This window comes from Aythya fuligula, chromosome 1, assembly GCF_009819795.1.
Source record: "Aythya fuligula isolate bAytFul2 chromosome 1, bAytFul2.pri, whole genome shotgun sequence".
Lineage (NCBI taxonomy): Eukaryota > Metazoa > Chordata > Aves > Anseriformes > Anatidae > Aythya > Aythya fuligula.
In genome coordinates this window covers 129776680-130353395 of record NC_045559.1, presented here as the reverse complement: position 1 = coordinate 130353395, position 576716 = coordinate 129776680, and the positions used below count along the sequence as shown (strand labels likewise).

The window sequence follows — 576716 nt, the reverse complement described above, 5'->3', positions numbered from 1 at the left end:
CTGGCTGAAAGTTACCACAGCACAATTTATTTTTAGGACAGCTTCAGCCTTCCTTGTTGGAATTCCATTTATTACAGTCAAAAGAATACATCCTTTTGTATCCTGATCACTGCAATTAATTAGCAGCTTAAAGTAAACAGAAAAAGAAGGCTGAAAAACAGTACTTCTTAACTTTATTTGCATGGCTAAGGGAGGAAAGAATTATCTTCATCCATTTTTCTAGTAAGGCCTAATTTAAGACATTGACTCATGATACATTTCAGGAGAACAATTTACAATTACAAATGTGGCATACACTGAGACACTTGAAAATCTGAAATTAGGATAGGTGATTCTGACTCTACAGAAATCTGAATTCTGTTGTGCAACCACTTCACATGGGAATTTACATGAGAATATTTACATGAGAAGAGGAGGCTGATGGGGGACCTCAGTGTGGTCTACAGCTTCCTCGCAAGGGGAAGTGGAGAGGCAGGTGACCTATTCTCTGTAAACACCAGTGATAGGACCCACAGGAATGGTGTTAAGATGAGGCAGGGGAAGTTTAGGCTGGACATCAGGAAGGGGTTCTTCACTGAGAGGATGATCGCACACTGGAACAGGCTCCCCAGGGACGTAGTCACGGCACCAAGCCAGTCTCAATTTAAAGAGCGATTGGACTGTGCACTTAGTCACATGGTCTGAATTTTTGGGTAGACCTGTGCGGTGCCAGGAGTTGGACTTGATGATCCTTCCAACTCAGGATATTCTATGATTCTATGATTCTATATCAAAATGTTATCTCCAGAACAGATGACAGGATAATAATCCTTAATCAGAAGAAATAATGTGACATATCAACCTCTGAAATGTTAATATCTAAACAAGCTTGCACGTTGATTTTTTCAGCTATAAGGAAAACTCTGTCTTGCAAAAGTCAACCATGAAGACTTTAATCCTTTCTCAGGCACCTGTAATTTTTTGTTGGATAGCAGATGGGTTATGAAACATCTTTTCATAGATTCCTAATTCATTTAAATGTCCACTAATTAAAACATCTTAATTTGAACAGATTTTATGGTATTTAGCCTCCTTGTCAGGTTATAAGATCATAAAGAAGTATGTAGAAGACTGATAAATACTCACGGATTTACCCCTATCCCACTTATGCGAAGGCATAATTTTAAATTACTTTAGTTCAAACGTTATAGATAGGTAATTTCAAATGCCCCAGAAGTTAGAAAGCACATACATGTCCTACCCACATAGCCAAAAGGAACAATGTTAATAATCTTGTATTTAATCTTACACCTCTTTACTGGAAGGCTTCCATCATGCTTTACAAACTATATTGAAAATGTATCAAATAACACCCCCGAGACTCAGCAAAAACAGGTTGCGTAATGGAGACTCCTTTCAAATAAAGCTAGAGGACCTGAACTCTGCTGTTCAGCTGGGGACACTTGGACACTTCAGAATATTCTCCTTGAAACAGGAGGAAGTCTAATAAGGCCCTATGTATTTCATTTATAGATAGAGGCACACACAACCTGTATTTTATCTATGTCTAGATGTAGATAGATATATACATTTAGTATGCATATGTAGCACAACTCATGTTTGTATACATATTACACACTTTCTGACAAACACTTAGTGTTGTAATACCATTCCTCATGCCTCCACATGGTGCACAGACTTCTTTAGCCATTTGATTTGCTCTTCTTAAATAAAGGAAAAAGCATGAAGTATCTTAGCATCAAAATGATCTGGTGTAAAAGCAATCTTCTTCTTGAAAAAGGATATAAGATAATCCTTTCACCAGTCCTAGAAAATAGAGACTCAGTGTGTGTGCACTCTGACAAAGTCTAATGTTTCTTGATACTCTTCCTTTTTCAAGGACAGATAATACCACGGCTTCTCATTTTATCTCTGACTCCAGTTTCTTCTTAATTTTGCTGAGGGTCTCAAAAGAAGATATCAATTTCCCTGTGCACAATTAGGAAGAAACTGGAGTGAAGGTCCTACAGCAATATTTTCACTGTTCATCAAGATCTACCAACAGCATACTTAGCCATATTCCTTGCCCCCATTTTATCCTGTTAGGACCTTCATTTGTTGCAATCAATACAATCAGCACCACTTTGCTTTATCACTACTACCACCTTCACCCTGCATTTTATTTTTTTTGACCTTCCCCCTTTCCCAGCACTTCTTACCTCCACATCTCCTGCATCTCTTGCCCTTAGCTTAAAGTTTGCTGGCCCCAAAGGGCACATACAGCTTTCAATGCTACTTCCCCCTTCCTCACATTTACTCTCAGACCTAGTTACCTGTCAGTATACACTCCTTGATGACCAGCCCCCACCCTTCCCTTATGCCATTTCAAGATGCTCCATACTCCTGCTCCCATATTTTGCCATCACCATCCCATGAAGCATTGTAGTACTGCATGACACAATGCTTGTATCTTCACTGTCAGGTTTCCCAGCCTTTAATAAGTCTGTGCAATGAACTTGAAGCAGTAGGGACCTCATAATAGACTCAGATAGTCATCTGTCAACTAGGTGCTTAAATTTGAGCTCTTCCCACCTAGAATTTGTGGCCCTGAGCCCTCAAGTCTGTAACTACAAGTGAGCTTTGCTTCTTTCTTAAGAATTTGCTAAGACATTGCTAATATGTACAAAAGTGTTACTTCTCCAATGACCAAACTGAAATGAGACAAAGAACATATGTAACGTCCAGATATGAAAAATAACAGGTTTGTATTTGTCTTTCCAGTATATTGTTTACAGTCCCCAGGTGCCCACTTCATGTTCTTTCCGTGTCCCATTAAAACTGTGAGACTTGCCTTTTTTCTGAAATGCTATTCTCACTACTTTTTAACTAATTTATATGGTTTTACAAAATAGTTCTGGCAAATACATGGTATTTCCCATGATACCTCTCCATGTCCAAGCTGGCAAAGCATAGGAATATATGGGGAGGACAGGAGGAAGCAGGTTTGATGCAAAATTCTCTGATGGCTACTCTCATTTGTTCTAATGGATTTATGTTCAGGATTATTTGGCTCATTATAACAAGTGAGAATCTGCCACAGTATCCCTAATCTTTGTTAGCAGATGTCTGCCTTTGGACCATATGCTGGGTGTAATCACTATCAGTTGCCATTTCTACTGCATGGTGAGCAATTTGGCAACTATCTCTTCTCATCTGAGAGGCATCTGGCACAGACAAAAGCAAGCCCTGCAGATTTTTCTAGCAAAGAGAAAGATATTGAAAATGAATTATAAATATCAAAGACTGTATCTGCAATGTGCTGATAGTGCTTCAACAGCTATTTGCATATTTGACTTCAATTATTTAGTTTTCTGTATGTACAATTATTATAGGAAGTTCAAAACATACAGAAGCATTGAGATGTGTGACTGCATAGAAAGTGAACAAGAAGTATGAAAGAACAGTATTTTTGCAATACTGATACCCACATTCTGTTCTGAGGTTAAAGACGCTCCCCACCTGTTGCACTATAGCCACAAATGTCATGCTACAAATTTGCACTTCACTATCACCAAAATTTTTGTGCCCACCTTTTGGACACAAGAAAAAAAAAAAAAAGTAATAGAAAAAGGAGATTTAGTGGAAAATTAGTAATTAATCTTATGTCATTTTTAAGTCAATCCTTTGCACAAACAACAGTGTTTGTGCTGAACTACATCAGGACCGTGAAAGTGATTACGAATATTCTTCAGTTCCTTTTGCCACTTTTCAAATAATTCACTGATTTTTAAATCAAATTTCTTTAAGGTTTGATAGATGTAAACTGAAATCACTGTTATTCACACTGCTTCCTTCTACTTTGTGTTTCATGTCAGGTGTAATCATTGCTATCACTATAAAAGCCCTGATGCACTATCTATTTCAAGTTGCAATGATTAGGAGCAATGTCTTCTTTAAAGCTTCTTTTTATTTTGAAGAGCTTCATTACTATAGAAATATTCCTTTCAGACACAATATACATACACGTTTTGACATGCTAAAAGGCAAAGTTCCAATTTGTAGCAGTACAAACAAATCTTCCCCTTCTCTCACACAGTAAAAAAAAATACTGTGTTGCTGGCATAGCTGTGACTACATCAGGGACTTCAGCCAAGCCAGCTATGCCACTGACAGAACATACATCTTTGACCAACTTGATTATTATTCTGAAAGAACTGTGGTCTGTGGGAACAATGTCTGGCTAAGAGTTTCATTTCCTTATTGAGGCTCAAACTCTGATTTCCAAGCACAGTGATAGAAATCCAGTATATGATCAAACACCAGGATAATTCCAAATCCCATTGCTAGAGAGGAAAGTCGCTTGGTAGATTGCACACAAACAAAAATGAGAACAGCATCTGAACTACTGATGAGAAATCACCATAAAGATCCACTCGTTCAAAAATTCAAAATTACAGGCAGACTCTACTCAGCATGAATAAAGGTGGCAGACATATGACAACATTTAAAACAAACACAATAACATGTTTTAATCACATGGTGGTTGAAATAAGAATTCATAAGAATTCTCAACTTAATTAATTGTTTAGTGCTGTATGTACTGCATGGATGGGAGGAAAGAGGGGCAGGCTGATGAGGGGCATGTCTGAGAAAGCATCCCAGGAGCTTGTTTCCTTAGTGATTTACAAAGCAAATGAAGGTAATCTGAAACTTCAAACCCTACAATATCCGCTTTATTAGACTTTAGTTTCTTGTTACACTTTTCTCATTAGAAAACTCTTTCAAACACTAAAACCTCTATATAGCTCCTTCACCTCTCTCAAATCCCTTTCTCTAAACTCTTAGGTATATATTAGACTTAAAGCTTGGTACATGAATTAGTTCCTTGTGATACTGTCCCACAGCGGGTATTTTACTGATCTAATAAAACCACAATGAAATTACTGTATACAACTTAATATTGAAGTCCAATTATTGATTTTTAGAGCTTCATTTCCAACCTAAAAGTGGCAGTGTGTCTGAAATCCATGCAACTAGATCTGTCTTTGGCAAAGAACCAACCAGCCATAGCAACACACTGTTAGAGCATTACATTTTTCTCCACTGCTTAGAGAGACAGGAAATGATGTGTGCATGTAGGTACATATAGTATAGGTGTCACTCAATCATCTTCCACCTCTCTAATTATTTTTATTGAACTGTTGCTTTTCAAATACAGAGATGCCAGGACTGTAAGAAGGATGTTGGCATCTTACTGGGGACATGGCAATAAAGCAAGTTAGTAGTCTAACTTGATGTCTGTTCTAAAGCACCATTTCTCTAGTTTGAAGGTCTTGGGAGGAAGCTTAAATATCTGATACAACTAATACCACAACCCAAGTGTCTTTATCTGTGCCACAGTATTAATTTCTACATTAATATTTCTTCAGCGTAATGAAATGTTTGATGACCAACTATTCTTGTGAATAGTTGGTCATCAGGGCGTTCACACTGTAGTCATTACATCCAGCCAGGAATTAACCAAAAAAAATCCCTTAATTTCAATAAATCTGGAATGAGATTGCAATAGCTCATTCATAAAATTAATTGATGGAAAGAAAAAAAAAAAAAAGTAATATAAGTAATATACTATTAGAGGAAGATTTCAGTGCTCAAATAAAATGTAAAGTTTACAGAAAACACAAAGTAGTAAACTAAAAACAATGCATAGAAAAAAAATTCAAGAACTCAGATCCCATCCTGAAATGTCTTCCCAAAGGAATAGTTTAAATGCTCTATGAAACTGAAGCACTTATTTCCCTTTTTCTTTCAACCTTCTGAAAACAAGGGAATATGAGAAGAGAAATCAAGATGAAGTGTGCAGTAGGAAATTAAATAGAAGGAAGAAAGTGAATTTAAATATTAAGAAATGGGCAACTCTTGGACCTTTGTGGAACTTACTTCTAATTTAATTTTCTTAATTTAACTTTTTTCACTTTTTTTTTTCCAGGAAAACTCTCCAAATGATTTGACACTTTTCCAACTAGCCTTTATTTATATTATAATATACTAATGTCTCTAAAGAGGCTTAGTTTTCATGTGAAAATAAATTCTGAACCTGAATGGATTAGCAGAGAACATTTCAATTCATACAAAAATTATACATATACATCAAACAATATCTGTACCACCTACTTGCTACATAGACACAGATTATTTACAATTATTTCTCAGTTTTATGAAACAAACAGTTTCATAAAAAAAAAATAAAATAATAATAAAAAAAAAAACCAGTTTCACTGCCCATGCAATATTCAAGATACTGGAAAAAAATACGAAATGAATATATAAAAGAGAATTTCACCGATACTCTTGGGATTAGAAACAACAAAAAGAAAAACAACAAAATAGTAGAAGAAGATGTTTTGCAAAAGCCTTTAGAAGCCATTATCATAACAAATTGTTCTGCAGTTAGGGTGTGCAGCCTAAAAGACATACATTCAGGGTATCCATTGAATTATTATGAGTGTTCAGAACACATACAAAGTTGTGAATGACACATGATCTCTTCTATTTATAGACGAACTTACAGTTGCAGAAAATTAAAACAGAAAAATACATTTTATTCTGAAAGATGGGAGCTGTAATGACTCAACATGGGAAGAAAGCAATAAGGTATACTATTGTCTTTAAATAAATGATTCTTGCCACATGTGCAGTGCATCCATTTTAACTGAAGGCACTACTTTTTTGTCTTCTAACTAAAAGAGCCATCTGAAAGCACTTGAAAACAATTTCCTTAATGGATCCATCATACTATGTTGCATGATTTTACTTATTTCCCCTTTCTACTGTTGTAGAGACTGTGTTGCTATTTTAGTCAGATGATTACATTTTCATATGTGAGAAAAATATTAAAGAAAACTGAAGTCCTGTCTTGAATGTCTGTTCTCAGTATCTCATTCATAATACTATTTACAAATCATAGCAAAGTGGACTCTGAATTTGGAAGGTCCCATATAATTCTTTGATTAAGACTGTGAGTTAGACCTTCTGAAGTTGTCTCTGGTTCAAAGCTGTCATTATTTAATAATACATAAAACATTTCTTCATCACTTATAAGGAAATCATCTGAAGAGTAAATATGTAAAATTGGAGACTGTAATCTGCTTTTGAAAATCAGAGACCAGTAGGCTATCTTCCATATAACAACAGTATCAACAGTAATCCCACTCCATCCATTCCAAAGATTTACAACAGTGAGAGTGAATTAACAGTATTCTAACTGTAAAAATTGCCTTTCTAGTTCACGTAATCAAAGTCTGAATTCAATATACAGTTCCATGTTGAGTAAGCAAAAATAAGCTTACAAATATGCAGCCTGTCAGTTCCAATGAGCCCTGAGTGCAGAGAGCTGACAGCATATAGTCTCTCATACAGCTAGGAAAATTACAGATTGTAGCATGAAAGATTACACATTGTTAAGCAGTGTCAAACCACATTGGCAGTTTTCACATGTCAAATGTGTAATTACATAAGGATTATTGCAAGAAAAGCACAAGATCTGGGTGATGTGAGCTGAATTCCAACTCAGCCATTCATCTGAAAACATTTAGTCTATATATGTACTTTGGATTAAAAAGTAATTGTGTTTCTGTGAATGTGATTTTCCTTTTGCTGTTTTTTGTAAGTGTGGTTCTGGTGCTATCACTGATGCTATATTGAAGTCTCTAATGGATACTCTTCCAACCTGAAAGCATCATCTTGTGAATGTCCACAGCTGAAGGCATGCATACACACAAGCTTTTGGCATGTAACACCAACACCTGTACTCTAGCAAGAAACAAGACAGCTCCTGCTTCAAATTTCCTGTCTTTCTTAGCATAAAGCAGAGCTGCACTTCTATTTTAAACTGGATGCTTATGTATATATATTTTTTTAGACCGAGTTTCAGTAGTGCAATGAATGAATGCTATCTGCATTCAGCTACCATAGGCAGGGGAAAAACAATGTGAAGAAATGGGAATGAAGATAGTAGAAACTTCTGAATGGACCACTTAGGGATCAAAAAGAGAAAAGAAGCCTGTCATAAGGTTGCATTTCATAAAGGTCACTGAGCTGGCTGACAGACCTCACCACAGCAGGCTGGTGCTGAAACTATCTGTGATTTTAGAGGGGCCTATGAGCAAGCTGAATTTTAAAAGTCCATTGCTATAAATAGTTCTCACTAAATTTCTATTTGATTAACCCAATTCAAAATTTACCCAATTTGTTGTAAGTGCATAAAATTACAGATGTTGCTTTTAGGGAAAAAAGAAGGTTATTTCTTTGCAGGAAGACAAGCAATATTACATCAACAAAAGCTACCACAAACCAAGCAGAACCCAAATCTTCACAGGTTTTACCACATGAGAAAACAAAACAAAACAAAACAAAACAACAACAACAACAAAACTTCAGAGCTCTAAATAATGACTACTAATGAGCAGAAACAGAAATATATGATCTATAAACCTGTATTTTGAAAATTAACATCTGGCAGTATGTTTGAATTTTGATGAAGGAAAGAATCCACACTATTGCAAAAGATTTCTAGGTATTTTCTTGCAAGTCTTGTGTTAGTCTTTGCTAATCCCAGTTCAGACCTGGCCAACAAAACAGCATGCCTTTGCATCACAGTTTGAAACAATGCACAAACAGTGCCATGTGGAAGCTGCAGAGCAACAGGAAAAATAACCTAAAATGAAATCCATGCTGTTGACTTCCAGACAGCATCTTTTCCTTTTGTTAATTCAGTAGCTGACCTACGTGATCACAACTACATATGTTGGAAATACTGTGCTGTTTCAAACAGCATTCATCAGCTTGCTTGAAACAAGAACAGAGAGATGTGATTGCTCCGTGATTGTTTTGGGAAAAAAGGGAAAAGGAAACAGAAAAAAAAAAAAAAAAAAAAAAAAAAGACCACTCCTATTTCTTTAACATACCTGTAATTTGGTTCAGCTTGAAGCCCTTTTTCAGCTTGTTGGCTTCAGCAGAGACTTCAAGACAAACAGTTTCTTTAAGTGTAAAGCTCATCTAAAAGGTGACATCAGTAATACCTTCAATTTCATGTGGTTCCTGTGTCTCTGGTCCATCACTAACCATAGCACCAAAACCAACAATGTAAAAAACATTGATGGTAGCATAAAGCAGTTATATATTCTTAAAAATGAGTTTTGCATTGCTCAATAGAATTCAGCTTCTGGAGCCAGGTGTTACTATGTAAGAGGCAGCAACTCTGCAACAGCTTAGAATCCCGCAAGAAGCTCAAATTTAGATCATCTTGGGAAAACATATGTTTAGTATGTTCTGGTTTTAAAGATTACATTTCATATTGAGACAATGCTGCTAATTAATTAACTTTCACATTCACTTTTGCTGTGTTTCACTTAGTTCACTTTTATATTAGAAAAGTCAACCACACTTATTCCAGATAACACCCAAGTGATATGTTGATGTTCAATAAATTCTTCCTTAAGAAGTGAAATACAGCTTTAAACCATGGATAGGAGTAAGGCTAGATTCTAAGGCTTTGGCAGATAATCTGTTGTGGCTTGCCAATAACTCTTATTAGAAGAAAATAAAATACTCTGATTGAGTGAAATAAGAAGAAAGAACAACAATGGAGAGTACAGGGTATACAGTTTATCTGAATAATGGAAGCAGGCTAAACTGGCTGCAGAGCTGGGATCTTCTGCCACACATAAGGCCCTCTGGAAGACTCCACCTGCAGCCTGCAAATTTTTCCTTTATGGAGGCTCCTTCCTGGAGCATAAAATGCTGAGGTTGTTCAAGCCTGAACAGCAGCTACAATGTTTAAAAAGATATTATATGGATTCATAAGGGTAGTGCTGATCTTTCAAATTAAGCCTGGGGCTTAACTTTGAAACCAAAGCATGCACTCAGTAGGCACTTACTTGGTAGTTCCTTACTACTTTTAAGATTTGCCTTATCCAGAGGAGGGCCATGAAGATGATCAGTGGGCTGAAGCACCTCTCCTATGGTGACAGGCTGAGGGTGTTGGAGTTGTTCAGCCTGGAGTAGAGAAAGCTCTGGGGAGACCTTAGAGCAGCCTTCCACTACCTAAAGGGGGCCTACAAGTAAGCTGGAGAGGGACTCTATCAGAGATTGTGGTGACAGGGCAAGGGGTGATGGTTTTAAACTAGAAGAGGGTAGGTTTAGATTAGATATTAGGAAGAAATTCTTCACTCAGACAGTAGTGAGGCACTGGCACAGGCTGCCCAGAGAAGTTGTGGATGTCCCATCCCCGGAAGTGCTCAAGGCCAGGCTGGATGGGGCTTTGGGCAACCTGGTCTGGTGGGAGGTGTCGCTGCCCATTTCAGGGGGTTGGAACCAGATGGTCTTTAAAGTTCCTTCTAACCTAAACCTTTCTATGATTCTATGATTATTTTAATCCTCTTAAGTGTCCTTAACTGTCCCAAAGAGTAGCCATCAGTCTGCTGCTTTTCCAAAGGTTTTCTTCCTTCACACAAGTTTCCACCTTCTCTCACTACCACTTTTGAATATTACTGGTTCCACCACACAAAAATTGACACTTTTCCAACATCTAGGAGCATCTAAAATTGTATGTCTTATATATTTTGTACTAGGCCAGAGACTGATGAAAACTTGACTTACCCAGTAGAAATCATGTTTAGGGAGAGATTGTTTTCCATTGCCTGTTCCAAGATGAGACACGAAACCAGATCCATTTACTGAACTGCAAAGATCAGTCTGAGCTGAGAACAACAGTCAGAACTAGATGTTTTGATATTTGAAGAAAGCAATCATTTAGTAACACAGGAACAAAACAATTTAAGACAGTGATACTTCTGAAAGGAGAAACTCTAGAAGACTTAAGCAATTTGTTACACTTCCTTCAGACATACACATTTAGGTTTTTTGTTGTTGTTGTTGTTGTTGTTTATTTTGTTTTGTTTTGTTTTCAGATAAAATTAGATCTTTGTAGTCTGGCAAAGTAATTCACATGTCTCAGGACAATCCCAAAGGAACTGGGAAAAAGTATGATTTTATAAAATTAAATTGAAGATTACCTAGAAACAGAGCTGATCAGAAAATAGTTTCCACCTTGAAAATACTAATTTTGTTTCCATCTGAATCAACCCCAAAAGAAAATAAAACAAAACAAAACAAAAAATCAAGTTTATCCTGAGTCAGAATTTTACACACATTTTCATGTCATGAACACTGAAACATGACATTTCGGAAGCAACCTAGACGTTAATATTCTGCACTGCTGCAATGTGAAACTGGCTTTCTTGTTAAATCTGAAAATGACTAAATTATCTAAATTCCCTGAACAGCCTCTGAAGATGCCAGAATTTGCAGCTTCCTGGCAGTAAAATGGTACCAGTGGGACTATTTCAGCTTCCTGAAATCAATTTCAGCATACCCAGGTTCCCAGTCACAAGTCTATGATGGGGGCCACAAAAACTCTCTCTTGTCTACAGCCCGGATTTTCAGGGCTTTTAAGCAGGACTGGAAGATGAACCATCAGGATTCCAAACCGGGTGTACTTTGTGGACTTGCCATGTTGGTCACTGTCACATAATGCAAAAGCAGCTGTTCTCTACCCAATGCCTGTTTGCCAGGAAGGCAGGCTGCAATTTCCCCTGAAATCCCAAGATGTGTTATATTCATTATTTTGTGTTTACTAATGGACATTTACAACAATGTACTTTTTCTGATCAGCACTACCTGTCAAGGATCATAATTAAGACTGAAAAGAGCTTGATTCAGTTACACCCAAGTATTATATGTTACCTGTGATGGGGATATACCCTAGGATATGCAAGCTTTTTGGGGGATATGCTATCCCAAAGAACCAGGATGTTCCACATATCCTGTATGTTTTTGTTAACCTCACAGGGGCATGGATGCATTTGTGTACATTAGGTTCCTGGTACATTACAGTATGGGGACATGACATCCCATGAACTCCCATGTGCAGGCAAGTTAATTATGCCAAAATTGATCATTTGTAATCCAACATTACCATGTAATCCCAGAAAATCATCCTGTTTTCCAAAAAAATATCAAACCAGATTTACCCCAATGCTTAATGATTTGTCTTCATCAGGAAAGCTCATGTAGTGATAAATATAACTCATGTCTTTAGATTAATTTTGTTTTTAATAATATACTCCACAAGATCTTATCTGTTTTGACAGACCAGCAATGAGTAGCATTTTCTCAGATACTTCTTACAGTAAGAATTTCCAGATAGCCATGACTGGGTTTTAAATCCTATGTGTTCAGACTGTTTTTGTTTGCATGTTTAATTTTATTTTTTTTTCTCACCGACTTCATAAATAAAACAAACAAAAAATGTGCTTTAAATTCTGTGCATTCCAATCCTGTGGGAAAAATACCCTTATTCTCACAGAATTACAAAATAATTCAGGTTGGAAGGGAGCTCTGTCGGGACATGCACCCCAATCCACTGTGTGAAGCACGTTCAACTTGACCAGCTTTGTCAATGCTTTGTTCAAAGTTTTGAGTATCCTACAAGGATGGAGATTTCACAGACTCTCTGGGCAGCCTGTTCCAGTGTCCAACCACTCTCAGGATAAAAACATATATCTTCATAATCAGGGTTTCCCAAGTTACATCTCATGTCAGCTGCCTCTCTTATCACTGTAACCACTGGAAGAAATGATTTCATTTAGTAAAATGTATGATTTCACATAGTAAAATGTAGTTATTATCCTAAAGCAAGTAGTCTTCTCTTTGGTAAAAAGAGCCTACTTCAATATTCCAGTTTTGTTCTAAATTCACAGGACAGCATGAGCTGCTTCAGAGAGAATTTAGCTTTATACACCTAATAGGGAACTATACAACAAGACTTAGCAGAACTGATCTAATATTCCACATTTTTTTTTCCAAGACAGTGATGTTTAACTTAACTCAGACAGAAAGTTAACATTCCTAAGAGGATGTATTTCTGTTTTCTTGATTTTGTATTTAAACCTTTCTTTATCTCATAATATATTCTACAATACTATACAACACTAAGGCTTTTTTTTTTTTTCCTTTTTGAAATTCACATACCAGGTAACATTGCTTTTTAACTAATGTGGCAACCAATATGAACCAAAGTGTTAATTTATGTTTGATTATTTTCAGATACATACAGCTATATCGCAGTCTAACAGAAAGGGCAGTGATTTATACAAGGTACAAGGATGAAACGCTTAAGTCCAGTGCTGCATATTCTCTGACGCTGCCCCTTTTCCCACCTGCACTCATTTACCCTTTTCTGCAGCTAATCCCTTATCAGGACACAAAGAACCACAGCAGCTGGGTAGAGTTGTCATGTTTACTTCAGTGAGATGATGTCATTTGGCAAAGGACACACATGCTGCTTGAAGCCATTGCAACAGGAGAACAGCAGCTCTGCTACTAGTCAAAATATTACTTCTAGCACACCCCCAAATTTCTGAATTGTCAGCCTAAATAATTTCTGTTGGATTACCTAGCATTTTTATACCCTTGATTAGAAATGTTAAAGTTGCTATGAATGTCAATATTTGATATGATTCTCTGTGTGGGCTGTTGCCAACAACCTTGCAGGTAGTGAATGGTCTCAAAATCTTAGTTTTGGAATTGCTACAAGAATATTAAAATCTTTAGGTGAATATAGCCAATAAAACAAATAACATGCTCTAATCTCCATGATGTTTATCAAATACTGTTATGCTCAGACTGCTCCTCTGCCCCATTCCCCATTCTTTCTTCACTGCTCTGAGTATGAGCCACTTCTAGCAGGGGTTTCCTTACTCTGTATTTATAGCCTGCATAAAAAAACCTGTTGTTCCTTTACACATGATAGAAGTACTTTAAGATTGTCAATTACATACAGTTTTATGGGTATTCTCAACAGTTGTTTTGATTTGATAGAGAAAATAATTGTCCCTTATTTCTAGCCCAAGCTTGTCTGATTTTTGTAAAGAGCAACTCTCACTAGTTCGTGATAGTACAAGTTTCTGTAAGACCTTAAGACTGTTTTGTAGTAAAGACCCTTTCCAAACTTAACACTCATTTTAAAAGCTTTAAAGTTGACTAACTTCAAGAAGTCAAGAATGAACATAATAAATATAGCAAAATGTCAGCCGCAGGCTATAATAAAAAATTACGGAATTACAAGTACTGACTCCTATAAGATTATTGCAGGTCTTCACATATGTATTTCTCAATTTTGCTCTAAACACAAAGGCATCTATAATTGCTTCTATAACTCCATTTGTTTTCTATATTTTCAGCATACTATTCTGCTAAGAAACTGGATTAACAGGTAAAAAACCTCAACCCTTTAAAAATAAACTGCTTACTTTGATGTTTTCTAATTTGCCACAGTATCTGGGGATGACTTTGCAGCCTGACCTCCCTAGTTTATAAGCTCAAGAATTTTCATGAGTGTCCAGATGTCTCAGGGCATCAGATTTATAAGAACTTAATAGGAAATAATATTGATATGGAGCTGCCATGGTCTGCTTGAAGAAAAAAAAGCCATTAGTGGGGGTCTTATATGCTACAACCTACACCACTTGATAGTTGCAAACATGGACTGCTGGAAGGTCATTTAATTTAATATTAATTTCATTTTGATATCTGTTTATTACTTTAGTGACTGCTTTCACGTTTTTTGTTAGTTGGGTGTGCTTTGTATGGCAACCCAGTTAGTGACTTAGTGTTAATGAATAATAATAAATATATGTGTGTGCTGCAGTAATGTGGGATTCTGGTGGAAGCTGCAGCTCTCCTACGCACCAGTGATACATGGGAACTTGCAGACAGCAATTCATCTCACTTACATTAAACATCTATGTTCAAAATAGGAAGTACATCCCACTGGAGATACTTAATTTTCCCTGTAGCCTTCCTAATACTTCACACTAAATTTATTGTTCTAAAGTGTAAATTAAGGCTCTCCAGATAATCAGATAATCAGATCTCCAGATAATCAGCATTCCTGGTCCTTTTTGTCCCCCTCCCCCAACTGCAGATTTGTTGTTTCCACAAAGTTGTGAGCAGTCCCTCCACAGACAGCATGTTTGTGAGATAAAACTTTTCCAGTCTTATTCGAGTGTAGAGTTCTTCACTTTTTTTTTTTTTTAAATCTGTTCAAGTATACTGATAGCAATTAATTTGTTCCTTACTTCTTTTTTTATTCCCAGTACAACACAAGAAAGTTGGAATTATGACTCTATGAAACCAACATTACTTTGATAAACGAAGCATATTCTCATTAGCAAAAAGTACTCGTGCATATGATAAAATCTCCAACAGGGTTAGCAGCTGTTTATTAATGGTTGTTTGCTTCTTGATACAGTCATTTATGTTTAAACATGAACCAATACATTAGCACAATATGTATATCTTCTCCTGTGTTTTCCATTTCATCCATGCATATCAAATCATATTCCTGTTTCCTTTCCCATTTGCCCCATTGCAAACTGGGAGCTACTACTATTATAAGCAACCACACCAGAATAACAGTAGATAAAAATGAAAAAAGAGACAAAGCACGTATTTTTCATGCATATACATTTGCAATACATTATGGGTGCTTTATGCTTTTCCTGTTCATTTTCTAGGTAGATTTTCTGAGATCTGATATACTAAAGTGTTCAAAATGATATTGATGAATTATTCAACAACTCTGTTAACTGTGATTTATCTGAAAGCAGAAAAAATTCATCACCAGCAGAGCAAAAATAAACATGCTCTTATGACTTTAAGATTAAATTACTGACATAAACAAAATCTGAAATTCCTTCATATGGTGCTCTACATGAACATCGGCAGAGAAAGAAGTGGAATATTTTTTTGTAGGGGTTGTGAGAGTGCAGAGACAGTTTCTCAGCTAAGGTCATGTCTCTTCTTCCTTCACAAGGATCCTGGAAGAACTATGTATTAAAGTTTGTTTTTTTCCACCAAATGTATTTATGATAATAAGTGGTGATATAAATTGGAATTTATATGTATTGCAAAATGTTTCGTAAAAAGGTAATAAAAAGGGCAGTTTACCGAGGTTCTCTTGATGCCAGTTTCCAGCAATAAGTAAAATCAGCAGCAGTTATATACATATATTTTTATTTAACTTTACCTGGCATGCTTTTAATTGGCCCCTGAGGAACAAGTTACCAAGCAGTGCATCCAGTCATCCCCTGGGTCCTGTAACCAGGGGTACACAGTTCAGCTTTAGTTCTATGCTTCATAATTAAGCATCCACGATGAATACACATACAAGATTGAAACACTGGATCCCATTGTGCTTTCACTTATTTGCAAACAAGAAAAGTTTATTTTTAAGCTCAGCATTGTATATAGGGTTCTTTCTTTCCCTCCTGTAACCAGAAATAGCAGAGAAGGATAGTTATTATGGGAAGTCTTTTTTGTTATATATGGACAGCACGGAAATTAACTCCCAGACCAAACATTTTAGGATTTGCAGCAGGAAAAAATATAAAAACAAAAATCAGAGAAAAAATCTTTACTGCAGTAGGAGTCACTAATAGATTCTTTTAATTCTGTTGGGTTACTTCATACTTACGATGGCATAAGAAAGTGTGGGACTAGTGGATTTATTACTCACTTCTAATTTAGTGCACTTATTTATATATTTTGTCACCTTTTCCTATATGTTTTGAACAGAAAAATCCTCGCAGTTGTATCTATAACTGTCAGATCTATACCCAACTTTTGCTGTTTGTATGCAAAGCCTGACCTAAGTAAAATATCTAGTCAATAGTGAAAAGCTATTATCATGAACTAAAAAGTTCTTTTCTTTGTTCAAAACAGACAAATTTTCAGTTATCTTTTTCATGTTTTCATAATATTTGTCAAAACGTGATTTATCAAACCTTATCTGCTTGCGGAAAAACAATCAAAAAAAAACATTTGAAACTATTTGAATTTTTAAAGCAACTATCTAAGACATTATTTTTGGTTACGGGTACATATTTTCACAAAACAATGTTTAAAGCCCTTTTCTAATTAAAAAAAAGTTTCTACGTGAACTTTTTTTCTTTTGTTATATTATTCAGCTACTTGCCAGAATAACCTTCCCCACATGACTTAACTTCTATTTTCATCTTGTCTCAAACTCCCTCACCCTTTAAAGTTCCATATACTATAACAGCAATAGTTTGAACTGGGATATTATTTCAGACACAAGTGAGATATTCACCATAATAGCGACAAGTACTACAAGACTTAAAATCTTGTGCCAAATCCTGCTCTTTCAAATTGAAAGCAACTCCATTGCTTCTTTCCTAATTTTGCATCCAGTCCTTAGCCTTGGGACACATAAGAAATGCACAGTCATTTAAAGTGTGAGATTGGCAAATATCCTAGAACAGAAAATAAGCTACTTCAGTTTCTGAAATAAGCAAAAAAGGGCATGGAACCTGCACATTTTATATATTGTAAAATACAGGGTTTAAAGTGATCTTTCTCTTCTTCTGGAGTATGTACTGGAATTCCAGGCTTCCACACAAAGTACAGATTGTTGTACAATAGAAGGCTTCAGAACCAATGAAAAATAATTTCTCATGATATTAGCTGCTGCAATATCATGCCTTCCATGCAAGTATAAAAAAAAAAAGGAAGGCATGGAGAAAGTGTATGAGGAAGATTATTTCAGAAAATATATATATATATCTAAGCATATACATTTAGTAGTAATTAATTTCTGACAAGCCTTTTTTTTTTTCTAGAAAATTAAGAGAACATTTCTGCTTTAATTCATAGGAGAAAGAGTACAACTCACTTTACAAGAAAACTAAACAAAAATTAGACCTACATTATGCTCACGAATATTATTTGGATTCATTGAACTTTCATTGGACTTCATTTAGATATTCATTGGATTTTTTTTTTATTTTTTTTTTTTTAAGGAGTGAAATAGCAAGCCTTGCAGGTTGCATCTTTTTTATTTTAACTTTTTTATTTTTTAATTTTAAGTAGCAGTAATACACAGTGACATCATTTTAAGGATTTGTCTTCCTAAACCCTGCTGCACTGACATTTATCAGTTGTGGATGTAACTAGAATTTAGATCTCTTAAGTACTGTATTTCATGATGAAAACTTGGAAGTACTTTTATTTTAGGAGCCCCAGAATAAGGATTCAATTTGAATATAAAGCTGTCATAGATTTTATATTGTCTTTGCCAAAATTATCTGCTCTAGAGTCACTGTTCAACAGCTGTGATAAGGATTCATAGTGGCAAAACCATTATTTAAGAGAAATGTGAATCTCACTGTATGCCATACATTAGAATGAAAAGCAAGAAATATCAGGTTAAAAAAAAAAAACAACAAACAACTCAATTTTTATTGTAACAGAAGTAAATCAAAACTCAAGACTACATATAACAGCTGTGATGCATTTAATGCACTTTTCTATCATGTTTAAACTTGTTTTGGAATAATGTGCAAGAGTAGGTTATTGGTACTGGTTGTTTGCCTTGAGATAGTATAAAATCGATTTTGATTGAAAAATACTTCCTTTGCATAATGATAACCAGGAAAATACTAGAAGCATCATCTTCTGGTGTTAAACAAAGTAAACCAACCATGCCACTTCAAAGGTTTTATTTATTTTGTTCCTGTATGATATTCCTAATAATATGCAATGAAAGGGAACTATGTTTTCAACATGACTGCAGTTTCAGAAGTTTGATGGTCTTCTTTAACATGAGCTATATTAAAATACTTCACAAAAGAATATAGAAGAATCGTATTTTTACCCCATCTAAGTCACTGCTGACTTAGCAGAGAGCTTTCTTTCCTTCTTGCATACTTCAGCAAGGATTTGTGAAAGCAAATATGAATAAGAGGAGCACCATTACTGCAGGTTTGGAACAGAGCTGAAAGAAGCCAAAAAGCACTACAAAAGGAAGTAGTGCAGATCAGATTTCTGAAAGAATTATTTTTCTAACCACAGCTGGAGAGTTAACATTAAAAGCAAATGCTAAAAGCTTTGAACAATTGTGTATCTTTACCTGGATTAGATTATACCATTGTAACTGGAAAACTAGTCAAACAAATTAATCCTGTGTACCTAACCATCACTTGAAACAGAAATAAAAGAAACCAAGGTGCACTTATTTTTTAAAAGGAATATTTACATTTAAGATATTGTTTGAAGTATTTTTGAAGTAGTTCTGCTGCAACTTTGTTAAGAGTGGCTTTAGGAGGTGGTATTTGCCACCCCATCACTGAAATATGTCTTATTAGTTTATTTGGGCCTGCCCTACACCCCGGGCTGCTAAAAAAATGAGTTTCAAACTGAGTGAGTTCAAAGGCACCGGCATGTTCAGCTGTAACCAGCAACTATCAAGATGCCATGGAGTGTCTTCAAGAGAGAACATAACCCAGAAAACTGGCTTTCACACCTACCAGTTAGGTGCTGCAGACTCCTAACCTTTTATTGATTTCATCTCTAGCAAGGAAACAAAAGTATAAAGTTAGGACCTCACTTTGCCTCAAAGACTTCCTTGCAAGCAAGGATACTGGGTGCCTCAGAGGATGAGCCAAAAATAGGCCATTTTGAGTAAGGAGACATCCAAGCAAAAGCAATGAATATAACAGTATTTCTGTAGTACCAGTCTTATCCAAGACATAAAGTTTATCCTTACAGGCTCTGCCATGCACAGTGGCCAAGATCTTTCTGAATATCAGAAGCAGGCAAGCCACATAAGTAGAGTACCACAACAGCCTTTCTGCCACCAATAGCATAGTCCTCACCATCCCTGGAGGTCTTTAAAAGATGTTTAGATGTTGAACTAAACGATATGGTCTAGTGGAGGACTTGTTAGTGTTAGGTCAGAGGTTGGACTCGATGATCTTGACGTCTCGTCCAACCTAGACAATTCTGTGATTCTGTGTGATTCTGTGACTGACTGTTCTACCTCAGGTCACCCTGGCCAATTGCCTGCAGAGGTATGCTGGCTTTCCCTGCCTGGCCACGTGACTTTCTGCATAGTCCCAGAGCCAGCTTACATTGGAAGGAAGTTCTGTATGTAGGGTACCCTCCCAGCAAACGTGGGACTCCAGAACACAGGTCCCTCATTCCCCAGGTGCGTCTAGTCTAACTGCCATCTGAAACAGAGATTCTCCACCCTGCCAACCAAACATTCAAATGATGGATATAACCACATTTTTGTGTGGTGCTCCACCCATGTGGCAGTAGCAAGAGATGTTTCCAAAACACCTGCTGGCTCTCAGCTGCCACACAGTTTCTTCTCTGGGTCTTAAGCAGGATTAGACATAAGACATTTAATTGAGTTGCTCAGGGGGAGATAGCAACAGAAAAAGTACATCCCATGTTTGAGTATAAGGTGGGTTAGGCAGATGCTGGGTGGTGATTCTTCATAGAATATGTTTCCATTGACCAGCAAGGCTAAGCTTAAGCTTGGTTTGGTAAGTGAGAACAAGAAGCACCTCTATTATTGGTTTAATTGAAGTACTAAAACTGTTTGGCAAGGTACTCCATTGGAAACAGACACGTCTTGCAGATCAGTATATATTTTCTGAAAGATACCTAGTGAGGAGCAAGAAAAGGAGGGGTCTCAACTATTATATCAACTATTATATCCTTGGCACGATATTACTCTGTAAACCACACTGTTTTGTAAACTGTAACGGTTGGTAGACAAAAAAAAACCAAAACAAAACAAAAAAAAAAAAACAGCACAGCTTTGCTACCCTAGTCTAAGAGGCTCACAGAACCCAGCTGACCTTTTGATCCCCAGCAAGACAGGAAAGGCAACAGAGCTGAGAGCTGTTAGTGCTACCAAAAACCATGTTCTCTTATAATGTCTGCAACAACAGTAATGATACTGTCTTCTACACATGCAGGGGTTCTGGCCTCTTGCATGACTTTGAAAAAAAAAATAAAATAAAAATAAAAATAAAAAAAATCTATTGCCTGTCTTCATTTAGCTTATTTACCTCAAATTTTATAATAAAGAAAGCATGCATGAGTTAGACACCCCACATGTTTTAGCAGCTAAGAAAGCAGCTTTAATTTAATTTCAGGTAAGTAACTTGGCATCTCAAAAGCCATAATCACTTATCTTAGTTGCTTAACTATGAAAAACATAGCATTTGGGGTAATTTAAAGTGACTGCCATCCCAAGTTTTCTAACAGTGCAAAACCAAACGGAAAGGCTAGGCAGTATAACCCACTGCTGAACATTAATGAGCTCATGTCAAAGAAATGTGTATATATGGGTTAAATACTCAGTCTGATAGGTGAGGTCTCAGGCAGTATCTGATCATGGAATGTGAGAATGTTTCCCTGCTTTGCATTTGGCTTCATGGCTCTGTCAATTCCACATTAGGACAAAACCTGAACACACAACATCATTCCTCAATTTCCACGGAAAGGAAACTCAAGTGCACAGGTCAAGCAAGAGCTGTAGCCATGCATGGACCCAAACCCCAGGGCATGCACTGTGTGCCCGAGCAGAAAAGTCTAGACGAAGCTTTAAGAGATTAGTTGGAGACTGATTGAAGAAAACTTGTTCAGTTTGTAATGTCTGAAGTGCCTGTCAAAAGCTTGTTTCCCCAATATCAGCTTATCACAGCAGTCTCTCAGAATTGGGCTCCACAGTAAGTCAAAAAGATTTGTCCATAAATTTGAACAGTTCTTCAAAGTTAATATTACAGTCAATTAAAAAGAAACTAAAAAATAAATAAAAATAGAACCACTGGTGTCATTGTAGGTACATCCCTAATGTTGGTAAGTTAAGCTGATTTACTTTTACCCCTTCTTTAATATATTAAGTGAAGGAATCTCTTAATCAGTGTAATATAATATTAAAGAAAAATAGTTGCTCTCATAATAACCCCATACAGCATATAAGACAACTTCACAAACCGCAATTCTGAGTCCCCAGGATTTCTGGATTCACAGCCACATGAGTTTCAACTTTCAAATCATAATATTGTTTCATTATTCTGAAATATTTTGGATGTTGCTACACTTCTTTTCAATCTTGGAAACAGCAAAGGAGAAAAAAAAAAAAAAAAAAAAAAAAAAAGAAATTGTTGTAGAGGCAGGAGGAAAAAGTATTATAGTTCTGCACAAAAAACAATAAAATCACCATTTAAGAGCAGCAACTTCATATGCATGTCAAATAAGATGATGTCTACAAATTTAGAAATCAAAGCTTCTGTTGGTAGTCTTGTTTCACTTTTACTTTGTTTATACTTATGTTCTTTGTCATTGTAATCCTATTAGATCTCAAGTTATAGAGTTACTGTCAATTTCAGAGTAACACATTCATGAGAAAAAGACTTTTTATTTTTTTTTGACAGGCCTCTGAAAGTGTTTTTAATTACTCCCTCATCTATATATGCCTTATTCATTAATATCCATTATTCAGTACCTAATTTGGACCAAAAGAATTTTTATGGATCAGATTTATAGCTGCTCACATAACAGAGCAAGAGAAAAGACTTTGTCAGAGACAGCACTGACAACATCACTGAAAAAGTTATTTTTACAGAGAAATGGTTGAAGACCTCAAAGATACCTGTCCAAAATACTGATGAGTGTATTCCCTGTATCAGGATAAATGTAAGAGAAATCTAGGCAAAGTTTTCTTAGAAATCTAAGGCAAACTTACTGAGCTTTAGTAAAAATAAATAAATAAATAAAAATTGGACACTTTGGTTTAGCAAGTTGTTTCACTGCAAAGTTCTGCTGGAAGATTTCTAGCTACGTTGATACCTAATTGCAAGAATATTAGTTTTTACCCCACTAAACCAAAAAAGAGAAGCAGAAAGTTCTTTCAGTTCAGAAGAATGTTCAGGATATACTACTGAAAGATGGCTCCCTTTGAAATTTGATTTCCTTTTAGCCTAATTCAGTATGGCTGGTATGAAATTTGAACAAAGCCATGAAAGGCTTCTAGGAAAATCTGTAATGCTCCATCAGGTGCCACTTTCAAGCCTGTATGTAACAGTTTTAAACCTCTTATTTCTCTTTTTTCCCTTTTGTTAGCATGCTGTTGACAAAAACACAGGGGAATGTTCCTGTCTCCTAAAACCCGTAAGGAATCTCAACTATTTGCTCAGCACACACAGCAGCACACAGTTAGCAATTGTCTTATGTCAGGCATGGCTACCTCCCCTCATTTACAAACACAGCAATATACTTCAAGTCTATGTACATCTACACCACACCATACAGGTCTCTGATAACACACAGGTCTCTGATAATGATGAGACAGATACCCAATATAGCATATAACTCGATGACCTTTTGTAACTGGCACACATGGCCTTGTGTTCCATTTTTTCCCCATTAAGCAGCAAACTTACAGAAGTCTGCCACAGCATCAGCTAAATTAGTAAAATCCTGATGCTTTAAGTTCACTTCTGCCCTGGCACTTGCCATGAATTTCAGCTTGGATCCACAGAGCTCTGCCTTTGACTTCAGCTCTGCTACTTCAGTTCAAGTGCAGATTCAGTGGAGGAATTAGGCATGGAGTTTTGGTAGTTATCCTGAAAGGATCACTGAAGGATGTCTGTGCACAAAGCAAGGAGTTATGGTGCATAATCCCCTGTTCCAGAATCAACCAAGCTTGTTCCAAAATTAAAAACACTATACTTATTTCACCATAGTGAATACAGCTGTTTTGCTCCTGGCACAGAGGCCAGCCCCTTTCCATGGCATCCTACAGTCCTGAGGAGATGTACTACTCTGCTGCCAGTTGTGGGGGCTCATGAAGACATTGGTACTGAGCCCATTGTAAGGCTCTGTGCAGCCACACACTGTGAAACAACTTTAGCACAACAGTCTTCTCTCAGAGCTTGCTAGGCAAAACAGATGAAAACAAGGATTTGGGAAAAGTGTTGCCCATAGCACCATAATCTGAACCCCAACTCCTGCAACAACCTTGATTATTGCATTAGCTTCTATCACAGGTATCTACAAAATCATTTTCACACAGGAGCAGCAGCTCACAAGATACCACATCATATCAAGCTCTAGGTGTACCTAGCTTGTGTGTACACGTGGGTGAGGGAATATGTCAATCACTCATGTATTTCTAAATAACTCACAGTCCCCATTGCTTCCATCATCAATTTTCAGGCAGTGCAGCTATTCTTGATATTTTTTTATTTTTCTATTTTTTTTTAAAGAAGTTAGTCAACAACAGCCTGTGTTTCCCATGCACAGTTTGGAAGTGTAACTGTGTGACTTTGGAGTAGTTTTCAGAATAATTTGACTAATTGCGACTTAACTTTCTGCCAACTACTTAGGTAGGGTTATGGGAAAATTGAGCATTACCATCTTTTTCTATATTAACAAGAATGAAGAACCATTCTTTTTAGCCTTTTAAAAAAATATATTTTTAGCATTAGCAGAAATTTAAATTTTAAAAGTGGACTAATTGTAGCAAACCATTAGTAGCTGACCTGTGTCACTATTTATTGCACTCACCTTTCCACAAGAATAGACTAAATACAGCTCACCTTTCCACAAGAAATTTCCTTAAATTCTTGCTTTGGAGTTTGGGCACTCCATTCTACTGAAAAGCGTGTCCTTTAGTTTCTCTTTTCTTTACTTCAGTGAAAGCCATTGGCTTTATATACTTATTCTTCTCTTTGCTTTAGGTGAGAGAGGTGAAAATACAGGAGACGAAAACAAGATTGAATGGACTGGTGCTACTTAGTGGTAATATCACTGTTTCTGCCATTCTTCTGCAATTGGACTGAGATTAGCTTCCATTTTGTGCAATGCTCTCCAGACACTCCAATTACTAATAGGCAGAAAATACAGCTTTGCAAGAGAAAAACTTTTGCCAGCAAACTTGCAAACGGATAGAATTTTGTCACAGGCTCAGCTTCTTTTCCCAACTGCAGGGCATCCCCTTGGTGTGTTTTGTCTCACCACATGTTCTGCCTGGGTTGTTTGGGTGTGAAGCCTGGAACTAGCACTTCACATGCATTGCCTCTTTCCACCCTAACTCCCTGAGATACCCAGTGGTCTGTGTGGAGTGATGCCAGTCTCCCAGTGTCACAGAATCACACACAGAATCACAGAATTTCTAGGTTGGAAGAGACCTCAAGGTCATCGAGTCCAACCTCCAACCTAACGCTAACAGCCCTCCACTAAACCATATCCCTAAGCTCTACATCTAAACGTCTTTTGAAGACTTCCAGGGATGGTGACTCCACCACTTCCCTGGGCAGCCTGTTCCAGTGCCTCACAACCCTTTCAGTGAAGAAGTTCTTCCTAACATCTAGCCTAAAACTCCCCTGGCTCAACTTAAGCCCATTCCCCCTCGTCCTGTCACCAGGCACGTGGGAGAACAGGCCAACCCCCACCTCGCTACAGCCTCCCTTGAGGTACCTATAAAGAGCGATAAGGTCGCCCCTGAGCCTCCTCTTCTCCAGGCTGAACAAGCCCAGCTCCCTCAGCCGCTCCTCGTAGGACTTGTTCTCCAGGCCCCTCACCAGCTTCGTCGCCCTTCTCTGCACCCGCTCAAGCACCTCGATGTCCTTCTTGTAGCGAGGGGCCCAAAACTGAACACAGTACTCGAGGTGCGGCCTCACCAGAGCTGAGTACAGGGGGACGATCACCTCCCTAGCCCTGCTGGTCACGCTGTTCCTGATACAAGCCAGGATGCCGTTGGCCTTCTTGGCCACCTGAGCACACTGCTGGCTCATATTCAGCCGACTGTCCACCATCACTCCCAGGTCCTTCTCTGCCTGGCAGCTTTCCAACCATTCCTCTCCCAGTCTGTAGCTCTGCTTGGGGTTATTGCGCCCCAGGTGCAGGACCCGGCACTTGGCCTTGTTGAACTTCATGCAGTTGACCTCAGCCCATCGGTGCAGCCTATCCAGATCCTCCTGCAGAGCTTTCCTACCCTCAAGCAGATCGACACACGCACCTAACTTGGTGTCATCTGCGAACTTACTGAGGGTGCACTCGATGCCCTCGTCCAGATCATCGATGAAGATATTAAAGAGGACTGGCCCCAGCACCGAGCCCTGGGGGACGCCACTAGTGACTGGCCTCCAACTGGACTTGGCTCCATTCACCATGACTCTTTGGGCCCGGCTATCCAGCCAGTTTCTGTCCCCACTTTCCACATTGGGTTGGCAATAGCAGTCTCAGAACGCACATGCTAGATGCCTTGCAGATGAAATGAAGCTGAAAGTACCCTCAACATGCCAGTGGATGTTCAGTCCAAAGACCCAAACCACAGCTAGCTAGTCCAAAGCAAAACTTCCAAACTGTATGCAGTGCAGGTATCATACCTCAACATCAACACCAACTTTCTGTCTGGCCTAGACACAGCCTTCTGCTACTAATCCTGATTCCAGCTCCACCTGGTTTCATAGCAGGGCTCAATCAAGCTCTTGCAGATGCAGCGGCCCAACTCTTCATTTTAAATTGTGTGCAAACAGTGTTCTCCAGGGCTTTGATATTTACTTAAAAGTATATCGTGTGCGCTTAATTTGTTGTATCATTCCACATTTCATGATTTTTTTTTTCCTGTGCCTAAACTGTCTGAAAATCACTGTATATCAAGCACTTTATCAGTAACTTCAGAAACAAGGCTCCCTTCTACTGGTTTTCCTTCTTCTTCTTTTAAATAGTGCTTCTCTCCGGACAGGTATCAGCAGTTTCCACTTTCCCTCCAAATTTCAGTGGGGCCAAGCTCAGAGCTGTCTCCATCTCCGCAGCAGCTTTTCAGATGCCACAAGGCTGACAGCCTCCTTCCCCAGGGACTGGAAGGCAGCAGGCTGGCGTTGCTTCAGGGACTCTGCAACACCCCACATCCCTCTTGGAAGAAGGGGCAGTGAGCCAGATGTTACAGGTAATAGAGCCAACTCTCTTATGGCATTCCCCTTAAGTTAAAAGAGAAAAAAAGAAAAAAAAAAAAAAAAAGAAAGAAAAAAAAAAAAAGAAAAAAAAAAGTTTCCTGAGATAGGAAATTAAAACATCAAATTGGAACCTAATCACCTCAGCTTAGTACTTTGGCTTTCATTTTATAATTTGAACTTGATGAAAAGGAAGATGAATTACACATCTGTATGACAAGAATTGATTCAGACAGTGTAGGAAGGAAGGGAGTCACTTTAGTGGTCTTTTTTCCATCTCGATTTTTTCTTTCCTTGTTTGCAGTGACATACCACTTACAATATAAAAGCAAGAACTGACATGCTTAGCTTGAGTAGTGTAATGAAAAAGTTTTCTCAGTTCACTTAGCAACTCTTCTAGAGCACCATGATTTATAGAAGATGCTGTAGTACTTCAGTTAACATGGCTGGCTGAAATGCATCCCTGAAATAACCACCTCTCTACTAAACACTAAAAAAATAAATGAAAGTTCCTTGTCTTTTCCAAGTAGTTAGGATGTCCAAAGTAAACTATGGGCTGCCAGCAGCTCTTCTCTTAGGATTTTACCCAACTTCATCCTAAGTGTTTGCTTCCTTTTATTCCTTATTCACCCATACAAACTTACATATAACAACAGTTCACAAGCTTGAACAAGTCTGATAACTGATAACTGCACTGATAACCCACCCTGTGGCCAAACACAACATTTGATCTTCTCTATCCTGCAGCAGACCAAGCTTCCTCATACAGCCATGGCTCCATGTTCAGGCTTTTGTTCAACATGCATCTGTAAACTTTGCAGCGATACACCAGAATGATATTGTTGTTTCTGTTCCATTTCCGAGACCTTAAGGAGCAACTGCTGAAATTGTGTGGTAAAAAAAAAAAAAAAAAAAAAAAAAAGAAAGAAAAAAAGTCATTTTAGAGGACATTTTAGAAAGTCTGAAATGTTCTGACTTATTATATTGTTATTAAATGTAGACTGGCATCTATTAATCCATGGAAAATTGGTTCAAATCTCTTGCAATAAGAAAATAGGTGTGTAGCAGCTTTACAAAAATGGAAACCTGTGCTTCTAATTTTCTAACAGGGAAAGCTTATGAGCCTGGTTCCTATAATTAATGTCTACATGTACAGTTCCCTGTCCTGAGTCCTATCCAATACAAATATTAGTTTTCCAGGGAGAGAAACACATGCTATCTACCACAGCATAAAGGCCAAGCACAGGTGAAGAGTGCCTGCCACATGGATGGTACACAGTGAACAAGACAATTTTACTTTCTCTCTCATAAGAAACATAGATATTCTTAACAGACTTTTTTTTTTTTTAAATCTAAGTCAAGAATAGAAAAACTGGAATACTGACCAGATATGGTCTGTAAATTTATTTCATATAACCTATGATATATTTCTTTTCTGACATATATTGTGCCCAGGAAAAGACTATACAACCCCAGCAAAATGGATTATAAATAAATGGATGGAATTGGCCAGTTGACGCAAGTGTGAGCATTTCTGCCCTAAAAGGGTTTTTTCCGTCTTTCTCATGCTTCTGTCCTTCCTTCATCTTCCTTCTGTGCTCTCATTACTACTTTTCATTACATTTTTCCTCTCTGTATTTTGAAATCAGAAGCAAATCCAAAGACATTTATTCTAAATTTTTCATTCCCACATTAGAAATGTTTGTGCAAAGTAAATTCTCCCCATATGAAATCAGCTTACTAGCCATAACATTAAACACTGAGTATAATAGTATATTTTTTAAAAGTTCTAAAAACATTTTTTTTTATTACAACATTCATTTGTCAGTGACATTTTCCTGGTTACAAAAAGCAAAGTTACTATAAATAAACTAGTCAATATCTTAAAAGGGAACACTATTAGAGCCAGCTATGGAGTCCCTGGATCTTTACCCCGAGGCTATACAACCATAAGCCGTATCAAAGCTGGTATTTTCAGGTATTTAATTGACCTACATGAAACTCCAGAGATGTATTCTACGGCTTGCATTTTTAAAACTTTATGCACTTGTTTGCAAGTAACTAAAAAACACCCTTTCAGCTACCACAGTCTGACTATCAGGGAGAAAAATCATTACAATTCTCCTATAGAGACATATATTTATAACATCAGTCAACCAGCAACAGGGTCTAGGTGCAAGGGACTAGAAAATAAACCCAAAGGTCTGAGTTCTACCAATATCTTGTTACTTTATGGCTTTGGGCAAATGATTTTGCTCTTTATGTACATCACCTGTAACAGCTTGCTACCAGAATTTGACTAATACCATATTAAATATTTAAATAATGTTTGGTGTTAAAAGGTTCATTCTAATAGGACGTTTCAGCCTGAGATTTCAAATGCTACTGTAACGCAAGTAGTTTAGAGTCAAACTGAAAATACATATAATACATATTTCCTTTCCAGCTGTGGGAAAAAAAAAAAAAAAAAGCATTTGTATTGTATCCACAACATCACCCCATCACATTACATGTTAAAAGACTGGTTCTTTAACACCATGATCTATTTAGAAAGGAAGCAAACATTTGGGATAAGCAAACCACTCTACATAAATATTAACAGTATTAACTATCAGGAGAGAGAAATCTATGGTGCTGTGAGTGAACCTTACTTTAAGGTCAAAGGCATCCCTCTGGCTATTGCTTGCAAAATGTACAAGACAGAGGAGTTGCACACATTTATTTTTTCTACCCTATTTCTCTCTGTCTTTTAAAATTATTTAACCGCTACCTTAGGCTCACTTTCCAGGTGCTTTCACCCAGCTTTTCTAATAGGAGGAATTCTCTCTTTGAAGTATATACAAACCATCATTTAAATCTAAAGACAAAACACTGGCTAAGCGATGTCAGTTTTATGATACTGTTTATTACCAGTATATTATCACACTTTGAGGCAAGGATTACCCTGCATTTACAGGTAATCCACTCAGATCACTGCTATATCAAATGAGGACAGTGCAAGGTTGCACTAATTTAACCATTTTAGTTACAATAGGCTTTTCAGAGCAGAAAACTACAGTGACATTAGCATATGATTTTATTAAGCAAACACATTTCTTACACTGGAATCCCTGAGGTGAAAGACAGGGAACACAAACTACCTAGCTTGTTCAGATGTATATGACAATCAGGAGCATTGAGCATCTCCTGAGTTTCTCCAAACTCTACAGAATCTCAGTGATTTCACACATTAGCCCTCAGCAATTCAGTTCAGTGGCATTAAAACAGAGTATGAATGGCAACACAGAAATAATGTAATACATTGAAATGTGTTCTGGCACATCAAGTGCATTTCTAGAAACCTCTTCCTAAACATGATAGGGATAGTAACTTCATTTTTTTTCATCAACACTAAACTTACCATCTGAGGAATCACACAACACAGGAGGTAATGGACCCAGGAGGTTGGGACACAAATACCCTGAACAAATTTTGCCTGTTCCCAGGCACATATCTTTCTAAACATATCACACAGCCCCTGTGGTCCTCTGGCTAGTGTCACTGAGCACATCATGGATGAATGTCATGAAAATTTGCATAGTTCATGCCCTCAATCACAGAAAAGAACTTAAAACTGAGCAAATAATTTTTACAACTGTTCCTGCAAGAGTTGGATACGCAGCTCACCAGAAGACTGAACTTCACCTGCAAGAGACAAAGAAACAGAGATTTAGCTTTTACAGAGTACAACACACCAACAAACTTGAAGAGCAACTTCCAAGTGGGGTTGAGGAACCAGATGTGAACTGGTAGTAAAGTCTCTCTTCTCTTCATCTTCATGGAAAAAGTGCACCACTTAACAAATTGTACCTCTTTCTGCAATATTTCTTTCAGAAAAAGTCTGATTTATTTAATAACTGGGATGACTACATCATTCATAGAGTCACTGGAATGCTGTCCCAGCACTAACTCAGCTGTGCAAGCAGACCTCTTGCACTGAATAGTTTTTGGGGGGCTTACTTGGAGGAGGGGGCTAAGAGGATAAAGAAAACTATTAGCTCCAGCAGTCCCCTTCAATCATCTCCCAAAAAGGGTCAAAGTGCAACTGCCCTGAAAAACCCAGGCCAGGTCTAGCCTGAATTCTTCAAATTTGCAGAATTCCAGACACAATTAAGAGACCGGGAATGACAGGGGAAAGTGCTGACCGTGCGCAGTACAAACAGTAATTATCAAAACCATTGCCAAGTTTATATCCCATGGATACACACTTTCTTAAGTGAAACATTAATGATAAGTGAAGCCGTGCTGTCTAAGAAAAACAAGGCAAGGCAAGGGGTCTCTATGGTGAGGCGTGTATTTTCCCTTTGGCAGCCAAGAGGTACAGAAGATTCCACAGGGCTGAAGTCATCTGAGCCAAGAGAAGGTCATCAGCATGGGAATGACACCCTTGTTATCACCAGTTTCCAGCCCCAGAGGAAGCAATTGCACCAGTTAGAGTTATCTGCACCTTCTCCTAAGCTTTTTTCCTTTTCTCTCACTCCTTCTGTTATCAAAGAAAACACAAACAAAAACCAATTTAGACTTTTTGTTTTCTTTTTAAAACAAAAAGAAAATCAGCAAAATTTTAAACACCTTATGATTGCTGATGAGAACATAAAGAGAACATTTCCCAGTAGGGGATGAACAGAAATTTTTAATTTAAAGCATGTAGCAATTTCAGGAAAACTATATATATATATTTCTGATGCAGACTAAAATGGTTAGGGAATCATGCAGTACCAGTACCAGTCATATGTGTATTGATGTGTGTGAGGCAAGTTGTTACCAGCTGGAAATTTCACTTTAAACCGAGTGGATTCATACTCCTATATTAATGTATATGGAGATTATTCACTGAATACATGTTATTGCCAAAGAACTGATTTTCTTAATTGACATAACTACTAGGAGATACACTTTTGCATCTCTACAAGGCTATTGAAAGAACAGTGAAAGGAAAACAAAGGAAATCTCTGAGGTATAGAAAACGTCTGAGGTATAGAAAACATCTAGAAAACATCTCCAAGAAGCAGGCTTAAAGACTTAGCTTACCAAAGAGAAGACTGACAGGTGACACTGCCTGAGCACAGACAACTAAATGGGAAAAAATAACAGGCTCATTAATTGGACCACATAATCCTCAGTGGTCAGAAGCTGATGCCAGATAAAGTTAAATTAAAAGTAATTGTTTGTTTGGACTTTGTCAATCACCCCCTCAAAAAAAAAAAAAAAAAAAAAAAAAAAAAAAAAAAAAAAAGCTATCAAAGCAAACCTTGCTTAATTTCAGATCAAAACAGGATGCCTTTCTGGAAGAGATGTTTAAGTTAAACAGGAAGCTCTGTGTTCAACATGGATAAAGGGATGAAGTGTAGCAGCTTGTGAAATACAGAGAGCAGACCCCATTATCAGCTTCTAGCTTTAAGCTTTATGAAGCCTGGAATTTTATGCTGGACGTCAGTCATACACTGCCATCAGCAGTTCTTACGCATTTCACAGGGCTGCCTGGACCTCTACATACGTGCCACCCTGCACTGTACATCCCTTCCACAAGCCTTTCCTCAGTCTGTTTCAGAGGCAACTTTGTTAGTTCACTAAAAATCTATTTGAACACATTTAGCAAAGAAATAAAGACAAATAAATTGGCTGTGAACCCTGTGGCTCAGAAGCTAATTTTCAAAATATGTGTAAGTTGGTGACATGAAAATCAATTTCCTCTGGAATGTGCTTCTCCTCAGCAAGGGCGATTTCAGTGCCAATGTGTTCTCTCACATCATTGGTTTTGGCTGTGATACTATTAAATGGAAGTGGTAAGATTTTTTTCCCCCCACAATGGATAAAAACCTTCATTTTCTGAAGTCACTGAAAAGGGTTTAAGGTCTGGGTTTTTTAATACCATTAATATGTGTATTTTGGAAGAAACGAGGCCTGAAATTTTCAATGTAAAATACAGGGAATATTAGTTTACAGTGATTGAGAAAAGCAGCTAGGAGAAGATTCAGTTAGCGACCTGAAAATGCAATGGCATTAAAACTAAAGTTGTAAGTGCAGTCCTGAAAACCAATAGGCCAGCTATAAAAAATAAATAAAATAAAAAGAAAAGAAAAGAAAAGAAAAGAAAAGAAAAGAAAAGAAAAGAAAAGAAAAGAAAAGAAAAGAAAAGAAAAGAAAAGAAAAGAAAAGAAAAGAAAAGAAAAGAAAAGAAAAACACAAACAGCCATCAGAAGGGTTGCAAGAAACAGGTTGGAGAGAAAACAAGCCTCATCCTACCCCAGGCCCCTGCCCCCAGAGGGAGGGGGCACCATGGTGCATGATGTGCCCCTCTCCTGGGGCAAAGAGAAGAGGAGCAGCTGTGGAAGGATGCTACTCTTCAGACCTGGTCATAACAAGAGAAAATGACAATGTAAAAATTAACAGAAGAAAAAAGAAAGAAAGAAAGAAAGAAAGAAAGAAAGAAAGAAAGAAAGAAAGAAAGAAAGAAAGAAAGAAAGAAAGAAAGAAAGAAAGAAAGAAAGAAAGAAAGAAAGAAAGAAAGAAAGAAAGAAAGAGAAAGAAAGAGGAAGGAAGGGAGGGAGGAAGGAAGGAAGGAAGGAAGAAAGAAAGAGAGAGAAAAGGAGAGAAAGAGAAGGAGAGAAAGAGAGGAGAGAGAGAGAGAAAGAGAGAAAGAGAATAAGAGAGAAGGAAATGTAAGGGAAAGGAGTATTTGACAAGAAATCTTTCCTATTCTCCTGGAGCCCACAAATCCTCAGGACCACCCTGGATATAAGTGAAAACATACCAAAAAGCAAAGAGAAAATGCTTTTCACAGAGCTGTTACTTTTCACCTCTCGACTTTAGAAATGCCAGGCTGCCATTTTCAGAACTTATATAAGAACATTGTATTTTAGTCTCAATTTCCATTAGTTACAAATCATTTTGTATTACCAATCTATTTTTAAAAATTGTCACAAAAATCAGCTCTCAGAAAACAACATCAGTCATACCCATTCCCAGAGGCAAAATTGTTTCATCCTATTCTAAATCCTGGTTAGTAAACAAATCCATAAATCCATTCTGACAACGTCATCAGAGTAAGCATTGGTTGCTTCTTTTTTTTTTTTTTTTTTTTTGTCAGGATAAGAAGCAACTTTGGAACAATGACAGAAGCTTAAATTTAAAGAAGAAAAACTCAAGGGAGAGAAAACATGAACTGTTTAGAAAAAAAATAAAATAAATTATAAATAACCCATATCAACCACACTTTTCTGTAGCCAGCAGCTTTTGACCTGGGCCTTTTTCCACCAGGAGTGAAGGTTCTCCCATATGACATATAGGAAAGAAAGAAAGAAAGAAAGAAAGAAAGAAAGAAAGAAAGAAAGAAAGAAAGAAAGAAAGAAAGAAAGAAAGAAAGAAAGAAAGAAAGAAAGAAAGAAAGAAAGAAAGAAAGAAAGAAAGAAAGAGAAAGAAAGAAAGAAAGAAAGAAAGAAAGAAAGAAAGAAAGAAAGAAAGAAAGAAAGAAAGAAAGAAAGAAAGAAGGAAAGAAAGAAGGAAAGAAGGAAAGAAGGAAAGAAGGAAAGAAGGAAAGAAAGATGTCCCCAACTCCCCAAACTTTGATGGATTTTTATTTTATTTATTTATTCTTTATGTATGCCAAATCCTACACAGAAAGACAATCATAATACTTCATTCTTCTGATGGGAAAAATCTTAAACATAGTAGTTTCATTTGGTTGAGGGCAAGGAGGAAGCCAAGGCTACACAAGAATAGGATTCTACCACCTGTGATCATGGAGACACTCTGACAGGATTAAAACACACACTCATCCTACAACTTCTTATATGGAGAGGAGCTACATGACATTTTGCATTCTAAAAGATTTGTGGAAGCTTTTATAAAAGCTTCCTGTTTGAAAACAACAACAATGACAAAAAACACAACAACAAACAAAACAAAACCAACCAAAACCAACCAAAACCAACCAAAAACAAAAACAAAAACAAAAACAAACAAATAAAAAAAACCAACAACAATGTAGTACAAGAAAAAAAAATCTGGAACTAAAGAAATCACCTTTTTTATGACATGAATTTTTGTTGAGGATTGTGTAGACTGGAAGTTTCACAGGTTTGTATTTGTCCTTACATGTTTTTCTAGGGAAACTCCAAGTCAAGGAAAACAAATGAAATAGGAACATTTGGAGTACACCTATACCAACAAATGGCACAAGGAGATGCTGCCAGGTGCTGTAATTTGGCTGTGTATATCATGCAGTTCTGGTATAGATTTGACCTACACCACAGGGAACACTCCCACACTATTTCCAGGCACAATTTAGAAGCTAACATGGGTCCACCATTAATAGGTGGTCTGCATTTCTGCTTTGGAGGGTAAGAGTGTAATAGTGTGGCTATGAGCTGCTCCACACATATTGGCCTCGGGGCCAGGTACTGGTGTGGCCCTGCTGCATTTACTAGTCTGGACTAAGTGCCAGACTGGTGCTCTTGTGGCAGCAAAGCCTGCTGTGTGCAACACTGCAAGAGCTGTTTTTCATTTAATGAAGAGAAGAGTATGCATGCGGAGTTATGTTCAACTTCTCCCAAGGTCCCTTGCAGAGTCCCCATGGCTCTCGCATCCCCTAGGATGGAAAGTGTAGGATGGAAGAGGAAGGAGGAGAAAGCTCAATTCCCTGTTCCTTGCCCATGGACCCCACACATAGCCCAAACCACCCTTGGCCAGCTGTTGGCCAACTTTGCTGCTCCCCTTACGCCAAGCGGCAGAAATCACAACAGGAGTTACTCACTCACGGCTTAAATAAAATTTATTATGAATGCTAGGGGGCTTATTATAGTAGGACAGCACACATTTTCCTTTTACTTTTTATACTACTGTTGGAAATTATGCACCAACTTTCTTTATTAAATTTATGTTATTTTGGTTGACAAAGCAAATGCCTGTGAAAGCTATGAAATGCCACATTGAGATTTCTATGCAAACATTATACATCTAAATCTCTGATGTAAATTTCCTCCTAAACCAGTTTTTCTTTCCCTCTTAATTCCTCACTGCCAAATAAATGTATTTCCAGCTGTATCTGTGGGAAACAAATAGTGTCATGCAATGGCCAGCTAGGAAATGCACACCTGTCATAAACTAAAGAGCATCTCAGGGGATATATTGTATTCCATTCCCAACTTACCAAGAAAGGATACAATGGAAAAAATGGATTGGTGTCAACTACCAGATGTTTTCAAGCCTCTCTAATTAGGTAAAAATTAAACAACTGCTATGTTCTATATTATAGATATTTTGCAGATGTGTAATTCACATAAACATACAGAGTCTGATTTTCATTTACATTGAGGCCTCTTTACACTGCTTTGGCATCATAACATCCCTTAATATTGGTATAAGTTATTTACATGCATTTTAAATTCCTTTTATACTAAGAGGGTATAATAATCAATTTCACATAAACATAGGAAGATCAGGCCCATCATATGTTGTGGAAGACTTTAGCAAGGAATCTTGAGTGGCAATGGAAAGAAAAAGAAGTCTTATTCTGCTTTAATATTTACATTTCATGTAGAACAAATCTGCTGAGAATGAATTAGATTCAATGCATCTGAACTGTGCATCTTTGCAAATGTCACTGCATATTTAAATGTAACTGTGATTAATTTGCTCATGAAGAACACTAAATGTTGAGCTATGTTTTCTTTACCCACTCAGCCCTTTTCCTCAGGCTCTGCACAAACCCACTTGACAAGTCCCAAGCTGCAAACATTTCCAGAAAAAAAAAAAAAAGAAAAAAAAAAAAGAAAAATAAGTCCTGCACATACCCAAAACAACAGCACTTACTCATCTTCTAGATTTAAATGAGAAAAATTATCATTAGGCAAGGTAAAAGAGTAAAACTTTAGCAAAATAATTGAGTGAACTACATGAACTGCTTTATTTTGCTCCTAACAAAGACGAAGGAAAAAATAAATAAATTTCCTTGTCCTTTCATAACAAGAAAGCTGTTTTAGCTAGCTCTTTACAACAACTCACAAAGTTCCACAAGATCAAGTATACTTTGAGAAGTACATATTAGTCTGCTTACAGAAAATGAACATACTGTATTTGCACCTTCACCCCAAGTAATAATTACCAGAACTCTTTACAGTTAAATACACATTTCTAACCCAAATAATTCAGAATTTTTGAAAACAAAGAGTATCTGTTATACAATAAGATAAAAACAGCAACCATGATTGACAGCACTCACCAATGTCTCCAATGGTATCAGTCAAGCTTTTCTCATACACTTCAGTCTTGGGTGTTTGTACCAGTGCTGTGACAACAACACAGTCCCTCTAGTAGGGACAAAAAGCCTGATGTGCTTAAAGGAGATAATGCCTGAACTGAATATTACTATTATTACAGAAGATTAGACAAACATACATTCACAGTGTGTCATTTTGTACTTGGAGAAGACTGAAGCATGGTTATTAATGGATTTGATTTCTTTCTCAGCATTCAGGAATCATTATTTATCTTTTGGCCATCTAGTCTAATTTTTAATTCCATTTTTTTATTTTTTATTTTATTTAATTTTTTTTTGAGATGGCCAGGCATGCTGTGTGCTTATAGTAACCATCTCTTTTGGTAAAAATTTTTTATTAGTATAGGCAGTATCTGTCTAAATGACAGTGAATGAGTTGAAAGCATTTGTCCAAAAATCTAACATGAGAGCAAGCAACAATCCTAATTAAAATGTTGCATTGTTTTGCTCTGTCACAGAACACTCAGGTAAAAGGAATAAGAAAGTGAGTGCTCATCTAAATTGCATGTTCGGCTACATTTGAAAGAGAGTTTTGTGAGCTGCAGAGCAGTCTGTTCTGGATTTCTTGTTTCATTTCATGTTCCCTCTGTGAATAAATTCTAAGTTACAAGAAGGGAATAGCTTTTAACCCACTTCAGTCTGTGTGGAGTATGAGGATGAAGGCTGCCACCTGTTCATGAGCAGCATGTGCAGAAATATGGGCTGACAGGCCAAAGAGAGCCCAGGAGACATCAGCAGTTGGGCAACAAACTATTCCAGTAATCCAGGATACTGAGTAATGTGCACGTTAGTTTAGGAATCATTTATATCTCCTTTTCTGCTTCAAGTAGTCTAAGCTGCGTGACCTGCTAACACATCTAAAGAATGACACTTCCCTTCTTTTCTTCATTTCAGTCTCCTTGTCAACCTGTGTTCTCAGTACTTTCTGCTTCCAACTTCTCAGGTCTTCTTTGTTTGCCAGTTCTCTCACTATTTCTCCATTCTTACCCAGCATTTTCTTTAAGATATTGTTCTACCAGTTATTAGCCCTCTTCTTTCTTCAAAATCACCTTTCTTCCCTGCTGCTATAAGGATACTTTCACCTCATGATGCAGTGTTCTCCAGATGCACTTGAGCAGGCTCTGGACAGGTCAGCCTGTGTCTAGATGCATTACCATGCATTACCAGTGTTTGTTTTATCTGCTAGCTACACCCCAGCAAACTGTTTGTATAGCTCTGCTGCTGGTAGTTTCCATGCCTTGATGTTTTGTGATGTTTCAGGCTGTTCATGCTGAACGGACCTGCCTCAAGCGAGCAGACCATGGATCACTCACGTATTTTCTTGAAACACGAAACCCTCTCAAATCACTCAGGCTTAAAAAAACTGCAAGAGTGCAATGCAGGCTGAGATACAAGTCACAGAATCAATACAAAATACATGGGTATCCTTTCCTGTACATCTTACACCAAAACACCATCTTACATCTTACATCTAAAACACCAGCAGTTTGATACTGATAACAAGCAGGCTGTATTCATCACAACCACTTTTTACTCAGTATATGCATTTGCAAGGGCACAAGCCTGACAGCTGCATCTTCACCTTTTGGCAGAGCACAGCAGTTAGTTAGGATGCTGGTATCTTGCCTTGGGAGATGTGGTTAAGGGGGTCATGGGGAGGTGGGAAAGGGACTGCTGTGCCCCTATCCACTAAGGGAAGCACACGGAGTACCACCACCTCCCAGGCTCTAGAATGATGTTTCCACCCCCAGCTCCACTTCTGGCCCACCTCAGTCTCCAAAGGCCTGTATGAAGATAGCAAGCTGCTGCAAGATGAGTCCAAACTGAAATACACAGCTCCTTCACATAAAGTGTGAACACTTTCCTTCATTTTCCACTTGCTCAGCAAAGCTACGTGCATGTGAACCTGGCAGACACGGGAATGACTGGCCTGGAGCTGCTGGAAGCCCATGCACGAGCCCATGCATCAACAAATGTGTCTGGGAAATATCAGTAGGGCTGTATGGGATGGGAGCCAGGGCAATCTCAATGGGTTTTCAGGGAGATGAAAGGAAGTTTAACAGCAGTTGTGAATAGTGGTGACAGAGACCTCTGTCTCTCTCCCCTGTCTGGGAGCCCACCCATCCAACAAAATATTCCCCTTTACTCCAACACAGGGACAGCCCTCTCTTCCCTCTATTGCCAGACAGGCCTTTGTACCTTCAGTTGCCTGTCTTTACTCCACAAATGCATTAGATATCCTGACTCTTTAGGCAATCAAATAGGTTACACAGCACTGTGGCTTCATGTCTTAGTACTCCTTTTCCCAGAAGCTCACCAAGTTCCCAGCCACCTACCTCTCTGGAGCTCCCTCACTTGGGCCAAAAGTGCTATTGGGGGAACCCAGCTTATAAGATGCAGCATAACATCAACAAAGCTATTTGCAAATGGGTTTAAATACACCTGGTCCTTTAATTAGTTCCTAGCACAGACATCCAATGCAGCCAAGCGGATAGTGGGAAGCAGGAACCAAGGAATTCCTTTGCCCAATAGGAGCACCAAACACAATATATCACCAAACCTCATCTGTCTTAAAGGCTTCCCTTCCCAAACACATCCTGGGCCCCATAAAACAAAAAGAGTCATTAGACCATGGGCCTCACCTTAAGGAAGTTTACTATTGACCTGCAATCTCTCTCTCTCTCTCTTTTCTTTTTTTTTTTTTTTTTTTTAATCTCCGAGGAAAAAGCCTGTCTAGAGAAACCCCTGTCTAAGTCAGTCCATGCAGCCCTATTTGCTTTACCCCTACATGTGCTTCCTGAAGAGTTAAACTGTAAACAAGCCAGCTCCCACTTCAGTAAAATTCAAAGAAAGCCTTTGTCAATCTGCATTGGGAATCTAAAGAGTGAGAGCAAAAAACATGGACTACAGTCCTTAAGTCCTTAGAATAGAGAATGAAATGGTTCTCTCTCTCTCTCTCTTTTTTTTTTTTTTTTTTTTTTTTTTTTTTTTTAAGAAAAGAGCAGTACAGTTCTGAATACAGGAATATTTTTATTATGAATATTATCATTCCTACTGCAAAGAAGGAGCTGATGGAATTTCTGCTCATGACTGTAAAGCAATTCAGCACACTCATTGCCTGGATCAATACTGAATTCCTGAGCTTGAATGATATCAGTAAGTTAGGTTCTCTCTTCAAAACTGAGATATTTCATGATGTGTGTAAAGCTGAATGTTTGAAATGAAGCGTTCAAGTGCAACGAGAGGGATTTTGGAATTTGGTTTGTGATTACAAGCATTTTTCTATTGAATGGTCAATTATCACACATCACCTTCCAAGCAAAATAGATCACTAATCTTTTGGTACAAACATTTATCTTCATCCTAGCAATACTATGCCTAATAAGAAAAAAATAAAAATAAAAATAAAAAATAACAATAACAATAACAATAACAATAAAACACACACACACACACAAACAACAACAAAAAATCAACTGGAACCTCTGTTATCAAATTATACAGAAGAAACAAGTACAAAAATTCAACAAAGATTGTCTTACTTAAGATTGTTCAAAATAACAAAAGTGGATATATAGTTAACATAAGCAATGTTTGACATTTCTAATCAATCTACACAATGAAAGTATGTTTTTTGTAAAAGGCTTCTTGAAATCTTCAGAAAGCAAGTTTATCGTGCATGGAACAAGGGGTTTAAATTGAAGCAAATAAGATTCAGGTTAGATAGTAGGTACATGAGGCACTTGTGAAAGATTGCCTAAGGAAGCTCAGAGACCCCCATCACTGTAATTCTCAAGAACAGGTTAGATAAATTTGGCAAGATTATATAGTATGTTCATTCAGCCTTCTGTGGCTCAGGAAGGAAAAAATATTTTGTTCACTTCAGATCACTGAGCTGTGTTATCATAGCTGTCTGTGTATTAATTTTTAATCATACAGTTTGCTACCTAGCACTTAAGAAACATACAGTATCTATTTGCATTTATGCAGCTTCCTTACCTCAGCTGACACATCAGAAAATAATAATAAAAAAAATAAAATAAAATAAAATAAAATAAAATAAAATAAAATAAAATAAAATAAAATAAAATAAAATAAAATAAAATAAAACACAGAAAAATCATCTCCTTTAACAAGTTTATGGCAAGCCAAAGATTCAGGAGTTTCAGCTCCTAGTGCCTTATTCAATAATGGGATGCAATAGTTCTTCATAATGGGCAAAGCAGGACTAGGTTGGGTTCTGGAGGCATTAACTCAGAATTTCCTTCCTATGGTTGGTTTGTTTCAAACAAAATATCATTTAAAGAAAGCTTTATTTGTTTTACCTATAGCAGCTGAACTTGCACAACCATTCCCTCTGCCATCATCTTGACATCATAAAAGAAATATCAAGAGACTTCTACTGACAGCTTCATGAGCTGACTGTGATTATGTGACATGTCCCAAAGAATGGAGCAAGGAAATGGAGAATTCAGATTTTACAAGAAAACTTTGAGGAAAAAACAAAACAAAACAAAACAAAACAAAACAAACAAACAAACAAAAAACACTTTAAGGGAATTGTGCAATGGTAGCATCTTAACTGAATCAAAAGATATTTTTCAGATTTTACAAAAGACACTCATTAAACTGCCTGATATCAAGTAGCTATTAAGTAAAATATTTTCCTTTTTTAATCCTTTATTTCCAATTACTTTTTCTTAAAAAAAAAAAAAAAAAAAAAAAAAAAGACATAAGCAAAATGTGACATGTTTTGATTTTCATACAGAATTGCACTAGAAGCCCACCTAGCTGCATTAAGAACAAAAATAAACAAACAAACAAACAACTTGAAATTGCATGAAGCTCTTGGGAATGATTTGGCATTTCAAGAATCATATTTGATAGATGAATTATGAGTTACGGTAAAGCATACTAGAAACAAAACAGAAATCTGACAACAAATGGTGGAAAGGTAATGAACTTGCAGACAAAAAGCTTTGAAAGTGAAAATTAAAATAGTGAGAATTGAATAGGTATTAACAGGACAGATGGAAAGTTCTGCTATAAAATAAAGTGAACCTGAAATATTTAGACATGTAATAGATGTGTGAATTGAAGGCATGGAAACAACCTTCTCTGCTTCACCAACAATGTCAGTTTAGAGCCCTTAGTGGCTGTGTACATTCTGGGAGTACTTTCCTGACGAGTAGTTTGCTGAACCAAATGCTGTATGGATAAAAAACTCAATATTTAGTACATTATTAGAAAATTGAATTTCTTGGATCTGCCTCTTTGGCTACATTTTCCAGGAGTCATAATGCACTAGAAAAATAATTTGAAAATTAAGGAGCATTTAACTGACAGTAACATAGTTTTCCATTTCAGTTATAAAAAATTTAAGATATTTCTAGGTTTGCTGTTGATTTTTTTTTTAATTTCATCATTATTATCATATACTACACATATTAACATGCACGATATATTTTTTCATATACATGCTACTGTGTTATATGTTTCAACTCCTACCTTTGAGAGTTTTCTCTATAACCAGTAGGTAATGAGTTCATCCAAAATGTACCTGAACCTGTACATTTAAGATTTAAGAAAAAAATTAATTACCTCTACTTTAAGCTGTATTTAATCTAAGAATGATGCTAGAGGATGTTCCTATAAGTACAGGAATGACCTGAGTAGAAGCTGAGGTCCATATCTCTACAAAGGCCATCTCAGACCTTACAAGTTTTGTCTCTTGGGCTACACCTGCCAAGGCTGAGTTAGGTACTTAGAGACAAAAGTAAAGAGGAAAAACTGATGCTCAGAAACAATATTCACACAGCCGACACACTGACTTTCTTAAGTACCATTCATATATTGTCTGAACCTCCAACAGGGATTGAGCTCCCCTAGAACATGCCTTTGAGCATGAGAATCTAGATTTATTCCTTAAAAATATTGTTATCATTGTAATAAAGACAGCAGTAGTGGTGCCTATCCCTTTGTACTGCAGGACATGGTTAGAACTTTTCTCCATTTGAGCTGTTTTAAGACACATCTCACATTTTGCCAAGCAGCTGTAACCAGACATTCCTCAGCTGGGAGAGAGAGACAGACTGACCGATCAAACACTTTCCATCCCTCATGCGGACAAGGATAAAAGGCATGTATCGGGCAAGGGGACACCAAAGAAAAGAGCTCAGCATGGTTCTGCAGCACAGAAGCAAGTGGATTAACCATTGATGGAGAGGAGTTTTGAATCCCAATCCCACTTGCAGAAATTGTTTACATATTTTAATCTAATAATTTGCTAGTTCAAAGCACACAAGCAGTCCCAAAGTGCAGAGAAAACCAATTAAATTAGTTGAATAGTGAGTACCAGAGTCCATGAACTACTTTTTTTGCCTTTACTTGTTCCCTTTGACAATTTATTATGGCATGTTTGCATATACAGATTATCTGAGAACATGTAGGTGCTGGCTTGAATAAGCAGGAGTGAGATGATCAGTAAGACTTAACATATCATAAATATGTGGGGCCACTTTTCAGGAAATTATCCTGAGAAGGATTCTTCTCATGAGTCACTGAGACAGTAAGCCAGGAATAGCACACATGAAAATAAAGCAATCAAAAAGAACAATAACAGACAAAGAACATCACTGCAAAATATTTCTCTTCACTTTTTTCTTCTTTCCCATGTGATCACTAATAGATGAACATATAAAGTGCTCAGCTTTCATAAATTTCAGCAAAGGTTGTATATTTTGTCAAAAAGAACAATAAAAACAAAAATGTATTTCAATAACATTCAGATATTCTGACCAATTAAGAAAAGAAAGATTTGTACCAATACATATCCAAAATAGATCCTAGTGACTAAAAGCTGTATTACAGTTCATGCCAGTTTAGTCATAAGCCATGAAATGGAGATATCTGTGAGGAGTGGAAAGAAATTAATTGTTCACCTTTTTCCGCAGACAGGTGGAAGAAAAAATAGTAATAAAGTGTTTCTCCTCACTTTGTACTTTGTGTATAAAATGTGAATAAAATGTGTCTGTGTTACACTCCTCTTTTACCAGCATAGTAGCAATCACAGCAAGGATACCAGGTTAGAGAGCTCTTAAACTATATGAACTCATGAAGAGGCAAGTGACCAGCTGAAGGACAGAACAAACGATGTAGTAATTCTGAAACCCAGTCTGTGATATATGGCATTTCCTTTGGCTCTAATGAGAAAGGGAGAACAAGAAACTGGCATATCTGTTTGTCAGCATGACCCTCTAATAAACTTGACTGCATCTGATCTATAGCAGAATTTTGACCTAGCATTGTGCTTTCTGTCAGAAAGCCCCAAAGGAAGCAAATTGAAGTATGGAAACTTGAAGTCCGAGCTGAACCAATGCAAACTATTTTTCATAAATGACAGTGTAGGAACCTACCAGGAAAGACAACCAAGTGGCAGTGGAGAGCTGTTTCAGCAGCAGCAACAGGATACAGGCATAAAAATCCTATATGAAAGAAAGAAAACCAGAAGTACTACAAAGACATGGCTAGAAGCCTAGAACAGCAGATCCCAGTTTTTTGGTGAACTGTTTCACCTCAGGGAGGCTCTGAAAGCTATAGAATCCTATCTCTTGCACTTCCCTTTTTTATTGAGGACTCCTGTATGGCTGCCTCTCCATCAGCCATTACCTGAATGATCCTGATGGCTGCCTTTGACCTTCTACACTCCCTGTGCTATGGTGGCAGCCAACTCCTCATTAGTCTCATGGTCAGCAGCACTGAAACAGCTAATACACTTGCTGAAGTTATCCCAAGCCATATGGGTAGCTCTGCGTCACATTTTCCAGTAGTGCCAGTTTCCTCAGGTGAGATCCATTGCTATTTGAACTTGCACATGAGACTGAATCAGGTACGCCACTCTATTCAACACACGGATAAGCACATTTTCATGTCAAAATAAGAAAACTAGTTTCATTCACTTGATTTAAAGTGTAAGCAGGTCTTATAACAGTGTCACACCAATTCTGTGTGGAAATGTATGCTGATACCTGATTATGAAGTTAATGGGATTTTCTCACAGAGTTGTTTGACTCATAGATTCGCTATATAAATTTTCTGTTGTCTGCACTACCGAGAGTAATAACTTATCACAATCATTTTCCTATCGTGTAAAACCTTCCCTTCCTCCCTGCCCCCAGAACACTTCACTTAACACATCAATTGATTGCGCATGTATGGTCAGTAACTAGAAAACCCTCCTAAGGCCAAAGCACAAGGAGGGAGACCAGACGGCATTGAATTTTAAAAGACCTATATATTTGTATGTGTATGGTTCTGCTTAGTGAGACCTTCAAAACAACTTGCTAAAATGAGTTCTTTTTGTAACGTAATACCTGATAATACATCTGGTCAAATGCCTGCTGATGACTATGGTCAAACATTGAAGTGTAAGACCTGGAGTCTGGTTTCACAGGCTCCAGGCTTGATTCTCCTGTAGAACGCACTGGATGATTTGGTACCTGCAGCTCTTGATACTTCAGTTTTCCAATCTGTAAAACTGATACTTAGATCTAGCTAATGTGAAGTATTTAGAGGTCTAGAGAAGCCCATGCCATAGAAGAGCTCATATGACCTTGCACCAACTGTAAATGGGAAGTGTTTCTAACTCACATTTTAATTCTATGCGGTCGGTTCGTTGGTTGGTTGTATGGTTGGTTGGATGTTTTTTTGGTTTGAAGTTGTGGAGTACCAAAGGCAACAGTAGACCTGGGTTGTCTGAGACCTGACCTGGTAGGAAGAAGCCACAGGCCCAAAAGAGAGATTTTATGTGATGCAAGCAATGAAACCAGTTTCAGTGCACATGTATGTAAGGTAGCCCTACCTGTGCATGGAAAGCAGGTTATATCAGATTTTCTGAGCAAAGTAGGGATTAACTGCACAGACCCTAACTCACTGTGCACCCTGTGGAGGTGCAAGCTGGGGCTGATTGTGGCTTCACAACTCTTAAGACCAGGACTGCTAAGTGTTGTTTCCCACTTCACCCTTTCCCTTTGGGTTGTCCCTGACTGCAGTCCAAAATAGTCAAGGGAAGGAATAATACGGAAACTTCCATGGAGGGAATGTATTTTACATAAATGCTTCCATAGGCCTGACTACTGTTTCCTGAGAAAGGAAACTCCATTCATCAAGTCTGTAATAAACTGACATCTCATCAGCAGGGGAAACAAGAGGAAGGTACTTGTGAAGGCAGAAATCTGTCCCTTTACATATATGAACTGTTTTCCTTTGCATGCCTGATCTGTGAGGTGACTACAGTTTTACCCACTAGTGCTATAATACTCACATGGGAAACATTAAGTTAAATATTACAAAATTAAAGTGTAAAAGTTATTGGAAACTAGAGCTGAGCAAAATATTAGAATTTTCATCCTGGGGGAAATTCTAATATTTCAACGTTTGTTTTCTTCCAAAATTAGGATGGAAATGTTAAAATATCTCTTTTTTTTTTTTTTTTTTTTCATAGAATGAACATGTTCTCAGCCACTTTGACATTAAACTGAATTTGACAAAGGTGTTACAACATCTCCTGGGAATTGTTGTTAAGGTACCTTGTACTTAGAATCGTGTTAACAAGGGATATTTTAGTTGGGTTATTGAAACAAAACCTTAAAGAATGATTGGGGTCAGGCAGAACATATATTTCATCCTTTTCTTTCTTCAGGTTATTTAACCCTTTCATTTCCTTTTGGAAGAAAAAAAAAAAAAAGTTCTACTCTGAAACAGAAACAAGTTTGAAAATAGAAATGTCAAACCATTCAATTTTTAAGGCATTCAGTAAAGTGTTCTGGATTTTGTGTCTAATCCTTAAAATGTGACTTTTGTTTAAACTTCAAAAAAAGAAAATTAATCTTGGCTCTCATGTTGTTCCCTAAACTTATCATTAATATGGATTAGTTCAGTAAATAGTTTCAGCTCGATTCTATAACTGAATTTTATCAAGCATATCAAGAAAAAAAAAAAAAAAAAACACAGAAAAAATCCATCTCTGCTTTTATCATCTTCATTCTTCATAGGTTTCCTGGTTTGACTGCATGCCTCCATACTTGATTTTCAGTCTAGAAAGTTCAAATGACTTTGCCCCTTTCAACACTAGCAAGTAGCATCCTGAGAGCTTATTATTTTTGTCTCTTTGAGAGGAATACTTCTTTTATCCTGATATTGTGTTGCTGGATGCTGCATCCAGGGTAGATCGCTGTTCTCCTAAGAGCATTGCTGGTATGTTGGCTACAGTCTGTTGACTTCCTGAGTGGAGGAAGTAAGAGCAGAATGGAAAAATCTCAGAAAAATGTCCTAATAGAGGTGAAAAGGTATCTCAGTGCAATTAAATGCACACCAAGGCACTTGAGAAGCAAAAAGAGGGGTCTCCACTGCTCAGATTCTTTGTGCAGATCTAATCAGACTAGAATTTTTCCACTTACAGATCATTCATTGATCTTCTGATGTTAATTTAGTTGGCTGGTATTTTTGAGACATCTGAGGTCTCAGGCCCTATTTATTTAATAATAATAATAACTAAAAAAAAAAAAAAAAAAAAAAAAGTCCTGAGACCTCAGATGTCTATATACCTACATTTTCTTTTTTTTTTAAACCCTGTTCATATTTTTGCTGTTCTCATACAAAGGCTAAAGGTTACAGTTTTAGTTTAAACATAATATTTTCATGGTTCATAAGAAAATCTGTATTAGTTTACGTTTTTGGCAACTTTCATTATACCCTAGTGATTCGTAGAAGTCCTTGTACTTTCCTGCTGGTGAGAGATACTTTCCATAAAATAACACAGTATAAAAATAGCAATTATTAACTCACTGTGATGTATTTTGTTAAGGTGCAGAGAGCATGTTCAAAGGACTATATTTATTTGGTGTCCAGTTTTGTGTCCATATTTTCCCATTTAACATTACTAAGGTGCAAAAAGTACATTTTAACCAGTATTACAAGTTTGACTAATGAAAAAGACAGGAGTTAATCCTGGTGAGTTGTTAGATTTCCATGGCCCTCATGTCTTACAACTACAGGTTAGCTGAGAGAAGATTTTAGAGGGTCTGTGCACTACAGAAGGGTTATATTTTGAAAATAAATTGATGTTATTTCAGAAACTCTAGTCCTCTACATTGACATTATCAAGGTTGGTATCCACATGAAGTGTTTTTGAGTCTAATGAAAATGTATTTTCAGCATACTGATGCAAAATTACTTTTAATATATTTTTTTCCAAAGGATCCCTGAGTTGCCACAAATGTGTAGATTCAGTAAAGTCTAAATAATGTACATAGGAAGACAGGACCACACACCACACACATGCATAGTGCTGCTCACATACAGGCACAAACAATACTGAATGTACTGCCTACAGAAAGTCCAGTCTTGCTCTACTTACCAATGTGATCTATGAAGCTTCTGAGCCTCTGAGACCATAAAACCCTGGCAGTTTTCACCAAATTTCATCAGTCTCCCCACAAGCTTATCCTTAGACTTTTAATATAAAACATTACAAAATAGGGTACACTTCTACCAGTCATCTATGGATCATTAACCATCTCTTTTTGAGGGTGGTGTGAGGTAAAATCTGGAAGATGCCTAATACATGCTTGAAAGATTCATCCACTAGAAAGGCTAGCCACTGATACAATGAGGTTAAACTGATCAGTCAGTTTTCACCCAGACTCTTCAAGTTTAAGACTCTGATATTATGGATGAAGCACAATCCAGCCTAAATTAAGGGAATTATTCCTCAAAGCTAACTTTTGGTTCTGCATCCCTGTGCTGACTGTAAGTACAGGTACAGAAGAAAAACATGTAGAATCACATAATCGCAGAATTTTTAGATTGGAAAAGAACTCTAAAATCATCAAGTCCAACTGTTAATTTGTTCACAACAGGTGCCTATCTTTATGTCCTTGAATCACGCTGAGGAAGAGTTGCTGCCATGAGCCTTCTTACGTAAAAGGTGGTCTTTGCAAAAAAAAAATCCTTATGTCTTGTTGCATGGTGCTTATGCAGGACCATACATGCCCACATTCTGTGTGAATCTGTGGGAAGACTAAAGGGGAACAGTGTTGTAGATGGGCTAGCAGTGCTATTTAATATTTATAAATGTATTTCTGTCTTTTTGTAGAATTCTCCTCTTTGGGTAGCTGGGCAGTAAAAAAGCTTGTTACTGCTTTTATAATCTTGGAGATATTATTTATGCTATCAAGTCTCTTTTGAATGCCCATACCAAATCTATGTATTCTAAGATTGGAACCTATTAATGAATTTTCAGTATGCGTTTAAAAACAAACAAACAAAACACACAAATAAGAATGTTTACAATTTATGTCTGTCTTTACAAAACTCTTTTTGACTAGCAAAAGCCCACATTCACTCCTGAAACAAAAAGACATAACAGGAATAGATAGCTCTAGTAGCATGAGATGTGTATTTTACACATCTATACCCTAATAACATTTTATATTGCACCAAATAAATGTTGAATGCTGATCAATTGTCTGTACCTATTTATCTCAGAAAACGTTGTAATAATTTCTTAAAATGCTTGAAAAGATGTGTACCAAAAATGATCTCCAGAGACCTCTAAAGTAACTTGTAACCTCAAAGTAAAAGCAAAGCCATGACCAAAAATATGGAGTAAAAGCCAATAGTGGTAGTTTTTCACATAAAAAAATCACCCAGAGATTCAAAGCAAGTAGTATGATATCTATTTCACAGATGGAGAAAGGCATATTCAGGAAGAAGGAACATCAACCCAGATACTTAGTTTTTTTATTTCCTTTCCCCAGGCTTTCATCTTGGATGTGTACTTCAATTTGTAGCTGTAAAGGCTATGTAACAGTGTACAGTAAAGTCGAATATTAATTCAGATTAAACAGTGCAAACAGTGAAGATTATGAAAGGAAGCTCTACGTTAAACTGCAAGAGAACACAGCAGGAGATAAGCTTTAAAGGAAGCTTTGATTATGAACAGGATAACATTATGAGGAACTAAGGCAAACACTGTGAATTAATGTAGCGCATTTAACAAGAGCTCTGAAAGGCTGCCCCTACCTTAGTATTTTCACCAGTGAGTGAAATGACAAAACCAACCTCCACACTTAACCAAAAAACATCTGTTACCATCCTACCAAAAGATTTTTACATGTTTCCTTAGTAATAGTAGTGGCACATGTTCATCATAGACTATGCAATTTTCCTGATTTTTTTTCCTGATTTCCTTAATTGCATAGACTATGCAATTTGGCCCAGACAAAGCCAATAGCCTCATCATAGTGAAAAAGAATAAATAATGTAGGCCAAATGTATGCTAGAAGCTGTATGTTCATATCCTACTACTGAAAACAGAGACCTTGCCACAGATTTTGAGAGAAGCAAATGCAGACCTGAACAGTTTTAATTAGAACAATAAAAAATAATAAATAACTGATCTATAACTTCTTGTTATATTCACATGTTCTACCTCACTTCTCATATTCCATTTTCCTTTCCCTTCACCTGAAATATTTCCATTGCTCTAATTTTTCTTCTCTTTCTTTTATAATTATTTTGTCTGGACATGCTGAACAAGTTATTCTTAGCTATTGTCTTCAGCCTATTAGGCAAATTCTGAACATGCCAAAATGACTCATGAAGATCAAGTTAGATAATCTGTCTGGTATAATATTTTTCAGCACACTTAAATTACACATCTAATCACACACATGCTATGATTTATTTTTTGAAATATATTCACTTTAATATGGTTTCCAAACTAAAATGTTTCTCCCCAAAAAGCATGTGCAATCTAATCTACTGATCTTTATGTCAAGCAACTTTGAGTACAAAATGAGTATTGTACATATTTTATATCATATCAGAACCAACTGGCTTGAAAATTTCTTTAGGGAGAAATGAGGGAAAAAATCCCCTGAAATAAAATAATTCTATGAATGTTGTATGATGCTTAATGAAGAAGCTTTTGCAATGATCTCATAACCTAGGTCATGTTATTTCTGAAATGGTAAGCCTATACACTGAGCTTTACAAGCAGTAAAAATCTAAGCCAAAAGTATTAAATAGTCATCTCCAAAAGCTGAAATCCTGAATGAACCATTACAATACAAATACACTTGCAGGACAGAGGGAAGAATCTAGGATGCATTTTGTTTTTCACACCTAGAGCTTAGATAGAAAATTCGACTGGGGGTGAAGTGGGGGGAATGTCCAATCTGTGCTTCATTTCACATAGACTTTCTACGTAATTACACATAGAAGTCATATATTTATTTATTTATTTTCTTCACTTACTCTTTTATTCCTGCAAAATGACCTTGCATGTCATAACATTTGGAAGGAAAAATAAAAGCCTGTAAATACTGGCTTTTACCTATACCATTTGCTGCCTGAATGATTCAGCATAGCTACTCCTTTCTCTTCACCTAAGGCAAAGGAACCTTGGGAAGCAAACGTAGCCCTGGAAGCACCCACAGAAACTTCAACCAGGGACAGAGAAAGGAACCATAGCTCCCCAGACAAAAATTCAGCTTGGGAAAAGTAACAATCCAAAGCATCAATTAAAATTAGATACAACTATTGCTCTGCAATACAATTTCTAGTTTCTAGATTAACCCAAACTGCCAATTCTTCATCATTACTGAGCTGGAAAGTACTTCAGTCTCTCCCAAAATCCAGTTCTTCTGCTTTTCATTACAAATACATTGCCTGCCTTGAAATTCAGTCTTCCTGTTATTTGCAGTCTTTTGGAGTTCTTTGTGGGTATTTCTTAGACTTAGTTTCCCCTTACTTTCAACCTTTCTTTCAGCCTCCCTCCTGTTATTTTTATATACCTACAAGCAAGACTGCAAAAGCAAGGCTTTATTAAGCTTTTATTAGGCTTTAATACTGTTGAGATTCTGAGTCTGAAATATTTCTGCAAGGCTACACCTTCCAGCAAGGCTTTCACGCAGCTTGATAACTTGTCCTTAACAATAGCAGTTATTAGGACCTATATTGCAAGTGCTCATTTTCAGTTAACAGTCTGTCTAAGCTCCTGTAAAACTGTTAAGTTATAAATCACTTCACTCTGTTATTATAAAAAAAAAAAAAAAAAAAAAAAAAAGTGGTAGCATACAATTAGCATTATAATTATAGTATTATTGTGCTCCACAAATTATACAGCCAGGCCCCCAACACATATAGCTGCAGGGCCTCAGTGCAGCCAGGAGACTTTTTTCTTCTCAAGCAACAGATGTGTCAAGATGAATTAGGAACCTGTTTCCAAATGCACAATCTTAGGGCTTTTCTCTCTCTCTCACTCTCTCTTTTTTTTTTTTTTTCCTCTTCTCTTTTTCTGCCAAATCTGTTTTATCTTCTAGAGTGTCTTCTCTAATAAAACACACAAATCAAGTATGATTAAGACATAGCTGAAGGCAGTGAAGTTCAGATTAGGACTCCAACATTTAGCAAGCCTAGCTTGCAACTTGACGTGAGGATGCTTGTATGATACTAGGCTAAAAGCCAAGATGCTAGTACATACTAGCAAATGTTCACAGTCCATCCATATATATGGAAGCTGAAGTCCAGCTTGCTTCTTTTCTCAGAAGAAATGTCTCTGAACACAGATTATGTACAATGTGCACTGAAGAAGAGTGGAGTGACTTGTTCACGCCACTGTTGCAGTTAAGGATGCCTTCAGACCAGGGCCCACCAAGACTTCCTGCCACGTGGTGACTGCCATAAGACAACAATTTCCCCCCAAATTTAGTTAAGCCTCATTAAGTGAAAAGGGTATTGAGACAAAACTGTTGGCTGTTTTATTTATGTATATAGTTAAAATAAGCAATAGCATCTGACTTCTATTTACAGGCACATGCATGCAAATTAAGTCACAGACCTGCAAGAAAAGTCAGAAGTTGGTAACCTTTCACAAAAAGTGACATTTTCATGAAGATATCAGGGTTGCCTGAGTAATATATTAATATAAAATAGTTTGCCACACAACCATGGCACTACTTAATATTTTAACACAGTAGCAAATATTTCCAAACTGGGATCCAGTCTTTCCATTTATAATAGGGAAGGAGGGAGAAAATATGAAATTACTAATACTTGTTTTTTTTTTTGCCTTTACACAGTTAGACAGCAACTGAAATCTGTGCTCTAATAACAAAGGTGTAGAGTCTCCAGGACTTCTTTTCATTTTCCAAGAGCCAAAAACAAAAGCAGCAGCTGCTGCATCCCAACCACCTTTGGTAACTCTTTGTTTGAAATACACTAATACCTCTGGGGGACTTGAGGCCAAAGAGAGAGAGCAAAAGGAACCTGTGCAAAATAAAAATCATCGCAAACATGTCTAGGGAGGCAGAGGATTACAATGCAGAAGGATTTCAAGGCTGTAAAGGGCTGTAGATCTACTTCTGTCAGAAGGCATCCTGTCTCACTGTCTGGCTTCAGTTTTCTGCATAGCTTTCTGCTATAATTAGTCTGATAGCTGTGCACTTACTTTAGTGAGAAGCAAAGCAACTGCTGGAGTTGCCTAGAGCTGGACTGGTGTGTCAGCCTATAAATTACAGTTCTATTGCTTACACTTTGGAGTCATAAGTCCTAAAGACCTTTCTCTGCAATTTGCTAATTATTGTAATTTTGGTAATTTTATATGACCACCTTTTTAGCAAACAAAAATATATTGAAGAGTTTTACTAGCTTAAACTGGCTCAGTGGTTAAAAAGAAAAGCACTTAGCACTTCCAGCGTGCTTTCAGAGTGCTAGCGCTGAGTGAGCAAGCAAATATTCAGCTGTTCATCTAGAGAAGTGCTCTACAGAGAAATGACAGTCTCACAGACACGCATACACCACTGAAGAAAGAACTTCACTAAAAGGAAGCAAATTCTCAAAGTGCTCCTCTTCCTTATGAAGGAATCCACTCTTTTCCACCAAGCCCTTGATGACCTTTGCTGCCTGCACTTCCTGCAGCCCGAGCACTCATCACTGCAACACCCTCTGCTTATATTTGGTCCCTGGCTGAAGGAGGAACACATGTCATGGGTATGATCCAGACCTAGAAAGAGATTTAAGAGAGGCTAGCCCTGTGTGTCAGCTGTGGAGATCTATTTAAAAAAAGTAAACCCTAATGTGCCACAGACACTTCTGCTGTGGCTCCATATTTAAAATTTATCAGCTTTACCAGAACCCAAAATAGAAGACACCAGCCTTTCTAACACTAACGCCTTAGCACCCTGTGGTGTTGAGCTGTTATTCCACTACCACCAAGGCATCAGGCAGCAGAACTGAGTTTTCCAGTAAGCAAATCTAGGCAGTCTGCCTGCAAAACTACCACAGATACCCAGGCACCTGCTTTTCTCCTCCAGCTTTCAGGTTCAGGAGTATTTATCAAATTAAACACCAGCAGGATTTGCTAGGACACTATGGTCTGTGTCTAGAACAAAGAAAGAAAAACACATCGTTAGGCATGTATATCCAGAGCTAACGAGGGTTAATTCCCTCTTAATTAACATCTCAACACTCTCTCCCCTCATCAAAAAGCCATCAAGGAACTGACATCCTGCTCCTGCCAATTCTTATTAAATTATCTGGAAGCTCATACCAGATTATCACAGTAGCTCCATCTGGTCATATAATAAATCGGTCTCTCCAAGTCCTTGCCCTCAGGATAACTCATTTGTTCCTACTGTAAGAGCAGAGGCAGCTGACTTTGGATGGTCACAATACACAGGCATGCCCACAAATGCTGCCATAATAAACTTCAGCAGTCCCAGTGCCCTGGCACTGGGTACCAGGGCCAGCTGTCTAACCCTGTCCAGCACAGCAAGGCATGAGCAGAGTCTTATTCGACCCACAAATCTTCAAGTCCTTTTCAGAGGGTATCTACCCTTTGGGAAGACTGAGGAAATAGATAATCGTGTTATTAATTCCCTTTTACTAAATTATGGCATAAATGTATGGATACACAGTTGCTATGAAGGCAAAAAAAAGCACAGGGGTGGATACTCCATATCAGCACTTTTGTTCTTAGGCAAGAAGACTGCCCCCCAGGATCATGGGAGAAAAGACATGGCCAGGATCATCTAAACCCAGGCACCTTCTTTGGTACACCTTCTTTGCAAGCTGGCACATGGTTCCACAACCTCATGTCCTTGAGAGAGTGACAGAAGGAAAGGCAGTGACAGAGAAGGTTTGCTCTATGCCCTTCTGGTTCCCTGCTTGATCAGATTATCTAGTCTTTTCCTGTAGAGCAGTGAGATTAAAAGATATACCCCAAATCACATAACAGCTATACCACAAAATCCCAACACCTCCAGCTCCTGGTTCCCCCTCCTCCTCCCCCCCCCCCCCCCCCCCCTTTTTTTTTTTTTAAACTCTTGGAGTGGTAACAGTAAGAAACACTTTTGGAATGGCATCACTGTTTCTTGCTTTTCACGTTTCAATCCAGTAACGAGCACTCATTTTCAAGATCAATAAAAACAAAACCAGACTCTAGTTGTATGTTGAAAATTAGAAAAAAAAAGCCATTATCTACAAAGGACTTTGTAACTTTCTCATAAATGTCCCTTTTAATATTTAGCCTGAGCTGCTACATGCCTGTCTATGTGCACCTGGGGACAGACAGGAAAATCCCTACACTGGCTGCTGCACAGACGAGGGAATGGATGAGACCTCCATACATCCTGACAAGTTAGTTAAAAATACAAAAATAAAAAATCTAGGTGAACTGTGATTTCATTTTTCACCATGCATTATATTATTCCTGTCTATAAAAAAAATAAATAAATATTGTTTTTCACTAATTACCACTGAATGTGTTACTTTTAGATTTTATTATAAAATGATGAAGCTGAGAGACAGTTTACTATTATTCTTCTTAATTAATTCAACTCTGTAGAAATTCTACTTATGTTGAAAAATTTGGCCGATAAATGAAATAGAAAAAAATGCCAACACTGTATTTACCTTTAAGAATAAAGAATCAGTCATAACACTGCAAAAAATGCTGGAAGCTTGAATTCTCTCTTCATAGTTTTATGTTCGTAGTGCAACATCAGATATGATGAAAAAACTAACCAAATCCTCTCCACACACACCCCAGCTTTCACTGTTACTCATTAAAACTAGGTACAAACAAACCACACCGAATACGCTAGCACATAAATTTTATTGAAAGGATCTGGAAGTTAAAACTGAAATATAACACTAAATTTTATACAAAAATCTGCCAGAATCACTGAAGGCCAAACCAAGAGACACATATGAATTTAGTTTTTCTTAAGTTTTTGAAGAAGTAGGTTAAAGTTACATCCATGGTCTTCCATTCCCATCCTTGCTGGACATGGGCCCAAGTGAAGACTGCAGGTCCAGGTAAGTCTCCACCTGTAGCCGGAGCAAGACCAAGTTCCCACACTGTGTCTTGCTCTTAGCTCCTTAGGAAATCTTAACGCCATACCATTTGGAAATTATCAATTTACATCTAGACCTGTGCTTTGAGCTCACATTTTACATCAATAATCTACCAAATTAGCATCACACAATGAAAGAGGACAGTTGAATTAGGTTTTCAGTCAAACTGGGTAACATCAGCGATTAGACATAATGGCCTATGAAATTGAGATTAACAAGTGCTGCTAACGCTGCTGCTGCTGGCTAATATCAAATCAGCAACCATTTTTCATTCTTAAATCTCTTCTCTCCAAACCCAGACAGGAAGCATATTTAAATAGGTCTTGAAAGCATGAAAATAAGCCAGTTTTGAGTAAGAAGCAGAAAAAAGAGATGAAAATGTCTAATTATATGAATGATTTTTTGTTTTAATTGTCAGTGGTTTCTGAAGGATTTGACAATTCCTTTTCATATTTTTTGCCCCCATCCTCTCCTATTTTAAGATTAGACTAGAAATCTCAGAATGAAATTTTAGAAATTTCTACAAAATCCACTTTTTAACTCAAGTCTGGAGGGAGATAGGGTTTCTTATTTATTTTTTTTTTTCAAACTTCTTTCTTTCTGTGAAAAAGATGCCAAATATTAATTTCCAGTATTATTTCCTGGTATTTTAAATTCAACTGTAAGTTGATGTCTAGCAATGCATGAAGGGAAATATTTTGCCCTGAAGAAGTTCAACTGAAGCATGCAAAAACAGAGATTAACTTAAAGCTATGAGATGAATATTCTGGAAGCTATATGTTTTGAAAGCTATATGAAAGCCAGACCTAAATGCCACAAAATATGAAAAATTTATTTGTTTGCTCTGTCATGGCCCTTCCAATTTTTCAAAGATAATTTGTAAAACTATCTCGTGTGTGGCCAAATTAATTTATTCCAATTACATTAGAACAGTACAACAGCAAGAGCTGCTCTGACATAATACATTCCTTTAAAATGACAAATACAATTGCCTGTCTGAAACTCACTACCCTCCAGAAAAAAAAAAAAAAAAAAAGAAAGAAAAAAAAAAAAAGAAGTAAATAAGGAATGATATATGCAGCAACAGCTAGCAAGGATGAATGAGTTCCAGTGTTAAAAAAAAAAAAAGGAAATCTTCATTTTCTAAAGTGAAATTAAATCAGAGTAATTTGCTTTGATGTTGATGGAAAATTACTGTATGCTTTGAAAAACTGGGACCTAATAGACTGCTATTTGATTGGAATCGTAATGGTCCAAGTGAGAGGAGAGAGGTATGTATAAGAGGGAATGGAAGAAGAGATGATATGCAATAAAACAGAGATAGGATTGTCCCCAGTGATGCAAAACGGAAATGGACAACTGAGGTTCAAACCAACTACTCACCAGATTTCATGTCTATTGTTTAAAACACTTTGTAAAGATTATTTATTTGGTGTTAATTAAAAATCTCAGTTCATGGGGAAAAAAAGCAGATGCAAAATTAATATTTCTATCAAGAATGAATTGGCCCATTTAGACTTTCAAAGGCAGGAAATTCATGAAGACTATCATATAGTGAAACTGTCAAGCATTCAGTAATATCAACCACTTAAGGAAAATTCTCAAGTGCCTCAGGCAGAATCTGCCACTGACTGCTGTTCACATCTAATGGTAACTTATTCAACAATTAATGTCCATGCACTCATCTAGACTACCCAATATATGTTACTCTTGAAAACGCTCCCTTTATTACTACAATATATTATTATGTACGATTACTAAGTATAGTGTAGTATAGTGCGTACACTATACACTCAACAGATAATATTGTTACTAAGCTTAATATCTATGTTCTTTTTTAATTTCGGAAAGAGCAGCAAGTAAGCTATAATGAATAGGACAATAACTCTAATTTTTGTTTTGTTTTATAAACCATTGATTTGACTTGTTCTGACAGCCATGAACTACAGCTGGTTGGTCTGTGTGGCCTAAAGCTCCTCAGACGACAGAAGTGAGGCAGGACTGAGTTCTGTCTCAGAGACAAAGAGCAGGATGAAACTTCACCTTAGTTTTGCTTTTACCTCAGTAACTAGCTAAATAATTCTACCGTCCTTGTCTTTTCCTTTTCTATTCTTCTCTGACAAGACAACTTTATTTTAGTATATTTATCTTTCTAGCTTGCCTTTGGTTTACAGCATAATTTTGCCCCTGTCACATATAAGGATTGGCCAAGAACAAAGTGATTTGCCCCATCTTTGTAACTTGTGCTGTATTTCAAGGCTCGGCATGATCCAGAATATATGGAAATTCCTGTCAGATGCAAGATGATAATGATACCTCCTCTCCTCAGTGCAAAACTCTTAATTTGGGATGGTATTAGAGTTCCTTCACTACTTCCCTTCTTGAAGGAAGGAGGAGTATCTTTCACAACTAAGCCCATATTTTGCTGATATAGTGGAAATAGACTATAATTCCTGAATTTCTTTTAACAAACCCTTTACATTACCTGCACATATCTTTACTCTGACCTACCACCTATATGGGATCAGTGCGCCCTAATCTTTGCAGCACCACCTTCATTCATTTCAACCCAGGTTCAATGATAAATGTATAGACATTTTTAGCAGGACTGTCCACTTTGTTAGATTTAAAGACAGGATTTCAGATACAAAGACAGACAAAGACAAATTAATAAATCATATCTCAAAGAAAGTTCTCAGTCGTATTTTAAAATCTTCCTGGCTTGCTGTTTCATGTCTGCTTCCTGAGAACTCCTTGCTTGATTCTCCTTGCTGTAGAACCTTGGAGCTTGAATTCAGAGTTGTCCCCACCTCCCCAGCTGCCTCCTGTTTTCTGGAGTCAGATTTTCCTGCTGATTCAAGTGGCCCTCGACAATCTGTCTAGCTCAAGTTTTCTGATTGTTCAGCAGAATTTCTCCATCCCCACTTTGTACAAAGCCATCCAGGAACGTGTGATCTAAATATGAACTCTGAGGGGGCTGGTCAATTTATGTGTTTAAAGCCTCTCTCCTACTCTCCTTATTCAGCCCTGCTGGCTGACTGCCTCCACCCAGGCCGGATTACTTCTTTTGTCCACTAGAGATTAGTAAAACACTCATATTAAATGTCATACTATGCATACATTTTGTCAAGCTTGTGATCCGGGTCACTTGCCAACTTTCTGTGGAGACCACACAATGTTTTCAAATGCATGAGAAATACAATAAAAGGTTAAGAAGAGAAGTCCAACTCTACAAGACCACACCGAAGACCCATTTAGTTCAGTAAACTGTTTCAAAGTGGTGAACATTTGGGAAAAGAGTAAGAGACCAGGGCAAGCAGACAGAGATATTTCCCTAATATATTCTACCAGTTCCTGGCACTGTACAATCTAGGGATTTTCTAAGCCAATGGTTGCATCAGCACCTTAACGTTTCATAGGCCTAGGTGGAGTTTTGTTCCATGAACTTGTCTCATTGCTGTGCCTGGGAATATCAGAAAGTCAAGCTCCCCCCAAGTCATTTGCTTCTACTGGGGTTCCCTTGACAAAGAAGCAGTGAAACCCATAACAATTCAGCAGATAAGTACCTGGAAGACAGACAGCTGGCTCAGCTTCACTTTGGATGAGAGCTCAGTGGTGCTGCTAGATGGAAGAAAGCATTTCAACAGTAAACCACAAGCCTGGAATTAGATTTTAACTGAATGCATCTACCAGTCCATGTTTACGAGCCACTTTATATTTGAGGCAGCTTTCTTAGACACCCAAACAAGAACAGCACCCAAGACCTTTTCCTAATGAGGAGATGCATCATTTCAGAGCACAAACAGGAGTAACCAATTTTACCCACATTTTCATCACACCACAGCTAAGCTCAGCTGGGGACCAGTCATTAGTTTCAGTCAGCCTAACGTGAAAGGTTAAGAGTGTTGGGTTAAACAGTCTAATGATAATGAGAGTATAATCTACAGGATTAACTACCAGTTGCTGAGTTGTTTCAAGAAGTGGGCAGTACGAGCTTGTCTTTAAAGATCCAGCCACTGAAGACAGTGCTGACTGACCCAAACCTGACCCTCTGCAGACCCCAAGGCAGAACGTGCTGGCTGTGGTTTACTCCATCAGAACAAAGGAGTCAGAGTCCCTGAGTCTATAAAGCAAGATTCAGATATACAAACACAAAGCAGAGACTATAAATGAGACAGCCCTGAAGGGAAGGGAGCATACAAACTTCTGAGTAGAAGTAAAATCTGTGCAGGACATCATTCCAGGAAGAAGCATGCATCTCTCCCTTTGTGTAGCTCAAAAAATAATAATAAATAAATAAATAAAATAAAATAAATTGTGGCTACACAATAAAGCTTGTTACTTGGGGAACTTAGCAGGTCATGAAAACGCACTAAAATCTATTGTATTTCAAATGAAAACATTTCTTCTGAGGCATATGCCTTTTGGGAACCATGGTGGCACCTAGACACTCATAGATGGATTTTTCAAGTCACCCTGTCAGCACAGAGTCCCTGAAGAGCTCGCCCTCAGATTCTAACCAGACAAAACTGAAGAAGGAATCAGAGGCACTGAAGGATTTGCCTGGAGTCATGAACGCTCAGAATAATGGAGAAGAAAAGCAACCCTGCTTCTTCTGAATTCCAAGCTCGTTCCCAATGTCCCAAGCTCTGCACAAAATTCAAGCCATATGAAGGATGAAGAATGAGGACAAAACTCATGAAGAGTCTAATGAAGATAAACCATAGACAATACTGGAAAGAGCAAAGTAAAGTGGATGTACATGGCATAAACTCAACAGGGCTAAGAAAATAACAGAGAATCATTTATTAGCACAAATAGATTAAATTGATATATATTTGCACAACACATTTCCAAGAACAATTGCTTGAACACATTGATTGAACACATCCCATAACACAAACCAAATGCATAGGGAAATTAAGTGTCAGACAAAAGCCAGTAGAAAAAAATATAATACATATATGTATATAGAGAAATAAACATACATATATATATTTAAAGAAATACTCTAGAGGTATCTCCTGGAAATCATATTTGAACTCCTCCTTCCAGGCTAAGCTGTTTTGTTCTGAAGTTAAGACTTTAGAAAAGCTACACTATGAAAAGCAAGCAAGGAACTCACCCATAATATTAGATTCCATGGGCAGTTGTAATTCTATTCTTAGATGGGTGCATTGTCCTCCTAGCATTTATTCAACAACAAAATAGCCTAAAACATCTTTTCACTACATACCAGAAAGAGGGTGGAGTGTTCACCACATCTTTCAGCTAAGTTTTCAAATATTTGCAGAAGGAACCACTTGTTTGTATATATGGAAACTAAAATCCCAACATATAGTAGGAGATCGTACGGTATGTTCAGCAATAGAGAAGCAGTCTTTGTAGTATTATCCAAGCAACTGCAGGAGCCAGCTCACTTTTCAGAGCACCAACAGAGAACAGCTATGAAGACTGTAGGCTGCTGCTATCCTCACCTGAGTCTCCTAAGAGTATCACTGTTTGCAAGATTTGATATTGGTAGTGTTGGGGAAAAGAGGAAGTCCAAGGGACCAGATTAACTTTTCATTCTGATATACACATGATGGTATACACCATCATGAAATATTGCCTAAAATAAATCCAGTTAGGATTACATTGGGTACACCTAATTTCCATCCTGAAGAATAAAATGGCTGATGGAGATGATCACAAAAGGCTGATCCGACATTCTTCACACACCCCAAGCGCAAACACGTATCAAAGGGCTTTAGAGGGGGGCAGTTAAAGAATGGATCCCAAGTGTAACCAATTATTTCCAGTGATGGAAAATTTAAGCATAATCCAAAAAAAGCACAGAGAGCGAGACACTGGTTTGGAACAAATTCCAGTACTCCATCACTTCCTCACATATGAATTATTGCAGTGCCCTCATGGATTTTTTTAATTCTCTTGTTATATAAAAGTATATAAATTCAGGAAAAATGGGAGGAAGATCCTCATTTTAAAGAAAACATGCTGATTCCCAGAGGACTGGAAATGCACTTCAAGAGTAATTTGTCTTAATGTAAATCTAAACCAAGGCTATTTTTGATTCAATGACTGAACTCATAACTTACAAAATGTAATTGAAACATTTGTCAAGAGCTGCAAACCAATTGTTGAAAGGCATGCATTTGTCATGGGATGTTAAATATAAGTTTACACAAGTGCAGAAGGTTTTGCTGTGATGAGCCCTTTACAGAAACAGTTAATTATTGTTAAATTCAAGCCTCATTCATAGTAATTAGCAAAGCTCATCTTAGTAAAGTGTCTTTAGCAGCCAATACTTGTCATCTGGAGAATAGAACAAATCACATAAAAACACTTACGAATATGGGAGTGATTTAGAGTTTATTAATAATACAAAGAACAAACCTGTTTTCTGTCTCTTCAAGGAACCATTGTAATTTGCAGATTGCAACGCAAAATGAGATGGAACACAATGATTAATCTGTGAGCTATGGAATAACTACTGTACATATAACAGATGTCTGTTGTGACAAGGGGTGCATTACCTCCATGTTTATATTAAGAAAGAAGAGGGATTCAACTGTTTTACATGGGAGAGTTGTGGGAAAGATCTCAGAACACTCCCTATGAGAAGGTGGGGAATTATAAATATTTGCAAGTGTTTATTCAGGTGCCAAGTACAGTACACTGGTGAAACATGGTCTGAATGCAACAGGGAGAGAAGGAGAAAATATCTGACGTAAATGTTACTGGCTTCATTCCACTGGTACAGATATTGATTCGATTCATCTCTCTTGGCCAACACCAGCACTGTGCCAAAACTTGCATGTTCATTAATGTCAGATATGCAGATGACAGGATTTTTTTTCAAGATAATACCTTGCTGGACAAAGAATGTTATTAGAAGCAGTTACTAGCAGTTATTAGAAGAGTAATTAGAAACACAGGAAGTGGCTTATCTTCAAAAAGGTGTGTGGATGTCAGGCTCTTTAGAGAGATGGTGTCAGCTACCCTTCCTCTTTCCTTTTGCAAGCAGCTGACACACAGCCTTTGCTCTCCTCCCACCACCACCAGTTTGCATCACTAGCCAGGTTCACTGAGGAACATGGGAAGTCCATCTGCCTTTGCCAGGAAGGCAAAAGGAAGGTGGACAGTACCTGCATGCAGCAAGAATTTATTACAAGCCCTCACTACATTGTTGGGATTCTCTTTGACTTCTGATGGGAGAATTGGGGTTATTTAGCCTAGAGGAGAGAGGGCTCCATGGAGACTTTATAGCATCCTTCCGGTATCTAAAGGGGGCCTACGGGAAAGCTGGGGAGAGACTCTGTCAGGGGGTTGTAGTGACAGGACAAGGAGTAAGGGTTTTAAAAGAAAGTAGAATTATACTGGATATAGGGAAGAAATTCTTCATGATGAGGATGGTGAGGCACTGGAACAGGTTGCCCAGGGAAGTTGTGGATGCCCCATCCCTGGAAGTGCTCAAGGCCAGGCTGGATGGGGCTTTGAGCAACCTGATCTAGTGGGTGGCATCCCTGCCCATGGTGGGGAGGTTGGAATTAGATAGTCTTTAAGGGCCTTTCCAACCCAAACCATTCTACGATTCTAATGTAAATACAGCTGCCCTCAATGAAAAATCCCAGTGAAGCAGACATTAGATGTAAAGGGTAGGATTTAGCTCAAGTCACCTACACATGAGCTTAGTGCTTCAGTGCTCAGATCTCTTCATCTAAAGTTAAGCTGTAGCTGATCTCTTCAACAACCCTCTGATTTCTAATGATCACACTTAGTTCATATCAGGACACCTATACATATATATTTAAATGTGGGTGCCCAAATTTACAAACTGAATCCACCTAAATTTTGTTTTTATGAAAAAGAGAAAGGGAAAACTAAGACATAATGTTGCTGTTTATTGAGATGGGCACTTCCCTCTCATCTGCACATCTTATTATCATCCATTGAGTCCTGCCAGTGCTTATATCCAGTGATCACATTGTTAGGCACTCACATCCATTCTTTGCTCTGCAAACTGATCCAACCATATAAAAATGAGGAAATCTCAACTGGATGTTTCTCTCTCCTGTTTAACAGCTTTGAGTCCAAATAACACACAGTTAATTCCAATATCTTGCTGTTTAAGTTTGCCCCCTAATGGGAAATAGCTCCAGTGCCCATCAGATCGATTCCCTTTCTTTCCAGCTATTAGCTGTGGTGAGGGGGTTGGGAAGGGAGTGGTTTCAGAGCACAGCAAGCTCCATTTGCCCTCAGGGACACTGTTAGGAAATGATCCCAATTAATTAATACACCCTTAGGAACTCTGTAATCTGTACCAACACAGTAAAATCATGGGACCATAATCAGCTGTTGGTTCCATCCCCCATTGCTATAGGTGGCTAGTAAGAATTACTTTGCTAAATGATGATAAACAGGCAAAAAAAAAAAAAGGGGGGGGGGGGGAGGGGAGGAGGGGAGAAATAGAAACTAGGCTTATATCTGATACACCCTGAGGCTCCCAAAAGCCTGGCAAAAAAAAAAAAATAGCAATACTGAGCAAGATAGGAGCTCAGTATGGATAGTGCTGATTAGCTCTGCTTTTCTTACCACTCATGGTGTCAACTTCTAATTTCATTTTAAACCAGTTCTGGAAGAACTCAGAAAAAAAAATAAATAAAAATTAAAAAAAGTCCACTTATGTTACATTGTCAGGAAAAACTGGAATAGATAATGTCCAACCAGGGAAAAATATTTTTTTAATCAAGCCTGCACCTTGGTTTAGTAGAAAGTAACTCACTGACAGACTAGTTAACCATGCTGTGTATTCAGGTACAAAAGATGTGTTTCTGAAATCCTGACTGACTTAAAAAGTAACAGAATTGTGTCTTTCAGAAAACAACCTATCAAATATACACTCCCTGAAACTCATGGGAATAAGTGTAACTGTATTTATTTCACAGTGGTTACTGGTATAAAACTGCAGTATCACCAGGCAGCAAAGCAATGTTTGGCTCACTCTCCATTGAGGAAAACTCAATGTAAGATTTGTAGCATCTGATGCTGCCAGCTCTCCCCACGCTTCTAAAATATCATTTTCAACTGAGATCTGGAAAACTTACATATATGAAAACAGTCTTAAATTATATGCAGCGCAAAATGTGCCAGAATCAGAAAACAAAGTATTACCAAGAATGTCTTTTTCTTACAAAATAGAAGTTGTTTTTGAAGGGTTTCCTTTAAACAGAAACTGGAAGTGTAACTATAAACTCTGAATTCAATCTAATCTCTAATGAGAAGCCATTGCTACTGTGACACTGTGAGACCACCAGTTAAAATTCTTTTTATTAGAAATTATCATCACATAAGGCAGGAAACTATTGACATTGTGCATATGACAGGCAACTACTGTTTGATCGCTGAACATCCCACATGCATCAGAAGCTAGAATATGAAGCAAAGTGACAAAATCCCATACAGGAGATGCAAAATAGTTTAAAGGTGGATTGCTTTGGACAGGAAACGAGCATCTCAGGCCAACTTCCTTAAGCAGGCAACTGAAGGAAAAGTGAGCCATGCTACTGCTGAACATGCAGGAGCCCTGAAAGATGAGCCAAGTGTCTGGGGAATATATAGGATTTCGGGACTGCCTATATTTGTCTTCTACACTGAATTTCATATGATATGATTAACAGAATGACTTGCAACAAAAATAAGATGGTATTTGCTAAAGGAAACGCTCCGTGTGGTTAAAATAACAGACTAGTCAGAGGAATATAACAATCCCGCTTATTTCCTGATTCGTCTACTCTGCCTGAGAGTGTGGAGAGGTGGGAGAAAAGAGAGCAAGATTTCCAGTCTGCAAAGCATGATACAAGCAAGGGATGGAGCACAGACCCCTGTCAGAGCACTCTGTGTACTACAACGTTCACAGAGAATGCAGACAAGAAGGGGTACATTTACCTCCCAAAATCCTAAACAAGCAGAACAGATAAACATAGGGAAAAGCAAGATGAAAAATAAATTTAGGACAAATAATTTGTGATTAAGAAACACCAAGGGAAAAAACAAACAAACACACAAAAACCACCAACCTCTTCTATGGGAATAGCTTCCTGGCACACTTCAGCCTTAACTTTTTTTTTTTTTTTTTTTTTTTTTTTTTTTTTTTTTTTTTAGGGAGAACACAGAAACTATTTGGCTGAAAAACAGTGAAAAGAAAGAAGCAAATCCAGGTGCCATCTTGCAGCTGCACTTGTATGGAGCACATACTAACACTGCAGCTGAAGGGCATAAAAAGCTGTCAGATCAGAAAAGTAGCCTCTTCTGCACACGTGTAAGAAGCTACAGAAGCTGTAAAACAATTGCAAGGTAAATTTTCACTGAGGTTTTTCACATTTATTTGAAGGAAGGTATCAAATCATCTAAAAAGCAAAGTTATGGAGCAGTCTTTCAAAGCACAGTGGGACTAAAACTCAAGTCTGTGAAGACAGATTTCTCAGATTTAGATTATATGGCTGTTGAGGTTAGCAGTGGACTGGACTAGGTTTTGACTGGCTTCAGGAGGTCTTTTCCTGTAAGTTTCCATGTAATGAATACAACGAAAGCCGGCAACTATGACACAAAGGCCACACATCACCACCTCCCATATTTTTCTGCTGAGGTGACCAGTTCACTTGCATGTAAGTAAAGTAGATACAGCAGGAGATAAAGTTGGTCAGTTCCCACAAACCAGAAAGAGGCTGGCACAGAACTGAAACATCAGATCTTTTGATCAAAAGTAGTCAAATGGTTAACAAATGGTTTGATTTTCATCCCTGGTGACAGTTACCCAGAATACCAGAATTAATTTAATCCCAAGGGGAAAATTTGTCTTCAGAAGTGCTTATCAAACCATAAGCACATTCCCATTAGCAGTAGCTTTTGGGTGCCCAGCACTCTAAGTCAGTCAGAAGCCTGAGTTTGAATTTAGGTGTTCAAATCTTGGCAGTCTGTAAGAAAGGCTTGCACTAGTCTAACCACCTCTGTATCTAACCACCTTCATATTCTTCCCACAGACACATTCCTCCCTCTGACAAATTTGGTGGTGGGGGTAGTGGGTAATATTTGGAATAATCTGATCCATCTGGAAGCTTTCTAGTCCTAATCAACAGTATTAAAAGAAAACCCAATTTTTCCCTCCAAGCCCAAAAGTAAGCTTTAGTCTCCCAGATCAAGCAGCACTAATGAACTCAGATACATTTTATATAGCTATTCAACTATGGTCAGACAAAATGGAAAAAACAACTGCTATCTTCCAACATATTAGAAAGATTTGAAACATTTCAATCCTAATCATCAAGTTTGAAAGTATGTTCACCACACTTGCAAAAATTTAGGACCACCTTTTATTTAATTATTTCCAGGAAATAATGGAAGATTCCTATTAAAAGTTAAATCCCAGGGCCACTGTTAGCTGAATGCACAATGTATGAGATCCTGTTTTAATACAGCTTTCAGGAGTTAGATTTTCACCATGCTTCAGGATGTAGTTTGAAATAACTGTTTGGTTATGAGCTGAACCCATTACTATAAAAGTGAGCAATACTGTAGCAAGAGAATACGTGACCAGCTGAAAGAAATACAGAATCATGAATCCTAAGCAAATAAAAACCTTTCATAAAGGAGACATTCCAAAATATATTTCCAAACAATGGTTGACTGCAACCAAGTAATTCACACCCCATTGTGAAACAAACATTAGTAATTTTTAGCAGACACTAGGACTCAGAAGCAAACAATGATCCCTCCTTCTCTCTCTCTCCACTTCCAGGCTGCTTTACCAAAAACAATGAGTAAAAGTAGCATTTATTAAGTCAAAGAACTGAATTCACTCACAACTCTAAGGGGAGTGGCTCAGTAAAGGTATTTTTTCCTCAAGTTCTATTTCTAGCAAAATGCTCTTAAAATATAATCAACCCACAGGCTTCAAAGCCCACTTAACACTCTAAAAAGATCACATTCTATCAAAAGTATTTTTGGCAAGAGCTGTGGCTATTGTCTTTAGTACTCCTCCTTCCAACAGCTGGTATGCTGTAACAGAAAGGCTACAAGCACAGACCTCGCATAGGTGACAGCCTGCACACACTAATTTTGTTAGTTATACTACTACTTGGACTTGCACTTTTTATTGGTAGCTGAAAATCAAGTGGCTCAAGTTTACTGAGTGGGGATAATGTCCACATGTCTACACGTTAAAATAGCAACCACTTTTGCTCAAAATTGCATCATATTTCAATACAATCAATATTTTCCTATCGAGACTAGAGAAAATTTTATCCGTATTTGGCCAAAGATGTTTTATGTTAACGTCCTCTGATCTTGCTAAGAGTATAAATAAAACTCAGAATGCTGAAAGTCAAGAATGCTGAAGTTTGCTAAAACTTCTGGTGCTTTCTTAGACTGGTAGGTATGAGGAACACCAGTTAACCTAAAAAGCCTCTCAGGGCACAGCTTTCAGGTCAAAAGCCTTGCCCCTGACTTCTCTGGCTTGTGCAGGTGGGCCATCCTTTTCTTCCCAGGAACTCTCTATCCTAACAGAAGTAACCAAGTGTCCATTTCCTCTCTGGCACTATGCCTAGCGAATGTCAAAAGGGAGGAACATGCTCACAAGTGACCTCAAACTGTTCACAAGTTTTTAGGACTAGCTAAAACCTAACATGTTTGGTGAGTTTATGAAATCTGTAATCCACATCTGGAATAAAAACCATTCAGATTATGTGGCCTAAAAAAATTAACAAAATCAGACTCTCCTGAGATTTTAAGCTTCCTTAACATCAAAGAAGAAATGAAGTGCACATTTTTATCACTTTTAATCATTAACACTGTCTGGTTGATGTTTTACCTTGTTTTAAAACGGAGGCTGCTTTCATTTTACCTAACCCATTCACCTGTCTATGCAGTACAAACTGGCACTTCAGAGGTTTGATTGCCACACAAAGATTGCCTGTACTTTTAATAACATTTGCTCTATCGTTACCAGTGTACACATCCTAGAAACAATACCTGTGTTTTGAAGACTTCAGCTAATGCTGAATTTGTCTATTCAAAGAACAAAAGGGTTTCTTGAAGCCTGAGGAGACTGACTCCATTTTATAGAAATCTTAAGAATTTGTTATTGCACTGCAATAAAAGCATAACAGAAATCCAGTCATAAAAGCACTTCAGCAACAGTTACGTGCAAATGATTTTGCATTATGAGCAGTTCTAATGTGCCATTCCAAAAACTTCTCCTTCTAAGATTTGCTCTGAAAGTTTTGGTCAAACATGAAAGTTCAGAAAAGTGGACATTTTTTACCGTTGCAAATATAGTGCATCATGTCTTAGCTGGATTGTTTAAGGCTTCCACGTTGTTCTAAGCATTGCTTAAATTCTGAGGTTGAGCTTGTTGTAGAAGATGTGTGCTTCTCTGAAAGAATTGGCCTCAGGAATTTACTTTGGTTTCACTTAAAGGCTGGCAATACTACTGTCAGGATACTAAAAAAAGATGTCTCTTGCTTTTTTGTCCTGTTTGGAGAAAGGAGATGTGTGCCTGGTAGAGGTTCTGAGTAGTATAACATGGTCCTTTGCCACGAGGGGCAATAACATCCCTCAGGACAGAGGAAACAGTCAGACAAAGACTGCACTAATACTTTCCCTGCAGAATATTAGGATTTGTCACATCAGGGCACCACACCACTGCCTCTTACACGAGTCCCCTGAAAGCCGGTACCCCAGACCTTGCCCAAATATAAACCTTGCCCAAATACAAACCACAGGCCTTGCACCAAACATAAACCACTCAGTCACAAGTTACCACCAAACACCACCTAGACAAGGGCAAGGGCAAGGCAAGCAGAGCCCTACTCCAACCAACTGCATAACCACAAGCAAACTGTCTCACTCTTCAGAGAGATTGTCCTGGCACCTCAGGAGCCCCTTAGCCCTTCCACAGACCTTGTCCTGTGTACTCAGTCTTCCCTGACTTCTTCAGGCTGGATAACTGTGAACCCTTAAGACATGAACAAAAGCTGCAAAGGCCTCTGTGTGACTCCTGCCATACAGAAGTATGAATGAAGCCAAAACTTTATTTTCTGCTTTTTCTGCTGAACAAACCTGTCCATGATGAGACCTAGCTCAATGCTTTAGTGAATGAGAACAACAAAACAGATTCTGCCTCAAATCTCCTTGACGAAATGAAAATATATATTTTAGAATCTCCAAGACGTAGCAGGGGATAAATGGTGCTACATACAAAATTTGCTAACCATAGGAAAAAAATACAGAAATAAAAAATGTTTAATTACACACCCCTTTTGAAGCCTTATTTGAGTATTTTTTGTACCACTTTATTCCTCCTAAAGCCTCAATATGTAAATTAAGCTCACACAGACCACTTGCATCATGATTTCAAGCCATCCAAAAGTTCAGCTTGATTGACTGTCCAAGAACATATTTCTGGGAGGAAGGACTTAGCATAACCACCGCTTGAAAATGGTCTATAAAAGAAAGGGAGAGAAATAAAATGGATCTCAGACCTCATGGATCTCATGCATTTAGTGAATAAAATACTGAAGTTCCCTCACACAGGGATGCCAAAGGTAAGTTTGGCTTCTGGAGTTTTCTGTGTGTATGTAGAAACATAAAACCACACAGGGTTACAAAGCAGCAGCTATGCTGTGTTTGCTTAACAAATGAAATATAGATACTTCAATGAAAATTAAACAGTCAAGTCTTTGTTATTGTAGTAGAGCCAAACTAGTGTAAAAATCCATAGAATAAATAATGTATATAATCCTCTGGATAAAGTAATTCAACAGAATAACTCAAATCAAGAATTCGCTTATGCCTGTCTGCATGACTAGGTCTCCATCTTTAATTTAAACTGCAAATAGAATATGCAGTTATCTTCTGCAGGGCTTTGCAATTGCTTTTCTCTAAATTGGTTGTAGGATTCAGATGGTCCTTAATCTGGATGGGACGAGATATGTCATACAGAGTCTTGTTTCCAATTTCTGTTCAGGTTTTCATAATCAATTTCTTAATAGGATTATGTCGGGGTTCATTCAATTATCTCAGCACAGAGCCAAAAGTTTTCCTCAGTGCTGTGCATCACAGCAACACTCCTATTCTTGCTGTGACATATAATAATGTAGTTTATTCCCTATGTATTTGTTGCTGTTGGCCAGCAGCCCAACTGACATAATGCTGGGTATGTCCTTAAAGAAACAAACAAACAGTGGATGGAAGAAAAAGGCAGAAATCTTTTCCAAGTCAAGCGTACAGTATGAAGGAGAGTCACTCTGCTTAGGGGGGGGAAACAAAAACAAAAACAAAACAAACAAACAAACAAAGAAAAAACAACAACGAAAAAAAAAAAACAAAAAAAAAAACTAAGAACTAATCCAAAACTCTCTGAATCATGAAGTATTAACAGTCAAAGCAAGGGGAAAAGCAGGAATAAATAGGATCACACCTCTCTGAAATTCCACTACTGATTTCTGTGAGAACCAGAGGCACTTCTGAAAATCCTGACAGGCACTGATGTTTGTTGTCCCCTCAGTCTGCTAAAAGCTCCTGCCCACTGCTACAGAAAGACCTCAGGCACAAACTAAGCCATGTGTGGGTGCATTTCGTTGTTTAGTACAGGCTCTCTGCAAGTATTTCTGCCCCTAAATACTAAGGTTTAGAAAAAGTCAGACTCTTCAGTAGTTGGACCAGGTGCAAAGATGCTAAATTCAATGGCTGTGTGCACCATGCAAACCAGCACAGGGGTTTGTCCTATTCCCTCATCTTGATAAACGAAAAAAAAAAAAAAAAAAAAAAAAAAAAAAAAAACACGACAAGGTTTGTAGGAAGTCTCTGTTTGGGGGCTAGATGCACACGACTGCAGCAGAGTGCATCTTCAGCAGGAAACTCAGCAGTTCACCAGTGTGAGGTTACCACTGCAAGGCATGCAGGGCACTGGGGCAGGGCCGCGGCCCCTGGGGCAGGATGCCCACCCAAGGGAGAAGTTCCTCCATCCCTCCCGGACACCCGAAGGGCTCAACCCCTATCGAGCCGCCTAAAAATCCCATTCAGCCCTGATGCACCCGCTGCCAAACCACCTCTGCCACCGCCGCTCGTAGCCGACACGACAGTGCTGGAGCAAGCAGCCAGCTCGCTCCGGGACCAAAATTTCTGCCCTCAACTTCCCTCCCCTTCCCCCTGGGCCGGGGTCGCTCCGTGAGCGGCGGCTGCCGCCTGGCGTCCGCCGCGCCGGGAGCTGGGGGCGGCGCAGGGGGAGGCGTGCAGGGAAAAACTAAAACAAAACAAAACAAAGAGTAAGCACATCTGAAAAATTCCTCTACCCTGCTAGGAGATAGCACGCGATAAATCTAGGAGCGCTAACTCAGCATTTCTGATCACAGCCATGAGAAACGAGGACACACACCAGTGAGTGTCCCCCACTACCCAGAGAAGTCATTTTGTGCCTTTATTTTTTATTTTTGTTTAATTTAATTCATTCTTGGAGCAAAGGTTTCCCCATGGGGGAAAAAAAATGCAATGGATATAGATTCTCAGCATGTTTCTTTCATCTAAATATTATTTTCATTACACAACTTTTTTTTTTTTTACCTTTTTTTTTTTTTTTTTTTTTACCTTTTTTTTTTTTTTTTTTTTTTTTCTCCTAACTTGAAAACCCAGTCTTAACTCTGGAAGCATTCAAGGCCAGGCTGGACAGGGCTTTGAGGCTTTGAGCACCTGATGCAGTGGGAGGTGTCCCTGCCTGTGGCAAAGGGGTTGAAAAATCAGTGGGCTTTAAGGTCCTTTCCAACCCAAACAATTCAGTGATTCTATGACTTTAATACCTCCTAAAATCAGTTCAGAGGTATATAATGGAGTTTGTCTTTTATTGCAAACAGTTTCCACATGGGCAGAGCACACAGGTTGGTAGACCTTGCTTCCTTTTTTTTTTTTTTTTTTTTTTTTTTTATTTTTTATCCTAACCTTATACCCCTGTATGGCACCAGTCTTCAGAGTCTTCAGAGAGGGGAGCTTTCTGCAGGGGTCAAGCACACCTCAGGACAGGCATCTTTGTTCTGAGCGCACTGGAAAATGAGGTCAGCTGTGTCCAAGGTCTTTGTGTTTCTTGTATGAGTCTGAAAAGTCTCAGATAAGGGAGTAAGATAAGAGGGCAGCAATGCAGTGTTACCCAAGAGCAATCAGAGCCCCATCCCCATGGCACTGAGCAGCGGATAGGAATAGCTCTGCGTTTCCTCTGGTCATCCCTGGACTTCATCTCTCCTCTATGACTACTTGAGACCTAAAAATCACAAGCTCCTAACAGTCTGAAGTGAACACTGCACATATATCCTCTAAACAAGCTGTCCACAAAGTGCTGTTCCAGCCCTACAAGGTTCCAAATTAGCCACCAGCTGCCCCAGGGGACAGGCAGCTCTGGGGCAGAGAGCAGCAAGAGGCCAGGGGCTGCAGTCAGGGACTCTGGGGTATGGGCACACAGATGAAGGATGGGGGAGAAGAGACAGCACATTTTGTGCATGTGCCATAAAGGCAGCAGTAACTCACAGCTACTGTGGGTATCAGAGAGGTCAACCCTGAGGAACTACACTAAGCACTTGCTGAGCAAAATACTGCCCATTCTGCCAAAACCCACATTGCAGGAAAGAATGAGGATAAATTAATAGATCCTTCACTAAACATATGTATTCCCAAAGTTCAGTGTTTTCCTAGTTCACTGAACAAATCCTTATTTGCTAGGACATTTCCAGTCACTGAAGTTTAGAAATCCAGTCAATTACTGAAGAGAGGGAAATTGGATTATTCCTATATTTATCTCCTAGCAAAACAAAATGCTTGCAGAATATACCTAACTGCCTATGAGAGGAAAAAAAAATATAATAGTAAATTAAAAGGATTTTAAGTCCATTGAGAGAAAGGACCTAATCCTGACTGTGACAGTATTCTAAGAAAAAACACTTCATCTCTTTAAATTCATTCTATAAATTATGTAATGTACGTATTTATTTGCTAGGAAGTGTAAGCAGATCATAAAACAATATATGTCATGGGAGATGCACTGTAAAATAGACAGTTGTTTAAGCCTCAGGTGTCTCATAAGACAAAGCCAGACAGTGTTCAGCCTAACTAGCCATACCTTCAGCATGAGCTTAGGAAAAAGAAGAAAAAAGGTTTCCCCAAGCCAAAAACACATAGAGATTAAAACTCCTGGCTGACAGATGCCCTTCTCCACTGCTTTGTGCAGACACAAGGATCCTGGGCAAGCTGGGCAACCAGCTCTTCTAGCTTTCTTTTTTCCACATAGTTAAACAGTTGAAAATGATTATTTTGTTAAAGTTGAAAAGGAGCATCTCTTTTTTTTTTTTTTTCCCCCCAGTGGGTGAGTGTACATGTGTGCAGAAAGGTTTCACAAAAGAACACCTGAAACTTAGCTCTTCTGGAGAAAAGTGGTTTGAGCTGCACATGAACTATGCTCGTGGGGGTAAGCAAGGAGAAGTTCTGGCTAAAATACCAAGGCAAAATTCCCCAATCTTAAAATATATGAAATATATTTAATATATTTTAAAATATACATGTTAATATACATATATTAATATATATATATATTAAATATGTTTAGCATTCGTTTTGTGCAGACAAGGACTGAGGTTGGACATTTAAACTTGATGTCACAGAGGATGTTTAGCAAGGCTTCCAGAAACACACACACACCTCTTTCCAAGGGCTTTAAAACCAAGACATTAGTGCTTAAACCACCTGAAACAGCTACAGGATAAGACAAAATCTCTTCAAGTGAAAGAGCTGACACTTTGACAACCTCTTCCCACCTAGGACGGTCTTTACCTACCTACATGCATACATACTCTAAACTACAATCCCATTAATCCTATTTGAAAGCCGTTCTCTTGCAAATTGACTTCACTTCTTGATGGATTTTTTTTTTCTGCTCAAGTTGAAATATACAAAGCAACTATTTTCAAGGACCACTAGCAATTTTAATATCACTTCCATATATGTGCAAGTGCCCTCAGCTGCACTCACAGTGTTCACAGAGCATGCCATCCCTGAGGACGGATGAGTTCACTGCAAGGACTGAATATAGTTGGAGACTGCCTTGTGTATTTTTAGTGAGTATAGATTTCTTAATGATTGCTCTGCTGCTATTAAGGAAGAAGTTTGTGAGGGGTCGACTTTAATGTTACAGGAGAAAGACAGGTTACAGCCATGCACAGGAGAAAGTTTCAGTTTTCAGCACAAATCTGTGGGGCCAACTCTGCAAATAGAAGCCTAGTGTTTCATGTGGCCTTGATTCAAAAATCCTAGAGGGGGTTCAGTTGTTTCCACTCCAAAGAAGCAAACCATTTCATTGTCCTCTGAAATTCTTACATATTATTTATAAACCTTCAGACATCAAAATAAGTGGAATAAGCCAAGCATACAAAGTAAACGATGTATATTTTGAATTGTTGTTTGCAGCAAGTGACTATGAGAATGAGCAATGGGAATACAGGTTCTTCCTGCGCCTATAGTCATGCTTTTCTGCTTTCTTGAATTCTGTTAGATTATTTAACAAGAAACCAATTCAAAATTCACTGGAATAGACAGCTATGCCTATAGCAACAAACACTACTTCAGCATCGTCCAAAACATTGGAGATGAGGAAAAGAAATAGAAGATATTTTTTCTTTACTTGCAAGAACTGATTTCATATGCAGGGAAAAAAGAGCATCTCTGTCTCCCTGAAGATACTTCAGGGCAACCTAAAGACCTGTGCCATTGCTTTTGTCCATCTTGCATCTGAGGAGTACTTCTCTCTTAGGCAGCTTTGTGTGTCCCAGAATGGATGTTTTCAGTTCAAGAGCAGGATTAAATAAATAAAGAACAGATCCCTGAAAAAATTGTTTTTGTTTTCTTGGAAATAATCCCACATATCATTTCCAAATCAAACAAAACATTTGGCAGGACCTAAACCAAACATTTCAGTCGGTATTGGTGCTTCCCTGAATACAGCCTCTTCCTTTAGCATGGTGAGGACGTGAGGACATTTACCTGAGGCATGGAAAAATTAGGTTCGGTGCCATTCACTGTGTAAGGGCATTTCATTCTTATAATTTGCCTTCTACATGCCTTGCTTGTCACGCTACAAGTGTTGGTCAGACACAGTTCCCTCGACTTTCCTTGTTCACACTGCAGAGCTTTGTGAAAAGCATTCAGCTGTTGTCTCGAGGAGGAATTGGATTACATCTCCCACTCCCAGCACATCTCAGCTCTCTATGCATGTCTTTTTTTCCAATGAAAACTTGCACATTAATAATGCATGACATAACACAACCCTGTCACTCTGAGGATGATCTACCTGTACATATCCTTTAGGCTCATAGTTCATGCCCTATCCTTAGCAGGGTGGAGGTACAGGACAGAAGATGTGAAAACCCTGGTCTGGAAGAGGTGGTTTTCAGAACTGGGTCTTCCACATTCTTGCTGGACTGGCTATTGAGTAAGTCACAGAAATGTTTGACTCCTTTTTATTCATCTAGCATAAAACAGCAAAATTCATGCTACCCAGCAAGTTCAGACAAACAGCTTTAGGATGCCAAATCTGCATTTTTCCTTCAAGAAAATAAACCCTCTCCGCTATCCTGCTTCCAAAGGGATTAACAGGAATCTGCCAGCCCATCCCTCCAGGCTTGCCTATACAAAAGCAGCACTCCAAAAGAGCATTTATCTCTTGAGTCAGAGTGGTTTCCCATCTAGTAAATAAAATATTTCTTGCTCCTAATAAAGAGCAACAATTCATAGCTAATATCTTTAACAAGAACTTTTGATACATTTCCAGAAAATAAACCTGCAACTAATATCCTGGGACTGAGAACATTACTGATCTTGCCAAGTCAATCTAGTTTGGCTTGGAGTGTAAGGAAGATCATATAGGCCCTCAGGGTAGGATTTCTCAGAATGGGCTCAGGGTGAGCAGTTCTAGAGAGCAAGAGGCAGAAGGGAGTTAAAGGATGGGGGGAAAACTGCCCTCTCTGGCACAGCAGCCCCTGACTGGTCCCCGAGCAGAAAGGATATTCATATTCCATTCCTGACCTTCACAGCACTGACACATACATACACTGTAGCACCTGTCTTCAATAAAACCCTTACCTTCCATCTCACCATCCTGATTTCACACCACTGAGCACAGGATGGCCCCAGAGGACTCCACTCTGAGTACCGTGAAAGCTTCTGGGGAGTTCACAGCCAAAAAATTTAGAGGTGTGGAAAGCATGAAATATACAACAGTACAAACCAGGAAAATAAAAACATACAGAACATACAGAACAGAGAAAACAAGAAATGATTCAGAAACCTTTTTTTTTTTTTTTTTTTTAAGTGAGAAGAACAGATGGATGGAAATGCTAGGTAAATGCTGCAGCAAATGTCCTTTTTATGACGTGATGGGCTTGGAGGGAGGGAGGCAACTGCTTGCCACTTCGGTCCAAGCAGGATGTGTTTCACACATATGATATTTGGTGAGCACAACAGGAGTCATGTTCTCCTGAGAGAACCGTGGAGACAAATATTGTGTACATATATATATATACATATATATATATATATATATATGTATAGTCTGTTCAGTATGAGGATTGATATTGGGCATCTGCAGGCAGAAAGAAGACTGTTCAGCTTTGTGCACACAGTTACAAAGACCTGATAAAGCAGTGCTAGCTCACGATGTACAATTTCTGGATTTTGCACCTACCTTCATTTCTGCAGTGTTCCTTCCATGCACTAACAAAACCCCTTCAGGAGACAGCATTTCCCCAGCCACAACACAGTGCAGGTAGAGGGGGACTGTTCAGCTGGGATTCTCTTACATGTATATTCCCTGGCACACCAGGAATCTGGATGCTCCCTCAAAGCAGGACTCTTCTCAGAGACGAACAGCAATGATATGAGAACGCCCACAAGCTGTCTCAAAGGAAATCATGGCAAGATACAAGGAAACAACTTTTCCATCAATACAGTGGTCAAGCACTGGAACAGAGTGCCCTTAGAGGTTTTAAAATCTCTGTTCCATAACTTGATGGGACGCAGCCCTGAGCAAGGTGCTCTAACTGTTAGCTGTCCTTGCTTTGAGCAGGGACCTGAAACAGATGACCTCTGTAGATCCCTTGACACCAAACTGTGCTGTGAGTGTGCTTTCTTCTCTCCGCTCTGTCCTTAGTGTGTACAGCTGATCCCCAGTAATACATGACAGTTCATTACACCCCCAGTTACACACTGGCCTCTCATCCAGTTGTAATATTTTAGCACTTGACTCCTGGTCAGTCTGTGAGAGGCAAAGCTTGGTTTATTGAATCTCAAGCACCATCCATGAGTGGTACAGACCCTTATGGGTCTTCACAAAATTAAGGTCTGAAGCTATGTCCTCTGCTTCAGGCACCATGTTTTGTAAAACTCAAGGTAACTCCCTACCCTCATTTCTTCCCAGCACTCACTCAAGGTCACGTGATACTTTTTGTCCATTTGACTCTCTTTCTCATCACAACAAAACCATCACGGTCACCTAGCTGTCAGAGGCCTGTGGCAGTTGTGTGTGGACAGACCACAACAACTCTTTGAGGAGACTTACACATGTGCTCAACTGATGATGTACAAGTAGAAGTCCTACAACTCCTGCTTGCACCCAAGGCACAGCTGAAACAGCAGAGCCTGTGCCTAGCTTAGCCATACCTCGGCCATCACCAAAGAAACCTTTAGATCTGTTCAACCCTCCTTAGGCTCAGAAGACTGAACATTGCCTAGGAATTCCCCTTGAAAATGCTGGGATTTGAGCTGCTTACAGGCAATCTTGTTTCCTTCTTTTATCCCCACTGAAACCTAGCTGTGATTAATATTCACATATTCTGCTGGATTCTCTCTAAGCAGTACTAACAGATCACTTGAAAGCCTTCAAGGCTTCACTCCTTTTGATGTGGTTTTGCTGGCCAATACAAAACCTGGGTGAAATTACAGCCCGATTGAAAGCCATAGCACATCATCCTCTTTAAAATCCAGCAGCTTCCTGACATAGTAATGAGCTGCCTAGGAATATTCATCTTAACGTTTTACATGACAAAATGGGGCAGCACCCTACTTCGGTAAGACAGAAGTTTATGGGATCACTTGTTCAAAGCCTCTGCTGAACCTTCTGCTCTCCCACGTGCACTCCCAGATGTGCTTTTGCCCTCTTGCCTCCCACAGTAATGGAGGTCTCAGGAGCCACTGATGAAGAACAGCAACAAAGCCTTCCTTTCCATCCAGAGCCTTCCCTAAAGGAGAGATCTGGGGAACTATGTGGAAGCCTCCCTCATCCCAATGCTCCAGGCAGAGCAGCCTCCCCAGACCATAAGAGACCAAATTGCTTGTGTGCAACTGGACTACCCCAGGTGATGCCTGAGAGATCATGCTGTGTTTAGGAACAGCAGCAAAATGGGGATGCTACCAAAGCTGGAGATTCAGTTTACAAATGTTTGCCTTGCGAGACAAATCAGGTTAAAAAATATAGAGAGCAGCTAGCTAGCATAGTGATGTCAGTTAATAATTTTCACGTGGGATTTTGTGAATTTCTGTTCTGAGCTACCTGAAACTCTATGGCATAAGAAGCCCTTGCTAAAATACTTTATCTGTGCATAGCTCATTCACTCCTTTGAGCATCTATCATTCAATACTAAGGCAAATACTGAGAAACAGTTTTCTATTGTTCCTGCCTCTGCAAACAGGCATTAGAATAGGACTCACATTGTACTTGGGATGAGAGATGAGGTGAAAGGAGGGCTCTGGTGCTGCCTTTCCCTGCTTATTCTCCTCCAATACAGGGAAAACATCCCAGTCACACCTGTGATCATGCAAAGCTTTGCTTTCTATTCACATGTGTATTATTTTTATGTGCCCCCTAAAATCTCCAGAAACTGATGCTTAAAGTAAAGGAAAAACGCAGTTTACCTTACATGTGAGCTATGAAGGCACTTCTTGGGACGTTATACTTATAAAGCAACCAAGTGTTCAGACACTGTCTGAAGAGCACACAAAGGTCTTGGTCTCACAGCATATACACTTTATATACTCTTTATGTATTTCCTTCTGACAGCTCCAACCTCACTTCTTCAAACAGCAGCTTTTTACATTCATGAAAACAACAACAAAAAAAAAAGGTCAATATTATACAACTCTGATCTGGCTTGCAATGCCCTACTGTTAGCGTGAGTCTCTAAAAGGACTAAGTGACTTAGGCAGACCCAAAATTTAGTGCTCACTTCAGAGTGGCATTGCTCTTAGACATGTGACAACAACCAGCAAAAAAACTGAAACAGAGCTTAATTCCCTTAGAAAAGGCCCCCCACACAAAACTACTTTTATTTTAGTCCAGGTGTATCTACAAGCATATAATGTTCAGAAAACATAAAAAGAAGCTTAGCACCCAGACTTGTTGAGAGAGATGGGTGATGAGGCTTTTTCTCTGGTTAATCCCTTTGTGGGAACACAGCCCAAAACTCTCATACTTTAAAGAAAACTTTCACAAGCTCTGACATGCAACAGGTATTGGAGTTTTCATCTGGCCTACCTATGTGACCTGTGTCTTAGTTTACTGAATAAAAAGATATGCAGCTAGACAAAGATGCTGAAAGGTGAGGCCCATATGGATATATTTAAGAAAAGCTCTTTTTCCCTTTCTCCCCCCTCACTGAACATCTATTTTGGCTAGGGAGAAGGTTGGCAGGGTTTGGGTTCTGGCCATGAGGAACTCAGCCCAGCAACCTGGTCGCTCAGTGGAAGAATCAAGGCATTCAGCACAGCTCTTGTTGATCCAATTATAAAGGATTTACATTAACGCAATTGTGCAGTGAGCAGAAACTTTCTAAGTGGAAAGATCTGCTTCAGTTGCCGTGCTAGTGTGTTTGCTTATTCCTGCCAAATAAACAACATCGCCTGCTGGGTGATTGGAAACAAGTGTAAGAAGTTCTGGTCATACGATGCTAATCCTTACAGTATAATCTCAACTCTGCTCCACAATGGCTTCTCCAAATTGGAGAAGGCTGAGCTGGTCACACAGCAAAGTCTGTGGGTTGGCAGGGGGAGCTGGCTGTGTGGCCACTTGAGATCTTGCCTGAAGCTAGACTGAGGATGGGAAACACCAGGGGCTCATAACCTGCCCACCTGCCTCCCCACGAGCTCGGTGCTCCTTGTACAGGCCTCTCTCCTTTGCAAAACTTGCAGGCACCTGGGGGTGTACTGCAGAGGGGTATCAGAGCTGTGAAGGAATGGACATGGAGGACACGGAGGTAGCATGGAGTCCCAGTGCTCTGAGGGAGGGCTAGCATTTCTTTTGCTGCAGTCACACAGATCTGCATGAGGCCTGTATCAACAGCTGCCACCAGGACAGAAGTCAGGTCTGCTCCTCACAGTAGCAGTTACAGTCATGAGGAGTTGCTGCTGGGGAGTCATCTCTATGGCTGTTGAGGAGCTTGCAGCAAATCCACCAGGCTGTCTACAAAGACGTGAAGTAAAAATTTGCCAAGTGGCAAAAGCATCCTGATTTTGGTACTAGTTTTTCACCTCTCTCCCTCCTGCCAAATAAACCTGTTAAGATTTGTTCAGACGTGAATGCAAACCCAAGGGTCAGCATGAGTCAGCTTTTGGCTTTAAATGACAAGACCAAGCCTAGCTATACACTGGATACGCAGTAGACTTTCCTGTCCATTTTCAAAATGAACTGTTGCAGAAAAAGAAAAAGAAGAAGAGAAATGTAGAAGAGAAATTGTAGAAGCACTTCTTGCTGTGCCTAGACATGTTTATAGTAACACTAGCTATTTCAAAAAAAAAAAAAAAAGGGGGGGGGGGAAGGAGATGGACAGGATGGAACCCATTACTAAGCTGTAAATATAAAACATGTCCTGAAAACTCTGATCTTATCTAGCTGTTATTGGCTTTGAGTTGTGCCCAGTGTTTCACTGTGTATGTTGTGACATACCTCAGAAAACATGGGAGAAGTTATCTACATTTTACAATAATGAAATGAGCTCCAGTACAGCAGAACATGGCAAAAAAATTCTGACCACAAAGCTGCACTAAATTAATAATGTGGTTTTATTGTCTCCAGTGCCCAAGTTTCCTTCCTTGCCTTGTAGTGCACTCAGCTCTGTCCTAATCCACTCTGTTGGGACTGATCAGACTTGACACTGGGTATTGCTCACTTGTTTGAAGGAAGAAAGGTCATGGAAGATTTTTATCCTTTTTTTTTTTTTTTTTTTTTTTTAAATCTTTTCTATGAAAAGGGATAGAGGAGAGGCTTTCTCTCTTCACGGTCTTGTCTGGTTACTTTTGTTCTTCTATTGCCATCTGCATCCCTGATGTTCCTTATCTGCGTGCTTAAGCTAATCCCTTGTTATCAGAGAGAAGAACATCTACATGTTCTCCCTGCTCACTCCCCTAAAACATGGAGTAGAAAATTGCCTGAGGCTAATATAAATATTAAACTGAAAATCCGCAGAACATCTCTCTTCACAGGAACAATCAGGCTCCTACTCTCTCTCTCCTGTACACAATGCAGATCTAGTAGTCCAACAGTGTAAGAAGATTGCAGGGACTGAGGGAAAGAGCACAGAAAAATGAAATGAAACCAAGTCTGCCTACAACAAATGCAACTAGAACATGCACCTTAGCCAGAGCTTAGGTGACAAGGAGATGATATCTGCACTGCCCTGTTGCAGCATGTCTTGGTAGTAATTCAGTTGCTCATTGCTTACCTGCAGTGAGGATCTGATGTCGGCTCAATGGCAGCTGCAGGAACAAGGAACTTCTCTTACTAACAGATTTATTTTTTTCCCCCTGGAATTATTGTATTTTATTTCAGCCCCTTTCCTTTGTCTTCATGGCACATTCAAATTACTTCTGCGGTAGCAGTTAAGTAACAACTTCTGCTACCAACTGGAAGGGGCCTATGCTGCTGCCTTCCCAAGGGGACTCTTCCAAAAGGTGGAGCCCAGAGCCACCAGCTAAGTGACTGCTGCAATACCCTACCTTCTCCCTCCACCTAATAACATGCCCCTGGTGATTTTAAGACACAGTTCTTCCTTCCCTGATAATTATCCATGTACCAGCCTGGGTTTAAACTTTGCCATCCACTTCTTCGAGACTTGTGAAGCAGAACAAGGCTAGGAACATGCTTTATTTAAGCCAAAATTGCTTGGGACCTAGAGGCTCCAAGCTGGTGTTTCCACCCAAGCTGCCTAGTGTGCAGGGTACTCCTCATGCAAGTTGCTGGGCTGTCAGGGAGAACCCTTGTTTGGTGCCTGAGGTGAGTTTGAAAGAGCCAAACAGACAACCCCAGAGCCTGAGGCTTCCTATTCACTCCCAGCACATAAGTTGTTGGCCCTGTGCACCTGCAGCTCTCTATGTGCCTTAAACCATCATGGGCCCTACCCACACCTCCTGACCCTTGGGTGTTTGGCTTTTCTGCACAACAAAAGCAAAATTAGCTTAGGGAACATAGTGTCCAGCAATGTACAAACTACCAGCAGCCCCTGGGTAAGGATTCTTCAGCATAGATTCTGAGCACTGGGCAGCACCTCCTTATCCTTGGGGAATAGGACCAGCTTTTCAAGTGACCCTATCTTTCCAGGCCTGCAGGAAGGAAATGCCCACCTCCCCTCCCCGCAACCACCCATATTGTGCCTAGCCAGGACTCCTGCTGGCCCTGAGCTCCAAGCCCCACACAGGTGCAAACACCTACCCCAACAGGTTCAGCATTTAACCCAGACACTGCAGCTGGAGGAAAAGCATTACCAGCAACACAGCCTCATAACTAACCTCATCATACCTGGGGCAGATATAGTCTGTCAGCACAGGTGTCCTCTACTACGTGATCCAGTCTGATCATCCCCTTCCCAGCTGGATGGATAAAAGGCAGAGGGCTGAGGTTAGTAGTAACAATGGACTGTGGTAGTCCATGGTTATCTGGTGTGGAACTGCTGTGTTGCTATTGGACCCCTTCACCAACACAGGGGAAAAGGAGAACTAGATAATAGACCCTCTGAGCTTATATAAGCCCGGTATTTCCCAAGAGTAGTGTTCAAATTGCTAGATAACAGTAAAACACTATGAAGAAGGCGGGATGTTTTGAAGGTCACTTCTTGAGTCTTGTTTATTACACAAGGAAGAATACAGGAACCCTAAGGCTAGAAGAAAAGCAGAATAAAGGACAGTATTACTCTGTCCCAGAACTTGTGTAGCAACACTGTGGTAGCAAAGCTCAACACCAGACAATATGGGACGAGGCAGTGATTTTGTTCTGACCCAGAACTGCCTTTGCTTACACATATTCTCGTAACTGCCTTCTCACCAGCACCAGGGATCAGACAAAATTACTTTCTGTGACACAGGACAAGACATGCTGGCTAGCAGGCCTAGCCATGTCTCCAGGTTTCTCCATAGCCTGGTGACCATGTGCTGCTCTTGGATCCCGTAGACCAGATAGGGACAGCGAGGTGTTGTCCTGACCTACTTCCAGGTCACTAGCAGCCCTGCTCATTTGCTTATACATTTTTCTCTCCAGCTCATCCCACCCCCAACAATTCATGGCTTCAGCCCCTTCTCTTCTTTTGGGTCTCCCTTGTTTTCCTGGTCTGGGTGTGCTGAGAGGCTGGGTATGGCTGTGCTACCTGGCCTGCCAGTCTTGTTTCTATGGCCCCATACTGCTCCATCCTGCCTCCCCATCATTCCTTCTGGTGATCCCACATCCACATTACCCTCTATTCCATTGTATAAATGTTTCTAACTGCAAATCTTAGTCTCTCAAGGGTGGGAGTGCCTGAAGGTTCAGCAACTGATCTGTCAATAGCTGTCATGGGGAAAAAAGCACACATTATCCATTGTAAACAATCTTTTTTCCTTTTTATTTATTTTTTTTTATTAGAGGCATTGTTCCATTTACAGGGGAGTCTGCCATCTCCCCAGGTCCCACCACTCATTTGCCACTGTCAGCTCACAGAATGATCAACAACGGGTTCTTCTAAAATAATTTTCACCCACAGAAAATTCCCAGTGGGATGAAGCTGCTATTTCAGAGCACTCCCTATTTTATTTTTTTTTTTAAACACACTGATCTTTTCACAGAGCACCTTAGTGCTATCATATGGGGACATTTTGGTTTTGGGGAAGATTTCAGAAGAACCTCCTTGCAGCTCTGAGCTCCTTCAGGGCTCCAATTTTCCTTGCTATAAGAACGCAGGCCACAGCTATATATTGAAGATACCACCCTGGTCAAGAGCAAATCTGGTAACCTTTAGCTACAGAAATAGCCTGTGGGTGTAACAAAGTGTTTTTTCATCATCTCACCCTTTTAAACCTTTTTTTTTTTTAGGAGAAAAGCCAGATTCCTCTTCTATATTCAACACTCAGTATCCCCAAAGTGATTGTATGATTCTTGTCCTCAAGTGAACAGTGTGTTTCTACTTCAGTAACCCCACTTGGCAGGCTACCACACACATTTATTATTTTCTGCATGAGAAAGTGCTTTTCAGTCCAAACCTTTTTCTTTCTTTCCTTCTCCAATTTTGTATGGAGACTTATCTACTTACCTCTGTCAGTTTGAAAATAGTAACTGGGGTGCAGGTGACATCTTTTTTCATTATCTAGGAGTTTTAAAACTCTAAAGGAAGCTTTTGATTTTCAGGTAGTCCTTTCTCAAAGTAGGCCAAATTTTCAGTTTTATAATCTCTAAACACAGACATCCCCACACTCCCCCAGGCCAGCCTTGGTACCTTGCCCAGTGTTGTGCATGACCATATGCACGTCCACCAGTGCCCTTTTCTCCTCCTTGGGCACGAGTGCGAAGTCCCCACAGGTTGGACACAGGTTGGAAAATGAAGACACCCACCAGAAAGAAATGGTGATCTGAGGTGTCCTACTTGTTTAACAAAAACATTGTTTAATATTGTTCAGTTTTATGTAGAAGTTTAAACAGTCATCGGAAGAGGGTCCAGAGTCTGGTAACCATGTGGCTGGCAATGCTACTCTCGCCTGCTCTGACACGCTTTTCCTCTCCTTCCTAAATGTAGTCCTGGATATAAGTGGATAATGACAGCTCTGCTCTTCCTTTCTGCCTCTGTGCCCCTAAAAGTCCAGTGGCTAACACATCTGCTTACTCAGAAGGAGTAAGAGGATTAAAATCTGTCTTTTGCGAGGAAGATTTTGTTTGACCATTTCCCAGTGCTGCTTGGGATTCAGCACAAATTCACTTCTGTACTTCTAAAATGCCCAGGCCAGATGCTTTCATGAATTCCCTATTCATTTTGCATTGGCTGAACTAATTAATTAACTGGTCCAGTACATGAATACTTTCAGATCAGCTGGAAACTGAGTTTCCAGTGAATAAACAGATCCCATTTTAAAACAAACAAACAACAAAACAAGCAATTCCAGACCTGGCAGCGTCTCTTCCACACATTCAAAAAAACCCCAAACCCTGGGGTTTGTACAGCATCCAGAAGAGCTAAGCATGAAGTCCCTGTCTCCTGGCTTCAATACCCCAGGCCCATGAGAGGAGCAAGGCTTCCACCAGCACCCCCAAGCCCAGCTTCACCCGGCAGCCCAGGGAAGAGCACAACATCACCGAGGCCTCCAGGTGGGCTTCACTTCCCCCAGGAGCTGTGAAGGTGTGCTAAGCCTCTTGCCTTCCCTGTCTGTAATTACTTGCTGGTGTTAGGCAATGGCTTTATTACTGCTGCCAGGATCATCATCTGGCTTCTGTTTTACCAGGCCCTTTGAGTGTGATTCATTCAGCCAGATCTGGAGGGCTACTGTAAAGTGGTCTCTATTTGAGCAACTTATTTAGCCTTCCTTTGTAGGCTATAGAAAGAAATGGGCTCTTCTAGCAACCATCCCTTCAAAATGGATTATCCTTCAAAGAAAGATCCAAGGAAGCCGTATGGCTCGTGGCACAGAAATACCTGTCTCTCTACACTGAATGAAAAGGGAACCGATGAGGGACTTGTCCAGATCATCTCTGGAGAGGCTTTAAACTTCAGAAAAATTAGATGAATGCTATTCTCAGAGACAGCGCATTTTATGACCGAGCACTCTGGGTGTCTACATGCCTTGAATAGCTCTGCGGTCTCTACAGCACTGTCTGGATGCTGAGATGGCTTCCCCTAAAGCAACTGTAGCACAGCAGTAGTTCATTTTTCTCAGTGATGTGAAAGAGCTTACTGATGTCAAGATACTCTTGAATGCAACTAAGAACCATTTCCACTGCTTTGCAGATCTCTGAGGTTATGGCATCGCACAATGAAGTTATTCTTTTTTTTTTTTTTTTTTTTGGAAATGAATTCAAACAAAAAGGAAAAAAAAAATAAGAGAGAGAGACAGAGAGAGCATGGTGAGACTTATGTCCTGTGTAATTCTGAGAAGAGGAAGAAGTTCCTGACCCTCCAGTATACCAGCACGAGCACAGAATAAGATGGTGCTTCAGAAAGGCTGGAATTGGAGTTTTTGACCTCAGCTGTTTCCTGTGAAACAACAAAAACAGGGGGGAAGTGGGGGAAACAGACCATACAACTATACATTCTAGCCCATTTTACTGTGTCACTTCAATAGCACAAGAGTTTTAAGTGGTATTAAACTGTGCCATGTTAGCAGACTGGTCTTCTGATGTAGACAGCAGAGCTATTGAGAGATTTCAAGCACCCAAGACAGCAGTTGAGTTTGTGTAAGTTTATAACACAAAGCCTCTCTCAAGTGCTTAGTCAGGCTCTTGCCTACAAATCTAAGCAGCAAGCTTTGCAGTTTCATGAGTAATTTAAACATGGCTAACTGAAGGCTGCTGCCAGAGGGGACAGCCAGTCCCATCCTCCTTCTTAACCATCTCTGAACCTGTCTGTCCCTTCCCTTATGCCTATCACTTGTGAAAGCCACTGAGCTACCTGAATTTAATCTCTACATTGTACAGAGCAATTTTCAGTCAGAGCAACAAGCCCTGGGATTCCTCCCACAACTTCAAGAGCTGGTGTAAAGAGAGGGGAGGGATGGGGAAGGAGAAGGTGCAACTTTCTGACCAACAGCAGAATATGGTCTTGGTCACATCGCATTTCCAAAGACAGAAGCAAAAGTAAAATACTATTCTAAATCTGCTCTTTTCATTTTTCCCCAGGTTCAGAGGATCCCCACCACATTTGGGTTGTATCTAGAGGTTCATTGATTGCTCCCATTTTGTTGTATCCACGATGGAAGAGAGAAGAGGAACCCCTGCACTGCTGGCAGCCCATGCTCACACCATCCACGTCTCACTTCTCTGGGAGGCGGTAATGCAGACTGCTGTGTAAAGAGGGATTTTTAAGTCCTAAGCATGAACCAGTGTAGTGTAGTAAAAAGCAAAGGGAAAGAGCTGAACTGCAGGAGTTTGCCCTGAGGCCTTGTGGCTTCTGGAGACCTTCTCTAGTGTGCTGTCTGCTGAAGCAGAAACCCATGACACGTTTGCTATGGAAAGAATCCTGCTCCTGAGGGAAACAGTCTGAGAAAAGGCTTTGATATCTCCATGCTATGGACTTTCTTCATAAGATGAATATTATAAATATACAACAGAGGAAGAAAAATGTTGCACGGTTCTAAAATGGGATAGTACACACAGACGTGTTGGCTGACATACATGTAAAGCTAGAAGTAATGATTCAGGGCTACATAAACCTCTTTTGAAGTACAAGACAGACATCAAAATCAATCACGTCACCAATTTCAGCTTGGAATGACAAATGTCTAACTCCTTAGCAGAGTGTCCTTGCTAATATCACATCACCCAAAACAACTGCTCATCCTCCCAGATTACCCAAACATTCATTGCTTTGCCCTCCCATCACTTTTTCTTTCTTTCTCTAGCTGAAGACACCATCACTGAGGTGGACATGACCACCAGGCACATACCATGAACAGGGAATGAACAGGTTGTGGTGGGAGTTCAGAAGCAGTAGGGGGGCCCAGGTGGGAGCTGAGCTGGGGAGGTGGCAGGTCCTCTGACGAACACGTGCCTTCCTTCTGCCATGATGTGGGCGTCTCACTTTGTCTCACAGCACCACTGACCATGAGCCCTTTCTTCCAAGTGAATCAAAGAGAAACTTGTCTAAAGTGAGTCCCTAAATAGCTAAAATATTTGGTGATAAATCATTGGAGCACTGAATTAGACATTTATACCTTGGACTATGGATGTTCTTTGTCCTAAAACTGGCCAATAACCTCTGATCACTGGTCAGTGGTTTTCTACTTTGACTTGTTTTTTATCAAATAAAAAATAGTGATTTTAAAGAAACTCCGTGTTTTGCAAAGGTTAGATTTACTGTGCAATATAGACTTCATTACCAACTATTCTGCATTCAGAGTGTTGATGTGTGTTTACATAGCATGGCAGCCTTCTGACAGAAACTATACTGAGGTTCTCTCCAGTCTCTCTGTCCTACACGGTGGCAATAAAAATCTTATTTCAGACTCTAACACTCCCCCAGCCTTTGGTCCTGCTAACAGAGAGGGACTTACCCTGTCCACATAAGCTCCAAACTTTGGTACCTAGGACCACTATTTTCCATGTCTATCTATTTGTCTTCCAGCAGTTCCAGCTGCTTCCTGTTATAGTAAACATTTCCTTCACAAGAAGTTTCAAACACCTGTTTTTGTTTGTTTTGTTCTTTGACATTTTTGGGGTTGGAAGACCAGGAGTCGAAGGAGAGAGATGCATACCTGCCAGATAATTTGATATGCTTTTCAAAATTTTTTTTATTTTTATTTTTTCCTCCTCTAAGTATTTTACTAAGTTTAATAGTTTTCCAAATTTCTAGCTAAATCAAAAAAAGCTTTTGGTCTAGCCCAGCTCTACCCCTTGCATATTGTAGCAAAGTGTAAACTTCCCCCAAAGCTATCAAAATTTAGGAAACCAGACTAAACTTACTGTTGTAACAGTGAAGTCTTAGATCTTATGTATGTATCTAAGAGGTACAACTTAAAGCTACTTAATACCTATCTTGCTTACGATAATTTTGCTCTGTCCTGTTCAAATGAAAATAGCAGAGAGAAATGATTCAGTCCTGGACAATGTTATTTTTAATTCATCAGGATTTATTCTATATGTTTTCTTCCAAGCAATTGTATATTGAAATGTGTGCAGACACATTGTCCTCTGAGTGTGTTTTTTTTTGTGTTTTTTTTTTTTTTTCCATTTTTGCATAAACACCATATTCATGGTAATATACACATATATACACATATATACAGAGAGAGGTACTGGCGAAAAGGAATCTCTTTATCAGGCTAAGTAGTTGTTAGACATCTTTCACTAAAAATGTTAGAAATGTACAGATATTTCTATATTTAGAAAAGGACTTAAAATGAGGAGACAGTTGTCTAGTGAACAGAGCATCTTCTGCAGCAGGATTTCTATCATGCCTGTTTTTTAGGACTGCTACAGACTTTGCTATAGCAAATCTGCATCAAGCCTGGGATGATACTGAAGCAAGATCAAATAAAGATTGCTTGTGAGAGCTCTTTTTTAATCCTTTCTTATATTCCAGTATCTTTTAAATTTAGGTGAGTTTGGCTTTGTTTGTTTTTCTTTTCATAATAAATTGACGGTTGCTGCAACATGCTACATGCAAGAATCTTTTGTATCAAGTCTAGTATCAAGGGACAGAATTGAAATTTATTCTAAATGCAATATTGATAAAAAGAGCTGGCCAACCTGACAGTGTTCAACAGCCAAAGGCCAAATACTGTCCTTTTCTACTTGGGTTGGTACTTTTATCTTATTACTTTACTTGGCAAATTGGAGATAAGCAGGCTCCTTTTATGATGGCTTTTAAGCCTTAGACACAAGCAAAACCTGGGATCTTGTATATTTAAGTCATATCTAAAAGTGGTCTTTAGGGCCCTAAGCCTCTTAGATGTTTTTAACAGAGATACTCAGGAACATGATAAAAACACATCAGTTTTTACATAAACCTTACTAAAAAAAAAAAAAAAAAAAAAAAAAAAAAAAAAAAAAGAGAGCAAAAATATGCTCATTGTTTTGCTTAGCCTTTTATTCCATCATTATGGCACAAGATAGAACTTAAACACAACATCACTGAATAAGTTTTCAACTTCATTAAAATTTTATAAAATGTTTTATAAAATTCTTTTGATATGATACTTTCCCTTATCAAGTGATAACATAATTTTCTCTACAATACTGAAGTACATTGCCACCTGCTGGCCACAAACGTTTTTGCAATTTAAAAACACCAGAAGGCGTATAAAACATCAATATTTAACAATGCAGCATACAGTTATTGAAGTACTATTGACCCAGGCTTTGGCACAATATTTATAGAAACACAGCTGTGAACTTCTCCAAATGGCATGTTCATTTCCGAAATTCTGTGACTCCCTTTTGCTAGCATCTCTGTCTTTATTTTTCTTTTCACTTTGTCTAACTTACTTAATGCTGAAGCTTTGCTATTTTAAAGGAAAAGCCATATTCTTTCTCAGTCATTACACACCTCAATTTATCGGGTTTGGTTTTCTAAAATTTGGATTCCAGTTTATTGTTTTAGAACAATACATAAAATGATACATTTATAAATATATATATTATATCCTGTATACATAACATTGTTTTTCCTCTAGAATGGGAGGGCAGACCTTTGCACTACATCTTTAGTTGGTTTATGCATGGCCTTGCTCTTGATCTTCTGAACTGCTTCCTACCAGAATCTAAAAAAAATATTTTTACAATCTAACTTGTATCAAATTTTAATTTTGTTTGAAAATATATTTATAAGAAAAATAAAAAATAAAAAGGTATTCCCCCCCCCCCCCTCGCTCACTATTACCTTTATAAAATATATGGCTTTTCATGTTCCTCTCTTAGTGTTTTTCAATAGGCAGTGAAATGAAGGACAACTTCCCCCCCTTAACATTTTTTTTTATATATAAGCACAGAAACCAGCTTGTGCACTTTCTATAGAATTCCAATGCATATCACGGTAATGTAAGTGCAGTGATTTAAAAAAAAGCAGTCATGACTGATTGACATCTGTATATGAAAACATAATATATGATTATCATACAATACCCATTACAGAATATACAATCATCAAAACTGCAGATATATAAATACATTTTTAGCCACATTGAAGCAACAGTTTTATCTTATACACAGTGTATGCATACAGAGTTATTAGACTAAAATTTTCATCTTTTTTTCTCAAAAGCTTGCTGAAAAACAGGAACATACTGTATTTGTAAATGGATTGCTTGACAGTGCTGTTAAGAAATTAAAGTGAACAAGGTTTAAAAAAATTATATGTAACTTAGTTGGTAGAAAACACACGAGCCCCCAGTTTTCCAACATGACTGTTGTTTTCCTATGAGAGGGAGGCAGAGTTATAAGTGGCAGTTCTGTCGAGTTTGATCATACAAGGGTTTCTGGGAGGGCATCAGGGTTATCAGCTGATAAAAGCTCCCAAATTTGCCATCTCTCTCTTTGCCAATCGTGCCAGTCTGGCTCTGAAACATTTTTACTGTTCTGATTGTGAGCTGCCGTCGAATAGATATTACCCACTTGAGTGTGCGGGGCCGATCGCTCCTGCCTGGAGATGGCCTGCTCAGGGGCTTTGGCTGCTGGTCCTCCAGCTGCTCTGGTCCCTGAACTTTTTTCCTGTCGTTGAAGTCTCCACAACGAGTGCAACGTTGAAGAAACGCCTGATCGCTGAGACAACACAGAGCTTGTTTTTGCTGGGCCAGGGTACGGGGGAGGTGGCCTCTCTTTTCTGTAGGAGGGCTTGGCCGTGCTCTGAGAACAACCCGCGTGTAAGTCATACTCAGTGAGGTCCTCCACACTGCTTAAAGTCAAGTGCCGCTCCGACTTTGAACGTGACTGGTCCAAGCTCCTACCGCTGGCTTCAATATGTGGGTTACTGCACACCCGAGACACTGCAGGATGGAGCTGACACTCGGGAATGGCAGCAGTTGTCTGACTCCTTCGCATGACTTGTCTGCTGCTGTCCAATTCGGAGGAGCTGCCTTGCCATCGAGGAGAATATATGGATAGGTTCCCCTGGGAAAGAGAGCACTGTCCAGGTCGCAGCAAGCTACTTTCATAAATGTTTCCATAAGAACCTGGGGTCCAGAGTAAGAAAGACAATGTCAGTCTGCACAGTCCTTTACATGACATTTTACAAGTTTCTGCTTTTTCCCTGTGTAATACCACAGAAGAATGATAGGGGCTTTTATCATTAGGCTACACAATTAAAAGTTTATCAGCCCCCTCCCCCACTGGCTGAACCTTTGAACCTGGGGACATAGAGCAACAGCCTTGCATTTTTCAGGCTACCAGATGGAGGGTAGAGCTAGGCTCTTTTCAGTGGTGCCCGGTGCCAGGACAAGAGGTGCTGGGCACAAACTGGAGCACAGGAGGCTCCCTCTGAGCACCAGGCAGCACTTCTGTGCTGTGTGGGTGATGGAGCACTGGCACAGGCTGCCCGTGAGGCTGTGGAGACTCCTTCCCTAGAGACACTCAAAAGCCACTTGGACATAGGCCTGGGCAACCCAGCCTGTCTGGCCCTCCTTGGGCAGGGCTTGGATCAGATGAGTTCCTGAGGTTCCTTCCAACCTCAGCCATTCTGTTATTGTGTGAACCTCTAATGTTTCTGATCTAAACTGTGTCTATTGCATTTCTGGGTGACTCAAGGACTTTGCTCTAACATAAAGCCTTACAGCACACAGCATCTTTCGATGCAGAAAGTGTTTCAGTCTTACAGTTTCTTTGTGAGGTGGGTGCAGATTGCAGGAAAAACAAAAGGCAGAACGGGTCAATAACTTGTCAAGACCATGCTATTCCCAGGCAGAGCCAGAGCTTCCAGCCTCACAGGCTGTGCTTATGCCACTACTGCAGCTACTTTCAAGTCTCCACCAGGTGTCCAGCTTCTAGTGAGTTTTAGAACTACATAAAACTGTTTTCTGAAGTAATTTGAAGATGACTCTTTAAATTATTTTCTAGCAGCTTGAAATACTTTCACATTTGTAAAATCATTGTGCTTCTCTGTATTTTATTGAACAACCCTTTAAAAGTCCAAGATCTGGTAAGTGGCTTATGTACAAATTTAACTCTCAGCAACATGAGTTCTCCTATTTGTTTCACTGTGATTTCTCAAAACATGGAACATTTATGCTTTTATTAGCTTTGTGTTTAAAACTTCTGAGAAATTTCTGACCTGTAATTCCCGTATCTTTGCAGCCACTTTTCAGTGTTGAGTGCCAGGTGCCCCAGATATCAAAATGATCTTCTGAAACATCTGAATAGGAAGAAGAGCAGGAAGAAGATGGTGAATCAGTACTTTTAAAACCATTATTTAAAAACACATAAATAGAATATTAAGTTGAATTGACATAAAATTTTATGTAAAATATCAGAGTTGATAACATATGCAACTGGCTTACTAACACAAACAGAACAAATGTATTGTCTGCAATTACTTGCTGTTTCAGGCTCAGATCGTGTAATGAATTTAGTGCACTGTCTTATGGATAGGACATCTGAGCTTGCTGAGAGAGTGAAATTTCCATTGTCTTCTGCCTTAATGAAGTTGTAGAATCACAGAATGGTTTGGGTTGGAAGGGACCTTAAAGATCACCTAATTTGACCCCCCCTGCCATGAGCAGGGACACCTCCCAGTAGATCAGGTTGCCCAGGGCCTCATTCAACCTGACCTTGAACACCTCCAGGGATGGGTCATCCACAGCTTCTCCGGGCAACTAACCTGTTCTGGTGCCTCACCACTCTCTGAGTAAACAATTTTTTCTTAATATCTAATCTAAAACTATCCTCTTTTAGTTTTAAGCCATTACTCCTTGTCCTATCTGTACACTCTGTGACAAAGAGTTCCTCCTCAGCTTTCCTGTAGCCACCTTTAGGTACTGGAAGGCTGCTATAAGGTCTCCCTGGAGCCTTCTCTTCTCCAGGCTGAACAGCCCAATTCCCTCAGCCTGTCTTCATAGGAGAGGTGCCCCAGCCCTCTGATCATTCTCATGGACCTCCTATGGACTCATTCTAATATATCCATGTCCTTCCTGTGTTGGGGGACCCAGAGCTGAATGCAGCACTTCAGATGGGGTTTCAAAAGAGTAGAGTAGAGGGGGAGAACCGCCTCCCTCGACCTGCTGGCCATGCTTCTTTTGATGTAGCCCAGGATATGGTTGGCTTTCTGGGCTGCAAAAGTGCATTGCTGGTTCGTGTTTAGTTTCTCATCAAACAACAGCCCCAAGTCCTCCTCCTCAGGGCTGTTCTCAGTGCATTCTCTGCCCAGTCTGTATTTGTGTGAATGGGAAATTTGTACAAAACAGGAAGGTTTGGTCAAGAAAAGTTAGTTCATGTACTTTTTTAAGGAAAAGAATGCTCCCTCAAACAGCCCCACCAGCCACTGTAAGGCATGCTCTAGCAACCTGCATCTTGGGTCTTACAAGAAAGTGCTGTCACATAACAGAGATTTAATCAAATGCACATGTCACTTGTGCTGGATTCTAACCATTTTGTGCCATTTTTGGATTTCATCTGGCAGAAAAGAAATTTCCTAATTCATCATGGTCAACTTTGTGATGCATATTACAGTCCAAAAGATGGTTAATACGATAAAGTTTCATGTGATTTCCTGTTGATAACTAACTAGAAACCTAACCACATTTTGAAGCCTATTCAGAGATTTAGATGCTGAATACATCTAAATAATACCCAGTGGCATTTATAAAGTATACAATTGAGATAATAGTCTAAATCCCATTAATTCCAAAAGGGAATTTAATGACCTAACCACTGCTTCTGAAACCAAATGTTTTTTAAAATGCCACCAAACAGTTATCTGTACCACTAAGCACTGAAATTCCTTAAAGTTTGGCTTATTACACATGTATTTCATGAAAGTAGTTATTAATATTGTTTTACATTTTAAAATGAAAATCATCTGAGAGTGCAGGTGAGCCATCAGCTTTAACAACAGTTCTTTACAGAAGAAATCATTCAGGTGTGCACTCCCTAGACATGTATGGAAATTATGGATCCCTCCTCTAGTATTGCTAGATGTGTTATTGGTAACAGATGTAAAGCTGTGCAGCTCAGCTATGTTCTACGATGCAATGGAGCTGAGGTCGTTCTTTTCAATTGGAGAAAATTTACAGCATGATGTCTTAAACTCAGATTTTTCCAAAGTCTAGAGCATAAGCTTGTAGGTATTACAGTCCTGCCAAGCAGCACTAGAAAAAAAGTCTTTACAAGGCTGAAGAGCAGGACATACAGAGTTCTGCTTTACTAAACAAAAGCTCCAAGTTTTGACAAATGCCACACTAGGAGCATCCCTAGCAGCTGTCTAAGCTAAAGAGGAGGACTGAGCAAACACTTAAAGCTCAACAGGAAAAAAAAATTAAAAAAAATCATTTCTTGTGAGATTGTTACACTACAATAACCTGAAGTCTTGATAGCTGACAATATAGAGCAGACGCTTTACAGATACTTCAGAAGCCTATGTTGGTCACTTAGAAAGTGGAACAGGAGCAGGATATACCTTTTCCAGCCTGTGATGCAGAAGAATTCTCCTTTGTCTTAGGCTGCAAATGACCAACCAGGGTGTACTGTTCAGGCACCCTGTACAGCTTATCTGGACTGCGGGCAACTTCTTCTTGCGTTGCCATCAGTGAGCGTTCAGAAAGTACTGGGGAGTTGTTGTCATACGGGGAGACATCTCCGCTCGAAGCTTTGTTGGAGTCTGTGGAAGAGTGTCTTTCTCCTGTGGAGTAGGAACCTTCTGACCGCAGCATCTCAGGACTTCTGGGAAATATTGTTAAACAAACTACTGTTAATGAAAAATGCTTTATTTTCACAGCTACAGGTGCAGTTTGACATCATACAGATAAAATTAAATGCAAAAGTATGATCACAGGTGCTGAAATGAAAACACTTCAGAAGCAGTATAGAGGTGAATTTTCCATGAGTAAAACTTCTGCCATGAAGTGGCCAGCAGAGGCCACTAAAAATCAAAAGATGTTGCTATCATGAAAAAAACAACGAAAACCACACAATCATACACTTCACCACAGGAAATTAAACAGTGAATCAATTCCTTATGTTACCTTGACAATTCTGCTTGTTGCAACAATAAATCTGAGGGCATGATGGGGAAGATTAGTTTGATGATAAGCAGGATGCTAAAATCACTTCTTCCATTCTAAAGTAATACACAGCCACTGAAATCAAATACTTAGCTCATCTCTAACACTGTGAGAAGGATCCTCCTCTAGAGGCACCAGAAGGTAAATATTCTACAAAGTACTACCAGATATATCTATCGTATTTCTGATGGAGGCAGCAAACAATTGGCTCTGGCAATAACTTCTAGAACTTCTTTCACCATTTCAGCATAGACTGCATTTAATTTCAACCAAAAAAAGAAAAAAAGAAAAAAGTACACGAAACACCCACCAAAACGTACATCCCAGGCTCAGAAAGAAACCCCTCTTTTTTGAAAGTGTGTTGGGGACACTGAGGGAGATTTCTTGAACTGTTACTGTTTATTATGTAGACGAGGCAATCTGTAAGCTATGGAACCTCCCAAAGCATATGTAGCATATGTAGAAATACTCTGTAAACAAACATACTTTTTTTTCTTTTTTTTTTTTTTTCCCCTGTTGTATGCCCATAATTTATATTTTTATTATTCCTTTTTTTTTTTTCATTTCTCTGAACCTTGATCTTTGTTTCTTAGATGCTTATCTTATGCTTGCTGTTCTCTTGAACAAAACACTTTTTATCAGTGACCTCACATTAATATCTGGTCTGATTGCATGTGTTAATACAGAGGGTCTTTCTTGTATACTGAAAACGGCCAGCCCTTCTCAGAGTCAAATCCAAAGACAGCTTGAACTCAGTGAGCAGCCAAAGCACATTATTTGTTATGGAACAATAACCCTCTTTCCAGACAAATGAAGTAAAACTGAGGAAGGAAAATAAAGAAAACACACAGTGGTAAGACAGGCTAGCCACAGCAGACTAAAGATTAATACACAGATACTGACAAAACTTAATACCACTTTGAAGCAGTGTTTTTTTTTTTCCCCTTATTGACTTACAAGTGCTGTGTCCCACAACATAAAATATATACACTCAACATCATGATTATTCTGTTCTGTTTTTCAATATATTTTTTTTTCCCCTTCAGTGTAAAAGGAACCATAAAACATTAGGATTGAATTAATAATGTTGTCTCCTAGTTATCTCCCAGCAAGAAAACCACCACTGAACTGATCCTGAACCGTAACTGGGGCCAACTCACAAAACCAGAGTTGCCATTTAGCTAAGCAGCACTGTCCCAGGCACTGTCCCCTGGGAACAGCATGGCTGGCATGGTAATGTTGGAGAGTCATTAAAACTAATTGTAAATCATGCCTCAGTTATCTAACTTCCCATCTCAGCTTCCCAGATGAAGACGAGCACAGGGTGAATTAATCTACAGTCACAAACTGAAGCCACAGTATTTAAACTGGATTTTAAATTTGTAAAATGTTATAACAAACTAAAACACTTCTTTCTTTCTTTCTTTCTTTTTCCCTTTTCCTTAAGTTCTTAAAAAACAAAACAAAACAAAACAAAACCACACAACCAAAACCAACAAAACCAACACAACAACAAAACACTTAAGCAGTGAGTGTGAGGTAAAATGACATGCATTTAAGCAATGTCTCAAGGAATTTTAAGAGAGTCAGAAAGATCTGAGAGGAAAGGGGAAAACTGTTGGTATCTGCAGATTTCCTGTGACCAAAATTCTTTCTTTCCAGCTTTCTAGACTGAGTGTGATCTAAACCTCATCCTATTACCATACAGATTTGCTTAACACTTACACTGGCACCAGTGAGGCTTATCTCATGTAAATCTTTACAGGACCAGAACCTAACTATGTTGCACAGGGCAAAGGAGGTATTGGACCATTTAGCCATGGCAAGGTAACACAAGGAAGGAGGGGAAAGAAATGCAAATGAAAGAATGTGGGAACAAAAACTTGATCTTTGTGAAACACTGATTAAATGTCTTACCTTGAATGATCTCTTATAGTCTAGCTTGTCTCAAGACAGAGCTCCTGATAAAAATTTACTTAAATGGAAACTGTCAAGTTTTTGGAAACGTCCGAACATTCAAGTTTCTAACCTCATTTACTATTTCTGCTAGTAAACCCATGCAATTATTTACATCTAATATAATTTTCAAATTTCTTTAGAAAAAAAGTCTTAAAGAAAATTCCTGTAGACTCTGCTAATCTTACTCTAAGAAACCATCAAAATGGATTAAATACTATACAGCTGGAAATTGATCTCATACATTTGCTTTACATACATAACCTTAAGATGATATTTAGGAACAAAAGTCTTTGGCTTGCAGCTTTCCAAATAAAACATAAATCTCCATATGTTCCTTAAAACAAAAATTTTGCATCTGATTTGTTTACAGTTTCAGTTAATTATCAAAGAGATATTAATTAGTCTTCTCCTAGATAATTGTGAGACTGTCTACCTATATGTTGGGGAAAAAATAAATATAGAGGCAAATGTAAATACTGCTTAGGATACATACCTATATGCAGCCTATGAATAAGGGCAGATTATGAGTCCCATTAAGAATAATAGAAAATTGTGTGTTACTAAAGGTGAGAAATGGGAAGGCAAGTGAAATATTTTCTACAGGTTTTGAACTACATTATGGAAAAGATTTAATAAGTGGTTAGGTGCATGCATCTGACTAAAAGGTTTGAAAGCTGCAGAAAGAACTTACACAGCACTGGTTCAAAACTACTATTTCAGATTCCAAAACAAAAATTGACTATGCTGTTAAGGAGTTTTTAACTGGCATCCTTCTGAATTTGTCATCCACCAGAGTCTACAAGCATGGGTGACTTGCAAAAATGTTAATAACAATAATTACTTCTACTGAGGACATTCCTACTTTTCCATTGGCATCAAGGCCATCAAAACCAGAAATCCCATTTTAGTTTTGGCAGAAATACTTTTCTGCTACAACTTAAAGTTTCTGAGAAGAAAAACAATTATTTCTTATAAGAGGCAAATCATACACAGTTTGATGGCTTGGCAGCATGAAGTAGCCATTTCCATATATATTGGAAGTGCCACCAACAAAACAGATTATTGCAGGATTATGATGTGGTTGCTACTGTAACAGGATAGAGTACTCAATGATTCAGGAAGCCTCTGTGTTTAAACATACTGGAAAATTAAAAACTATTATAGAAACTAGTATGGAAATTTAAAAAAAAATAATAATATGAAAATTAAAAACTACTGTATGGCCTCATCTTGGGTGCCACAAGTTTGGGTGAGCAACCCAAACCTATCGTTGCTATAAAAAGCACTCGAAAATTGCACAAATTTAAAACACATTTACTCTAAAACTACTCTGTATCACTCTGTACCTAAAATAACTCTAAAACACATTTATTCTATCTATTAACCATGATAAGCAATAAATAGTCATAAGAAACATTTTATTTTTGTGTTAGTTTAAAGATGCTTCATCTTACAGCTGGAAACTTCAAATTCCATTGTCATCAAGCCAACATACAAAAACGTTGGGAAAGTCATCCACAAAAGCAGACTTCATAATTGCAGCCACTGGTAATTAGTGCTTTACCACGACCAACTTCCATAAACTCCCTGACACATCAGTTCATGATGCTCAACTCTTAAGAGAACTGAAATATGAGGAACAACTGATTTGTCCTCCTTTGAGGAGGAAAAGAGATTGTTTTCTATTAGATTAGAACCAAGAAAGCATTTGCAGTAACATCAAAAGCAGAGATGCAAGGGCATTTGCAGAAGCAGGACCTTCAGTGCAAGAAATATAACATTAAAGTCTTGAAATTGATTCCACACACTGTGTTATGCAGCCAACCAGCTTTTATGATGAAGATTCTCTCAAGAATATCTAAAGTTTTCTGTTCCATGGGTCCAAATTTGGAATGTGCTCTTGAGTATATAGTCAAGGAAATTTCAGGAGTTGTACGGACATATTTTGGAAGCTCATTGTTATGAAATCAAGACAAATATCTCCTTGTTTTCTGCTTTCTCACACTTCTTACAGGAAAAATAACTAGCAAATATGTATCCTCAAAACTGATATTACATCCTGAAAAAGATTAATCTCTTAAGAGCATCACACTTCAAGCGATAACACTAAGCAACATTCACTCTAATAGCCTGGAATATCTTAACCAAGAAGTTGCAATCACAGTGAAAACATATTTCATTAACATTAAGAATAAATAGCTTACATGATACCAGAGTAGAAGACAAATGAGAGATAGCAAGCTTTTCCTATCTCATGCCTCATCTGCCAATTACTGAAAACACAATAAATTGGTACTAGTGTAGCCATAATGCTCCTATTTGGTTTAGTAACCTTTTCTTACAAAACCCTTTTGTCAGTTGTGACCAGCTTTGCACAAAAGATCTATTTTCTCCTGTAGGTGTGCATATTGACTGAAAAGTAAGGAAGCTAATGGAAAGGTCAATTAACTTAAAGGAAACTGGATCTAACAATAACCTGTTTTATCCACAATGATTTGTGATGTAAATTTATGCTCAATTAGCTTGTGAATCCACGTGAGATACAATTTTATGTCTTTCTATTACAGACAGTGAAATCCATCATTAATTTTTTTATAGGCTTGTGTCACAAATATGATCATTTCAAACTAAGAGCTTAAAGAAAAGTCTCTAGAGAGTACCATATTATTACCATATGTGACATGATTTTCAGTGCCTCTCCTAACTGTTGCCTTAGACCATGGCAAGTGTGAAACAAGTGTAAAAGACAATTAATAACTAATTATCTGGCATTTCTTGTGAATCAAATATATACATGGTTAGTTGATGTCAGTCAGACAAACTAACTGAAATTATTTCTTAACTGTAGTACACTAAGGAAACACACACAGACAATTATCACAGATCAGATGATATGTGATAATTTGCTACTGCATGTTATGTATTCATGTGGCTAAACTAACATCCTTCACAACACAATATATTCTGCATGTTATAAAGAAGCCTTTTTCCCTCATGTATTAATTGTACTATTTCTTTCAATACATTCTCCTTCAAAGCTAAGCACACTATTACCTCCAACAGTACAATGTTCAGAGGGAGAGAAAAAAAAAATCATAGCTGACTGTACAAATTCAATTTTAACTATATTCTGAATGCACTAGGCACTTTCCACACACACACACACAGGAAGACAAAGCTCAATCTGTCCCAGAGAGCTTAGAGTCTAGGAAACCTCTTAAAAGTTACTTAAAACAAGCTGGTCAAATTTTGTAATTTTAGGGTCTGGCATATTGGGATTCACTAGAATAAAGGCAATGAATGTGTGTCCCTTGAGAAAGCCAGGAGTCCTGTTAATCCAAATGTACAAAGTCACAGCATTAAGGCACACGGGTGTAGGCATACATAAACCATACACAAAGTTAGAAGATGTTATGTAACATAACTGCAACATAATCATAGTGACTGGTATGATTTTTTTCTCTTCATGTTTCACAAAGCATACAATTAAATCATACTCAAAGAGTTTCCATACATCCACTGCTGCAGCAGTTGACTTGTTTACCAATGCTCTACCTAGGTCACAAGTGTATACAATAGGAAAAGAACAACAAACTGGCCAAACGGCTAGCCGTGACCATGTTAAGGCACTCTAGGGTGTGTTTCAAGGATACCGTAATACAAGCCTCCTGTTACTGAAGACTACAACAAACCCAAGACATGAACCAGCTGATTACTAGTATACATCCTGTCAGTTAATAGTGTCAGTTAATAGTTAAAAATGCAATCTTTGCTTTGAATCGCGAAACAAGGTTTGTCTTTAGAAAACATTGTACAAGAGTCATAATTTCTTTGGCAGAGTCTGTTTAATGGGGAAGATATTTCTACTCCACTGTAGACAGTGCATAAAAGCTGTGGAAAACTACAACCTTTTGAATGCTTCCAGTGGGAGATAGAAATTCCCAGCAGAAACAGGGATGATGAAAAAACAGATTACTCACGATGACTGGGAAGCTTTCCTCCTCAACAAATAGTCCACAACATCTGGGTCAGTCTCTAATAGGCTAATAAGAACTTCATTTTGTAGGTCAGGGGAAACCTATGAAGACAACAAAAATACTTAATTGGAGATTAATAACTTTTAAATACATTAATTTTTGTACTATGCTGAAACTAAAAGATCAAGTACAGTTACATTTACAGAGAGTATATTAAAATAAATATTCAGACACTTCCACTTAAATGAGAAGTTTCATGTAACAGATGCAGTAGGACTGAAGATCGCTTTGTACGAAGTCAAATGCTGATTACTGTTGAAAATCCTACTAGTACCCAGTTGGGTATTACATCTGATAACAAGAGTGCAATTACTTATGTATTGTAATCTCAAAAACCCCAATTCAAGGTCCTTATCTTCTAACTCCATTCAAAAATCTAGGGATATTCATACATTTAAATTCCAAGCAACTATACTTCTCTTGTTCTAGAAACAACATGAGATGTAATTACAGAGGAAGGAGAATGTTTCTTCATATATTCCATGGTATTTGGCTTATCTATGCCCCTGTAATATGGAAATTTCACGGTGACTGCTCTGTCTCTGAAGTTCTTCCATTGTTTTATTTCAGAGACAGCTGCTTAAGGTCAACATTTTTCTAAATTAAGTCTTAAAAACATGTAATGTTCAGATATCTGTATGGCCAAATCCTGGGATCGAGACACATTTAAAATCTGCTTAGGGCCTATTGGAACTTGAGCAGTTCATGCATTTTCATTCCACTGATAGATCTTTAGTGGTACTTATGTCACAGGAAAATGAGAGCGTCTATCCCTCTTATACCATACTACTACAGTTATACGTAGAAACTATCATAGCTATTCTGTACTTGGGAAATACAGTATGGATAGTTATAATGAATCTACCTGTCTGATGTAAAATTGCTTAAATTACAAAGTTTATCTGTTCACTACTCAGGTTAACAAGTAGGTCCTGTTGGATCTCCAGCCACTCTGGACTTTGGATAATAGCAACACTCAGCCAGAAGCTGTGCCATCTTCCTCTGGAGTTTGGCTTTCTTATTTGCAAACTCCCTCTAGTGCACTTTATATGAAGACAAACCTTCAAAACATTTGAAACCTTCAGCTGTTGAAGGATATAACATCTCCTGGGGAGGTGGCACTCCAAAATCTTCCCAAGTAAACTTTGTACTTCCAGTTGCATTTTATAATGCAATCAATCTTTGAGAGAATTTGTCCACATCACAGTCGAACATTTAGCTCACCCATCACAACACTCAAATGGATGAAACCATCTGAGAAACCTGAGCGAACAGCTCAGGTTCACTCATGACGGATGGAACTGGAGGTAAGACAATCTCAGCAAGGGGTCATCACTTGTGCAATCTGCTTCTGGATGCAATTTGTCAGAGCCTTTATCTTTTGACCTTCAGGTCACACCGCATGGGCCATTTATTCTCCCCGACATTTACTGGAAAATAGGAATAGAATTAGTAATAGATTCCCCGGGGGAATGCCTTGGTTTGGGAGGTATTTAGGGAATTACATTACAAAGAAGGCAAATTACTTTAAAAAAAATAATAATTTGAAAATAAATGAAGATATGCATCCTTTACGTCAAATTGATCCAAAACATCTATGAAAAATTTGTGTGACTATGACTATTTCTTTAAAAAAAAGATATGTTTGACCTCTAAGATAGAGAAATTTCTTACTGATGGCCATTGGTATTATGGTCTTTAAATACATTATGTTCTTTTTATAGGAACACATTTTTGGAAACCTGGTGCCCTGTGACTTGTCTGTTCAGATAGCATTTCCATACAGTAGATTTCACTCCAGATAAGATCTGGGGGCAAAGTTACTATTCACCTTAGTATCAAGTTGCTATACATGTAATAATTTACTGACTTTGTCAGAAAAAATAGAAATATATTTTCCATGACTTACAAGCAGTCTTTCATTTCATAAAAATAAAACTGAAAAAAGTTCCAACACACTGAAAGAATGTACAAAACCCAAACTTAACACTTAATCAAGTTATAGGACTTTTATCTGTGTGAATGGGGGCACACCAATCTATGATCCTTTAACTGGATTTGTACCGATGGTCTCCTTTGCTAGTTGTTTGGTTTTGGGTTTCCTCCTGTGAAGCAACTTAAATCTATTTGGTTAACTGACTTGCAAGTGTAGAAATGATATGCATGTAAGTGTTAATTTAAATTTGTAGAGAATTACTAAATAGGTATCTTCAGAAGATGTTACAGAGCTGAAATAATTTTTATTGAAATAACTGCTTAACTGGCAATTATGTCTGAGTAGATGGATGAGAACCTGAAATTCATGGACAAGGGTAAGTACACATGGGAAAACAAGGCTCTGCTGAAATAACAGTTTTTGCACCTGCTGATCACATACCTGGACTGATCAGTGGGCTTGGGCGCTCTCAGATGTCCTGTACAATCAGAGATATTCTGAGATTCTAAGGTTGGGTATCACAGCTACTGAGGCACAGAAGGGTGAAGGAACCTTTGTAGTCTTTGCTTTGTGCCATGCCATCCCTGTCTACTGAGTTGGCACAGAGAGGCTATATGACTGCCTCCTCAGTGGGGAGGCCATAGTAGCCTCTAACAATAAAAACAATAAATTTCAGACACTATGTTAGACACTTTTCTTTGCAGCAGAGATGGATTTGGGTACTGGATGATATAAATGCATGACTGAGCTGCTAAATGCATAAATTCATCCTTCATGCCCAGCTAAAGCCAATAAGGCAAAGTGTGGTCGTGTTCAGTCTCCCTGAATCCAATTTCTGGGCATTGTTCAGAGACTAGCAAAAAGCAGTTCCACAATATGGACTTATGCATCCCTGAGACTCACTGAAATTGATAGGAATTGGATATTAAGGACCTTAACATCACGGACTTAACAGCAAGGTCAGCATCTTTTATGCTGAATTCACGTTTGCATATTAGTGATGTTAATGGTAATTGCTTTAGGAATAAAAACAGACCTTGATAATCCCAAGTTGTTCTGAAAAACAGAGCATTTCACTGAAAGTCAGAGTCATTCTGATATGAACTACATAGCATGTGCTGTATTCCTATGTTTTCTTTCACAAATGGTGCTTCAGTTTTAATGCTGAAGTCAACTGGAGTTTTATAACTTCCCCATATACAACAGAAAGAAGAAAAAAAAAAAAAAAAAAAGCACAAAACCACCTTGGCATCAATATGCTATATGTTATGGCTGTAGCTGGATCCTCAAGTCCAGATGTTTCTCTTTTTAAGTAGCACAAATGTCAGGTATAAACAACACTCCTGGTTTGGCTCCACTCCTGTGGGTTTGGAAGATGAACTGCTTGCTGCCTGATTTCAAATGATTGGAGTCCCAGTACAATGTAATGTACAGGTCTTTTTCCTTTCCATGCATCAATTACCAAAGGATGCTCTGGGCTTAATCTTCAGAATGCAAAAAGTCTCCCTGTGCTGCCCAATTTTTTCATGCTAACATGAAAAGTTGACAGCAAACTCTCATAGAAGTTTTATAAAAATGCAACCATGAGCAATTTGACACAATCCTACAAATCAAATATCACATGGAAGTCTAGACATTAGTCCAGAAAACAGGCAGAACTTGCCAGGTTGTTTGTTAAACTATGGTAATGGGAAGAGTAAAAGCACTCAGAGATGCTCATCTGTTAGGCACTTCTGTAATTTCACATCAGTGTATTTCAGCTTTCAGGAGAGCATCTGAGACAGGTTTGCCTCTCTCTCACATGCAGATAGCCTTTTATTTTTAAATCTGGTTTTAATCTCTCTCCACAATCTGAAAAACTGCTCTAGAAAACGAAAGAGAACTTCTCTTTTTTTTCCATCATTGCGTTTAATCTTCAGCGAAAAATGCAAGCATTGATGAGGTAAGGGAATAAATTTGTCAAAATGAAAGGAGACCATATGTAGGTTAGTCTTATCCTAGACCCCACTCTTTCCACACTGAAAGTCTGGACATGAGCTTGAAGTACGATGTGCTGAGATGTCACTGTGCTGTGAAGTGTTCTTAAAGAGAAATAACAGTAAGTACATGTATGTTTCTAGTATTGCAAGTATTCTTATTCAAATATTATTTTAACCTTGTTAGTGCCATCCACGCTCTGGGCCAGCAGAACTGCTCACAAGAGTGCAGTTCTGTCACTTTCTTTTTGTGCTGTGGAAGTAAAACTAGCACCTAAAGTTTCCCCAAACTGGGTAGGGGGTTGAAGTGGTGGAAAGAGGAGACAGAGGAAGAGAGAGAGAGAGCACCTAACTAGAACAAGAATAAAAATAAAGCAAAGGATGTAATGAAAGGCAATACAGTGTTAAAGAAAAGATGAGAAAACCACAAAGAAATTAATCTCAGGATAAGATCAATAGACGGTGCTCGTCATTGCTTTGTCATGCTTTCATCCCTGTTGAAATCTGGTAGACACCTTCTCCTTACAGTACCATGTGTCCACCACTCCCACATTCCCACAATCCAGTCTTGTCCATCATCTCCCACCAATGCTGTATCTAGCACCCAGCTTTGCTGAAACACTAAAGGAAGTCTTCCAGAGTATTCCTCCTCCTGTGCTGGAAACAAATCTCCTCAGTATATACAGTGCTGCTTAGTTTCAAGACACAACAAACAAAACTGTTTTCAACTTTCCAAGTAATCTTTTTTTGTTAAGATATTTATGTCTACTAAAGTGAAGACAGGGTGGTGCCCACCACTAGGTCTGACTGGCTTCCGATATCCTGAACTAGGGCTCTGCCTCAGGCACAAATCACGCAAAACTGAACTATGATTTCATAGACAGAAAAAAAGATAAGGTCAGAGAATGAACTGACCAGGTCGCTGCTAGGCTTTACCAGTGTAATTTAACTAAGCTGAATCTTCAGTAGGCAACAGTATGTAGGAATTATTTGGCCAAAACATGTTGAAGTCCAAGGTCACCATCCCTTCTATGAAGAACCTCCTTGCTTCAGCAAGTGAACAGAGAAGTACTCAAGAACAGCACACATTTATGCATTACTCCTCTTATCCCACTGACAAATAAAAAAGCTTTGTCCTTCCTCTCCATGTGACCAACAAGAAAATCTTTGGTAAGGGAAGTTGTTCCTTAAATTAACCAAGGATCTCTTATCCCTGCAGAAAAATTAGCTCCCTGACTTCTAAACCTGTGAGATGAAAGGTCATTTTCAGTCTTGTCTTGAAAACTAATGAGCAATAATAATGTATTATTTAGCATACGATTGAATAAACAATTCCATCATTTCATTTACATACAGAGGAAGATAATTAAGTAAGATAATATTCTCACTGACATAGAAACAGTTCCTGGAAAGGTATAAGTACAAATTTTCAGTATTATTGCTTTCTGCAAAGCATTTGCCTTGATGGAAGACTATTTTGTTTACTAATACTAGTCGAGCTTAATTGAATGTTATTTCCACAGTTTATTTAATCCTTGTCTATTTTAATGCCAACCAGGTATTTCCTCATTTAACTTAAAAATGCCTAGAAGTCACAGAAGGAAACATCCACCTACCATAAAAAGGGCTTCGTAGTTTTCAATCATCTTTTGTACAACAGCTATGATAGCAGTACTCTCTTCAGCTCGAGCTGAACTCTGAACTGTGAATTCTTTGTCTGTAGATTTCTGCTTGTGCAACAGGTTAGGGCCAAAGATCGTAGCCAGGTTAAGTGATGTCATTTTGTTCCCAGTAATCTAGAAAACAGAATAGAAAGGAGGTGGGGTCTCCCAGGATCTAATGTATCCAGAGATTTATGTATATACACAAATACATGCAGACAAAACATTTGACAGATGGTTCATTCATCAAAACCAAAAGCAAGTACTAGTCAAAAATTTAACCATTTTCAGAAATGTGGAAACACTTTGTTTGGACATCTCCACAACAAGCACTGTGGATTTTCCTGACAAATTTTCAAATGGACTGGAGAAGAAGGTGAAAGTGCTGCCTGCTTTAATTCCCTGGCAGGTCAGCAGTGGTGTACTTCATCTGAACTTGGAGATACTGCCTCCTGCTTCACTTTCTTACCTTGTTACTGTCTCTTAAGACCCAATACTACGAATTGTTAGTTTTTTCAACTGGCAATCATGATATGAAACAGATACAGTGAAGAAAAGCCAACTTTTCCAAGTTTAAAAAGTTAAACAGTTTGGGTACTTGAGAAACATGCTCATTATTTTTATTACTATTTTCCTGATTTTTTGCTTGTTTCTGAGAACACACTGAATATTTACTTTTTTCTGGTTTTGTTTTTTACTTTCTTCTGCATCTACAACTCTGTGTCTAAAGAAGCAAGAGTAACCTGGTTTTGGAGGAAGTAGAAAGCTAGGAACAAGTACTACAGTAGACAGCAACTATATGAAAAACATGTCATAGAGGTTATTAAATCAATATTTTCATGGCAGATTTGCGAGTAGACTACTTTTTTCCCATTCTATTCATATAACAGAGCAAAAGACAGGGGTCATGTGCTTTCTCTCTGTATCTCCACTTGGTTGCCATTCTGGGAATGCAGAAGATGATGCCAGCAGTTTGACTATATAAGACTGCGAGTGAATTTTGATAGCTGAACCAGTAAATCATGAGGCTTTTTTCAAAGAACAAACAATATCATATGAGTTATTTTTTTTCAGCTATATCTGAACAAATTAATTTTAAAAAGGTCAGAATGAGGCACAAAAAGAGGCAGAAAATAGCATTTCAAGAAATGAGTGGGACAAAATTAATCCTTTCAAAGCAATATTTTTATTTTTTTATAATATGGCATCTACTGAACATTCCAGTTGAATTTACAACTGTCTACTCACTATACCTTTTTTTTTTTTAAGCAAAACGAAACAACTAAAGCTCAGCTTTAGCACAGAGCTGATAGTTAAAAATAAATAAAAAATAAAATAAAACCTTTTCCTTTTATCACTACTTAATCTTGCAAAGACATCTGCACCAAGTAGGTGCATGGTGGACAGTCATAACAAACATGTTAGTAATTTTTCCAGCATGACTGTGCTTAAACACCCCCTATTGCACACCACCATGCACCCAGCTGTTTTTTGGGTGATCAGAGTAGTGATCCACCAAGGATGCGTGGGCACATGGTGTCTTGAGAGAGCCAGGGGTAGCCTCTGGCTCTGCCTGGATCAGCATGTGCAGGCTGTCTGTACAAACAGTGAGTCTTCTCTAAAGGGCAGTCTCGGGACATCCCTTAAAAAGTGATGTAAACATATCAACTGAAATAAGCTGGATGAGTCATTTTAATAAAGTTCATCATCTGTCTTCATCTTCATGAGAGAAGGGCTTTCGAAAGACATCATGGAGAAGAGCCTGTGTGCCAAAGCTCACACGTCTTCTTTCCACTGATAGCAAAATACAATCTTTTGCCCTGTATGTCTTTATTCACTTAACTATTAATGAATAGCTTAAGTAATTATGAATAAAATACTCTATTGTCTATAAAAGATATCCAATTGCATGTAATATTCTTGATGCTTACAATACTGCCAAGGTGACTTTCATAAATTTGCCTTGCAATACCTGTAGCAGAGCTGATGTACTCTTAAGGGGAATGAAAATTCCTTCACTACAACTGTTTTGCCAAGCCCACTCTCTTAAGCAGCATCAGTCCTGCAATAAGATCCTCTCAGGTACGTTCCTCAACTGAGAGAGAACTCTTTGCTGGACCAAAGGGACCAAGACCTTAGCCAGCTTATATGCACTATGTTTTTAAGTACAGTAAAACTGTTACAGGCTGCTCTTTTCCAATGCCTTTCATTATAGTGGTTTAGTTGTTTATCAGCTTATTGCTGAAGACAAAAATAACAGCATTTGAAAGGGATTTAAACTGAAAAAGGTCCTGAAGTCACATGTAGCACATTTGAAGTTAGGGCTTCAGGCAGAAATTCAGCAAAACTCAGAGTGCCTATCCTTGAATAGCAACCAAGTCCAAAAAGAGTCCAAAAAAGTCAGCAGTTTTCCATTTGGAAGACTCTTCTCCAGGTGTTTCAGCAGCATCTCAGAAGTAACCTCAGAACCTCTCTGCTACAGATCACAGGACAAGGAAGTCCCTCCCACAGAAAAACTGGGACAATTTTGCCAAGAAGTGTCTGACTGCATCCTTCTCAATCAAAAAAAACAGAGTTGCTGCCTTTTGCAGAGCAGTCCACTAGTTCAAACATTTTCCCGGGAGAAAATGGGAAACCTGGATTTTCAGATCTTCTGTAGTGTGACTGTCTTAGATGCACACGTCAACGCTCAGAAGTACACCTAAGCAATGCAGCTATGGGTATTCTTGTCACTGGGGTTGGGTGCAGTACAGTCTCTCTACTGAATTTGTTCCAGAATGCAACAGTAGGGAGGCCATTATGAGAACAGGCAACGATGGACCTTGACTCCAACTGGTGATTAGGTCTAACAGTTAGAAGTGCACCCGTCCTTCATTTTTTTATTCTTCACTACACAATTCACACAAGGAAACTAAGAGGAAAAAGAATTTAACTATGTTCAAAGGTCATATAAGAAAGCAAAAAGCAGAGAATGAAAAAAGAATGAAAAAGCACACTCTTGAATGCCTGACACTTTTCTATGGAGAAGAGGGCAGTATTTTTTCCATAGAATGTAACAGGAAAAAACAAAGGTGGAAAAAGGATGGACAACATTAAATATTCTTAACAACAAGGCCTATAATGTTGTGCATCTCCCAGAGAAAGTGCTAGATGCCCTACTGATTAAGTCATATAAAAATTAAACTCATGCAGCCCTAAGAATGTAGTAAAAAACTAAATGTCAAATGTGTGGACAAGAATAAAAAATCTCCCTCATCTTTCAGGGGTACGTCACATGGTTATTTCACAGCCTTAAAGATCTCTTTTGAGACCCGTAATTAAGCAAAGTCAAAGGACATGAGTGTTTGGAACTTACCTCTTGGCCATCTTTGTCTGTGGTGTCTTCTGCGTGGCCAGCCACTGTGGAGAGGAACTGCAGCAGTCGGTGTAGGGTATCGCAGTTACAGGGAGGTAGGAGATAAATGAGAAGCTGTAAGGTGCTTAGCTGTTCATCTGGCTCTAATACTAAGAGGGGAAAAAATACATTCTAAGAAAAGTACTCCAACTAACCTAAAATCAGAACAAATATACTGTTCCCAGCCCAAAGAAAGGCATAAGAATAGCTTTGTTTAATGATAATTTTCCTTGTAACATCAGAAGAAAAAGAGAAAACACTTCAAGGAAATACCAAAAGCATAACAATATTCTTATGGGATTTTTGCTTTGGTTGGTCAACATTTTGCTTATAGGTTCATAGGCTCTTCTCCCAGCCTATGAGAGCAAAATCCATGCTGCGTACTCCATCACTGCCACTCAACACAAAAATTATGTGTAATTTTCTACTTATTACATTCATTTTGGTATAGTTATGGGTTTACAGGGCACCCTTTGGAAGCGTTCCAGTAAAGTTTATGCTTTGGCCATTATAATTTTTTTTTCTTTTTTTTTCACAATTTCACATCTTACAGAGTCTGGGAAACTGGAAAAGCAGATAGAAATGTTAAGGACATTCTACACTTCAACCACCTAAAATGCAATGGTAGCCAGAGACAAAGGTGAGATAAAGTCAGGATCTCAGACATGAGGGCTAGAAAGAAGCTGAAGAACATACCAAGCAGCAGTTCAAGCCTGAATGGTCAAACTTTACATTTTCCCAACTCTTTGAGAGACTGGACCCAGGTTTTAGCATAAGCCAATACATTTGTGACAATGTTCTGAGAGCCATTAACTACCATGAAACTTGAACTTTTGAAGCTAGGCTTTTGAAGCCAGACCATAATTTTGATCAGTGAATAGCAACAAAAGCTAAGAGCATTCACAGTGCTGAGATACCAGGAACATTAATTCTATCATATATACCAACGTAAAAATAGGTATTAATAGATATATGTGAAATCTGTGTTCTAGTTCTCTGGATTAATACAGCATGAAAACCAAGGAAAGTCACCAGAAAATTATAAATATAAATATATATATAAATATTTGAAGTAAATCAAGGTTAGAGTATTAAATGCACAGAAAACAAAATACAGTTAGTAGAGATTATAGAATTCAAACAAGCTTATCAAAAATCAGTAAATCAAGATGCTTCAGAGCTCACAGAGTGTGTTGATGAAAGGTGTATAAAGTTCTCTAGTGAGAAGCGGGTCAGGCATATCACGCAGAAATTCCTTTAATAAAGCAGCAACATCATGAATGCTGTGCTCTTCGTCCAGCACGACATCTATGCCTCGGTCAAACTCTTCACGTAACTGAAAAAAATAATGACACAAAATCTTAGTCACTTAACTAGCATATTCCAGCATAGAAGATCTTTTAAGATGTGACCATTTTCATTTTCCAGATTGCAGAAATGTTTTTTGGTAAGGCTGAATATATAATTCACTTCTAAGTGATCATTATTAGGGAGATAACAAACACCACGCTAATACCTTTATGAGGTATTGCTTTTTTTTTTTTTTTTTCTAGCTACAGTCCCCAGACAAAACTGTGTGTAAGTCAAAGGCATCAAACTTCCCAGAGGCAGAAGAAATCCCTCTCCCACATCCAATATGCCTTTCGAAAATATAGATGCCTGACTTTCTGAAGAGACTTCCCACCACCCATAGCAGAATACTTTCTTCAGATTGAGAGCTCCATCCTTTACTCTTTTGTTCTTTTTGAAGAGTCAAGATCTTTTAAAACTATTTCCTGGGAATACTTCATATCTTTGCTAATACTATGAGGTGTCATAATATATTCTTTCAGGGAATAATTATAAATCTTACTAAACACAAGGAAATTTGAGGTATCAGCTTGCCTTACCAGGATTATTAAATGCACTTCAAAAAGGAAGAAAGAAGGTACATCACAAGCAAACTATGTGTGATAATCTGAGGAAAATCTTGATTACAGGCAAATCTATGTTGTGTGTGTATGTAGAATAGGTAGAGAAGGTAGAAAATCCCCGTATTTCTACATAATTTGTGCCATCATAATGAGCATGAAAGGCATTCTATAAAAAATAGAGCCTCCTTTCTAATTTATTAAGGTTATTATTGTTATTAAATTAGTCTTTATTAATATGAATAATAACAGTATGAAGACCAGAATTTTTTCTTTATTCATCATTATGTTTTTGCCCACTGTTTTGTAGCCAAATATTTTCCAGTACTGACTTGGGGATTTAATTCTCAGATCATGTCTGCTCTTCAGACTGATGGCAAACATGGAACATCACTGTGGAGCACCACAAATTACTTCTATCCAGAAGATTATCCCCACAGATACTGCCCCAAGGCAACTGAGGAAATCAATCAGCACTGCACCAAGAATTTGAACTTCCCAAATAGCTGTCTGAATCACGAATTGCTAGTATAGCCTTGAATATAGAGCACTTCTGATCCATTATCTTTAGAGGCCTAAATGGATTTTCCTAATTAGCACAATATCAAATAATCATTGGTGGAACACAGCCACGTTTCAGGCCCAGGTATCACAATGGTTAAAAAGCAGTACGTTTCCATGTCAACCGTAGGTCTCTCAGACTTCCTTCACAGTGAATATTTGCAGACTTTTGGAAAGTACACCCAGTGAGCTACTGTATCCACTGGACACGTGAGAACTGGGGACATCCCTGCTGGGAGTGGGACAGGAAAGCACAGCTCCAGCCATGCCGCTCTTCAGCCTTGGGGTCTGGCAGCTTCACCAGCAGAGCTGTCCTCCAGGCACCCAGACTAGTGTAGAGGCCTGCCCTCCCTAAGCTCAGCAGTTATGCTCTGCCCATGTAACTGTATGGTTTCTGGGCACAAACTAATACCTGGCACCCGGGTATACCAGACTTTGATTCAGCACCAGCTCAGGAGCCTCGGTCCTACACTCCACTAAATGTGAAAAAGCTCTAAGGTGGTTTGTAATAGACACGTTCTAGATTTTCCCTTCCTGCTCACCAATAAAAAAATCTGCTGGCACATGCACTCATTTATTTATGTATTTATGGCAACAGACTACAGTTGAAATAGGACATTTTCTAACTGGAGGAGGAAGGGAAACAAAACTATGCCTGCTTTCTGTACAAGAAAAACTAATGAACAGCTGCGAAAGCACACCAAAATCTGAGTATTGGGTTTGGCTTTCCATGGTTCAGAAAATGAATGGAATTTTAACTGAATCCAGACTTTCCCATGTGTTCATGTTGACAGCATTTATTATTGTAGCTGCAAGGGCCAAGCTGATGCATCCATGTTGTTTAATAAAATAAATTAGTTCATCTAATTCAATAAATTAGTCTCTGTAATAGAATACATAAATACCCAAATCTCTTGGTTTCCTTAGCTTTTGAAAACAGAGTAAAAGAAAAACTGGTGAAGGTTAGTTATGTTTGAAGTAAGGCTTAGGTTACAAGCAAATGATATAAGCTCCCTGCTTTCTCCCAGAGGTGTGATGCAATTGTACTCATCCCTGAATAATAAATGTTTTGACATCAAAACTTGTAAGGCATATTAGAGGCAGCTTACTTTTCAATATTTTTGAAACAACTGTGTCTGCAGACCATGAGTGTTTTCAGCTTCGTGGTATATCATCCACACAGCAGTATTAACTGGTAGAGGGTAAACTACTAATCAGCAGGTTATACTGTTCTGCCAGCCAGAATCAAGACAGTTTATCTATTCATCATAACTCTCCAAATAAATCCAATCATTATGTCGTATATTTTTGAATCACAGAACCATTATTCCTGGGATTAGATGCAGCCAAGCTTTCTTTTGCTCTTTTCTATTTTGTCTTTTTGGTCTTAAAGTTCCTAGCAGGGGTATTTTACCACAACTTTTTGTCTTCTCTCTAAGCATCATACAACCATTAAGCACTATTGTCCACAGTTCTAATTCAACATGTATTCCCAGCTTCTGGGAATAACAATGCAAGAGCTAGGCTGAGGAAACACCCACTTCTGACTTTGTCTATGGAACCTAACCGTACACCATCTTTGTTTTTTCAACATTTGGCTGAGACTAGGAATTGGATGGGTCTGCTCTGACCTTAAAGTGGAACGGGTAAAAGAAAGGTGATGTTTGGGAACAGCAATCTGAGGGTCAAAGAGATTGTTCTGTACTTTCATATTTCTTCATACTGTAAGTTTTCTGAAAAAGATTTATAGTTTTGGTTTACTTTGGGAGCTGCTGCTGTTTCTGAGATGAACAAGCAGCCAAGATTTCTTTTTCCTGACAATGAAACCTTTGGAAAATTTCATCACGGTAGGCTATTTGGATATCCAACCCTTTGCTACTTCAATGGAGCAAAACATACAGTGATTGTTTATCTGTTGAGATCCTGAGAAGGATTTCACCAAGTGTTAAAGAAGACTAAAAATGGCCTGTTATGAGCTATCAAGAAATATAATAAAGTCACTAACACAGGAAGTCTGAAGTTCACTGGGTGAAGGACTGGGAAGAAATCACCTAATGGAAAGCAGTAAGGTTATTTGTACCATACCTGATGAGGGAAAAGAATATCCATATCTACTCACCTGTCTTACTCTCTTTTTTGAACTTCCAACTCTGAATATTCCTACTGTCTGGAGACCTGCAAGTAGAGCACATCAGACAACTGTTTTATTGTATGATTTTCTGCTGAAAATTGCATTGAGTCAAAGCAATCTGGGTTATGTGTGTTCTTAAAAGAGTAAGAAAAAAAGAGGATAAAAAACCCACAACTTATTTCTTTACAAGGTTACACTTACCACACTGAGACAAAATCCCTGGAACAAGTAGCGATACAGTGTAGTTTACCAAGCTTGCAAATGGCATCTCTGTGACATTTCTCTTGATGCCATCTTCTTAGTGCCACTACTATTGTGTGAGGGACAGAGGTAATGCTGACAGTAAGACATGGCTCAGTGTTTAGAGCCGGCCCTTCCAGGACTGCCATCGAAGGAAACGGGCAATAAAATATCTAAATACTTGAACACTGAACTGTGTCTTTGGATTTGGGAAGCAGATGGTGTTTGGTTTTACCAGCTGGCTGTATAGTGCCTACCAAAACGAAGTTTTCCTTCAAAGAGATGTAAATAAGTTGTTGCCTGCTATTCCAAGAGAAATCAGTTCAAACCTTCTTCTATCCTTGTAGATACTACTGGAATATCAAATAAATAATATGTGGTTGATGAATGGATACATATCATCAAGTAACAGCAACTGAAATACTTGAGATTAAAAATCATCTTAGAGGTGCCACAGTCTTTAGCAATTAGAGTGTAAGTGGAAATCTTAGAGGCTCGAACAGCTGTGTATATAGGATCATTTTATAGAGCTAGACATCATTTTCAAAAAGGATGAGATCGTCTAAAGCTTTGAAAAATGTATGGTCTAACAAAGGCTACTCAGAAATATTCATCTTCTTTACTGACATACAGGAAATGTAAAATAGCCTTGTAAAGCAAATGTTGTCGTCCCCCCCCCATAACAGCCATGAGGCTACACTACTTGCTGGAGATGTGTAGCTCCACAGTATGTGGAGTTGCAGATTCTCATCAGAAAAAAAATCAGGTTGGATTCTGCCTTTTAGCTTTTAGTCTTAACATGGCACCCCTCTTCAAATATTCTTCTGTCTTCAGTTAACAGAAAGTTGAATTGATAGAACAACACAGAACGAATTTAGTAAACCCTGGAACCATCTGGGAGTGATGGTTCCCATGGCAGGGAATCATCTGAGATGGAGATACTCATATTGAGCAAAAACTGGAAGCTTGTTCCTGCACAAACATGCAGCATTTGTTTTACTCAAGGGCCTGAAGGAAGTCAAACCTTTATGACTCTGGGACCTGATCCCAGGGACAGCAGGGAAGAAGAACTAGGCCAAGGGCCTTTATGGCTAAAGAAAACTAATCTTTTATTTTTTAAAATCATATATTTCTGTAATCCACAGATACTTATGTGGATTAAACTGAAAATTGAAGAACACCAGTATTTGCTCCAAATTATCTCTGATTATTGTGTTATTGGGTACCACAGTGTACTCTTAGAAAATGCACAAAGAAACGTCCTAAGTTTTATTTAAAAGGAACTTTTAATATAAAGCAAGCATTTTAGTAAAAAAGTGTTGCATAGGAAAGTATCTTCGTTATTTCAGTGGGTTAAGAGGATTAAGCACTTCATCACTAACGTTTAAGTGACATTAAATCACAGTATCCAAAGGAACCTCAGCTGGATGTCTCTTTTTGCTGAGTCAGACAGTTTAATGTTCTCTGAACTCAGCTAACCTTACTAAAAGGCATGAAAGTCATTCATCTTAAACTTAATGATCCCTGTATTTGTCAACCATGATATTTCCTCTCTGTAAAAGGCTAACAATGACTTGCTTTCATCATTTTCCTTTATATATTTGTAAGCAACATGGTTTTCAATTATGTACTGTAAAAGCTTAGTATTGTTGTCTAAATTGCAGTCCCTCATCTGCAAAAGCTTTTCATTCAGAGTCAGTAAATGACTTCTTTCTGGTCACATTAGGCATCAAATGCATCATTTGGTGTTGCAGTCACCAGTACTTAATGGTTTGTTTATCATCTGGTCATGTGATAAGTCTGTCTTCCTGTGGCCAAGTTATTTCAATTCTCATGAAAAATCTTAACAAGACAAAGATACATTGGGAAAGATGTTGAACATATACCTTGATTAACTATTGTTTCTGCATTACAGAAAGCTGGTGGGAGGTTTGCATCTGAATGATCATGAAGACACAAGAAGAATATTGGCACAATTTTATAATTCCCTTCAGAGAGAGCAGGACTGAGCCTGAGGCTGATCAGTAGGACTCAAGCCAGGGACAGAGTAGGCAGCCTGAAAGCCTTGTAGTGAACAGGAAAATGCTTCTTGGAGCTTAATATAATTTAGTGTGGGATTATTTTATTTCTCTAAACCTCTATTTTCAAATGTTGTTTCTAGCTAAGTCTTGCACTGTAGCATAAACTGTTCATGTAGCTTTTGTATCTTCAGATCCACTGGCTGGTAAGAATGACTGGATTGCACATTTCAGGCTTTCATTCTCACTGTATGAGTAAATCTGTGGGGTGTAAAGATTCATTCTTGCAGAGCTGAGCACTCCATTACTGGATGAATGACTTCCAAGAAAGTTTTTTCCTTCATGCTGAACAGGCCAGTTTGCAAACTTATAACACAGGTCTTCTGTTTGGGAGGAAATTGTCTTCTAAGTAATTACTTGTGAGACAGGATCTTTAGCAAGAGGCAAAATAAGAGGGAAAGTGTCTGACTTTCAAAGATGTCCTTGCAATTTTAAGTATACACTTGTTTCTCAAAATACAAGTTTATTTATACTATAGTAAAAATACATCTGCCACTCATGGGAAAATGAGATATTCTTACCATGTTTTTCCAAGTGCTGGCAGCAACTATCTACAAGCCGGGGAACCTGCCTGTAAATTGGGTTCAGGCTTAGTTTCTTATCTCTTGCTTTTTCTTTCTTGCTCTGGGCTTCTGCTGGCAAAGAGAGCTGGAGAGCTTCTAACAACCGTGACTGGTTGTCATCAAGATCAGTAATAGAGTCCACAGACATTGCACCCTGTAAAATACACATGCATGGACAATCAATATGGCTGGAGAAACCTAAAGGCCACATTACTTCATCTGACAAAGAAAAAAAAATGTCTCCCTATTTTAAATGAACTAATATAAATATACACTTTGTTATGCTGCTTTCATAAAATAGTCAAGTTCTAATACCACTGTAATGGATGGAAAAATCAGGACAGTAACAATGCTATTATTACCAAACCACAAGAAATACAAATTAGACACTAAAAAAAATAAATGCTTTACATTCATTTGGCACACTTTTTTGTTATTGTAGAAGACTGGCTATACTCCAGGACAAGGATGAGTCAGGGTTTGCACATACAATTCAGCCATACGGTGTTTATGTGCATGAAGGTATATATATATTTTTAAACCTGATTCCCTATTTGTTCCATATTTTGGGCAATTGTATCAGTGAAAATTACACAAACATCACATATAGTTGGCTAATTATTAGTAGTTGGCTACCAATTGATTTGCTGTAGAGATTGAAATAAAAATGCATTATGACAGACAAAGACTCACCAGAGGAGGTACAGAGATGATATTTTTTCAGTAATTCTACTTCATGCATCTTAAAATCATTAATATTCCAATGAAAGCTATGAACGTTATCTTTAGATTACAGGGAAGCACAAAGACTCAAGCAGCCAGTAAAGGACAAAGCAGCATGAGGTTTATGGCATTTTTCAATGTTCACATTCGAAAATGAAGATTTTTGTTTCAAACCACAACATTACTGTTATTTCAAAACAACCATTTCCCTCATAGTTGATCAATTGTTATTAAACTTACAAAGCAAAAGTATTTTAGGCTTATGAATAATAATAAAAATAATTAAAAAGATATTTTTTATTTCTCAATAAAATATATATATTGTTTAATATTTCCTTTCCTTCTGGAAAAAAAAAAAAAAACAAACAAAAAACAAACACAACAGATACCATAACCTAAAATGCTGAACAGGTAACCAGCATGCTATTTTAACACAGAATGAAAAAGTGTAGAATTTCCATTCAAAACTTTTCTGAGAACTCTAATTTCTTCAAAGCAAGCTCTTCTGCTGCTGACAGGCATTTCATAGACTGTAGGCAAGATCGTTATGTCTGTTAAATGGGACCTGTTAGGGAATTACCAAGCTCTAGAACTATTGTCTTCCATCAGTGTAGAAAACTGAGCTTTATAAAAATTTCCATCTTGTAGGCAACTCAAATGAAATCCACTGAGATTTCAAATGAATTTAAAACATTTCAGTTCATAACATCTAACTTATCAGGGTTAGTCCTGTTTCTCATAACTCATGGAAGACTTAGGAAAAAACACAGTGAAGTTTTTAGATAATTTTTTGTGACCCACATCTCTAAGCAATTACTAGACACTTTGGAATGCAACTTCAATCATGATTTCTAGTGTTTCTCAGAAAAAAACATTTATTTGATTCCCCTTAACATTTCCTGTCAAAAAGAAAGAAACAAACAAACAACAAAAGAAAGAAAACAAACAAACAAAAACCACGGACATTCTCAGGCTGTGATCCGTTCCTGTAGGATTTCAAGCTGAACTATTTTCCTCTTTCCTTTTTAAAGATTTGGGGTTTCAGACATCAAAATCAGTTGACTGGCACTGCAAATCCTAACACAATCCTCACCACTGCAGTTCCCAGGCAGCTCCTGTATGACAGTTGCCCACCTTTATACCTTGCACTTGCTGGTCCTTCCCTGCCTGCAAAACATCCTTACCTCATGAATCATTATTATCACAGAGTCACTTAAGTCGGATTTCAGATCCCTAAAATAGATGCAAATACAGTCAGTTCTCCATTATCCTTGGGCACTTTATCAAAATTGTGGATTAACTGCGACACTGAGCTGGCTTTAGGAAGAATGACCTTGAGTTCAGTAGCCAAAGTACAACACTACCTGGCCATACCAAGTGCAGGCCTGCTCCACCATGCTGAGCTCAGAATCTGAATAAACTGGGCAAGTGAATGGCACAATTACAAGGAGCTGAATGGCACATTTACAAACCACATCTCCAATTTAAGTTTAAAATGGGTTTAGCATGGGTTTTATGGGCAGGACTGCACTCCATGCAGCATTTGTATGAGAAACTGTTTTCATCAATTGCATGAATCAACTTTTTTTTTTTTTTTTTTAAATAAACATTTGCATTGATAAAGTAGTGCAACTGAGAACACTCCAGAGAGAAAATGGTAGCTCCCTCCACATCCTACTCTCCACCTTAGCATACTCTTACTTCTCTGTAAGTGAACCTTGTGCTACTGCAGTGTCATGACTACGGATGGACCAATGGGTCAAGTTCAACACCTTGAAAGCTGCAATCTTGGCATTAAACCAAAGCTCCATAAAAAGCTTCTAGTAACTTGGTTCTGATGGACCTCTATTCCTTTTAGGTAACAAAGGATCCAGGTTCCTAATGCTTGCTGGCTGGTCAAATACAAGTTAGAGATCATATCACACTTTGTGAAAAGAACAACAAATGACCATATCTAGAAACACGAATCATCTTTCAGATGAAAACAGGTTTTGATGCCAATGGGTTTATACAGTGAATTTCTACTTTTTGTCAGTGCTTATGCCAAATGCTGAAAGAAGTTGGCAGATTTCTCTTCACACACATATTCAAGTGTACTTTGCACTTGTGTGTGTGTGAGAACAATTGCCTGTTCATATGGTCTGGAGAAGCCAATGGATGTGCACTACATGTTTATAATAATGCAAACATCTTCAAATATCATGCCCTCAGCTCTTTGCAGACAGACTGTTGACACTTCAAGTATAACCTTCAGCTGACAGCTAGAGGGAAAGAAGGCAGGCTGTAGGGCTCTTGAACCTTCTCTTAATCTGCAATTTACTCCAGTACTCCAGATCCACCCTTCTACCCCTCTTAACAATGCATCTTGCAGAGCCCTATATCACATTTCTCTGAAGCAGGTTTTCTCCTTGGGAAAAGAAGGCTAGGATCTTAGGAAAATGTTTTATTTTCCAGTGTCTGTTCACGTATCCTGAATTCCTTCACAGATTACTTAACAGGGGGTTTTATCTAAAGTATTTTACTGTGCACTTTTATCTCCACTACAATATGAAATAAAAAAAGCAATAATTTTAGAGCCTCTATCCCATGGACAACTCCACTAAAAAAAAAAAAAAAAAAAAAAGGAAAAAAAAGAAAACAAAACAAAACATTTATAATACTGCTACTAGCTGCAGCATTGGAAAACTGGAAATCTCTACGAGTTCAGAGCATAAAATTTACTTGCAAGAAACAGAACCCTGCAAACAAATGGTCTACCAGATACCTTTCTTGCGTGCAGGATTAACATTCAACCTAAAACACTGCACTGTGTTCTGCTGCCAAAGGCATTTTCTTAGCATGTATGCAAAAATTATTTTAAGGGCCTGGTACAAATGTATTCCAATAACTTATTTACCACTGAGGACAGGATTTGAATTAGGCCATAAGGACTTCTATTAACATTACTACAGAGATTAATAGTTAATTTATTTCTGAGTTTATGGAGCTAAATTAACAGAAGCATCTATATAAATATCAATTGCACAGGTTTAGTCTTCTCAAGATGAAAAAATCAGGTGGAAGATGGATGGAATTTATTAAATCTAAAAGACCTAAACATAAGGAGGTAGATATAGGGAGTGAGCAGGAGGAGTTCTAAATAATCTCTATCACTGAGATCTGCAACAGACTCGCACCATTCGTATGATCTTTTCCCATCAGCACCAGAAAAAGATCACTACAGTAAGGGTTTTCTGGTATTCATCAGGCTGGCCTCCACTTAAAAGATCATGGTTCCAACATGATGCAAAAAATATTCCACAATCCACAAATAAAAGTGTTTTTTTTTTCTGCATTGCCTATACCCTCCACAGAGCAACAGGCACGTACGATGATGTTATGGGTGTACTTACACGCCTCCTTGCTCGTGGTGCTGGCTCTGGTGTGTTAGGAGAAGTGGATTCATTTGGTGTTTCTGAGGTGGAGCTGAGAGATGAGTTACTGCTGGAAAGCTCTTTGTTCTGCCTTTTTGTTCCAAACGGTAAGAGAAAGGCCACAAAATCTGAAACATCTTTTTGCTCTTCTCTCTGAGAGTCTTGCTTGAGTTTGTAGGCCCGGTCATTAGCAATCACTTGGGACAAGGGCATTCCAAAAGCCTGGGGAATAAATTCTGCAACAAAAAAGTTAATATTTACTGAACATCTGATATTTATTTAGTACAGAAAGAAGTCAGTATTAAGCTGTTAAAAAGAAAAACAATCTGAAGTCTCTTTAAATATATAATAATTCCAAGGAGGTACAGGACTGCACAACAATAACAACATTCAAACAATAAAATAATAGTGGACAAATGCCAGGTAATTGTAGTTCATGGTATCTGACTCCTGTTTCCAGTTGGATCGTAAATGATATACCACACAGAATCTTGGAAAATCAATTGGGAACAGAACTAATTCAGATCTTAACTTCCACTGAAAGCAACTGGAAGTCAGGCACCTTTGGCCATATCTAGATAGTGCAGATGGCCAGTGGGGGCTCTGGAAACCAAACCTTAAGACTGGGGAGCCTGGCTTAAACGTGCCGCAGCTCTCATGACCCTTTCACCAGATTGTTTCTCACAAATGCTGCAGGGCACTGGAGTCAAGGAGTATGGGCACGTGTGTGGGTCTCATCACAGGTCAGGAAGGCATGCACCTACCTGTACAGGGCGTTTGTAATTGCATCCACTACTCAGACTAAGCCTTCAAGGATAACATTTTAACTATATACAAGAACTATACCCTTTTCGCAGTAGTATACACCCACTTCACATCAATATAACTGTAGAGTATATACATACATCGATATAACTGCAATTTACAAAATCAGCATATACTTAGGTCTTAAATTTAAGAGTGGTCAAATGTTTTAAAGAACAGAAAAGTGCTTCACAGTGAATCAGCCAACATCTAACACTGAAATTCTCACCATTAAGTTTCTTATTTTTTCCTACCAAAGATTAGCAGAATCAAAACTACTGGGCCAGACTGCAAATCAGAACTGGTTTGTATTCAAATGGAATGAAAAAGAATTGCTGCTGAGCCTATTCATCATGGTGAAAATGGGTGCAGCTTCTACTAGGTTCCAAATTCAGAGCTGCCAGTATCAGGAATAAACAAGGCACTAGAGGTTAAAAGCTTTTACATATATATAAATATATATATTATATATATATATATTCATATATATTATATATTAAAAAGTAACAAACAAAAAAAAAGCAAACAAAAGATCCTTACATATTCATCCTTTCTTCTGTTACAACCTTCTGAATGAATAAAGGCCAAAGTTCCTCCCAGAATTCAGTGTGATTGTGTCTTTGATGACATTTTAAAATGTTGTCTATGTTTAAATTATTATTAAATTGACGTAAGACATTGGAAATAAGAGTATATTTTTTTGAATCTTGAGTGAGGGTACTACTATCTCATCATATGAAAGAAACAAGGGCCTGTTCTGCTTTGCTGAGAAACATTACTGCTCTTTAGAAGCATGAAATGTTAAGACATGAACTAACTTTGGTGACCAGATAAAACTAAATCAGGAAGTTCCACATACCAAGCAAGTCTGAAGGTGACCAGTGAGTAGAATGACATCTAAAACTGTCTGCATTTAATTTAGGACAAGAAAGTACATCACCATATAAGTATCAAGCAATGCAGAGATGGCTAGTTCAAGGAGTCCAGAGTTAAGCCCATCCCCCCTACACCCTGTGGAGTATGACTGTAAAATGACAAGATTATTAGGATTATATATATATATAATATATATATATATATATGTTTAGTATTTTGAATTATTTTCTCAGTGAACATTTAAGACCATGTGCTTACTTTGAAAATTCACCTGAAACACACATCTGCAACATTACTCCCCTTCTGACAGTATAACCAGGTACTTCATTATGCCTCCAGTATCCCTTTCAAATGTCACAGAATCACAGAATTTCTAGGTTGGAAGAGACCTCAAGATCATCGAGTCCAACCTCTGACCTAACGCTAGCAGTCCCCATACATGTCCCTCTACAACATTTCCTGACAAAGGCCACTGAGCCAAATGAAATCCTAAACAAGACTTATTTACCTGTTTTTGTCTCAGAGTCATTTATACTTCAAATTGGGATGGGACAGCAGTACACAGCCCAGTGATACCCAACATCACGCTGATGCCACTGATCCTACAATACTGGGATCAACTGGGATGAGATTAGCAGGGGATGAGATTTCAGCACTGCTTCATTAAATGGATTTCATTACGATAGCCCTACTCCCCAACTTTGTTATGTAAAGGCTGCTATTTTGAGGGTAAGTGTTGTTCCTCCTCACAAACCCTCAGGTGTGGAATGCCAGGTTTTTAATTGCTCTTGTTCAACATGCCTGTAGAGCCGTGAAAGGACACAGAGCTTTGCTGTAGGCACCCTTCTCAGAGGACATGAACCACTTTCCCAGTTTCTCAATGTCTGGCAGAGATGGGGAACTGGATGAAAACCAACTGGCTGATTTTCAGACTAAATACAGATGGAAGTGATGCTGGCTGGCAGTGGTAATTACGTTACAAAATTGGCAAAATCAGTAACTTTTTTTTCATTTGTTGAAATCAAGAGAATGGGCTGCACCCACCACAGACCAGCTACAGCCTCAAGTTCCCAGCAAAACTTTTGTGTGTGTGTGTGGTATATGGTGGAGGGGAGTATGTTTTATACTCCCCACTCTCCAGTCTCCTCAGAAGTATTCAATTCCAAGAACTTCCTTGTTGGACAGGTAATGACATGTCCATTAGAGTGAATGCCAGCCCTTTTGAAGTTTCAGATTTGTTAGAAAAAAGAGGAATTGCAGTGGTACAAAACCATGCAAACCCCTGAGGGAGTGTGATGGGGCAGTGACTCAGAAGTAAGATGTGTAGGTTTGAGGTTCTAGCCTCAAGATCCAGGTAAAAGTAACAACTGCCTATTTGCTGCTGTAGGGTGGGGATCTTTACTGTTGAAGGTGTTTCATTTGTATGAAGAAATGCTCTTTAGAGCAGAGGCTCAAATTTTAGTCTGTTGTATTACTATGTGATTGCTATGGTCAGAAAGCTACTAAGTAAGTTACTCTCTGAAACCCCAATGAAAGTCGATCACTTTTTCAATTAGGGGAGTGGGCTGCTGAAAAAGAAATTTTGGAGACAACAGTGTGTAAAAAATGGAAACAACCTGGCAGATCAGGCAATCATCTTGGAAATGCAGACCCACATGTTGATGCTGAACAGAAGCATATAATGTCATGACTTTTGATCTATTTTGTTTTGAGTGTTTACTGGCACAAGAGACAGTTTGCTATTCTGGAGAAGTGCTTCATTTCTCTGAAAGATGGACAAGAAAGTCCATCTTGCAGCTGAGGAAAGTTTCTCTACAAAATTTTGATCGAAACCGCAACATTCCTAAATCTTTCTGTGGTAGTAAATCAGCATTTTCTAATTAAAAGAAGAACATTTCACAGAAAAAGTCACATCCAGACCAAATAAGAGTTTCAGTGACCAGAAATCCTTTTCTTTGCTCATCAAAAGATGATACCCAGGATGTTGACCCATGCAGTTAGCTTACTTGGCCTTGTGCAATCCAGCCCAAGTATAGCTTCAAAGGCTTATCTGAAGATTCTGCTGTTGAAACTTGTGGCTTCCATCCCCAAAACAATGACAATCTATTAAGAACCTGTGAGGTCTACATTTTAGACAGTAATGAGGTTTTTAATGCTAATAATGTGAACAGTATAAAATACAGCAACTTTGGTAGTCTCCTTAGCCTTTATTTTTTTCCTTTAGTACAGCTTAAATGCTGTTTTGGAGCTGATGAAACCTTGTGACTTCGATCAACAGAGACACTCCTACTAATCACAATTAAATGATAGAAACAGAGTGGGAGACAGCTGAGATACTAAAAAAAATATCCCTTTTAAAAGGGATATTTAAATGGGGAGGGTTCTTTAAATCAAGGCAGAAGTCCCTCCATCTCAACATAATACTATGTTGACAGAAGACTGAAGATAAGACCATGTGCCCAGCACCAGCTCTGTGACAGAACTCCCTTCTCCAGCTAGTCCAAGCTCACTGACCTTAAAGGAGTGATACAAGGCCTTCCCAGTTACTTTGACTTTTCTGTGGAGAGGTTTTTGATTTTTATTGTTTTTGCTTTAAATAAGAGGTTCTTCAGCTATTTAGTTGACTTCAATGCAAAATATGACACAATGTCACTTAACATAACTTTCATTTGCCTTGAGAGCATAACACACATTCTGAAAATAGCACAGTGGGGCACTAAAAAGCTTGAAAAAAAAACACACGCATTTCTAATAAACTATAATAAAAAAGAAGCTCCATATATTCAGTTCACTCCTTAGAATATGCCAAGACATGCTGACATCATCATAGGTTGAATTACTGAAGAAAAAATGCAAACATTAAGAAATACGTCTAAATTTAATGAGAATGGTTGAGAAGTAAACATGAAAGAAGTTTGAGAATTTCAAACTATAACTAAAGAAAAATCAAACATCTTTTCCAGAAACCACATATCCCATAGCCTTGCTTTTTTTTTTTTTCAGCAAGTACAGCATACGTAGCACCTCTGCCAAGGCCCCACAGATGAATGTGTCAAGAATTTACATTCCACACAGAAACATTAGGAAAAGGTTGCTCAACAAATCATGCAACAAGTGATTGCTATTTCTAAGGAGGTCTCTCAGTTCACCTGTGGAGTTTACTGGAACCAAAGAAATATGGAGCTGGCTTACTGATAACATCTTCTATGAGAAATCCTTTCTGAGAGGCATCTCCTTCAGGAATGTTTGTGTTTACTTTCCAAGGAGGCATGCTTACGCTGACCCATGTATGGCTGGCAGCAGACAGATGAAACGCTCCACTTCTGCTGTCATCAAAATTAGCAGTGAATTTGCAAGGGAACAGTACCCGGCCACCAGCATGCAGAGCATCCAGAGAATTTCGTATTCTGAGCAGCACTGACATTCTACTGCTCCTCCAGCCAGAGTACTGTTTGTCAGCAGCTAAAGCAAGTGTTTGGAGACACATGTAGACAAAACGATGGAGAATCACAATGGCCATAAATAACAAGGAGGCAGGGCAGAGAAAAGCAAAGACATTGAATGATAGCAGCTGAAAACATTGCCTAAATAACTGGGTGGACTGCTGCTCTCCTGTTTCATTCGTTTACATCCAGCAAGTTTTGCTATATCCTGTTCTGGTGAGTCACTCAGAACTGTAAAAACAAATGAAAACACTTGTTTTAGATTTTTTTCCCCTTTTAATTAATTTTTGACAGATGTACCTGTCAAAAAAAAGACAAAATAAAGATACCAATCTTATTTAAAGTGCATTCAATTCTACTTTTTGCCTTTCTTGGCCTTCAAAAGAATAACAGTTTGCTGAGACTCTCACTTTAGCAGATCAACTGATCTGTCTAAATAAAATGTGATGCTAGGAGAGTAAAAACTCCACAGATTGGAATAAATCCTAAAATATAGGTGATTAATTCTCAGAACAGTCCTAGAAGAAATGAGTACCATATCCCTTCAGTAATGTTTTTAAGCACAGCCATCTGTTGGGGTGGAATGGGGGAAGAACAGTCTCAGGCACCAAGCAGAGGGATGTTGCATCTCCACAGACAGAGTAACTCCACAAGTCTGTACCCCAGGGTGGTTCACTGTATGACAGTGCTAACGTAGAGGGAGTATCAGGCAAAACTAAGTATACAAAGCCTCCCTACATTTTTTCAGGAACTGTCCATACCTGAAGACACAAAGCTGATTGCAAACAGAATAAATTGTATGTGAGGCTCACTCCTCGTGCTCCCTAAAGCAAGGCCTCATTGTGCATCCCTGGTGATCAGCACTGCAGCCTTTTTTCCACCTCTGTGGCTTCATCTCAGCGAGCTTTGGCTGCAAGCCAAACACAGGATCACACAGTGGGTGACAGGCCAATGATTGTGAGGATTAACTTTCAGAAGTCTATTCATTCAAAAAAAGAATTTTCACGTGACACATACTCCAGGTAAGACCTAACTACAGGACCCCTTGGCTACTACTCATTCTGATATGTGGGGTCTCTGAGGCTGGGATATAGGGAACTCAATATATTTGGAATTATTCATGTATGCAAACTGTGCTTATATATGTGATGCTCAAGTGAGGGGACTGCTCTTTGCATTAAGGCAGCCATCACTCGTCTATAAAAAGCGTTCCGGAAATCAGCTTCCCTGATGCCACTTTGGTGTCCTTCTTCCTGTTCTCACTGCTTGCCTCTAAGGATGGTGCGCTGTCACCAAGAAAAAAAGGAAACAGAAGGCAGACATTCCTTACAGGACCAGGGACATGCAAGGGTGAAAAAGTGCATGTTCTTGGCCTTTTGTGTGCGTACACCCATGGCCACATTGCAGAGTGTTTGTTTTGGACCGGTTGCCCAGTAATGGAAGATATTCTCTTTATAAAATAAACGGTAGAAATGCTTGTTTAAAAAAAATAAATAAATAAAAATCTGTGGAACAGATCAGGCTAATACTTTCAGCTCACGAAAGGAGAGAGGTTACCTCTGCCTCGAAATTCAGCAACATAGGGACCATTCCTTAGGGCAGCAGGTGTGGCTCTGCCAAGATGTGAAGATGAGTAGTACCAAGACACGAGGCCTTACATTTTCCTTGCAAAGGTCAGCTTGTCAGCCTGAAAGCTCTACAACTCTGTCCCTTTGAATTCCTGGGCCTCACGTCCCAGCCCATCATGCTAAGCCTTCCAACTCTGCCTAAATGCTGCCTCCATGTGAAGCCCAGCTCCTGGCAGGCACACGCATATCTCAACACACATAGCAGGGCAGGAGATGCAGATGCTGCTGCCTCCCCTTTGTCCTTCACCAGGCTAACTACCTACATGGCACAAATGTCCACCTTCATGGTGGCTTATCCTCTCTGCAGTGATGGATTAACTGTCTGCTCAGCAAATAACTGTGAGACAGATGATATTCAATAACCTGGTAGGGCAGAGGGAAGCACACTGGAAACAATCATGGACAGAAACACTGAGAAGTGGGGTGCTATATGCTGCTATCTTGGCTATCTTTGCTTAATGTTTGCTGATAGCAACAACAACAGCAAAGTTAACATTGTTTTCTTTTCACTCTGTTGACAGAATCTGCTTGGGAACCTGATTCCTTCAGGTTTCCTGGCCCTTTGCACTCTTATTGACCAACTCAACACTACTGTCAATGCAGAAATCCTGAAGGAAAGAGAGAAACAGATTCTGCCATTCAAGTAGTGCTGAAGTATTTTGCCCTCAGGGGATGCTCCTGTAATATTTTATACATGGAGAGAGCTTGGACATCTTAGAAAGCAAAAGACATCTTGGAATTCAACCTATAAAATGAGAATAAGGCAGTGGAAGATGGGAGGAAAATTTGAAACAGCCTGAAGCTAAATGAAGAAAAAAGGAATTACAAGTTAAAAGAATCAGCATAGTGATTTTTAAAAATGCTTGGCTAAAGTCAACTAGAACTTTCTTTTTTTTTTTTTTTCCACAGCAATGCTGAAAAACAGGAAACAGATAAATATATACAAGGATGAATAAGCACAAAGTGCTGATCTTTCCTGTGGGCAACTACTAAGTCCAAAATGTCCAGAAAAACTATCTGAACAAAAACAGAATGCAGATCTCAGAAGTAACTGAGTGCCACCATACAGGTAGAGAAAAAGAAAAAAAAAGAGCAGAAATATAATAGCAGAAAATAACATTATTTACAAGTGCTCGACTAGTACAGTTGTGCAAAAAACAAGTTTTACTACTACTTTTCTAGAACTATTTCTCTAGAAGTGAACATAAAATTAGATGCATAATTATATGCTGAAAACTACAATTTCAGAGATTGGTTTCAATACTCAGTGTCTAGACTTAGTTCAAATGGCTGCAAACTACAGGTCAAGTCTGGTGGATTAGGACCCAGCCCATAAAGCTGCTTAGTGTCCAAACAAAAAAGTCCAACTGTATCTGTAAATCCATATCACATTGAGTCTATTAAGACCCAAGTGATCGGTACCGTTGAAGCATTTTAAACAATGGCTGTTTTCCTAAGGTTTAAAAAAAAAAAAAAAAAAAAAAAAAAAAAAAAAGAGGAAGGAAGAAAAGAACCCCATCTGACTGGCTTAGGCAGGGCTGGGTTTACATGCTTTGTGAATTGCAAGGGAGAGTGTAGAGTGTATATGCAGGTAAACAACTGGGTCATATTATCCTAACTGCACTCCTGCACCCTGCACTGGCTGGTGAAAATGGGGAGAAAGAACAAGGAAGAAAATATTCAGTCCTTTAACTCCTTTTCTTCCAAGAAAGAAACTTTCAGTTCACAAGATCTGGATTATACTAATGACAAATACAAAGGGATATGACGTATTTTTGGTAACATTTTCCTATTCCAGAAAGTATAAATTTAAGACTAAAGAAATCTCATATGCAAAACTAAGACCCAATTAGTGAATTATATTTATATTATTATTTATATTGTTTATATTCATAAAATTTTACCTTTGTCTCTGTTTTTCTCCTTCCCTAACGAGTCCAGTTTCTTTCTTAATGATTTCTTCCTCTTTTGCCCATCTGTAAGAGAAGAAATAGGAAATATGTGAAAAGAAAGAATGCTGAACAAACTGTTGCATAAGCTGTACGAACATGAGATGGCCATGGCATTTGAAGTCAGGAAGGATGTGGGGTGTATTTCACAAAGGTTAGGTTAGGAACTGTCACAGCCTTTCAGCCCTAACGAGTGCACTGGAAGACCAAGTGTATCCCACTCCATGCTGCTGGGCACAGCATGCGTGGTCATGCAGCCCATGTAGCAGAAAGGAAAGATAGTTTTGAAGACTTAACAATTGAGATGTGATAGCAGGTAGTATAAATCCCTAAGTTCTGATCAGCCCTCATCCATAGGCACAGGACTGTGACTTGGCTGTGGAGCTAGAGGTAGAATTTGGAGAGCCAGGTTGTGGAGTCACAGGTAGTACTCAGAGAGGAAGCATGACCGACCTCCAGGATAAATTCAGCATACCAATTGGACTAGTTGGGTGATAACTGTCTACCCTCACATGACCCATCTGGTCTGAACTCAAACAGGGAGCTTACAGTTTGTGTACAGCATGTTCAAATTGGTTCAGCTGGATTAGTCTAAGTGAAATTACTGCTCTGACACTGTATATATCATACAAGTTTTCACTAAGGTATTAAGGTCTGATGATTTTAAGTAGCAGCATAGGCAGGTCCCTTCTTGAAAGAATTATGTCAAAAGGTTGGCTATCATTATTTCCTTCAGCATCTTTTATAATGAAAAGTCAACACAAACGCATTTTGTTAGATCTCAACAAATACAAGAGATTAAGACAGAGACCTGCTTTAACTCGTACCTTTTATTTTTTATTATTTTTTTTAGCTCCAAAGCAGTATAAAAGATCTAATATAGGATTTAATACTAATACTAACATAGGCACCGTTAAAGCTAAAGATTAATGGATACATACTTTTGCTTTACTGGTTTTGGGTTTTGTAATACAGAAAAAAATAATTAATTAATTAATTAATTAATAAACACGCAATATGTGTGTTTCACTTTTACAGCAAGAAGGATGCCAAATAATCTGCCTCAACATGTTTTTCTGGTTATGTAAACCAATGTCTTAAGTGGTCTTTTGCACTAGGGAAAAGACAACAAAGGAATGAATTGGATCTCTGTGGATTAACTCTCATTTTTACAATTGCCCATAAGAAAATACAAGTAATTTCCTCATAGTTTTCCTTCAACTCCTATTGAAAGACATGCCTAGAGTATTATTCAACAGACAGATGGACAAATTCTGACTGTTTCATAGCCAGTTCACATCCTTTTCTTTAAAATTAAAATTTACTTTTGCCTTGTGCAACTTCTGTTCGATCCAATCCCCTTCTATGTTTGTATTCTGCATTTATATGGGGACAGCAAGCATATTACCTCCTAGCAGTTGCTTAACTATGTTACACAGTTTCTGCCTCTTGACATAGAGGTAGATTCACATTTGCTGGTTATGTTAATACCCCTTTTTCTGTACCTACTCCAGTGAGAATTCATCTCTCTGAAATAAGGCTGACTGAAGTTGATATGGTATTCCAGATGAGATTTCAGCAATATAACAGTGGTAATTCATTGCCTGATATGGTCTATGATTAGATTTTCCTTTTTCATATCCATATGACAAGTTCATAACTCAAAGTCATACTTTGATTGATTAATATGCCCAGTCTTTTCACACCTTCTAACATTCCCAGTTCATAATACTGAGTTTATTACAAAAATTCTTTTACCTCTTGGCAATATGAATAGTCAGTAGCCTGTTTACATAAAAGTAACAATACTGCTTGTTTTTATAGGGTTGCATACTGCCATTGTGTTCTGGCTTTATATATATACACTATTATTTTAAAATTATTTTTCATCTTATAAATTCAAATTACTGCTTTGCAGTAGCCTTTTGATAAATGGCTTACATTTCTTTGGAGTCTTAGAGCCTTTACGCTCCAAAGACCTATTTATTGATATTCTGACATTCCACTGAAGTCTACTTAGATGTAAAAATGAGAACAAAAGTTGAAACTGCATATAATATATATTGTTTTTCTATTACAGTTATGTAACTGCAACTTCTGGAATGTTTTAGTGCTGCATACTCAAATATAACAGAAATACCAGAAAAAAAACGAATGCTATTCAATAGAGAATAGGGGAACAAATGACATATTAATATTCATGTGGAAAACAGGTTAATCACTTCTAGGGACGAACTATGCTTTTAAAAAACCTTGTTCTTAATGGGTGATTCCTTCAACTACAACTGTGAAGTACTTAATCAGTAATTGACAGGTTAAGAGAATATTTGTGCATTTGTCTTGACAACTCTTTGATTTTTGCATAGCGGTGATCTGGCCCAGAAAAATATAAGAAACAGGAAACAGTTCTGGAGATGGACAGGACAGAAAATGTTGAAAAGAGTCTACTCTCTGAAGGAGCGCACTCCTGAAGCAGAGAATGACGCAGCAGAATGATAGAGGAGACACAAAGGGATGTGCTTCCACCGAAGGCAGTGGAAACCATTAACATATATGGTTTCCAAGAGAAAAAGAGTTGCATATGAGAGTAAGACTGATAGGAATCTCAGCAAAAAGCTAAAGCTTAGGGGGTCTGCCAGGAGGTCTGAGGTCAGTTCCAGTTCTTCTTCTGCCCCCAGCAAAAGATGTAATTAATTACTACCTATATTGTGTAAAAGCAAATACGTTTTGAAATGATTGTTGATTTAGGTTTTGTCAGGCATAAGCACTGCTGAAATATTCATAATGTACTGAGGGACGTGCGCAACTCCAGCAGTTTTAAATCTTAAACAAACACAATTCATAATAATAACACTTAGCAGTTACTATCTGCACTGTGTTTGGAGAATATAATTAATATCCAAAGCATTCCTGAAAACAGGCAAAGCATTATTACCCGCGCATAATACCTACTGTACGTTTTCAAATTGATTAATAACTATTCATGCAAAGTAATACCATATCAGTCCAAAGTGCTATTAAAGATGGCCTGCTATTCTCATTTGTGGTTTGAAAGTGTCTAAACCACAAATTGGTAAAAGCCATTCATCCAGTCACTTTATCCAGTCTTCTGTGTACATTATTATCCCTTGATGTCTTCTTTCTATAGATCAGCAATATATTGCTGTCTAATAGATTCCACTCAAGAATATTAGCAAGACAAGAAAATTCAAAAGTCTTCATGTCAAAAGATAGATGTCAAACTGAAGGAAGATATTTTTTTTCCTCTATTTTTTAACCATATCTGACTTTTCTGGAAAACATCTGCCCAGGCAGCTCTGCAGATCAGTTGTTTCAGAAATGAACTTGGTTTGTTCAATACTTACTAATTTATATGTTGACTGCATTTTACGCTGCAATGCATACATCACTCTCTTGGCATGTATATATTACGACTAACATGATGAATATTTAAAAAAAAAAACAAGCCTGGAATGAAACTCCTGAGTGCATATTAAATTGCTATGTGACCTGTTTTTGCAAAGTAGCGAGCACTTCCAGGTTCAGTTAATGCCAAAGAGACTTTTCTATTTGAAAAATTAGGTCATCTATTTAGGACTCTATGAGTGAACCAAAGCCTACAAAACACTGGAGTATTTGCACTGATACACTGACTTTGGACAAGAATTGAAGAATTGAGGAACATGACTTCTGAGATTATTAGTTTTTAAAGTTTTTGATGCAAGGTTGAAATTCATGCACAGTGTCAATACTAACACCCTTTAATTTTCAGTTACACTCTCAAGATTTTGTACGGTCCACTTCAAGGTCAAAATTTCAGTGTATGTGAGTCAGGTAATAAAATAATACAAATAAAATAAAAATAAAAAAATAAATCAGGTAATAAGATGTTGCTCACATGAGCAAAAGAATCACATATTAGGTATAGGGAATTTGTTCAAGGTGATACAGGTAGTGGCACACCTGGAGTTAACATTCAGGAACTCTTGGCCACTACTTCCATATTGTGAACTTAATAGCCATTTTATTGTGAAGTCCTAATGAAATTTTATTTTTTTTAATTTATTTTAAATCAAAATAATATGTAGAAAGAAGTACTACAGCTTTCCAAGTCATTTTTCTGACACTATTATAGTATTAGATTTTAAATTATGGAAAGTGTCCTAGCAATAAGCTTGAAGTGAACCTGTAACAGAAATAGAGTTCTTCAACACTTTGTTTTCTTATGTATGGGCTTATAAACCTTACAGATAAATAAAGCTTATAAATAATAAAACCTGTAAAGTTTATGGATTATCTATATGAATGAATGTTTCTTTTACATTATCTACATGCAAGAACAGTATTTTTTGTTTAATCAAAAACATAATTCATAAATCCATACAGAGACTGTAAGCTAATTTAAATCACCGAGTTTTTTACAAAAGAAATCTGTTGTTTATGGGGTTACTGAGAGAAGAACACACAGTGCCCCCCCCAACCATTATTGGCAACTTCCATTGTGTATAAGAATTATGCTTCTTGTCCATTTAGGGAAAAGTCATGTTCTACAATTAAGGGTCATTTTCACAAAGTATAAGGAGAAGAATTATGTGAAAGATAAACATCATACCCATAGCTCAGTTATGGGAACAGAAATGGATGAAAATCCTGATATTGTAATAGTTCTAAAATAATTCTTCATAGTAGCTATCTATATTCATGGTCATTTTCCTTTAATTGGTATTAGTATTTTTTTCCTTGCATGTAATTATATCATAACAGAATGTACTTTTTAAAAGTGTAATCCACTCTGCCTTGAAAACCATGACGAGTGGCATCCCAACGCACCAAGTCTGACCTCTCTGTCCACTCCACTCACTAAGAATGATTCATTTCCCAAGTGCCAGCTTCCTGCACTCAGCCTGCGAACCAAATGTCAAGCTACATTCAACTCTTGCCTCTGCGGTGCTGCAAGTAATAGAGTTTGCAAGTAGAAAATACTGCTAAATGCTGTTGACAGAGCACAAGGAAGAATAGATTGTGTTTCATTCTTTCCTCATTGCACTGTGTTTGTGGTTGCAATCACTTCTTCAGGCACTATGCAAAGTAAATTTCCTTCTGGATGCATACTTGGAGCTGCTCTACTGAAGAGCAGGGTGCTGGTTTTACTTAGCCATTCCTGTCACTATAAATGTCCATCTTGAAATACTTACTTAGATTAACATGTTGTTGAAATGCTCTTGTCTCCACACAGTAACTTCCAGAGCGCTGCCAGCTGCAGCACAGGTGGAAGGTAAACATTTCAACCAGAGGATGAGGAGCTAAAGGCTTTGGCACATCACAAGCTATGAAAACGGAAGGGTTGAGCCCCCAGGTATTTCCCATTGCCCTCTTTCTCCCTGTAACCTGTCCTTGGCAGTACACACACACACTCCCTTAGCAATGCAAAATATTACATGGCTTCATAACTCCTGGACTACCTCCCCATTTCTCATACTATTTCTGTTTTATTGGTTACTCTCTTTAGTTCACTTTGTTTTAGATTAGCCTTCCTTTGTGCTTGACAACCTGCAGCTAACCAAAGAAACTTTAAATCACCAGATAAAAGCATGCTTTTCTTCTTCCTCAATCCACTAGACTCTTTGGTAGCCTGTGGTTAGTGTACCTTCTCAGATATAGATTTATATATACAATATTGTATTTATATGTATAGCAGTCCTTTGGGTTACTGCATTACTGATCACAATGAAACAAAGAGGAATTATAATTTGTCAACATGCAGGTTTAAATGTTGCAACTGATTGAAGATTAAATCTTGCATTATAAACAATTTCCTTACCGTGTAACAGCAAGAAGCTCTAGTGGCATATGAATGATATGACTTTACAGAAAACATCCATAAATTGCCAGAGAAACTGTCTGGAACATGAAACTGCTAGAATTGTCACTGATTTCAAAAGAAGGTTGAAGCCCTACAGGAACCCGAGTGTTATTAATCAAATGATAGTTTACAAGTAACCCTATGTGATTAAAATATGTTCTTCCATGATTCTCAGTTATGAGGGACTTCGCTAACTGACAGTGAGTGTTGGCACAGGTGTGATAAGGAACTCAGGCACTGGAGCACAGTCTGGGCTGCAGAATCCACAGCCTGAAAGTGCTGTCACCACAGGTCGCCTGTGCAAGAAGAAGAGCTGGGAAGAAGCACGTTTCCAGTCCTGCCCAAGCCACTGTAGTCCCACTGTGCAGGAAGCTGCAGGTTTAATAGGTGAGCAGGAGCAGAGCTTGGGGGCTTTGCTGCTGCCACCCACTTTACATGGAAGGCACTCAGAGACCACGACGATGAGCAGAGGTTTGAAAGCTTTGGGAAAGACATCCGTCACTTGGAGTGCTTTCACAACTGATGGTAAAATGGGTCTAAAACTGACTGTACTACTACATCAAAACAAATGACAGAAAAGAAAATATTTTAGCTGTACTGGAAAAAGGAAAGGAATAAAAAAAGAAACAGGAGCCTTGATGTTGTTGTCTGATAGCTAGAAAAAAAAAAAAAAAAAAGCTCTAAAACTTTCTTCAATCCACTGGAGGTGGGAGAATATTGACTGTTTCTTGGCATATAAAAAGTCATTTTATAATATAAGGGAGGAAAAAAGTACTTTCACACCTTTCCTAGTCAAAATTATCTTGATTTGATACGAAGGAGAATTACCTTTCATCCCCAAAGTACCGGGTGGGCTAGAAGCAAAACAGACATGAAACTGACACTAGCAGGCATTAATTTTTTTTGTGTGTGTGTGCATTGATAAGCTGGCTTGCATACCCATAGAAATAAAGAAATGAAATGAGAGTAGCCTTTAGTGCAATTAAGTGAAATCAAGGTGCAGAAGGTCTCTCAATAGACAGGTTGGTGGGCCCCAATATTTGAGATGCTACCTATTTGAAAAGTTACCAGTGCATCTTCTTTCCAGCCATGTTTTATTATAATCATTACCTGCTCTCTGTATCTGTAGTATTAATCATCTTGCTTAGTGTTTTTTGTTTGTTTGTTTTTTGTTTTTTAACAGTGACAGGTGTTGACAATGTAAACCACAAGAATAAAAGGCATGATGAAATCTGCAGAGACCACTTTGGTTGACTTCCTGCACAGAAATAGTCAGTCACACAGCCATTTTTCTAATCTCGTCTTAAAAACCTTCAGCAGGAGATTAGGTCTCCATTAAATCTCCAGGTAGCCTTTTGAGCATAAAAGCCTAACAAATCTATACAATTTAGAATCTACAAAGCCACACAGTCAGTAATTTCTTATTACCATCATAATGCTGAAAGCATAACTAAAATGTAAGCATTGATAAAAGAAAAAAGGAAAGTGGAAAAGAAAAAGAAAAAAATGCAAATATATACATTGTTTCACAGCTCCGATTAAATAAATCTATCAATACTCATCTTATTTTTCCTAATCAGTATGTAGAGACATAGCTTAGACTTCTGGCACCAACCACAATTCCACTGAAACCATGCATTTAAATAAACTTTAGAAACTAAGGCAAGAAGAAATCCTCATCAGAAATACTTCCCTAATGCACTTTTGAAAAGAGCAATATGCATATGATAACAGAAATAAATCTGATATTCAACTGAAATGTTTAGTAGATTTATACCAGAAGAATACACATAGTAAAGCAAACCTCTGCCAAAGTCAAGCAGAACCTGAGAATCAATAGGTTGCAACGTCAGTATTCTTAATAAAGCTTCACCAGAATCACAATATCCTCATGTGGATTATTTGTGAAGTACAGGACAGCGTAGTCAAGTGTTGAAAGACAAAGGGCCAGGACAACAGCAATTACTAAAGGCAGAAGACAATCAATAATACCTCCATTACACTAGTTGTTCTTGCAATGATTTAGGAAAGAAACAAAGAATTAAATACACCTGATTTTCCAAACATTGTGTTTTAGAGTCTTTATATATGCATTCTAGTTCCTAAAACTGTTTCCTTTAGGCCAACTTTTTCAGTATGTTCATAGGTATCATTTTAAAATAGAAACTCAGATTTCCATGTGGAATAATAATACAGACAAAATGATAAATGAATTTATACTTAAGAGTACTTAGAGTACATACTTATAGCCAATAGCTATTTTGAATGTACTATTAAAGCAACTGCATTAGGTAGGAATTATTTGATGTCTCAGAAGTAATTTCTAAACTCAGTGAGACTTCACATAATTCAAACGTACGCATGTAACAGTCTCTGACTGGATTTATAAGAGCACTACCCTTACAAGTCAGTATCAAAAAAACAACGCAAGCTCTTAGGGTTACTTTGCTGTAATAATGAAAACATCTGGTCACAATTCTGTCTCCAATAACTACTTCATGACATTTGTACTTGGAAATGTTGATCATAACATTTCCCTATCTGTCTTTGGAGCTCCAGCAAGACCTCTTCCCTTCACCACAATGCCCAATGAAAAGACAGGAGCACTTCTGCCCTGTCAATTCAGCATGCCTTTGATTTCCACCCCTGTCCTCTTTCCCCTCCTCCACCTTCACAAAACAATACACAACGGGTAGTTTCTCAAAAGTTAGACAATTCTTTCTTCTAAAGATGTTAACTCTCTTGTGGCAGACATTTATATTTGTGTGTTCACAGTGCCATTGATTTCACCAAAAATCCTGACATTTTGTACTTCTGTTCCATATTCCTATAGCATTGATCAAAATGCATTCTATTTCTTGATCAAAACTCCTACTTATTTAACAAAATGCACACTAGTAATTAAAAAGAAAAACTTTTTTTCTCCTTGTGCTAAGCATTGAAACATCTGCTTTTAAAATTATTATTGGCCCGTTTCTAACTGATAGGGTAAATATGCTGAATAAAGTGTTCCTGACATAAACATTTTAATCCTAGCATTTGATAGAAGAAAATCTTGGAAATGAATTTGCTGAGCATTACATAGAGACTTTTATAAAAGAGCTGCCTAACAACAAAGTTTAAAAGAGGCACAGATGACTAAAAACTTTCTTAAGTTTTCAAGAAATGTTATTACTTCCCCATTTTCTACCACCAGAAAAATTTTGTTCTGGCAAGTTTCATATATTTCAAAGTTTTCCTTGTCTCAATAGTGGCTAAAAGTAAAATCTGAAAAAAAAATAAAAAAAAATAAAAAAAGAAGTTTCTGCAAATTTCCTCCTGTGAAGAAGAAAAAAGAAACTTTTTTTGGCTTGCTTATCTCCCTGCGTGGAAAAGCTTCTGTCACCTTCACTTTGACAAACTCCTGTGTAGCAGACCACAATGCTGAGTGCTCCAACCACCTCTGTCTTGCAGCTGGGACTTCTCCCAGCTTAAAATATTAAGTCAATTTTATTTTCTCTTTACAGACTGAGAGATACTGTTTTTATTTTCCTGGGAGGAAAGAAAAAGTCCTCAGAAAAAATAACATTTCCATGGAAAATCAGGATTTTTGGAGGGGGTGGGGAATAAAAAGGAAAAAGAAAAAAAAAAACTCCCAAAAACTTCCATCTAATCAGCAAGATATACAGTTTACTTCTAGTGCTCTGAGCAGGTCTGATACAGCAAGGGTGATACAATAGATGCAAGATTTACTAGTGTACTGTAAAAGAGCAGAGTTTGGCTCACAGTCTTTGTTGTTGTTAATATAATTTTCACAAACACTGCTATAGTGAAAAAAAAATCTTGCAAATGCTCCATGGACTCACTCAATCATTCATAGTGTCACTGCTAGAGACAGTATTATATGAGAGGCATTGGCAGTGGATAGCATTAAGAGAAGTGCTAGTAAGCCTCCATCTCTACTTAAAAGGTATACTGTATGCCAGGACAAAAGCATCTAATCTTAAAGCTCCATGAAGTGTAGGCTACAGTTTACTTAGATGCTTTCTCCTGGTATAACAGTCTACGAAGTATGTAACATGGTCAGTGATTAAAAACAATGAGCAGCTTGGAGCCCTTACAAAAATGCAAGTCCAGATAAAAATCATAGTCACTCTCAGTGTTAAGGAAAAATGGATAATGAAATACAATGACAAGTAATGTAAGCAAAAAACAGATCCAAAAATCTACTCCCTGCCAAAATAAACAAGAAGCGAAGAACACATAATTCTGAATTCCCATTTTTATTCAGACCTTAGCTGGAACATATTGGGGACAAAGTGCACCAATGAACAATAAAAATTCAGAAAGCACAGCTATGTATGTTTTGTTCCATTTCAAAGAGGGAGTTGTCCCAACACTCAGTCTGTAATTATATACTTCCAATTTACCTTACCAAAGGAAGTCTTACAAGAGACTAACTTCATATGAGCAGATGCGCAGCATCACACACCTGGTGAAATTGGCTACAGAACTTGCATACAAAAATGTTCAAGTGCACATGTTAAAACAGCATAAGCAACAACCTTCCATTAAATGATTGGGACTGTATTTAGGTTTCTAAACACAACATGAGATCATATTCATTATAATTATAGCTAACTAAATGAACTGAGAACTAGATTTGGCAGACTCTAGCTAAACACTAAAATTAAGGATTACCTTCTCTCTCCCCAGCTGTCCCAGTAAGTCTAAAAAGAAATTCCCTCAGAAAGTGGAACACTTGCTGTAATTACTGAAACTACTGTGTATGACTTAGTTGCTGTTAACAGTAAGTAATTATGTGTATATACATTCTTGTCATAGGTGGCAACAATACAGTAAACAGTCTTCTTAGCAAAGGCAGTTAATTTCTTTTATTACGTTTGGTACACTTGCTAAAATAGCTGGAGAGTGTGTTTATTTTCATTTCTGGAAAGTGAAGACAATTCTGTGGCTCACCTTCAGATTTTCACTACAAAACATTTGGGAAACATTAAAATAAACCCGAAGGTACAAAATAAACGTATGCCGCACTTGTACTAAGGCATAAATATACCTTGGAGTGTGGTGTGTGTTAAAACAAAAACACTGCATCAACCTAACATTAGGGTTGTGACCCAAGCCAACAAAAGCAAGATAATTCATCAGAGATGGATGTTCTGGCCTCAGCCCAACCTACTGCATGTATTGCAGTCTACTGCATCTGATCCATTAACAATCCTGGGTGAAGATATAAGATCAAAATTCAATCCTGGACACATCAATCTTGAATTCTGAAGATGATAATGGAGCAAAGATATTTTACCAAGTCGTTTTGAGGGTATGGGCCTGGACTCTTGAGCTAAGTCTTCCCACAAAAATGAAGTTTGATAACATAGTAGTACTCTCTGAAACACAGGGTAATACTAGGATTCATGATTATTAATTATAAGAAAAGAAAAGTATAACTGCAATATTACATATAACTGCAATATTTACCTGCAGCTTTAAAACAATATCCAGGCTGATACTAAAGGCATGTTGCCTTTACAACATCTTGATAATTTAGCCTAGTAACTCTCAGAAGTACAATTGTTACATTGCAATTAAAAAGGTGGGGAGAGAAAAAGGGAGTAGTTTGGTCTGTGCACTCTTGGTTACTATGCTTGAACCTTTGCACAATAACTGTGTGAGAGAAACATGCCAACGAATACCTGTCCACTATGTTTTTCTTACTGCTACAGTTAAGATTGAGGCAGGCAGCCTGTGCTCCCAAAGAGAGAGACAGTTTATGAATCAATAACAAATGATCATGTATCCACAAAGAGGAAAATAAACTATCTCAAGCGGCAGGTAACATGTATCAGGCTTTTATAATACAAGTATAAAGGCTCTTAATAGGTTTAAACATACTGTGTAAAAGAAAAAAAAAAAAAAAAAAAACACAACAACAGCAACACAAAAACAAACAAACAAACAAAAAAACTTATCTATTCCTTCCCTGTCATTTATTAAGATTCCTTTCTTCCTCACTGGACCAAAGTCTCAGCCCCTGTTCCCAAGGGATTCCTTCCCGAGCCATAGCAGCCAAGCTTGGGCAAGAATAAGAGGAATGTTTTCTTCTAAACATGACCTTAGGCAGTGCTGTTCTTTCAAGCACTATTGCTGGCACCTCTGCTTTATAAAAGCAGCATTAAACAGGCATGAGTAGGAATACAGCTGTTTTCTGGTGGTTGTCCAGAAATCCCCCCAGATTTTTCTTTATGCTTTCACAGAAATGCAGTATCATATACAATTTGAGTAGTCAACAGCACTTGATAAATTGTTTTACTGGACTCAACTTCAGGCATCGGTGCTTCTCCTTTATCAAGAAGCCCCTCTGTATTTAGCTATGGAAGAGGCATGAGGAAGAAGGATGGAAACTCCCTAGGGGAAATTCCTAGTACACACAACTTCTATGTTCTTATAACTCTTTCAGCCTTGTTTTACCCACAGTCCTTCTCCAGGGTTTGTGAAGACTACACTTTGTGTAACAACAACACACAAGTTTTCTATTTTGCTGTACACACACACACATACATTGCATGCTCATTTTGCATCCCAGCACAATGCAATCAGCTGGACTGTTATCACAGGAATAATGCAATTTACCTAATTATACTAGGATGCTTACTGTGCAGCAATGTTGCCTGTGTGCGTATAGGCCATATTGACAGTATTACCAGTGAGAAATATAACTGAGCAACTTTTGGAACTGTCAGAGATGTATTCTTGTGAAAACACCAATTGTTTTTCATTATTCTTTGTTGATATTATGAAGAAAGCACTTCCTGCACGTGCTGTTGCAAAGGACAAAGCAATGACAAATAAGAAAATCCACAAAATACAGAACATTGTTGACATACTGTGAATTGATTGTGGCCATTTCTTTACAAAGAGATGTATTGATTGCCTCAGAAGTAGAAAACTTGCTGTCACATCAGGGTTGGCTCTGCAGCACATGGTAACTCCAGGCCACATAGGGACCTGGGCCCTAAAGATGCACAGATCCACAGATCCATTCATCCTGCACCTAAGTCCCTGCATTTTTCTTCCCTTCCAAAACATGAGTTTTCAAAGAAGAAACGATAAATTTGTATATGAGAAATCCAGGCCTGATAGTTCAATCTGTCCAATTTGGTAGGTCAAAGAAAAAAAGAGCAAACAGACAAAATTATAAACTTACAAATATTTGCAAAGTACAGTTTGACTCTGATTTTCACTGCCATGTCCTGCCATCTAGCATGACCCATTGTTTACAAGTCTTTGGTCAGTCTGCAGTCCGATGTACTCAATCATACTTGGTAACCAAGTTTTTTGTTTGTTTGTTTGTTTGTTTTTGTTTTTGTGTGTGCGCGTGTGTGTAGATGTGTTGTAAAGGGTTCGTTTTTCTCACTATTTACATAAAAGGACATACACAATTGGAAAGTCAAAGATAAAGCACACACCCAAGTGAATTTCATGGTAGGTTGTCTCTTCTATTATAAAGAGATTTGACTTCCTTGAAATAAGTATAGTATGTTCTAAACAGCAACTGCAAAGAAGTTTCACCAAAATGGTACTGTTCTGTCATTCAGAACATCAGACAACAAATTTAAAATCTTCCACAGAGTAACTGCATTGATAGAGAAACTGTGGAAAGCTCTGCTTGGAACTGACTGCCTCCTGCAACTTACTATGTTCACTTAGAGAAAGTATAAATGATTCTTGGTATAGTTATTGGTGGCAGATGGGGGAGTGACAGGGAACTGAGAGAGTTGTTGATTACAGAAAATGAAAGATAAGGCAGAAAAACAAGAGAGAGAAAAAAAAAAACACAAACAAACAAACAAAAAACCTGAAGTACCTCTGTCATACATATAAAAATAATGAATCTTGATGAATTTAAAATAATTCTAATTGCCTATTGAAGTCTAACCTTAGCATACTTTAAATGACATGCTGGTTAAAATTACTGTGGGAGGTGGTCCCTCTCTGTGATCACAGGATATTTAACTAATAAATGTCAGTAGTGTGTTTCATTAAGGCTAATGACTGCAATACAAGTGGAGGAGAGGGCTTACATACCAGGTATAACATTCTCTGCATTCCTCTGCAAGTGTGGGAACTGTCAGATGTGCCCTAAAAGGCTAACTGCACTTGCTGTGACAAAGGGGGCTTTTGAGCATGGGTGAACTGAAACATTACGAAGAAGCTACCAATAGTGACATGACTGTGATGTTATTTTGACTGCAAAAGATAGGGCAGATGCTTCTGTACTCAGACTTAACCTCCATGCAAGCATGCTTGGCACAAACACTTGTTACCCAAGAACAATGGGTTTTTACTTTCCACAATACTTATGCCAGTAAATGTGATTACTCAAATACTTGCAGGAAGCAAATGCCCAGCAGGCACAAGCACGTTTTAGCGTCATTCATTTGCAACTTCTGAAAAACAGTCAAAGAACCTCAAACAATCCCAACTTTTAAAACAGCTTTCTGCATTTTCTAATATATAGACCATTCCACTAACCTCTGCTCCTGCATGTTTTTAGGTAACATTCTCTTAAGTAGAAAAGAACTGTAGAGCACATCTTTCTATGTAGGGATTTCTCCAGTCCTAGGCAGCTCTCTCAAACATACAGTATTAGTTCTTCCTGTAAGTTGGCCAAACACATCACCTTTTTTTCTGTTGATAGTTTTGTTTTTGCGTGCTTTTTTTTTTTTTTTTTTAATACAGAAAATGTTTAATAGACTTCAGTCTATTTTTAACTTAGGGCACAAATGGTTATGACCAAGTTTTATGTTATTGTACAGAGTGCCTGAGCAAATTTTACACTGCTTAAACTTGAAATTCTGCATTTAAACAGTCCTGTGATGTTAACGAATCGACTAAGCAATTACTGCTACCCTCTTACCATACTTTGGCATTCCATGCCATTCAGGAGTGATGAGAACATCAAGAGGACTTCTGAAGTGTCTCTGCAAATGGTCTAAACTAAAGAGCAGTAATTTAAGAATACAGTAGATTCTTATTCTCCTACCAAAGTGCAGGCACACATGTAGGATGATGGAGTGACAGAATGATTATTATTTATACATATTGTGATATGCCAAAATTAGTGCCAGATTTTTAAACAGGAGGGACAGGTAAATACTAGTTGTACCCTAATTCTAGCTACTGCCTTCACTTCCTTCAACAGGTCGTACTACATTTTACAAGTGAATTACTTCTGCTATTCACTCACTCTGAATACCTTAGAACAAAGAAAAATCCACAATTTTTTAATTCGCAGTAAATACACAGATGTGAAATAATCTGCCATTCAATAATCTTGCTAGTAAATGTAATCTGACAAAACTGAATAGCTAATTTATTTCTCATCTAAACTGAAGCAAAAGGTACATGAAATAATGGAAGACGAAACTGGAACCCAGGTTCCTGAGTTTGTGAAGTGCTTTTTATTATTATCTTCTGATGCTTCACCAGAGCATTATTGTATTATTCTTATTTAGTTTTTATGCTTGAAATTACACTTTTCAGACACAGTATATCTAAAATTAACTACACATTACAAATTCACCCACATACATACATGTTATGAAAACACATATATGTCAGTCAGTTAAAGAACAAAGCTATTATAAGGCATAGTCAACATAGATTCATGAAGGGAAAGTCACGCCTTAGTAATCTGCTCTCCTCTGATAAGGTTGCCTGTTCGGTGGATGAAAGGAATCCAAGGGAATCTTTCTGAATTTTAGTAAGGCCTTTGATACCGTCCCTCATGGCATCATTCTGGAGAAACTGAGGCCAAGAGGGGACCTCACTGTCTGCAATGTCCTGAGAAGGGGAAGCACAGAGAGAGGCATTGGCCTCTGCTCCTGGGAACCGATGGCATGGTACAAAGCTGCACCAGGGAGGTTGAGATCAAATATTAGGAAAAATATTCATTACTGTGAGGGTGGTCAAACACTGGAACAGGCTTCCTAGTGTGGTGCTTGGTGCCTCCTGCCTGTCAGTGTTCAAGAGACGTTTGGACAATGCACTCAGTAATGTGCTTTAACTTTTGTTTAGCCATGGATTAGTTAGGCAGTTGGACTAGGTGATTTTTAAAAGTCCCTTTCAGCTGAACTATTCTACTCTACTCTAAACGAAAACTGTTCTTGTGTGTGATCTGAAACTGAAAGATTCAGTGGGTCCTCATCTGTAAGCCACTGTGCTAAGTTGCCTGTGACTCCAAAGGGTTGTGCAAAGGAAGGCTAGGTTGGCTAGGCTGAGATACTTGCTTTCACAGTTGGTTGCTCTTTTGTGACACTCCCAGCAGGAAAAGCTAGGAGTCCCAGCAGCGGGTCCCTTTTGGAGCCAGCTAGAGGTGGCTCTGGTCTGACATGGGGCAGCTGCTGGGCTCTGCTCACAGAGGACACCCTACAGCCCCTCTCTCCTACCAAAACCTGACCATGGAAACGCAACACATATATTCATCTACCACAAGACTGCCAGTGGCAGTTTAGACCACCAAAAAATATTGCGGTACCTTTAGTAGTCCAGTTCCTCATTTGAATGTTCTGTAAAACTGTTTTCACATTGATGGAATATTTTTGAGGGACTGGGGAGTTGTGGAAGGGCTTGAAGAAATTGATTGTATCCTTCTCACTACAAGCTGATGCTCTCCTGTATATGGTAAGCTGGACTATGTTGTTTTTGGAAGGAGTTTTCTGCAGATCCTAAAAAGCTGAAGAACACCCAGGCTGATGTATGTCACATTTGTTCCTTTCCACACCATTATTTTAAATGATCAGAAAATATTTTTCTGCTTAACTTTGATTCCTTCAAAAACTGGTCCTCTGGCATCACTATGTACGTGCCGGCCCGCAATACCTCAGGTTATCTGAAGGTTAGAATTCAGTGGTCCCTTCCTATCCCACAAATTAGTACACAAGTGGAAACAAACAAACAAAATAGTGAAAACAGGAAAGAGATTTGCAGATGACCAGCTGTCTTAGCTAGGCTTGATCTACAGCCCATAGCAAACAAGGGAAACTTTCCCATTACTTCTAGTGAGGTTTAGATCTCTGCCACAGTAACCTACGTATAGGTCTATATGTGGTTATCCTGCATCAGGATTCTGACATCTGAGCTTCTGCTTTTCAGGTAATCTCCTGTTCTTTAAGTGTTCAGTGTTATATACTGGATTTTTTTTTTTTTCCTAGGAAATAATCACCACTGTCTTGAGGAAAACTTGACTGGGATTCACTTTATTTGATGAAGATGCCTTAACTAGTGATGCTTGGCTTCCTTCAGAGCCAATACAGAACTGAAAAATCACTTCTAGGGCATGACCTATCTGGCCTACATAGATGCTTACGTTTGGATGTGAGGAAGTGCAAAAAAGCCTTTTTCTTTTAACTGAGTATCAAGGGATCCCAGAACAAATAAGTCTGATTTAGATTATCTTCTCTGTAGGCATCTGTCCTTGATCAGATGATCCCACCCCAGGTGGCCTGAGCTGGACATAACAGACAAACAACATTACCAGTCATTTTTGCACAGTTACTGTGTTTAAACAGAAACGAAACAGAAGACAATGTCTGTGGAATAAACAATGTAGTGTTTTCTCCCATTTATTACTGTGGTATGAAGTCAATGGCTTACGAAGAAGAGGCTTAGCAAGCTAAATAGAAAAGGTTTATCGAGCCCTTACCTTTGGGGATAGCAATCTGACAGCCCAGGTCATAGTCCTGCTGCAGCTGATAAAAAGCCACTTCCTGCAGCCGAGCACGCTCCAGCTCAGAGAGGCTTTGAACGGGAACTGACTTCAGCCGAACACTGCGCCCTGACATGCTGTTCCAAGTGAAATCACCCTACAGGAAATCAAATGGGAAAATATGAAGCATCATATGGTATGCACAGTTTAATAAACACAACCATCTCTTCTACTGCGAGGAAAAACACAAGTCCTCTTTTTCTAAAAGGCCATTTTCTTGGACATCTCTAACCTTTCAAATATCTTTGTTTTTCTAAGACCAGCATTCCTTAAAAGGAGTACAGACATGCAAAACAAAAAGTCAATTCTGCCTGAAAACATTTAAGCAAGCATTGTTGCAGAAACACTAGGATTCCAGTAACCAAAAGCACAAAGCAGGAGAGCACAAAACAAAACAAAACAAAAAATCTTGTCTGCTTTTCCCAGTTTGGTTTTGCTGCATGAAGTGACTTGGTCGTCACTTCACTCTCCTCCCTGAGCATGCAGGTATATAGACCTTTACAGGTCCATGGACAACACACATCTTATCTCTCCCAGCCTACTAATCCCACTCCCCTCCTTATGATGTGACTGTGTTTAGATCAAGATTGACTAAAGGATAAGGTGTTTCACATTTTTGAACAGCCATTATAATGTATGTGTTACAGTTTATACAATAAAACAACATGAGATATGCTACATCTCTGTAAGGTACCAATTATGTTTGGAAATCAAATCAAAAGCTTTAGATGTTTTATCTCCCACCTGTGATGACATATACAAAAAGCTATTCTCTTAGCTAGTATTTAGCTCAGGTGAGAGAAGTAATCACCATTCAAACATAAGCGCAAGCACATAGGGAAGCTTAAAGACTGACAATTAACTTCAAGCAAGAATTTCAGTATTCATCAAAGCATCATCAAACTGCACATTTCTGCAAGGAGAGAAATATTTTGTTTTTCATTCTAACTGTACAAAAAAATAAACATCAAACCTGTCAGTAGGCATAACTTGATGTAGGTGTAGATAGTGAAAGAACTCTGATTTGCATCAGCTGAGGTGTAAAGACAAATCCACCAGCCCGCCCTTCATCACAGCACAGCAGGCTCGCAATTAACAAACTTCACTTTCATTTTAAATGCCTATTTTTAGTTTAAACTTCAACATCTGTACCTTCACTGCATGCTCATTTTTCATCATCACTTATAATTAATCTATTCTACACACACATCTAGAGTCAAAGGATGCCCCCTGACTTTTAAAGACATTGGCTGAAGGATTAGTAACAACTCATTGCATCCATGCATCCTAATGTATGGAAATACCTTTGTGCAAGCCTTTCCATATGATACTGTAAACATGTATGTACCTATTTATATGCACCTATGATGTGTGTGTATTCACATATACGAGAGACATCATTCACAAATATGCAGCATCATCTAGGAATATAGATCAAAGGAATGACACATTGGAAACATTTTCTTATGATGTGTGAAATATATCTGAGTTCATCAAGGAGCTTTATTTCATAATATTTTTTTCAAGACACTTGGTAATTGCAACAAATGAAGCTGTTTCTTTGATCTGAACAACTGTATATCTGTACACTCATTGAATGATATCAATATTTACATGGACCACATATGCAAACTTTTGCACTAGTACAGGAATTGATTACTTTGAATTTTTTCTTTATTTTTTGCTTCTTCACTTCTTCCTTTTCTATGGCCTTAGAAGCTAGATTTAGTAGTCTCAACCTAAAAGTTTACAAGACAACACAAACCAAGCTGACTAGATTAAATCAAGTGAAACCAAAGCAGCAAGATTCATGTAAGCCTAATTTGCAAAACTGCAAGTAAATGTTTACATTTTTTAAAAAGCTGTTGTCATTTATAGTTAAAAGTGATCAAGAACAGAATTCACCACCAGACAATGTATGCTAAGAAACTAATTCCTTTCCAATCCTGATAATGCAGGAGAAAGAAAACTTTACAACTACAGAAGTATGCAATTCAATCCTCATGAACATATCATGTACAGAATGTTCTACAGTCAAGCTGGTACAAAGAGAGAATCACAGGTTTTTAGGGTAGAGCTTGCAAGATTTTTATCTTATCTGTTTCTCTGAGACGAGCATTTTCATAAACAAAAGTATCAGTGATAGACATTTTTATGGTAGACATAACTGGGATATTTTAATATTCAAATAGGAATTGGAGGTATGAACGATACCCGTTAGAAAATGATGAGGTAACAGCTTACGAAGACTGCAAATGATTTAGGGCATGTCCTATTTCCTGTAGAGCACAAGAACTAAGGGGGTAGATGGGGCTTTTAGGAACTACCACAAGTTACATAAATATTCTTTAAATGGGATTTTGTATGGACACCCAAACTAATGCTCTTTAAAAAATAAAAATTACCATGGGCAAATCAAACTCTGGAAGAAACTGCATTCTCTGCCTCATCTCAGAGGTCACTTTGTAATGGCAAGCAGAAAGCTGCCACAGTTCACAATGCCGCAGCTCAGTTGTTAGACCCTAGCCACAGGAGTTTAACCCTGAATGACAGTGCTTGCTAGCTCCAGGACAGCACAGAATGAAGATTCTGTGTTTGGGACCCCCATAAACCTCTCTGCAGAGCTGTGCTGCTTTATTCAAGCAGATCAGCCAACTCAGCACTGTCTCAGGAAACTTACCCAGGCTAATTTTGCCTTAATATGGGTGCAATTAATATATATATATATTTAAAAAAAAACCTGGTCAAGTGTTTACAACCCAGCAAACGAAAAAAGCCCCTGACAAGGTTATGAGGTCAACCACGATTTTTATTCTGGCAGTCTTCAAGTTTCCAGAACATCCCCCAGCACTCACCAGCTCGTCTCTCGTTGGCTAAAAATGGTCGGATGCAAACTCTGCATCCTTGAACGCCACGACAGATTGTTAAACAGCTTTATTGCTGTTTGGAATCACTCTGCCCAGTTTCTGTGCATTTCAGAAGGCATTCTTCTTTTACACTTGATGTGTTTGATAAAATCTCTGCTAGGTCACATTAACATAGGTTTTTACTATGCTAATGGAACACAAGTAATTAACTGAAATATTTTTGGAAGATCATGTGTTAGGACCAGTAGAATCTCCTTATCTGCTAAAGAAGACACTCAAGAAATGTTGCCTTGAAAAACTCTGTTTTATTTGGCAAATAAATATCAGTCTTCTATGAGCCAAAACACAATATTTTACGTTTTAATCTATTCATAGATTCCTAGGCTTTGTGGGACACAAGGTAACTTGAAAGCGTCCTCTTCCTTCTAATGCACTGTGGAACTTTTACATGCAGCCTGTAAATTACTGTAAAATCAACCAGGCTTGGGAGAGGTCCAGAAAAGTCAAGATCCCTTTCAGAAGGGGAACTAGTGCATTTACATGAATCCCATCTGCCTAAAGCTTTTCTCTGCTGTATGGGAGGAACAGGGTAAGACAAACCCAGAGAACACTTTCCATTTCTCTCTTCATATGAGGAGGCACATTTCACCAGCCTCCTTCAACTAATAGCTTGACGTATCTCCTTGCAGAAGCTTAAGAGAAGATTTTAGAGCATCAAGTCAGGGTGACTTGTTTTTGAAGTCCGTGCCCTGCATATGTGTTCAAACATACATACACAGCTACAGTATTTTTCTCTACTATTTAGACTGTAGGACTAGTTAAAACATGATCTGTGAATGGTCCTTTCATCACCAAGAAAAAAAATAAACAACAGAAAAGAATATAAACAGAAATATTGCTCTGGGATAAAGTGATCAGCCTGATAGGACACAAACTGCTAATTGCAAGGGTGCTTTCATAATTGACTTTTACAAAACCTTGACCAGACTAAAAGCCTTCTCCAGTTTCTTCTGCCAACCAGTCACTTCTTTTCCCTCACAAGTCTGCAGCTTCAATTGCATTCTTCTCTCTGGCCCTCCCACTAACATCCAGCATCTTTCCTCCACTGAACCGAGGAGTTCACTTATCGGGTAAGTAACTAAAATACCAGAGCAAATGACTCAGCAGAGGAGATGAATGATTAACTGCATCTTGTGCCTTTGAAAAATGCGTCCACTTTTCCCATATTTCTTGTCCACCGTCATAAGCACATTTTAACAAGACACAGACTGCAGCTTTACTGATATTCTTTCAAACAAATGTTTTCTTTAGGGGTTGGGTGTCCAGTGGCTCTGAAAAAAAAAAAAAACAACCCAAGTGGTACATCCTGACTTAAGTAACACTATGCGCTTAAATTACTCTTAAGCATGTGTAGGCTATTCTTGTGTACTTGACCTCTTTCCCCTGAGCCTCCAACACGCAGCCTTTCAGTTGTCTGTTAGCAAAGTCCCATTCTTCTATCCTTCGTACAATACAAACACTGGTTGACAAATACTGTAAGGAATCCTCAATGTGGATATAAATCCACTGGGCATTACCTCTGTTGCTCACTGTGGAGTTTTAAGCCTTCATGAGCCATGTGAATTATGGGAAGTAAGAACCCCACATATGGCAGTTTTCAATAATACAGTATTTTAACATAAGATGCAGAGAGCAATTTTTATCTTACTGCATTATTGTTAATGCTGATGACTTTAGTCTGTACTCATTTAGGTAAATGCCATTATCAGATTAGTCGTCTGCTTTTCATTAGTCTTTTGCTGAAATCCATTTGAAACCACTAAGATCAAAACCAATTATACCTACTTGTTTTTCTCCTACCCTAGCAACACTTAGCCACGTGCTTGCAGCCAGATATGGCTCCAACAAAAAAGAGTTCAGCATTTTTCCACACGAAAAGGTTATATTGCAAATAGAATGGCAAATATAGCACTATAATGTCTTAATTCTGTTTGCTTAATTACTTCTTTAAACTTCATGAAAATGCGTGTAATTACTACTTCATAAACCTTTCACTTATACTGGTAATTTATTTCAACTCTTTCTAAAGCTACTTCCAGGCTCCTCCTCAGCCATAACCCCTCAGATTTTGACAATTCATATTCCCGCAGCACTATCTGGATGTGTGTACACATAATCCCTGTCTTCCTCACCTCCCCATGCTTGCTGTCAGTGTGAAGCAAGCCCTACTTGGACATGACTGCCTTTCATTGCTGCATAGCTGTTCACCTTCATCTGAAGCCAGGGCAGCGCTCCCGGCAGGACAAGACGTAAAGAGAACGGGGAATAAACTCCAGTAAATATCCATCATTACATGCAATTAAGGACCAAATGTCTAGTCCTTTACTAAAGACATCCTCAATAGTTATCTTGGATTAACCAAGAGTTAGGAAACAACTGGATGGTGTGTGCATGCTGTGGCCTGACTCTTTCTGCCCCCCTATCTCCAGATGCTTCTCCTAAACCGGCACAGCTGGAGCGGCAGACAGGGTATTTGGTTTCCAGATCCTGTTACAAACTAATGCAACCTAGACTAGTCTGGCTTCTCCAAACACATCGGGTGTCAAAACAGCTACTTCCAAGGGACTGCTGGTATGACAGAAGGAGACAAGCCTTTCAGATCACCAAAATGGCATCTCCATAACTAAATACAAAGGAGCAGAGGACTTACTGCATGACGCTGAAGCAGTCAGGAGAAGGATCTGAACACGGATGCACAAAGCATGGGGCCCCAACAATTAATCTTCATTAAGAAAGTCTGACTTCATTAGCATCATTATCTAGGGTTACATCCTGTTCCCTTTGACATCAGTGGAAAAATTAATACAATGCCTCCACCAGAAAAAGAATAAGTACAGTCTGATGATCTTGTGAAGATATTCGGAGTCTTGCATTAAAGTTAGCTTATCTTAAGCTCTATTGTACTTATGCGTGTTAATGTATGTACAGCTGTTAGTTTTGGCAAAGCATCACACCTCACAAAGCAACGCTTTAGGTGTCAAAGCTATTTAATGGCAGTTAATATAATCATGTTATTGCTACACAAACACTTTCTCACTCCTACCAGCATCCTGCCTTGTTCCCAAGGCTGCAGATTGTCAGCTGGAAATCTGGGTACTTGGGATCTGTGCTCCACACAGCAAGCCAGCCCCTTGGGTGCTGGCAGGCTGGTGTTCCCCACAGGGCAGACCCTGTGCACACCCCCAGCAGAAATACTTCATCTAGCAAGACTGCATTAGCCTGTGGCCAGGTAAGGAAACACATTTCAGAATACTACAATGGCAATTTCCATTTATCGGGGGAGGAAGAAAAGCCCTTCTAACTTTAGTCTAAGGATAAACAGGGAGCGGAAGAATGAGCGTTTTTTCACAGCAGTATTAAAATTGTTAAAATAAAGGAGAAAATATTTCCTGTCCTTCTGTGATCAACCTCTCCAAGTTTTCCAAATGCCTCAGGATACTATTTCATGTTTTGAATCGTTAAAAGCATTCCCTTATAAAAAAAAAAAAAAAAAAGAAAAAACACTGCATACAATGGAGATGTATTTCATTCCTTTTCTGACATTAACAAGTATTGCTGATGTAAAAAAGGTATTGCCTAGCAAAACATTCATCCCTAACATACCACTCTGTACTGAACTTTTTACACATCCAGAAAACTAACCTACTTTAAAATGCATCAAAAAAAAAAGATCAGATTTTCAGAATGCCTTACTTCAATGGTATCAATATTTTTGGAGGAACTAACCCAGAAGAATCACAATTAAAGCCAAAAGAGGCTCAATACTTTCGTGGAGGTGCCAAAATGAAGACAGAACACCTTAAAAAGCCTACGTCCAACCGTAGCTGAAGTTTTTCTGGACTTCAAGTGAAAAGATTTTTGTGTATTTTTGTCAGTGAAAAAGAATTAAGCCATATTGCAATAGTCTGAATTTTGTTGCTGGTTGAGAATACATGCACAGTTGTCACATGCGTGCAGTAACAAGCTACACCGAAGTAATTATACCTACTGAGACCAAAGTAATGATCTATGCTACCAAAAAAAAAAAAAAAAAGAAAAAAAAGAAAAAAAAAAAAACGACAACACAGGGTTTTCAGCAATCTCAGCACAAGAGATAGCTTTGGGATAGCCTTGGTTGATTAAGAGAATAAAGCTTATTCCTTTCATGAGTTCATGCATTATATTTTGAGAGATTGGTGCAATGTTTTTTTCCAGTATAAGAAAAAGTTTCCTGCTTGACCAGGAATAATGTGAACTCTGTAAGCTAATGGCAGCTGACCCAATATCAGGTACAATAGCTCCATTATTATTATTTTAGTGGCAAAGTTGCCTTAAATAGACCCTGCTCCAGCTTCTGCTACAACACAAACACGTTCCTGCTCAGTGTTCCCGTGCTTGTGAAGCTGAGCAACAAGCCCTAGGCTCTGTCCATGTTTTCCACTGTCCCAAATCCCTAAGTAGGTGGGCTCAGTCCTGATGGCAATCTTTGCTTGATGCAACAGACATTGATGCACTACAGAACTTCCATTCATACCATACTCATAGAAGCACCCATAGAATCACTCGGGTTGGAAAAAAATCTTCAAGATCATCAAATCCAACCATCAAAGTGAACTTGCTAGTCCCACCACTACACCATGTCCCTTGGTGCCACATCCACGTCTCTTAAATACCTCCAGAGATCGGGACTCCACTGCTTCCCCGGGCAGCCTGTTCCAATGCTTGCCCAGTTCTCTGTTAAGCTCTTATTAAACAGGAAGACCTCAAACTAGATTTTGAATATGAAATACTGCTCTTTCTCCTCAGTCTAACAAGGTTGACATTAAGCATATGTAAATGTAAGGCCTAAACTAAATGAGAAATGCATTTAAACAACTTAGGATTTATGCTTATATTTGTATAATCCATCTGTAGCTTTTTTCATCCTAGAGTACTATGGTAATGCCCCTGTGAAACAACAAGGAACAAAGCACCTTCTGCTTTCTGGCTTGTTTTAAAAAGGGATAAAGGAAAATTGATGGGATCTCTGCTAGTACAGCAAAGAAGTTAACAATTTCTGCATCCAGTAATACGTATTAATTTGACTGCAGCAAATGCTTTGAACAGACTAGGAACGGTATCTATTTCTATTATATCTGGTATAAAAAATTTTTAACAATTTAGAGAGAAGTGAATGACCTACTATTTTGAAGAACGAACACGCATGAGAGAGCATGCACAGTCATTTCCAAACATTCAAAAATCATATCAACCTGAGTATTGCATACAAGATTTAAAAACATATATGTTAGCATTCAGTTTACCTTCTGGATTTTGAGCTTTCAAGATACAAAGAAATTGCATTATCTGACTTGAGCGTACAGCTCGAATCTCATTATAAAGTAAAATGAAATAATTAATTTCAGGACTCCAAAGACTGGGATTTGACTAACAGTAGTAAAGCCTTTAATTCAATATGAAACCCTATTTGTATTGTTTCAAGTGGTCCAAATCAGTTGTTTGGTGTTTTTTTTTTGTTTTGTTTTGTTTTTGTTTTTTCCTATAAACTCTGACGTTACTTAAAGAAAGGATTTTTTGGTCTAGGGAAAATGAGATTTGCTGAACACATGGAAAAAAGACACTCAGCTTACCTATGTACCAGGTTTAGTTGGAAAGTCATGCTATTTGCCTGGGGGGGTGGGGGTTGATTTAGTCAATAGGAACAAAATACAACCTATCTCCAAATATTTATATTTTGAAGCATGAGAGCGAGAGCTCTTGGTTATTGAGGTACAACACAGAGCTCAGGACCAAGCATGCTCTAATCCAGCTGGCGCAGGAGTTGGAACAAGGCTTCACCCCATCCCTGGCCTGTGTCATCATCAGGAGGCTATGGAGTGCTCCGGCATTTGCTCCCACTATGGTACATACCCCTGGCAGAGGCTGCTGGGTCCCTCCAGAATGATTTGCAAAGCTCTTCACGTGAACGAATGGCTAAGCTCTTCAGGTGAATGAATGGCTACTCTCAGAGCTAATGTGGGCATGTCCGATGATCACCACTCTCTCTCACCCATCCTGCTGCTCACAGAGAATATATTATTTCACTGAAGTTTGTCTCCAGGTCCAAGTGAACTACCCATTTCCACTTCAAAAATAGTTTGTTACTCAGGTTATTGTGCCATGATTAGTTACTGTGTTCTGTGATTAGTTACAGCTTCTAACCTGTGCTGAAATAAAGGTGTTATATAAGCTCTTTTCTTATTTAAGGCAGTTTTCTTCAAGTCATGAGTTTGTATCATCAACACCATTTCAGGTGCTAGTGACACAGAGCATGCAGAGAACCACTTGGAGGCAAGGACATGAGTATTTTGAACATGTAGAAAGTAAACTGTTAGCTGTTAGGGATTAGTAGGTTATGCTTCATTTGCTACATAATCACTCCACACTTTCACTTTGATTTCATCTCTCCCACTACGTTTACATATGCAAACACTACCCTGTCCTACACACACATGTCAGGCACCCAGGCACCAATCTGCACCAGTAAACCAGCTGCAATGCTCTGGCAATCCACACCCATCCACTGGGACTGTGGTTTGTGAGGAGGAGGTGTTTTTTGGTTTTGTTTTTGCTTGTTTGTTATGGTCTGGGATACCATATTCCTACTCACATCAGCAGCTGTTTTAGCGTTTTTATTGCTCTCTCAAAGACCCTGCACACATAATTCTCCACTGAAAAGTTCAGAAGGTGCAGAAAATTCAAAAAGTCTAATAATTAGGAAACTATTATAAGTACAAAGAGGTGGCTCTGCAATCACTAGCAATTTTAATCAATATAATTACTTTTTGTTTTCTATGTATTTCTCTTCATGCAATGCACAGCAAAGATCATTACCTCAGCTTCTTGAGAAGCACATTTTTTTAATATATAAAAAAATACCATGTTTTCACATATGCATCTGCTGATCTGCCATTGAATTAAATGCCAAGTTAGAATCTTAAATGCTTTAAGAAACCACCTCAGCTGAACTGGAACTATACAAACTGGTCTGACTGAATATATATAGCTATAAGTCAGGTTGATGGATCAGTGTATATACCTGGAAAGACCATTAAAGAGCACGTTGTTGCTCTCTTCACTGTCTATTAATGTGGAGGCTCATTAAAAATGTGGTATTCCAAAGCCAGAAATGTAAAACAGATCCATGTAAATAGAGTCACTGTGCTGCAACATCAATTCTCAGGAGAAAGGTGCATTTTGTAAACTGCCCCTCCAGCCTGAGGTACCCCAAGTTCAAACTGTGTGCCTGCCAGAGAGTCTGTGATTTCTTTCTTTGTTTTTAAGCAGCACATTTATTTTGGACAGAGAGAGGGAAAAATAGCCCATAAAGTTCCCACTGTTATGAAAAACAGAAACAATTGCTAGAGTTACAAGCTCCTCGTGGGCTGAGCCAGAAGATGAACAGCTCTTATTCTCTGCTCAGTTCTGTGCAGCTAACCAAAACTTAGAAATCCAGCAACACCACAGCCAGGTCCACAAAACCTGATGCTTAAACAAACTCGTTTGCCAGACTGAACCTATGCAGCTGTAACTGTCTTGCCATCAGCTTTCAGGAAGCCTTTCTGACCAGGATATTTTGCTCACAGCTGCCTGGTTTAGGGTCTTCACACACGCGGAATACAGAACACAACAAACATAGCACCACAGATTTCGAAGCAAGCCACCACCTGACGAAGCCACTCAAATCAAAATTAGCATAATTATGCAGTTTGGTTTAAAAATGCAATGCCACTTCTCGTTTCATAGTTTCTTTCCTCTTAGTTTAACTATGGAAACATGAAAGGAAACTAGTATCAAAATAAACAGTATCTGAGGGCTCTCCATTTGTTGCTGGATCTCCAGAGCCTGGCAAGTGGTAGGTGGTGCCAGTCTTTTCCCCAGAGTCAAGCTGTTCTCTTTCCTTTGAACCTTGTTAAAGCACACAAAAAAATTAAAACACAAATGATCAACACCACCACATTCAGCACATCCTCTCCTTCCCACTTACCTCTACCACACCCTGTATAAGATTATTCAGTTTCCTTACCCATTAACTAAGTTCTCTTGAGTCTTCAGTGTCCTTCAGCACTTGACCAAACCAGATCTGAATTACGAGTTTGAATCCAACCACGACTTTTTGTAAAATAAGATGAAGGTAAGAACAATGCAGTTGTCCTGAAAAAGTGTAGTGAGTGTATGAGAAAGAGCCCAGCTGGAGCAGCTACGACTCCCCGGATACCTTCGGCTGCCAGAGCCTTCTACTGTCATGAATCTTAGGGGGAAAATCTGCTCTTTCCTTTCTCTGGCTGGAAGCAGGCTGGGAGTCCAGCGCAGCCGAGAGCCGTGTCACACAGCGCCTGTGCGACAGAGGCAGACAAGCTGCGACCGACCTCCCCGCTTCTTGTTCCAGAGGAATTGTTCGGAGCGAGCACAAGGAGTGGTTAGGAAGGGGCATGTCTCCCCTCAAAAATCCCTCTTCCACATGGCTGTGCAAACTTAAAACTGGCTGTAACTCCGCAAGCTTTCCCTATTAGGAAGAGCTGCAGGAATGCTGGAAGCAGCTGCTGCTGCTCCTTGGAGCCCAGCGAGCAGCATTTGGTGTGCTCTGCCTGACCTTCTCACACGGTTAGCTTGCAGCTTTTTTAAACACCTTTAAAAACTTTCTGCTCAAACAAGCAAACCAGCTGTATTTATAACATGGCTTCAACACGAGCAACACAGAGGCTATTTTGCACAATTTGCTAGGAAAGAAAAAACAACAAAACGCCAAAACTTGATAAAGGCACTGCTTCGTAAATAATGTCTGTCACGTTTGCAGTCCCCATATAGAATGCTGTCATCTATAGTGCGTGGGCAGGCAGCGTAGGCGCTTTGTGAAAAACAAACACTGAATCACCGATGACTTCGACTGCAGCTCTGTGCTGCATGGCATTTCAACAAATAACTGTGCAGAGTGACAACTGTGTTTCTCAGCCGATGCCACTTAGCACTCCATCAGACCACTCACTGAAGAGAAGCCACCAGCTACAAGTCATGGTGACAGCAAGGGACACCGTGTAATTTTTTTCCCATAGATCTACCCAGATTCTTTGATCACCGCCACATCTAGGTGGGCTGAGCAGCCACTGACCTGCCAGAGGCAGCACGCAGGGGTCCAAAGCATTTGCTACAGGTCTCTGGCTGGACATAGTGGCCACCAGTCCTGCACAGTATCACTATATGTGAACCCCAGACATCTCTAATCTCAAAGCCCTACCCAAAGCCCACAGAAGTCAATGGACAGGTCTCAGGGTTTTTAGTGTCTCTTACATTAGGCATCATCACATCCTCAAACCATGTAGCTCCTCATCTTCGTTTTCAGTCTTTTTAGACTACCCACGGCAGAGTGGTGCTAAAAACAGCCAGGGTGTCACCACCAAACAGGGCAGTTAACGAGATTTCCAAAGAAAAACTGTCCTAGTGAATTACCTTCTCAGACAAGTACTGTCATTGACTGCGCTTACATCCCAACATAAACCAAGGAGGAATGCTGAAGCTAAATTTATCTCTCCTCTTCAAAGTGCTGTAGCCAGAGATCAGCATCCTGCTAATCATCTATCTTTGTTAATCAGCTGTATGTTTGTGGTACTTGACATCTTTCTTTAAAAACAAGTTTCTTCAGCCCACATAACTCCTGTGTTATTATTTTTTGAATTTCCTCTAATGAACAAAACTCTGTTATTTGCATATTTGGAAGTGGGGATATATTCATTCAGAAACTCACTCACTTGAGCCCTGTGAAGAATGAACTGCCATTTCCAGGCTCTAGAAACAAGCAATCAAAATCCCCAACCTTTTCTAGTGGCCTGCAGGAAGACAAAATAGAGAGGCTGCCAAGAATCCAGTTTAGCCTGTCCCCTTTGTATTTATGAGCTCCAGACAAGGCTATGTTCCTTTACCATCATTAAAAATAAATAAATATAATAATATTTATTGGAACTAGTTGTTGACAGTGAGGGTTTCCTTCTCAGAAACTGAGCAGTACAACGGTACGTGCTGAGTTCTGCTTTAAATCAGGGTTTTTCAGACTATTCAGTCAGTAACAGTGCTCTTCACCAAAATACTAAGGGTCCTTTGGGGTACACTGGCTACACATAGACTATCTTAGTTTTACATCGTTAATACGTTTGTGTTAGCTGCCAGCACATCTAGGGATTTCTTTTTTCCGATCTCAAAGTACTTTTTTCAGTAATACACAGCTTTGTATATAAAAAAAATAAAATACTACCCAGGACAGAATCTTACATTATTAATAGAAAAAGTTCACAGTATATGGAGAGGCTACAGAAAATAAAACCTATCACTAAAAAATGGAGAAAAATAAAGTTATTCTGTTATTTACTCTTTCTTAATTTCTTCCCAGAGCACTCAAAAATATTCCTTTTAAAACTTACAACTGAGCCTGGGGTAAACTCTCATTGGGAAACTGATCAATGGATTCTGATATTGTAACTTCATCATTCACTGATAAGCACTATGTGACTTTTAATTCGCTTCTTAATTATGCAAAATTCTAAGGACCTGACTCTCACCCCAGAGGGGTGCAAGATTAAGCGAACCGAATTAGCACGCAGCCGAGAATTCCTCTGGCTGCTCTCTTGTTACAACAGTGACTAAAGCTGGCCACAAAAGCCCCAAGGGACTGTTAAAAATAGCTTCAGAAATATAATTGACCTAAAAATCTTTTTTTTTTTTTCAGTGGAAAATCAGGGTTCTGTCTTAAAAAACAGTCATGAAAAAATATGCTTTCTGTGGAAAAATGTATGGCTTGGTCAAAAAGTTCAAAGAAGTTTGCAGCTAAGAAAGAAGATGTTTTCACTCAAAACCCCACTGGTGTGCCTCATGGGAGCTGTAATTCAAGGGCCTGGCATGCCTGGCTACCTTTCCCACCCTGAGCAGGGGCTCTCGTGACAGACCCCTTCCTCTACCTCGAGGGACAGAGGCATGCTGTCAGAGATGAACATCCCTTAAGGCTCATTGGAAAGAACCTGGGGCATTAAAAATCTGCAGGATTGCTTCCAGGGGAAGTGGTAGTGGTATTTTAAATAAAAGCACTTTCCATCTTTGTATTTAAAAAAAAAAAAAAAAAAGTAACTGAAAACATGCTACTTTAGTCTTTCTTGTATCCCTCTGAATTGGACTGGGGAGCCCCAGAGAGAAACTGGGCATCCAGAGTCGTGCAAAGACATAGATGTTAAGCTCTGGTGACACAGTTCATTCAAAAACAAAAATAAGTAACAGAAGTACAAACACCTCACTTAGCTTTACGCTTGATGTGTTCCTAAGACCTGTGAAAATACAGAAGTGGTAGCAAGTTGCATATGCAGAAGAGACACTTGTAATTATACCTGCACTGTCTGCCCCAGTAGCCACAAGACACCCCACATAGAGGCTGTCCGCATGTGTCTCAGAGATGCATTTTCTGATAAAACGCAGGAAGCAAGTAAATAGCAATTAAACATATTTAGCTCACACTTTTTATCTCATACTTTTAAGTGCTGTTAGCAGAAACTGATGCCTCCAAAAGAGCTAACACATGTACTCTGACAAGTTGTATTAGGATCTAATAAAAACCTATATTGTGAGATAAATTAAAAGACAGAATTTGTAGCAGCAGAATCCCTGTTTCTAGAAAAGGAAGGCCTTGTGAGGAGTTGTGGGGACATGGGTAGAAATTTGGAAAAAGGAGTGCTCCCAGTCCTGAAACAGGCTTTGCTTGGATGTGCTAGTGCTGCTGTCATCTCTAAGGAACAGGTGAAGAGCACAAGAGCACACTCTTTTTTTTCCTCTGTTTGAGAACTTTAAAACCTGTCAAACATACTCTGAGTCACTGGGATATCCTGAAAAATGTACCCACTTCACCACTTTGCTTTTATAAAAGCTGCACGGTGCTTTTTCCCTTTATAAAGGTTTTACTCTCCATGTGCTGTGTGCGGCGGTGTTAAGTGGAGGTGCAGTTCCAGCCCATACATTGATCGTGGTTGAATCACAATGGCAAAAACGCCCATCTTTGAGCATGTTTACATCTCCCACCAGCGAAAGCAGCGCACACACAGAGTTACGGATTCAAACGATGTTTTGGAAAATTATGCACTGGATCTTGAAGGAGCACTTGATGAGAAGAGGGGGCAGCAAGAGCCTTGCTCAGCTCTCACAACACGTAAAGTCACCGGGGAGGAGCTGTCAGCACCTGCCTGTGCACAACACCACATGAACATGTACAAGGCTCCAAGTGCTTTTTCTGAAAACTGTGACCCTGGGCATCAATGAAGCTTGTAACCAAGGTCCTGCTCCTCAGGCATGTGAAAGGACAAGTCTCCATCCGCAGTCTCCAAATGAAAGACAAACAAACAAACTCAGAGACAGACCAAGGCTATTTTTAGATGAATGAACAGCATGAGAGCTTTCCAACATCTCTCCTTACCCACTCTCTTCTCATCTCTCCCCCATAAGCTTTTGTTGGTGACTGCCAAACGCTCTTTGCTCCTATTTAAATTTTTTATGGCAATCTAACAGACGTCCCCCACCCAATTATTTTAATCTGCCTGCATTGAGTGGCCACAGCAGCTGTTCAGCTCCTCTTATCAAGCTTATTAATACTGCAATTAAAATATACATCAGTCAACTGAAAGATCCACACAAACCTCTTCCAAGTTTTGCTTTTTGTTATAGATATCAGGGAGTGGTTAGGAAAAAAAAAAAAAAAAAAAGGAGTCACCATTATGGTTTTTAAGAGACAGCATGAAGCTCCTGCTAAAAAAGGCATGCAAACACGGAGTTAAAGAGCTTTCACTGCAATATCCTTGTAAAATCAACAATTGCTTGAAAAATTAGATTTGCTGATGGGTCACATATTATTGCAATACAAGAGTTTCCCATCCCACATACACAGGACAGCACAGCATATTGCTTTTGAACTTTTATCCAGCTATGCTAATATCAAAATATCTACAGCCTATTGTCAAAAATTTCTGTTAATATAAAGGTTTACAGAACAAATTCATTCTGAGCTTTATGAGATCTAAAGAGCTCTTATCCACATTATGCCTGCTAATGACCTAAAGGAGATTATTTCATACATCTCATTAATAATAGCAAGCTTTATTCACAGGAAACTCATCAGGTCATGAGCCTGAACTTTGAAATAGGAAGGATTATTGAGCTTCCTGCAATTCAGTATCATTGCAATGTGCTCCTAACGGACTGTGGATGAATTTTAGTTGATTTCCTTAGATGTACTCTTTGTTCTTTAAATCTCTGGGGACCAGCTACAAGAGCTGTTTGCACTGGGAGAATACTGTCATTTGCCCTTCTCTTTTGCACTGATGTGCTTCAATATAATCACAAATTCTCACATAAGAGTGCAGTTCTTCAGAAAAGTCAGTGTGGCAAAGCTGGACGACTTTATAAGCTTTGTGCAGTAGGACAGTTTCCATTAACTTGTGGCTATTTGTTCAGAACCAGAGAAGAACAGAAAAAAAAAAATCACAACATAAATAAAGCCCTTAAAGCCTTTATTCAGATCTGAAGAATTCAACAGCTGCATCCCATTCAAGAAATTGAACTGAATGTGCTCAGCTATGAGAACTACTTTCAAGGGGCCAAGCTGAAAACTCAGTACATTTCTAAAAGACACTGATTTTAAAGGCATCTCTAACAATGCCACTTTTCACCAATTTTTACAAGTGAGCTTTGTGACATTTGGTGTTTTCCTTTTCCTGGAGTTTTATCTCCAGAAGATAGGTGAGGACAGGTCAATCTCAGTATTCAAGAAACACACAAAGCTCCAGCCTTCAGACATGTCTCCAGATGTCCTCTGTGAAATTCTGTTATATGGAAGTCTAAGAAAAGAAACTCAAATATGATTTTTAATTTCCCTTTATGATTTTCAAGACATTTTTATTATTCTGCTTTACTCAGGCCCAGGGCGATTCTTCCTGTGAAGTGTGATGCTGGAACTACTGGAGTGACACAGACAGCGATCAGCTCCTTGCCTGAGGTGAGCGGCTGCGGCAGGGCAGAGGCATGCTCCTGCTGCTGCCACTGTCTGGAGCAACGTGCTGCAGTAGTGCCTGGACAGACAGCATGTCTGCTCATTGCCTCTGGCCAAGGAGCCCTGCAGACCCCTGGAGTAACACCTCCCGGCTGCTCCTGCTGGGTCTGCGCTCCTCTGTTGGAGTCCCTACAGTTATCCATGCAACACAAACTGAAATTTGCCTTAGGAGCATTTCCTCCTCATACAGCTCTGGGTCACACAGAAGCGTTCAGCATATCGCAGGGTCAATACAATGAGTGAAATACCTGACCCTGGCTGAATTAATTACATACAAGAGATGTTTTGGTAAAGATGGATACCAACACCCAATAATGCTTGCAGATGGAAATTGAGAAAATAATGAAGCATCAGTTAAATGTATTTTTATGTTTTACTCCACAGAATGTTATTTTCATTACACTCCTACATTCAAACCTTCCACTGGATAAAAATTAAACAAACTGCTAAGGCTTTTCCACTATGACTTCTCACACAGCACAGAACTGATGAACAATGTATTACTGCTGTTAACATTATTATTAATATTACCTATGCATCATTTGTTACAGAAATGAATTAGCTTTTCCTTCAGGAATCCTGTAGACTTCAGGAAGTTTTACCCTTTCCATTTGGCAGAGTAACTAAAGCCACCAGCTGCAGAAGTGTGCAGTAATGATGGATGTTTCAGATGCTGACAGTTCAGCTCAGGGGCAGATCAGACCGACAGTGGGACACCCTTCAAAATGCAGGCACTGCAGGCACTAAGCGAGGCACTGTAAGTACTAGTTCCAATCTGCGGTGAGAAACAGGAACTTGTGGGGGAGCAATCCCTTTGGTTTGCAGAGAGAAGAATGAAACCCCAGAAATGTATTTTCCCCTCATGCTCCCTCACATACAGGCAGGGACCGTATGGTGGCCAGGCTAGCTCAAAGGCACAAGTCTACAGTGCAACTAAATTGTAGACATTGAATGAGATGAGATGAATTCCACCCTTAAATACCATTTTCTGTGGCTGCTGAAAAAGCTAAAGCTTTTCTCTGAGCTCTAACCTTTTCCAGAAAGGCACCAGGGAGATGATGAACACACTTATCAGCAGCCACCTCCACAGCTGCCTGATGAAATACCAGGTTTTGCAGCAAACTTGCCAACACGTTTCCCAAGGCGGAGTGTTTGTTCAGCTGCAGTCCCTCCTCTGGTCCCCTGAACCAAGCAGCTCCAGCCCAGCCAGGCCACCACCACCTCCGCTGTGTCAAGCCCTCCCTGTGTCCCAAATGAAGCAACAGAAAACAGCTCAAGGTCACCCATTTTATGAACTTCATGCCCAGCAAGGACAACGTTAGCTGTGGATGAACCTGCCTTTGCTTAGTTCATTGCCTGCTCTAATTCCCTTAAGTCCAATTGCCATTTATAGCAATGGGGCACAGGGTGGAGCCACCGAATCTGTCCCTGGGAAGAAGGAGATCACGGATCGCATTCTTCAACTGCTGCAAGAGTATTTTCCCCTAGGAACTGGGCACACACTGTGCTATTATGAAATAAACTACAGTCAGTCTCATTTTTTAATTACACTACTACTGTTTTTCAACTAATTTGGTGCCAACCTCTACAAGAGGAGTTTCCAGCACTACAAAAATCCACCCTGAAAATAGTCCCAATGAGTTCTCCTACTGAGGGCATGAACTCCCACAAAAACGAATGACAGATTTGCAGTAACCTCACTGAAAGTAGGATCATGCTCTTTTTTTCAGCAGTACAGAGTATAAAATGCCAGATGCAACAATAAAATAGTCATCGTGAACGGTGGTGTTAAACTTCCATTGATGATGTGGTGTTGTTATATAGCTATCAATAAGCATCAGAAACCAATATAAATTAATAGTAGCTTAATTTTCTTAGTAGCTTAAACTTTCCTGCCTCTCTCAAAAAACATTCATAACCCAAAACAGGAAAAGAGACAGAGATCTTTTAAGTCCATCAGTCCGATCCATACAGAAGGTATTCAGGCTACAGCAGGCTGTGCAGAGAAGAATGCAATGGCAAAAAGTAAAGAATTATAGGTTGCAATGATATAGTTAAAATTGTCCTCTTCCAAGTCTTTTCCAAAACATTAAAACTGTCTTCTATATGAAAGCAAAACAGAGGACAATAGTACAAATACCATCCACAGTTCACACTTCCAATTTAAACTTCTATTTAAAAGCAAATAAACTCCTAAAGCTGCTCTTTCCAAAACAAGCTCAATTTTTTTCTCCTGGTTAATAATTACAGAAGAATTTTCTCAAGTTTATAGATGGTGGGAAAGAGAAGTACAGTTAGAGCATTATTTTCTTGTAGAGAACTGAAATAACACTTTTTCCAGATTTCCACAGAGATGTTCAGTGGAAAAATGCCCAGTATCCTGAAACACTTCTCTCTGGAAATTCATTTCACTCTTTCCTTCCCATATACTCTCTTATGAATGAGCAGAGAAGCACACAATAAAACAATATGCAGTCTTTTGAAGCACATTAGAACTGTAATTTCTGTATCTGAAATGTCTGTCAGCACAAAGTGTAGCATGCAGTACTCCAAACTAATAAAGAGCTGCTATCAAACTAAAAAGCCTTAGGGTTTTTCATATTGTTTTCTAGTATTGCTCCTAATGAGAATCAACAGGTTCTGCTTGGATTATCTGTTTTATACAAACAGTTGCACAACAAAAAGAAGAGTAAACTCCTGTGCCTAAACCCTAAACTCTAGGGTAAATGACTAAGATGCCAAGTGTTGATAAATTAGAGCATGCCTACATGTCTCAGGGTCTTATTTATTTTCAAATCTTCTGGTAACTCCATAAATAACTGTAAGAACCATCCATCACATCTCCTGCTAATGGTGTCTTTACAAAACGTGCCTACTTGTTTTTTCACTGTACCATGGGTGAGAGGATAAGAAGCATTTCAGACTTTTTAAAAAGTGTTTTTTGTCTTTTTTTTTTTTTTTTTAAATTTTTTTTAAAACTTCAGGCTACCCTAACAAAAAAAACTCTATAGGAGAGAGGGCAGGAGGGGGCAGAAGGAAGGGGACCCGTTAGGAAGAGGCACTGGCCCAACCCATTTACCTCACCCAGGAAAAGAAGCGGGATACTTTCCAGATTAGCTAACTGCTTCAACCACGCCATCGCACATGACCGATTTAGATTCACACTGCTTTTGGTGATCTGGAAGGACAGAGGGGAAACCTCGCCACCCTCAGTGACAAGCGAAGCATCGCACCGCGCTGCTGCTGCCCCTTTAACGGGCTGGCATCGCAAAGACACAAACAACTCTGCCTGCTGGATGAGGAGAGTCGACAAAGGTTGTATTTCCAGCCAAAGCCTTTAGTTCGGTGGAATGTCTCTTCCCTTAAAGGAACAGCAGTTTCTTCCCATGTGTGCTGCCCCACTTCACCCAGCTCTCAACCAAGGCACTGCTACAGCTCCTAAGGCCTCCCTCACACAGAGGGCCCTCAGCCTACAAAATCCAGGTGCACGAGTGGAGGTGTAAAATGCCTGTTCACACCTTGGTCTTAGCATAAATCATGTGCATAGTATCGTTTCGACTGCTTGAGTTGGTTAAGGTACAGGCTGTGTATACTAGAGAGCTCTCTAGATGACTATGTGCTATCTTTGTGACCAAAACAGCTAACTTAGCCCTGTACCCATGTTTTATATTCACTAGAGAACCTGAGGCACAGTAACTCTGCGGGAATAAGGAAATGACTCAGTTTAGCTTGCCTCTGAACAAGCCTCGTGTTTTTCACGTCCCTTGTTGATGCTCTCCATCCTCAGGACTCAGGAGTGCGTCAAGGGGAAAAGCTGTGCAGGAACGCAGTCTGCCTCAGCTGTCATCAGCTTTAGGTTTCTAACTGCGTTCACAAGCGTCATATATTTTCCTATTTCTCTTCAATGTTTTTCTCTAGTCCCACAGCTTCGTGGTAACTGCTCCCTCTTCAGCCCCAAAAGAATCACACAAATGGAGAACAACTGCTGTACAAAGGAAAATGAGGAACTAAACACCTATTAGCACCACAAAAGAATATAACAATAAATTGAAGGGAATAGGAGGAAAAGGACTTTTATTCATCTTCTGTGTCACAGCAGACGCCATATTTCAGCTGCAGTATGACATTAAAGGTGACCGTGCCACCGAACTCCACCAGCTCCCTTTGCACCCAGGCAGTCACCAGAGGGCGGTGAATGGCTTTTGGCCATCCCAGCAGCGCCCACCAGCCAGGCCGAGACCCCAAGGCACAGCTGTCCTTGTAGTTTTCTGTCATAGAAACTATGCTGCTGTATAATGCAGCCCAGGATTGGCCATACAGACCTGTTTGAGACAACAGATTGCCTTTGCAACCCTCAAAATAGAAAAAAAAAAATATCTTCTTTGCCCTTACTAACACAAACTGCACAAAAAGCTTTCAATAGCCTACTGATCTGTGTACCTTCAGCTGCTTAGACTTACATTATGTTGGCATAAAATCAGCGCGGATATGCTTGAAATACATACAGAAACAGAATAAAAAATTATAACAAGATGCTTGAAAGGTCAGCTTGCAGTATGCTGCTGTTGAAGAAAACACATTAATAATCAGAATGTTATTGCATGTTTTTATTTAAGCATCTTGCTTCATAAATTAGGACCCGCATTTTGAGTGCAAAAAGTAGCATGGAATGTTTGTTTCCTCCTGACCTTACCACTGGATTTGAACTCTCTCCCATTTGCTCATTCCAGTTTGAATTCAATAAGGCTATTAAATCACTTAGTGTTTGTCCCCATGTAAACAGCCAGATCTGCTCCTTCACTCTCAACTACACTGCAGACACTCTCACAGACCTTTCTTCTTTATAGAAGACATCTTCTGTATTGATACATACCCTTTGTACAAAAGATAGACTCCAGAAAACAGACATGTACCTGGCCAATAGCATTTTGTTATAACCTAAAGCCAAGAACAGAGAATTTATTGGCTCTTCTGACAGCCACCATAGATTTTCAAACTCCACAAGCCAAGAAACATTCATCTGAGCTATCGTGTGGGTTTATACTGTGTTGGATCTTGATCTGTTTTATAAATCCTGGAATCTGTACAACTCAACAGAAATCAGTGTGGCACACAGATACAGTAGACCCTGAAGAATCTGTCTGCCTATTCAGGATTTTATTTTTTTTTTGCCAGTGGGGATATCAACATCAAATTCTGAAGCAGGCGCATGTGTGTGTTTGAACTCCTATTCCTATCTGCAATGCAGCAGCAGCTTAAATGGAAAATATATGTTTAGAATAGTGCATTATCAAAATAATATTAATAGAATGAGAACACACCACTGTTACAGGTTGAGCAGTAAGAAAAACAGCTATTATAAGGATGGAGACCTTGTAACTTCCCCCTATAATGCCATTTGAGACTCACACTGAGTTACTCTCTGAACCTATGTGTGCTTGGGGACAGCCCACAAAGTTCCCAGTGCACCCTGTTTATGAATTAGCAAACAAAACTAACTAAATAAACAGTAATAATAAAGAAAACTATTACATTTGTAACACCATGTAAACAGTTAGTACCTGTTTTAACCTCCTATGTATTTAAAAAGTCTCCATAGGAAGGTGGCAACCAGGCCTGGGCAAAGAACAGAGTGATGTAGGATAAAATGACATGATCTTCTCCAGCAGGCTGATAGCCAACACCACTGTAATAATGCATATCCCCTGCTGTTCTCATGTGTATGGTATCGTTCTCCTAAGATTTTAGGAAGCTTTGTAAGTGCTGTGGAGACAGACCCCACTGTCCCCAAAGCAGGTGCCAGTACCGACTGAAGAACAAGCATGACTTCATGTACCCAAGCGAGGGATGCTTCTACTTTACAAATATTATTCAGAAAGCAACATGTGCCTGCCACACATGACCACTGTGGCTGTTCCTACACTTCAGGGGACACACCATGGCCCCTGGTTCCCCCAGGCAGTGCTGCTGAGGAAGCGGCAGGGTCTCTCCAAGGCTCCCATCCCAGCTGGGTCTCCTGGTAGGGAGGGGGTTTCTCTGCACCCAGACCATGCCCCAAGGGCAGTGCACACACAGCCTGAGCCCAGGCCTGGCTGCTGAGGTGCTGCCTCGTTTGGTTGTACCACAGCAAAAAGAGAAAAAAGCGCTAGCTTATGAACCTGACAGGAGTGTAAATCAGGGCTGTATTTTTAAAGGCATGAAATCATTAAGTAAATAACTAAACAGAAAATAGAAATAGAAATAATTAAGTGCTGGGAAATTAATAATAATAATAATAATAAATCAGAATGTAATCCAAATGAAGGAATTCATCTGCTCATTCCTCTCCTTTTTACTGAGGTGAGTGAGGAAGCTCTCTCTGTGGACATCTGGGTGTTCACTCTTTGGATAAGACAAAGGTGACAGTTCTGTTATTGCTTAAAACTGTGTGCAAATATATATTAATCCTCCTCCAACACTAATTTTGGAATCTGAGAAATCTTTTCATTGAAAATCAATTATTTATTTCTTAATGCAATGAGAATAGGACAGGTTCTTGCAGTGGAAACATCAACCCCTCCCAGTACAAATCTGCTCATGGAAACACTTTGGAAGCATGACCTCTTTAACTCTGACAGGCACTTTTTTACAAAGGTCACTCCAGATAATTCTTTTAGCAAGACAAATGAACCACATCACTGTAATCATAAATGATATGTGAATTATAAATTTGGCATAGGATTCTATTCTCTGTGAAAAAAAATTACTTTAAAGTAGATAAAACAGCCAGGAAAAGCAGAAAAGAAAATGATAACTATGATAACTCTAGAGAGGGAGTGGTCTTCAAGGCAGTTCTTAAGTAAATATTTTTATCAATTTTTTCTTGAAAAATCTCCTATGAGGTTTCCAAAAAAAAAAAAAAAAAAAAAAAAAAAAAGATGGGAGCAAAAATTCAACACTGCAAGGAGGGATCATGTTCAGCTCTCAAATGTTTTTGCAGATTCTCCAGTTGCTAAAACCTACTTTTTTTTTCAGACTATTACTGCTCCCACATTCCTCTCAAATTCTACTAAGGCTGTGCTGCTGGTGAGTTTTGCTAAATTACTTTTAAATGACATTTAGTCCTTTTGCTCTTTGTAGTCATGAACAGGACTAGAAAGTTAAAGGAAATTGCCCTCAAAGGGTGCAGAAACAATGGAAACAAAAGAATTCAAAGATTTGTAACGTATCAAGATAAATTCCAAAATCTGAAGGAATTTTATCTTTTTTTATCAAAGAATTTTATCGAAGGAATTTGCTGTTGCCACCAAATATTTAATGAATGACTTAACTTTCCAAATAGACTGCAGAAGACTTGCCTTTGACATCTACAGATATTTTAATTCCAGTCCAGATGCTAGTACATAAGCATTGCTCTTTTCTGCTATAATGGCAACCAAAGCAGTATTTTCCCCTCTTACTTCAGATACTGTAATTTAAGAGACCACTTACTTGCCTCCCGGGTGCACCATTTGCTACGCCAGCAAGTATTACAGTCACATTGCAACTGGAATGGCAATTCCGTACTTAATTTTGCTAAACTTGACAGCAAACACTCTTTTTACTTTGCAATGGAGCATCAACATAATCATACATACACAGGACTATAAAGTGAAAATTACAAAGTAGGGAACGAAGGCTCAGCTGGCCTGTATATCGAACGCTGCAATGAAGTTTAATTTTACTACTCTGGTCCCCTGTCTGATCTATGAGACAGTGTGGTGGGGCTGTCCTCCAACAAGGTCCCCTTCAGCACGAGGACCCACCTAAACCATGCACCTCACTGCACATGGGAGCCCTGCTCCATGTGGTTCAAGTCCATAAGGTCAGCAGATGCCAAGATCAGGGAGCAGGAGCAAAACAGCAGTGCAGCGCTGCAGGAATGCATCATGGATGTGCAGACCTGTGTTAGGAACGAGTCTCAGTCTCAGAGCTAGCCCACAAGATTTGACAGCTCTGTGTGATTACTGCTTTCAGAAGATTATCCTGCTTTCATGAATAGCAAAGGAAAAGATTAGTTTCATAGATGAACACTCACTCTCTTGAGACCTCAGATACCACTTGGTGTGCCATGGAGCCATGTGCTGGAACTGGCAGCCTCTCCCAGCCAAAGGGCTGGATTTCTTTTCCAAACTCCTTCAATCTTATTATTTAATCTTTATGTAGGAATGAGGCAGAGATAGCAGCACTGTTTTGACTGCTAGTGCTTCATGTGGAAATAAGCTCCTAATGACTTCAGGCAAAAGGCAAATCTGCCAGTCAGCAAAAGATTTAAGTATATGCTTAATTTAATATTTTTTGCTATCTATTGAGTGCAAGTATTTTGCTGAATCATAGATGTAAACTGTGTTTTGTACAGCCTAACTTGAGCTATTTAGCAACTCATTCCAGCCACCCCAGAATCCCAGAGAGGAATGCTTTGACCTAAAGAGGTGCTATCTCCTTCTACCGACTACAGGGAGGTACTAGACAATTGCCTTATATGTTTAACTTGTAGATGTGAAAGCTCATGCTTCAAAAATCCTACCCATATTGGCTTTACACAGCAAGACAAAGCTGTCACTGCTATGCTCATTACATAAACTCAAAGACTGTCAGGAACACCCAGGCCAAGTGTTACACTACTTCAGAGTAACTTTACTTTATAACACCAAAGAAAACAAAATACACGTATCTTCCAATTTTCTTTTCTAACCAGCCCTTTCCTACGCACCATCCACACATCCCTTGGTTTTATCAACTTCAGCTGAGGTAAAATATTCTCATCTTCTTGACATATTAATTCACTTTAACATACCTGGTAGCAGGAAGAAACTGATTTCTTACCGAGTTGCATCAGTTTCAGCCAGCTCCCAGTATTGTAAAATCTGAGGATGACAGAGAGGATTCATTTCACAGCAGGTTCTCCAGATTAACCTGGATCAGCTGTAAGGCATACCTTCAAGTACCAGTCTTGTTTTATCCATCTAGAAAGTTGTTTTGAACAACACGGATTTTCATGCAGTAAATACTGGTTTTGCTATAATTAAAGTCCAAGGAATTTGCCTAAAGATTGGAGATGCTCATACATTTGTGTTCAGGCAACTCCAGAGCTGTAAAAGCCCACGGTATTCTTTAAATGAAAGCAACAAGCAGAAAACAAAAAGCTTTCCCAGTTTTATGGTGTGCTTTTTGCTTGTACTTAACCAGAAAGTTCAGAAGTGTTTAATATTTGGAAAATGATATCTGCGTAAAAGAAAATTTGATCATTACTTTAGGAAAAGAGAATCACAGATTTTGGAAAGTATGATATCAGCTATTTTTCCTGCTTTATTTTTTTTAGCTAGTACAAAAATATTTCCCATTCCTCTAAGGCCAGATGGCTTTAAGTTTTAACCTTGCAGAATGCAGCATAATGGTTGGAAGAGAACTGGAAACACAAAGGTTTTAATTCTCAAGAAATTGCAATGCTTCTAATGTTCTGTTTCAGTCACATCAGGTCCACAGCAAAACTTCAAAATGTGTTACAGTGGGACATTTGGGGTTGAGGAAAAATATGGTAAACATGTATTAGAATGCCTCAGTCTGAAAATAAATTTAATTTCACTTGGAAGATTCAGGACTCAGAATTTGTGACCTTGGGACAGTGTCTCCACTTAGGCAACTCTAGACTTCAGGGCTTCCAGAGTCTTGGCTTACCTTAAAGACATCCCAGTAGACCCTCTGCTTTTATAACCCACATCAAGTTATTGAAAACCCTCTCTAGAAAATGATATCCTTAACAGGTATTAGGATTGACTTGCAATGTGACAGCCTGATCAACACAATGCTTGGCTTTGCTATCTGTTCTTGGACAAGGAAATATGCTAAGCTAGCATACCTTGGTTAATACCATTTTTTCCTTTTCTTCCCTTTGGAAGGTATTCAACACCTTTGAAATGTTACCAGAGACCGAGGAGACCCCAGGTATCACATTTCAATTTTTTTTCTGCTTTCTTCCTTACACACATTCCTCAAAATTTCCATCACTGACAGGCTGACATAGATATTGCCTCCCTATGACTATATACAGATATAGAGAGAGGCATATAACTCCTGCAGTCTGTTACAAAAACATCCAAATGCCAAGCGTTTACAAGTGCTGTGTCACAGCACCTGAGAAGTGAAACACTTAACTACCCTCATAGGGACTGAAAGCCATAGGAACTCTTCCTTGCATGCCCCATAGCTAGCAGGGAAGGAACACAAGGGAAGAAAACCCATGGGGCAATACTCTGTGTGGACATATATGTCACTGTCTTGCAGTATAGAGAGATTTTTCCCATAATTGTCCTACATAATTAAGTATTATACATATTTCTTCCCTTGCCCTTCCATTCTATTCTTCTTTTACAGTTTGAACAGATGCAAACCAAACCAAAGAAGACCAACTTTGGTCCACGGACTTTTATTGCATAGCCTGGGCAGCATAGCAGGGGCCAGCCTTAGAGTGCCTAGGTGCCATGACAATGGCACCTACATGTTAAATATGAGTGAGAATTCAATATAGGGGATGGTTTTCTCCTCCTCCTTAGTATCTATCCTGTGGTTATGATTACAAGGGAGCTGGCTACAATATCAACCCCTGTTACTATCAACATCTACAAATGCAGAGCCCACCACCACTCCAACCCACACCCTTGGTGGCACTCCAGCACCGGCTGATGCAAATTCCTAGGCTGTGCCCAGTTTTACCAGCAGTACTGCACCAACCAAGCCTGCCAATGCCAGTTCAAACTGCACAACCTCAAGCAGGTGAACAACCAAACCTGCCCAAGCATCCTCAGCATCCTGCAAACCCCAACCTGACCGATGCAGCCCCAGTGACAGGGGAGTCCTCACCTGCCCAGGTGCCCATGCCAGATGTGCCTCTGCAGCCACAGCAGTCAGACAAGACAAAGCTAGAGGAAACAGTAATAAAGTTCTGGTTTTCCTCCCTCTTAAGTTGTTACAGCCAGAGAGCCTGTCAGTTAAATCAAGGTATTTCTCTGTGCAGTCACACACTTGGTGGGTTAACATGCGCTAGTATCAGTTTAGCTTCTGTCAGACTGCAGCAGCAGGTCAGATTTTAAGTAGCATTGTAATTAAAACGGGCAGATGACTGTCAGATCAGATCTGTTCCTGTAGATCTATCATATCAATACGGCCTTGAATCTGTCCTGGCACAGCTTTGTGAAGTTAAAAAGAATTTCAGAGGAAGAAATCTACTCAATGAGCTGTGCAATGCTGCACAAAGGGAAGACTCTACTTTGCATGACCCTGCATCCTCCAGGAAAATATAAACATACTAGCATCATGACCTTTGCAACAGATAGCATTAATAACATGTCCTTTTATGTTTAAAAGGAACCAAGCATGCAATACAGTACGTGCTTAGCATGTGTTTCAGAAGCAGGAAGATTATAATATCTTATTCTAACAGTAAAAGAAACTTCCAAAATTTTTAGCTTGCTGCTTTCCCCCCTATTTTAAAGCTCATTAATGCTTTCAGTTGGGAAAAAGACGTATAATCTCATTCTTCCTGTATCTTACAACTCATTCCTTATCATCAGTGGAAAAGAGACAAAACACAACCCCTAGTCACCATATAAGAGCTCTTTTTAAGGCTGGTTTTAATTTTGTTATTTTCCTTTTCTTTCAGGATTCAAAAGACCAAGAAATCAGAAAAAAAGCAGAAGTATTTTAGGCATTTTCACTTGCTTTCAAAAATCAATCATTCTCCTGTAGTCAGTGGCGCATGTCTCCATTAACCCCGCTTCTTAGTGAGTACTCCAACTGGAAAAACAGAAGTGTGTAACTAGCAGAAAAGAAGAATACCTAAAAAATAAAAAAGTAAAAAAAAAAATCAATGTGTTTTGCTGAGCTTGGAATTTAAAAGATGAGCTTGAGGTCTTACACCTTGTACCGAAAGCAGCACAGTGATTGAGCAGAATAAACATATTAACCTGAAAAATTGTCACTTCGTGGCTTGAGAAGTTACGATGTATCGAATTATAAAGACAATTTAGAACTTTAATCTGCAAAGAAAATACCTAAAATACCTAACACCCACTATGAATTTAGACCACGAGTTTAGACACTGTATTTAGAATAAAACACTGCCACAAAGTGTGATGCATTTCTAGTAAAAACAACATGCAGAATTAAATCTCCATGGACTGTCTCTAGGTCTGTTTTTACAAATGATCTGAGAGCACAAGTCTATATCTTGTTCCTCCTGTTACTCACGAGACCAGAAAGGATCCATTTTTTCTGAGACAACTGAGAGCTGAGTCAAAAAATACTGGCTTTCCTCACTCCATGTCACAAAGGAGTCTGAAACGTTTGTATTCCTGTAAAGAGGCAAGCTCACATGGGGAGTTATTAGCTATAATATTATTAAATTAAATTTGACAGGCTTATACCGTAAGTTACCTGTATTAAACACACAGTGCCAGATCCCAGCCTGCACTAACATCCTTGACAGCCATTTGAACGCAAAAGGTAGGAGAGACCTTACTTGCTACCAACATAGTGAGCATCATTGCTGACCTGATGTGCTGGGGAGCTGGCAGAGAAGCAATTCAACCTGGAGTGGGGAGCACTGCCCCACTGGAAAAAACCCAAACCGCTCTCAGCACCAGCTACCCGTGACTCTGCTGCCGGAGGGATGATCCTCTGTCACCTACAGAGGCTGTACACTTCAAGCCTCTTACAGCCATCCCAGAAGGGTCCACTTGAACCAGCTGCCTCTACAGCCAGCCTGCAGTAGAAGGTGCTTTCCGCTAGCATTAATGTGAGCTGCCCATGAATGACACTTGGCTCTGGGCCTAGGGATCAGGCTCTGGTGCTCTTCTCTTGTGCTGCTGACAAAACTTCTCTCCAAGGCATAATTTTTCTGTTCTCATCTACCTTAAGCATGATGCAAGACCTAATAAATGCTAGCTCTTATCAACTTGGCAGTCGAGGCAGCATCTCCCGATGCCAACAGAAGGTGGGAGCTCTATCTAACCCATTTGTCTTTTCACCAAAAGATAGATTTTTAGAACACGTGGCCAAAGCAAACCCTTTTACCCTTTTTTATGTTTGAAAAGCCAAAGTAGTTTAAGAGTAACAATAATCAACCAAAAAGAGAAGAAAAAATAAAATTCAGTTGACTCCAAACGAGCCAATCATTTTCTTTCCTGATCAAAACCAAGCCAAAACTTTACATTATGCTGCCCAAACAGAGTTTTCTTCTGCATACTGAAAATTTCCTTCTTCACAGATGCTTGCAATGGAAAAGAGTAAATGGTATTGAACATTTCAAAATAACTGTACATCAAATGCTGTTACTTTCAAGGAATTTATTTGCTACACTTGACTTTTTGTAGAGCCAGATTATTAGGTAACTCTTTAGTATGCACTTGAAGCTACATACAACTGTCTCCGCGTCCCACAGACAGGAAACACCGAGAACTGGAAAGGAGCTATTTGCAGCCCTGAAGATTATGTGTATCATCTCTCCATGTTGATCATCTCCTTCCGCCACTCCACCATGCAAGAGTACCCCACCACATAACATGACACAGACACAAGCCTTCAAACCTCCACTCACCTCCCTTAAACTGGTCCTATGTCTGCCCTGGGCACTCAAAGAATAGCTTTCAGAAGTGAATGTCTACATATAAAACATAAGACACAGTGCACACGAGCAAAAATGCTGCAGCAACAGAGGAACCTAAGTCCTTTCCCCAAGAGATTACTTGGGCTTCTTCTATGCCTTGTCCAAAGCCATTGAGAGACTCTCTGTAGCCCAGCGCGATGCTATGCTGAGATGCCAGCTCAAGTCCTGCAAGATGAACAACACTGGGTTCCTTGTGGAGCAGCCCTGGAGGCCTCCTCTGCAGGGAGGGGGTACACCAGACTGCCCCAAGGGAAATCTGGCTTCATGGGGAGTCCCATGAAGTGCAGGAAACTGAGCAGAGCAGTAAAAACACAAAGTAAAATAAAAAATAGAAGACAACAAGAAAGGGATCAACATGCAGTATTGTACAGACAGAACTTTGAATACTGATCAAAAAGCTACTAACCTTAAAACACAAGTGGAAGCAAGTACACTGAATTCAAGTGGAAAACATTCAGCATAATTTGTTCTAAAAGGCTTAACGATTTGCAAATTCAGATCAGGCTAATTGCCCTCATTTGCATCTGAGAACTGAAGTGAGACTTTTAGGGAAATGAGAATCAGGAACCAGCACCAAAAAAAGGAAGATATCAAACTAGTTCTTTTTAATGAGAGTAGGAGAAAGACGGAGGCAACAGTCCTCTGCATGTAGGCCAGTGAACCTGCAGGGCAAACTGAAACATAAAAAAGGCAAATCAAACTGAAGGCATATCAACATGTTAAGTGATCTCTACATCCGCTCGCCTCACTAGGAGATGATCTTTAAGTCCACAAATGGAAATTCAGAGCTATAGCCAACCAAAAAGTACGCAGGCACATTAACCATTCAAGCACAAATAATGCGCGACCCTAGTAACATTTCCAAAAACCTATCCCCTAAGGTGGAGATTTTGTAAGAGCAAATCAGCTATTGGACAGATGCCCATATGTCACCACCTTGGAATGATTTATAACTGCTATTTATGATTTCAGAATTCCCTATTTGTATCATTACCCTGACAAAAGATGTGAAGTAGCGATTTACAAAACAAGGAGTGCAAACAGTCTTTTTCCTTCACATATAGTCCACTTTTATAAAAATGTAGCCTGCTATTCTGATGCTACTTGTCACAAAGGAAAAACAAAATACAAGGTCAACTTACCATCAAGAAAGCTTACCTCCTAGCTTTGCATTGTTTTCTCAGACATAAAATGACATACCTGGATTTGAGTCCTATTGCCTCACCACTACCTTTCCCATACGGCCACTCATAGAGCATACAGACATAATATATTTGTATGGAGCAGAAAACTAGAGAATATTAAGGGAATCACCTGCATCTTGCTGAGCTTCTTCTTCATCCCAGGGCTACCAACTTACCGCTGGAGAAAAAGGTAACCTCTATAAATACACAGTGTATTTGGCACAGGACACTGCTGGAAATCACGGCAGAGATAAGCAGTGCCTGAAAAGACCTTATTTTCTCTAGCCACAGCCAATTGGCTTTTTCGGGAGACTTAACTGGAAAAAAAAAATCCTGTAAGAGACTGAAAGGGGCAGACTGGGAAAGAAAGCAGAGGGGAGAGAATGAGCTAAGTAGAATCAGGGGAAACCTCCAGCAGATTGTGGAGGGCATCATACATCCAGGAACCTGAAAGAAAATGGGGGAGTTTCATCAGATACAGAATCAAAGAAGATTGAGCAGAACGAAAAGTACTACACATCCCACTGGAGACAAGAGAAACAGCCAGATGAAACTTTAGAGAAAACAAAGGGACACTGATGCAAAGCAAACAATAAAACAGAGAAGGAAAGCTTATAAAAAGACGATGAAGATCATTGTGAGACCGTATGAAATTAAATGAAATTCATCTAGAAAGCAAAACAGTTATGATTTCCCCTAAGGGATTAATATCTCTGTTTCTCTTGATACAAGTTCACATGCAAAGACTATTTATTATTGTTGCCTAAAAATTCCAGCAAAGTAAAGTACAAGTATTCTCAAGTCTAAAGCATCCATGGGAAATTTCTCTTCCTGACAGCTAAAATCAACCAAATCGGTCTATTTCAAATATCATAATATGTCAAAAAAGAACAGCATGAAGCGGCTCAGGTATTTTTTCCATCACTTCTATTCTCCCATCAAAGCAATGCAAAACAACATCCTCTGAAAAAATAACCGATTCAAGAATTTTGTTTGGCCCCGCACAGATTCCCAGCAAATCAGAGCTGTTTGTGGAATGCAGCCACCCTGGGAGCCTTCGTCTCTTCACTGAATGCGAATGAAGGGATCCTACCAGATACTAGTTGTCCATAAGTAACGTTAACTGCAGGAATCAGAAGATGATCTCCTGATTGAAGTATTGTGACATTTACTTAAATGAATCTGTGTGTTAAAAAGTGAAAAATTTCAAAGAAACTAAAAATCTATGGCCTAAAATCCACTTAGATCCCTGTGAACTGATTAGGTCCTTGATTAATGAAAGGAGAAGAAGAATTATGAAGGCCTTTAAGGAATGAATCACTCCCCTGGAGCTGAGAAAAGGGGGGCAGCCCGGAGCTACAGCAAACACTAGGACCCAAGTTGGACTCACTCCTTTGGAAACATCTATTAATAGACCTTGACTGCAAGGTTCATTACCCTTCTGGTTCCTCCAGTCGTACAGGCTCCCCTCACAAACCTTCTCCACCTTTGTGGGAAGCCCAGAAAACAGTGATGGTCCACAGAAGGCAACATCCCTCTGATTAGAACCACTGTTAAGGCCAGGACCATGAAGATTTCTACACACAGACTTCTGTTTTCACTTGAAATTAATTAATTTCACTTGAAATTAATTAATTTCAATAAAATAGTCTTTTAATTTCATGTCTGTGTAACAAGTGTTATAGTAGGCCCAAGTCAGTTTCTCTTTAAGTTAATGGATATGTACATACCACAATGAAAAAACATGCTGTTATTAGCAGTTCACATTTTTCTCACATCTAATTATGCAAAATATGATCTCAGACATATGCAAGTTATGCATGACACCAAGAGAACAAAAATGATAAAGACAACTAAATGAAATGGGCAGAAAAGACTGGAAACATAAAAAAGCAAAGTCCAGAAAAAAAGAGCTAATTTGCTCCTCCAGCTCCAATGAATGCTTAAGTAGTACGTGCCAAGCTCCCCTTGATTATATTTTGCAGATAAGATACCAATTTATTTTCTGAACAGGCCAGGATGGATCCAACTACTTAAAGGCTGTCTTCCTTCATCCTGTTTCATGAATACTCAGGTAAGATAAAATCTGTGGCACTCAAACACTCACGAAGCAACATGAGAGATGAGTCTTTTTGAGAAGAGGAGAAGGAAAAGTTAGCTGATATTACAACCCACGTATAGAGGGAGACAAGTAAATTAATATCTTCAATCCTCCTAAGATCAGGGAAAAATGTGTCTACTAAAACTCCCACATGGTTATCAATTTTTTCCCCTTCTGAACCATAATAGATGCATTCAATGCCTCATTGAGCTCTCTTAATAAACATACACCTCTCTCAATAGAATACAGATAAATTATCTCTGCAATGTTTCTGGCTTGGTGTAATATACTAATCTATAATGATAACAGAAATGTACACATCACTGTCCTCTTCAAAGCACTGTGCAAATACTAATTAACTGATCAATAAACACTACGCCAGGGAGTACTAACATGGGATTAATAAATTCATAGGTACGTAGGCAGCTGATGTTTACGGTCAGCCTTTAATTGACGTGCTTAATTTCACCTTCCAAGAAAGGTTGATCCCTTAAGGCAGGTCATCTGTCTGCCTGAAAGGGAAGGGTGAGAACCAGGAAACTGCAGTTGACTCTGAGCCAGACCCTGCCTGACAGTGGAAAAAGCCACTTCAAAAAGTTTGGAAGGGGCCCAGAACCTCTGTGCTTCTCGGTCCAGGCAAAAAAAGGAGAACACTTCACAACTTACGCAGGACAAAACCTGAGGTGACTGACATTTCAAGGGAAATCTCTTGCATACTGAACTCAAAAAGTAAACTCTGGGACACAAAACAGGTGTAGGGCAACTCCGTGATGATGGGACTTAATATTTGTTTTGTACTAGAGTCTGTTGAAAGCACCCAAAGGAACAGTCAAGACCAACACACCTGAGTATGCCCTACGAAGCCATCCACGATTCTGCATGTTCAGGGTATCATTCAAGAAAACCTATTACCCCTGCTACCACTACAGTCAACCTGTCAATCAGTTTGCAAATCTGATAACCTAGCTAATACTAAAAGATAACAGATACAGGCATTATAGCACTGCATCTCTATGGGTAAACAACTTCTGTTAGTACATCCCTGTGAGCACAGCTACAGCATGAGATGGACAATCCACAAGTGACTGAATTCTTAAGCCAGTAAGACCATGGGGCACAAAGACTTGCCATGGGGTCCCTGAAGCAACATTCTCATACTCTTGTGTTCTAGGACCTTGTTGATGTGCCTCTAGATTGCCAACGTCCATACAAAATCAAGATTTTCTTCATAATCACAGCTCAGCCTGCCTCCACACCTGACCACACTGGTCGACTGCTGGAATGGGCTGTACAGGGCAGTGGTGGAGTCCCCATTCCTAGAGGTATTTAGGAGATGCATGGACATGGCACTGAGGGACATGGTGCAGCGATGAGACTTGGTAGGTTAGGTTGGTAGTTAGACTTGATAATCTTGGAGGTACTTTCCAGCTTCAATGATTCCGTGTTTCGAACTTCTGTTTTTCAGTTTGACTTTCTACAGCATGGATTTCCACATTCATCTCATTTCCAGCTGCAGCTTGGCTGGCTGTTTCTGAGATGTGGTCTCAACAGACAGCTGAAATGTAATGGCAAAGTGACTGGCACATGGTTCTTATCTAGCTGTAAAATCTTAGTAGGTGAAAGCTGCTGGAAACTTAACAACCAGAAAAACACTCCAGATTCTGCAATAAATTGATCTCATATATACATATTAGCAGAGTTTAACCATCAACAAATGGTACAATTTAATTTGGCTTAAAAATAAGCCAAAGAAATTAGCTGGGTTTGGCATCACCACGAAGCACATACTATTATCGTTCGAAAATACAACAAATACACAGATGCAGGCATTTTGGTACAACGTTACAAAACTGCTTTTATTTCCATGTGGAGGTGCTCTGTGTTGTACATCCCAGGCACAGAAAACTTTGTATCTCCCAGACCCCTTCCCCCAGACAAGGATGACAGCTTTTTGTTGAGGGAATTTGTGCTTTCAACAACCCAACTGCTCAGCTTCAGAAACAGGGCAGCCTCGATTCAGCTTTGGCCCACACCTCTGCGAGGACAAACCTCACTGCAAGAGGCAAAAGCTTTTCTTTAGCCTCCTGTCATTCTGCAGACAGGCAGCAAACAATAACGCTCTGGCAGTCCAGAAACCCCCAGAAGTTAAGAGCTCCTGTGCTCTCTTACTGTCTGATTTTTACCTTGGAGGAAATTATCACCTGCATCAATCACAAGTCCACAGTAGTGATACAGTAATAATAATTATTTTTTGAAAAATGAATATCATGAAAAAGCATCACAATTTAGTTTTGCTAATATAGATGCTCCTTGGCAAACACTTACAGGACTGGGTGAAAAAAAATGCTGTTACTTTTCTCTAACTTGCATTAGGAGGTGGCAGAAGGTGGGTTTGTTTTTATCTATGAGCTCTAAAAGCACAGTTGTTGATGCTCCTCTCCTTCCTACTGTGGTCTATCTGGTTTTGTTAGTAGATTAATTTCCAGGGAATGAGGGTAAACACATGATTTTTCCAACAGAGATTTTACATACACACAAACATAGGGGTGGGTAAACAGGGCACTAACTTGGCTGCACATTTTCTGAGAAGTGCAGAAGGTTTCTTCGCTGCCTTCATGTGCACACACTAGACAGCCGCTGTCCGGCCCCTGCTGCAGCAGTGAGCGAGGAAACCCACTGCTTATCTGTGACACGTGAGAAGCAGAACAAACACAAATCAGGATGAAAAACGTGTCAGACCTGTAAATGTAAACAGGCACTACTGTAAAGAAGTAATAGCCCCTATGCAAGTACTGTCGTTACATTAAATACACCCCCTTGGGATATCACATGGGACTCTCAGTATTCCTGGCAATATAGATCATATAAAGCCTGTGAAAAGAAGGCTGGGCCTCACTGAATGCTCTCCAAATGTATTTGGGTTAAGAAATTTGGCAGACCTTTGAATTGCAAGGTTGGACTTGCATTTCACGCTCAGGGGTATCACATATCAAAGAGAGCTTGTTACTTTAAAGAGCTGAGTGCCTTTCTTAGAAGACTACCACGACTTCTTTTTTTGGATGTCTCACATCACCAATAGTTATCACAGGCAGACATTAGGCAACAGAGATAACACTCCACAGCTCTCCCTATACTGGACTAGGTCCTGGATAACAAGCATTACTTCAGCTGGTCCAAACAGGGCTGGAGCTTTCCAACGATTCACTCTCAGGCCATGACCACAGCTGATTCAACAAATTCAGAAACAACTCCTTCTCACAGAGCATCAATTACTTGATAACAAAAGTCAACGTATCTCAGTCACCCCTTATCTGCAGCTCACTCCGTGACTGCACCCTTACGTCAGACTACAGCTTGCTCATTGACTTGCCAGGCTTCACACGCTACATAAGAGCTTCCTCCAGGGGCGATACAGAGGTGATACAGCTCTGTGCTCCTGCATCCCACACGAAATTCCCATGTACCAGGCACTGCCCAGACATCTCCGGCAGCAGCCCCAAGCAGCAGGGAAGCTGCAGGGAATGCCCTCAAGGAAGGCATGTCCTCCTTGCTGCAGCCTTGCCTCGAGATAAGCTCACTCCCTAGGTAAAAGACCCAGATAAATAAGGGCTTTTTCTTTTTCTTCTTTCTCCTTTTCTTTTTTTTCTTCTCTCTTCTCTCTCTCTTTTCTTTTTTTTTTTTTTTTTTTTTTTTTTTTAATATAACCACCCTGTGTACGGAGAATTTTGCATATGAAACCTTCTATTGTTACACCAGTTTTCATTGAAGAACCAGATCTCCAGAAAATAGGGCCCATCACCTGCCGTTATATTTCCAAAAGGACAGTTTTCTATCTTTAAAAATATTGAAGACAGGAGTGCTGATTTTGACAAAATACTATTCACAAACTGAGCTACATTTCAACTCCTTTGGACTGTAATTGTATTAGCATGAAAACAGAAAAATCTTTGGTTTAGGGTTACTTAGCTACTATGAAGTATTTTCAATTTCTAGCCATTTAGTATGAATTCATGTCCAAGACAACTGCAAATAACTTCCTGTCTTATTTGATCAGGAAAAAAAAAAAAAAAAAAAAGGAGAATAATACTTTTCCTTCATGTTTCCTAAGACAAAATGCATATGAAATATCCATGGCCAAAATACTTTTAATTAGCTTTAGCTTAGATCACTAAGTTAAGCTGGATAAGATCAACCTGCATATCCTCACATACAGTTTTGTGTCAACCTTCCTACATTTCTTACTGATGCCAGTGGTGACTGATGAGTATGATGAGCTACAAGCATCTCCCTCTTGCTTTCAAATGATACCAATATTTCTTCAGGTGAGAAACTTCGTCATATCTACCTAAAGAAAAGTCAAAAGTTGCTGGCTAGGCAAGACACTATAACATTCCAATAACTCAGTAAATCTCAAAAAGTTCAGCTGTTCAGGTCATTTACAAATGTGTACTGCATGGCTACAGCCTCCTTCAGTGTTAACGTATCAAAAGTGAATGCCCAAGAATCAGAAGCCCAAGAATTGTATCAAAGAGCAACAGTGCATCCAGTTTTGAAAAAAAAAAAAAAAAAAAAAAAAAAATCACCTATATCCCTGCTTGCTTTCCCACGGCAGAGCACAATCTGCAGTAGTAAGCAGGAGGCTTACACGAAACATAGGTAACTATAAGAGATACCATACCTTCAAAGGCATCTGAGGTTTGCATACTGGGTATGTAATTACTCCCTGACCATTGCATTATCTCAACAACTGCAATATATTTTATATGCCACGTTTATTGACATATAGAGAGTTCTTCGTGTCACAAGTACCCATATCTGTTTCCTAGGAAATCAAGTATCTTCCTTTCATCTACAAACAAAGAATTCAGTGGCACTGAAATATTTCCATTTTATGTGATTTAAAGAACAGAAACAATGCACACTGATCAAGAACAAGAAGTTCTCCTGGTGTCCCTCTAATACCGCAATGCTATTTGGCAGTCATGGGACGCTGGTTTAGAGCATTTAAGATGCAGTGGCAGGGATGACAGCCAGCCTGGAAGAAGTCCAGACAGAACTGAAGAAAAATAACACCGGGTAGCTGAATCAATAAATTCAACATGAAAATAAAAAGGGAGGTGGGCAGCAGTTGCAGTAACACACAGAATCAAGAGTGCATCATTTTTTTAAATTATTTTTATTTTGTAACGTAACAGAGACGACAGCAGGTCTGTATTACTGAGGAAAAGAGGTGAGATGTAAAGGAGCATCTTTCAGGAGGGTGACACACAGACAGCCTGGAGGAGCAAGCATAAGATTTTTGGAGGTGGGGTTGTGTCACTGGGCATGTGTTTGAGTTATAGAAAGAAAGATGAGATAAGTTAGCAACTGGGAAAGGATGCAGGAGGAGAGGGCTGTGGAAAGAAAGGAAAAATGGGCATGAAGCTATGGGGGAAGAAGAGGTTCATGTTGCACATGCCAAATGTTGTAAATTTCTTTTGGAATAAATACTGGTCACTAACACACAAGAATCTAAAGAGATGGCTTTCTGCCAATATTCCCTTTCCTACAAATATTTCCATTCTCTCTGCTTAGGGTATCTGAGAAAGGTTTTCACTTCTTCCTCTTCAGAAATCACATGAGCCCAGAAAATGGCTTGCTAAATGGCAAGAAGGTAGGAAGTAGTCATCTACTGAGTTTTAAACAGCAGAAAATTGTTGCAAACATTTATTACTTTCTCATCTGTGCAAAAAGGAAAAAAAGTGTACGCTTCATGCTCTGCTTCTCTACTCAAGAGCAGTGAACTTATTCCAGTTAAATACCTCAGTGTCATTCACTGGAAAACCTGATCTTATTTCAGTCATAATTTTTAGTAAGTGCACAGTTTAAAATTGTCATGCATTGTGTCTAAGGTAATTTTTTTTTTTTTTTTGAACTGCAAAATGAAAGGCAAGATTCAAACCTACAAAACCAGGAGCTGCAACATAAAACTTACTTTTAAAGAGCTAGGTAAGAATGTTTGATTTGTGAAAACAGAGCTTTAAGAGTGGTGTGAAAATTGTGTAACCTTGTATTTAAGATTTCTGCAATTGTTTATGTTTCATTTTATAAACATGCTTAATGGTTTAATACTTAATCTTTAATCAAAATCAGTAACCTTAGCTCAACCTTGAAGCAATTAATGCTGATTTTACAGAGAACTCCAGAGAAGGCAAAGTCCCATAGACTCAAACCTTTGCATTCTAAAACTTCAGGGAGATTTCAAAAAGTACCCAGTATTAGCCAAACCGTCTTCCCCTGGAATTCAGCTGTAAAATGCCTACAGATTTCACTAATAACAGAAACCACCACTAAATTCATATACGTAGCCTTAAGGTATATGTAGCCTTAAGGTGGCTGAAAACTCCAGTTAATCTACCTCCCTATACCTTAAAGCAAGTCTGTATACAGTGGGATGTGATATGTCCTTTCTGCTCTGGTATCGTTCCTCACTGAAGTCCACAGCCGGCTGGGTCTCAGATACTATGAGAGTTGAGTTATCTTTCTTGAGACCAGTTATGTGAGGACATCTCCATGCCGACTTCCAGGCAGCTGGCTCTGCAGCACTGCCATGGGCAAGCACAACGCCTGTCCTGCACTAGGCTTCATCGCCATACACCCGCCTTACAACACAAACAGTAATTCCACAGTAAGCAAAAACAGTTTGGTAAATTTGTAAAAAAAATAAATAAATAAATAAATAAATAAAATACTAGTGGGAGAAGGGAAAGGAGACAAACAGAAGACATCAACCTAAGAGATAAATGAGGCTTGGCCCAGCAACTTCCACACCCAAGAGCATTTCTGGAGGCAGAGCAAGGAATGCGTTTTTCCGTTGCAAAGTATACTTGTCAGAGAGGCTTGAATCCTTGCTGTCTGGTGTGTAAATAGTTTCTTCTTTGCTGTCTCCATAAAGATCACACAGTCTCACAAATGTGGCTGAGCTAGGCAAACGAAGAGCCATTTTTCAGCTGAACGCATAAATTATTACTGTTTTAATATACTGGAAAATTGGCAGGAGACAGGGGAAGGTGCACCAGTTACGTGGTCTTTATACCATCGCTTATCCTTGCTGTCCATTAAAAAAGCATTAGTTGCTCTAGCAACTGTCAAACCATGCTCCTCTTCCTCCAAGACACAGAACTGCTCTAAAACACATGTGTAACACAGCTCTTGCCTGCTTGAAGGACACCATGTCTGGTGCTTCCACATTGCTTAAAAAGAAAGCTGCTCTCTGACAAGCTGACACATCTTTCATGGGGCTATCATGCCAATGTAAGCTTCAGGTGGAGAGAATTACCTGAAATCCCAACATGACTCTACACTGCTGTGTTTACCCCATCTGGTAAACCCATGCAGCATTGCGTATAGCTGTACTTTGAGCTGTGAACCTCCCTGTGTTTGGCACCCTGCTCCCACTGCACCCTGGTAAACCCAAGCTGGATGCCTGCAGGTTTATGAGTTGAACTCAACATAATCTTTTCTGACACCTTCATTCACTTACATTTCTTTTTTAAAAACTTTTTTTTTTTCCTGCAACACCAAAAGTAACAACTGCTCTCCACAACCACTACTGCTCAGCTACCCCTGGGGGATCCCAGGACTGCAGTGAGGAAGAACAAGCCTGTCAGCAGGCTGAGATTCTTCTCCACTGGACACATTTGAGTAGGCTACAAACCAACAAAAGATGGGAAATCACTGGCACAAAAAGAGCCCTTGAGAAAACTCTGTCATAAACAGAACAAGGCACACACTATTGAAGAATATGTCATGAGAAAGTGAAAATATATTCCTCCCTTCATGCAGCTTGCCAGTATTAATGATAATCAAAGACCCTTGGCAGCTCTTACATGCTCAAGGCCACTAGCCAATGTGGGATGTTTGCACAGTAAAAGAGAGGTCTTTCCTGCCCTCCATCTATCCCTGGCAGCTCCATTCTGTTTCTAACCAGAAATTGACTCTTAAAACCATTTTGCTGGCTAATACTTCTAAAACCAGAAACACAAATCAAACAAATCTGTTCCCTTAACTAATGGGATGATTATTTTTAATTGCCGTCTAGGAAAGGGAGCAACATAATACTGCACAGATTGTATTCAAGAATATGTACAAACTCAACTCCTTTAAAAGAATCAGACTTAGATGTGCTTGTCTCTTCCTATCACAGTAGTTTTATCATCTTAATTTTACCATGAAGTATGTTGTAGGTTGGAGGGTTAATGGTTGCTCACAAAGTTGCTGCTGGTTCTGCTGGAAGGGTCCCAGCTACCCAGCCACTTCTCCCTGCAGGTCATTCACTCTGTGCTGGGGGTACCACCTTCACGCCTTTCTGCCAACCACCCTGTCCCTCTGGCAGTGCAAAAACGAACAGAGAAAATACATGTACAATGTGTTTGTTCTGCCTCCACTAGCAGAAAGCATTTAGGCACCCATGGAGGAGGTTTAGCGTGTGTGTTCATACAAAGTTAATAATGGAGTGATATGCACAAGCATACCCTCAAACCAGTTTTATTCAAGTGTTTACAGTGGAAACAGCTGCTTAGTGGTCCAGCTACACAGCACAAACAAGGTCACTTGACTCTTTGGACCAGGGGCACACCACCACCAGTTTGAACTGCAAGTGTTCAAATTCACCTGTTCCACAAGTTAAAAATGATTATTTGCTACAGTTAGGTTAAGAGCCCTGAGGGAGGTCATAATTCATTCCCAGTTCTGCCCTCAAGAGCAATATCCAAAAGCAGGTATTTGGTGGCTGATCTTTCTGTCAGAAATTGCAAACCAGCTGCCACTTTTTTTGCTGGCTTTTGCAGATTGTTGGCCTATTCCCATATCCTATTTCTTCTTCTGGTCTCTCTCTTCTGCATCTTGTGGCTGAGCAGACTTCTCAAATCTGATTTGTTTCCCTGTGTCTGGTCTTCCATTCATGTTTCTACAGGCACTGGCTCTCTTTCATCACATCCCTTATTTCTATGGTACCCCATAATTGACCCAGATCCATGTACTTACATGAAAAGGAATCAGGCTGCTATGCTAATGAATGCTCCCAAAGGAAGTGTGGGATACAATTTGCTTTTTACTACCACATAGCATCTACAGATCTGCACAGAATGAAGAAATACACAGTAGTCCATAGCCACATTAAAATACTGACTGTCAGACTTAGGACTAAAAAAAACAACCTCCAGAGTTATAGGTAAGAGCTGCTAAAAGTTGCCCAAAGGCTCCCAAACTCGCACTGTGGGACTTGCAGCCAGAAAAGATGTAGCAGATCACAACCTTCTTAACATGCACCATGCTTAACAGCAAAGCAAAGCTAAGCAATTCCATTGCGTCAATTTGCCAGTTGAGATCAGCTGAGTATCTCGCTGAGGATCTCCATCCTAAACATGAAAAACACCCGTGACACCATATGTAGGCATGTTTTCACAATGTTGGCAGACTGCATTAAGAAAGTATTGACCCACGAAATTCATCACTGCTTTACAGGTGGCAAATCATAGTTGAGCTATCCATTATTTAACATCCATGCTGTGTCCTTCAACTGATTCGAGTCATCTCGTTCATCTACATTAAAGGAGAAATGGCAGCACCACACTGTGCACTATGGTGTTTCTCTATGGCAGCCATGAGGCGTAGGTCACACAGAACTGTAGGCAGCTATTAAGCTGCTCCAGCAGGATTCGCAATGATGATATATGGGCTGGTACCACCTGGATCCCTTCTGCTTTCATATTCAATTTCCACCTTGACTTGTCTTTGACTCAGCTTGCACGTGTTTGGGAGAAAAAACTGTCAGCAGAGTGCTGCTCAGGGGCTGCTTGCACATATGCTCAAGATTCAGTTCTCCTGCAGCTCCAGGAGGATTTTATCATAAAATCATGGAACATTTTGGGTTGGAAGGGGCCTTAAAAGATCACCCTGTTCCAACCCCCTGCCATGGACAGGGACACCTTCCACTAAACCAGGCTGCCCAAAGCCCCATCCAGCCTGGCCTTCAACACCTCCAGGGACGGGACATCCACAGCTTCTCTGGGCAACCTGTGCCAGTGCCTCACCACCCTTACAGTGAAGAACTTCATCCTAATATCCAGTCTAAATCTACCTTAGTTTAGTTCAAAACCATTACGCCTTCTACTATCACTACACTCCCTGACAAAGAGTCCCTCCCTCCCCAACTCACTTGTATTGCACTGAATTGAGTTGTATAGTTGTGTAGTTTTTGCTGCGCCATTAATATTTCCTCTTGTAAGGTCATCTCACCTTTGTATCACTTATTCAGTCAGAATTTTTGTGTTTTGTCATACAATATCACTATTTTGAAACAAGTAGTTCTGTTTCATCAAATATTACAGTATTTTAATAAAATTTTTTGCAAAGGGACATGTGTTAAAGCAAAGTTTTACCACACACATATATAAGGTGACATTTTAAAGACAGAAATTACAAAACATGGAAGAGGAACTAACCTAGTTACAGAGAGAGCTACTAAAATACTTCTTTAATGTTTTTTATAACTTTGGATTTTTAATTTGTGAGACATTACCTGTTTGCCCATAAATCATAAAGTTAACCTGTTTTTTTGAACACACAGGTATCTGACAACATTTTATTCTGAGTTCTGCTTTAACTACAAACCAGATAATCTTCCTTTTCCCCATATATGCTTCTCCTGCAACTGATTACTAGGAACTCAGCTCCTTTTCCATGTGAAAAAAACAACAGCAACAACTACAACAAAAACACAGACAAACAAACAAAAACACCTAAACCAAAAGAAAACAAAAACAAAAAGAATTCAGGGATTAAGGGGGAGAGAAAGTTTATACCCGTTTCCTTAGACAGGAAGCATGAGTGCATATGGCCTGATAGGAGGAGAAAAAACAACAGTCTAACACTTGTAGGGTGGCTACTTCTGAATTAGTACCAGGATATAGAAGTTCCTTGTCCCCAGAAAAAGCATAATGAGTCATGCATGTGGTATCACACAAGCCCTTAGGCTTTTTTTTTTCTTTTTTTAATTTCTAACCAACAACATTTTGCAACATTGTTCAGTCCTAAAGAAGAGTAGAGGAGTAAACAGCTTCAGGTAAAGGAAGGAAATTAAAAGAAAGCTTAGTACGTGACTACCTACGATCCTACCAAAACAGCAAGGAAAGTCAACTTCTTGAGAAAGAAATATTTTTTTTCTTTATTTTGTTCTTCGGATTTGCATTCTCTCAATTTTTATGAAGAACTGCTGCTTCTTAAAGGTGATGCATTGCAATTGCACAAACAGCTCCTACTTCATCTCCTTCAGAGGTAGTTCATTAACAACATATGAACAAAAAAAAACTTCACTAGACTGATAATAGTTAAAGTAACAAAGATAACTTTAATCCAAAGAAAGCATTTCTATTGTTGCAAGCAGAGTAGAATGTATATGAAAATTGACAGACATTCCGCTGCAGATATCAAATGCTGTTAAGAACTAGGAATGTGTATCAATATTGTGTACTGTAACTCCCAGTATTAAAATAACCTTTATTTCCTATTTATCTTTATAATCCCATTTTTATCCAACATGATGAAAGAAACTTGCATGAGATTCCAAGATCTTGGATATTTTTTTAAGAACTCAAGAACAGTAACAGTGATATAAGTCATTTCCTTCTCTTTGGAGCAAGGAATCCAACTCGGAGCTATGGCCATAATGCAAGTATAGCATCAGTTCCCAAAATACCAGTCTTAATCAACAGAGAATTTCCCCAGTTAAATTTAGTTTTGTACTGTGGGGAGAAAGAGGGCTGACTACAGCTTCAGTTATACCATGACATCTATTTATGGATCTGCCCATGTTTGCAACACCACATTTATGAACAGAGAGGCTCAAGCTACAACAGCTTGAATCTGGCCTGCCTAACTATTTGTCTAGATTATTTGCCTTTTTTTTTTTTCTGCCACTCTATTTACTGAAGGCTTCATAGTCCCTTCCCAATGATGCAGATGAAGTCCACCTGCTATGCTGCAAAATGCCAGCTGTCCCCATCAAGTCAGAAGTGCACATCTGGCCAAGTCAGTGTATGAGAGCACACCTGAGCACTGGGACACAAAATACAAGGTTGTCTCAGCATCTGTCCTGTCCTACAGCTAAACATATTCCCATCCCATGAGCAAAATGGTGGTGCTCCCTCCCCCCACCCTCCCCCCATCTCTAGGTATTTACCCATAAAGAACTGCCTGCATTTTGTAACTGTCATGGAAACCTACTGTTCATACAGCAGAAAACCCCCTAAAAGCATCTGAAAAGACAAAGGTAACACTAATTAGTATCAGGCTATGATGTCACTGTGGACTCCTACTCATTTATGCACTCACAAACACAACACACACTAAGCTTGATGCTGGGAAGGAATCTTGCGGAGTTCAGAGAGGACATGACTTCATTAAATGCCCTTAATAATAAAAGCAGTCTTAAATTCACTGTGAAATGCTGATACATAATAAGCCCTGACTTTTCTTAAAAATAAACGTCAGAAGGAATATATTGTAAATAACATTCAATGAAATCTTACTAGTCAGATACATGTATATTGTTCTATCTCGCCAACACACACACATGCAGATAAGCACCAGAGCACCAGAAAAACAGCTGCTTGTGAGAAATGAGCAACAAGCATTTTTCCATAAATAATATTATTTTAAAAACTTAAGCAAAGCTGTTATTATTTTAGTTGCTTGTCTGTAATCAAGTCTCCCCAAATTGACATTGGATTAACTCACAGTTAATATGATCATTACAAAAACTTGTTTCTTTGTGAAACTATGGTTGTGTATGTATACACATATGTACCTACATGCATTTATATATATCATGCTGTACAAAATACATCTGTGAATGTTTAAAGGAATAATATTTTTCTTGTCATTCCCTGTTTCCCTCCGGAGTCTTAGCTGTTCTTGGCATCTACTGCTCTTTCATGTTTCAATTGTTATTAAAGTTATAGTCACCATTTGCATTACTGTCATGGATAAGGGTCATTACAAGTGGGTCGTACAAACACTTAGCAATAATAGTAATAACAATAAAAACAGTTTCTGCTGTAAGGAATAAGATTTTAAAGCATTTTTCACATCTGGATGGAGACACACAAGTTCCCATGCACAGCACACTAATCCCACAAGGCATGAAGCAGGCAGGTTCAGTGTCACATTAGCCTAGCAATATAGTTGAGCTAAATTTCCTGTCTAAACATGACCAATTCTCTCAGGCATAGATACCAGCAGAGCGCCTGCAACGGAGTCTGGCCTGTCTGTAAACACCCCATAGAGTATGAGCACACTTAAGTACAAGAAAGGAAACAACAGCTGGAGACAGCTGAGCAGATGGGAAGGTACGGGAAAAGAGTGAGGCTGGAGCGGTCAGCATGACAAGCAAAGCTTGCAGGGAAAAAAAGAAAAGTGTTTTACTCATATGCCCAGCCAATATCACCTACCATTGCTTTCCAATCCCACTCAAAATTGGATGATTACTGTCATTTTAGTTTGGTTTTTCATGCTAGCACAAAGTCAGTACCCAGAAAGTGACAATCTTCAGTGACTTCCAACCTCACTTAGCTTAGATAAGCAGGCCCATTTAATAAAAAGCTTTGATGCTCTCTGGTTATCAAAGGGTAAAATTTGTGAGAAGGGTTCTCTCTTTTACTGTACCAGATTGTCTAAATAGCTATTGCATTTCATAACTCACCTTTCACAATGCTGAAGGGATGAACACATACATACACACATAAATCAGGAACACTCCTAAACCTACACGCACACTTTTTTTTTTTTTTTTTCTTTTTTTCGTTTTTCCCCTTCTTCTTTCTTCTCACCCAGAAAAGGGAAACAAAGTCACCAAAAGGGAAATACATCTTTGGAAGGAAGAGAAGCCGTAACAAGATTGCAGAGACAACAGGAGGAAGAAGGACCAGCCAGGAGGGTGTGTAACCAAGAGGGGAAGCAGCTCATCCTTCTGGTGAGGTCTTGGAGCTGGCGGGCACCCAGCTGCCTGCCCCACCACACGTCTGTTATAGACCACGAAGGGCCTCACCTAGGAGGTCAGGAAGACAGCACTTCCTGGAAAGCTGTAACTGAATGAGAAATAATCAACCAGCTTACTACTGTTATTGGAAAATGTGAACTTTTAGTGACCCAAATGTACGTTTGTATTGTGTCGCCGTGTCCATGTATAAGCTTTTTTTAAAGCTAAATCGGGGGAAGGGCAGTTGGGGGAGAGGAAGGGGAGAAGGAGGGACTTTACCTTGATACAATACATCAGGTGAAAATTTACTACAGTAGTGAGCTTTCTGGACTGATTAAACTACATGCCAGTCAGTTTTAGAAACACAAAGAGCTCAAGGAGATGTGCTCTTACAACAGCTCCCTAAATGTGCTTAATACAACATTTCTGTAGGCTCAGCATGTGAACAAACTTACAAATGTTAACTGATGACCAGTAACCAGAAGAAGATTCTTCTTAGAAGAATTGTCTATTTGTCCCAGAGTAGCCTCTCTGCCCTAACCAGGTGCCAGGGTAACTTGAAAAGTAGGAATCATGGCATTTACCAAAACCAGGGTTGACTGTATTCTTCATCCAGCCTCAGCCTCCTGGACTCCAGCAAGGAGACTCATTCCCAGGCAGCCCCCAAAGGCGGCCATCACAGTACAAGGCTTAACTGAGAAAGAACATTATCAGGTTTCCAGGTGGATTTCACAGAGCCCAAATCCTGAGCACTAAGAATTTGTGATGCAAAGTGGCAAAAGGTTTCAGAAGCTGAGATGTCTTCAGGGCTTTAGATCACCCTCTTCCCCACAATCCAGTTTGTTCTTATAAAAAAACATTTTTGCTTGTTTCCTTATGACACATGCTTGATCCAGGAAAGAGGTAAAAGGCAACAAGGGAAATCATGTTCTCTCTTCCTTGCATTCACTTTTCAGAGAAAAAGGCAAAGAAGTGTTTATCCTTTCAAATCAGCATGCATGTTCTGTGCGCTCAGAACAACATTCCCTCAGCGGAGGCATGTGGGGTTAGATAACATCAATTTATGTTAAATAATCTTAAAATAGAAACACATACAGCGCTGTTTTTAGACATCCTAGCTAGATAATGCTTTTACATAGTCTGGTTTTGCTTTTTTGTTTTTTCAGTGTGTGGGAGATGCATTATCTCATGTTTTAATGGATGTGGTCACTTTTTCTCTGCGGCCAAGTTTAAAGAGTCTTGCAGGTTCTATTGCCACATTTGGGGACTCAAAACTTCCTGTAAGACCCTTGGGTCAGCAACAATCCTGAACTCCATTCCATCAGCGAGCCTTCACAAACCTGACGTAACTGCGACGCTCTGGGAAGATTTATCAGGCAATAGCCTGGGACTTTACAGACACTGTGGTGCTTCAAGCAGAACATGCAGACAGTCTGTACACACACTATACCATGGTGCTGTTGCCATCAGACCATATCATAGTGAGAGCCACTTCCAATTTATAGTGTTAAATTATAAATTACCACGTGCTCAACACTACCAAAAGTCTTAAGGTCTGTAAAAACTAACTCTCTTCTGCTCTTACTATCTTCTCCTCTCAAAGTTTTAAGTTATGTTACTGTAGATATGAAGGCAGATACGCAAGGCAAAACTGCTGAACCACTGTCACGCTGGATCTATCTGTTGCTTCTCCTGTCATAGCCAGCATGCTTTTTATTTGCCTCTCTGTCAGTCTTCCAGCGTGTTGTAAATTTGACAAGTTGAAAAATAATGAACAAAAGACATTGTAAGGAAACAAAAAATAGATTATGCGTGAAAACACCACTGTAACTAGCCATAGAGAAATGAGTCTAAATTTAACAAAGCAATTTTTCAGCTTTTTTTGTTGTTGTTGTTGGTTTTTTTTTGTTTTTAAGTTTATAGTATAAATCAGCTCTAAATTCTTCCCCAGTGTGCACCACCACAGCCAGCATCAACCTCCAGCCTGGATTTCCAACAGCATGCATTCAAGTCTGTAAACTGAAAGGCATTACAAATAGGAAATAAGAGTGGGATAGCATCAAGATCTGACTATACGAACTACAACTAAATGCTTGGAAATGTAGCAATAACAGCAGTGACAAAGACATTAATAAATACCTTAAAATGCACATGAATCAAGGGGTATTCTGTGAAGTTTTATCAATAGCCAGTTTCTTGTAATTAATACTCCCCAAAGAGCTACTGTTAATGGTTTCTATAAGGCATTGAACATTAAGAAAATGCTGCGGCCAACTGATTTTTCCTCCCATGGAAGTACCCACGCTAAACTGTTGATATAGTTTGCACACTTCTGGAAGGACAGGAAAAAAGAACAGTGCACTTGGCAAATCTTCCTCTTTTTGCTACACCCACTTTAAGAGAACGAGAAAGTAGAGTTCCTACAGCTACAAATATATTTGCTTAATTCAAAGAAGCTAGTGCTTTTATCATATGTGATGAAATTCCAGAAAGAAGCAAAAGGAAAAGCAAAAAGTTTTGAACTGGAAAAAGTGTTCTTGTTCTTCAGAAGAATATCCACCTTTATTTAAAAAAAAATAAAAAAATAAAAAAATCAGCTGCCTGAGTTCTGCTCCAACAAGCAGAAGTTATCTTAATGCAAGACCTACACTTAAAAATAAATAAATAAATAAATAAATAAACAAATAAATAAATAAACAAACAAACAAGCAGAAGTAGGCTCATGTTGGCCTAATACTTCTATGTGCCTGGCCTAGTGAGTGGAAGTAACTCAGCATTATTTTCTAAACTGACAACAAGCTACATACAGAACTTGAGTTTTTAAATTGTGAATCATCTCAGGTATAGATTGAATCCTAATTTTGATCTGATCTATGACACCACCATATTTACTTAAGTCATATAAGAAAATCCAATACAAAAATTTTTGAGAAGTGACTCATAGAACCCCAAAAATAAGCTGAGGTAGTAAAACAGGGCAATGCTGAAAAGACCCTAGAAAATCTAGACAATCAATTCCTACCCCAGATTTGCAACCCATCCCACAAGCACTGAACTTCCCTTAAAAAGGTTCCTTGAATTTAGCATCCACATCTCAGGTTGCAGAGAAATACTGTGTGTAGAATCAAACATCCTTGTATCATACTAACCAAGGACATAGCTTATGACTATGAAAAGAGAAAAACTTTTTTTGACCCAGCGACCTTCCCTGTGGTCTTGACCAGTTTCATTTTTATCCAAGTATGTATTTTAAGCAACCCCAATACTACTACTGCCCTTGTGTTGCTAATTACCAGATAAAATGAATTTTGGCACCTAGCACACAGGGCCATAAGAGATGATCTTTTTTGTTTCAGAGATCAAAATTCCACTAGGAGCATTACCACTTAATGATTAAAAAAAAGCATTACTTGCAATATTATTTGCATATTTGTATGTACAATTCAATTAATTGTCTTCCTGGTAGGTGTTAGTTATATTGCAATGTTAAAATGTAGGAGTTGGCACTGTAAATTCAGACAGACACGAGATGTAGCAATGCCAACAAGGATCCTTGCACGATGCGGGGTACAGAACAGCACTTCAAAATCTAAGAGGAACTTCTTATGATTTTGAGTTTAAACACAGAATCAGAAGCCTTTGGCACTTCAGCAACCATCCTTTTAGCATTTAAACAAAAAAGCAAATGAGGCACAGAGCCACTTCTGTTCCTCTAACAGTAATAGCTGTGATGAAGATGAATACTCATCATACGCGTTGTTCCTTGCATTACTAGGTCTCTCACTAATTCACTTATGTCTTTGTGTTGTTTTCGTCAGATGATCTGAGAGTTCCCTGAAGCACTGCTCACTTTCAAAATGCATGATTTGGCTTCCCTAGAAATCGCACTCGGTTGGAAAAGAACAAGAGTCATAGAGGTAAAAAATGCACTGGGGAGAGCAAGAGAAATCCTTTGTGGTTACACTTTGAATTTATGAAGCACTCAGGTATCGGCAAGATTAACGTAGCATAAAAAAAAATCATGCTAGACAGACTGAAAAGAAGCCAATTTTGACAGCCTGGTTTTCCTTTTATTCTTTCGTTCTATCTTCACCACCTCTTGGTCATTTCTTCCTATCAGTCACATCTTCAATCCACACTCCACTTTCTCCATCACCTTACAAAATCACTAAGAGTCTGCCCAACCTCATAAGGCGTTACCCTGCAGATACAAAATTATTCAATTTCATACACAGCCAGCCTGAAGTGTAAGAAGACATGTTCTCTAAAAGCCTAGATATTTCCAGAAAAATTTTGCTAACAGCCAGTCACCATTCTCTGAGAAGGACGTGCTAATTTGAACACTGGAACATTTTTCCAACTTCTTTAAAACACCATCTCAAGAGCAACTTGAGTTTTCACGAGGAATAAAATCTCCTTCTACATCCTCCAACAAGAGCTTTAAATCCACTGCTGCTTTCAGGTAAGGTTTTCTCTGGCCAAAGGCACAAGAATTCCTCACGTTTTTATCGATGCTCTAATTACAACAGAGTAGCATTTGTCCTGGAAATATAATACAAACTCACAGATTATATTACCCCTATTTCCCCCTCCCCCCCCCACTTGTTTGGAGATAACCTCAAGGCCTAACTTGTTCTGTAACAGTTCCTACCTACTCAGGGCTAAATTAATAACAGCAGATTTGCATATAAGTAAATGTACCCCCATTTTATACTCTCACATCTTCTGGTTGATGGACACTTCACCATTTTCAAGTGAACTCAGACTTTTTTCAAGCTCCTGTGTTTTCTAGAACAACCCATTATTATATGGAAATGTGAATTTTGCATTTCATTTTGGCTTTTAAAGTAAGGCAGAAAACTTTAAATAAAGTTTAGAGCTGTGCAGAGCAAGTTTGTAAATATGTGAATGTTTAGAAAACAAAGATCAAAAGAACCACTGAATTTATGTATAAATATATTTTTAATCTATCTCAGTATTCCTCAATATGTCTCATGCCCCAGATTAGAAAATCTGTCTGCAGAGGAAGAAACCTTACAGAAATTTAAAACAAAGAGGTATGGCAAGCTATGAGGATGTCAACATGTCCACAGCTTCCCCTCTCTTGTCAGCGTGGACTGTGCTACACTCATCTGCAGAGCTGTTGATTTGCAAGGAGGTTGGGTAAGACTTTCCTTAGGAATCGTTAGTTATGGAATTCACTCTGTGCTTGTTTGGCCATTTGTGCACCTTGAGGATAGTCTCCCAAGTACTGAGGGAGCAAGAGGCTACAAGGCTTCTGTTATGGTAATGTTCAAATGGGAGACTTCTAATGTACTACATCAGCAAATAGGTATTTACAGACCAGATGAGTTTCACCATGAAAATTAAACCATATAAAAGCATAAGAAAACACCGATGGTCTCTCTCTTAACATACAACCAGAAATACAGATCACAGTAATTCAGTTCATTGCAGACCATTATAAACAGAAACGAAGAACAGAGAGAGAAAGAGTTAAACATGAAACACAAAATCTGCCTCTTCAATTCTGCACCAATTTGTACCTACTAAGCACTGCTGACTGCAGGACCTTCAGATCATCTACAGCATTTCACTGTTTCATCAAGGAGCAACCTGTGAACTGCAATTTGGTGTAGCTGCATCTGAAGAAAATAAATCTAAAACTTTTGCTATTAAAAACCCAACCAACCTAATAATCCATATATACACAAGAAAGCATTTGACATTCTCTAAATAAACTACTGCTTCAAAGCTGAGCGTTTTAGTTTAGTCAACTTAATTTAGAATTTACTTCACTGTATAAATTCAACAGTTAAATGTTATGATCTGTTCTACCTTTTTGAGATGACGGGTGAACTCTCTTTGAATAATACGTCTTACACAAATGTGGTTCTCAGCTTCTTTGAGGTCCATGGTCAGGTTAACTCTTTCCATAAAGCACCTAAAAGTAAAGTCATTGTGGATAACAAGTTGTACTAAATACAGTTGTAATGTGAAGAATTTCACTACGTAACAAATAAATTTTGGCTAAACACACACTTTAATGGGATGGTGTGCCATGTTCTTCCAACCCACCGTCTGTTCCACAGGATTCTTAATCTTCCTCTCAAGATTCCAAAAAGACCAAAAAAAAAAAAAATAATAGAACAAACAAACAAAAAAGGAAGCCTAACAAAAAACTTTAGATAATAGGGTCACTGAGGAGTTATTTTGGATTGACCCTAGCACTGTGTTTCCTTATGACATGCTATAGCCCACTGTATTTAATCACAACCAATGTTTATACTGTATAACTTTGATACAGATCAGATACTGTCACAGTTCTGGCATTTTAATCAGCCTAGGCTGTTTCCATTTCTTCTTGCGGTAACAATTCTGTCATGAAAAGTAGTATTAAATAAGATTATGAGACAGCAGATGGCATCACTTAGTTATCTTTAATTGTTGTACACTGACCATTTACTATAAAGCATAATCTATTTTCAAAGATTCATAAGTGGAACTCTACGGACAGCATAGACATACCAAAACCCAAAATGTCACTATTTTCTCATAAAGTCATAGAATGGTTTGGGTTGGAAGGGGCCTTAAAGTCCTTAAAGCCTTAAAGACTTTCAACCCCTTTGCCCTAGGCAGGGACACCTCCTATCAGACCAGGTTGTCCAATTCCGATCCAACCTGGCCTTGAACACCTCCAGGGATAGGGTATCCACAGCTTCTCTGGGCACCTGGTGCTGGTGCCTCACCACCCTCTGAGTAAAGGATTTCTTCCTAATATCTAATCTAAACCAACCCTCTTCTAGTTTAAAGCCATTCCCCCTTGTCCTACACTCCCTGACAGAGTCCCTCCTCAGCTTTCCTGTAGGCCCCTTTAGGTACTGAAAGGTCTCCCTGGAGCCTTCTCTTCTCCAGGCTGAAAAACTCTGTTTCACCTATCTGGTTGCCTTGATTTGTAGTTAGTTTCATGCAAGCATCTTAAAGCAGCCATTGTTTACCACAGCTGTGGCTGCCTTTCTTCAGTTCCCTGGGTATTTCTGAGCCCCTCAGTAAGCCTCCTACACGCCATCAGCTGAAGCCACTTGTATCTTCACAAGATCACATAAAGTAATGTCTGGCTTTAAGAAATCTGACAGAAGTGACTACAACTTAGTGGTAATTTATAGATTCCTTTCTTCTTCTCTTCCCACTGGGATCTATGCTAGAGCCACATCACTCCGTCAGGCACAAATTCACAAAGTATTTTGAAATACCAGTAGGAGAGCTGCCCATTCAACAAATTGGAACTCAACAAAGATGGTGAATGCTAAAAAAGCTCTTCATGCCTATTCAGCATCACATGGGAAATAACAGCCCTCATGAAAACAGAGTTGGGTCTAACAGGATCTGCTATTCAGCCTCCTTTTGGTAATTTCTCTCATCATCTAGTTGTTAGAACAATATAAAAAAAAAAAAAAAGCAGAGAAATTTCATTTGTGTTTTCAGATGATATAACGATTTGAAAAGGTAAACTATAAAAACAAAGGCATCCATGCACAGCCTCAAACCACTCTACAGAAAAATGGGAATTCGGAGGAGGCAATGTACTAAGTCATTTTTCCGATTACTTTTCAGAAGAATAACAAAAACATTATGTTCCACTCAGGGTATTCAGAAAGTAGCTGTCACTGTCATTTGTAGGTGTTACACTCAGAGTACGTCATGAAAAAGCAGTGTATTTTTCCACATGCCTGCTAGAACAAATGCAAGCAGGCACAGTGAGGGTCTCGAGCTTAAGAAGCCATTAGGGAGCAGCTGGATGGCCTCAGCAGCCCACACAATGAGATTTATAGATTCAAATACCGTAGGTAGCCCATGGTGCAAATCTAGTCCACCAATGGCCAGTCCCTGGTGGCATTGCCAGCTGATCCCTCCTGATCCATGCACTGATCTGCAGCATGCCAAAGCAAGCAGCAGAAGGGGCACTTTGAACCCTGTGCAACAGGGACAGCCATGGGAAATGGGGAAAGGACAATGCAGAAGAGGGGAAGAGGCAAACCAGAGCACTGGAGAAAAACCCTCTCTGTTCCTTGCCCACACATACACAGCTCTGTTTTTCTTTACCCACTCCTAACCTTTTCTCTGGTCTTGCCTTTCAAAAAGCTATTCAAAGAGCCATGCTGTTTGTACTGTATGAATTTGGCAATGGCAGCCTTACAGAACGTTTTGCAATTCTTTGCAGGGTTGCTGGCGGTTTCTGCTTGCTCAATGGATAAATGCAAGCACTGACCAGCATGTGTGCTTAGTATTTAGTGTGCATTCAGTGGCAGCCAGGAATCTGACCTGGACATCTTCTGCCTGCAGTATGGGACTTTCAGTAAGAAATGTATTCTGAAAACCAACAAGGCTAAGTAACCTGTGAAGCTATAAATGTCTTCAGGAAATAAAAAAAAAATGACGACAGAGACTATTGAAAACAAACATTACAACTAACAAGTAGGTTATAAAATCTTTTGACCTAAATATTTTTCTCCCTTGGTGTTCAAATCAGCACAGTAGCTGTACAGTACCAAGGCTTTCATTCTTTTTCTGCTCTAACCCAGGCAGGAAACATACTTTTTCAGCCACAGTGAACATGCTGTTGTACTTCTGAAAAACAAACAGAGCTCTAAAGAGCTGTGAAGAGCAGAGGCAGGAGGGATGAAGTAAATCTCTTATTAATAAATTACAGAACCATCCCCAAATTTTTATTCTTTCCATGGAAGTCACCTTTTCAAGTGCTGGCACTCTGTACTTTAGATAACACCTTTTTTTCTTTATTTTTTTTTTTTCCCCAACCTGGCAGTAATACAAATTGAATGTCCTTTTTCTCCATAATACAATGAATCACTCATACATCTCTAACAGTAACATAAAGCCAAAGCAGAAGCACCATTACCAGTAGTGTCATGATACCCAATGTTCGCTCATATGCTTTCTGCTGAGTCAGTTTTGAAATACCATCCAGTCAAAAAGGTATTAGACAGAAGATACACAACTAGATGTCACTGAATAGCCTGAAATGTTATTCATAGTGAATATCACCACAGTAATGAAAAAAAGTCATCTGATACTGTTGCCTACGTTACCAGAGGATAGCCTCAACTTCTCTTGCCCTATCCTATTCTTCAAGCTGCAGGTGATATGAACCCAGAAACTCAAAAATGCAAAGCACCCAGTTATTAACTCAGGAGGTCCACACTCAGTGTCAGAAGTGATGTGGGGCAGACTTTTTAGATTTTAGGTGAGTCTAAAGCTGCACACAGAGGTATAGCACGGCTTTCTAAAACAGAAGCCAGCAAGGTGCTTATAGCCTTGTCAAATCAGTGGTTACTAGCTCAGCAGCCTGTTTAAACACTGTAAAACACCACTGAGAATTTACCGCACGTTTATGTGCCCAGAATACCTGGCCTCCAGATACACGTGAACTGAAGCCCTTTGGACTTCCTGAATACTTTTGGTCAGTTTTAGATGATACTTTCATAACACCAAAGAAATATTTTCTAAGCCATTCTGCTCCATTGGATGGATTTTAAGGAAGATAAATCTTATAATCTCTGATTATAATCAAACTACCTGTTATATTCTCTGTATATGTATGTTTCATTCTGCATTAGGAAAAACATTTTCTAAATTACTGGCAAAGTTACATAGACATGGGTGCATTACTTCAGACTCAGTTATAGCAAGTTTTTGAGCTAACCTATGTACATAAAGCATTACACTCCCCCCATCTAGCTTCTTACAAGGATAAACAGGTCTCCAGAACTCCACTAATTCTAACAACATATCCATACAGGAATCACTTGCCTTCCTGCACACTCAAGATTATTTCCTTCCCGAATCTTCTTCCTCTTCTGAACTAGTCTTCCCCGCTAAATTCAGATTTTAAATAAGCAGTGAGAATGGTTGGTTTCCCAAGTGAATAATAAATTACTTACACTTCTATCCCAGTCTCAGCTGTCCTAGTTGGTTTGCAGGTATTCACGCAGCAATTGCCAATGAATTGGTTATCTCCTCACTTCCTCTAACAGGGTTCAACCCTGAAAAACTGAAGAATTACCTCCTTCTGTCTTTCACAGTGCTTTTAAACTGGTGGTGGGAGGGGCAGAAAAATCTCCCTATCTCGTCGTGTTAGGAAAGAGAAAATTCCCATCAAAAGTGACTCACCAACATTAATCATATATACACCAGATTGAAAGGCACTCAGAACATGAAGACTGAATCCCGTTCTCAGTTAAGCAAATTAGAAGCAAATTGCTCAGCACTATCATATTATTTTAACTGCCATATCTGTACAATTTTGCACAATGGAGCTGATGAATATGAATTTATTGTTTCTAGTATTGAACTCTTAGAGAGTGGTTCTGAATCTTTCAGAAGAACAAACAGTGAGTAACATGCAGCTCCCGTTACTCTGAAATAAATAACAATGCAAAGATTTTCTATATAAGATGCTTACTTCACTTACCACCTGTTTTATGCATTAGAATAAATATCCTTATTGACTAACCAAGCAGATGCGTAACAGAATCTTCAGCAAACAAGTTACACTGCAGCTTGAAATACGGCAGCTTCTGTTTGTTACTGACTGGGAATACCATGCATTATTTTTTGTAATTCAATAATACTAAATCCAAGTACAAAACTTTAAAGGGTACTGTTTAGATTCAAGATTATTCCTACAGTTAAATGTTGAGGATAAGAGGATTAAAGAAAAAGGGAAAAATAAAATGATTTTACTATTGTCTCTTGAAATGTAGCTTGAGAATGAGAGGATTTGTTTTCTTACTAAGAGAAAAAAAAAGTAATTTGGGGAATATACACACCCTATTGAATCTACAAAACAGGGATTTTTCCCATTTGTACTATGCATGCAATAATGTTGTACATTCTTCATAAACTGGACACATACTTTTGCCTTTCTGCTGTTTTTGCTGATGTTTTTAACTTCACCTGATATTAACCTTCTAGCTCTCACAGGACTACACTCAGAACTACACATGAAGCATATTCTATTAGCTATAAAAACAGCATAATTATAAACAAGTGAACAATATTCTTATTTTTCAAGGTAGTATTCCAATGCACAACAATTAGATTATGATCTGTCACATTCTTGTAAATTCAGGATAAGTTTAGCATTGCTTGAACTAGCTCAAATCTCAGCATAGAAGAAACCAAGGTCTCACTGCAATACAGCACTTGAGCTACTGCTGAGTTAATGATTTCTATTGACATTTAATTATAGCATGTTTCCTGAAGTTAAGGCACAGCTTTAGCATAAGCAGGGCTACTCTGAGTAAGAGACTTAGCCTGTTCAAATCAACACTCATCTGACAAATAGCTTTAATATGCAGCAATGTGTAACACGGAAAAATGGCTGTGGATGTAAATTTAGTTCCTTACTATTAGTTTACACAACCCAGAAAAAAATACCATTATAAATAGTAAAAACACTTAAATGCATCCTACTTCAGTTTCGCAAACATAAGAGCAGAACAGTCAAATTTCCTTCTGTGTAAGTGTTTTAGTATCAGAGACGTGGACAAAATTGCTGTTTGCTATACTTAATGCATTTCTACGTCTCTAAAGGAAATGCTTATGTGACTTCAAAACATCAGACTGCTCTAGTTCCTCATTCAACAAAAGAGCTTGCCGCTTTGGAGACACAGCGTGAGCTGCTTCTGGTGGTCCTCTTCCCAAATCTTAACAGTAAGTAAGACTCCACGAATGAGCAAAATAATAATCTTGCTCTCTGTGGCAGCTGACATGAAATATGTATTTTCATATAAATATTCTGCCTCAAAATTGTCTTACAAACATCCACTTGGTGAAGCTCTTTGAGCTGGGTTGCTGATGAGGTCCCATCCCTCAAAACCAAACCAAACCACAAACAGTGGCCTCAGTTGGTCATCCCAAAATTGAGGTACCCAAAACCAATACACACTGCTGAGAAACTTGGCTCTGCCTTTACATCATTCAAGATGATAATCCAGAAAGCTGAATCCCCAAAATGACTTTGATGCCACATTTAAACGGTCCCTAGTCAGTAAGACAAATTAAATAGGTAAGAAAAAAACTAACAAACAACAACAAAAATAAATGAAAAAAGTGAACAAGTGGAAGATACTCAGTAGGATGTGGTTGATACAGCACCCTAGTAGAGGAAGCAGCACCCCATAAGCTTCTCTCCCTGTTGTATATACACGGGAAGACAACCTTGTCTACAGGAAGCTCACATCAACACTTCAGTAGATAGTTAGCAGGTGCAATACCATAGTCATTTGTTTTACCTTCACACTTATCTATTTTCTCATATTGTTCTTGAAGGTATTTATTTTGCAGGTGCAATCACTACTTAGTAAAGCCACAAACACATTCTGATTTTTGGTCACTTGACTTTTTCTGCAGTAATTAGTTTTTGTTTTTTGTTTTACATATTTAAAATTAAGCACGCCATAGAAAGTGCTAGAGTTGCTGTTTTCACTGAAGAATAAGTATACTTTCTTTGGATAAAGATTTTGCATAGTAAAAAACAAGGAAGACTGGTAATAGAGGGGTAATTGCTATTGATGGGCTTAATGCCATGTTGCCATAATTCAATGAATAAAAGGATGCAAGACCTCGAAAAAGTCACATTAATGGTGTGAAAAAAGTTTAGACGAAGAAATATCAGTGTGGTTGTTAAAGCAGATCCTGTAAAAAGAAAAATCAGAAGAAGGTAAACCTTCTTGCTCAATTTGAGAGCATAAAGAATGAATAGGCTTGATTTTATTTTAAAAATGAACTTCTCTGCTCTTTTCTGTGCTAAATATTAGAAATCAAATGGGAATTGCAACATTTGAGATGTGACTAGTTAAGACAAACCAGCTATGACTAGTTTGTGGCAACATATGTAGCATATTGAATCTACGGAGAGCAGAGGGAATCTAGCCATGTTCCTGTGAAGTCCCTAGCTCTCAGCAATTGCTCCAATTTGCACATGGGAAGGCAAAGGCAAAGAGTTTTGGTTAAATGCCTAAAAGGGGCTGATTATAGGCTTTTATATTCAGGCCACTTAAGCCTACACAGGGTTTCCAAAAGGCCGTATGCTTACAGGATAGAGAGGTATGTATGCTGTAATTCAGGAACATGGAAATAGGCCTCTCCTTTATAGAAGAGCCTGATGGCCACAACTGATGTAGGAATACATTTGGGGTGTGTTTGTGTAGGTATAAGACAGATGAGGAGGTCTCCTGTCTCAGAGTGTTTTTTAATCTAGTGTCTTGTAGCTTTTCCAAGAAACTGGAGTTTGAAGAGCCTGCCAGGTCGCACTGGAGAATGGTGAACCTGAGTTTTCTGGGTCTCAAGTGGCTCTGGCTGGCATGCTGGCAGGCCCCTGCTTCTTCCTTTCCATTGCACTCTGAGGTTAGGCACATAGTCAAGGCTACATATTGCCCTCCAGAAAATGCCAAGTATTTGAAAAGGCTGTTATGGCTTTGCAGTTTGATGCCTCCCTCCCTATTACAATTTAGTCCCAAAGGTCAAAAGGGAACCACTTGCAGAGGCAGGAGTAGAAGTCCATCACCAACCTCTTGTGGAGCCCACTCACTGACCGAGTGCACAATTCAAAACTCAGGGCTTTTTCCTTTGTCTTCTCCAAATGTCTTACAGCAACTTTTATGACATGGGTTGAAATCTGTGTGAAGGTTTTCATGCTAGATTGCAAGTATGTTTCTATACTCCTGTGACTCTGATTCCTTTTCCTTGTTTGCTTAGACTCATACTTAGGTAATGCACGTTATAAATAAAACAGATGCCTTTGAAGAAGGACTCAAATGCTCAGGAAGCCCTTTGCAGTTTGTGGTTCACTCTGTTTCCTCCTGAACTTAATCTAATATGTTGGCTTGTCTGAAGTTGTATGTTACTTCAGATCTTTTCTATTAGTCCTACAGAGACTAATTTCCCTCCCATTTAGGCTAAAAAGACTTTCTCATCACTCAGAGAACAAATAAAATTGGTAACGTATTAATATGAGCAAAACCAGAAAGGGATGATCTAAACACAAATACAAATAATCAGGAATAACAAGGTCATCTAAATAGAAAACTCAAATTGACTCAGAGACAAGAGAAATGTTGGCAAATTCAGTAAGATTCTATCTTTCACATTTATAATTCATTTTTGTCCTTGTTATGCACACTGAAACATATGCTTGGCTTTGTGTCTGCTTAACTATAGCAGAGTCTCAGAAAATTATGTTGATAAATAGGAATAATGACCAGTCTTGGTTCTAGTAAAACATGAAAGAAGCAAAAGAAGGATCATGAAGAACCGCAGAAGTGTGTGCTGAAGCCTGAAAGGAACAATTCACAGGCAGCTAATGAGTACCCAATATGATATTGGGTAGGAAAGCAAAGTCAGAGTACAATGGCTATGAAGAAAAAGAAGAAAATGTAAACAAAGAGACCAGAGAAAGAAACAGGCAACAACAAAAACTCAAGGCATCAGAAAATGAGACGTGCTGAAATGAGTGATCAGATGAAGGCAGGCAGAAGGGGTGGGGGGAGTCAAAGAGAGCACAAAGAGTAATGAATAATTAAAAAAAAAAAAAAAAAAAAAAGGTACTATTGAAAAAAAGAACATAACACACAAAACTTAGAAGCATGTCAAATTTTAATTATCTTTTCAATTACTAATTAGACCTTCTCACTGATTCAATGACATTACATACTTTCAAGAGTTTTGATGTTACTTGTTTTTTCCCCTCATGATCTGCTCATCACAAATGAAAAATCATCCCCAGAATGGGACATTTGCTCTAAAATCATCTCTGTTCCTTAACATTACAGGAACCCTGATCCAACTTCTATCTTTAGTTTAAAAAGAAAACGGTGGAAATTTCAGTGACAGTTCAGTGACAGCAATGGAGTAGAATTTTACATGAGTTCACAGCAAATAAGCATCTCTGAGAAAATAACCAAATCTAAAATGGAAATTATCTTTATTAATTCCTGATATCCTTGATTGGAATAATTGCTTCTCCACCTACATGAGAATCGAGGAGAACGCAATCAGCAGGCATTAGCAGGCACACAGCCACATGATGCACACCAGCGCTACCTGCTACATGCACAAGTTCTGTGCGTACTTATTTGTAACATCTGTTTCTTCCTACTAGCTTTACTGGACGGATTTCCTATTATTCAAATGCAAACACGGTTGGGCCAGTGTCAGCGTTGTCACCTGAGCACCACTTTCTCTCCCTCTTTGAGAGAAAGAGTGTGGGTATGGTAAGGTTAGGAGGAAATCCAAGCACTTCCCTCGTATCCTTGTAAGCGGCAGGGATGGTTTTAGCAGGACAGAACTGCCACTGCTAGGGCCTGGACCAATGTGCAAAGAAAGATGCCTGGCACTCTGCTCCTTCAGGCACAGCATGGGAGGGATGCTCTGACTGCTCCCTGCAGGCTACAGAAGAAAAGCCCCCGGTACCCCCGTTGCTTATGCTTTGAATGATGTGTGCTAAATCTTATCTTAAGAAGATATAAAAGAAGGCATATTGACCATAGGAACAGTTACTCATTTCTGTCTTACTGATTTTACTAAAGGTATCTCAACAGCTAGTTATTCCTTTCAGGAAGGGTCTTCAGTCTTTTAGCTCAAATTCAGTGGGATCACAGAGAAATCAAGTGCATCAAAAACTGGCCTGCTGCCAGCACTGAGCCTTTGAAAAGATTCAAGCTGGAGACACTGGTGCTTACCAGGACTAACCTGAGAAGGCATCCTTTTCCTCCCTTTCCCCCCCCTTTCTTTAATTTTAATAGTTATGAATAATTATTTCAACAATCCTTAATGTTTAACTAGGAAAGAAGAAAGTAGGTGTAATCTGTACAGATAATCCAGCATTAAATATAAATGTCATTTCAGAACAGCTGTTGTTACATATTACAGATAATTAATATTATTCTGAAGATGAACAAAACTGAATTACATCGATACCGTATGTCCATGGATCTCTGACAAATTAAACATACCTATTCACAGCTCTGTGAGAACAGAATGTTTTCCTGTATATTGTAGCAGTTCTCCAAATGCACCAAAGCAAACAGAGAGAGATTAATTGCTGTGTTCTAAAAAAGCCAAGTCTGAAAGCAATGCACCAAATGGGTTTGAATCTGAGGCAAAATGCTCTGGGTACCTAAAGTTTTGCTGGAAACAAGAGAAGAGTTCAAAGGCAAGCAAATTTCCATTTTTGCAATAGAAAGGAAAGCAGTGAGAAAATCCATCTCGTGCATTAATCTTGACATTCCCTGCAAGTGACTCAGACCGGCAGAAGAAAACATTCCCACTATCTGATGAGAAGGACGTCATGTCTCCCACACGGAACCATGGAGAAAAGCCCAAGCAGCACTGTTTTTACTACTTTCATCCCAAGGAGTCTGTTCGCAGTTCCTTCAGCTGCTCAGTCTCCAATGGCAAAGAAAAATAGTTTCCATTTACAAATAAAATGGAAACTAACCTTCACATATTTAATTAGCATAAGTCAGAGCGTTCATAAACAATTTCCTAATGACTTATTTATTATAGTAATCCTTCATAAAAGCATCTTAGAACCATGAGCAGCAGCAATTTAAGAGAAAAACTAGTATTTCCATAGCAATACATGTTAATACACTTAAGATATGCATACTTAATGTGGTGACAAGCATAAAAAAAATCCATTCAACAATGAAGTGTAGGAAATACCTGGGTAAGCTGGAGGAGAAAGCAAGCTCAGAAAGCCACCTGCAGCAAGTGAACTTTGATAGCTGCTTGTGTCCAAGCCAAGCAGCTTCTTTTTAAATTAAAGTGCAATTCTTTTAGGAAACCTGAGTGCATGCAATACTCATTAACTTCAGTAAAAGCCAACATATTCAGCAACTGGGAAAAAATAACTTTCAAGTGTCAGGTTTTCAAAAAGGACAGACAGTTCTGGTGTTTCACTCTTAAGTACTCAACTTTCGCAAGCGAACCTACGGCATCCCACCGGGAAGTACAAGAAATCAGGGGAGTTACATCTGCTGCTGGTGCTTGCTGGCTGGTTTCAGCAGCTGCTTGCTCAGCACGCTGATGATTGTGAAAGCCATCAGCTGTGAGTGTCCTAACCCACGTTATTTCACAGAGCTAAATGACTAAAATCGTTGAGAAGACGCTCGTATCATGCCAGCTCTCTGCCTGTGGCCCTTATCAGGATACAAGCGCCAAGGCGGAAATTGCGAAATTTGGGCAAGCAAGCAGGAGGCTGGCTGCAGAGCGCTATGTGCTCAGGGTGCTTGCCCAGGAGGCAAGGTGCTCCTCAGCATCACGGTCATGCACAACATCCCACCCTGCTCTCCCAGCTGCCGCTGTAACTCCTATACAGCCACGAGCTCCTAGTCCTGCCCCATGACAGTACCAGATAGCTCCTGACCTTCTGGACCAGAAGGATGAGGAGAAACCTGAGTGCCCTTCTCCCATGAAGTTTACCTGCTGTACCTCCAGAAGGGTGGGAGAAACAGTGTGAGTGCTGCTGAGACAAGTGGGACATCAGAAACAGGTGGAGTCTGCCCAAACCACTGGGATGCATCCTAAACCCATGACAAACATCTGAGGATGGCTGGTTTATTCACAGTCATGGATTCATTCCACAGTAGACTTCAGAAGGTTTCAAGGCAAGCAACTAAGCACTGACATAGCATTTAGCGTCTTCATAAAACTCATAAGGGACAGCAGAAGATCCAAAAATGCCAGTAATAAAAACCACAAAGCAAGTTAAAAAACCCTTAACCACAATGCAGGTTTCTTTTTTTTTTTTTTTTAAAAAAAAAAAAAAAAAAAAAAAAAAAAAAAAAACACCACCTAACCTTAACCACTCACTAAAATAAAAAGGAATCAAAATGAAACAATTAAATAAAACAGAACACTTATGGTAAGCAACAGATTGCAATTTATTCATCTTAAAAGTACTTCCCAATGCAGTTACTCAGCTGATTTTTTATTTTTTATTAATGTGACATGAAATTTGAATTAAGAGCAATTTTTCCTCTTTTTATTTATACACATGGGAACCATTTACAATTCAAATGTGCTTTTTCACTGTATGTGTGGATGACACTTACCAGTTTAAGCTGAATAGCTTTTCTGTACCAGTTTAGGTCTTTCAACTAATTGCTTTTTCACAACATAATGTATTCAGAAAGGACTGGAATTATTGAATATAATTGTATTGGCAACCAAGGAAGATAAATTCTTAAGTGCAAATATTTCAAGTTTTTAAAGTCAAGTCCCCCTATTAACTTATCTTTACTAAATGTTTTACTATTTTCAACTGGAACAGAAGTGTTGTACAAAGATATAAAATATTCTCTTAAGTGTTTTCCTTCTCTCTCCATATCTTGCATATTACATCACTCACCCCACTTCACAGTTCAGCTGAAAAGCTGCAATATAAAAAAAAAAAAAAAAGTAGAGGAAAAATAAGTTAAAAGAACACTACCATAGAATATGCAATACTTTGCAATTTCAAATAAACAAGTTTTTCCACTTACCACAACGGTAAGTGATACAAACAGATGGAATTTCATTTATTAACAAATTTTCCCATCAATCTCCAGTATCTCACTGTGGCTTACAAAATCCTTAATCATGTCTCCGTTTTTTCTTTTTGATTGCTGTTGAATTTGGCACAGACAAGGATAAAGTGTCTCCAAGCCATGACCTATTAGAAGCTTTCAAAGAAAACAAGTAAAATAACTTTAAAAAAAGCAACTTGTCTGGAAAATACAGACACTTATATGAAAAAAAATAAAAGTTTTACTTTTTTTATTTTTTTTTTTAATAAACACTAGCTAAGTGCTTATCTTAACCTGTCAAAAGATTACCAAGAAAACGGGATGAAAGAGTGTAAGGAGAAAGAATAATATATTAACTATCTTAATTGGACTGATGAGTTTCCAAGAATATTTTAAAAATGAATGCCTTTGTAAAACATGTCTATTACAAAAAATATATAAAAGACTACTGTAGCTATTTCAAGAGAGAATACAGCCCAGGAAGGTTTCTCTCATGTTCTTCTAACAAAGTTATGAACTCCAATAACTTCATTTCCCTCCTATTACCTGGTGCTCAGTAACTCCACAAAAAAAAAAATAAAATAAAATAAAAGGGCCACATAGGTATCCACATCAATTCATTTTGTCTGCATTTTTTTCTTTCACTCTGCATACAAGCTAATATGAATATGTACTAATATAAGCACTACTCATAAATATATTGCACATTGATGTGAACTTGAGGAAGGATTCATAAAGATATGTACTCATTTCACTAACATCTGACAGCTTCACTATTAATGGAAGAAAATATCCAGCAACAGGATTCTTAAACTTAGCTAACCTTCACCCAGGAGGGCAGAAATGGTAGCTCTTTGTTTAGCTTGAAGTGACTGCTGTTCTAATGATTTAGAGAATCCCAGCCTTATCACCTCTCAAAGTCACTTGCATGCATCATCTAGCAAAACAATAATAAAGAAGGCTGTTGATCTTTAATAACTGAAGAAAATAAACTGATGCCAGACATTCTTCACTCAGTTAGAAAAAAGGAAACAAACTACTGAAAAGTGAAGTAGTGTGCTACAAAAAGCCAGACAGTAAAAGAAAAGGAAGAATATCCAATTCTCCTTATACGTTACATTACCCTTGGGATGGGAGAGTCCACCTTAGCTTAAAGAAGTCCCATGTATGGTGAGTTCAGACAATTGAAAATTAAGATTTGTCATAATTCTTTACAGAAAGTTAACAATTGTTATTTTTTGGATCCATATTTTAAACAATAAACTAGAATGTTTCTAATTTTAAATGTCACATAAGCAATCCTTATAAGGCTGCAGATATTACAGCAAAGCTTTTTAAAAGAGGTTTTTAGGTATATTTCATTCTATAGGTTTGGTTAGCAAGATACTGAAAACTTAAGACTACAAATACTCTAGTGAAGTCTGTGGTACTACACACACTGAGTTCAGTCCCACAGAATTTTATCTTAATCTTTACTGCTGATAGTCCAAAACCGCTTATGTAACTACTTCCACAGTAGATAAAGATGCACAATATAAGCCACAACCTTTATCACCATAACGAACCATTATGCACTTTTTCCATTCAATCAAGATAGACTCCTTGATCTACAAAATCTCATGGTCATCTATGAAAACATGACCCATTTGCTCCACTGCTTATTCAGGGATCTTCTCGGGCATCATCTGACCTGCTCCTCGTTGATCTTGTCCCATTCCTTGAAAAACTTCTCTTCTCATCCACCTAATCTGCATGGATGGGCTCTATACTCTCCTCATTTCTTCCTCTTAGTCTTCTTGATTCTCTCTGACATGCATTCCTTTTTATTCCTCACCTCCTCTACACTCATACTAGATTCTAGCAATATATTAACAGAAAAGAATAACAACTTTGAAATCACATACATTAACCTCTCAACTAACCCCCCAAGTACATTGCTTTCCCCAATTCTACTCTTCTTACAAAATAGCATTCATTAATTGTTGTCTGATTTCTTCTTAGCTTGAAATAAGTGTAGACAGGACAGCTAGTGCAGCATTGCCACAGGGTAAGCTCTGCGGTAAGACTGCAGCTGAGAAGCTTATGTTCACACCGCAACCCCACAGTGAATATGAAACAGTTCACCCTTGATTTTTCACATATCATGGAGGAAGAGTATTTCTAATGGATGGTAACTACTTAATAGCTGATTTGCAGCAAACTAACATTTGGGTTTGTTTCACTGCAACTTTCTCACATTTCAAAAATGTAAATTCTTCAGGAAAAGCAGTTTTTCTCACTGTCACTTACATACCAGGGATCTTCATAGTCAAATTTTCTATCACCCTTAGCTGCTTTACATAGCCAGAGAAACATAAAGGAATGATATGGTAAGTGATAACCACAATTTTTACATTATATGTAATGGAAAATGCAGGAGAACATATCCATGATATTACATAACAAAATCTTCTGAGACAGAGTCCACAAAACCTCTCAAAGAGCCTTGTGTTTGTTTTTTTTTTGTTTTTTAAACCTTGTGCAATCTTTGTCTGATAGCTTTTTTAAAAAAAATGAAGGAGACTAAAAATTAAATAATTTTGTCTCATTATAAACAATGTAACAGAGATGCACTGTAAGTAGTTCAGAGCAACTAAAAGTTTAATCCCTTTTCTCCTGGGGTTCTCCCTTAATTTAAGGCTTCAGAAGTTATACGGCATGTCAGTTAAAAAAAAAAAAAAAAAAAAAAACCGCTATCCCTCTGTGTGTATTCTGGGAAATTAAAGTAGTGTCTTTTCTTTGAATAAATCTTTACCTTTTCAATCTGCACACTTCTTGGTATCTTTTCAGCTGTACACACAGAGTAATGTGACTTAACATTAACATTACAATAACAGCTGGCTTGACTATCATAAATAATTGACAAGAGTTAAATAAACTCCTTGGAACACAAAGTTCAGGACAACATGAAGACTCCCCACAACCACTCCACCTGCCAGAGAGATGACTTCGCCCTCAGATACCACAGCAGCTGCTAGTCCCCATAGTCCAGAAGGTCCATGAGAAAATTCCGAGGTAGCAGCTCAAGTAAATATTTTGAATGTCGCATTCACAAGGAACATAACTGGGCAGTTGGGTGCATGATCGTAATTAAAGTTCTTCTGAAGAGATGCAAATTTTATTAAAGTAAATGCTTTCTTCTTCTCTGTCCATGAAAACTCCATGACTAATATGTAGCCAAATTTTCACAATTGTTCTCTCATTTCTCAAGTCGCTGAGCAACAAGCATGGAGAACATCTTTAAAGTCAGGCAGAAGACAAACAATTTACAAAGCACTTCTGACACTGCTGGCCTAAATAAGCTTGTGGTCATCTCTCAGCTCTCCTCAACCAGTATCAAAGGAAGTCGGCTGAATTTCTTTTTAGCAAGAGAAACAGCTTTCAGACTGAGTCCTTCTCCCTCTTGTCTCTCAGCTCAGTCCCCACTTCCCATTTGCCCTTATGTACCACAAGCTGCCATTTTCTCCACCTACCAAGTCTCATCTTTCCTTTAAATCCAGAACACCAGGAAAACAGCCCTCTAGCCTCTTGCTTTTGTAGGATGCCCCTGACTGCCTCTTCTAAAACATCTCCCCTCACATCTTGCCAAGTGTAGCAGACTGCATGCCCTAGCTTTCACATCGGGCCAGGTGGGAGGAGACTGTGGAATGGGTCATCAACAGTTCCTCTGCAAGATGGTTAAGCAATGCATATTTCCAGCACTAAACCCAATCCACATAGCTTCCCTGTGTGTGCATTCACCAGGCCCACGGAGATAATAAGGCTAATACAGAACAACTTCTGGTTTGGGAGGCTGTCTGGAGGAGGATTAAACAGCGAGGACAGAGCTTACTCTTGGTGCTGGGCCTCTGCCAACACAAAGGAATGGGATGAAAGGACCTGACCTCTGAAACTTGCCTGAGGATTAAATGAGCTTCTTAACATTGTGTACAAATGTAACTGTTTTGATTGTGGTTTACTGTCCTACTACACTCTAATAAAAGTTTTTCTCTCAGCATAAACCAATTACATCAACAGCCCTACATATCTTGGGAGCCCATGCACATTTCCTGCATGAGTTTCTCTTTTGTGAGACACTGAGCTGTCACACAGCCTCCTCTTCCTACTGAGGGAAAATAATCTTCCTGGCCCACAGGCAGGTCAGGCACGTGCAGCTCACCCCAGGCAAATTCTTGCTGGACACTGCCATGGTGCTCAGCCAGGTCAATATGCACAGAAACATTTCTTATTACACATAAAAACTCAGTACAGCAACGATCCTTCAGATAAGTTGTTCTAAGATCTGAACTCATTTTCTTTCCTGACATGACTGTTCTCAGTGGTATCTTCTCAAAGTCCCATGTAAAGTGGACAAAGGGTGGGCTCGAACAACTTTACTATAGAAACCATGGATGTGTGAGATAGGTAAAGTTGTTTTGCAGCTTCTAAGAATATTGTGAGCAATGGAGAGTCAGAAGCAGATATTGTAATACTGCCTGACAGAAAATACATCACAGATAGTGATAGTCTCTATCGTCATTTAAGATAATCTCTGTACCCAGGGTCACAAATACGTCAAAAACAGAAAAAATTCTTCCTTTTCAGAACAACCCTGCAGTTTGTTACCCTAACAAAAAATGTATATTGCCATAGTACACTCACAATGGGCTCCTACTGTGCTGGGTCCAGCCTCAAAAATTTATCATCAAGAAATTACTCCTGCAATCCTTATCATGGGCAAGCAATATGCAAGTAGAGTGGCATGTATTTGTGCATTTATCACATAATTCTCAACATTACCAGGGAAGAAGCAATTCTTAAACAAGCATCTTGATTTAAAAAAAAAAAAAAAAAAAAAAAAAGTAGCAGCTCCTGCCATCTAGATGATTTAATTGACATATATTAGAATAGCCTTTCTTTCACATACTGATACATTGAGTCCAGTCCTGTTAGTTATAAATACATCCAACGTAAAAATAATCACATACTTTGCCAGAGTAAAGAGGCTTTTGTGCCTGTGGCAAATCAGCCTTGGTCACCTTGACTGAGACACTGAGGGAACAGCTGGGAAAAGAGAGTTATAAAGTCTTCTGTAGGGAGACAATTGTGGAGTTGATAGGTCACCATTAATATCAATTTCATTCTTCTGGTGAAAAGGTGGGCTCTAGAACACAGCCACTGGCTCCAGGCAGCAGTGCCACAAGGGACAGGCCATGGATCCTCCTCATTGCAAATTCAAAAAGGGCAGCAGTACTGCAACAAATCAGCCTCAGTGAACTTCTGCATATACGGCAGGATACTTGCATTTAGTAGTGAACATTTAATTATATAGCAAAATACTAAAGCCTCCCCAAACATTAACAATGCGACAAGGCTAACTACTGATAGCTGACTAGAAACTCTTTCTTTCCCAAGTGGAAAGATCATCATTAAGTACTAGCTCTTAAGATTAAATAAGAGATCAGGTTAATGTGTAGAGAGAACCACATGAGCAGAGTTCTCCATCCTATGAGTGAAGACAACTTCCTGAAAGGTATTCTGCACATTCGGTGAGCACTAAGTGACAGAAACAAACGCAGACAAATGCTAAGTAAATATTTAAGCTACTGAGGCTTAACTATGAAGAACATCTCTGTGCTCTTCCAAGGGATCTTGCAAGGAGCCAGAGATGTCAAGAGCTGTCCTGAACTCCAGAAGAGGTAAGGGGCCAGAAGACTGTAAAAGAGGAGTAAAGTGAGGTATCCAAGGGCCTAATATTTTAAAAGTAACAAGAAATGTGAAGCCTGCTCATCAAAAACAACCCTCCCTCACACACTGGACAGCAATAGGGAAAACCTTACAGTAGGAACAGAAATTTTAAAAGGGGAACAAGAATGAAATTATTCTCTTCCAAAATGTCCTTATCTCATTTCATGTATCTATATATGACCAGGCTTCAAACACAGGTACTTAGCTTAGTCCAGTTCTCATACAGACTCCTCTGTAGAGGACTAATGAGTGCTAGGAGTTCAGTCCAACAACTTCGTGAACGTTACATAAGCCTAATACTGTTCAGCCTAAGGAGACACTGCCACTGTTGGGAAACAGAGTCCCCTAAATCATTAATCATTTCTACATCAGCATATGCAGCACTGACACATTCCTTTCTCTTGTGCATTTCCAAAGGCATACATTCACAGCCCAGAACAGGGCTACAAAGAGATGATAAAGCACCTCAGCCTAAAAAACAGAGAGGATCATCATCCAAGATGAGAGGGGGAAAAAAAAGGAAGAAAAAAGACTCTTTCCCCCTTTCTGCTGAAAAGCTCAACACTCTGCTCCTTCTTCCCTTTCACTGAATGGCAGTGGTTGGTCCAATTGGTTTTTATCCCAGCTACTTGAGGGACACATAACTCATCACAGTAGTCTGTGGTTAGAAGACACTACCAGTTTTCCTTGTGGTCTTACTACCAATATAAACACTTTACAAATCTCATTTTGGTCCAAAAAGCATGTGGAGTTAAATCTGTTAGTTTCCAGAATTATAAATATTTAATAACTTTTAAGTGCATAAACTCAGGAATTTCTTTTTTCAATTCCTTATCCAGTTGCTACTGTGTTTGTCCACCTATTGACAAATAGCAAGAGTCAAGTTTAACTCCTCACTATTCTGTTGAACATTTGAAGCAGAACAAGAAATTGTTTGGGTCTTTGCATTGACCAAACTCAGGACAACATGCATTTTTCAGGACTACAGTACCGTTATAAGCCTAAAAATGAATAAATCTTTTAAACGCTGTTTAAGTGCTGCTATGAGATAAAAGTATCTGCTGGAAGCAAATTAGAAGGGAAAAAAAAATACACAGGACTTGTGTATTTACTTACTTAGGCTCCAAATAGTGTAGTAATATTAGCTGTTTTCATAATTGATAAAAGGTTGTGCGACTGAAAAAAAAATGATTGAATTTTTCTTGACATCTTACTTTCACTTCAAGCTTGAGTTTCAAGGCTTCAGTACTTTTAGCATCCACTTATTAAACCAATTCATTATTTAATATATTAGCATTATATGGATAATATAAGTTTTCCTTTGAGAAGAAGAAAAGCACTGACTGAAATAACAGGAGTATTATTTTGATAGTCTCGTGATAGTTTTGTGATGGAAACTTGCAAAGAAAATGTTGGAAACAACCTTTGATTTCCTTGCTTTTGTTTCAGAACATTAATCCGGTTTGATAAAGATTTCACAAGATGTCATTTACGTCTGCATACAGGATTCTTTGGCCTTGAAACATGCATAAAGTTTTTCAGTTTCCTTTATTTCATAACATGAAACACAGTGTGTTGGGCTGAAATCTAGCACAATTTAAAAAGGGAGCTAGGAGTAGATACAGCTATTGAGTCTGCTCCCAAATCTTACTCAGTTTTGTTGTTTTACAAGCAAGATTTTATAATTATTTTTTTCTGTTTCCTTATTACGGGTGAAAGATCCACACTTTCAAGAGAACACACTTGCACCTATAAACCCATACATTGAATTTTTATAGTGAGACTCATTATCTGTGTTTAAACAGTTTGGATACCAGCTCACTTTTTGCTATCTGGTAAGGTGTGAATCCGGCCAGGATAACGACAGCTCAGTTCAGGACAAGGCTTATTCTTATCCACATCACGTGCACAAACTCAGTCCACTGTACCAACTTCAACCCTGGGAATGAAGCCCCCTATACTTTCTAGCAGATCACTGCAGTTACATCAGTCAATCAACACGAGGCCTACAAGCCAGCCACAGATGCCAAATGGTACATAAATTAATAGGTTATGCAGATTGCCTATGCTGTCCTTAGGACCTTCACACAAAAGTCCTTCCCCTCTACTCAGCCTGGGTGAGACACATCTGTTGTGATGGGGCCAGTTATGGGCTCCCCTATACAAGAGAGACCAGAACTAGTCTGGCAAAGGGCCATGAAGATGATTAAGGGACTGAAGTATCTCATACAAGGACAGGCTGAGAGACTGGGGGAAGAGAAGGCTCAGTGGATATTATCAACATGCAGAAATATCTGGTGCAGGGAAGTACAGATAGAACCAAACTCTTCTCACTGGTGTCCAGTGACAAGACAAGAGGCAATGGGCACAGACTGAAACACCTGAAATTTCACTTAAAGATTTATTTATTTATTTTTAACTGAGGGTTATCAAACACTGGAACAGGTTGCCCAGAAGGACTACGGAGTTTCCACCACTGGAGATATCCAAAACCCAACCAGAAACAGCACTCAGCAACCTGCTGCATCTTACCCTGCTCTGAACAGGAGACTGGACTATGCAATCTCCAGAGGTGCCTTAAAAAAATAAATAAAATAAATAAATTTTAAAAAAAGAGTTATCTCCCAATGTTTTTCTGGTATAAGTCATATTAGACAGTACATTTAAAACTGGCAGGAATGCACATAAAGAAATGTGGTTATTAAGATGATAGTGCCATTCATTGAAGCTTATCAGTAGACTTGAGTAAGTTATTACTTTCATTCTCCACCCTTTCCAGAGGAAGGAAAAACTATTTTAAAACCATAAAACTTCTGCTGTCAGATAAACAGCAACTTTTATCTACAGTAGCTTACCATCCTGCTGAGAAAAAATCTAAGTGGCAAAATATCATTTAGAACACAAATTAGTATATCATGCTATTTTCCCTAAGCCTGTACCACCATTCTTGGATTTTAGAGGGTATTAGCATGCTAATTAGAACATTGTTGAAATAAAAAGTACCTATCAAGATAAAAAGTATACCCAATAGAATATTCAAAGTTATTATGGAAACAAATTTATTTATAATGCAAACTGATAGCACACACTTTTTCGTTATGCAACTTAAAGTGTGCTGGCTGCAAGCTCATACTTCATCTAAATGTGGCCAATGAAAACCACTGCCAAAAGCAAGAGATCTCCTTTAGGGTACCAAAAAAAAAAAAAAGAAAAAGGAATGTAATAAAAACATTTGCCTGAGTAACTCATTAGCAAACTATCCACGAAATTAATAAGCTAATTTCAATTTAAAATAAGTCCATCAAATTTAGGTTTTATTTTACTATTTTATGCCAATGTTGGGGCTGACTCAAAAGAATTTTAATTCACATCTGAATGTGAAGTTGCCTGAAACTGTGGCTAGGGAAGGAATCCAAGGAATCAGTTCTGGTCTTTTACTGCAAATCAAAGAAAGCAGTTCTCAAAATAAAAACTGACATTTTCTGAAATCACAAAACAATAAAGATAACCAAGACCATTGCTTTCTATGAGTAGCTTATGCTAATCTCACTGCCTCAAAATTCCTCCAGAGTAGAGTGGCAATTTTCCTTTGCAGTTGAGGGGCAACCCCATTTGAAACCCACAAATATTGGCATCTACCTAACCCCAAAACTCAACTGGGAACAGCACTGCCATAATCAAGTCTCTGGCCTTGCCTTCTTACCAGGATACATTTGTATGAAAGTTTTAATTACAACTCAAGGTCTCCTGACTACATTATTCTGCAGAAAGGCTTTTAAATTTGCTGAAATTATGAACTGTCTACTCAACTTCATGTCGTATGATACTTTCACTCATGCCAGAACAGCATCACCTGTTGAGTTAAAGGAGGCTTATTCATTGTCAAAGAGAGGACAACATGAGAAGATGGCATGAATCTGTGTCTTCAAACAGCCTTTGTAACAGAGGTAAAGAAGATGAACTCAAGTTTGGAAAGCATTTATCCAAAGCTGGATTTAGTTGCAGCCTGTACTGTCTGCACAGTGGTGTCATGTTAATAACTGTTACTAATAAGACACTGTGGAGTCCTATAAAATAGCTAAGGTTGTCCTACCCTCTGTGTCATGATGGTTACAAATGAAGTCAATGCACAGTCAGACAGCATTCAAAGTCTAGCAATAAAGCCATTCCCAGAGGTCAAATGAGAGACACCTGAGAATGCTTAAGTGGTGCTGAAGCATCTGACAGCCCAGCAATGTCTGGAGAGAGGGTAAAAAAATCTGAAGACTTCTTCAGCTGATGCCAGTGAGAGAAGAAACAACTCCCATTTGTGTTAAAGGGATTAGGATCAGAGCTTTGCAGACAGACATACACTCCGAGCCACACAGAAACCAAGTATGTTTTAAAAGTTCCACATGTAACAGGAGCAATGCCAAAAATTTTATCAGGATAGAATTTACTGCATTACATTCACTCATAGCCAGATCACAGCTCACAGACTGATACCTCTGCTGCAAAGCAGCCTCAGCTAAGCCAAGGCCATTCCAGAGGAGTTTCACAGATGAGAAGATGCATTAAGAGATACTAATGTTTTGCTAATTTAAGTGATACTGCAGTAAAACCACAATAAAGCCTAAATTAATAAAGTTTAGAATAGGAAAAAAAAAAAAAAAAAAAAGAAAACAAGACTGTTGTATCAGTTCACAAAGCCACACAACTCTTGTCCATCAACCCAACACACATTTTATACCATCCATGGATCAGGACTAGTGCTGGCCCCAGTGCCAGCCAGCCAAGCACAGTGCCTGCTGGAAGGGAAGTGAGGCATGATTTGGAAGCCAATAATTGAGTGTTTTTAAAACCCTCTTCAGATCCTTCTCTGACAGCCTGGCTCGCCTATGGCTGTACAATAGGATTACACGACATACTCCCCAACATTTTGAACCAATTTTAAGGCAAAGAAGCTGTGAAATTCATCAAAACTCTGGCTAATTTCCATGGAGCATTGCACTTCTGCTGCCATTTCTGGTTTCTTTTTCACTCCAGTGCTTCACCTATCATTTAATTCACTTATTTAATGACTTATACAGCACCTATATCCTTAGCTATGAGCTATGCTTCTCATATATAGCCTTAAAAGGACTTGTTTGGGTTTGCAGGGTGAGGGGGTTCCTTCTGAATGCACTATGTCAAGGTTGTTAGAAGCCAGCAGTTCCTGATCTCCCAATCCATTTTTAAGTGCCAAATTATGAAAACAGTCCACATGCTCTTTCTCACTAAATTCAGTTTTATGATATTGCTTGCAGCAAGTGAGAGAATCCGCATTTTGGTGAGAAGCATTATGTGAAGTATTCTATAATTTTCACTTTAAAAGGATGCAAGAATCACTAGCTCCTTACAAACTTGACATATTCAGCACACACACACAAAAATTTAAACAAGTCCTTTTAAGGCTGCATAGCTTCTGCCTTTAAAAAAAAAAAAAAAAAAAAAAAAACACTCAGATTTGCTGGACTGGGTTGCTAGCACTTCCCAGGGCTCTTCTCTGTCCCTGTATGAGAATCAAACTACGTTCTGCACTCATACACATGGGGACAAAATCCCATCCCACTCCTCACTAGAGGGGAAGGGATGACTGGGGGGACATTTCTTCCACTCCGCAGAAACTTATATTTTTTTTAAAAGTGCTTTATAAATGGTGCATGGGGGAAAAAAAAAAATGTGGGGAAAATAGAATTGGACTAGTGATTACACTAAAACTACAAGCTATTTTTTGTCCCAGTGACACTAAAGCTCATTCATTTTATTTAATGCACTTAACTACAAAACTTTGTTTGCTTAAGTTCCACATTTCCTGCCCTCATAACATTGATATACTTTAAAGCCCAGGAGACCAATTGCTACATAGGATTTTACGTCTCAAAGTGATCTGCACACATTGTAAATACATTCTACTCAATAGAAAAATACAGAGATTAAAATATATTTTTTTCTCCAGTTTTTATGTCCTCCAGCACATTTTGTCTCCATGGATACATGAGGCTCTATTTTTTTTTTTCTATTTACTCAGAGAGAAATAGGAGCCTTTGAACAGATAGATATACACAATGCTAATAGTCCTTACATGCAGAAACCACAGTGCAAGTCTTTTAAATCTAAAATTATTCTGTGAAAACCAATGCTTTTTGTGAACCCCACCAATTTTGGCTGGAATACATATTTTTTTTTTTTTTTTTTATTACAGACAACACTTGTGATGAGAGAACATGAGAACGACTCATGCAGAACAGGACAAGGAGCACAGTCTGACAGAGAGGCTATCCAGAAGGCTAGCCTGCTTCCAGAGCAGAAGCCTCCTAACTTCTACCCTGAACGTATCTATGCCTAGTTTATGATTCATTCATTGCCATTGCTTGCTTTGACTGAAAAAAAAAAAAAAAAAAAAAGAGTTCTTTCTTTTTCTTTCTTTTCTGTTTACTTCCTTGATGTGCTCACTGGCAATAATCACACCCTCCTCATCTTTCCTTTTGCTAGGCTAAACGAAGTTATTCCTTTCCAGTCCTCAAGATCATAGTACCCCTATTTCTGTAAATGTTTTCTTACAGTTCCTCCAGACATGAATTTATCTTTCTGAACATGGGGCTTTAGAAACGTTCTCAGATCCCCCATGACACTGTAGCAGTGCCCTAAGCAATGGTATAAACATTTCCTTTCCTCTACTGAAAATCTGACACCTGATTTATCCTCCAAGGCCTGTGTTGAGAAAAGAACAAAATACACACACTTCTGAGAAATGCAACAACCATTAAATACAACCATCAACCATTCTGGTACTACATGGCCATGGTAAAATCATGCTTCATTTTTCTCTCGTCTTCCATTCTTCATTATTCATTTTCTTTAATAACAACTTTCTTCTTCAAAAGCCTTTCACACAACTGATGTCAGAACGATCTACAGATGCCTGAGACACACTTTGCTTCTTCTCAACACTAAGAATTGTATTTGGTATTCTTCAGTCATATGTGAGCATATCAAACAGCAAACAGCGACTGATCTATCAAACAGCATTGAGATTAGATTTTAAGTTGTGTGTCAGCCCCTTACTGTATTTTGAGATGATGTATAATGACACAGCCAAACAATATTTTCAGAAATAAATAATATATTTTACAAGAATAATCAATATACTCAAGGGAAAGAATTCATACACAGAACTTCTGACTTCATGGTATTCTATGGTGATGTAGGGATGGATATCATAGTTCTCAAGATCAAGGAAGATCATACACTTAAGTTTTATTATAAATCAGAGATTCTATTTTTCCAGGCACTAACTTATACAAGTGATCTTGGTTTTAATATAGCACCTCCAACGTAACTACTTGTATTGAGAGTGGAGGTAGAAAACATGTCTACACCTTCATAGCACTGTGACTTCATTTCAGTCTTTGCTTACTTTATTTTATTTTTAAATATGAGGAGCCTCTTTTATTTGTATCAGTTTCCTCTGTAAAGAACTCAGCCCGACTTTTGATAACTGTTACAGAAGCCTTTAACCTTCAAGCCAGAACTTGTTTTGCAGCATCTCTACTTACCCTTTATTCTTAAAGGGTTAATCCTACATTTACATCTCCAATAAGACATTTTCTGTATGGTTCAGACAGTTTGGGGACTTTGCTTTATTTATTTATTAAACTCTCCCCCATGTTTCACTCCCTTACCTCTTTAGCTTAGCTAATTTAATTAATTATTCCCTTAACTTCTGCTAAGAGTTTTGTTCACTCTTCAATTTGAAATGAATTAAATGGTGAACATTTATTCCAGAACTGTTTTTACAGACAGCTCTTCTACAAGGTCACTCCTACATACAAAAGCTAAGCCTGAAACAGAGTAATCTTTCCATTCAATAACTATTAGGAGAAGAAATATGTAGACTATTACATCCAGAAATATCTACCATTATTAATAGTATCTTCTCCAAGAAATAAAAGTTTCCCATCAACATGCATCTCCCAGTAGTATTTCCTTCCCTAGTTCTATGTTCTAATGCCAAGTCTGAACTTGGCATTAGGACTTCAACGCCATCCCACTGCACCTGATACCTTACTATCACAGAATATCATGAGTTGGAAGGGACCCAACAAGGATCATCAAACCAATTGGCACCACACAGGACTACCTAAAAATTAAACCTGTCCTGGAATTATAATGTAGAACACTAGAGAGTACACGGGTCTTTTCTCCACATGATCTACTTCCAGGCCCCTGGGAAGTGGCGTAATCTCACCACCTCCATGCCATTTGGTTACCTTGTGAACAAGTTGGGAAGCACAGTGAAAATTGTTGTTTTAGGTCATGCAGAACTCATTCAGAATCCATTTTTAGAATACTCCCTAATGACAGAAAACTTGAAAACTTCAGCAACTTCACCAAGCCTTTCACAGACTTCTTCAGTTTGTGAATCTCCCTGACAAGATTGTCAGATAATTATAATAATCAAACAGATGATTCTTATCTACTGAAGACAGATACATACAGATGGACAAAGTCTGAAGTCTTAATCTTTCTTTGGCATTTCAGAAGCACCTCTTACCTTTGTAGTGTAACAAACGCAGTTGTAAGGAATCTCAGTACAGTTATATTTATTAACACTTCGCATGAGTCACTATTTCAAAATGCCTTATGCTCTACTTAAAACCATATTGCCATTCATTTCCTTTGAACATTTTGCTAAGTGCTCCTAAAACTTTAAAGCCTTGGGGAAAAAGATGTAGGAGAGAGCCGGAACACTTACACTTTCAACAATGAGGCATACAAAGATCTGTTCCTCTTCTTCCCCATTCAGATTCATGAAATGTGAAAACCACCAGCAAAACAACCTTTTACTTAACGTAACAGCATCCTTAAAATTTTACAAGTATAAATTCCATTTCCCACAGAAAATGCAACATATCCCCAGTGAGTGCACACAGCACGAAGGGCAATGGCATAGCACAAAGATAATGATTTAAAGTCTCAACTGCAGCCATGTAAGAGAGCAATAAAGCCAATACAAATGGATAATGTATGCAATTTTTGAATTAACTCAGTTTGCAACAGATTTTCTTTAAATAGAATGTACTGTTCTGTGCCTCTTTAATCCTAATTTTTTTCCTTTTATCAAGTGTGACAAAACAGAAGGCATAGCACCAGTGAAGCACATGAATTAGGGAGAGGACTGAAGTTTGCGTTATTTCCTGTATACAAGCTGCTCACGCCAGGAGTTTCACAGCCTCTGGCCCCTGCCAGTGGGACTGGTGCAGGGGCAGGGAGGTGCTGCGGGGCAGGAGGGTGCTCAGGCTGCAGCTCCCTGCAGACATAACAGCAGCAGGGTCTCCTCTGCAGCACCCATCATTCTCTCTGATCAACACTTCGCCCTTTTCCTTTCGTTTTTCCTGCTAGGCTTAGGCTCCATTTATAGCTAGGTCAGGGAGAGAGTGGGACTGAGGACATCTCTTCATTGACTTCAGGCCACGATACAAGCTCCCGCCACCCTGCTCTCCCAGGCAGTCATTTGTTTCCACGGCACGTGAAGCCCACACCTGAATAAAGCCACAGGAAGGAGGCAGAGGCACAGAATAAAGATGTCCATCATGGCAAAGAGCAAGCTTCATGTCCTCAGCCAAAACAAATTGATGCGGGAAAACTTGAGTTAAACATCAGGGCAGCAAAAGTGTAGCTTAAGCTAAAAGATCATGTTGCCCCAAGAATATATTCAGGCTGATAGAAAAGATAACTATCAGTCATGGAGTTCTGGAAGGAGTACATTGAAGACAAGCTACTTCTGAGGCAGAGCTCAACATGTTTATTTAAGGGATTATGCACTGCTCTTTGCATCAGTAAGGGGCAGAAATCCATGGCCCAGGAGTCCCCTCCCCCCAGTCTCACATTCCTAGATATTGGTCAAATGTAATTTTGCTAAACTTTCCAAATATTTTCCTTCCATAGAAATCACTTTCAGGCTTTGAGTAAATACGAAGAATTTCAGCCTCAAAGACCAATGCTCTTTATATAAGACACTATTACATCAAAACAGAATGAATAGGCTTCTTTGAAACCTTTGGGAAAAGGATCAGGCCTCTAACTTGCCAAACATGAGTAATAATTGCACTCACTTGCTTCCAGAGCCCTTTTACTGTTTGCTATTGCCATCCTTTCTGAGGACGAACCAGATTCTCAGGGGAGCAATAATTAATAGACTCAGCCAAGAGATCATTTCCTCTGGTCCCTCCGCAGTGCTAAACAGCCTAAGTCTCCAGGAAATAGAGCAAAGTGCGAGCACTAAAAAGAATGCAAGTCTGCTGCAAACAGGAGGAAGATGTGCACCGAAGCAATGGGTGACATGCAAACGTTAAAAGAAACGCAAGAAAAAGCTATTCTCTTCCCTACTCCTGTACTGTTACCCTTGATGCTCAAGTTATTAAGATTGGAAGTACATGTTTCTGTGGTCATTTAAGAAGTAACTTACATACATTTATGAGGGTATAACCCAATGAGAACTGTTTGTGAGCCAGAAACCACCAAACACTCCCAATACATATAAAAACATGGGGCCTAAGAAGCAGCCTGTAGAATCGTGGCTGGCTCTCCCCATCACAACATCAAGTGGCCCGCAGAGTTTTGGTCTTGTAACAGGGAAGAGGCACAAAAGCATTAGAAGAAGACACTAGAAAACAGGCTGTCAAAATAATTACAGGACCTGAAACCTTCTGGATAAATCATTTTCATGCATCAGATCCAGCCTACATGCTGTAAAAGGGGCATCCTTCTGCAAGCATAGCTGTGAGCAAAAGTGCGTCAATGCTATTACCATAAGTTACTTGCTTTATTTATACTTATATCTTAACTTTTGATTTTTTTTAATCCACAAAGGTATATTTTTCATTCACAGAACTCATGCAACTACTTATCCTGCTATCAAAAGTCCAAATTTTCATCATTTTTATTGAAAGACAAAAGTTACCACTGAAAAGAGAAGTGTTTTAAGGAACAGTATTTTAGGGATGGAATTGGCCAAGACTCGCAGGTGAGCTGCCAGTTAACACTGAAAATTCTGCCACAGACAGAAGTCACCACTATGTCAGGGAATCCAACCTTGCATTAGAATGCAGCAAGGAGCTCTCATGTTTACAAAACACAAGAAATCCCCACTCATAAAGAGAAAGTTTCCAAACAGATAGCCAAATGCGATTTCAGCAAGTTAACTTAAGTATCTTCTAGCAAAAGAGACAAGCTTTCTGTTACATTCTCAAGAGAAAAACACGTGATTGATCCCCCCTCTGTCCTAAGTGGTGGCTATGCCGCTGACATTTAAAGACCAACAAGAATGGGGTGCCTGGTCATCTTGTTGACAACCTCAAGTGAAACACTACCAATGGAGAAATAACAGAACAGCATATGCAAACACAGTACTAAAATGCACACAAATATGTAACCAATACGTTGTAATATATATGTGTATATATACACACACACACACACACACACAAAAGACATAAGACAGAGACACTTGTGATTATGAGATTCTCTTTTCCTAAATCAATTTCTTCTTCCAAGCACAGCTCCTGGCTAAGGCAGTGGGAAGGTAGGTCTGCCTTCTGGCTTGGCCTTCACTCACGTGGCTGCGTCAGCAGGCTTGTTTATAGGCCAGGAAGATTTATGTGAATTTCTAACTCAATCTCTGAGCGCTGCTCTTCAGTTACATTGAGGGAACAAAGCTGCAGCTGAAGCTGGGAGCTAGCAGCCTCCAGGACTAATGAAAACAAAGCCCCTGGTCATTAGTTGAGACGTCTGTTGAAAGGACTCTGGATTCACCAACTACTTATAAGTGGAATGGATCTCCTTCAGCCTTTTTTTTTTTTTTTTTTTTTTGTCTCAGCACAATTTCTCTACAATGAGCTCTAAGGCATTAGCTGGTGGTCCTGCAGCAGCTTGCATAACTGTAACAGGGTGACAGGCAAAAACAGACATTTGTTTTCCTACTTTTGCTTCAACCAGAGACACTCTGAGGACGTAAAGAGAAAGCTTGCATAAAATTAACTTTGTCTGATCAACACGATCAAAAATGGCTGTTTCTTATCTGCTTATTTGGAGCCCAGTTGAGAAATCGCTCTTTGCAGTTCAACATTTGTCTAAATACCCAAAAACATACTGTGATGAGTCACAGTATTTGTTGTTGCCTTCCTCTGGTCACCCTGCTTAAGTTGCACTCACACGTACTTTAAAATGGATCCACAAAGATAGCTAGAGGCGAGTTCAGGTGGAATCAGAAAGCGAGTACGAATAGCAAGACATTAATTCCTCATAATTCCATTAACTGCAGGTACTTATCCCAGAATAAATGTGACCTCCTCTTCTGTCCCTTGCTTTTGCGTGCTTAATAGATCACCATCAATCCTACTCATTTAACAGAAATGTGAATAGTATTACCACTAGCTGAAAAAGAAAGTTTCACGACAGAAAACAGCAAGATGAGTCACCAAAACAAGATGACTTGCTAGAACCAAGGACATACACACTTCCAATGCTGTTACCTCTGAATGTACCAAAACACATTAAGCACTACAAAGAAAGCTAAGTACAAGTTCTGCTTCAACAGATCATAAGTTTGGTTTTTATTAAAAACCATGGAAATGATGTGCTTGGAAAAAAAAAAAAAAAAAAAAAAAAAAAAGGAGGAGGGGCAGCATAAAGGTTACTCTGAGAAACTTATCTGCTTGGTTAAGCAGGACACATTGTTTCTGATTTTTAGTTAACCAAAATAGCTCTAAAATGACAGGGTATGTTTCAGATCAACAGTTTGCTCTAGTGTTCAACTCCACCTGCGCGCTGACTACCTGAAAGTATTGATTTGCTTTTTAAAACAAGTAACACAACACACTTTAATGCTGTTCTCTGTAGTATATAATACACCAAGGTATCAGTTCATACAAAAATAACTCCAGTTTTGCAATATAGATTGTCAATGATTTTAAAGGAAACTTATAGGACATACTGTTTAAATACAATCAAGAAGGGAAACATGATCAAAAAAATGCATCCTAAGAGGATTACTGAATTATTCTAAAACATATAGATAAAAGGCATTTGATAAAAACACATTTTTCAGTTGTAATAATTATATGGGACATAACAGTGTAAAAGGCACTCTAAGGTAGGAAAAAAAGACTAATAACTTTACAATTTGAGTTTTCATCAAGACATAAGTTACTGGCTGAGATGCTTGCAAAAACGTTGCCTCCCATCACCCTCACAAAAAAAAAAAAAAAAAAAAAAAAAAAAGATTCAAAATTGACCTGACTGCACAAAATCTAAAACAAACCTCAGCAGTACAGCAGTACAAGTTAACCCAATAACTTCTAGCAGATGATTCAGATGTCTGCGTGGAAGATATACCACATCCGACTTCTTGTACTGGAGCTGGGGGTGCACACAGGGGCACACAGGAGAGAATGATGCAACATTAGAGAGAACACATATAAATGGAAATGGAAAGAGGAAATGAATGAAAACCTACTTTAAACAAAGACCACATGAGTAATCCTAAAAATACTGAAACCATTCTCGCCCTTGTTAAACAGCCACGTGAATGCCTGGATTTTCAGAAGCAATGACTTAAATCTGCTCCCACTAAAGATGAAGCGTGTTTTACTCCAGTGTACTATGAGCAAACTTACAGCATTTGAGAAAATTTCAATCAGAGCATTTATAATATAAACTGTAAACAACACATTAATCCTTGTAACAGGAAAACTTGACACAGACCAGCCTGGTGCCCTGAGGAAAAGAACAGTGGCAGATCAAACACCAAACATCTCACTCACATGAGAGTGATCAACACCATGCAATGCCAATCCATACAAGGCAAGGGAAAAAAGGAAAAGGCAGGGAGAGGGAATCACTCTTCTACATCTTTGCAGCTGAAGCCATCCATCATCAGTGAATTTGAAGGGTTCAAAACAGAGCCCCAACTTGCAAAATAACACCAGCAAAAAAAAAAAAGTTCTTTTGGCAAAATGCATGCTATAATTTTCAAAACCTCACAAAGTAAATAATTATTGTGCTGTATTTATTTTAATGAAGATGTAGTGCAGACTAGAAAACTGATGAAAAGTAAAATACTTCATCAGAAATAACATAGGATCGGTTGGGCTGATGATGTGTTCCGCACAGTTTTTATGAAATGGCTGTGGATGGCCTACAACAGATCTATATTTCACAATGGTTCATTTTCTCATTTTCTTGCTAGAGAGAACTGAAGAGACCTTTAAAAAAAAAAAAAAAAGCTATAAACAAAAAGCCATCCTCAGAAAGATGTTACTAAAGGAAAGGAATTCAACAATGTTTCTGCAGATGGAATTCCTTTTTCAGGCATGAATTCTACAATGATTTAAACAACTGGCACAAAATAGGCCAAAAGAAAGATATATGTAAACTCTGCTTAATGTTACATATGAATTAAGGTAAAAGGTACCATATTTACAGACAGAGATAAACTGCAAGGGCTTCCTGGCAGTATTATTTCTTGTCAAACACTTTGGGGTTACGCATAGGGACAGAAAACAAAAAAAATGCTTGCTACTCATCAGATGTTCTCTCTGTGTTTATTTCAATTACTCTCTATTTACTCTATGAAGAGAAATATTGCCCTTTACCTTTTTCAGCCCTGCAGAGAGAAAAAGGAGTTGCAACAACATATGCAAGAATTTCTCTGCAGTTACAATTACCGGGTATTTTGTACTGGCAAAAGGAACACAGCCTCGGGCTTTGGCTGGCTAAATTTACAGGACCAGATACTGGAAAAGGCCTCTTTTGAAATCCAGCTGTGCAGACCTAGGAGCCACTGAAAATAAAATTGAGAATACCAAGTGCCATTTTATGCCATCACTTTACAGAAGAACATGTTTGAACACCGCTGTGCCATATTTAAAGTAACAAAGATGGGTCCTGCACACCTGGACTTGAGAAAGCCTGCACCAATACAAATACATAATTAGATCATTTGAAGGCCTAATGGCAACGCATAAATGAAAACTGATGCAAAATGGTGTGACGCAGTATGGGAATGGCCCAAGTTCAACCCCATGCAGGAAGGGCTGCAGTCTTGACACCAGCTCAGTCTCATTTACAGTCTATCAGGTACACTGTGACATCTTTAATTTATAATCAGAAGTACCATCCCAGCACTGAAGGATTTAAATACCCTCCAGCTACTATATAGTCCTATAGCTACTAGATAGCTACTATAGTCCTCTCCAGAAGCGCAGTATATGGTTCTGTTCATCACAAGCACCAGTCTCCAGGTTTGTGCAAAAAGACTCAATAAATGGAGATTCCCAAATTTCCTCTATCAAGGAAGGCTTTCAAAAGATCACAGAGCCATCAGATAATTAGAATATTGCAAGGACCACTTCCGATGCCATGAACCACCTTTACTTGGATGATTATTTGCCCTTAGTAAACTCACAACAGGGAAAATTTCCCCCAAGAAAATAATCAGCCAGAAAGTAATTGCCATCTGATCAGCAATCAGAAAGGATAACAGCACCTTTTCTGAAAGTAAACGTAACCAACTCACACTCTTCTTGGTAAATTCAGTAACAAAAGCATTTGACAAGCTAATATGCAGTTACAGAGGACTGCATAGTTTGCTTTTCTTTAGCCTTTTTCTCTTCTGTGATTCTGATGGAGATTAACTCTCCTCATTGCAACATTTTTATCATCTTAAATTCCCCATAAACACAGAATTTGATACTGCTTCACACGGACTGTGTGATCACGTGTGGAAAACGATGACTAAAACACAGATACATTCTGCAAGAAGGTAGAAAAGGTGGCAATCAAGTTGTCAGCTTTGCATCTCAGTCTGTTTTCCTGTGCTTGCAGCCTGAATTTCAGATTTATGTGTATTTAAAATCAGACCTCTTGAATACACTTCAGGACAAGGACATGCAGAAAAACTGCATACACATTTATAATGACTCATGGGGCCACATGACCCTGCATGGCAGCAGGTGAAATCTGTTGCTGTTTGCTCCTGGGTAGCTCAGGCTTCTATACTTGGTTGCACCAGGGGTGTTTTAGGTTGGATATTAGGAAGAACTTCTTTACTGAGTGGGTTGTGAAGCATTGGAATGGGCTGCCCAGGGAAGTGGTGGAGTCACCATCCCTGGAGGTCTTCAAAAGACATTTAGATGTTGAACTTAGTGATGTGGCTTAGTGGAGGACTTGTTAGTGTTAGGTCAGAGGTTGGACTCGATGATCTTGAGGTCTCTTCCAGCCTAGACAACTCTGTGATTCTGTGATCCCTGGCAGCGAGTGGGGCGATTCCCAGCCATCACATGGGGCTGTGCTGCAGCCTCTGCTGCCCCTCCAGCAGTTACCCTGGCAGGCAGCATCCACGCAGCTCCACACTGAGTGTTGGGGGCCCAGCTAGGAAGAGTATCTCTTCTTCCTGAGCTCCTAGTGGAAGGAAGTATGGAATCCAGCTGCTGCACCCCAGGAGACCTCCATCCCACAGTAAGAAACCGAGTCAACCACCTGTTTGCACCCATTCATCCACGTGTGCTCAGATGCTGGAACAGGGCACACACACGAGGCTGAAAGCACACCCAAGGCAAGCACTCCAACAGGCGTCTGGGAGAGGAAGTGGCCAGCTCATCGTGGGGTTCCCAATCGCTCAGAGAGATCTCTGCTCGCAGATCAACATCTCCTGCATTCTGCCACAAGTTCCTCAGTAACATGCTCTGCGCTAAAACATTAATATATATATATATTTCCCAGGGATGGGGACTATTTCCAAAACACAGTATGTGCAGCTGACATTAAAGTGATACATAATCATGGTATGCAAATATAAACGACAGACTGAAATGATATGAACAGCTTAGTGCAGAGGAAAAAAGGAAACATCTAAGGGCAGAGGACCAATAAAAGGATGTTTTACCCAGAGGGTCACTGGAATGCAAGACAATTTGCCAAGGGAAGCAGCGGGTGTGGCTTCTGGTTCAGGACCAACATCTGGTTCAGGACCCATGACACATTTCAGCAAGGCAAGGACTGGGCTGCTAGTACCCACGGTTTCCCTCCTGCACAAGCTGGAGTTCGCTTTGTCTTCGTTCTCACAGACAGCACTATGTACCCTGTTCATTCAAGACCCCAACCGGACTGCTTAAAGATATTTTCAAGTTTTTAAGCAGGCTTAATATCCGTCTATCAAGCAATCATCCTCAGATGCTTTTCCACAGCTTGTGTTAAAACACCAAAGTGCTTTGCAAGGCTCAGGATTTTTATTAATAGGATCAGACTGGAAAAAATACCATAATCGACTCAAATGAGAAGAATTTCAGCCTGCAATGATACTGCATCTGTATGCCAAGTCATGTACAGATGAGTGTAACAGGAGCTCTTACAAACTGTTGGGTAAAGGGAGAAAATAATCAACATTAAATGCCACCTAATTTATGCCTCTAAATCAAATCTGACAACCTAGACAACACAAATCTTTCTAAATATGTAAATCTTTGCAAATATTATACACTTATCAGCACCAAGAAAAAAATTAACTGTAAGTTTCAGGAGATACAGACACTCAGGCCAAAGTTTGGATGCTACAGATCTGTGCCTATTGGCATTCTCAGCCCTGCAGGATACTTGATATAAAAAATATTTTTTAAAAAATATAAGAAAAATAAAACACTGTTCACATACAGTAAACAGACACTAAAGACTGGCTATAATCCAGGGGAAATCCACTCTACAATACTGTCATAAAATCACACGATCATCTACCTTCATGGCAGCACAGCAAAGATGATTGATAATCAGATTCAGGAAAATCAATATGCAAAAAAAAATAGAATGTTATTTAAAAGTAACTAACTGATGAAATACCAAACAGATTACAGCATCACTTTCAAAGATTCGTTCAACTGCTTCAAAAATGTAAAGCAGTCAACTACGAAATAAAAGCAGACCATTGTGCTGGTAGTTATAATTAGCACTTGCTCTCCCCATATACCTGAGGTCACTATCACCTGGACAGACCCAAACTTTACTTATGTTGCCTTCAGCAACTGAACACTGTACTGCAGTCTATTTAAATACCATTGTAATACTCGATTTCTCATTAGCAGTTCCTAACACTTTTTGATTTAGTAGGGGATATATTCAGGAAATCCTTTCAACTGCGCACTGTCGATAACGTCTCAGATAGTAATCATTAGAAAGAAAAACATGACTTATTTTTCTTTTTGAGTCAGCCATTCCCGACAAGACCCAGGCATCTCCCAAGGGAGCATTCAGATTTGACACCCCCTTAGAGAAAGTAAATGTGAACCACGTAGCCTCATCAGCTAGGGCTTGCTGCAGAAAGGTTTTCAGGTTCTTTTTGTGAGTAATACAATGCATGCACACCTCCTTTATTCCCGAGACAAGAAAAAGACATTTCACTTCATGGAGTGAAATGGCTTTTTGCATTCTCAAATATCATAGACAGGCAGTAATAGTATGAAATTCAAACTCTGAATATCTCTTTTCCAAGCCAGTGTGAGTTCAGCTGCATTACTACTGCAGAAGCAGTCATCATCACCTTAGAATGAGAGCAGAGGCCAGTACCCTCACAGCTCGACAATTCAGTGAGGAACAGAAGTAACTGGAACATGAGGAAAAGAAGCTCAAAGGTGTCCAAAAGACTCCATGAAACAGGTTGTTTCTTAGGTTATACATATTTTTTGAAATTTACATTCTAAATAAATGATGTTATGAAGAGCTGTGGCTGTCACAAATACTTTACTATTTTTATGTCACTGGAGATGAACATTATTAGCAAGTCCCCTCCTTCTTCACAGTGCTATACAAAGACAATAGGGTATAAGAAGTAACTGATGGACAAAAGAAGATAAATAAAAGGAAAACCAACTATTAAAAAAAAAAAAGTGTGACCTCAGTCATCTTCCATTTATACAGTTTCACTCTTTGGGCTGAAAGAAATGTAAAAAGCCATGTGTAAATTTCCTAAAGGTTCTGGGAAAAAGAACTGAAATACAAAACACCAGTCTGGGAGGGAAATATCGACCCCTCAGAGTCTAAAGTTTTTACTTTAAGGGTAGTTCTGTATCAGACCACCTTCACATCTGAGTGTCTCCTAAAGATAAGCACGAGTTTCCACACACCAGCTCTTTTAGGAAGAGAAGCCTTACCATGTAAAAGTGCCCCGTTCAAAATCACCAAAAAAGGACATGACAGAGACTGAAATTCTCAGTCGTCCTCTTGCACTTCATCTGCACGGCTGTCCCTCCTTCCACAATGGCACAAGTTGCTGGGTTTGGCCACAGGTGACCTTGCTGCTCTCACAGACTCCCTCGGTGTCATGAGGATGAAATCTCATTCATGCAGCTTTCTGAAGGACTACTACTGGTTGGTTATATCCCCTTGGAGAGAGGTGTAATTGGTGTAAATTACACCAGGGAAGTGCACAGCCATATCAAAGCCAAAGGACCCTGCGCCTCTGAATAAAAACCCCAAAGCTCAAGTCTCACATACTTCTATTAAACAGCATCTTTGTAAGTGCTATTGCAAGATCTGTAACTGTGCTGCAGTGATGGATGATACTCGATAAGAACAGGCAGAGAAATCAAATGAAAGGGCAGCTTCACTGTCTGCAGTACTAGGGACAGACACTTTCTCTGTGCTTCAGGACACCTCTGTCCCCTGTACGTGGGGACAGACTAACAGGGCCACATCAGCACAGCTCTGCATCTGACCTAATGCCTAACAGCTTGGCAAATGCAACCTGCATTGGTCCCCATCTGTTCACCCACATACACAACAGAAAGGCAATTTATATACAAGTATGCACGGAGAGCCCTGGGAATACATTAAGAGTTCAAAAACTGTAAAAATACATATACTGTATCAGAACCTGAATTGAAGTTTACTTTTTAGAGCTCTTATGTGCATCACAGGCTTTTAGGAAGTTCTGTGTCTTCTCCTCTCATCCCGACTGCTTGGTGTTAACTCTCTCCACTTTGCACGGTTTATAGAAGCTGGCTGGAGGTACTTCAGAGTCCATCAATCCCAGTCAAAGCTTGGCCTTGGTGTTCTCTGCTGAGCGACAAATAGCACTCGTTTCCTATGTTTATATATGTTCTTTAAAGATTAGCAATAAAGCACTTACAAATGCTTACACTTTTACGTGAATCATCACTGTCAATGAGAATTTCACCCAACTGAAGAGCAAAGGATTAGGCTCGACAGTGATCACAAATAATATTCCTCCAGCAAAAAGCCCCACACAAACATAGTCAGTGTCAGTCCCTGACAAATTAAATCTGAGAGTGGGATGCCAGAAATTTGAACATTTAATCATTCCTCTCCTGCAAACTGCCTCTTCTTTAACTTGCTTATCTGGTCAAGATGGAAGCATTCTTCACAGTTCCCTAATTTGAAAAACACCTACAGAGCAATTTAATTTTTATTTTTTTTTTGAACCAGTTACCACTGCCTTTGAGTACTCGAGTATTAGAAAATAATGCAGCTGCCTCCTACGAAGCAGAGACATTTAGCTTCTGGTGGGTTCTTGCCCACCAGACTCATTTCAAGTTTGATGGGTCCTACTTTGATGTCGAGCACAGGCCGAGTCCCACAGCCTCACCAAGACCAACCACATGAGTACGGAGCAGTTGGCCTGCACAGGCACTGTTGGCCTCCTGGCCTGCTTGTTCTTGCACAGCTTCCCTTGGGGGACCTGTGGGGAACAGAGGGAATCAGGCAAATGGCTTTGGTGATGGGATCCCGCTCACAGCAGCCCTTTTCTGGAAGGGCCACCCAGCTTCTTCTCGTAACGCCAGTGGTGGGAGAGAATCCGGGATGCTCCAAAGAAAGAAAACAGCTGGGAACAGTCTGCAACCATGAGGACAACTTGTGCAGTCTCAAGCCAGATCCCCAAGGACCCAAGCAAAAGGACAGGCCAGGATCAGGCCAGACAAGTGATCCTGGCAAGTTTCATTCAGCCTTGGGGCAGCTGAGTATGTTGCTTTAAAGAAAAATAAAGAAGTTGATGTAATTAGTCCTGCAAGATTAACTTCTTGAAGGATTTACTGTCACCGCTGTAATAAATGTGGTTTGCTTGTGGCACATAATTGGTGTTAAAATCGGAGTGGCTGAAAGCTCAAGTCATCAGGCAACGTGTCTTGAAATCAGAAAGGCAAGCAACTCTTTTAAAGCAGATTTTTGCAAAAAGCAACCAAATCCACAGGAGGATGTCAGCACTCGGGTCCTCCTCACAAAGGGAGCTCTCCAGTTCTAGCTCATGGTTTCAAAGCATCACTGTCAATCTCAGTATTGAACTTAGAATTATTTTGTAAACTAATTTTGTTATAAATAACTACCACCATCACTACAACTAGACTATGGGAGGAACACGTCTATTACCTTCTTTTTACTCTCCTCTATGCTCCAGAAAGCATTCTGTGTTTCACCGCTGTCATAGTTGCCATTGCAAACTTGTTTCTTCTGTTTTCTGCATCCTTCCATCCAGACTGAGAGATTTCAGGTGGTAAAAACAAGCAGGATATCTGCCCAGCTTACCAGCAAAGGGACAACTGCACACAATGAGACAAGCCAATACCCTGAATACTACCAAAGGCAGGGAAAAATTCTTCTCTTCCCAAAGCACTCTATGGGATGACATCCATGGAGGTGACCTTAAGCCACCTCATACTCATGCCCTTCAGGGACCCAGATGTCCCCTCTCTCCAGCAAGTGGCAGAGCTCGAGCTGGCAGAAGTCCTGGTCTCCCTCTCCAAGGTCGAGCCTTGCCTCGACTCCAGATGAAGCCCTGCCATACCCTGTGGGACACAGCAGCCACTCCAAAGCCCTGCTCCTCTCCCCTTTCTTCTCTGGCGAAAGATGGACAGAGTTCCCCTGCCAGGGCAAACATCCCCTCCCTTGAGGGAAATCCCTTCTGGTAAATACTGGAAGACAAAACATGATTAAAAGATGCTATATCAAGATTCAGGTAGCTATATCCAAACTAGACCATTCTTGAAGCTTCCTGCTTCGGCCCACCAAGAGGTTTCTTGTGCAACCCCAGTGCTATTTTTAGTCACTTGTGTGAAAAACTACATTTTGAATTACCAGCGGATCTCTCTAAGTATAATATTGCTTTCTGATGTTTTAGCCAAAATATGCAAAGCAGTTTTCCCTGTAGCCGCTTCTAAGACTAAAGAAAAAAAATATGAATTTAGAAACTAATAGGAAGGCATCTCGTGTCAGGAAGGTGGCCATCACTCTCCGCTTCATGAAGTCAGTTGAAAAATGTTCCCAGAACATTTGGAGATCTTAATATCAATCAGATATCACAATTCCGATAAAAAAAATCAGACTGAATTCAGCAGAGAACAGTGGATGATTAATCAGGAGGTAGAACGAATCCGGGCCTAAAAACTATCAAGTATGGCTTATGTAGGCAACATACAGCAAGAGTGAGATATTATTTAAACTTTCTACAAGCATTCATAAAAATACTACATAGAACTGAAATACTAAGGCAGATGCTTCTTTACATACCTTTATGGAAATCATGAAATTTTAATTATCAGTCCTAAAAAGCAGAAGAACAGCCCTCCACATTAATCACTATAATTTGTTCTGTCAATAAATTAATTGCTATTAAATACTATAACACTGCATAATTTTTATTTCACAGTTATCAAAACAATCCAAGAACGTGATTTGCAGCTAGACCGTGTAATTACCCAAAGTTAACAAGAACGGCAGTAAGTTACAGTTAAGCAGCAATTACAAAGGCCTCAATCCAACAAAGCTCTAAATTCTTAGCTTATCTTCAGGTCAACAGGCAGTTGATTTCAATTAGGCTGCTCACAGACAACACCAAACACGTGTGTGGATTATGCATAGCATCTAGGTCCGTGCTCTCTAAACAAAGCAGTAACATCGCCTGCAAAATTCGCTGTCCTCTTAAGTGCTATGAATCATGTTATTATTAAAATATTAGCATATTTTTAAAAAGTAAACATACTTGATTGTAAAATAGTAGTAGTTTAAAATATTCAAAGGGTTCTTAGGAGCATTTTCCTGCTGTAATAGGAAATGTTCTTGGATTGCTGTACAGCAGTGCTTTTTGCAATGCTGGTGACAGTCACCCGAGGCAGCTAGCCATCCTGCTTCTTGCTTTGCATGACTGCTGGCAAGAAAAGGGACTGATACCCAACGGCCAGCAGCAACGATGCATTTGCAGCTAGCAGATGACGGTAGAGGGACAAGCGCATCCACAGGAAACAATAAAAGTTTCAGAGCTAGCATATGACGGGGCTGTTACGGGTTTACCACGTGCCTAAATACAAACGGGGCCGTTACGCTCCTACAAGAAGATTCCTATTAATTGGATAAGGAGTTTCCCAGCAAAATCACTGCCGCTACTCACACGGGATGCAAAAGTTATTTGCCTGCAGATGACCGCCTTGGACAGCCCACCGCCACCTCTGGGAGCTGCAGCGCTACCCGGGGGGCTGAGCGATGTGCGGGTGTGCCGGCATCCCAAAAGCAAGACGTTACAAAAACGAAAAAAAAAGGCAGAAAACCCACAACCCGCTAGGACTGGGCTGCAGACACGAGGTTTAAGGGACGACAGAGTCAAGGGGAGAGCCCCGTTTAGGGCACCGGGGGAGCGCAGTGCTCGTGGCGACCCGGAGGAGCCGGGACCCGACGGGGGGCTGCTGGGGGCTCCCCGGCCCCCCCAGGCACTCGCCACACGCCCCGGGGCGAGCAGCGGGGTGGCCGCACAGCCCGCACGCCTTTGCCCGCCGCCGCCGCCGGGTATTCACGAGGCGGGCAGAGGAGGCAGACGGGTGTTTGCAGGCAGCTTTCTTTTTGCCTTTTTTTTTTTTTTTCCTCCCCCCTCTGCCCGAGCAACCGAGAAAATGCTCCTAATAAGGCCAGCAGAAAGGAAGTGGCTTCTCAGCAGCACAAGCCCCAGCGAAGGAAATAACAGCACCGGCTGCTCGCACCCCGGACCCCCCCGGATCCCCCACACCAGGGGGGCGAGAAGCTCCGCTCCGCGCAGGGGCCAGCAGCCTCCAGCCCCCCTACAAACCCCCCAATCCTCCCCAAATCCCCCCTGCCCGGCACTCACCGCGTAGCGCAGCGCCGGCTTCTCGCCGAACACCGAGTCCCCCATGGGGCCGGGGGGCGATGGGGACGACCCGGGGGGGGCTGCTCTGTCCTCGGGGCTCCGCTCCGCTCCCCTCGGGGCTCCGGCAGCGCCCGCCCCGCTCCGCCCCGCCGCGGGAGCCGGCAGCCCCTCGGAGGAGGAGGAGGTTGAGGAGGAGGAGGAAGAGGAGGAGGAGGAGGAGCGGTGCTTTCGGCCCTCCCGCCGCCCCGCCCGGCCGCACCTGCGGGGCTGCCCCGCCGCCACCCGCCCCAAAGCGTCCCGGCGGGCGGCCGGGCTCACCCCGAGGGCTGGGGATAACGCTGCCGGCTGGTGGTGTCTGTGGGGTGGTGTGGTGTGGGCTGCCCGCCCTCCCTCTAGATGTATGCTGTGAGGTGTGGCTGGGGAGGGCTGGCTCACCACCCTGCCTTGAAAAGCGGAGCCCTGTTTCGTGGTGCGTTCGTCCGTTTACACGCGTGTGTTTGCACCGACTGGGGAAGGGGAACCCAGTCCTGTACACGGTACAAATCGTGTTCTGCCCTGCTCGCCTCGGGAGGCTGTGGCATCTCCAGCAATGGCAGCGTTAAAAAACTCACTCAGAAGTGACCAAAGCAGGAAGACCCATCCTAAGAGATGGGCTAGATACTTTCCTGAGGCCTCTTCCATCTTTTGAACCGGTTTTTCTAACACTTTGCAGAAATTTGTTTTACCAGTAACTCCCCCAGTTACCGTGAGTTCTTCCCTAAAGAAATGATGTATGTGAAATTAACGAGCTTTACTGGGTTTGACTTATCATCTAGGCAAACATTACCAGTGCATTGCAGTACCTATAAACAAAAGTAATATCATTCTTGAGGAAAACAAAAACAAACAAACAAAAAAGTTTGTGAGTAAATATTTTAGCAAAACAGCTCAGAATACACACTGGACAAAACACATATCAGCTGAGCCAACGTTTCTGTGCTCTACTGATTATGTACTTCCAGTTATGGATCTTCTATGGATTTTAATTCCTATTGCAGAGGAAAACATCCTTAAGGGTTCCCATAGTTAGGGAGGTAATTCTCAGCTAACTTTGACTCAGGCAAAGCACAGAGTATCTGCGTTTACCCATAAAATCCATTTTTGACTCTCAAGCTGTGCTACTGCCCTTCCAGGAAAATGAGGCTGGGTAGGTATTTGAACAATTGCAGGGAATGCATCAGAAAGCAGTACCCAACAGAAATAAATGTCACATATCGAACATTTCAAATCAACAGGATCTCCAAGCAGGCAGGCAAAAAAAAAAAAAAAAAAGAAAAAGAAAAAAAAAAAAAAAGAGCTGAGAGTTTGCTTTCCCCTTCTGAAGTTCTGCTTTTTATTTATTTCGGGGAGATGGTTTCATCCTGACACACGCCCTATGCTCTGACTCCTAGTGTTCTTTTCGCTCTGCTCTGCAGCCATGGCATTTATCCACAGGAAGCAGCAGAAAGCAGACGAACAAGGTTAGGGAGAGGCAAATAGTTTTTCTACCCTCAAGCTCTATAGCATCACCACCTTTTTAGCCATACCTCCCGACAATGGTCAACACAAAAGGAAATGCTAAACATCAGAAAATGTTAGGATTAAAACACGGGGGATATATTTCAATAAACACCCCAAAGTGAAAAAAAAAAAATAATAATAATAATAATAGCATATGGAGAAGAGACCAGAAATCCACGACTAGCAGGTATAGAAGAAAAAAAATAAAAATAAAAATAAAATAAAATAAAATAAAATAAAATAAAATAAAATAAAATAAAATAAAATAAATAAAATAAAATAAAATAAAATAAAATAAAATAAAATAAAATAAAATAAAATAAAATAAAATAAAATAAAATACTAGCAAAGGCAGAGATGCAGAATTTAGAAGAAACAGTGCAGTTTAGGAAAAGGTAAAAAAACTAACAGCAGGAAAATTAAGACTGTCCCAGAAGAGGCCAACTAGAGGAGAGGTTTTGCAGGCTGAACTCGTCTGCCCAGGCAATTTACTGTCACCAGGAAGGAGAGCCTGGCTCCGTGACCCTCTCCATCCCCCCACACCCGGCTGTGTCCTGCCACTGCCTCCCCTCCCTCAGCTTCAGGGCTCGTTGCAAACTAATGCTGCAAACTGCACGTTCCTCCCGTGCAGCAGGCTGAATCAGCTCGCCGAGGGAGGAGATGAGAGCCAGAGCTGGCACAAAGGAAAGCACGAGCTTGTCTCATTGGGAGCAGGATACTGGGAGCAGAAGAGGAGTGTGCATGGAAGTGCATTTTCAACTCTGACAGGCTTTTACAGCAGCGTAGCTAGGACTGAAAATAACAAGTATGCAAACAGAAGAAATAAGTAGAACTTCATACAATGACAAGCAAAGAGTTGTGGGACAGAACTTAGCAGTTCCACAGAGGGCTGTCAACCCAGAAAGGTGCGAGTTTACGAGATGTAGGCTTTCTGTTACCACAATACAAAAAAACAGGGAGAAAATGATTTCTTAAGTATTTCCATTCAGAGTATCATATAGGATTTGGTATATTGCAGGTATCAGAAATGTAAAAGCGCAGTTCAACATTCTTCTGCAGCTAGTAACAAATTTTAAAGCTAATTGCAGAAGGTGTTTTCAAAGGCCAGACCTTAAAACAAAATCTTCCTGTATTTTCAAAGCAAGATGTGGTGGTGAGTATCAAGTTAGCTTATATTGTATTTATCATGGCCAAGGAGTCTACCTGACTTCAAATTTCACAGGATTTAGAGCGCAGCCCTGATCTGCAATGAGGAGTAACAAGCTGTGCTGTGCTACTCGGCAGCTTGCTATCATCTGTCCCCATTTTAAGCCATTTAGTTACTAGGATTAACACGCTGATCTTTCACAGCAGTTTGAGCTAACTTTTCCCTTTTCACATTCCTTCCTTTTTCACACTGGTATATAGTCCATCCCCGGTGTTCCTTCCAAACTGCCTTCCTCCTCTGATAATGGGTACCCAATGAATGCATGCAACTCACTTTGGAAAGTGTAAACTTTCCAGTTCAGCTTCTCTTAATAGGTCTTTATAAAACATATTCCTGTACACTCACTCCAAGGATACTCAATCAAGAAAAAAATATATAAGCCAGAAAAAAAATAGTAAATAATTTTAAATCTTTTTCTATTGTATGAAATACTGTGATACTGTGCTACTGTTTTTTTTTTCTTTCCCCATTAGTTTTCCATGACTACACTGTGGATGTTTCTTACACTGCTTTAAGAACCTATAGTGTATGCTTTACACCTAGATTACAGTAAAAACTTCACTCTTTCTTTCCTATTTATCACTTATTGTTGACAACAGAAAAAGACGAATATACATGTACAGTGTTTCAAATACAATTTAGTTGCTTCCATCTGGTAAATGAGTAGGTAATTGAATATTGGTGTGCTGATCACTGATGATGCCAATTTTTGTTTTTTCAGTATTGCTCTGCAGACCAAGTGCTTTCTCCACTCTACTTGCTCTAAAACAAAATAAACCAGCTGTACAGTGTCAGACAGCACACAAGAATGAAACTGAGAAGAAGTGACTTCTCCAAAAGGACTCCTGGAACTAATGACTCAAGCTGTCTGATGTCACATCAGATGAGGTACGGAAAAGTTTCCAAATCCACCCTGTTACAGGAAGGAAGCCAGCTTAGTCCTTACGGCAGAAATGGATTCGTCTCACCTGTATTTAAACATCTACAGTGTGCACCTCAAGTTATCACCCAAGTCTTTCCTACTCCATGGGAAGAAGCAGAGACATCTGATGGACAGTTTACATCATTCCAAGCAGGCATCGAAAACTGATCTGATAAATTGCTCCCTAGAAGCGCCTGCTGCACTCGGCTGGGAGCCCATGACAAGTAGTGCAGATGTTTGCCCTTCAGGCATCCAGTGAGAGGAAGCCCACGCAAGGGATGGGGTCAGCCCTTAAATCTCGCTTGGGGCTTTCAGAAAAGGTCTTAACAGTCTCACCACCTTGATTGTTTTTATTCCAGAAAGCAGGGGTGACAGCACTTACCTGGTGAAAAAACAGTCCACTTCTTCAGGTGAGAAAGCTTCAAACATGCATAAAGGTCTTGTTCTGTTTGACCTTTCTAATAGCATGTGAATGCAGTTTCCACACAGAACTAGCTCCAAATCTGGAAAAGACTTGCCTCTGTGGCTGCTGAGCAAGCGCCAAGAGTGATACTGGCAGCACACTTCTTCCTTAGGGAATTAGCACTTCCCTTATTCTGGCCAAATATTCTTTCGGTCAGTTACAGTCTAAGTCTATTTCCCAAAAAGAAGAGAGAGGAAGGATGACAGACAAGTAAATCAAATGCATAATCATCCATTAACAAAAACTAGAGACTAAGGAATCAAAATTTAGAGACAATACACTGCAGAAATCCATTGTTCAGAACTAACTTTTTTTGTTGTTTTGAAAAAGTACTTATTTGCTACCTATCAAAATATGTTGATAGTTTCTCACCAGTTTGTAACAGAGCCAGGGGAAACAGTACTTAATGTCTGGGAAGAATGAAGTACCATCTCACTCTAGATGCTTTTTCACAGCGGTGACATGTATCTTCTTAGACAAAGGAAATCCTATTTAAAAAGAACTCAATCACTGTAATTTTCTAGATGTCTGAAACCCTGTTATATGAGATCTAATGCCCTAGAAGAGCATGACACCGTTAGAGTTCCTAAGTCCTACAGTTGTCCAAGTGTTGCTCGTACCAGCAGAGAGGAAGCTGGAGCTTTATTCCTAGGGAGTCGATACAAAGCAGCTTGTGTTCCCCAAACACAAACCCTCAGCTTGTGCTTGCACCAGGTGGTACAAGCAGAGAGGAACTGTACCCTGTGCACACCCACATCATGCTCCTGCACTCTCCGAGTCTGTAAAGCCCGAGAGAGGAAACCAGGCTCCAGATTGCTAATTCAAACCTGCAGGCTGTGCTGTGCAGAGGGGCAGGAGCAGCATTTTTTTTAGGAATGGCAACACTAAGTGTTTTAGGAAGACCCTGCCCTCCCTCCATGCTTCCCCACACTCTGTTCTTGAAGCTGCTACAGTCGCCCGATGGCACCTTCTGGGAAGCAGCAGCAGCAATGCACAGAACAGCCCCCGGGGAGGGTGACACTCAAAATAACTTGCCGCAGGATCAGAAACAAATTTTCTGGTAAGCGTTCAGCATAAGAGATGGACAACTCACCAAGAAATCCCAAGCAAAATCCTTTCCCTGACAGAAGTGTGCTATCCAGGACACTATCAGTTAGCACTGATGGCACTGCCACCAGAATTTCACTCAGGCATTTCATTCTAGTTGCTACATTCATAATTTTTTCATCTAATAATTCACTCTACTCTTTAATTTCTAAGTCACAGAAGGATATTTCGTATGTGATACTGCACATCACTGCACCATCAGTTACCAGCAGTTTGGCAGAGAGATTTAATCTAAGATTCACATCTCAGAAGAAGGATAAATTACATTCCTTATGTTTGCACATTGTTCTCCACCTCTAGCGTCAGTGAAAATTCATGATAACATCTTTAAATTAAAACTCCAAACTAGCAACTTGTAAATCAAATCTATGACCCTATCACATAGCATAAAATAGTTTTTCAACAAAGATTAGAATTTACTCTCAGCAGGTTGCTGTAATTCATTCAGTTTTTAAAGCTGCAGAAGAAACTAACAGTTATCCCTCCATCATCTTTTTTTCTTCCCTCAAAGGCTGCAATTTAAATAAATGGGACCACTCACTGCTTCATGTGAAGATTAATGACAGAGTTTCAGACCTAATATTTTTTTATTTCTTGGTTTTCCCTGATTATGGAACAAGCTAAAAAGGCAGACAGGAATATGGTGAAAAAAATAAAGGGGGGAGGGATGGCAGGACAAAATGCTAAATGGAAGCAAATGTGACTCCCCGGTTTAGAACTTCAAAACGGCTTACAGACCTTAAACATACAAACCAAAAATCTCAGTAAAGTCTCACCTCTGTAGATGATACACATCTGGTAAAACAGCAAGCTGGGAGATTTCTCTGCTTGCTGAAAGTGGGCAGATCTCCATGTGTTTCCTTCCTTGTTTATCTCCTTGCGACTCACATTCACCATAAACTGCACCACTGGGCTGAGCACTCACTCTCAATTACCCTTCTACCTAAAATGTGTTTTGAGAACTGCAGAGGGAGAAAAGCACAATTTTGTTCCATTACATACGACTTTTGCAGAAATTGCAGCTACACAAGAAAAATAGAAAACACTAACTTGAAACAAATCGGCTTCAGATACATGATTAGCTCTCTGACTAGAAATAGAAATGCTTATCAGCAAATGACAGAAGCATGGGCTTCTAGCTAAATTTGCCATATGGATATTTAACAGGAGTTTGGGAAGGGGAACGGTTCTTTCACACACCTAAAGTTTACTCAGTATTATTTTGTGGACATTACAGTATTGGTAAAATCCATTTGGCGTGCAGAGTAATAATTAGAGAACAAACTTTCCCAAGAAGTAACGCAACTACTGTACGGTTTGTTTTAATGTCATAATTCATAAATCACTTTTACTGTGTAAAAGTAATTATTTCAAGATTGAAATAAGACCAAACCTCTTGTGACCAACAACAATAACATTCATAATGTTAACAAACCTCTTCAAATGAAGTCATTGTTTAATAGGTTTCAGGCTATATGTGAAGTGGTTACAAATGTCAAGTTTTTGCAATAGTCAATAATTTGGGGATCATGTAAGCAGATGGACTTGGCGTCTTTGAGTTCTGGATTTCAGCTGTAAATCATAGGCAGGGTATTATTCATAGCATTCACAGGAGCTGGCTGAAGGAGCTAATTTTCCAGCTGATAAGGAACGTTGCTTTTCAAAATCTGACTTTCATCTGATTGAGACTAAAGCCAACATCTTAAAATTTCTTGTGAACTGCGTAAATTCTTACGCTTTTTTTGAGCCAGAAAATGACAAATCGCGAAGTACTCTGCTTGGGTACTACCACTGCAGCTGTTCTCACTGAGCCTGAGAAACCCCCCGCTTTTCTCTGAGCCCTTAGGGAGCTGCCACACAAACCACTCTGGAGTGACAGCCCCCGGGACGCACCCCAGGACATCCCAGTGCCAGGGCAGGGAGCCTGGGAAGCCAGCGAGCCAGCCTGGGAACCACTGAGGAATTAGGACATGCCACAGCCCGGTGAAGCCCTGAGGTCTTGGCACTGGCACACAGCACGGCAGGGCCATCTCTGGCCATGCCAAGCCCTGGCAGGCAGCCTGTCCCACAGCCTGACCTACAGTCCGGGAGCCTGGAGCGGAGTAATACCAGGCAGCCTGCATTAGGAATGGGAAAATGCGATTTTGGGGATCACTGGGTCTTGGTCTAGATCACCGGACAGACTTATCCAAAGATATGCACCCCGAGTCAGCCCCAGGCCTTCTGCTGTGGGACAGCCCAGAAGGATTTTCTCACAGTCGTAAACCCAGAGACACTGCTCAGCCTGCTTGTAACACAGGGTCAGTTTTCTCGGATTCATGAGAAGTGGATTCAAGGAGTTACAAATGAAATATCTGAAGGCCAGCAAATAGTCTCTTTCCACTGCAGCAAATTTCTATCCATTATTGCAATTAATGGCTTTTGAAACATCTGCTCTTTTGTATTTATGAAATGGAATCACATGCAATAGCCTCACACTGTGAGCTCCTCGTGAAGTCTTTTGCACTCGTATATATGGTTGTCCACCACATCAACAATGAATAATTTTATCATGTGCTCTAGCAATCACATTCACTGTCTAGTTTTGCTCTGAAGAACAGGTATGGTTGCAATTTCAATATATTGATTTCTTAGGACTTCAATCAGCAAGTAGTTTTAATTGAGCATCGTTCTTCCTGGCTATAAGTCCATCCTTGTTTTTACCTTGCAGCTGCAGAAGCATCAAAGCAGATTTACCTTCTGGTAAGAAGCTTCAATCACCTAATGATTCAGGCATTCCCCTGACCTGCCATGACAAGTGAGAGAGAACGTGAGGGAACTGACTTCAGCACTCCAAGGACAGATGGGAAAACACAGAATCTTAAACACTTTGGGTGGCTCTTACCCTCACTGTAAAAACCCTGTAAAGCAGGTAAGAAAAACAAAACAAAAAAAAAAAAGAAAAAAAAAAAAAAGAACAAGCAAACAAACAAAACACAAACAAGCAAACAAAACAAAACAAATGTATAAGGGTCCCAGCTGGGATTCACCTTCAGATTCAGATACCTATATATAGGTGTCTATGCATGAATTAGTTGCCTTGGTCCCCTTACAGTCACTAAAGGCTTAGTCTATATAGACAGGAGAGTTAAAAGAGCTAGAGGCGTGTCATTCTAAAGCAGACCCCACGTTTGATCCCTTGAATAAAATTCTAGACACAACTACATTGGCAGACTACACGTGCCTTCTACAAGCTACCACTATAGGTATGTGCATGTGCAGACCCCTACAACAGGTCTCTGAGCTACCCAAGGTAAAGAATGACTACCTTAAATACCTTTTCTTCAGCGACTGGGTAGCTTGTTTCAATGGCCATGTGTTCCCAAAATGCAAACCAAAATGCATGTGGGTTGGAGCTTGGGGAAGAGATGCTTGCAAGAAGGCCCCTCTTACATGGCCAGGGAAAAGGGATTAATTCCCTACCCTAGAGAACTCATGTACCAATCCAGTACTGTGCAGTGCACATTGCTGAAAACACAGAGCAGTAAATACGCTGCAGAAGGTGCATTTATTGCAGTTCTACTCTCTCCTGCATCAGTTGTGATGGCCATTGCATCAGACGTGAACACTATGGCATGGCATTCCCAGGAATTAAAACTCAGGCCAAAAGCTATGCAAACTGAGGTGTTACAGTACCTTAGTGCTAACAACTGCCTCCCATTTGTATTCAGTGAAAGGCTAAATCACCAAGGACTTGGGTGTCTGATTCTCACTGTTACCTGGAAACTAGAACCCTGAGCGCACACACTGTTGAGAAAGTGATTTTTAAAAGCGAACAGAAACACGAAAGCATGATTCATATAAGAAATACACCATCATCTAAGCACAGTTTCTTTACTTCCAGAGCCGTACTGTTTTAAACTGCGTGATCCTTTACTGCTGTAAGAACACTGAATCCCTCCTGGCTTGGATGTAGTTATTCTTGTATATCCCAAACTGGGGTTTTTCCCTTTGCAGGGATGGGAGGAAGGTGAAAACAGGACACAGCCTGCAGGCTCCTGGGTCTGCAGGTAGCATAGCCGCAGCACTGAGCAATGACACTTTCTGCTAATCTGGGAGGGGAAGACTCCCCTGGGCGAAATAGCTTGGGAAACGCTGGGTTGTATAAAAGAGCTGGCCTGTTCTCAAGCAATTGTTTTGGAAAAAGGTAAACTATGAATTGAAAGCACCACAGCTATTCCTAAGGAATCCCACACGAGCCTGCTGTCATTGGGCAGCCAGGACGCCTAGCTCCTTTGTAGTTAAATTCTTCTCCAGTGACTTGGTCTGCTTTAACTGTCCTGGTGGAACTCCCTCTTGGAAAGCCTTGGAAGGCTTCCTGCTGATCCACTGCAGCTTTACTTTATCTTGAATCTATTGTAATACTGATGAAGACGAAGCTGACACAGGGGAAAGCTGGAGTAATGCAGCAGTGAATCAGAGCTGTGCTCTTTTTTCCCCTTGTCTCCCTTCTGCCTTGATAGAAAAGTTCAAGGGAACAGAAATCGTGTAAGTGGCTCTGCATGTGATTTGTGTCCCTGAGCAGAGCCAGAAAGCCATGAGCCAAGTGTCAGGCTGAATCTTGAGACTTACTCTTTGTATTGATGCTGGCTGCAGGAGTTTAAGACCACTTCAACCCACACGGCAGCTGGGAGGTATCAGAACTCTTGTGAGTACCCACCCCTTCACCTCCAGCTAGACCAAGTAGCTACAGAAGTTGAAAACGCCACAGAGTCCTAAGAAAAAGGAATTCATCCACGTAGGACAGAGAATTTAAGCTGTTTACAACTCTCTGGTCTCTGATGTTTATTACTCCCCCCATAAAGTCTGCCTCCATCTGTGGTATCTTGCAGTGACAGAGTTAATGAAAATCCAAGAGGCATTCCAAGGATAGCAATGCAGAATGAGAGCAACCTCAGCATTGTTTTGTTAAGATCTCAAATTGCCAATACGGCAAAATGAAGTAATGTGCTCTGTCAACATGTAGTATGCTCTGTAAATGGGATCACTTGTTCATCTCTTAGTAAAACATGCAGAAAAGCACTATTTGATCAGCCTTAGAGCAGCTGACTGCTGGCTTTAACTTCTTCCTTAGGACTTATTCAAAGCATGAAACTGCTGAAAGTCTCCAGTGAGCAAAAAGAGACAAAAATATCTCCAAAAAGTAATTAAACTTATTACCAAATAGACCTCTCTTTATGTGATCAGTCTCGAGCTAGTGTTTCTTTATCAGCAAAATTAAAACAGAAGTTAGCTAAAGCACCAAACTGATTTCAGCTAAAACTGAAAATTGATTTCCACGGTTTTCAGTATTAATTTATAAAAATGTTATATCTTTTTACAAACAAAAGATAACTTTACTAGTTAACTTGGAAACCTCAGACAGGTTTCATACATTTATAGACAGCTTCCAGATTGAATTTTGCTGATCCAGGCTTCTTAGGTGGAGTTTATGGAGCCAGACTTGTCATATGAGCTATTTCTATAAGCCCCAGGTAAATACACACAGGGTTCGCGTTGTTAGAGAAAGTGTTTTTTTCTCTTCTAGAAAAAATTAAGCTAATCTTAAGTAAAGACAAAAGTTCATTCAGTACATTTTGTATTTGTTGTTTTTGATCCATTTTGGGAAGCATTTTTCCTTCCACAGACCTACACTGCCCCTGCCGCTTTAACTCTTACATTTCTTTTACCATGCTCTGCTTCAAATACTCTCTGTTCTCTGAGCTAGAAACAGCTGGATGGCACAGCTGGAGGAAAGGAAACACAGGGTTCAGGTATTTCATTCCCCTTCTTCCCCACCAGTAGCCCTCATGCCTTCCCTTTCCTACATACCTGCTTTAATCTAAGACTCACATAAGGTTGGACCTGTATTGCAAAGTCCTCTTAGAAACATGAGTTTTCACTCCTGTAGCTGAAGTCCTGGTGTGGATGCAATTAAAGGGATTGATTGGATACATTTTATTTCTTTTTCCATTCAAAATTGCTATGACCATCTACAATAGCTTTATAAGAATTATCACTGTAGCTGTAATAACAGGGTTCCAAAATATTCAGGATGTCCATTGTAAAGATGTCCATTGTAAACTCAATAGCCCACTGAATGCTTCTTCATTTAAGATTTCCATTTACTGATGACATTTCAATGAAATGTCGTACAAAAATTTACCCATAAAACTTAGACTTATGTACTTATGAAAGCCAGAAATCAAAGGATCTGTACCTTCCCCTTTAGGTACATACATGCCTGGTAGCAAGATGGGAAAATGACACTACCTCATTTTCATCTATATCATCTCTCCATTTTCCCTCCACCTCTCCACCTTAGATAGCATTGGTGTCTAAGACGAAATTTGCAAAGCAATTTTTTCCATTTAATGATGATACAGTATACCTACTACAGGTAAAGATTTGTTACTAAATTTGCTGTATATTACAACAAAGATGTGAACCCATAAATGGGAAAGAAATCTTCCTATGACAGAGAGTGTGAAAAAAACATAGCACAGGCAAATAAGGAAGAAGAAATGGATATGGCAATACAGTAGGGATGATCAGTTTTCTTGAACATTAACTGGAAATGAACACCTTCATGTGACCAAGAGCCATGAAACCTGAGGTGGCATGCCTTGGAGATGAAGTGGCAATGCCAGGAGCTCCCGCTGCTTCTCTGTGAGACACCCCTACACTGCAGACAGTGGGGGGACCCAGCTGACCACCACCTGAGCAATCCCTGCTGGTTTAGCTCTGCTCACAGCCAAGGATGCCAACCAGTTGTGATAGCACAACTTCACTGCCAGCCGTACCATGAAACAATGGCACTTGAACTGCCCCATGAGGACTGAAGAGATTGGCTACAAGCCCACAAGACTCCAAAGACAAACACAGCAATGTTTGTGAGGAGAGACCCAGGAAGGTTTTCTGAGATGGAAAGGTAGGTTTTCACTTTTTGCTGGTACTTGTGAGGAGGCAGGCAGCAGTATTTTGCTGCTGCTGTTGGTGCCCAGGCCTCAGTGTTGTTCTACAGATGAGCACTCCAACAACGGACATGAATCAACAAAGTCATAGCTGAAAACTATCTGCCCATGACAGGCTCCTCTGCTGGATCCAGCTGTACCAGCACAAGCAGTTCGCTTGTGATCGTGGGTGAATCATCACTGTCCTAACAGAAGTTATGGATCCCATGGGTCCATTGAAAAAAAAATGTTTGCGCTGCCCCTTATTTCATTTTAAACAAAAGCATCTTGGCCAGTTTGAATGGTTTACACTGGGGAAGTTGGCTTTAGTTGCAGATTTGTTTGATGTCTTGCTTGAAACATAAGCAGCCAGCATTCACACACCCTGCTCTGTTGGTACGTCTGAGACCTACCAGCACAATGATGCAGTCATCAACAGATGGTTGCTATGACCCGTTCCATCAGCCTAGAGGGATCCAGAAGATGATGCCTGTATATGTCTGTCTACCATATGGATTATTGTGACAAAAGAGATGATCCTAGACTGGTGTAGTATCCTACCAAATTGTGAATGAATGTGCTTGGTATATTGTCTTACTTTAGTTCAAAATAATTGTAAAACCTCCAAAGTGCAATAGAAACCTCTCTCATACTCACAGAGTATTTAATCATAGGCTGCTGACAATGGCTGTGATTCAAGGTGGCAGCTAAGTACTCACATAACTTTGAGTATATTTGTAATCCAAAAACTGTTTGCCCTCTTGAAGCTCTGTACATACTTCAATCTCTGTCTAAACCTAAGTCAATTTGATTTTTTTTTCTTTCTGTGATTGTTTACAAAGCATTATGGCAGTGTGGTGAATCCAGAGGTAACCCCTGGGAATGGTAACTCTAAGATTCGTCCTGCTCTTTGGTGGAAAACTACTCCTGAACCAAGGGCAGAGAAGGCTACAGACCTCCGAGTTCTCCAAGTTCTACCTATCTGCTGCCTCTAGGATGATCTCAGGTCCAGCTAAGGGTCTTGGATGGAGAAGCCATCTCTCAGAAACATTATTTCAACTTGTTGGAAAGCTTTGGCAGAACTTCATGCAAGAAAAGTTTCCATTTTGCCTTCCCTTTCCCACTGTTTATCAATTCTTCTGGGTTCACCTCTTAAATACCATCCAAAGAGCAAAGTGTTTCACTCTGTATTGTGAAGGGTGTAATCCCCTGTTGCTGTAGCATACCAAATGCTGCAGGAGGTACCAGGGCAGAAAACATGGTGTCCACTTGATGGTGGGCATCACAACATGCCACAAGAACATAGCAGTTCGGCTGCTTGAGAGCTGTCAAGACACGCAGACCTCCACCTTACAATCTTCCGTGGGAATCCAACCAAAACAAATACAGGGGGACTCTCAGCAGAAGGGAGGAGAGGACTCTGTGTGTACAGCAAACAAACAGCTAGAGCCACTGATGTCCTCAGCCTCGACTGCAGCTGGACCGTAGCATTCCTTAGGAGCACACACATTACTCAAAGTCTTTTCTATTTATTTTCTTAACTAAGCTTTGCAGCCTTTTTAAGTGGGGAAAGAGAGACTCAGCCGTTCCCCTCCATTTTAAAAAATCAGAGCAAATTTTGTGACTATATATAAGAGAAACCTCTATTAGAAGCTGCTTTTAAGGTTCTGTAAGGTCTGAGCTTTGGGGCTTTTTTAGCTGACTCAAGATCTTTTTGTGTTTTAACTGTCACTTTTAGTTTTTAATATTACTAAATGAGCATTATCATGATGGCAAAATTGGTAGTGTTTTAATTAAATAATATGATATATCTACAAAGGAAAGGAAATAGACTGAAACAGTTTTCTTTTAATTTAAATTCAGAAGTTAAATCCAAATACCTAAGTAAACTTGACAGAAGCTGTCACTTTGTCTGCAAGTGAATTTTTACTTCTTTCCTACGGCACTGGAACATAAAGACGCTGCCAATATGCGGATAAGCACCGTGCATTATATAAAACAGCAGTGCATTGAAGCCTCATGTTGTAATGGAAAATCTAGATTTAAGATCTGGAGAGCAATGATAGAGGGGAGGAAAAATGTAGCTACCATTTGTAGCATAGTTGGTGGGATATTTTTCCAAGTGAGGTCAGGGAAACACATTGGATAACTACATTTACGAGGCTCCTCCTACACAAGCACAATAGAGACAAGCCTCTTGTTCTCAGTGCAGTTGATAAACTATGTTCTATTCAAAGTCAGGTGGCTATTGTCCCCATGTCACCCAGGATTGAATTTATCTTAGTGGATTACAGAAAACAAACAAGTTTCTCACTTAATGAGAAAGCCCTGAAAACCTATTGTAACTATGCGATAAGTTGGACAAACAGCACATGCCATACACTGCCCTGCTGCTCTACACTTCTCAAATACTGCTGCTGCTGAGAACCTGTGCAGACTCACGGTATGCTTAACACATCCAGCGGTGAGATGCCACCAAAAGGAGTGGTTCTGCATCCCTCTGCTGCCCTCATGTCCATCCACATGCTCCTGTTTCAGTGACTGTGTGGTAAAGCTGATAATTGGAAGGAAAATTAATAGTGAATCAATTATCAAAATAGTAGAAAATTAAAAGTTGAATCAATTTTCTTTCAGATCTACTCACCCTGAGGTCACTCAGCAGTTATACCTGATGCAGGGGAAGTGGGAGGAATTGTTGATTGCGGGATGCCTCTCAAAAGCTGCCTACAATTAAACTGAATAAATTAAATGCCTTGTGCAACTCAATTCATCCTCCTAAAACCCTGTACATTCAGACCTTGTGACTCCTAAAAGAGGCTATATAAGTTGTTGTTTTTCCTTTGCACAAGAGGACAGCTCCTATCAGCACTAGCAAGTGCTTTTCTGTGCAGCAAATAACTCCACTGTGGAATTCCCTGTCACAGCTGTGACAGCCAGGAGTGAAAATAGGTTCAAAAAAACAAACAGACAAGTTCCCAGACATCACTGGCTATCAAACAAAATTGCTTCAGCTATTGTCAAGTTCAAGAAGACTTTAAATCACTAACCAGCAGGAATAGGAAAACATAACGTGGATCTCACACTTAATTCTTCTACTGTTTCTTTAATGACTGTTCCTGCCTAGCACAGAAAACAGCATTACAGTGTTGGGGATCCTCTTGATCTCATCCAGTATGTGACTGCTTATATTCGCTATACATGTTATCTCCCAGGAGTTTGCCACCTTATCTATAACCAGTGAGACCCTCGAAGGAAGGAAAACACAGTGCTATCATTAGCATTATCATCACTAGCAAACGTCTACAGATTCTGAACTCCTCTAGAAACATTTGCTCACAAAATGAAGATTGAAAAGGGGAGGAAAAAAGACATCTATGAAGCAGAATGCTTTCAAACAGAAGTACAGAGAAGGAAAAATACGTTGACTGATAAGACATCTGCTTTTGGGCCAAAGAGAAAAAATGAAATAAGTAGAGATGTCATTTTTTACTCAAAAATAAATAGAAATAAATATTTAAGAGACAATGTTTTTAATTATTTGATTTAAACTCCACCCAATCTACTAGCTTAAACTTTTGTGTGAAGACTCAGATTTTGACAGATACAGTTTCTTTGCAGAGGAGGCTTTTAGGTGCCACTGAGACAGAAGGGATGTAATCGCAGGTCTCGGTACTGCTGTTCACCAGAGCCCCAATTTAACAGAGGATTAACCTGAATTTAGCTCTAGGAACTAGAACATTGTAAATAATACATCTGCAACTTAAACGAGGTGCTCAAGAGTCCTTTTGAAGAGGGATGCTTCCTGAACTTGGGGCCAGGTGATTAGCATGGACCTATCTCAGAAAGACATGTTCAATGCATGAACAGGAAACATGGTCCCTAGTGGGCAGAAAACCGCTGAGAGAAGAACCCCTGCAAGATGGCTCCTCGAAGTTTTGTTCAAATTTACCCATGACAAGGAGAGGCAAGGCATGGTGAAGCACCACTTGACACCTCCACCCTCCCAAAGCATCACCAGGTGCCCCAAGTCCCTGCAAAGCCCCGACCCTGGCCTCCCCAGGACACCTTCCCTCCAGGGAGCACCATGCACGGTGACACTGTGACAGGGTCAGGAGGAAAACAAGGCACAGGCCCTGCCACAGATTTGGCACCCGCAGCCGACACAGTGCATGTATCAAGAGGGAAGGAGAAAGGCAGCCCTATATTTAGCCAAGAGACAGATAGGCTCTCTCAAGAAAAGCTCACTGCTTCGAAAGGCTAAAACAAAGCAAAACCCTCATCCAGTCCCTCTGGGGAGACTGCTGGCAGTCCCCGCATACCGGCACTGTCACCACCTGCTCTGCTCCCTCGCCTGCCCAGGCCAAGTTCTCGGGGGAACCATTGCTCGCCCTCCAGGAGCAGGCCCCCCGATGCCTTTTGTGAGCATGGACCTGGAAGGAAGCCTAATGGTTTGGTGATTTTAGAATGAAGCACCACATCTTGATTATTCAGACTTGTTTCACTTTAAGCTGCATTTGGACTTGAAGCCTCCAGAAGCAAAAGGGCATTTCCTTAACCCATCGCATTGCAGAGCTTGTAAGTCATGCAGTCACTCAGTCTGCTGAAGGCCTGGGCCTGAACTAGTCGGCCTGTTCCTCTTTAAAGCTATTTTTGCTCTGCCTAAATGCTACAGATTCAGAAAAGCCATGCAGTGCACATCGCAGCTTTATCCCATATTTTCCACTGACACATTTTTCCTCCACCCTTCCCAAGAGCCCACAGCAGTGAGGTGAAGGGAAAGACAGAAAAAGGCAGAAGTTTCCCTTTTCTGCTGGGAGTGATTTAGGAGAGCTTTAGGCACGTTGGAGCTGGAAGGAAGAAAGGCACTTTTTGGAGGAAAAGCAAGGAGGAGGGCTAGTTGTTCTGTTCCCTCCTGCTGCCATGGCTGGGCAGGCTTTAGCTTTGCTCTTTGTCCCTGCCATGAGGATGATGAACGCTCAGAGGGTGAAAAAGCAACTTTACAGAATGACTGGCTGAAACCTGAATCACTCAGACACCTCTGCTCAGTCCTAACCACTCAAGGCAGCCATGGCAGGGCAGGTGAATCCTGCCTGCCTGTGTGTTGGATCTGTGGGCTGATGGCACTGCTGTGATCTCCACCTCAGCCATGCTCCTCACTCACACACAGGCACATTTCACTCACCTGAGTGAAACAAGGCATGGAGCTGCTTGGAAAATTCTTCACTTTCACCCAAAATTTTGCATTTCTTTCTGCCCCTAATGTCAATTATCAGTAGAAACTCTCAGCATTTAGTAATTTTCTTAATATAATGAAAACTCCTGACAAATATATATATATTACATATATATATTCTATATATAATATATATTTATATATAAGCATATATATTTATAATATATTATATATTATTAATTGTTTATATTATATTATATTATTATATAGGGAATATATATTTATAATATGTAATAATTATTATTTATATTATGATATTTATATTTATATATAATATGTATTTGTCAGGAGATATCTATATCTATATCTATATATTTAAATATATATATTATATATATCTATATATATAGATAGATATAAATATATATATATAAATAATATATATATATTATATATATAGATATAAATATATATATAAATATATATATTTAAATATATAATATATATATTTAAATATATAAATAGATATAGATATAGATATAGATATAGATATAGATATAGATAGATAGATATTTGTTGTTTGTTTGTTTTTTGAGGAAGGCAACTATATACTGGGACAATGCTGTGTTGTAATAAAGCCCAATTTTTCCATAGCAGCCAGTTTCACCAGACCCACCCTGAGTGCTAAGCTCATTTTTGAGCACAACAAACTCCAGGAGTGATGTAAATCCTTCCTTTTTTCTGCCCGGTCTTACATATTTTCCCTAAAACATAGTTTGATTTACCCTTTTTTTTTGGCTTATTTCTTTGGTCATTGGTCACTTGAAGTAATTCTTTTTTTTTTTTTTTTTTTTTTCCTCCCTGTTACTACCAATATACCAGAAGTACCAATGTTATCTTTTAAAGTATTTTCAAAGTATTCCTGGCCCTCCTCTACACTGTGTATTTCCATCTCTACCTACCCTCTCATTAAAACTGGCCTTAAGCCTAAATGTCATTTTCATAACTTTTTGGGCTATCTATGTCCTTTGTCCAATGAACAATCTTTGGATTTGTTCTTTTTTTTTTTTTTTTTTAATTATTATTATTTTTCCATAGAGTATTCTTGGTCTTGCCTATGTTGTTCAGCAAGAAATCATCACTCTGAGGACTTTAAAGGAATACAAAGAATAAATGCAGAACCATCGCCGTGACCTGTAAGAATCCAAACTTATGTCTAAGGCACACACATACACACACAAAATCCCCTACTGCATACAGCTTTAAACAAAAACATGAAATTACTTTAACATACACTATCTTTAAACTCTGATTTATGATTCTGCAAGCTTTATGTAAAAGACAGAGGAGAATACAAAACTAAGCCCCAATAGGGAAGAACTTGAGGTAATCCTGGATCAAAAGTAGCAGAAACATTAGGAACCTTGCCCAGTCTTTGAATTTCAGCAAATTACACTGTGGTGTGTTTAACTTGTTATCTATTAACGCCCAGATCCTGATCCCTACTGTTACTATATAAGCATTTTTTTCTCTGGGTTTTGACTGATAATAGTTTGGCTTAGGATTTTTTTCCTCTGTATCACTGCCATAACTTTATGACATTGTATTTCCTCTTGGAAATTGTACACTTTGCTAGAACTCTCCATGTCCCTTGGCCGGTTCAGTGCTCCAAAGCTACAACCTTCCACAAATTGCAATAATCATCTCATTTAAAATTCCAGATTATTCATGAAAGCAAAATACAGATTTACCTTTGATAAGAAAGGTACGTGCATAAATGGCTTCATTAATTCCCAAACTCACTTTCAATTTGATATCAGCCCTGAATTTCATATCATCTACCTTATTAAGATTGTTTCAGCAATACAAAAGCTTCACAAAGCTTGCTCTGTCTTCTGAAAATCAACGTTCCCCACAGTATATCAACCTGTTATCATTTGAACATTTACAGAATAATCTCTTTATTTGCTTTTTTTTTATGGCAGATATTGAAGTGAGACTAACTGGCCAGCAGCTCCCTGGGTTGTTTGCTTAGCTGTTTATGAAGAAGAGATCTCAGCAGAAATACATGCTGGTATTTCCTCTTATCACATCATCTGAATAGCTCTGCTTTTCCCCTCAGGATGCTCAAGTCCAAATCTTCAGGTCTAGCTTATTTTAAAGTGTTTTGCTTATCTGGAGACTCAGGAGTTTGTTATTATGAATAACAAGCAATACACTGCTTTTCCTCATGAAAACACTGTGCAAACATTGGCATGATCTGTGCTCCAGGGCTGGAGCAGGGAATGGTTGCAGCTGGGTGTCCCTAAACACCAGCACTCATTCCTTGCTTGTCCCACCAAGCCCCAGGCTATTCACACAGGAGAGTGGATGACCACCCTCACCCCACCAGTGTTTTCTGCATGACCACACAATGGGAAGAGGCTTCTTCACTGAACAAAAAGCTCTTCGCAAGTCAATGTTTGGCAGCTTAGGAATTAGACTGTTACCTTTCTCACCCTGTAAAATGTCTTCGGCAATTGGTAGGGCTGGTGGGCTAGTGGCAATACCAGGGTTAAGGATGCCCAAGGTAGGGCAAAGCAATCCCATTTCTACACCACAAGTATACCACCCTAAATGCCCTGATTCTGCAGCTGTGGGCAGTGCCAGGGGCAGGAACTTGTTAATCCAGTGCTGCTGCCAAACCCTTGTGCTGTGGAGCTGCTGTCCAAAAAATACAACGTTTAATGACAAAACTTGCTTAGGCAGCTGCTCAAAAGGAGAGACAAGTTGCTTACATATGCATAGTCCTGAATGACTTGTCTTATGTGAACTTCAGGATGCTTCATAAATATCTAAACTATCTAAAACCAAATATTATTTAAACCATCTGAGAAGTAACCACATCTCCAAGCATCAGAGCTCCAGTTCACAGGCATCAATGTGATGAAATGGGCACTGACATCCTCCGTCCACTTGCTGATAGATGCAGGGTGCAGCACCTTCAGCAAGGAAAGCTGAACAAGATCTGAAGCAACTTCTGGACCACCACAGTTTCTGCCCCATATTTCAAAGTAAATTGAAATTGCACCACCAGACAATTTCGGGCAGGACATCATGGTCAATCACTGATGTTTCGATTCACCAAGTGCAGGTGAAAACATGACTACCTCACAGCAAGAGGTTTTCTGAATGCACGTGGAAGGAACGTGGTTTTGAAGCTAAGGATTAAACACATCAAGTCGAATTCCATAGGAACCCCAATTATGAATCACAGCTCTCCTTTGGACTACAGAGTATTCTCAACATCTAACTCCCCTGTGTGCACACATGCCTTTTTCTGTGCTTATCGCTGTACTATTACTGCTTTTGTCTTATGTTTTAACAGGAATCACAAGCTTAATTAGCATTTTCTATTCTATTCTTCTAGTTGTGATTTTTTAAAGTTTCATTCCACTCATTTTTTTCTTCCCCAAAATATTGTTGTAGCCTGGAGAAAGCCTCTGGTGAGTTTACACAATGTCAAGATGGGCCTAGCTTTGAACCCAGGGTGGAGAAACTTTTGATATATTTCCAGACCATATAATTTTCTAGTCAGGTCTCTTGAGTTTCTGAAAAAAACAACTTTCCCAGGCCCTGCACATCTGTGAGATGTACAAGAGGAAAGCACCCAGTCTTTCTGAGAGGTAAGGTGCTGATTACACAACTTTCAGCACATCCTGACAGCTGATTCCAAAAACTAATATTGCTTTTGGCATCATGCAGAGTTCTTCACGCAGCCTTCTGAGGAGAAAGCAAGCACAGAAAGGTGAAAGTATTTTAATATAGTTTGCAAAGAAGAGAAGTGCAGAGTTGAGAAATGAGACCAAACAACCCAAGATCTAACTCAGAGTTAACCAAACCTTGGCCACATCATTCACTACATTTTATTTCTGTCCTCTCCATTCATCAGTGCATCAAATGTCACTCAGCAAACCAGTATTAAACTGAAATATTTACTCTTTATTCTCTAGCTAGTACTCACTGAGAAGGATGGATATGCTTTGGAGCTGTGGTATAAACTGCTGCTACCAGAGAAAAAAAAATGCTCAGATGCAAAAGGCTCAGATATTTCAAAACTGCTCCTCAGACAAAACTTCTTCGTGCCAAACAGATGCCATGAATGGTTCTAGACACATTTGGGAGGTAGGACAACAGCTTGTCTTTCTACAGTGTGAATAACTGAGACTGTAATTTGTATAGCTGATCAAAAATGACTAAAACTTCGTTGCACTTCTTAGAGTGACTCAGTTGTTAAAATAAAAGGTGTTGGTTAGACACCAAAGTGTGCTGAACAAACAAAACCTTTTTATCACAGAAGCCAACCATTTCCATATGTACGTACATATAATAAATAGAAAGGAGACAGGGTAACGCAATTTTCCCCTCAAAGCTGAAAATGACTTTTTTTTTTTTAAACTGGTAAGTTTAAAAACTGCCTGACTACATTTGGAAATCACTCTGGCTTGCCCTAAAATACAATATAATAAAAGGAATTCTCTCCACATTTTTCATATTCAAGCCATCCCAAACCAATTTACCAAGGAAGCTGACATAGCAGTGGCTGTATACAAAGGTACAGCTTCCTGAACATCAATTTTGTTTGAGGTAAAAGGGACTGTGAGCACAAATGTGGTGGGAGATGTCCGTACAGATGCTGGTTCCCCCAGAAAACAGCATCCATACGTGGTGCTTCCCTACAGCCCACTCCCACCTCATCCCAGTCCTCACATGGGATGGGATCATCGCTCTTCCCTCTCCACACCTCCTCCTCCCGCCTTTTGACAGAGAAGGGTTTTAAAATTAAAAAAGCCAAGTTGCCTGGATGTCTGAGAGACCTGAAAATGCATGGCCAGCAGCCACCCTGAACTTACTGCGCTGGCAACACTCCCAGACTAGCGTGATTTCGTTAGCAGTACGTTAGCAATATCAGAGAGTCCTAGAAGTGAACTAAGATCTCTCTCTGCCAGGTGCTGCACAAACACCATAAACTTATAGTTTACTGAAAAAGCAATCAATGGACACTCCCTTCCTCCAGAGCAAAAGAAATAAAAACAAATAAGTGAGACAGATAAATAGAAGTCAGAAGAGGAATTAGTGTCTATCCTAGAAAGTATTTCAGAAAAAGGGTGAGCCTCTAAAAATGATAGCTTGGGAGAGAAACACGTTTGCCAGGAATCTGAGACTATACTCCCACCAGATTTAAGATGTTTTAACAAAGTACAGTTCATTTCTTCTGTCCTGAAAGAACGTTTAAGCATTGTTTTAAACAGCGGGATTTTTTCTCAGCATTCAGCACATGCCTGTTTTCATCCTTGGCTTTGGAAAAAGAGGCTCCACCCTTAAAGGAAAAGAAAAGAAACACACAATGCTGCCAGTTTCATTTCTGAGATGAACGAGGATTTGCGATTGCAAGCAGATCCTCCAGTTCAGCATTTAGCCTTTGCACATAGAGACCACAAAACATTTTCCTCACAGGAGTACTGGTGGAAGAACAGAGGTGGACTTTATCGAAGTCAACCTTCTGGCAACACAGTGCTGGGAACATTAACTGTTCTGCTGGTTTCCTACATGTTTATCCAGTATTTAAGATAGCATGGAGAGGACAGAGCTCATAGTCTTATGTTATGCCTGTGAGGAGGCTCAACAGAAAACTCAGGTGAGGCCAGGCATAACTTGGGAACTGCACCTTTTACTCAGGAAGATTCACTGAATGGTTTCTCAGGTCTGCATTTGTTCAAAAACTAGACAACCATGAAAGTAAGGAACTTCTCTTTTCATACCTATTACTTTTCAGATGAAGAAAGAAGATGCTGAAAAAATGGGGTTTCAAGAATGGAACATGGTAAACCCAATGAACAGGTCAAAATCAAGATACATACTGAGCAGCTATCAATCAGTAGTAGAAACAGATTATAGAGTTTATTTTCCTGCATACTTTGCTATCTGAGCCATATATTGGCTGGGATAGTTTTTTTCCAGGCCTTTTCTGAGCAGATTACTCACAAGATGGTGCTCCTTGACACACCAAGACCACTCTCCCAGGAGCCTTTTTACAGCAGCAATGCCTTCGGAAGCATACATGACTGGAAAGCAAATTTGTTTTTGGCGTGCTTGCCAGGGAGCTAGAGGACTCCTGTGCTTTTGATGTCCACAATACACAGTGAAATAGAGGAGGTGTGTTCTCTAAGTACTATCCCAAACCAAGGTCAGGTGGGAGAAGCACATGCCCCGTACAGAAGCAGAAGTACTGCTGACTTTTGATGCAGATCCATCACTTCTGTCTCTTAGACTTTTCCAGAAATCTCTCCCAAAACAATTTGTTTTTCTTTCCTTTGTGTGACATGGGGCTTGGCAGGACCAAATCCAACAGAAAGCAAAAAGTGTGATTAGTTTGATTTCTTCTTACTGCCAGAGAATCATACAAAAACTACCTGTGTTGTTTTTTTTTTTTGTTTTGTTTTGTTTTTTTTTCCTGAAGGAAAAGATTAGATGGCACCAAGTTGAGAAAAACATTACATTTTCATGCAACTGATCACGGTTTCTTATGACATTAAGTATTCAGGCTGTTCCAAACTGACTCTCACAGTAACATTTGTAAATTGTATTAATCACAATTTTAAAATGCATCTATCTACAGATCCCAACCAATTGCTTACTCCAGAGATCAGTAAGCTAAAAAAACATTAACAACAAAACCCACAACCTTTTTTCCCCCAAAGAGAAATGCTTTGTATCCAAAATATGTAATTAAAAATGCATCCAAGCATTAAAAATATTTTAAATGATAATATCCTCCTGTCAGCAACTCTTAGGACCTAAAGCATATATTTTGGTAAGGTTGGATGTGCTAATATAAGGATTTTTATTCCAGGTGTTTTTTTATTTTTATTCCCTGGCATTGCCATTTGCACTAGAATCAATAAATCTAGCGTGCTGTGTTTCTTATATCCCCAAAATTCAGTATTGTACTCTTGAGGTTCAACATGTTAAATACATCAGCAACGCGTTCAGCAGCACAGAGAATATTTCTGAATCTGCTACCTATTTATGAATGAGGTCTTGCACCTGTAGTCGTAAGGCAGTGCCACTGAAAGCTTTCAGAAGCTTGATGCCAGCACAATTAGGTGGCTATCTAGGCTGCATCAAAATACAGGTGAAAAAGAGAGATTTGCAGGGATGCAGACTAGCATTTGCCTTGTGCACTGATCCTGTTTATGTAGCAGTGTGCCAGCAGCATGCAGCTGACCTTCAACACATCAGGAGACTGCCTGATGAGGTGGCACTTATGAGGTCCAATTAATTCTGCCCATGTCTCGAACCTCATCTCACTTACACGTCAGTATCCGCAAGAGACGCAATAATGAGGGTGGAAAGGAAAGGGCTCTGCAGTGCTGTCTTAGACTTGGGCCATCTCCCAGCACTTTAAGGAGTGTCCCTAGCTGAGATTTCTAGAGGGAAATCGGTCTGAAGCAAGTGCGTGGTTGCTATGAGAGTTAGTGCTAATATCAGTTGGTTTGCTCACTGCCACAGGCTGAGAAGAATGAGGTAAATGACTCAGCTTTCTCCACATGAACATAAGGGCATTTCAAAGGTACCTTGCGACACAAGATGCTTAACATCACTACCCCGAGAATCTCCATCGTCAATAAATTGAGATTCTTCGCAAACACTTTAAACTCCGAGGACATTTACATAATGAATATAATTAGATCCACTTCAAAGATGGCAGCTGAAGAAGGGAACAACTGGCAAAAGACCACACACATGGGCTGTGTGACAGCACGACACAAAATCATAGACAATTACTTAAAGCTTAAGACTCATGAATTTAAAACTGAATTTCCACCACCTCCTGTACTGGAAGCTGTGTATAAGAGTACCACTAAAATTAAAATCATCCAAAAATCTTATGATTAAATTTCAAATGGATCCTTTAAGAAAATACACGAGCAAATAACAAGATCTGCAATAACGCAGAGAAAATTAATTACCTAGGCAGACTCCTTTTCAAGTTCATGACTCATGCTAGAATATAAATGTCTGCATGAAGCCAGCTCTTAATGCTAATTTTGTTGCTGTAAGAAAATTGTAACCTTCTCTGTAAAAAATGAGTACATACCTTGCTATTGATTTTTCAAGAGTCTGACTTGAAGAATGCTGTACTGTAACTGCAGATTTGCACTAACACCCCAAAACGCTTTGCTAAATTTTGTTCTTTCCGGGCACAGATACCAAAGCCTCCTAACCACATCACATTCAGCCTCAGCTGCACAGAAGCTGTGGTCACATTCACTTCATTTGTTCCTTTCCGTTGAGTACAGAAATGGCAAGCGTATCATTTAATAGGTCAAAAATCCCATTCCATATAATGACAATACCATGGTACAGAGAGTACAAAGAGTAGGAGTATGAAGAAAAGGTGCATTTTGTTAAAACTAGTCTGTGACTCAAAACATGCTCCCTCTTCCATTCCCCTGTCAGGAGCTGATCTGTTTATCAGACAGGGCTGGCACCGGGTCACAGCACCACAGCTCAAGCTGGGCTTCTTTCTAGAAGAGCCACCCCTGTCTGCCTCCAGGAGAATGACTCTCATAACAATAGCATCTTGCCAGAGTTAATTTAGACTCATGAGCTACCAGCTGTAGGTATCTGCTTTTTATACAGGAATTCCTGAAGGGCCCCTAGCTTTTGTTAGCGGGATGCAGGCATCCCATCCCTGGCACTGGGGAGGATGCCTGCAGCATGCTGACACCAGAGGTGTCACCAGAATGTGGCAGGCCCTCTACACACACACCTGCACCCCACCACTGCTGAAAGGGGCCCAAAGCACCATGTCTGACGAGGCACTAAACACAGCAAATATTTTCAGCTGGCAGGCTGAGAGCTGGTCAAGTGTCCTGGCAGCCCCTTGCATGCCACAAGCATCTCCCTCCAGGGCTGCCTTCCCGCTATGAAAAGCAAAAATGGAGCAGTAAAAAGGAAGGGGTGGGGAAAAATGCCTCCTCCCCATCACCCTTTCTCCTCACCTCACTAGTCCTGTGTTCACCAGTCACAGGAGCTGGGAGAAACTGAAGTAGTATAGATAACTTGTCCTGTTCCATTCCATCATTTGCCTTTTTTTTTTTTTCCTCACTTCTGTATGTGTCAACATGGAAGAGGAGGAATGAAGACAAGGAGCAAAGGATCAAACTATGTAGGAGGCCAAGGGATTCCTCTCCATCTACCTCCCTCACCCGTGAGCTGCTGCACAACACAGTGTTTGCACACAAACCAGGGCAGATCCAAGCAGGTACATTTATATGATGCAATGGCAGATGGTGTAGAAATCCTAGCCTGCACTGTCAAGGCAGCCCAGCCTTATCCCAAAGCACCATACCCAAGCTGCATCTGCAGGTAACATGGGCAACATCATCTCTGCTCTCCATTTCCTAGATGATACAAACACAGCACCTACATCCTTGTTCAGATAGCTGTGACATAAAGAGGAGGGAGAACTCAGGGGTGCTAAAGATAATTAGAGAATGTATTTTTTTACATAAAAATGATATATGTGGCTTTTTTTTTTTTAAGCAAACTTTAAAGGTGAAATGTTTAGGTAGCAAACTCATGAAAAGTGAAACAGAACATGATCAGTGTTGCGCTAGATTTATTTTATGGCTTTGTTATTATTTTTCACACATACCCCTGACATAGATTTATGCACACATGGAACAATCAGTCAACGGGGCAAATATCAGCATTTCTAGCTACAGTAGAACAAAACAATTTGCTGGATGTTCCTATGTTTCTGCAACAAATCAGTAATAGATATTTAAATTGTTGTTTAGACTTCAAAGCTAAGATGAATGAGGACATTCTCATTTCTCTCCTGCTGCTGTGCTTTCAGGCTGTGCCTTTTAATAAGACCTGGCATGTACAATTCACATTGCACAGAATAATTTATACTTAAAAGCTACAGATCTTATTTTCGGAGAGGCACGACAGCCATCTCCATACAATATGTTATGTTGATTTGGCTTGTTCATCTTAATTGCAGCAATTGAAAGGCATCCAGGCAGTCTGTTATGTGGCTTGAATACCTCCTCCATCATTGCATCCGGACAATACGGCACTTGTTTGCGCTAACCACTTGGTGTGCCAGGGGAGATCGATGTTACTGTGTGCTCCTGCTTAGGAACCTGTCCCATGCTAGACACCTTCCAGAAACCAGGGACTTGCAATCAGACTCACATGCTCTGGTGAACCCTTTTTTGGTGTCCATTAATTTTTTCAGTGTCATTTCCCAGATACACAGAATTCTGGTCTTTAGCTCAAGACTATTTAATGTTGTATTAAAATTTGTGGGAAGCTGGAGACAGTAGAGTCAGAGTACATGTGAGAGGTTTGTTGTGGCAATGATCTGTAAAAATGTTATGGATATATTTACTCAACTAAAAAATTCTTTGCTAGATATACAACTGTGTACGTGATTGATTTATTATTTGCTGCTCTGTTCAAGCTGAAACTATTTTAGAGGATTTATTCTGTATAATTAAAGGGGTAAGGGAGTATTCAGATTTATTTTTTTTATTTTTATTTTTATTTTTTTTTTACACATAACAGGGATCTGTTTTTTAAATACCTGAGGCAATATTTGCATTTGTAAAACAGGACAAACGCAAGAGCATAAATCAACAATAGCACTGCAAGTACATTGTCAAGGACACAGACCTTAAGAAGGCCATTTAGCTTGTGCAACCTAGGCTACGCTTGAAGATTTACAATTGTGGAGAAAGGTTGTATCATTTGCCTCTTAAGCAATGCAAAACCAAACCAAACTAAACCAAAACAGTTATTAATTTGTGTTTCTGGAATGTGTAATGAAAACAAGATGTCTGCAAGTCCCACAGGCATTCCATAATGCCCCCACTTTGCTATTTTCATCACGCTGACTCCCAATAGTATATACCAAAACCTTCTCTCCGCAGGGCCACCTGCAATAAAGCTTTGGGACCCTCTCTTTGACAGGGAGCAGGACCACGCTTCTTGCCCAGCAGGAGATTTACAGCAGAAGAGCCTCTGGAAAGGCCTCGCTCCCAGCTCAGGAATGCTGCTCAAGCCGCTGCCACTCAGGTGTTGTTAAACAGCAGCACCAGAGCAAGCATCTGCAAATTTATTTAACCACTGGCACCAAGCAGGCCTATTCTGAAGAGAACACATGAATTACAGTCATGCCCAAAGGTTTCTTCCAGATCTCCTGTGTAAGTTGATTTACTCTGACAGAAAGGGGGAAACAAGCTAGGGAGCTGGAGAGATGAGTGGGACAAAATTCCTTGGCGCAACTGATGGCTGTTTTCGCCTGATCTTCATGTGATAAAACTGAGCTTGTGACTCATCACATTAAATTACATTTCTAAACTGACCGGGTAGAGTAGAGAGGAGCAAAAATACAACTCAGAAACTAAAAGCTCTGGTTTTCAGCACCAGGTGGACACTGTTAGGGACCAGGAGAGGAAACAACAGCTGTGAAGGCATCTCGGCTTAGCTAACCCCATACTTTATTTGGCTAACAACATACCCCTTTCTAAAAGCTTTGAATTCCTGCTGAAATAAAAAGCTTGGCAAATAAATATTCTGATTTGTAGAGGTGACAGATAGTTAAATAAAGATTATTTAGCTCTTCACTTCTATTAGGCATTCATATATGCTTAGCTGAACTCTGTCATACTAGCTTTAACAGCATATCCCAAAAATTCAGGTCAGAAATAGCACTGCTGTTATAACGTCAGGGAATAACAAATGAGGGAATTAAGAAGGCATATCTACAGAATAAATATATGTTCTCATTTTTCAGCTGGTTAGTGCGTTTGGAGGTTTGTTGTGCTTTCTGTTGGGACAGCATAAGAGTAAATCAACACTCAGCTTTCAAATGAGAATTTTGAAAGCATCCCAAGTTCTGCTCAAGAACTATGTCTGGCCTCTCTAACAACAATTTCTTACTCTTGTGATCTCTTATTGAAACACTGGGTTACTTTTGATGTCAATGTGGTAGCAAAAATGGGTCTCACTTCCACATTTTCCGTGCTCAAGCATACCAGAAAAAGGACATTTTAAATTCTTTTTTTGTTGTTGTTGTTGTTGTTGTTTTGTAGTGGCTTCCAAAACTCCATGGATTATTTTATTTTTTCTCTCTCTTAAATGACAGTTGTAAGAATACAAACTTTGGGCTTCATGCATAGAAGGAAAACCCAGACACCCACCTTCAGAAGAAGGTCCAGACATGATTTCCTTCCCTTCACTGTTTTCTCACAGCTAATTGATAAAACAAGCTCTTAAACATGAATTTAGTAACAACCATGTAACTAACCTATCCCAGTCATTACACTTACAATTATGCTAATACTATGCTCTTTCACTAAATGTTTCCATTGTCCTTGTTAAAAATAAATGAATAAATAAAAATCTTCAAGTGCAAAGAGATTAGTCTTTATTATTGTTATTATTGCTATTATTATTATTTCTATGTATTCAAATTACTCCGTTTTCTTAACTGCTCTTCACAGATGGCTTTCTTCTGGTATAGTCTAAAGGAAGCTGACGAGTATCAATCCACTGCAGGTACACCACATCTGCACTCACTTCTTTTGTTGTTGTTAGAAACATTACTACCCAATTTGCTTGCATACAGCCCATGATTTATCTGTAAAAATAGCCCCCAGAAATGAGCAGTAATGTTCGTTTTATGTATGTGAATAGATATGACATCAACCCTCAAACCCCTCTCCTCCTGTAATCCCTTTGTTTTCATCTTCCACATGGTTACTATCCTAAAGTACCACATGAAGAATTCAACTAAGATACCTGGTGTACACACAGTCAGGGTTATTCCCTACTGCAAAAATCCAGTAGTCCAAGTGAATGACATAGACTGAAGAAATAACCACAGGTTTTTCTGCCAGATCCTCAGATCCTCATTTTACTTTGAGGTTGGTGGAATGGAATAAATATTATTTAAGACAATCATTCATAAACACTCATTTTATAAAAGCTCTCTTCTGGTAAGGAAAAATCTTTCTGAATGAAAGAAGGGATGTGATTAAAAAAAAAAAAAAAAAGTGGAAAAGAAAGCAAGCACTGCTTCCTTCGGAAAAGTGGGTCAACCCCATGCCTGGTGTTTGTGTGTGGAGATATTTGTGTCTAAGATATTATAAGCCTTACATATCTTCAATATCTTTCCTTGTAACAGCCCTGAGCCTTTCACTAGCAGAGATTTGGCACATGTTGAAGATAGGCAAACACGAATACTTTCATTTTATACTCATGCACAGGGATGTTAAATGGGGATCTTGGCCATAAAGCCACCTATGGCTTAGCTGGAAGGAAAATCCCCAGTAATATTTGGTTTACCACTCTATCCAATCACCAGTCCACAAGTTCCCCTGAGGTCAGTACATTTCAATCCCTAACTTATTATTTCTCATTCTGTGTTCCTGATATTATCTTAACGTTCTTGGCATATGTTAATAACCCCCAGAGGGCACATAAACCGTTCTGATGGTCTCAAACTAATAAAAGAAAGGTTCTTATCAGGCATGCAGGAGATTCCTAGGAAACCCATTAGTGGTTACAGTGATTCACTCAGTTTTGCATTGAACTGTATTTGCTATGCCATCATTGCTCATTGCATATTAACAAATGTCACATCTGTTAAATCCTCAGAAAATGGTAATTTTCCCTAGATTACTACCCTGTTTGACAAACATTACTTGAAGCATATGCATTGTGGAATGCAGCATAGAAATGTATATGTTGTATTCAGCAGATGCAGCACCGGGGCAATCTCCACCTTCCTCTTTTTATCACAGAGGTAAAATACTGACCTAAACAGACCTGGGTATTTGTGTATTTGTATTGAATTCGTGATTACGAAAGAGCTGAATGCTATGGCTTTTGTGGTTTCCAAACCCTCATAGCTGTTGTCATCTCAGCGCACACTGTGAGTCAAAAGGATGGGTTTATATACGTAAGTATGTACGTATGGATATTCTTGGAAAGGTATCACTGCATAACCTAAGCCTTGGGCTAACAAAAGGTGATGGATATGAAGTACACAAATGACAGGTTTTATACATTCGTGGGGCTTTCTGACAGTCTAATTCTTAGCAGCTATCCATGGCGTATCTGTCACTTTCCACAGTATCAACAGTCTTGAGGACACTGGGAGAGCAGTCGCTATTTTTAAAGTATAACCAAATTGCATTGGATAAACACGCATGTATTAATTTTACTAATGCTGGCATAATCCCAACATCTGTGTCTTTGGGCAGGTCAGTACATAGTGAATAAGAAGCGAAGCCTCTGAGCTGTCAGGGCGGCTGTGGACAAAGACAGGACAAAACTGATGATGTTTAAGTTGAGGCTTCCTACCAGCACTGCCACTTCAAAGCTGGAGGCTCAGGAGTCAGGGGCCCCCAGAAAGGAGAAGCAAAACAACGCCAGTGACTAGGCAGCCGGCAGAGGCTCATAAAGCCACAGCCCTGGTGACTGACAGCAAAAATGAAGAAAAAAGTCTGGAGGAGTAGACAAGGGGGCCCTTGGAATTACAAACAACAAAGATAAATAGTTTCTTTGATACACTTGCCAATTTTTTGATGAAATAAATGAAAGGGAAACTGCCCTAGGATCTTGATTCTGATCACCAGTATTTTCTACATTTTAGTAGGTTTTGCTCTTCCTTCATGTTCAATATAGCAATTTATAGAAACAGCAGTGTTCGAGAATAAAAGGCAAGCAATTCTTTGTTATTTAAAAAAAAAAAAAAAGTTGCTTATTTCAGAAAGCAGCAGACCCAACTCTAACATGAGTAAATGCTAGTTTAAGTAGAAGTATATTTTTTTAATATACTCAAACTATAATTAGGCAATTATAAGCAATCAAGTGAAAGCTGTTTAACAGCTACTGGCCACAGCTACTAGCTACCATACCTCAGTTGGAAATCACCACCCCCTCAGCGGGGCGATTTAAGCAACCCCATTTTATCACAGTGAAGTATAAGTGCTTGCATATTCAATTACTCAACTGAGAAATCAGTAGCTTCCAGTAGCAGGGATGTAACTTCATTACAGCTCCAAATGGGTCTGGAAAGGGCATATCTGACTGTGCCCACCAATTTGAGCTGTTCTTTCTCCAAAGGTGACTGTCAGAGTTTCCAGTTCATATTGCTGCTAATACCCCTCTCCGGGCTGCCAAGATAGCATGCTTTTAAAGTGCTGTTCTCCTCTGAAAAATAATTTTAATTAAAATGGTATCCAGGGGCCCCATATTCTTTGTTTCTCACTAATTATCATAGCACATTTGTTCAGTTTCCAAGCTAATGGGTGCTTTCGTTAACTGCCAGCTCCCAAATTAAACCTGGGATTGGAAACTATAGGCTTTTTTCTTCTCAAGCCATGTTTTGCTGCCACTCCATCTTCTGGGGCTGCATATTCCCTGAAAGGAGAGCATCCTCCAATATCTCTGCACTTAAAACTCAGAGCTGAGCTCTGCTGAGCATGCCTGACAGTGCAGCACACATCCCGGTGGCTCTGCTGGGTCCATGGACAAAGAGATGTAACAGCAGCAAGGACGTGCTTTGGAGCTTAAAGCAGGCAAGAGGTAATCATTGCAAAATTGCCACGAGTAAGCACAACACACAGAAAGCAGAACTGCTAAGCAGGAAAACATAATTTGTACACAGCTACCTTTCCAAAGCAAGCAGTGCTTAGAGATGCAGTGGAAAAAAGTTTCCAGAGCAGTGGTTTTTGCTGAGCAGCTCACCATATTGCCTTCTTGTTCCACTAGCTCTCCTGCAGTGGTTTCCAAATTCACACTGACTAAACAAAAATTGGAAACCTAACAAAACGAAAAGGAGGATTTCTAATACTGCACAGTCTTGGGATCCGGACTACATACTTGGCCTGTCATATGAAGCTTTTGCTCAGTACACTTGATTCCTCGGGAGGAGATTTGTGCTGGTTACTTCAACAAACACATACCACTTTCAATTGCTTCATAAATACAGGCTAACATTAGCTAAAGTTATACCTGTAAAGCACATCAATCAGATCACAGTGAATCAGTCAGATCAGTGAATCTTCCACAGAAAGTCCTACACAGAGGTTAAGTAGATTTAACTTCGCCCCCTAGGAACAGTCAGAGGGCAGAGATTTTTCCAATCTTTTCAAAACACGACTTTGATCCACATTCAGCCAACAACCAGCAGAGAGAATTTAACTAAAACATTTCAGACCCTGCCAATAATGTTCTGTTCCCCCTGCCTAGTGACTCTGACCTAGAGGAGCAGGTGCAGGGGTGCACAGAAGGTAACCTGGGGACAGGCTGTGTCTATCCCAGTGACATCCACATGCACAGAAAGAAAAGGCCTTGCACAAAGTGAGAGGATTTACAGTGAATTTCTCCAAAGATCACAGCGTAACCACAGTTTGTTAAGGATATTGTACAAGTTTACAGTTGACCATTGTGTCATATTTTGTTGCTCTTTAAAAAGAAATCCAAAAGTATCTGCTAATAAACACAGCTGAAAGCAAGCCCAGGAGCAGCCTCAGCAACTTAATGCCCAGTGGAAAGTCCAAATGAGTTCCTGACATCACTGTGTGGGCTCACAGAGGGACCTGGCCCCCAAAGGTGAACTGCTATTCACAGGATGCAATGGATGAAGTGGTGTGAAACTGGGTCCTTGTGATCAGAGGCAGGAGAGGACTAAATCGGGATGCTGAGGAGAAAGGGGTCAGAGGAACCAGCACCTGTGCTTTCACAGAGGACACGACTCTCTCTCTTCAGGGAAAGTGATAGCTTTATCATTAGCAAATTGAAATAGCTCTTTACTCTCTAAACATTGCAGTTAGCTATCAGTCTGACATTTCCATAGCGATAACACAGTCATAATTGTCTCAAAAACACTGTGCACTCAGTGCTTAGGAAAAAAATACTGAAAGCACTCACACAGCACACCACTGCTCCAAACTACAATTGGAAAGATACGATCTGAGGCCTGACCTGCAAGCTCTGTTTCTGGACAGATGTGGCTGTTTCTAGAACTTAGATATTCGTGCAATCCCACCAGCTGTGGCAACACTCAAAATACATTTTCTAAATCTGTAATGTCCAGTAAAAACAGGTACCGGGGGAACCAGGCATAAGGCTGCGAGTGCATTTCAAGAGGACTCTCTGGATTTGGCTGTGGGCAGTAACATCATCAGCTGCCCAGCTTCAGAGTGCTTAGTTTTAAAACCACACTGTGACTTTGGCCTAGGCTTTTTCAGTGCAATTCCGTGTTGCACCATAAAATGTATTTCTACAAACAGAAATCAACCACTTGACCAAGAGAAAATAATAAATACTGCAGAACGACCCAAAGCTGCCACCAGAGAAAGGAGGTTAAATGGTCAAGGATGACTTGAAATTACCTCTGTGCTTCCTGGGGACCTGTGTATAAGTTACAGTACCCAGCATGTTTCTCCAGAGCTGCATCCCAGGATGGATGCGCACTGCAAATGTGTTATTTCCTGATTGAAAAAAAGCTTTATTATAATACCAACATGCACTTTGGTGTAGTGAATTTGAGACTAAGAATCAGAAATGTTTTCACTATATATGTTTCACACACACACACAAAAAAAAAAAAAAAAAAAAAAAAGAATTTTTTAATAATTCTTCTAATCATTTAATTAACTACCAGTTTTGTTTTTACCTTAAGAAAAATATTTTTTCCGTTTAACCCCTTTGATGTAAAGTCATGAGATATTTCTACCCATTAGTCTACAATTTTTGGCCTGTTAACATGACTAAAATATGCAAGCAATACTTGACTCCCTAATCCCACTGAAGTAAGAGACATTACAAATGTTTCCATTATGTTTGTGATGCTATTTCTTGAGCAAGAAACCCCCACTCTATTTTCAGGTGTCCTGTTAGGCTGCTTCTCATAAAAAATGTGTATGAAACCTGTCAGAGCCCTACCCCTAATTAGGGATAATGATTTCGCTTCCTTTTCTATAAAACAAGGTAAATAATATCTGGACCTCATTAAGGCACTATTAGTCCTACCATTTCAAAGAATATTTAATTGGTATTTCTAGGTATTACTAAAAATTATGTAAATTATGTATACATAATTACAAATAGAGAACCATTAAATGACCAAACTTTTACCCTTTAAGCAGCTTCTATCATGGTTTTGGCTGCCCTCTTTCAAGCAAATAGTGCCCTTGAGGCCACTGAGTGGGGTGACAGACCAGAGCTGCAGATATAAGACACCCACACAGTGGAGACAAAAGACAGTGAGTACCTCCACAGAGCTACTGATGACTCATGGAGGTGGGGTAGGATGGAGAGAGGGAAGCCCACAAGACCTGTCAGCTTACAAACAACATATCCAAAAGCAGAGGATGGTCACAAATGTAGAGGACCCAAGACAGGTGATGAGGATTTACCTATATCCCTTAACATTCGTAATCCTCGCCAGATCACTTGGACTGGTAACTGAGTGCCAAAAAAAAAAAAACAGGCATGGTTTTCGTGCTTGTGAGTATGTGGGTATGACAGTTTTGTTTTACACTACAATTACTTTCCCCTCTGACAGAGCTCCACTGCATTAGCTAGGCTTTGTTTCATTGGGCATCATCCAGATGTTGTTCTCCAGGTATAAGGTACGCGCGTAGCTGTTATATATGCTAAAAGAAATGCAGATTAGTTTTGTGCACTATGAATAAGCTCTCCAGATGCCACACTGTGCATAAGGGAACCTAATCCTTTTTTTGAGGAAAAAGAATCAGTTTCATGTCATGTTTCACAGACCCTCTAGTCATGCAACAGCATCTGGAGAAGTGCAACCATGTCCTATGTCCCATAACATATAAGAAATTACCAAAACCAGCTGTGGTCACCAGACTATGAAGAACTCAGGAGACCTGTGTGTCATAGCAAGGAGACCTGGACAGGCCACCTGGATGCACACATCTTCATGCCTCAATGCTAGATGGACTACCTGAACCTTGGTGCTAGTGAGTGTGACAGGGAGAGTAAGTGAAACTGGATTCATTTTGAAATAAGCAAGGTCCCTAAGGTGTTTCATTGAATTTTGCTATATTGTTGGTTCAATGCTGCAACATTATTTCATACAGAGGTGCTCAGGGGTAAAGTATTGTATAGGATCTTGGTGTCATTGTTAGAATTGCAATAACTGTATATGTTTTTTTTTGTTTGTTTGTTTGTTTGTTTTTTCTCTGAGCTGCATTGGATTACAAAATTAAATGTGTGAATTGGAAAGAAAAATGCTGTACCTAATTACCTAGACTCTATAGCCCATTTCCATACTAACCTGTTAAGTCAAACAATAAAATAAGAAAGAAGACTGGGCACACAACACATGTATGCAGTGTTAACATAAACTATAATTAAAAAAATGGAAGCAATATTCCATCTAATGCTTTAGGGTTAGCGCCAAGATCTGTCACTGGCCATATGGGTACAGTACAAAGCATTAACCCACACCTGCCTGCCAAGAGGTCTGACAGCACCATAGGGTCTCTCTGTGCTGCTGGATAGATCTGGTCTAATCCTGTGTTCCTCCTCACAGTAAGCCAGTCATGGATCCCCAAACTCCCTGTAATCTTCCTTTAATCTTCCTCCCCTTCACGCAGATCTTGAACATAAAGCTGTCAGAGCAGGAATGAAGAGTGACAGCTGCCGTGATGTTTCAGGCACCTATCTGCATGCAGAATAAACTTCATACTTGGTGGCTTTGTGAAGCTGTAACAACAACTTCAGGGCTGTTTCTTACAATGCATGCCTTTTTTTTTTTTTTTTTTTTTAAATAAGCATTAATTAATCATTCATATACCAGCAGCACAGAGCACTGCTGAGCAGCGCCAAGGTCATGGTGAACTGGGTCCTACACAGTTCTGTTGCAACAGAGTCTCTCTGCCTATCCCACAGCAAGTAAGTCCATTTCTACAGCCAGATGATTCCAGTTATTCCAAGAGAGCATTACAAACTGTCGATTATCAGAAGGGCTTACAAGCTACAGAGGAAAAAATGAGAAATTCAGAGCAACTTAATGAAGTTACAAGCTATAAAACAGCTGTTAAGGTTGCATGGCAAAGCTCAGTCAGCCTCATCAGAGCCTTTCTTTCTTTGCTTTGAGCAGAGATACATTCACACCTATGCTCATGGGAGCATTTGAAGCAAAATCCTTCATTGCTAATAACCCACTAATCACTAGGATTGCTACATCATGTGCACATACACAAAAAACACTACAGCAGTGCTGATGTCAGTGATGACTGCTAAAATGCTGAAATTAAAGTCATCTTAGCTTATATTTCCCCTTCTGTGTACACTTTGCTGCTGTTTCATTTACTTAACACATCAGAGGGGGGAATGAGTAAGATCACTGTTCCTTAATAGCCCAGATGAAGGGGCAACAGTAATGATTATTATGCACCTGGAAGTGCATGCCAAACCTGACTGATGACTGCTTTAGTAACAGACTGGATACAACATTTTGGTTTTACCTTGATAATGCAACTTATCCAATATAACAACCACGTGGTGAAGTTCCTGAGAATGTTTTAAGAGTTTCCAAGAACATCTCACTGCAAAACACAGTCCTACCCAAAATTAGTCCACTGCTACCACAAAACAATCATAAAGAAAGTTATTGCCCAATCCAGGATTTTCTAGATCTATGTGTATACTCACTGCTTAGAGCAGATGCATTTCCTGTAAGCATATGACCCACTGGGCCTATGTGGCCTTGCCCAGCAAGTTCTGGAGTAGTAGATCTAAAAACTTTGTAAAGCCACCAGTATATGAAGCTGTCAGTGAGTCAGTGAACAAAGTGTATACATGGAGTTTATCTTCATCTCCCCACAACTGTGGTGCAGTCACAAAGGCTCAAGGGAAGCAATAGATTTAACTGAATAGGGTGCTACACAATCATGTGACAGTTCAGTTCAGGCTGTGACACACTTTAAAGAATTACAAATAAATGAATAAATAAAATCCACAACTGTTACTCTAACAAAATTCCCAGGCAAGAAACAGTACACACCTACAGAAAACTAGAAGTAGAACGATCTTGAGCATCAGTAGGAATGTCTGAATTAGGCCTTGCTCAGGTCTGCAGGTAGCCACAGTAACACAAGAAACAAAACAGCTTGAAAATCAATGTTTTTTGTTTGGTTTTTGTGTGTGTGTGTGGTGTTTTTTTGTTTGTTTGTTTGTTTAAATGCCATCCCATAAGAAATTATCTTAAATATAGACTTCTAACAAAAATTATCAAATTTGTCAACATGATAGTTCTTCCTTTCTGCAGGCAATTTAATTTGAAAATTCATTAATTTAGAGTTCCAAATCAATTACAAAAAAGAGAAATAATTGTCCATTTAATTAAACCACTTGAAAGGTACTTCATTTTATTTATTGTCATTTAAGCTCATCACTGTGTGTAATTTCAACAACATCATTCAGGTGGATGGATAGGCATTCAGATACAGAGCTGGATAGACAGTCGGTAACAGAGCTGTTTAAGTGTTAAAAATGTTTCACTTTCTTCAGTCAACAGAACTTTTCTAATACAGTACTTAACGTTCATGTTATAGTTCTTACAAAACTCCCAGGAATTAGAGGCGTGCATAAACTGTAAACATCCATCTTGTGGGAAAGTCAGTGTTTCTATCTTTTTTTCCATTTTAAAATGGAGTGAAAGGCTGAAAATGTGACATATTCCTCTGAATAGACTTTTTTTGAGAAATAATAGGCTGTCAAGACACCTTTCTGGATAGCTGTCACTCAGCATATCAAGCAGCCTGCCTTGTTCATAGCTCACCTACTGTACTGGATGGGTAGGGGGAAAAGCAGGCTTCACCTCCATCAAGAATTACAACAGAAATACATCCCAATATATAAGATTTCTCTGACCAAAATCTCTCTTACTGTGGGCATATACAAGTACAGTATGCACACACAGAGACATTGCTCAGCACAGGTGAGAGTGTGCAGTTATCAGAGCATGCAAAATCTTTTTGAAATTACCTGCATGAGGTGCGGGGAAATGATTGTCAAAAGGGAAAGTCAAGGGGAATATCTTTACAATGAAAATACTGTCAGAGCTTCTACTCAAAATACTGGAAAGACTTGGGGGGAAAACAAAACACTAACCTCACCCTTGTAGATATTTTTTGCTAGGCATCAGGAGTGACACACACACAGAATGGTCAGGTAAGGACCACACAGGAAGCCAGCGACTCAACAGAGTTCCCAGAAATATGGTTACATCTGCAGCTAAAGGGATCACATGATTTTGCCATTAAATTGTAAAGGTCAATTCAGAAGACTAATAGAAACCTCTCCTAAATAAGCAAAACTCTGTTATCCCCTCCTGAAGCAATTGTGCTCCCAGGTAGACCCACGGACTTGCAATTTCTCTGATGAGCAGCCTCAGGAATCATGCAGAACAAACACATTGTTTGCCTGATCTAAATGCAATTTGACCTAATGCACACGTCATTTTAACTGCCTGTTCTCTACTGTCATTGCAATCGGCAGCACCTGGCTGCATCCAAGACCTCTCTTTGATGAGACGTGCTGACCCCTACAGAAGTGGGGTCAGCACGTCTCAAGTGGGACAATGTCACCCTGCTCCTGCCGAGCCCAGGTGGCCACACGGTTAGTTCACAATGCTCAGCCACCTTCCTGCAATGGGAATCTTTATCTCGTAAGTACATGATTATTGATAGAAACTTTGGTAAATCCCTAGCTCTTTGAACTGCAAAGAGCACTTGTAAAGCAGTGACTCACCGTGTATCAGTGGCAGGGTGTTTGATCTAGCACTGCCAACAACCTGAGACAACAGCTGAGAGAGGTGTGACCTTTCGCAGCTCAGAGCAGTGGGCTGTGGATTTTGAAAGCCAATGATAAACGAACGTCAGCTTTGTTAGCAACCTAATGAAATTACCAGAAGTAAGAGGGAAGATCACTCTCTGAAACAAGCAGCTTGAGTAGCTTATGAACAGAACTTATGATAACGTCAATGGTATTTTTTCCAGATTTTCCTAGCCAGGAAAAAGAATGTTGAATTCTGCATCTCGAGCCCAGTCTCCAACTGTCATAAACATCCACATCCTACAAAACCTTCTGTAAGTTATCTAAGTGCACATGCAGTGCTAGGTAAGAGTCCCAACTTCTCTTACTGAGGAGGTGTTGCAGAATTTTGTTCTCCTCATGGTTAGCGTCTTTTTTTGTTGTTGTTGTTTTTTCTAATTTCAAGTCTAAGCATGCACTCCTTCAGGTCATCTGTTCATATGCTAATACCATCCTTTAACTGAAACAGTCTTAAGCTTTTGGAAACATATATCCTCAGGTAGCAATCAAATCATCCCAGGCTTTGTTTTATTCTAAACCAAACAACCAAACTGAATCTCACCTCCTTAGAGAGGCATCCTGTTTCTCCTATCACACCACTTCCATTTGTCTGATTCACAAAATAATCTGGTCTTTCCTTCCCCTTAAGAAAGGAATATCTTAATCCCCCTTTTTGTTGATTACAACTCTAAGCTTTGAGTCATCAGCATATTTCATTAGTACGGTTCTTCTCGTATTCCAAATGTGTACTTTACTAAATTGGTCCCAAGACCAAGAGGAATTTCACTAGTAATTTCCCTCCACCTAATACTTCCTCTTTCAGCACTAATTATTGTCATATCCCCATTAGCCAATTCCTTACTCATCTCAGATTTTTTTCTTCTAATCCAGCTTGTTTTATACAACAAGTCTCTATTTAATAAAACACTGAGGCCAATTAAAGAACTATATAGAAAAAATACCCTATTCAAGGAAAAGTTCAAGCAAATATTTAATTAAGTCATCTTCCAACCGAAGCCATAACAAAGTCTCTACTAACCAATCTGTCCTCCAGTGGGAACTACTTGGTTTCCTTTTCCCTCTATGCTCACCTCCTCCCAGTTTGAGCACAGAAAGTGGTATGAGCATAGCTTTAACCTCATCTGTGGTTATTTCCATTATAGGAACACTTGTGCCAAACCGATTTGGAAGTGCTAGCTTCTGAGCTTAAATTGGTATTTTTATGCCAACACTTGAAAGTTTCTACCCAACTGACTGAGCTTTCTTCTGCTCATGCTGCAGTGAGAGCATCCATCTCCAGCTGGGAGGTGGAGTGGGGTGGGAGGGAGGGACCAGTAACTTCTTAAAATGCTGCGGGAGCAGGGTTTGCCAGAACATGTTTTGCAACATACTAAACCTTGTATTTTAAGCTGATCTACCTACCTCAGAAGACAGTGAATAATTGAAGCTGAGCAGCTGAGGATGTAACTCCAAGTTAAAGCTAATGCTGAAGTGCCTCCAAAAGTAGTGCTCTCCTATTCAGCCCATCACTGCTAGCACCAGCTCCTGCTTGAGCTAACATGTCTGATACAAAGAATTCACACAGATGGAAAACTATTGCTTCGTTTTTCTTCAAAAAGTGGTTTGCCTTTCTCAACTAGTTTACCTTGAATACCAGTGCCAATGCAAGCAAAGAAGTTTAAAGTTTACCTGAAATAAGAATACCCCCTCATCCAGTTGAGCTGTCTACAAAACCAATTTAAAACCATATTTAAACACAGGACATGTATCTATTTTATGTGTGTGTGCAGATAGAGCCTGTGATCTCAGATCACATTTGGGTGCTCCTATCCCCAGCTAACAGTCTTGTCCTTCTGCCTCTTGTCCCTTCTCCCTGTAATAATAACAACAAAATGGGATATGCCTCTGCTCAAATGGTGTGGCAGGAGAAGGAGTGGTTAAGCAGCAGCATCCAAATCTGCTGTGCCTACTCTGGGCAATGGCCAAAGTTTTGCCAGTGAAATGAAGAAAGGGATGTCCACTGAAGGATCTGGGTTAGGATGTTTATAAATGTAGCTATTATTTCCTTAGGAGAAAGACTGGAAAGATATCTCGGATGAGCTTTACTTATAAATCCATTTAACTCTTGCATCTAATTCTAACAAAGGTATGTACTACATAATTGTTTTTTATTTATTTTTTATTATTTTGTCAGAGGAATGCATTTTTCATTTTGTATGTGGCAATAAGAAAAACATGAGTCTTCAGTGAAACCAGTTGAAAGCAAGCATCCTTAGATACTTGCATAAATCTTAAAAAACTTGGGTTGTAAATCATAGAGAATAAGATTGCTGAAAAAAAATATCATGGTGTTTGTTACCGCTTTTTTGGTACTTCATGCTTCTCAATGCCTCACAAAACTGAAAAAACTGCAGAGATTGAAATAATAGTTAATAACATGATTATACTTAAGAAGAAAATTTCTGAATTCCTTGAATTTATCATTAGTGAATCTGAATAATCTCACCCAGATACACTAGTTGGTTTCCTAACAGTTCAGAGATAATGAGCGCCATCAGTAATTCATTACCTGTGGGAAAGAGCTGCAATACAGGGACAGAACTTCCTTGCACATGGCCTTGTGTTGTCTAAGATCCTGCAACAAAAATATTAAAATGCTCTGGGAGACTGAAACCTTTGAACCTTCAGAATGAAAAAATCTATATTAGGAATGAAAATATTTCCTGCTTCTTCAGAGAACTTTAAAAGCACACAACTATGCTAGGCAATCAGTTCACAGCTGATAGCGAGTTCTTCTCATACAACGTCCCTTTAAATAAGATATGCTAGCATTTTTAATGTGTATGCTTCCTTCTAAAGATTTCTTGTGACAAAAGGGTGAATGCTGTCAGCAACATTAGGTAGTCTTGCCATATCACTTATTCTACATATTTGGTTCAATGACTCAAGATACCTAAGAAGTGCAATAATCTCTCAGCACACATTGTTGAAAGAGCTTTATTGTTATCACAAAAAAGGGCGAAGGTGGAGGAGGTCATGTTTATGTACTTAGTGTTCATTCTTGACACATAATCAGGAAGCTCCTTTTAAAGTATTTCCAAACCCATGTCCAAATAATATTCAATACTGTAAATCCTGCTCATATGCAAACCTGTTTATCTTCTGAAATGAATCATGCTCCTCTAAAGTAAGAGAAAATCACCTGGGTCAATCAAATGGGGAGGTCACCACCTTTATTTTGCTTTCAACTAACTCCATCCCAGACTACAAAACGCAAAATATTCCCAAAAAAGCTGAGCTGCTGGTCCCTGAACTTGCCTCATTTATCTTTCATTAGGTTTCCCTACCAATTAATTAATTTTTGCTATTAATTCATTGGCTTTATTTTGGTATAAACATAATAAATACTAAATGTGTGTAAATATTTATAATCTACATATTATAATTTGCCATGGTAAATGATTTCTAAGTAAAAGCTGATCTCAATTAAGTTTCTCTAATTTACACTGGGGACAACTGAAGAAAAAAAAAAAAGAAGAAGAAGAAGATGCTGCTGTATAGAAACCAGTTTTGTTTTATACAACATAGCATCTTTTATGTTCTAGACCATCCAGCTCCGCCAAGAATGATTTCAGCTGGAAAATATCCTGGTAGGGAGATGTACTGGTAACTTTCAGACTTGTGCTTCATGGTATTTAAAGTTCAAATTTCAGCACTTTGTCCATAACAGTAAGGCGCAAAAGAACTCCAGTTGAAAGATAAGCTTAAACAAAGTGAAATAAAAATATTATTGCATCATAGTCCAGCTAACGAGCAGTAACAGAGAAACCAATGAAGTGAAATTAAAGCAAGCTTAACTAATTTAAAAAATGTAAAGAGAACTCAAGACTGATGAGAATGTCAAATAAATATAATCAACTTCCAATTTTATGCAAGATTTACTTTTCTGTTTCTACATGCCTCAGTCCTGATTAGGTTTAATAAAATCCTGGTTTTATGACAATTTATTTTCAAAGACTGGTGGATGATGAAATCCTACAAAATAGCTGAGATTTTCATCTGAGGTTATTCGTTTAGAAGAAAAAAAAAAAAAAAAAAAGGAATTTCAACTTCTGGATACATCTGTATTTTTAGACTTTTGAAGCTTGGTTCCTGGCAGTCTAAATCTATAGACATGCTTGTTTCCAAGTATCCAAAATGCTGCAAAAGACTGAAACCACCTGCAGACCAGAGAAAGGAAGGGATTGACTTCTAAACACCAATAAATGCTCACTGCTTATTAGCAATGTGCCAGGACAACCACAGAGACATTAAAGCACCACCACATAAAACTAAGCAATGGTGCTGTCATTTGTGTCATGTATTCTTTGCTATGAACCTCTGCCTTGCTAACGTAGTTTCTCCATCTTTGCAAGTTTATCGGAAATATGAAATTCCCAACACTGCATAAAAAATATTATCTCTTTGAAAACAGAAGTTGTAAGGCAAGATGCCAACAGCCACACAAGTAAACTCCTATCCAGCTAATGGCTAAATGCTCTTATCTAAGAGATCAGTGGTAATTAATACTGATGTTCTCTATGCTAAATGAGCTCCTGGAAAGTCCTTAATTTAAGGGCAAACGACTGATTCTTTTTTTTTTTTTTTTTCTCCTTAAACAAAAACATAGGGTTGGTAAGAACATGAGGTTTGGAAAACAAAGTTATGACAGTGAGTGTGTACCACAGGCAACTAAATCCAACAAATGGAGAGACTAAACAACTATGATGTAAGGGAATACAGTATAGAGGCAATATTGAGACAAGGAGGCTCAGACTGCCACCAGATTTTGTACCAAAAAGTCATTGAGAAGACACAGGAACAAACCTGGCACTAGAAATTAGGTTTCTCCTCCCAGGCAAGTGCTTGCTGCCTTGTTGAAGGCATCCTTACCCTGCTTTTTCCCCTGCTGCTGAGTATTAACACTCAGGAACAACTGTTCACTTGAGTGGGTGTTGTCCTAAAAGGTGAGCCTCAACATCCTAACCATTCTCCAGAAAGAATGGTTCATCAGTTTGCAAGCATCTGGCTGAGAAAGCAACCTACCAAAATCCTGAAGTAGTTTAGCAATGAAAAAATAAGCATTTGCTCATGCAATTGCATTTATATCATAGCACATTTGCAACAAGAATGTTCAAAAAAAAAAAAAAAAAAGGAATTTGGAATGAGATGTTTCCTGAAAAGTACAGTCCAGAATAGATGAATATACTGAAGAAGAAAGGTATCAGATTATTAAAGAGAAAAAGTTTAAAAGCTGATGATTCAAGGGGGAAACAACAGTGTTTTTGGTGATAGTTTTGGTAGATTTATGGCAAAATTAATAATTAATATGAAATGAAACTTGTAAAATTACAAGGAAATGATGGCATCAGTGCCTGTTCTACAGCAGCAAGGGCAAACACGCAGAACTCTGTTTACTTTTATCCATTGTTTTACTAGGCTCAGAGTCCACCCCCAGAATATAAACAACCATATTGCCTCCATTCTCCAAAGAGCATGTCGCACCACCTCCTGGTAACTGAACGGGAGCTACATTCTACTGCTGTTTTAGAATTGGCTCCTCAACACACTCAAATAACCAGATATTTCTCCACTACTGCCATCAGACTTTGAAATCCTGCCACTGGCTGATGCTGGCACATAATGATGGATATGGACCACTGAACACAATATTTACATTTCATTTTGATGTCCTTCTCCCTCACCCCTGTGACTGTATTTCATGCATGAGCAACACAGTGTAATCCTACTATGGCACATGTCAGCTCCAGTGCTTGGTGCATATGGCTGAAAGCAAATAGCACTAGGCAACTCCTCCCAGTGCAGAGACCATGCTGCTGTGCTGAAACAGGGATGCATGTTGCTAGTGAAGCCCTTGAGAAGTCCTTCCTTGAATATGGGTGAGCATTCCCTGCCCTCATCTGCCATGTGATCTCCAACACCATTACTCGATCCTTGTTGCAGATGTATTCCTGCCTGATCTCTGGTGTCCAGGAATGCCTCACATGCCAAAATACAAATCTGAAATAGAGATCACAGAAAACTCAGACATCTGCAAAAAGGGAGACAGAACTAGCAGTGACCAAGGGCTCAGTCATTCTTCAACACAAGATGATACTGGGAATAATAATAATGTTGTTTGCAGCACTGTGATTTAAGCTAACTAACATACTTCACTGTTCTTTCCCTATTGCTATTAAGTCCCCAAGTTCATCTGCCAACTCCAGTGCTTAGAAGTGGAGTGAAAACAGTGAGGGCATATGAGGAACACAGGAGAAAGGTTCCTCTCTTGGCTGCTTAAAGCACGAGCTTTGATGCTTTGTTAACCCTTTGCTAACTGTCCTGCCAACTAAAATGCTACTGGCAAGTCCTTTGGCAAATCATGCAACAGAAATTATATGCCAGGAATGCACTGCTAGGAGAGCAGTCACCAGAAGCATATCACTGAGTGCTCTTAGCACTCTGTTGTTTCACCTCTCCAACTGCATACTTGGAGACAGTAATTCTCAAGCACTTTGCCTTCCCAGAGTAGTATGAGATCAGTGTACAAAATGCAATCCCCTCACAAGATGTTGCCTACACAGGCATGTCTGCTGGAATACAGGAAAGGATACATCTGTGCACAGGTTTGCCTGTTCTCCACTGAGAGCCACAGCTATGCCAGATAGTAATGAAGATGTTTACCTGATTTAAGACCATTCTAGCATAACTAAAGTATCCTAATGTGATGGTCACACCTTTCCAACACTTCTGTCTTTACATTCCCAGTCTCTACCTCAATGCAATGCTAAAAATCATATGACTGTGCTGTGTAATAAAGGAAATTACTTGCTGCAAACTAACCTGGGGGGGGGGAGGGGGAAAAAAAAAAAAAAAAAAAAAAAAAAAAAAAAGCTCAAAATATCAGGCCAGTTAATGTAATGGCACCATAACATTCACCTGCAGGGTAGCAGGGACACTACACCATTTTGATCATCGTGGTGCAAACACAGTCTACAGGCTCCCTTCAGAACTAAATTAATTAAAAGCATCTGTGTCATGTTATATTAATAGCAGTGGACTAAAAAGTTATTGTTATCTGAAAGTCATGATACAAACACCCCTTGGAGACACCAAGGTCGATGATGTGTGAAAAGCAAAGGGTCTGAACCTCTTTGAAGATGTTTTGCTTTTTTGCATCATCAATTACTTTGATATCACCATATTTTTACCTGAGGGAATGTCTGCCCCTGACATTTTTATAAGTTTCATTTGATTTTTTATTATTTGTACATTTGGAAATGGTTTTCTGTGAGGTTCACTGTTGACTTACTAAATGCCAAATCCTGTAGGGCATGGCAGACACAATTATTAACATTCAGCTTCTGGTGTTAAATCTAGCCACTCAATTCTACCTGACGCAAAGTTTCATGTTTGTCTAATGCGGACAAGATTGACTGATGGGAAAATGGCAGTTGCATTACAAACATCCTAAAACTAAGACTATATCAGATAGCATAAACCCTGTAAGTAAAACAATTAGCAGAAGCACCCACTTATGAGAAATACTTGTGCCTCATCCAGAGACAGCTACTCGCTCTAGCTTGTCTGTAGAACAAGCTTGAATACTACAATTTCATGTCATGGCCTGAGACAAATGAAATTCCTCACAGGCAAAATAACAATTTTCTAGTCAAGTCTATTTCTTCCACCTGCTGCTTTCGAAAATGCTAGAGGAATAAATCAGGTTAGATATATATATATATATATTTATCAATATATATATTATTATGTTGTATATACTGAAGACAATGCAACTAGGTCAGGGAAGGAGGATCAAGTGAGGAAAGAGTGAGACTGCCCTTCTGGCAGAGGTGAGCACTGTCCATCTGACACACTTAATAACACTGTGAGCCAAGATCAGTCCTCAGTTAAAGATTTTTGTGGTCCCACATATGCTCACATTTAAAATGCTGCTTTCCCTGAGCCTTTGTTTTATTCACTTGTGCCAAGCTTAAAAGTAATTCACTGTTGCATCATGGCAAGTGCATTTCTGTGTGAATTTGACAAGCAGAGTAATAACTCTCCTTTCCTCATATGATCCTAATCTCTGGCAAGAAATTGGAAGAAACTGTTTCCAGAAAATGACTATGATAAGTGCTATCAATTCAGTGCCATTTTCATACTGATATGCTTTCAACTATCATTAAGTCTGCTTGAGAACAACAACCAGAAAACTATTGGAGCACACTGAACTCCAACTGGAGGTTATACTGTAGCTGTCATTTTCCATTGTATATTTCAAACAAACAAACAAAAAACTTTTTGGCATGCACAACTATTGTATTCAGAAATGTTATCCAACAATTTTTCCAAGAAATGTATACATGCATATGTTGACTTCTAAATACAGAGCTAATTTAAATTGATCTCACTGCAATTATCCACATGCATTAAATTTAGGGGTACATAAATGCATGAAAGACCAGGACCTAAATTAGCATGTTTCAACTCCTTTGGAAGTACTTGTGATCAAGGAGAAAGGAGACAAGCAAGCAAAGATTGCAAACTCCTAATTGCAACAAAAAAGCCTTAAGAAGAAATAGAGCAGTGAAAACAGAAAATTGTTATACAGTCTTTGGGCAGTGATGTGTGGTTTATCTAAACTGGAAAAAAAAAATCATGTTTAAAGGCCTCCTTTCCAGTAATGTACACGTTTGTCTTCATGAGTATCCAAAAAAAAAAATCAGTTTAGAGTTCCCAGTCCTGGAGAGAGTATTACTGTTCTAAACAGCGCATCCTTCACAGTTCACTACTGGACTTGTTCCCTTAGTTCCGGTGATCTTGGAGGCCTCTTCCAACCTAGATGATTCTGTGATTAGGAAAGACCATATTGGAGCCAAGCTCTTCAGCTCCACACTTTGTTTTATTAACTCCACTAGGAACCATTTAATGCTAATCTTCCACACAAAAAGGTTATGGAACAATGAAACATGGAAGAACATCCAGTGCTTGAGTAGTGAGAGATAATGTCATCAGGATGGCCTGTCACCTAATAAGAATTTATTTTTTTTTTTTTCCAGAAGTGTTAAGACTGCCCACATTAATTCACTAGTCCCCCTTTCTCATACCTCTTACTGCATAAAGAGGTATAATTATGAACTCAGAAGCTGGTCCTCCTTGGCCAAAATGCAGTAGCTATGACACAAGAAGATGCAAAATAAGCATGGGACTCCCAGTGATTTTGAAGCAGAAAGGATGCTTCCTGAGTGAATTAAAGATCAGATTAACAAAAAATAAATAAATAAATAAATAAATAAATAAATAAGTTTTATAATTCACAATCTTTTCTAACAGTACTTAAGATTGTTACTGGAATGCAAAGGATATTATTTTTAAGCTCTACTATAATTTATTAAGCATCCTGGTACTTATTAGCCACAACTATTTTGTCGTTATGGTAGGCTCAAAAAAGATATTATTCACTGTATTTATGTAAGGCCTATAATTTTACGCATGATGGTAAATCTCATGAGAGAATCATGACCACGCAATATTTTAGCTTAGTCAGAATACCCCTGTTGATCTACTGGGAAACAGCGCAGCTGAAACTGGACTGTTTTCCATCTGTACGCTTATTTTTTGTGACATCTCTGCTTGCCCAGCTGGTGGAAGCAAAATACGACAGCCTTCTTGTCCTAAAGCTAGAGGAGATGATGAGCAACATGCTGTGAATTTAGCTGGAGAGAGATCTCTGGAGGAAGTCTTACCCTTCATTTCACACTGCAACCAAATGGGGAGCTGTGCAGACCCCTCGACAACAAGGCAGCATGAGACAGGAGAGAGAGGACTCAGGGATGGAAACTACATGTTACTGTGGGAAGACAGTAGCAAGAAAAGAAATAGAGGAAATATTTGAGGAAAGAGGTGCAGTAAGTAAGGAACTGATGGTGAGAAGTGTTAGGCATTTTACAACAATTTGTAGGGTGCATCCAATGCATTTCAGAGGCATTTTCTTAAATGTACAAGCAGAAAAATGGAATACTCTTACATGTATTCCAGAAGGAATTAGAAAACAAGTAATACCAAAAACAAACAAACAAACAAACAAAAAAGCCCAAACAGTTGAAATCAGGGGGAAAAAAAAAAATATATATATATATATAAACCTACTATTATGTTGGTCATTATTTTAAACCAATATATTATATTTATATTTTGGTTTGTCCCATACCTTTCCGATTCACAGGCAAAACATTTTTCAGTACATTATTAACACATAGCATTTCTCTGCCATGTGTTTAACTTTAATACTACATATAATTTCTTGATTTAAAATTTGGTTTCCTAAGTTCGTTCAGTTTTGAATTCACAGTGGTCTTTACCATCATCTTGCATTCTCCTTTACCTCACAAAAGTATTTCAAAGATGCATTCCCCTAACACTAAACCTACAGCACTTTAACCAGCATTTGGCAATCAACTGTTCTGTGGCTTAAGTCTTCAAGCCAATTCTCTTTCAAACAGTGTGAAAACACATTCATAGCAATTTTAGTCTTCCCTGCCCTCACAAACCACACTTTACAATATTTTTGTTGGAGGCAGGAAGAAGGAGACATACAGAATAACCACATTCAAAAGAGCCATGGTTTAACACTATAAAATGATAATTCTGCTTCATCTGCCACAGCATATAAACCCTAGTGTATCCAGTCCAGTAGTCAACAACATCAAAAGTGTTGGCATTTTTATAGTGCTTTCTATCTTCAGATTGCTGGCCTAAAGCAGATGTTGAAAATTGAAAACCTGAAAGGACTTTTAACAGGGTGAATTGCTGCAGACCACCTTGTCTGGGAAACATGAACCAATCAAAATATTTGTTAAGGTTCTTCAAGCTGGGCAAACAGAATCACCTATGACTACTCTTTAATGACTCCAGACACTTGAAAACAAATGTAATTTTGCATTGACAGAGTTCATGAGTGCTGCAGCCCACTTATGCAGCAATGGAGTATCAGGGGTTCAGGGGTGTGTAAGAGCAAGCTAATGGGAAAGCTATCGTATACACTTGACTGCTCTGCTACAACTTACTCATGAATACATGTGGAATCTACCAAGTCAGATTTCTAAACCTCCCTGCCATGAGGCTTCCAAGCATCTTACATAGGAAAGTTGATCTGTTAATCTGTTAAACCTGCCTCTGGCTGGGACACCCCAATTCCTGCAGCACTTCGTTTTTATGCACCTGAAACATCCACCACCAGAGAAACAAGTAGCACACTACACACAGCTTTGCCAGAAGAACTACCTACACAGGAGGTGCTTCTGCCCAGCAAAGCCATGCATATCGATGCGTGCACGTCCTCACACCGCAGCTGTGACCCAGCTGTGTTGGCACAAGTCTGGAGCACAGAGCTGGCCTCAGCCTCAGTGCTTAACCACAGAGCTGTCCTCTCCATCAGCAGGAGACTGATGAGTCATCTCATTTAATTCCTCTTGATAGATGGTCTTTCATGCAATTTCACCTGGTTTTCTTTCACCCAGAAAGAAAACGTAAACATTTGGGCTCTTTAGAAATAAAGAGGGCCAACTTCCTGAATGTGATCCATGTGCAGTGCTTTCACTGTAACAAGGAAATGGTGAGCAAAGCTCTGTGAGTGCCATCTGGACAAACAACTGTCATCTATGTAAACACGTCTCAGCGAGTGTGACTCCCATAGGCAGGATATGTGCCACCAGCTTTCAGATTCACGTGACCCTTCTCACAAACACTTGAAGGCTTTTGGATTAGGCATCTTTACTCATTCCTGGCACAGCCTTTGGTACATATTCCCTCATTTCTGTGGAAGAAGGGCTTTACCTTCACATCTGTCTTTGGTCCCACCAGCTTGACAAGACCGCAGTTGCAATAGCTGTCCAGCCTGTGGTGACAATCCCACACTGAAATGCTGCCACATCTGTGTGACATGCTGTTGATTTGTACTTTCAGCAGTCCTGTAACAACCTTCTCCCCTTTCCCAAACAGATAGGTATTTTAAAAGTCATCCATATTCAAGTTTGGGTCTAACCAGTACCTACTGTTTCTTGCTGGGTGGACCATGACAGTGGATGAAGGAATGGGGCAACCCAGAGCTGCTGGGAAGACCTGGCACATTCTCAGGCTGACCCTCAGCTAGAGGTGGTGAAACACAATGTGCCAGTCAGTGCGCTGGCCTGTCACAACTCTCCCCCTAACATATGCAGAAGTGCCATCAAGCCATACAGAAGGAGGATGGCTAAGTTCAGCTACATCACTTACCCCCTCTGTCCACCCTGGGGTCACTTGAATGCCCGTTGGAAAGCACAATCAAGAGGAGTCAGTGGGAGCAGTGAGGGTGAGGAGGCCTTTCCACTCCCACTGCTTTCCTGGGACTGCCTTTGTCTCTCCTGCAAGACCATGCCTATTCTGCAAACAGCCTTGCCATTCCTCTTCCTCTCCTTCAAGCAGCTCCTCTCCCCTAAAATGGAGCCAGGCTTATTCTTGCTGTGAGGAGCAGGAAGAAGGGAAAATCTTTGAACAGCAGTCCCTCATCTGCTGAAGCATCACTCTGCTTTGCACCTCCTCTGTTAGGGAAGAGGTGGGGGAATGCAAGGTAATCTGTAGGTGTGCTAAACAGCTACAATGGTAATTGCATTATTAAAATCCTCTAATGTAAGACTGCCTAGAGAGAGGAAGGAGAACAGCTAAGCTGCCTACTCAATTCTTCTTTGTATAAACAAGGCCATGAAAATGTACACGGTGTACCACGGAGACTGGTTTGTGAGAGCCTTCTTACAATCTCTGACGCTCTCTAGGGCTACATTTGATGTGTTGTTCACTTGCCTCTTTTGTTTCTTTGTTCAGTGTTAGTTAATCGTCTGAAAACAGTATTTCACAGTCACAATAATGCACTACCTTTCTACCAAAACCATTAACTTCCTACACAAGTATTTTTCAAGAATCGGAGTCAAAAATGAAGAAGAGGAAGCTGTGGGAAAAAAAAAAAAAAAAAAAAAAAAAAAAAAAAAAAAAAAAGACAACAGAATAATCGTTTGTTGATTTTATACCATTCTTGACATTGCCAGGTAACTCTACACATCATTTTTCTCCAAGTTGATGTGAGCCAGACTCAACGCCTTCCTTAGGTAAGTTGCTCCTTCTTCACGCCTCTGAAAGCACGCTGACCACATACATAGTCACTTTGGAAGAGCACTATTCTAAAGCAGAGTTCAATGCTTCAGTAATCATCTGCTCAAGGATCTTGCAAGCCATGTCCTTAAGCCTGCCACACAGTCAGCTGTCTCTGCCCTCTATACAATCACATTTCATGGTCAAGACACTCAAAAGCAGGATCTTGCACCTGGAGGTGCTGCTACTGAGCATGCTATGATGATGTTCCAGCCTCTGAAGTAACATCACAGATCTGGAAATCCTTTCAGCTAGCTTAAAGCACATATTTTGGGTGCATGATGTTTGTGGCTGGTAGCTCTTCTGGGTAGCTATTTCTGCTGTCATATGGAAATAAAAAGAAAGTATGCCTGAAAGTAAAACAGGCTTTGACTGTAGGTGCAAAACCTGCAGCACAGGAACTAGAAGGCAGCTCAGAACTGTGTCCTGGGCATTGCCAACTACTGCAATATTTGGTGGTCACAGTCATAAGCTTTCTTGCCAGACAAGTCCCTTATTAAACCTGCTGCATTTACTCCCATTATTTTCATTCTGAAAAGTTTCAGAGTTTTGCTGCTTCCATGGCTGGAAACCATCTCCTAATTTCTGTCCTAAGGTTATGCAGTGACACATTATAGCCTTTTAAATCTTCAGCTTAAATAGCTGTGCTCTCCCATTTCATCCCTAGTATTTGGTCTCTTCTAAGAAAGGATAATCCTACCGCCTTCTCAATGTCCTTCTTTTGTGAGGCTAAGCAATCTACAATCTTTTGATCTTCCTCCTCCCTGATTTTAGCAGTGTTTACTTGGACCTACTCCAGCCCTAGGTCATTGTACTTGCATATGGTTGGCCAAAATTGCACGTGAAGACTTTGTCATGCTTTGTACAATGGAGTTACTCTCTTTTTTTTTTTTTATCATTATTCAATAACTATATATATATATGTAAATTAATACTTCTCCAAAGATTATAAGGTATTTCCAAAACTAACCCTCATCACAATGCAACAAAGTATACAATATTTATGAGCAAAAGCATTCTAGAGCTTCTGTTGCAAGTCACTGATAGGATTGAGCCTTATTCTTACATTTATTGAAGACCATTCCTGCCTTCAACTCAGTGCTGGGAAGAAAATTCCGTTAACCAATCTCCGTGGTATGATTGTAAGTGTATCTGATACTGCAGTATACAAGTATTGGATTTCTAGGTGCAGGCCTCCCAGTAAATCAAATTCAAACTATAACTGTCACTGGTCATTAGTGTATAAAAATCCATTTTTGGTCAATTTTTTCTAAAAAAATTTCAGGCTTACTGCTCTCCCCAGAACTAAGAAATCATCATGTCTGTGCCATCCTGTTATGCTCCTTTATATCTTATATTTCCTTCTGAGAACCCTTAACCATACCATGAGAAAACCAAATGTCACGGTTACATACAAAACCAATTATTTCCCATTCTTTATTCACTTTCCTGAAAAGGAAAATGGTGTTTTCATAATATTTCATGCCCAACTGAATAAAAGAAAGTATGATCAGCTAACTTAAAAGAACTCAAGGAAAGGAAGTGCTTAACAACATCTGGATGAGTTTTAGCTAACATTTCCCCAAAACAATAAAGACGATTGTCATAATGCTTAAGTATAAAGCAATTTTCCTTTCACTTCTAACACGAGACCTACATACACATCTCTGGGTGTTTCCAAGATACTGATGTCATGTTGATGCCTAATGTGCTCATAAGGACAGAGGTATGAAACAACAGTACTGATAGACTCAGTACTATGAGAAGCGAGCAATCATGGACGACTATTTGCGCATTTACAATGAAATTTAAAAGTAGTTTCCATTTTTAATCAATTTTCCAGATTTTCCCTGTAGAAAAGCAACTCATCCCCCAATGTGTCAGAAATCTCTACATTTTTTTCTGTGCTAAAACTCTTTTGGAGTAGCTGTGGAGTTGAGGAGGGCACGTAAATGCACCAATACCTGAAAACCTAAAGACACCTTTAGGAGGACCACAGCATTAAAAATTAACTTTGTTATCCTATGAACAGACCTCTCTGAGAACTGGTGTGTCGCAGGTCCTCTCCCTAAGTACTACACGTTCAACAAGATCACATAAGCAATGGGGAATGATGATGTTCTCCTTTCTCTGGCTTTCCCACTCAGTTCCAGCAATGCAAAGTGTAAGGACTTTCACAAACTACATTGAAAGCATTTTGGTTTTAATCTAATCTTTTTTTTTTTTTTTTTTTTTTTTTTTAACTTATTTAAACTCCTGACCTTCTAATATCCTGCAGGAATTGAATTGTGTATGCCAAAAGAACTCACACAACAACAACAAAAACAGCATTCTTTTTTCATTCACAATAAATTCTTCTGCCCAATATTCCCGCACCTCCCAGGTAGCATCAGAACAGTATTTTTAACCCAATATCTTACCCAATGTAAGACAAAGACATCCTCCTGGAAACGGCGGAAATAAACAGAAATTACTGTAAAGCAACATTCATTATATCCTTATCAGGTATCATTATAAGATTCATTCAAAAATTTCCATAGCTATATGGACACACATGCAGCATTTCTTGGGAATGTTGCTACTGCTGTGATATGATTTGTGACAACCAGAAGGAGGAACCCACCCAGGACTGTGGCAAAACATGGCTAAGGTGGCCCTTAACTCAGTAGAGTGACCAGCAGGATTGCACAGTGATGGAAAACTGTGAAAAGCAGCAGAAACAGCAGCACTGGAGGATGACAAAGACAATATTCCTACAAGTTGTCCTGGTACTCAAAACAATGATCTGTGACAGAAATCTAAGCTGGGAGCACCACTCAGCACAAGAAGTACCATGCAAGCCCCAGCTGCAAGGGATTTATCCTTGCAGCCAGCAGCTCCTCAGGTTGTATTGATAAATTCATCAGCAGCACTGTCAGGTGTATTTGACTTGTTACAAGGCAGTAACTGCTGTATCTTGTGGAAAAGCTTGGCAGAAGGTTAAAATCCTTGTTGTACCCAGAGGCCTAACTTAACACTCAGCCTTCCAAGTTATGGTGCCTTCTGCTGAAAGCTTGGCTAATGGAAAGATGTCACTGAATCCAGAGAAGTTGTATATCTGTGTGGTTTGGGAAGATCATCAGTTAGATAGATGGCAGAGCCATGCTTCCCACCTTTCTGTTTCTTAGAGGGGAAGTGTCTGCAGCAATTTGCCCAACATCTAACAAACAAAATCCTGGACAATATGTGTGAGCAGAAACTGAAAAGGCTCCAGAAATTTTGGGCAGTTATAGAGGCTAGCTCTGGGAGGAAAATGTGCAATTTGTCAAGCACAGAGGTTATTGATACATTAGCATCACTGAATGGTTTGGGTTGGAAGGGACATTAAAAATCATCTGGTTCAACCCCCAAGTTAGTATTGCCACTTGAATGGCAAGGGTGGTTGTGGCTAGGAAACACTTTGTAAGAGAGGAAATATTTTGTGGGGGTGGAGAAAAAAAGAAAAATGGAAAAGGGTAAGTGAGCTGTAAGAAATGGAGAAAGCTGGCATATTGTCATTTGCAGATTGACCAAAACTATAAAAAGTTGTTTGGGCATATAGCTAAAAACGCACTTGCCAATTCCACAAAACACAAGCATTCGCTCCATAAAAAAATGGAAATTTTTAAACTTCGGAAGAAGAGATGCAAGTCACAGCATGGAAGACTATCTCCTCTGGGGCTGCGTATGGTGGAAACAATCTGCACATTGGCTGACTGCAATGGATATTCCAATGTGGAGTGTTTACCATGTTTTACAGGGCACCGGAGTGTAGTGCTCTTATAATGAGAGGTGCGACCCAGCAGCTGCGTTCCTTGTATGTTTTAATCCTATCACCATACAAAAACACATTCTATCGTTTGCTCCACTGAGACTGCTCCAAGAAGCTAATTCTTCTCAAGTCTAATTTCACATCTCTCCGTTCGGATGAAACAAAGGTTTCCTGGAACTATTTGAAGCTATTTAGGGAGTGCTGAGGGGGTTGCTTGATCATTTACTTCTCTCGTCAGACAGCATGCTTTCTTCACCTTAACTCTTTTTCAATTACTCTCACTGACCAAACTAAAGTGCGTTGGCTAGCTGACAGAGCTCTGTACGATCACCACACATCGTACTGCCTTAAACATGTCAGTGTTTTCAACTCCTTGCAGCCTTTGAATTACGACCTCTGGAGTTTCATGAAAGAGGAGTGAATGCACAGACGAGATACTGTAGGGGAAATTATATATATATACATATAAAATATTTCCATCTTTGGCATAGATGCCACTTGGGAAAATGGGAAAAGCTGGCAGTAGGGGGCTTAAAGACATACTATAGATGTACTTTGCTCTACCCAGCATAGTGCTAAGCCATCTGTAGCTAGGAAAAGTAGCTGAAATACGCCTGTTGAATCACACTTCAGGGAGAGATGACATTGCTCCCCAAACAGTGGGTTGCTCCTTGCAAGTCTCCTGTAACATCCTCTCAAACATGTAATTTTCCTCTCTGGAGTGACCGGTAAGTGACTGCCATGCTCTCTGCAGGGCTCTTCAAATTGCTCTTTAAATGTGTGGTATTATTTCCTCCAAAAAAAATAGGCTCCAGTTCCTCAAGGGAACAGTAGGTAGTGGATGAATTGCTGAAAGTCTAGCTCTGGCAGCATCCACCCCAGAGAACTCATTTTAACGCTTGAATAGTACGGGCCTTCAGAGGATCCCTAGCAGTGTGCAGCAGCTGCCTACCCATGCACCTGCAAGGAATTTGTATATGCAAGCCTTAAAGCAAAGCATCTCCTGTAAAGCAGATAGGGTGATACTCTGAGATTACTGACAGAAATCTAAAATGCCAAATAAACAGGGTTTGTCAAACACTTCTGACAGAGAAGACACTGTAACATGAACTAGAGTTAGTGTGATATAATGGCTCTTTTCAGGTAAGATCTAACCACACTTGCACTTACACAGGTGGGAAAAGAGGAAAGCAGAAAGTAAATAAAACAACCACACCTGCTTTCTCCTCACTTGCCTTCCCACAACACACACACTTCAAGGGTGTACGGGGCACAGGGTGGGATGCCTGTGTGCCAGAACTCAGCATCTGCCATTATTAAGCAATAAATTCCAAATAGTATCCACTGAAAACAGCCTTGAGCTAATGAGAGACTCCTTCGGTCTGGAAAAAGTTGAGAACTGCTGAAGAAAGTGTTTGCCTTCTACAAGGTAAAACCATGAAGCTGAAGTGTCCCATATTAGCAAGAGATCTGCCTGCAGATAGATACACAGCACAGAACTCCCTCATGTGGTCTTTGAAATACAGTTCTTCCCTCCTGAAAAGCTGAATCACAACTGACATCAAATGGCAAGCTAAGCAAAAATCAATCATTTTGAGTCAGAGACACCAAAGGGGAAGGGAAAAATCCAACAGAAAAATCTAAACCTTTATAGAGGCACTAGTCCGTCTAAACCTTTTACTAAAGCAGATACCATATTAACCAGCGCAGCAGGTGCCCAGCTTTTTCCTTCTCAGAGGAAAAAATCCGATATTTTTACTTTTTTTTTTTTTTTTTCTCCAAATTTATTTTTTTATTTATTTCCAGATTTGTGGGAAAAGTCAGAAGTGGTCAAGTGAAAATTTCTGTTTGTAAATGGGAGAAATTTTAGAAGGCTTTTTTTTTTTTTCAAAGTTTTGAAGAGCACAGCTTTCTTTTCATTTTCCATTTATCTTTTTCCCCAAAACTATCAAGCTTTGCTGTAGTTGGGTATCAGAAATTGACACTGCTGAATTCTTCATCTCTGCAGCAATTCTCCAGTGTTTTGTCTAGTTCATTCTTCTTTATCTGGAGGAAAATAAATGTAATCTTATTTCTCTTAAAGGAATTTTACGGGAAACAATCCACAATCAAATACATCTCACTGTCATACTGTTAGGGCTTGTATTTATGGTTCATTAAATTCTGGTACAAGTTGTTAAGCTTTTCTTCAGATTAGTGGAATAAGAAAGCGGGAGGGAAGAAATGAGTCATCACACGCGTCCTCATGTTCTGTATCAGTGAATCACTGACACTCGTTGCATCACAGATGTCCCGTGCAGCAACCAGGGTAGCTCTGCTATGGTTAAATACGCATAAACTTGTATATACTTGTACATAAACAAACAAGAATGACGTTTCCTTTTATTTTACGTAGCTGCATACACATACTCTATTAATCTGAGACTGGTAAGGTTAATACGTATATCATTGACTTTCTGAGGAATCCAGCTTCCACACTGATGAAACAAACGTTTCAAAACTGATGCTGCATGTTTTGCAGCAAACAGGCTGCAAAAGACTCACTTCCTGACTCACAGACCTCAGCTTTTTGCTTGTTTAACATCAATACATCTCCATCAGTACATGCTCTAATCATGTCTTGCTGTTCCTTTCAGAGTCACAACGAAATGCCATGTACGAACACACAGGAAATAAAGAACATCACCCAGCAGAGCTCTTTTAAATGAATCATTTCAAAAATATATATATATTAGTCATTCTTCTACCACAAAAAGCAATCAGTATGGAGGCCTGACAACCTGCTCAGGAAAACAGTGTACTTTTCTAACTCCCAATCAATCACTTCTCTCCCTATTCCTATATGTAAAATACAACATATAATGATTTATCTGTGTTTTTTTTTGTTTGTTTGTTTGTTTTTTGTTTTTTTTTTTTGTTTTTTGTTTTTTTGTTTTTTTTTTTTTTTTTTTTTGTTTTTTGTTTTTTTTTTTTAAAAAGGAATGGAACACGAGGAGCTCAAAAAAGATGAAAAATCTTTTGATTAGCGGACCCCCCAAAAAATCGTTGGGCTGAGGTTTTGGTCACAAACAGGTTTTCTAGCTGAAACAGCAGCTACAAAGCAAGGAGATCCACTGAAGCCTATGCTGGCTTTCTTCTATCCATTCTTGTTCCTGCTGCCCATGGTGGGGCAGCCTCTCAATGTCCCCAAACTGTTCCCCACCACCCACGCCAGGAGGGACTGCAGACCTTGGGTGGGGATGAAGACATCAAACTGGAGGCAGGGGAAAACAGCGATGGGAAAATCCAAACTGTAGCAGAGGGACTTGGCGAAACACTCATACACTGTCAGGTGGTATTTCACATGCCTGCAGCTATAGCTCCAAATAAGTCCAATATGCACAGGCATCAAGTAGTGGCCCTTCAGCATCAGTTGGCTGGGGTGGCAAAGGCTTCAGCTTGCCTGGGAGGATTTAGTTTTCCAAAATCTGGGCAGCATTGATGCAGGCCAGCCTGTGACTAACCGCAGTGTGGTTGTGAACCATGATGGATGCTGTCGCCCTCGCAACACAACAGAAACAGTAAGATTGCCAAGTAACGTAAGTGCAAGTAATTTGATCTCTTTCCACCTGCCAAGCAATCAATTACTTGAGAAATTAACTTGTTTTTCAGCAGCTCGTGAGCAGATCTAACAAACTCTCACCATGAGACCTGACAGTGGGCACAAGCAGCATTTCGACATCGAAATTGGAGCACCAGTCATTGCTCTGCTTCAGTTCCCACCCAGCTGGTACAATCCAACCAGACCATTACAGACAGAGGAAATGGTGAAGGATGAACTGAAGTTATTAAATCCAGGTGCTTCCTTCCACACACCCATGCTCCTTCTCAGGTGCCTTCATTGCCTCCAGCAACCAGCACACAGCAAACCCCACCATGCCCCAGCAGCCTGAGCAGCCTTTGCAATGCCAAATAATGCTCAGTACTATCCCAGTAATGCTCAAGTAACACCAAGTTAGCAGGTAACAAGCAGTGTGATGCGCATCTCTGTAGGCTGAAATACCAGCACAAATATATTCAAAGAAATATGCAACTTGCCAAAATTCTTCCCTTGTTAACGATGTTAACCCAAGAGCTTCCCAAGAATTTCAGGGCGGGTGGTCCACTATGTGACTGTTCCTAAAGAAACATATCTGACTGTAAATTCATAATTATATTTTATCAGTGATTTCAGGACAAATTCACTACTGATTAGATCTCAAGATCCCAAAAATGTGCATTTAGAACTCACCAGGAAAAAAAAAAAAAAAAAAACTCACGTTTTTCTAGTTTTCCTCCAGAAAACATTATTTTCTGGAGTTTAAGTACATAGGAACTTGTGAACTGAGCTTTTTCTCCTGGGAAAAATATATCATTAATAGTAAAATTGAATTTTAAATTTTCAACACAACTCATTTTCTCTTTTGCATATCAGGAATTATTAAGTATATTAAGAACATTTCAATATAAGAAAAAACATTTTGATTGCTCTTATTTTTTTTTTCAAACATCTGATTCATAAAAGATTGAGATGCATTAATTGTTACTCTATCCAAAGATAAAATTATGTTTGAAATCATGGAATCTCATACATGATATGAACTGCATTGTCTGTACAATTTTTATGTGATATTAATATACAGCTATTAGTTTATTAACAGCAAGAGAGCAAAATGACTTGAGAAGAAAACAATAAAATTTCAGATACTGTTTTTTTTAAATAAGAAAACAGAAAGACAATTACTAATTAAGGAAAATTAGTAAAATCTTAATTTCTTCAGAAAAATTAGTGTTTTTACTTTACTTTTTTTTTTGTTGTTGTTGTTAGCTTCACATTCACCACTCCTCCACTGGGTGGCATTACTACCTAGAGCTGCAGCATTGGTCTACATGAAAATTGTCACTGAAGTAAACGTCTCACATACTTTATCGATCAGAATCTATAGAATTAAACTTGTTTCCCGACACAAAAATCCAAACAAGTCTGCTGACATGCAAAACTGCCACTTTTTTTGCTAGATAATCGTCTCCTCTGATAGTGTCAGAATGAAGACTGTTGTAAAATTACTAATTTACAGCTTAATTTAATTCAAACTATTGATTTTGGCAATGCTGAATCTTTGCAAAGAGTAAGTATTAAAGAAACATTAATGTATTAAAAGCACATGATCACTATCTTTGAAGCAGAGGGAAATACAGAATAAAATTAGGTATAAAATAACTTCTAGGTCTGAAAGAACATTTGAGCTCTAGTAAATATTAGGGTGTTCAAACCCCCAAGCAGTCCCAATGAAGTGAAACAAATGCTTACTACCTAAATGAAGTGTCACCAGGAAAACAAACAAACAAACAAACAAATAAAAAAAAAATGAAAGAGAGAGAGAGAGAGAGGATGCAGGAGAGGGAGAAGTTACTTGGTCTTTGCTGCACACTAACAGGACACCTGGGCTCTGCAGACCATCCCACTAATCCCACCACCAAATTGCGACTTCCTTTCCCATCCATGTACCAAGTACCATGTACCATGAATGTCCCCATTTCCTTCCAGCAAAGCCAAAGTGCAGGGAGTGAGGAAAGAAGACACAAGCCCAAGTTATATTTCAGTTGACTGAAAGGATGTAGTTGGTATGCCCACACAGATGGTGAGAAATACTTGCTGTCACAGTTCAGACAGCAACTCATCACCACTAGGAAATGTGCAGGGAACAGAAGTGATATTCAACAGTCTCTCTTTTTTCACCCTTTAGAATGTTAAAAAGTGGGAGATAAGAAATAAAGTGAATCTAGAATCATGCATTAACATATATATAAATATTCACAGGTAGAGGGTTAGATAACTCACTGACATGAGTTCTGATTAACTCCGTTTGATCATAATGCTTAGGTCATGACCCCTTTCTGTTTCTTTTGTTATCCCATCTTTCTCAATGCCATCACTCTGTCTTTCTCCACTCCTTTCACCCAGAAACGTTAATCCCTTAAACATGTCTTCATGTGCACATAGTAGACCTAACTCACATCAGGCTTTCATCCTTGAAGACCTCGCACACACTTATGATAGGAAAGAAACTTGCACTTCGGTCATATCACAAGTATTTTATTGCAAAGTTCCATTGTGTTATTTTTGCTTTTTGCTTCAGGTCTTACACTGGGCTTAATTGTCTTCACAACCACGAGTATATTTGCACCGAGGAGTCTGCCCAGACTGAGCTTTCTAGAAAACAAAAACAAAGCCCAAACTTCCCTATTTCCCTCCCTGCCCAAAATAAAATATCCTTGGGGTAGCAACCATACCATGTCTTCAGTAGTGCCCTCTTCAAGTAATGAGAGTAAAATCTCCATCCCTCCTTCCTTCCTTTGGCTAGTGCTTCTTATGTTGCATAGTACCTTGTTTCTTGTGCATTTACTCCAGAAAAAAAACATTTGAAAGAGTTTCTAGCTGAGACCGACAGGCCTGAGTGTGCCCAAGCTGGCTCCCACACAATGATGTGTAGCCGCACATTCCTGCCCGGCCCCCCATCCGCATGCATGAAGTGCAGGGCTGCCCACATGCTGCCGTATGCATGTGCACATGTTAGCTCAAGACACAATGCACAGTGGATTTCTACACTGCTGAATGAATGTAAACATTTAGAAAAAGAGAGTTTTCTCTGCAGAATGAGTTCATGGTACGAAGCTGTCTACCCACGGCTTCCTGCACTCTGGTATTCTCTCTACAAGCGCATACATTTCAGGGAAGAACTTGATCAAGGACACAAATTTGTCTTTCCCCCACACTTGTATTTAAAGCCTCGCCACAGAAGCAAGAGTAAAATCATTTCTTCTCCTTTCATTGCCATTTAGCAGCCACATCAAACTTATTTTTGTCATTTGCACAAGACTTAGGGATATTTTTTCTATTCTACTGTGGACTACTTTCTATAAGTTGTGGTCTTTGTCCTCTAAGAGGAGGCTGAAATAGGAGGAATGAAATTTCTTTAATAATGAAGTTTCTTTCAATACCAGCGAGTTACAGTTTTTCCTTATGCCACCAGGACAAAGTTATTTTCGTAATGTGACTAATGGTTATTCAAAAGTGATCATAAGGATACAGAAATTTCTCTATTATTGCCAAATCCAGTTTACCCTTCTACTATATTTGCAGTAGTTCATTCACCCCCTCCCACCTAAAGCTACCATTTCTTGGCTTTGCTGATTTAACCATTCATCCGGTCCTATCTTAACGCAGCATTATCAAGTAATACAGACTAAAGCAAAAAGAGAAAGAGAGAAATGAAGGAAGGAAAATCGAATTGTTCTGGACATACACACTTTTTGCAGTCCATTTAAAAAAGCTTATTTTAGAGACCTGGAAAAAGAGAACAGGTGGAAAAGGGTAAATGTCAGCTATGTATGCCAAATGAGCCTCTGTAACTTAACTGGGTTTTCCATCAGACCATATGAAGGTACTTTCTAAGTGCATAGGTTCATTTCTGTCCACATATTTAGGTGTTTGTTTGGCCAACATACATCTTCCTGCTTCTTACCACGTCAGACAACCACAACAAAGAAGCAATGCCAGCTGAAGGACTGGTCCCTATGCCTAACAGTCAATGCCAAGGTTTTTCCTCCCCACGTCTTCCTCCCATCAGCATGGGCTAGACCCCACGGCCAGGCTGCGCTGCACCACGGCTGCCAGAGCAAGCTCCTCATCACACCGAAGCGAACAACTCTACCCACCACGCTTGCAAAGATGTTGCTCGTTATTTTAATGAGTGTACAGAATGAGCAATTTTCAGCTCCATGGGCCACATGATGTACGAATTAGCTAGCAGGAAAGAAAACGTCTTGTTGAAGTAATTCATCTGCAGTTGCAACTGCGCGGTTTTGTCCAAGAAGCATACTTCTTGTCATCTCCAAGAAAGGCTGGATTTAAGAAGCACTCAGTCCAGTCAGAGTTGCCTTTTTCCTCACATGAGGGATTTGCAAATAATCCTGCAGTCCCCTTGCGTCTCCAGATACATGGGCTGTGTACACACCAGAGAATTTGCATTGCTATTAATCACTGTATTTTCTGAGCATCTTGTATGTAAAGTAGACAGGCAACAGAGGACTCCATACATTTTTTTGATTCTTTCTCCCGACAGTTTATAGCAAATTCCATCACATCTTTTTGGGTCAGTTAGAATATACAGGAGATGTATCCCACTTAGTAGCAAAATACATCACTACCAGACTCTCCAGCAATTCTCCATCTCCATGCTATTCCTCCTTCCAGAACAACTCACAGCCACTTTCTCCACTCATTCCTTATCCAGTGTGTGAGCCCTTGTGCCCAGCTGTAGCAGAGCTTACAAATCACACAAGGCACAGGCAGAAAATCCTGACAGCCAGGATCAGCGACAGCTGTGCTCTTCCAGGGATGGCTACTTAACAAAGCTGAGAGATTGCTGTCCCTGGAAGGTAAATACAGACTAGGCAATCTACTTCACTGCTTCATTATCTTTATTGTCAAAGAAATCCTGATGTGTAACCTGTCTCCTTTTCACTCTTTTTTTTTTTTTTTTTTTTTTTTTTTTCAGTCTTTGCTGTGAACACAGAGTATTATATTAACTCTTTGCTTGTGGACATACTTAACAAATTTGGAGCATCTCTCCTGCATCTTCTTTTCTGTAAATTAAACAATCCCAGTTCTTTCAGACATTTTTTTTTATACATTGCAGTCTGTGAACTTCTGGTTGATCATTGTTGATGTTTTCCTGAATTGCCCAAAAACGGACACAGTGCTTTTCCTAAAGACTCCACAGAGCTAAGTAGAGCAGGCGACTACTTTGCAAGTCTCGTATGCAGCACCCCTGTTTATACACACTGGTATGGTGTTTGCTTCCCATATAACACACGAAACACTGAATCAAGGATTAAATCCGAGTGAAAAAATAATCACTCCATCTTCCTCTGCAGAACTGCTGTATAACAACCTACCCCTATCATGGGGATTAGCTGATAACCAAATACAGTATTTTGCACTTGACTTATATCTTATTTCAGACCTATCTGTTCAAAACAAATTAATTTTAATCCCATCCTTCAATGTTTACAAAGCTATTCCTATCTCATTTTGGCAATGGCTGCACAGTGAATAAACTTAGTCTCTACTCCACTTTCCAAGTCATTAATAAAAAATGTTAATTAATTTTGGACCATGACAGATGCCTGGCTTAGTATATAAGATTGACCTCTTGCCCAGCATATAATTCCCATTAATGCCTGTACACACAGACATGCAGCCTACTGTGGTTATGGAGATACAGCATAACAACCTCCTACAGTTCCTAGGATTTTCAAGGCAATATGGAAATAAAGACTAAATCTATTCATTTTCCCCTTTGTAGAAAATTAGCTCTTTTCAAATAAAAGCATTAGATTATTTTCCATCTCCTTCTATGTTTTTAATTCGTCTTTCCTTCAGTACAAGTTCAAAGTCTTTCGATCATACAGAAACTCAGCTGATGAATCCATATTGCCTAGACCATATTGTTCTAACTGTTATCAAATTTGGGTGCTACATTTCCTGCCTTGTGTTGTTTTAGGGATATTCACTAATTTGACTGTCTTGAATTTCATTAAAAATCCTTTTTGCCAGATCTACAGCTCCATGTACTATAAAAGAACAAGGTAATAATCAGAGAAACACCCTCTGAGTCACTCAGTTGAGCTGCCCTCCTGTTGTTGTGCTATTTTCCTCTTCCAAGCCTCATTTCCATTAGTTCTCTTTCCCTCAATGGACATCACTGAAAGCTGAAAAACATTTTTCATTTGATCATTTTGATTCTGTGGTCTGCCACCACTGCAGAGCAAATGCATTCACTTGTTTTACTAAGCTGGACTTTTTTTTTTTTTTTATATTGTTTGTTTTCTCTGAGTTTTACAAATTTCTTTAAAGGTCATTTTGTTCTTCCTTTTCCTGTTCTTTGTAGAAAACTCACTGCTTGCTTCTAACCCCCTCAACCCTCAAAAAGTTCATTATTTGACTACAGCATTTCTCCTCAGTTTGAAATAGTGCCAGTTCCTCCACCAAAACACATACAAACATTTTTCCTTCAAGACCCATGTAATCAGCTTTCTGCCCTCTTACCCTGCTCGGACACAGTCCAGAAAATAAGACTGTGCCCCACCACCAGAATTCCAAAAGCAAAGGAGAAATTAGTATTAATATTGGCTCTTTTACCCTCAGAACATCTTTTGCCCCACAAGTAACTTCTGAACATCTCTGATAGAAAGCATAAAGCAGCAGTATTCATTCAGGATGGCAGCTGACCTCTCTCACCTTTCTGGCTAATGATGTCCTCATTTTCTAAGTGAGAAAAAATCACGTGGAGAAGCCGAATCTCGAGCGAAGGCAGAAGAAGCATTTCTGTGGCATTCTCCAGCAGCAGGAAAAGCTCCCAGCTCCCACATCCTGCACCTACGGCAGCCCACAGCCAGCACACCAGCAGGGAACAGCAACGTGAGTCAGTGCGTAAATCCACTGGGTGTGCTGGAGGGACACCCTGTGCCAATGGCCAAATCAATCTGATCTTCTGTGCTGCTCAGGCTACAATCTCTCCAAAAAGTATGTCCCCCTATACACATACCAAAGCCAGTGTCCTACCCAAAGGGTCCCAACAGGAGGACGGCTTTGAAACACAGCTGTATGAAAAGCAAATTGCTTCAGACTCCAAAACGATTTTCTCTGACAGCTCACATAGGAGCCAACTGTCTGGGGGGCAGAAAACAAGCATTAGGTCATATCATGTGCTAAGAAAAATTACAGCGGCTGGAGACTCTGGATTTACAAAGGTCTGACCCAGAGAATGAAGACAGTGAGAGCACTCATAGTCTGTCCATCACCAGCAGGATCCTTTGTAAATAACAATCATTTTAGGATATTATTACTTAAAAATGAAGTACATCTCTCAAAGATTCAGGCATTATAAAGGATGAGTCTGCAATGACTTTAAGAATCATCTTTCCTTTTTCAAGCCTCTTTTTGTTGAAGTGATGTAGCATTTCAGTGCCTTGCAATGCTATTTTTAGAAATTACCCACCTGTGATGATTTTCAAGGACTCTATCTATATAAACAGTCTTGACTTTTCAACCCCATCAGCTTGTCATTTTGTGAAACAGATAACAAAACATGGAGAAGTACCCCAGAGATCTGCAATTCTTCAGCACAAAATGCCCTTTTTATGAAGCTTTTATCTTATAAAGTATCTCTGTTTCAAGAAAATGTTCATTTCCTACTCAAACACCAGTTCTGGTCATCATTTATAAAGATGCATTTTGCAGTTCTTTCAAAGCAAGATTTTCCTCTTTGCACTTTTCTAAATTAAGGTAGAACTGCTCAATGTTACCTGCTAATGTTATCTATATATAGCAAACTTCCTTATCATGTCTTTTGACCTGTAACATTGGAAGTTTTCTTCTTAGATATCTAAAATTTAGTACCTCTGTTCTGAACAGCAAGAGCATATATAAATATCTTGCTCTGACTAGCAGTATATTCATTGACTCCCTTTTCTTACTGCAGTTCACCTTCTCCCTCACTCATTTCGTTAAATATTTTCTGCTTTCACAGTCATCCCAAATGTGGACACATCGATGGAAGACCATTGCATAGAGGAAGGTCTTATGATCTCACCTCAAATACAACCTTTAACTAACAAGTAAGATGGCCAAAATCAGATTCTGCTTGAGTTTCTTGGGCTAATGGACCTCTTAGCTTAGCCTATATAGTTGAAGCCACCTTCCCTCCTCAGTTACCTTCTGAAGCCACGTGAGACTGCAGCAGGAATGCAGGAAACCATACTTTACCTGGGAACAACCTCAACAGCTATTTGAAACAAAGCACTCAGCAGTGCTGATGTAACGACCTGATTCAATCTCCCATCACATTTGTGTTTTACTACAGAGTTGCTCTTGGAGGTTGCAAATACTCAGAAATACGTTTATGCTGTTCAGACAAGCCAATTAAAATGTTTCATTGATCAGCACCAGAAACTGAAGTCTTAAGAACATATTAGAGGTATTTTATGTTCCTGCCTGCCTCCACTGAGTAGTAGATATGGTGCTGCACCTTGTTCTCTGAACAGTAAGTCCCCTACAGATACATTTGCTATGGACGCCACAGATGAAATTACTTACAAAATCCTTTGTTAGAATCACAGAAACATACAATTATGGAATGGTTTCAGTTGGAGGGGACCTTCAAGACCATCTAGGTCTAACCTCCCTGCCATGGGCAGGGACACCTCCCACCAGACCAGGTTGCCCAAAGCCCCATCTGTTCCGGCCTTGAACACCTCCAGAGATAGGGCATCCACAGCTTCTCTGGGCAACCTGTGCCAGTGCCTCACCACCCTCACAGTAAAGAATATCTTCCTTATATCTAATCTAAATCTAGCCTCTTTTATTTTAAAGCCATTACCCCTTGTCCTATCACTGCACTCCCTGACAGAGACCCTCCCCAGCTTTCCTGCAGACCCCTTTTAGGTACTGGCAGGCCACTGTAAGGTCTCCCTGGAGCCTTCTCTTGTCAAGGCTGAACAACCCCAACTCCCTCAGCCTGTCTTCATAGGAATCAGACTGTCTTCATAGGACAGGATGTACTGATCTGAGAGAAACAATGGTCCCCTCATCTAGCAAAACCCTGGTCTTGTCAGCATGCAAAACAAGACCTCAAGGTTTCAGATTAGGTTGCAGACAAGATACTTTCCATCAAATACGATGGACCATTGTGGCTTCCCCCTCTCTGGGCAGAATGACTGCAATAAATCCAAATGATGCTGTTTTAGCCAGGAGCTACCCTGTCCAGCGTTTGCTGAAGAGAGCACTCCTTTGAAGACTTCCTATTCCTATGCAAACTCCATAGGTATTTTGAAAATAACACAAAAAGCCAGCTTGTGGTAAGGTTAAAGAGATTAAATGCTTAAAGATGCAGTGCACCACATTGCCTCTAAGCATGGCATTTGATTCTTACAAGAATGGGGTGAGAGATGTCACATCAACTAACCGAAGAGGGGACCTTTTTGGAAGAAACAGACCACTTGGAGGCCAACCCTTACAGGCACAGTCCATGCCCCAAATAAAATTCTGGGACCCTCACACCAGGGAGAAACTACTCATCACCACAACAGCTAATGGTTCTTTGGTATACACATCTCATATTCAAAGAAGATTTATGGGGGCAATAAACTCTTAAGCAATTTATCCTTTGATGTTTGGCTCACAGTTCCCACTGGAATCATACGCACTATGGAAACTATGATAGATAATCTGCTAAAAAAGTGCATCTGTTTCTTATGCAATGTTTCCAGCATGAAACCAAGCTTGAACTTAATAAACGGGTCCTTCTAGTATGAGATCATTTTGGAGATAATTCTTCTCCCAAATGACCTCACATGCTTTTATATTTTCCATGAGCAAATCAGTGTTTACATTCAAGCTTCCTCTCTCTCTTCTTGACGGCAGTGGAAGCTGTGAGATTTTAAAATGTGATAAATTCTGTGCGAGAAAAAGTTTTCCTTGGTTTCAGAAACTTAGAGACTGTCATGATAGCTCACCTGTAAACATAAGGGGTACCAGAAATCTGCAACAAAGAGTACAATTTTAGCGCTGACTTGTTTGTCATCAGAACTCAGAGTTAATATTAGCATCAGATATTCTTGAGAATAGATTCTGGAAATTAACATGGTAAAGAAAAGGGGTGATAGCAAGAGGTCTTGAATTATTTTCCACTCTGATTATATGATAAATGTGTGCTTTCAAGTCTCATCCATAATGTCTGCAAAAAGAAAAGGGTGAGTCTAAGGCTGGAAAAAATCCAGCTGTGTCCCTCTCTTATCCTTTCTGTGTCTCAATTTAACAAAAACACCCACACATACACACGAAAGATCTACTTCCATACTAATGAGTAAAAGTACTTAGCAGCAATCTAAACTAGACTTCCTCCATGGATCAAGGAGATTTAATCACATTTAGCCCACGAGTTTAACGTTTGGTAATTTTCTTGCCAGCATCCTGCCATCATTAACATCAATATCTGTTTAATAATGCAGAAGTTCTTCTACTAAGTGACCGAACTTCTAAGTTATAAAATGATGAAAGAGCTGCTCTTAAGCCACACAATTTTTTGCTTCCTAAAAATGCAAGGACAGGGACCTGATACCCCCTTTTTTTCTGGTTGGTTGGTTGGGGTTTGGTTTTTGTTTGTTTTAAGAAAATTTGTTACAGAGAAAGCTCCTCAAAGGTTCCTCAAAGATAATGGTGTTGTTGTAGTGTTCGTGCTTCCCCATCATTCTGTGCTCATTGAATGTTGTTTCTAGTGGAGCTGAAGCACCACTGCCAAACACCAAGATAGATTCAGGGTCCTATCTTTTTTTCCTGAAAAGAGGAAAAGACGTTGGTGCCTTGCCTTTGCACCAGCTTCCTACTGGGCTCTACCTGGGAAAAGGACCCTCAGAGTGGGATCCCTGAGAAAACCAGACAAGTATCACCAGATAAGTATCACCACAACAGTCACCAGAAAAAAAGGACCAGTGTCTCTCTGGAGCAGCGTGGAGAAGTTTTAAAGCACCAGGCCTAAATACAAAGACCACAGCACAACCCTGCCAGAGGTGAAATGGATTATTAGTATTAATCCTGGCCAGACTGTGGACTAGATGTGTTGATATTTTCTTGAAGAAAAGTGACTGTTCTGCACATATTCCAAAAGCAAGGGACATGCTTTATTTATTTTTGCCACTCTACAGGAAGAGTTTGTTTTATTATCCCAAAGCCAGGGGACTAGCTTAAAGTTTCTAAATCAAGGAAAGAGTTTTGTGCAATACCAAAGATTAAAGGAAAAAAACAAACACCCCCTACCCCCACCCCCCAAACCACCAGCAGTCTGCAGCGATGCCTTTCTAATGCATTAACTCCTTTCCTGCCAGGTGTCCTGATGCTTCTGGGGATATAGCCCCAGACAAAACCAGAGGATAGCACCACAACTCATCTCCCTTTATAAAGATCTGGGACTACGGATTAAATTCCTTCATGGGAAAAACAGATTGGCAGCACAACCCATGTTGTGGCCAAAAGCACAGACACTGTAACAGGTGATGATGGGATGTGGGCTGCTGAACAAGTGACAGCCAAAACAGATCTCACAGATCTGTAATTAGGTCTTTAATATCAGTGTCACTGATAGCATCTATACAGAGCTTCTAATTTACTTAGAAGTACATCCTCAGTTAGGGCAACAAAAAGGCACAATAGATTTCTGAATTAAAGACTAAAGCAGAACCATAATACTTGCCTACTTGAAGGCAAAGTGTGATCTTTTCCTAGACTACAAGGCAGCTAAAGACAGTCCCTGAAATGGAAACCATAAGCCCTTTCCTAGGAATTACAGAAAGTACGGGGGCTTCCTGGCATATTTTAGGCAGTGGGCCTTTATCACATCCATCCACTTCAGAAAATCTAGTACTAGGAATTATCAAATGGGAGATATGTGTTATTTACACAAAGTATTACTGAAACACATATCCAAACGAAAAAGCCAAGCCCAAACCATTCATTTGGATTTAGTGCCATTTTTAAGAGGTTGGCTCATGGGAATAACACATGGGTAGGACTGACCTTAGGAAGCCTGAGCTGGTGATGTAGATGTGTTTTATGGCAAAAATGGTATTTCCAGGGTACTACTTGTTTCATCCTTTAACAGGTAGATGAAATTCTTGTTCTCTCCATTGGGCTGACAGCAAAGAGGCATCAGGGTGGATAATTCCCACATAGACATAGACATTGAAACATTTGGAGTTAGACTAGATGAACCTACCCTTGCCTACCACAAGGAATAGGGAAAGGGCTTGAGACAAGAAGGGTAGCAACAGAGCATGATACAGATCGAGCCCCAGGGATGAGCTGTTTTCAGAGGGGCATATTTGTAGTCAGCATGGATTCACCAAGGGGAAGTTGTGCTCGACCAATGTCATTGCCTTCTATGATGGCATCACCAGGTGGGTAGATGAGGGGAGAGCAGTGGATGCCATCTACCTTGACTTTAGCAAGGCTTTCGATAATGTCTCCCATGACATCCTGATAGCAAAGCTGAGAAAGTGTGGGATAGAGGAGTGGACAGTAAGGTGGGTTGAGAACTGGCAGACTGGCCAAGCTCAGAGGGTGGTGATCGGTGGCGCAGAGTCCTGCTGGAGACCTGTGACTAGCGGTGTTCCCCAGGGGTCGGTGCTGGGTCCAGTCTTGTTCAACATCTTCATCGATGACCTTGATGAGGGAATAGCGTCTGCCCTCAGCAAGTATGCTGAAGACATAAAGCTGGGAAAAGTGGCTGACACGCCAGAAGGCTGTGCTGCCATTCAGTGAGACCTGGACCGGCTGGAGAGATGGGCAGGAAGAAACCAAATGAGGTTTAACAAGAGCAAGTGTAGAGTCCTGCACCTGGGAAGGAACAACCGCATGTATCAGTACAGGCTGAGGGATGACCTGCCAGAGAGGAGCTCTGAGGAGAAGGACCTGGAGTCCTGGTGGACAACAGGTTGACCATGAGCCAGCATGAGCCAGCAGTGTGCCCTCATGGCCAAGAGGGCCAATGGGATCCTGGCGTGCATTAAAAGGAATGTGGCCAGCAGGTCAAGGGAGGTGATCCTCCCCCTCTACTCTGCCCTGGTCAGGCCTCACCTGGAGTACTGTGTCCAGTTCTGGGCTCCCCGGTACAAAAAAAGGCAGGGATTTCCTGGAAAGAGTCCAGCGGAGGGCCACAAAGATGATACGGGACCTGGAGCATCTTCCTTACGAAGAAAGGCTGAGAGATCTGGGTCTCTTCAGCCTGAAGAAAAGAAGACTGAGAGGGGATCTCATCAATGTGTATAAATACCTGAGGTGTGGGAGACAGAGGGATTTGGCCAACCTCTTTTCAGTGGTTTGTGGGGACAGGACAAGGGGTAATGGCCACAAGATAAAGCACAGGAAGTTCCACACCAACACGCAAAATAATTTCTTCACAGTGAGAGTGACAGAGCACTGAAACAGGCTGCCCCGGGAGATTGTGGAGTCTCGTTCTCTGGAGATATTTCAGGCCTGTCTGGACGCCTACCTGGGCAGCCTGCTCTAAGGAACCTGCTTTGGCAGGGGGGTCTGACCCGATGATCTTTCGAGGTCCCTTCCAACCCCTACAATTCTGTGATTCTGTGATATTTGGATGACAGGTCCTGCAATGAAGCCAGTACATTCTGCTGGGACCGGAGAAGCAGACACACCACCACGGTAGCCATCTCCAACCCATGACAGAAGAGCGGTCCTGTTTTGGTCTGACACTGCTAAAATTAGCACTTCATTCCCAACAAGAGCCCAAACATTGACTGTCCCCTCCCATGTGGCAGAACACTTTGCCTTCTTCCATGGAAACCAAAGATTTTGCTCTGACCCTCCAAGCGGGTTACTCCCTAAAACCTTATCTCAAAGACACAGGCCTCCAGTGAGGAGAAAGGGTTCAGCAGGGGACACCACCAAAAGCTTTGATATTTAATGGCTAAGGGATTCAGGCGTGACATTTCCTACTCCCAGTTCCATTTTGTCCCTTCACATTAAGGACTGGATTCAATCACCAACTTATTTTTGCAGGCATTTAATCATAATGAAAAGTAAACACAAAAACTGGCAAGGAGACAAGCTCTGCAGCCTGACTTCTTTCTTACTCTACTACAACTCACTCCAGGGCAGCTCAGTTCAGCTGTGAAAACGCCAGTACCTACCCTGATACAATCCAGAAAACTGCGATGCATCTCCCTCCCGCTGGACAGCAATGAAAACAATTCGAAATTTAAGACAAGCACAAGGCTCGATTGTCCTTACTGTTACAAGTAGCTATGGGAAAATATTAGCACATGCCATTTAAAAAAAGCTCTTATCACCTCTGTCCTGCCAAAGGTCTTAGAATTGCCCCATTACCCCATCCTGAATATGCGGTGTTTTAAAAACAGAGGGTTACTGCTTATCTGTTACCTGGGTCCAAATATTTTGTTTTCCTAAAAACGGCCTGAGAAGCCAAACAAATCAACATCATTAAGTTTCTGTTGGAAGCTGAAAGGGATTTTAAGTTCAGTACAAACAGGATTTCTCACATGACAGGAAAAAAAGGGAAGCAGAAGAATAAAATGTAACATCAGCATCTCCCTGGGAGGATCAGCATTTTCCCATAATGTCTGAGGCCAAAGTTCTTGCCAGTTCTTAACTTCAAGCTGTGCATTTTATATAGAGAATTTAGAAAGGTCATTCTTATGAAGAGAATATGAATATGCAGGGAAAGATGAATTCACTTTAATCAGACGGTTACTTATTACTGCAGTTGACCCAAACTCTGTTAACATAAAAGAACCCCCTAAAATATTTTGATGATATTTTAGGGATTTCTAATACTACGTGTCTGAAAAGTGAAGGGACCAGAGGCAGGAGAGGTGATTTAAGAGCATGTGATGTAAAGATATTGAAGTTAACGAGTATCAGTGAAATGGAGTTGAACCACAACATATAAAATGCAAGAGACAATATAAAGATTTTGGTTTTCAGAAATAGACTGCAACCAGAATCCAATAAACACATCAGCAAGAACCTCCTGCATGTCACTGCAAAGCTGAGAGTCCCAGCCAGGCAGAGACGCACTGATCACAGCCAACAAGCTTGGCTCACTGCAGAATCAGAGCACGGAGAACTGCATTTCCATACATCTGTGCCCAAAAGGCTGCCACCACTAGGAAGGCAGACAGATATTTCCCCGTTCCATTAAGCTATTCCTGGGGAAGCACAAGTGCATGAGGAATTCCCCCTGAAGAGACTGACAAAGGCAAGGCCACACCAACAGGTGCTGACCCCATCCAGCACCATCCTCAGTGCCACCTACCTGGGAAGATCCTTCAGGCAAGCTGCTGGCAGAGAAATCTTAAGCTGAAGACACGCTCCAAGTCCTTATAAGCAGACCTCTCTGCTGCCCTTCTTTTCACCTCCACTATGCCAGCGCAGGCAAGAATAAGGAGAGGCTGCATCCAACATTAATATGTATGTCGCCTCTGACGCAGCATGCAGCTTTGACTTTGACTGCCCTGCTTCAGCAATATGCTCAAACACCAAGTATTAGTGGGTAATTTTAACTGGTGAAGTAGCTTTATAGTGATACCTAAGATTAACCAGCTCTTAAAAAAAATAAAAAAAAATCACTATTCAATTCTGGAGACACAGTGATAATAAACTCTCTTGGGAACAAAAAATTGAGCCTGTTAACGGAAAGAGAGTTGAGCACAGATGCTGGATGAAATCCTGAGGATGCAAGGTATAAACACAGGCTATTGTTGACAGCAGATTTCTCCATATCTGCATGAGTTGGTCAAAAATACTCAAATCACAAGGTTCATTTGGCTTAAAAGTCTAAAAGTGTGATTTTTATTTTAATTTTTTTTAATTTTTTTTTAATGTGCAAATGCTTCCACAGAGTATTTTCCTGTTCTCTATCCAGTTCTACATCTGCACTGCAAAAGAGGTTGCTACAAGTATCACTGAGCAGTTGTCACTAACCTTCACTTTCTAGCCTCCCTCTCCTGGAATTTGTCCTGTCAGGCGAGTGATTATTTGGCTTCAAGCTGACTGAAAAGGTCTGCACTTAGATTTTCAGGACTTCTCAAAGAGCTTCAGAATTAAGGGGAGAACTATTGCCAACCTGTCCTCAGTGGAAGGTGACCTCTGCAGGTTGGCAGCAACAAACAGCAGAAGCTTTGATGTCAAAGATATCTGTTCCTGCCCCCCTACCAAAAATAAATAAATTAATAATAAAATAATTAAAATGAATCCTGAACAGTATTTAACAAGTGTTAAGGGAGAAGACAGTCCCTGCTCTATAAGACAAAGATCAGATCAGTGTGATGATCTGGCACATGAACCCTATAATGAAAAAAGCTTATTTCATAGATTCTAAATATCTATCACTTCCGTGAAAGCTTTCTTGACTTCAGTTGCTCTTACAGGACCAGAAATGACTATTATTAATGTGCTATGCTTCCTTTACCAATAATAAATGTGCTCTGGTCCTTTCTGCATCTGGGTGGTGAAAACTTCAATTTATCTGGTTTGCTCTTAATGCATCTTAGCCAGAAAAGCTTATCTGGACACTCAATTTTTTTTCCATCTCAAGACTTTCACTGATTTCAGTTATCTTTAACTGCAGTGGAATATTTCCATTATTTATTTATTTTTAATACAAAAAGTCTTTAATACAAATTTGTAATCTTTAAAGAGAGATACTGATCTAAGATTGTTCAGCATCTTTATGAGCACAGAATCCTAAAGGAATATGTTATATGCTGCTAAAACAGGACCCCTCTGTCCTTTGGGGAAATAAATAAATAAACAAACAAACAAATAAATAAATAAAGATGCAGCACTCAGAAGTTTTCACGGCTACTATAGAATTAAACAAAGGGCCTCTGCAACTGCAAGCAGCTAAAGCAAAGCATTCAGCAATACATAACAGCTAAACTCAAGCTCATCCTTCCTTCTTCCTGTTATTAAAAAGTTATGCACATGAGAATTATTTTATTGTGTGCTTCAGCAAGTTGATGATAGTCATTTAAAATTTATAAGCACTAATAAGATGACACATCAAGTTTATCCTCATGTTCAACATTAGTGTTGATGGGATCCATAAATGGGATGTAATAAAACTGAGACCCGTGACTCACCTTGGTTATCAAGAGCATGTGGGAAGTAAAAAGGCTGAATTTTAATGTCATTGCTAGCCAAATTCTGAACCTTCTCAGTAACTTCTGCTATTTAATGTATGAAACGATGCAAAGCAAGATTATTTTCTATTATCCTATACAGGTGACACTGCTGTAACTACAAATGGAGGAAAGTTCATAAGGCATAAGACGGTGAAGCTGTAGGGTGCCTTTTTAACAAGAATCAGTGCAGGATTCTGCATCATTATGCAAAAAAAAAAGCAATTTTTTTTTAAATTTTTTTATTTTTTTGTAGCAAATTGCCATGACTAATCTACAAGTGTGTTAGCAAGAACATATTTTTCCATTCTTAACAAGTATTATTACAGCATAATACAAGATACAAGACCCTTTTCCTAATGCATTCAACATTTGGCAAGTGTCTTAACAACCTTATAACAGTGTAATATGCATTAAAGTCATATATCTCGATATACAGAAATACTCTAGGTATTGATCAAGGTGAGGTAACCTCCCTACAATCCTCTATGCTGATGTTCAAGTCAAAGAAAATGTTTCCTCATTATTGTGTTGCAGCAAGTTATGAAAGTCTACTGAAGTAAGTACCTCCCTGAAGCAGGATCCTTGTGGGTTTATCACAGTGAGGTCAGACTTCACATTAGAGGTCCACCTGAAAGCATCGCATTCCTTCCTCTACAGGAGACTTGAGCTTATTGCTCAAGACAAAATTCACACACTACCCATGGACTGGAACTGCTTGCAACTGTAATTCAACCTGTTTTAGCAGTCTCTGCAGCGTTGTGAAGTTTCCTCTGGCACTCTTCAGAGAGCCTGCCCAGGCTTTTCTTCTGTCATGCTCAGTATAACATAATTCTTCTGAACCCAAGAGAAAAAAAAATAAAAAAATCTGTATCAAAATATGAAGAAGGGTGCTAAGTCTAGAGTTCTCCCAATGCAAATCTAACACTTGGAAGGATTAGTTTTATTTAACTTTGCAGCATTTATTGCCACTATACTGCACTAAAATCATAAACATTACCATTTGTAAGACTGATACTGACAGTCCGCTAACAATTTTCCTGTCTGAGGTCTCACAGAATCACAGAATGGTTTGGGTTGGACGGGACCTTCAAGACCATTCAGTTCCAACCCTGTGCCATGGGCAGGGACACCTCCCACCAGACCAGGCTGCCCAAAGCCCCACCCAGCCTGGCCTTGAACACCTCCAGGGATGGGGCATCCACAGCTTCTCCGGGCAGTCTGTGCCAGTGCCTCACCACCCTCACAGTAAAGAATTTACTCCTAAGATCTGATCTAAGTCCTTCTCCATCTTCCTTACAAGCCCCCTTTGTGTACATGGCTGCAATGAGGTCTCCCCAGAGCCTTCTCTTCTCCAGGCTGAGCAGCCCCAACTCCCTGAGCCTGTCTCCACAGGAGGGGCGTTCCAGCCCTCTGGCCATTTTCATGGCCCTCCTCTGGACCCGCTGGATCCTTCCTAGTACTGCTCCACTCCACACGGTGCCCAGGCCTGAGACGAGCTGGTGGCCATGGACTCGATGCTGCAGACACAGCAGGCACGGGTTGAACCAGCATCTGCTTCCTGGGGCAGCAACACGGGCAGCTCTGGGCAGTGAATCTGAAGAGAGGCACTGTATCACACTGATCTTTAAACAGCTCTGCTGTTTAAAAGCTGCAAGTGAGAAGCTTTGCATAATTTTAGCTTTTAATTCTCAGGATAAAAATGATGGCCTAAGCAGTTAGAAGTCTCAAGAAATCCAGAGCTGTCATTTACTTTTAGCGAATGGCTCTGATCAGGTAGGCAAGTATTTATTCGTATTCCTAGCTTTTTCCTTCAAAACCGATGGTAAGACTGTCATGTACACACATTTACCTGAGGTTCTTGGTACATGTGCTCCACAGCTGGCTTAGTTCCAGAGAGGATTTCAGTAATTGAATTAGAGTGAGCAAAATTGTATAATGCCCCATTTAAAACAGCAATGCTTAGTCCCATATTTCTATGAGCACAAAGACACTACAAACTTAATTTAAGAGTTGACAAAACATAATATCTAGCTGAAATACATATACACATACACACACATGCATATTCACACACACACATACATACAGAGAGGAAAATGCAAAAGCCCTAAATTTACCAAGAAATTTGGGACAGAAGGGTAATGAAACAAAGCAAAACTGAAATAGAGACAAAACCACTTGCAAGGCCAGTAAGAAGTAACTTCCTAAAAAAATGAAAAAAGATCTTCAACTCTGCAGACATTTTGAAAAAGCAGAAACATTTTCTGATGAAAAATATGTCACAAGAAATTTCCCTTGCTCTGCTCCTTGTTGTTGACAGCACCTTTTTAAATAGTTCTGGTGTTTTTCTGCAAAGAAAGACACTGGAAAAGAGGATGGTCTAAGATGTTTAGGTTTCTTCAAGTCTTGAACTCAGGAGAAACTCATTTCATTTGTTCCTTGTCCTTACTTTACTTCCATCCCATCAAAACAGATAACCCACTAGTCCTTGAACAGGAAAGGAACAAGGTGAGGGAAGGTCTTTGTAATTGTGTCCTTTTGTAATTGCATTTATTATTTTTACAGCTCGTTTATTTTTAACTGCTTTAAACGCTCAGCAAAATCATTTAATTGATACCAGCCCTGGCTGTGCAGGAAAGGCACCTCGGAGTGTGCTCTGCTGCAGAGGAACCTGTGTTCAAAGGGCTCGCTCAGCACGGGATGGCCTCACCCGCACACCTCGCTGCCGGCCCCGAGAGCTGTGTCAACATCTGGAACAGCAGCAGATGCAGAGCCTTCTGCACAGCGATGCTGCTTGTTTGCTTGCAGAGGGAAGTCCAACTTTTGCCATGCCCAGATGTGTTTTGTGGTCAGCATCATTTCCAGCTGGAAAGTCGATGTAGAGGGTGAAAGGACAGCTCTGCCACAGCAACTCCTGTCAAAGGTGTAGCCTGTGGGTTTTTTTTCGGGTCCCAGTGCTGGCTGGGAGATCCTCCTTCTGTTCTCCCTCTGTCACAGAAACCTTCTGACATACTGAAGGCTGGTACCTCTTTTAGTAACACATAGGCTTGTAGAGTTGGGCTTTCGTGGTGGCATTTACAAAAGCCAAACTCCAAAACATGCAAGTTATAAAAAAAAAAATGGGAGGGAGAGACCTTCCCCAAGACCAAACTGAATCCCAGCCCACCAAAGTTGTCTCTAGTTTGCAGCTGAGCTGTGGCTCTTCTTTTCATCCCACTAAGCTCATCATGTCCTTGCTCTCTGGGATTGCACTGGACACATTAGCTGACGCACTCTAAGGTGATTTTTCCGGGCATAATACTACAAATTGAGCTACTTGCCCTATCTGCAGAATTTAGATACTTGTAACCCCCTCACCAATGAGGTACAGACCACACCGCACCTTGGTGCTCTGCAACCTTCCCCTGATTCTGCAGCCCTGCCAAAATTGCCCTCCCCAAACTGACCACGCAGGGCTCTTTCCTACTTTCCCTACTTTTGCCCTACTGTCTTTGCTATGCTGGTCTGCAAATAGAGAGAAAGCAAACAAACAAACAACAAATCAAAACAAAACAAACAAATAAACAAAAACCAGCAACAACAACAAAAAAAACACCATGAACTTTTGCAGCTCGGGTTGCTGGAAAGCTAGACACCTGGCGTCCATAATGGAACTACGTTGTGATCACCAGAGCTGGATTAGCTATTTTCACACCACACGGAAAAAAACAACAGAACAAAGCCTCCAAAAGATGAGTTGCATCAGCCCTGAAGCATAGGTTTGGTAAATGGAAAAGCTCACAGAAGTCTCATTTTTCCTGAAAAATACCACCATTTTCTTGCTAACTTTTCCCAGTGCCCTGCAGCATTCATCAGAAAGTGCCCTGCAGCATTCATCAGAAGGTTCTCGGTAACTGCAAGGGTCCCTGATGCCTCCTTTTCCCTGGAGGGGGCATCTCGGAGCATGGCTGGACAAGGTGACTGCTTCCCTGCCACCACACAAAACTCATTCTCCCCCATATAACACATGGTAAGAGGCAGCGTCACATTTTTTTCTCCAAGAAAGGACAAAACTAAAGATGGTTCAGATACCACGCAGGCTGGGAAAAAGGTGATGTTTAACCTGAATGATGCTTTAAAATATGCACTTCATTATTTCCCAAGGTGTTTTTGTTTTTGACAGACATGAACAGATTTCTCCGTTGTTTCCCCAGGCTGTGATGCTCCCCCAGCTGAAGCACTGCTCCCGGAATGGCTCTAACATCTCCCCCTTTGCTAGCACAGACAAAAATAAAAGCAAAACCTGGGACTGGGAAACAGCACAACACAGAAACATATATACTGTATGACACAAAAAAAAATGAAGCTGAAAAGCCTTTCCCTTGCCTCCTTTCTCCTAAGGGCTTCACCACCACAGGACGCTCACGTGTGCTTTTAAACACAAGCCTCTGTCCTACATGTGGACATGTCTCTGCCAGAGAGCCACGCTTCATGCTAGTGACAGGCATGGGCATGAGCTGCTACAGGTTGCTCAAATATCCCCTGACCTTAGTGGGATATTCTTTTTTTTTAAACAAAATGTCTGTGGTGGGTTGTACTCTCAGAGTCTACAAGAATTACAGCACAACTGATACCTCTTCTCAGTCCCCCCTGCCTTTACTAGGAAGGAGGACAGAATATACAGTCTATAAATTCAAGCCAGTATTAGTATGCGCCTTGCTACTGTTCTTGTGATCTTTCACTGGGCAGTGTTACTCCTGAACTAAATGCTAGTTTTAAAAGGAAGCTGTTGTTCTCTTTAAAACGTCATGCATTCTTATAATGCCATATACCAACAGTGAACAATGAAAATCATTGTATCCTTCTGGAACTCGAACTTTGCAAACTTAGTTCTACAAAAATAAATTATTTGAAAAAAAAAATCAGAGGTTTTGAATTCTAATAGTTTCACAACATTCATCTACCCTATTTCTGGGCTATGGGTTTTCATGAGCGGATAACATATTTCCATTGGAAAGCTTCTCCACTAGAAAGAGATTTTCTGATAAATAATAATGCTCCACAATTATACAGTAATTAAGTAAAAACTTAAAAATTAGTATGACATGATTGTATTAAACTGGTTTAATTTAATCAAAATAAAACATGGTTAAAACATCATTTCCCTTGAAATTATGTATTTTAACTTTTCATAGCAATTAAAAGAAAGGAAGAGAAAGGAAGTGCTAAAAAAAAAAAAAAAAAAAAAAAAAAAAAAAAAAAAAAAGAATTCAAATATATGGCAGCTAGAAAGCCAACCTTACTTTAAACACATCAAGTTACAGGAATCCCACCACATACTTTCATGGGATACAAAAATTTGTACATCCTCACAGAAAATTTGCTCCCTGCCTCTAGTATAAAGTTTTCCAGCTTCTAGCAAATGAGCTTATTATGTTTGTTTTGTTTTGTTTTTCAGAGAAGTTAAAAAATCAATATCTACCAGAGATCTCTCCAATTACATGCAAAATGGTTGTGGGTTTTCAGGTTGGAAATTAGGAGGCATTTTTTCTCAGAAAGAGCAGTCAGGCATTGGAATGGGTTGCCCAGGGAAGTGGCGAAGTCACTGTCCCTGGGGGTGTTCAAGGAAAGGTTGGACCTGGTGCTTAGGGACATGGTTTAGTGTGTGATATTAGTGGTTGGACCAGATGATCTTGGAGGTCTTTTCCAACCCTAATGATTCTATGATTCTATGAAAATGTGATCACAGCAGTGGGTTCAGTCAGTAGACAGACAGAGCAGAGTCAGTTTGCAGCACCCGCTATAATCTTATCAGAGGTATTAAATGGACAGATAAGACTGTATCCATTTTGCCATTAAAATTTCAGCTGTATTAACACAACTCTTTAAAATTGATTTCATAATTACATCTCAAAAGCTTATCACAATGCCAGGTTTGCTACGCAGTGTAAAAAGCCTCTTTAGCCAGGCTGAGCAGCAAAGGGTGGCACGTGAGAGTTGGAAAGCTCGCCACACAGTTCAGATGAACAAAACAGCCTCACTTGAGTCAAAACTGCACAGAATAAATCCCATCTGAGGATACCTATTTGAGTGTCATAACGGATCTGAATTGCTTATTTGTGAATAACTGCTTACTTTTTTTTTACCTTAGTGATTTATCAGGAGGAAAATGAAAGTTACACTGAAAAAAAAATAGATAAATAATATAACTAGATAAATAAATAACTAAAAATAGATTAATAAAATCTTCAAACTTTTCTCACTGAAGCTAAAAAGGAAAGCAACCCATAGTTTTACTGCAAGAAGAACTAAATGTTGCATTTGCACTGAAATGGCTGTGCCCTGGACTTGTTTTCAGAAAGCCCAGGGAACAGAGCAGCAGCCGTGGCAGTATAAGGTGCTATGCTGTCACAAACTGCCAGCTGCTCTACACCACAAAGAACCATCTGAACCAGGTCTGGATCCCAGGCAAGTGCCCTAAGCACTAGCACGCTGGCACTCTCGCCCTTTATTTCTCTGGCTCAGCGAATATTTAAGTATTTTATTTCATTATTTTAATGGGATATAATCAAAAGGAGAGATAAGGAGTGAGATAGCCCCCCAAATCCTTTATTTTGCAGATTGCATTACTCTCTCAAGAGATGATTGATGGGGCTTCAAGTCCTCTTGGCCTTAAGCCCATCCTCCATTATCATCTGTGAGCACCCTAATGACAAGGTAATTGGTCAAAGCATAACAATTACCACTTTAGCCTGAAAGCTTTTTCCATCCAAACCTAGTCAGGAAATCATCCCAAATTTCCAAATAGTTTCAGGATGACAGAAACCACTTTTTTTTTTTTTGGCAACCTATTTTTTTTTTTTGGCAACCTATTTTTTTTTTTTTTTGGGGAACCTATTTCCAGGTTCTGTTCTTAATGAAAATTTGCAATGGCTGGATTCAAAGCACTGCATAAACTGAAAGTACATTTTTGATGGTTTATGCGGATCCACAAAGAATGTTAAAGTCCACAAAAACTACTTTCAGGTTATATGGAAGGTATTATTGTACTCCCTGCTAAGATGAAATAAAATGACCAGGGATTTTATGATATTTAAAGTTTTAGATAATTTTTTAGGGATTCCCTTCTGAGGCAGAATTAAGGGCTCAGGCTCATGGTTTATTGTTTAACAAGAGTTAACAAGCCACTGTGTGCCAGCTGTGGTAACCTCTTCATACATATTTTTAGACCTAGATAAATGCAAAGTAATATGACTTGAGTTATTGTACTTTCACTGCAATCTAAACTAAATTGAATTACTTTGCATTTGCCATAGGCGAGGAACATGTGCACAGAGTGTTACAGACAGCTGGTTTACTCAAACACAGTAAACTACTAAGCAGTAGCAATACAATAATGCAACTCACATCCAACCTATCCATTGCAATACTCCCAAACTCATAGTTTCATTAAGTTTTAATTGCTTTTCTGGGCAGTAAATGCTACATTTAAAAGCTATAATGGTCACGTAATTTATTTCTCTTCCGCCACTGTTTTACTGATACATACTACAAAATTTAACTGCAGCTTAACAAAATTTGTCCTTCGCTATTAAGAAAGAGAGTGTAATGTTACAAAGCATAAAATTACAAAGTCCCTAGGAACATTTTCAGTTAGCAAGATGACTATAAATACAGAAATCTCATTACAAAGAGCTGTTTGAAACTTACACCAACCAGATAATGACAAAAGCTGCTAAATGCTAATTTGATTCATAGTCTATTTTTAGGGAGATTGCTAGTCTTGCAAAAGATACCAGCTACTCTAAGTTCAGTCTGGCAAATGCCTCAATGTGGAAAAAATAACAACAACAACACTGAGAGCTTAAATCTTGCTTCTAAGCAAGAAACAATACAGGAAAAGATGGAAGGAACAAGAAAGGGGAACATGCTGAAATTGTTAAAGCAAAATGGTCATAGGTAACTGCCAGAAAAACAAACAGTGTAAGTTGAAAGGTGGTTTTAATGACTGCATTCTCTCCCCCATTATAAAATTGAATGTTTTCTTTTCTGATGACATGGAACAATTGTAAGAAATAGCCCTCAGACACTGAAGCATGTCAGTCAAAAGCAGAACGTGTCCTGAGGTCCAGGGGAAGTCTTCTTTTTTGAAGAATCTCGGGAAAGTCTGGGTAAAGCACCCGTGGACGTTACTTCATTTGTTCATGAAGTATTTGTCATGAAATATTTGTGAATATTTATGCACTAGCAAAAATACTTTGCTAAGTCTGTCTGTTCAAACGACTCCTTCAGCTTCCCAAGATTCAAAGTTACACAGCAGAGCTGTCCTCTCTGGCAGACGCTCTGGATTTCTTATTTCACCTTCTGCACTCATTCACATCACGCTGACAATCATCATCAGAGATATTACTCCCAGATAATCTTTCTGCAAAGGAAATCATCTTGCCAGCATTCATAATTTTATCACAACTCAGGCAATAGATGGTGTTTTAGTCTTAATTGGTTATACTCTTAATATCTGCAGTAGTCTGAATATTCCATTATGGAAAAAGTTCTGTGACAGCTACCCAAGAGAAAACAAGAAGAGAAACTCAATCGGTTCCGTATCAAATGTAAAAAAAAAAAAAATAATAAAATAAAATAAAATAAAATAAAAAAATTTAAAAATGGTTCCCTTTCTTGCTTTCAGATTTTGCTTTTAAGAGTCTAATACATAACTATAAAGTGCCCAGGGCTGCTGAGAAATTAAGACCAAGCAGTCACACACTTCCAGTCAGGAGCTTATGGTTTGATACACAGGTTACCCATGTACGAGACATAACTCTTCCTCCACCAGAGGGAAGTTTTCATGCTCTGAAGGCTCAGAAGGGTTTGAATACACTTCCCTCCCTTTAAAACCCTAGATGCTTGCAGGGCTATGTATGGGTCCGCAGAGGGGATCTCTTGGCAGGAAACAGCCCCTCACAAATGGTCTGGCTCAGGATGCATTAATGTTCCTTAGGAGTTAAATCTCAGGGCTTGGATCCATAAAATATATTTATATGCAGGATGTTAACAGAAACATGTTGGATTTTTACATTAACAGTATCCACATAATGCATTTGCTACGAAAATAAATCTCTTCAAGTGAACCAAAAAATGCCCTTATTTCTAATAATAGGAGAGAAAATTACAGTTGGCAAACTCAAGAGACAATTAAGCCAGTGTTTCAGAGAACTCCAGATCACTGCCAAAACAAATATTCAGATAAAAGAACGCTGCTTCCACTCCCTGCTTCCTTATTAATTGTGTTTTTTCTTTGGCCATTACAAACAGGTTTGTAAAATAAACTCCAAAAATATACGTGTCTCTGTTTTTTGATTTGCACTTGATTGTTATTTCTGAGGATGCTACCAACTGCTGAAGAAGAAAGGATTACAGTAAGATTTGTTTCCGTAAATAATATAACAAAAAAAAATAAAAAACACTGCACATCAAGGTTAAATGAGGACGAAGTGGGAAATTCACGGCATAAAGAACTGCGAGGCCTCTCAGTTGGCTTTCCAAGTGCAGGATATTCATTGCATTTTATTAGCTGATTAACGAGGTGTGTGGCAATTCATCTGGAGCTACTAAGGTCCTTTGATCCACCTTCCTTGCAAGCGCTCCCCTTACCAGACAAAAACAGTGCTTTGCAGCTAAAATCACTCTGTGTCCAGCGGGAGGATGGTGCAGGGGGCCAGGCAGGAGACCTGTGACTCAGCCCATCCACACCAACCTCCTCATCCGCCCCACAGGACTGTCCCCCACCTGCTGGGCCTGATCTGGGGTGCACCACTCCCCCTGAAGCCCATGTAAGTGTGCTTTCTGCACATCAACCCACATCTCTGTTTATCAGGAGAATCTCCCCTGCAGTGTCTTATCAATATAGTGGAATATCAATAGCTATCAGTAGGTATCAATAGGTATTTTTAACTTTAATACAGGCAATGCAAAGCTTTTTTCACAGAAAGCAGGGCCTCAGACCTACGTATTACTTATACTGAAGGTATAACCTAAAGCGGACAATCTTGAATCAGGGAATGTCACAGATATGGCAGTTTTTCCTAAGTGTTCTTAAGACTAAGAGAAGTCTGCCATCTTCACTGTAGACTGAAGCCCAAGCAGTTGTCCTTGCCCATGGCACTCACTACGCAGCAAGTCAGACACAACATTAAAAATGTGCAAAGGAAGAGGCTATTTACATACAACCAAGTTTCTTCAATTGCTTTGTGAGATCCTTTATGATATCCAGCATTCCCAAACTGATGAAAGCTCACAGGGACAAGTGAGGGAATATAGAGAGCCTTTAATAAATGTCACAGGTCTGAAATGTTCTTTTAAATAGACGCCTGATACATAGTATGCACTACAAATTATCCTCATGATAAAAAAAATACATAAAATTTTGCCATCATGAAGATCCTGTGACTTGCAATATATCCTCCAGCTTGAAAGAATATAATAAAGAATGCAATGGAAATATGAATTCAGAGCACTTCCTAAGGACAGATACTGCTTCAAGAGAGCAAAGACAGGTGGTGTTACCTATATTGTCTTGTGGCTCTGGAACCAGCTCCAAGCAACAGGGACCATGAATCCACGAGTAGGCAGGAAAAGACATGTGATGAGAAGCTGCTTTCATCCTGATCCAGAGTTAAGTAAAGTATCTCTGGGAAGGAGCTGGCATCTTTACCAAAAGAACAGAGATGTGGTAGTTTCACAAAGGTCTCTGGGATGAAGTGGTGCAGTCCTCTAGCAATTGCAGATTATCTTCACAGTCAAATAACACCCAGAACTGAATTCTATTTACTTGTGTAGTGAGTATGCTTCTGATTTTGCAATCAATAACCTAAGTTTTCTAGAATAAGCCTATTACATCTGTCTTCTTCCTCCCTAGTAACTGGGTGATCTCAGAGGGAAAAAAGAGGCACCGAAGCACTCAGCTCATCAGGGAATGTGCATAGACTCTGGGAGGAAAACAGGGTTCTAAGCATAACCATCTAGTCATATGTTAAATGCACTTTAGGATATCTGAGGTTTACCAGGGAGCTAACAGAATGACACGCGTGCTATACCTGTCCTGGTGGGACTGGCAACAAGTGGGACAGCCTGGGTCATCTCAAATGACCTATGCACCCCAATTGTCCCTCTTGATGCCAGGTTCACCCATGAAATGAATTTGAGTTCCCAGTAGTTGAATATGCATTTTTCTCTAGCAAACTGGAAAGGACATTTTAAGAACAAATGGCAACAACACGGAGTCGGAACAAAAAGCCACCCATGGCAGGTTTAAGCCTGCACCCTTTCAGCAAACAGCAGCTGGTAGGGAAATACCTTATGAATTAAAGTTTACCTATAATCATCTTTGAATTTTGAAGCTGCTAAATAAATAAATAAATAAATAAATAAATAAATAAATAAATAAAAGGGAAGGGAAGTCCTGGCATCCTAATGGATAGGCTTCCTCCAAGGGGCAAGTACTGCTGCTGCTGCTCCTGGTCTATCTGGAAGGCAAAATTCACTGCAGCTTGCTCTGCCGGTGTGCTGCTGAGCCCATTAACTGGGCGCCGGTGCTGCTGTTAACAATTAAACTCTAAGCTAAGATTTATGGATACCCAGGTTTAACATAACCCCCCAGCTGACCTGCAGGTCATCTCCTCGAAGTGCCATCTCTGCATGGCACCTACTGGCACAAGCCTGTGTAAGTAAGTATGAGCTACAGGAGGGTGTCAGAGTGATGCAGTGCCAGTGGTAGCTTTCAAAGAAAGCAAGCATGCGGAGTAAAACAATAAAGAGATTTGCATATAATGATGAATAACAAAGCAAACACGTTAGTTGGATTCTCTAGGAAATGCATCGTATGCTGTGTTTTCTAATGGTAAGTAATAGGGGATAAAATGAAGCCAACAGGAAACAGCATTAGCAGCCATTTTCAAAAAGAAATTTTATTTACTCAGTCCTGGCCTGTGTCAGATTAAATTCTTTTTAAAACAACATTCAAAATGACCTTTTTCAGCGTGATTAAGACAGCAAAGGAAGCAATCTGAGGAATTAAAAAAAAAAAAAAAATCCAATAAGTGAAATGGACAGCTGTACAGGAAACTGAGCAGTTGCCATGCTGCCATTTCCAGAGAGCATCAGCAAGCAGCCTTGGCTCTTGCTCGCTTTGCTGGACTTTAGTCCTCACCCTGGTCATACCATGTTCACAGCATTTGCCAAAATACTCACCCTGGGTCAGGACGTTTCTCCCCAGGAAACCTTCTTGGCATCCAACAGATTCACCTGGTGCCAAGGATGCCAAGGCTATCTTTAATTCTCAACTGGGCTTGTTTGGGAGGACCCATGCCACTCGTCCAAGTCACACGTAGCAGCAGTGTCACTCTCCATGCAATCCCATCCTTGTGGGGGCGTCCTTGTGGCCCCCCCTGTTGCCTGGGGCCTTCTCCACCCCTCAGCACCCCTGAGGCAGCAGCTGCACACCAGGGGGCCCCCAGGACTGGACCTTTCCACTGGTGTAGCCAGGCTCAGGGACACCAAGGGCCAACTACTCCATCAAGACCTTCTGGTGCATGTGATGTGCACACAAATGTAGTCAGGACATCAAAATGCTTTGCTCCTCTGTTGTTGTACCACTCAAATACTTGTGTCAATACACAAGCAGTTTCAACAAAGCTGATGGGCTGCAGATTTTTCCAAATAAAATGGTGAGCTTTTCCATTTCACCACGCTTTAGTTTCAAAAATGTTCTTTGCAAAGGTGCAAAAATACTTCAAAGACTTTAAAAAATTAAAAAAAATAAAAAAATAAAAAAATAAATTTGAAATTAAGCTTCTCAGTAAGCCTGAAAATAAATATATTTGTTAATTATCACCCAGGATTCATTGTCATATTTTGGAGGACTTGACCCCACAGGAATTTTTGATGAATTTCTTGAAATGCTGACAAACATCACAGTCTCACATTCAATACTACCAAATTGTACTGCTGCCAGTGTGAGCTAGAATGCTAAAATATTTTTTAAAAAGCGCAGCTACACGTACAAGGACTGCCAATGGTACTTAGCAGAAACAATTGGAGTTGCTGAATATATTCGGTAAAATTTACAAAGCATGCAAAAGCCAGCCTAGCAATGGCAAATGCCTGCTTATTAACTGGATCCATTCTGTGATTGTCCTGGATGTTACTTGATTTACAGTACAGTCACAATAAAGTGACATCCCTTAATGAGGATAATCAGTGGAGGGGGAGGAAGATGGGGAGATGGGGGGAAATGGTGGTTTGTTGTTTTTTTTCATTGTATAACTTAATTTTGAGGTTAAACTGATGGTTTAATGACTCCTCCCAGTTTGAAAACAGGATCCAGAAAGAGACACGGACAAACTGAGGCAACTGTTGTATCTAGTTTCTGATAAGCTCCCAGCTGCTAGAAACAGGGAATAACCTTCTGTGCACCCGAGGAAAGGCAGAGCCCCTCACGTCCCTCATGCCTTGTGCCGCTAGCAGGGACACCTGGCTGGGGACACCAGACAGGGTGTGTTTGGGGCACCTCCCTCAGTAAGTGCACTGCTGACGAACCTAAATACTCCAAAACATATTTTTAGTAATTTGGGGAAAAAGAAACAAACAAAAAAACAATAACAGGAAATTAAGCAGAGTCCTTGTAACTTTACAACAGGTGGCAATGAAGGTGGATGAGAGGAGACAGTGTAGCCCCTCATGTGGAAAGGCCTTCTTCCAGCAGAGGAGGTCCCATCTCCACATCGTCTCTCTGGACCTCAGCACAACCCCCCAACTTGCACAAGGCTGATGCTGCCAGTACCAGTGACATCTGCTTTACACAGCTCCAGGTCCAACTCTATAGGAATGGAGAGGTACCCGAGCCTCTTCGCCTACCCCCAAAAATGAAAACATAATAAAGAAGAAATACTTGAAAAGGCAAAGGAAAAAAAAAAAAAAAAAAAAAAAAAGGGAGAGTCTGTGAGTGAAGTTGAGTCCAATGCATTTGCAATTGAAGCCAACTTCTCTCATCAGTGGAAATCAGCTCATAACGCTTCCAGGAGAAGTCCACCAGCCTGTGATAAGGGCATGCAGCCTGAAGTTTTGCAGTTCATTATCTGCTGTTCATAAATGATTTGTGATTTATTTCTTCAGTGAGGCAAAGACAGGCCAATCTAAAAATAAGTTCTGTGAACAAAACCACAGAATTGCATTCAGATCTTTAGCACTTGACAATTTTTAGGTTGCGGTTCCAAAAAATCTTTCCTTCAGCACAAAGAAGCAACAAAGTCTTCTCCTGATGCGAGGTCACATAATACATATGTTTGATAGATGCACATAAATACATCCATTTGTGCCTACCACAGGGTGTGTTTAAAATACTCTGTTTAGAATAACATCAGGAATGCTTCATTTTCAAGCAACAAAATCCTGAATGATTTACATGGCAAAACATACTACTTATGACCCAAGCTTTCTCTTCCACCTCTGCTCCCTCCCCAAATCAAACAAACATGATTGGTTTCACTTCCTTCACAGGCTGCGCCAAGAATTGAAAAGCAATTGGAAAAAAAAATCTTTCTATATAGATTTTCATCAAAATTGTTCACTTTCAAGCACACTGGCATGCTTGAAAGTGAACAATATTTAAAGGTTTAAAAAAGGAAAGCATGAGTGTTATTCTATAGTAAAACTTGCTACGAAACTTGTGCAGTACTGGCACAGATTGTGTTGGCCAGTGTTTGCTGCTAGGTCTTTCCTGCTGGCTTAAAAAAAAAACTCCATTTAACCAGCTGGAATGGCTATTTTAAATGTTTTAATCCATCAATGTCACAAAAACTTCTAAACTCCAACACTACTAGCTATCAGTTTGTCTTTAAAACCATCCTACAGAAAATCAACCTGGCCTACTATTCGCATAGCTGTTGCCAGTGTTGCTAGCACCACTGATGTGACAGCAACCCCAGATGCTTCTCAGCTTTTCACACATGGAGAGCTCTTGGCCCTGAGGTATTTACAGCTCTAAGTAAGGAAAGTTTCATGCAAAAGACTGGGAAAAGGGGGCTCAAGACATTTTTTTTCCCTTTTTAGGCCCACTTTCTAAGGAAACAAGGCTACCTCGCTTCTTCCTGCCTGACAGCATCTGGCTATCATCAGCCAAATCTGACAGAAGAGAGGTGCTACAGAGGAAGTGCTCCACAAATTCTGTGAAGTCCCAGCAGAAGCCTACAGAGCAGTGTCTAGGGAGGGAAAACCACAAAGTGAGGCCAGCACATATCCATTCGACCCACTAATCTGTCCCTCACTGTACTCATGCCAGGCAGGCCATGGGGCCAGGACCTGCAGGACACTCTGCTCACCTACCCCATCAGCAGCTGGGATGGAGGATGATGCTGAGGAGGGAAGACAATCCAAGAACCCAAATATTTTTTCCTTCTTCACTCTGATCACCCATTTGGGGGCTTTTACTTGTAGCCACATCCCTGGCCAAGGTAGCGCCCCATGGCCCTGGGGGCTGCCAGGAGCTGGCAGCCATTTCCACGCCGATGGGAAGCTAAACCCTCTCCAGAGGGTTTTCAAATGAGCCGTGTTCTTGCAGAAACAAAATGTTTAACCATCGACATTTTATCTGTGTAAACCAAAAATGATAATGAGGAGAGCAAAGACCTTTGAAATATTTATGAATAAATTAAAGTCCCAAAGCTTTCTCTTGCAGAGCGATAAGGAGAGAATTCTCACAGAATCCGCCAAGGCATGTGGAGCCCCTGGTTTTGTCCGGCTTGGAAAAGAGAAAGTTTGCACACAGAGAACAAAACTAAGCAAAAATAAGCTATATACAGATTTAAATATGGCTAATATATACCATGAAAGCAGTATGGAATACATTAATGTGACAAAGCAATAATTTCAGTGTAAATGCTAAAGCAATAATAAGTCTTTATTAGCCAAACCTAGAAACTATAAATACAGACTGGCAGACTGACTGATGTACTGCCTGAATACTTTCTGATCAATGTACTATTTCCTCAGATGTTTGCTATTATGTTGTGTTAAGACAGTAGTCAAAAGTTGTATTTAAATAACAAATAGCATTGTGTTGTTCAATGTGGATGAAAATTATTATCTTTTTTTCTCAGTTGTGGAGCTGTTTATTTTTCTCATAAACAGCACATTTGGGAAAACCTGAATGCGAAAGTAAATGGCTTCGCTTTGGTGCACTTAGTGCAATGAAAATGATGCATGACAGTGTGAAGGTCACCGTTCAGTATGCACAACAGCAGAAAAGTGAACAGAGTGCTGGGACACACCTATAGAAACATGAGCTTGAAGCAGTTTTGAAAAACCACTCAGGGAATGGATGCAGCAGGATCACAGCAACACTGAAATACCACAGAGGACTGGATGGTGTCTGTCTGAATTTGTCACTGCTCGAGCACAAGAAAGCAGGAAGCGGTAGACATGGGCAATGCCATGGTTCAGTAATGTCAATCATCTGTTCAACATCTTTCCCCTGGATCAAGCCATATTTCCCTAACTTGCCTCCTTCACAGGACGTTATAAAACTTCAAAGAGGAAACTAAAGCAGTCATTGATGATGAAAAAGCAACTGAATAAATGCACCATAAAACAAGTTGCCCATCTTCATGAAGTCTAACTGCAAGGGCAGGTGCCCCTGGCACACAAGTGTGTCTGGCCAGGTTATTCTGGCACATCCGTCACTGTGGTATGCAGGCAACATTAACCCTGTTGGCCAATTTCACAAGGGCATTGCAGGTACTTTGCACAGCCCACAAACATAACCTAGCCCTAAACTTAACTCTTTCGCTTAGCGGGGAAGAAACTACAATGCGGGATACCTGGAGTGTTGCAGTCTTTGAATACTGCCAGAGAAACAGAGCGAAAAGAGGAACAGCACAACAAAGCAATGGCACTGTTTATTCTTAGCTGTGCTTTCAACTGCATTTTGCTAACCCATATGTAGATACGAAAACAACAAACAATTTTTTTTTTAATAAATAAAACTGTCCAAGAAGAGCTGCAAGATTGAAATAATGGTCAGGGTGCTTAAACCACACACAGACACACAGACGCAGACACAGACAGAGACAAACCCACACCCAGAAGAACCCAGCCTGTTTCCCCAGCAGCTCTCACTCCCTTGGCAGCTCCGAGGTTGGCGGGCCAGCTGTGCACATGGGAGACTGAAAAGCAGGCTCCAGATCTCATGACAGCATAAGGAGCCCCACTGATTTCTATTTTAAACTTGATATATGCTACTGTAAGAATTACTTAAAATTCGTCCTATGGGAGCACTGCCTTCAGAACTTGAAACACCCTTTAAAAAACATCTTTCTGCAACCTTATTCCAATGTAAAATATTGCCATTTAGAGTGTCATTACAACACAGCACATCTGGAGACGGAGTGTAACACAGTGCAGGCATCTGTACTCAACTACAGCCCCTAATGTCAAGGCAGTCGGTTTTTACAGAAGAACAATACTAATCTGGGCTGGTAACACTGCAGCACTTTCTGCCACATGGGCCTGCCTTGCCAACCATGAGGACATGTGTGGCGCACATGTCTCTGGGTGAGGAAGCTGGCCTACACGCAGCTCAGTGGTCCAGAGACAGCCTGAATCCCACAAAGATGTAGCAGAAAAGCGTCATCTTCTGACATGCCACTGACTTCAGTGCCACGCAGCTGATAATGGGAGTCAATGTGCGACACCAGGCAGGCACGCTTCTCTACCCAGGAAATAGTGGCTGAATGACTTGAAGAATGACTTCATGTCTTGACTGATGTGAAGAATGTCTTCAGAGGTTTAAACATTTTACTGCAGAAGGTGCTGGAGTCGAGATGTTTTCACTTTTTCCCTAGAGCAGGTCACAACACACAAAACACCGCCTTGGGCATGTGTTAGGGCCTGCTGGTGCTAAGCGTGGGCCGGAGGCCCGGCAGAGACCCGTGGGTCATGTTTTACACTCAGGCAGCAAGCCTGCAGCCTCATTAACATCTCCTGTTCCTGTACCCATACATTAATTCCTGTTCCAGCCTGTTCCAGCCCCATAAACACACTGAGGTGTCATTAGTGGCTGAATGAACACCTGCAGAGGTGGAAGAGGCTGCTTCCCTGGCGAGAGGCGCAGAGGTGGTGTGTGGAGCTGTTGGTGCTGCTAGCCTTTCTCCTCCACCTCCAGACGCCATCAGGACAGAAGAAACAGGCTGCTTGCTCTGTGTTTTCTCTCTGGGTGGTATACATGTTCATCTATTTAGCGTTCGCAGGCTCTCTGAAGTTCGTTTCCATCACAGAGACAGTAGTAATGGTGGAAAGAGACAGAAGGGAAGTTGCTTTTGTAGAGAGAGGGAAAGACAACAGGCTCTGAGTTACTAAACAGAGCATGGTGTTAACTGGCAGATCCCTGACACTAAACAAAAATAGCACCATCTTCAAGAAACATTCAATTTGCTCTAAAGATTGCCAGAGATGTGAGGATCATCACAACTATTCACCCATGAAACCTCCCGCACTGCATGTCCACCAGACTTCCTTTCTGGACAGCAAAGAGAACTTCTCTTTGAAAATGAATTATCATCTGTCAGTCATGCTTAAGGGCAAGAACTGACATTAAAAAGACAAGTAGGAACAAAAAATAGAGTATAATCAGTGACAAAGTAGAAAATTAACATGCAAATTCATACATGCAGGAGCCTAGGGAAAAGGAGGGAATGAATAACTTTGAAAAGCTCCTTTTTTCTTTTTTTTTTTTTTTTCCTGCATGCAGGCTCCTATGGAGAAACACAACTTGCATTTTTATTTTTTAGCTGGTTTCCCTTGTATGGTGGGGATTGGTCTCCCACGTGCCTGGTGATAGGACGAGGGGGAATGGGCTAAAATTGCACCAGGATATGCGATATTTAGGTTGGATATTAGAAAGAAATTCTTTACTGAAAGGGTTGTTAGGCATTGGAATGGGCTGCCCAGGATAGTAGTGGAGTCACCATCCCTGGAGGTCTTTAAAAGACATTTAGATGTAGAGCTTAGGGATACAGTTTAGTGGAGGACTTGGTAGTGTTAGAGGTTGATAGTGTTAGAGGTTAGTGTTAGAGGTTAGTGTTAGAGGTTAGAGGTTGGACTCGGTGATCTTGGAGGTCTCTTCCAACCTAGATGATTCTGTGATTCTGTGATTTATGCACAGAAAAAGTGATCTCACCAACAGCTTAGTGCAACAACGCCCAGAGAAGCGACCAGCTGAGCACCATCAATTGCCACTTCTTCCATCCAAGAGCCGTGGTGCCCTGGGCAGGGGCTGGCAGGGACACAAGCAGACCAACCGTGCTGTGGCTGAGACAGAAACGTCACCAAGAAACCCCCATCACCCAGAGGCGAGTTGTCATGAGCAAAAGGAAACCTTAGGCCAAGAAATGGCTGCTTCAGTTTGCCCCAGCATGGCTGCCTTTGAGTCTGGAGAGGGGGAACAGTTGGTCGTGTCTCAGAAATGGCTGATCTGAAGATAAATATGACCCCTCTTGCAAGCTGATTTTGGCTGTTCTATCTTTGAAAAGCCCTAGCAAGAAAGAGAAAAGGAAAAAGGTGAAAACCTTCCTCTTTGTACTGCGTGTGATTTGCTGTTTTCAAAATACTGACTGAGCAATTATAACATGCGAAAGCTTTTAATAATGTGCAACATGAAAAGGCAGGAGTTTCATTTCTTCACAGTTTGTCGGAAATACCAAAGCATTAAAACATAGTACAGAGGCTCTGAATTTTATCACTTGGATTTAAGTTAAATCTTTCCATGTGGATTAAATAATTTGTTTTAAAACATGGTTTTATTTCTGCCTTAAAAAAAAAAAATAAAAAAAATTAGGGGAAGTTAACATTGCAAAATAAAGCACTCAAAGGAGGAAATAGTAAGTGAGAAGCAGTTGCTTATTCTCTCTTATGTTCCCATGTTCACTTTTAGTAGGAGTCTGCAGGCAAATTTTGAATAATCAAATACTGTTTCTCAAATAATGAAATATCAGAAAAATTCTATTTCTAGGCTACCTCAGCAGTCAGCAGCATTAAATTTGATGGGATTTCCAATATTTTGTGAGGTTAAGTATGTATATCTATCTATGTATGTGGGAGGAGGGCTTATGCATATATAGTATGGTGATTTGCTGTGGTAAGATGAGGGCCACGTTTTCTCTTCCTTAAAAAAAAAAAATCATGCTGACACTGTGTGTTAAAGTTCACTGAAAATTAACCCGGGTGCACTTTGAATGCAATGAGATTTAAAACAGGAATTACTGTTTGTTATCTGGTTCCTTTCCCTCCAAAATGTGAACCATATGAGTTAGTCCTTTCACCAGTATAAAAATGGTTTGTTTTCTTTTTCCAGCAGAAGCTATGAATACATGACTTTTCTATTTCTGTTCTGTGTAAACACATTTTTCCCAGCACTTCCATATTTCAGTACGTGGAGGTTATCCTGCAAAACAGTGCATACGTGAAGCCGTTCTGATTGCAAGGAGTCATTTTTTGCAGATCACTGCAGTCTGAACACATATGCTTTCCATCTTACGTGTACAGTAAAACTACCACACCCTGACTAGATTCGAACAGGACCTCAAACCCAAAAACAGTCCCAGCTGACAATATATTTATGGTGTACTTCACATCTGAAATGGCACCAGAACTAACCATAATAATGAGTATTATACTATAAAATTCTGTCAGATTGTAATCTCTCTTAGCATACATGTATTTCTCCAAATTTAAACACACTTGTTTCCATAATAATCTCAATATCTGATGTAATATTATATTCAAACTTTCAATTGTGTTTACAAATCAAAACAACCTCACAAGCCTCTACAGTCCCTGGAAATCACAAGCAGGAACAGCAGTGTAAATACCTAGAATGTATAGTGGATGTATAAAAAAAATGTGTATTCCATCACTATCAGGTCTTACAGACGTGCCCACAAGAAGCAGAAGTGTCTCTTTATGTCTCTTTGGATGCAAACAAGCCTCTGGGGGGTTGTGTCCTAACTCATAGGAGAAACAGACTCTGTTGCATGGAACAATAGAAAAGCCTAAGTATTCAGCACATGAAACCAGCTTGTGTTCACATACATATGATTTACTTACAGTGGTAAGAATAATACGATTCTGTTACCCTGTGGCACTGAGAGTCAACATATACTGTTGTACCATGCCATAAACTGATTTTTCTAAATCAATGTGAAAACCAAAAAGGTGTAGAGAATGCAATTTTGTTGTATGGAAACAGGGTTTTCTCCCTGAAATGAATGCCCAGCATCAGTGTTACTGTAAATTAAAACAAATAATTCATCAATTCATAGATCCTATTCTGTCCTCTAGGAGGTTAGATTGCTACTTTTTTTTTTTTTTTTTTTTCATGAAAGCATGTTTATATTCAGTGTTGAGTGTTATTTTGCAGCACAAAAATAAAATAAAATAAAATAAAATAAATTTCTAAGGTGTTAAATGCTTTAACTTTTCAATAATATGTCTCATTGTTTTTCCAGCTGGAATTATTCATTGAAGGCATACATCATTTTTATTTCATGTTCAACCAAATTCTCTATCACAAATGAGCTACTTCTTAGTGAACTACTTATTTTCTTTAATATCACGCAAAATTCTCAGTGTGGGCTCACATGAGAATGTAAAAAGAGAAACAGGCATTCAGATCTACAAGGCCCATATTTAGAATTATTAGCTTACATATGGGTCTGATATGCTTCAAGCTGAGTTTAGGAAGAGTGTAAATAAATTAACATCATCTTTGAAAGCTAAGGGGAAGCAATAATAAAACATGAAATACTGGGAAAGGGCAATGTCCAACTAAAATCTTTAAAGATATGGAAACAATTATGTGATAATTTGTAGTCTAATTTTATGGTATAGGACTTAAATTATGTCTGCTTTAGAAACTCTTTCAGGAATTGCAAGGAATCCCCTTGACAGGGAGTCTGTGATTTTTATAAGGCTTGCTGAAACACAGTTTACCTCTGCTGTCCATTTATCCAGTGACAGTGACATTCTTCAGAGGAAAAATATTGCTCCCCCTTGAAAAAAAAAATTTACTATGTACACAGGAATAAGATCTACCAGCTTTCAATGCCAAATATAATCATACTTATCATACCAATCTATTTAGAAAATATAATATTGCTAAACCAGTTGTTACAGTTGATTAATCCAAGCCCTTCTTCTTAAAACCAGATGGCACGGGCAAGAATAACCAAACACATTCTGGAGGGTATCTGATGAGAAACTCCATAATATTTCACTGGTTTCTTATTTATACAGGACAGTAACAGCTGGACCACAAATAATTACGAAATATAAACAAAATGGAAGACTGAAAGCAGAGACAAGTTCATTACATGTGTTTGCAAGTATTTTTATGGATTTTGAGCAGATTTCAACTCAGAAAACTCCTGGACCTGAAACTAAAACAAAACAAAACAAAAATTAAACAAATAAAAAATAAAGAAATACACGAGGGAAAAAACACTTTTTTTGAAACATTATCTGGAAATACATCTATGAAGATGGGTAGCATTTTCTTGAATTCCTGTCTGATTATACTGAGCTGCTGCCCAATTGCCAAGGCTCTTGAGATGGCCACATTGACTCATTATATATCCTTTATTTGTCGAATTTTGACAGACAATTAAATGAGAGTTTGGAAAATGTTCTAATAATAGTAATGCCGACCTCAATGTCCTACAAGATAAAATGCCTGAAGTTAAAGAAAAGCCACAGGAGATGGGAAATTACGAACTGTGCTGCCTGGCCCAAAACCCACACCTTCAACAACAGTGGAGAGAAAAGCTGGGCTGCACAGTGGAGGAAACAGCAAACATCCCACCACCATTTGAAAAATGTAATTACGCATCTGAAAAGCACAAAGTCGGAGATGAAGCCTACTGGGGCACCGTTCAGCAGCTGTGGCTGCGTTTTACGTACAAGGGATGGGAAGGAGGAAGCACCACAGACAGGCAGCAAGACTACATGTCAGTAGCTCCACAATACTCATCCCCAACTGTGCAGGATGCCCCTCTGGGACCTGCCCCTACAGTGGCCGGGTCCAGCCCTGCTGGGACATGCTGACAGCAGTGTATACGCATCCCTGCATCACATACTTCCTGGCAGCACACACACACATCCCAGCAGCACGGGGCACCAGTTTCCTTGGGGCAGCCACACACCATGCTCTGGTGCAGCAAGCTGGGACCAGCCTGGCTTCCCTCGTCCAGACCTCTGCTGGTGCCCATCACATTCCTGATGAAAAAAAAAAATAAAAATGAAAATAAAAATAAAAAGTAAAAATACAAAGTAAAAATATAACAAAACAAAAAACACAGCACGGTGCAGCTACAAGCACACTGCCCATATTTCCATCTGCACAATCAGTACCCAATGAACATGCTGGAGGACAAGAGGAAACCACCACGTCCACCATGTAGACAGACAAGGTTTCCCACCCCAAGCTAAATCAGGGCACTGTTCCAAGCCCCTGTCTCACTCAGGAAGTGAAGACAACTCTGGAAATTGCTGGACCTCATTCCACTTCAGTCTGAAATAATACATACAGTTCAGGCTTTAGGCAGCTGTGTGAGCTCTTATGTCCTTCTCTGCAGCACTTCCAGTGCTTCCAATTAGGACCCACTAAAATAATTAGATCAACTTCCCAGGAAGACCCAGAATTACTTTTTTTTCTTTTTTTTTTAAACTGAAGAATTTTATATTTCCTCTTCATAATGACCATTCAAGACCTCACAAGTAGGAAAAACAACATCTTAAGTCCTCCCTGGGATCATGTGCGAGCTTGCAACCTCAATATCCTTCAGCTTTCAAAAAAGCGAGACTCTCCAATTTAGCCCTTTTCCTATAAACACTTCTCAGCCTTCTTTCTGTTGCCCTTCTCTTTGGGACACGTATTTTCAGAAAATGAACTGTATGGATTACCCGGCCTTACCAAGGAAGGCTTCTCCCTTTGCCTCCATCCCACCTGTAACACTGCCTCCTGATTTGGCCAGCTCCCAGGAACCAGTGGACAAACCCAGTGCTTCCTTCTTCAGAAATGTAAAGAAAGGCAACATAGCATGGCATAGGATGTTGGGCCAAATACAGACATTCCCGACACACAACTGTATTAAGCAGGACTAAACATTTTGCCTTTTCTGTATCCTGCAGCCTTCTGGAGTCAGGAGGCCTCCAGATTCCTAGAAATACATCTCCATGGCAAACGCTGTTGCAACAGGACTTGGGCTGTAGCAGCCTCCAGTCAGAAGCAAAGCCCGATGTGAAAATAGCCAAAAGGAACTTGGGGGAAAATAAATGCTTTAGAACAAAATGAAACAAGTTTGTGCAAGACTTATGCAAGATACTGCTACAATGGGAGCCACACACAAGAGCGACAAGAGCATGCAGTTTCTCTCAGTTAGAAGTCTGCTTGAAAGCCATTTTTTCCTGAATCTCTAGCTTTGACATGATTTTCTGTGATCTCACTACAACAGCATTATTATGAAAAGTAACAAATTCGCATTTTACAAGACATCTGGAAGAATTTTCATCTACAGTTGGTCTTGATAGGAAATTCAAGCCTGGAATACTTTAATACCATAACCACCAAATCTGCAAACTTCATAGTCATCTGGCTCAGCATTAATGCTCTACACCAGGACACAGTTATAATCCTCCCCTTCTCAACAGCCTCTAATTTCCAGTGTGCCCTGTCACATGTGAGCTCAACTAGAGTTTAAAAACAACTGTCAGCTGTTGCTGACCAATTCCCCCTTCATCCCCTTCCAAAAGTATGATAGGCTATTAAGGACAAGAACATGGTGCACAAATAAATGATCTGGAGCAAAACACATGAAGGAAAAAATCATTGCATACACACATTTGGACACGAGCTCACTTTCTCCCCGTTGGGCTTTTTCATTTCCTCATAGCACTCCAATAACCTTTTTTTTTTTTTTTATCTCTCTCTTTTTTTTTTTTTTTAGCTCTCTTTCTCTCCTGTCTTCTGTTCTGTGGTTATCCCAAGGGGCTCAGGAACGCCTAATTATTTCCTACCTGTTTGGCCTCCCTGAGCTGTCTCAGATCTCAACTTACAAATTAACTTCTTTAAACATCTGCCCATTGTCTGATTTGTTACGGCTTCTTCCTAGGGCTCCGGCACGGGTATGGCCTCCATAAACACCGCACCTCCTGCCACATCCTGCCTGAGTACCATACAAGCATAGTGTTCCTTCATGCTGTGTCTGCAAAGAATTAATGAAATACCAAACTATTACAACACAGGCTAATACACCCTAAAATCTGTTTGGGGATGCAAGAAACTGGCTGGCCTGAGAAGCAGGAGCCCTGCCTGCTCCCCTCCAGACCCAATAGTCTTACATCTGGATGAAACCACGCTGCACGTTGTCGCCTGACATGGTGTCTGAGTCGCACATCTGAAATGTATAAAAGCCTGCCCTATTCCGACTACTGCAAACTTTGGATATTTTGTTCCCAGCGCTTGGGCATGGGAAAAATGAAATCAACTTTCTTGTGCTTTCTTGCTCTGCCACGGTGTCAGAACAACCCAGCAACATCCACACAAGTTGGCTGAGTTCCACAAAATCAGAAATGAAAACCTCAGCCTCCCTATGCACTAATGTTGCCTGCAAATCCAAAGTTGCTCTCAAGCGTACCTCAGGCTGCCCAGAAGAGAGCTGGGGGAGCATCTGCACCTCCCTGACAATGCCAAATGCCACAGCCTCCCTCAGGAGCTGCAGAGGGACCAGGGTCATGTTTCCAGTTAGGTCTGAGGCTACAGATCAGTAGAGGAGCTCAAACAAGCAAGGACTCCCAGGGTTAGATGGTGGTCCCGGGAACAATCTCCATGCAGCAGAGAATGACAGTAGTAATTTTTGGTATTTCCTGAAGTACACGTACAAAGGAAATTAAAATGTAAAATGAATGGATGAGTTCTTTCAAAGGTGAGGATACATGTTATTTACGGGTTTTGCCAGTACTCTGCCCTGACCCTCACTGTTTAAACAGTGATCATCAGATACGGGAGAGCTAAACAATCTGGAAGCACTGGCAGGAGCTGCAACCCCTGCTCCAAGCCTTTTGGCTTTCCCGGGTCTTCCTTCACTTGCAAGATAACAGCCCTTCTAGCATACATCCTGCTCACCACGCCACGAAGTTCACACAGCTCTCCCTAGCTAGCGGCACAGCATGCCTCTTGCCAGCTCTGCATTCCCTTGCGCCAGACCCAGCCATCTGCTGGAGCAGGCACCAGCCCAGCCCGCGTGGGGCACGAGCTGCTATGAAGTGAGGCTGAGTGGTGCTGCAAGAGAGCTGGCTACCAAAACCAAAACCACCCACCAGCATAACGTAAGGCCCTTTGGGGATCCTTACACAGAGGCTATGAGGAACCCACATACCATTTCAGCGCCTTCAATAAGACCAACTGCAGCCTCCTACTTTTCTTCTTCAGCCACGTAAACGCTATAGTGTCATCTTCAGAGATAGGAAACCATCTCTTTTCCCCTGGGATCCTGTGGACTTGTGCTTTAAAGCAGTGATGTCTCCAAGGAGTCCTTAAGTACAGAAAGGACAGGCTCCTGGATGCACTGGACAGACCACACATCCCATGCGGCCCCAGCAAGAGGGCTCCTGTGCTGGAGACAGCGGCAGAAGAAGCAGTTCCTGGAGGTTTTTTCTGACTAGAAGTCTAGACAGGAAGCTTGAAAGAAAAAGAGTTGCTTCACAGGGGCTGGGATTTTTAATTTTTTTTTTTTCCTTTTCAATTAAAAGGATATTCCATAGGATAGAAAATACAGTCAGAGTGACTCAGGCACATTCATATTTGTTGCTTTCTTCTCCTTTTTCCATGACACAATAAAAGCTATTAATATGTTTGAATTGCCTAAACCTGAACTATTTCTGGTAGATGACACAGTAAGTTTTATAGCTAAATGCTATGTAAAACTAGAATTAAAATTATGTTAAGAAACTAATTAAGATACGTATTATCAGTAATTTAAGAACAGAAATGTAAGAGATACATTTTAATTTCCACTGAAAAAGTACTTTTAAAAAAAAAAAAAAATCAAGAGTAAACTGGAAAGAATTTTTAACTACTAAAGGGAGGTCAGTAACAACAATTGCTATTTCCCCTGGTACAGTCATTCGGAAGTGGGAAAGAAGTTAAAATATGTATTTGGAGAAACTACTTCATATACCAGTGGCCTGGGGAGTAGGGCAATTGCTGAATCATGGCCTGAAGAACAGAAGCAACAGACAAAATCCAGTTTGTTGGATTCTCCAGCTGCAACTGAACTGCAATCTCAAAGTTGCAATCAAATATCAGGTGAAAGGATGACAATGCAGCAACATTACCAAGACTTTCAAAAAGCTCCACAGGTCTGGCTGATGGTATATTAACCACATAAGTTATGCAGGTTAGCAGTGTAATCCCTGTACATTTGATTCAGCCTTGACTTCAGTGTTGCATCTTCTCTTTACTGATTAATTTACTCCCCCTATAGAAGATTGCACTGCAATCAGCATGTGTTCCAGTAAACCCTAAAGCACCCCAAATGTGCAGAGCAAGGGTGGCTCCACACTGGATGGAGCTGGCTATGTTTTTTCCCCAGCGGTAGCCCACAAAGAGCACACTGCTGAGCCTACATTAAAACCCACTTTGTCTTGATTTGCAAAATAGATGAAAGCTGAAATGCTGTAACAAGCCTAGAAAACCACTGGTGTTTTTTCAAGGCATTGTTATTACATAGATAAGGAATGGAAAAATATGTTGTTTACTATAAGCTCTATTTCAAGGACACTTTTTTAGTCAAGTCTTACTATCTAATTAATAATCACATTGAAGTTACTGTACTGAATCAAGGGCAAGTTACAAAGCAAACAGCTGTAATACACATCAGTGAAATGAAGCAAAGATTTTTTTTTCATATCTCAAAAGCAGCTATTTTTATCAAGAGTGGCAGCAGAAGTTTGTATTTTTTCTTTAGTAGTAACAGAAGATGCAAAATCAACACTGGGGTAGCCAAATGAAGAGAAAAATCTATCTGAAATTAGAAAATCTGGTTCATTTTTTGATATGTTTTAAAACAGCCAGTGATAATGGCTTCCATGACCTTAAATATATTTTCAGCATTAGCACAAACAGAAAAAAGCCTCAAGAATCAGTGTTCAGTGCTGCTATTTTGTGGGGCAAGAAAAATATTATTGAAAACTTCCTGCTGAGAAAAGTTCCAATAGTAAAATATTTTTCCATTGTAAATTTTCTTCAGTTAATAAGTCATTTATAGGAATACTGTAATAAGATTTACATAATTTGACTTCAATGCAGGTAGAAATTTCATAAAAGAGCATTACTAAAAGCTATGTGAAAATCAATTCCATTATAAAAATTCATCTGCACATAACAAAAGGAATATTACTGGAATAAAGTAATTACAGTGCAGATGACCCACATGCTCATAAAAAGCATGATGAGCTTGGGCAAAATTTAAAATAACACTGCTTGCTTCCTTCCTTTGAAAGAAAAGTATGTTTCAAGGATGTCACCTAAGGAGGATGAGGCAGATCAATACCACTCCAGTAAAATAAACTTCTTATACAAGCTTATCAGGGTCTCTCTATCCAAGGAAAAGGGTCACGTTTAGGATGGAATTAGCTGATTAGTTGAGAGTAATTTACAAGCACATCACAGAGCAAACTATCAGGCAAGCTAGATGGCAGTCAGACTGAGATTAGGCAAGTCAATTGGCCAATGTGTCTAACTGGCACCAGACTGAAGTCATGCCCAGAGCTTTTCTGATGTGTCACATCTCATGAACTAGAGCCAAGCACCTCACAGCACCTGGTCCAGCTGTGCCAGGTGCCACCTCCCTCCTGCTCCAGCACCACACAAATGTTATTCAGAAAAGGGTTTTAAAGGGATGATGAGCACAAGCACCTTGATCCTGCACTCTGCAAGCACAATCAAGGCTGCTTGCAGATGGAGGTGATTTTTGGTGGGTTTTGTACTGGGTGCCCAGTTTCCTCAGTGCCTGTGCATCTTGCTTGCAAGACAAGTGCTGGTCATCCCTGTGGAAAGAGGTCAAGGACAAAGCAGGTACAGTGGTTCTGCTGGAGGAGAGATCTTCCTTTCTGATGTCTGTGGTTCACATTATCTATTCACTTCTTGGTTTTGTTTGTTGCTGATGCTGCTTATCAACACATACGATTTCCTTATCAAATATTTTGCCATGTAGTTTAGTCAAAATTGATGCAATCTGCAATAGTTACTCTGTTCAGCTTGATATAAATATTTTATGAGGTTCACTGCTGGGACACATATATGTTGCAATGTATAATTTATAATATATATCCAATTAAATGAGGGAATGGATAAAAACAATAAAATTAAAAAGAAAAGTGGATCTAACAAGACAGGTAAGTTGATTCACTTTGATCCCAATTGTTTTTGCTACTCTGGCAGTTTTTGTGGTCTTTCTGCCTGCTTCACCCACCAGCTGGGCTCACAGTGTGCGACAGCCACTCAGCACTTCTTCCTTTCAGGGAGTTTCAGTGAGGCTCTTCTGGAGGAGGCAGTCCTGTTCACCATTCCTATCCCCACAGCCCAACAGCTTCCATGAGAGCAGGTGGCTCATGCTATGTAGGCTTACGCAAAGATGAAGGGTTTGAGGGACTGAGGCATTCCAAATTTGCTGGGGTGACTCCAGCTAAATTGAGAGATGAGAATTTGATCCTCTGTCTTTAAAGAGATTAGTTTTATGAAGCAGTTATGTAATTCCGAAAAATGAAAGCTATGGACCCACATTTTTCTTCTCTTGTTTTACTGTATTTAGCCAGCCTGTCATACTGCTGTTTTATGTGATAAACAACTGAAATGTTCTAGTCCTTCAAGGGCATTTTATAGAGGAAGTGCATGGGGAGCTTCTACTTCCATATATGATGCAGTGTTTTCCAACACTGTGACACCAGTGCAAAAAGTCAACTTGCTGATAGAAACACACCGGCATTTAAATTAAGCAATTAAAATGTTCTGTATTACAAAAATTCCATTAATCTCAAAATCTAAGACAGACGTCACAGCTGTTTGTGCTTGATGAATTCCCATAATCTCTTGAATAGTCTTTCTCCACATAGCTTCACTTGATAGAGTCAGGGCATTAAGTTTCTATCATTCCAGTAATACCGAGATTTTTTTCAGTCATTTCAGCAGTGGATGATATATGTGTGCTGCATAGTATTACCATCTTCCTGAGCTTTACAGGAGAATGCTACAAAATCCCACAGTTATCTTCTTATAAATGTATTTTTGTTTCACTAATCTCTGTGAAAAAAAAATGCAGAGCAAAAAAAAGAAAAAAAAAAAAAGTCTACTAGAGCCTACTACATCATTAGAGCTTCCCTCAGGGTTTTTCCCTCAGGGAGGATTTTCTCACTTTGCTTAGCAGAGGATTTTCTCCTTTTGCATACAAGAAGTGTCACAACCTCCACCTGAAAATAGATGGGATTCTTGGTGAATCCCGGAGTATCACACCAAAGCAAAACAGAGCCACGTTTTCCTTCCTGTAACATAATGCCTTCATGTCAACTTTCACCATCCAAAGGGCCTAAATACTTCAGAAGGTTTCCACAGAGGAGACCCAGAGAGCATGGAAACATGGTCCCAGCTCCTTCTTGAAGGTCTGCCACAAGTGACATGATTGCGGTGAAGCGAGGTCTTCAAACAAAATGGAAGTGGAAACAATGGGGTTTTGTGCTCTGGAACAAGTTATTAATTGTAGTCAATTGTAGTCTTGTAAGCAACAAGATAGACATTATTACTAACCATCTGATCTAATGCTGTGCCCCAAATCTGAGCCTAATCATGAAAATATTTCTCTCACACCCACTCACTACAACAACAAATGCAGCCAAATGTAATAAATTTTCCTTTTCTGTTCATCTGCTTATGTCCAGAGTTTGCTGCATTTCAGCTACAATAATTTCAATAAGAATACCATAAATCCCTCCCTGGCTGCCACATTATTGGTAATTCTCACAGCTTGAGAGTTACTTTGACAGGCTTTACCACCCAGAAAACTATTATTAGATGAATGGTAAAAGCAGAAAGTAGAAAAAAGGTCAATGCATTAAAAATTGAGCAGCCAGGTCTTCTAAATAAACACATGCATTTCATCCTCCCACAGATAATGGACAGCTCCTGGAAGGGTTACATGCTTCACCTGAAGGTCTTAAAGCCCATCACTGGAGCTGCCAACATGGCTCCTCTGCTCCGCAGCCCTCACAGGCCCAACACGTATACCAGCCGTGGCCATGATTCCTCAACAAAGCCAGGCCCAGCTACCGCATAGGGCCTGAAAATACATTCATCTGCCATATTAATCTGAGGCTGTTTTTTTCTTATGGATTGCAAAACGCCACCCAAAAGAGATCAGTCCTCAGAACCATCACTCATGACAAAACACTCCAGGTTTTGTCCAGTTGTCCTGCTCCCAACAGGACACTAGGTGTAAGCTGGTAGCTCACCAGGCAAACAGGTGGCAGTGTCTGATTTTATGCCCCTGTTTCATTATCCAGCCTGTTCTGACCAACACCTATCTCACAGAGGGAGCAAACCCTTGGGCAGAAACACATGCTTAGGCCCATGGCAATGCTGCCAGTAAATTCTGTGAAGATTATGTCCACCAAACTTGCCATGTGCAATTACCAGTGCTCTCAAGTGTCCACGGTGGTCCAACCACAAACAGTCTTCTCCTCTCCAAATTAGTCCTCAGCTAGTTTCCTGGACATCTCTACTCTTGAGAAGATTGGTTTGTGGCTGTTACAATTCAATAACTCCAACAAAAGTCTCTGAAATTGCTTGTCAGAACTTCCCACAGCCCAGACAAACATTATCTGACCATTTCACCCTTCCAGAGCTTATCTCCTTGAATGTAATGCTTAAAGCAATATTCTCTCCATCCATTTTAGACAATTAACAAAAGGATTCGTGTGGCAATATACTAGGGAGAAACTCTTGAGGGTATGAAATACATCATCCACCAACCAGCAAAAGCAGATCTTTTATGGCATTAAACTGCTTTTACTAACATAAAATCCAGCGCTGGAATGTAGGAAATGCACCAAAGCACCACAAAAGAACAATTTCATATCCATAAATACATATTTTCCATCCCAAATGAAATTATTCCTTCCCTCAAAGAAACAGATGTTAAGGCAGAGCTGTCTTCTTTTTCAGGACTGATTCTTTTTGTCAACTAAAACATTTTTCACTGGTAGAGAAGGACTCGATTTTCATCAATCATTGCTTTACCATGACAGTGGAAACAGAAAGAAAAACTAAATCATCATGAGATGATAAATCTTTATCACAGCAGGGAAAAGGAATTTTTTGTGCTGCTTCTGTAGAAACACTGGCAAAAGTATGAAGGAAATAAAATGAGGTAGACTGGCAGATAGCTCAATTACACAGCACTAGTGAAAGCTAAAATGTTGGAGTTTAAAATACAATATTGGTCAGTTCTCTAATTTGGGCTAAAGTGATAAAGCAAGACAAGTATTTTAAAAACTGCTAGTGTTCTCATCTTATTCATGAGCAAGTAGTAACACGGTGGTACAAAAAGTATGCCTAAATTATTATGAAGGAAACATATTACTTTTCCATTTCTCACTTGCAATAAAGTGAGACGATACACTAAGGTCATCAGTATTTTCTGTTAGACACTTAAATTCAGTTTATGGTAGCTGATAGTATCTGTCACACACAGAAGCGCAGCATGCAGTCAGCTCACGTGGCATGAAAAGTCAACACTTCCCAGGCCAAGCAGAGGCAAAGATGCTGGCTCTTATGGCTGAAGTCTCAGAGATGCAGTGCTGCCTGCCTAAGCCTGCATGTTCAGTAGCTCAGAGAAGTGTTATCCCTGTTTCGGCTGAGATAGAGTTAATTTTCTTGATAGAGGCTGGTATGGTGCTATGTTTTTGATTTAGGAGAAAAATAATGCTGATAACACACTGATGTTTTAGTTGTTGCAGAGCAGTGCTTTCACAGAGCCAAGGACTTTTCAGCTTCTCGTGCTGCCCTACCAGCGAGGAGGCTGGGGAGGGGACAGAACCAGGACAGCTGTCCCAGGCTGGCCAAATGGGTGTCCCATGCCATGTGGCATGTGTAGAACAATACATGTAAAACTGGGGGGAGCTGGCTGCTGGGGGACCTCTGCTCAGAGACTGGCTGGGCATCAGTCAGCTGGTGGTGAGCAGCTCTGTATCACTTGTGTATTCCATAATTTCCCTTTCTTTTCTGTCCTATTAAATTGCCTTTATCTCAAGCCATGAATTTCACCTTTTTTTTGATTCTCTCCCCCATCCCACTGAGTAAGTGAATGGCTGTGTGGTGCTTAGCTGCCTGCCAGCTTAAAGCACAAGTGCGAACACTACAGGCACTAACAGATATACCTTAAAATTCACCAATGAAAATCTACTTTGCAGTATGATCCCGTCATGAAAAGGACTATCAAATATACCCAGGAAGAGCCTTTGGTTGTAGCTCCATGCTCCATGACACCAACCTGCGCACTGCTAGATAAGCCAGCATTAGAAATTTTATCCACCTTAGGAACAGACACACAGTTACATTTTTCTTAAGTGAGCCAAATCCTTACATTTTTATGCAGGCTGAAGAAGGCCAGAGCAATATCTGACTCACAAAAGAACTTGTTGGCACCAAGCTAACCTGCAAAATCTGAAAGAGCAGACGGGTCAGCAGTGGATGAGTACTTTGTTGCCTGTGGCCACAGCACTTGGATCTGACCATCAGGACCAGATTTTATCAGCAAACAGCAGCCCCCTTGGCAGCATCTCAAATGGGGATGGAGTGTCTTGTGAAGGTAAAGCTGTTTTCTTTTAGTCCAACATTCCACTCTGCAAAGCAAATCAAATTGCAGCAGTCTATAGCATATTTTGAGCAGAAAACAGGCTGCTTCTATCGACTCCGATAAATAGGCTTGGTGTTAAGAGTGTTCCCGATTACAGTGATGGCCTTTGAATTTAGTAGGAGAAAAAAAAAATCCTGTAATGGCAACCTGCTTAAAAAGAGAAAAGCGTGCTGCAGGTGGTCTAGCCCTGCACAAAGCTACAACGATGTTCAACATACTGTGTTTCCTGCAACTCATCCTGACTACACTTGCTAAATCACACATGATAAGGTTAGAACAGCTCAGTCTGTTGTTTGTTCCAGTCTGATCCCCCTTCTCGGGAAAAATCACAGTGGGGCATACTGTTCCTTAACACACCTCTATTAATGTGTTACTAAATCCCCGAATAGTGTGTTTTTAAGGATGTTTCAGGTAGGAGTTACCACTGATTGCAGCAGCCTGAGATTGTTGCTAACATTCAGTCCTCTTTTGTCATACTCTATATACCAACGCTAACAAAGCTAAAAATAGCAACACAGTTTTGGAGAAGGACATTCTCCAATGTCAACAGTTTATAAATTAAGGGTTTTTTACATTGGCTATGCATCTTCAGCACAGCCGCTTCAGTGTTGTGCAAAGCTAGTTGTCCACAGAAATAAGGGAGAACCTGCTGTATTTTCTGAGCCTGCTAAAAAGAGAGGAAAAGGATTGAAAATACTACTTTCTGCCCGCGTTTAGAGTGTCATTGGACTGAACTCTGGATAAAATCCAGTAGTCTAAATCCCCCTTCTCTGTCTAAGTGTGTATTTTCTAGGATGGAGCTCGAATTAGAACACAGCTAAATGTTTAGGATACCCTGACTTTAAGTTACGAGCTATGTAGTACAAATTCCTCACAAACTACACTTCCCCTGCTAAAAAAAAAAAAAAAAAAAGCCTTTTATAATGATATTTGAATTGTGTAGAACAGATACGCAGATTTTTATGCAGTATGTTCAGCTGAAACTACAAATCCAAAGACCACCTTCTAGTAAATGTCATACCTTGTCACAGCTTCACCAGGGACATATGCATATTATTTTTACGATGCCCTCAGGACAGCTCAGCTGGTCACTGCATGTGGTAACGCAGAAGAAACATATGGTTTGTGGTTCTTGCCTATGGCCTGTTTGACAACTGTGGGTTTAACAAAAGCTAGTTAGCTAAGGTTAAATTACAAGTGTAAAACCAACCAGGGACATACTTGGGCATGTGCACAAGTGGGCACAGCTCTCGATGCGCATGTGTGTTTGGGAGATGTTTGCATGGGTGGCATGTGCATGCTCTCCTCTCTCATGGACACTAAGGGAGAGAGATAAAGTGAACGACAGGAGCCACTGAGCTACAAGGAGAAACAAGGCTGGGCAAAGACAAAGATAATGAAGAAAAAAGAAGGGAAATTGGAATAAAGAAAAAAAGAGAGGAAATGAAAAACTGATGGTATAAATAGCAGAGGGATAAATATGTGGCTAACGTACAGGACAAAAAGTCCTTGCCAAGCACCATGTGTAACTGTAGTCACATCTTCCCGTATTATTTGAGTTTATTTATCTGCCAAGCAGGGGAAATATCAAGCTGGTGCAGGTAGGAAAAAACACAGAAAGTCCTAAGGATTGCACTGCTGACCTACTATTAGCACTAATGGCATCTTAAACTTTTTGGTTAAAAAGACAAATAAAGCCTGTTGTGTTAAAGAGATCAGAGCTGTAACAAATACCTGCCCAACAAGACTTCTGCTTTATTTTGCCCTGTACCCCACAATCAGATGGAAAGGCCCAGCTGTCTCCCACTTCTTCCCCCCAGCGGCCAGGAGCACAGCCATGGGCAGGCAGGGCAACTCCACTTTTCCTTTCCTTCTTCTGCCATGATCAGCTCAGGGTGGCAGGCCAGCAAAGCCATCCTCTGCAAAAGGCTATTCTGGGCAAGAATGGCTCCACATGGCTCTTTTGGCCACGTCCATAAAGAAGCAGGAATTCAAGGAGGCTGAGACACCTCTCTTCCTCCCTGGCAGCCAGCACAGCAGGGCAGCAGGCGACCTGGGCAGGGGCTGACCCACAAGTGCCCACACGTTGCCTTGTGCTCTCCCAAGGAGGACTCTCCTGGTGATGCTCTTGGGGACCACTTTATAAGCACAATGAAATGCAGTTTCTCCTCTCAAAGTTATCCCATGAGGCCAAAAGTGATGATTACCAAGCCCTAAGTAAAGGAAGCCCTGGCCAACACCAAAATATGTGCTCACTTTTATTGCATCCCTGAAAATAGCTGCTGCTCCCGAAACTACTTCAGGCTTCCTCGGAGCAGCTGGTGGATCTGAAAGCTGTCTTTTACATTTCCATAGTATCTTTGCTGACCTACTCAGCAACCCCAACTCCTAATTTGGTAGGAATCCTCTGGCTTCTCATGCTGTGGGGTGTGCTGGCAGCCTGAGGAAACTACTGCCAGGTGAAGAAGAATCGTCTGGACACAGCAAGGGACAGTCGAGGCATATTTCTAGGATGATGAAACCTGCACCCCAGACGTCTAGGACCCACACACTGCAAAAGAGTAAGCAAGTCTGGAAAGAGGATGAGCAGTTAGGTATGGCCTGGACCACAGTCAAGACCATGTAAAAGGAAATGTATCATTGATACCTAGTTTTGCCCCACAACGTGACAAAGTGCAGTTCTTTCTAACATTCTGGGGACAGAAACTTCCTCCTATTCTCCCAGACTCACCCCTTGATTCCAGGGAAGCCCTGGCCTCAGCTTCAGTTCTTCAGCTGGCTGAGTAAAAGGCTGCAATGGGAGACACCCCAGCCCTGCAGACAGGTTGTCACAGCACTAAAATGGGCAGAGAAGGAACCTTTACCTGTCTCCCTCACACCCAGGTGAAGGCAGGGAGAGGTGCATTACTAGCTATTCATTTTTTTGCTTTTTTTGCTTTCATATCTATGCTTGCAGGCAGGAGTTCTACCTTACACCCAAGAAAGATCCCTGCTGAAGCTTAATATATTAAGTAATTTTTGGTAGAAAATATACTGTAAAGAAGTTTGCAACCAGCTCTGCAAACACTCTTCCATTTGCACTCATAGTCCCAGCATATGCTCAGCAAGTGTGCAGCAACTTCAGGGTGACAGCAAGCTTTAGAGTGCAGTCTCCTCCAAGAAATATATCCACATACAAAGGCAGAAAGGAATTCTCCCTATTCGAGCTGCAAATAGCCTCCATACAAGTACTGAGAAGCAACTGCAAAGAGTCTTGTTTCCCCCATGGGATGGAAAAATAAATTCCAAATAATTCAAGGTGAGCCAAAGAGAAAAGGCATCCAGGGAAGATAAAAAATTCCAGCCACATGCTGACCACATTAGAAATCAAGACAACAGTTCAAAGAGTTGTGCCGGGCATCCAGATGCTGCCGCTGGCATCAGAAGAAGATCTTCCACAGTCTGACATCAGCTGGCTCCAGGGATGACAGCCAAATCCTGAACGTAAAGGAGAAAAGTGATGGGAGAGAGAAGAAGTGAGAGAGAGAGAGAAGTGAAGTGGCAGCTCACCACCCAGCTGGCATCATTCCTTCTTCACAGACATACACATATTAGCTGCTAATCTTTGACACTCATCTGGAAATTAAAAACATATATATGTATGAAAAAACAGGTTCGATGTACTGGTGTAGCAGAGCATATGGCCTGGAGAAAATAGGACCAGAACCTGCAGAAACCTCACTGCTCATGTAGGCAGGGCCACTGAAGGTAATTTGTTAGGATACCTGGAGGAGAAAGAATGACTGTCTAAGTTAGAAGCATGCAGCTAAAATCCTCTCTTAAGTCTTCCTCTATTTCTGCCCAGCATGCTCTTTTAAAATGTCCACTGCTTCTGTGATTACCGGAGCAATCAGGGCTCCCCAGAATATCCTGAGCACCTGCACCCATCCTCCTCCACACTCACTGCTGCCAACACCATCCTTCAGCCCCACGGCTGGTGTTTTGGGCATTGCACCAAAAAGGTGGCTAAAACTGAATGGCTGTCCTGCATCAAGAAATGGCAGGCAACTAGAAGTGCTCCCATTAAATACTGTCCCCAAGGATTGCCATTAGGGCATTTTGGATGAAGTTGTGCCCCAGAAAACATGTGGTGTATAGGCTCCATCCACCCCAGGCTAGTTCAGACTGATGTGAGCAGATCACCAGAAGGCAGGAGCATAAGTAGCAGATGTGGAGCTGGTGGGGAGAGGTGGGGGCTGCTAGAGAGTTTTTCAGAGGATCTGAGCTAGGTGCCTGCTGTTGGACAGGTTTCGGGTAGCCAGATTTCAGCTGCTGTTGCGAGGTGTGGTAGAAAAAACTGTTAGGGTTTACAAGCAGATGGCTGCAATTACCTATGTCATTATTCACATTATGTTATGTAAATCAAATTAAGACAGAGCATCACCAGGAGGCAGAAGAAGCCCTCTGAGATGAAAAGGTTACAGAGGGAATATTTCAAGGACAGATAGTCAGAGCACAGCTTGGCCAGGGGATCCCATTCCCAAACCTTCCTTAATATCAGTGAAGCCAGTCTCCAGGACAGAGGTGCGCTCATTCTTCATATAAGATCTTGGTATCCTTCACACAACCATAACAGGCCAAAGGGGTAGCCTGGCCCAGCACCAGGTCCCCAGTTCTTCCCCAGTTGCCACAAGTGCTTCTGAAGTGTGTCTTCTCAGAGAGCTTCCCCTAAAATGAATCCAGCCTGTGGGCCCTGAGACTGCTCCCCTGGGCAAACCAAAGAAAAGGAGGCAAAGGTAGATCAAGCTCCATTTCAGGATTTTTTATTTTTTTTAATTTCTTTTTCTACAATGCCTAGAAATCTACGAGCATCTTTGACAGCTACTGAAGTGTGTTTGCACAGAAGTACCTGGTATGACCCCAAGAACTAAGAGACCTAGGTCTACAACTAAGAGATCAAGATCTAAAGTGCCAGATATTACCAACACCCACTATCAGCAGTGTAAAATTAAACATTAAAAGTCAAAATTGTTTTCCTCTCTGTGCCCAGCTTTTTCTCTTTTTAAGGATCAGGTCACAATTATGGTCAAATATATCCCATCCCAAAAAAACAAAATTAATCTCTCCATCAGATTTTCTTTCAACATTCCAGATCACCAGGGAGCTTCAGATGAGCTACATACTTTAAATAAGTGTCTCACAGGAAGATGTTATTTTCCTCCACCTCACGGAATAAAGATTTTATGGTTGGAGGCACCAGACAAACCAGACTCAGTGCTGTGAAAAGCAGGAAGACAAACTGTGAGCAACTGCTCCCTTATGAACGAGGTCATCACAAAATTAAGTCTAACTGCTGGCATCCCCATGGGACTGAAAGGTCCTTTATGCTGATGGACAAGTTTTCCAAGCTTAACTTCAACCAAGATAAATAATCTAATCTTGGGAAAGAGTGGCCTTCCAGGCAGACACAATGTGTTTGGGGTGTTCACAGCTGCTGGGGACCCTGGAGCAAAGGGACAAGGCACGCTGGTCATCCAGGTTGACCGATATGAAGAGTTCCAGTCAGAGGTGACAAAAATCATGTGTGATTTTTGCTCACCTGTACTTTGTGGGGCTTGCCTGCTTGCTTCAAATGCACTTATTTGGTTTCTTGACCAAACTGGACCCACATAAAGGAAGTTATAAATCATCCCTGGCTTAGAAATGTTGCTCTGCCAAAAATACGTAAGTTTTTTCATTCCTCTTGCGTCTCCTCAGCAACGTAAACACTGCTGCTATAGATGCAATGACAGTGTGCCTCATCAGGATGCATTAAAGGTGCTGAGACTAAGGTGGGAAACGAGAAGACAGGTGAGAAAAGGGCCAGAAAACCCTGATCTGAGGGCACGTCCCACCTCAGGCCTGAGAGATCTGGCTTCATGACAGACAAATGGCACCAGAGATGGAGATGTGGTGCTTAAAGGAGTCAGCCAACAATTTCATCTAGTCAAGCATCCATCAGGTCTTGCCTTGCATTGTTAAGAATTCACCATGCCTAAACTGCTCTGAAAAACTTGTTCTATCCATCAAGTTTTCTAATAAACCATCATCATTATTTTAGATCCATTCTAGCCACACAAGACTTCAAAATTCTTTAAAGTATTCCTCCACTTTTACGCAGTGATTTATGTGGGTTATGCATGATAGAGAAGTATCCAACAATAGTCTCCCCTTCCTTCATCATGTCTTAAATAACTCATTTGTGGCCTTTGCCCAGAAATAACAGAGCTATCCCCAAGCTAATGCTGATAAAGCTCTTCTTTATACCATCCTGGATTTTCTTCTCTATTTGATATTATATACACAGGAAAGAAACATGGACAGATACATTAAAAAGTACTAAATTAAGGAATTACCAGGAAACAGGAAATAGTTTTTTTGCAACTTTAAATAATGGAAAGAAAATGTAGTAACATTAAGCAAATCCCGGAGCAGGAAGACAGTCGATTCAGCATGGAATTAAACAAATATGCAAGGAATGAGGTCTACAAGAAGGTCCAGATTTCATCCATAGATTCAGGTTCAAAGGGGAGGCAAGGTGACAGGGCAGGGCCCATAAACCCCCTTATACCCATGAAGGGTAGGAAATGGTTGTAAGCAGAGGGAATAAAAAGCATCTAGCACAAAGGACAGAACAGATTGGCTATTGGTAGCAGTCTGATGAAACAGGGCAGAGATTTAGAGATGGCAACAGGTTAAACACCGCTACCTCTGATCTGCAGGGAGCTTTCTGTTGTGAGGGCCATCTTTATTATGAGCTGATCTGCTGGTGCTTTTGTTCTCTCACCTTTGATCCAACAGGATGTGAAGACTAAAAATGGAAAAGCACCGATCTGCTCTATTTCCCATTTCAGTAGATCCACACTGGAAAAATTACTGCAGTCCCATTTCAATACAAATATCAGAAGACTGCACAGAAAGGACTTGGGGGGGAATAAGAGGGAAAGAAGTAATCCAGTAACTGCACTCAAATACTGGACTCATTGCTAACAAAACTGATGCCCAGCAACAACAACAAAAAAATAATAAAATAAAAAAATGCAGTGAAGCAAGGGCAATAAGGAAAGCCAATGTAATAAACACACTGCTTGAGCATTCCTGGCACAGCCCTAGCTATTGGTGAGTGCACATTGTTTTGACCAGATGCCCAACTGCTATATAAAAATTAGGGTGATAACTTTAATGAGAACATAGAGCACTGTACCATAAATGCCAAACAAAGGTACAATATGCTACATATATTTTTCTATTATTTTGTTAGGAGTATTTATTTAAAAATTGAATCGGCCAAAAATAAACAGCTGTCCTGAATCTCTTCCAGTACATGAGCAATCTTCTTCTAATATTTACCAGATTTTGGGTCTGCCTTTAGAGAAAAGCAAAAAATAAAATAAAATAAATTAAACAGCCCTATGTTCTGCTACAAGAAGTCATATGCAAAATACAAGTGTCACTTCTTGCTGCCTCATCCCTATGTCCTATAGGTAAATTGCTCTCACTTCGGAAACATCTGCATCCAATTGTGAGGCTGAAAGACCAGCCTGACGTTTCCGGCAGACAGAGATGGAACTAATCCCAGGACAAGCAGGTGATTTTCCTCGGTCTGCAGTATTTCGCTATGGCACTGCTCCCTGCCAGTGCGTATTTGCCAGCTACAAGTGATAGAGCTCTGAAGCTTGAACAAAAGAAATCAGAATTAAGATATTACCTGATCCTGTACAGTTTGAGAACTAGGTCAATAGTTATTTTAGGAGTCAAGGGAGTTTGAGCAAGATGAACTTGGCCAATCAGTACAAAATGTATTCATTACATTTTTATGTGTATTGGCTTAGATGCCTAGCTGTGCTTTACCATTTTAGCACTGACATGAAGTATGTTATGCTGAAACAGATAAACTTATTAGATTTTGACCTTCACTACTTATTCTGTTTAGTTAATTTGTCTTGTCACAAACGTAAATTAAACGTGTGCTCACAGGCATGCATATAAGCATTTATTCATTTCTGACCCACAGAGCCAAAATTCTGCTTCTGCAAATTACTTCTGTCAGAAAAAGAAAACACAATGGAGTCACGTATTTCTCTGATAAAACCCAACTCTCTTACAAAAAGCATGCAACGTCCTTTTCCCTGCTGCACAGTACAATCAAAGAAAAGATAGTTTCTTTGGTAACAGTTTCCCAGCCCTATCCTGCCAACAATCTGCACCCCCTCTGCCATGCTTTTTCTCCACAGATTTTGTTCCCAGTACTTGTTCTGATTTTGTGCTGATTTCCTAATGCTCTTCTCTTGACCACCAGTTTTATCAACGTACCACCTTCCTGTCCCAGGAATAGTTTTCAGATTACAGGGGACACCTCCTCTGCCTCAAAGCTAAACCTCCACACGAGCCAAAGGACAGGATTTGGGGGAGTTGAGGCTCTCAGGCTTTCAGCCTGATAATGCCCTTCTCACATTTTCTCTGAATAAGAGAAGACTGGTATAATCAAACATTTGGTAAGGTTTCATCCAGTCCATAATAACGTTTTTTATTCAGGATGAAATATAGGAAGCCAAGGGAATAAAAGGGAACAAATTTTCAAACAGGTTATATATCTGAGACCTAGAGCCCACATATCTAATAAAAATTAGTGTAATTGCTCATTTGCTTTTAAAGTACATCATTTTGTAGTTAAAAAAATAAATAAATCACAGATTGTTTTATTTTAGCTATAAGATGTTGGGGTTGATACAGTTGACCTCACAGAAGGTCAGCTGGGATCATCACGTTCTGCTGTCATCGTAAGGTCAATTACTTTATTTTGGAATAATCCAGAAGTGAATCTGAAGAACATGCAAGGAAATTTTGTTCATGCATCTACATTTGAAAAAAAGTAAAAGTACATATGTATGTATACTGCTGACTGTTGCCAGTCTGTCAAAACAGACTTTAGTATTCAAAAGTCTCTTTGCAAATGTCCCAGATAGGATGGGAATTGGCGTGACTCTTTTAATTTGTAAAGCAGATTATTTAATGTATAAGGATTGGATGTCTCCACTGTGATTTTTCTATGTTATGTTCACATGCATTGTTGCCCTTTTGTAAAAATAACTATATTTATTTCTGAAATATAAAATCTGTGCAATGAACGAAAATAACAGTGCTGGATTTCCTGCCATCCCAATTTCAATGCTGAAGGATGCAGAGCAGCAGAATTATAACACTTGGGTAAGTGCTAAGATTTAGCAAACATGGTGAGAGTTGGGTGGCAATGGGATTTGGATTTCATCAAATTATCTGTTCTCATCTAATGTAAATACCAACATTGTTCCCTGGCATCCATAATGCAATAACCACTAAAGGCTTCCTCCACCATTCAAGTAACCAAAGAAATCTCAAGTTCAGTTAAATCCACTCTGGATTTTAAGAAGTCAAATGTGCTTTCTACATGATGCAATAATTACAGAATTACATAATCACTTAGGTTAGAAAAGACCTCTGAGATCATCTAGTCTAACCTTTAACCTAGCACTGCCAAGCCCACCATCAAGCCATGTCCCTAAGCTACACCTGCACATTTTGCTCAGACAGCAAATTTCACTGAACACCTTGTGTGGGTGTTAAAGCTGGGGCATGGAGGAAGTTTTGAAAGCTGGTAATATTCTCTAAAGTCTACTTATGTTCACAATTAGTTTGAACTAAGCATTTGTCAGTAACACACAAAGCTGCTTCCAGATATTATGAAGAGCAATGTGATTACACAGAAAGCAAAGATCTAGAACATAATTTCTTGATTCCCTTATTGCCTATTTTGTCAGAGAACCACAAAAAATTATTTCGGGGTCATAAGACAAACAGTCTCTTAACATAACTGTAAATGTCAGGGTTTATTTAATATTCAGAAAAGTGATGGATCCCTGGAGGACAGATTAATTACTGCAGAAAGTTACATGAACCATTATACTAGTGTACTTCAGTGCTTTCACTTTTTCCCTTCGCTGCCTGTTTAGGTTTTAAGCCCTCTGCAACAGGCAGAGCAAACTTAATCCTGGTGCCTTCTCATCTGGGAAGATATGGAGCAGAGCACTGAACATGCTCAGAAAGCTGTCAGCTCCTCTGTCTCACTCCTACGAAGTCTCAGGTAACATCAGCCTGTAGCACTTAAGAGCACATTCAGAAATTCATATATATATATACACATATATAAAAAAACACACACACATATGTATGCATATTAGCAGGACAGCAAGCTTCTGAGATTAAAAATATTTATATTACAGTTTTCAAGTTTCATTCCTCTGCTGTAAGCATCCACATTATTTAGAAACCAAGACCATCTACACAAAAAACAGCTGTTGTATTTGGAATGACATCTCTAAAACACCATGTTAGCATGATTACAATTTTACAGAGAACATACTTCACCTCTCCTAGCATGTAGCTATAAAAGTTTTCATTGGAAAACTTTTTTAAAAGTAACAACCAGTGTACTCTTTAAAACAGCCTATTTATTTACAAAAGATATTTGTGTACGTGAGGTGGTGACATTTGTTAGCTGTCTTGGTGTCACTTTGTTTTGATCCCTTTCCTTGCAACATTGCAAGATGCTTACCATCCAAGCTCAAGTTTTGGATGCTGAAAATGGGAATGGAATAACTTTGTGTGCAGTTCTTTTCTGCACAACCCTGAAAACTGGTCATTTTAATATCAGATTAGATGTGACAGAAAGAGTTAACCATGTGCTCCGCTCCATGTTTTATACAAAAAAGTATAAAACATAACAAAAGAGATCGGTCACATAAGGATGATTTCCCAGAAAAAAATTGAATATTCTAGGCAATAATTTTACAAGCACTCAGGAGACAAACATTTGCTTCACTTCCACTATTTATGGCACATTACAATACAGTAATGATTCCTAACAAGGGCAAAAATGTTTTGGAAGTGTTACTGACTTTAAGACACCTGCTAGAGTTATGACAAATTCATACAAAATATTGCTTACACAAAAATGCACTGCCATTATGGTCTAAATGCTTAAAACAGAGCAGTCCAACATCATGTCATTACTTACGAGTTGCAAAAGCACAAAGGAATGATGTTGTTTATCTTAAGTGAGTATCAGTAATAACCTTCCACAAAACTAGGCTGTTCTGTGTTTTCTGTAAGACACACTCTGCAGGGAAGTTTTGGATCAACCTGTCGGCAGATCTCCAGTGAGGAGAATACCTGATCTGTAGCGGGCACTAGCAAGAAGTCCACACTTAACCTCTGCTGCCCCAAAGCTTTGGTCCATGTTCTCGGCACAGTGCTCCTCAAAATGGAAATACCGCAGACCATGTGTGAGGGATGTCTGGCTTGGTGTTGCAGGAGCCGTCTCAGGTGTGAGAGAACAATATCTGCCATATTTCCTTTGTATTGACAATAACCTGGCCCTTCACTCCTATAATGAAGGTAAGGGGACAATTTATCAGGCTGCATTTGCTGTTCATTTGCCTTTAATCTACCCATCTTTGTTCATGAAATCTATCTTCACAGTAGAGATTAGACTCTTGTAAGTATAAATTACCTTTCTGTAATATTTACCTTCTATTTATGTGTTCAGTATCTACCTCTTTAATATTTCTTCTGCACTGCATTATACAATAATGGTGTGATATGCCATCTCTCGAGATATATCATCTATAAACACATCGTACATTCCCTTGGGAATGGGGAAATGCTTGCATTCTAGTACTATGTGCCTTTCTTTTACAGTCCTACCAATTTTCAAGTTACCAGGCTTTAAATCTGCCATTATTACAGTATTGTATATTGGCTGTTCTGCCCCTCAGGCTACTGCATCGTTTTCAACCTTGAAAGGGAATAAAACTCCATATTGGGAAGAAGATTTTTCTACAAAGGATAAGGAAGATGTTTCAGCAAGCGAACAGAACGTTTAAAAAAAAAAAAAAAAAGTCACCTGACAGGAATATGCATTTTACCTTTAGCTGCAAATCTTATGGTATTCTTGATAAATATTTATGCATATTTGGCCAATGTACTCAGAAACAAGGGAAATAATTTTTTAAACTTGTACGATTGCCCTCAGGAATTGATGTCTCTGGTTTGAAAGGATGCTTTCCTAACTGTATGAAATATGATATTCCCCTTTCCTTATACTTGTATTTCCAATGAATAGATTTTATTTATATTTGATTGTAGCAATAGTAAATTATATGTAGGTAATCACAATATGCAGGAGAAAGCTTTCAAACTTTATTCGAATAAATATTCAGGAAAACTTCGAATACCTGAAAAGAAGATTTATTAAAGATCAAATTATTCCTCCACAATTATAGTTGTTTTTACTCGATGCAGTTACTCCAAAATTCAGCAACTCCTGCCCTAATTGCACAAAAAGCCAAGACTGGAAAGGACTTTAAATAAAGAGCAGTTAACGTACTGTAACTTTGTGAAACTTGGAAGAACATCGTTTCCTGCAGTGCTTTACGGTTCCAAACATATGTTTTTGTTGGGATATTATACTTCCTCAATTCCTTTTTAACCCTAAATTATTATGGTTATTTAGAAGTATAAATAGAAGGATGGGAATAAAAGTCAAAAAATGCCGGAGCAAGTGCTGTGTGCCTCTCCCACAAAGCCCATGACTGTCTAGCTGGAATGGCCTTAGAGGACTTTATGCCAGCATAAAAAGTTAAAGCTGTTTAATTCAGCTTTATGTACAGATAAGGTGGCTGGAAATCAGGCGGTCATGACCAGCTCCAAGAAAGGCCTCCCATCCCTCTTCCCATGAGGGCGATAACACTGAGCCAGCCCTTAAAAAGCCGGTATCGCAAGAGCCATCCCTCGTTAGGAGGGACAGGCAGCCTCAAGAGCAGACATCGAAGACACCCAGTTGAGAAAGAACAGATCTGAGCCCTGAGCTGGGAGTTTTACTGGAGTGCTCTGCCAAATATGACATCATGCTTGAGCTACAAACAAAAGCTAATAATAGTTTCTGATCTTAATTTACAAAACAGAATTTTTACTCGTTTTTGGAGTCCCACCAGATTTGAAAGATCCGTGGAGCCTCATCGTTGCCCAGGAGAACATCCATATGCCTCTCTAGATGCCACCAAAGCAGATTAAGCAAGTACTGCTGCTTGAAATGGTTAATTGCTCTGCAGCTGGTGTAACATCCCAGAAACTTTCAAAAGGTCCTTATGTAACTATCGATTCCCAACTCAAAAAAGCCCATCTATCGATAGGAACAAAATCAATACCTGTCCTTTAAAAAAAGCTTCTTCATTTCAATCCAGTGTTTTCTGTGGTAGAAAATAAATAAATCCTTACAGGGTTTTCAAGAAATGATATCAATGCACAAGTCGCTGGGAAATCTTGCATTGTAAAAAAACAAAACTGAATAGAGCTGACAGTCTCTCCAAGGATATGAGAGCTTTTGACAGTTCAGCTGAGATCCATATAAAATGGTTCTCAAAGATAAAGACAAAAAAAAAAAAAAAAAAAAAAAAAAGGAGAAAAGGAGAATAAGCCAGCCAAACAAGCACTCAAGCCATGAGACTGATTCTCCTTTCTCCAGCAGTGACTCTTCTGGTGCCAGTACATTGTTTTCAGCTAACACTGACCTATACCAGGAGCCACCAGGTGCAATAAGCCACCTGAATTGTTTTACTTCCATGGAGCAAGATCGTGTGCATTGGCAGCTACCATGAATCAAGCAACCAATCCTGGTCTCACACATTTTGTTTGCAGGAAGTATTTAGGTGGGTCAAATATGAGAACTACAGTTCATGCTGGTGCAACAGATGGTTGGGATTTTGCGTATCAGCAAGCACTATGGTCATTATGCAATGAAAACTCTTCTAATTTCAAGACTAGTTCACTGTTTTAGGCTAAATGTTGATATTTTTCATTCACATGGCTCAACAGCTCCCAGCTCAGGACAACCTTACTCAGCATGAACCAGCACGCCTTTCTGGTGACTTTATCCCCCCAGTTCTGGCTCAGAGCTGTTTCATCGTACAGCATAACCAACGGGTGCAATGAACTGAAAAGGACACCTTGGGCCAACTAATTTCAGCTCATTTTGGACAGAAGGCTTTCCTAATTTCCCCCTAATTGCAAAAAGAGCATTTAGCATCTGAAAGCTACTCTACCTTTTATCCTTTCCTCCATTTTAAGTCACAGATTCAGCCTACGGGCTTGTGCTTTAATTTGAACCAAGTGTTGAATACTTCCACGTTCTAAAAATAGATCATAAACTCCAAATTTCTAATAAGCTTAATGCTCTTTCTTGAAGCTTTCCCTCTCAAATATTTTAATTCCATAAGAGACCACTTCCAGTGCAGCAAAATTAAACAAACTCAGTAAGAAACCAGACTCTGGCAGGGTCCTAGATGTTCCCCTAAGCTTATTAAGTAGTAAAAGATCACAGCATCCAGGTGCTCTGTTCCTTTTTTTTTTGTTTGTTTTTATGTATCTGTGTTAGTTTCTCTGCACAAGTTCTCAAGTACAACGAGCACAGGGAAAAATAATCTATTCTTATTTTTCATTACATAAAACTTGCATAAAAGTTGCATGTCATGCTAAGAGCACCAACACCTGACAAAAGTAGCTTAGTGCCTGAGGGTGCAGGGTGTTTAAAAGCAGTGGTATGTGGAGAAGCTCATCGGGCCACGGCGTGACTTTGGCCCAGCACCACTATGGGCTGCCCATGGCCCACCATGGGGAACAGGGACAGGGGCAGCAGGAGAGAGGCAGGTTCCCTCCTGAGCCAGCAATGGAGGGGAACACCCAAAGCCACCAAACTCCAGTAACCACCCAGCAGCCAGACCCCTGTAATTCATCATTTCTGCCTAACAACTTTACAGAACAGGCTGTAAAAGAACTAATTTGCCTTAAAAGCTACCTGAAATGCTGGAGCAGGAAAGAAGAATTTGCTCTAAGTGTGCCCTTAGTGATATGTTTTTGTGATTTTAACTTTTTTAGCGACTTCATTCCATTCCTGTAAATCTGTGTTTTTAGGAAACATGCTTTTATCATTAAATCTTCCCAGTGATAAAGCTGACTCAGAGTAATATGACACACACCAAGGCCTCCTTCTTTCCAGGGTACCGAATCCATCTTTCCAGGGTGAACTGGCCGCTCTCTTTGTTTCCCACTGAACAGCTCAAAGACTTCACGAAAGCCTCCCAGCAATCTGCCACGGGGTGTAAGGTCATCTTTGTGGGAGTGCTGTGTGTCCTCGGTCTGCATTGATCAGTGTGGCCAGCAATGCTCTTATATACAATATATACATAGTATTGTGTGTGTGCCTATCAGGCGGCAGCCTCAGCTCTACCTGGCTATTATATTCTGCACCTCGGAACCCTGCTGACTCTCTCAAAACGTTAACATATCTTCAGAGTGTATTTCAAAAGACGTGAGTGTAGCTTAAAATGTGAAGTGTTCTTGGAATGGATCAAAGAGCCCTGCTGAAGACTGTGTTGCCAGATAGTAAGCAACCATACAGGGCTTTCTGCAGCTCTGCATGATATTCCTGGATCCAGCTGAGGAATCCTGATCAGTATAGGAGGCTTCAAATGCCTTTATGTAGCAGTTTGCAATCCAAAAAGCTACCCATTTTGCACATCTAAATTGCTTAAAGTCCCCTATTTTAGCATCTCAAAGTGAACAAAGTCTTCTTTCAGTGCTGAATTCTCATAAAAATCAGTTTTACCACCTTGGTCATGTTGTATCTGAATGTTGTCAAGGAGTAACAGATGGATAAAACACGGACAAGTTTTATCTAATTCCAGTTGTTAGAACATCTATATATAGATAACCAGGAAGAGTTCAGAAGTCCATCCTTATCAACAGAATGCTACAAACACAAGTTTGAGAAAACTGTTTCCTGTTCTCTCAGGAGAATCGCTTCAGCTGTGGAATAAAATGAAGGCACATTATAGGCAAGACAAATCAGGGACAATTTATTACTGGCTCAAAAGGGGTGGGAAAAGTCTTGGAAAAATCAAGACGAGGAAACAATCTCCAGTCCCTAAGTCCTGACAGTCAACCATGCTTAGCTATCAGAGGTTCTTGTTAAATACTTAGGTAGCTCTTTTGCTTGCAGTACAAAAATAGAAAGCCTCAAAATAGCAAAAAGAACAAATTCTCCTCTGTAGGTCCAGCTTGAAAAAGTAGTAAGCTTTCATTCTGTGTTTACCACTGATTCATGGATGAAATAAACTATACCATGGGAGCAAGAGCCCTCTCAGAAGACAGAGAATGCTGAGATCACGCTCCTTTCTTGTGGGAATGGGTTCTTTGGTGTGCATCCAGCTCCTGAGAAAGGGTTTGACACAAAGTTCACTGAAGCCAGCATCTCTCCCTTATGTCAGGCCTGGAGGACCGTGCAAAGTGGCTTTCATTAGTAGAGCAGTAACTACGTGACCAGAGGGACAGAGCTAATGGGAGCAGTCTCAGTCACAAGCAAGATCCTGAAGGTAGCGAAGGATATTCTGCCACTGACAGGAAGGCAGGGGTGCAGAGAAATACAAAGCACAGACACCAGACCAGCACTTCCATGTGCCTGCTGCTGAATTCTGTGCTAGTTACATATAAAAAAGAATATATATATATATATATAATTCAGTATGCTGCTCCCAGGTGCCACCTGCAGTAGAGCTGCTCCTCCTTGGCAAGGAAGAGGCCAGAGGTGGGCACAGGTCACACGCCGGGAGGTGGAACGGTAATTGCCAGGGGGTGAATGAGCCAGAAGAAGCTTGTCTCAGGGGTTAGTTTGGTTTCTGCTCTACTCCTTAACTCTCTCCATCTGAATATAGGCAGATTTTTATTTCACGTCAGTTTGAGCCAGGGAACAATTTAATATGTGCTAAGAAATGCATACATAGCATAAAGCGGCTACACAACGTTTTAACAGCTATCTGCCACGGAGGGAAAGAAATGCGTTTTCTACTAAAATAAATGTGTGTGTATTCACGCTGAGGTTGGTTCCCAGTACAAAATTTCGGTAGTGTAGCTCAGGAGGTAAAAATTCAGAAGTTAGCTTTTCACCATTTATGGTTTGTGTTTTCTTGTTTACATTGCCCTCTGCTTTCACAGAGCCAGGGCTAGTCGATTAAAGTCACAATTCTTAAACATCAGAGCCGTGTTTCTGTGCATGGGTTTCCAACACTAACAGAATTACTTGTATCCAAAATAAAGCTGTTAAATGAAATTAGGAAAAATACTTCATGTTCATAGCAGCAACATAACTATTGACAGTGGCTTACATGCCCCGTTTCACATTTTGGAAAATGAACTTGGAGCCCCAAGTGCATAATCTGATCGCTCTGAGGAATTTCTGATTCGCCATCCTAAATGGCACAAATAAGCATTAAATGCAAATCACTTCTACTGCACTTATTTGGTGATTTTAAATCCTGAAAAATGCAAAGTTGAGCAGTTTGAAGTCCGAGTCACTCTGCTGGCTTCTGAAAAAACAACCGTGCGTGTGTTTCCTTGGGCACAGGATGGGAGCGCAACGGGGACACAGAGCGCAGGCAGGCCACAGCAAAATGCTGGGCACTACTGTTTTAGCCTGTTTTGGATACATTCATTAATGCTAATCAGAAGCTCAATAGCAAGGGAGAAATAAACACATCTGTTTCCTAGAAAAGCTTTGAATAAACCCCTAAATTCTGTGTTTTCCCCAGAGAAAAGGAGCAGTAAGTTCATGAGAAGTCCCCAAACGTGCCTCATGTCTTTATAGGACAGGAAATCTAGTTAGATACAAATGCTGACTCTCTTGCATGCTCTATCCAATGTTTCAGGTCATGAAACAGACATCTCGCAGCTTAATACTCCACTCATTTTCACAGGACAAACCGCAGCAATGCTTTCTAACCACAGCTAATCCCATCCAAATGGGAATGTAATCTGTTTGAATAAATAAAAAGTAAAAAGAACAGCGAAGCCAAAGAATAATGAGCATTTCTCAGGGCCGTGTGTCACAGCTAGCTGAGTATCTAGAATCGTGGTTGCATCATTTATGCTGCACACTCTGAAGGAGACAAACTACGCCCTGTAAGGCAACACATATGTGCCTTGGGACAAAGCACATGGGCAGAACTGTGATTTTCTGCTTGCTGGAGAGTTCTCCTTGAAGTTACTGCATGCTAATTTCTTCTTTAATTGTACTCACACAGACGCACATGCTCCCTTTATGATTTTTTCATCTTCTTCTGCAGCGTTTAGCATTAGCCACAGCTGGAGGCAGAATGACAAACTACATGGCACAAAGTCTGACTGGTGTGGAACTTCTCAAGTCACCTGCGTTACCTCTTAGTGACAGTCAAGTGCTGCATTTCTCAGTGTTTTTTACCATAACCAGTCAGAGTTCCTCAAATGGCTGCAGCGGAGCCTTCAGTTATATTCCAACTATTGCTACACAGTGAAACTAAACACTGCGAATTGCTTTTGCATTCCGTGCAGAATTTACGGATATTGCGAGGCTGAGCAGCATTACCATGAGTTTCATCCCTTAAGACGACAACATGAAATAAGAGCACAGTGGGCATTAAATGCCTTTCTGATGCCGAAGCACTTGGCCACTTGTCATTCTGCAGCGCCAGCTGTGCCGGCTGCAGAGGCTGTTACCCCTGCTCTGCCCCTGGCAGCCTGTCATCTCCCCTTCACTGGAGATTAACGCCTGCTCTGCGCTGCTGGCTGGGCTGCTCTGGGAATAATCCTATACCTTTCAGGCAGAAGGAGTCCTGTTAAGAGGGCAATACTAAAAAATAAACTGGCCAATGGAGACGTAACAAAATACAGGTCTGCTGGCCGCTGGAGCAATGCCACACCAGCCCATGAGATGCTGGGATGGCAGCTGCTCCAGCCAGGCAAGCTGAAGGACAACATGACCTCAAGTGAGCCACCACACCCTACTTATTTGTCTGACATCCCAAAGCATCCCAGCTTTACACCCAAAGACCCTGCACCCACAGACCAACAGACATGCACCAAGCCCGCTCTGAGCATCTGCTACTCAAAAGCCCCTGAGAGACTGCAGTGCCAAACACTGAAGATCTGGCAGATTTCTTCCACGTATGTCAAGTTTTTCAAGAAACAACGTTTTAATGTGTATGAAAGGTAGGAAGACATCTTTAATAAATCTCTGTGGAGATATCGAAGCTTCACTTTCCTACCTCCTATTAGATGGACCCCAACTTCCACACCAGAATCCATTCAGGGTCTTAGGATGAAGCTTTCCTAACCCTGTGCCTCGAATACTCCACCCCATTTTTTTATTGCTTCTTTTTCCTCCTTTGCTGTGAATACTGGAGAACTAGCTTTTATAACTGTTCACATCTTCTCAGAAGCAATTAAGTGGAAACACATGATTTTTACCATTTTCCTTTCTGTCACAAGGATCAAAATAGCCATGGGGAAACTGTCCGCAGCATTATCAGAATCACTTGTTTGAAGCTTGGCAAAGTTCATGTGCTGGCAGGTCCTTGAGTTGTCTAACAGAAGAATCTGGAAAGCAGTTTTTAGCCCTGCACATCTGGGAGAGAACTCTGTGAAATCCAAAGAACTAGAGACGCTTTTATCTAAACTGAAATTCTACCAGAACTGGTAAAGAATGCATCTTATTCCCTAAACTATAAAATGTAGTCTCACTTTTTTTTCAAATGCTGACCTTGTGTAACTTCACACAAAATTTCTCCAAATAATAAGATCTGAAAGCCATTAGAATAACTCATTAATTATACAACTATGTGAAAAGAATAGAGCCTCCCTTTTTGCTCAGCAGCAATAAAGATACTCAGAGATAATATAAGGAGGTCAGTGCTGCTGCCATCTGTATAGGACTCAAAATATGCCTGTAACCAAAACCTCTTTAAAGTACAGCCTGGGTTAAATAAACAAAGACCGATCATGACTGCTGTAAGCAGCAGTGCTCCGCTGAGTTCAGTTGCTGCATATCCAAAGGTCCTGCTGGATGAATATTCAAACAATGCATTCAGCCTCACGACCTTGGACTCTGTTAAAGAAAATTCCATGAGACCTCTGAGGTCTGATCCTCCACGACCTCCCTGGGAAGGGAATGTAGAGATTAATGTACTGCAGGCAAAATGCAAGAGTCTGGAAGTTGTACGTTTTATACACCATGCTGAAGAAGAGTTGTGAAAAAGGCAGGTAACTGCAAGCAGCAGTACAACTTTGACAGATATCACAACCACAGCAGGAGAAGAAGGGGAAGGGAAGAATATAAAATTGTAGTATCAAATGACAGCACGTAATATGCCAAAGAAAAACTTTGTCGAAAATGGATATAAAACTGCAGGCACATACTGTGAAATTGTGCTGCTGTAGCCAAACTGGGGACCACGCTACATTACAAAATAACCAAGAGTTTACAATGCTGCCTGCTCAGAAGGGCTGAGATGCTTAACACATTGTTCAAGTACAATCATTATCTAAAAGATGAAATACTAAAATGAGTACTCTTTCCTTAATAGCTCAAAGCACAAACTGTGCTAAGATTCTACTTTAAAAAAGAAAAAAGAAAAAAAAAAACTTTTTTATTTTTCAGTATCAGTGCTTACCTTGGCCATAGACAGTGCAAAAGCAACAAGGAAAATTTTTCCTTCATTTTCAGGACCTCTTGCTAGGTGAGCACAGGAACATCACGTCCATTGACGTGCATCGTCCTGCACATGCAGAGTGCAATTGCACAGGATACTTAGAAGTTGTGTCCGTGCTGCCTTCTTGGCTAGCTCTAACCTGGGTCTTACACTCTAAGGTGCACAGGATTAAGCCACAAACCCAAGGCAGAGCCCCCCTTTCCCCTCCAGTCCCAGCTAGCCCGCAATACCAATTTCAGAAACACACTGAGAACAGGCAGTGAGCCACAGGCAATGCTTCAGGAGCAGCTAAGGCTTCCCAGCTTCCCAGCTGCACAGTTCCTTTGCTTTATTTTGGGGACACAGCAGTGAGCCATGCACTCCCCAGCCCAAGGCCAGCCACCAGGTTGGGCAAGGAAACACAAAGCTGCATGATTTCTGTACGTCTTCTGCATTACATCTTTATAGCAAAAGGATGTTAGCAAAGTAACAGCCATACTTACTCTTTCCAGAAACATACTGTTGATAGCTGAAGATGAGAAACAGAAATAGAGGGCCAGATATGCATGCAAGCGTTCTTAAATATGTTGGCGTGACTGACAATACAGATAACTACAACTTCTACTTATTTTATTTCTAAACAGATCTATCCAAATGTGAAAAATCTTATTTATTACAATGTAAGGTTTCACACTGTATTAAAAGAACTGGAATTAAAATTAACCACTAGACATCTGCTGATTAAGTTTACAAGAAAGTTGAACCACTAAACAGGAGAATTAACTGCTTAAGGACCTGTAGGATGTATCACAGTGATAAACCACCAAAGTGGCTTGCTTGACTACAAGCTATTTTGCTGATAATAAAGAATATTTTTTTCAGTTTGGCCCAGAGCAAGAACCAGTTCATTTAAAGGCTGAGGAACTGACTGGAAGAAAGACCCTTTTTCCTCCAAATCCATAAAAACTTGGCAGAAGAGGCTGATACCTCATAGCTCTACAAACCAAAAGTGGTAACGACAGTCCAATCAGACACCTACACAGTCCTACCTAAAGACAGTGTTCAGGATTTCTAACAAGTTAATCATTCCCTTAGCTGTAGATGCAAAACACAGCTTGCCTTTTAAAACCTCCAGCATACCTAATGCAGGCTGAACACGCAGCAGCACATTTTGCCGTTCAATTTCATCTGAAATAAATTCAGTTCACGTGCTCCAAGACTGCTCCAGGATGTGAAGTGAAGCTCAGCAAGTGCAGACCACCAACAGAGTTGTTTCCAAAGGCAAACTCCTGATCCAAATTAATTTTAATGCACATACTGCGCTAATTGATTGTCTGATAATTCCCTTCGTTTTAAGAGCAAAACATGGTTTCACTCACTTTTCGGTGCTTCTCATACATGTAATGCGGTGTTGTTTAAGCAACTTTATAACACTGATGAGAATTCTGCATCTTGAACTGAATTCCAAAAAGACATCACCACAAGTAAAATATGACCACATGCTAAACAAACACATCACTCACCATCTCTAGCAGAGAGTGTGTATGCAGTTTGTCAGTCTGAATCGTAAAAGAAGCATCAAATTAAAGATTATACTGCCATTGACACTCAACACATGAAATAGCTATCAATCAATACAAATTGATCTCCCTAACAATGAAATAATAACCAAAACAATCAAGTGCCTTGCTTACTAATTAAGTACAGGTTTAAAATCAGGGATTAAAATCACTTTACTTAACAAGTCTGAACTGAAGACCCAAACACAGATTTAAAGGGCTACTAAGAAAAATATAATTGAAGACTCACACAAGAAGCTACAGACAACGTAGGACATCCACAGCACCTAGAGAATTTCCCCCAAATAAACAACAAACTTTCGAATGCCGAAAGCATCCAAGCACAAACCACAACAGAATGCCTTAGTTCTCTCTGTTTTACTGTAATTTACTCTCACTGAAATGTTGGCTGCTATTCACACCTTTGTATTTTCCAGATAAATTATATAGGCTTGGCAATTTTCCCGGTGACCTCTTTTCTTCTCTTTTCCATGGCTAAAGGGAATTTTGCTTGTCTGAATACTCACAGCACGTGCCCGCAGCCATGTGTATTTTAGCAACACGATGAAGCAAAGTTTGGATGTTTACATACTCATTACAGACAAGAAAATTTTTGCTGAGAGGCCTCAAATCTGTCAGCTAGTGTTTTTTTCTGGTGGTCCATTCATCACTCCAGAGAGCTATTTTCAACCCAGAGTTATATTACACCAAAGATGCAAAAACCATTCTTTAGAGTCATGGGTGAAAGCATTTTCACAAAGATAGACAAGGCTCTAAAATCCATCTGGGGACCCCAGGAAAACTGTGGATGGGGAAGAGCCAAATACACCTCACCTACTGTTGTAATTAGCTAGGGAAGCACAAGGCATTTTGAATTATCTCACTGGAGTTGACGCCAATAATCCGAACACCATGGAAATGAGATACACAGAAGACATTAAATGTAGACTGAACATTTTTTTAGATTAAAACTAATGGCCTTGTGAGGGCCCATGTTTGCGCAGGTTCTGCTGAAGGGGACAGAATTTCCATTATTCCATTTGCAACTTGTCATTGACAAAGCCAAACAAAACAACAGAAAAAAAAATCAACTACAACAACCCCACATTTCAACACATGTATAGAACTATACTGAAGTAACTTATATTCTGAGCATTCCCAGAATTTTAGTATGTGGATGGACCAACTAAAACAAAAAAAAAGCAGAAAAAAACAGAAGCCTTCTCTTTTGGCCTTAGCATTTTGGCAGTTTATAACCACAATCCCATATGACAGGCCACCTTAAAAAAAAAAAAAAAAAAAAAAAACCCACAAACATAAATACTCAAAACTCCAAATTTTTGATGATAAAGTTGCTTGTATAACTTTGACTCTAAACTCAAGTGGGAAGCAGTCATTACACAGTCAACCAGAATTTTTCTAGCATGATGCTCTACGTGTTGATTTTTTCTAACTCTAAATATATGAACATTTCTGCAGGATTAGCTCCGCAGCATAGCCCTGTCCATAAATTATGTCAAGACGCACCATGGACACGTTGCAGTTTGCTGGTCAGTATTTGGAGAAGAGCAAATGGTGGCGAAAGCTCTTTTTCATATGCTAGAACAGTGCTGGATGGGAAGATCTGAAGCTAATTTACTAAACACAAGTTTAAAGACAACTTTGGAGGAAAATATTATGCTCTAGAGCTTCCTCAGATGTGAGGCCAATAATGAATCTTTATTTTTGTTCCACTTTCACACGTACCATTCTGCCTGCCAAAGTCAAATGTGGGAAACATTTTGTCCTTCATTTGGAACGTACACAAATTATTCATGCACGAAACTATATGGGAACATATGCATATGCAAAAAAAATCACAATGTTGCATTGGGGTAGTTCTTTTAAATCTTATCTTTTTAGCTGCACGTTTGTTTCTGATGTCAGCATCAAATGTAAATGAAATTATATTTATAGCAAAACATCAAAATGAGTGATGTCCTTCAATTCAAGGGACGCTTCAAACCATGCATCCACATAGATCTGATTATATAGCTTCCAAATAAATGCACCAAACTTAGAGATAAATTCATGTGCATTTGTGCTACACTATGGATTCTCAGGTCACTGATTCATTCTGTCATTCAGCTACACATAGCACAGATGCTTTTAAAAACAATTTTATCTGGTTTTTAGCCTTTCAGAAGCAGAGGATGACAGAATGTAATACTACCATTACACATAAAGACAAAATAATTCATATCCTGTTGAATGCTACTTCTAACATGAATGACAACACCTGTCAGCTTCCAAGGTGTGGGCATCTAAGCAAAGAAATTCCAAACCCCATATAAAAATGATTTAAAATGATTAGTCCTGAATGCTACATTATAGCTGCATTCATCTGTTAATTTGGTGGATGCAAACAGCATAATAGATATATAATAATCATACATGCTTTGCACTTCTCTCTCATTCAGAACATTTATGTTGCAGAATCAACACACTTTCTAAATGAATTATCTTTATTCCTCTCATAATATGAATGAGTAGTTCTGGGATGATCTGGTTAAGCCGCTCAGTGTTGAGTCATCTAAAGAACAAAGAAGAACAATGAAGTGATAGAAGTGTCATAATTAAGACTGTGCCCATAGGAAGTCTGGAAGGAAGCAAAGTGTCTTACACATAAGATTATCAAGAGAATTGTACAGGGACATACTGGAGTTACACAATGCCTTGTATGTGGAAGTAAAACATAGCAATGACTGACGGGGAAGCTCAGAAAAATATTCACACCAAACAAAAATTTCCAAAAAGATTTTTAAAGAAATACAGTTAATATGAAACAGTGTCAAGCAAAAACAAATGGGGCCCCTATCTCACTGCCACAGTTGACATTGTATTATAGCTTCCCAGCAGGTGTTCGTGTTAGATTAGACATAGTAAGATCTAATAAATACCGTCCTCCCTACTACGGGAAGGCAAATTGACCGAAAAAAACAAATCCCAATCAGAGACAGAAATAAATATTGTCAAATGGAGACCACAGCAAAGTCCTGACTGACAGCACTGCACTATAAGTTTTTTTGATTGAATATTAGTTTTCATGTTATTAAAGTAAACATGTATATTAGAAATGAACCATGTGTTGTGATTGCCGCTGATGAAAAATTATATTGCGTCATTCCCAAAATAAGAACCAGGGTACCCTCTATTATTTCAGTGTAAAAGACAGTATTTTCTTCATGACCAGCCTGAGTTTTAAGACTGACATATCTGTGACCTTTTCCTGGTAGGAAGAGCATGGTGTTTACACATCTGTTGAAACACCATACCATTTGCAAAGTAATATCTAATTGATTCCATAAGATGTTAGGACACATTTTAAATAAAACCATCTTTGATAAAGAAACCATCAATACCAATACATCAATATCAGCATTCTGCTTGACAAAGCTTCATGTTAGGTGGTCTAGTCATTGGCTGTGGATTTTTAAATAGCAGAACTTGCTACAAATGTCTCTGTTTTTAGGGGCTAGAAATATTTCTCCTACACAATAGTGTCTTGCATTCTTGCAAAATAAATCATGGCATGGCACTTTAAAGTCTGGCACATTCTAGTAAGATAGAAGCAGCATAAATATTAATTAATTCTTCACTTGAATAGTTCTTTTCCACTATGTCTATGAGCAGATTTGGAGCCTTCCTCTCAGGATCAAAAACCAACAGAAAGTTGATATACATGCCCTTTAAGGAGAGCCAACTGTATTCTGTGAAAACTGAAATTATTTTTTCAAGTAAAGAGAGTCATCAATTGAGATGAAATACATGGTTTGGACAATTCTAAGATTCACCTTGATTTACTGCCATTTCAGATGAAGGAAAGATCTAAAACCTTACAGGTTAAATACTCAGTGAGGTACGGCATTGTTCCTGTGTATGGGATCATGCACATCTGAGAGAAGGGGCCACAGAAGTCCCTGCATGGCCACGAGCACGCAGCTGCCCTGGCAGTGCCACCAGCACTGCAAAGCAGTCCCATGTCAGAATTGCAGGGGTTGGAAGGGACCTCAAGAGATCATTGGGTGACCAACACATCTGGGAGCTCAGAGCTGCCCCACTAGCTGCAACTGCTGTGCGGAGAGATGTGCTCCCCTCCAGTGCCACAAATTTCCAGCTGTCACAGTAGAAGTGACTGCATCTGCCACTTGATTCTTTATGAGGTGTTTGTTCAGGTAAAGGTAAATCATTAGACCCCTCTTGGTAATGGCTAACTACCAGGGCAAGGACTGCTGCAAAAGCCATCGGTGCCGCAGCAGGGCTACAGTATAGGACCCTGAGTGAGAGGTTGGCTATCCCACTCTCAGCTTCTCACACACTCATCAAATCAAGACACAGAAACAACCATTTTCCAGGGCAAAAGGTACAATCTAATTAATCTTCTTGTGTGATAAAGTCACCTGTAATTAAAGTCACCACTCTGTACTTGCATTTCCAAGTGAGGTATTCAGCTTCTTAAATGGAGAATGGATCTTCAGCTTCTACTGCTTTTGTTGTGTTTTGCTTTTTACTCTCTTTCTCCCAGTACTAAAAGATGGCTGCTGCAAAAGAACATATATGACTGAAATAAGCCTGCCTTCCATCAAAGCAAATTCTCACAGAAGGAGTCCTTGGAAGGGGAAGGACGATGCAGTTACGGAGGGCAGCAGGATCAAGATCAAGAGCTGCATAACGCAACCTTGGCTGTAATAACTAGCAACTCGCTTGTCAGAAATTATTAACAATTATACAGTCTGTCTCCAGAAAGGTACCAAGCTGAGTACACAAGGATACCCATCCAAAAGAAAGCGCCATATTTTGGGTGCCCCTCTCCTTGACAGGGGCTGAAGACAATGACAGCCATGCCGTGATCCGTGTTACCAGGCTGCCGCCGTCCTGCTCCAGGCTCAGGCATGAGCGGGGCTGCAGGCCGTGATGCTCTCAGGCACCCGGCTGAAGGCTGCTGAGCTCTTCTGGCAGAGGAATTACAAAGAAACCATTTAGGGGAGAGGTTTTACAGTTACCGCAGGTATCTCAGCCTTGCTGGTAAATTAGTTAAGTAACAAACAGGGAAGAAACTCAGGCGTGTCTGTTTGGCAACACTGGAGGAGGCTCAGCGTGGCTGCCATGCGTAAATAAGTGGGAGCCACCTTGTCCCACCTGACCTGCACGTTTGTTAAATCACAGGCCCAAAAACACAGTGTTTTCAGATGGCATTACAGAGCTACGTTTCAAGGCAAACATATGTAAACACCTGTTAGGTAATTGTTAATAATTCACAGCAAGATGCCAGCTCTCCATTAAGACATTTAACGTGCAAAGAAAACTGCAAAAAGTGCCTGGAATAAGACGAATAGCTTTCATACAAAAGGAATTACTGAGCCTATTGGCAGTGATCATCATGACTATCCTTTTGCTGCTCTTAAAAAAAAAAATAAAAATAAAAATAAAAATAAAAATAAATAAAAATAAAAATGGTGTTGCTGCCTAGAGTTGCAACTTCTGTACTCAATGTCCTCATGCTTCATCCCCAGGTAATCTCACTTGTAAAGGGTGTCAGACTCCTGGTACTGTGTAAGCATGATCCATCACCCCAGTGAGGTTTAGCAAGTGCTAGTGAAACAATCAATACTGCAGAGACAAAAGGAGACTGATGCTTAAATTGATTTACTTTCCATTTAGTATTCAGACAGCTCCCCAGTGCCAGGCACCCTCTCCTCATGGCATTACTTTGTGTCATCAGGTTTCTTAGCTCAGTTACTACGGGACTGTGGCTGCCCTACTTTGGGATGTAAGCAGGTGCTTTGCAGCAGCCTGCTCTGTGCCCCATCAACTTCACTGCTCGGACAAGAGGTCTTCACACCACAGTGTGCTGGGACTCTAGACATACCCTCGGGGACAAGGGAAAATCCACACCTCTGGAGGATAGGGAGGCTGGAAGACAACACAGGCCAGCATATGCAGTAGTCCTCCTGTCCCCTGCCCCTAGCAAAGAGCTAGAAAAAGAAAGATACTTGAAGATATTCAAGGTATTCAAATCACCAACCTACTGTCTTTTAAATACAAAACCCAGCTAGAAATCATATTCAGATTCTATCCTCTCAAGGGCTGTGGCACTGTCGTTCCTCACCTTTCCAACACAACACTGCTGTACTTACATCCATCCAGAATGATCTGCAAAGACTGCTTGGCTTTGGCAATGTCACCTTTTTCTACATAACTTTCCACTGAATCTCAGCCAGTTATTACATCAAACATTAAACATATCCCCTCCCTAACTAGTCTCATCCTCCTTATCAACCTCAGTAATTCATTCCACCATGTCAAGTCTCCCCTACCTGGTTCTGTGCCCTGGGAACGTCATTCCTCCCCTCATATTTTGAATAAATACCCCCTAAAGATCTGTATCACTAACCTACTATCCCCATGGCTTAAGACTCTCTACAACTCAGTAAGGGCAAAACATTAGTTTTCTGAGGGCACTAAATATCACAACAAAGTCTGTATATAGTTCCTGGTATGACTGTGTCTTTCTGTTATTTCTTCTTCAGAATTCCTGGAAAGAAGAAGAAAAAAAAAGTATTTTGTGTTTATACAACAATTTGCATGTGTTCTGGCCCTTAAATAGGGTGCCACAACACTACGGTAATGTTAAAATCACATCTGTGATGCGAGGCCAGCAGCAGTACAGGGATGCCCACACAAATTCCATGCCCTCCCCAGATTCTGTAAGGCTTTTCATGCTGTCAGATGCCCATTTCTGTCCCTAAACCCACTACAGTCAGGGAAGAAAAAACAGATACTCTAATCACTCAGCTTTACCTTCTCTTCTCTAATTTGGGCATAATCCCAGTTTAAACCAGTTATCTAACAGCTAAATATAATTTCTGTGGGCTGTGCAGTTGCCAGAAATAACTAATGCCACATCCTCTCTCCCCATCAGGGAAACACCCAGCAGCACTCACCAAATCACGCCAACCCCACTGCCCTACTCAGCAGGGCCATGTGGCACAGAGACCTAGTCTTCACCACAGACACTTCCCATGCTCCTGCCTGGATTAGCTGTCAAATCCACAGGCTCATCTGCAGCTTTGATTTTTTGAGCCTTGCCCCTTGCTGATGCAGCAACCTGATACAGATCCCAATGACCGAGCTGTCGCCTGCCAACCACTGCTCTTTGGGAGGAAGACAAAAGATGCTCCAAGAAGCATGTAAACTACACATACTGTAAATAAAACATATGCTTACAGAGGCAGAGGCATCCCCGACCCATAACACCAGGGGAGGAAGAAGAAACAGACAAAAGCTTTCTTAGTCCCTGCAGTAAAATCTGCAGCTGATCCTTTTCCAAGCTGGGAAAATTCAGTTCTCTCTCAATGGTATTGAACACTGACTCAATTCTTTTAGTTCAAATATTTCCTAAAAAGCTGGGAAGAACAAAAGCAAAACCAGACACAGAATATTTCCAGAGTTATCCTAATACAAAACATGGGAAAAGAAATAAAAGAATATTTATTCATTTCTTCTAAATTCGGTATGTTAAATCCTTTTCTACACATTGATGTTGTGCCAGTTGAGCAAAGAATACATAAATCACCAATTCCCCACCCTGAAGTAAAGGCACAGCCCTCCAGTTCTCTCTGGAGGCAACCGACCTCCAACTATTTGATCTCACAACTGCTTGCAGGCTGCCTTCTTCGGTGAACAGCACCTGGGTGAGTTTGGTGAGGACACCTAGTGCCATCAGTGCCTGTTCAGTGCGGTCACAGATGTGGTTGTGCTGGAGTACAAAGCAATGTTCCACTGACTCACCGCGCTGAGAATTCAAACACATGTCTGAGGAGTCTCAGCTTTGCCCACTGTGGATTTTACCCACCCTGCTTTGGAGAGTCTGGTTTTCAGGAAACCACATCTCGTAGCCAGGAGATGTTTCCTGGCAGAACGAAGGAAGAGATGGACAATAAAATGGTGACTTGCTTCTGAGAGATGTACCTCTCAATAATACTTTACCTTTGTAAGAAAAGGTAAAATTGTATGTGTTTTTTCTTTTCCTGGGCATTGTACATTGAAATTTTGTGTAACCAACATGCAGCTTTTTAGAAACTTGGACTTGGTTACTTTTTAGTAACTTGGATTTATTTTGATGGTTGTGAAAAGGTTAAACTGGCATTTTTTCCATGTGGCAATCCTCATGAAAGAAAATGATCCAGAAATAAAGAACGTTTTCCATGCAAAGAATAACATATCAAACCTTGTTTGTTAGTCTACAAAGAAAGAAAAACAGAAGTATTACATGTATATTTTACAGGCAAAACATCTTGTCACAAAAATTAGCTAATTCCCCTGCAGTTCATAACACTAACCATCCCAGAGCATCTTGGTTTCCATTTTCTTTATCATGTTTCTAAACTCTTCCCCTTCCTCCCATTAGCTACATGCAGTCCTGCTCTCCTGGGCAACCACCCCTCACCGAAGGTACCATAATGTAAAGATGCAATTCACAAATTCCCTCCTCAGAGGTTCAATTTCAGGCTTCGTTAAGGTTTGTAAAGCAAATTAGAGCACTTCACCACTGCACAAAATAAAGGCTGCTAATAAGATGAGCTGCAGCAAGGCACTTATCCCACAACCTACATGGTACTCTGAGCCCAAACGGAGTGGATCAACACAGCAGCTCTCTCGTTTACATCTCCATCTGTGCTCAATGGTCACTGGATCTCTTTCAGCCTTCCCAGTCCTTCCTTCCCAAATCTGTCCTGCCCTTCCCAGCAGGGCTTCTCAAAATATTAACCTTTGGACTTGACGGGAGGTCCCATTACTCTCCCTGCATGCTGCTTGTTCTGTGTCCTTTGCAGCTGAGCAGTTGCCTCTGCTGCACCATCATCCCTAGCCTCAGCCCTGGAAGGAGCCCTCTTCCCTTGCTCCCCTGGCCCTTTATCGCTGGCCCCAAGGAACACACCAAGCAGCTCCCTGCTACCAGTCTTCTACACTACTCTTCCACACTTGTGGGGTGCTGGCAATGTCTATCATGGAGCATCACCGCCCTTATCTCTGACCGCTTCTCTAATGGCACCTTGCTGGCTCTGCTGCCGCTGCATCCTTCTACAGTCTTGGGGGTACAGGAAGGATTTCCTCCATAGAAAGCAAAACAATATCCAGCTTCCAGCCAGTTTGCCAGAGAGCTCCAACAACAAAGCCTTCAAATCCAGTACCTAAACACCAGGGAGCTTTGTTTTCAAAAGACTGCTGGGGAGGAAGCGCAATTTGAAAAATACCGCACAACTCACAGAGCGCATCCTCTACATGAGCTATCCCAGAACAGAACAACTTACAGAAGAACGGCAGATCTTCTCTTTTTAATCTCGTCAACTAAACCAGATCTATGGCAATCAGAATTTCCATTTACTGTCAGAATGTATAAGCAGGATGCTACTGGACTAAAGAAACAAAGCACATACATTTGGACCTTAATAATGCATTGGTACCATCTCAAGCCATTTCTAAAACTCAAGGAGATCCTCTGTCACAAGCTGAAAATAACAAATGATAGTAGAAAGCAAAAACAATGTTGCAAGTTGTGCTAAAACACACAGTAACCACCACAAAGCCAGCACAAAGAAAACATGAATAATATTTCAGAGACAAGTTGAAAGCACTAGCAAAATCAGAAACAGCTCAAAAGACATATGGGCAAGGCACAAGACCCCTTTACTGATAAAAAATGGTATTTGGTTGTGTGGAAGACCTCATCAGTAACAACATTTTCAGGAAGGAAGGAAGGAAGGAAGGAAGGAAGGAAGGAAGGAAGGAAGGAAGGAAGGAAGGAAGTTAGTTCTGACTAATATAGCAAAAAAGTAAGGACATAAAAGACCTAGAATAAGATTTCAAAAGCTATCTAAACAATCTAGGAGCTTGAGGTCCATCTTCCAAAGTGACTTGGGAGGTCCCAAACATCTTGCCCCTACAGACAATGGTGAGAACCATACAGAGTGCAACACAAGGTGGCAGCCAGCCAGGACCGAGCACCACAGGGCCAAACACCCACCTCTCATCCCTCCAGTGGGCAGGAGCTCCCTGATGTCCAGGCCACCCAGCAGGTATACTTGTGCCCTGGGGACACCTCAGCACAGCAAAATGTGGAATAGGGTAGCCTCAGGCCAGAACTTCATGCAGGGAGGTGCAGACAGGTGGGAGCCGGAGCTCTGCTCTTCCCTGCTGTAGTGGCACTTCGGTGGCAACCCCGTTTGCCAGTCTTAATGTTGTTTTACTTAGCTGTTTGTTTCCTATGCTGTTTCATTCTTGTCGACATCCTTATTTCCTTCTATTTCAGCCACGTGGCTGTAATCCACAGTCCCCATTTTTCTCTTCTCGCTTTCTTGTCCATTGAAGGAAAAAAGTACTCATGGAGACGGGAAAATGTCACGACTCCGAGCCATTGAGGCTATGTTTTAGTCTGGATGAGTTCCTTCTGTCAGCCCAATTTCATACCCGATGTCAGAAGGCACACCTGCTTCACAAAACCTCTGCCAGCTCAATGCAGGGTTGCCAAAATCGTTTCCCAAGGACAAGGAGAGGAGACAGAGGAGATCAGATGTAGACCAACATGCTCCAGAAGCTCAAAAAAGCCCACCGCTGCATCGTAAACAGCAGCAAACTGTCCTGTGCTCCTTTTAAATAGCACCATGGAAGCATTTAGTTCAGCAAGCCAATTTGGTACTAGCTTTTTCTGGGCTGTGTGGCCCCATCTGCCTACTCCAGTTTAGCTTTGACTGATCCCAGTTACATAAGTGTGCCATTAAGCTCCTAAGTTGTTAGCTCAGGATCAGGTTCAGCTGTTGCTGTGCAGGACAATATAGGCAAGGCACGGATCGTCCTGCTGCCACACCTACTTCCCTTTGTGTCTGGTGGAATCGCCAGTCCAAAACTCAGCAGGAGATTTCCTTTCCTCCTCACAGAGCTCTTCAGTTTTTTTCGTTCTTCTGATGTTTCTCTCCCGGATTATTTTTACATTCAGGAAGATGATAAAAAGGAAAGCTAGTTAAGTTGACAGGGGTGCTGCTGTACCAGAATTTTACTAAATGCATTCAACTGAAATGTTTTAGGCAGCACATCATATGGCCTGTCATGAGCACACTTGCCAAAATTTCAGTATTTTTAAATCCAAAGTGAAATAACCCACAAAAATGGATGGAGCTCCACTTCAGAGCAGGTCTGTCCAGGTGACACACTGTCCAGAAGTCACACACCTGGTGAGCCCTAGGCGTCCCAATGCTGGTATATGCAGGCAAGCTTGGTTAAATGAGATGGCAGCAAAGGTGCCTGGCAGTCAGTACAGAAACTTTCCCACCAGTCAAGATCACACCAAATCCCTGATGAAGTCCTGCTAGAGACATCTCTGCAAAACGCTTGCACTTGAGAAGGTGGATTGGTGGGGATTTTTTTCATTTCTTTTTCCTTGTGCTCACTAACTTACCTGGATGGTCTTCATCTGACCCATGTTAGATCTTGCAGTTCAGCTGCACTTGGGCTAAAATACAAGGGGGAAGCTCTGTTACATAGTTCACACCAACAAAGACAAAAATATGCTCATCTCTCACATCCATTCTGCCTCTGTCGAGGAGAGGATTATAAAACAAAAGTCTTTATCTGAGGCCTGAGACTGCAAGTGGAAAAAAGGAGGAAGAAGCCTACATTTTATACAGTGAACCACATAATTTTCAAATATATGCATGTATAAACATAAATCTTGCTAATTATTTTATTTAAAGTTGCTTTACAACTCTCCACGCAGGTTGACTGCTAATTACACCCTATTCACTCAATGAATGCAGAAGTAAGGAACACTATTCCTGAGAAAAGCAAACTCCTAATTGTGTTTATTTATGTAATTTGGCCGCCCTCATTCTCCCAGATGGCTATGGTTTGGTACCCACTGTCTGGCGCAGCCCACTTTGCTTATAGTAAGAGCCATGCCCCCATATGTACTGCCGCAAGAGCTGTCAGGAGATGCAGACACACGAACACATGCTTGGGAAACAGTAGTGAAGCAACGAGCAAAAGGCACACCAGAGTTTGTCAGCAGGAATGTTATGAAATAGCCACAAGAAAACTCAAGCATATTGTTCTCATTTAGGGTAGAGAAGATAGGGTCTAATTTTGGACCATGAAAATGTAATCTGTCCCAGTCCTTTCCCCCTCTCCGCCCCTTTTAAATAACAGTCTCTGCCCTGTCATCCACATTAAATTAACAGCTAAACAAAGTTGACTTCCAAGCAGGATGTTACGAGGATCTAGCCTTCCCATATACACATACACTTAGAAAAGGAATCATGGTAATGAGATTGAAATCAAAATATTGTTATGAAACCTCTTAAAATCAAGGGAACGGAAAAGAAAACTGGCATTACTTTATGATTTAAGAAAGGACAAACACGATATGCATGATCAACACAATAAAATTTGAGAAGTTACTGCATTCTTTAGCATCAAAATCTCCCATTTCACATAAGTGTTAGCTTTTCCCAGAGCTTGATATCACTGTATAAAGAAACGATAGCCTATCTTCTAAAAACAGAAGATGGTGAGATCTCTTGGACAGCTTACCCAAAGGCTCTATTGTGCCTAAAGTCTTATGGGAATAAAATTCAGAAAGGTTTATTCAATAAATTAAAAGTAATACCTCCTACGGGAAGCAAAAGACATAACAGAATGAAAAACATTTCCTGTAGGAGGAATATTTTTAGACTTTTAGAGAGAGGCAAATGAAAACTTAACAGAATACTGCCAACTGGTTTCCCACCAAATTACTCTCAGTAGGGTGCAACTCAACTGAAATTACCCTTCAGAGAGAAAAAAAGAAAAAGACGGTACTCAAAAACCATCTTGCCATAATACAACAGTGGCAGAAAACAAAGGGATAAAGCATATAAAGCCTGAAAATAGAAAGGGAAAGGTTATATTAGTCTTTGTCTCAAAAAATCAGTTATAGATATTCACTGGAGGCACAGTCCTTCATTGAAAATCAAATCCAGGAAGCCAGTCCTTTGGAGAAGAATGACTCTGTGCAAAAATAATTTTTTATCGCATTATAAAAAATGAGTTTGCGTATTTGCAGTGTGCATTCTCAAATTATCCACTATAATCTGAATCTTTCACTGGTTATCAAAGTATTTGTACTTTGCTGAAAACCATTTTACGCATTTATGAGGCAAACCATTTATGAGAACATAAGGACTTGTTAACGTTTGACTTGGCCAATCCAAATAATATGCTAGAGCTACAGGAAAACAGCTTTTTTTTTTTTTTTTTTTTCATAGACTTCGGGTGACGAAAACAAAATAAAAGACACATAACGAGGACAGCGAGACATGGATAGAAGGTAAAGCCAATCTGAACAGGTCAGTGCACACAGAACAAGAAATCATAAATGAGTCTGGGACAAAAAAGAAATACAAGATGTATCCAAGTCAGCTTCAGGTGCTCAGTGCCCACATTGCAAGGAGAGTTTCTGCATGGGACTGAGGCTGTCGCATAACCTTGCTATGTTCAATGCTCAAAAGTCTCTTTTTGACCTTAAACTGTCAAAAAACCCTCGTAGAAGAATAACACAAATTGTTGCTTTGCGAGGATACAGAGGGAACAGAAGCAAGTAGAAAGGTGCAGAAAATCCAGTTCTGATTTCATGCTTTGAGAGGTTGATGCAAGCTGTTCCCATTGCCAGGACTTTGAGGATGATGACCCAGGGATGGCAGCTTCATAGTGGGTAACTGGAGTTTGTATTTACGGTCCAAAGACACAGCACCTAACTTGCTTAGCTCCTAAAGCAAGGACATGTGGTACCCCACATCTGGTTCCAGAACAACGATGTGATGAGCATCAAGAACTGGAAGCTCATCAAATCCTTCAAAAACACTCTTAACCCTCCCAAGGATTTAATATCTCCTTGCTGACAAACATAGTAGAACAGACATGGAACTTGAAACAGCCAATCTGTGCACATCTAGGAGAAGCCGAAACGCAATCAAAAAGCCTGGGAACACATTTCCATAGATACTTGTATTATTCCTACAGAGTGAGAATAGATAAAAACAATAGAAATTATTTTGAACAGACACAGCTTAAAAATATGTACAAAACAATAGACAGGAAAGTTTAAAAGAGAGGTGAAACAAGTAAAATTCCTATGACTGAATGGTAATTAAAGCCTTTGATTCCCACCTGATACTGTATTGATTAGTATCATTTACTCATCTAAAGTAAAGCACACACTTGACTGAAGTCCAAGTGCTGAATACTTTGCAAAATTGGACAGTGAATCTCAGGATCAGTTTCCAATGAAGTCTGAATCTTGCCCTTGCCTCATATATGCCCCCCCCCCCCCCCCCCCCCCCCCTTTAATTTTCCAGAAGCAGAATGGCCTCTTCTTCCACCACCCAGCCACCTGGTTCAGTTAGTAACCAGGGGAGCCCAGGATGTACAAAGCTACTTTCAGGAACATCGGCTTAATTCCAGTGACCCTCATGCTCTCAAACACTATGCCACAAACCCAGAAAATCAAATAGGAGCACCATCATATTTAATAAGATAGAATTGATGTTATAGTCTGAATTTTCATTACCTGTTTACATTTATGTGTCTATACTGTGGCTACAACGCTGACAGGATCTAGTTCCTTCTGCACGAGAGTTCAGCCCTACTGGCTCAGACTTCCCTGCTGGTTTCCATTACAATATTTACATCTGGAAGGAGAAAACCACATGCTTGACACCTCCATCCTTATCCCGCCACAACACCACAGAGGAGTGAAGAACGACTGCTGCAAAGCTCTGCGCCTGCAAACTGCCACTGCACAGCAACTCCATCACGAAGCCAGACAGTGGTCTGGGTTGTTGATATTTTAGAGACTGCTCAAAATTACTTTTCAGTCTCATTTCTATCATTGCCGCAATTCCATCTGTCCTAGCTGTCAGTTCCCACATTTTCACCAAATGTCCTCAGACGTAATTTAGTCAGGAATGGAAAGAGTGCATTTGCCAATTCAAAAATGTTGAATATATTTAGTTACTTTGAATGGCATTCTTCTTCATACGAGACCCACAATATGTCTGCCCACTGAGTTTTACAGCTGTAAAACTCTGACAACACTGAATGGGAGGGACTCAGGCTGAAACTAATCTGTGCATTTAATGTTTTAGGGTGTCTTATGGAAGAAAAACAAAGCAAAGAGTTCAGTGGCAAATGTCAGAACATGAAATTTTTTACTTTAAGAAAAAAAAAGCCCTTCAAAATACAGTTCTCACATAAGTCATTAAAGAACCCATCCCTCCCCAACAGACACACCAAAGAAAAAATCCAAGTTACCAGTTTTGTGAGTGGGGGACTGTCTGGGTTTTTAAATGTTTGAAGGAAAACCAATAAAACAAGGTGTCAAAAAGTCCTTTCAAAATGCCAGATCCCCATTTTGCTCCCTGGACAGTTAATGGGGGCTCTGCACAGGGATTAGCTGAAACCTCTTATCCATCCATATAGAAAAGCATCTGAATCAGGTAGGAAGGTGTCTAAGGCTACGTATATGAAACACTGAGCTGTCCTTTACTTCAGCTACACATCACTGTTTGGAGATTATTAGGGCAAAAAGATCAACCAGTGATGATAGCAATTTAATACATTGCCTGGGATTGCTTTCCAAGGACAACCGTATCCTAGGCTGCATCTAAAGCAGCATGGCCAGCAGGTCAAGGGGGTGATTCTTCCCCTCTGTTCTGCCCTTTTGAGACCCCACCTGGAGCCCTGCCTTCAGCTCTGGGGCCCCCAGCACAAGACGTGTTAGAGCGGGTCCAGAGAAGGGCCACAAGGATGGTCATAGGGCTGAAGCACCTCTCCTATGGGGACACATCTGAGGGAGCTGGGGTTGTTTAGCCTGGAGAAGAGAAGGCTCTGGGGAGACCTTACAGTGGTCTTCCAGTGCCTAAAGGGGGCCTACAGGAAAGCCGGGGAGGGACTCTTTGTCAGGGAGGGTAGTGATAGGACAAGGGAGAATGGCTTTAAACTAAAAGAAGGGAGACTTAGATTAGATGTTAGGAGGAAATTCTTTACTCAGAGGGTGGTGAGGCCCTGGCACAGGCTGCCCAGAGAAGCTGTGGGTGCCCCATCCCTGGAGGTGCTCAAGGCCAGGTTGGATGGGGCTTTGGGCAACCTGGTCTGCTGGGAGGTGTCCCTGCCCATGGCAGGGGGGTTGGAACTGTGTGGTCTTGAAGGACCCTTCCAACCCAAACCTTTCTGTGATTCTGTGATTTTATGACAAACACAACTTCCAACTGATGGGGAAATGATTCTGGAGCATTTCACCAAAACAAGCCACACAATACACACAGGCAAATGCATAAACAATAAAGTCAAAAGCATGAGACCAACAGCATGCTGAAGGTAAAGCCTGTAAGACTATGGCAACTGGACAGCAATAAATATGAGTTGTCACAAGAGACTAAATGTTGAGGAGGTGTTCCACTAAAATATTTCTATGCATATTGTTAAATTAGTTTATCGGGGCATGCTGACCTCTAGACAATGTGAACTACTGCAGCCTTCAGAGGCAGAGCCTTATCCCCAGTTCCAAGCAGCAGTATCCCCATCCGCTTGGCTTTTACACCTGCAAGGGCTCGGCTTAACCCCTGGTTTGACAACCACGCTGTGACTTCAACATCACAGTAAGTGCAATCAATGCCTTGTGAACACAGATGCCTTGGCTTACAGAGCTCATCTTAGATATTTTGAAAGTGATGCAGCATACATACTTCTATTTCATGTTCATGCCTCCTAACGAACAGTAGAAGACTGACTTCTTTCTCTCGTTGCTGTAGGCAGTCTAGATATTTCAGAATAGATCCAAACCATTGCTCATGACTTGAAAGGGGAAGGAAAGATACATAAAAGCTCTCCTTCCTCTGAATTTACAACGAATGGGTTCTCTTCCTTCATCCTTGATGATGCAATCAGTCCTTTCTTTCTGCAAAACAACTTGCCCCACTGCCTTCAAAGAAAAATATTCACTGGAAGCACCCAAAGATATACACCCGTACGAGAACATGACCTCTTGATTTGTCAGCTTGAGTAGTGAGCTCAAGACTCTCTGAGGAATTTTGCTTTGCACTTTCTCTGCAAAAGCATTTTTCATGTATATCCTTCCACCAGCAGAGTTTAGATGCAAGTGCTGGATGTGAAAAAGCAGAAAGAAGCAAAGGAAAAGAACTAAGCTAGCCACTTGTAGTAACTTGGAAAATGGGTTTAGAATTAGTTTGCAAAAAGCCATGATGCTTGGGGGAAACTTTGGTAAGTGAGAAGATAGAGAATCTGAGTATCTGCCTTCCCAATGGATTTAAACTTTCTCTCAATATCAAGTGAATTTAAGGGAGCTGACCTCCCAAAGCAACAATTAGCTGAAAGTGGTTTTGTGAGCATTCACTACTTCTGACAGCCATGCTCTAAATTCCCACTCCATAAGGCTCGACCAGAAGTTATAAAATAGGCAAGCCTTAGCTGCTGTTCCAGTTTTGCTGGCAAGTAACACCAATACCCCTGCAGTTGGCCCGGAGACACCACCAGGGAGGCTCGCAACTTCTCCCTTCCTTGTGGCAGGTCCTCCTGCCTCCCAGCAGCCTGGCAAGCCAGCAGAAGGCTTCTGATTTCATGCTGCCATTCCTTTAAAAGCAGTAAACCCCACAAAAGCTGGAGATGCTAATGTTTCATCATTCAGTAACACCCAGAGTATGACAGCAAAATAATCAGGCCATATAAGCTAAGTGTAGATTTGGTTTATCATAATCATAGAATCATAGAATCATAGAATCATAGAATATCCTGAGTTGGAAGGGACCCTTAAGGATCATCAAGTCCAACTCTTGACACCGCACAGGTCTACCCAAAAGTTCAGACCATGTGCCTAAGTTCACAGTCCAATCTCTTCTTAAATTCAGACAGGCTCGGTGCAGTGACCACTTCCCTGGGGAGCCTGTTCCAGTGTGCAACCACCCTCTCTGTGAAGAACCCCCTCCTGACGTCCAGCCTAAATTTCCCCTGCCTCAGCTTAACCCCGTTCCCGCGGGTCCTGTCACTAGTGTTAATGGAGAAAAGGTCTCCTGCCTCTTGACAACCCCTTACGAGGAAGTTGTAGACTGTGATGAGGTCTCCCCTCAGCCTCCTCTTCTCCAGGCTGAACAGGCCCAGTGACCTCAGACGTTCCTCGTACGTCTTCCCCTCAAGGCCTTTCACCATCTTCGTAGCCCTCCTCTGGACACTTTCCAACAGTTTCACGTCCATAACAAAGAGATTACTCAGATATATTTACATAATTTGCTGTATTTCCTATACACATGTTGTGGCTTTCCATTCCCATCTTCTCTTCCCCTTTCATTTAGAAAAATAAGCAGAACACATAACACACTCAAAACTTCACCCAGATCTATCAATATCCAGCCCTCCTGGACTTCTCACCTGGTGAACATAACCCCCTCACACCTGTGTCCTTAACTTGTATAGGACTACCCACATAGTCAAGCATAGACATACAATTAAATGTTGGCAGAATCAAGGCTTTAAGATATCTCTTCATATTTTTACTACCTTTTTCCATGATATCTAGTCACATAGCCATATTTAAAAAAAAAAAAAAAAGGCATAATAATCTTAATAGACTTAATTTTGTAAGTGAAAAAAATAATAGGACTTAAAAAGACAGCTGAAATCTGATAGGAATTGAGGATAAATGCTTCTTTCCTTCTGTTAGAAATCCCCCACAGCTTTGCCTTATGATTTACTGAAACCACTGGAAATTGTCATCTCTGAGATCACCGGGAACAGTTTTCTTTTTAAGCAGCTTATGCATGAGCAGATAATAGAACAGGGTAAGAATTCCTGTTAGTGAAGTAAAGTCCACTAAAAATATTCTTTACAACCATAAAGTGTTCTTGAGAATAAAATTAAATGCTGATAAAGAAGAGACAGATAACCAGCGAGTTAGAGACGTCTCTGTCACATGATGCTTCACATCCAAACATCTGTGGATGGAGAATTTGAGCTTAATACCTTTCTTCGTGGAAAGCCTCTAGGTGTGACCTGCTGAAATCTTCAGTGCTTTCTGACAACTCATTAAAAGTCACTTATGCCCAGCCACTTAACCCGAGCAGTAACCTTTCCATTTCTCAGCCAGCAGAAAGGGTATAAAATACTGAAATCAAATGACTAAAATAAAAAAGGTAAAACAAACAATCCATCCTTCTCTTGGCATCTCATCAATGCTATTGCAGCCGTTTTGGCCTCGTACGCAGGATCCCCTGACCAGCTGGTAATACGTGCTGAGCAGAGGGGCTGTGCTGAGGGCTCTCGCACAGAAACCATTGCTGCAAGCTGCATCCCCACCACGTCATCTGATATATCACAGCACAGATGTGGGTGAAGGATGACCTGCTCAAAACTTATTGTTTTGGTGGGTTCTGAAGATAAAATCTCCATTACATTCGTACTTCTCTTTACTACCTTAGAGATTAAGGTAGCGGGAAGAAAAGAATTGTTGCCTGCACAGTGGCTTTAAGGAAATGTTTTCCCAAAAAGTACAATTATACTGGTGATGTTGGAAAGCAGGTAGCAAAAACAGGTTTTGTAATGAATACCTCTTTTATTCCCTAGCTAATAGGATGGGATTTTTTAAGTTCTCAGACCAAAAACTTCCATGTTCCTTTTTGGCTTGCTGTCTTCTGTACAGTTATCTTCTGCAGCTGAGTATCATCATTGCCATGCTGTGCTTCATTTCTCAAGCTCCAGGAAACCTGAACTACTAACCCTACCGAGGATGCAACAATTTGAATAATTAGACCTTTTAAAGTTACAATATTATAAGTAATTATCTCCTTTTCACCCAGTAAAACCTTTACAATCTTTAAAATTTTCACCTTCCCAAGCACGCTTGCTTTGCCACAGTGAGGGTGAAGCCCCAGAAACAGAGAACCCCTTACTTCCAGAAAACTGAGCAGGTCCTTTTTCAGCTAAGTCTAAAGAGGACGCAATCAACTAAATCCTTTATAAACAATGCCACTGTACGATGAAACCAAATTGAATGGCCAACATTAGGATGCATGCCTACAATGAGAGGGGGAAATGCAGTCAAAATGTTTGGGTGAAGTTAGTTATCATCAAGCTTGTATAACACTTCAGAAGCAGAAACTTGACACCCGACAGGCACGAGGTCCCACAAGGACATCCAACGCCACTATGGCTGGGCCGATGGCTACAACAGAGATGCTCCTGCAGAGCACGGGTCCCACGGCCAGCACAGACACAGGGACTCAGCACAAGCACGGGCACTCGCTGCCCCTTACTGCACAGGGCTCAAAACTGTTCTCCTATGGCAGAACTGCCTGCATTTTTCTTCTAACATAAAGGCCATTTTTTTTAAGCTGCACTTACACATAGATACCGGTTACTGTAAAAATTAGGCCTTTCCAGTATGACAGATGCCCTCAAAATACAACACCACTCTTCATTACTGTGAGCACCCATTTGTTAAAGGGATGAAAGACACTTTCCCAGGTCCGTGTGAGCAAAAAGCAGTTTCTCAGAGCCAAGCTGTAACATCCCATCAAACTGCCCTGCATTCACATTAAGGTACAAATTACATCACGATGTAACACAACCACATTATCAGCAATTCGACTCAAATTCGACTGTTTAAGTGTGCTAGATACACACCAAATTAGAGGGAAAAAACATATTTTTGAAGGTGTGTGATGCTACGTGGTGTGACAATACATAGACTTGTGGAAAATGCCAGGAAAGCTAACCCTTACGTGCCCTGAGCATATGACACCTTCACATGGAGTCAGTGTAGAGACTCACTTCCACTTGCAGACCTGAGACAGTGCTCAGAGCCTTGGCGTCAGGAAACCCTGCCCAGCAAATCTTACGTGGCTTACACTTTTCCTCATCAAACCCTACGTGGATAAGCTGCCATCTCAGCCGTAACAACCATAAGCATCTCAAGACCAAAGCCATTAGGCACCGTCTCATGGCTTCTTGTCACTGACACCGCAGGTGTCCCACAAAGCCTCTCTGAAATCACAAACTTTTAACTAACTCCAGAGTCAAGCACGGCGATGAATCCCGGCTAACTCTGAGCAACATCTCTTAAAAACACCTCGCCGGGCTTGCGAGGAGCCTCGCCGAGGGCAGGTGGCCGAGGTGTGAAGGCGGGACGGCGGCGAGGTGTGAAGGCGGGGAGGTTGCGAGGTGGGAAGGGGAGGTTGCAAGGCGTGACAGCGGCTGGGGGCCGTGCCCGGAGCCTTCCCCCGGCCCCGACGGGGGGATCGCGGATGCCGGCGACCCTACCTCGGATCTCCACACGACGTAGGCGGCGGGGCGCGGCCCGGGCGGCGAGGGCTGCCCCTTCCTCTGCTGCAGCCAGCGGCGGGGCGACGAGAAGATGCTGTTGGCCGACGGCGTGCGCGCCAGGAAGGGCAGCTCCCGGCCGGGGCTGCGCTTGCCCCGGGGGCTGTCCGGCTCGAAGAGGCCGCTGCCCGGCGGCGAGCGCTCCAGCGGGGTGCTGGGGGTGGACGACGAGAAGCCGCGGGGCGGCGGAGGGGCGCCCCGGGCACCGCGGCGCTCCCCCGGGGGGCTGCCGGCCGCCCGCCCCCGGCCCTCGCCCTCGTCCCGGCCGCCGCCGATGATGGCGGGGTCGAGGCTGCGCGTCTGGCGGAGCCTCCGCTTGGAGAGGCTCCTGGCGGCGGGGGCGGCCGGGGAGGAGCAGGAGAAGACGCTGCTCAGCAGGCTCTGCGCCGACATCGCGGCGGCCGCTGGCCCCGGGGGGGTGGCCGGGGGGGTCCCGGCTCTCTCCCGGTCTCCGGTCCCGGCCGCGGCCCCCCCCCCCCAGCCCCGTGCCCCCCGCCCAGCGCCCGGGCTCAGCCCCCGGCGGCGCGGCTCGACGGCGGCACCGGGGGGCTCATGGCGGCGGCCCGCGTCCCGCTTGGGGCTGCTGCCGCCGCGGTCACTTTGCTGGGAGGGGAGGGAGGGAAAAGGGAAAAAAAAAAAAAAAAAAAAGTTGCGAGAGAAAAGGGGAGGGAAGGAGGCAGCCGCCGAGCTTTTATCTCAGCGCGCCGCAGCCTGCCAGAGGCACTCCCCCCGCGGCCGCGATGCGCACCGGGCAGCTCGCCGCACACGGACCCACGGGTCCACGGGCGACCGGGACCGATGGGACCCCTCCCGGGGCGAGCCGAGCCGTGCCGGGCCGAGCTGAGCCGTGCCGGGCAGCTCCCGGGGACGTCGTCGGGGCGGCGGCGGCCCCGGCCGGGAGCTGCTCCCCGCGGCCGTCCTGGCGCTGCCCGGTGGCGTTCGGGGCAGGGACCGTGTCCCAAGGGGCTTCCGGGGCTTTTTGGGGGTTCCCTCGGGTCCTGGGAAAGCCCCAGTGTGCCCCATGCCACGAGCAGGGACGCAGGTCCATCCTGCAGCCTGTGCTGGAGGGTGGGACCCTGCAGGGCAGGTGGCCAGGGTCCCCCTCTTCTCCCACCCGGTGTTCTCCAGAGGACCCCCATGGCCGGCATGGTGTGGGCTGCAGAGCGCTGCCAGCCTCTGGCACACATCTGTGGGGCTGCCAGCAGCAGGCCTCGGCCAGCCAGCACCTTCAGGCCTGTGCTTTCCATCCTCTGCCAGCCTGAGGTGGTCTGTCCATCTCCACCGCAGCCAACACGCGTTTTGAGCACGCACTCGGCCGCTTCTGACAGCCCGAGTCGAACAACTCCACACAAAGGGATGTGGACGTTCGTGTCACCAGATGATCCATTCTAGAGACTTTCTCTGCTCGCTCCCCAAGTGCAGACAAGGAAACCTTTATCAGGAGAAAGGGGCGAGCGTAGGAGAGTCAAAAACACGAGGAAGCGTGGGAGCAGAGCATCGGCAAAGGAAGAACACTGCACAGCCCCGGCCGGGTGGCAGCCAGCCAGCCCCTGCCCACCTGGAGCGGAGGAAGCGGTCCCTCACCACAGGATCTGACTCCTGCCCCCAGCCCCAGCCGGGAATGTAAAGCCCTCCCCCCACTGGAAATAACAGCGTCGGTTGTAGGGCTCTTTCTGGAGGCCCCATGCCATCATTTAATTAGTGCTTCAGCTTTATTAAGCTGCACTTAGCCGTTAGCTTCATGGGTGAGTTCAGACCTGCTGCTCTGTTGTCAGTGAGGAGCACAACCCTTAAATTTTGGAGGGTGAAAAGAAAAATACACAGACAAGAATCCTGTTTTGCTTCCAGACCTATACTTAATTTATGGGGGGAGTAGAAGACATGTAGGGGAAGGCTAGCTAAGAGTTCTAGTGAAAGTTTTAAATCTCCTTGCACCAGGTGAAATCACCAGCAGACTACTGGTTCTTTGGGGCTTAAGCTTCCTTCCTCTGACCCGAGAAACCACCATCTCCACAGTCCCCCCACAATTATTGCGGGGAGCTCTTAAAATTCCTTAGAAAAAGATGGGATGGTTTGAAAAAAGCCCTTGAGCACGGCACTCGAGTTATCTCCCGCTCATGCTGCACTTTCTCCTCCAACCCTGGCTCATCCTGGAGCCTGTGCAGGTAAGCGCTCCGCGGCAGCATTTTCTAGTTTCATCAACAGAGGGAGCAGGCTGTTCTTTCCGGAGTGGCATTACTTACAGTTCTTGACCACCAGCAGCGTGCCAGCCCATCCACCTCTAAAGGGAGGTGGGTGTTCAGGTTTTGTGTGATGTTTCCATATGAGAGGGGGCTCTCAGTAATTTTTTTTTTCTGGAAAGGAACTTTTCCCCCTTATTTTAATAAACCAGTCTATTGCTTAATTCCAAACTCTGCTAGATCCTCCACAGCTAAGGTTGCAGCTGTTTTTGTTTAAAGCTTCATTTTCCCTCCTCATTAATGCCTTCAATAGGGTCTCATGCCTGAGACTAAAAAGGTCTGAAGCATGAAGCAATGATCCAAGTTTGTTTCTACACCCCCTGTGCCCATGCTAGCAATGTGGTTGAGAAAGGCACATCCACAATACAGCTTTACAGATATGTGGCTCCAGGCATTAACTTTTCTCCTCTACAAATGTATCTGTGGAACATACAGGGCCAGGAAGATGTGAGGAAGCCGGCAGAGGGAGAAATTCAGAGCTGTGAGGAGTATGAGTAGCAGATATAATAACCATGCCCACCCCCCAAATGCGCTGGAAATGTTTCCTGCCATCTTCAGTAAGACGCATTGCTTATTTTGAAGAGCTGAGACTTTGGGACACAACCAGTTTCCAGTGAGCAAAACTCCAAGTGCAAACTTGGATCCTTGCAAAACACACATACAACCTGTGAAAGGAGACAGAAGCAATCAGACAAATGCAATGTTACTAGCATCAGCCAGCTTACAAGTACCCACTCCAACTTAAGTGGGTGCAAACCAATCTCATTTCCACTATCTCAGCCCAGGTACTGTTATTACCCAGCTGGTTTTCTCCATGAGAGCTCTCACAAAAACAAACAAACAAAAAAATGAGAGCTCTCACAAAAAAAGAACTGAGGATGTTTCAAGAGACAGAGACCCGAAGAATCACAGCTGACATTCAGTTACTAGAGCCAACATATGCATGGAGATTCAAAGCTTCATGTATGCAATTTTACTACCCATCTTTGCTGTCATCTGTATCTTTCTGAGGCAACAGCAATATCAACACTAAATATTTTTTAACGTTGCTGTTTACCATCCCTGGAGGTCTTCAAGAAACGTGGAGATGTAGAACTTGGTAGCACAGTTTAGTGGTGTACTTCAATGCTAGGTTAAAGGCTGAACTAGATGATCTTACAGGTCTTTTCCAGCCTGAATCATTCTGATTCTATGATTATCACTATAAACTGCATTATTGTGAGGTCTGGCAGCACCACCCATGCAGCTGGGCTCCACAGCTGGGCACCAGGCACCATACAAACTCCAGACAAAAAGACTGTCCTAGTCCCCAGACCTTAGCTCTAATCACCATATGAAAGACATCAGCTGTGTGGCCATGTATGCTGAGAAATGGTGAGACAATACTGGTCGATCCCATATTGGTCATCAGCCCTTCCCTTCTGAAGCTATACCAGCGAAGCTGCAGCTGCTCCTCACAAGGTTGCAGTAGATACCAAGAAATTTTACAGTCTTTCATGGAGCTGTGAGTAGATAATGGCGTGGGCTGACTTCTGGAGCCAGAAAGGCTTTGCTAACAGTTTGCATTCTCATATTTTTTTCAGTGAAAGCTTAAATCCAGTGAGAAAGTTTATTCCTTGTTCTGTCTCGCTGCCTCTCACTGCCTTTATGCAGTAGTCTGCTGACTTACCAGAATTTGAAATCTCTCTTCAGCTTTTCAAGTCTGTATTTATGAAAGGCAGCAGTAGTAATATGGATTAATAATGCAATAAGAATTCATAAACATTTTGAGGGATGAATGCATTTCGTAATTACGACTTTCCAAGTCATCAGTTTTATTCTGAAAAATATTCAGTACACAGAGTAAGAATACAGAAACATTCCCCAGGCATATGGGCATGGTTGTTTGGGAAGCCAAAGCTCTGCAGTTGTTGGAACTGGCAGAGGATGTCAAGGGCAAGCAGAGCAGCTTCTTTTCTTTACAGTATCACTGAAAGAATAAAGAGGAAGAGGTAAGACCTCTGCTGAAAAGGAACAGGTGACCTACTGACAACTGACACAGCCAAGGCTGAAGTATTTCATCCCTTCTTTGCCTTGATTTTCCCCAGCAAAGTCTTATAGCCCTTTGTGCCTCACAGAGAAGAGGATCTGGCAGAAGCAGAAAAGAACTGAGTCAGGGATCTCTTGAGGAACCCCAGCCCATGCAAGTCTGGGGGCCCTGCTGGGATGCATCTGAGAGTGCTCAGAGAGCTGGCTGATGTCATTGCAAGACCACTTGTTATCATCTTTGAAAGGTCATGGAGATTTGGAGAGGTACCCAGTGGTGAGAAAAAGCTAAGTATTGCACCCATGTTGAAAAAGAGCAAGGACAATCCAAGAGGCCACAGACTGGTGACCTCCCACAGCTTCCTTGTTGGAACAATTAGATAAGAGAAAAAAAAAATGTTTGGATCATATTTATGAGTGGTTTATACTCTACCTTGGAGCTAAAGTGTAGATCTTCAAAAGCCTGTCTTGGGACCTGTCCTGTTTAATATCTGTATCAATAGCCTGGAGGAGAGAGAGTGCACTCTCATCCAGTACATGGACAACATTGAATCAGGGCATATAGCCAACAGGACTGCCATTCAGATGGACTTAGACAAGGCTAAAACAGCAATCTTGTGAAAGTCAGCAAGGACAGAGGCACTTGGTGCGGGCTTTCTTGTGAAAGTCACCAAGGAGGCACTTGGTGCGGGCTAACCCCCTGTGTTTTTATGGGCTAGGCACTGACAGGCCAGGGTGCGGCTCTGCTGGGATAGACCCAGGTGCCTGGTGGCCAATAGGCCAAACATCAGCCAGTAGTGAGCCCTGGACATGAAGAAGGCTGACAGCATCCTGGGCTGCATCAACAGAACCATAGTCAGTAGAGCAAGGGAAGTCATTGCTGCCTTTTACACAGCATTCAGCAGACCGTGTCTAGTTTGGGTGCTCCTGATACAAGGAGGATGCCAATAAACTTCAGCAAATCCTGAGGTGGCCCACCAGGACAGCTGGGAGTTGGAGAATTTGACTGCTGGGGAGATGCTGGAAAAGCCGAACTAGTTCAGCTTGAGGAACCCAATAGCAGCCTTCCAGAATGCGCCTCAGAGTCTCTTCTTGGATTATCAAGAAAGTAGAGCTAGGCTCTGCACTGATGTACAGAGCGAGAGGATAACAGGTGGGGGTCATAAAATGAAACAGGGCTGGATCAACAGTGAAAACAAACAAACAAACAAAAAACAACACTGAGAGTTATTAAGTACTGGATCAGGTCACTGAGAGGTTGTGGAATCCCCATCACTGGTGGTTTTCGAGACCCGCCTGGAAAAGGCACTGACCACCCTTGTCTGAATTCAGTTTGGACCCTGCTTTGAGCAGGAAGTGGGACCAGTGACAACCTGAGGTCCCTTCCAACTTGAATAACACTATGGTTTCAAACTGAGCCTGAATTTTGGATTAAAGAAAAAAAAAAAAAAAAAAAAAAAAAAAAAAAAAAATTTTAAAATTTTTTAGAGATTTTCTAAAGATGTGTATCACCTGTTTTACTAGCAAGCTTGCTGCATGGACAGGCCTTAGAGGAATTATGTTACTGTACAGTCTCCAGTGTTTTTAATCATATAATTACATAATCATTTAGGTTGGAAAAGGCCTCTGACATCATTAAGTCCAATGGTTAACCTAGCACTGCCAAGTCTACTGCTAAACTATGTCCCAAAGCACCACATCTATACCTACACATCTTTTAAATACAGCTAGGGGTGGTGACACAACTACTTCCACGGGAAGTAATCTGGAATTAGAAGGAGATTCTGGACAGAACTTAAAATCAGAATGTGTAAATCTCATTATCATTACACATGTTTTGGTAGCACTTTTAAAAATAACTGTTTATCAAAATACAAATGTATTCATCTCAGTAATTAAGGAAGACTGCATTCTGTTTCGACTTCTGAACAAAATCTCTAAAAATAAAGATGAATTAGAAAATTGGAGCATTTTGCTACTCATTATTTCTTCAAAACTTATAGGCATAAAAAAGTGAAGTTGTTTTTTAACCTTACTATTTTTCTTACAAGAGAATTCTTAAAACTTTAGTTCCTGGGATTTGATGTTTGACAAAAAGGCATGTCTAAAGTTTAGCTCCTCTAAAACTCTTCTAGTTTTCATGTGAAGACAGAAGAGTTGTTATTTACAGAACTTAAGGCTACACTACAGTGTAACTGATCTATGCGCATTTTAGCATCACATTCAAAGCTACTCTTCCAGAGGAGAGGTCTTCAAAAGTGTTTACAGAAGCAGACGGAGTTGATGTTTGATTTAAGTCCTTGCAAGAAGCCAGCACCCAGTCAGCAGCTTTGGCTCTCCTTGTGTTTGACCTTTACAAGGACGGTAACCAACTACAGCCTGGTCCTGTCTCTGCAGTGGCCACTGTGTGTTTTGCTAGTGACCTTGGTAAGACGTGTATGGCTGTGCCATGCTAACAACACGTGCTTTGACATAACTAGAAAGGAAATTGCCTGTAGGGCTATGTCTCCCATTAAAATCATCATGTTCTCCTATTTCTTCCCTGGCACAGGACTCTGCAGGTCAGTCACTGAGACACCCTCAGTAAGACACCTCAGGAGAGTGAGAACATGTGAGAGAAGCAGCCCTGCAGCCCCCAGGTCAGTGCAGCAGGAGGGCAGGAGGTGCTCCAGGCAGGCAGCAGCAGTTCCCCTGCGGCCTGTGGAGAGGCCCCTGGTGGGGCAGGCTGTCCCCCTGCAGCCCATGGGTCCCACATGGAGCAGATCTCCACGCTGCAGCCCCCCCATGGGTGGAGGAGCCCCCGGTGGAGCAGGTGGATGTGGCCTGGAGGAGGCTGCGGCCCATGGAGAGCCCCCGCAGGAGCAGGCCCCAGGCCAGAGCTGCAGCCCGTGGAGAGGAGCCCACGCAGGAGCAGGGGTCTGGGGGGAGCTGCCGCCCACCCGTGGGGGACCCGTGCTGGAGCAGTTTGCTCCTGGGGGATGGATGGACCCCGTGGGACAGAGCCGTGTGGGAGCAGTGCTTGGAGAGCTGCTGCCTGTGGGCAGCCCTTGCAGTTTCAGTTCAGGAAGGACGGCATCCCGTGGAAGGGACCCCACGTGGAGCAGGGGCAGAGCAACTGTGAAGGAGTGCTGGAGGTGAAGTCTCAGAGACTGACCGCAGCCCCCATTCCCTGTTCCCCTGTGCTGCCCGGGGGTGGGGGACATAGAAGAGGGTGGATTTGGAGAAGGTGATTTGGGTGTGAGTTCTCGTTGCCCTGCTGCACTATTAATTGGCGGCACGTTCAGTTAACCTTCCCCAACAGAAGTCCGTTTTGCCCGTGACGGTGATCAGCGGGTTATTTTATTTTTATATATAGATAGATATACACATATAGATATATATATATATATATATATGCCCGGAGGCCCCGGGTCCGGCTCCGGGCCGCCCCGCTCCCCGTCCCCCTCCGCCGCCCGTCCCCATCCCCGTCCCCGCCCCGTCCCCGCCCCGCCGGGCGCAGCCCCCGCCCCCGCCGCGGCCCTGCCCGGAGCCTCCGCGCCGATGCCACGTGGGAGGCGGCGGAGCCGCCGTCGGCGCCGGGCCGGAACCGCGGCCCCCCTGCCGCTGGGCACGGCGCTCGCCGGCCGCCGCGAGGAGGGGAGGTCGCGGAGCCCCCGGGACCGCGGCGGGGTGGCCGAGACCCGATGGGTGCTCGGCGCCGTGGCGCCCGGCTCGCGGCTCGGCCTCCCGGGCCTAGAGGCGCTGGCGGCGGCGGCGGGGCCTAGGGGCGGCTCCCCGCCCTGGGCGGCGCCCGCGCTGCTGCCGGTGCCGCCGGCGGCGCAGCCGGCCCCGCGGCGGGAGGGCAGCGACCTGCCCGCCTGCGCGCCCGCCGCCGCCCTGGCCCTGCTGCGCCTGCAGCCCGGCGCCGACGGCGCGGCGAGGGCGGCCGCGGCCGGGGCTGGGGCCGGGGCCGGGGCCGGGGCCGCGCCGCGGCTGCGGACGGTGTACGTGAACCCGCGCTGGCTGGAGCGGCAGGCGGCGCTCGGGGCGGCCGCGGCGGCCGCCAGCCCCTGCGCCGAGGCGGCGGCGAGCGGCGCGGCCGGGGGCCCGGCGGCGGCGGCGGCGGCGGCGCAGGGCGAGGCGGCCCCGGCAGCGGCCCCGGCCCCGGCCCCGGCCCCGGCCCCGGCCCCGGCCCCGGCCCCAGCTCCGGCCCCGGCCCCAGCTCCGGCCCCGGCCCCGGCGGCGGAGGCGGCGGCCACCCCCTACGTGGGGCTGCGGCGGCCCCTGGGCTACCAGCTGGCCAAGGCCACCAAGGAGCGCATCTGGCGGGGGGAGTTCATTGACCTGTTTTCCTTGCTCCACACAGAGCTGGCCCCCGAGCACGGCCCGCGGCCGGGGGACACGCTGGACCAGTGGGTCTCCGCCTTCCTGGTGTACGCCAGCGTGGTGTGCGAGAAGCACCCGGCGCGCTGCGGGGCCATGTTCAAGTACCTGGACACCATCCGCAAGCTGCACGCCACCTACGGGGGCACCTCGTGGATGAGCTACGACGAGGACTTTCGGCGGCGGGCGGCCAAGGACCCCAACCTGCCCTGGGGTGACGTCGACCTGGACCTCTGGATGAAGTGGATGGCGCCCCTCAAGTCGCTCGTCAGCAGGCACCACCGTGCCGAGAGCGAGCCGCAGGCCGCGCCGCCACCGCCGCCGCCACCATCCTCGTCGTCGTCCCAGAGCCCCAAGCAGGAGGAGAAAAGCCAGGTGTGACAGGCCGGAGGCCGCGGCGGTGCGATCCCCTGGCCCCAGTGGTGCCCCTGCCGAGGGGAAGAGGAGAAGGGGCAAGGAAAGTGGATGGGCAATTGGGATGTCTGCTGGCTCCCACTTCACGGCTCCGACCCTGAGCTCGTGCCCACCAAGCATCAGTTTGCAAGGCATGGGCCGTACCTGCTTGGGCCACACAAGGTGCCCAGCCAGCTGCTGTGGGAGGTGTGCTGGGGAATTGCTGGATTGCTGGGGAAAAATGCTCCCTGGGCAAACAGTTGCTTGTGTAATGTCTGTTGCTCCAGATATCGGGAGTTAGGAACCCCAGTAATTGCCTCCTGAGGATGCAGTGTATCCCTGAGGATAGATTGTGTTTCTCTAAAGCTATCAGAAGAAGGGCATTTCTTTTACTTTGTGTTGTCTCTAAAAGATTTAACTTTTAGATTTTAAATTAACTTTGTCAGCTGTACCAGGACACAGAGTACAGACTCTGCTGTTGCTGTAGGAACACTGGGTAGTTGCAGGCTGTGTGGGAGGCCAGGAAAATTGATGTAAGTAATGACAAACTTCAATTTGAACAGCCGCGGCTTGCAAGCTTACTGTGATTTGGAGATTTAATTTATTTTGGGCCTCAGTAGATTTAATTCACGAGTTCTGGCCTGTTTTGCAGGATGAATATGATTAGGGGAGGCAGGGAAGATTTTGTTCACATTAAGGATTTGCTTTTATTACAGACATCAAGTGTCACTGAGTTGGCATAACCTCGAACGTACACAGGCAAATGTACTATTTCCACTGCTTGAGCTGTGACAGCAAGCTCCAGTGGTACAAAGACAGCTGCCTGTCTATATTTAGGGTTGTACTGGGTTTTGTTTGTTTTATTTTTTGGGGGTTTTGTTTTTAATACTGGTGGCTGTAATCTGTCAGATCCCCAGAGCAGAAAATGCTGGGTACTAAATGTTGAGTTTCATGCCAGCTGAACGGTGGTTAAAGGGTTCTGTTACATTGTCCATATTTATTTCTTTAAAAAAAAAAAAAAAAAAAAAAGTAGGACCATAGGAAGAATCTTTCCATTCCTGAAGGGGTTTTGCTAGCTGTCATCAGACATTGCACTTCTCAGTTACCTTCAGCAGAGAGGAGTGGCTAAACTGTTGGACTCTTAGTCTGACCTGGAAAGGGAGGACCTTTTTCAGGGGATCCCCAAGTATTCGGTGCATCACCAAACCCTGATTTCTCTACCTATCAGAATCTCTGGGTCAACCTGCAGACAAAGAATGGAAACAAAGACAGTGTAAGGAACAAGTACTGTAGTAGGTCCCAGTGCCAGCCGTGTGGCCTTGGTGCTTTCTGTGGTTGATGTTTTAGATTTACGTAACTTGTTCTGATATCTCTGTTTAGATTTCTCCATTCTCAAGAACAGCAGCTCAGTTTTTATTTTACTACAGATCTTATGTGAGCACCAGATGGAAAATATCTCATATATTTCATCTCATCCGAGACGGATCTTCAGCCTGTAACGTTACCCAGACTTGTAACTTTCATGATAACTGTTGTGACAGTGCAGAGCTGTGGACTGCTGGCTGCTTAGACACCAGAGGTCTCGATCCCCTTTGATTGTGTGGAAATTTTCCAGCTGATTTTAGTACTGACATTGACTTTTCCTCTCATCTGAAGAACCAATCAGAAGCTGTGGAAAGAAAAATTCAACGTGTTTATTTTAGCTAAATAGTTTATAAAACGCCCAAATTAGCTTATTGGTTTGTTTGAACATAGAAACTGCAGTGCTAATAACAGCGTGATGGGAAGTAAAAGCTGTATAACCATTAAGTGTGGATTCAGCTACCTGTCTGTTATTAGAGCACTCCTTAATTGGTAGCACATACTAATTTATAACTGCTCAAGGAAGAAGAACATCCTTAACTGAAACAATCATGTGAGCAGCTGTTAAATGTAGATGACGCTTAGGATAAAGCATGAGCTTATCATTGGCAAGGCAGCAGCAGGGAAGTGTTGACCTGAGGGTTTCCCCCTCACCCAGTCTCAGCTCCTGACAAGCTCCAACTGTAAAACTGCTTCAGAGAAGTAAAAGGTTGTGGCTTTGCATTTGGGCAAAAAAAAATAGAGAATTCAAATGGGAGAGAATAGGCCTTGATAGACAACAGGCTTTGACCAGAACCTGAGCTTTTTCACCTTCGTACTATTGAGAAGTTTTACAGAGACCTTTTCTCCCAGATTGTTTGCTTGAAATGATGTTTGTTTTCATTTCAGAGGACAGCATTGGGCAGCCTGACTATTTCATTTCCCCTTTCAGTAGATTCGTACATGTCAGTTTGTTGCAGTGCCTGTATCTCTCCAGTTCTGCACAGAAGGTTAACCAGTAAAAACAAAGTCAAAGGCAACAAAGGGACGTGTTTGAGGCTAACCCTCCTTTCTGGGGAGACAGTAGAGAGGTATAAGCTTGCTTTAGCTTAGGGAAGTGAGAAACCCTAGCTTTGTTTGAATGCAGTAACTGGCATAGCTGAGATTCGTTCCTGTATGTGAGTTAACTTTGGACAATTCTCAGTTTATTTTTTTTTTATTTCAGACTCCATGAAAACAGAAGGCCAGTTGGAATGGCAGTCAGACTAAGTGGGTGAGTTTATGTATAAAACTGACTAACTTTGGATTTTAAATATTTACAGATTTGTTAAATACAGAATTTCTTATTGGTGCCAACAGCCTGACTCCGTTGGTGTTTAAGTGGAGCTCTGGTATTCTAGTGCATTCTTTTACCTCTGCTTCTGTTGCGTTGCAAGCTGTGCTAGAGAAGACGTAGGAAATTCATTTTACCCAATCAGCAATTGTAACAATGGACTACAAACCTGCAGAGCAAGCCAGTTTGCTGGAAAACAGGAATTCCTGCAGCGCAGCACTTGTCACAGACTATCCAAAGAGGGCAAAGATTCAGGAAGGTGAATAAATTGAACATTGGTTGAATGAGGTCAGGAACAGTCTCCCGGAGGAGAACCCTGCCCTAAAATACTACATTGAAAATATAAGCCAATTTAATGCGCAGATTAACCCTTCTCATTTGAGCAAACCTGTGTGCAATCCTGGATCTTTGCAGATCACAACCGGACACTTCAAAAAGAAAAGAAAAAAAAAAAAAAGTAAAATAATCTGTGTACTATATTTGCTTAAAAAATAAATCATAACTTGTCTTGTTACAGCTGTTAATTTTACCATTTCATTGAGAATATCTGCAACATAAATGTATATTTGACTTGAAACAGTATCCTACATTTGGTATAACCCAGGTTGTTGACAAAATAATTCTGTGAGGCTCAATACCGCCTCTTCTTTCATCTCTGAGAAATGGATTAACTGTTGCTGTCATTGCCAGAAGTAATTTATAGCCCAATTGTGCATTACAAAATTCTTGATCAGATAGAACAATTGACCTAAATTATTATTCTATTTTTATCCTCATAGAATGCTTAGGATCCTGAGCATCAGACTTCACTCTTGTGGTCTGGCGTTCATGAAAATCATATTCACTGGTTCATGGTTAAATTATTTTACATCTCAGTATTTTGTTTTCTTTTCCTTTCCCCTTGCATACTAGGGAGTATGATCAAGGTAATATTATGATCCAGTAAGGCGCATGATGGTAAGGGTATGCCTTTAGTTGTTTCAGGAAAAAAAAAAAAAAAACTGCCGTTATCTGCTCTCCTTTACCTTTCCTTGATAGTTTCAGTAATATGCATAACATGAAGTGTTTGTAAATTGATTTAAAACAAATGTTTGTGACTTCACCTAAATAAATTTTTATATTTAAATACTGTTCTTAATCTTAGTCTTTTTTTCCCCCCTTGCTCTTATATCATCACTTCCCCTTTTGCAATCACGGTTTCCATCACCTGACCTTTTACAGAATTTTTGGTTTTCCACTTAAGAAAGCACAACAGAATCTTAACTATTGACAAGAAACAAATTGGCCTTTGAAGTTGGCTTGCCATGTTTTGTTTTATAAAGACTTGATAATGTTCTAACTGTAGTTGTTGTAGTTTTATTTGCCGGTTGTTGAGGCAACGGTAGGAATCAGGCCGTAGTCTATCTGAAAATGTAACAGCTGCTGTATTGGAATACCAGTATTTTAGTGGTATTAGAATGGGAATCTGGTCCACTGAGTGCTGAAATTTGTGTTCTATACAGTAGAATATGAAACAATCTTACAGATATAATTACAGACTGTAAAAGTCTTTAATTTTTGAGAAGGTGCTTTAGCTCAGTCAGCAGATCACTTGCATCATTTCACCCTTGTCCTGTTTTCCCAGGAAATCTGAGTTTTGTTACTCACTAGTCTGTGCTACATCTCTTCACCATCGTTGCTACATGCTAATCGCTGCAGGCATCTTCTGAGGAAGTTCAGTAATAGTGGCAGGATCTGGGGAGCAAGCGGGGGCGGAAGGGCACTGGGTGGCAGGAGAAGCAAGGAAGGATGAGCAGACATTGGTCCCTTCTGTCCCAGTGATGAGTTGCACAAGCGTGCGTCTTAACCTCCTGACTCAGAGCAGCAAAGCAGCGACAGTCGTGTTTTTCCTGTCCTGCTTGGGAGCAGCATACCCAGCTGGAGTCTGAAGCACTTCCTAGTGCTTGTTGCTGAGTCCTTCTGCCAAGAATTTGTTGGTTTTGTCTGTTACTCTCTCCAGTCTTCCTACAGTCTGGTGCCCTTCCTGGCACTCTGTCACCTCCCAGTTTCCTGGTTGCCACTGATGCTGGACCGGACCACCCTGTCTTCTGTGTGCTGGAGACGTTGTCAGGGCTCTGCCTTGCTCTCCAGTGTTAGTGGCTGCTTTAAAATTGCTGCCTGCTTTTAAGGGTACTTGCCATGCAAAGTATTAGCAGTGGTGTTTTTCAGACATGTGGGATCTCCCTGCAACACCCCCCACCTTGTTTTAATCCTCCATAAACTTGGCCTTCATCACTGTCTTTGAGCCCCCTGTAATTGTACTGCATGTGCTTGCTCTGGTGTTAATTTTTGCACATGTGCTGCCCTGCTCATTGCTGTGCTGTAAGCTTCTGCATGAAAATTCCTTCTCCCTTAGTTTCTCATTAGAAGTATTTGGCTTCAACAGGTTTCTTCGGTTCCCAGCAACTCACTACTGCATGGATGTGCGTATGGCATTGGCACTGAGTGAATCCTGCCCTTACAGCTCCTGAGGTTGTCGTGTCCTTGTTGAGTCAGCGTGCTGGCTGTGCTGAAGGGGTGGCGCAGGACCACGGATCTTCTGTTCATCATTGATTCATGAGTAGATTTCTTCTGGTGATTGCAGGCGAAGCTTGCTGTCACTTACAGGATACGTCAGACAGCATGGAGGCGCTGATGTCTGCTGTCTGAAAGCAGATGTTGAAGATAACCATTTAACTGAGTGACGAGTGAAGATACTGCATGCAGTAGGTGAGAGGCTTGGAGGAGAAATGAATCATGATTTTATTACCCGTACACTAACTGTGATCTGCAGCAGAAATCACGAATACACGTTTTATAATACTGTTTTTGTAAGTCCCATTACTTAGATAGGATGGGAAGATGTTCTCTCTTCAATGTTTCTGTATTTCTTATGCTTTGCTCAAAATAAATTATAAAATCACAGAATGGCTTGGGTTGGACCTTCGAGATCATCTAACTCCAACCCCCCTGCCATGGGCAGGGATGCCTCCCTCTAGATAGGTTGGCCGAGGCCGCATCCAGGCCTTGAACAACTCCAGGGATGGGGCATCCACAGTTCCTCTCAAGCACCTCAAGCGTTTGTACAAAACTGCAGTGACAGTGGAAGACTGATGGAATTTCTGGGTGGGAATACTTCTAAAATGCGTGGCAACTGATTTCTTTGGGAGGACCAGCATGTTACAGAAAACTAGTTTTCTTTTAGTTGACTAGAATTCTGGCACGTACTTCTGGGGTAATTGCAGATAAGTTTATTTGTAAGATTTCCAGCAAGATGGGTACCTGTTTTCACAGGTGTGCTTTTTATAGGCTGGATTGATACATGGTCTTGTTACAAAGGGCAAAAAAAGCAGTGCAGTGATTTGACAGCCCAAAATGTCTTGCAACTTGGGAAGGAGTGAGACAACACTGCGTAAAGCTGGGCAAACTGACACGGCTGGAAAGAGTCAAGCTTCAGCAAAGCTAGAGCCAGATCAGTGGTGTTTCAAACTTCCACCTGTGTGCAGCTGTTAGCTTTGAGATACTTGGAGAAATGAGCCTGAAAAATGAGCCTTTTACTACTCTTCTGCCCTTTTACTGGTGTAATGATGGATCTTAAAAGTGAGATGATTGATAGCACATTTTGCTTGTGAGCAACTTGTGAGTAGTTGAGCAAAATTACTACTGAGCTCTGATGAGATCCTGTCAGTTTTTCAATGTGACTTTCAATTTAAGCCTCAACTGTTGCTTTCCCATCTCGCTCTTTCTCCTGTTACCCCATCAGCTGTGGCTTTCTCTTTTATAAAAATCTGGTGAACACAGCAAATGTGTTCTTAGCCTTAGGATCAGGCAGTGTCTGCATGCACAGAGCCTTTCACAGTCGTGTGCGTCGTTTTGCCAAGTTACTGTAGTCTAGCATGAAGTTTTGCAAGCATCTAAATTAGCTTGAATCTAACTGTCTGAATGGAGTGCATGTGGGAGACTTCCAGGCTGCCTGCAAGGTTCACGTGTTTTTGAGAAACCAGCGCAGCTGGCTACAGGTCCCTCTGACAACTCTCACAGTAAAATCAAAACCAAAAGCCCAGAGACTGTTGTAACCAGTGAGAAGAGGGATGTGAGGCAGTACTAACAGCCTGAGTGTTTGTGGATGTGTTGCCTAGTGAAGTTATCAAACTTTTTTGGGGCCATCTGCTTAGTCGGGGCTGCAACAACTGACAGTGTCTATGGGAGAGCTTTTGGCAATTCTTACAGACTTTTTGTCCCTGAAAACTTGCTGAGAAATTTTACAAAGCTAGATCTTACTTCTTCCCCTCTCATTTTGGCCCTCAGGTTTGACTATCATGCTATTCCAGGGTTCAGTATGTGTTAGTCCAGCCTGATACAGCACGTACATTTTTATGCATGTAATCTTGTCCAAGCACACTTACTGTTTGTTCAGGTTTTTATGACTGGGAATTCTCACCAAAACCAGTTGGCATCTTCGTATTATGGCAGTTCACTGGTCAATCAGCTATATGCCATATGAGATTTAAGAAGTAGAAATACACACCATATCTTTATAATATTCATAAACTTGAAATATTTCAAGAAGTACTTTTACCTTTTTTGGTGGTGGTTGTTCTTTCTTTACTTTAGAGAACATTTTCTTCTTCCCAGCATCTCAGTGCAGTGTTTCTGTGTTAGTATTTCCAGGGCAGCAGGGAATGTTTACATCCAAACAAAATCATTTTTCTTTGATTTTTTTTTTTCAATTGTGAACATTTGTAGCCAATAAAATCCTTTCCACTTAACTCTGTCAGTATTTAGCTTAATTCTGTAGATTCTGTGCAGAGTCTAAAACTCAAATTGCATTTAGTGCAATTTGCACCTTCGTCAGTGGATGCCAGAAATGTCACTCACCACTTAAAATGACAGTCTTAATGATCTAAAGTCAGAAATGGCTGTTTAAAAACAGAAATATGGTTTACATTTGCTTTAGGTATTACAAGCACCTTCTGCCTCGGTTATGTGGTTCATAGCGTCCATAAATAATGCAGTGTTTGGGATAGACTGATAAGTTTATTTGCATATGAAGGCTTAACCCGTTATTGTGAGTGGCTTGCTCTTCAAAGGCAACCACAGTTAAAGGGCTGGGTGTGCTGGTTGTAAGTGATGGGGCTGTCATCAGTAAGCTGCAAGACAATATGTGTTTTCCTCTATACATGGGGCAAGACGGCTCCTTGAAATGTGTAATGCAGACCCAGAATTTTAACCTGCCATGCTGAGACTGTCACTCTCCCCTTCGACTTTCTGGCCATTATTTTCCACTGTAGCTCCTCTGTTGTTTTTCTTTCCCCGCTACGTGACCATCCAACATCACTCATGCTGATGCTTGGAAGGAAGGAATACTGCTAGTACCCGCAAATGGTTCCCTAGCACATACATCTCTTCCATACAGTGCGAAGCAAAAAGAGGTTTTTGCCCTTAAAGCTGGGGAATGAGGTTTGTACAACTACTTACCGGAGGTTCTGGGGTTAGAAACATTTGCAGTCCTGAGTTCCTGGAAATGAAATAAAAGTCAGTTTAAGGTTGGGGGTTCTGCTCAGGGAGTACAGGTGTGTATCTTGCTGCACTTGGCGTGTCTATGCAGGTAATGAGAAAGAGATTTGAAGCAATAGGCCTCTCAAAGTGATCTGGATTGAGAGAAGCATTTCATTTTCCTTCTTTCTGTGTCATTTTCTTGTCATTTTTCTTTCTCTCTCCCTCACCGGCAGTCTCCCAAGCCAGATGAGTGGCTCTGTTATCAGGTATCCACCAGGATAACAGTCTATTAAATTGGATTGCTAAAAGAAATGCAAAACTCCTTACACCTCCAAGAACAGAGATTTTCCTGTAGAAGCACAATGCATTTGGTGGTATTGAAGGGAAAAAAATGTGACTTCAGGGGCCCAATCTGTTCTCTGCTTCCCCATTCAGGATAAGCAGATTCAGCCACACCGCTTAATTATGGTATAGGCCGGTGGAAAAGCTATCTGTAGAGTACCTTGAGGAGGTTTAGTACCAGAAGGCAAATATGCCTTGCAGGCCAATACATGAGCAGTAAAAGGAGCCCTGGCCTGCAAGTGGAGGTGAACAGGCTGTCGGTGATGCCAACCCACTAAGCATGAGGGCACTTCAAGGAACTGGTTGTGGAGCTCAAGCAGGGAGCTTGGAAGATCGCTCTTTGTGTTGCCTCTTAGCATACTTTAGGGAAAAAAAAGAGAAAGTGCTTGGCTTGTATGACTGCAATGTGCAACAAATAACAATAACGTATAAGCTACAGTTGCAAATGGTTTTGGGAGAGGAGAGTGGGTGGGTAACTGGTATGCATCATTTCTGAAAACATGCATTTTTTATTTTAAACATTTTGATTGCATGCAAATGAACAGGAATTGAAATGAATCTGTAAGCAAGGTAGAGAATGGTACATTTACCAGTGTATTAAACATACTTAAAATATTTTGTGGCTTTAACAGGCATTTAAAAACATGTATTCTTTTATCAGTGCTGAAAACACTGAAAGCAAACTTTTAGCATGTTACAACACTGTTGCACTGGTGAGAGCGAGGCAAGTTGCTTGTGGCTCTGTATTGCACAGAGGTATATGCAATCTCAGTTGCTCCCCTTCAGAAGGGAGAGGATTGGATAAGAACATCCTTTGCCCACTTCTCATGTGAGGGATGTGCTAATACGGAGTTGTTCCCCAAGTTAAGAAGCTGAGAACGAGACCTTGGGCCACATGGTGCCCTGCTGGAGCCCCAGTGGATTTGTTGGGCTTAGAGATGCACGGTATTTTTTTGCTTCTCTTAATCTCTCCAGCCCATAGAAATGAGCAAATTCCACAGAGCATGGAAACCAAGAAACTCATCTCTTTTGTTCCCCCCACCTCCCCACCTCAGTATTCCTGCAGCTCCAGTCTTGAGACCTTGTTCTGTGAAGCTGCTGGGAGAGGGACTTATTGGATCCAACAAAGAGTAAGGTGTAGAGCATTGGTAGAGATGTCTCCTCACTGTTGTAAGGGAAGTGCAGTGAATGCTACTAAGCTTACCACAGGAAATATTGCTTATAGTTTGGTTTGTATCTCACATATGTGGAGGCCCAGACAAGATAAATGTGCTTATTGCTACGGCTTGTGTTGCCTTGCAGTTTGTGACAATACACCCTGTGTGTCAGCACAAACTGGCGTGGGATGATGTAGCTGTGGTAGAAGGAGAAAACTTTGACAAAATGTGTCCCGGTGAGATGCATGACTTGGTGGCTTAACCTTGTAAACCACAGGGTAGTAAAATGTATTTTACCTCTTCTTCAGAATGCAGAAGGGACTTCTTTGAGTTCAGGCTGTTACCTTGAGCACATGTGCCTGTTTGATGTAGTGAGCCTTTTAAAAATAAAGTTGCAAATGTTGAGCCTGGTCAAACAAGACCTTGAAAGCACTGAAGTGTTAGCTCTCGACAGCTTCGCTCATTAGTGTGTTCTGCTCAAAACTACTGGTAATCCAATGAACTTCTGTTATTGCTGTTTTAATGCCTGTGGAAATCCACCATGGGTTTCCAGCATTTGCATTAATTTAATGAACCTATTCAAAGGACCTCTTTTTCTGTTTATTTTTTTCCTGTATGAGAAATGTCATTGTTAAAAGGAGAGTGATTTCAGATATCACCACACAGGCTAGAGCTATACAGGAAATTTCATAGGCTTGAGTTTACCTGATCCTCCCCTTGTAGCTGTACTGTGTGAAAATAGGCCGGACCAGAGTGTCAAAGAGCTAGAAGTACCTGGTAGGCCAGTGAAGAAAAGCCATTTTAGACAGCTGAGGACAGGAGACCTGTCTTAATGTTTAGTTAGATGACTTTCACTGTGATGTAAGAATTTGGGGAAGCAGGAAACAGGCATGCCAATGTGTGCACACACCACGCGCTAGTAGGCCACACAGCCCTCTAGAGAAGAGGTTTGGGGATGGCTGTAGATTTCTTGCTTTTCCTTCTTGGCACTTTGTGGTGCCTGCTGTTGAGGATTTGAGAGCAGAGAGGTGTCTGTTTGCTGTTCCCTGTGGGTACCTGGGCAGAGCAGCTGGGAGTTGTGCTGTGGGCTGTGGGCAGTCGACCACGGCTGGAGACCGGCAGGGTGATGTGGGGCCATGGCTGTAGGGAGGCCGCCTGAGCTGGCCATGTTCCGGGAGCCGGTGGCAGTAGCAGGAATTTTGTTGATGCCTAGGAAGGTTTGGTTTTACAGATTGTGACTGCAGAACATGCCTGAGAAAACACAGTCAATGTTAACCTGCAGGAAATCGGCCTACTCCTTGCTCAGGTGCCTTTTTCAGGCAGTGAGGACACGGCAGAGTCTGTCAGCTTTTGCTGCATGTCGTGCTTAAGGTGATCGACACTGAGACGCAGCTCAGAGATGATAAAGATGTTTTACACGGGGCAAATTGTCAAGTGTGCCGTGTAAATAGCTCTTCACTGTATTTCCTGCTGCGGTTTCTACTCCAGTCTTTGTCCTGGAATTTCGTCTGTGGTCGGGTTGGGTTGGGATTGTTTTGGAGCAGAAGTTCCCAGGAGGCAGGCAGTGGCGGTGCCCTGAGTAGAAACTGTTCAGAGCCCTCTGAGCCATACTCATGGTCTCCCTTCCGTGTGTGCTACTTCGCTTTTATTTATGCTTGATTTTATCTACTGTTGTTCTGTTTTAATCTGCTGTTCATCTCGAAATCCTTTTGCTAGCTAGCGTGTATGTGAAGCTCAACCTCCGTATCCTCTAGCTTGTTTTGTTCCTCTTAGGTCTCTTGTCCTCCGAGACAGTGTGCTGTTCTTTACAGTATGAGCTTCTGCTTATCGTGTTCCTGAAACAAAGCTTTGCCACGTGACCTTGGCTTCAGCATTCTGCCAAAAAATACGTCTAAACCCATTTTGTTTAAAGTGACGCTGCTCCTCCAGCGATTAGGTAATAATTATCCCAAGCTCTCTCAACAGATGGGCCCCGTATGTTCAGCATCACACCTGTGTATGTTTATTTACTTTAAAAAGTATTTCCAGTGGAGTGTTTTCATTGCTGAAGGTTTATTTTAACAAACTGCAGTGTGAGAAAGGTTGTTTGGTTGCTTGTTTTTTGTTGTTGCTTTTTTTTTTATTATTTGTTTGAAAACAGCAATTTCCATGGGACAAAAGATGTCTAAATTACTTTACCTGAAGATACTTTTACTCCTTTTTAATATCTGAAAGAAGAATAGATGAATCTAGAAATCTTGGAATTTGCACAGAAATTTTTCATTTTACTTCAAGGCCTTGGAAGCACATCATGGCTGTCTTGCCATAATTACGTGCAGCCTTTTAATGCATAAAGGTGTGTGTGCTAACAAAAAATGAGTCTTGGCTTCTCCATTAACAGCGATAGCCTACAATGCAAGTGGGATTTTTCAAAACATTTTTATATCAGAAACTTTAAGCTATTCCTCACTCCATTTACAAGGTAGCCAAACTGACATGAACCAATCCGTAGCACTGTCTTTAGTTTCTATTTTGGTGGTCCAGCTTGGAGCCAGACCTTTTTTGTTAACTTGGAGTTTTTCTGGCACAATTTAAAAATGGCTCTTATATTATTCCTAACATTTTGCAAAATCTCCCCTCAGAATAGGCTTTTCTAAATTAACCAGTGCTTGTGCAATTATTTTCTACTTCTTACAAAACCACAGCTGAAAGAAGCAATTTAAAAGCTTGATTGCCACTTTAAACTTGGAATTTCATCTGTCTTTAACATGAAGAAATTCTCATTTCATGATTGTTTGCAGCCATTTCTCTGGCCAATATTAATGGGATTTTTTGGGTGTGCACAGACTGTGGGATCTAGTGCTTAGGGATTTAGAAATGAGGGTCTCACATACAAGTGATTCCAGATGGTTGGATTCTTTTGTCGGACAATGTCCTGACTCTTCCCAGGATACAAATTGCACCAAATGTCTCACGATGCCTCTCAAGAGGCATTTGGAGTAGCTAGGCTGTATTGTGCCTTGGTAATGTTGCAGTGAAATTATCTGATCCGGACTTGGAAGAAGAATAATACTAAGCTTTCCCAATACCACTATGAAGAAAAAGCACCTGAAGAATCCCAGCAAGTGCAGCCAAGAAGCCAAGCAAAGAAAGCTGACCCCGTGGCATGTGCCAGACCATAGCGTGGGGATGGAGAGATCCATGCAGCTTCACTCTCAGCACAGGGGAAGGGAGATGTGCTGTGCAGAGGCAGTGGAGCTAATTTCAGGATTAGGCACCACAGAGTCCTGGCAGCATCCTGGCTGTGTAGGTCTGGCGAGTCCAAATCCTGTAGGACTTGCAGTATCAATTTGCTACAAACTGCCCCTAGCAAGACAGCAGCATGCACCAGGATAGCAGCTGCTTGTCTGTCCCTTTTGGACAAGGCAGATGTGCACCTCTGGCATGAGCTAGAGCCAGGACTTGACTCATAAAGCAGCTTGGGCATGCAGGAGCATTGGATCCAAGTCACACCAGTCCTAACAGCAGCAGTGGTCAGACCTGCGTGTGGCTAAATTTAACATGCTTGTCTACATTTATTCCTCTTTTCCCCCAATATATAAAGCTAAGCTTACATAAGTACATTTAAAAAAAAAATAAAAAGCTAATTTCACTTTCAAGCCTTAGATGTATGCTAATGGTCTAAGCATAAATAAATGAATAAATGTCCATGTGTGTCTGTTTCATTTGAAAATACATTTGCAGCTATGCAGTTGAGAAATGTCTCCTGGAGTCCCCAGGCTTTTCCCGTTCCTCAGGCAAAGAGGGAATCTGTCTGCAAGACAGCCAGCCACCTCGCGTGCTGCGCTGCTGGTAGCTGCAGAGGTGCTGCACGGACAAGCTGCAGCAGCGGCCCCAGTCTGAACTTCATGGGGGCAGCTGATATCTCGACAGCTTCAGCCCTGCAAACTCAGGACATCTGGACCAATCTAGGTACATGGAGTGAGGACAGAAAAATAGACCACAAGCAGTTTGTAAGACATAGTGTTTTCCAATTGCTCTCTCGGTGCGCATCATTCTGTATCCCAGGAATATTTCCCACTGTCAGAAAAATATGTCATGTTCTTAAACAGAATGCATCTTCACCTGCACAGAGTTGGCATCCACTAAGCTTCACTATAAACTTTTCTTTCCTAGGCAATAGAAGTTCTCATTATCCTCCTGAGGCACTAACAGTCTTTTCATTTATTGCTTTTAGATCTCCCAGCAGAATACAGAGCAGATAACAAATGAATGCTTCGATTTTTAGAAACATTTAGTAGATGGTATGTTTTCATAACGCAGAAATTATTACACATCTTGTCCTTCTGGCTGGAGAAATGAGCACTGACATATTGCAGTTTTAAGGGGGTGAATTCATTCCGAGAACAACCATGTGTCCTGGGAAAAAGATGGGAAGAGATAAACAAAATAAATAAACATTTGGAATGGAAATGGTGAGTTAGTAGCTGTCTGAAGTGGAAAGCAGAATCCAAGTGTATTTCTTTTCATGCATGTGTTGTTGTTTGACATCTTAAATCAATAGAGAACAATCTGCCCATTTTTTCCAATAACTGCCTGTATGCCCAACCCCACTAAATATTGTTAGCAAGTCCTGGCCAAGCAATGGACAATAGATTGAAATGGTTAATTCTATATATTGTTAATTCTAATCCTTTTTATTCCCATTACATTTAGATATTGATTTTGCTCTTAAATTGAAACCTTACAAACCTGCCAGCTCTGCTGTTTGGTTTCAACCTTATGCACCCATCGATAACTGGTAAGATACCAATTAATACTGTAAAAATGAAGTGGAGACATTTAGGATCCATCCCCCTTAGCGATGCTCACAGGTCAGACGAGGATTTCACCGGTGAGGGAGGCTGCCTGGCTCACATGAGTCAGCAGAGCTGGCCCAATGCCTGGCCTCCTGCCATCGGTGCGAAGTGCCTGCTGAAGGCGAGAGCTCGCAGTTAGCACACCGCTGAAATATGCCACTTGGCACCGGGGTCCCTACGGCCATCCAGCGTGACTGGGAGCAGCCCTTGGGCCAGCCTTGGAGCAGCACATTGGCACGAAGCCACTCCGTCAGTCTCTGGGATGTGCCAAGCAAATCCCTGGCTGAGCAGTGCAAATAAGGCCTGGGGCACGCTTGCAGGCTGTGACAGTCAGGAGCTGTGCGAGCGCCTGCTCTGCCCCATGCAAGGAGATGTGCCACAGTGTGCCCTGGGGAAGGGTGGACGCTTACAGCGTGCAGGGTACCTGTAGCTGCTTGGGCTGAGTCTCAAACTGATTTTTCATCTCTTTGTAGCAAACCAAAAGTTGAAAAGAAACAAACATGCTTGGTCTGCTTGAGCTGAATTTCTGTTCTTCTTAAATTTTGCTTTTATTATTATTATTATTATTATTATTATTATTATTATTATTATTTATTTTTTCCAGATTAAATGAAACATTATTAGGCAGAGTTGGAGGGGGTTAATAGACCCAGCACTGTTTCTATCTGTTAAGGGAGACACGACATTAGAGAAGGCACCTTTCCAGGACACCATATGCTCCTTGTCAGTACAGGCCTACAGTACAGAATCGGTTGTTAAATCTGAAGCATTCGTCTTCTGAAGTTTCTTGTGAGCTTTCTGTCTTTTACATGTAGTTCCTACCCTGTTTGTTTCTTTCCTCCTCTGCTGTTTATTGTTGCTTTAGTTTTTAAAAATTCCTCTTGCTATGAGTCAGCTCAGCTCAGTCTAAACAAAACACCCCTGCGAATGCTTCTCCCTTGCTTTATGGCTGCAGCCCGTAGCATGCGCTCGGTGTCCTGCAAGTGCTGCCTCTCCCCATGCACCACAGCCATGCTGCACCCCAGCTCCCCATTTCAGCATCCTCTCCTTTTCTCCCTGTGCCCACAGCTCTGTATATTCCCACTCTGTACTTTCTCTTTTCTCCTTGTACATTGGAATGTGATGAGTTTGTCCTCTTCCTCTGTTGTCCCTCATGCTCAGCCCCGCTGTACTGTGCTCCCCATGCCCCCATCCCGGACCCGACCCCACAGTCCTGCCACCCACCTCTGCTCTACTCCAGGGCTGCTATCCCAGCTCACCCTCAAACTAAGAGGCTCCTTCCTGCTTCTGCTGCTGCTGTGTTTTCCTTTCTACTCACTGGCACGCCTAACTAAGCAGCTTAGGGCCCAGTTAATAACAGGTTGGGTGGGTGGAGATTTTTTTTTTTTCATAAATAAATAAATGGATCTGTCATGAATACCATGGCTCGAGCCAGCAAAGAAAATGTGAAAATACTCCTGGCCTACTGGAAATATCAAAGGTAAGATGATGCACTGTGGGACTAAGGAGGGCAGATGAAGCAAATCCTGGCCTGCCTCTAAAGAAGCATGGCCAGCAGGCAGACAGAGGTGATTGTTCCCCCCTGCTCTGCTCTTGTGAGACCCCACCTGGAGTGCTGTGTTCAGCTCTGAGGCCCCCAGCACAAGAAAGACATCAACCTATTAGAGTGGGTCCAGAGGAGGGCCACGAGGATGATCAGAGGGCTGGAGCACCTCTCCTATGAACTCAGGGAGTTGGGGTTGTTCAGCCTGGAGAAGGGAAGGATCTGGGGAGACCTTACAATGGCCTTCCAGTGCCTAAACGGGGCCTGCAGGAAAGCTGGGGAGGGACTCTTTGTCAGGGAGGGTAGTGATAGGACAAGGGGGAATGTCTTTAAACTAAAAGAGGGTAGATTTAGATTAGATATTCAGAAGAAATCCTTCACTCAGGGTGGTGAGACCCTGGCACAAGTTGCCCAGAGAAGCTGTGGCTGTCCCATCCCTGGAGGTGTTTGAGGCGAGGCTGGATGGGGCTTTGGGCAGCCTGGTCTGGTGGGAGGTGTCCCCGCCCATGGCAGGGGGTTGGAACAAGAAGGTCTTTAAGGCCCATTCCAACCCAAACCATTCTGTGATTTTATGATTCTAAGAAATTACACACAGTTTTGCACACAGCTTTTGTTAATCAGTACTACCATCGTTCAGTAATCTCCTTTTACAGTGAGTCCCATATGGCTGTAATACTACCTAATCTGGTTTAACTTTATCCTTTGACTTTCCAGCCCTCAGGCCATGGCTCCATGGCCCCTGTGGTCAAGAAACCAAACCAGAGCTCTTCCTTGAACCTGTTGCTTTTGCTCTGTTGTCATAATCTCTCTTGGGCAAGTTGTAAATCCCCTTTTTGTTTCACATGCCTGGATGTCCATTAGATGCAGTGTCTCTCCCCAGGAGATGTGTGCTGTTTTGCTGTTGCTCTCAAGTTCACTTCCAACTACTGCTGCCCCCCCCCAAAATGCATGTTCACCAAGCACAGTGTAATAAAAACACTGTCTAAGAGTGACTTGAAGAAATGCTGAACTCCAAGTAGCTCTGTGCTACTGCGGCATGGCCTATACAGAGGAAAAATAAATGTTGGCATTAACCTGGCTGATCCAGCTAGTCCTCAGTCCTTGTCACCTCAGTACAATGGTTCCTGCTTAGTTATTAGTTATTCTTAGTTATTAGTTATTAATTTATGTTCTAGCACATAGGAATTCACAATGTGTGCTATGGCCTCATTGCAGGAGCAGATATACATGTAGGACTGCAAAAGCACAAACCAGCTTGTTCCACCTCCACTCCCATTTGCCATCTAGTAATGCAGGGCTCAGGGTCTGCACTGAGTCACAGAGAAGGAGCACCCATACACGGTGCTGCAGGCACCTGCTTGGTGCTTTCCCAACATCAACCATCCCCACAGATACCTCCAGCCTTTTTTGTGATTCCAACACATCTTGTGTCACAGGTCTGCTGCCAGCAGCATGTGTGCAGGCAGGAGAATGATTATCTGGAAAGGTGAGGCAATGCTGTTGCACCTGCGACACGAAACCTCCCAGCCTCCAGGGCCATCTTGATAAGGCAGGTGCCCACCTTCTGAAAGACATCTTAGAGAAACGTACCTCAAGAACCAAAACATGCTTCAAACAAGGTCTGAGACAGCTTCGTGAGAAGCTTTTGTCTTTCCCTTCAGTTGCATGCTTTATTGTGGATGAGTTCAGGAACAGGATCATTGTCAAGAGAATTATGTGTGCATTCAGGTTTGCTACCAGGAAGAAAAAACAGCAGCAGGATGAGCTAACATGTCACTGTAATCCAGCCAGATGAAAAACAAAAGCAGATCGAAACACTCCCTTGTTTTGGGAGGCTGGGATCATCTTCAAGCCAGGGACTGATCTCATACCAGGTACCACACCACACCACACCACACTGCATGTTCCTTCCCTGCTCTTCCCACGGTAAGCACAAACAAAAGAATAACCGCTCATAAGAATTCTTGCTAAAAAAAAAAACAGAGATACATCAGTTTAAAACTTAGTTACAATATGGCATTGTTAAATACAATCATTATTTTTTTCTTAAAAGCTAATGTACTACACTTTATTTGTGGGAAAGTCACTATTACAACGTTTTCCAGAATGAGATTAAGTTAAAGCAGTTTTCTTAAGAAATTAAGTTTTCTTTTAAAACCAGTTACGCTAGCACATCTCTGTCAACCTGGGGAAAGCAAAGCAAATGAGAGACAAAATTGATCCAAAGCCCACTGACTGCACTGGGAGTTTTGCTGATTTTTAGATTAGGTACTCCTGTAAAAGCAATATTAGGCATGGTAATAAATACAGAGTCCATACTACGGGATCACCTGGAAGTACGGATCTGATGCTGCTAGATGTGAACACCTCTGCATTATTCTGACTCAGAGTGCTACATATGTTATGTATGTAGTTTTTATGCCAGCTGCAGGAGGATAAACAATACCTCAGCCAAAATAAAGTGTTACGATGCTTTATATAATACCTTATCTATAGCTTATGTAATAACAATTCAGACAGACTGTGCAAGTCTCTAGGACAAGACATACCTCCCACTTACATATTTTGAACCAGTATCAACCAGCAGAGTGAGTTTGTCTAGCACTTTGTAATCTGTGCCTGTTAGATATGGTATGAGACACCCTAAATTGTCTTGTCAAACCACAGCCTAAGCACGTAATATAACAAGCTATTTTGTACAAATTTTCAATCTTACAAGCACAGGCACATAGCGTAAGTCTCCTCTGAAAACATACACGTGGCCAGGGGAACGCCTTGTGTACTCAGAATTAAGTAATTAACTAAAAAGTTGCACAAAAGTGGCAGTAATCCGTTACAGATTTCTCTTTGTCCACAAACCTGGGAATGTTTAGCTAATACCCCAGAAATCATCCCAGGTCAGAAGGAAATCTTTCCACCCTTGGGTGGAAATATGAAGCAAGATGGACCTTTCTGTACGTTGATACCCAAGCACTGGTGTTACTACATGTTTGCACGATCTGGGTAGCACAGTTTCTCAAGAGGTTCATGCACCGACAGGTCCAGAGGTTCTCAGCAGTACCAGAGTTGCACTTAGTACCTGAAAATATGAAAAGGGCATGTTCTGGAAGAGTGTTCTGTTGTTAAAATACGAAGTGCTATTCATTCCCTTGCTTGGCTCTTTAACAGAAGTCAAGTACCAGGAAGAATTTTTGCAAATGCCTCCATGAAAAGGGATCAAGGATGCCTTTGCAAATCATTTGCACCAGAAATCACCTAGTTGAAAAATGCTGTCCTCTTCTCAGCAACATCATCTGTAAATGGTTCTGTAAAGGGTTCCTGGGAATATTATCGCATGCTTAAATGACACCTGAAGCTACACAGATCCGTGTTGGGCTGAGGCTGAATACTTTCAAAATGATATTTCTGGCTGTATTCAGCGCTGTTAATTGAGAGAGATAATTAGTATGTTACAAAAAGTTTGATTAACTTCCACACTCGTTTGATATCAGAACAAGAAGAAATCGGTGGCAGTGATTTAAGCCTCGCAGATATCATACTTAAATGTTCTTGAACAGAAATACTTAATAGATACTTAAATGTTCTTGAACAGAAAAGAAATCCTGAGGAAGAGAGGATGTCCCAAACCCAGACTCTCAATGGGTTACTTCTGGGCAGGTGAATAGGCTTCAGAACTCCCTGGAAAGTTTGTTTTGCAGGAAATGGTCAATAAATTTTCCCATAACCAATCATAGCCTCTTTTAAATTGTGAATAGGATGAATTTTATTCTTCTCTTGTTCACACATTCACATTCTTTCACTTAAATGTTATCACTGGAATGTGGGAGATGGGAGATATAATCAGATGAAGCCTTTTTCTTACCTCTGACCATGTTTAGCATTAGAATGATGCAATGTGATTGTGATGGAAGGATTAGATTTGTTTATACACTGAAATATAGTTGGAGTCTGATAGCATTTCTGTTCATTTCTCAGCCTTTAAGTAACCCATATCTTTTCCCATCTGTTAGTCTTTCTGGGGCTTCATCAGTAAAACGTCCTTCAGTCTTCATTTTTGAGTTTATGCTTTATAAAAACACCAAGTTTTCTTATAAATCATGACCTCTCTGTGTTATGCTCTATAGGTGTAAGTCAGTTTTCTCATATCTCCTTTTCAAAAGGTATTTTAACAATTTCTCAGGACTTTTTTCTAGTCCTTGGCATTCTCAGATATGCACAAGATATAAATTTATGCTGCTTTCAATAGCCAAGGCTATTCTGCTTAACAGCTTAGTATACATGATCAGAAGAAGTTTGGACTTTACACAAGTAGTCTGATATAAACATTTGGCTTCAATAAATAAATTAAGTAGAAATATGAAAACAGCAGTGTCATGTAAAGTGATTTAGTTTACACAGGAACCTAAGTGAAAAATGTCATCCTTTGGATGCCAAATACTGTATAAATATGGGATAGGAATGAGCCACTTACTCCAGCTAGCATCTCTATAATCCCAGCATTCTGCCTGTCTAATGCCAGTATCGAAAAGACCAATCTTCAAGGCAATTGGAAACGATCCACTTCATAGGTTATTCAGCCTTTTCCAGCTCTCCTCACAATCTGAGAAGACCCCAAGATCCATTTTAGTCCCTATTGCCCACCAAAGAGATTCCAGCCAACTCTAGCTCTCCTGAATTTGCAGGTTTTGTCGCCAGCTGCCAGGGCAGCCTGTGTTCGATGCCTGATGAAGAGTCCTACAAACGCCCCATGACCTCTAGGTACTGAGATGTCAGGCATCACAAGAACAGACCTGGACCAGGAGTCAGGACCTGTACTCCTCTGGGCACTAGAAGGCCAGACACCTTTAGTAATTTTTTCCTGACACATGTCAGGAAAACAAACACAACACATCTTATATACTTGGCATCTGATGTCTTGTCTATTCCTCTTTTTGTCTTTCTAACAAGCTGTCAAATTCAGTTACCATCAAAGATTTCCACATTTTTCCCAGTCCTGAGTACACTGTCTACGAGTTCCACCCTGGCCTTAGGTTCCCCCCACAGTGGCTACTGATCCACTGTACTTCCCCTTTTCCCCTTTAATTAATAAAGCATCTGTTAAACACAGCTTTATAGAAGGGATAAGCTCTTCATGATTGACTAAATTAAGACTTTAATTTGTCCCTTAATTCCTGGTGAAACTGTGTCTTACCCAAGTCCAGGGGTAACTCGACCAGTGTGCCTTAACACTGTTAAAGCACAGGGTACCCATGCGTACCTGAAGTTCTGCACAGGCAAAAGTAACCTATGCAGGACCATGGTAGATGTCAGGGGCTGATACCTTGAATACCTTCAGTTCAGTTTTATAAACACAGCACACTGTATATGGATCAAAGAAGGTCTGATAATTATTTGCCAGAGAGAACAATTGGGCCCTTTCCAGTTTCACTTCACTACAGCAAATTGTTTTTGGAACCAGGAATTAAGAAAACTAATGCAGACTCATGCACCTAACCAAAAAAAATTACTGCTTATTTTGTGTCTGCATTTTTTGTTAAATTTCTGCCATGTGAGGTGGGTGATGAATTGCTGAAGGTGCCAGACACGGCCAGTACAGTGGGGCAGGTGAGGAAGGTGTAGATTTGTGTGCCTGTGCCTGGACTACACCAAAGTGGGACAGACTGAATCACACAGGCAGGCTGATGGGACAGCACAAGATGTGGCATGTGACACCAGATTTCCTCTTGGCAAAGCACCCAAGATCTAGCACCCACAAAACAAACAGACAGACAAAATGAGAAAAAGACCTATCAAGCTGCTTTCTGGGCCTGTTAACGTGGTTGTTTGTTCTGAACCCTAGGTGTCTGCCTGTGCCTGAAGGCAGCAGAACACCAACAACCTTCCACATCACCATCACTACCCTGTCCCCTACAGTATGGGCATCATCCCCATTTCTATTCTGCTGCCCTGCAAACCAGTGGGAGGCCCTGAGGCTCCCAGGAGGAACCACGGAGTATTCAGGGATGATGTTCATCTCCTGGTTTTGGATGTGATAAAGCAGGTGCCTTCAGTGTTGTCACACTGGTGGCCCTACAGCCTCCATTATTTTCCTCAGTTTCTGTTTAGGTCTGCGTCAATCCCTGAGTCCCTTAATTCCTACAGCAGCCATGGTGATGCAGTGTCAGACACACAAGCTGGGTGTTACAGCTTCTCAGACACACAGCCACAGTCCCTTTCACAGATGCTTCTTCCCAGAACCCATAAGGGTCCCGTGCCTCTGCTTGAGCTGAAGCAGATTGAGCCAAGAGGCCCAGGGTGGTGAAGAGGCCCAGGCCCACCTTGGCCCAGGTGAGGAGGGTCCCACAGTAGAACATGCTCCAGGCCCACAATAGCATTTGGGGCATTTAAGTTGGGCATTTAAGTATCTGCACCATTTTAAAGTCAAGAGGGAAAGCCTTACCTACAGATAAAAGACATAATGTAAAGTAACATTGCCTCAAAATTTTACAGGCCTGACAGTGGCAGCTTATGCTGACCCGTTCACTTCCCTGCAACAACAAGGGGCTCTAAATCAATCCGAATTTAATGACTGTAACTTGCTTGTGTCTCTCAAGATCTAAACGTTATTAAAAAGACAGGTAGTAACAACAGGGTTTACAGGAAAATCATTCAGTGCTTCCTCTTTCTCCATATTAGGTGAAAATCCATTTTTCCCCTCCGTATTTTGTTTTGTCTTATAGCCAAGATTTTTATTCTTTCCCATGGTTGAAGCAGGATCCCCTGCTGCCTTTAGTTTAACTAGTTTAAATGGAACTGCATCAAAGTGTTCCTGTAAATCTAGATTAACCAGGGCATATGCATTTCCCAGATTGCCTCTAAATTCCCCTAAATTATACACACAAATATAATGACAAGAAGAACAGCTAAGAAGTTTTCTCTTTCTAAAAGACGATTTTGTCTTAATCTTTTAGATTTAGGCACAGTATAAAACTGACATTTAAATAGATACTAATATTTCACCACTTCTCAATATACTTTGCTGAAGAGGAACTGAGTTTAGTTTGTGCTTCATTTCCAACAAAATAGGGAATTTCATACATGGGCTTATGTATTTTGATGACTTTTTGGGCCTCCAGCAAAACAACCAAAGAACATAGACGAACCCACCAGCAGGGAAGCTTTTCTGCTTTCTTTTGAGGCGTATTACATTTGACAGTTGTATTTGCAAATGGTAAACAAATTGCACTGTGCATTCTTTAGATGAACCATTCTTCCCTGGGAAAGGCTGGTTAGTCAAGGGCACGCTAATAACAGAAGGCAGAAGAGACAAGAAGGAACAAAGATACACTCATTTAGCACAAAATAAATACACTGAGAAAGGAATAACTCAAGGCTTGACAGAATATGAAAAGACAATTTTAATTCGCTGTGTAACAATGATAGCAGCCTGAGTAATAGAAAAGATGAAATTGGTGGTGGTGGTTGTGTATTTTTAATTAAGTGTATACAGTCCCCTGACTTTTATTAAAAAAGCACGGTGGGAACATTTATATTATTAAAATAATAGCAAAGCTTAGACCTGGAATTGCACAAAAAAGAAGAAAACAAACAAACAAAAAAATACAATTAATCGGGAAACTATTTTTTTTTCTGTATTGAAATTAATTTAAATATTAAGTCATTAGGCAGGTTTGATTGGAAAAAAAAATCACAGAACTATCAGAGTAAGAGGTCTTACTCCTAGTTCATTGAACAGCGCTCCCTTAAGATGGGATAGTCTGGGGCTGTGGTATTTTCTCTACGTTAGAAATCTAAACTGATCTCTCTCCAAAGCTGAAGAAATGCTGCAGCCACAGGCTGCTAGACTTGGTTAGAATAAGTTTTTTTTCTCTTGACACTTTTCATTCCTTGTGATTAATTAAACATTGACCAGGGCAGGTTTAGATCCAGGTCCTACCTCCCGAGAGCATGCCCCAGCCACCATCCTGCAAAGTCATTCCTGATCACTTCAGTGTTTCCACAGTAGTACTGTTAGACACAGTCAAACATTCACAGAAGCCTGAAGGACACCAGAAGCACTGGATGTGGGAAATGGGAGAAAGTCTATGACAATGAGGGTGTGGGAAAAATAAAAGCTTTATTTTTTCACTCCCACTTTCAGATTGGTTTGCCTAGCCTTCCTTATAACTTAATTAGGATGGACTGAGTGGGCAGAAGGGATGGGGAACATGTGCACTATGTTTCTGAACTGGTTTCCAAACCACTCACGTCTTGGAAGTAAAAGAAGGGCTGACGGGTGGAGTTCCTCACTGCACAGAGATCTGCATGGATCTGCGAATTCTTTCCCACACCATCTGCTGCTCACCACTCGTGGTCCTTGACTCATAAGCTCACCTCTAACCTCTACCTCATGCCAAATATCCCACATTTTGTATTCATAAGCAGGGATACAGATTGTCTGCCCACAGCAATTTGTCTCAGCTTAATCCACCAATTTGGGACGAGCAGAATATAATGTGGGAAGACATGTAACTGCTCCCAGAGCTCCACCCCTTCCTACACTTATTTTTCCAAAACCCATTAGTCAGATCCTTGCTCTGAGGACAACAAAGGCCGTTCCTGGTTATTTCCCATGAAGCCAGGACTGCCACCCCAAACTACCAGACTCCTTAGCAAATATGCATTGTGTGGGGAACAGAGTGGAGGGCTTTATTGTTTGAGAGAGATTTTTATTATTTTTTTTTTCTGAGCACTTGGAAAAATTACATTCTGTTCCAAAGTAACTACATGCCAAGGTTCAAACTAAAGTTATTTTGGGGTTATCCAAGCAAGCAGGAAAAGAAAACTCACGTCCTCAAAATGCTTTAACTACAGAAGTTTTTGTTCAGGATCTAAATAACTCAGGAGATGCCTAAAAGACCTTTGTGAGTGATGAAAAAAAAAAAAAAAAAAAAAGTATCTTAAAAGCCTATGGGTCAAATAAAAGATGAAAAATAACAAGCTACAGGAAAAATTATTAACACATGGAAGTGTGAATTTAAAACTTTAAAACCAGCGTTACCTATGCTGTTACTTCTTTAATTAAAAGAATAAAAGTAGATTAAGTTAAGAAATAACATCTTCAGTATGGATTTTTTCCATGTCAATTTCTTCAGAAATAATTAAAAAAAAAAAATACCATTTTCAAGTAAAATGGAAAACTTTTAAGAATGCCCCAAGGAGTGTATTCTATATTATTCTAGGTCTTGGAATTTGTGTTTCCCATAGGTTACCTTGCTAGCTTTTTTTTGCATTGATATACCGTAAATTGCATAGTCAAGATCTTGTTGCACTAGAGAAAGCTAAACCTTTAGAGAATGCTGAATCATTTTCAGTGGCACTCTGTTTCTTGATATTTGGCACTTCGCTTTGGCTGACTCATTCAATGTACAGGTACAGAAGCGAAGGGAGGAACAGCAGGTGTTGCCTGCATGACCTTACAGAATAAAAAGGCATGTTGTATCTTGTTATCTGAAGTATTTTTAAAACAGATTTTTTGAATGTCTCTCTCCCCCTTTCTACGCTGAAATCAGATAACCACAAAGAACAGAGCTTAGAAAAAGAATGGACTTATGAAAGGAAGGATTTTACTACATCAGCATATAAACTAAAGATACGTAGTTTGTTTGGCAGTGTAAGGACATGCCTGTCTTTGCAAAACAAAATTTCATAGTTCAAGAGGAAAAGTGCAGTTTGCCTAGCATACTGCACTCTTTGAACAAGTGCACAGGGTCAAATTTTAGTATCAGACACTTTAATGAATTGCCAATTTATACTCTTACAGCTACATGAGGAAAAATCTTGACCCTGTGCATGGGCTTCCCCTTGCCCCTATCTGAGTCATGCAAAAAAAAACATCCAAAGAGTATTTCTAAGAACTTGTGCTCCAAGAAAGGAAACAGGAGGTGTGGGGAGTTGAAGGCTATGAGGGGAAACTAGAAACTGTGGCACAGGCAGGGTGGAAGTATCTTACATCGAGTTTGTGTTGTTGGAAGTCTTTTATGAGCACTGCTAGAAAGCCTCAGAGCAATGCTCTCAAGCTTCTTATTTGGAAAGCAGAGCAGGAAGAAGCTTAGGTGAAAATGCAGATGCACAATTTCTCACTGATTTGCCATGACAGGGAAGGACACCAGCCCACTTATTTATAAAACAAAATGTCATCTCTCCCTACCCCACAAAACTGGGAGGTGGGTGGGAAAAAGGCCTGAGGAAAAACAAACGATTGTGGGTGACAAAAAAAAAAAAAAAAAAAAAAAATATGCAATGCAAGATGGCAAAGTGTCAAAAATGTTAAATAGGAAATGGGGGAATAGGGAAAAGAAGGCTTGCTGGGGTTGCAGAACTCACAGGAAAGAGGAAAACAAGAGCCATTTGTGCATGCCAAGGTCCCCTCCAAATGTCAAGGACGTCACCTTCGTCTTTGCAGCTGGTTGAACTCAAGACTTTTCTGCAGACCACATCAAGGGACTGCCTCTCTGCAAGCATCAATACCCACAGAGTGAAATAGAAAAAAAATAATCAAGTGACAAACAATCATTCTTCTTTGTTGGTGGTGCTGGAGAATGGGTAAGGCTGAGTCCTAAGGCAGTCCCTTCACACCCTGGGCAACCCACTCCAACAGCTTGGGATGCTCCCTGGCCCATGGCCCTGCTGAGCTCCATAGATCCAGAAAGTACTGCTTTGGACTTCAGTTTCAGCGAGCTGCTCGACTCTGCTACAAGATGCTAATCCACCTAGCTCTCCTGCAGTGACCTGAGTTGTTCCCTCCCCACTCGAACCGCACATGCCCTCGTACACACTGCTTTGCTCAGCACTCCTCTGGACACCGAGGCAGCCATAGGAGTCATATTTTCTTTTTCCGTTCCAAGCTCCTGACTTCAGGGCAGCAGCTCTCTGCATTATTTATGATGCCTCAGTGTGAAGGCCAGGAGTAATGCAGGCTCACGTTCCAAGAAAGCTTTTTTTTTTTTTTTTTCCCCAAGCAAAACATGCACGATACTACCACCCAGAAAGACTGCATTTTATACTGTATACTGACAACTCATTTCCATGGTATGTGGTATGTATAAATACCTTATTTCTCTTTCTTCCCCTGTAATATTTGCCCTCCATAGTCATGCAAAATAATGACAGACTCCTACAGGAAAACAGCAAAATTTTGTATGCTTTCCATTTATTTATCCTATCTGGGCAGGGCTGCACATGTGTAAAGACTCAGTGAACAGCCATTTAGTTACTTTCTATTATGAATATTTCACTTTTTTTTTTTTTTCCCAGTTCCTTCTGTAGCCTCATTGACCCCACTCTGCTACTGTGGTCAAGCTTGTCTCAGAAAAAGTGTGCTCGCAGTTTCGTAAGAGTCTTGGGCCATCAGAGGGCAAATCAGAAAACTGAAGGCCAAAGGACTGTAGAGCCTGCTGCCTTGATGCCTGCAGGCTTCACGCCTCTGTGCCTTCACCACTTCACACTCCACAACTGCTGCATGGTCTGCTTAAACCAGAAGGATGCTAAAGTAGCTGCAGTTGTGGACTGGTGTAAGGCAGGCAAATTGGTCTTGGGATAGTCTGCTCTTACTTACAAAACCACTGCACCTGAGCATAAGCTGCCCTAATTTTTTTCTGCTTAAGACTATACTTCTATAGTTCAAACATTTGGCTTGCTAGTGTCTTTATTTTCATAGAACCATAAAATCACAGAATCATTAAGCTTGGAAGAGCCCTCCAAGATCACCTGGTCCAATCACCCCACCCCCCAATATCACCCACAACACCATGTCCCTAAGCACCGCATCCAAACTTTCCTTGAACACCACCAGGGACGGTGACCCACCACCTCCCTGGGCAACCCATCCCAGTGCCTGACTGCTCTTTCTGAGAAGAAATGTCTCCTGATCGCCAACCTGAACCTCTCATGGTGCAACTTGAGGCCATTCCCTCTAGTCAGCTGGCAGTGGTAAGGGGAAAAAAAAGCCCAAACCAGAAACTTCTTAAGCTACTTTATGGAACCCCGGTCAGAGACCATCTAAAATTAAAGAAGTCTCCACTGATCACATGCAGTATAATGTTTTTTGCCCAAAGGTCTCTGAAGCCATGTCTACAACACTAGAAAAAGCATGGTCTGAAAATGAGCTTAAGCACTGGGCTGCTAATTGCCCATTATGCTTAATTGTAAGCATGTGTCCTGGAAAGGTTTTCAACTCATGTCAGCTAGCCCTGTCCCAGACAGTACCCTGATCAGGAGAGGGCATATGCTGTGGCCCAGTCCAGCAGGCACCATGAATCAGGGAAGAGCCACAGAAGCCTCCCTCCCTTCCCTCTCCCTTGCCCTATCTGTTTTTTGCCACCCCCACGCTCCTAGGGCACATCGTGAATATTCTCAGCTTTGTACTAAAAAAACATGACTCTGTTAAGCATTTATTGCAAGAACTTAAAAGAAACAGCCAATACAATAGCACAAACAAAATAATAATTACTTCTTCAGACCACAGGAGGGAAACTTTGTAATGTGGATGTGGCCTGGTTCTGGCACCTGGCTGGAGGACAGTCCTTTCCTGGCTTTATTCAGTGTTACAAACACAGCCCCTTTGGCTTCACAGGGATGGCAGACGGCAAATTTATGATGCTAAGCCCACCATCCTGCTGAAATCCTCGCTCTAACATGAGGGCATCAGAACTGACAAAGACTGGTTTTGTTTGGTTTCCCTTCAGCAGAACAAATGTGAGCTCTGTCCCTGGAAGCAACCAACAGTTTTGGCTGAAACTTCTCACTTTGAAACAGATACCAAACGAGAACATCAGGAGGGATATCCTTCATAGGTAATGATAACTGCCCCATTGGTAGCTTACAGAAGCAAAACCCTTTGCCAGAGATGCCTGTAGCTTCACAGTAAATTAGTTGGTTTTTTTTTTTTTTTTTTTTTTTTTTTTTTTTTTTTTTGGTGTGTGTGTGTGTGTGTGTTTTTAATACCTCACAATTGAATTATGTTGAAGCAGGAAGTACGCTTCATTTAACTGATGTTAGGATTCCTCTCCAGAGCTGTTTCATGGGAAGAAATTTTCCTTCTTTTTCTCTATTTAGGCTGAAGGTTTACAAAGCTAATGTAAACAGCTGAAATGAGACTAACTACCAGGACTTAACTTCAGGAGATTTGAAAGGAACAGGGGTTGCCTTGATGAAATGAAGCACTTAGTTCACAGAGATCCTGAATACTTGTGTTCCCTTTATTAAACATTTACCACTGGAGCTTTTTTGAGGATTATATCAAGAATCTGGGATAGCGTAATGTTGGCGTTCAAGTTAATTTTTATTAACTTCAAGGAGAGCACAACTGGGCTATTACTTCATCAAGGTGCAGATAACATATCCTCTGTGCAACACAGTCCTGCAAGATTTCTATGCAATAAGAAACTTTTGAAGCGTGTAGGTTGGTCTTTTTCTCATGAACTGTGCTTTGATTCTAACTGCTTCCTCTGCATGCTGCAGATGTCCTTTGAGTGCCCTGTAATATTAATGGGAAAACTTATATGATGCTAATACTAAAACCAGTTGTCGTAATTACATGCGAAAGACTGAGTGGGCAAAAAGGAGGAATGTCACTCCGCCAAAAACAATGTATTCTCTTCCCTTGGTCAACCCCAAAACAAATAATTCTGCTTTCAAACAAACAAACTCTGCTGATGTCCCCTGTTAAATGAAGGTATAGGAAAAAAATTACTCAATCTTAAGGGATTTCAGTCTAAGCAATGTGATGAGAGAATCATGCAGCCAAAACACTCTTAGAACACTTAAAAATTTCTGCCTGCAGTTTCCTGGCCTGAAAGAACAGCGGAGGAGCTTTAAAGAAAAACTCATAGTTTTTATTTTTTATTTAAAAAAAAATATATATTTTTTTTAAAAAAATCAGTGCTCAAGTGTAAAGGAGCTGATGTTTCACCAGCATTTATAAGAAGCATACTAACACTGTAGATGCTGGAGTTCACTGTTAGGTACACCACCCACCTCCACTGCCCTGAACTGCATGTGGGTCAAGTAGTGGACCAACCAGGATGACCTAGGTAACTACGCACCTGCCAACCTAACATCAATCCCAGGCAAAATAATGAAACTCAGGGATATCCATACGTGACAGACTTCTACTTGCCTATTCTTGTTCCAAGCATTTACCCAATATATAGGAAAATGCAGTTTGCTCACATTAGGAGAAGCTGTTGATGAAACTGGTTCCCCTTGGAGGCAAAGCTGTTTGTTTATTACACACAACATCTCAAACACAGCAGAAGGCTGTGTTTTTGATAACTGCTTTAGGCATCCTTTTCAGCAAAGATTTTGCTGGAAAGGCTTCCCCTAGACTTCTTTCAAGATGTAATTGTATTCATAGGGCTTACTCATGTCTTATGTAGTACTCTTTCCTCCAGACAAGAAGAAAACACTGATGAAATATGTAGTGAATCACTGAGCCAATATATACCTTGCAAATATGTGTATTTTGCTTGATGGTCTGTTGGTGTTTGAGAGTCAGTCATATTGTTTCTTAGAGCTCTATCCCACAGTTTAATGTGATTTAGACCAACCTACAATTACTGCATAATTTACTATTAACTATAAGCAAAGTGTGTGTGTCTCTACTGTTCCTTCTGGAAATTCATTTTTGCAATTTGTGTTCTAGGTATACAAGACCTTCAGTATACTGTTTAAACAGTTGGCTTGAACAGCAGGCTCTCTGAAAATTCTTTAGTGGAAACCCAAATGAGCTTGGTGGAATATTTTAATCTTTTAATACTGACTGACCGCAAATCAATCTCTGTGATTCCAAGGACACAAGCACAGATAGATATTTAAGAGGTGTTCTAAAACAGTCACTTTATTTATTTATTTTTTATTTTTTATTTTCCCCTGCAGGTGTGGAAACAAATAGCAGTAAAACCAGATGCCTAATTAGAAAAGATAATGAATAAAGTACGGTTGTACATCCTGTCACAGCGAAAACAAATGAGAAGCGTGTGATCATTCGTATGGCTAAAAACCAACAGCTGCCATCCTGTGAGTGATGATCGCTGATTTTAGCGCGCAGTGTAGGTGAGTTCATAAAGAAATGGGAACTGGTGTTTAAGACCCTCGCTGGAAACTCTTCTTCCCAAACTCTCTGGCAGCCCCCACTCCTGCCGCGGCGGCCACAGGTCTCCCCCGGTCCGGACTACATCTCCCAGCATGCCGTGCGCCCGCCGCCATCTTGTGCGGCGGCGGGAGGAGCAGCGGCGGTTGCGCTGTTGCAGTCGGAGCCGTGTGGGCTGCGTGCTCCCAGCCCAAGCGCGTCAGCAGCGAACCCTGCGTGAGCCGCGGGGCGCCCTTGGGCAGCGCTGCCCAGAGGGAGGGCGAGGGGCTCCTCTGCCAGGCTGCGCCGTGTCCCGGCGGGGCTGTAAAGCCGCGTTTCTTCCCTGCCAGAGATCCTGGGAATGCGCCGAATGACAGACTCATCACAGACATATGTATATGCATGTGCACAGAGCCTATTTTCCTGTTTTCAGTGGTGACTACCACTATTTTTATTTTTTTATTATTTATTTTCCACTGCTCACTCCACGCCTGTGCAGAACTTGGTACCTTTGAAAACTGACGTTTTGTTTGTATTTAATGCTCTGCTAGATCTAGGCATTTCCTGCGTAACACCATCACAGAGCCGATGTTTCTCAAACGTGCCTACCTTTCTGCTCTCGGAGCTCCCTCTGGATGGGTTTTTGTTAAGTGCACCCCGTGTCCAGGTTTTTAAAAATCCTGCAGTAGCGCCGGTGACAGATCTGGAAAGGTCTGGAGAGATCTGCTGGCAGGGGTGATGCACGGTCAGGTGGCGTAGGGAGATATGGGCAGATGCCATTTATCTCTGAGGAAACCTGAACGAGAAGAAATGTGAGTCAAAAGGAAAAGTTGCCTGGGTGAAAGCCATTAAATTGGGCTAGGGCAAATGAGGAGAGGCTATGATGAGATGAACGAGAAGCAGACTCTGGAAACAGATCAGTGGGGAGCCAGGGAAAGGGGGAATCTAGGAGACAGCATAGAAATGTATAAGGCTGTTTTGGGCAGAAATGGTTGAAGGATCGATCCCCTTGTGTGAGTTCTGTCAACTGGCAGACCAGCTTGGAGGCCAGGACACAAGCAGAAGTTTGTTTTCTCTTTCTTCTGCTGCTCTTGCTTCTTTTAAGAAAGCAACTGTTCTACAGATACTCAGCACCATTTCTTTTTTTTTTTATTTTTTATTTTTTAAAGGAAGTTCGATAATACTTTCTGCAACTGACATTGCGTCCACACATTTTTGCAGCCTGTTTCTTAACCTGAGCAGCAGTGAACTCTGAGCACTTTCAAGAATACTCCCTGAATTTCTTTGCACTCCTTTCACTCCACTCTATCTTACCAACAAGTTCCTATTTTTTTTCCCCAGTGTGGAAAATATCTAAATTTTGAATCGTAAGAAATTTAGCACTGCTTCCATGAGGGAGCAGTAATCCTCACAGCATCTCGTTATGGATATCCTCTATCACCCTTTTCCTTTGGAAACTGGCTGGTAATACACTAGCTGCTCCCCGTTGGCATTTCTGCCAGCCCCCAGCTTTGTTATCAGCCTCAGGCACTGGAAGAAAAGAGGATTTAAATCTCTGTTGCACTAGTGCTAGCCAGTGAGTGGTTGGACTAGCATATGCTCAGTGGGACAGATCTTTCTCTGTTTAGAGTCATGCTCCTTCTGATCGGCTTTTACAGAAAAGGAGCTTCAGAAATGCTAAACGATCACAAATTAATCGGTCTTCCCACGAAGGCTGCGTTAGCTGGGTCTCCTGGCTCTGCTGTGGCCTCGCGTAAATCAGAAATGCAGAATTAGCGTCAAAGCTGCAAGGGCCTGAGGGAGCATCGAGCAACACTGTGTGGGAAATTACACAGCTCTCCTGCCTGAGCCACAGACCCTTCCAAGCATCGATCAGCAGGACGTCGGTGAGCTGGAAAAAACGTGAATTGATTTTATTTCCACGATTTGCGTCCTGCTCGAGACTCCGTCAATTTGAAATTGAACATTGAAAAGATTAAACCGAGCTCTGGCGAACCGAGCTCCTAGCCCCCGATCCTATTTGTTTATGTTTTCTCGCAGGAAGGCTGAGGGGCGGCTGCTTGCTTGAGGGAGCCGGGCTCGGGGCCACGGCCAGCGCCTGAGGGGAGGGAAGGGAGGAGAGGGGGAGGCAGAGGCAGAGGCGGTCCCGTCAGCGGCACCTCCCCGCCGGGCGGGGCGGGGCGCCGCTCCTTTGCGCCATGATGAACAAATGACCTCGCGGGGAATGAAATTTAAGTTCCACCGGGGGGAGAGAGTTCTCTGCTTCGAGCCCGACCCCACCAAGGCCAAAGTGCTCTATGATGCCAAGGTGACCCCGCCGCGCCGCGCCCTCCTACCCTCCCTCCCTGCTGCCCCCGCCCCCGCCGCGGGGAGGCGGGGCCGTTGGCGGCCGTTAACGCTCCCCCGCCGCCGCGCCGTGCCGGGTGCGCGCCCGCTCGGGGGCCGGGGGAGGAGCGGGAGGGAAGGGAGGGGGTTGACCTGGCGGCCCCGCCGCCACCACCGCCACCGGTGCGGGGTGAGGGGAAGGAAGGGAGCGGCCGCCGCCCGCTGGCACAGGGAGGCGCCGCCCGGCCCCGCGGGCGGTGGGTGGGCGCTGCTGCCCTGTCCGCCGCCGGGCCTTGTCCCCGGGCGACGCTTTTCTGCGGGCGCTGCCTCCTGCCGGCCTGCTGTGCCCGGTAACAGCGCTGGCGGGAGCCTTGTGCGGCGTTGGGTGCCGCGGGGACGCGGGCTCGCTCTGACACGCCGAAGGGATCCGTGCGGAGCCTGTAAACACGGCGCTGTTGGCTGGTTTGGGTCGCGTTTTCGCTCCTCTGAGGGACAAAAACATAGATTTCGACTGGGTTCCAGTCCGAAGTCATACTTCTGCTTCAATTTGTTTTAGTGACGTACATATTTATTTATCTATTTATTTTTTAAACACGTTTGATCAGGGTCTCCGCCTTCCTGCGATATTTCCAACTGCCCTTTTGTTTCCACATGCAGGCCTATGCTTTGGCTGGCCCCAAATCATTAGTGCCTTTTCTTTGCTTTTAAATATACGGAGCTCCAGCAAAGCTGCCCTCGGCCCCATCTGGCTCAACAATTCTCAAGTTGTCGGCTCTCAGGTTAAACGTTCCCGTGGCCTAGCTGCTGGGTGTGCCTGGAGATAAGCAGTGCACCCACTGATAGCTTTGTTTTTACTGGTCCTGATGGTCTTCTTAATGATCCATTGCGAAATACCTTTTTCTTTTGAGGTGCAGGCACTTTCAGACTAGGTCTTCATGCATTTTCTTAAATGTTGAATCTCTTTCCTGGGAAGAGGGAGAGCAAGAGTAGTGCATCTGCATTTTTTTTCACTTGGAAAATGATCAAGGAAGAGCTCCTGCACAAACAGTTGATCAGAAAATGCCATTAGCAAGAGCGGTGGTTTTTGGTTCCGCTTACCCTCATCATGATTTGGTCAAAATAAACTTCTTTGTGCATGTGCTAAAGAGGAGAATGTTACAGGGGTGATAGAAGAAGAAACAAAGGCTCAGATATTTACAAGACATTTTAATATTTGTTGGCTGGATGATGCGTTCAAGAGAACAGTGTTTGAGATTTACATATAGCACTGTTTTGTCCTGCTTTGAGGACCTGAAGAGAGAGCACTCAGGAGAAAACGTTATTTGCCCACATGACCGTATCTGCACATTCCTATTGTGATACTGTATTGTTTTGCATCTTTGTTTTGAATGTATTGAGGACACAATAAAGACGGCAGTCCTTTGTTTGAGAAGAGCTCTGGAAAAAAGCTTGTTTTCTCACCTTGAGTATAATCCATATCTTCTGCTCGTATAAATACTTAATGGCAACATTCTAGGTGTATTTAATTTATGTAAATTAACATTTTTTTTTTTCTATGTGCATAAATCCCTAAACGCTAGAAAGTTCACTTTTTGTCAAGCCTTTTAATACATGCTATTCACTGTTTGTTTCAGATTGTTGATATTATTGTCGGAAAAGATGAGAAAGGCAGAAAGATTCCAGAATATCTGATCCATTTTAATGGTTGGAATAGAAGGTAAGAACCCATATGCACAATTTTAGTTCTTCCATTTCTTCCATTTTATTTTGCAAAGAAAGATGTTACCCAGAATATCAAAGGACTTAATGTGAGTATGTTTGGTTTGTGAATGCCTTTAATACGCTTTCTCATGTTTCATTGCCTTATATCTATAAATGTCAATGGATCAGTCTGATGGTCTTGAGTTTAAATTTTATGGGATATCTGTCTTTGGCATGTACCTGTGGCACCTAGGTTTTTCATTAAAAAAAGGATTTTGTGTATTGTTAGATCTAGGCCTAGACTGTTTGCTTATCAAGGTCAGTACATGAGTGCAGTCTCTGACTATGATTTATAGCATGCGTTGGTGCTACAAATGCTGTCGTGTTATGTCAAGGTTTGAGAGCATTTAAAGAGCAACGTGAGAGTTGAAGCCATGTGAATACAGAAGCATGCAACTCAAAGTTGATCTGAATGTTATTGAAATACGATGTTTTAGGTTTAATGTATATTAATTCGGTAATAATCGTGAATGGAATGTATTTTGAGCCATTAATGTTTCTCCTTTTACCAATCCTTAGCTGGGATAGATGGGCAGCTGAGGATCATGTTCTTCGTGATACGGACGAAAATCGCAGATTACAACGTAAATTGGCGCGGAAGGCTGTGGCTCGCATGTAAGAAATCTTTTTGGTCTCAAGATAAATAAGAGATTCATATTCAAACAGCTACATTTAGGTGTCTACAAGTGAGTTTGGTCTCTAAGTTCACACTGTTGGTGGTAAATACTTAATACAGTCAGTACATCCATACTAAGGTAGACGCATTATCATTAAACAACACTCTAAATGGCTAACACATTTAGTAACTGTATGTTACTCAGAAGTGTTGCTGTGAAATGCCTGTGTACAGGCTTAACTTACATCTTCCAAAAGAAATGTACTTGAACAATAATTTAGGAAAGCCTGAGGTATTTTTCAGCCAAAGGCAATAACCTAATATAGGTTGGACATGGCTTGAGGATCTGCCTGGGAACACAAATATGAGGTAATGTGCAGACATTAAGGTATCCACTCTAAAATAAACATTATCCAAATTATTTCAATGTTAATTAATGGAAATAACCCAAACATACATTTCCTGTGCATTTCTATGTAATGTCATTAGGTAGGATAAACAAATTAAATGAAATCAGCCAAGTTTAAGTGAACCATTTTATCCTCTATAGGAGAAGAAAAGGAAGAAAGAAGAGACGTTGCAGATTGCCTGGTGTTGACTCTGTATTAAAAAGCCTTCCTGCTGAGGAAAATGACGAGAGTAGCGAAAACTGTGAGCTTGTTTTCGTTCTTTAGTAACTGGTGTGATGCTTTAACTTTGTGCTAGGGGTACAGTGAGTGCTTAACGTGCTGGTAGGATGACATGAGTGTCATGGCCTGATTGAAACTATACCAAAGCAGTTGTGTGAAGAATGAATGTAATGTTTCATGTTAAGTATCTCTTAATCTATTGCTTTTTTCTTTTTAATTGGTTTTCTAGAGGCTTTTCCTCATGTCACTTCGTGATACCAGAGTTCAGTGCTGCTTTGTTTACTGTAGTAGTACTAGGTGCAAGAAGCCCGCAGTTTCCTTGTTTGGTGTTAGCAAACAAGCTGCTTTCCTTTCTAATGTTTCTATATATCTGTTGGGGGGATTTTTTTCCCCTCCCAGTCTGACTGACCTATTTCACTCTTAAACCACCTCTTTTGATTTCATGGCACTTCTCTTTGTAGCTTGAAAGCTAGCAGGACCTTTTGCACTTAACTGATGTATGGAGTGTAACAGTTGCTGCACATATCCAGAGCTCTCAATTGAATAGTTAATGCATTAACCCCTTGTTCAGTACTAAAGTACAATAAAAATAGAAATTATCTGTGAGTGTACATCAATTGAAGAGATACTAGAATACTTCCTTTAAACTTACTGTCTTCCGTATTCAAAAAGTTGATACTGTGCTGTAAATACTACTTATGTGTTTAATAAGAATGAATAATTCTAGTCGAATTACATATAACAAGTTGTTATTTTTTTTAATTTAGGCCTGAAATTGTTTGGCCTGAACCTCTGTGCAATGTGATAGTGTGAGATAAATATCTGAAATCTCTTTTACACAGCTATAAGTAGTTCTTCTGATGACAGTGATGAAGGAACAGATGAAGAAATAAAAAGTGAAGACAGTGACATAGAAGATAGGACAGAAATGGTATATTCATGGCTTCCTTAAGTTAATAGAATTTAAAAATCAGTATATAAAACACTGGAAAAGTTTAAATAGAGTAAATATAGGCCACAGTTGCTTATTTAGCCAGAATTAAAATGTATATTTTCTCACTCCCAGTGCCTACTGTAGTTGAGTTCTTGAAAGTTAAAGAAAATACCAAAATTCTACAAGAATAAGTCATTAATCGAACAATACACATTTGCTTCTTTTCCTGTCTGTTGACATGTAAGGCTTATGTGAAGAAAACTTAGCAAACTAGGTTACCCATGTGTATAGGTGCTATAAAATCTTACTGGTCTACTCAGGTTGGACATAGCAGTAGGGTCTTTATGGTTTTTGTATTTTACTGTGAGATGGGCCTATCAACTCTGGTCTTAAATGTAGAAGGCTGACTTCAAGGAAAAAAAAAAAAAAACATCTTTCTCTACGTTAACAAAAAGTACAGGGTAAATAGTTGTTCTGAAGGTCTGTAGAATCAAACTAGTACAATGGAGGTGATCTGAAGTAGCAAAACCTAACAAGTTCCTGTTTGTTCTTTTCTATTAAATGCTTAAGTGAATGCTAAATTAAAAACAAATTTTAAAAACTGAATTTGTAGATGACATGAAAACAGTATTGTTAAATTGCTTACATTACAGTAAGACTAGTATACACTTAAATAGATACTGTACATACAAAAATAATGTTTTTATATTGTACTGTACATACAAAAATAATACTTTAATTAAAATGCTCTTATTTTTGCATAACAAAACTTCATTTTTATATTGTATCCTGGTTATTGTATTTCTTCTTAATAACACAAGCAATATATAATTTCTTGCACTGGTCTGTTGTAGAAAGAAGATCAAGACACTCATACAAAAAGGGACATGGAAGAAAGAGCAATAAACATTGAAATTCCTGAAGTCTTGAAAAAGAAGCTTGAGGAAGACTGTTACTATATTAATAGAAGAAAACGGGTATGAAATGAATATGCATGGGGTGGTTCAAAAATACTTATTGCATACAACAACCCCTGTTCTGAGCTTTATTGCAAGGGTTAGTTTAGACAACATAAGGAAGAATAAAAAGTTTTGAGGAGCAGCCTTCTCTATAGCTAAAGCAGTGAGTTGTCATTGTATTTAAGGTTGTAACATTGCAGTACCTGGTTGTGTTTTGGAGTGTAAGTTGCTCTTTAAAGCTGAAAATTAAATAGAGTACACTTGTTTACCTCGTTTTCTCCAAATATTTATAATGGATTGATCAAAAATGTAGTTTACAGGTTGAAATGGGTAACTCCTGAAGTAACTTCATGCTTCATTAAACTCATTAACTCCTGTTTTAGATTGTTACATTTACTAATTATTTCTATAAGACATCAGTTTATTTTTATTTTTTCAGCTGGTGAAGCTTCCTTGCCAGACAAATATAATAACCATCCTGGAGTCATATGTGAAACATTTTGCTATTAATGCTGCTTTTTCAGCCAATGAAAGGTCTCGACATCATCAGATGACTCCACATGCTAATATGAATATTCATTATGTGCCACCAGAGAAGAAGTAAGTAATCTTTAGCCCAGTGCTGTTGTCACAAGAAGAATGAACTTGCATTGCATGCTCAGTCTGAAGGCTGTTCATTTTTGTGAGTTTATACTGTCATGTATGTCCCTTCATTGGGATTAAAATATTTGATGAATATCTAAAGAACAGTAGCATTGACAATTTGTTTATCAGTGAAGGAGTCCTGATACAAAAGCATCAATATCCCCTTTTGTAATATCCCTTTTTGATTTTTTTTTTTTTTTTGAGCAGTGGGAGAATATCTGATATAAGAATTCCCTGTTGAAATAAAACTGAACAGGTTCAAATTTTATAAATGTTTTATGCAAACATAGTAGAGAACTCCAAATGGAGGTGATTTATTTTAATGACATATCTTAAATCCTAGAGTCAAAATGCAAGGAAACTCACTGTGTAGTAGCACCAATCCTGTTTATTAAAATTGATTAAATCTTAGTATGTTTTCTTAGCTGAGCTGTATAGTCTCCTACCAAGGTACAAATGCAATGTTGACCTGGCATATTTGTAGTGTTGTGGGGGGTGTTGTATGGTGTTTTTTGTGGTAAAGGTTCTCAATGTTAGTTGACGTTGTTCTTTTACGTAAGTCTATACTGGGGTGAAATTTTTCATTTTATTTAAATTTCCAAAAATAGAACATAAAATCAAGATTTATTTCAGCACTGCATAATTATGCCATTCCCTGCAGTATTTTGCCCGAAGTGAGTGTTTCACTTTATATGGATGTCATTCATTACTTAACAGATTATATTAGAAAGAAGGAAAGTGCAATTAATCTCCCAGATGAGAAGTTAGACGAGACATGAGAAACATGACCAAAAGGTTGTGTGTATGTGATGATTTTTAAAGGTGTATGCTTTTGCGACTTCCTCAATAAAGAAGATGCTTTAATAGGGAAAATGGTTGTAATTTCAGTGATCCATTAAGTAGGAGAGATTGAGCTGACAACTTTATTGTGTTGCCCTTTCTGCATAGAAGGTAACTGACCTTTTAAAATGTGATGGAATTTATGCGCATGGTGCTACCCTGACCCAATATAGTGTTTTCTTTTGCCTTAAAAAAATAAAATAAAATAAAATAAAAATAAGAGGGTGTAACGGGGGGGTATAGGCTTCATAATGTGTGTGGCTTTGATAACATTATTTGATGCTGCCATACACATGTATGCACTTGAGACCTGAAAAGTGATTACCTTCATAGAGGTTAGAGGTGTTGGAGGTGGACTGCACCCATTTCTAGTTTCTTGTACCACTGCATCTGCCCAGCACCTAGCGCTGTGAATGTTTTATATAAGCCTAAACCAGAAATTCCTAGTAGTCTCTAAATACAGTGCTTCGGTTAGCAGGAGCAGGGCACTGGAAGCTGATATCCAATATAAATGTATCCATTTCTGTTGATTCACTGGGTATGTTTTAAGCACAGCCTTAACTGTATCTTAGTTAGCTGCTATAGGTCAAATTCTGCATATGGCTTTTGCTCAGACACTCAGTCTACTAAATCCTAAGCATTTTTCTGACAGCTGACTCTTCTAGTTGAGCACAGTGAACTTGGGGAAAAAAACCACTGCTTATGTGGAAAACATCTGACTGACTTTACTGTAAAGTGGGTTTTATTAATCCAGTAAATAGTAATAGAACGATTGCTTAATGAACTCAAAATTATACAGACTGTCTAAAGTTTGGACTTGTATGAATGAAGTTACAAACTGGAATCACTGTCTTTTCAAGTATGCTTTTAAGGGATTATTACATAGCGAATAAATGAATGTATCATAGTTAAGATGTTAGTGATCTGTATTTAAGGGGAATTTCCTAAAAACTACACTGAACATTTTGGCATGCAAATGAAATTGAAAATTGAAATTCATAATCTTTCTTTCCCTGTAGTGTTGAGCTATGTAAAGAGATGGTTGATGGGCTGAGAATAACCTTTGACTTCACACTTCCATTAATTTTGCTCTATCCTTATGAGCAAGCTCAGTTTAAGAAGGTGACTTCATCAAAATTCTTTCTTCCAATCAAAGAAAACTCAACAAATACTAACAGGTAGGTTGGGTATAGTCTAATACTGCTTATCTGAGGAAAATGCAATAGTAAGTGGTTATACGTTTAGAATACCGTGGCTTCTTGTATGCTTTGACTTAAAAATTGTTTTGATAAAACATTCGACTTCTGTGTGAACTGCTTGCCTGAATTCAGAATATGATTTCTGAATTTCAATCTGATTAACTCCAAAGAGGTGTTTCTGCTGACTGGTGTGGAGCTGTTCTGCAACTTTGTGAAATAAAATTGCATCAAAATGTAAGTTTATGTTCACTAACCTTTACATTTGCAAATGAATGTTCTTAGGGAAAACAACACTTAAAAGAAGGTTGCATGACTTTGCTTGTTCTTAAGGGAATACTAAATTGTGTAAGAATTTAAGAGGATTTGTGAAACTTGCTGTTTTAAGGAAAGAACATCTGACCTCTTCATTTATGTCAAGCTGCCTTTACTTCCTAGAAATCAGGAGGAGCTTTCCCCAAGTCCTCCTCTACTGAACCCACCAACACCTCAGTCAACAGACAGCCAGCCTCCAGCAGGGGAGCCAGCCACACCAAAAAGGCGAAAAGCTGAACCTGAAATTCTGCAGTCCCTGAGACGTTCTACACGCCATACCTCTAACTGTGACAGGTTGTCAGAAAGCAGTGCTTCCCCACAGCCGAAGCGGCGGCATCTTGACACCCCAGCTTCTATGCCAAAGCTCTTCTTGCACCTGGAAAAAAGTAGGTTTTGCTATTAAAGTTGTTACTCTAAACAAGCTTTTTCTTAATGTGGTATGGACTGGGAACTGAATGATCAAAGTGGGAATTCATTACTTATCGTATCAATTATTTCTCTCTGAAGTTGTATACCAGAGGGAGAAATACAATACTTTGCTGTATTTCCCAATGGAATTCAAGGAGCTACTTGAGTCTACTCACAGGATATCTGTCAGTCTACTTTAGAATAGCATTTACTGAATTACAGTATTTTAAGACTTTAAATGTTTTATCAGCAGGCCTTAGTTGCCTTTTAGTATCTTGTATTTCCACAAAACAGATTATTTAATAATTTTTTTTTTCCTTCTGTTTTTGAAGAAACCCCTGTCCATAGTGGATCATCTTCACCTATAACTTTAACTCCTAGCAAAGAGGGGAGTGCGGTATTTACTGGCTTTGAAGGAAGAAGAAACAATGAATTGAATGAGGTAAGAGAACTTCATGCTATTGTCCTTTCAATGGTTAAAGATATTGTGGCCCTCAGAGTAGGCCTACACAAGAAAAGGTGTTTAGATTATTTATTTCATCTAATATTTTGAAGTTCTGTATAGACTGAATTAATTATGATGCTATACTGATTTCATAACCAGTATTTTCATTTTTTTTTTTTAATGTTCAGGTTTTGTCCTGGAAACTGATGCCAGAGAATTATCCACCAAGTGATCAACCACCACCTCCATCATATATCTATGGATCTCAACATTTGCTACGGATGTTTGGTAAACTGCTCTGGAATCAAAATGTCTGATTTGTTTTCAGTGGCAGTATCAATGTGATTTTGTATTTGCTTTATCACAGCTTTATTTTTGGAGAAATGTACTCTGTAATCTCTTTAAAATTCTTAAAAGGTTGTTCATAAATTCGGTTATCTTTTATTTGATTTACAGAAACAAAAACCTGTAAATAAGCGTTGCTTCCGCTACACTATCAAACATTATTAAAGCAGGCAACATTCAATTTATGAGCTTGCTTGTTATAGTAATGTTTCTGGAAAATCACTGAGCATCTTGTAAAGAGTAATGGAGGCTGCAGTGAAAAGATATTCTTGCTTTCTTCTTTTCTTTATAGCAGGTAAAATTTGTAAACATTATTTTTCTCTTTTACAGTAAAGCTACCAGAAATACTCGGGAAGATGTGCTTTCCTGAAAAAAAACCTAAAGGCTTTAGTAAAACACTTCGAAATGTTTCTGAGGTAATGCGACACAATCTACCACAGTAGTGATTGCATTGTTATGTAGATTTAAGTGCTCTGGAATTATAAGGGATTTTTAGAAGATATTCTTGTGGTTACAGAAATGAGTATGATAAAATTAAATTTTTACTTCTGGAATTCAAATTGAAGGGGATCCAAACTCTCTACTTAAAACTTTACTAAACATTGGTAGAAAACTGAAGTAGAAAAGCTTGTGTGATAGAAAGTATAGAGTGACAAGTCTGATTTTGCTGAGAATGCTAAGAAGCATGTTTTATGAAGAAATTCAAACCCTGCATTGTTCTTAAGAGCATAACCTGAGTGTTTTGGTGTTGCATCACTGTTAGCAGGGAGAAAACCTTGTGTTTTAAAACCTGTTACACATGATGGTAGTGTGGTGGTGGTTGCTGCATGTGTTTTTTTTCTCCAGAAAAGGCTGCCCTAGTCCAGCTTTTAAACCAAAGGGTTTCTCTGTTACGCAGTGCAGTGGCTTGTAGGGGTACCTAAACTCTTCTAACCACAGTAGCTCTACAGCTGGAGATAGTACAGTCATATCTGTATCATGATCCGCTTTGTCAGTACTCTAGTTAGTATCTCTGCACTGTAATTGTAGTTCATATGTCTAATGTGGCACTGCATACTGCAGCATCAACACAGCAAAAAAAAAAAAAAAGACAAAACTTGTAAAAAAAAAAAAAAAAAAAAAAAAAAAGTGTTGTAAATGTTAAACACAAAATGGTTCCAACAAATGTGGAACTTCTAACTTAACCTTGGTCAGATACCTCAAAACGGCTACATACTGAAAAGTAATCTAATATTTTATTAGCATATCAAAAGTTTTATTAGATCAAGGAGGGCTGATTGTCCATACAAAAACTTTAAAGTGCTTTTATTTTAATTGCGTATTGAAAATTAAAGATATCTCAAATGTCAAAATTTCTACAATACAGACATTTTCTTCTGAATGACTTCATTTTAAAGTTTTACCGATTTGTTCTTATATTTCTATTCTGTCAGATCCTTACTAGTATTCAAAATGTTTTTATACTAAGTGGGACAGCATTAGCACTTTTGGAAAGCAGGTACTAGGTATTTTTGCTTGAAGTGAATATGGTTTAGGATGTCTAACTTGCTGTGGATCAAATCAGTTTTTCAGACATCCTCCTGTTCTGATTCTGTTGTATCAGAGCAGATCTTAACTCTTTAATGTCTTAAATGTGTTTTCTTTATAACCATTATATGGATAAGCTGAGGTGGAATGGGGATGAAGGGAGGAAACAACTGTGTCCAAGTAGGGTAGTGATTAAACTAAAATTTCTATTAGTAGTGTCACGGAATAACAGGATCATAGGGGTTGGTGTCCATATGTGTTTTATTCTTCTATGTGACCATTTTGTTGAAATGCCTAATTACCTATAAATGTGGAAAAAAAAATGGTGTTTCCCCATTAGCATTTTTAGGTTAGGTAAGACTGCTTTTGAAGCAAAACTCCCAGTAGTTCTGCTTGCTATGCCTTATGTTGCATTGCAGAGTGGTCTCAGTACACAAGCTGGATTCCTTTTTGGAAAGCATTTAACTGAAATTGTGCTCTAGTACTGTGGGGCATTCATTGCTTAAGACCAGACTACAACTAAACCAAAATGGCCCCCCTACAGCTCCTCCCCAAGCAAGCATAGTGTGGCTATTATCTGGTACAACAAAATATTTGAGGTTATATATGTTTTCATCGTGCTTTCTAAGGCCAATGTAATGGATGTTTTGCTGATGCTCTTCTTGTTTTCCTATAATTATTATTTCTGTAGCTTTATCAGAAATTGTCAAATTCAGAACATTTCGTGAAAGAAATTGCAAATTACAGTAGGAAGCTGTAGGAAGCATTCAATCTTATGTAGGTAAATTATTTTTTTACATGTTTTTGTGGTGCTTTAGAATGTATTTCATTTGGGCATTTGTTTTTCTGTCCCATATCTGTCTGAAAGTGCTCAAATAACTAAATCTTCTGGAAACTCATTCAGACTTTTATAGCAGAAATACTTATGCATTACCTGTTTCTCATCACAAGTGAAAACTTGAGGCTGAGGGTGGTATCTTGTAAATTTTTTTTCCCTCAAATTTCACATTCTGTCTTTTTCCTTTTTGGGAATGAAAGGATAAATTGATGTTTATTAAGAGTATTTTGTATCAGTTCTGTTCTGGATTACTTTTTGAAACCTAAGAACTATTTTACACAGTCTGTATGCATTAGATAGTTTACTTCAGGCTACCTAATTTCTTATGGTGAATTGCTCTGAAGTGACAAGCTGAAGCACTCTGCTTTTATTTATTTTTCTTATAGCAGAAGAGGGATTGAACCTGTCTGTTAAAATTAATAAAACTATTCCTGAACCATCTTTGAGTTCTAGGTAGAGTACTCTGACAAAAGTAGTTTATTCACTTTTAAAACTTTAATATGATACACAACTTGATTTAGTTTTGGCATAGCTACTGATTTAATTTTGAATTTTGAATTATGATTATATGGCTGAAGTTTACAGTTTCATTTAACATTTACACTATTAATCTGTTGCGGGCTTAGAAACTGAGACTTGTTTAATATACCATTTTGTCTGGAAGCTTGTTTTATTGAGTTTACTCAGTACTTGATAGATGTATTAAATTCACTTTGAAATGCTACATGGGTAATATTTTCCAGTCATGCCTCAAATTGCTGCTAGACAAGATTGATCTCAGTTTTCCAGACAGCTTTTTTTTTTTTAAAGGAATGTATTAAATATATCTTTGAGTTTCATATTAAATAGAAGCTGTACCCTTTGTGCAGCATTCTACAAGCATACATAATCAAAAACTTCTTCATGGAGAACATGAACATTTATTTCTCAATTGCGGAATTTGCACAGTTTGCAGAAGGAAAACTAGTTTTTCAAATTAAGTGAAAACCTCTTAGTCTTCATGTCAAACTGTGTAGTCCTGAAATAATTCATAATATCTGCAGAAGAACACTAGTCTGAAATAGAGTTTAGCAACTGACTTACCAGTTGGTTTCAGGAAATTTCACTTCTACTTTCAATTTAGGCTTCAGGAACAAACAGTGGAAGCTGGCACAATAATTGGTGCCTACTAACCGGTAATTTCCCTAGCAAAGGGTACCTGGTTAAATCTTCCTGCAAGATCTTAATTTTTGAGATAAAAGCATTGCCTCTTAACCAATTCCATAGTTTCAGCCATGTTTTTAAAAAAGCATTATAGGTACTGTATTATGTATGGCCTATCCTTATTTTGAGGTGCCTAGCATGCCTTCGGGAGCTGCTTAAGTGATGAGTAACAACAGGCAAGAATATGCCACTTCTTGCTTTCCTCTTTCCATTGATTCGAATACAGCCTTGACTTGGAAAACTGTCGTCTCGGGACTATTGACCAACGGTATGTGCTTAGAAGCTAGGAGAATGTAACTTGTCTATTCTTTGTAGAACAGCAAGACCAATTTTCTTTGAGGTAATATCAGGCAATGTAGCTAAGGGTTTGGAAAGGCATAGATATTTCTAGTTTCCTGAAATAAAGAACAAGGAGTAAATGAACAATTACATTCTTAAAATGCTTTTAACATTTCTAATGTAGTTGTCAAGGTGAGACTAATATGTATTTTTTTAGATGATTGAAAAGTACATCCTTAATAGTTAAATACTTTGGTTTTGTTGAAATCCACTGATCTTTCAAACTCAGTGTATCCTGTAAGTTGACTCTTTCATTTCAGCTTTCATTTTTATTTCTGATGCTTTACAGCTTTTACCTATTGTGCAAATCTGTTCCATGGATAAAGTACCTTCAGTATTGAGTATTTTATGAGGAGGGAGCCAAATCAAAAACTGACCAAATTATAGAGGACTGCAGTGATAAAATGTGTTAGAAAGATTGCAAGTTGTTTGAAGTAACCTTAGAAAGTAGATCTCTGGTGTTGATATCTAAACGTTTTTTGAGTATAGTGATCTTACACTTAATTGCAGTGGTGAATTATGACCACTAGTCTGTGCTAATGTGCAATTAATGAAAGGTTATTTGCGACTTCCTGAGAACGGAAGAAAAAAAAGGAATATTGTATGTGGATGAGTGACAAGACTCCAGTCAACAAAACAAACCCGATGGTTTTCTGAAACACTGGATGTCAGAATTAACATCCAAAACTTGCCTGAGCAGCCTTCCAGATGGAGATATGCCTAGCAGTTGGAGGGGGTAGGGAGACAGGTGGTGGCATACACCTTTGAAAGTAAGCCTTTAGGCTTAAAATCCTGCCTTTCAGTAGTAGTCATGGAGAGGAGATAGGTTTTGTAATCTGAAAATGACATTTCTTTTGAAGAGGTGACTCAGTTTTAGGACCCATCATGCTCTTTCAGCAAATTCATTTGGATAGATCATTACAATTGCCTTTCAGTTGTCTTTCAAACAGTATCTAGCTCAGACTCCTTATTGGAGCTTCTGCTTACCTTCTAAAAGCCAGAGCTGTAGAAAAGTGTGCAAGATGTTACCTTCTTGAAAATACTTCCTTTCAGCTCTGTGTTGTGTGTCATGTATGTGTACATCATACCTTTACAGCTGAGGTTGTCCTTTAAGGTTTTCCTTTCCTGAGGATGTTCATACTTTTCAGGCAGTTCCTTAGTTTGTTCATGGGGTGACAGCTGATATCCAGAAGTCATTTTCTTCATGCAGAAACTTGAAGCAGTAAGTTATATTGAGGTTGCCAAGAGAAGGACGTTTTTGCTACCAGATGATGCTCTTAAAACTCATATTAATTCAGTGACCTTGCTGAGAATCGTTCCTGACATACATGCCAAGTGGCTATTTAATGTGGATGATGCTAGTTCTATATCTTTTTGTGGTGGTTCTGTCTGCATAACTCACAGCCCAGATGGCAGTACATTTGTGAGGCGTTTTTGCTTTAGAGTCACCTGAGGTAAGCTTGCTATGTGTACACTGCTGCATTTGAAGTCCAGAACATAAGGTTGCCTGTGTGCCTGTTTTTCTTACCTCCATCTCCTCAAGTCCTTTCTGAAGTGTTCCTTTTCTAGGAATCTGTGGTAGAGAGGGGCATAGCAGCACTATGCCATGTTCCCTCTGTGTCCTGAGCATGAGGGTTAACTGTGGATGCTTGTCAAGAGAAAAGCATGTGGTCTTAAATACGAGGAAGCTTGTGTGCACTGTGTGTTTCCAAACTGCCACTAGTAAGCAGTTTCACTGCTCAGGTGTAAGCATACAAGCTCTTTAAAAAGTATATAAACGTAAAAGGCAATAATGATGCAACTGGTGACTGAATTTTTTGTCAGATTTGTAAAGGGACAAATAAACAATTTCTGAATAGCTAAATAGCAGTGTGTGTTCAGATCTGTACCAGAACATTGACTGCTTGCTAAGTTGGTATAGCTCCCTCTGTTTTGAAATCTTGGCTTGCGGCTTGCAGGTGCCAGTGTAATTGATCTTTGTGCTGTTTCAGCTTTTTCAAGAGCAAGGCATTAATGAAATATCCAGTAGTTAAGAGTTTTGAGACTCCTAATACTTCTGTGCCAGCTTTCTGCGCTGTGATGCAGCATGAATAGAAAGCAGCTTCAGAAGGGCTTTTTTGACTGCTTTTTTTATGCAGGTAGTCAAGGGATAGGGACAGAAGCTGACCTTGTGTTCTCTTGCCTGTTTTGTACCATTTCTCTACAGAAAGTAATTTGTATCTGCTAGCCCTGGGGTATTTTGCTTTTCACAGCTATTATATTAAGAACAGTGAGGTATACATCATTAGACTGCGTGTGTTCTGCCTGCCTTTTTTTTTTTCTTTCCTTGAGTTGTAGGTATGCCACAAGCATCTCAGCTAAAACCTCTCACCTTTATCTTGCACCAAGCTGCCACGTATGACTGATCTTAAGCAAATATCAGTAATTTTTTTTTTTTGAGAGAATGAACCTGTTTCCCATTACCTACACTTAAAGTAGTCCCTCATAAAATCTAGCACTTTCTGGTATTATGTTTTAGAGAACATTGCACAATGACACCAGAAATTTGATCAGCCTCGGTAGTTTGCAGTCATTGCTTCTCTCTCAAAGTCAGAACGTGTGTTAATGAAGAATTAATAATTCAGTTCCATTTGTTGCTTATCTTAGTCTTGTGCAGTCTCAGTATGTTAAAAGTTAGATTCAAGCCTTATCACACTTGCTTCAACTCAACCCCCCAAAAAACTAGGAAGTGATTTGTAGCTAGTTACAATCCGAGATCACAGCAGTTAATGAATCAAGTATTTTATGAACTCCTAAATTACTGTAATTTCAGTACCCTTTTGTAGTACTCACAGAATGGTTGGGGTTGGAAGGGACCTCAGGGATCACCTAGTTCCAGTCCCCTGCGTAGGAATGCCACCCACTAGATCAGGTTGCCCAAGGCTCCATCCCAATCTGGCCTTGAACATCCTAGGGATGGGGCATCCACAGCTTCTCTGAACAACCTGTTCCAGCACCTCACCCCCCTCTGAGTGAAGAATTTCCTCCTAATTTCTAGTCTAAATCTCTGCTCTTTTAGTTGAAAGCCATTCCCTCTTGTCCTGTCCATATCTGATTGAGCAAAGAGTTTCTTTCCATCTTTTTTTTTTTTTTTTTATAAGTTCCCTTCAAATACTGAAAGGTTGCAGTGAGGTCACCCTGGAGCTTTCTCTTCTGTAGGCTGAACACCCCAGCTCTCTCAGCCTGTCTTCACAGGAGAGGTGCTCCAGCCTCTTGATTATCTTTGTGGCCCTCCTCTGCACCCGTTCTAACAGCCCCACATCTTTTTTGTGCTGGGAGCCCCAGACCTGGACACAGCACTCCAAGAGGGGCCTCACAAGGGCAGAGCAGAGGGGAACAATCCCCTCCCTTGCCCTGCTGGCCACTCCTCTTTTAGTGCAGCCCAGGACACATTTGGTCTCCTGGGCTGTAATCACACTCTGGCAGCTCATGCCAAGGTTTTCATCCACAAGAACTCCCAAGCCTTCCTCTGCAGGGCTGGTCTTGGTGAGTTCTTCACCTGGTCTGTACTGCTGTTTCGGATTGCCTTGGCCCAGGTGCAGCACCTTGCACTTGAAATGGCGTGAGGGTTGCAAGTCTCTTATCCACTGCATAGTCCACCCATCAAATCCATCTCTCTCCAATTTGGAGACGACTATGTTCGTGTGGGACCACGTTAAAGATCCAGGTAGATGACGTTGATTGGTCATCAGTCACTTCACCAATAGAAAGCCACCAGCTTGGTTGTTTTCCTAGAGTAAGGAATGTGTGTTTGTGTGGTGCAAACAACCAACAATGTGCTTCTGTGATTAGAAGGAGGATCTGATTGTGTGAATTGTTTTTGTGTGTTTATGGATCGCTTTCTAAGGAATACCTCTGCATCTCATGAAAGAATCCTTTTTACCAAGTATTAGAGCAATTTATGGCCTGGTAAGCCTGGAAAAGAAGGTGGTAAATGCTTTGAATGACTTGGGTTAGAAAATCGCTTAGTACGCTTCAGTGTGTTAATCAAATATTGCTGGCTCTAATCTACATTTCTTTTTTATTTTTTAAGTTCCAGGAAAGCGTAAAGTTATTATTTTTTTCTGGCCTACTGTCTTGCCAAAGTTTAACAGTTTTTGATTCAGTGCTTAGTTCATTCACTGCGTTGGTTGACTCTCTCTTGTTCCTTCAGGGGAAAAATACTTCATTGCTGCTTTTTCATCTATTTAATGCCTTTACTTCTGTGAATAGGAAGTTAGAATAATGCAGCTGTAACACTGCTGTAATATTAAAGATATTTTTTTGGTTTAGCAGAATATCTTGTGTATTTTTTCTTCAAAATGATCTCCCCAAACTGAATTATGTAATCCTTTTTGCATGTGCTATTAAAATAAAGTCAAAGCTGCTATTGGAACCAATGAGAAACTAGCACGGTATGAATGCTTAAAAATGCCGAACTATTTAACACATGTAGGATCGCATGAATGAAGATTGTGTGTAACTTTAACTTAGCTCTTACTCGTTTATTATGATAGTCTATGTGGTGTCAGTTTGTGGCAGAGGGAGTTGAATCCTTGTTTTAGGTACAAGAGAGATCTTTCTCCCTCTTTGGCAGTACCTACACCAACTGAATATTGCCAGAAATCAGGTTCTTGGTTAGATGCTGTTATGGGTCATGTAATGGAGCCTTTTCTGATTAATTCCTTGGGTGATGGTTAAAAAACAAAAACAGGCTGCCATTTGATCTTCTGGAAATGAACTGCTGGACAATCAATATACTTGCATGTCTTTAAGCCTGAAATGTTTCACATCACAAACCAGCCTAGGTCCCTCTGTGGAGTTAATTATGGAACTCTTAGGAAGCAAACAAGTATGGGGGGCGTTGACAAAGTGCTTTCTTAACAAAAGGTGGCACATCAAATAATTGTCTTGTTCTTAAAAGCTTGTGTTTCTCATTATTTTACCTAGAATTAGTAGGATATAATCAGGTGTCCCTCTGCTTTTGCAGTTGTTTTATGGCCGTGTTTAAGTACAAGGACTGGGGTGTGTGTTTATTGGAGTTGATCACTTTTTCTGCTTTCTGTATGAGTTCTCCACAATTAATTTATTTCTGCTTTAAATTTTGCTTGCCTTTTTATAGAGAGTCTTGTCAGTGTTCTTTGATGTTGTGGTTTCCTGAAGATCAAAAGGCATGCCTAGTTTAGACAGTCTTAACAGCAAATGAGGTTGGAGAAACACTGGTTTTAATTGTACTCACTTTTACAGTTGTTTTTTAATTTGGACTTAGGTCCAGAGCTGGTTATGCAAAGCTAGGATTTTTAGCTTCTGATGGGTAAGCTACCTCTCCAGCCAGTGGTTCTTGAAAGAAAGCAGATTTTGGAGATTACATTGTTCCCTGTTTCCATTGTGTCCTACACTAACTCAGAGAACATGTAGCTAACACTTTCCTATTTTTACTGAAGCTGATCTTTAATATCCAGGTATTTTTGAAGGTCTCTTTTTTCCTGAAGTCAAGTTTGATCAGGTACTTCAGGGTTTCAGTGCTGTTTTGGCCTTTCACCCCCACTTGTATAGCACATCTCTGTATAGGGTGGTTATAGTCATTTCAGCTGTTCTGCTGCTGTTAGTAGCAACAGTGTTTTTCATTTTCTATACTTAACCAGAGAAGGAGTTGTATCTTAGAAGAACAGAACGTGTTAAAATATTGTGTGTTGCTGTGGGAATAATGTTTGAAGGGCAGGTTGGAGAAATTTGAAATGAGGGAACTGGATTTACACAAGGTACTATTTGTTTGAGAGATCATTTAAATCAGACACACTAGAAGGATGGAGACCCTACATGCACATGTGGAAGAACAAATCGTAGTTCTACTTACCGTAAAAGGTATGGTTTGGCTTAATAGTTAATGGCCATTTGCATAATATAATGATGTAGTGATAACTGAAATTCACGTCTTTTTGAAGTAACTGAGAATACTATGTTGAACAGGTGACTGACAGAACTGTTGCAGAATCATCTTCCCACTTTTTTGTCTCACAATTCTTAAAAGCTATGCTCAGAAAAGAATACAAAGTATGGGTTTCCTTTATGGAGCTTGACCAAAATTTTTTCATTCACTTGGATTTGAGAATGATTTCTCACTCTGCAAAACTTGTAAATAAATAGATATAGGACAACCCTTTTTGTATGACAGATTTCAAACTAATAATGTGTAATTTGCAGTTTATGGTTTTGCTGAGCTTAAAAATTGATTTGAAAATTGCTTCTCTTATATGTTTCATGTTCTCCTTTTGTGTGTACTTTCTTAGGTTTTTAGCAGAATACCATGATGATTTCTTCCCAGAATCTGCTTATGTAGCTGCATGTGAAGCCTACTACAGTACTAAAAATCCCCGGGCAATCTACTGAAGCTATTAGTAAAGATTAAATACTACTATATGTAGCCCATGACAATGCTGTTCTGCCACGTGGCTACAAGATGAAGATGGGAAAAAAAGAATTGAAACAACTTTCAGAGGTGAAGTAATAGGGGGATATCTTCTCTGATAGTTGGATTACTTAAACGAGGAACTTATTTTCAGATGTGTATAGACTGTCTTCTGAATTGCTTAGAGGACTGAATATAAACCCAACTCCCAACGAACCAAGAAGCCCAACTCTGACTTCTAATGCATAGGACTGCATAGAACTGCTAAAAAAGAAGGGAGGCAAAAGCAGATGCATTAGCAACAGGACATTTTCATGAAGATAGAACATCATGCTGTTTCATTTTAGCTCCACCCTCCCCAGCCTGAGTAGTAAGACTTGGCTACACAGTTACGTGAAGAGAATGCATAACTGCTATCTTATGGATTTTTATCTTACAAATTGCACTTCGTTTTGTGAAACTGTCACAATAGAAAAGATTGCTTAAGTTAAAGGATTTTTTTCTGCTGTTTGGCTTGTGTGACATCTGTCTCAAGAATGACTTTGCTTGAATGAAAGATGTGTTGCTTACTTTGCGTTTTGCAAAGATATTTCTAATTCTTGCCATGGTAAGGCTGTCACAGTTCCAAGGAGAGCCTTGCCAGTGCTTCAACATTTACCTGGCTATAAATGATTCCAGGGCCATTATGAAAGAACAGATTTTCTACAAGTAAGTGGAGAAGTCAATAAAGTGATGGCAGTTTAACTGGCAAACACTTCTTTTCTTAATAAAGTATACAGTGGCTGCTGTTTAAATGTGTGGTTTTGACTGTCTAAAATGTCTTGTTTGGGCTTGGTTAATAATTTTGAGATTATGCATAGAATGAGGTGGGAGTATTGACAACAGGGAGGGGGAAGCCCTTTCTGTATCACTGACTTTTCTTCTACAGACTTTGAAACTGTCTAAGGAGGCATTATTTCCATAACTAAAGTGTTAAAGAAGAATTGACCCAGAACCAATTTCCTATCATTCTGACAACACATTCAGTAGAACTTAATTGAAATAACCTTGTCTTGAATGTTATCAATACCTTGTCCACAACACAGGATTCTGGTTTCAGCATTTTCTTCTTTGTCAAGTCAGGCACTGGCCAGAAAACTGGACTCTAAGCTCATAGACCAGTGTGTTAATCACTGTTATTCTTCCTTGTTCAGAAGACTTGTTTTAGAACACTTATTATAATGTCAAAGACAAAATATTCCTTCTTGATTTGCAGAAACCAGCAGTTGTGAGGAATCATCTTTTGAAATGTAAATGGCAAACGTAGTCTAAGAGGTCAAAGCAAATCTGAAACCTGCTGTTGACACTCAATTTCACTTGCTTTTCAGGGTGTACATTAAAGCTTTTGAACTGAGAAGCTAGGGATTACTTCAGTTTTAGCAATTTAGGCTCTGCACTTTAGAAGAGCTTATGTAAAGAGTATGTTGAACGTAATGGTTGCTAAACAAATGTTTGGCATGGATGCAAGCAGATCTGGTGATTGTTATTTCTAAAGATTAGTGTTTAGTAGTACTCCTTTTTAATTGCATTTTTGTAGTACCAGAAAAATTTGTAGGCTTTAGTCTTTCTCAAATTTCAGAAGTTTTGAATCTAGCAGAGTCAGAGTATATCAAAATCACGTATTGAAAATGTTTAATTCCAGGCTTAGACCTCAGTCTTTTATAAAGATGATTCAACAAAATACCAGTGACAATCTAATAAGACATCAGTCTTGGAATACTGCCTGAAACTGCATCCTTAATCTGTTCTGTTGCAGGAATGTCAGTGTGTATAATATGGCAAATGTATTTTTGTTCCACTGTTGGTATCTGAGTACAAGGCAAGTTACGAAGAGTTCAAATGTAATTGTGTGACTATGTTTAACTGTTAGAAAGACGGCTTCTGCATGCAGTGGTTACTAGTACTGTTATGATGGACTCATTGGTATAGGCCATGATGACGATCGAAAGACTTGAGGGGGGCAGAAAATCCTGAAGGTCTAGTTAGCGTATTCTTGTTGTGAACAAACTTTATGGTAAAATTCTCTTGGAGCTGCTACTGGATATGTTTCTACAAATTGGTTTGCTCTCATAACAGCCATTTTTTGCTTAAAAGTAGCACCCTTTTGCACTTCTTCCCACTTTCAGTTGTCCTGACCTCCCAGGACAGTATCTCTGAATTTAAAAACAAGTTTAGGTTAATATATTCAATTACAATAATATGCATCTTTGACAGCCCCCTTCTCAATTGTTACTGTTCTTTCACTTATTTCTTATTTTTATACCCATTCTTAAGCTGGAGGCAGTGAAAGACACTTGCAAAAATTTGAACCAGATTGGGAAAGAAGGTAGTTTTTGTTAGTCTTCAATTATATAGAAACTTGCAAGTATCCCCATAAAATTCATGTTGAAGCATCCGAAGTCTTATGTGTCATGGGGAAGCTTCATAGTATAGCTGTACTGCTGGTGTTCTTCTCTACCTCTTTGAATGTCCTTGATTGATTGGATTTTTTTTGATGGGATTCATATCCATCTGAACAGATAAAAGAGGTTTTTGCACTTAGCTGTTTGCCATTCAGTGTTCTCTGCTCGTAGAGCTACTCATATCAATGCTTTCTAACCCGATTCAGTCAAAATGGCTTAAGTGTGCTGAAGAAATGTGAGAACCTGACTGAAGCAGGCTCGGGAGGGTTCACTTGAGCAAGTCTGCCAGCAGGCTTCAGTGGCAGTCTCAGGAGCAGCTTCAGGAGCTGAGCTGAGAAAGCAGGTTGACGAACTGCAATGGTTTACACTGCTGTAGCTGTTTTGCTTAACTCACGTGCCCTGGTTCCAGATAGGGTATTTTGCTTGTGTAATTCAAGGAAGTTACAGCAGTGTAATTACAGGGCATAATTCCACTGGTAAATCTCTTAAGTGAAGGCAAGCCCTTGCACTTGCCTTCAAGAGTAGGCTGCATCAACTTGAAATATGGCGTAGGGCTGTGAGTGCAGCTAGCTGACTGTTCCTGGGGAAAGAATAGAATAATAACACCCTAGGAACAAAAGCAGGTAATGCAGCTGATGTGGCACCTAGAAGCACATTGCCTGTGTAAGTACCTGAGGTGCTTGGTCTGCACGAATACTAATTCCAGTACTTGGTCTGACTTAGTTGGCATCAGGGTGTCTGGGTAACTTGATGCTGGGTCACAGAAGTATGAAATGAAATACAGAAAGTCTTTTCAGATTGCCAAAAAACTTATCAGAATATAACTTTATTTTTTTTTGTGCTTATTCCTAATTTTAGATTTTATTTTCATCCAATTGTCCTTCAAAAAAAAACCAAAAAACGTTCTTTCATGTTCACAATTTAGAGTTGCTGCAGTGCCTTTCATCTTGTTGCTACAGTGCTGTGTTTTTCAAACTCTATGGAATAGACAGCTCTGCTCCAAAGCTCAGGCTTTTGCCTAGCGTCCTATTCTGCCAAGGCGACCAAGGCCCTTGTGACCAAGTGCTATTTTAAAGCTTGCTTTATGTCCCGTTCTGGAAGAAAGCTTAAGCAGATGTTAGGGTTTCACTCTGCATTTGGGGTGGGCTAATGGCATGTGTGTGCTCAGCTGTTCTGTCTGAAATAGAATCATAGAAACAGAGGTTGGAAAGGAGCTACAAGATAATCTAGTCCAACTGCCCTCCTATCACCACTAAGCTACTAAATCATACCTCATAGCACCTTGTCCAAGCGCTTTTTGAACACTGCCAGAGATGGTGACTCCACCACCTCCCTGGGCAGGCCATTCCAGTGCCTGACCACTCTTTGAGAGAAAAAAAATTTTCCTGATATCTAATCTAAATCTCCCCAGGTGCAACTTGTGGCTATTTCCTCGAGTCCTGAATGTTTGGTGTGAACTTGTCATGCAGTGCTGCAGCACACAACCTTGCTCTTCGTTATGTTGAAGAGAGTGTCCGCAGTCACAAGAGGAAGTAGAAAGCTGATTGGAAATAAAAAGCCATTACTGTTTTTTTTTCATGTCTGAATCGTAAGCGTTATCAATGTATTTAGGAAATGCACCAGGGACCTGGTAATTGGAGTTAAAATATATACGGATGCGTAAGATACGAAGTTCTTGAAAAAATATCTGTTGTTTCTTTGGAGTCATAAATGTCCTCTAAAGTCATAAATGCATTCTCAAAAGCATGTGCACAGGAGTGGAAACACCAGCTTTTCAAGGCGGGGGAAAGGCAGCAATGTGCATTTATCGTTAGCTTAGTCTCAAGTCAAACCTTTATTGTGGTAGTTAGCTGCACAAAACTTGGGCAGCTGCCTGGAACTTAACTTCTGGCCTCGTGTGTTTGATCACTTTTAATTCCTTGACCTATTAGCAGAGCTAAATGGCAAGCTTTCACTTGAGTACATAAATCGTACTTTCTAAATTCTATGGGAAAATGCCAGATAGTCACGATGTGTAAGTATGCTTAGCCCAAATGCATCACGAAGTGTATTTTTGTGCGGTGTTCCTGTGTACTGTAAAGTCTCTTTTGTGGTGTGAGGTGGTCGCAATTAATTGCGTTGACAAGCTGAGTTAATTACTTATTTTTCTATGTAAATGCGTCTCAGTGTAATGAGCTTCCTTGGAACAATGGTTCTTGATAGTATGTTACTTTCTCGATGTGTTTGACCATAATCAGCACAGCCTGGATCTGTTTACACAGCCATTTTTTCCCACTTGTTTATGACATGATGAATTTGGAGGGATTGTCAACTTCTGGTATGGCTCCACCATTCTTCTGTATGAAATTAGTGAATACAGGTACTAAAACAGACAGAGAAGTATACTATAGAAACACTACCAATGCAGTTTATATTTCAATTTTGGTGCTTAAAAAAAAAAAGTTTGGAATATATATTGCCTTGGGAAAATGCTATTAGCAATGACTGAGTGGCAGATGTAGATGCTTACTAAGATCTAACTCAATGCATCCTCTCTATTGCATGTATTATGTATTTTCGCCTTTCTAATTCATATAGCAGCTGACTTTTTTGCATTAAGGCTAAGGATTATTAAAAGCTGAATAAAATCAGTGGAGTATAAACACATATCCAAAGATGAAAAGGAGAAATCTGTTTTCAAAAAACAAAAAAGTGCATGTTGTTCCTCCTGGATGTCAGCTGGTTGATCGCATCATGTGAAGTGGATAACATCATTAAAAGGGAAATGAACAAATTCATGAGACGCAAATGGATAAATCTTGCCATGAATGCAGGCCTTTAAAAGTATCTGCTGAGGAGTGGGGTAAGTTCTCTGCCATTTTGATGCTAGAAATGACTGAAGGTTTTGATTTGAGAATAACTTTCTAATGCAAGATACTGGATCTGGGGAAAACAACCCAGGAATTAAAGCTCTGAGTCGTACAATATGTGGATATTTCATTGCAATGCTGGAGAACAAAGTTTATGAAACATCTGTATAGCAAGAAATAGATGAATGGGTTGTGTTTCTGGCAAAGTGAGCAGCAGACACTTCCATCAAAGCAGTAGTGTACTTGTGCCTCTAATATCTGTGAATGTTGAGTAGATGTTTAATTTATTAAAGGTTTTGTAGTGTTTAATTATAATTATTAATAATTACAAATCTAGTATTTTAATTTATTAATCCTTAAACTTCTTGAAATAAAGACATCTCCCAAGTGCTTTTTGACTTTACTCCTTTCTTCTTTCCTTATGCTTTTCTAATACTCTAGAAAAAAACAAAACCGTGCTTATGAGATTCATGGAGAGGATGGGAATGGTTCTGACTCAGGCTAAGCAAGGTGCAAATAGTTTTCTTAACTACTTAGATGTTTCTGATTCTTTTTTAAGGTATAATCATCAAATATGTTTTAAATATAATTTGGATTTTATTGGTAGGTTCAAAAGTAAAGCTAAAATTAGCGAGGTAAATTGTATGGTGTGAATATACAGTTATGCTTTTTAGGATAATTTTAATATAGTTGAAAGTAGTTCTAGTGTATGAGTGTTTTCTATTTTAAATGTGGCTCTGATTTGTCTCGGTCAGTTGATGGCAAGTACAGTAGATTAGGGCCTTTCTCCAAAGTGTAAAATTGATTAAATGTCAGCACGAGTAATCAAAACATCAAATTTTGCCATCAGTTTTAAACACATGAAACGTTACCATCCTGTGTTACGAAGGGAAGAGACATTCTGCTTTTTTGTTCTCTTTACAGGGGCTTCTTAGAAATGCAGCGTATGACAAATCTGCCACGTGGCTGACCTGGCAAAGGTGGCTGCCTGGGGGGAAGAGCCAAGGCAACCTGTAGCTCTTGGCAACGTCTTCAGCCTGAGCAGGAGGTGCTCACGGTGTTCAGCTGCTGGGCTGGGGGCGTCAGGGAACGTGCTGTGGGAGACGCTTCAAGTGGAACAAACCTTCGCACGTTGCGCCTTGTATTTTAATGGTAGGGATAAAGAGGATGGAAGCATAGCTGATATTTAGCGAGACTTCTCACTCTTACAGCCTTCTGTTTTGTAGGCTGCTGACTTAAGAGATCCGAAGTAGTTCGGTTGTGTTTAGGTTTCACTTGCATGACTGAGTAGGAGGTAGATTTTACTAATTGTTTTTAGTCAGAATAATGAGGAATTTTTCTGTTGCTGTGACTCGTGCAGTGATATAACTTCTTTGGCATCAGATTTATGTGTTTTTCTAAAAAGAAATCTATTAGAAACACTATGAGTAGTAGCTAATTGGACATTTCGTAAAGATTTTGCTTACTGGCAGATGGATGATATGACACATGTAATGTATATGCGGTATTGCCAACTGTAGGCATTAAAATCATGAGTCAGACCGCTAAAAGTCTTGAGAGTGATTAAGAAAATGTGAAGATTGTCTCCTGTTCTTTGAGCCCCTAGGGTAATGTGAGTCAAGCTTGCAACAAGAATTGCTCGAGACTTTAGAAAGGAAAACTGAGTTTTCTGGCTAATCACATCTTTTAGAGTTGGGAGTTCTAGGGAGGGAAAAAAAAAAGGCACAAAACCTTGCAAGACTGGCAATAAAATGATGATTTGGCAGTGCTCTAATAGAGCAGGATGCCATTAATCTGAAAATAATCAGAGGCTGAATTTATTTGTGAACATCTGTGAGAGCATAACACAAGCCTGAGATAGCAAGGTTTTCTGGGTAGGGCGGTTATATCTGCTAATCTAACAAACAGTCTGTCTTTGCCAAAGGCATAAATCTAAATTTGTAGATTCAATTTTTTTTACTTGTTTGGAATGACTATTAATAAAGTGAGAGAGAAATTGCTTACCATAGTAACAGAACTGCCCCGTGCATGATGATGAAGCTGATGGAGTCGTGCATCGGAAGAAAACGGGAAGCGAGATGTGAATTCCTCAGCTTCTGTGCTGTATGTGCAAGAATAATAGCTTGTTTGTGTTGTTAAACCTGCATGTTGTTAAATTATTTGTCTGTCTGGTTGTAGCACAAGAGACAACACATTGTCGCTCCTCCCCTAGGCCCATATCTGTCAAAGACAGTGGGTGTCTCAAGCAATGTATGCTGAGGTCAGATCTGTGCAAGCTAAAGGGAGCAATCCATCAAACCTTTCACTTTCCAAGTAAAGTATGGCAATCTGTACGGTTGTAGATGCCTACGTTTCTTCAGAGATCTGCATTTGATATGTACTCACCCTGACAGCGATGCTTTACTCTACACTCAACAGACCATGGTGTGTGAGGCCACCCTCCACACAGCTTCTAACACAGTCTTACTGTGCAGAAATGACTGAGAGCCACAGACCTGGAAGGTGGAGGCTTTCCCCCCCCTGGAGAATAAAGCCTTTCCCTTATTGAAAAATATCTCCTCATGCTTCTTCTACTTCTCCCTGTAGCTCTTGGGTTCGTTTATTTTTTTTCTTTGTCACCAGCCTGCTAGGAGATACTGCAGTAAATTACATGAGGAATACCGAGCCCATATTGTGAGCTTCCTGAGTGGACTAAAGTGGTACTTCATAGTCTTTGGGAAGAAGTAGTACTTTTATGGTGTGATTGATCTTGGTATATTGGGTGTGTAAAAGAGGCTATTGAGCCTCAACTTTGCCATTGCTGCTTAGAGATTTTAGAGCAAAGACCTCAACACTCTTACGTGTACGTACACTTAGGTGAGATGATCCCTCCCTGTACTGTCTGTGTACATTGAAACTAATTTGGGGCATTCTAGAAATTTTAGTTAATACTTTTGCTCTCCTTTATTTAGAGGATTTTTGTAAATATGTCACCCTTGTTCTGAGCCCATTATAAAATACTATGCTACTACACTACCTACTTACATTACAAGAGCATTCAGAAAACAGTGACACAAAAGATGGATGCTTGAAGAAAAAATAAAAAAAATTGCACAGGACATGTGAAGAGCAAAAGTTAACTGGAAGGAGACAATAAGCAAATAACAGGTTAATGAGTATGCAATATGTGGTTGGAAACAAACAAAAAGCAAGGAGCAAAATTCATATTGTGGCTTTGCCTCCTGCAATGGAATCACAGCACAACTGATGTTGGAAGGGACATCTGGAGGTCATCTGGTCCAACCCGCCCTACTCAAGCAGGGACTACTACTCAAGAGCAGGTTGCCTAGGATGTCACCTATGGGGACTTCAGTAGTTAATGACACCCTTGGGGAGCAGCACACAGACCAACTGGCTGAGAGGCTGCTGATGTGTATCTCTGCCTGACTGCAAGGGAAGTGCCTGTGGGGCAGTGGCCAGTGGAGCCGTTTTACTGGGGGGCTGTGTTTGAATTTCACAGGATGGCTGAGGTTGGAGCAGATGTATGGAGGTCATCTGGATTTGGGAGAACATCTGCTGTATGAGGTGGCAGCACGATCTGTATGGTGCTGTTAAAAGAAGAGCGTAGCTCCCCACCTGGGATTTAGACTCTGAAGTAGGGGATTAAAACTGAATTGCCATATGTTGCTCAATCTCTGTGTGTAATTTGGTAGTTGTTTCTCTAAATAATTAATTAGATAACGCTGTCTGTTAAGTAATCAGTCTGGGGTTCACTTGAAAAGAACTAATGTAAAGTTCAAACCAGAGAGGATTTTATTAGGAAAACCACGACTAAAGATTCAAACTCTGAATGAAGACTTCTTAATTGTACTTCCAAGTGCAGTGGGAGAAATATTTAGGGTATGGAAAGACCACAGAACACTCTTGTGGATGCCTCCTTCTTCCTTGATTTTTGTCTCGAGCAAAACAGGAAGAAAATTCACATCTTCCACTTAGGAAAATGAATTTGACAAGTCTTGTGGAGCTATGAGTGGCAGACATGAAAGCAGAAGAGCAAATCAGTCAAAATATTTTCTAAAACTTTTATCTTCCCCAGTCTGACAACACCATTTTCTTGAATGCAGGGTTATGTTAGGTATTTTTCCAGTCATTTTGTGACTTTTATTGTGCTTTAGCTATAATGTGCTAGAACAAAGTGAAGTCAGCACCTTTGTCTCTGATAAATAGCTTGAAAAATGTAAGTACGTCTGCATGAGTGCTAAAGCCATATAGAAGTAGAAAGACGTGCATGCTGCCCTAAATACTGGGGTTAATATAGATCATCAAGTGGTTAGAGTAGAACAAATCTGTACTGTCCTGTATTGATAACACTGAACAAGGCACAAGATCAAGAGCAGCAAGGAGTCCAGTTGATCTTGGATAGTCCAGCACTTTTTGTTCTCCATGCTTCGTGGTGGAAACCATGTTATAGTAATGAAGTGATATTTGAGAGGAATAAATTGTATCTGACCAGCATCAGACCTCTTTATGTGGTACTTAAAAATACTGGAATTCTTCTTAAATTAATGCTTAAAGTTTGGCTAGAAACACATATATATATATATATATATTCTAGAATTTGTTACCCCTCGTTTTTGAACCCTTGTATTAAGAAAAGATTTATAAGCTAACATAAATATCGAGAGAGTTCTTTTTCCATTTAACATGGATTGAGAGATAAGAAATAGGAATTAAAGGAATAGTAAAAACCCTCAACATTTTTATCTTCAAATATGCAAGAGTAAGCAAGTGTCATTATAGTCAGTCAGAAGTAAACTTTTGTTATGCTGTGGACAAATTCCATATCCCAGCATCCCTACAGTATGTGCAGAACAATGGTATGTATAGAAGTATATAATATATATTCTGCCTGTACAGTAAGTACTAACATAATTGTGTGAGCAGTTACATATGAGTTTAAGTACAGATGCTGCAGGCCACATGGGTCTAAGGGAAGCCAGACACGCTTGATTGCTTTCTTTGATTCATTTGTAATTTCAGTAGATAAAGGACTAAACATAGCTAGATTTCTGAAAAATAAAATAAAATTGAGGGATTTCATCAAGGAAATCTAATTCAAACATGTTTTAAACAAGAAAAAAAAATAAACAAAAAAACAACCAACCAACAACAACAACAAAAAAATATGAATCGTGATTTTAATACAAAACTGGCTGAACAATAAGAAACGGAAACAATTGAGTGGTAAAATATTGAAGCAGAGCTCACTAGGATTTAATGTTGAGACTAATACTCGCTTCTCTGTAAATGACCTAAAATAATAACAGAAGAAAACTTGCACATCAGTTGAATTCACAGATGGTATCAAGAGATTACAAAGAAAGCAGGGACAACAGATAAACCACAAAATAAACCAGAACACACACACACACAAAAACATTCAAGGGCAAGATGCAACTTCGATAACTATCAGATTCTTTTGTGGATTAAGGGAACGCTAAAAATGTAAATGTATTCACACAAGTCCATAGACACTGATTTCACCAGGAGGCAAGAACAATCTTACATAATAGTGCTTCACATCGTGTAACTGGGGGCAAACAGTTTATATCATTTTTTAACAGTAGTCTTTGGTCTCACATACCTGAGGGAGAGGCATCCGTAACCATTTTGTTTCACTGCATATAGATTTCAGTATTTTGTTTTTATTCTCTCTTGAAAATAAAGCAAAACTCTTTGCATCTGTTATTCCTGGTTTTGTCATTGCATGTATTTTAAAATAATAAGGTTTGGCTGGTGTTTTGTTTTGCCAATGACTTTCCCTTTACTAAAAGCTCTGACAAAATTATTTTGCTGTAAAACTTGTTGACTTTCCATCTGCCAGTGATGTGACAGGTTGTTGTGAGACTGAATTTATCTCTGCCCACATCTGATGTATGCTTTCATGTATGCAACACAACCAGCTTGTTTTGATTTGGCACACCTAAGGCAGGTTGGGAAAACTGTTGAGTTTAACAGGGGGCTACAAAACTGTATGGGTTTGTTGTTCTTGGATAAAGGACAAGCAAATAATACTATATCAGATGAGCAGGTAGCCAAGAAATAGATGACCAGAGTTTTGGCTATCAAAGTGTTCTGCTTGATGAAGGAGAATGGTAGTTTTAAAATAATGTCATTTATTTATTTAATACGTAATCCTTCTTTGCTAGCCAGAAAAAAAAGAGAGACACAAGTAAGTTGCAGGGACAAGAAGAGATGAAACTTCAGAAAAATATTGGAGTCTCTGTAGACACTGAACAACTCCAAGAAAAGTGGTAGAAATATGGAGGCAGTGATTCAGATGCTACTTTATCTGCTTTTCTGTATGTCTTTGTTTGCTGCTCTGGTGGAATAATGTGTATGTGTGTGTTTGTTTTAAGAGAAATCTTGTCAAGTTTTATGTGCTTCCATGTTCACCAGTGTATCTGTAAAGACAGGTGCAGGTATCAGAAACTTGGAAAATATTTTGGTGGAAATACTGAAGAAAGGCTGCTAAGTGAAGCTGTTCATACCCTGAGGTCATCATCATCCTATAAAGACTTCAGTTGGTAAGGGCCTACGGCATGCATTTTAATGCAAGATAATGTCTGGCTATGGGCAATCACCAGAGCTGCCATATGAAATTGGACAGTTAATTAGGAAGGACTCGTTTTTGTTGTAACTGACAAACAGTCAAAGCAATGTTGTTCAAAGAATGAAAACATCTTTACAAATAAATAATGGGTCATCTGCAGAGCAGTGAAAGCAGCTTGTGGAGGGGAAAGGAAGTCTGGTGGCTTGGTCTGGAGAGCCTTGTGTTCACCTTTCTTCTCACATTTGCTATTGGCTTAAATCCATGAAGGATTAAGGTTCCCAAAATGGGAAAGTGTAATTTAGCATCTTAAACCGACATTTTGATCCTTAAAATTTTTATTTTCATATCATAAAAGTAGACTGTGTATCTACTTGGTGAGGCTTACTTCTGCCGCATGCTGAACCTTATTCCTGCAAACATCTCATAAACATTTTATTCTACATTTTGGAATGTTTTTATTTCCATAACATATTATAGAAAAGGCTTGTCCAGTGGCTGACTGTAGTCAATATGGTTTTTCAGTATAATGGCCGATCTGCTGTTGAACTTTTAGTTTCTCCTCTAGTGACAAAGGTCTTCTGGATCTGTCAGTCTGAACAATTTCACATCCCTTTTGGGCCTATGGTTGTTAATAGACTTCAAAATCACTGGTTTGATAAAATGACTCGAGGACGATTTCTCTGTTGCAGCTTCATTTTTCATATTTTGTTTTTCTCTGGTGATTGTAGCAAGTCTGCCTGCTTTAAATTTAATTAAAGTGTCTTAACTTGGCAGGTCAACGTAGTTTTATAACATATCGGAGTCTTCCCATAAAACAAAAATACTTAATTCAAATGCTTACTATGGGGAAAAAAATAAATCTTATTTCCAGTCAAATGCTAGGCTTTTCTCAGATATTCAGTCCAAATTTTAAATCACTGACTTAGGGGTTAACTGAAATGCATAATTAAGCAAACTTTAGAAGGTTCCAATTATTTTACTGGAACTTTGAAATGTTCTTCATGCTTTCTAAAATGTTTTCTCAACATATTGGCTTTTTCTTCTAAAATAGCAGTTGGGGGTAGTGAGCAGTGAGTGCATAATAAATCTCAGTTAATCTATATTCTTCAGAGACATGTTGCACTGTTTTTAAATGATGCATTCATGCCAACATGATCGTCTTGCCATAACTACTGTATCATGTTGCTACAGGGCTTTTTTAAAATTTATTTTTATTTATTTATTAAGTTCCTGGCTATCTTTCAGTCTAAGTGCATGACTATTTTAATTGATCTCAGTCTAAAAAAAAAAAAATAATAATACAGCTCTCTGTATTTTTAGAGTCACAATGGCAAGCACCCTGATGTAGAAGCATATGCTCTTCTTGTTTCAGAAGAATTATCTATTCTTCTTGCCAAAACTTCTTGCAAGTTTCTTGGGTTATCGGAATGGTAGCATGAAAAGTTTGTAGAAGAAATTGTAAGATGAGAATGCAGTCATCCTCATCATTTGGTTTCAGCGGCATAAAGGCTCTCCGGCATGCTTCTACCACCTCTCTTTTGGATTAAGTGTAGTCCCAGATGTCCTGTCAAAATAGCTAGATGGTGATAATTATCATGCTTGTTAATTACCACCATTTTCTGCTCCATAAATTATTGGTCTTCCACTTTCCCTTGTTAAGCTTCATTCACTGAAACACAACCTAAAATTTCTTACCTCACGCCTGCTGAGAACTGAGAGCAAATGTGGAGTCAGCTCAACTGAGGAGTGGTTATTCATCCCACTGCAGAAACTCCAGCAAACGACGATGGCTTTGTCCTTTCTTCAGCTGAAACCTGGGAGGAAGGGAAATTTTGCAAAAGGTTTCTGACTCTGTCAGTGTCTGAAAGCTCAGGGTCACAGAAGTATTTATCTTCAGTCTAGGAATTTTGGAGAGTATCTTTGTTTTATTAGCTAGATGATCTCCAGCTGTGCTGAAGCGTTCTGAGCATGAGGTATTTTGATATTTCTGGTTCTGAACTCTAAGGATGAGGTCTCCAAGAAGTGCTAGATAACTGGAAGAGAAGTAATTTTATCTTTGAAAACGTATTTATTTCTAAGCTCAAATCTTTTCAAGCTTCATTTTCAGTTTCAAGTGCTATATTTGAGGGTATAATGCTTGTTTGGTATCACAAATACATTGAGTGACTCAGCTGAGTAAGCTAGAGCAATCTTGAATGCCACCACAGGAATGTTCCTAAAATAACGATATAAATACAGTTTTGTGTGCTTGATTTTTTTTTTTTAATTTGGTTCATTGGTTTGATCTAAGACAAATCTGAAGATTGCAAAGGGTAAGTGGTCCAAATTTGCAAGGAATTTAAACGTGGGAGGAATCACTGTCTGTGCTTCCTTCAGTGATACTCCCAGCTGGGGCTCTGCAGTTGCACACAAGCAGCATAAACGTTGCCAGAAGAACGAGCAGCCTGGCATCCATGGGCTTGATCTTTAGACATTTGCTTTTGGAAACATTGCTGAATGTAGAGGTGCATCAGAAAGGGTCATCACTGTTGAAGTAACAACTTCCCAATAATTTTTTGTTTCACAAAACACTGTGGGAAAAATTTTGCCCTAATGGCAGTTATGGGGTTCTACTTTCCAGTAAAAACAAATGCAGTAAAAAGAGACAAACTCCAACAGTCTTACTTGAAAGTGATCTATCAACACAAGATATTCAAGACCCCAAGAAATTATTTGAAAAATGGGAGTTGATTGGTCTGTTAAGTGAAAAGTCAGAACCAAAGTCACGAACCAAAACTACAACTGAAAGGGAAAGAGGGTACAGCTATTTGATGCCCACTTTGCCCTTACTTTAAGTATTGTGGCAGTGGGCTTGGGAGTGACCTTCCTCTTACTGCAAAATTGCTCTCAGCACCACATGAATGTGTTTGATTTGTTTGTTTGTTTTCTCCTAAGGTGCTTCAGAGAGGCTCCTGCCTTGAGATCTCTGGACTTTTATATTTGAATGCTTCAAATATTGTCGTGGCATACTTGAGTTTATATAAAATGAAATGAAGCATTGACTCAAGTTTATCATACCTGCAAGAAAGACAGTTGTATTTGTAAGTTAAATTAAGTTAATGTATGCACTCTGACATGTCTCAAGGCAACAGAAGCTCTTTGTTTTAGACATATTTACATAACTTCCTATGCCTTTTGCATCTTGTTGTCATTCCTCCTTATTTATATATTTCCTATACCTGAGAGAACAAACAACTGGAAAATAAAAACTAAAAAGTTTTTTCACCATTAAATTAAGATAATACTTCTGTTTTTTAGAAAGAGAGGGTATTTTGTTTCCTTTGTAGTCTGTTTGATTCTTTTTCACATTTCAAAAGTCAGTGCTTTATAGATAAATTCTCAACAACCAAGAAACACAGTTTTTATTTGGATGGACTGTTCTTGGAATAAGTGAATAGGTGACTTCTTACCATTGCCAAATACATTTGTACACGTGGGTGTTCACTAAAAATGTTTGATTTCCTGAATCTAGTTTTAGCTGCCTGCCTGGTACCTGAATTGTGAGATGAGTAATCCCATGTTCCTACTCCTTGTTTGCACTTTAAGAATGATGCAGACTCAACCCTAGGGCTCAAGCAGGTTGATGTTAGAGCTTCAGTCTATCAAAGAGAGAGTACCACCTTCACAAGTCTTATATGAGCAGACTGAGGGGACAAGTGGTTAGAGAAGGAAAGGATCTTCCCACAGATGCTGACTGGGTTCCCATCGCTCTTAAAGTGGGCAGGTACCCATTAGAGGGGAAGGAAAAGCCAACCCTATTCATGAGGAAGACGGGTAAATTAAAAGATACACTAATTGCACTGGGATGACAAGGCAAACTCCCCAAAATGACAAAGGGAAATGTGCTGTGATTGGGAAGCCATTGAATATGTAGTGCCAGAGAAATACTAGAAGAAGTTAATGGTGTTTATTTTGTGGAAATAATGGATTTCATAAAAGATGCATCTTTTATCTCAGCTTTTACAGGTTTTCAATAATGACATTAAATCATAACAATAAATATGAACTCAATTTCTAGAAAAAAAAAATCATGATTTCACTTCAATGGAAATAAAAAAAAAAAAAATGATGGGGTAAAATATTCTGCTTTAAAAATGACATTAAAAAATTGCAAATTTTACAAAAGAAACAAGTGGTTCTTCATGCTCTAGTTTTAGAATATCTAAATGAAAGACCTGCACTGGCCCATTTGTCAGAAGTGCTGAGTACCCTTTTTTTAAACATCAGTCCTGTGTAAAGAATATCATCGTGCTCATCTGAGAATAGAGATTCTCAAAATCATAACTTGCCTTCCAAAATATTAGTCCACACTTCGGAAGGAACTCTGACACCATCCTCAAAATAGTAGAGGAGCTAAGCTGCTACTTACTTGCAACTTCAGATGATATCAGTTCGTTTCTTTGATTTTTTTTTTTTTTGTTGTTATTTTGCCCTTCATTTGTTAAAAATACAAAATGTGAGTTGGTTCGACACTGTAATGCATTACTAGAGTAGCTCCATCATATCAGGGCTGAGACCTGCAGAGTGAGCAGAAGTGTAAAGCTTCAATTTAGATAAATGAAGTACTTAAGTACAACAATGCCTACAACAATAATGTTATCTCAGAATGATAGCTAACATTTATGGTACAATTTTTATGAAATATATGAATCATCTGTCTTTTGGGGAACCTGTTGTAGCTTCTCCTGTTTCTGTGCTAATATAGCAATTTAATTTCTGTTTCTTACCCATCCTCTGGAGAGAAAAATAGTAGCAAACACCAGCATTTAATAACCACAGCCTTGAGAAGGCAATACATGCATTTCAAAGGCATACAAATAGGTTGGGAACATGCAGAGTCATGGAGGAAAGAACAGCATGTTCCTCAAAATCTGTGAGCGTCCGCTTGGAGCAGTGCTGTGGAGCAGAACTGTCGTGGAGGCTGGCACCTCCTGGTGACTTGCTACGTGTGCCAAGGCTTACTGCAGATTATTCTGGACCAGTGGCTTCCCCAGCAGTAGCTGCTATTGAGATTAGTCGCACAGCTTTCACACTCCATCCTTTGGAAAGATCCTTGGAACATGTGCTGGCTATCAGTGGAGGCAAAGATTTGGATGTGATGCTTGCCCGGTGTATAGCAATCTGGGCAGATTGGATACCTTTGGATTGCTACAGTTCATCTCACAATTGATTTTATTTGGAGACAAGATTAGGGCTGCCAAGACAGTTTCTTGGCCCAGCTCTCATTTGCACTGTGAGTTCTCCCTGGAAATCCACACAGGCACATCTGGGGATGTCTTTAGTTTGGTTAGCACAGGGTGCCACAAGAGCTGTCTCTATTGTTTGACTGAGCTTTGTGATATATCTCTGTGTGTGTTTTTGTAGTCTTTTGTTTATGCTTGCAAATGGACCATATGGTCACTTTGAGATTAAAAACCTTATTTAAAAATTATGACCGCTTATTTCTCAGTAATACAGTAAAAACTGTGGATAACGCATGTTACATTTTCTGGTTTTGAAACACATATTTTAATGCCTTGTGCTTTGTTTGGATCAAACAGGGAAAGCTTATCAATTATTTTAATTTCCTGCTTCCCATCCACTAACATAAAGGTTAGCAAAGTATAGCAAATGTTGTCATAATCCAGGAATGCTTGGCAGCGCAAAGTCACAATAGTGTTGAAATCTCAGCAATCTTTTCACGTCAGAAAAAAAAGAATAAATTTAAAATCAAATCAAGCGTATTGGAGCAAATCATAAGTGCGGGCAGAAATAACCTGACAGTGCTCACTGTATTGTAACATTTTCTAGACAAAGCCGATTCAGATTTCAGGAAATTCTGATTGTAACCTGGGCATTTAGGGTGCAATCGAAAAAAGCTGTGGAGTCCATGAAGCCCTCCAGTTGTCCCCAGGTACTGTGAATGAGGAATGTCCTGAAGATCTGGATTAATTTGGCTGCACATGGAGAAAACTCTCTCATGTTCAAATCCCATTTTGCCTTTCCCATGTCTCATTCTCTCCTAAAATCCATTTTATGTTTAAGAATCATAATGGCAAGAGTTGTAAGTGAGCCTATCTTTCGTTCTTTTTCATCTTGTGATGTGTAGAAAAGACAGGGATGACTAAAAGGTTAGTGATTAGTCTCAGAATGTAGCTGTGTTTCTCTGATCACTGGTTGGACTAATAAGAAAAAGCACGGTTCCTTTCTGTTGAGCACTGCTTATTGTGTGACCTTAGTGATGGTCTCAAAGCATGCGTTTGAGACAGTCTCTGCCATTCCACTGCTTTTTTAGAGCAGATTTCATTTTACTTTGGCGAGGAGACGCACTGTTTCTGACATCAGTGCTCAAATCCCTCATGCTGTCAATTGTGAAAAATAATCCCTTTCCTATGCCTTCTGCCACATACACAGATGTACATACACATCCTGGGGCAAAATCCTGAACATGCTGAAATCTGGCAGGGATGTTAAGGTGGGGCTGGAGTAGCATAGATATGTAGTATGCCTCTCCCATATAAGAGGAGGGTGTAGAAATGTGTAGTCTCCTGACAGGGGCAGGATTTATTGTCAGAAGAAAGAAGAGACACTTTAAATACACAGCTGGTATTCTGATGTTTATACTGATGAATGAAGAATAGTATTGGCTAGTTATGGCCAAAATTGTCAGGGGTGAGTGTTCTGCTTATTGTTTTGATATATTTCTCTAATTCCTCAAACTGAAGTTCTGTTGTTTTTCTCATAAATAACACCCCTTTTTTATAAGCTCTAAGCTTTAGAGTGAAGCATGGCTCATTAGAGATGCTCAAAGATGGTGATCTTCACACTGTTTGGGATTTGAGGTAGTTGGTACATTAACTTTAAAGCTGATTCTTGTCCCCAGCCACTGCCCAACAGCAAAAGGTGTTACTTATTCAATTAATGCTTCTTCAAAATGCAGTATGTGCTTACAGTGGATCGATTTTGCACACTTCCTACAAGAGTAGATTACACGATTAGCTCAAGGTTATAAAATGAGTCAGTAATGGGTGCCATGTTATCTGTTGGGATCTCAACCGAGTATTTAATCTACTAAGCTATCACAAACAAGATTCTTGGCCTGAATGGTTGGCAGAGCTGCATTTGTAGGAAGATGACAGAAAAGGACACAGTCAACTTAAAGGAAACATCAGAATCTATCAACTGAATCATTTCATAAAAAACAAAAAAAAAAAAACAAAAAAAAAACACAACAACAAACAAACTGGTAGCCTACCTCCTGCCAGCTACTTACTAAAAATATTCAACGTTGTTTATTAAAATGCAGTCATGAAGTATTGCCTTCTGTTCTATGCCTCCACACTAATAAGCAAGATATTTAGTAAATCAATGGCTCCCAACCAACAAGAGCCAGCTAATGAATACGAAACCCCTTTTGCAGCACTATGAAAGATTATCCAAAACAGGGAATGCATCTAGAGAACAATAGAACATAGCTGTTTCTACCAGCATTTCATTTGCACGGGTGCAGTTGGCAATTAGTTAGAAATTGTTGATGTTTTATAAACCTATTTGTAGTGTGGCTTACTGAATATTGCATTATTAATTGCATTATTATTTTTTTTAAAGCATGTGACATAATTTTCTCTGTGCTTTAGAAAAAAAATCATTCTTCATAGCAAAACTAATGCCTTCTTCAGCAATGTCTTGGTAGACTAAGGGTACAAAGGAAAGTGCAAAACAATCATAATGAGAGTGTGAGACTGTTACAGTTGTCAATTCTTGTCTGTGTTTCCATTTGCTCTGTTTTATTATGTAAACTTTTGAACCTAAGGCCTAGCTTTATGATTTTCCTTTTTGCAGTACCTGGCAAAAGCAGGTTCCAGACCTTTAAGTTATAGGCTGCTTGGTGAAGCACAGCCCAGAAAGCAAGCAAAAGTCAGAAATTGTGTGTGTGAAGCCATGAGCTGGGCTAAATGATCCTTCTGGGTCCCTTCCAACATATATTCTATGATTCTGTGTTTTCTTTGGGTCATGACACTGGCCACTCTTGGAGGATACTGGTAGTCAAGCTGGAACTGGGCACCCTTGTCCAGCCAAGACAGTGTCAAGGAGTGAGAAGGTCTATGTGTTGGAAGAGTAGGAAGAGGACATGGTTAGGAGAAATGAATGCCCCCTGACTGATAAAAAATTTTAAAAATGTCGCTTTCAGATGTGGATCATATGCACACATATGCACTAATGCGTACATGTACAGAGTCAGTTGGTAAACATGTGGTCAGCAGCAACACATACCCTAGACCAAATTTTTCACCTATGGTGTCAAGAAGACTGCAGTAACACTCTCTGACCAAGCCCCATGGTTTCCCAGGAGCTCCTGTCTAACTTGCAACTGAATCTTGCAAATAGAGGAAGAGTTAAGGCCTCAGCATCAGCTTGGACCTGAAGGGTTATAAAGCTTACAATATAACATAAGTGAAAAATTAAGGAAAAATCTACAGGTGTCAACTTTCTCTCAGTCTTCCCCTATGGACATTCTTTAATTCATTCAGAGAGAACAGGAGCTCCCTTCTTCACATTACTGACATGCAAACATATCTGTCTGATCTCAATGTATTTCCTTCTCTCTGAACTAGAATTCCAGACTTCTTTTCTTAATTTCATACTGTAGATGTCATCCATTCACCTAATTTTTTTTTTTTTTTTTTTTTTTTTGGGGGGGGGGCAGTATTATCATCATAATTACTCATCCTTACTCTTTTATGGATTGTTATGGGCAGTGGCTTGATACAATGGCTGCATCTGAGTCAGTCAGTCACTGTGCTCCATTGCATTGCTTGGAGATGAGTTATGTTACAGTATGGTTTGTCTTTAGCATTAAATGGCAAGTCAGATAAATGGGTCAGATGTAGTGAGTGCTGGGCTACCAACTCACACAAATTTACACTGTAAGACCTAAAATGAGATGAGATGAAACCAAACCAACTCTCCATGTGCTGTGACCACTGATTACCTCATTGTTTTCTCACCATAATGCTGCTGTGTATGTTCCTGCTGCTTCTTCTCTACTTCCCATCTTTTTCCCCCCATCAGTAAGTTGTTTCTCTCTCTTGTACTTTGTAGAATTTAAAGAGTAGAGAAACTTGTGTTCCAATTTTTGCACAGTGCCAAACACACTGGGCCACTGGCCTGTAAGCTATTCCAATACAAATTACTGTAATAAGCCTCATTAACAGCACATTCCCATCAGGAGGCTACCAAAACACATCTGTAAAACTAGGGATGTGATTATGTTCCACTGAAGACAACACTACCAAGGTGTGAGCTGAGACTCCAGTATGTGCTTTTTAACCCAGTCATGGATTGTGACTTAGCTGTCTGAAACAGTTGATGTAAAACCTTGCATCAGCCCTGAGAGAGGGAGAGCCTGGACCATATGTAGTAATCAGAAAAATTACCATTTGACTACTATTGACATTTCCTTGGCACTTCGTCTCTGCAGTGTGATTGCCCACAATCATTTCTTGCATTTCTATTACATCTCATTCCAGTCAAGGATCTCAGCGTGTCTTACACATGGCACCAGATTCAGTGTGAAGCTGAGTGTCTTGGTGGCTGATTGATTAGCTGTCTACTTAATAACAGCTACCCTTTTAATAACATCTTGGCTTTCACATAAAGAGTCCAGTTTGACTTGGGAACAGGCTTCAGATTCATTCTTTTTATGTTGCTGACAGTAATAACTGTTGTTGTTATGTCTTGAAAATAGAGTTATTTAAATTTAAATCCTTATATTTAATGTACAGTGCAGGTTTGCAGCCCTCTTCACAGCGCGGGGTACCTGTTATTATTGGGTTTGACAGAGCTGAGCCAAAACGAAAAAGTTCACCTGATGCAGGATGCAAAGCAGCAGCAGGGCCTTTAGCACAGCAGTGGGTTAAATTGTTTTTGTCAGCTGTTATTGTTTCTAAATGACTTCCATTTTTAAGCAGTGTAGCTCTTATTGATTGTGCTGTTTCCAAGATGCAATGAGATCTTACAGTCCAATCAAACAGTGTTCCACAGCAATGTCTCTCTGAATTTCTGTGCACTCATTGTATGAGAACAAGCTGTGTTATTAGTTTTTTTTTTTTTTTTTTTTTTTTTACATTGCCAAAACATTTAGCAATCCTATCCAGGCTGGGGTTTCCTGTTGCTTGACCAGAGGACCAAAACATTGTGTGTGCAGAGGAGAGAGCAAACAGAAGAGCAAATAGTTTGTATGAAAGGGTCCCTTCTTCAACCCCAAGGGGTGGGTGGGCTGTGGATCAGGACAACTAGCACGTCTGTGTGGGTTTACTTTTTAAATTTAATACCTTTTATTATTGTATTATTTGTATAATATATCCAGAGTACAATATGGTTTAGGTACTTTTAATATCTATTCTGCTACAACAAAGTCAGATGCATATACGAGGAGACAAACAGTTTGGGAAATTGTGGGTTAAACAGCTGTGTCCTCCATCTTTTTATTAGCACTGTCAGATGCAATGTGTTTTAAGGTTTGTTCAACACTTTAGTACTAATTTGTCTGCCTTTCACACATATGAATGTTACAAAAAAAAAAAAAAAAAAAAAAAAAAACTTTTTAATAAGTGTTCCTTACATACAGGGTTTTAAAAATCCCTTTCATAAGGAAAGGTTAAAAATCAATGTCATTAAAAGTACAACAATCATACAACTACTCTTTGAAAAAAAAAAAACTTATTAATTTCTCTTTTATTTTAGACTAAAAGGAATATAGAGCTTTTGATAGATTAATTAGAAGATGAAATGTGTTTATTACCTCCTTTTTTGCATCTCTTTATTTTCTGTTGATCAGACTGACTTGTTCTGCTCACCTCATCTTTGAGATCATTTCATCATGAACTGATGAACTGCTTGAAAGAACCTGTGATGCCTGATAAAACAGCTCTCTGAGAAAACTTTGTTTAGGCCTCCAGCTCCAAATACTTCTCTTTGGCTTGGAGGAGGAGAAGGCTTAGAGGAGAAAAGAGAGTTGTTTTCCACCTGCCAAATTCTGCCCACCTTCCAGCAGCTGCACTCACGCAGCCACTGAGAAGAGGAAAAGATTACTCCAAATGAATAAGGTAGCCAAATCTGTCCTTAGTAAGGGTGCTATTATGAAAACAATAATTTTATTGTTTACAGATTACTCTCCTCTTCACTCACTTGGAGTCAGCCTTGTATGTGGCAGAATTATTGTCTCAGCAGCAAAATACATAATTGTGTGAAGAGCAGGTGCCTGATAAACTCTGGAACAACCACCTCATTCTGAAGAAAATGTCACATTTAAGACTGGTGTACAAAGAGGTACATAAAATTAGGTGTGTTGATGGACATCACAGTGTAATCTCATCTGTTGCTGTCTTGTTACCATTCAGCACAAGAAGGGGCTCTCTATTTTTCAAAGATAAGAAAAAAAAAAAAAGCCAATCTAATGAGGCAATGTCTTGCCAAGAGGCCACTGTTTTACAGAATAGGTATGGTTAGGTTTCCTAGAAATCTTTCAGACCCAAATTGTGTTGGTATCCTCTTGGTGGGAGGCACTGAGCTGACAGAAGGGCATGCAGTTATCCTCATTTCACTGACTTTGCAGGGGAGTCAGAGGCACACCACAGTGACCATGTGGTGACCATATGCTATGACTCTTTTGGCATAAAGGACAGGGAAAAGACAGGATTTCTCTGTGCAAATCTTCCTCTCTGCCAGCACAGCCACCTTACAGACTCAGTGCCCACGTGGGGGATAGACCTGACAGAGGGGAAGGGAAAAGCAACATCCCTGGAGCTGCAGGGGTCACCACTTTCACTGTCAGCCTGTGCTTACTGACAGGTGTTGTTTCAATGATGAAAGTCAACAGCATTTTCTCTTTCCTCTTCTCCAGCTAACAAGAGTCAAAGCTAGGGAAGGAATAAAAAGCAGTAATGAGACCTGATATAATTTCACCCACATAGATCTATGAAAGAAATAAAAGCTCAGCTTCATTACAGATGTATGTGAAAGTTGTGGGGAGCTGAAGTGCAGTTATGTTAATAATAAAAGCAACAATACTAACAATTACTCATTGATTCCTGGCTTGTTTGAATTCAGCTTCTCTTACCAGAAACAATGTGGAACTCAGAAAATATTTCAAGAAGGAGTATTTTTTGCTTTTATATAGAGGTATCTTTTGAAGTTGGAAGTAAAGTGATATAAATTACCAAAATTGGAAGTATGTTTCTGACAGAAAAGTAAAATCCAGCTCTGTCCATGGGATGCTGACTTGCTCACTTGCTATTGCTTGTCTTTGGACAATTTTAGATAATTTTCTGGACAATTCATTTTTTCTTTCCCTATGTCATTTTTCTTTCCAGCTCCCATCTATCCAGAGTGCAGTCTTTTGTGGCTATTGGCTACCTCTTACTGTTGTACAGTACTTATCTTGGGGGAATCTCAAGTCCAGCATTGCAATTCAAGCACTAAAAGAAATAAATTCATTAAGCCTTGACCAATTTTCTCCTTTTACTGACTGGGCTAAAAGGGTTAGAAATGTGATCCTGTGCACTGCAGGAGCTGCACTGAAGTCTTCTGGACAGGTATTAGAGTTTACCATTGCCCTGGTGACCCTTTTTTAGTAACTACACACGCTTGCAGTCAGTAGGTACCTGACCAAAAAGTGACATCCAGGGGAGCCTGCCAACCAGTGAGAATGGCACGGATCCCAGAGTCCCTCCTGCAGGAGGCACTGTGCCCCCAGGAATACCTGGCTACATGCACAGTGCCCTGCAGCTCTCATCCCCGTGAGACCACTGCCTGCCCGCTGCAGGTGGGCCCTGTGCTGGTGCCTCGGGGAACATCACACGCTGATGGTCCTGAGCTCTAGCATGCGCCATCTCACACGTATTTATCCATCCAATGTAAAAAGAACAAAAAGTTGTTGTAGCATCCCTCTCTTAAAAAGCCAGGAACAAAACAACTTCTTGTTTAAGTTTCTTACATCAATTAAAATATATTTTTGAAGGCCATCTGTGAATGAAAAGCTCATTAAGTTTGTGGTGACCTTCGAGAGCCTGAACATCCTTTGAAAAGCCTTGCACTGCATGCAAACAACTTCTTTAGAAACATTTCTCATTTGACTTCTGTTCTAGAAAAGACAGTTTTAAAAACCAATTCGACTAATTACAAAGATATTTCATTTCATTCTTTATCTGTGAGAAAAGATAAGGTTTCTTTTTATATTTTTTTCTACCTTGTTACATACTATGAAAACTAGCAAAGTTATGCTGATGTACCTGATACATGACACCTTTTGTCTCCTTTTCTTGTTCACAATCTTTTTCTACCCACAAAAGATAATGGAAACATAGATGAGAAAGAAGATAGTGGATATTGTAATTTCAGTTTTGTTCTTCTGAAGACCGCATGCACAGGCACAAATATTATTTTTATTAAACATTATTTTTATTAAAATTAAAAAGAAATATCCAATGCATATAGATTGATTTATTATTTGCCATTCTTGTCTCCTTTCCCTTATGTTTGAATGTTTCCTAATATGTAAATTAGGAGGAATATGTAAATATCATGTAGAATTTAATATGCAGTCTGTATTTCCGTATGTGACTTTCTCTTTCTCAGGGGTCTCTGAGGTTGGAAAGGACATGATGTGAGACCACCAACTCATTTAGGCTGGTATTGCCTGTGGCTAATGGGTGATCTCTGTACGATAGCCCACTGCGTTACTTCTGTTGATACTGCTCCCTCACTTGTGCTCCAGCTTTGGTGAGAATGAAACCTCGCTTTGGCTTCTCTCTTTGTGCTTTTAGTGAATATAGAAGCAGGGGAAAAGGAATGTATGGCAGGTGTCCCTAAGTGCACAGCAAATTGTGTGCTCATGGTTTTCAGTCTGTCAGGTGATGGATCTGGTTGGGAAAGGGTAGGATCAGGCTACAGAAAGGGTAGGAATATTGCTTCCCCCAGGAATTCTCCTACCTGTGCTGCACAGGTTGTTTGCAATCAGCAGAGGCCCCTGAGTAGGAGAGTGTCTGAGCAACAGAGAGTCTGCTTCTAGCTGTTCTTCAAGGCTTTTTATTTTCCCAAGCTGTAGGAAGGGGAGAGCATACGAGAGTATGCTCAGGGCAGGTGAAGCATTTTAAAAGCCTTTGAGACGGAAGCTTCTCTCCCTTCCTTTCCTCTTTTCTTTCTTTCTTTCCTTCTTTCTTTCTTTCTTTCTTTCTTTCTTTGCTTTCTTTCCTTCCTTCCTTCCTTCCTTCCTTCCTTCCTTCCTTCCTTCCTTCCTTCCTTCCTTCCTTCCTTCCTTCCTTCCATTTGTTTTTTAATGTTTCAAATATAAAAGGAATAATTAACTGGATTTTTTTTTTCTGATGTATTTTTGTAAAGGCTCACAATAATAGCCAAACTGTCTGGTTTGTATTTTTGCTTTTCCCTCCTTTCTTTATTTACCTTTCTTTTCTTTAACTGTCACCTGGGTTTAAGATAATGAGACTTGCATATAATTTTTTGATGAGTGGCTGTGAGCATATGGCTCATCAGCACACACGGACAGACTGCATGACTCCGTTGTGCACCACACTCCTGCTTACAAATGCAGCTGCAGGAGAGATTTCCAAAGATCGCTGATCAGGCAAAGAGGTAGGATTGTGAAGAATCACGGGAATACAGACCAACCCAGTTCCACAAAAGCCTGCATATCTTTGTAACTCTGTTTATATGAGCAGTCCCATGAGTTCACATGGAATTGCTCTTGGAAGCCAAATTAAGGATATGAACATATCCCCCTGAGCTGTGCTTAGCTTTCCTTTGTTGCCATGACCATTTTATGAAAATACTACAACTCGGCCATATTCCTAAGCAAGGGGATATTTTCAGATGCCTAAGGTGAAATAAGGTAAATTTTGCTCCTTTCACTTGTGAATATCTTCCCCTAAACCATCTGAAAGAGATCACCTGCATTCCTGGACAGTGTCAGTGAGAGGGATGAAGCCACTTCTGCTTCCTTAGAGGCAGTGCAGGACTGTGGCTGTGTCTGAAGAAGGCAGGAACCATCCCAGCAGGGGACCTATAAAGGCAAGGTACTCCCTGTGTCAGTATAAACTGGCTTTCTGGGATAGAGAACATTATTATACTTCTGGACTGACATTTACTTTTGTAGAATAAGTCTCAAAGGAGAGAGTACAATTCAGTCTGCTTCCCCACTGCTGCAGTCTTACCTGCAGTAAATTGCTCAAAGCCACAGTGCTCCTAGCAGTGAGTGGTGGGTCTCCCAGCAGTGGAGGGAGGTTTGAGTTTCTTCTTGGGTCTCCTAACACTGTAATACATGCAGGCAAGAGCAGATCTATTATCCAGACTCTGGGGTTGACTCACTAGTCAACTGCTAAATACTCTAAATACCAGTTCAGTGTGTGCTTTATGCAACAAAGTGCTCCTAAATCCCCACTGATGGCTGTTTTGGATACATGAAAAATGAAACAGCCAAGTAACAAGTCGGGGAGAATGTCTGAACTGGGAACAGGGAGGCTGCACGCTCAGGGCTCAGAGAGGCCATCTGCTCTCCCACTGACCACCTTGAAATTCATCTGTGCCCTAATGGGACAAGTGACATTTGCATCAGTGCCAGCCATGCCAGGCTTTCCAGACTAGAAATTAGCCATGAAGTAAAAAGCATTCAGAGTTTTCATTAAGTGAAACAAGCAATAGATGTGATATTGCCGGCAATAATTTCTAAGGACCTTGGGTGACGTTTCTCTTGCCCCTGGCACCTTCTGCTGCAGCGGTGACTGTGAGGAGCAGCCCTCAGGGGCAGGTGTAGAGCTGCACGGCATGTTGGGTGTCTTAAAAATAGGCTCCAATGTTTTATTCCCTTTCTGCTCCTGTTTGATACTATTTATGCTGAGGCAAATCTGGGAGTATAATATTGTTGTAAATAATTGAAGAGCCACAGTCCCTTAAAGTGTTTTCTGTAATGTGCTCACAACCATTTGGATTTTCAAAATGAAATTTGTCAAAACAGCTGCAGTGTCTTTATTTTAGTTGTGGGAGAAAGAGGGAACACCAAGCACAGTCCAGCTATAGAAGGAAATAGAAATGCCATCAGATTAAAATGATGCTGTCTGAGATCTTCTGCAATGCCAGAAGTACCTTCGGGTCTTAGCTCAGGGCAGGGGAAATAGAGGGAAGATGCAAATTTATATCTTGAGTTCACGTCTGTGTTTTGGGGCTCAGAATAAGAACTGATTCCATGGTACTCTGTGGCAGACCAGGAGCTGCTGTGTTACATGGCACTGTATTGACCCCAAATGTCTGCAGCACCCTGGTGCAGACCCTGCTGCCTCTTATCTTTGCCACCCATGCTGTGGTTCTATGAGCCAGCCTTGGCCGTGAGCCATGAACTCACAGTACCAAATGGTGGTACTCCCAAAAAATAGAAAGTCACTTTTTTAGTGGTTTTCTTATGTGTATACAAAGAGAGAGCCTGGAGGAGGCAGACACACAGAAGTGGGCCATTCCCAGTTGGGCCAGTCTTTGTAACCCCCTCCACAGTCTGAGAGCAGTGGGGAGCCCACCACACTGGGGTATTTACCCTGTGAAGGCATCAATGTGTGCTGGGTGCCTGAGAAGGCTGATGGTGCTTGCCAGCACAGACCACTTAGAAACAAAAGCAAAAGGCCTGGTCACCTTGCAGAAGTGGCAAACAGGGCACTGGTGAGCTCCCATTCCCAGACTCCAGCTCCCCAGACATCTCTGAGCCATGGCTGTGGCCAAAAGGTGGATGCCATCAGCATCCTCTCCCAGCAACTCTGCCTCCTTCCCACCTCTACTGCCCTTCTGTTTTTTCTACCTAGGATGCTGTGTAGACCTACCTCATTAGTCATAGAGCACGTGAATCAGTTTTGATGGTCCAAGCATGAGATGCTGTTGCAGCATCGCAGATTTGTCTAGCAGTGTTTTGCCTGTGCAATGGGACTGGCACACAAGGATCCTGCATGTTTTCCTCCTTCAGCCAAGAGCTGAGAGTCCTTCACACCACGGAGTGGCCTTCAGTCCCAGGAGGTACTGAGCCTGCTGCAAAGTTTTAAGAGCTTCCTCTGACAAGAAGCCATTTTTGTGTGCAAAATGTTCCCTGCATTTTCCACCAAAGAAAATCTCTAGCCTCTTTAAATTCAGATTGTGCTATAGGAGAGGTGTGAAATATAATAAGCAGATGAAAGAAGCCAAACCAATGTAGGGATAGACTGTTCAGGGGACTTAAATTCTAACTATAAATTATTTAAAGCCCTGCATTTGAATTTACAATATCCCTTTAAATGATTCAGTGTCATCCATAATTGGAGGTAAGAACTGCAAAGACATTCAGCCCTGTTCCTGTGTGCTCAGTGCCTCGCTTTCTTTCCATTTTTATTTTTATTTTTGGTTATTGTTATCTAAGTATCTGACAGCTTTCTCTTCCTCTCTGATTGTGCTACCTTTAAAGTCCCCTTTAGGTGGACATCCAACACCTGGAACGTGAGTCTGCCGTACGCTCCTGCAAGCAAAAACCTCTCCTTGTTTCTACAAGCATTATATTGTTAGCCTCTGCCAGACAGAGATATATCAGGAAATGTGTACGCTTTATTTACCATGTTGTGTAAGACTGCCCTGCTAGCATCCTCATCCAACACAGAGCAGAAGGCTGCTGCTGCTTTCCGCATTTTTCACTTGTGAGGGGAATGAGGATACACACACAGCCACACGCACTGTGCCATCTTCCCCATCCCTGTAGTAAATTGGCCTGGCTCAGAAAAGGAGGCTTTTTTTCCTTATCGAGTGTGAGTGTTAGGCTCAGGATCCAAGGCTCCACTTATTGCTGTGGAGAGGTTTTCAGAGTGCTACAGAAAGTGCTAAATCCTACATTTCTGCTGGGTGGTTGGAGGCTCCCTCCAGCCGTGTGGGTTTTGAAACTGTTTTAATATATTTTAAGTGCTTCGACACTCTTCCTTATATGTGATGGGCAATCTCTAAGCCTGGATGTTGGACAAAATATCAATAAAAAGCGGTGCTTCTGCTGAAAAGAAAACCTCCTGCGGCTTCCCATAGGGCCATCGTGTTTGTAAATCACTCAGGGCACATGACCTCTTAGAGGTATCTTGTTTCTGACTCGCGAAACGATGAAAGGTGATTGGACTCCAAGCACCCGCTGCTACTCTCCCCCCTTTCTCACATGCGCTGTCCCTTCCCAGAGCTGCTCCAAGCCCAGCTTGCTCCATCCTTGCCCAGCCGAAGGGCACAGAGAGGCTTCATGAGCTCCTTGCTCCTGGGAAGGGCAGGGTCGGTGATTTACTCCTGCCCCCATGATGGAGAGGGATTTTGGTGGTGGGAGAAAGCAAACCCTTTGCATTCCCTGGGACATCAGCATTGTCGCAGATGAAGGGGAAGAGGAGCACTTTTGTCAGTGAGTAATGATGATTAATTTGGTAGCCGCCCTCTGTCTGTGCAGTAGATTCGTGGTGTGAGCAAGCTGTAGGTCTGCTCCTTGTGTCCCTCTGGGGCCATTGGCACCAGCAGAGGGTCACAGGGGACAGCCACAGCATCACGTGAAGTGGTGCAGAGGAGGTTTTCAAGAGCAATTGGGTGAAGAAAATCAAGCTAGATACAGTTCTTGAAAGAGCAGGCAGAGAAGACGACTCCAGGCTAACTCATGTTCTAGTACACATCTAATTTTTTACAGGGCTGTAGGAAAGTCTTTCTTCTCGGAAAGGGCCAAAAGTCCCCTCCAGCATGACAAACTACAAAGTACTTGTTTCCACCTAGGTGCTGTAACTTTTGAAGCTGCAGACCAGAACATCCATCTGCTAAAAGTGCAGTAAGGAGAATGGATTTGGAGGGGTGAGGGAAGGGTTGGCACAAAGCAAAAGGCGCTGACAGCATTTTAGACTAATGTAGTGACAAAGTCAAATTTTGTCTCGGTTTTAATTTTTGATAAGATGAGCAATCCTGGCTGAATTTCAATACTAATTGGGGGTGTCTCTTTTGATCATCGTACACACACCAGACCCCAGCAAAATCTTTAGAACTGCCTAATGATACACAAGCATATTCAGATGTCCTTTGCAATCAATAATACAGGTACATTAACGATCAGACGTTTTAAGTGGAAAGGACAGTTTTCAGATACAGCAACTGTCAGGTGAAACCCTGTTATTTCACTGCACTTACTGACCTCCAATTTCCTTTGACCTGATCAAGCTTCCCTTATCTCTGCTGGGAACTGAGGTGGGGGGCAAAACTGGGCTGTTCTTTATTCCCCTGACCTTTGTGGATTAAAAGGCATTTTATGGGGAGCAATTTCTGTGTTTGGGGTGGGAAGGGGAAAGTGTTCTGCATGTTTCTGGAGGGCGGTATGCTGGTTAATGTGTTTCTGTATAGTCAGCCAAACTCTTGGTCTTTCAGCTGTGAGTTTTTGTGTTAACTGCACAACAATTTTACTGTTTCTTTTGTGCTGGTACTCAAGGGAATGGGGAGAATTGAAAAATTTTCTGTTATCCAGGGTATTCCTCTGAGTCAAGATCATGTACTCAGGCTTGGCAGATGCACTTGGATGTGTGCCCCTGTCTCTTTGCTTGTAAGGCATCCTATGCTTTCCTGGTTTGGGAAATCACACAGAGTGTGTCTTTTTCCACCGGGGTAGCAGAGACCATCCCAGGAACTGTAAACTGCTGTAAACCCCAGCGGTTTGCTGAGGGCCCCCCATAACCAGGTACCCCAGGCATTGCAAGGGCACAGATCACAACCTTCTTTCCTAGATGCAGCCCAGTAGGGCAGAGATAGGTCCCAGTTCAGATCTGGGATAATTTACCCTGTTGACAAATCCCTCTGGTGAGGCTGGTGGGTGTGGGTGGTTTGAGGGCTGCCCCACAGGCAGACCCCAGACCCAGTGTCACTCTTTGCTGGTGGCCATTTCACAAAGTGTAAAAGAAGCTGCATTTAGGAAGAAGGAAATTAATTTTGCTGCCATAAAGACTGTTTTCTTTATTTTAAAAATTTACCATAGGAAGGAATGGGAAAAGGAATGAGAGAGCGGAAACAATGGCTGCTTCTCACAAGCGTAATTACACTTCTCCTGCCACTATTAAGAGCAAAATGCGAAATTTTAAAAGATGTTAATTAGATAAAGAAAGGCATCAGATGACAGAAGAGTGGATTTTCTCTGACAGTGAACAGTGTCCCCTTCTTATCACAATAGTCTCTGTTTAGATGGTTGTTATCAGTTTAATCACAGCTAGAATAAATCTTGAAGTATGCATTTGTACTTGCACATATGGCATGCTTCCAGCCTCCCTCCATAACACAACATACAAGTCCATTCAAATGGTAACTAATGGCTGAAAATAGTAAGCCCTAATGAGAAAGCTAATAAGCTATTGGTACAAATACAATTTTCTTTTACAATCATGTGGATACCCTACCAGAAGAGATCAACTCCACTGTGTTTTGAAGCTCAGTGAATGACAGGCAGGGAGGTGAAGGCACAGAGGATGCAGTAGGCTCTTTCCATGAACATTCATGTCACATGTTAAAATGCCATCAAATAAGTTGTTATTGACTCCTGTTTTGCAGTGCTTACACTTTTCAGGACAAGTCCTCTTAAGATGCTGAAGTGACTTCAATGTTCCACATTATTTGGTTTGTTTTTTAAGCTGAAAATTAATGTTTTAAATGAATTGATCTAACACTTGTTGAGGTCACTGTTGGTATGATGAACTCTGGCAGTGCTATGGAACCTGGCTTGTTTTTCCCTTTCACTTATAGGGTAAGTATTATTCATTGCATATGTGAATAAAAACATAGGAGCTGACTGACCATCACATTAGGATTTATATCTGATTTGCTAGCTGCCCACAAATTGTTTGGCTCAGGAACCAAGGTGCCTGCTCCATTTACAGCGAAGCTTCCAGCAGATGTTTTTGATGGATTTCAGGGTGGTGGTGGAGCAGCTCAGTGAGCAGTGGAGCCAGTCTTACGCTTTGATTCCCTGCAGATTTGTGTCCTGAGGTTGAGCCACCATGCGGACACTGGTTCAGCTTGCATGGCAGTCCTTTCTCTGCTTCATTTCCTCTTTCCATGAATCATACTCAAACTGAACACACTTGATTCTCCTGATGCTCTGTCAAACCTCCTTGAAATTGGTCAGAAAAAATTGGTCAGTCCAAAAGCTCTTAGTAAGGAATGACAAGTAGACGTATAGATAGCCACAGTAGACAAACCTCATTAGAAAACCACAGCAGATATGTACAGATACCTCTAAAAAGTTACTTTCAGTTTATACATTTTATGTTGGCCTTAGGAATTGTTTCTTACATTGAATTATATTTAGTTGCGAGTTGCACTTACTAACAAGAAGCTTCTAGAGCTCATTTGACCATTTCCTATTTCACTTTGGACAGATGATAAAAAATGCCTAAAGAAACACTTTTACTCAGGCAGATAATGATAGGACAAGGGAAAATGGTTTTAAATTAAAAGAGGGGAGATTTAGATTAGATGTTAGGAGGAAATTCTTCACTCAGAGGGTGGTGAGGCCCTGGAACAGATTGCCCAGAGAAGCTGTGGATGCCCCATCCTTGGAGGTGCTCAAGGCTAGGCTTAATGGGGCTTTGGGCAACCTGGTCTGGTGGGAGGTGTCCCTGCCCATGGCAGGGGGTTGGAACTGAATGTTCTTTGAGGTCCCTTCCAACCCAAACCATTCTGTGATTCAATGTTTCAGCTTGGGAGGCTTTGTCATAATACAAAGGGACTTGTGATCTGTGCCACAGGATGAGCACTATTTCATGTGGGGAGGTAGGGCACGCATTCCCAACCCCCTGGTACCCATCCCTCATGTGTCAGTAGTAATGAACCATGAGCAGCTGGCTTGGAGCAGCGCTACCTGTGTGATTGTGCAGGGTGATAGGGGTGCAGGTGCCCACGGCTGGTGAGCAACAGGGGTAGGGAGAGCAAGACAGGAGAGAAGGGGCTTCTGGCCCCACAAGGGGCTGGTCCTGTGGTGGCAGAAAGGGTGCCTGAGGCTGTGTGAGGGCTGTGGGCAGCTTGAGGGTCACGGGGCAATGAGAGAGATTTGGGCTGACCTGTGCCGGTGCCTGGAGGGAAGAGAGCTGAGAGGCAGCACTGTGTATTTAATGTTTTGATGTGCCGTATGCCGCTCTGCAACTTCTGCTCTTCCACAGCTGAAGGTCACCTTCGATGCTGGCTTGCTTTATATTTGGTTCAATACAGGAATTGTCTCATCTTTCCGTAGAGCATCGGTGGTTACATTAATCAGCTGGGGTTTTGTCTGAGAGGTTGCACTTTGCTGCAAGCCCCAGCTTGTTCCGCAGAGATATTGAGCCTTGCTTGGATGCTGCAGGAATGAGGGCTACTCAGAAATTTGTGGCATTTGGGTTCTGGTACTGCAGATGTACTGTGTTGATGCCCACTTCAGACACATGCAGTGATCCCTGCATCATAATCATTATTATTATTATTATTATTATTATTATTATTATTATTATTATTATTATTATTATTATTATTATTATTATTATTATTATTATTATTATTATTATTGTTATTATTTTAATGAAGAAAAGAGTGCTTGCAAGTTTGTGCAAGGCAGGCATGGTGCTGTGGGAAGATGACAGTAACATGGCCTGCCAGCCCTTCCTATGGCCATGTAGGTTGTGATGGTTTTTAAGACTAAGATGAAACACAGAAGGAGCACCAGCTTTATGGCTGGAAACTCTTTTTGTTTAAAATCTGTTTAATGGCAAAGATATCTGTACACACATTGTGGTACTAATGACTTTTTTTTTTTTTTTTGACAAAGTTTGATATTATAGCATTTCAGAAAGTAAGTGCTGAAGATGTCTCCTGGTGGCTTCTGTCACAAATGTGCAAGAGATTACTTTACTCTTTTAGTAGGAGAAAAAAAAAAAAAGAAAAAATAAAGTCTAATTAATTTTACCTGTCAGCAAGCCAACTGTTACTTCAGAATCCACTGAGAAGACTTTGATTAACTAAAAATTGTCCTTTTATTAGGCAAATTAAAGCCATTCAGGCAGCACATGAGACATTTGTAAAGCCACTATTAGAAGCAACTTATTGAATGATTTTACAATAAGAAGTCAATTTCACAGGAAGAGGAAACCATTTTAGTTTCAGAGAGTTTGGACATTGTCAGAGGATTGGCATCACAAAGTAGAGTGAAGCTAAATGGCTGCATTGCTCAGGATATTCCTATTTACTTGTTAACTCTGTGGAAAATCTGCTTCTTGTACATTAGCACTCAGGAATGTTAAAATATGAGTTAAGGATAAATAAGCTGAACTGCACTTAGTCACTGTGCCAAAACTCTCCATAAGAGTTGACCTTAACTCAATTAAGCAGAAATTATTTTCAAAGTGATATAAACTAAGTGGTGTGGTAGAGGCAGCAAGCTCTTAGATCACAAATTATTATGTATGAGGGACCTGCACTAATTGTCAATGATTCTTAATATACAGCAACCGTGAAATCATTCAAGCTACAGCACTGCTAGGGCAGAGAGCACACAATGATATTTATGCAGGAGCTGGCATGCAATAAAGTCTTACCTTAATATTTGGCATCTGAGCACTGAATCACTCTAAGACCTTTCCAGTTCTATATGAGAGCACCTACACGAGAATCTAACAAAGTTTACCTGCACCTCCTTAAAAGTGGAATGGGATTAACTCTGCTGCCTGCTGCCTGTGAATGAGCTGCAGAAAATAAGGATTCTGAAAGCAGGCAAGGGAGAGCCAAAACCTGTTACACTGATTGTTTTGATGAGGGGGACTGGAGGCTCCCTTGGAAGAGAATGGCAGATGTGTCCAAGCAGGGAGTGCCCACAGGATGGAGAAGTGGCTCCAGGAAATGCCTTTGCTGTGGAGTTTGTGGGTGTGAGGGAGCCGGGGGCTGCCAGCACTGGTGTAAGCTGGCAGCTTCTAGCACCAGTCGGGGTGCAAATCCCAAACACCCAAACTGGTCTCCAGACATTGCCTTTCCACATCTCACTGCAGTGGAAGGTGCCACAATGCCCAGCTCCAGCTCTAATCTGGCAATGCAGCTTTAGGCTGGGTATTAATTTTCTGTGACTAATGCAAAGGGACTTGAAAACTTGTCTGAATCTCCCACTGACTCCTTGGCACAGATCCCACTTTCCCTGTTTCATTTGGCATTTCTGTGCTCGCTGCTAATGAGCATTCACAGAACAACAATGCAGAGGAAATTTGGGAAAGAATAAAGGTAAATTTATTAAGGCTAGCAAGTGTTGTGAAAGCTGATGTGTGCTGTGTCTATAATTTTGCCAATAAAACCATGACAGAAATAGCATTTTAGGGTTTGCATTCAACTTATGCATCTGCATTTCTCCTCTGTTGCTTTGCAATCAGGCTTACAGCCACTCCAGCAACCATCAGTGACAGCGATTGCTTTCTGACCTTTTAAAGCTTACTTTCAGAGTAAAGATTTTTATCCAATATTACCAGTAATTGCTGACTGAGTTTAATACAATCCTCCCAATGCACTGCAACTGCAGGGTTTGTGATTTCCGTGACTTAACAGATCAAGTGTCTCGGCTGTAGGAGAGACAAACTACTGTAACAGGATCTTTGCCATTTGGTGAATTTCAAATATCCTAACAAGATGCTCCACATCTCTTATACATCTCCGCTTCCCCAGTCTTGCAGATGACATTACCCCCTGCGTTAGTTTAGCTATGTGACAGGTGTAGACAAACTTCCAGGGTTTTTCAAAGTTTTGTGATAATGAGAATCTAATTTAATTTTGTCTCCAACCAATCCAGGGGAACAGAGAGCAAAAAGAGCTACATGAATCCCTTGTTTCAGCCCTTCACCTCATGTAATGTCCTGGCAGCTTTGTACTGCATGTGGCCCAACAGGTGCTCCATGTGATGGGGGACAGGGCACCTGTAAAAGCCATGGCACATTGATCTCCTTCAAGGCTCCTGAACCACATACTTAAATACTTCCCAGAGCCCAGCTGGGAGCTTCTGCCTTCTCTGTCACCCCTTCTTCTGAACAGCCAGCCTAGCTCGAAGTTAACATCTCAGCATCATCTCAGGAACCTTGTGCTGATAAAAGTCACCTGCTCATCAGCTGCTGTCTCAGACTTGTGTGGGTTGCATGGTTTGTCTTTGTTATTGGCAAAAAGCACAAATGCTGTTGTGCACGGCTTGGTCATTCATGTGCCCAGCTTCAGTCAGGTGTGGCATGTTAGGCTGGACTTGTCACACTTGTGTGTTCCAGACAAAGTCTGTAAGGTGCAAAATAAAAGCAGAATCAGGACATTAGCTCTGTGCAAACCAAGCAATCCAGAACACTATTTTGGAAAGGGCACTGTGTAGAGAGACTGAGTTGAGATGCTGAGCTGTGTCTTGTATTTCCTGCTTTTTATTACATGAGACGCTAACATTAATATTGTACTAATAAACAATTTGCTTATCAACAACAGAAGATGCCACAGCAATAACATGTGTTCACATGTACCCCTGCACCTTTTCCCCGGCCCAGCCAGCTCTTTTTTGGGGGGACAGAAAAATCTGGTAAAATAGTAAAGTAAAATAAATAATAAGGTAAAATAGTAAATAGCACTCATTGTGATGAAAGCAGCTCTGATCCCTCATCCTGCTCTTTCTTTTGGATAAAGATATCTGTGCTTATCTCATGGTAGACAGCACTTTGTTTTCCACCTGAAGTAATTAGCACACCAAACCTGTGCTAGCGTTACCACTTGTAGGAGTCCTGTGAGCATGGGCTTTCTCACCTGCTTAGTCCCAGGTTGTGGTTGATGGGACACCTGAACCTTTGCCAAAGACATCGGTGGTTTATGGAGCAAGAACTTGTGTGCTGGGCTCTGGGTGAGACTCCTGAGCTGATTCACAGGTTCACTAGTAGTAACAGCTCATCCTCACTGTAATTCCTGTTCTTGGCATCAGGGGAACGGCTCTTTATTAATAACTTGAAAGAGAAAGTCTTTATAGCCCATTCCTTACTGGTTCGCTGAACTAACCGGTTCCCAAAAATGATATTAATGCCCCTACAGTGCACTTTCCTCATCAAATAGAGAACCAAATATTTTTCCACACCTCCACTTGATAGAGGTCTGTATAAACAAGGCGGGAATTCTCATCTCTTAAAATTTCACAAGAAACACAAGAAACTTCTGTCATTTTCCGAAACACTGAAATTGGGCCCTGACCATTAGATATAACAATTATTATACTTTTATTGAACAGTCCTGGCATCTATCCTTTCCATGTATTGTCTAAAAGAGCATTAAGTAGATGCATGGGAGTTATGAAACTAGTCAGCTAACATTCGAAGCAAACATTTTAGCAGCACGCCCCCGCAGTTTTCAGTGGCTGAACTTTTGTTTCAGCTGTGATGTTATACAATCCTATTTCCATGGCAAACTTACAGATACACACTTGTCAAAATTCATGGTTTATTTAGCAAAACTGTCGAGGCACATATGTGCCATATGCATTCTCCCATTCTTTACAGATATGCTTTTTAAAACATCAATTTCCTGCTGCAATTAAGTCTGTTGCTCGGACTTCAATAGATGTATTTGGCATTGAAAGGGAATCTGGCTCAGATCCCTCTAACTAAAATGAGCACTGGTCAAAAAACCCACATGTTCTACTGCTCCATCTCGCGCCTATTACGGCTTTTTTAACACCCCCTGCTTTATTTGGTGTTACTTTTTCCCACCCTGTTATTTATCCTATATTCAGAAGGGATTTTTTTCCCTAAAGGAAACTCTACAGGCAGCTACTTCTTGTGCACACCTTAATATCAGATATTTTGAGCACAGTTCACCCATCAAAAATCTCTGCCTCTTAACTATCATGACATTTCTTTCATACAATCCAGAATAAACACAGGGGCACTCTATGGACCAGTAAAGGAGATGTGGACTGCTTCCAGCACAGAGGTTTGGCAGGCAGGCAGTGGGAGATGGGATTTTGGGATTCTTTGTCCTACACTTCAGACAGAGGTTTTGTTTCCCTGCTAGGCCTGGAATGATGAAAAACAGCAACAGGCAATGGAAATAGGATGCTCAGACCTCGGACTCCAGCTCAAAACTTCATGGAGCGCTAATTTTATTTATTTATTTTTGTCAGAAACTATTTATAGGAAACTATATATACACATGTGTATATACATACATATATTTATTTGGAAATGTTTTCAGAGTGGAGAAAAATTGCCCTCCTGCCTTTGTGCACCAAGCCGTGTCTTAAAGTTAAGCCAGCTCACAGCATGGTCACAGCACATCAGAATCGGAATTTCCATGCCCAGGGAACAGAAGCAAAATGCCTTCCCCATCCTTGCTTGTGGTGTGGTGTCGTGGTTCCGCTCGAGTGGGCAGCCGAGCTCCACCACAGCCGCTCTCTCACTCCCCCTCCTCAAAGAGGAATGGGGAGAAAATATGTGAAAAGGGCTCAAGGATTGAGATAAGGACGAGAAAATCACGCAATAATTATTGTAACGGGCAAAACAGACTCAGCATAAGGAGATAGTAAGATTTATTGACTACAACTAACAAGCGAGAGAAGTGAGAAAACAAAGGAAAAAAAAAAACAAAAGCACCTTCCCCCCCATCCACCCTCTTCCACCTCCTCCCCCCGAGCGGCGCAGGGGAACGGGGAATGGGGGTTATGGTCAGTCTACAGCACTTCTTCTCTGCCGCTCCTTCTCGGTCACTCTCGTCCCCTGTGCTGTGGGGTCCCACCCACGGGATGCAGTCCTTGATGAACTGATCCGGCGTGGGCTTCCCACAGGCAGCAGCTCTTCCAGAACTGCTCCAGATATGGGTCCGTACCACGGGGTCCATCCCTCAGGAGAAAACTGCTCCAACCTGGCTCCCCTACAGGCAGCAGCTCCTGCCAGGTCACCTGCTCCTGCGTGGGCTCCTCTCCACGGGCTACAGGTCCGGCCCGGAATCTGCTCCGGCAGGGGTCTTCCACAGGCGGCAGCCTCCGTCGGTGCAGGGCCACCTGCTCCACCGTGGTCTCCTCCACGGGCTGCAGCGTGGAACCCTGCTCCACCGTGGTACTCCATGGGCTGCAGGGGGACATCCTGCTTCACCATGGTCCTCACCACAGGCCGCAGGGGACTTCTGCTCCGGCGCCTGGAGCACCTCTCCCCCTCCTTCTACACTGACCTTGGTGCTGTGCCTCACTCCCTTGACTCTCCCGGCTGCTGTGTGGCGCAGCATTTTTTTCCCTGTCTTAAATATGCTCTCACAGAGGCGCAAAACAACATCGCTTATTGGCTCGGATCTGGAAAACAATGGGGCCCTTCCCAAACATGGGGCAGCTTCTAGATCTTTCTCACAGAAACCACCCCTATGGCTCCCTGCTACCAAAACCTTGCCACGTAAACCCACTACATGTGGGAAGGCAGAACTTGTTTATGCCATGGTGGCAAAGCCATTTGAGTTGGGAGAGCCAGGAGAGAGAGCAGTAACATAGGGAGGGGACTGCACTTTGCTATACAGGAGGGATCCCTGGGGTGAGAGCAGAGGTGGGACAGGACAGCTGGGAGCTTGCAGGGGAAGCCATAGGTGCTTTGATTTTTTTCCCCACTAAATCTCCATAAAACAGCCTTCCCCTTCCCTCTTCTAGCTTCCTTTGGCTTTAGCAGCAAACTGACTGTCTTCACAAGAAGTCCATCTCTCTGTACAACAAGCCCTGCTCAGATCTTCATGTCCCCAATTTTGCCTTGTGAGGGGCACCTGGGAGGGTGTGGGGGAAGAAGAGGGGCTTAGACTTAGAAGAGGGAAACTTAGACTTAGAAACGAAACTTAGATGAAGACTTAGACTTTTTTTCCCTTCCCTTCCCTTCCCTTCCCTTCCCTTCCCTTCCCTTCCCTTCCCTTCCCTTCCCTTCCCTTCCCTTCCCTTCCCTTCCCTTCCCTTCCCTTCCCTTCCCTTCCCTTCCCTTCCCTTCCCTTCCCTTCCCTTCCCTTCCCTTCCCTTCCCTTCCCTTCCCTTCCCTTCCCTTCCCTTCCCTTCCCTTCCCTTCCCTTCCCTTCCCTTCCCTTCCCTTCCCTTCCCTTCCCTTCCCTTCCCCCTCCTCCTCCTCCTCCTCTTCCTTTTCCTCTTCCTTTTCCTTTTCCTTTTCCTCCTCCTCTTCCTTTTCCTCTTCCTTTTCCTTTTCCTTTTCCTTTTCCTTTTCCTTTTCCTTTTCCTTTTCCTTTTCCTTTTCCCTTTATTATTTTTCTTTTTTTTTTTTTCTTTAAGAAAAATATAATTATTAGCTAGCTGGGGTGAGAGTGTGTGCAGAAAGCTGTGGTAGGAGAGAAGCCCCAGGGTGAGTGGTGCTAAGGCAGCCCACAAAGTGATGTGAGCTGGAGAGCAGGTGGTACACAGAGGGACCCGCATGGTGGGATCATGTGGCTGTGGGTCTCTGCAGGGCATCACCGTGGCACCTCTGAATCTTCTCATGAAGACAGAGACAAAATGGTAAAACTGCTCAGTAACTTCCCCTACTCATTCCCTGTGACAGTCACTCACCAGACATGCCCTGACCATGAAGCCCAGATTGTGGAGGGAGGGAAGAGCTTGGCAAATGTCAAAAATGCACTGAAAATTAGTCTTACAGTGCATCCATCTCTTTTGGCTTGCACTCTCACAGACACTTACACTCGTACTTTTCTTTGCATGACAACATTTGACACCCTAGTGGATCCGTCCATATTATTCGATGTAAACACCTCTACACATGTTGAATCAATGAGTGACTTCAGGGTCCTCCTGACCACCAGCTCAGAGTACTGGGGTTTAGACTTCCCGACTAAGAAGTGAGAGAGTAGATGCTTAATTTGCTGGACTAATATACAGGAAAAGGAAGACTGAATCTGAATTAGACAGTTTGCAGCTTTTTTCTGCACCACAGGTAATAATCAAGACAGGACTTACTTTAAAGTAGTCTGCTTTCAGGTCAGTAGTTCTCACTGCAGTGTCTTCAAACCTTCCATATGCTGCTAGTAGCAATGTACATTGCGGTCTTCAAGAAGCTGTAGTTTTGCATCCTTTCAGGTTTTAGACAGAGTCTAAACAGTGGTTTTATTTTGTTGTTGTTGTTGTTGTTTTGTTTTGTTTTTTCTTTTTCTTTTTTTTTTTTATTTTGTTTTTTCCCACTTTATTTTTTCTGCTTTGGTTTTGGAGAGAGGGAAAAGGATGAAAGAAAGAAAGTCAGTGTTAGTAAGATGCTTAAAAATTAAAGAAACATGCAGTACTGAGGGCTGCCTGTGACAGAAAGGCTTCCAAGATGGGCAAGTTACAGCACTTCAGTAATTTAGCTGTTCCGTGAGACTGTTAAATAACTGAATCCCTCAGTTGAAATTACACTGTCCCTACTCATCTGTACCACAGTACATGGTAAATGTAGGTGTTGTGGTAGCGGGTAGATGAAGTTTTATCTTTGACACAGCTGGAGCTTGATCCGCTCACTAGTAATACATACTGGAAGATAAGCAGAAGCTAAGTTGGATAGAAATCAGAAATACCTGCCAAGTAAAGTTGCTTAGTTGGTCCCAGAATAAATCAAAGAGCCTTCTGAGATAGCTGTCAGAGGTTCAAAATTAGATATATCCTTTCAGTAAAATGAACATAGATCATTTCGTAGATTTTCCCTTGCTTTAGAAAGTACAATAGCACACTGAAGACATGGTAACAATAGCCTCATTCTCCCATCACCACTCTCTGGGGGAACATTTATATTTCCATTTCACCTGTGCCAGCACCCTCACAGTTCACTTGTTTCTAGAAGTATTACCTACAGAACCATATAGTTCAAACAAGGTTTCATCTCTCTGGCTAGTTTCTTTGCTTTGCTTACCTGGTTTATATGTCCAGAAGCTTAAAGATCCATTAACACCTACAAGAATTAGGCAGAGCTTGCTTGAATTATTCATCCAAAATACTGTCTAATTTCTTCCTGAATTGATTTAATTTATTCCTCCCCTTTCTAAATTTAGAAAAAAATGCATGTATTCTACAACCACTATTATTAAGTAGCTCAAGCTATTCCTTCAGTCTGTAATTACTTAGATACAAGATTTTTCACATGTGAAGTAGTAGTAGGTAACATGTATTGGCCTGAATCATCATTGCTCCCCTCTACACACAGGTCAAATGGCTACAAGTAGCAATAATGACCTTATTCCTATTTTTTTTTTTTTTCTGGCGTGCTCCCAGTTTGTGGGCAATTTGTTCATCCATTTTTTTCAAATACAGTACTTTCTTCTAATGTCAAAATTTTTAAATAACAGAATTGTCTCCTCTGTCTCCTCTTATTTTTTCTTGCATGTAGCCAGCTATGCAATTATTTCATTAATAAAAACCTCTTTCCAGATAATGTGTTGTTCCCCCTCACCTAAAAATGGATTGGAATTTCCTTTGTTCCCGTCACATGGAGAATAACTGGAAATATATGCATAAATTTTACCACAGAAATTTGTATGTGGGCAAGTTTAAGATAGGATAGGATAGGATAGGATAGGATAGGATAGGATAGGATAGAATAGTTCAGTTGGAAAGGACCTACAAAGATCATCTACTCCAACCACCTGACCTCTTCAAGGCTAACCACAAGTTAAAGCATGAGGGCATTGTCCAAATGTGTGTTAACAAGGCTGGCATGGGGCATCAAGCACCTCTCTAGGAAGCCTGTTGTGGAGTATGACCACCCTCAAAGAGGTCGTTGATGTCCCATGCCTGTCAATGTTAAAGAGGCATTTGGGCTTTTCATGTCAAAGTTATGGTGAGTGTCAAACCTCCGTTACTGCAGGGATTGGCCATATTTTCAGTCTGTGCCAAATGATTCCTCATACCCTACAGGTCATCAACACACCAATAATCACCTCAAGTCCAGGACAGAGAACCATGGCACAAAAACAGTAATGGAGGAAGTCTGAAATTGGAAGACAGATCTGTTGCATGAATAAATACATACTAAATAATAACTGAATACATGCTGAAGTAAAAGCAATGAGCCTGACCAAGAAATACTTACCTCAGTGGTTTTCTTCCTTTTTTTTGGTCTTATTTTCTCAAAACAGACATTTATGTGAGTTAGGACACAAGTAGATAGGTGATACAATTAAGAAATGATGAAAATATATTTTAGTGTTTATGAAACCATGTAAGTAAAAGCACCAGGATGTTGAATCAAGTACAAATAGAATTAATAGTTACTAACAGATGTGGTATTTTTAATCCAGTACTAAAAAGTTATAGTTAACATCACTTATAATAGGTCAAAATATCTATTGGTATATAAGCAGCAGGTTATAAGTATGTAAGCATCAGTGAATCTTGTACAGTAGTGCTGAATATGTAAATACATACACTGATCAGTTTAACATTATCATACCCCCATGCACTTGCACACAACTTGCTTAAGATGTATGAGAGTTTATTACATGAATTTAGCAGAAATATTTGTTAGATAATCTTTTTTTTTTTTTTTTTTTTTTTTTTTTTTTTGAGTGCTTGAGGTTTTTTTGCCCTACAGCTAGAAAATCCATTTTCCCAAAAATTTTGGATAAATGGGTTTCCTCAGAAAAAACAGTGAAGTGCCTCTCAGGATTTTTTCATATTCTTCTCAGTAAGAAAGTCAGAGAAAAAAGTTAAAAAACCCCACAAAAGTGGCATAAGCAGAAATAGATTTCACAGTCATTCCACTGGAACGTGGTATCATCCCAGTGGAAGTCATTAGGCTGTTTTTCTCCATATATAATGAAGGACTACTGTGACTCATTCCTGAATTGTAAATGAATTCTAGAAACCTTTCAGAGCCACGGTCAGGGACATCATAAAAACCAACCACTCAGGATATCATTCTAACCTGTAATTCCTTAGCAAGGAGACTATACAGGTCAGCTGCTGAGTAAACCCTGTTTTATGATCACTGAACTTCAGGTCAAGTGTGCTGCTAGGAAATTAATTTTCACTGGAAATTTAAGTGCTGATAAACAAAAATCAAAAGCGATTATGACCATTTATTTATGTAGAAAACTAAACATGTCTTTTTTACTTGTTTCAAAACATTAGTGACCAGAAATCATCACAGGTAAATCAACACAGTAATTTTCACAGTTTTTTTGTTAAAGTGCCTGTTATTTTTCTTTCTTTCTCAACTCTGTGGGATGGAAAATGACACCATGTCAGTCTTTCTCACATAATTACATTACTGTATTGTTGCCTTGCTGGAGGTGGTAAATCTCGTTCAAAGACTATTGTCAAATATTGTCCTTTCCAGCTATTCTCACTAAGCCTCTACTTTTCAAACCAACTGTTTCTTCTGATGTGATTTTTCCCCTTTTATCCCGCCACCTGCTCTAATAATGCTTTAGTATCCTGGAGAACAGTGACTGAATGTCAGACAAAGCATGGTATCCCCTTCTCCACATGCTGCGGTAGTTTAATCTTTCTTGTGTGTATATCTTACAGGGTGTATCTTTGCCAGTGGCCTGAAAGGTATTGCTTCTGTGAGGCAGGTGTCAGGTCAGGCTGGAAGCATTGCGGTGGGATCACAGAACAATGCAGCCTGATATTTTCATTCCTTTCTGTGGTTCTTAGAAAGTTACCTGAACCTTGGGTGCCTCAGTTTCTGCATCTGTAGCTTGCACTTCATTACTGATCTCACAGGACTGCCAAAAATTCAGCAATATCTGTATAGTACACCAGTATCCCTAAGTAGAAAATATGAGTATTTTCGAGTATTAAGTTAAAGTACTATAGAATTCTTTAGAGGTTTTAAAAACTCTATCCAGTAGTAACACCCATTCCAACCTGAACAAAACAATCAGTCCCTAAAAATTTACTCAGTCTTTTCATTAAAACCACAATGAGTTCTAGCCCATTGGTTAGATCATAGAATCATAGAATATCCCACATTGGAAGGGACCCACAAGGATCATCGAGTTCAAACCCTGGTTCCTCACAGGACCACCCAAAAATCAGACCCTATGTCTGAGAGCACTGTCCAAATGCTTCTTGAACTCTGTCAGGCTCAGTGCTGTGACCACTGCCCTGGGGAGCCTGTCCCAATGCCCGACCACCCTCTGGGTGCAGAACCTTTCCCTAACCCCCAGCCTGACCCTCCCCTGTCCCAACTCCATGCCGTTCCCTCGGGTTCTGTCGCTGTCCCCAGAGAGCAGAGCTCAGCACCTGCCCCTCCGCTCCCTTCCTGAGGAAGCTGCAGGCCGCCATGATGATACTCAGTTTAGATACTCAGTTCAGAAAATATTCAGACTGAAATCCTATACCTACTGAAGTGGGAGGCTAGGCTTTTGTTTCCAATTTAGATTTAGAGCCTCAGGACAATATAATGCTTCTCATGCCCTTTGGATCATATTCCAGCGGCTTATTGCCCTCACAGCTAAAAATCTTCACTTTGGAGATGGCATTTCCCAAAGGAGTCTACTCATCCTTAGAACTTTTTTGAGCCACCTCCCTTCTCCCTTGTAATTGGATATTACATATATTCAGAAATACATTTAATAACATCTTGTGGCTGCTGGTCTTTGCAAAAACAATAACATAACTGTTTTCTAATAATCTGAAAGCATATTGCCTTTCCAAACATCTCTGTCTTTCCTTTCACAGGAAAGAGATCAGACTGATGGAAAAAAAGACCATTCTCATTTGGAGAGCTATTAAAGTAGTTTTCAAAAGCTGATACTGAGAAAGTAAAAGCAATGGAGAAATGGAAAAAGAATTTATTAAGGGATATATATCCCTTCTGTGCAATATAATTCTTGAGTAGAATAAAATATATAGCAAATATTCCATTTTTATTAAAAGAAAAAAGAAGTCTGAATGCACTCTTTCACATCCAGTAAGATAACACTGACCTTAGGTCAGCAAGTCATAGAAAAAATATATATGTTTCATACAAGTGGGTGCAATTTTATCTGTGGGGTGTGCAGGGAGGAGGGGAAGGAAAGAAATCTTACAACACTCTAGATGTTATCACTTTCATTTCCTCAAACGGTTTTGGATTTTAGTGTCAATGGATGACTGATGTTACAATGTGTTTGTTAAATGCCTGGGTTATTATGTCGAGAGAAGTCCAGTCAGCCATAGCTGCATTGCTGTGGTGAGCAGACCTTCAGGGAATCTCTTTCTCCATTAGCAAGCTGAGCTATTCCAACCTATGTCTCCATGATGAAGAAGTGTGTTCGGAACAGCATGGCACTAAAATCTGCTTGAAACTGTAGAAATGTTACTCTGATCAGTCTGAGTGATAAATCAGACCTTCGGGGTCTGATTGCTTCCTTTCTTTGCTCTGTTGCACCTGTGGTATGATCCACATCTCCCAGTCTGTTCACAGTTGGATAAAGGAGGCAGCTTCCACTCCTTAGAGAAGTGGAAAGGGAATGAAAGCTCACAGTGCTTGCATTGTTTAGGATGGAGACAGCCTAAGGTGACTTTCTTGTTAATCATGTAGCTTAGGAAAGACATGAGGCTAGCAGCTAGTGAAGAAAGGTCAAGGAGTCTTGAAGCTTTTCTCATGCCCAGAATACCAAGTACAGGATGGGCAGCTAATCCTCATGGGAAGAAGGAAAATTGTGGCAATGCAGAAGGGAGGTTGCTCATGCTGTTGAAAGGTAACCTCAGCAAGAGATCTCATCCCGCTCTCATTTCATTGCTTGCATCCCTAAGGGATTCTCAGGCCAAACTCTCAAAGTCGTGTTTTATAGCTCACTACAACTGTTCAAATTGATATGGCTTCATGTTTGATGTTTTTAATTTAATGGAGTTCAGGAAATGTTAAATCTCTGGTTACAGCAGTGAACCTGTGTCTCTTAAGCAATGAAAGTAACATGGACAGTTTAGTTCAGCAAACCCTAAAACATGCCGGATCCAGATGGATTTTACTGCTATATTTTAAATCATTTATTATAAAATGCAGTTCTACAGTCTAAATGCATGTCTCAGTCCCTTTGAATCCAGTAATAGGTCTCAGGAAGGTTTTGCTGAGGCTGTGATTTCACAGTGGAGTGTGACTCTACCTCCTACCCTAATTATCAGCCAGTTTCTTTAATAATTCAAAATCCTTGCTAAAATTCTGACCTTAGAGATTAATAAAACAATCCTTTATAGCCTTTCCAAGTCAGACCGATTAAACACAGATTTGGCACATATAACCTGAGAAACTTCAGTAACGTTATTCATTTAGCTAACAGAGTTACCTCCCCTGCTGATGCACTTCCAATTAATGCCAAGAAAGGCATCTGATCAGGCGGAAGGAGACTATTTGTTCTACGCTCTCTATTACCTTGGATTTGGTCCCAATTTGATGATAACATCACTGTGTTTTACATGAGAATTTAATTATTGTATGGACAGCGTTCCATCCAGCTTTCTGCAGCTCTGGACAACAGCAGGTGTTTGGGAGGAAGGTGCTTACTCCACTGAGGGCACCTGAAGGAGAAAGATTTCCGTATGGCAGCAGGTGATTGATTAGTTTATGCCCTGCGGCAGGAAGATACCCTAGCTGAAGCATTTTATAATTGCAACTGATGATCTTACTTGTGTGAGCACGTCACCTTTTCCAAGCCTAGGCTCCTGTGCACAGAGCAGCACCAGCCTCCCTTAAATCTGCCTGCAAGCCACTATGGTTAAACTGATGCAACCGTACACAAGAAGACAGATTTAAAATTAGTTTTTTGTTACGCTAGTGTTTATGAATGCCAGCTGAGTCACCATGAGCTGAATTTAAACCAGTTTACTGGAGTTCGTACCTAAAATTAGTGGGGTTTGGCTGAACCGGTTTAAAACTTTGCTGCGGAGGCGGTGAGTCGTGCTGCGAGGCCGCTGGGGCAGGTCTGCAGCCGGGGAGGAGGGATGCGCATTGGCCAGGGGACACCCTCAGCTGTCTCTGCCTCCTGCCCACCTGAACCCCCATGGGGCAAGAGGGGCCAGGCGAGTCTCTGGGACACTGGGGAGCTCCCACATCATTGTGGCTGGTGGATTTGGGCAACTAGTGATGGCAAGGGCTGCCCCTCCACCCACAGGCCTAGGCTCAGCACGCTGCCCTCAGACCATCGCCCAGCCAGGCACCACAGCCATGAGGCAGCAGTGCAGGTCACCCCAAACTGGTCCTGCTTTGGGCAGAGAGTAGACTAGAGACCTCCTAATCCCTCCCAGCCTGAATTATCAACCCATCAAAGTCACCAAGTGTTTTTAAACCAAGACAGCTTTGCACATAAAGCATGTTGTACTAAGCCCTTAGCCTCCGTAAGGTCTTGTAGAAGCAAATTATGTAGATTAATCAGCTAACCATCATCTCAGTCAGCTTTATTTTCACTCTGACTTTGGTTTAAGGCAGCAAGACATTTTCATCTTTGCAGTCCCGTGCACTTGAGGCAAACTTTCCAACATGCATGATTGAGTAAGTAAACTCATTTGAAAGTGCTGAGCTCCCATCAACTGTCTCTCAAAGGGAAATTATTGTCAGCCAAGCACTTTGGCAAACTTGCTCCTTTGTTTACTCACCTAAATAAGGCTTTTGGACCCTAATTTTTGGCAAATCTTCTTGAATGCCTTGGCCACAGCAGCTTCTATGTATTCTGAAGAGGCAAATTCCTTCCTTACAACAAAGGTGCATTATTATAACTATGCTATTATTTTCCCAAGATTAAAGAAAGCAGCTGACCCATCCAAAGTCTCACAGTAAGTGGAAATAATTACTTGCAAGCACAACAACTATTCTGTTACCCATAGATCTCATTAGTAGAAGAGCTAAAATTCTCCATCCTTATTTAATCAGGTATCGGATGTGCTAAGATGCAAGGGAATATTGTCTTAAATATGAGTTTTATATGCTTATCTAAAAAATTTTTTTTACTCTGTTTTAGTTGTATGTTAACTGTAAAAGAAAAAAACATTTTTTTTCATTTCCAACTTTTATTTATGTATCTGTTTTCTTCTCATTTTGCAGTAAATTAGTCACTAATTTCATCGTCTTTAAGATCCATATGCTCACCCACACTATCTTTCATATGAGTACAATGAGATAAAAACTATTATTTGCTGAACTGGGGGATAATTAAACATTCCAAATTTCATTTATTTCAATTGATTATAGTGAGAGATCACATGGTCTTCTGCAATTTAGGGAGACAGTTTCTTCATTTAAAATGTTTCAGATTTTTCTACACTTTCTTAATTTAACCCAAAAACAGAGTTTACTTACATGAAACCAATAATTCACTCCACTGAAATTAAATAGTTTTTTTTTTTTCTTTTTTTTTTCTTTTTTTCTTTCCTCCTATGGCCGTATTGGCAGGTTTCACAGCTGAGCAGTATGACAAATACCATATGTTCACCTTCAGGCCACTGTGTTATTTGCTGGTAACTGCATTTCCTGCCGCTGTAGTTGCTGTGTGAAATGTAGAGTGACTATGCCACTTTCCCTTTATTACCTTATGTCATCTTATGTATATAGGAAACTTTCTAGAGTTACTGCTCCATGAAATGGATAAAAATGTGTGTAGATTCATATTTCAGATTGGTAAAACATAAGCAACATTTGAATTCTCAACAGAAATGAAAAACATTCTGATCAGAAAGTTGCCTTCAAAAATTCAATACCTTTCTGCATTTATTCATTTATTTCAGCATATATTGCTTATGAATCTAATGAAATGCTAGGTTAGAACTCCATTTCAGTATGAAATGACTCAGGGGAATAGAGTAAATATCTGACTTCATGAACAATATATGACAGAGCTACAGAGCACGTCCTTTGATTAGTTTATCTATTGGCTTGTAACTTAACTTTTGAATAAACTGAGGTTGTCAGACTGGGGTAGCTGAAGAGTTTGCTATCAATGCTCATGCAAACATGCCAGTCCTTAGTCTCACACAGTTTGATGACGCTTTTCGTCTGTCTTTCTCTGATTAATTGACTTTCTTAATGAGTTTTTGCTCATTTCTCTTTAAAGTTTCCAGGAAAGAGGGCATGGAAGAACAACTGACCAAATTCTCATTTCCTACAGATTGAAATAGCTGTGAACAGAAGCTGAAACTTCAATAGAAAGGCAAGATTGAGCCTTGTACTCACTAGTCTTTTTAAGTTCTGCTTCCCTCTGGACCATAAAGGAAGGGATGATTAATTAAAAAGTTGCAGAATTTAAGGGATCCTTGCTACCGTTTATCCTTCAACACGTTTTACAGTCCAGACAGCATAAACTTTCCTGTACTTGCTTGTAGACTAGTCCTGTGCCAAAGGGTTTCTTTCCTTTCTCCCCTGCCTGTAGAGAAGATCCTGCCAGTTCTCTTCCATCCAGAATGCTCACCTTCTCTCCTTCTCCAATTGCAAAATATGCTTCGGTTCTTTAGTTATACTCTTCCTCCCCACGTTAAAATTTTTTACTAGCTGCAGCCACACACTGGAGTGCTCACTTGTGGACATAAAACAACTTTCTGGTTGGTAGTTGCACTGGAAGTTTGTGGAATTGCTTTGTTAGCCGTGTACTTTCCCAAGTTAGCAAGGGGGCTAATGATGTATGGTAAAGAAAGAGAAAAAAAAAAATCAACTTCCAAGTTAGCAAGGTTGTTAATGACTTAAGAAAATCACTGGCAGGTTTAGTATGGGATCTTGCCAGGACTTTGCAGAAGTGAGAGGAGAGAGCTAAAGATACATAGCTGGATGTAATTTATATGCCTAAATAATAATAAATAGTTCAGTCTGTACGCACAAGAAGGATTTATGAGTAGGAGTAAATCATTTAGTAAGAGTTTCCTTTAGGAGGCACATCTACTCTTCCTCTAATGTGTGAAGAGAATGAACACTTATGAACAGAACCCATAAAATCCAGAACAAGGTTTATCCAGGTAGCAGCTAGCAATCGAGATGCATAGCACCTTAGCTCTGCTTTGCTTCACAGTCAGCATTATTTTGGACTAATTGGAGATAGCTTCACAACTTTGAGACCCATCCTAGAGTTAGCTGCCCGAGCAAACAAAACCAAAACATTTTGATATATAGAAGTAGAGTAAATAACTAAGGCTTTGTCTACACACAGTGTTCTTCAATGGCATTAATTAATATATGTTAACATATATTAGCTTTGATTTGGGTATTTCATGACCATTTGGTCATTGGATTAAGGACACAGATCAGGGATTTGAACCCAAGCTTTTTCCTTCCCTCTCCCTCACACATGCCTATGACTATGTGTTTGGGATCATTCTTTATCATGCTGCTTCTCTCTGATCCATGTGTCTTTAAAGATGTAAAGAAAGTAGAGGAGGTCTTTAAATGCAATTATTTTCTTGTGTTCATTTTAACTACAAAAAAACATTGAAAATAGCTGTTTTCCAGCTAATAAAGCTGAAACCTTGTGAGACTGAAGTGTCAAAAGAAGAAATGTTAGAACAAGCTGCTATATTAAGCAGTAATGTATTTAAAAGAAAACTTGGCTGCTACTCCACCAGGCATTCTGTGGAAACATGAAAATAAACTGTTAACAAAATACATGTTATTTTATCAACACACCTTAGGGTACCAAATTTCAATCCCATCTCTAACAAAGGCTGTATGGTAACTGCGAAAGTTATAAATAAATTTGTCTAGCATCAGTGTGGAGTAACAGGATGAACCAATAATTAAAGGAAGTCATTAGAAACCAATAGGAGGCTGAAGATACATAACACTCACAAATCAACATAGGTGCTGTAAAAGAAAGTGGTGTTTACAATCTACTGACAATTTATTGTATGTCCTAGCATAGAGATGTCTAAAGTAAAATCACCTGAAGTAATTTATTTGGACTTTTAAAAACTACTTTTGCTAAAATTCCCAAAGTGGGGGCTGTTAAGGAAATCAAGTAATCACAAGGTGAGAGAAGTGTGATTACAGAATGGCAAGCCATAAAAAGGGAAAGGGATGTAACTAAATACCCAGGTCCCAGGCTGGCAAAAGGCCAGCCAAGCGATGAGTGCAGAGCTGCACTATGAATGCTGTCAAGTACATTGCAAATGACAGAAGAGTTCACCTGCAGTGCAATAGAGTGTGAAAAACACCCAACAAAGGGACTTAGCAAAGCTACCTAAACTGGCAGTGTGACTATAGGTGGAATATGTCAACAAAACAATATCATGGACAATACTGCTAGTTTTAAACAGGAAAAAACAAACAAACCACACAATACCTGAGGGAGGGAAGGACCTTAAAATTTCATCAAAATGTTCTTTGTCTGCAGGGATGGTCAAAGTGTGATTGGATGCCTAAACAACAAAATAAGTAGCAATAAAAATAATGTTACATTGTATACATAATATACTTTATTGCACATTTATGATGTATTTTCAGATGCTTTGCAGGTGCTGGGTAGGAGTGTATAACTACATCTGAGCTCATATATGTACTGACATAAAATACTGACCTATTTACAGATTTGACTTTGTACAAATATCATTTTTTAAAAACATAATCAGATTTTCTGTGCAATATTGTGGTGTTATACCTCTGAAGTGTCAATATGTTAGATATTCTGTATGTCCACATATGCACAAAGAAACACACTTGCATAAAATTTGATTCACATATAAAAATATTTTCCATTATTTCACTGACTTTTATAACATTTTGCGTGCTTATGGACTCCTTACAGAAATAATTACAAGCAATGAAAGCTTTCCATAGGAATATAAACTGAAGGAACAGAGACTCATTGTTTCAGAGAGGAGATGAAGGAGGGTAAGAAAGGTATATAAATCATGGTGCAGGGGAGGGCAATCAAATTTAAGGAGATATTTGATGCATCTGGAGTACAAATATACTGAAACATATAGGTACCCTTCCACTGAGCACTGAATTATTGGCCTGTATAACTTATATGATAACCACAGAGCCCCAGAGTTTAGCAAGATTCTCCAAGTGGTTAGACAGTTGCATCAATAACAAAAGCATTCAACTCTATACCAAGGAAAAAATAAATAAATTAACGAGCAGCTTTCTATTCCATTACAGACACGGGGGCAATGAGGCTTAAAATGATATTTCCTGTAGCAGCAGGGCTCTTCTCTACAGCGTTTCTTGTGAGTGCTATGAGGCACCTGGAAGATACAGCTGGAAAATGTGAGCTTAATGGGTAACGGTGTGATCTGCTAAGGTAGTTTCAAAGATACCACTTTCTTATGTTCCTACAGCTAAAGGGGATATCAATAACCATGCTGACTGCATTTCCATTGTTCTTTTATAGCAACAGGATATGTTAAACTCTAAAGAGTGATCACTGAGACTCCAATAAACCTCAAATCTATCAAGTATTACATTTGTTGCTAATGCTATAGCAGGAACAGATTTTTTTCCTACAGGTAAATAGAAGAATAATGTCTGTGTTGTGAAACACATCCTTTAGTCACAGTTTTGAACACAGTTGCAATCTTGCAAATATTAAGAGTGGGCATTCACAAGCAGATGATCTCCACTTATGTTTGCTTCATGTACGCTTATTTTGGTACATAAAGATAAACGAAGTCTCTCTCTGTGTGTAACATGCTTGGATACTGCATGGATGGAAGGTCTACTCTGGCTAGACACAGATCCTTACATAAGGAATTCATATATATATATATATATATATATATATATATAAATATTTCCTTTTCCCGATTAAGCATGTTAAAACTGTGAGCCTAGCTGGCTGAATTAGGGATGGTTAGCTCTGCTCAGTGTGTCCTATTACACAACTAGAAGCTCCTCTGGGCGGTCAGTACAAAGGCTGACCCTGCCTGCTTCCTACAATGTGTGCAGTCTCTAGGATCAGGCTCACCTGCCAATGACAACTTCTATTCTGGTCCCATGGGCTGCTGAATGAAGAGCTTGGATGAGGACAGTTGGCTCTGGCTGTCTCATGGCCTATGTTTGTGTGCTGAAGTTGTCCTTTTCTTCCCCTGTTGAATTTGCTGGGCAATCCTGGCTGTAGCTAACTAAAGGGAAGAGACTCACAGCTGGTGAAAACCAGTGTCCTATTAGAGGGAGAGAAGTGGCAAGTATCCCCACCTAAGAAAAAAACACAATCTTCCTTCCTTCCTTCCTTCCTTCCTTCCTTCCTTCCTTCCTTCCTTCCTTCCTTCCTTCCTTCCTTCCTCCCTCCCTCCCTCCCTCCCTCCCTCCCTTCCTTCCTTCCTTCCTTCCTTCCTTCCTTCCTTCCTTCCTTCCTTCCTTCCTTCCTTCCTTCCTTTTCATTTCAGTAGGAAAGAGGCAATCTGCTGAGGGAAAACTAGAACTGGAGGTTATGTTCAGTCAATCACCTGAAGTCAATCACCAACACATCATGCATCCTCAAGAAAACAGGGTGCATTTACTCACTGCTCATGGGACTGGCTCTCCCCTCCCTCCCTTCCTCCGTCTTTTTTTCTTTTTTTTTTTCTTTTTTTCTTTTTTTTTTTTTCTCTTTTTTTTTTTTTATTTTCTTTATCTTTTTTTTTTTCTTTTTTTTCTTTTTTGTTTTTTCTTTTTTTCTCTCCAATCTATGTTTTGAATAAAAGAGGCTAAGAATAGCTTCATAGCTTCATCTGATTTTACTCCAAAACATTTTGGATAGATTGTTAAGAAAAGCAGTCAGAAGAGATTTAATTTCCCTGCACCCAATCCTTCTTTTTTATTTTTTTTTTTTTCAACAGAAAAGAAATATTTGATGTCTGGGGGGTGGGGAGATATCCTCACCACCAGCATCCTTGCCTTCCTCCTACTCCCCCTAATGCTCTAGCCCTACTAGATGCTCCTGCCTTCTCTCTGGCTGCAGTCAAGAACCAGAAGAGAAACTCTAAAATGTCTTGGGAATACTTGTTCCCATTTGGTGGTCTGTTTACATCTCTGTTCACTTTCCCTTCACAAACCTTTGTATTGGTTTGGTAGTTTTGAGGCAACTACGAGTGCTGATGTGCAAGACTGGTGTCAGGAGATCCTCTCTCCTACCCATGTTCTCTGGGGCACAAGAAGAAGAGTCATTACTGTCAGCAACTCTTGATTTTAAGAACTGGAACAGATCAGGCAACCTAATAACAACCAGGTTTTTCTTTCACACAGTGTTTAGTTTTCTTTCTTAATTGAAACAGAGCTGCTTTTTCATAGTGCAGGGCTTCATTCTAAAGGTTCATATTGATCCTCAGTTTGGCTCCCAACATTTTCTGGAGCAGTTTTGCTGTGGTCTCTGGAGACTGCCATAGAAGAGGAGCAGAATATAGTGTAAGAATGCCAAAAGCATGCCTGTAAAAACTGGTGCCATAATGATTAAGAAAGTCACTTAATGGCTGCTCTGTACAGGTATGTTAGGGCGCTGAGGTGTGAACTATGTTAATTTTGCACCATGTTAATTTGTGTGAGGACCACTTTGTATTCTGTAGTGGATCCTTAACTTTGTGTTATTTTAGTTTTCTGTGTTTAAATATATATACATATATCAACATTGCTTTATAATTCGTTTTGTTCCTAATCCTGAAAGTGTGCTAATTGATGTTCTTGCCGTTTTGGTGACTATTTTGAATGAGAGTTAGTAGTAGATAAGTGTATTTAAAGACTCAAAAAGAGTTATAACTCTCTCTTACTGTAAAATTTATTGCTGCTTATATTTTTTCCCTCCTAGCAGCAGTAAGCTCTTGAAAATGGCTTTTGTTGTTCAGCATCAAAATTACACACTGCTTACACTGGTGGTTATTCATCACAGGATATCATTTATAATATTATTTGGAAGGTGAGCCAGGCGGCTCTATTTCATGTAGGCGTTCACATTTCTCTCTCTCCACCCCCCCCCCCCCCCCCCCCCCCCCTAGTATGAGTAAATATATAGTTTCAGGAAAACACTCTGCATTGCTAATTTTTTGTGTGGCAAACTCTGAGTTGAGTGAGCTGGGTAAGCAGTAGGAAAGATTGCTCTCCTCCTTGCCCTTTGATCAGAAATCATTTCTAAAGGACAGCAGCTTTTTGGCAGCTTGGTGTGTATGTGAGCAGAGAGCTTTGAAGGTTGTTTGACCTTTTTTCTTTCAAAAGCATGCTCAGATGCATGTAGAAAAAGGGTTATCTAGAATATCTGCAGATCCAGTGGTGTTGATACCTTCATCAATGAAAGTTAGCTCTGCTGGGGCTGGTGTCTGGGGTTGCTGCCACTCAGATGGAAGCAGGGGTTACAGTGCCATGCTCTGAAAGGCCAAAAGGCTACCTAATCTCTTTGGGGTCTATGAATGACAGTGGGCAACTTGTTGCCTTGCACCTTTCCCCTCTCTCTCTTAATGCATATGATAATTACTAATGTATGCTGCAGCAGATATTACTTACTCTTCTTCCTCCCTCAGGGCACTTTGCGGTTCACAGAGCTGTGAACAGCTGGAAGGCGAGGCGGTGATCCTGAAATTTTCTGGGACTAAAGTCATTGACATTTTTATGGTCACCTAATTTTCCTGGGAGTATTCTGTGCTACACTAAGTGGTTGTTATGCACTGCTGAGAGTGCCTAATGAGCATAGCCACTTCCCTCTGACAAATTATAGGAACAAGTTTGAATGCTCATTAACATATATAAATTAACCCTGTGTGAACATTGAAAATATTTCTGTGGGGAACAAAATTATGGCTGTGGCTTACCCACTTGTTTGTACATGAACTTATCGTTGGTCAGAAGGAGAAGATTCTAAGTAATAATATTAAAAATGCTTTTTCTAATAACTGAAACTGTATTTATGTAAAACTGATTTAAATGCCCACACCCTCGGGCAGTTGCTTTCCTGCCAGGAATATCACTGAGAAGAGAAGGAGGGAAATAACCTCAAGAATCAGTACTGGTGAGAGTAGAGGAGCTGGCGAGGGTCCTCTGTGCCAGCAGCAAAATAAATCAAGTGGAAGTAATGTCACCTTGTTTCATTTCAGAGGAGGATTGGGTCCCTGGGAATGGTGAGCTGTTCATGGCACTTCCAAGGCCACCACTTATTTCTGCTTCTTTAATATAATCCCATTTTTCTGTAGCTACATTCCCCTTACATTATTGCAATATTTATGGTTGCCAGAAGCTGGGGTACAGTCTCTTCCAGGCAAAATATATATATATATATATATTTTCCCCTAGGAAAATTCAGCAGGTAAGAGGTTTCTAATCAAGATATGCAAAATAAGTCAAAAGGAGTCATTTCAAAAAGTAGCTTTTGATCCAGTATAGCTTTTTTTCCCAGTAGGCCTGATCAGATAACTGGTTGCATTAATTGGTACTTGGTGTAGGAAGAGATGCTAAATACTTCTGCCTGTCAGCTCACCCAGATGTACAGAATAATCCAAAAAAGCACATGCCATAAGTGACAGCAATGAATTCTGAAACAGCTGACAATCATGAATAATGCAGTAAGGTAAAAAAAAGAAAAGAAGAAGAAGGAGAAAAAAAAGACCATGGTTGAGATGCAGTTCACAGGTTGTTCTACTAGCACCTTCTTTAAATTTCAAGTGTTGTTCATAAATGGAACTCTTCCTGTGAGTTTCACTAAACTAGACAGTAAATCATGAAGGGAAGCTTACAAAAGCGCATTATCACATCTGAAACTTTTAAATATAAAAATCTAGGGCCTGGGAAGGAAAGCTCAACTAAAATGACATGTCTGTATTTGCAAAGCAAACATTATTTCTTTGCTGACTGTATATGAAACAGAGACAGATTTCCGACAGGTTGGTATGAAGAAGTATTAAAAAAAAAAGATGCTCCTGTACACACTACCTAGTTTGATGAATAATAACAGGTCCAGAAGAAAAAGTCCGAATAAATTCAGCAGATTCTTGTGAGGAAATATTCTCACTTTCCCTATGTTAAGCATGCAATTTTATGATGTAGGTGCTGCCAGTATGCCCTGATATTTAAATCAGCACACTATTCTTGGTTGTGTGATTATAATTCCCATTACTGTTTCTGCCTGCATGTATTTTCTTTTCACCTTTGTCATCCTAACACAGGACTACAAGAGCAGTGGTAACGGTCATAGTCGGATGTTCTCCAGTGATGATCAAGAGCAGATGCCTAGAGAAGAGCATTTGAAGCATACTGTGCTTCTTCTCCAGGGTGTTTTTCTAGCCTCCAACAACTCTCAGCCCAGAGACTGTGCTGGGAGGTGGTGGTCATGTATTCAGTAACACGCATTGGGTGTCTCTTTCACAAGTGACCCTTCTATTCCAGGAGTTTCTGCAGCACCCTACTGGAACAAGCGCTATAGCTTAGCATGAAAACTTCTACTTCTTCCTTTGTCTGTCACTTTACTCCTCTATAGTGTTTCTTATATTCCGACCTGCTTCATTTATTTATTTATTTTTCCTCGCCCAGACAGAGACCTTCCTGTGGTCCCTGTAACAACTAAGCCTCTGGTTGCTTAGTTTCCCTGAGGAGTTTCAATGACCAAGCTGGCCAGGAGCCTATTGAAATTCTAGTGAACTTTCCTGGTGTGCATTCTGATTCCTCCATCAGTTTGTGAGGCCAAATTCCCTTCACAAAGCCCATGCTGTCTCTTCCCTGATATACCATAGTTAGCAACATGTCTTCTGCTTTGTTCTTCATTACAGTATTTAGGTAGTTTCACCAGAAAAGCAGTTTACCTTTTTGCTCTGCAAGTGCCTAGATCTGACATGCAATTGTATTTAAGAACTGACAAACAAACAAAAATCAGATAGTTTTGCCACCCTCCCATCCAGGGGTCATTAAGGAATGACATTGGGTAGTATCATAATGTAATTCCCATTTCCCAGAAGGCAGCCTTCACTGTGGTAGGAAGGAAGAAGAAGTGTCAGTCCGCTGTATCCTGTCCACTGTAGGAAGAAGCTGAATGTGTAGATCAACTTTTAAAAAAGAAAGATAAGAAAGAAAAGCAAACTGACCGTGGTAGTGTGTACCAAGCAACTGTGATACAGTAGCATTCATAAAAGGCATCTTTCAGGGGTGAGCTGCCTTGCTTTTGATTTTTCTACACCCTAACCACAATTAGAGTCCTCGTACTGCTTTCAAGAGCTGCTGAATAGAAGAGGACCTGGAGTCAGACCCGGTCCAAGTGACAAGGGCTGCATTTATGTGTGTGCCACATAGCAGCAGCCCTCTGCAGATCAGTGCTGCCTTGCAGACAGCTGTGTGGAGCAATCCAAACCAGAGCCAAGGGCTCAGAGAACAATTAAGCCATGTGGTCAATCGGTGATCAAGCTTTTTCCTTGTTTTACTTAGGAGTATAAAGGCACTCAGTGTGATCCTTCTAACGAGCAGGGACAGCTTGTAAAAGGATAAGAGAAACAGAATGATTTTTGAGTAAATAATCTGATTTAGGGCACGATGTAAACCACTAGCAGAGGCGCTTTTGTGCAGCACAAAATCATTAATGTTATGTAAGAGTTGAAAGCCTTCACAAAAGGCTGGTGTGCTTATATCAGGACACGGTTCATGTCCTTACTGATGTACAGCATCCTCTTACTCCCAGAGCTGGGGTGACTTGAGAAGCTCACTCGGGGTAAACTGTATTTAGGCTGTAGGAATTTTATGTGAACTGAGATGAAAAGAGCTTTCTTGATGAGCTCCCTAATGAAAAAACAGACAAATCTTATTTTTTAAGGGAATGACCACGCAGATATTTTTGAACTGACTTCCTACCACAGAGATAGATTTACAATATAACCTAAAACAAAACAAAACAAAACAAAGACATGTGGGGATGTTTCTTAATCCACTGGCCTAAAAAACAGATACTGCTTTTGGTGGCTGAGAACTGCAGCCATGAGTGGTGCAGAAGAGGTAGGAGGAGGGGGGTGAGTGCCTTTCAAGCCAGTGCTCCAGACGCTGGAATAAGTGGTAGCTAATGTTCACTGGTTTTCAGGCTGAGCTTTCTTCCATATTTTATTTTATTTATTTCTTGAAGGTTAATTAAAGGAGATGTTCTCATAATACAGTTCCTATTCCTGAAACAAAATCTTCACTGTTCTTGGTCTAAATGGTAAGCATTAGCTGCTTAATACCAGCAAATTTGCCCATAAAGTATAGCTTCCAAAATCGTAGCAGACATGCCTTGTTAATCAAATGAACTATCTCACAGAGATATAAAAGCACATGATTGACAAGTAGCGTGCAGTCAAGGGAAATATTATCCTGAGAAGCTTTCAGTGTGTGACACCGAATGCTGCACTGTGCAAAGTTCAACTAACAGAAATAATGGGCTTCATTAGAGGAGCCCAGAGTACAGTGATACTTCACTGATGAAAAAAAAACAAAAAAAACAAACAACTCAAAGCTAGCTAGAACGAATGGAGATTATTTTGTTTCTTTCCCAGTAGCAAAATGTTTTGTCTTTAGGCCTCAGAGTGATGTCTCACCAACATAAGAGAAAGAAGACAGTTTAAAAAAGCTGTGATCTGCACTGCCCAGAAAATCTCCTTTGGACCTTGCTCCCTCTCTCAGGCACCCCTACAGACTTGTTCTGCACACTGTGCCCCTGGCGCATTATCGCATATTGCAAAAGCACTGTGCAAAAGCAGCCAAAACATTTCTCACTGCTTTGGGATGCGTCTCATGGCCCTGGAGCAGAAGAGACACAGTGCAGCAGCAGGGCGGGGAATTGAGCTAGAGGAAGGGTCTGCCTACTGATTAGAAGTCAGCACCCTTTGGATGGCAGTAGTCAATGTTGCTATTTGCGTGCAGTTTTAATTTCCTTGGCATCTCAACACTAACTGGCATTTTTTATTTCTTCCACATGTACATCAACCTTTTTTTTTGGAGATCCCTAAGTCTGAGAGTGCCAAGGATTTTTCATAATAGACACTCACAAACCTTTCTGAACATATATAAGTGAAAGCTGTGTAAACCAAAAGGGATGCAGTCTGATAGGATACATACAGCAGGGTTTATCTCAATGTAATTTTCAATCAGTGGAACTACACTTTCATTTCAGGGAGACAGAGAAGCTGTTATTTTGGAAAGCAAGAAATTTAAGCAAATGGAAACTGCAAATGCTCTTCCATAGATTCAGGCATCATCAAGAGTCAGGCTAAGATTGTTTTCATGAATATAATTCCCTTTTAAGTCAGCTGCAGTGGTTAGCTGCAAAGTACCCCTTTGGTACGTTGATTTCATTTGTTTCAGAACACAAATCAGGTATATTTAGCTAATCCTCTAAAATTCAACTGTATTATCTTCTTTCATTAGCCTCTCTAAAATGTATTTTTGCTGTTATATTTTAAAAGAGGATTAATTTTTCCTAATATAAATCACAATCGTCTCTTTAGTTATGGTACATCTTACGGTTTACACAGCTTAAACTATTTAAAGGTTGATTTACTTTGCCTGAATTATTCTATTAGAACTGTAGAGAGTAAGGATGACATTAGGATTATTGTCCTGTCTGATGTGTCAAATATAGACCTTGTTCAGGACTTGGCTGTTTCTCAGTTACTGTCCAACATCATAACCAGTCCTTTCTTTTTCTTATAAATTAGAGACCAGCTAGTGACAGATGTAAAATAATAGGAAATCACTAAGTTGTTATAAAATTTATTTTGAAAAAAAAAAAAAAAAAAGCAAAGCCAACAGTAGGTGGACTGTTTGTATGTCACTGATATCTGGAAATAATGGTGAGCCCTATTCTGCCTTCTGAGAATCTGAGCATTAGCTGTCACATGAGCATATCTCAAATCCTTAGATTTCCTTGCTCCATGCTGTCATTCTGATACAGACATTCGTCTACTATTTCTTCTTGTCTGATTTGAAATATATGGCACACTCTTGCTTCCAGAAAAGACTATTACAATGCCTCTGCAGCAGCTAACCTCTTCTGTAAAATGTAGTTGGTGTTAACCTAAAACTCTCAGCAGAGGTGTTCTGTCCTGCACACGTGCTCTATTTACTCTGAATCACAACTTCCACTGAGAGTGCACTACAGAGTGTTAGCATAGAAAAAAACAAGGAGACCAATAAGTCAGCATTGCTTGGGGCAAAATAAGGACATGCATGCTTTTCTTCAGATGGAGATTTTAAAGTCATTGCAAGTGGCTTACATATAATTCCTTGGATTTATTAAAAAAAAAGTTGGTTTAAATAGGTGGGTGGGGTTGCAGTAAGAATGAGGAATCTAGTCACAGTTTTGCCACAGATTTTCTGGTTGATCTGTTGGTAATCATGTCAGGACGTTCAGAAAGGGCCTGGAATTTTGGCTGTCCCTATTTAAAGTCATTATCCCCCTTCTTTTTATTTTTTTTTAATTTACCTTTTATTTCTTTATAAGGAACATTTGAAAACCCTGTCTATTTGCTTTAGGTAAAAACACAAACTGATTCCTTTGAAACAAGTCCAGCACATCTTAGCCAGGCTCTTGGTGTTAGAACTTATTTTTAGAAATTCCCTTTTTCTTGTTTATTTATCCACATAATGAACACAGCAATGCTAATCATGTAAAGCTCTTTTGCATCTTTTTAATGGACACTTAGCTCTGCTTCATGTAAAATTGCTATAACTCTATGAAAGCTAGAAATCAGGTTTGCTATATTTTGAGTGTACAGTCAAGATTTTGCATTTGGATTTATTTGTGTTTTGAGCACATGCATGTTTCCAAACAGTTCACAGTTTATCCCCCCTCAGATGAGATTGCTCATGAGTAGCCAGTTGACTGCACTTTGCTGGAAGTATCAGAGGAAAAGAAGAGCATCACAAACCTTCATGTCACATGCTAGTCTCAGCCAGGGCTGAGCACCCAAAGATGTGAATACAGAGGAGAGAAAGGTATGTATTCATTATACCTGTGACTCTGTGAGCCTCACATTCCTACCAGCTCTAAGGAAATGATTCACTTCTGACTGTGTTAGCGTGGCTATGACAGCTGGGTCAGAGCATGACAATAGTAATTCCTTTGTGCATGCCACTTGAATCTGACTGAATAGAAAACTTCAGCTTCATTGATCTTCTGGGCCCATCCTGATCTTCATTAAATAAACTTTGGTAGAAAGTTTGATCAAAAAGGCAATGGCTAAATTTTTAGTTTAAGTGGCAATAGAGGAAAGGACAGCACTTTGCAAATATCTTAATGTAAGGTTATTTGTTGTAGCCATCTAATGTGAATTATACAAATTATCTCCTTGTGAATGATTACAGTCTAAAAAGGGTCACCAGAGAGGCCTGGTGACCAGACAAACAAATCTGCCCTGGCTCTCAGACCTTCTAACAGCCCCTTCAGATTTGTATAATTCAGATTCCTGTTTAATGTAATACATGTGTGAATGTGTTTTTGTGGGAATGTAACAAATCACTGAGTTCATTTGGTCTCCACCATAAAAGACGGTGCATGAGCAAGACATGAGAAAGGAGATACATTTACAGTACAGTGCTTCATCATGATATAAAGTCATGAATTTGAACAACTGAGTTATCTAATACTTTTTGAGAGTTTTTATGACAAGCAGAAAACAGACATGAGATGATGTGAATTAATAGAATTAAAATGTATTTTACAAAAGGCAGAAACAACCTATTTAAATGTTTTTGCAGCTCTTGATATTTAAAGACATGATCATTTTTTGACAGCTTTGAGTAGCCTTTTAAACAAAATAGAGTTTTTCTTTAATGAAAGATACAATATTAAATGCTTATACCACAGTCTGTTTGTGGTATACTAATATTATGTTTTTATTTAATGTATAAAAAAAGATAATATTTAAATAAGTATTATGCTATTGATTCCCTTCTAGTAAGCAGTGGCATGAATTGAATGCTTCACTAATTCAATATTTAAAACAGTTTGATATAACTTTTTTTTTTTTTTTTTTTACACCCCCCCCCCCCCTCTTTCCAGCCACATATATTGTACAGATTTAATATACAATGGTATATCTGCTATATATCCATCAATGAAAGCAAGGTCAAGCAAGCTTGACTTAGACACAAAAGCAGGTTATGGCTATCTGTAGGAGTATGCCTCAAACTCTGGATTCATTTTTTACTTCTCTCCCAAGAAAATTCTTGCATCTATATTTTTGCAATAGATGTTTGAGGAAGATATTTGATATCTTGATTTAATAGATATTTGAGGAGCCATATTTGAGGAAGAGGTTTATATAGGTATGTTCCTCAGCTGAAAACAGTAGTAATGTTAGATGTAGTGTAGATCTAAGCTACTGAGTGCCTTCTAGATGAAGACAGAAATATTGCCTCTGAGACTTTTTTTCCCAGGAAGTCAACATAGAAATTGGAGGACAGGTATAACAGCCTCCTGGTAAACAAAGTTAATTCTTGAATTACATTGATAGTGACAACGATCAAACTTTTAATGTCAGCTTTGCAACCGAGGAGTTTGGAGCTCAGTGCCATCTTCCGTTACAGATCTGTGTATCCCTTGGAAGGTGTTAAGTCACTGCAACATGTTCCCCATATTCCTGTTAATTCCTTTAGTTAGTTATCTCCAGTAGCTTGTCAGTCTTGGCTGATGATGTAATAGATATCAGGAGAAAACAGGTGCCAGTCCTCAGCCCACAGAAGACCATCAATAGTCCATCAAATCCATGGAGATGCCTCTTCTCTGTATTCTGGTATGAATCCATATTAAACCAGGTTCAGAAAATCTATTGTAGCCGGTCAACTATACAAATTGTTTTTTCCAATATTTTGATAATTGATAAAGTCAGAAATCTAAAGACCATAAATAAGACTTTTTATTTATTCATTTTATGTTTTCAAGTTTTTATAACAACTTGAGGAAAAGGGCAGTGGGGAAGGTGGACTATGTTTTTTTTTTGTGTGTGTGTGTGTTTTAAAAGTAATCTCAACCCAGACAGGTCAGTGGATCACTTTGCTTTGTAAGCAACCAAAATGGTCAAGGAGCAAACTCTAGGAGATCTTTGTTAGAACAGCTGTTATTTCCCAATATCCTGATAGGTATGAGTGCGGGGGAGAGAGGTGTGTGCTGGCTGAATCTGGAGGAATACTTTATAATGAAACTAAGTGTCACTATAGGCTAGCTGCAATGACACTCTCTCTTACTCTTAATAAATAATTGTTAATACCAGACTAGTTAATTCAAACACTGATGCAATATTTTGTGACCTAAGATGGCTTGAACTAGTTGCCATAAATAACAATTCATTTCCCATTATTTTTGTTAGTTTACATGCAGTGAACACATTTGTTTCATTCCTCATTGTGAAAAGTCATACATCAAACAAGAATGTCAGTACTGAGCAAAGGTTTTTACGTTTACCTTTTAAGATGGCTATTTTAAGATGGCTAACTGGCTTTTTTAAATGGCTATTTTATTTTATTTTATTTTATTTTATTTTATTTTATTTTATTTTATTTTATTTTATTTTTCTAAGAATAACAACTGTTAGACCTTTTATTTATTCTTACAGATTAGAAAAGGATGTAAAGTTATAACAAAGATGATAACTGTTATGCTGTACTTGTTAAAATCTGATGGACTACAATGCAAACAGAAATAATGAAATGTCTGCTGTAGGCTTTTGCATTTTTTTTTCATGTTCTACAAGGAAATATAATTGGCAGAGATTGTTTATTGCACTTTTTAGTAGTCTTTAGAGAGCTTATAGAAAACAGTGATATTTCAGAAGTGCTGACTGAAAATAATACATGGTTTCACTTACCTCCTAATTTGTATCCTTAGCTATTATAGTTCTTCTTATAATCAGCATGCATGGTAGGTTTTGAGACTTCAATTACAACACCAGTTCCAATAACAGCTTTCTCTCTTTGACTGGACGTAACGCTGAAAAAGGGAAACATATTTTTTCCTTTAACCTCATGGTTAAGAAAACCTTTCCTTAAGTTAAGGTCCCTCTAAGAAAGAAAATATGCAAGATACATGTATTTAATTGAGAAAGAGAGACATAGCTCAACCAATTGGAATATTTAGATATTTACATCTATTAAGATTTAAATCTGTAAATATTTACGTATTACATTAATAAAGTAGAAGGCATTCCCCTGGATTATCAGTCTGTTCTTGACAATGGAAGTCACATTGTGGCAGTAAACATGAGCATAAAGTGCCTTCAGAGAAAACAGCTTTTTTACTCTCAGCCATGTGAACACTTTAATTTATTATTATTATTATTTTTTGTAGTGCTTATAGTATTTCTAGACAGTCCATGAAAGGACTGCAATTACTCAAAGAAAGAAAGCATAACCTCTCTTTCCCCTGGAAATCCAGAGAAAAAATGAACTAATTATCTGAAGAAGAAGAAAAAAAAATAAAAAATCAGTTGGTTTGGTTATTTAGTTCAATTTATTCCTTTAATTTATTCCCTTTCTGGTGGTAGGTGGAATCTGAAGATCTCAGATAGGTATGCTATTGCCCCTTTTCATGAGTAGGATGGAGGTGAGGAATCTACTATTTTATGAATTCCTAGCAGGACTTCTTAACACCCTTATTGGTAAACATGTTGACATGCATCTTTGTGTTGTCCAGTGATAAGACAAAAAATAAATAGGATGTGACGGCTGACAGCAGTAAGTCTTTGACCTTTCGCTTTCAAGAACCTAATTCCTGGAGTAGTGGGTCTCCCAGAGGTAACCGTCACAAAGTCTGAAGCTGTGATGATTATTAATTGTGCAGCCACTCATCACGAGCTGAATAGTGAGGGAATGTCATACTCTAAGGTGCAGACATGGAAAGTTCAGAATCTCTTTAGATTTAAGACAGGACAGTTGCAATGGGCTGTCTTGTAGTAAATCCTTACATACACAGCCTTTACAGTTGGCTAAAGATACAGGTTGCCATTTGTATTTATGGAGGTGAAAATTCAACCTGTCTTGACCATTTTTGGAAAGAACAGATTAAGATGGGGATTTTTCACCTATATATATCCAAAAGAAAGTGTGTAGAAATTCAAATCTATCAGTAAGATATTCTACATCTGTACTAAGATTTGAACAGTTTAAATTGCCACTTCCAGCATACATTCACCAATGATGATTTTCTTCACCTTTGCTCTAGAATTTGCAAAGCCCCAGATTAACCGTGCTTTACTTCATCATTTACTTCATCATTATGTGTTGCAATTGGGTCAGAATAATCTCAGAACAGTATTGAAAGCAGAGCAAAGACATCATGACAGTGTTCATCAAATAGTACCATTACTACCATTTATTTTCACCATCTTTGATTGGTAAGAGGCAGTAGTATTTTTTTTTTCTCCCATGCTTTTAGCAAATAATGTAGTCAAGACTTCCACAGACCAACATTAAGACGGCTGTCGGCAATGCCCAGCAAAACTGATGGTGTTCCTGGAAAGCCATATAGAATGCTATGCATTACAGAGTGCCATCTACTGGCACCTTTTCCTCTAACGTATACTAATCTGAGTGCCCTGCAAAAGAGACAATCTCATGGTGATTTTCAATTCTTGCACCTCTAAAAATGTTTGTAAAGTCTGTCAGACTTGATTGTTTCTATGTAGTGCACTATTTTTTTTTCATCTCATCTTTAGACCTTTTGGCCTATCTCTTCTGCAGGAAATTTTATAATCAAATTCCTAATATGCATGACAAATCTATTATTAAATAGGCAATTATCAAATTACAAAATATAAAATGATTATATTATGTTCCATTAGTGGTTTCTAATGGAAATAAAAGCTAGAACATACAGCCAACAAAGGTCAGTTAACATACTGAGTATGACAATTAAAACCATAATCAATAGGCAAGTGTTGCCAGTTTCAGTTTGCTGTTCTGCAGTGATGAGCTCTACATGTCCATGCAATATTCCAAATTGATTTTTCACTTTTTTGCACCAAATAGGCCACTAGAATATTCCATACACCCCTTGACATTTTGCAAAGCTGTCTGAGCCACCATTTCATTTGTGTTTTCAACAAAGCATTCAATGCTTTATGGAAGCTGGGAGACCTCTTTGGTTTATGAAGTTCTAGTTCAGCATATGCTCTTGCTTGGCAATTGTGTAATCATCCACTGTGCCCTGTACTTTTCAGAAGTGTTTATAATTATCACTAAGGAATATCTATCATTTTGGCATCAAGCTAGCTGAATCAAAAGCCTTCTGGGACTGCCATAAAGCAATACAAGTTACCTTTAAGATACAAAAGCCTTTTCATTTCATGAAGATTGTGTGCTAATGGATAAGAAATACAGCTAAAGACTTAGAATTTTGAAGGATACATAAGGTAACCACGCCAACATTATAAAGAAATTCACTATTAATGATATTAGGAAAACAACAACAACAAAACCAAAAAAAAAAAAAAAAAAACACCCTACATTGATTATAATAAAAATAAAAAATATTTTTTCAAAATTTGGAAAGTCTTTCTCAGCTATATATGTGTATGAGATGACGTACACATTTAAGATTTATTCTTCAGGATGTGGTAAGGTGGAATAATTTTCTTGTAGTGCTTAGAAGTCCCCACATACTCCTAAGTTCTTCAACTTCAACTATATCATGATATTGGAGAGGAAGATGCCAACTAATTAGACATATGCTTTGCAGAATAACTTGTTATGGCTTACAATATGCACAGACAGAATCTGTATTTTGACATGGAAAGTTCAACGCTTAACTCTGAAAGTACATCACATATCCATTTGCACAGCACAAGGAGATGCTTGCACGGTTGTATCTCTGAGTTGCTTAGAAAGATTAAATCATTGGGAGAGTGAATCAATGACATAAGAAGAAAAAAGGTCATGATTGAACCTGAGAGCTAAAAGTAATGTACCTTTTTTCTAAACAGAAAATGATCACTTCAGCTCAATGCATCTTAACAGCAGAAGCTTTTTGGTTGTTAATTAAATATGTATGATTCTTTGCATCACAAGCCATCCTTGAGGATACTTATGATAGCTTGATCTAAAATGAGCAGAGTCGATTTTGGTGGTCTACAATCTTGCCATAAAATGAACAAAGATAAGTTGCAAGCTGCTATTACTTGGTTCCCTTGAGGAGATGCTGGCTTACTGGACAATGTGTTTCTGCTGGAGGAAAGCAAAAAATGCAAGCAAGGAATAAATGTATAGGTTACTAATCTTTGTTTCTTTGCAGAGCTCCATGAATAACCTTCAGCAAGTGACCACCTTGCGCGTGTGCAGTCTTAGTGTTTGGGATGGATTTGTCTGAAAAGGCCTTATTTTCTCTCTCTTACATAGCACTATGTAACTACTTAGCTCTAAAGACTTTTACAGTTGAAATTTTACTGAATTCCATGGAGTATGAGGCTTTTTTTTTTTTTTTTTTTTTTTTTCTGAACTTGTGGATCCACTAGGTGTGCAAAGGTACACCCAGCTGTTTCCTGATGCTGGGGAGAAATGAAGGTAGCCCTGAGAGTGACTCTGCAGAGATACCCACAGCAGTGTGCTATGACTGATGTGTGAAACCATGTGCTTTCTATGAAGAGGGATCTCTGTGGGGCCTCCCCACCCACGCATTTGTACACCTCCCCATTAAACCAGACGTGAAGCAGTGTGACAAGCAGTGAGAAGTGCACATCAGCTACAACACACTGCGGCTGTAGCCACCTCCTATTTTGGAAGAAAGCATTAAAAAAGCAAGGTGGTGATCAATTAACTGTTGGCAGGTCTTTGTGAGTGTTGTGTGGGGGACAGTAGTCTGGGCACAAGTGCATTTGGGCAACCACACCATTTTGGCCTAAATTTGTCCCTGCGTTTTCAGTCAGAATTGATATTGTTCACTTGGAAATTTCTGTGTGCTGCTGCTGATGTGCACAGCTGAGCAGCTGTTCCCTCTCAAGACAAAGGAGGCTGCACTTCAGGACATGTTGAAGTGATTTCTGATTGTAAAGCATTTTGGGGTCCTTCAGCCTGAAAGGCATTTTTACCACTTCTGCAGCTACTGGTCTAAAGGGAACAGACAAAAAGTTCCCTGGAGCTGTTACAGATAAAACTTGACTTGAAATAGAACTTATGGAGAGTTTCCATTCTTCTTCATTTTAATCTGGAGACTATAATGGCTGGGGTTTATACATAATTCTCTTTAGGGCATGCTCCAAGTGTAATTAGTGACAAAACCTGACTAGAATTAATGAACAGGATAAGGCTTTAGGGACGGTCATGCAGCAAAACTTCTCAGCCTAATGAATTGATTTCCATTGAATTGGCTATAAATATAATATCATTAATAATAAATTGGTTCATTGTAAGGATACCACTAGACACCAGAAATGAGCAGATGTTACTTTTTTGCCTCAGAAGCAAGTACGGAGGGTTGTTTCCCCAGTAACTTCTTTAATGATGTTGGCAGAATTTGCAACGAGCAGTGTGGTCGTGTCTTGGACAGACATAAGCAGAAAATGCTTCACAGCCACGATGGCTCCTTCTGTAGATAAAGCAAAGGTCCCCAAAATGATGCACCTAGTCACTCCTTCCACAGAGGAAAGTGTTGAAGGTACCGACAAAGCAGAAATGTTCTTGCAGGTACTGTCTCTTTAATCTTCCTGAAAATTGTCCTTGCATAGATAATTGTCTTTGCATAAGATAACTTAATAATGAAAAAGACATCCAAAGCAGCAGCAACATTATCAAAACCCTATGACCAACAGTAATTATTCAATGTGGATACTGGAGCTGACCCTAAGCAGATAATTTCAACACTCCCAGTGCTTTGTAGACTCCACCCTTCCCCATTGGGAAAGGGATTTCCAAAATGCTGCACTGCCACTGGTGTTGTTCCCTTTTGGAAACTGAATATCCATAATGCAGTGCAGATCTATAGTATTTGGGGAAGAGGCTGATTTTTCATTCCTTTTTTTTTTTTTTTTTTTTTTTTTTTTTTTTTTTTTGTGTCCTATAAACTAGGTTCCTTCTATCATATTCAGAGCTGGTTTGTAGGATACTTCTTCATTTGCATCTAGACTGCTAATTAAGAGCAGAAGAAACCCCAAAATAATTGGATGAGAAAAAACAAAATTATCATCTTTGATTCTCATAAATAATTTATGAGAAGCAACCAAACCTTATTCACTGTTTTTATTCTGGTTTGAAAAGTTCAAAGCTTGGCAAGTTCAGAGGACTTCCCATTCCTAACATGCAGATGACAAAGCCTTTATTGTCCTTTCACGCACCTCCAGGAACACTCCAGTAACAGATGATGAAAGATTCATACCAGCTGCTCTTATGAACTTTGTTTTCCAGATTAGCTACAAACCAAACTTACCTTACATATGTGCAGACATACAAATGTTTGCATATAAACTTATTTTTACAGGAATCACCAGGTAGTACTCTGCTATTACACCTTGATACACATGCTGCTACAGCAGTCCAGTAATGTACTGTTGATTTCTTCATTAGAAGCCTCAAAAGAAATGTTCTTAGAATTGCATACCCATATTCCTGCCAACAAAATCCAGATTTTTGAGCCCATATACTTGTTCCTTATGTGGAAAGGACTGATTGTCTGAACTGCAAAAAAAATTGCGACTCTAGTGAATTCCACTTGAAAGGAAAGGGGACTATGAGAATCAGGTCATGCTTATTCAGATGTTTGAAAAATAATCTAGTTATCTAATATGTAAGCATGCTTGTTCCAAAACGCTTATCACAGAAATCTATCTCTTTGTAGGCATTTTTAAAGAAAAGAAAAATTGGGCTTGGTTTTTCAAACATGGCTTCTGTTTGAACCTATCTTAACTGAGCCTGCAGTTCAGCCCCAGAAAAAAATGTCAAAGAAAACACGCAAAGATTTAGAATGGTTAAAAAATATGTCTTCAAATATGGAAGTCCAGTTAAGTTCCCTAAATTCTGGCAGCTATTAGCTACTGAAAAAAATAAGAAAGATTCATAGGTTGTTTTTCATGTATTTATTCAGATTTGAGGAAGAAAAAAAGACATCCATCCAAGGCTTTATGTTTCTACCATCATTAACCACACAATAAATACATTTTCACAACATTAAATAGGAACTTCAACAGGAATTAATCCAACCAGCCAGCTACGTATGGGGAGTCCTGGGAGACAGACAAAGAAGTAAAATAAATACCTGCGCATACTCTGGAAAACAGTAAATCTCCACTTCCCAGCAGCATAGCACTCCCACTTCTAGACTACATGAAGGACAAAATGCTCAGCCAGTCCTATAAACTTGTTATGATACAAGATTGAATGTTTCCTGTCCTGATTATTTTGTTAAGCATTATTTTGTTATGTTGTTAAGTGGCTTGTGTTATTTTGGGTGGCAAAGAGAACTTTCTGCTTTGGAGGAAGAAAGAGAGCCTGGATGACTGTGCTAACAGAGTCTGACTGAAGGTGAGGGTTGTACGGGCTGACAGGTCATGGTGGAAATAAGCCAGCATGCAGAAAGGAAGAAGCTTAACAGAAGTCTGCTTCAAGACACAAAACAAGGATGTGCACAAGTAATGGGCTGTGCTTGTTATGCATTTTTTTGCAAATGTGGGTAGTCCTTTACGCATTATATGGTGTATTGAATGTATTCATAAAAGTATACATGTTAATGCAAATGAAAAATTTACCTTATCAAGAGTTTCTAGTACCCTGAGTGGTACAATGTCATTTATCTAGAACTAATGAGTGCTGAATGCTGCAACAGGAAGATACAGATGCCAAGCACATTCACCTGTGCAACACTGCACTGTGGGGGAATCTCTACTGGACCACAGACAGTGATTGGTAAATGTCCAGAACACCAAGATCGGTAATGTTTTGTGCAGCCACAGAATATGACCTTACATTCTTGTTGTTTTGCTACTGAGTTTGGCACTGAGTTTGGCACACTGAGATATTTCAGGGAAATGCACCCTCTGTGCAATGAAAACACAAATGTAAAGATTTGTTTTTTCATTCTGGTCACAGTGATTTTGAAGTCAAAGACATTTATAAATAAGCCTCTTAGTCTGGAAAGGAAATAGATGCAGCTATGAAATAATTATTACAACTATAGCAAAATTCTGAGCCTTATGAAGGAATTCTTCAAAGGCTCTATATTAACAAAAGATTTCATATATTTTTCCTTGCTTTTCTAAGTTTTATGAGAAACTGATAGGGTTTCATTATGGGAAGCAGTTTTTGGATGTTAATTCTCTGCTCATCTGTCTCCCCAAGCCCCTCAGACATTAATTAAACTTTTATAGACATTCAAACTAACATCTAAACATTCCAACTCGGAGCGGCTTAAGTACAGCCTCCAGCTATATCTGGCCCAAATCCACCAGAATGGCTCTATGCCTAATCCTCTGTTCCAGCTATTGACTGTTCTTGACCCCTTTCTCTTTTACTTTTATTATCTATTATCTTAAGTGGGTTTATTCTGCTCCCATCCAACTGTGTCCACTGACATAATTAATTATTATTTTTTGTGTACCCCACTTTCTTGTGGCCAGCTAGTATTCTTCATCATACCACTTATAGGAGACTTGAAATAGCTTAATGGTTTGACTTTATCAAAGTTACACAACGGGTGACTGTAGCTATTTGAGCTTGTGCTTCCAGATGGCATGTGATCAATATATGGGATGTGATTCACAACTAACTAGATATTTGGCCTTTGACGTGACATGTTGCAACTCCTTAGCAAGTGTTCCAGACCCTATTGTTTTGAAGGGAACTGCTTGTTTTTAACTGGTAAGGCAGGGGTGAAAACCCTTTATAAGTGAAGATTTGAGCTGAGGTTTGCTCTCTGAGTTTTACATTTGTTTCTGTATCCCACTACATTTCATACTTCCAGATGCACTATGGCCCCTACAGGTGTCTCAGATCCCATTAGCATCAGTGGAGATTACAAAGTAGGTCCTCTAGATCTCCATTGCATACATTTGGACCTTAGACAAGCAACACATACCTGAGGATACCACAGACAGGCAAAATTAGGCAAAATTAGGCAAAATTAGGTGTGTGCAGGTATAAGATCTACCTACACATCACAGTTGTATGAAAAATGTTCTTTAATGGAGAAAATGCAAAACTGAGAAAATATTTTCCAGCACACCGAGGATCCTTCAACTACCTGGGTAATGTTTTATTTGCATATTGTTAGCACTCTTTTATTTATTCATTCATTTATTTATTTATTTCCAGTTGAACATTATGGAATTCTTCAGATTTAATAACTCATTCACAAAGATATATAGCAACAAAATAATATTGCTCTCTGGGATACTGGGATAAAGCCCAGTAAGTAGTTAGTTTGTAGTTTAAGTCAGTGAGTAGTAAGTTCAAGTTTGTGATAGAAAGCTTCATATGAAAGGAAGGCTCTGTCTCTGGCTACCAGTCAATTCCAACAGGAATAGCAAGAGGGTTGTGGTATCCTCGTGAATCATTAGTTTGAGAGTATTTGGGACTTTAGAGAGTATTAATGAAAGGTTTTTTTCCATGCATGTTGCTTTATTCTTGTCTAATTTTATACATTTTATTTTCGTGTGTGGCAGAAATGTCCCTTGTTTAGATGTTCCTCTGTGGAAATAAACAAATACATAAAATACCTATTTTCCTTACTTGTCAAAGTGTTTCTGAAAGTGTAAAGTAATAGATGACAGTATCCATAATGCTGTATTTCTGAGGAGGAGATAAGCTCTTAGCAATACTTAGCAGTTAGTGTTGGCAGTGGGATGTCAGGCACTTGTACTACAAGGTCTGGCATCCCCAAGAGGCGGGATCAGACAGGGCCAGCGAGAGGGAAGCCAAAGTCTCTCTGCCTGAAGGTTCACCTGGCTTAACTTTGACAGGAAGACAAGTAAGATCTCGGCCAGGATTGTAACAACTATATTTAAAAAAATATTAAAGATTATATAATTTAATCAAATTAAGCAAAGTCTTGAGTGTTCCACAGTTAAGGAGGATTAAGAACACTGAATTAAAACCTGAAGCCTGAATTCAGATGGCTCAGTTTGTCTCAGTCATTTTAAATACACTAAATCAGATCAGCATGTAACAAATGCCTCTATACTCCAAGAGGGAAACTTTGTTATAGTTCACAGTAGTAGTTATTATCACTCTTCAGGTGTGTAACCATTACACTTCCTTAATCACATCCATAAAGAGGTAGTGCTATTTACTAGTACTGGCTGGAAAAATGTTAACAGCTCCACGCTTTAGAAATTATTCGTATCCCCAAAAGCACTATTACCCTTTTTACTCCAGGCTCTTAGCAAAGCAGGAATCTTCAGGCTTAATGTTTTGTATTTACATTACTAGATATGTCAAGCAAACTCTCCAGCATTTTTAAAATACCCAATATTGCAAACTGTTTACAAATAAAGCTAATAATTATGATTATGTTTATTGCTCATTCGACATTTAGCAAAACTTACAGAAATGAGGAGAGAATGACTTTTTGTGAAACCTACTGGCCAAGAGCTACTGGCAGCTCTGTTTAAAAAGCTTGTTGCCGAATCCTATTTTCTAATCAAGAACAGGACATTAAATTTACACAGTAAATGTACTGAAGCATAAAGAACTGATTATTTAGATCAGTCTTCTGTTTAGAAGGGGAGGGAAGTCAAATGGTGTGTATCTACAAAGTGCAATTTTTATGAGGGTTGAGCATTAATCCCGGAACCTGCCACTTCACAGTTTTGATATATTAAAAAAGCTGTTAGATAATTGTGGCAGTTGCCAAAGCAAATTAATTAAGAAAGGAAATGATAATATTTTACTTTTTTTTTTTTTTTCTTTTTTTCTTTTTTTTCTGGTAAAATAAAGTTATAAAGCAAATGCTGAAAGATCTTTCCCAGCCCCCTAATCCTCATTCATTTTGGTGAAGATTAATGATAAAAGATCTAACCGAGCCTCATTAGATGCCAAAAGAAATGGCATATAAGTTAACGTCCCTCTAGGAGCCATGGCTATGACTCTGGGAAATTAATTTATAATTCATTATGATATGGTTAAGACTTCCTAGTGTTTCCTCCTGGATGCTACAAAACAGGCTCTAAATATCAGAAATTGCAAAAACTATACAATAAATAAGATCAAGCTGTTCCTTGCACCAGAGAACTAGTATAGAAGCTGTTTTTTTGTTGTTGTTGTTTGTTTTTTTTTTTCTCTCCTTTCTTCTGGCATCTTCATCTTGCTTAAAATACACAGTAAAAGCTCTGCCAATTGGGATGTAAAATGCCTTCTTGATTGTAGCATATAATTAAAACTTCCCTTTCTGCTATTTTCCACACCAGTTTATAAAGGACCTACTTGAATTTGAGGCAAAAAATAAGACATCTGGCTTCATGGCTTTGTGTGGGCTGAAGCTAGTTATATTCCTTTTTTTTTTTTTTTTTTAATATATATTTGTACTGAGTCAAGCCTAAAATAATGAGCACTCCTTACCCACTGGAATATATCCCTTCATGCTGAGAAGTGAAATAAGTTCTGCCCCAATCACTGAAAACATGCCAGAACCATTACTGCACATCATGCTACTTTGACCCATTACCAAATGTATTACAGTTTTAATATAAAAAATGGCTCTTTGATACAAAAAAGCCCAAGACCCCAAAGCCTTTTCTTCCAGCTCCTGCTTGTGGCTTTAATTAAAGAATAAAACAGATTAACACTACTGTTACTAATATTACTCCAGCATGTTGTATGAGAGACAGTCTGTAATAAAACCCTATGTATTTTTCTAGAGCATGCCAAAACTACAGGTTTTAAAGTGCTGAAAACACTTTTGCTTGGTCAACACCATCACAGCCATGTACTTACACATTGTCCTTGGTAAGAGTCACAAGGGTGCTTTACCATAAAGCTCATTAAAAACAATCAATATTTAAGAACTGCTAAAAGCAGCAGCAAACATATTTCTTTGATGTAGTTTTAAACACTGGAATAGAATGGGTGGTTCTAAAATAGTGGTCGAAAGTAAGTTTAAAAATCGAACGGTGTAATTAAAAAAATGCCTGGGTTCTTCACATTTCAAGGTCATAACCAGGGCAAAAAAGGCAGCTGTCTGGTTCTGATGGCAGAAGAAAGACATAAAATATGGGTTGTGAGAGCTGTGCATAGCTGTCCTCACCGCAGAGTGTGATTGAACGGACAGTGCAACGAGGGGGAATCCCTCAGCCGTCACTGTGCCTCACCATTAATGGGGAAGCTTGCCAGTGCCTGAGTGACCTTCAAAAACCTGGGCAGAGGAAATCCAGCACTGCCAGGAGGGGCACAGCTCTATGCTGTGATCCCCAAAAGTGCTTTGTTCGGTGTCAAAGCTAATTGGCAGCCCAGTCATTGCAGGGCTTTTCTTCCCTGGTGATGACAGCCCTTGCAGGCCTGCCCTGCCATGTTCCTTCATGGCCCAGTGGTGAGCAGGTTGCTGCTGGTGCTCCTGGGCCATGACATGGGGCTTCTGTCATGTGGGCCCTGTGTGTTTGTGGGACTTTCCAAGAGCACTTGACACATAAAGGATGCTGGTCTGCCTGACTGGCAGTGCGACAAGAGAGGGTTAATCCCAGTGAGGTGCATGCACGCAGCTTAAAAAGACTGGGGCCAAGGTGACGACAAACATACTAGTCTTTATTTCACCTTGTGTGAGAAGAGAACAACATAATGAATGGTCATAATGTTAAGAACCTCCTGAATTTTTAAAAACTCCTCTGTCTCCTCTCTTGATGGACATGTGAGGTGGAGATTGCCATGCACAGTAATGGAGTGTCTCAAGCACATAGCGTCATCACACCTCTCAGAGGCTTGGGCCTTTACCACACGTACTCCTCTGTCAGGCGGGGGTGCAGTATGTAAAAGCTGATACACTCCTAAACAAGATTTGAACTGACAGCACTTTGCATGCCCATTACCCCACAGGTCTGACTGCTGTCTCCTGCGGTGACACTGACAGACTGTGTGCGGCAGGGAGGATAAGGAGCGGGGAAAGCGCAAGGGAGCCTTATTACCAGTTTCACTCTATGTGCACATCGGTAGCTATCCTCTGCAAACAAGCAATGATTCCCTTTTAATCCATCATTGTGTTCTCAGAGTTTCTTTTCTGCTTGAAATGTGACTGTGAAAAATTGTCAAGTTTTGCTGAACAAATCCACTCCCTGTGTGTATCCAGTCACATCTGCTAACCACAGTGATGAAGCATTAGCTAGTTCTCAGCTGAAATGTTCTGGATTTTGTCCAGGATATTTTGGTTTTCAGCCTAAAAACAATAATGTTCAGTTATGGTACACAGTTTTTAAATAAAAAAGATTTTATTTTATTTTTTCTAATGAAAACTCTCAGATTTTGGTTCAGCAACAAACACAGTTTCTTGTTTAATTTATTTAATTATTTTATTTAATTTATTTAATTATTATTTATTTTTGGTAAGGAGGTGGTTTTTGCAGAAAATTTTACCAAGCTTATTAGGTATCAGCTTCATTTACAGCCTGAAAGCAATGTAAGCAATTAGAGCTATTAAAAAGATTTTTTTTTTTTTTTTGCCTGTTCTGAATTTTTGGCATTAGTTACTACTGCATATAAGAAGTATTCTGCTGAATAGTGTGAGGGATGGGAAAAAGCATTAGAGGCTGAGACGGGAATTTGGCGCATATCACAAGGAAGGGCTCTAATAGCGGGTTGCCATCTTGGGCACTAGGGTGATCCTGTGAGGAGGCAACATTCATATTGTAGAAGCTGTTGCATGGTTTGTGACTTATCTAGCAGAAATTAAGGCATGGAAGGAGTGGGAAAAGTGATATTCAACAGCAAGTGCCAGCTGATTGTCTACCTGTCTGCCTACCTTCTCTTAGGGTGTTAATGCCAATAATCAGTTGCCTCTGTACATCCATTCCATTTGGGATGGCAAAGTTTTCCTATAGAAATGATAAGAAATCTTGAATGTTTTCCATAAAATGTACAGTTTCTGCCTTGGCATTTTGACTGCCTAAGTAGGGTTTTGTAGTCTACTCTAATGAGCATAAGTTAACTTTGCTGTGTGTTTGAGTGTTAACTTTTCCTTTGGACACAGATGCATTTCCTCCTAATCGCCACATTACTTAAAGATTGTGAAACAAGCAGGAGAGTTCCTCACATGACAACAGATCTTGCCACTGATTCTTGTAGGAAGATTTATATCTCTTCACAAGACCTCTTAAGGGCTCACAGATTTGAAGAAGAACAGAGGAGATAGCATCTTTCATAGAGAAAGAAATATCGTCTGCCTCTGTGGAGGAGCAATCTCACAAACAACAGCAAGTGTGTTCTCCTTCCAGTCCATATCTTATCAGTTTGGCAGATTGCAGATTGCCTGCAGACATCCTGTCTGGACACACCAGGGAACATGGTAATCGTCTTACTGCATTCAAGCATGCAGCATCTTGAAATATGTGGCTCTGACCATGTTGGAGGCCTGGCTTAAAGGCTTGCAGGCTGAACAGCAGGTAAATTGACAACCGTACAACTGCCATACATGGACAATACTGATGTATCCATTATTGTAAATCAGAGATCCTGCATTTTCCTGCTGGATCTTAGGAGGGCTACCAGGTATATCTGCAACTTACGGATGGCAGAGAGTTAAATTCAGATGAAATGACATGAGAAATACCGAGAGGATACCTGCAAGAGAAAATCAGTGATAATAAGATATAGGGAATATGGAAAAACTAAGTTCTGTCTTCCAAAGGAGAGGGAACGATGTTTGGACAAAGAAGATATGCAGAATCTGTACACATTAATTTAGAGAGAAATGATATTGGATCCCTTGTTTCTGTCCCTAGCAGTCCTGCAGAGAGTAGCAGTTCAAAGTGTTCAGGTACACTCTCACTCAGCTGCTGACATGACTAGGGCTCATGGCATTAACACCCTGCCTCAGGGAGAAACCTGGATCATCATATCACCATAGGTGGTACAAAGACAGCTTTTGGGTACTCTTCCTTTCTTAATCCTCCCTGATAAGCTATGGAGAGGTAGATTGGAACATCAGAGAAAATGTTTCTAATACAGTTTAACAATATTAAGTTTTAAGATAGCTGATGGTGGGGACATAAAGTTTTATAAGCAATTCTTTGGCAGATTTTTAAGCAATTCTGTCTTACTGGAATAATACAGTAGGAATTTATATGGTTTGCTACAGCAGAAAATACTCAAGAAAAGTTTCTACAGAATTAGTTGTAAAATAGTTATTTTGAAACTTGAGAACATTTTCATTCTTCCATCTAACTTTTATTTCATGATATAAATATGCTTGTTTATGTTCCTCTATGTGTTGTATATACTAAAGACATGAAATTAGAGAAAAAGACATGAATGTGGATACATTCTTAAAAATATGAACATATTCTAACTTCTCAAGTATTCTCAGCTCTGGGATTAAAGTTTCTGCCAAATTTCTAGCCTTCTAGCCGTTTTGGTTGATTGTCTTTACAACGAAATAAAAGAAGTCATGGGACCATAGATTCATCATTTACATCACTAGGAGCATGGTCAGACTTTGGTTTAATGTAGAGCAAAATACTCATCTGTAAACTGTTGGGGGCTGACTTTGATTTGACTTTGAATCAGACCTCTACAGAAAAATACATTCAGCAAGTGAAAAATTCGACATTATAGTGAAGTCATTTGTTCACCAGCTGTTAAAAATAAATAGCTATACAAATGATGTGCCATAAACTAAGACTACTGTTATGCATAAGAATGTCTATTTTTCTTTGATGATTGTTCTTTGTGTTGTGGTAAGGTTGTGAATGTGAATGCTCTTAGGAAGGCTCTGTCATTATAGGTGACATTCCTTAATTGTGCTTTTATGCAACCCTTGTACCACACAAAATAATTTCAGGTCTTCAAGAAAGAATAACTGTAATTCTTCCTGTAACATTTCTCCAAACTAACTAACTAACTAACTAAATAAATAAATAATAAAGAGACTCTCACTTGTCCTGCTACCTTCCATAAAAATAAAAAAGTTTATCACTGATGATACATTCATGTTCCCTCCAACACACAAATAACCTAATGGAAAATGTGAAATAAGCTTATTGAGATGTAAATGAAAAACTGCATTTTCTTGTCTTGATATGGAGAATGTTTAGTATGAGAAAAGTAATGGTGCTACCCATTTACTTGGTGCCTTTTGATGAAATTTTTTGAAAGAAGTTTTACGTGTATTTTGCCTTTGTGAGATATGGAAAGTCAGTATTAATTTCCATCCTGCAGGGAAGCAAACTGAAATGCACAGAAGTTGGGACTTATCCAACTGTGTACCAAGGCATTTACATGGAGCTGTGGCTGGAATGCAAGACTCCCTTTGCTGTGATTCCCTAAACACTATTCTTCTCTTTTGTATTACACAGTTTCTAGTAAGGATTTGTTGAGTAAAATGGCATATAGTGTTTTCTGTTTAAATTATTTGACAGTCATCTTTGACCTTTAAAGTTTGATATATGATCTTTATGATCTTTATTCTTATGCAAAATATAAATGAGCACAGCCAAAAAAGATACATAAAAATATTTTAAAAATACAGTTTCGCAGTATTCAAGCACATTTTTTTTCCTTAAATTATTGACTGCAAAGACTTTTCTCTGTCAAGTGCTGAGGGAAGATAGAAAAGAAGACGTTCATCACTGAACTTTATAGACAGACCTAAATTTCAGCAAGGTCCCTAAGAAGTGTTGCTTGATTGCAGCTTTCTGCCTATCTTTCAGTATGTGCTAGGAGAAATGCAGTGTAACAAATTAAATAGAAAGATGAGCAACATAGTGAATGGGAACCATCCACACAAGAAGCTGTGTCATACTGAACAGAAATACTAAGTGGAATCCTGTAGGTTGTCGGTCAGTGCCTGTATCTCTGAGGCACGTAATATATGAGAGTGATTCCAGGGAAGGCATGAACTGTGATCTGGTTCATCCTGAGAACAGCATAGAAATGAGGAAACTAATGAGATTCAGGTGAAATGTGAAGGGATTTCAATCAGGTGTATAACTGGTCTGACATAAGACGACTGTCATTTCACTTTGACAGATTGAAAGCAACAAAAAATTACTAGCACAAGGTAGAAAGAGTTCAAATGGAAAGCAGAACACTGAAAAACCTGCAAAAAGAATACATAGCATTTCTACTTGAGGATGTAATAAAGGAACTAGTGTTTCTTCTCTCTCCCTTTCAAAGCATTAGTTATTTGTGAAGCCCAAACTGAGAATCCTGGCTTCATAGGAGTTCAAGCTGATGCCAGGCTGTAATGATCTATGCTTACTGTATGTACACACAACATTAAGAGAAGGCAATGTTATTCAAATGAGCCTGTGGTTTACTAGATGAATTTAATTATTTCTGGTTTGTTTTTGCCCCTAGGGGTTAGTTTTTGATGGAAGAAATTCAATATTAGTACTTAGATGACTTGCAGTATACAAGCAACGCTGCTGAGAGTGTACCAAAAGCGGTGTTCAATTATAGCTCATTGAAGTCAGTAAGGACAATGAGGTTATTCACAGTAAAGACATCTGTTATTCACAACCTTCAGTGGAGAAAACTAGGTTGCACATAAACTGAATATATGGGGAAAAGAAGATGCTGAGATCAAGTATGGGTACAACTTTCAGTGAGTACTTATAGCCTAATCCCTCCCCACCCCCCCATAAGTCACAATAATTTCTCACAATAATAGAGAAAGTTCACAACCTCAGCCAGGTCTGTAATTCCAAATATCTCACATCTAAGGTTCCTGGAGTTAGCTGTTTCAGTGGGGATGATTTTTGGAAAGAAACATTGCAAAAGTTTTGTAAAGAATTCTTTCTTTCATCCCACATTAAACCTCCCCAGATTGCTAACTGCTTATGAAAATCAGTCCTATAAGTAGAAAGCAGAGGGAGATATAGGCAGAAATTCAAAGAAAACTAAGTCCTCGTACTGTCATTAATCCTAGGCAGAGAAAGCTAAAACATTTTCATGTTTAGTGGAAGGAAAAAGACAGTATTTATTTGGATGAGGTCTGGCAAGTGAGCTCTGCTTAGGCTAAAGAGCATTGAGGTCAGTGCTCACGTAGGTTTCCAATAGTACATCTCTACTGGTACATGCAGTTGTTAGTAATTAAAAAAAGATTAAGTTTCAGCTGCTGCTTTGCCTGAATAGCTTCCCAGGCAAGAACAGGAATGAGTGGGAGAAGGAGGTGTACAGCAGAGGGCTTTTAGTGCTGGTGGGAGATGGCCTAGCTAACATTTGAGCACTTCCGTGGTTACTTAAAATAGTAACTAACCCAACTGAGTCAATATGAAAATGATTTACTGAAGGGTTAGAGTGTTAGAGAGGAGAAAAGCACAAAAAAGATCCCCTCTTTCTTCAACGGATACTGTTGCCATGTACAGATGTGTGAGGGAAAGTGCTGACTCTGTCTTTCAGTTGCTGTGGGATGGGAAAGAGAGAACGGAGATGACATGAGAAAAGTACCATTACCCTCCACCATGTTTTGTTATAATGGAGCTTCTCCACATTTTGAGGAGAATTTGTGACCAAGGCACAGCCCCAAAAGCCCTGTGGAAGAGCAAAGATTGGCTAGTGAAGACCAGCTTGTGGCCAGCATGTGTTCCTTGTGCTAGCAGGTCCCTGGGCAGCCACCTGGCCTGGTGAAGCAGGGCTTGTCAGTCTCTCAGTCAACTTGTGGTGGTCCCTGGATGCTGTCAGTGAGTCCACTACCCATATGTAGTATCACCTCACTCATAATCATGGGGTGACATTCTCTGGCATGTTCTATATACTAAAAAAAGTTGTACAAGAAGCAAGAATGTCATTAAAATGAAAGATGTGAGAAATTAGCCATTCCATTAAAAGGCAGATACAGAGAAGTTAAATATATATATCTAAGACGTATTTTGATGCCTATGATTTCTGTCTGACTTTGAGATGTTTTCTGGTTAGCAGACTGTTCTGTCCAACTGACTGCCAAAATGCCCTACGCAGCTTTCCAGCACTGGAACCAATGCCTTTAACAACTTTATCCTAAAATATGCCTTCTCTAGAGTTGAGACTGACCTGGGGCTGAAGAGTCTCCCTCAGTTCACTTTACTAAGATTTTGGTTGCAAAATAATTGGCCTGTGAGACTTTTCAGAAACCTTTATAAGTAATTCAATTAGCGCAATTGCTTGACTCATCACTACATTTTCTTTAGTTCATTTTTGTTTGCTCTGGTTTCCCTTTGGTTGCTTAACAATGGTTTTGGGATCTCCCATACAGCTGGTAGGACACCACTTGTCTGGACGTTTAAGTTGCCACAAAATCCACCACATTTACAAAAGAGAAATATGTCTTTTCCCTGCAGACAGATGGATGTCATTCAGAATATACATGTTTAATAGCGTAATTTTTAATGCCATATAACTTCCATACTAGTCATTACTCTGACAACTGAACAAGAATGATGGATACGGTTCATTGGACGTCCTAGATAAAAATTAGGTATAATGATAATAAATAAGCTTGGCATATCACTATGTCTAAATCAGATGATCTTGAATTAAGGCTTGTTGGGTTAGTGATCCTCCAAAATATAATATGTAAGTGTATCATCTTAACCTCCATTAGTGCTTGTAAGAAGTGCTTGTAATTCGAATGGGTTGTTTATTAGCCATTTTCTAGTGAGGAACATCGCTCGTCTACGCTGATGTAACATGTCCATGCTCAGGCTCCATGTACAAGGTGTGAGCCTTGGGACAGTCCTGCAGGACCTCTGCAGTGACGTGGCTCTAGATACACATTTCAGGTGCCACAGCAGATCCTTCCACTGGAAGGAGCTAGTAGCCACTAAAAAAGACAGAGCAATTCATGCCAGCTTTATTTTTAACAAACCTGTTTTGTCAGTCATTGGAAAACCATCTGTGGGCTGCCTAACCTTGATCAGAAGCTGTTTCTCCTGGTTGCCGAGGCAACTTTGCACTGGAAGGTGTTGGAGTGGATATAAATCTTCTGGTGGGACCTGTCTTCTTGGGTCACACTCCCAGCTTACTTACAGTACAGTGTCAGCTTCTGTTTGTTCAAGGCAGTGAGGAATGTGTTTGAGTTAATTATTACTTGGGATTTCTGAATATCTAAGTCTCTAACACACACACACACAAAAAAAACACAAGTGAAGTTAAAAACCATAAGTGAAGTTAAACACTTCAGGCAGTGCCCAGGCTTCTCTCATTTTCCTTTATTTATTCAAATTATTAAAAGATTAATTCAGCTACGCATATTCACAGGGAGTTGTGTCTAATTCTGCAAAGGGGATTATGTCATAAGATCTTAATTGCCAGGTAGAAGCTTGGAAAAATACAATTTAAAATTTTCTCCTGTTTTCACATTTCCCAGTAACTAAGGAATGTGTATAACCATAACCCTTGTTGCAATTCTGTAGTGCACCTGAAAGTCTGTTTGTTTTTCTTTCTGATCTACTTACTGGTTTTAAAATGATAAATAGTAGCATATGAAGAATTTTCCTAAGCATGTCAAATGCTTTATATAGCTGTGTTGATAAAACATGAGTGCCTCAAAAATATTTCATTTAATGGAAACATCAGTAAATACAAGTCAAACACATGCTGAATGCTAAACAAATGCAATGCAATTGTAAGTGAATAGTAGATATGAAATTAGCTCCATCACTGCTCTCGTCCACCTCTGCCCACCCTTTGCAGTGAGCCTGGGACTTATCCACAACTCCAGATCTGCCCACAGTTACACATCCCTCTCTTTTCTGCATATCAGGTCCTTTCTCTAATGGCCAGGGTTGAAAATGAGTTTGGAAGAGGAGGAGTAGCCCAGGCTGCAAATGAGAAACGCTATATGAAAAGCTTTGGTAGGGCTTGTAAATGTGAAAATCAATGGGAAGAGGGCTATTGCTAGACAAGGTCACCATCAGTCTAGCTGTAATATCAAATTATGCACAAACAAAATGTGTGGGTCTCATTGATGTGTTGGTTGTCTTTTGTTTGCTTGGATGGTTGGTTTTGGGTTACATTCTATTATCCTATTGTGAGAGCATGTAAGACTATACCTACTGACATGTTAAAGGTTTTCTTTGAAAAAAAAAAGTTTTCCAAATGCCTGAAAGGCCAGACTCAGTCATGCTGAGAAGCATGAGTTTAAGGGATGCTGCATCGGGACAGCAAATTTTGGTACTGACAGCTCAGTAGCCCAGTGTGACATCCCAAAGACTGGCTTACATTTTGCTTTCATATAGAGCCTCAGGGAAGGCTCTGAGACATAGACCTTCACTTGAAGCATAAGGTTGAGAGTTCCTCCTCCAGCTCTGGCTCTTCTTTATTGTACACAAAGTATTGCCATCTGTAGTACCACGCACTGAATAACTCATATAGAAAACAGTGAAGACACCACTTTGGGGTTCACCTGATTCAGTGCAGACCTCTAATTCACAGCTTGTCACTGTGAGTTCCTTTTGTAGAGAAATGGACACTTCTAGGCATTATTCATCTTATCTGTAAAGCAGTCAGCTGAATTAGGTTAGATGAATCACAGCCTAGAAGCTGCTGTGGAAGCAAGCAGTGGGTGACTAGCACAGACAGCCAACTGCACCGTAGATGTCTGAAGTTAGCTGAGTCCTATTATGAAGGTTGCCAAGATTACATGAAACTGCAGATCAAGAGCATGTTTAGGTTAACTATTGTGTAGAAAAAAATCACCCCATTCTTATCCTTAAACAGGGTTCAAAATATTTATTTTTTATTATTATTTTTCAAATTTAATTTGCCTATCATGCTTCTTAACAACTGTCCTAAGCCCCATACATGTTCTGCTGATTACTGAAATAGAAACTCCTATGTATTGAAATGCCGTCAGACCTGAGTCACTGACACGACATGCAAAGTTCTCATTTCTTTTTAATGATTCCTATAAAGCAGTAGTTACTCTTCTTTCTAGCAGCACAGTCAAATTGGCAACTTATCAGCAATATTCCTTGTATTCATTTACTTAGGAAGCATGCCTTCAGCTTTACAAAATGGTATTGACTGGTTATCCTTAGAAACCGTGTTACTGCAAGTGGAGTGAAACCGAGGTGGAGTAAAAATAACTGCTTGACTGCACTGTAATATAACCAGCTACAGTGGGATGAGGCTTCACCTTGCCTCAGTTTAGAAGGCTGTCTCTACTCTTATGATGGGATTCATTGGACCCAAAATGTATCTCTATGAAGCCGAGATGCATTATATCCTGTAGGTGCCTTGTTTTGTTCTTCAGTGATTTAAGAGCCTCAGTAGAGGGTGTTAAATGTCTGCACTTCGTCAGATGGTTCCATTCTTCCAGTTTAAATGGAAAAATGTTTGAATTGAAAGGGAAGAATTTGGTTTGTTGTGAGTTCTAGGAACACTTATTGGGATTTTGTTATTTTTATTTTGAAATGCTATGGCATCTTTTCCAAGGTCAATGTTATAGACATGTTCATCCCAACATAGTCAACCGTATTAAATATAAATCCTGTATGGGAATTACTAGTTACATAACCTAGGAAACCTTTTATTAAGGACCAGTTGTTGTAACTTCCAGCATATATAAATCATCACTGCTCTACTGGTTTCAACGTGTGTGCATCAATTTGTGCCAGATGAGCATCTGGCCCCAAATGTTCAGTACATGCTTCTCAAGATGCTATTAGGAGTGCAGTAAGAGAAAAGGATTATGTTAAATGCTGGTTTATTTCTGTATTGGTTGATTCACAAGAGATGCACTGAGAAAAGCAAATAAATTAACATATGTCCCTGTTTTTCCTCTCTAGCACTTTCAGTGTTTCTTTTGCTTGGATTTCAGAACAGGGAATCCTGGAATAGAGAAATTGCTTGTATTGAATTGTTTGTATTGCTTATATTGCCTGTATTGGCTTATAGGACCTATCTCATTTTGTATAATGTTACTTCTGAAAGGATCTGCTGAATTCCTTGAGAGTAATGAGTTACTGGGTACGACTTTGAACTCAGTGTCTAATAGTACATGTATAACTTCAGTAGCATGCCTTACATAGCAGAGGAATAACAAGGCTGTTGTGCAGAACAGTACAGAGTCTGAAACAGGAGTAAGGAAAAGATCTAGCTAAAACACATACAATGGGGAGAAAACATGAGAATGTAAGTGATGGTATTATCTAACTTAATTGCACATGTGAAGAAATACATGTGCACAAATGGGGCAACTACCTCCATCTTCACTTAAACTACTCCACAAGTATCACATGATATTTTAGATATGTAAAATTTTATTGCTGCTTTGGAAATGTGGAAACTAACACAGCCTAATCAGCTGCTTTACTCAGATTCAGTAGAAAATTTCTACAAAGCACTCTTTGAGATTGAGATGAAAAATGGTGTTTTCAAAACTGGTTGCTGATTACAGATATGCAATTAGTGATAGCTTGGACCTGAGCTTTAGAGACAATGATCATCTGTAGCTAAGCCTTCAGGATGAAACTGCTCTGTACATCTCAGGCTAAATAAAAAAAAATAAAAAAATTAAAAAATCTGAAGATCAGTAGCTATGTATGAATAGTTAGCTGTCTCTCCCTCCGATGTCTGTTAGCAATGTACCTATCACCAGAGATCAAATGTACCTATCACCAGAGATCAAATTAGTTCCACTGCTAACATCTGAATTCAGAAATGATGTCCAATTCAGAAATGATGTCCAATTCAGAAATGATGTCCAACCCCATGTTTATACTTACTTTTTCACTACCCTGTAGGTTTTTTACTCTTAGGTCACCTATTCTAACCAACTGTGTGAAAATAGCAATTAAAACTGTGATAGGCTGCTTAGCCTGAGTTAAAGCTTATCTTGGGAAAAAATCCTGCCTCTTCTTTTCATGAATGGAGACACTCACCTCTCTCGTGATCCCAAGAGAAAGGCCAAAACATAAATTTGCACAGAGGCCAGACTGTCCAGTCAGTGTGTAATGGGCTCTTCAGACAGTGGCATTTCAGCAAGGCTGGTGCTGGAATGTGCTCAGCCTCTGTCTTTAAAGTTAAGCCTCTGGGCTCTGCATTTTGCACTTGTAAATTGAAAGCTTCAGAACGGTCTCCATTTCTTTTCACCACGGAGTAAAAATATAAGTTAGGCAATACAATAAAACCCCAGCAGGATGTCAGCTTTTTATTTGCAATGAGCCTCTGTAGGCCTGGTGTGGATTTTCCAGGTGCCTTCTCCACCCACTGCAGCCACTGCTTTCCCTACTCTCTTCTAAAGTCTTGATCTTCTTGGGGCCTGTAATGAAACCTCCTAGATCTGGGTCTTTAGAGTTTTGTTGAACTGATCTTTGCTAAGCACTGGTCATCTCCCTCTGAAAATCAGAGGTCTCTGGTTGGGCAGAGGAAAGTCAAGGCACAGCAAATGAGTATACTGTTACTTTTGAACACCTCATTGGCTTCTGTTGACAGGTTTGTAGCCCTGTTTAACCTGTGATACTTACTTGACAAAGATTCTTTCTCTTACTGTCATTTCTTTTTGGTTTAATCAGAAGAAAACTTTATTTCATTACAAGCCCAAGGTCATTTCTATGCTCTGAATACTAATCCCAGCAAAGGTAAGGATAACAAAGCAGAACTCTGCCTTTCCCTGCAGATGCTAGAAGACACTGACACATCATTAGTGTTAGGCTGAAATCACAAGTAATGTTTGCCATACATTACAGTGGACTGCATAAAAAGACTTCTTTATATTTGTTAAGGCTAATCTCAAGGCTTGTTTCAAGGTGAAGCTACTGGACATTTTCTAAAACTGTCATTAAATCATTACAGCTGGCCCATGGGATGCAATTTTCACATTGATCTCCCCCTGCCAGCGGCATCGGCAGGGAATGGCATGCATCAGCGTCACTGCAGCAGAAGCCCCCCAGCATCCCCTGTGCCTGCCCAGTGCCTGTGCTAGCTCTCAACCAGCAGCACCATTAGTGGTTTTGTAGCTGATCTGACGTGGAGAGTTGAACCGGGTAAAACCCAGCAAGACAAGCAGAGGAGGGCTGTGCACACACATATACGCACGGAAAGGCAAAGCAGGGAAAGAGGCAAAATTCGCTGACCAAGGCGCCTGGGTCCCAGGAGCAGATCTCTTGACCAACTGCTTCAGTCTACATTAAATACAATGGACGTTTGTGATAATCCATTGGGAATCTTTACCGTGATTCAGTGAGTAAGATAATACATCTGTACTTCATATTTTAACTTAATGAGATTATCAATATTTAAATATATGCATACTTTGCAAGGGCAATATGGTTTTAAATGCTCACACTTCTGTGTCCTTAATGATAAGACATGTTTTGAAATGGCTTAGTTAAACATTGAAAATAGTTTGACCTTTGAATTAAACTAATCTAAGTAACATTTCAACAAGAGGTAACATGGGCATCCTAGATAATTTATTGAAAATGCCATAGAACTGCAGTGAACTTCAGAAACTAAAGAAACACACTGGGCACTTTCTTTCTCCAAAGAACACTAACTCTCTGAGAAATTCTAACAATTCTTAGCTGTTTTAACAGGCATATATTTATTTCACAACTGGAAAATGCATTTGAAAGATTCTGAAAGATATGAAACTAATTTCCCATTACACTAGGAGGTATGCTTATCTTTAAAGAATGAGCTCAAATCTTAGATAAATTATTCAAGATTTTTCTGCCTTCTATGAATGTTGGGTCAGAGCATAGCAAATGTTTGTTTAAAGTGTGTCTCACTACATTTATACACAAAAAGACGCTGTCCAAAATTTAGAATCATAGAATGGTTTTTAGGAGGGCTGAGAGCCAGTATGCCATGATTATGCTGCCAGTTCTACCAAAGACATCTGTTTAGCCAAATACACCTTGAGTAAAAAAAAAAAATAAAAATTAACTTGTGTTTTTTTTTTTTTTTCATCTTTAAAATGGGTGTAAAGCTAGAACTTACTCAATAGCACTGTGGGAGAAAACTTAAAATTTACATAATCCTAATCAAATATTCAAGAATTGAAAAGCTTTGCTTCAGCTGGTTACTTTCTACTTGAATAAAAGTTTCTTTCCCTGTGGAACTAGAATACAGATTAAATTTATTTTTTTTTCTGGGTCTTTCAGTGTTTTTTATTTGTGTGAATTATTTACTTTTTTATCTCTATTTAATCTTCCATAAATGAGACAAAATAAGCTGAGCCTAAAGATGTCTGCATGTTTTCATAAAGATATGATCTTAAATTTCGTGTACCATCATTTATTTCTGCATTGTTACCTTTTCATTACTCTTTGTCATCTTCATTTATCAAGGCAAGTTTTAAATCTTTGCTAGAAATCCTTCTAAATAGGGACCTTGTCTTTGCAGGTCTCCAATGAAAAGGCTAGTGTATGCTAGGGCTGAATTAAAATAAATGCCAGGATTCTGCAGAGTTTCTTTATCAACCTAAGTCCATCCTTCATTCTCTCCTTGCACTCAAAGACAGATTGGCCACTGCTTTGGGGTCAGCTTTACCCCTCATCCTGAATGCTGCAGATGAATACAGAAACTGGGCCAACTGAAAAAAAAAAAAAAAAGAGAGATTAGAAACAGAAACAGAAATAGGATAGCAAATACAGAACTATATTCATAACTATTCCTCTTCCCCTCCTTCCTGTTTCCAAAAAATATAATAAAGTAAAATAAAATAAAATACATAAAATAAAATAAAATAAAATAAAATAAAATAAAATAAAATAAAATAAAATAAAATAAAAATCAAGCCTGGAACAGGCAATGCAGCAGTAGTCTAAACTGGCACTTTCCAGGAGCAGAAGAGGTTCAGTGCCTTGAGCTCCATGAATACATGGGACCTGCCTGGGTTAATGTTGCTGTGGGTGCACGTGGTCCCCCAGAGCCTCCCCAGACGTTGCCTTTGGGGCCAGTTGAGCTGCTACGCAGATCAAGGCAACCACTGCCAGTCTGATGAGGCATAGCAACTGAACCCCTGCAGGGAGATTTTCCAAATAAATTGGCGGAAAGATAGGATGACCTTACTCTGTGCTCCTTCATATTTCAGTGGGGTTGAAATGTGTTTGCAAATTCATACTTTTTCAGCATGGGTTAAGGGCACCCTAACCCCTAAGAATGTACACAGTGGGTACAGCTATTTAAGTTCATGTGCAGCAGAGTTATACTCAGCAGGCTTAGTACTGCTCATTTTTTAAAAAATTATTTTTTATTTTTTTTTTAATTGTAATTCTTTGAGCAGATTACATCAGAACAAGAGATGTTTGGAATGAGTGGGCAGTGGTTGTGCAGGCTCTACAATAGAGTCATGAGTGAGAGGGAGAGCTCTCTATTATGTATGTTCCCCTTAAACCGTGAAGAAAGCTGGCAGGTCTTGCAGAAGCATAAGTAATACCAATAAGGAGTTTGGAAGCTTAAAAAGAAAGGAAATATTCAGAAACAGCCATTATAGCCTCAGTTCTTTGATTATATGGATGAAGAGTGCCAGGGATAAAAATCCGATACACAGCAAATTAAATGAAGCCTATTTTATAGGCATCGAGTCCCTGCATTATTTGCTGCAGAACAAGCATTCAGTCATTAGAGAGGTATGCTGAGCTTTTTTCAGAGCACCCAGCTATCCCCCTGGACGTCAGTAGCACAGCTCCCTATCCCTAACTGCTTGTGAAAAACCCACCCACAGAGCTCGATTAGGCATATGCTCCACGATATAAATGGCTGAGTCTTCATCTCTGTGAAAGCCATTTATCTCCATGAACTATTTTGCTTTGCTGCATTCAAACAATGACAACAAACAAACAAAATACCAAAGCAAACAGTATATCTCATCATCTCCCTCGCAACAGTTGAGCAGTAAGCAAGGGTCATGCCTGTAAGTCCGGATGTTTTTCTGATTCCTTTCCTGACATACTCCTGTCTGAGTGCCCATCAAGCCGGCTGTGAAGTGAGCTTGAAGAAGATTAAACAAGGGAGTCAGTTTTTCAGAAGACAGTGTGTTTTTTTTTTGTGATTTGGCAGCAATAAACATCTCCCCTATGCAGGCACACAGTGCTGTCCCCAGAGCACCACTCCTGATTCATGAAGCGTCACAAGAACAAGCGTCCCTCCGTGGACATGCTTGGAAGATGACAATCTCTGGCACCGACAGCCTGAATATGCTTTAGGAGCCGGTTAGTATCAAAGGCTGACAGAAAAGGCTCACAATGTCAGAGGACTTCAAAATCAGTGACTTATGCTGCTCATTTTTAAACATTTAAATTACAGAAAGGCAGGTATTTTTTAATCTGAAGCTCTTTGAGAGTCCTAACCATGTAACAGAAAAGCAGGCTGTAGTCCTGCCTTTTACAATATAGAAGGGAAAAAAATTTACTAGCAGTCATAGTGGTTCATCAAGCTTTACAGCCTTGTATTTAACCCTGTGCTTTTATTAACTCTACCATCGGAATCTCTTCCTGCACAAAGGACTTTCCCTCCTAGGAGACCAAAAGACATGTCTGCATTCACAGTTTACTTAAGATCAGGGGTGTACTTGGGAAACAAATATCCTGTTGTGCTTACTGTACTCTGATTCCCAGTGTGAGGTGGTCTTGAAACATAAACTGGGTGCCCCTCTGATGAAACCAGACTATGAGGTCCAGGTAGGCACCTGCTGTACATCATCTGCCACTGGGCATTCTGCGCTCATCCAAAATGAAATCCTTTTAATGTGTACAGGGTGGCCCCTGGCTCCTCTGCACCCACAGTTTCTGTCTGTGGATCCAATCCTGCCATGCCATACTACTTGCTAATGTAGAGATGCCCTAGACTTCTAAAGGGGACAGTCAAAATTGGGCTGGCGTCAAGCCAGATCAGCTATTAGCTTGCCAGCCTTTGCAGTATTTGCATTGAGATTATGGAGAGGTGCCTAGCAGGAAATCTATGACTGCAGTGTGGGTGGTGTTTAAAGCAGTTTTTAGCTTTAGGTTAGATGAGGGTTTCCAAAAGAGTGGTCTTAGTGACTGCTTTTGCTGCTAGATAAGCTGTGCTGTTCTCTCTCTCTTTACACTGTGCTCATCATGGTTATGTGGAAGGTTGTGTCAGGACAGAGCAAGTTCGAGACAAAAAGCCCGTAAAAATGCCAGTGTAAAACACTGTCACAAGCCATACATTCTGAAACAAAGGCTAGCTAAAGAAAGTATTACAAACGCTCTGTCAGAGAGATCATCTAGGTGATGTAACTCGATCTGTGACCTTCCTCAGCTCACTGGGGATCTTCTCTGCTCAATAGGGCCCTGAAATAGCTGACTTCTGGCTAGATTTAAATAAGCCACTTGTAAATAATTTTGTCGTGTGCACTGGGAGGGAAAAATTCTAGCTGCAATTGATTTTGTTCCTGTACTTTCACAGCACATAGCCACAAGCCCTTGCTATTGACAGTCTTCCCAGACCCACAGTGAATTTATACTGGCTGCCCTAAATGTCTCATGTCTGCAGTTTTCTGTTTTCCTACATGCTGATTTTGAATAAACACTGAAAGCATTCCTCTCCCTGAATTTTTTGCATACTATGGTAAAGACTCTGAAAAGGCAGATGGATAAGATTGTTCTTTGACTAACACAGTAAAAGACACTTTGCTGAGAAGGTACATTTGAGAATGAAAAATGGTGAGAAGCTGACAGATGTGTTATATGCTTCTACCTACTGGAAAGCTTATTATATTCATTTAATGGTTGGATACTCAGATTATGGAATCTTTTCTTCAGCCAGCACTTCCAAGCTGTATATGAGCATTTTAAGTGATCCTGTTTAACTTCTCACATCAGACCATTGGCCGGTCTTTGTGGAAGGACGGGGTGACCTCAGACATAGGCCATGTTGGGTAGGAACACAACAGTAGTCTTGGAACTGGTGGCGTACCACTTAAAGCCAATAAATTATTATGTCAAATGTCACTTCTCTCATAAATGGCTTAGGACGAAATAGTCTGTGAAGAAAGCCACACTACAATGTGTCTTCTAATGTGACGTGAGACATTTCAGTGCTGGCCCTGCTTTGAGCAGGACATTGGATGAGAGGCCTCCTGATGACCCTTTCACTGTGGACAAGACTGTGATGATGTTGACAGTACAGAGGAGAGGAAGTATGCTGGAAGCAGCTTATGGAAAGTATGTTTCTGTGCCTCTCAGAAACCCTAGATGTTATTTAAATATAAACCAAATACTATTTTGTGATGTTGTTGAAATTGAGAGTGCTGCAGGCAATGAGAGTACAAGCGTGAAAGACTGTATTAGTGAATCAGATACAAGGTTACATTAGCAATAAAACATTTTGGCTCTTTCCTCTGCGGTGCCCTTCCTTCCATTTTAGTACTGATATTTGATGGTGACAGAGTATGTAGGGGCAAATTTAGTCTTGACAAAGTTGGTAAGCAGGAAAGGCTTTTTTTTTCCCTTTTTTTTTTTCCTTTTTTTTTTTTTTTCACATTAGGAGACCCAACCAAAACGTGGCTTTTCAGTGGTCCCGAGTGCTTAAACAATCAAAGACATGCCTAGCTGTAACAGCTGCAGAGAAATAGAATCAGTTTTTGTATGCACTTTCTATTTGTGAGGAAAATCTCAGTATCAAAGCCAGGCCTAAACAAGCTTGCAGTAGTCTGGATGTGGCAGAGCAGAACTTGGTGTTGGCTGGGACATCTTGGTCTTCAGCACAACAAACCAGAGCTTCCTCTGAGCAAGTGAGGGCAACCTCCCTCCACAGTGTAAGGGCAACCTTAGACCACACTGTAAATACATTCTTGCTTCACTTCAAGTCAATAGCATGTAGGTATTTTTTTAAACAGTCATCTGGCACCTGCACCATGAGTCACCTTTGATAATGTGCCTCTTTGAGAACAGTTTTCAGAGGTATTGACTGCTGGCACTTCCACTGAGGGTGAGTCTGGAAGGGAGGGCTCTTTTCTGCAGCTCTGCAAATCAGGCTTCAGGCATTTCTAGCATTTGACAGCAGAATCAGCGGTCATTTTAAAAGGTTCTTGCATATATTTCTATGATTTGATGGTGTTTTTACTGCAGAGCTGCTGAGAAAGGAAAATATTCATTTGCATGCTGCAAAGCATAGGCAAGGAGCCAGCTCTGTGCTATTACAATATCTGATCTCTGTAAGGCAAACATCCTTCTGAAAGGAGCTAATGTTTCTGTCTATTCAATTCTGATTCACAGTTCAGCACTTTCTTCACTCAAACACCCTGGGGAAGATTGTTAACCGTATTTTTCTCTTCTCTTTTTATCTTTATTCCTGGATTAAGTGAAGAAATTATTGGTTCATGTTACAGTCCTTTTTCTCCTTGTGCAGTAAATCATCTTCTGCAAAATATCTATCTATATATATATTTGCTAGTGGTTTGCTGCATGTTGAGTATATTTCTGTAAATTTGAGGCTGAAGTTGTATATTATTTGCACAGAAAACACTCAGGTTGCATAGTATGTATCATGCCATAGGGGGTACAATGTTGTGAACTGATGCATGTGCACACATATCTTCAAAAACATTGGAATGTCCTTTTCATTGAAACCAAAGAATTGTTCAAAACATTTCATAGCAAAAATACTTAAATATTTTTTCCTTCTGTTTATGAACATGGATCATAATATTTAATACAGACATTTGTAGAATCTCAGCAATAATTTTTATCCGCTGTTCACTTGCTGCATATGCATTGCAAACACTTTAAAAAATCAGGTGACATGGGTGACAAGGTGTGGTTTCTTCTTTCTGAGTGGACGTGATGACTGTTAAGAGGGGCTTTTCTTCTCTGAATACAAACTTTAAAAATATTTTTCTATAAATACCATGCAACACACAGTTCATATTTATCACTTGTATTGCTGCCAGGAAATTGAATTGCTGTTCTCAGAGAGCAAGTAAGGGGAAGCAATTTCATTTAAATAACTAAACTTTTCCAGTATGTGTTTTATCTGGAAAAATAAAAATTAAAAAATCACCCTCACAAAACAAACAAACAAACAAACAACAACAACAACAAGAAAAACCCTCTTACAATTGGAAGAAGCTCTGCATTTATCAGCACAAAGGCTGGTCATGTCTTTCTAATCACTCAACCTGTTTCTGGTTTCTCTAACACAGCAGTTGCCCTCCACACCTGTAGTGTCCGTATGGACCCCTTGCTTTTCCAGATGAACAGACACAGGAGCTAATTACTCTTGCAATGCTCCTCCAGATGAAGTCTGGAGAGCGTTTTGGAAGGACAGCATAAGCCTCTTGCTGCTCCCACTGATAGTTGCTTAACCAACATGCCTAGTAAGCTGAAATGCTGAATAAATAACTTCCCTCAAAAATCAATGTGTGTTATATATTGCTCCTCCATTTAAATAACATCCTGTTTATCTAAGGGCTTCAGGGCTGTAGCTGTGCAATGCGAAGGCAAGCTATCACAGCTCAGTTTCAGGTTTCATTTGCAGCCTGGTGAGGTTAGTACAGGCTGTTCAGCAATCTTTTTCTTCCAAACATTTCTACTTACCTGCCAGATTCACTTCCTTGTAAGTGACAGCCCATGGTAGTGTCAGGTAGGGAATTTAAGGAATTTAAGGCCATGCCAACCAGCCCTTCCTTTCAGTGCAGGGGTCAGCACCCCTGGGGCTGGTCTGAGGTCTCTGCTGCAACCTCCCCAAGCAGCTTTGTCTACAGAAGGACCACCATTCATGGTCAAAGACCAGGGTGGATGGATTAGGGAGATCTGGGGCTGCTGCTGCAGATGCAGCTGCCCAAGCAAAGACATCTGGGAGCTAATGGGGCTGTCCATTCTTACCCCATCCCCAGTCACACCTTCCAGCAGGGCTGGAGGGGGCTTGTCTAATAGCTGTGCCATGCAAACTCGGCTTCCCAGGGAAGCAGCTGCCAGATTAAGAGCTTTCTATGGTGCTCCAGCAAGAGCCTTTTGCAGGAGGGACAGCATCTTCTAAACACCTATTTCCACAGATAGATGTTAGCAAAGAGGTCCCAGTTGCGCAGCTTGCCTGAGCCCTTGCTAAGATCCTGCCATCAGCCCTGGGACCTGGGGTGGGGGCAAGTGGATGCATTGTGTTTTGCATTAGATTTTGTTTTCTTTTATTGCAGAAAAGGGGCATTAATATTTTGTTAGCATTGCCATTGAATCTGGACCAGGACAGCTGAATGGCTGCTAATGAGCTTTGTATAAATGGAGGAGAGACATGGGTACTTGTCTAGCACCTACTTTCACCAACTGCAATGGGTTGCAGAGGGGACCTGCATGGTCCTGGGGGACATGCATGGGTAGCATCACCTTGAGAGAGAGAAGGTGCTCAGCATCCCCACTTGTACTGACACAGAAAAACATTTCTCCAACTGTCAGTCCCTCAGACACCTACAGGAGCAAAAATTTGCTGCGGTTTATTGTGACTACTTACCAGTTTAACCAGTGTTTATAACCAAATATTTTACCCACACAGAGAATAAATTTCAGCAGTCAAATGTCAAATGTAACATTGAATTGAAAAAATACAAGTGGCACAAGGAAAATTGTATCCTTTTCTGTGTAAGAGCATCAGCAGCAGCAGGGAGAAAAATGTCTCATGCAATTTTTTTATGTAAAAAGTTGCTATTTACTTATTTCTAAGTGGTTAAGCTTGCTTTTAAAGGATAACTTAAAACATGAGGAAGGAATGCAAGATTTGCAGTTTTCTTCCTGCTGAAGGTCATGAATTTTGGCTCTGCACCTCATTGTCCTAGTCAGGAAGAGACTAAAAAAATTATACAGTATTGAGCAGTTAGTATATCCCTGAGCATCTACGCGAAAGGGAAGGTTTCTTATAAATTAATTTCCCTTGCCTCTAAGAAGCTTTCTCTCTGATTCATATGGGTCAGAAAAAAGTTCCTCTCTTGAAAACAATTTAGAAAATTCAAAGGTAATCCAATTCTAGGCTCTGTGCCATCCAGGTGCTTGTACCCAGCAGGAAAAAAATATCTTCTTAATCCTTTTTTGTTTTTATAATTACTTGTTTTTCTGCTTCCCAGCAGTTCTTCTGTTCAGTACAAAAGTTACCATATCCAATTACACCTTTTTGTCCTTGCTTTTAAAATCTTCACATCTCCTCAGTTATCTATTAACACAAGATTAATCACTTGATTAATCACAGATTTTTTTTCCCCACTCTTCCACAGTGACAGCCACTGTGAGAGTCACCTGGTGGTACGTTCTGGCACTTATGTGTGGCCAATAGAAACATGTGACTGTGTGGGGAAAAAAATAGAGGGCAAAACAGAGACAAAGCAAGAGAGAGAACATTAGTATCATACTTAATACAGCAAAAAACACAGCATTTTGGAGAGCAGCTTCCACATGTGATCGTCTAATGGCTTCTGATCTACATTACTTTCTATTTCATTTTTATGTAATGGGGGCTGACAGGAAGGGCACTTCTTGGCAGCTAATGATCACTGTCATTGACCCAGCCAATCCGTCAGTAACTGGAAATATCTGCCCTTTATGTCTTTCCTCCTTTGATGATTCTCTTTAATCATATATTTTTTTAACCTTTTATGTTGAACCTAATACTCTGTTCTTTGATATTAATGTGATGTGCCATGTTTCAGTGAGTACAAATTTTTTCCGGACTATTCCTGACAGGTATTGTAACCAAAAAGAAAGCAAGATTTCAACCTGAAAGCTCCATCATATTTACTCTGTCTTTTACTGGTTTCTCTTTCCCTGTCTTACCTTGCCAGAGACGCTATCAGTTCGAACTACCCGCAGTATCTAATCTTCAGAGTTCACCTCAGGAGAAGTCTGAAATCTGTCAATGATTATTTGCTTAAGGTCAGCTACAAATATGGGGTTTTTAATCTAGGAGATTTAATAGGGTCCAAAATTGACTTTCTCTGACAAAAATACACCAGTTGATGAATATTGTAGCCTTTCTTTGGAAAGAGTGTTTTTAGCTTTCACATGACCTGTTTTTAGTCTTTAAGCCATTATGAGTTCAAAAGCTGGCACAAACAAAAAGCAATTTACTAGAGTATGTCATATACTGACTTTTATAAAAACGACTTTTCTTTCTAAGCCATTTTCTGAATAGCTGCATTTCTTAGACGAACTCATTATATTCTTCTGGTCAGGGAGAAACGGTCTGATTTACTTAGATAGACACAAATAAAAATTAAATCTTGTATTTACAAAGTGTGTTATTATCTAATAATTTTCTTAAATTTGTACCTAACCAGTAAAACACTTGAGGAGAAAGGGGGGGGGGCATGCCTAACTTGGTTGAGCCAACAGAGTTCAAGCACAGAGCCAAGGTTAAGCACAGGCGCTACTGCTCTGAGCTGCCAAATCCCTACAGGGAAAGCTTTGCTCCCTGGGACTGAACCTTGGAAATGTGTTGGCTACCTGGACAGACACAGCAGACATGGGGTGAACTCAAATTGGTGAAAAAGACCCATGACTCTAATGGTTATCAGTCTCTGGTATTGCCAATGACATAGTGCCTCTAGCAGGAAAGATGCAGGAGGGTTAACGTCTGCTAACATTTTCTAGTCTTTGGTGAAACAGAGCTACACTGTCCTGCCAAGCAGGGAATCTGTGTGGTTGACTCAGAAAAAGTTAGAGTTGTTTGTGAAGTGTATCTTTAAGCAATAGACTTTTATGTATTGTAGCGTTGGTTTATATTTAGATGGTATTTCTAAAGTGATACAAAACTTACTGCTTGATGCCTTTTGAATTATTGTTTGTGAAGTGTTTATGGAAATCACTGTGCTTCAGTGAATCAGTAGAAAATCATCTATCACTGAAAAGCCTGAACACCTGAGATACCACAGTGACTTTCTATGCTTAAAACAACACTATTGAGGTATAGCATTATATAAGCACTGTGCATTATTATGCAGAATTAGATACTGCCCCATCCAAAACAGCAAATTTGCATCATGAAAATACATATTAATTATTTGTGTTTTATTATTGATCTCATTCCCTCATAGGAAAAAAAAATGCTAACAAATAAAACTTAGCAGAATAGCTAAAAAGACATCTCAACAAGACTACAAAATTGGTGTTTATTAAATTTTATTATATTTCCTTTTTATTTCATGCTGTTGTTGACTTTCTTTTGCATTGGTTTCTGTGTTAGCATATTTTTCCAGCTTTGAGAAGTCAAGTCTTTTTTGACCGTAATATTCAAATTTTGTATCATTTTATACCTAGATACAACTAACTGCTCAAGTATAGCTACACCAGCTACTTGTGGGGATCCAAAACCAGAAGAGAAATTTATACTCATGTATATAAAACTGGATTTTTTAGAATGCTAACTAAGTCATTGAAGAGCCTTGTGCTCTTAACGCTTGCAATTTGTTTTAACATCGTAAATTTTCTAAAAATTAAATAGCTTTTTTTTTGACCTCACACTTATCCAGCTTTCTTAGATTCTACTGAACCACTCACAATCAGACCACAGTCTTTCTCATGATCTGTTATATACATTACACTGGCAGTATCACAGCTGTGGTAACACAGAATGCACCATGCACTCTTTCATTTGTCAAAGATATTCATAAAAACTTATACTTGTCAATGTCATTCCCTTCAATAAATCAGTCTTGCAGGCTATACACTAATACACCTAAAAAAAACAGACTTCAAAAATACAGGGTAATTAAATATTACAACAGGCCTGATTACCTTCATATCACAATGCTGAAGTTACACATGCTTTCAGAAGAACAAGCTTCCTCAGAAATAACTCAGTTTAAAGAGGGGGACTAAAGCATTTTTAGAGTGGGAGAAGACGGATAACCAAGAACATGGATCTGCTGGGGGAGGATTATAGCTGAGACACAGTCTCTAAGGAATGACAGCACAGTATAACAAAGCTGATGGCAATTTGTTGGAAATACAGGTGGTGCATGAGAGACCTTGTACTGTGTAGATAGGAGACTCACAGTGATCTCCTCTAGCTCATGTTTCGAACTGAGCCCTGTTTGCACAGGCTGAGATTCACTTATGTTACATGAGCTGGTTAGCTTGGGCTTTGCTCACTGTGTGGAGATGTGCGAGGCTCTGGAAAGGGCCCCCTGCACATCAGGCAGGCACCAGGAGAAATATGGACCTTCGCTTCTTTCTTGCAGACCTTACGGGTGTAAAAATAGTCACTGGACAAAAAAGGCTGGCCAAACTATTTCATCCTGAGGGCAGGCAGTTTTCTGCCTCTGTGCTTACAAGGGTGGGGAAAAGTCCATAAAGACCCAGAGAACATCTAGTCAGTGGGCCTGGTGGTGAGAGTGGGTCCTCATTTCTGATGCCAAGCTGCCAGTAAGCAATGTGAACTGACCTTCAAAATGCCTGGCCTCCTCTATTCCCTAGAAATACAGGGGCCAAGCACCTTGTTAACCCTATGGCTCCCTGCTGTGATCCGCTTAGCAGTCCTAAGCAAGATGCCTATTGCTTGCCTTCAGTGGTGACAATTACAACCAAATCTTTGTGAAGGGCCTCCAGATGGGATGATGAGTAATGCCACCCATGAGCTGCAGCCACATAAATAATTGTGCCAAAGCCCATGCTGCTGCTGAGGTGGGAGAGCAGTGTGTGGGGCATCTGGCTACCAGGGGACACCAGGGAGCCAGCTCAAGCTTGCAACTCAGCTAATCAAACATTGATAAAATCCTTTCAAAAGAGGGGGCTTGCTTTACACTTCCGTATGTTTAATTCCAATCTGTAAATGTTTGTTTTCCCCATTTTAGCTCTTTAATTTATTCCTCAATTTTCTAGCCTCCGAAATGATAATAAAATGTACTAGATTTGAAATAGAATTCTCCAAGCAGTATTTTGGCAATCTGTTAGGAGCTGCAATACCTATGGATTACCCTGTAAATCTAAATTATCGGCACTCATGAGAGATTATTTCCATTTATTTTGTTTTATTGTGTAATATTTTGCAGCAGTGGCTGCAGCGCTGTTATTAACTTGTGGTAGTTCTAAGCCCTGGTAGGTGATTAGATCATTTACCATGTAAAATTCTGGGCTCCAAAGCAAGGTGGTGCTAAGCAGCGAAGCCATAGGAGTCCCAGCTGCTTAGCCTCCCCAGGATTTGAACCCTCCCTTACTAGATAAATCTCCACAGAATTTTAGTTTGTTATTGGAAACAGTAGAATTTATTTTTATTGACCTGTTATAATGGAGATAAGGTACCAAAAGCACTGCCACAGCATATGATGATTTGAATTTATACGAAGAATTTAATGACAGGAAACCAGTGTTTCCAAGCACAATAGTACTCTTTGCAAACATGGGCTTTGAACCATTTCAGATGAAAGCATTTTTCTCTGTGAAAGTTAATTCCTTTCCGTACTAGTATGAATCACTTATGTATCTTAAGAAATAAGATACTTCTCTATATTGAAATGACAACTGGCATGGGTGAAGGATAATCTTGCAGTTCAGGCGCTCAGGAGATATGGTATTGCCATAAACTCACTGCTGATCCTCAGGCAAGTCATTCTATTAGATTTCTTGCCTGTAAAGTGAGATAATTCATCCTGCATAGCTAAGGTAGTGGGTTTTTTTTTTTGTTGTTTTGTTTTTTTTTTTTTTTCTCCCTCCACTTTATTTTGCATTAGATGAATCTGAATTTCTTCACTTTGGAAACAAAGTAAAACAACATCTTTGCTCATGAAGCATCCAAACTGACTTAATCAACAATTTTTGATAAATGCAAAGCCCAACATCATTTTCCACAGGGAGGAGAAGAGGACAGGTAGAAACTCATTCATTTGCTGCAGGTCATGAGGATTATTTTTCTTCTAGGCAGCTGGAACATGGTGGAGGTAGGATTTCTGCCAAAGTCTTTCTAAACCTAGCTGCAGACACCACTGATGCAGGCAGTACGTATTGTTCTGGAGACCTTCAGTAGTGACTAGGGTTGTTAGTAGCTTGAATTATAAAGGGCCATGTCTGCACTCAGTTTCATAAATGCAGGCAGCCATTGTATCCACATACATGACCAACATCAGCTGTTTTGGTTAAGTCAGTGACGAAGAGGGACCACAACCCCAGAATTCCTGGTTCCAAGTCCTGTATTTAACAGAATATAAAACCTCTTCCCCCAGATACTCACAATATTTGATTAGAAAGTATAAAAATGTGTTACTCCTGCTGTGCTATGTCTATTTGGGACTCATTTAATACATTTTTACTGTCCTACCCCAATTGATCCAGACATAACTGAAATAAAAAGTTATTTAGAAGTAGGTAAATGTTATGTTAAACTAGAAGTATGCCATCAAGATTTTCAATTCCTACTAACCTACACAAAAATGCTGGAGGGGAGTGTTCAGCTTTTTTTGCAAACTATCACTTCTGACTTAGGTTTCTGACCACAAGTCAATGACAGCAGTAATTTCAGTTAGAAATCTGAACAGCGATTTAGAGGAGATGTGATTTTAACTCCTCACCTCCCATACAACTTATCCTAACAGAATGTGTAATGAATGAATGCCTCGCTTCAGGCAAACAGTATGCATTTGTACATGGTGGCTGCGCTTGCAGACTGATGTGCTATCTTAGTACCTTTCTTTCCAGTTAAGGTAAATAACTGAGTAAAAATGCCTATAATCTACACATGAGATTCAAGGAGCTGAAGAATAGGAACCAGTACTACAGCAAATGGAAGGTCCTCAGAGCATTCTGAAATGGGTCCTGAGAAAGAAGTATAGCAGTTTCTTGGAGAATCGCCAACTAGTTTTAGGCTTTGTTATGACTCTTTCTGTAACTGTTTTCCTAAAAACCAAATCACCATAAGAAACAGCATATGAACTCGAAAGTGTAGATTCTGTGTTATGTCTTTTAATGTGCAGTGTTGCCAAGTGAAGTTCAAGAATCCTTTCATAGCCCAGGTTTACAAAGTCTCTCTTCCTGTGGTTCTGTGACTAATGTCCTGCAATAACTAAGGGCACATCACCTAATAGCAGAATAAAAGGACAGTCTTCTTTTTTATTATTTAACCTCTCCTTCCACCCTCCTTTTTCTTTCCTGAAAGCAGCTCCTGCAGAACACCTTTTTAAGTACAGAGTCACTGGAAACAGGCAAATATTTCAAACGTAACTGACCAAAGGTTTCAGTTTTCTGTATATTAAGGAAACCATTTTAAGTTATATTTAAAATATGAACTTAACTTCAGCAGTTTAGCAAAGGGTCTGTAAAGCAATAGTCCTTTTGACAATCTCAGCTGATCTTTTGCCTCTTCCACACTTTAATGGCCACTTACCAGAAATTTAGACAAATGTCTCTGCTTGCTAGCTTGGCGGCTCATAAGGCTCTTTTTTATCCTTGTTATTCTAATAGGACAGTGAGGTCTATGGAAACACTCCATTTACCTCCATACCCCATGCTGGCTAATCACACACCACCCTCACCGGGCTTGGTGTACCATCCATAAAATTGAATGTCCGAAGGAGCCAGCGATGTATTGGCAGAGAAAGGCGATGGTGAACGCAAGGGAGGCTCCTTGTGAAATGGTGTTGCAGCTCTTGCTGCCACCAAAGATGGAAAACATGAGAAAGCCACCTTGGGCTATTGAAGCCAGTTTTTTTTTTTGTCCCTTCACAGTACCTACTGGTTCACAAGCCCTTTGCTGCCTTTGGTAACTCTCTTTTTTGCCTCAGTGTAGAGCCAGCATCACTCCTCAGACATGTTTTAGAGACTGAGGAATTGTACATTCTACATCTCAGGTTTACATCTTCTATTAAGGAAATCTTTAATACCTATGGGTGTTTGGGAAGAGATGAGATCCAGGTGTTAAAAATATTTATGGATCTTACCCAGAAGGTCTACATTCTTTATGCTGTCACCTCCAGGACATCTGATCTACAGCCCATGTTCTCCTCAAAGTCACCAACACAGCTCATGACAACAGCTGTTGACAGGCTCTAAATATAAACTTTCTATACATTTGTACATGTCATTCTCACTACTTTTTTTTTTTTTTTTTTTTTTTTTTTTTTTTAAGGGAATCTTTTAGAACTATCATTTTATTCATCCAGTAAAAACCATGTTTTCATTTTCTCTTACGTAGTAACAAAGATCTAAATAGCTTTGGATTACTATATTGATTATTATATTTTTTTCCCAATGAGGACTAAACAAAATGTGATTTTTACCCTCTTGTGCTTGTTCATATTTCTCAAGGAATTGGAATGTGAGGTTCCTGCTGTTTAGATGGTATGATGATTAGTGCTGTAATGTTGTAATGAAAAGAAAGAAGGGTTATAGTTTCAGAGGAAGTGAGATGAAGAATTTTGGTCAATTATTTTAAAATGGAAGTTCTTCTAAATAGTTCTGTTTCTCATTAGTTTTATTGTTTAACTCAGTAACTTAAAGGATTTTATTTACTTATTACATGTCATGGTCTAATCATATCACTGGGCAAATTAGGTTAAAAAAAGGTTAAAAAAAATAGTTAATTTTTCATTGTGTGAGCTTCACAGCTTTTTAAGAAAAAAAAATAGATAATATGAATTGCAACAGAAGAGCAACTGACTGTAGAAAAAATACAGGTCAGCACAGGGACACTTTCACATGCTTAAAACAACAAAGGATTACTAATCCAAACATTCTGTCTGCTCTTCAAAACAAAGTTCATATGATCAGACATCCATGCGCACTGTGGTATGTGTCCCCTTCACATTTTTGTCTGTCTCATCAACTGAGCTCAGTAAAGACCTAGGAAAAAATATGAAAATCTCCTTATGCTTCTGATAAGGGTGTTAAATTACCAACATTTCCAGCAATGTTGCACCAGATCTTGTCAGAGCTCATAAAACTAGCTGAGACAGGTCTTATTGGCAGGGAGACGGCAAATTTCCAGCAGCTCCCAGGTGCTGCAGAGCTCAGCAGTGATTGCTGTGCTGGTCTTCCCCTTTGAGCCAAGACCAAGACAGCCTGCAAAGCCCTAGAACTAAACCAGGAATATAATGTTGATTTATTGGCACAATGTAAAACAGAAGTCCTGGCTACAGGTGGTCTTTAAAAATCCTTTCAAGACCTTGGAATATGTGATGCGTGTAGTGTGATAACTCCCTTGCCCTGCACTGATACCACTTGGGTTTACCTCCCTCTTCTGACCATTGGTGCTCTCTCTGTAGCCACCAGTGAGGGCAGTGGTATGGTTTTGTGGACAGGGCTGGTGGGCAGGAGCTCTGACTTGCGCATGGTCATTCTTTGCATGGTCAGTATGAAAGCATGCTCTTCAACTTTCAGACTGCCTGGAGAATCCCAGCAATGAGAGTATGTGGACAGTATTGTTGAGGACAATAGATAACCTCATTACTTGAGGAGCAGAGCCACTTAAGAGTTTTATGTGTGTTACCCTAAACTTTTGCATATCAAACCTGTTTACTGTTCCACACAATCACTTCAGTACTGTCTTCCTCTTAGAGTTAGGACCTTTAGTTTCTTTCAGACATCTTTTAGAATAGGTGAGGCTAATCATCCCTTGACCATGCTGAAGTTTCTCCCCCCTACAGCCTGGACTTAAGATGTTACAAATCAAATTATATCACAGTATGCACAGTTTGCATTGATATAAATAAGTACAGAATATTCACAATCATAGAAAATGAAGTACTGTTTATCTCCTGACTGCCATATTGGATAATTGAAAAATGTCCAGCTCTACAGTTCCAGCATGGAAAGCAGAAGTTACAAATGATAAATGCTTTTTGTTCTTTAAATTACCTAAGATGGTCTGTTAGTCGCTGTAAGATGGTTACGGTATCTGCAACACTGCATATCAAACTGAAAAGCTGGGGATCAGCAGTCACCAATGCTATACAACTACAATTTTGTGGCCCTATGGGATTCTGGATAGTACAATAAAGCTGTCACTGGTTTAGGAATATGTATTGTCCATTCAGAACTCCAGAGAGGAAAGCTTTGTGTTGCTGCGTTGTTGGAACAAGAAATCATTAAAAGAGCTGCTCTTCAAAGCTATACAACTGTTTAAAATGTTACAAAAAATATTGTAAGGTCAACCAGACAGCAAAGTGATTCTGAAATGGTCAAAGGTTAAAAAAAAAAGAAAAGAATTTATTACTGTGATCTGCACTTCATCATCTAGATATCACTACTGGATTCATGGACTGTTGCTGGAAGGTCCCAGAGTAATGTGATAAAAGAAAAAAAGACATGAAAGGTTTGGACTGGAATACAAATCATCCTTCTCTAAGTTATTTTGAGCTGATGTGGAACAAATTGCTACCTGCATTCTATTCAGTCTTACTGATAGCAAACTCATAAAAGAAATAAACAATACAAAAACTAAGTGAAGGAGAATGCTGCTTTCCAGAACTCCTGTCCTTGATCCCTGAAAACACCAGGAATCACTCAACTTCTGTTGCACACAGCCTGATTAAAAGGGTTTCTGTTTTGAAATTTTATTTCACAGCTTTAATGTTTTGAAAATGTTGTTACCCTCAGTTCAAATCTCCAGAGAGCCATTCATCTCTTCCCAAGACAGGCATCTAAGACAGGTCAGCAAATGGTTTTCTGAAGATGATTCTATTAACTATAAAGGGAAAGTAGACTTAGATATCTAACTTTTAGAAGTCTGTAATTAGACAAGATGATTTTCACCCATCAAGCTACTTTTACACACACACTTTTTTTTCTTCCAATTTCGATATAAGATCTCACATTTTATCAGCTGGAAAAAAAACACTACATCCCTGCTAACTGTAATCCTGCATGTATTAAAATGGACTTTATTCTCATTTGAACGAGACTGAGCTTTAAGTTAAACTGTGTTCTACAAAATGAGCCATTCTTGAAGGTCTTTCCTTTTTCACCACCAAATTCCAGAATACTACAGCAGCATTGCTTTCTCTGTATTTCTAGATGTAGCCCATGGAAAAAGTGTCTGAAAACTCATGAGAAACACCATACTTGTCACATTTTCAGCCCAGGTTCAGAGATTTTCAGTTCATGTAGTCCATATACAATTCAAAGAATCATCTCAATATTCAGATGCGTATCCAAACTAAAATGAAATTTCAGCTTCCTGAGATTCATCCATCATTGATGACAATGATGCCATGAAGAAATATCCAAGTATCCCACCAGAGATGAAATACTGAAAATAACCATAGTAAAAACTGCACTTACAGAATTTGCAGCGATGCAAAGCTATGAGCTACCAGGGAGATGAGCAAAGAATGTGGGAGACATTTCCCATTATTCATACCAGGAGCAATACTTTGCTCCTTGCTGCAAGGATACTTCTACTGTACAGCCCACAGAAAGAAGGACAGATCCTCTCCACCCCAAACAACTGCATTTGTCAGGTGAAATTGCCCATCAAACAGCTATACCTCATTCATTTTGTGCTCCCCGCCCTGTTCTCTGTATCTCCCCTTTATTGTGACCCTTTCTGCCAGAGATGTTAGTTTTAAAGCCGGCATGAGATTAATTGCTTAATGCTCCCCTTTCGAGCCTGCCTTCTCTTTATCTATATCCAGCCAAGCTCCACACCAGGATGCGCCAAACCTCCCCTGAGGACGGCAGCTACTCCCCGTAGCCTGTTTGCATAACACTTTGCTTCTCTTTCTCACACGGTCACAATAAGAAGAGGGGCCACATTGTTTCCAGAAATAAAACAGATTACTCTAATCCTGAACCTACTGCAGTGGAAGCATAATAATTCCTCCCCCTCCCCCCCTTTTTTTTTTACCACACGTTTCACTGTTTTTAAGGAAGGTAAAATAGCTAGTTATTTGTTTACATATGATTATGGTTTAAGGAACAGTTCTCATCTGCGTTTATTAAGTTGCTTTGTTTTGTTTTGTTTTGACCTGTTTGAACAAACATATCCCCAAAATAAAAAGAAATCAGAAGACTATTTGCTAGCCTCACCAAAACATGCATATTTAGATTTTTCTCTTGCTCTGCATGCTGGCTCTCCAGACAGCCATTACTCAAAGGTAGGTTCACCTTTAGAGGAACAGTTATTACTACATTTTTCCATGAAAGCCTACATTTCCTCTCCTTTCTGATTAACAAGCTAATTGACACCTTCTATGAGGAGGCTTTTCTCCATGCTCGCTTCCCTGTATTTTTACTGTCTGCACAGTACATTGATTTACTTGCATTTCCACTGTCCCTGACATTTCTGACTCCTTCCTTTCAAGCTACTCTGTAATAAAACAGGACAAATGCTACAGTATTGTCTCATTAAAATAGAATAAAATTCTAACGTGGATGTCATTTACAGATCAAATTCACCTCTCTTAGCTTTTTACTACTATAACCTATGCCTCTAGCAACCTACACCTCTGTAAAACAATCATTTACATTTTCCATAACCCATAGGGCCAGGAATGCTCAGAGGGTAATTTATCCCCTGTTGCAATGGGTGTTCAAGGCAGGCAACTTTGGTGGATACTTGCTCCTACCTCATTCATTGAATAAATGCAGAACTTTGATGAAGTGGCTTAAACTTGACATGTAACATTAGGCAGGCTCAAGTTTTATGAGGTGAGATTTACCCAGCGTGTCTGAATATGGTTAAGAACCCATAGTCTTAAAAACCCAGCTGTTGTCAGATCATCTGAAATCATCTTCAAGGGAAATGAGAAGTGCAGGATCCTTTATCACATTTTAAAATGAAAATGAAAGTAATCGCTGAGGAATGAGTTCCCGCTGATTGCAGAATTTTGTTTTCATTTCTGCGTCCTTTTGGAAAGAAAATTGCTCAGCCATTGGAACAATGACTTAGTGTAGCTTTGATTGTGCATCACCCAGCAATATCCTGTTTACATACATAAGAAATACATATACTTATTATGGTGATATGGTGTTGTTGAGTACTGCTCAAGTTTCATGTCTCTTTGAGGAAGGAGAGAAGAAAAAAAACAAGAGTTGTTTTATCTCACCCATAT

At 40.1% G+C, this 576716-nt stretch overlaps 2 protein-coding genes across 6 annotated transcripts; one reads left to right on the top strand and one right to left on the bottom strand.

Moving 5' to 3' along the window:
• Positions 1 to 92453: 92453 nt before the first annotated feature.
• Positions 92454 to 403018, bottom strand: ARHGAP6 (Rho GTPase activating protein 6). 5 transcript variants are annotated; one of them, XM_032207443.1, is made up of 14 exons: positions 310916 to 311120; positions 204592 to 204697; positions 150692 to 150851; positions 133080 to 133151; positions 124404 to 124660; positions 120247 to 120442; positions 117396 to 117451; positions 113991 to 114141; positions 112767 to 112915; positions 109367 to 109546; positions 103782 to 103879; positions 97239 to 97501; positions 94899 to 94979; positions 92454 to 93804 (listed from the first exon to the last, which is right to left on the bottom strand). In XM_032207443.1, the coding sequence occupies exons 2-14, from the start codon at positions 204688 to 204690 to the stop codon at positions 93098 to 93100; spliced, it is 2469 nt and encodes an 822-aa protein (XP_032063334.1). In that variant the 5' UTR covers positions 204691 to 204697; positions 310916 to 311120; the 3' UTR covers positions 92454 to 93097. The 5 variants fall into 5 exon arrangements, with proteins under 5 accessions (XP_032063334.1, XP_032063337.1, XP_032063333.1 ...); XM_032207446.1 differs by lacking the exons at positions 204592 to 204697; positions 310916 to 311120 and adding an exon at positions 402959 to 403018; XM_032207442.1 differs by lacking the exon at positions 204592 to 204697.
• Positions 403019 to 445396: 42378 nt separating this feature from the next.
• Positions 445397 to 465764, top strand: MSL3 (MSL complex subunit 3). The gene is given in 14 exon segments (XM_032187884.1): positions 445397 to 445526; positions 447178 to 447260; positions 447824 to 447919; positions 448471 to 448571; positions 449392 to 449480; positions 450338 to 450460; positions 450882 to 451042; positions 452947 to 453105; positions 453562 to 453824; positions 454179 to 454288; positions 454480 to 454579; positions 454967 to 455007; positions 455009 to 455052; positions 464852 to 465764. Coding segments are annotated over 14 exon segments (1569 nt in total). The 5' UTR covers positions 445397 to 445427; the 3' UTR covers positions 464952 to 465764.
• Positions 465765 to 576716: the final 110952 nt, after the last annotated feature.

Excerpts from the sequence above, each read along its gene's own strand:
- ARHGAP6 (XM_032207442.1), bottom strand. The coding sequence starts at position 311,044 with ATGTTTTTTTTCTGGAGTAAATGCACAAGAAACAAGGTACTATGCAAC. Across the intron at positions 103,880-109,366 it reads ACTACGAAGCCCTTTTTATG|GTTTCCCCTGACCTACAAAA; the intron begins GTAGGTGGATGT and ends TTGTCTTCATAG. Across the intron at positions 93,805-94,898 it reads CAAAGATACGGGAATTACAG|GTTCTTATGGAAACATTTAT; the intron begins GTCAGAAATTTC and ends TCTGGACCCCAG.